Source organism: Pan troglodytes, chromosome 1 (assembly GCF_028858775.2).
Source record: "Pan troglodytes isolate AG18354 chromosome 1, NHGRI_mPanTro3-v2.0_pri, whole genome shotgun sequence".
Taxonomy (NCBI): Eukaryota; Metazoa; Chordata; class Mammalia; order Primates; family Hominidae; genus Pan; species Pan troglodytes.
This window is the reverse complement of record NC_072398.2, coordinates 138,668,301-139,245,016: the sequence shown is the minus strand read 5'-3', so window position 1 is coordinate 139,245,016 and position 576,716 is coordinate 138,668,301. Positions and strand designations below refer to the sequence as shown.

General features: G+C 39.7%; 9 protein-coding genes and 3 pseudogenes across 68 annotated transcripts; 7 read left to right on the top strand and 5 right to left on the bottom strand.

The window, feature by feature from the left end:
- The first annotated feature begins 22,975 nt into the window (after positions 1 to 22,975).
- Positions 22,976 to 87,899, top strand: BRDT (bromodomain testis associated). 25 transcript variants are annotated; one of them, XM_063796878.1, is made up of 22 exons: positions 23,034 to 23,158; positions 23,277 to 23,321; positions 23,529 to 24,114; positions 24,355 to 24,450; positions 36,328 to 36,556; positions 38,225 to 38,362; positions 41,728 to 41,842; positions 49,801 to 49,973; positions 50,579 to 50,929; positions 51,710 to 51,838; positions 53,116 to 53,304; positions 54,190 to 54,362; positions 54,436 to 54,725; positions 54,815 to 54,928; positions 55,165 to 55,302; positions 64,772 to 64,833; positions 65,837 to 65,887; positions 67,654 to 67,825; positions 75,293 to 75,393; positions 77,658 to 77,863; positions 78,362 to 78,542; positions 87,677 to 87,899. In XM_063796878.1, exons 5-22 carry the CDS (start codon positions 36,365 to 36,367, stop codon positions 87,743 to 87,745), a joined length of 2,844 nt encoding a protein of 947 aa, XP_063652948.1. In that variant the 5' UTR covers positions 23,034 to 23,158; positions 23,277 to 23,321; positions 23,529 to 24,114; positions 24,355 to 24,450; positions 36,328 to 36,364; the 3' UTR covers positions 87,746 to 87,899.
- An 18,049-nt stretch (positions 87,900 to 105,948) lies between these two features.
- Positions 105,949 to 142,150, top strand: EPHX4 (epoxide hydrolase 4). Its single transcript, XM_001152592.6, has 7 exons — positions 105,949 to 106,179; positions 108,408 to 108,493; positions 118,527 to 118,684; positions 121,242 to 121,370; positions 126,029 to 126,132; positions 128,244 to 128,392; positions 141,537 to 142,150. The coding sequence occupies exons 1-7, from the start codon at positions 105,949 to 105,951 to the stop codon at positions 141,766 to 141,768; spliced, it is 1,089 nt and encodes a 362-aa protein (XP_001152592.2). The 3' UTR covers positions 141,769 to 142,150.
- A 2,504-nt stretch (positions 142,151 to 144,654) lies between these two features.
- On the top strand, positions 144,655 to 146,756 carry LOC100612950 (lysophosphatidylcholine acyltransferase 2B-like; annotated as a pseudogene).
- Positions 146,757 to 153,030: 6,274 nt separating this feature from the next.
- SETSIP (SET like protein) lies at positions 153,031 to 153,953 on the bottom strand. The gene has a single exon (XM_009425286.5). It carries the CDS (start codon positions 153,917 to 153,919, stop codon positions 153,044 to 153,046), a length of 876 nt encoding a protein of 291 aa, XP_009423561.3. The 5' UTR covers positions 153,920 to 153,953; the 3' UTR covers positions 153,031 to 153,043.
- A 4,881-nt stretch (positions 153,954 to 158,834) lies between these two features.
- BTBD8 (BTB domain containing 8) lies at positions 158,835 to 262,297 on the top strand. Of its 9 annotated transcripts, none has more exons than XM_016922386.3 (18): positions 158,835 to 159,244; positions 167,217 to 167,414; positions 181,003 to 181,199; positions 186,396 to 186,513; positions 208,116 to 208,205; positions 217,775 to 217,855; positions 219,532 to 219,628; positions 225,602 to 225,690; positions 226,107 to 226,209; positions 244,706 to 244,888; positions 245,611 to 245,748; positions 246,610 to 246,739; positions 249,148 to 249,209; positions 254,401 to 255,118; positions 255,383 to 255,470; positions 255,884 to 256,023; positions 257,833 to 260,163; positions 261,438 to 262,297. In XM_016922386.3, exons 1-18 carry the CDS (start codon positions 159,096 to 159,098, stop codon positions 261,902 to 261,904), a joined length of 5,379 nt encoding a protein of 1,792 aa, XP_016777875.2. In that variant the 5' UTR covers positions 158,835 to 159,095; the 3' UTR covers positions 261,905 to 262,297. The 9 variants fall into 9 exon arrangements, with proteins under 9 accessions (XP_016777875.2, XP_009423597.2, XP_016777876.2 ...); XM_009425322.4 differs by having other exon boundaries at positions 158,860 to 159,244; positions 245,611 to 245,757; XM_054667737.2 differs by having other exon boundaries at positions 158,866 to 158,994.
- On the bottom strand, positions 193,325 to 194,200 carry LOC107967307 (glyceraldehyde-3-phosphate dehydrogenase-like; annotated as a pseudogene).
- Positions 203,622 to 205,146, top strand: LOC134810790 (cAMP-dependent protein kinase type I-alpha regulatory subunit-like; annotated as a pseudogene).
- A 3,896-nt stretch (positions 262,298 to 266,193) lies between the features above and the next one.
- On the top strand, positions 266,194 to 324,088 carry C1H1orf146 (chromosome 1 C1orf146 homolog). Of its 3 annotated transcripts, XM_054667784.2 has the most exons (7): positions 266,194 to 266,267; positions 272,683 to 272,765; positions 308,939 to 309,043; positions 319,768 to 319,861; positions 321,808 to 321,976; positions 322,368 to 322,446; positions 323,132 to 323,895. In XM_054667784.2, exons 3-7 carry the CDS (start codon positions 308,978 to 308,980, stop codon positions 323,264 to 323,266), a joined length of 543 nt encoding a protein of 180 aa, XP_054523759.1. In that variant the 5' UTR covers positions 266,194 to 266,267; positions 272,683 to 272,765; positions 308,939 to 308,977; the 3' UTR covers positions 323,267 to 323,895. The 3 variants fall into 3 exon arrangements, with proteins under 3 accessions (XP_054523759.1, XP_513558.1, XP_063672901.1); XM_513558.6 differs by lacking the exons at positions 266,194 to 266,267; positions 272,683 to 272,765 and adding an exon at positions 295,483 to 295,624 and having other exon boundaries at positions 323,132 to 324,088; XM_063816831.1 differs by lacking the exons at positions 266,194 to 266,267; positions 272,683 to 272,765; positions 323,132 to 323,895 and adding an exon at positions 295,483 to 295,624 and having other exon boundaries at positions 322,368 to 322,607.
- Positions 306,124 to 307,250, bottom strand: LOC104001691 (actin, alpha skeletal muscle-like). Its single transcript, XM_054667788.2, has one exon. The coding sequence runs from the start codon at positions 307,030 to 307,032 to the stop codon at positions 306,574 to 306,576; it is 459 nt and encodes a 152-aa protein (XP_054523763.1). The 5' UTR covers positions 307,033 to 307,250; the 3' UTR covers positions 306,124 to 306,573.
- On the bottom strand, positions 323,996 to 519,500 carry GLMN (glomulin, FKBP associated protein). 17 transcript variants are annotated; one of them, NM_001246440.2, is given in 21 exon segments: positions 324,087 to 324,240; positions 324,656 to 324,738; positions 325,465 to 325,576; positions 340,491 to 340,554; positions 341,254 to 341,363; positions 342,185 to 342,269; positions 344,043 to 344,116; positions 344,323 to 344,364; positions 345,534 to 345,623; positions 345,726 to 345,756; positions 347,353 to 347,406; positions 349,095 to 349,282; positions 364,137 to 364,239; positions 366,567 to 366,804; positions 367,851 to 367,959; positions 369,064 to 369,183; positions 375,052 to 375,177; positions 375,620 to 375,688; positions 444,716 to 444,841; positions 516,261 to 516,308; positions 519,408 to 519,500. In NM_001246440.2, coding segments are annotated over 18 exon segments (1,785 nt in total). In that variant the 5' UTR covers positions 375,659 to 375,688; positions 444,716 to 444,841; positions 516,261 to 516,308; positions 519,408 to 519,500; the 3' UTR covers positions 324,087 to 324,123.
- RPAP2 (RNA polymerase II associated protein 2) lies at positions 376,656 to 464,941 on the top strand. Of its 6 annotated transcripts, XR_010159378.1 has the most exons (14): positions 376,656 to 376,808; positions 377,855 to 377,900; positions 379,137 to 379,251; positions 381,622 to 381,720; positions 381,928 to 381,993; positions 384,839 to 384,927; positions 398,236 to 398,271; positions 401,097 to 402,027; positions 411,038 to 411,120; positions 413,991 to 414,071; positions 423,504 to 423,572; positions 427,300 to 427,551; positions 458,341 to 458,490; positions 464,630 to 464,941. XR_010159378.1 is itself a non-coding variant. In XM_001153375.5 (13 exons), coding segments are annotated over exons 1-13 (1,839 nt in total). In that variant the 5' UTR covers positions 376,656 to 376,735; the 3' UTR covers positions 464,631 to 464,941. The 6 variants fall into 6 exon arrangements, 5 of the variants coding, with proteins under 5 accessions (XP_001153375.3, XP_009423625.3, XP_054523719.1 ...); XM_001153375.5 differs by lacking the exon at positions 427,300 to 427,551; XM_009425350.4 differs by lacking the exons at positions 427,300 to 427,551; positions 458,341 to 458,490.
- Positions 519,501 to 545,949: 26,449 nt separating the features above from the next.
- On the bottom strand, positions 545,950 to 563,661 carry GFI1 (growth factor independent 1 transcriptional repressor). 5 transcript variants are annotated; one of them, XM_016922421.4, is made up of 7 exons: positions 563,509 to 563,661; positions 560,868 to 561,081; positions 560,359 to 560,541; positions 558,087 to 558,574; positions 557,834 to 557,971; positions 556,092 to 556,257; positions 545,950 to 553,709 (listed from the first exon to the last, which is right to left on the bottom strand). In XM_016922421.4, the coding sequence occupies exons 2-7, from the start codon at positions 560,980 to 560,982 to the stop codon at positions 553,531 to 553,533; spliced, it is 1,269 nt and encodes a 422-aa protein (XP_016777910.1). In that variant the 5' UTR covers positions 560,983 to 561,081; positions 563,509 to 563,661; the 3' UTR covers positions 545,950 to 553,530. The 5 variants fall into 5 exon arrangements, with proteins under 5 accessions (XP_016777910.1, XP_016777909.1, XP_016777907.1 ...); XM_016922420.4 differs by lacking the exon at positions 563,509 to 563,661 and adding an exon at positions 561,941 to 563,407; XM_016922418.4 differs by lacking the exon at positions 563,509 to 563,661 and adding an exon at positions 561,230 to 561,925.
- Positions 563,662 to 576,716: the final 13,055 nt, after the last annotated feature.

Sequence of the window (576,716 nt, the reverse complement as noted above, 5' to 3'; positions counted from 1 at the left end):
GTGTGATTGCACCACAGCACTCCAGCCTGGGCGACAGAGCCAGACCCTGTCTCAACAAAAAGAAAGAAAAAGAAAACTTAACAGCAATATTTAATGAATTTAAGTGCTATTTTTTACATGTAGGTAATTTTTCTGCTATTTCACTTCAGTATTCCAGATCCATCCAGGGCTCGGTGCACGCACAATTCTCATTAATGCTCATGTGAATTGCATACACCAGCTCTCTACAGAAAATACACTCAAAAGCACTCATCATTTAAGAGGCAGAAACTTCCAGGTACATGCTGTCACATGATCAGGAGCCCTGACTGTCTTCCCTACTTCACAGGGGCATCATAAAATATTGTTTGTGGGCCAGGCGCGGTGGCTCACGCCTGTAACCCAGCACTTTGGGAGGCCGAGGTGGGTGGATCACGAGGTCAGGAGATCGAGACCATCCTGGCTAACATGGTGAAACCCCGTCTCTACTAAAAACACAAAAAATTAGCTGGGTGTGGTGGCGGGCGCCTATAGTCCCAGCTACTCGGGAGGCTGAGGCAGGAGAATGGCATGAACCCGGGAGGCAGAGCTTGCAGTGAGCCAAGATTGCACCACTGCACTCCAGCCTGGGCGACAGAGCGAGACTCCATCTCACACACACACACACACACACACACACACACACACATATATATGTGTGTGTGTATATACACACACACATACATGTATGTGTGTATATATACACACATACGTATGTGTGTGTATACTACTGCTTTATATTTGAAGAGTACATTATAGCAGACAAAATACTTTCACAAACTATGAAACTATATATATATATATACACATAGTTTCATAGTTTGTGAAAGTATTTTGTCTGCTATAATGTACTCTTCAAATATAAAGCAGTAGTATTACTGCTTCCAAAAGGTGATACAGAATAACGCTGCCATTGACAAAGTATGTGTGCATATTCTGCCACCTCGTGGCCAAAAGAAGAAATCATTTTTAATATTTATGCTTCTGGTATTAAGGTAAAATAAGTGAAAGGAACCTTGTTCATATTTTTGGAAACGTCGAACCAAGACAGAATCTCATTCTGTTGCCCAGGTTGGAGTGCAGTGGTATGATCATAGCTTATTGAAGCCTCAATCTCCTGGGCTCAAGCGGTCCTCCCACCTCAGCCTCCCAGGTAACTGGGACCACAGGTGCCATGCCACCACGCTTGGCTAATTAAAAAAATTTTTTTGTAGAGACAGGGTCTTGCTATGTTACTCAGGCTGGTCTCAAATTCCTGGCCTCAAGCAATCCTCCCGCCACGGCCTCTCAAAGTGCTGAGATTACAGGCATGAGCCACCACATCTGGCACCCAATTTATCCAATTAATTTCAATATTTACTGAATCTATTAACTTTATATCTTTAATGCAGTAGGAAAACACAGCACCAGAAACATAATTAGATAATTTAAGTTACTTGAACTAAAATTTATGACCTGCCTAACACCACATTTTTTCAAGTCAGGTCTGGTTTTTTTCAAGCATATATTCATTGCACATGAGAGTAGTTATTGGGAGCTACTCTGCTGGAGATACAGCAGAGAAGCCAGCACAAGTTCCTGCTTTCAATGGAGCTTACATTATAGTGGGGGAGATAAACAATAAACAGATAAATACAAAGTATGTTAGTTGATGATGAATTTAATGAAGAGAAATGGAGTTGAGCAGGGGGAATAGAGTGTGACTGGCAAGGCCGTGTGTGCTCCACTTCAGACAGGGCTGTCAGGGAAGGCCTGGGTGCAGGGAGAGTATTTCAGGCTGGGGAAACAGAAGGGGCAAAATCCTGATGCTGGGAAATATTTGATGTGACTGAAAAACAGCAAGGAAGCAGCAAGGAAGCCAGTGGAGCAGAGTGAGTAGGTGGGTTTTAGGGGACAAGGTCAGAGAGGTGGTGGGGATGCCAGCTTGGTGTAGCCATGGTTAGGACTTTGGACTTGGCATTGGGATTTCTAGGTGAGATGGGAGTCACAGTGCAATTTTAAGTAGTGGAGTGACCTATAATCCTGAGTAACTCTCTCACAAACAAAAGATAATACCAAATAACCTGAGAGACAAGTTTAATAGAATGGCTGGTGAGAAATGGTTACCATAAGAATATAAAATTATTCAAAATAGTTATAAAAACAGCTCTTTTAAGAGAACTCAGGGTTATAGAGAAAGAATGCGTGGCATCTTTACACTGAAACAAGTTACATCAGGCTGGACATGGTGGCTCACGCTTATAATCCCAACACTTTGGGAGGCCACAGCGGGAGGTTTGCTTAAGCCCAGGAGTATGAGACCAGCCTGTGCAACATAGTAAGAACTCATCTCTATCAAAAATAAAAAAAATTAGCCGAGTGTGGTGGTACACACCTGTAGTCCCAGCTACTCGAGAGGCTGAGGCAGAAGGATCGCTTGAGCCCAGGAGATGGAGGCAGCAGTGAGCTGTGATCACGCCACTGCACTCCAGCCTGGGCAACACTGTCTCAAAAACAAAACAAACAACCAAGAAAAGAAATGAAAAAAAAAGAGAGAGAGAAAGAGAGAGAAACAAGTTATATCAGGCAAACCAAAGCTATTTTTACGTAGGATTGTCTCTGAAAAAAAGAAAGCTTTCACGATAGTACATAAATTCTCAAGACACTCTTCAATGAAGAAATAAATACTTCCTGAATGTCCACTATATACAGGTAACCTGAAAAGGTAGGTTACAAGACAGGGCTCCTGCTTTAAAGTCACCTATAATTCAACTGAGGAGATAAAACATATGCATATAAAATAATATCATAAGGAAACGTACAAATTCTGAAGGAGAGCTGGAGACAAGGCAGTGGCATTTGGCAGGAGGAGCTATGCTAATGCCGGGCTGCAGAAGAATGCAGGGTCAGGCAGGAATGGAGGCAGGGAAAACAGGGCAGGGCTGGGGTCCAGGAACAGTGACCTTGGTCTGGGCCAAAAGCCAAGAAAGACCAGGAGTCAAGAGGCCATACTTGGAATTAGAGACTCAGAGAATTTTAAAGGGGAAGAAAAATTGGAGATGATTGAATCCAGGTTTCCTGTTTCACAAAAGAGGAAAATCAGATCAATCAAGATTTCACCGGTTAGTGACAGAGCTGGTCCTAGAACAAAGACCGCGAGTTTTTGTTTTGTTTTGTTTTGTGTTTTCTGAGATGGAGTTTCCCTCTTGTTTCCCAGGCTGGAGTGCAATGGCGTGGTCTCGGCTCACTGCAACCTCTGTCTCCCAGTTCAAGCAATTCTCTGGTCTCAGCCTCCCGAGTAGCTGGAATTACAGGTGCCTGCCACCACGCCCAGATACTTTTTTGTATTTTTAGTAGAGACTGGGTTTCACCATGTTGGCCAGGCTGGTCTCCAACTCCTGACCTCAGGTGATCCACCCACCTCAGCTTCCCAAAGTGTTGGGATTGCAGGCGTGAGCCACTGCACCTGGCTGATCCTTGGGTTTTTAGTCCATTGCTTTTGCACATCACCACCAGGAAAATGACAGTGAACCTATGGAATTCTCAAAATTGCAAAGCAGGGTTGGAAGTGAGCCTCATGGGACCATGAAGAGAACACAGATCATCATGATGGGCTAGAAGCAGGATGCAGATCTAGAAACTAGGTGGTCAGCAAGATGGAAAGAAGTAGCTAGGCCACAGGAGAGTAACTGACCAGTATCTTGAGGACAAATTAAGTGGGCCCAATGCTTGGCAAGGGTAAGAAATCCTGACCCTGTAAACCTGAGCAAGAGGCACGTAGAGAGCAGACAGAATTCAGACTATTCTGAGATGGGGAGGGGCACAGGAAGAGTCATCCAGTGAGAAATCACGCACAGGGGAGTGGGGTGATGGAAAGGTATCATTCCATCTTTCCTAATAATGATGGTACAATCATTTGTCTTTTATTTGGTGGTGGTGGGGGAGGAGCGTGTAAACTGATATGCTTTGGACTTGGTTTTTAGTCTTTAAAAGTTATACTTTTTTGTCAGATATGACTCCTACATGGATAGTACTGGCTAATAAAAGATGCAACTATTTGGGGATATGAAGATGTGTCACCTTTTTTATGTCAGATAATTGAGGTTTTCTATCACTTTTGTTCTGCAAAGAAATTGTTAATGTATGTTTCCCGTCAATCTTCAAGTATTACTAAAATTACTAGATCTTTTCTGAAAGATTTTATGGAAAAAAAAAAGATTACTACAGAGAACAGACAGAGAAAGGAATACCCCCTTTTCCTATGGACCAAGAGAGAAGTTGCCCTACCCTGTTATTATCACAGAGGCAGGGGGAAAACATGGTCTTTTTTCTGTTCCAGGATCGAACACAGGATGATAATACATTGCATTTAGAAAGATGTCTATTGACAAACAGAAATTCTTAATTTTGTTTTGTTGTTATTTTGTTTTGTTTTATTTGTTTGTTTGTTTTTTGAGACGGAGTTTCACTCTTGTTGCCCAGGCTGGAGTGCAGTGGCACAATCTTAGCTCACTGCAACCTCCGCCTCCCAGGTTCAAGCGATTCTCCTGCCTCAGCCTCCCAAGTAGCTGAGATTACAGGCATGCGCCACCACGCCCAGCTAATTTTTTTGTATTATTAGTAGAGACAGGGGTTTCACCATGTTGGCCAGGCCAGTCTCGAACTCCTGACCTCAGGTGATCCACCTGCCTCAGCCTATAGGTGTGAGCCACGGTGCCAGGCCTTGTTTTGTTTTTTGAAACAGATTCTCATTCTGTCTGTCACCCAGGCTGGCTCAGTAACAGCTCACTACAACCTTGAACTCCAGGGTTCAAGCAGTCCTCATGCCTCAGCCTCCCAAGTAGCTGGGACTACAGGCGTGTGCCACTACACCCAGGTTTAAAAAAAAAATGTTTTAGCTGGGCACTCATGTCTTTAATCCCAGCACTTTGGGAGGCCGAGGTGGGTGGGATCATCTGAGGTCAGGAGCTCAAGACCAGCCTGGCCAACATGGTGAAACACCATCTTTACTAAAAATACTAAAAATACAAAAATACAAAAATACAAAAAAAATTACTAAAAATACAAAAAAAATTAGCTGGATGTGGTGGTGGGCGGCTGTAATTTCAGCTACTCAGGAGGCTGAGGCAGGAGAATCACTTGAACCCAGGAGGTAGAGGTTACAGTGAGCCAAGATTGTGCCATTGCACTCCAGCCTGGGCAATGAGAGCAAAACTCCATCTCAAAAAATATATTTTTTTTGGAGAGATGGGGGGGTCTCACTATGTTGCCCAGGCTAGCCTTGAATTCTTGGCCTCAAGCAATCCTCCCACCTCAGCCTCCCAAACTACTAGGATTACAGGTGGGAGCCAACATGCCCAGCCTTGATTTTAGCAGTCAAATTTATCTACATCTTCTTTTTATACATAACACTTTTACTGTCTTAAGACACTTTTTCCTAACCAAGTCACCTATGTTTTCTATTAAAAGTTTTCTTAAATTATTGTTTTTGACATTTAAGTTTTTAATCCATCTGGAGTTGATTTTTTTTTTAATTTTATGGTGTGAGTAGAAATTCAATTTATTTTTTTTCCAAATGGATAACCGTTTTTCTCAGCTGTATTAAATGACCAATCTCCCCTTTTTCCACTTACCTGACATGGCATTCCAATATATACCAAAGTCCAAACATAAATGGGTCTCTCTATTACGTTGGTTAATTTGTATCACAGTAGCTAAATTCACTCCCAAGTGAACAGAAGAGGTCTCTCTAAATAAACTTAATTTTTTTTTTGTTTTTGAATGTTATCTACAAAATACAAATGCTTAAAGTGTTAGTGAGTAGGAGTTGTAGAGAACCAGCTTTAAGAGTTCCTACCTATAATAAAATAGCTTCATAATGAATCCTAATATGAGAGAAGACAATTTCCCTTCTTGCTTTTCTTTTTCAGAAGATTCTTGGCTATTCTTAGACCTTTACTCTTCCTTATACATTTTTTAATAATCTTGTCAAGTTCTATAAAAACCTTGTTGAGTGTTGTCTGAATTGCATTAAATCTACAGACCAGTATGGAAGGAACTTACATCATTAAGATACAGAATTTTCCTTCACATGGCCACATGGTGTCTCTACATTTGGGTCTTTTTTTTTTTTTTTTTTTTTTGAGATGGAGTCTCGCTCTGTCCCCCAGGCTGGAGTGCAGCGGCGCAGTCTCGGCTCACTGCAAGTTCCGCCTTACGGGTTCACACCATTCTCCTGCCTCAGCCTCCCAAGTAGCTGGGACTACAGGCGCCCGCCACCACGACCGGCTAATTTTTTTTTTTTTTTTTTTTTTTTTTGTATTTTTAGTAGAGAAGGGGATTCACGGTGTTAGCCAGGATGGTCTCGGTCTCCTGACCTCGTGATCTGCCCGCCTTGGCCTCCCAAAGGGCTGGGATTACAGGCGTGAGTCACCGCGCCTGGCCATTTGGGTCTTCTTTAATGTCTCTTAACATTTTATACTTTTCCCTTGAGATATTTTATGTGTCTTTCCTAAGCACTTAACATTTTCTGATACTATTTAAAACAGTGAAGCCAGGCATAGTGGCATGTACCTGTAGTCCAGCTACTCAGGAGGCTGAGGTGGGAGGATCGCTCAGGCCGGAGAGGTTGGGGCTGCAGCGAGCCATGATTGCATCACTGCACTCCAGCCTGGGCAACAGAGGAAGACCATGTCTCAAAAACAAAAACAAATATTTGATATCAGCGTCTTACATTTCAGCCATTCTGGTAGGTGTGTAATGCAATCTCACTATGATTTTTTTTTCCTTAAAAAAATTTTTTTTTCTTTCTAAATAATAGAGATGGGGGGTCACACTTTGTTAGGCCAGGCTAGTCTTGAACTCCTGGCCTCAAGCGATCCTCCCACCTCAGCACCCCAAAGTGCTGGGACTACAGGTGTGAGCCACCATGTCAGGCTCATGCTGTAACTTTAATTTGCATTTCTCTGATGATTCATGATATGGAGTACCTTTTTGTATGTTTCTTGGCCACATGGACATCTTTGTCAAGCACCCCAGTTTTCTACTGGGCTGTCTGCCATTATCTTATTGATTACAGTAGTTCTCCACATATTCTGAAAACAAAACCTTTGTTATTATGTGTGTTACAAATAGCTTCTTCCATGCTGTACCTTACATATTCGGTCTCTTAATGGTGTGTAGATAAACTGAAGGGATTATTGTTAGTGAAGTACATTTATCTACTTATAATACTCCCAAAGTGAACAGAAGAGGTCTCTCTGAATAAAGTTACATTTATTTTTTGTCTCTGAGTGTTATCTATAAAGTTCAAATGCTTAAAGTGTTAATGAGTAGGAGTTGCACAGAACTAGCTTTGAGAGTTCTTATCTATAATAAATTTTGTTAAGGAAGTATTGTATATAGGTTTTAAGCTTCTCTTTGAAAAGACTTTCAAGACATCTATCTCCTTTTTTTTTTTTATCTCCTTAATTTAAAACTGTATTGTCCAATATGGTAGCCACATGTGGCTATTTAAATTTTAATTCGTTGGGATTAAATAAAATTTAGAATTCAGTTTCTCATAGCACTAGCCATCTTCAAGTGCTCAACAGCTAGCTACACGTGGCTAATGTCTACCATACTGAACAGTGCAGATATAGAACATGTCTGTCCTTGCAAAAAGTTGTCTTGGACAATAGTTGTCTATAGTACAGTGCCTACTACTAACCTTCAACATTTCAAAAAGAAGGTGGCTTCTTTTTTTTTTTTTTTTTTCTGAGATGGTGTCTTGTTCTGTCACCTGGGCTAGAGTGCAGTGGCGTGATCTCGGCTCACTGCAACCTCCACCTCCTGGGTTCAAGCGATTCTCCTGCCTCAGCCCCCCAAGTAGCTGGGACTACAGATATGCGCCACCACACCCAGCTAATTTTTGTATTTTTAGTAGAGATGGGGTTTCACCATGTTCGTTGGCCAGAATGGTCTTGATCTCTTAACCTCGCGATCTGCCCACCTTGGCCTTCCAAAGTGCTGAGATTACAGGCGTGAGCCACTGTGCCCAGCCAAGGCTTCTTTTTTTTTTTAATTTAATTGTTTTTTTTTTGAAACAAAACTCTGTCACCCAAGGTGGAGTGTAGTGGCATGATCACAGCTCACTGCAGCCTCAACTCCTGAGCTGAATCAGTCCTCCCACCTTAGCCTCCTTAGGAGCTAGGACTACAGATGCGTGCCACCACACCTGGCTAATTTTTTTTTTTTGGTTCAGAGATGGGGTTTCACTATGTTGTGCAACCTTCATTCCCAGTTTTAAGGAGAATGCTTCTAATGTTTGCCCATCTGCCATCATGATGTCTCTAGATTTCTTTAGTGGATAGACTTTTTACAGGTACTCTTCTGTACGAGTCTGCTAGGGCTATCATAACAAAACACCACAGACTAGTTATTGTAAGTAACAGAAATGTATTTTGTTACAGTTCTGGAGTGAAGAAGTCCAAGATTAAGGTGTTGGCAAGTTTGGTTTCTTCTGAGGCCTCTCTCCATGTCTTGCAGATGGCTGCCTTCTTGGTGGGTTCTTACATGATTTTTTTCTATGCACTGGCACTGCTGATGTCACTGTGTATCCAAATTTCCTCTTCTTATAAAAACACCAGTGAGGATGGGTACAGTGGCTCATGCCTGTAATCCCAGCACTTTGGGAGGCTGAGGTGGGAGGATTGCTTGACCCCAGGGGTTCAAGATCAGCCTGGGCAACATAGTGAGACCTTGTTTCTGTAAAAAATAAACAAAAATTAGCCAGGTCTGGTGGTACACGCCTGTAGTCTTAGCTACTCGGGAGGCTGAGGAGGGAGGATTGCAGGAGTCCAGGATGTCAAAGCTGCAGTGAGCCAAGACGGTGTCTCTGCACTCCAACTTGGGCAACAGAGAAAGACTCTTTCTCAAAAACAAAAAACAAAAATAAACAGTCAAAACTCTAATAGCCTCATTTTAACTTAATCACCTCTTTTAAGGCCGTGTCTCCGAATACAGTTGGCCCTCTATATTTGTGGATTCTGAATCCATGGATTCAATCAACCTCAGATGGAAAATATTTAGGGAAAAAAAATGCATCTGTACTGATTATGTACAGACATTTTTTCCTCATCATTATTTCCTAAACAATACAGTATAACAACTATTTATGTAGCCTTTTTATTGTATTAGGTATTATAAATAATCTAGCGGTGATTAAACTATATAGGGGGATGTGCATAGGTTATATGCAAACATTATGCCATTTTATATCAGGGACTTGAGCTTCTGTAGATTTTTGTGTCCACTGTGTCCTGGAACCAATCTCCCATGGATACTGAGAGAGGACTGTACAGCTACATTCTGCAGTACTGGGGACTAGGGATTCAGTATATGAATTGGGGACAGGGAAGAAGGACATAATTCAGTCTATAACACAATTCAGTCTATAAATATTCCTTATATTTACTAAGAGTTGTTATCGTGAACAGATGTTAAATTTTATCAAATGCTGTTTTTAACCTATTGACATGACCATGTGGTTTTTATCCTTTAATATGTCAATCTAATTATATTTATTGTTTTCTATTTGTGCTAATTTTAATGTATATATATTTAGTATAGGTGATTATACTATGTTTAAACTTATTTAATCATCTTACTTCCAGTTTATTCTTTTAGCCTATAATCAGCACAAAAACAATAAAAATATAGGCCTTAATTTGTGTTAAATAAAAGCCCCCTCTTGAATTTGGTGGTCTTTTAAATTTTTTTACATAGTACAAATTTGTTATTTTGTAAAAAATGATAATAAAAGCAAAAACTTTAGAATTTGTTGGTTTTTTCTTCTCTTTCTACTGAGAGGTTAAAAAAATAAGGACAGGCGGCAGGGCGCGGTGGCTCACAACTATAATCCCAGCACTTTGGAGGCTGAGGCGGGCGGATCACGAGGTCAGGAGTTCAAGACCAGCCTGGTCAACATGGTGAAATCCCATCTCTACTAAAAATATAAAAATTAGCCAGGCGTGGTGGCAGGCGCCTGTAGTCCCAGCTACTCAGGAGGCTGAGGCAGGACAATCTCTTGAAAACTGGAAGGCAGAGGTTGCAGTGAGCTGAGATCGAGCCATTGCACTCCAGCCTGGGTGAAAGAGCGAAACTCCATCTCAAAAAAAAAAAAAAAAAAAATTAAGGCCAGGCATGGTGGCTGATGCCTGTAATCCCAGCACACTGGGAGGCTGAGGTGGGAGGGTCTCTTAAGCCCAGGAGGTCGAGGCTACAGTGAGCTATGATCATGCTGTTGCACTCCAGCCTGGGTGACAGACTGAGACCCTGTCTCAAAAAAAAAAAAAAAAAAATGCACAAGGAGTAACGGAGGCCCAAGAGTTGATCCATGAAAAAAATATAATTATAATCTACTGTTGTCATCTGTTATGGGATGAATTGTATTCTCCAAAAAGGTATGTTCATGTCTTAACTCTTATATCTGTGAATGAGACCTTACTTATAAATAGGGTCTCAGGCTGGGCGCGGTGGCTCATGCCTGTAATCCCAGCACTTTGGGAGGCCAAAGTGGGCTGATTGCTTGAGGTAAGGAGTTTGAGAACAGCCTGGCCAACTTGGTGAAACCCCATCTCTATTAAAAATACAAAAAATGAGCCAGAGTGGTGGCATATGCCTATAATCCCAGCTACTCGAGAGGCTGAGGCAGGAGAATTGTTGAACCCAGGAGGCAGAGGTTGCAGTGAGCCAAGATCACGCCACTGCATTCCAGCCTGGGAGACAGAGGAGGACTCTGTCTCAAAAAGAAAGAAAGAAAGAAACAGAGTCTCTGCAGATATAATTAAAATGGGCTTGTACCAGAATGGGGGGCACTTGAACTAGTATGACTGTGTCCTTCTGAGAAGAGGCAGAGGCCAGTTGAGGTGGCTGTAATCCCGGTACTTTGTAAGGCTGAGGGGGGCAGATTGCTCGAGCCTAGGAGTTCATGACCAGCCTGGGCAACATGGTGAGACCCTGTCTCTACTAAAAATACAAAATTAGTCAGGCATGTTGGTGCATGCCTGTAGTCCTAGCTACCCAGGAGGCTGAGGTGGGAGAAGTGCTTGAGCCCATTGAGGCTGCAGTGAGCTGAAACTACACCACTGCATTCCAGCCTGGGCAACACAGCAAGACCTTGCCAAAAAAAAAAAAAGAGAGACAGACACAGGAAGAACATCTTGTGACAATGAAGGCAGAGATTAGAGTGATGGATCTACACGCCAAAGATAGCTGGCAACACCAGATGCTAAGAGAAAAGCATGTAGGCGAATCTCCCTTAGCGCGTGTCCCTGCTGGCACTCCGATTTCAGTCTATTGTAGTCACCCCTTATCTTCGGTTTCACTTTTTGCAGTTTCAGTCAACCATGTTCCAAAAATATTATATGGAAAGTTTCAGAAGTAAACAATTCATAAGTTCTACATTGCATGCTATTCGGAGTAATGTGAGGAGATCTGGTGCTGTCCCACTCCGGATGCGGATCATCCCTTTATCCAGGGTATCCATGCCTTACTTTATCCAGAGTATCCATGCCTTGACATCCCTGCCCTCTAGTCACTGAGTAGTGGTCTTGGTTATCAGATCAACTGTTTTGGTTTGGCAGTGCTTGTGTTAAAGCCATCCTTATTTTACCTTATAAAGACCCCAAAGTGCAAGAGTAGTGATGCTGGCAATTCAGATATGCCAAAGAGAAGCCATAAAGTGCTTCCTTTAAGCGAAAGGGTAAAAATTTTGACTTAATAAAAAAAGAAAAAAAATTGTATGTTAAAGCTGTTAAGGTATACAGTAGGAACAAATCTATCCATGAAACTGTGAAGAAGGAAAAAGAAACTCAGGCCTAGTATATATATATATAGTATATATATATATACTATATATATATAGTATATATATATATACTATATATATATAGTATATATATATACTATATATAGTATATATATATACTATATATAGTATATATATATACTATATATATAGTATATATATATACTATATATAGTATATATATATACTATATATATACTATATATATATAGTATATATATATATACTATATATATATAGTATATATATATATGGGGTTCAGTACTATCCGTGGTTTCAGGCATTCACTGGGGGTCTTGGAACATATCCTATGAGGATAAGAGGCAACTGTTGTACAAGCCTTCAGAACTATGAGAGAATATATTCCCGTGGTTTTCAGCTATCCAGCTTGTGGTACTTTGTTACGACAGGTTTAGCAAACTCATACAGAATCTCTTAAGAATAACTATGTTTAAAAGACCAGGCCGGGCACAGTGGCTCACGCCTGTAATCCCAGCACTTCGGGAGGCCGAGGTGGGTGGATCACCTGAGGTCGAGAGTTCGAGACCAGCCTGACCAACGTGGAGAAATCCCATCTCTACTAAAAATACAAAATTAGCCAGGTGTGGTGGCACATGGTAATCCCAGCTACTCGGGAGGCTGAGGCAGGAGAATCGCTTGAACCTGGGAGGCGGAGGTTGCAGTGAGCCGAGATGTCGCCATTGCACTCCAGCCTAGGCAATAGGAGCGAAACTCCATCTAAAATAAAATAAAATAAAATAAAATAAAATAAAATAAAATACCAGCTACTTGGAAGGCTGAGGTTGGAGGGTCTTTTGAGTCCAGGAGTTTGAGGATAGCCTGGGAAACTTAATGAGACTCCATCTCTAAAAATAAGAAGAAGAAGAATAGCTATCTTAAAAACAGTGAATGTCTCCACAAGCCAGAAGAATTCCCAGTTTCCTTTGAAATTACCATTTCCAGCTTGTTAATTACAAATTTTCAACTTGTGGCCGCTTGTAATCCCAGCACTTTGGGAGGCCGAGCTGGGCGGATCACCTGAGGGTGGGAGTTCAGGACCAGCCTGGCCAACATGGTAAAACTCCATCTCTACTAAAAATGCAAAAATTAGCCGGGTGTGGTGGCGCAACCCTGTAATCCCAGCTATTGCGGAGGCTGAGGCACAAGAATCGTTTGAACGCAGTTGGTGGAGGTTGCAGTGATCTGAGATTGTGCCATTGCACTCCAGCCTGGGTGACAGAGTGAGACTTTTTCAAAAGAAAAAAAAATCAACTTTGTCAGATATCTTTACAGATCAGCCAGAGAAGAGAAAAACATTATCTTTATCTTTTTTTTTTTTTTTTGAGACAGAGTATCCCTCTGTCACCCAGGCTGGAGTGATATGGTGCGAATCTCGGCTCACTGCAACCTCCGCCTCCCGGGCTTAAGCAGTTCTCCTGCCTCACCTCCCGAGTAGCTGGGACTATAGGCACACACCACCATGCTTGGCTAATTTTTGTATTTTTGGTAGAGACAGAGTTTGACCATTTTGGCCAGGCTGGTCTCGCTTGAACTTTTGACCTCAGATAATCTGCCCACCTCGGCCTCCTAAAGTGCTGGGATTACAGGTGTAAGCCACTATGCCCAACCCAGTATGTTTATAATACATTCAAAACCTAAGCTTACTCTTTTTGAGGAGTAGTTTAACCTACTGATGATGTCCTTTCTAAGGTCTACCTTCTTAGAAAATAGTTTTGCCTTGTCTTTCATTCCTGAAATGGTGTTTTATATATTTTTCCATTTTAAGCAAGTTATGGACAGTTGTTAATCAAGCATCAGTTATGGTGACTGATCAGTTAAAATTAATCACTTCTTTTGGCTAGGCTCGGTGGCTCACTCCTGTAATCCCAACACTTTGGAGGCCAAGGCGGGTGGATCATCTGAGGTCAGGGGTTTGAGACAAGCCTGACCAATATGGTAAAACCCTGTCTGTACTAAAACTACAAAAATTAGCTGGGCGTGGTGGCATGCGCCTGTAATCGCAACTACTCTGGAGGCTGAGACGGGAGAATTGCCTTTGGAGGTGGAGGTTGCAGTGAGCCGAGATCATGCCACTGCACTCCAGCCTGGGCTACAGAGTGAGACTCCATCTCAAAAAAAAAAAAAAAAAAAAATTAAAGCACTTATTTTGATCATGGTACATATAAAACACTCATTTTGTATTCAAAACAAATTTCTGAATCAATGGGAAGATAGCCAGTTACATCTCTAAAGTTTTTTTTGTTACATAAGCTATTCATTAACTTTCATACCTAACAGGAAGGAAAAAATTTAGACTGAGAATCTTTTATTCACAAAACCATAGCAGTTTGTATTTTCTAAGTAAGATTATGGTATAATAAAAAACAAATGGTTTTTGATCTAGGTTCTTAATACTGGCTCCTAAAACCCTTGGAATCTTCTGAGTGATAAGAATGTCTTTTGTATGCCAATGAGTGACTCAAGGTAGGGGTTCCTAGATAGCCAGCTCTAGGATACCGGCTGGTTGGCCAGAAAAACCCACCAGGTGATTGGAGTTAGAACTTTCAGTCCCCTCCCACCTCACCTCCCAGGAAGGGAGAAGGGCTGAGAGATTAGGCTCAATCACCAGTGACCAAAGACTTGATCACCGTTACTATGTAATGAAACCTTGATTTAAAAGAACCCCTAAACCATGGGGTTTGGGGAGCTTCCGGGTTGGTGCACAGGTAGAGATGCTGAGAGGGTGAAACATCGAAGAAGGCAAGGAGCTCTGAGTCACCCCCTACCCCTCATAACTTAATATTCCTGTCTTCAATTTGGCTCCTCCTGAATTGTATCCTCTGTAATCAACCCATAAACGTAAGTAAAGCGTTTTTCTGAGCTCATGGGAACCCCTGAATTTGTAGTCTCCGTGGCAGAAGTGTAGGTAGCTTGAGCACTCTATTTGCAGCTGGTGTCCGAAGGGGCGGGTCTTGCGGAACTAATCTCTCTCTTTTTTTTTTTTTTTTTTTAGACAGAGTCTCATTCTGTCGCCCAGGCTGGAGTGCAGTGGCGCGATCTCGGCTCACTGCAACCTCTGCCGCCCGGGTTCAAGCGATTCTCCTGCCTCAGCCACTCGAGTAGCTGCGATTACAGGCGCCCACCACCACGCCCAGCCAATTTTTGTATTTTTAGTAGAGACGGGGTTTCACCATGTTGGCCAGGCAGGTCTTGAACTCCTGACCTCTTGATCCACCTGCCTCGGCCTCCGGAAGTGCTGGGATTACAGCCGTGAGCCACCACGCCCAACCCGGGACTAATCTCTTAACCTGTGGAGTCTGTGCTAACTCCCAATAGTCTTAGAATTGCATTGTTGGACACCAAGTTGGGGAGAATTGGAAAATTTGGTGTAGAAAATCCCCACACATTTGGTGCTAATAATGATGTCAGAAACGACAACATTATAAATACTATGGGAGTATTTAAATTTACCCAAGTGTCACTCAAAAAGCAAACAGCAAGCCAAGAGGCGGTGGCTCACGCCTGTAATCCCAGCACTTTGGGAGGCGGAGTCGGAGGTGGAGGCGGAGGCGGAGGCGGAGGAGGATGAATCACTTGAGGTCGGGAGTTTCAGACCAGCCTGGCCAAAATGGTGAAACCGCGTCTCTACTAAAAATACAAAAACTTGCTGTGCGTGGTTACGCGTGCCTGTAGTCCCAGCTACTCGGGAGGCGGAGGCAGAATTGCCTGAACTTGTGAGTGGGTGGTTGCAGTGTGCCCAGATCATGCCACTGCACTCCAGCCTGGGTGACAAAGCGAGACCCTGTTTCAAAAAAAAAAAAAAAAAAATCACATAGCAGATTGAAAATTCTTGGCATATCCAACAGTCATTGTGAGAACTTTTTTTTTTCTTTTTTGAGACGGAGTCTCGCACTGTCGCCCTGGCGGTAGTGCAGTGGCGTCATCTCGGCTCACTGCAAGCTCCGCCTCTCAGGTTCACGCCATTCTCCTGCCTCAGCCTCCCAAGTAGCTGGGACTACAGGTGCCTGCCAACACGCCCGCCTAATTTTTTGTGTTTTTAGTAGAGACGGGGTTTCACCGTGTTAGGCAGGATGGTCTCGATCTCCTGACCTTGTGATCCGCCCGTTTCGGCCTCCCAAAGTGCTGGGATTACAGGCGTGAGCCACTGCGCCCGGCCTTTTTTTTTTTTTAATGGAATCTCACTCTGTCGCCCAGGCTGGAGTGCAGTGGCATGATGTCAGCTCACTGCAACCTCTGCCTCCCAGGTTCAAGCGATTCTCCTGCCTCGGCCTTCAGAGTAGCTGGGATTCCAGGCATCCACCACCCGCTCAGCTAATTTTTGTATTTTTAGTAGAGACAGGGTTTCGCCATGTTGGCCAAGCCGGTCTTGAACTCGCAACCAGGTGATCCACCCGCCTTGGCCTCCCAAAATGCTGGGATTACAAGGAGTGAGCCGCTGCACCCGGCCGAGAACTTCTTATATGCTCACTTATTACCAATGGCTTAAGTTTCTTACTTTCCTTTCTTCTTTTTAAATAAACAGAGATGAGCTCTCACTATGTTGCCCAGGCTGGTCTTGAACTCCTGATCTCAAAAGCACTCCTGCTGCCTCGGCCCCCCAGAGTGTTAGGATTATGGGTGTGAGCCACTGCACCCAGCCTCCTAATTATGTTTCAATAAAAATATGGCCGGGCACCTCTGTAATCCCAGCACTTTGGGAGGTCAAGGCAGGTGAAGCTCTTGAGCTCAGGAGTTCGAGACCAGCCTGGACAACATGGTGAAATCCCATCTTTACAAAAAAAAAAAAAAATTAGCCGGATGTGGTGGTGCACGCCTGGGAGGATCGCTTGAGCCCAGGAGGTTGAGGCTGTAGTGAGTTGTGATTGCACCACTGCACTCCAGGCTGGGTGACAGAGCAAGACCCTGTCTGAAAAAAAAAAAAAAAAAAAAAAAGGCCTATGCATTTTGTTCTACCTCCACTGTTTACTATTGGAGAATTGTTCTAAATAAATAAATGAAGTATAATCCCAAAGCTTCTGTTTAAAGATTAAGAGATTGTCAACGAAGTTTAAAAATAAAAATAAAGTCCAGGCCCAGTGGCTCACACCTGTAATCCCAACACTTTGGGAGGTAAGGCGGGTGGATCATGAGGTCAGGAGTAGGAGACCAGCCTGGCCAACATGGTGAAACCCTGTCTCTACTAAAAATACAAAAATTAGCTGGGTGTGGTGGCAGGAGCCTGTAATCCTAGCTACTCCGGAGGCTGAGGCAGGAAAATTGCTTGAACCGGTGACGCAGCGGTTGCAGTGAGCCAAGATCGCACCACTGCACTCCAGCCTAGGCGACAGAGCAAGAATGCGTGTCAAAAATAAATAAATAAATAAATAAATAAAGCAAAAACTGAGATCATTATTAATAAATGAACATATACAATTATATATGGTTAATAGGTACATATAGAGTACAGCAGTGCCCCCATGTCCTTGGTTTCATTTACTGAGGTTTCAGTTACCCATGGCCAACTGCAGTCTGAAAATATTAAATGGGAATTTCCAGAAAAAAATTTTTGTAAGTTTTAAATTGCCTGCCACTCTGCATAGCAGGATAAAATCTTGCACCATACAGCTCTGTCAATTCTTCTCATTGTGTAGGTATTTTGTTATTTCACATCATCACAAGAAGTGTGGGTACAGTACAATAAGATATTTTGAGAGAGAAACCATTCACATAACTTGTATTACAGTATATTGTTATAATTGTTCTATTTTATTATTATGTATTGTTACTCTATTACTATGCCTAGTTTATAAATTAAACTTTATCATGGGAATGTATATATATATAGTTTGGTATTATCCTCAGTTTCAGGCATCCACTGGGGTTCTTGGGACATATTCCCTGCAGGTAAGGAAGGATCACTGCATTATGTGGTATAATGAAATATATGTTTAGTCTTTGTCCCCAGTTCCTAGCCCAAATCATCTAAAACCATTGGAATTTCCTGAGTGATAGTAGCTTTTGTTATTCATTACAAGCGCCTTCAATCACACCTCAGTATATGCTAACAAGGTGACTCAGGGTGGGGCCTCTCAATAGCTTCAGGATAAGAGCTGGTCTTTGGAAAAACCAAATACTTGATTAGAGGGTTGGAACTTTCAGTCCCCATCCTCCCCAACCTTGGACCTCCAGGGAGGAGACCGGGCCATGAGCCATGGTGACTCAGGCTTGTAATCCCACCACTTTGAGAGGCCTCAGTGGGAGGATCTCTTGAGGCCAGTAGTTTTGAGACCAGCCTGGGTAACATGACAGGACCTTATCTCTACAAAAAAAATAAAAAAAATTAGCCAGGGGTGGTGGTGTGCACTTGTAGTCCCAGCTACTCAGGAGGCTGAAGTGGGAGGATCTGATGGCTTGAGGCCAAGAGGTTGAGGCTGCAGTGAGCCTGATTGCACCACTGCACTCCAGCCTGGGTAACAGAGTGAGACCCTGTCTCAAAAAAAAACAACAGATTGAGGTGGAAGGATTCCTTGAGGCCAGAAATTCGAGACCAGAGACCAGTCTGGGCAACACGGTGAGACCCTGTCTCTACACTTTTTTTTTTTTTTTTCTGAGACGGAGTCTCACTCTGTCACCTAGGCTGGAGTGCAGTGGCATGATCTTGACTCACTAAAACCTCTGCCTCCTGGGTTCAAGCGATTCTCCTGTCTCAGCCTCCTGAGTAGCTGGGATTACAGGCACCCACCACCACGCCCGGCTAATTTTTGTATTTTTAGTAGAGATGGGGTTTTGCCATGTTGGTCAGACTGGTCTTGAACTCCTGGACTCAAACGATCTGCCCACCTCGGTCTCCCAAAGTGCTGGGATTACAGGCATGAATCACTGCACTCGGCCTATTTTTACTTTTTAAAAAATTTCCTCCTTCTGAGGCAAGAGTGATATTTTTTCATTTTTAGTGATAAACCAGTTGTAAATTTAAATTCTTTAACTCTTAGTTTTGAGGACATTTGTGAATCTATAGTTGCTATGGAGACCAGAAGATGGGTTTCCTTTTGTTGAATCTAATGTTAGATGAAGGATGGAAACTTAAACAACAACAACAAAATATATATATATATTTTTTTAATGACAAGGTCCTGCTATATTGCCCAGCTAGAGTGCACAGGCTATTCACAGCTGCGATCCCATTACTGATCAGCACAGGAGTTTTGACCTGCTACATTTCTTTTTGTTGTTGTTTTGTTTTGTTTTGTGATGGAGTCTCACTCTGTCGCCCAAGCTGGAGTGCAGTGGCTCATTCTTGGCTCACTGCAAACTCCACCTCCCAGATTCAAGCAATTCTCGTGCCTCAGCCTCCCAAGTAGCTGGGATTATAGGCGGGCACCATCACATCCAGCTAATTTTTGTATTTTTAGTAGAGACGGGGCTTCACCATGTTGGCTCTGCTGGTCTTGAACTCCTGATGTCAAGTGATCACCCCTCCTTGCCTCCCAAAGTGCTGGGATTACAGACATGAGCTACGGTGCCCGGCCAACCTGGTCCGTTTCTGACCTGGGTTGGTTCCTCCCTCCTTAGGCAACCCGGTGATCCCCCAATCACTGTGAAGGATGGAAATGTTAAAATGTCTCCAAAGTATGTTCTTGTGATAGCCTGATTTAAATGAAAAATGCATGCTACCTGAAACTCTTTGATGATTTTTTAAAAAATCATAATTACGAGTATTTCCATATGTCATAGAATAGCCTCATAATATCCTAGCCTTCAGCCACTTTCTTTTTTTTTTTTTTTTGAGACGGAGTCTCAGTCTGTCACCCAGGCTGGAGTGCAGTGGTGTAATCCTGGCTCACTGCAACCTCCGCCTCCCAGATTCAAGCGATTCTCCTGCCTCAGCCTCCCGAGTAGCTGTGATTACAGGCACCCACCACCACACCTGGCTCATTTTTGTATTTTTAGTAGAGACGGGGTTTCACCATGTTGGCCAGGCTGGTCTCGAACTCCTGATCTCAGGCGATCCGCCCACCCCGGCCTCCCAAAGTACTGGGATTACAGGCGTGAGCCACTGCGCCCAGCCCACTTTCTTTCCCATATTTTTGAAGCTACTTTCCCCTACCATTGTTCTGTCATACACCCCTGGCAAATCTCAATGCTACTACCTCATTTCTCCACAAACAGTCACCAATTTCTGTGTCTTCACTGTCTCAAGTATGTCTTACTAAATGCACATTTCCAATCAGCTTGTTCTGTTCTCTGTAATAATTATTTAGAAAAATTTCCACTCTCTCCTAACCTCCTTCCTGTCCTTCTTTCCCATCTTTAGCCTAGACTGTATTTTGAACTGGTTAATCAACTTCTTATTCAAAATCTCCACCTAGATATCTTACAGAATATTCAAAACTGAACTAATGATCTTCAACCTTCTAAGACTGATTCCCTTTCAGTAAATGGTGCCATTCTCCAAATGCTCAATGCAACCCAAACCATCTTTACATCTAATCTAATACCAAATCCTGGTGGGGAGGTCTACCTCCCAAATAAACCCATTCTCCATATTCTCCATTTTTGCAGCCATTTCAAGTTAAAAAAAAAAGAAAACAAAAATAACAGAAAACAAAAGAAACTTCAAATCTGGTCTTTTTACTTTCCCCACCCCCTTAATTCAAATCTAATTTGCCAGAGTCATTAAAACCCAGGCAGGGCCTGGTGCAGTGGCTCACGTCTGTAATCCCAGCATTTTGGGAGGCCAAAGCAGGCGAATCATTTGAGGTCAGGAGTTCAAGACCAGCCTAACCAACATGATAAAACCCCGTCTCTACTAAAAATACAAAAAAAATTAGCTGGGCGTGGTTGCACATGCCTGTGGTCCCAGCTACTTGGGAGGCTGAGGCAGGAGAATAGCTTGAACCCAGGAGGTGGAGTTTGCAGTGAGCCATGATCATGTCATTGCCCTCCAGCCTGGGTGACAGAGCAAGACCCTGTCTCAAAAAAAAAAAAAAAAAAAAACAAAAGGCAGGATCGAAGGGTAATTTACTCAATGATAATATACTTTAAAAGTTTTTGATACTTTGCACTTATGGTACATACTGTCTAGTGCAGGAAATAGACATTAAATATACCACTGGCTATACAGTTGTAATTAGTGCTATTTAATTAGGTTGTAATAAGAGTGTTTAACAGGAAGACCTAATCCAGTGGAGGCCCCCTTGAGGAAATGACTTCAGCCTGAGAGTTGAGGAATCAGCGTGGGATCGGAGGAAGGATGAAAGAGCCAATTGTAGAAGCCCAGAGACAAAGGATAGGGTCCTGGAAAGAGCTGAAAGGTCACTGGCTGAAGATGGGGGCACTACTGAAGGTGTAGTTGGAGCTGAAGGCATGTAGGACTTTTTAGCTCATCTTAAGGGGTTTGCTTTTTATCCTAAAAATAATGGAAAGTAATTGAAAGGTTTTAAGGGTGGTAACATGATGAGATTTAGCTTTTTGTTTGTTTGTTTGAGATGCAGTCTCGCCCTGTTGCCCAGGCTGGAGTGCAGTGGCACGATCTCGGCTCACTGCAACCTCCACCTCCCAGGTTCAAGCGATGCTCCTGCCTCAGACTCCTGAGTAGCTGGGATTACAGACCCGTGCCACCACGCCCGGCTAATTTTTGTATTTTTAGTAGAGACAGGGTTTCACCATGTTGGTCAGGCTGGTCTCGAACTCCTGACCTAGTGATCCACCCCTTCCCACCCCCACCCCCAGCCTCCCAAAGTGCTGGGATTACAGGCGTGAACCACCGAGCCCAGCCTGAGATTAAGCTTTTTGAAAGATCGTTCAGAAGGCAATGTGGTGGTCTGCACCTACAGTACCTGGAGAGGCTGAGGTAGGAGGATGCTTGAGCTCAGGAGTTCGAGACTACCTTGAGTTATGATTGCATTGCTTCATTCCAGTCTGGGCCACAGAGCAAGACTCAATCTCAAAAAAATCACTCAGTCTTCTTTACCTAGAGTGTACATGTCTCCCTGCCACTAATTCTCAAGAGGAGGGTCAAAAAGTTGATAGTTGGGGCAAAATTTGTACTGAGTCATTCCTCTCTTTCATTTCCCTTGACTTCCTTTAGATTTTTCATGATGTGAGAGTCACACCCTAAGTCTGTACCCATCTACTCTTTTCCTGAACATTAAGATAATCTCTATATCTAATCTCTAATCTATTAGAGTTTCACGTTGTTGCTCTGGCTGGCCTTGAAACCTTGGGATTAAGTGAGCCTTCCGCTTTAACCTCCCCAGTAACGAGCATTGCAGGCGCCTGCAGCCACACCATTAATACTATTTTAAACAGCAAAAACAAGAACACGAAAATTAAATCTAAACAAAAAGTGCTTGCCAATCCAGGTATTTATGTGACGTCTAGTAAGTAGATCAAGTGCGTTGCTTTCTTGTGAACACTTGGTTCTTTCCTGCCACATCAAAGTGATTGAATTAAGACGTGTCAAGCTGTTAATGGCCCCCAGACTTCCGCTTCAGGAAACTGGAGATCGATGGGTTTTTGGCCGGATTTGCGAGCAGCTTGTCAGCTGTTTTTGCCCTCCCCTTCCCATTCACCCACTGCGAATGAGTATTAGGAATTCAGAAGCGTTGTTTGCTATTTGATCCTAAGGGAAACTACTGTACTAAATATATTCTTCTGATACATGTTAGCACCTCTAAAGTATCTGCAAACCATCAAGAGGTAGTTGCGAAGACTCAAAATCCTAAATCACGCACTCATCAGTACGCAGCTGTTGCGAAACAGCTCTTAAATTGCCACTTTAAACCCAAAGAGAGCATGTCTCTAGCCTCAGCTGCTACCTAATATTGATCAAGCACTCACTACGTGCAAGAGACAGGAACTGTGGAGAAGGCTGGGGGAAAAAGCGTGAAAACCACGAAAACATCAGAAGCCAAAACTCAAGAACCTCTACTAGGCTAACTGATTAGTGAAAACGTCGTGTTAACAGCAAACGCCTTGAGTGTAGCACTCCTACTCCTAACCCCCGACTCTCTACACGGCAATCACCCGAACCCACTCTGCCTGCCCTAACAGGCCTGAGCTGCCCGGCTCAGACTCCTACACCTTTTTTGCACCGCCCGGGGCTGGGTGTGGTCACGTGACAGGTTCAGACCAATGGGCAGGCCGCCCGCGGGGGGTCTTCTATAAAAGCGCCTGTCGCGCGACCGCCATTACAACAAAAACTGGCGGCGAGGAACCGCGGAGAACTGTTGCCCTGCACCGCTTCATTTTGTGCAGCCTGAAAGGGGCAATCACATAAGGTCCGTTTTGTAATATACAGGTAACATACAGGTAATGTACCCTCCACAGGGGGTGCTGCCTTAGGCCGGCCCCGAGGTGCGGCCTTGGGTGGGAACAACCGTTTTTTCCCCCCTCTCCCCTCCCCGACCCCATCAACATCGTGCGACAGTCCGGGCAGTTGAGAAGGCCACCCCGCTTCGTGCCTGCAGCCCAGGTGAGTTGCCAGTCGCTTCCCTTTGGCCTTACCAACTTCAGGCTCGTTGCCCCCAAGGGATCTTTTTCTCTCTCTCCCTCTTTTCCCATAAATGTCTGGTTTTTCTTCAAGGGAGGGCTGGGAAGGAGGAGGTTGGGGCGAGGGAGTGGGAGGTCCAGTTGTCCAACTGCCTCCTCCCATTTTGAAAAATACTCATGGTCTTTGTAGTTCCTCTTAGGTCTTGGACTGGTGTGGATCGCTGCTGCCTGTACTGTAATTTTGGAAATGCAGGAGAAAGTACGGAGCGTTTAGCTTTAGCTGGCATTTTGTGTTTATTCTGCAAGTGGTCATTTGGGACGGGGAAGTTCGGGTTCTTGCTTCATTTATTTATTCAATTAACTTTATTAAGCCCCTGGAACGTGCTGAACCCTCTTTTGGGTACTGCAGGATTGTGGTGGGCTTTACTTCAAGGCGCGCTGGCCTGTATTAAGAATTAAGATAGAGGAGGCCGGGTGCAGTGGCTCGCCCCTGTAATCTCAGCACTTTGGGAGGCCGAGGCAAGTGGATCACCTGAGGTCAGGAGTTCAAGACCAGCCTGGCCAACATAATGAAATCCCCATCTCTACTAAAAATACAAAAATTAGCTGGGTGTGATGGCAGGCGCCTGTAGTCCCAGCTACTCGGGAGGCTGAGGCAGGAGAATCGCTTGAACCCAGGAGGCGGAAGTTGCAGTGCGCCGAGATCACGCCAGTGCACTCCAGCCTGGGCGACAGAGTGAGACTCCGTCTCCCCGCTCCCCCCAAAAAAGAAAGAGGTATGTACAGGGACTTTGGGACTCAAGGGAAAGGCCTGGGTGGATGGGAGGGAATGAGAGAGGCTCTTGGGCAGAAGTGATAACTCATCTTGATCTTGAGGGACAAATAGAAGTTAGACTAAAAAGTGAGGAGGGAAGTTCAGGTAAAGAGAAGTTTCTCAAAGACATGGATGTATGTACACCGAGTAGGATGTGACAGTGGATTAATTGCTTTTTTTTTTTTTTTTTTTTTAAATACAGATAGCTGCTATGGCTGGGCGATCTCAGAGGATCGCCTGAGTCGCTCACGCCTGTAATCCCAGCACTTAGGAGGCCGAGGCGGGTGGATCACCTGAGGTCAGGAGTTTGAGACCAGCCTGGCCGACATGGCGAAACCCCATCTCTACTAAAAATACAAAAATTAGCCGGGCATGGTGGTGGGTGCCTGTAGTCCTAGCTAGTTGGGAGGCTGAGGCAGGAGAATTGCTTGAACCCAGGAGGAAGTGGATGTGGCAGTGAGCTGAGATCGGGCCACTGCACTCTAGCCTGGATGACAGTGAGACTCCGTCTCAAAAAAAAAAAAAAAAAAAGATGGTCCTGCTGTGTTGCCCAGGTTGGAGTACAGGGGCTATTGACAGGCACTGTCATGGCCAACTACAGCCTGAACTGACCTCAAGCGATTCTTCTGCCTAAGCCTACTGGCTAGCTAGTACTACAGATACCCTGCCTCACTGTCGCTGACCGTGTTGGGAATTGGTGAAGTAGCAAGAGATGAGTCTAGTAAGGGGGCAGATTATAAAGGGGTTTGTATAGCATGAAGGACAGTGAGTTGAACTGTATGATCTTAAGCAACACCATTGCATAATTTATGTGGTGACTAGTGATTGAATAAAAGCAGTGGTTTATTGGATGGAGAATAGGAAAACAGTAAGTATCTCGAATATTTAAATTATATTCAGCAGTCATTTGTGCCCATGTATTTGATACTTTGAAGTGGCTGAGATTGGCATAAGGCGGGGCGGCAGGGCGGCGGGGGGGTGTGTATAGATGGAATTAAAAAAAAAGAAAAAAAAGGCTGGGCGCGGTGGCTCACGCCTGTAATCCCAGCACTTTGGGAGGTCAGGAGTTGAAGACCAGCCTGGCCAACATGGTGAAACCCCGTCTCTACTAAAAATACAAAAAAAATTAGCTGGGCGTGGTGGCACGCGCCTGTAATCCCAGCTACTCCAGAGGATGAAGCGGAGAATTGCTTAAACCTGGAGGGGCGGAGGTTGCAGTGAGCCGAGATCACACCACTGCACTCCAGCCTGGGCGACAGAGCGAAACTCCGAAGTGGGGAAGGCGAGGTGGCTCAGGCCTGTAATCCCAGCACTTTGGCAAGTTGAGTTGGGCAGCCAGGAGTTCAAGACAAGCCTGGCCAACATGGCGAAACCCCATCTCTACTAAAAATACAAAAAAATATTAGCCAGGCGCAGTGGCTCATGCCTGTAATCTCAGCACTTTGGGAGGCCAAGGTCAGAGGATCGCCTGAGTTCAGGAGTTTGAGACCAGCCTGGGCAATATAGTGAGACCCTATCTCTATAAAAAATACAAAAAACTCTGCAAAGAGACTGTATCCCCAAATTCTAGCTCAATGCTTTGGCACCATTTGTAGGTGCTTTATGTTAGTACATATTCAATAAATGAACAAATAGAATTTGGAAAATGGTATCCTGGAAACCAGAAGAGCATTTTAAGAGTCATAATAGTTCAGTGCAGATGTTCCTGGGAGGTCAAGTTAAGAGTCAAAAATAATTCATTAGATTTAACAATTTAGCATGGTAAGTGTTAATCTTAGTGTAAGGGGAGTTTTAGAGGAATGTTGGGGGAAAAGCCAAGTGTGAAGTAGGCTGTAAAGACAGTGGGTGGAGAGAGAGGCCACAGGATCATGCTGAAGGGCTTAATTGAAGCTCTCTGGCTTCCTCTGCAGTCTGGCAGGTGCACTGGCCAGAAAGGGGCTCTTCGGCTGAATGCTATGAGTCCGCTTCAGTAAGAGAAGAAAGGTGGAAAATGCTCTGGGATGAGGTATGGAAGAAAAGATTGAGGCCATAAGAAAATGATAGGATTAAGGGAAGAATTTTAAAGGAGACTTGACAAAGTTTATATGGAGGGAAGCTAGTAGATAAATGTCGAAGATACAGAAAAGATGGACCAGGCCATCTGTTGAAGATACAGAAAAGATAAACCAGCACAATGGTTCATGCCTGTGATCCTAGCACTTGGGGAGCTTGAGGCAGGCGGAGGAGTGCTTGAGCCCAGGAGTTCAAGACCAGCCTGGGTAACGTAGTGAGACCCATCTCCAAAAAAAAAAAAAAAAAAGAGGGACCAAGGGCCTTCCAGGGGTGATGGGGGAGTGTTATCTAGAGTCCCTGGGAAAAGAGTTCTAGATAGAAAAAGTGCCTCATCCTTAGACTGAAGGGAGAAGCAAATGAGAAGATTGAGTCATTGTAAGGAATATTGTAATTCATTTCTTTTTTTCTTTATTATTATACTTTAAGTTCTAGGGTACATGTGCACAACGTGCAGGTTTGTTACATATGTATACATGTGCCGTGTTGGTGTGCTGCACCCATTAACTCATCATTTACATTAGATATTTCTCCTAATGCTATCCCTCCCCCCTCCCTCCACCCCAACATTGTAAATCATTTCTATGAATTACCTCTGGCCCAAATTGAAGCCTGATCTAAGTTTGCAGAAACTATTTTCTCCCTTGGATTGGAGACTGCTCATTTGATGGTGTAGGATTTGGAATTAGTGTATAAGCTCATCAAGGGCCAGGTTACTTTTGACCTCCAGAATCCAAGCTCTTTAGTTCTATGCTGTGCTGTTTCCTGAGATTGAAGTATGCACTTAGGGCAACACAATTTAATAACTGATTACAGTTAGTAATCACTGAGGGAATTCAAAAATTTGTCAGCTGAGTGTTGTGGCTCACGCCTGTAATCCCAGCTCTTTGGGAGGCTGAGGCAGGAGGATTGCTTGAGCCCAGGAGTTCAAGACCAGCCTGGCCAATATGGTGAAACCCCGTCTCTACTAAAAATACAAAAATTAGCCAGGTATGATGGCGGGTGCCTGTAATCCCAGCTTCTTGGGAGGCTGAGGCAGGAGAATCGCTTGAACCTGGGAGGCAGAGTTTCCAGTGAGCCAAGTTCATGCCACTGCATTCCAGCCTGGGTGACAGCAAGAAAAAGATTCTTTTCAGAGTTCCCAAGGTTATTTTGAGAGTTATTGAGTGGGCAAGAGACGTGGTTTTCAGGCAATTTATTCATTCAACCATAGACTGATGTAACAAGGGGATGCTACACTATTGTGTGATTGTCTTCAACAAAGTGAATTGAACTTTTCATTATCATTTATGATACATTGTTTTTGAACAGTTGTAATGAGTGGTTACTATGTAACATTGAATTCTTGACATTAGATTTCATCTGCTCATGACACTTTTTTTTTTACTTACCATTTTTTTCTCCTACCTGTTTTTTTTTTGTTTGTTTTGTTTTTTGAGACAGTCTCCCTCTGTTGCCCAGGCTAGAGTACAGTGGCATGATCTCAGCTCACTGCAACCTCCCCCTCTGGGATTCAAGCAATTCTCCTGCCTCAGCCTCCCAAATAGCTGGGACTACAGGCATGTGACACCACACCTGGCAAATTTTTGTATTTTTAGTAGAGACAGGGTTTCACCATGTTGCTCAGGCTGGTCTTAAACTCCTGACTTCAGGTAATCCATTTGCCTTGGTCTCCCAAAGTGCTGAGATTTTAGGTGCAAGCCACGGTGCTCGGCATTTTTTTTTTTTTTTTTTTTTTTTGAGGCAAGTTCTCAATCTGTCACCTAGGCTGGAGTGCATTGGTGCAATCATGGCTCACTGCAGCCTCGACTTCATGGGCTCAAGTGATCCCCCCACCTCTGCCTCCAGAGTAGCTGGGACTACAGGTGTGCTCCATGATGCCCAGTTATTTTTTGTATTTTGTGTAGACACAAGATCTCACTCTGTTGCCCAAGGTAGTCTCAAACTCCAGGGCTCAAGTGTTCTTCCCACCTTGGCCTCTCAAAGTGTTGGGTTTACAGACATGAGCCACCGTGTATGACCCATCTTTCTAGAGATATATCCACAGGTAAAAAATGTTTTGAAAGCGGAAATAACAAAATGACAACTCACTATAAACATTAGAAGCAATAGTGGAGGCTGGGTGTGATGGCTCACGCCTGTAATCCCAGCACTTTGGGAGGCTGAGGTGGGAGGATCACTTGAGAACCAAGAGTTTAATAAGACCAGCTTGAGCAGCATGGTGAACCCTCATCTCTACTAAAAAAATTTTAAAAAATTAGCCAGGTGTGGTGGCATGCAGCTGTAGTCCCAGCTACTTGGGAGGCTGATGTGGGAGGATGGCTTGAGCCCGAGATCGAGGCTTCAGTGAGCAGTGATCATGCCACTGCACTCCAGCCTGGGTGACAAAGCAAGACCCTGTCTCAACAAAACAAAAAAACAGTGGACTTTCACTTAGATGGGTTAGACTGCAGATTATAGTTGCCAGTATAATGGTAACTCTGTACTTTTTTTCCCTCCTTAAGGTGGCATATTGGAATGTGAGTGTAAGTGCTTTTTAGAGAGAACCTTAAATTAACCAGCGTGTTTACTTCTGACACTAGACAAGTGGTTAGGACCCACCATTAACATGAAAATTGTCTGGGTGCGGTGGCTCAATCCTGTAATCCCAGCGCTTTGGGAGGCTGAGGCAGGTGGATCACTTGAGGTCAGAAGTTCAAGACAGCCTGGCCAACATGAAATCCCATCTCTACTAAAAATACAAAAATTAGCTGGGTGTAGTGTAATGCCTCCCTGTAATCCCAACTACTAGGGAGGCTGAGGCAGGAGAATCGCTTGAACCTGGGAGGCAGAGGTTGCAGTGAGCTGAGATTGCTTCATGGCACTCCAGCCTGGGAGACAGAGTGAGACTCCATCTTAAAAACAAAACAAAACAACAACAAAAATCTCTTTTGGGTTCTTTTGTAGGACTCTTGTGGTGGCTTCTTCTGTTTATTATTAAAAATTAAGAGCTAAAATTAAAGGCTTTAGGGAAAGTGAAATAGTAAAATTGACAGCTGTCTAGCATAGAAATTTGCAAAGTATCATAAAAAGCCACATAAGCCCATTTTTAAACGTTTAAAAGAAACAGAAGATTAAAGTAATTGAAACAGTAAGATGGGTAATGACAGTGGATACGTTATAAAAGGGAAAATTTTTAGTCATATATTGCTGGACAGTGAGCTTCACTTCACATTAGAAACCAGGGCCTCCAGCCAAGAAATGCAGAGAGTTCACCACTGAGAAGATAATCAGATTATCAAATATTAGCTATTGTTTTGCCCAGTGACAATGATATCAAATTATTTGTTAAGGTTTGGTGCATTCATGTTCAGGCCATCTGTGGCCCTCAATTACAGTGTATTTAAGGCTGTTATTAAAATTTTCAAGTGTACAGACAGGTAAAATAGTACAAAAAAACTATATCAGCAATTGTCAACATTTTGCCATATTTGCTTTTCTATATAGCCTTCCCACAGGCCTTTTAAAGATATATTACAGATATGACTTCACAAGTTTTTTTGAGCAACACTTAACATTTTTTCCTGTATACCTTGCTATTACATCTATCAAGATGAACAATCCCCTAGATTTCCCTAGTTGTCTCAAAATGTTATGACCGATCTTTTTCTTTTTTTCTTTTGCCACCTTTCTGGCTGGAAATATGGCTGATGTTTTAAAACCAAGATTTGGTATAGAATAACCAATTGAGTTTGGTTATCATGGTTCTTCCTGCCCCCCCACCTCCTGCCTGCTTTTCCTGAGTTGTATGTCATGGATCTTAATGTAGAGTCATTTTTCTTATTTTCTGTAATGACCTTGACTTTTGTAAAATAGGCCATTTTAGCACTGTCCCTTAGAACTTTTCTGCCGTGATGGCAGTGTTCTATATCTGCATTGTCTCATACAGTAGCTGCTAGCCACATGTGGCTATTAAGCACTTGAAATGTGGCTAAGTTTTTAATTCTATTAAGTTTTGGGTAATTTAAATTGTTATGGTTAACTAGGGGCCATCATACAGCACAGCTCTAAGTCCCTGAATTTTCTGTAAAATAAAAGTTATATCTAAAAGCTTGATTAGGCTGGCATGGTGTCTCACATCTGTAATCCCCAGCGCTTTTGGGAGGCTGAGGTGAGAGGATGACTTGAAGCCAGGAATTTGAGACCAGTCTGGGAAACATAGTGAGACTCTGGCTTCCCCCCTTCCCTGAAAAAATATTAACCAGGCATGGTGATATGTACCTGTAGTCCTACTCAGGAAACTGAGGGAGGAGGATTGCTTGCGCCCAGGAGTTCAAGATTGCAGTGAGCCATGTTTGAGCCACTGCACCCCTGCTTGGGTGACAGAGCAAGACCCTGTCTCCAAAAAATTTTTAAAAATAGAAATAAAATCTTGATTACATTCAATTGTTCACATTTTTGGCAAAAAGGCTTTATAGGTAATTTATAGGTACTATGTACTTAGCCATGTTAAATACTACAGAGAAGTCTAGGAAGGTAACTGAGGAAGGCCAGTGAGGGATATGGAATTACGGAATGTTTTACAGTATTTATGATTTGTGGGACAGCAAAAACTTTCGTGTTAGCGCTGAACATGGAGAGGATTTGTATGTGTGTTTTAATAGATTTTATTTTTGGCCGGGGGCAGTGGCTTATGCCTGTAATCCCGGTACTTTGGGAGGCCGAGGCAGGCGGATCACGAGGTCAGGAGATGGAGACCATCCTGGCTAACACGGTGAAACCCTGTCTCTACTAAAAATACAAAAAACTAGCTGGGTGTGGTGGCGGGCGCCTGTAGTCCCAGCTACTCTGGAGGCTGAGGCAGGAGAATGGCTTGAATCTGGGAGGCGGAGCTTGGAGTGAGCCGAGATTGCACCACTGCACTCCAGCCTGGGCGACAGAGCGAGACTCCATCTCAAAAAAAAAAAAATTTATGTTTTTGAGGAGTTTAGGTTCACAGCAAAACTGAGCAGTAAATAGTGTTCCCATCTACCCCGTTTCAACACTAGTACAGCACCAGAGTGGTACGTTTGTTACAATCAATGAACCTACATTGACACATCATCACCCAACATTAATAGTTTCCATAGTTTCTGTTTTGGTGTACATTCCATGAGTTTTGACAAATGGATCTACCATTATACTATCATACAAGGTAGTCTCACTTCCCTGAATATCCTCTGTGCTCTGCCTATTCCTTCCTCCCCAAACCCCTAGCAACTGCTGATCTTCTTACTATCTCTATAGTTTTGTGTTTTTTTGTTGTTTTTTGTTTTTGTTTTTGTTTTTTGAGATAGAGTCTTGCTGTGTCACCCAGGCTGGAGTTTAGTAGGGCCATCTTGGCTCACAACCTTCACCTCCCAGATTAAAGCAATTCTTGTGCCTCAGCCTCCAAGCAGCTGGGATTACTGGCAATGTGCCACATTGCCTGGCTAACTTTTGTATTTTTATTAGAGACAGGGAAGTCTCACCATGTTGGCCAGGCTGGTCTCGAGCTCCCGACCTCAAATGATCCACCTGCCTCGGCCTTCCAAAGTGCTGGGATTACAGGCGTGAGCCGCCATGCCTGGCCAAGTTTTGCCTTTTTTTGAGAATGACATTCAGGCTTTCACAATGTCTTTTCATGACTTGATAACTCATGCCTTTTTTTTTTTTTAAAAGGAGTCTCACTCTGTCACCTAGGCTGGAGTCCAGTGGTGGGATCTCAGTTCACTGCAACCTTTGTCTCCAGGGTTCAAGCGATTCTCATGCCTCGGCCTCCTGAGTAGCTGGGATTACAAGCGTTCACTGCCATGCCCGGCTAGTTTTCGTGTTTTTAGTAGAGATGGGTTTTCACCATATTGCCCAGGCTGGTCTTGAACTCCTGATCTTGGGTGGTCTACCCACCTTCACCTCCCAAAGTGTTGGGATTACAGGTGTGAGCCACCACGCCCAGCCGATAGCTCATTTCTTTTTAGTGCTGAATAATATTTCATTGCATGAATGTAGTAGAGTGTATTTACCCTTTCACCTACTTAAGGACATCTTAGTTATTTTCAAGTTTTGGCAATTATGAATAAAGCTGCTATAAACATCCTGTGTAAGTTTTTTGTGTGGCAAGGTATTTTTTTAAAAAATCAAGGCTGGGGGAATGTCTGTAGCCAAAGATACCAGTGGAAAGTAATTCTAGATAAAAAATTAAATGTAGAAAATGAGGCGGGGAACCGTGGGCTTACCTGTAATTCCAGCACTTTGGGAGGCCAAGGAAAGCAGATTGCTTGAGCTCAGTAGTTCGAGACCAGCCTGGGTGACATGGCAAAACCCCATCTATACAAAAAAAATGAGCTGGATATTGTGATATGTACCTATAGTCCCAGATAATCAGGAGGCTGAGGTGGGAGAGTCATTTGAGCCCAGGAGTTTGAGGCTGCAGTGAGCCAAGATCATACTGTTGCACTCCAGCCTGGGGGACAGTAAGACCCTGACTCAAAAAAAAAGTAGAAAATGAAACCATGAGACTGCAGAAAGTATATTGTGTAATAAATACACATATATATTTTTTTGAGCCAAGATCGCGCCACTGCATTCCAGCCTGGGCGATGGAGTGAGATGCCATCTCAAAAAACAAACAAAAACGTAATACATAGTAAATAATACTATATGTAAAGTTCAAAAATGGTCACAGCTTGGTCTGTAGTGATTGGAGTGGTTAACCTTTGTGGATGAGGGAGGTTACAGTGACTGGGGCACCTAAAAAGTAGGTTAGCTTTAAATAATTAGAAAGCCAGGATAAGAGCCAGTTTAGTTGTGACATCCTAGAATAGCTCCATCTTTGTTCTTACGATTTTTCTCTTTTTCTTTTTTTTTCTTTTTTTTATTTTACAGGTGAGGTCTCACTGTGTTGCCCAGGCTGGTCTTGAACTCCTGAGCTCTTTTTTGAGACAGGTTCTTGCTGTGTCACCCAGGCTGGAGTGCAGTGGCACAATCTGAGCTCATTGCAGCCTCTACCTCCCGGGTTCAAGTGGTCCTTCCACTTCAGCCTCCCGAGTAGCTGGGACTACAGATGTGCACCACCATGCCTGACTGATTTTTGTATTTTTTGCAGAGATGGGGGGTTTCATCTTGTTGTCCAGTCTGGTATTGAACTCCTGCCCTCAAGCCATCTGCCCTCCTCAGCCTACCAAAGTTCTGGGATTACAGGCATGAGCCACAGCACCCAGCCTATGACTTTTATTAAGTGCTATATTTCCATATATGTGGAACATGAAAATCGTGAAAGTAGAAGATTGATAACCACCTTCAATTCATTTTAATGTAGTAGTACTCAATCTTGGCCACACATCAGAAGTAACAGGGAACTTTTAAAAAACCAACAAAACTGATTCCCAGGCGCTCTCTCCAGAGATTGGGACCTGAGCATTGGTATTTTTAAAGATCCACAGCTCCTCATACCTATTAGGATGGCTAGTATTAAAACAAAACAAAAAATTACTATTGGCAAGGGTGTGGAGAAATTGAACTCTTGTACGTTGTTAGTGGGAATGTGAAATCATGTATTGACCATGGAAAATGGGATGGGCTTCCTCAAAAAATTAGAAATATAATTGCCATATGATCTAGCAATTCCACTTGTGTATATATATCCAAAAGAATTGAAAGCAGGGTCCTGAGACACTTGTAAACCCATGTTCATAGCAGCAGTATTCACAATATAGTCAAGAAGTGGAAGCAACCCAAGTGGCATCAATGAATGAATGGATAAAGAAAATGATAGACATACGATGGAATATTATTTAGCCTTAAAAGGAAGGGAAATTCTAACACACTCTACAACATGGATGAATCTTGAGGGCTTTGTATTAGGAAAAATAAACCAGTCACAAAAAAGATAAATATGATTTGTCACTTTAATGAAGTATTTAGGGTAGTCAAATTCATGGCAACAGAAAGCAGAATGGTGGTTGCCAGGTACAGCGGGGACAGAAGAATGAGGATTTGTTGGTTAATGCACATAGAGTTTCTGTTTTGCAAGATGGAAAAGTTCTAGAGATTGGTTTCACAAAAAAACATGAATATACTTAACACTGCTGAACTGTACACTTAAAAAGAGTATGGTAAATTTTGGTATGTTTTACGCCACAGTTCAAAAATATCTATAAGTGATTAATATGCAACAGGAGGTGAGAACTAATACTACTTTAATGCAGACAAAGATAATATTGGCTAAGTGTTAACACTGGTCTCTAAAAATGGGCAACTTATTTCATTTTCATTTTGCTTATGTACTTGAGGTATTATGTGCACGTTGGTAGTACCTTTATTATCCTTAAAGTAATGATGCTGTCTAGGAATATTAAATACTGTCTTTCTGAAACGCCTATGAAATTTAAAATATTTTATTCTAGATGTAGCAATATGTGCCACAGAGTAACATTTTAATCTAATAAATTCGGTTTTAAAATAAATCACTTTGGGTCGTGTGCAGTGGCTCATGCCTGTAATCCCAGCACTTTGGGAGGTCGAGGAGGGTGGATCACCTGAGGTCAGGAGTTCCAGACCAGCTTGGCCAATGTAGTGAAACCCTGCCTGTACTAAAAATACAAAAATTAGCTGGGCGTGGTGGCAGGTGCCTGTAATCCCAGCTACTCAGGAAGCTGAGGCAGGAGAATCACTTGAAGCCAGCAGGCGGAAGTTGCAGTGAGTGGAAATTGTGCCACTGCACTCCAGTCTGGGCAGTAGAGTGAGACTCCATCTCAAAAAATAAAAACAGAAAAATAAAATCACTTTGGCTGGGCATGGTGGCTCAAGGCTGTAATCTCAGCACCTTGGGAGGCCGAGGTGTGTGGATCACCTGAGGTCAGGTTTTTGAGACCAGCCGGGCCAACATGTTGAAACCCTGTCTCTACAAAAAAATACAAAAATTAGCTGCATGGTGTCATGCATCTGTAGTCGCAGCTACTTGGGAGGCTGAGGCTAGAGAATCGCTTGAACCTGGGAGGCAAAGATTACAGTGGGCCGAGATCGCGCCATTGCACTCCAGCCTGGGCAACAGAGTGAGACTCCATCTCAGAGAGAGAGAGAGACACCATAAATAAATTAATCACTTTTTTCAAATTAGCCAGAACATTTTTTTACTTTGCTTTTCTCTCTTCATTGAATTAACAATTGTAGAATACTTACACACTGATCATATCTTTAACATTCTCTGTTATTTCTTCCGACTAGGAATTTATAGACTTTTCCTGCTAAGACCTCAATTTGTGTTTTTGTGAAAGACAGGAAGACTGAGATGTTGAAATAATTTAAAACATCCAAGGTTGGCCGGGCGCGGTGGCTCACGCTTGTAATCCCAGCACTTTGGGAGGCCGAGGCGGGCGGATCACGAGGTCAGGAGATCGAGACCACGGTGAAACCCCATCTCTACTAAAAATACAAAAAGTTAGCCGGGCGTAGTGGAGGGCGCCTGTAGTCCCAGCTACTCGGGAGGCGGAGGCAGGAGAATGGCGTGAACCCGGGAGGCGGAGCTTGCAGTGAGCCGAGATGGCGCCACTGCACTCCAGCCTGGGTGACAGAGCAAGACTCCGTCTCAAAAAAAAAAAAAAAAAATCCAAGGCTAAGGCATATATAGTGAAACTTTTACTATTTGTATATAAAAAATTTGTATTTGTTTAAAAATTGATTCCTTTGCCATTTGGCTTTTTTTTTTTCATCCTGTCTTAATCATGATGTGCTTTAAAACACAGTATGTGTTAACTCTTTTTTGAGATGGAGTTTCACTCTTGTTGCCCAGGCTGTAGTGCAATGGCACGATCTTGGCTCACTGTAACCTCTGCCTCCCGGATTTAAGGGATTCTCCCTCCTCACCCTCCTAAGTAGCTTGGATTACAGGCATGCACTACCACGTCTGGCTAATTTTTGTATTTTTAGTAGAGACGGGGTTTCACTACATTGGTCAGGCTGGTCTCGAACTCCTGACCTCAGGTGATCCACCCGCCTTGGCCTCCCAAAGTGTTGGGATTACAGGCCTGAGCCACTGTGCCCGGCTTCTGTTACTCTTGAATAACACTTTTCAGCTCCTGTGGAAACCATTCCTAAAGTGCTTCTGAAGTACTCAGTTTTTGTTTTTCAGGACATGTACTTGTAGACAGGATTCGAAGCAGTTAAGAATGTCTCTGCCAAGTCGACAAACAGCTATTATTGTTAACCCTCCTCCACCAGAATATATAAATACTAAGAAAAATGGGCGATTGACAAATCAACTTCAGTATCTACAAAAAGTTGTCCTAAAGGATTTATGGAAGCATAGTTTTTCATGGCCCTTTCAACGTCCTGTGGATGCTGTGAAACTAAAGTTGCCTGTATGTATGTCTTCAACTATGTTAGTTTCAAAAAAAGAAAAATCCTGTAAATTTCTGTAAGACATAACTAGTCTTTAATATTATAAAACATATTTGGCCAGGCGCGTTGGTTCCCGCCTGTAATCCCAGCACTTTGGGAGGCCGAGGTGGGGAGATCACCTGAGGTCGGGAGTTCGAGACCAGCCTGACCAACATGGAGAGACCCCGTCTCTACTGAAAATACAAAATTAGCCGGGCGTGGTGGCACATGCCTGTACTTCCAGCTACCCAGGAGGCTGAGCAGGAGAATCTCTTGAACCTGGGAGGTGGAGGTTGTGGTAAGCCGAGATTGCGCCATTGCCTGGGCAACAAGAGTAAAACTCCATCTCCAAAAATAAAAAATAAAAAAAATTTAACAACTGATTTATTTAGCATCATTAAAGTCTATCCCAATGAGTATTTTTTTCCAAAAAAAAAGCTTATTTTTCTGAGCATTCGCATTCTTATTTTAATAATTTGTGATAAATTGTAATACATGTTTTCTTATTATAGTATATGTCACTTCACCTTTTGGATGCAGAGTTATCCTGAATTTTACCTTTTCTATGAAGTTTCTCTTGACACTTCCTGGCAGGCTTAGTTGCATCACATATAGAATTTGACTTTAGGTCTTACATTAGGAATTTTTAGCCATTCATTAATGCAATGGTTGAGTAGTTTACAATATAGCTAGTCAACTCGAAGCTGGAATTTTATTCTATGGAGTCAGACTCCATAAAAACAAGGTTCTTTTTCCTCATGCCCTTTTTATTTTCAAGGATAATTTTATTCTGAAATTCTTACCTTTGTTCATCTTTATTGGCTTTTTTTTTTTTAGCATCTAAAAATAATGCCGTAGCAGTCAGCTTTGTTTCTCATTACTAAAGGTTCTAGTTTCTAGAATATGGCCTTTTTTTTTTTTTGAGACAGTCTCACTCTGTCACCCAGACTACAGTGGAGTGGCATGATCTCTGACCGCTGCAACCTCTGCCTCCTGGGCTCAAGTGATTCTTGGGCCTCACCCTCCCAAGTAGCTGGGAAGACAGGCATGTGCCAGCACACCTGGCTAATTTTCTGTTTTTTTGTTGTTGTTGTGTTTTTTGAGACAGAGTCTCGCTCTGTCCCCCAGGCTGGAGTGCAGTGGCACAATCTTGGCTTACTGCAACCTCTGCCTCCCAGGTTTGAGTGATTCTCCTGCCTCAAACTCCTGAGTAGCTGGGATTACAGGCACACATCATCACACCAGGCTTATTTTTGTATTTTTAGTGGAGATGGGGCTTCCCCATGTTGGTCAGGCTGGTCTCGAACTCGTGACCTCAGGTGATCCACCCACCTTGGCCTCCCAAAGTGCTGGGATTACAGGCGTGAGCCACCATGCCCGGCCAATTTTCTGTATTTTTATTAGAGATGGGTTTTGCCATGTTGGCCAGGCTGATCTTGAACTCCTGGCCTCAAGTGATCCTCCTGCCTTGGCCTCCCGAAGTGTGGGACTACAGGCGTGAGCCACTGTGCCCAGCCAGAATATGGCTTTTTAAAGATAATCAGTTGCTCTCTCTAGTTACAGGTGTATAGTGCATTAAATTTCTTTGTGTATCAATAGTTGTAGTGTATTCATTCTTACTAACATTTAGAATTTGTTCAAAACCATAGGATTATTATACCATTATAAAAAACCCAATGGATTTAAATACAATTAAGAAGCGCTTGGAGAATAAATATTATATGAAGGCTTCAGAATGTATAGAAGACTTCAATACAATGTTCTCAAATTGTTATTTATATAACAAGGTATGTAAGCCTTATGTTATACTTGCTAATTCTTTGCCATTACATATAGGAGAGAAATGTATAAAATCATGTGATCATTTCAGATTTCAATTCTCTTCCTTTGAGATACTTGACGTGTGTGTGTGTGTATATAATTTTTTTTTTTTTTTTTTGAGATGGAGTCTGGCTCTGTCACCCAGGCTGGAGTGCAGTGGTGTGATCTCAGCTCACTGCAACCTCTGCCCCCAGGTTCAAGTGATTCTCCTGCCTCAGCCTCCCGAGTAGCTGGGAATACAGGCACCCACCAACCTGCCTGGCTAATTTTTTGTATCTTTTTTTAGTAGAGACGGGGTTTTACCGTGTTGGCCTGGCTGGTCTTGAACTCCTGACCTCAGGTGTTCCACCCACCTCAGCCTCCCAAAGTTCTGGGATTATAGGTGTGAGCCACTGTGCCCGGCCAAGATCTTTTACATATTTTTAAGGACAATACTTTTTCACTGAATTTCATAATTTTCACATACCAATACTTGTTCAGTCTATTTGCTATAATATTTTTGTGCCTGAATAGCTGTAGTGGCTTGTTATGTTTTTAAAAACCAAAATACCAATGAGAGCTGGTTTCTGTGAATAAGGTATTTCAGAATGTTTTCTATTGCATTCCTGTCATTTTAGTTATGAGATAAAGGAAAAGCCTTAGTATATACTAATCTTCATTAAATTTTCACAGTATGGACCCCTGGCCATAACCTAAAAAGCCAAACCAATTGCCTACTTCTAAACTTCACAAGTTGATTTAAAGATCAGATATGTTCTGGCCGGGCACGGTGGCTCACACCTGTAATCCCAGCACTTTGGGAGGCTGAGGCAGGAGGATCATGAGGTTGAGAGATCGAGACCATCCTGACCAACATGGTGAAACCCCGCCTCACTAGAAATACAAAAATTAGCTGGGCATGGTGGCGTGTGCCTGTAGTCCCAGCTACTCGGGAGGCTGAGGCAGGAGAATCGCTTCAGCCCAGGAGGTGGAGGTTGCAGTGAGCCTAGATGCCACCATTGCACTCCAGCCTGGTGACAGAGCAAGACACCTTCTCAAAAAAAAAAAAAAAAAAAAATCCACCTTCCTGGGATGAGTCCTTTGATTCTCCCTTTTGCCTTTCCCTGTCTCTTGTTTCTCTGTCTAAAAAAGAGATCAGATATGCTCTTTGTTCTATCCCAGTAGTAGTACTTGGATTTGTGTTAATGAATTTGCCTATATGATATATGTAGAGATTTTATTTTATTTTTATTTTTTGAGATGGAGTCTCGCTCTGTTGCCCAGGCTGGAGTGCAGTGTATGTGGAGATTTTAAACTTAATCTTCATATTGGCTCTCATCCATAAAATTGGATTTGTGTATTTGGTTTTCTTCCATATAGTATTCCCATTTCCTACAGTACTGTATCCTGTTCTAGCTGTTCTAGGGCATCTAAATATTTTAAAGCTTATATCTTATTTAAATATGAGAATTCTAAGTATTTGTGATTTCGTTTATTCAAAATCACTGGTGAGTACACTGAATTGTAACAGAAAGTTTGATTTGGCTCCCAAGAAAACTACCAGTGCCAGCTTATATGTATAAAAGATTTAAAACTATTAGCCAATGCGAATGATTTTTTTGTCTGAGACGGACTCACTGTGTTGCCTAGGCTGGACTTGATCTCCTGGGCTCAAGTGATACTCCCACCTCACCCTCCTAAGTAGCTGGGATTATAGGCACACACCACTGCATCCAGCTCCAATGTGAATTTTTTAAAAATCAGTACCATTGGCAACTTCATTTTAATTTAACTACAGTTCCAAAGGGTCCTTTCAGATGTAATATTTTAAAATGAAGTTTAGTAATTTTCCTGAGCTACCTAACTTAGAAATAAATGTTCTCTTTATTTAAGAGAACTGTTGCTTTGTAAATTACTTACTTTTCTTCTCAGTCATAAATTGAAGCAAGAGGAAGACTTGTAAGCGAATAGTTAAGATTGAAAAATTGAATATGTTGCCTGGGTGCGGTGGCTCATGCCTGTAATCCCAGCACTTTGGGAGGCCAAGGTGGGTGGATCACAAGGTCAGGAGTTCGAGATTAGCCTGGCCAAGATGGTGAAACCCTGTCTCTACTAAAACTACAGAAAGTAGCCAGACGCAGTGGCAGGCACCTGTAATCCCAGGTACTCAGGAGGCTGAGGCAGGAGAATCGCTTGAACCCAGGTGACAGAGATTGCAGTGAGCCGAGATTGCGCCACTGTACTCCAGCCTGGGAGACAGAGTGAGACTTCGTCATTGAATATGTTGGTAGAGTTGGCTTAGAAAAAAATATTTAAAAATTGAGTCAGTGCTACAGTGTTATTTTATTAATTAGTTAATTAAACAGAATTACTTCCAGTCAAACCATGACATACTTTGTATAGCCATGAGTAAGTTTTGTTTTAACCTATTTGTGAGTAGAAATTCTCTTTTTTTTTTTAAGACGGAGTTTTCGCTCTTGTTGCCCAGGCTGGAGTGCAATGGTGCAATCTCAGCTCACCACAACCTCCACCTCCCGGTTCAAGCAATTCTCCTGCCTCAGCCTCCCGAGTAGCTGGGATTACAGGCATGCGCAACCACACCTGGCTAATTTTTTTTTTTTTTAAACGTAGTTTTGCTCTTGTTGCCCAGGCTGGAGTGCAATGGCACTATCTCAGCTCACCTCAACCTCTGCCTCCCGGGTTCAAGCAATTCTCCTGCCTCAGCCTCCTGAGTAGCTAGGATTACAGGCACGCACCACCACGCCTGGCTAATTTTGTATTTTTAGTAGAGATGGAGTTTCTCCACGTTGGTCAGGCTGGTCTCAAACTCCCAACCTCAGGTGGTCCGCCCACTTCGGCCTCCCAAAGTTCTGGGATTATAGGCGTGAGCCACCGCGCCCAGCCTAATTTTGTATTTTTAGTAGAGACAGGGTTTCTCCATGTTGGTCAGGCTGGTCTCGAACTCCCGACCTCAGGTGATCTACCCCCGCCAGCCTCCAAAAGTGCTGGGATTACAGGCGTGAGCCACCATGCCTGGCGAAATTCTCAGTTTTAATACCTGTTTGATTTAGTAGGATTGCTTGGATTGTAATTCTTTAGTGTTCAGAAAGCCATTTGGGTCCTTTTTAGAAGCTGAAGGAGTAGGATGCTAGAATTTTAAATGTGAGCCGCTTTCAACCATAGAGAATAAGAAAATAAAATGTGAGCAGCTTCACTATTTTCTAAATTTATAAGAGATGAATACCGTCTAGGAATACTATGTTACTGCCTTCCATAAAGTGGGCTGAATTTAAAACATTTGGTACAGTGACCATACTGTATATCCTTATGGTATATTTAATATATTTTGTAGCCTGGAGATGACATTGTTCTTATGGCACAAGCTCTAGAGAAGCTGTTTATGCAGAAATTATCTCAGATGCCACAAGAAGAGCAAGTTGTGGGTGTTAAGGAAAGAATCAAGAAAGGTAAGGCAGGAGGTAAACGCTTTATGGTTCTCTCTCTTTTTTTCCCCTATCTATCTCATGTGTGTGTGTAAATCCCTCAAAGGAGACAGACATCCAGAAGTCCTACATCCTATTCGATTAATAAAAAATGTCCATTTGAAACAATCTGCCAAACCTTGATCACAAGGATGGGTATCATTCAAGAATAGTGAGGACTGCATTGATTATGGCCTCGGAGCCAGCTTTCTTGTAGCATAATGCCGTTCACATAGTAGGGATTCAGAAAATCATAGCTGTTACTGCTGTTTTCAGTGGATCTTGCATCTGTGCTGTACTGATAAGAATGCCCAAATTGCTAGTGCTCTCTGTATTAAAAAAAAATTTCCATAGCTGAGAATGAAATGTTAATATTGGGTTGGAAGATTGTCTTTTTTTCCTAACTTTTTCTTCACTCACAAAAATCTTTAGAGGAAATCATCTTTACAACTAATAATCATATCATTTAAATATGGTGTTTCAAAAATCTTAAATCTGAAGTATTCAAATAGATGTATTGTAGAGGTTAACCAAGAGCGTAGTAAATGTTGGTTTATCTTTGGATCACTTAAGCAGTGTAATCTTTAAGTTCTTAGTCATTCCATGTTAGTTTCCTCATTTACAATATCAGGAAAATTATTTATTTATTTATTTATTTGAGACGGAGTCTTCACTCTGTCGCCCAGGCTGGAGTGCAGTGGTGCAATCTCGGCTCACTGCAAGCTCTGCCTCCCAGATTCAAGCCATTCTCCTGCCTCAGCCTCCAGAGTAGCTGGGACTACAGGCGCCCACCACCACGCCCTGCTAATTTTTTGTATTTTTTTTTAGTAGAGTCGGGGTTTCACCATGTTAGCCAGGATGGTCTCGATCTCCTGACGTCGTGATCTGCCTGCCTCGGCCTCCCAAAGTGCTGGGATTACAGGCATGAGTCACCGCGCCTGGCCCTAAAAATATTTATCTTTCATGATTGTAAATGTTTATAAAGTATATAGTTAAGTGCCTGAGATATAGGAGGCTTGTAATAGGTTCATGGCAGAGGTTGATTTTTTTTTTGAGGTTTTTATTGGTACTAATATATACTTTTTAATTGCTAATAGATCCTTAAGGTGGGTCATAACTTATAGTGCTTTAACCAAATCTATGAGATATTCACATATTCACTGATTATATTTAAGTCCTTATTCTTATTTTAGAAAAGGTTGATCTAATGTCTGACAATGTGAGACCTAGGCTTCTACAAGAAGATTTAAATAAGCCCTTGTGAGGTAGATAATACATAGATTAGTATGGTATTTAAATTGTAAAACCAGCGTGCTAATTGTTGCTGACTTAATTTATTACCCTTAGCAAGATAAAAATTATTATTTTTTCCATTTAATGTTGCTAGAAGGTAAAAATTATTGATCTTTTTATTGATCTTTTATCTGAGGGAAAGATACTGTTAACAGTTACCTGAGCATCTGAAACAAGTAGCTGCAACTTAACTTTCAAGTGTTTTTTTGTTTTTGTGTGTGTTTTGTTTTTTTTTTTTTTGAGACAGAGTTTCACTCTCGTTGCCCAGGCTGGAGTGCAATGGCATGATCTCTGCTCACTGCAACCTCTGCCTTCCAGGTTCAAGTGATTCTCCTGCCTCAGCCTCCTGAGTAGCTGGGATTACAGGCGCATGCCACCATGCCCAGCTAATTTTTGTATTTTTTAGTAGAGATGGGGTTTCACCATGTTGGCCAGGCTGGTCTCGAACTCCTGACCTTAGGTGATCCACCTGCCTTGGCCTCCCAAAGTGCTGTGATTACAGGCATGAGCCGCTGCACCTGGCCTACATTTAAGTTTTTTGTTAGAAATAAAACTTGAAAAAAATTACAAGACAGTGCATTATGGAAAAAAAGACAATGCATTATGATACGTGTCAGATGAAATTACATGTAACATATGCTGTGTTTGAAAAGAATGAGAAATTTTGTTTTATTTCGAGACAGGGTCTCATTCTGTCACCCTGGCTGGAGTGCAGTGGCACTCCACAATCAGTTCACTGCAGCCTCAAGCTCCTGGGCTTAAACGGTCCTCCCACTTTAGCCTCCCAAGTAGCCAATATTAAGGACATGTACCACCACACCCAGCTAATTTTTTTGTTTCTTACAGAGGTGGGGTCTCATTTTGTTGCCCAGGCTCATCTTGAACTCCTGGCTTCAAACGATCCTCATGACTTGGACTCCCAAAGTGCTAGGATTACAGGCGTGAGCCACCATGCATGGCCAAGAGTGAGAAATTGATACGTGATGTGTGCTAGTACATTTTGTATTGCTATAAAGAAATACCTGGCTGGGCATTGTGGCTCATGGCTGTAATGCCAGCACATTGGGAAGCCAAGATGGGAGGATTACATGAGCCCAGGAATTCAAGACCAGCCTGAGCAGGATAGGAGGACCCTTTATAGAAAAATTTGAAACTTTGCCAGGTATAGTGGCATGCACTTGTAGTTCCAGCTCCTCAAGAGCCTGAGGTGGGAGGATTGCTTGAGCCCAGTGGGTTGAAGGTGCAGTGAGCCATGATCACACCACTGCAACAGAGCGACAGAGCAAGACCCTTTCTCAAAAAAAAAAAAAAAAAGAAAAGGAAAGAAATATGTGAGGCTGGGTAATTTACAAAGAAAAGAGGTTTATTTGGCTCATGGTTTTGCAGGCTGTATAAGTATGGCACCAGCATCTGCTTAGCTTCTGGGCCTCAGGAAGCTTTCAATCATGGTCAAAGGCAAAGAGGGAGCTGTTGTATCACATGGTGAGGTGGGGGTAGGGGAGAGGTGCTCTTTTAAGCAACCGGCTCTTCTGTGAACTCATAGAGTGAGCACTCCTTCATTACGTCAAGGACAGCACCAAGAGATTCATGAGGGATCCACCCCTCATGACCCAAACACCTCCCACACCAGGCCCCACCACCAACATTGGAGGTCACATTTCAACATAAGATTTGAAGAGGACAAAACATCCAAACCATATCACGCTGGAAAAGTTGGGAGAGGCTTTAGAGGTGATACAAGTTATGTTTGACCTCAAAGGATAGGTAGGATTTGGCTTCAGAGGGAATGTCTAAGTTTAAAAGACTTCTGACAGAAGCATTCCACTACCAGAGTCATGTCTTTGTTAGTCACAGTGGTAGGAAAATTGTCATATGATGGTAGCTAGTTTAAAATAATGTGGTTACGTACATGTTGATAATTTATGGCAAAGAAAACTCGGTATTAAACTGATAATGTTGATTGAGCAAATACTTGAGTGCTGATTATGTACCACAACACTGTTCTGTGCTCTTGAGATATTATCAGTGAATAAAACAAAAACTTTGCCATCTTGGAATTAATATTCTAGCAGTAAGTGAGAGACAAACATGACAGATTCAGTGGAGGCCTCATTGAGAAGTGAAGATTTGAAAGAACATTCCAGCTAGAGGAATCAGCTAGAGCAAAGGCCTATAACAGACCCTTTCCTCCTCCATCACTTTGAGCCAATGCCTTCATTTGTGAATGGATCTTGCCATCTCAACCATTTTATTCCTTTTTGTTATCTCCCTTTTTTCTTGGATCATTAATCTGTCCTCCTCTATGGGGTTAGTCTCATTACCCTATAAACTTGCTCTAGTATCTCATCTTTAAAATACTCCTTTATCCATATCCTTCCAGCTATTGTTCCTTTTTTTTTTCTTTCTTTCTTTCTTCCTGTATACTCATGTAGTCTCCTTAGCACAAATTCTAGCTTTGATTCACCACCAAATACCTTTTGTCAGTCAGGGTCACTTGTAGTCTTCATGCTGCAAAATTTAAGTAGTGTTTTTCTATTCTCATTTTATTTGACTTCTGTCAGTATTTGCCTTAGGAGACTACTGTGTCTTTCTTAAAATGCTTTTATTTCTTCATGCACACAATAATCATGTGGACTTACTTCCCATTCTATAGTTCTCTTGACCTGGCTGGCTACTTCTTACCTTTATAGTGACATCTTAGTTGTCAGCTTTAGAGAGGGAGGCCTTCCTTGGCTACCCTCTCCATAATAGTTCTCTGCCTTAATTTAGTCAGTAACCTGTATATTTCCTTCCTAACACTTAGCATCACTTGTACTCAGTTTGATTACTTATTTTTTGTCTGTTTCTTACACTAGACAGTAAGCTACAAGAGCAGATACTATGTCTGTCTTGTTCATTTTTGTGCCCTAGCACCTAAAATGGTGTCCAACACACAATAGGCATGCAGTAAATATTTACTGTGTTTCTCTCATGTAACAAGTACTGCATTAGGCACAAGGGACTTAGGGGTGACCAAAACAAAGTCCCCTTACCCTCACAGAGCTTTTTATTCTTGTGAGGGATAGAGACAAAATTAAATAATTCTAACTATTCCTCACTATGCATATCTAATTAGCTCCTGAGTTGAAAGAGCAACAGTTGGAATATCAAAGGGTGTGAGATTATCTGAATGTATTTGATTCCTAAGTTTTAGAGAGTAGTGACAACTCAGACATTGAGGAATATCAGCCCTATCTTAAAATACATTCAAATTTACTTAGTTCCTGAGTTTGTTTTGCAAGAATTGAAGAGCCGGAAATAGCTATATGTTGTATATCAAATGTGACGATGGCATGGAAAAAATAAAGCAGAATAAGAGCTAGACAGTTGGTGAGTGGGGATAGGTAGAGCGAAAATGTTATTTTATATGGGGTGGTTGAGAAGGTGACATATGAGTAAATGTCTGAAGGAAATGTTGGAATGAGGCATAAGGATATCTTCTTTTAGGCAAAACAAATAGTCTGCTTCTGCTTACCAAATTTGAGCAAGGCCAATAGGCTAGAGTGAGGTAAGGGCAGAGGGAAGTAATAAGAAGTGAAGTTTGAAGTGAGGTAGTGTGATGCCTCCAGCTTTGTTCTTTTGGCTTAGGATTGACTTGGCAATGCGGGCTCTTTTTTAGTTCCATATGAACTTTAAAGTAGTTTTTTCCAATTCTGTGAAGAAAGTCATTGGTAGCTTGATGGGGATGGCATTGAATCTATAAATTACCTTGGGCAGTATGGCCATTTTCACGATATTGATTCTTCCTATCCATGAGCATGGAATGTTGTTCCATTTGTTTGTGTCCTCTTTTATTTCGTTGAGCAGTGGTTTGTAGTTCTCCTTGAAGAGGTCCTTCACATCCCTTGTAAGTTGGATTCCTAGGTATTTTATTCTCTTTGAAACAATTGTGAATGGGAGTTCACTCATGATTTGGCTGTTTGTCTGTTATTGGTGTGTAAGAATGCTTGTGATTTTCGCACATTGATTTTGTATCCTGAGACTTTGCTGAAGTTGCTCATCAGCCTAAGGAGATTTTGGGCTGAGATGATGGGGTTTTCTAGATATATAATCATGTCTTCTGCAAACAGGGACAATTTGACTTCCTCTTTTCCTAATTGAATACCCTTTATTTCTTTCTCCTGCCTGATTGCCCTGGCCAGAACTTCCAACACTATGTTGAATAGGAGTGGTGAGAGAGGGCATCCCTGTCTTGTGCAAGTTTTCGAAGGGAAAAGTTTTCAAACTATACTACAAGGCTGCAGTAACCAAAACAGCATGGTACTGGTACCAAAACAGAGATACAGACCAATGGAACAGAACAGAGCCCTCAGAAATAATACCACACATCTACAACTATCTGATCTTTGACAAACCTGACAAAAACAAGAAATGGGGAAAGGATTCCCTATTTAATAAATGGTGCTGGGAAAACTGGCTAGCCATATGTAGAAAGCTGAAATGGATCCCTTCCTTACACCTTATACAAAAATTAATTCAAGATGGATTAAAGACTTAAACGTTAGACCTAAAACCATAAAAACCCTAGAAGAAAACCTAGGCAATACCATTCAGGACATAGGCATAGGCAAGGACTTCATGTCTAAAACACCAAAAGCAATGGCAACAAAAACCGAAATAGACAAATGGAATCTAATTAAACTAAAGAGCTTCTGCACAGCAATAGAAACTACCATCAGAGTGAACAGGCAGCCTACAGAATGGGAGAAAATTTTTGCAATCTACTCATCTGACAAAGGGCTAATATCCAGAATCTACAAAGAACTCAAACAGATTTACAAGAAAAAAACAACCCCATCAAAAAGTGGGTGAAGGATATGAAGAGACACTTCTCAAAAGAAGACATTTATGCAGCCAGCAGACACATGAAAAAATGCTCATCATCACTGGCCATCAGAGAAATGCAAATCAAAACCACAATGAGATATCATCTCACACCAGTTAGAATGGCGATCATTAAAAAGTCAGGAAACAGCAGGTGCTGGAGAGGATGTGGAGAAATAGGAACACTTTTACACTGTTGGTGGGACTGTAAACTAGTTCAACCATTGTGGAAGTCAGTGTGGTGATTCCTCAGGGATCTAGAACTAGAAATACCATTTGACCCAGCCATCCCATTACTGGGTATATACCCAAGGAAATATAAATCATGCTGCTATAAAGACACATGCACACATATGTTTATTGTGGCACTACTCACAATAGCAAAGACTTGGAACCAACCCAAATGTCCAACCATGATAGACTGGATTAAGAAAATGTGGCACATATATACCATGGAATACTATGAAGCCATAAAAAAGGATGAGTTCATGTCCTTTGTAGGGACATGGATGAAGCTGGAAACCATCATTCTTAGCAAACTATCGCAAGACAGAAATCCAAACACCACATGTTCTCACTCATAGGTGGGAATTGAACAATGAGAACACTTGGACACAGGAAGGGGAACATCACACACCGGGGCCTGTCATGGGGTAGGGGGAGTGGGGAGGGATAGCATTAGGAGATATGCCTAATGTAAATGACAAGTTAGTGGGTGTAGCACACCAACATGGCACATGTATACATATGTAACAAACCTGCACTTTGTGCACATGTACCCTAGAACTTAAAAGTATAATAAAAAAAATTTAAAAAAAAAAGAAGTGAGGTTGGAAGGAGGGAAGAAGTGTGGAGAAGAGGACAAGCAGATCGTACACATGCTATGAGCACTTTGGTTTTTACTTAGCGAGATTACAAGCTATCACTGATTTGAGTTTTAAAAGATCACTTTGGTAGCTGTTTTGAGGATAGACTATAGAGGACCGAAGCAGAAGAAAGACCTGCCTGGATGTTATTGCAATAATTGAGTTGTGCACTGATGATGCCTTGGGCCAGAGTGAATGCCACTTGTGAGAAGTGTTTGGAGTCTAGATAGGAAGATAATGCTAACAGGGTTTGCTGGTGGGTTGGATATGGAGTTTGAGAGACAGTGGAGTCAAAGATGACTTCAAGGTTTTTGTTGTGAACAATTAGAAGAATAGAGTTGCCTTGATGGAAGGTTGAACTTTTGAAATAACAGATTTCAGAGTGATATGATCCAAATGTCTTACATCATAACATTCTGTGAGAACAGGGCAGAAGAACGTGACAATTGTTCCTTTGGCAGAATTTTCTGAAGAAGGTATTGATAAGAGAATCATATTCACATCTTTTATTCTGTGATGGACTATGTTAACAATTATGAAGTCCTTGGATATTTATGCAGAGCATTCCGAAGACCTCACATAGTATTGTATGGTTGGTCTCCAGAGTATCTGAAATTTTTGCTCATGTTCATAGCTACCTGAAGCTAACCACACAGCTCGATTATTAGTCTTGGTTTAAGCCAGGCACCTTTTTGAATAAAACTGATAAACCTAACATTAATAACAAATGTTGAAGTCTCCATTATTATATCTAAATTGGTCTAACCTGTCTAATCCTGTGTGTGTAGATTTCAAAAGGAAATAAGTATCCTATGCTTATATTGCTAAAAAGCTGAACTAAATGAAATAGAAAATAAGACAGAAAGTGGTATTTTGTACTTTATTCATTCATATATTTGATTCTGGCTCATACTTTTCCAGGCACTCAACAGAATATAGCTGTTTCTTCTGCTAAAGAAAAATCATCATCCAGCGCAACAGAAAAAGTATTTAAGCAGCAAGAAATTCCTTCTGTATTTTCTAAGACATCTATTTCTCCCTTGAACGTGGTACAGGGAGCTTCAGTCAATTCCGGTTCACAAACTGCGGCCCAAGTAAGTTTGTTGTAGTTTTTAAATCATTGCTTTTTAACACTGGATTTTTTTTTCCCCGTTAATAGGAAAATTAGTCTTCAGCGTCTAGCAATTTTTCTTTTTTAATTCATTTAGCATCTAGCAATCTGAAATAATACTGTTTCCACCTCTCTATGCATTTTATGAATAGACACCTAAGACGCTAGCCAAATTTTAGATATTTCTTAGGTAGAATTTGTACTGTTTGGGTATCTTGATAGTATTAATATCAGAAGTTGTCCACCTATATAGTTTTCTTTTAAAAATCATATATTCTTGCTGATTTTCAGGTGTTCAGAAACTTTTTTTGGTATATGACTTTGATTTTTTACTTTTCATTCATCTTAAGGTTTGCACAAGACATTCTTTGGTATGTGGGAAGATAATATTAGAACTATTTAGTTTGCCTACAAAAGGAAATTAACCTTTAGCAATATTTAATACATGGATTGACAACAATATGTGTAAATTATCTATATAAAGACTTGGTGCCAATAATCTTTCCCTTTTTTTCTTTTAACTGATAAGGAACTATGCTCTGAATATCATCTCAAATATATTTTTGTTGTTGAATTGTTCTGTTGTAGGTTACAAAGGGTGTGAAGAGGAAAGCAGATACAACAACTCCTGCAACTTCAGCAGTTAAAGCAAGTAGTGAATTTTCTCCAACATTCACAGAAAAATCAGTGACACTGCCACCTATAAAAGAAAATATGCCAAAGAATGTTTTGCCAGATTCTCAGCAACAATATAATGTTGTGAAGACTGTTAAAGTAACTGAACAATTAAGGCACTGTAGTGAGATTCTTAAAGAAATGCTTGCAAAGAAACATTTTTCATATGCATGGCCCTTTTATAATCCTGTTGACGTTAATGCTTTGGGACTCCATAACTACTATGACATTGTCAAAAATCCAATGGATCTTGGAACTATTAAGGTAAATGTTGCCTTAAAAGGAAGAACTTCTTTTTCTTGATTATAAAAGTAATTCATCATTGCAAAGAAATCTTAAAATCTAGAAAAAGATGAAGGAAATTAAGATCATCCAAGTCACACTATCTGGAGTGAGTCTCTGGAAAATTTTAAAATATATCTTTTTGTTTTCTTCCACTTGAACATGTCCATGGTTCTAGGCCGGGCACAGTGGCTCATGCCTTGTAATCTTAGCACTTTGGGAGGCCAAGGCGGGCGGATCACTTGAGGCCAGGAGTTTGAGACCAGCCTGGCCATGGCGAAACCTCGTCTCTACTAAAAAAAAAAAAAAAAAAAAAAGCTGGGAATGGTGGTGCATGCCTATCGTTCCAGCTACTCCAGAGGCTGAGTCACGAGAATCACTTGAACCTGGGAGGAGGAGAGGTTGCAGTGAGCGGAGATCATCCACTGCACTCCAGGCTGGGTGACAGAGGGAAACTCTGTCTCAAAAAAAAAGATTATATGAAAACACTCTGCTTCTCTGCTTTTGTGATTTTGTTCCAGTTCTCTTTACATGGAATGTCCTCCTTCCTCATCTCTACTTGTCAAAATTCACTGGATTTTTTTTCAAAGTCTAAAAAATATGAAACAAATGTAGCAAAATTTTAACGTTTGTCAAATCTGGATGGTGGACAACTGTTTTCTGTATATTTGAATTATTTTGTAATATGAACATTTAATGTAGGTGGTCAAATAATTATTGAATTGAACTATTTGTGAATCCTGTAGTTTTTCTTTAATTTAGGAGAAAATGGATAACCAAGAATATAAGGATGCATACAAATTTGCGGCAGATGTTAGATTAATGTTCATGAATTGCTACAAGTACAATCCTCCAGATCACGAAGTTGTGACAATGGCAAGAATGCTTCAGGTGAGCTGTTACTTGTGCTCTGAAGGTGTTTTTCCTCTGAACATAGTTGAAACGTTTTTTAGAACCATAACGTAAGAGATAAAGAATAATAACTCCTACACCTCTAAGTATTAAATGGCAAAAACCACAATTACTTTTGCACCAACAAAACAGTTTATGAATTATACTTTTAAAACTGAGAGGGTTGTGTGTTTTGTTTCGTTTTGTTTTTTTGAGTTCTTGCATCCTTTAGTAGCGAATCTTTTTATGAAGCTGCCCTGCATACAAAGGAAACTGGGGAAATATTAGTGAAGAGGGGAGGTAGATAGATGATATATAGGGTTGACTAGAGCCCATGTCCCACTGAGGGGACAGTCTAAATGGCTGCAGGTAATAGAATGATCTACCAACTACAGGGCCCTTGAAAGAAGATCCCCTGTGCTGGCCGGGCGCGGTGGCTCACGCCTGTAATCCCAGCACTTCGGCAGGCCGAGGCGGGTGGATCACTAGGTTAGGAGATGGAGACCATCCTGGCTAACATGATGAAACCCCGTCTCTACTAAAAAATACAAAAAAATTAGCCAGGCATGGTGGCACCTGTAGTCCCAGCTGCTGGGGGAGCTGAGACAGGAGAATGGCGTGAACCCGGGAGGCAGAGCTTGCAGTGAGCCGAAATTGCGCCACTGCACTCCAGCCTGGGCGACAGAGCGAGACTACGTCTCAAAAAAAACAACAACAACAACAACAACAAAAACCCTATATTACTTGAGAGGTCTATCTTGCCTGAAAAAAATGGAGAAAAGTTGGTAAGTTTGGCAGGCAGAGAAGCATGAGTCTTTTTTTTTTTTTTTTTTTTTTTTGAGATGGAGTTTCGTTCTTGTTGCCCAGGCTGGAGTGTAGTGGTGCAATCTTGGCTCACTGCAACCTCCGCCTCCCGGGTTCAAGCGATTCTCCTGCCTCAGCCACCGAAGTAGCTGGGATTACAGGCATGCGCCACCACACGGGACTAATTTTGTATTTTTAGCAGAGACGGGGTTTCTCCATGTTGGTCAGGCTGGTCTTGATCTCCCCCATCTCCGGTGATCCACCCGCCTCGGCCTCCCTAAGTGCTAAGATTACAGGCATGATCCATGGCGCCTGGCCAGCATGAGTCTTAATACGTTTCTTCTGATATATCTTAAAGGAAAAAAGAATTCTGGTCAAAATATGACACTGAAATGTACTTTTTATTAAAAGCTGTGATTGCTGGATTAAATAAAAAATACAGAAAACCATAACAAACTAATTTTTCATTATAGGATGTTTTCGAAACGCATTTTTCAAAGATCCCGATTGAACCTGTTGAGAGTATGCCTTTATGTTACATCAAAACAGATATCACAGAAACCACTGGTAGAGAGAACACTAATGAAGCCTCCTCTGAAGGGAACTCTTCTGATGATTCTGAGGATGAACGAGTTAAGCGTCTTGCAAAGCTTCAGGAGCAGGTAGTTGATTGTATTGATACAAATTTTGATAACCTATGAGCTGCTAATCTATCAGGAAATTTTTTCTGCAGATTTAAAGCTGTTATAGTTAAATCGCTTCATAACTGTGGCTTTATTTACTTATTGGCAAATTTGTAATGTTTAATAGTTTTTCCTAATCAAATATTTATTATCATAAAAATCTGTTATTTTAAAAAATTATGTTATCTATTCCTAATCATGAGTGGTTGATTCTCATTGAAATGATTTATGAAATAGAGATATTTTATGGATGAGGTCTTATTCAACATTAACTGCTTTTTATGATAAAATGTTAAACTGTTCTGGAGCTCAAGTCTGAAAAATCAATGATTAAAAACTTAAGACCAACCAGGCACCGTGGCTCACGCCTATAACCCCAACACTTTGGGAGTCCAAGGTGGGAGGATTGCTTGAGCTCAGGAGTTTGAGACCAGCTTGGGCAACATAGTGAGACCATGTCTCTACAAAAAAATAAAAAAAACGAGGCAGGAGGATCACTTGAGCTTAGGAGGTTGAGGCTGCAGTGAGCCAGGATCACACCACCGCACTCCCACCTGGGTGACACAGCAAGACCCTGGCTCAAAAAACAAAAAACTTAAGACCACCTGGAAATGTTATTTATTCTTGATCTGTTGGTAGTTGAATATTTAAGTTTATGGGTTGAGCACATGATAGTTTTTGTAATTTAATATATGCCTTTTAAAAATTCAATGCATTTGTGAAATTAAATAAAAACTTGAAGGAAATGTAATAAGAAATGAATTTCACAAAAGACACTCTTGACTTTGGAGTGGCTTGATTTTTTTCTAGTTTCTTTAATTATTTAGAGACATGAATGTTTACAGATTTTTTTTCTTTTATCAGCTTAAAGCTGTACATCAACAGCTCCAGGTTTTGTCCCAAGTACCTTTCCGTAAGCTAAATAAAAAGAAAGAGAAGTCTAAAAAGGAAAAGAAAAAAGAAAAGGTTAATAACAGCAATGAAAATCCAAGAAAAATGTGTGAGCAAATGAGGCTAAAGGAAAAGTCCAAGAGAAAGTAAGTATCTTTTATTATGATAGCTTATTAAGACAATAACGATAAGTTGGACTAAATTTAGTTTTTGTTACAGTCAGCCAAAGAAAAGGAAACAACAGTTCATTGGTCTAAAATCTGAAGATGAAGATAATGCTAAACCTATGAACTATGATGAGAAAAGGCAGTTAAGTCTGAATATAAACAAACTCCCTGGAGATAAACTTGGGCGAGTAGTTCACATAATACAATCAAGAGAGCCTTCTCTGAGCAATTCCAATCCTGATGAGATAGAGATAGACTTTGAAACACTGAAAGCATCAACACTAAGAGAATTAGAAAAATATGTTTCGGCATGTCTAAGAAAGAGACCATTAAAACCTCCTGGTATGTATTTCTGCATATTAATAGAAATCGGTTTGGTATTTATGTTGGTTTTTGGTTATACTCACTTTCTTTCCTCTTAAATCACACAGCTAAGAAAATAATGATGTCCAAAGAAGAACTTCACTCACAGAAAAAACAGGAATTGGAAAAGCGGTTACTGGATGTTAATAATCAGTTAAATTCTAGAAAACGTCAAACAAAATGTAGGTGGCAGTTTTTGTTTGTTTGTATGTATGTATGTATGTATGTAGAGACAGGGTCTTGTGATGTTGCCCAGGCTGGTCTTGAACTCCTGGCCTCATGTGATCCTCCACCTTGGCCTCTCAAAGTGCTGAGATTACAGGCATGCGCGACCATGCCCAGCCTAGGTGGCAGTTTTTAAATGTTCCTGCAACTATTTAATTCTTCTGGCATTTTAATATGTTTCTCTGTTTTGTAGCTGATAAAACGCAACCATCCAAAGCTGTTGAAAATGTTTCCCGACTGAGTGAGAGCAGCAGCAGCAGCAGCAGCTCATCAGAGTCTGAAAGTAGCAGCAGTGACTTAAGCTCTTCAGACAGCAGTGATTCTGAATCAGGTTAGCTGTCCCCTTAAATATACCTCTGTTGATGGGAGCACTTTTTTTCCTGTAATATTGATTTATATTTTGAAGAAATATTTGTTACTTACCCAGAATCCATGGTTTGTATATCATGTTAATTATTTAATTGCATTTTGACAATCTTAGTATTTTCCCTAAAAGAGATACTGTGTAAGATGAAACTTCGTATTATATGTATATGACGTGTAGGTTTGTAATGCTGAAAAAAAGTTTACTCAAGGAGGGATAGTCTCAATAAATAATTTCAAATCTTAATATCAAAATATATCAGATAATAAAATAATGACCTTTACTTGTTTTATAAAATAAAAGATTATTTGAGAGCACCTTTCGCTTTACTCTCCATGATCTATCAGATCACTCTAATGTTGCAAGGTTGCCATGTTGTGATACTATGTTCTGAATTGAATAATCCTTTTGAGTTAGACCAGTCATCTCAGAAGCTGTAAATCAGATTTTTTTTTCTACTTCTTTGGTTTCTTCACTGTAGAGTATTTTCTTCCATCTATAGAAAAATGTACTTTAAATTCAGATTCTCAGCTATGCTCAAGTGCCATATTATCTTGTATAGTTTAGCAGTTGTATCAAGCTTAGGTCATTTATGTTTTCTTTGTGCTTTTCTATTAATGATTACACAGTTGATAAGTAATCACTACCCCAAGAATACTGACTTGGCAGTGGTGTTCCATCTTTATTGACCAAAAGGCAAATTCAGAATTTGGACACTGTTGTCCCTAAATTTTGCTTTATTTTAAATGAGGTGTTTCTTGTGAAATTCAGTTCTCTTTCTAAAGAAACATCTCACACAGAATATTGTGACATCAGGAATTCTTAGCATTATTAAAAGCATCCCTCTTTTTTTCAGTGTGGTAGTATGGTCTGCTGACTTGCAATACATTCTATTTAACTCTTAGTTCTGTTTAGTTTGCATTTATATGGTGCTGATTGCTGTATTTTGTTTTTACATTTCTAAAGTATGTAGTGATAAATATTTTTGGAGAATAAACAGAATTTTTACTTTGGGATTTGTCATACTAGAAAATTTAAAAATGTAGGGCTCTGATTATATAGTATTTCCTTATTTGACTTCTAAGCATAGAACAATACTGGAATAACTTAAGTTGCATTTAGTATTTTCAATTGTAATTAGCATTTGTAACTTCATCTAATAAAGCATTTGTGGTCTAGTAAGTTAGAGCACTTTGTCTTTTATTTGTAGGATAAAACTCTTACTGTTCCTGTTAGTTTGAATTATGTAATTATAATAAATGCTTCAAGTGTTAGAGGAAAAGTACAATATAATACAGAGTTTTCAATAAAGTACCTTAATTTTAATATGAGTTATCAGTTTCTGATACAATATTATTATATATTGCTTGGAGGAAAGAATGTTTATCACTAACTTGTGTTCTTAAAATAGTGCAATATATACTCTCTGTTTTTCTAACATTCTATCAGAATAACTCAGTCTCAGAATTCAAATCTTTTTTTTTTTTTTTTTTGAGACGGAGTCTCCCTCTGTCGCCCAGGCTGGAGTGCAGTGGCGCGATCTTAGCTCACTGCAAGCTCCACCTCCTGGGTTCACGCCGTTCTCCTGCCTCAGCCTCCCAAGTAGCTGGGACTACAGGCAAGCCCAGCTAGTTTTTTGTATTTTTAGTAGAGACGGGGTTTCACCGTGTTAGCCAGGATGGTCTCGATCTCCTGACCTTGTGATCCACCCACCTCGGCCTCCCAAAGTGCTGGGATGCCAGGCATTAGCCACCGCGCCTGGCCTAGAATTCAAATCTTAAAACATTGCTGTGTTGAATTTTTATTTTATGGCTGACATTTTTGTTTAATGTCATCTTTTTCAATTAAAAGGAGTTTTAAAATATATAATGTTGAAATCAAAGTAGCAAGTTTTTGTTTTTTTGGGTTTTTTTTTGAGACGGATTCTCACTCTGTCGCCCAGGCTGGAGTGCAGTGATGTGATTGTGGCCTCCTCCGCCTCCTGGGTTCAAGTGATCCTCCTACCGCAGTCTCCCAAGTAGCTGGGATTACAAGTGGATGCCACCACACCCAGCTCATTTTTGTATTTTTAGTAGAGATGGGGTTTCACCATGTTGTCCAGGCTGGTCTTGAACTCCTGACCTCAAGTAATTCTCCCTCCTTGGCCTCCCAAAGTGCTGGAATTACAGGCGTGAGCCACTGTGCCCAGCCTGAAGTGGCAAGTTTTTATATTTGAACCTACATTATGAATAGTGTACAATTTGTGACACAAGGTCAATTTGTCTTCTGATAATGTTAGTTGTTTATTTTTGAAATTTTAATTGTTTTATGAACAAACTGTGCTTTACTGGAAAAACACTTTATATATGTTATAAATTGCAAATGCAAAGACAAATGGAAAAAATTATATCTTTGCTTAATACTAAATGAAGTAATTGGACCTTTTGTCCTAATTTTTTTTTGCCTTTCTCCACATATTCTAATGTTCTAAATATCAATTTCAGTTGCAGCTGTTATTTTAAAGGCTCTTAATTTCTAGCATGTAAACTAAGAACATTTTTTACTTCCCTGGGAACAACAACACACACAAAAAAAAGCCCTGAAAATTGTGAAAAATAAGCAAGTCAAATCATATCATTAGCAATATCTACTATAAAAATAAAACACCTACTATTCTTAATTATACTAGTAACATTCTCAAGGAACAGATGGCAAATTCTATGTCAAAGTTTCAAGCATGGGCAGAATAAGGCTATTTACTAAGAAAATTTAATTTATGAAAATTAGGCACATCAGCAAAAGCTTTATCTGCTACATCAGTAAAAATTGACTGAAAATATGAATATGAAAAATAAAATATAAATATGAAAAAATAATTTAAAAAAAATTTTTTTGAGACAGGGTCTGGCTCTGTCGCCCAGGCTACAGTGCAGTGGCACGATCACAGCTCACTCCTCTGCCTCCTGGGCTCAAGCCATCCTCCTGCCTCAGCCTGCCAAGTAGCTGGGCCTACAGGTAGGTGTGTGCCACCACGCTGGGCTAATTTTTGTACTTTTTTTGACAAAAATGTATAGGGTTTCAACATGTTTCTGAGGTTGGCCTTGAACTCCTGAGCTCAAGTGATCCGCCCACCTCGGCCTCCCAAAGTGCTGGGATTACAGGTCTGAGCCACCATGCTTGGCCCATAAATATGATTTTTATTGCTTTAAAAATAATTATGATTTGGCCAGCACTGAAACTTGCAGTTGGATATCATGATTCCAGAATTCTGATTAATAGGCTTTTGATTATTTATTGAAGATAATAGGCTTTGATTATTATTATTTTATTTATTGTGTTTTGAGACGGAGTCTCACTCTGTCGCCCAGGCTGGGGTGCAGTGGCACAATCTTGGCCCACTGCAACCTCCGACTCCCGGGTTCAAGTGATCGAGTAGCTGGGACTACAGGAGCATGCCACCACACCGGCTAATTTTTTATTTTTAGTAGAGACGGGGTTTCACCGTGTTAGCCAGGATGGTCTCGATCTCCTGACCTGGTGATCCGCCCTCCTCGGCCTCCCAAAGAGCTGGGATTACAGGCATGAGCCACCGCGCCTGGCAATTTTTTTGTATTTTTAGTAGAAATGGGGTTTCATCATGTTGGCTAGGCTGGTCTCAAACTCCTGACCTCAGGTGATCTGCACACCTCGGCCTCCCAAAGTGCTGGGATTACAGGAGTGAGCCATCATGCCTGGTCTTTAGTAATTTTTTCTTAATGTAATTTTCATTTAGTATCTGTCTTCCTGGATTTTCTTATAGCAATTTGGCTATATGCAATTTTTCAAAGCAAGTCAGTCTTTTATAATGTTTGTGTCAGAGACAGAGCTTTAATTAGTTTTGCTTTTTTTTTTTTTTTTTTTTTTTTTTTTTGAGACGGAGTCTGCTCTTTTGCCCAGGCTGGAGTGCAGTGGCGCCGTCTGGGCTCACTGCAAGCTCCGCCTCCCGGGTTCACGTTATTCTCCTGCCTCAGCCTGCCGAGCAGCTGGGACTACAGGCGCCTGCCACCACGCCCGGCTAATTTTTTCTATTTTTAGTAGAGACGGGGTTTCACCATGTTAGCCAGGATGGTCTCGATCTCCTGACCTCGTGATCCGCCCGCCTCGGCCTCCCAAAGTGCTGGGATTACAGGCGTGAGCCACCGCGCCCGGCCCAAATCCTTGAAAAATGAAAATGAGAGCTCTATGGACTGGAATCAGCATGTCATTGCAAATTTTAACGTGATTTGGTTTTATTTATCTTTTTGACTGGTGTCAGCATATGCAGATAAGTCAAGAACATTTATTAAACATCGGTATAAATATAAAATCTTTTTAAATGATTTTTCATAACTAAAATCAATAAATGTCAGATCAAAGATGTAGCCAAGCCTTGAAAATGAAATCAATTCTAATGCATGTATCTTATGTTGACTAGGCTGTGCTAGTATGCACACATAAGCTATTGAGAGTTTTCTAATGCTCAACAATCTTGGGGTTACCTTGAGTGATTTATAGGGAGCAATATAACTAATAGCTTTAATCCTGTGACTAATGATACTGAGAAAAAAAAATCAAAAGGAACAGCTTATCAATAGGAGTACTTTTAATTAAAACCTTATAGGAAATAACTCCAGGAACTGTCTAAATATAAGCTCAGATACTTGATTAGTGTGAAATAGAATTTTTTCAGTGTACTTAATTTCAATTTTTACAGAGTTAAACACAAAGAAACTAAATGGTCATGACATCAGTTCACTGTTTTTCTTTAGTTGTTTAAGACTTAAAGTGAATTTGTCACTTCATCCTTTGGACTTTTTGCATTTTATCGGATTTAGTGTAATGTTCAGAGAATGAAATTTATAAGTTCTTTAAATAACATTTGTTTCTTTTTTTAAAAAACTTTCTTAGTTATGGGTGACATCAAACAGGAATAAATAAATTTGTAATTTTAGTACTACCACCTAGGTCTTCTATAGACATGACAAGGATATGATTTTTTTCATGCAAGGTTTGGAAACCGACAAACTTTGTTCAAGCCTAGATTTTAACTTTTTAGAGGAGGAGGATTTAGTAAGTGCAGGAAGTATACAAGGAAAGCCTCTAAATAATCTTTGCCATTCAAACTAGAAAGCTAAAGGTACATGACTAGAGTTTATTAAATTATTTTAGACTTTTATAAATTCCTCTTTTTTTTTTTTTTTTGGAGACAGAGTCTCACTGTTGCCAAGGCTGGAGGGCAGTGGCTCGATCTCAGCTAACTGCAACCTCTGCCTCCTAGGTTCAGGCCTTCCAATTAGCTGGGCAACAGACATGCACCACGAAGCCTGGCTAATTTTTGTATTTTTAGTAGAGAGTGGGTTTCACCTTGTTGGCCAGGCTGGTCTTGAACTGCTGGCTTCAAGCGATCTGCCTGCCTCGGCCTCCCAAAGTGCTGGGATTACAGGCATGAGACACCACGCCTGGCCTATCAATCACTTTTCTATAATCTGTCCTCTGTAACGAAAGTGTGGTTTCTTTTTCTAATTTAAAAGTCTTTGGTAATTATTTCTGCTATATATGGCATCATATTCTGTTTTTTTGTTTTGTTTTGTTTTTTTGAGATGGAATCTCACTCTGTTGCCCAGGCTGGAGTGCAGTGGTGCGATCTCGGCTCACTGCAACCTACGCTTCCTGGGTTCAAGCAATTCTCCTGCCTCAGCCTCCTGAGTAGCTGGAGCTACAGGTGCACACCACCATCTCCGGCTAATTTTTTTTGATATTTTTTAGTAGAGACGGGGTTTCGCCATATTGGCCAGGCCGGTCTCGAACACCTGACCTCATGGTCTGCCCACCTCAGCCTGCCTCAGCCTCTCAAAGTGCTGGGATTACAGGCGTGAGCCACTGCGCCCAGCCTTGTTTTTGTTTTCTGTTTTTTGTTTTTTTAAATCATATTATGTTCCTATTCAACTTTTCAAGTTTTTTAGTTCAAATTGGCTCGCTGATAATATTTAGTATCTCTGGAACATCTATCTCAGTGCTTTGATTGGTGATAGGTATTAAGTAAACTCTTTAATCAAATCTCTATGATTGCAGATCTTTTTTTAGTTCTATGGGTTTTTTTTGTTTTGTTTTGTTTTTTTGAGACAGAGTCTCGCCGTTTCACCCAGGCTGGAGTGCAATGGCACACTCTCCACTCACTGCAACCTCTGCCTCCCGGCTTCAAGCAATTCTTCTGCCTCAGCCTCCTAAGTAGCTGGGATTATGGGCACCTGCCACCACGCCCGGCTAATTTTTGTATTTTTAGTAGAGATAAAGTTTCACAATGTTGACAGGCTGGTCTGGAACTCCTGACTTGGTGATCCACCCACCTTGGCCTCCCAAAGTGCTGGAATCACAGGTGTGAGCCACCGTGCCCGACCTATGGTTAACTTTTTTTGACAGTTTAAAATGAAAACTTTGGTAACAAAGTTTTATATTGAGTTTTTGGGGGAGATATGAAATTAGAACATTTATAATTAGAATATATGCCACAGTATGCATTTGTTTAATAGTGCATATGTTATCCACTTTGATCCTCTTAAGGTAGGTGTATACATGCTGTCATACTTCCCTAGAGAAATTAGTTGGCAATGTGTAAGTTGTCATTATTGTTATCGATTTTATTTTTATTTATTTATTTATTTATTTATTTTTTTGAGACGGCATCTTGCTCTGTCATCCAGGCTGGAGTGCAGTGGCACCATCTTGGTTCACTGAAACCTCTGCCTCCCAGGTTCAAGTGATTCTTGTGCCTCAGCCTCCCGAGTAGCTGGGATTACAGGTTTGCACCACCACGCCCAGCTAATTTTTGTATTTTTGGTAGAGGGAGGCGTTTCACCAGGTTGGCCAGGCTGGTCTCAAACTCCTGACCTCAGGTGATCAGCCTGCCTTGGCTTCCCAAAGTGCTGGGATTACAGGTGTGAGCTACCATGCCCGGCCTTGTTATCGATTTTAATTGATGTTTGCTAGCACTGATAGAGCTTCTTCACTAATTGAAATATGGTTGTAGTTTGGTAGTGAAAATATGTACATTTGTCTTTTAATTTCAAAGGCCAGGAACTCATGAATAAGCATATATATGTAGTTTTAGTTTATTATGCTCTTAAAAAGTCAATTATGTAAGATTAGAATGAGAAGCAAAATGCTGAGACTTTTATGAGACATATATAGTAGGTGTTTTTATTTTTTTAATTAAAATCCCTTGATGCCTTTTGCTAATATCTTTAGATTTTGAGGTGCTAAGGTTTTGGGACTTCGAACTCCTGACCTCAAGTGATCCACCTGCCTCGGCCTCCCAAAGTGCTGGGATTACAGGCGTAAGCCACTGCGCCGGCCTTGAGGTGCTAAGTTTTATAATAATTTTGAGCCTAGTTTTATGTATTAGAAAACTAAGGTGATGCCCTTGAATTTTTTTTTTTTAGTAGAACACCAATCTGGTATGTCATATTTGTACTAAAGAGTTTATATTGTAGGATAATGTAGTTTTAGGTGCATATTTGAATAATTTAGATGTATAGATATACATATATGATCATATTAATGAAGTCTTTTTTGTTTTTGTTTTTTTTTGTTCAAAGCTGAAACCATAATTTCTCCTTTATGATTATGATTATTTTTAGACAGCTTCTGGCTCTGTCACCCAGACTGGAGTGCAGTGGTGCAATCTTGGCTCACTGCAACCTCTGCCTTTTGGGTTCAAGCTATTCTCCTGCCTCAGCCTCCCAAATAGCTGGGACTACAAGTGCACACCACCACACCTGGCTAATTTTTGTATTTTTACTAGAGATGGGGTTTCAACTTGTTGGCCAGGCTGGTCTTGAACTCCTGACCTCAAGTGATCTAACCACCTTGGCCTCCCAAAGTTCTGGGATTACAGGCATGAGCCACCATGCCCTGCCTAATATATCCTTTAAATGCGAAAGCTACCTGGATGTATATTCTCAATCTTCTCAGTCTGTCTCCTTCTCTTCCTCCTATGCCTAGCCCGCAACACTTAAATAATACTTAGCTGAGTGACATTAAGAAGGTTCATGTCATTTTAAATACTTGAATTATTTAAATTAAAGGATGTCATTGAGTGGCATTTAGCAATTTTAACAATGTCCAGCATCAAACATTTTAGGAGAGGAAAGAACAGTAACACATCCAGTGGAAACTGATGGCTTTTCAGAAGGCAGAAGGTAATTATTAAAATTAGAATGTTTTAAGTTTGAATAATGTTTGGTGTTGACCATCCGTGGTGTCCTGGAGCATGAAACAAATAACACTCAGGTGGTCATGAAAGCTAGCTTGGAGAGACTGATCAGGGCAGTCACTACCAGTTTGGTGCTTTACCTTACTGACCCAGGATTATGACTGGGGAGGATAGCATCAGAAACAATTGTAGGATAAAGAAAGAGAAACCCACTAGAACCATGTTGGAGAGATCTCTTTTTATGTCTGCTTCTACTGCCAGTATCAGCTGTACAGTATTTCTAAAGGCAGAGGAGATACTATAAAACTCATTTCTTGCTGTATAGCTGAGGCTGCCAAATAGCTTAGAAGTATTTAATCAGATAGAATCTTTATTATAGAGTTTAGCAAGCACAGCAGACCTTTCCACAGAACTAAAATAGCTTTACTTTTAATAAAAGACTGTATCCTCTCAGATAAATGACATCCCCTTCTCTTATAGTAAATTCTTTATTTTTTAAATTAAGCCTCTTAGGGCTATATTTATGGCTACTTGATAAAAGGTGATTTTAGCATAATGGATGCTGCTTGTTTGAAACCTTACCTCTGTTGCAACATATTCCTTTTTAAACTGTCAATTATTCAAGCTTGTTACTGTTATGTAACATACTGCGCTTTTTGGCCTAAACATAATGTAAATTGAAATTTGTGAGTGGACATTTACTCTACTATAGGAAAATAAAATAATCTTGAAAGCAGGTATCCCTTTAGAAATTTTAGCTGATTCAAAGAGGGTGAAAACCTGTGACTCTAAGGATTTCTTGATATGTTTGTAATAAAGGCATTTTCTTGAAATCACCCCTGTATTTCTTTCTTTTTTTGAGATGGAGTCTTGCTCTCTTGCCCAGCCTGGAGTGCAGTGGCGTGATCTTGGCTCACTGCAACCTCCGCTTCCCAGGTTTAAGCGATTCTCCTGCCTCAGCCTCCTGAGTAGCTGGGACTACAGGCGTGTGCCACCACACCCTGCTAATTTTTTGTATTTTTAGTAGAGATGGGGTTTCACCATGTTAGCCAGGATAGTCTCCATCTCCTGACCTCGTGATCCACCTGCCTCAGCCTCCCAAAGTGCTGGGATTACAGGCATGAGCCACTGTGCCCAGCCCCCACTGTGTTTCTAATATGGAAAAATTATAACTTGGTATTTTGTAAGCTAATAAATATTAAAATATTTATGTGTATACATTTGCAGAAATGTTCCCTAAGTTTACAGAAGTAAAACCAAATGATTCTCCTTCTAAAGAGAATGTAAAGGTAAGTGAATTCTTTATTTGTATCTCTGAATTTTAAAAGTATGTATAACTCATGAGTATAGTAGTAGCTTTCTTTAAAATTGTTTTCAATTTTATTTACACGAAGAAAGTTGTCACTGTTTTTAGCTTATCAACTAAATGTTCAATGATTTCTTCCTGAAGAAAACCGAATAGGGAAGCTATTTGGCTTCATTTTTCAATAAGATATAACATTTATGTAAGCCAAATGGATAAGTAGAACAAATTCTAGAAGCTTCAGCTTATCCCTGAGAGTCTGAATACAGAGGGATGGCCTTGGTATCCTGAATGAGTGTACAGAACTATGCGTACAGTGAAGTGAAATTTCTCAAAAGATGGTAGGAGAATGGTAGTTAAGGTTTCTACAGATAAAGCTTATAATTGCCAGCTATCCATTTTGGCACATCTATGTTTGACTAGTAGTTGATGTGCTTTGAAAAGAACAGAAGTGGCCAGGCGAGGTGGCTCACGCCTGTAATCCCAGCACTTTGGGAGGCCGAGGCGGGCAGATCACGAGGTCAGGAGATCGAGACCATCCTGGCTAATACGGTGAAACCCCGTCTCTACTAAAAATACAAAAAATTAGCCGGGCATGGCGCCATGCGCCTGTAATCCCAGCTACTTGGGAGGCTGAGGCAGGAGGATGGCGTGAACCCGGGAGGCAGAGCTTCCAATGAGCCGAGATTGTGCCACTGCACTCCAGCCTGGGCGACAGAGCAAGACTCTGTCTCAAAAAAAAAAAAAAGAAAAGAAAAAGAAAAGAAGTGATTTTTTACTAGCTCAAGTTGTCATCCTCATATACATTTTTTTTCCCTTTGTACCCCTTCCAAACATAGAATTATTTATGTAACAACATCTAACTAGGTTAGGGTAACACAATAATAAATAATATTGTCTTAAAAGAGCTCTAATTTGTGAAAAAGAAATATAATCACATGGTTAAGAGATAATATGATTAATGCTATAATCTATATAATTATTTTTAGAAAATGAAGAATGAATGCATACTGCCCGAAGGAAGAACAGGCATCACACAGGTAATGCTTAAAATGTGTTTTAAAGAACAGGGGAAGAAATGGTTTACATATAGATTAGGGGCTTACTTTTTAAAATAAGTAATTGCATGAGGAGAGGCAAAAAAAAAAAAAAAAAACCACAGCAAGTATATTCAGAGAAATATGGAAGCTGAGGGTATTTATTAGATGGCTTGGAGTATATAACAGGGCTTTGGACACATAAGTGAAATTATACATATATATATTTTGTTGTTGTTGAGACAGAGTCTCGCTCCATCACCCAGGCTGGAGTGCAGTGGCATGATCTTCCCTCACTTCAACCTCCGCCTTTCGGGTTTGAGCGATTCTCATGCCTCAGTCTCCGGAGTAGCTGAGACCACAGGCACACACCACCATGCCCAGCTAATTTTTATATTTTTAGTAGAAACGGGGTTTCACCATGTTGGCCAAGCTGGTCTCGAACTCCAGACTTTAGGTGACCCACTCACCTCAGCCTTCCAAAGTGCTGGGATTACAGGCGTGAGCCACCATGCCTGGCCTTCCCATTCCTTTTGAATAGGAAGAAGTTATAGATGGTCTGTCTTGCCAAAGGTATATTAGTGGAATAAAAAAATTATGTCAAGTTATGAAGGAACTTTGGAAGCATTTTTATCTCAATACGTAGCATGTAGAATGCCACCTTTTTAATGGTCTATTTTTGGTCAAAGTTTTTTCACTTTCACTCACTGAGGAAAAAAATGCCTATTTATGGTAAAAGGTAGCATATATTAATCCATAGGTTCATGTATGAATGTATATATTTGTGTAGTTCAGAAAGTGATTTTTTTCTTTGGCTGATTTAAACCTGAGCATTAGGCTTTGAGCTTTGGCCTGGGTCTATAATGTTGTAATAAACATTCCTATAGCATTTGTTTTATTCATATTTGCATAGGTGTTACTTGTACACTTGCCTGCCTACTCACTCACCCCAATGCCTTGTTAGACAAAGGAGAAAGACTGTCTTATTTATCTCTGTACCATCTACAACTCAGAGCTTAGTTAGATAAGGCTACTGGGCTTTGCTACTGTAACTTCGCTTGCCACAGAATAGGTGTGAGATTTTAGGTAAGCTGCTTCTATTATTTCTAGAAAATGTAAGTAGAGATAAAAATTATACCTAACTCAGCATTATTGTGAGAATTAAAGAAAAACCATATAAAGGACTTACCCTGGTACCTCACACATAGTAAACATTAAATAAATGTTAGCTATTATTACACTACAGCTTTTATTTAATAGTTACCTGAATATTGAATTAGAATTTATTGATAGTCTTGTGGGTTGACCATAATGTAATTTTAAATTTATCCCCTTATGTCTGTAATACAGTAAGGAAAAATGGCTAAAGTAAGTGAATTGGTCTCTAGATTTGCTATAAAAGCTCAGGGGTTTGTTTTGTTTTGTTTTTTAGTAATTACAGGAAAGCTTTAAATGAATAGCATTATTTAATAATATACATGTATACTCATGTAAAATATACATGCATACTCATAACTAAGATCATAGACTTTGACTTACTCTACCTCTTGTAAGCCATATAATGGCCAAGTTATTTAATGCTTTTAAACCCCAGTTTGCTCATTTGCAAGATAGGGATAACTATACATTATAGATTTGTGTGACTTAAATAATAAGGTATTTTAAAAAGGTAGCATTAAATTATATTCTTGACTCTTGTGTTTCTGTTCTCTTTGGTATACTTCTTGTATGGTTAAAACTAAGTGATAACTTTGATTTTGTTTTAACAGATAGGATATTGTGTGCAAGACACAACCTCTGCCAATACTACCCTTGTTCATCAGACCACACCTTCACATGTAATGCCACCAAATCACCACCAATTAGCATTTAATTATCAAGAATTAGAACATTTACAGACTGTGAAAAACATTTCACCTTTACAAATTCTGCCTCCCTCAGGTAAGAAATTAACAAGTAAACAACTGTTATTGAGAAATTGACTTCTAAACCTATACATATATGAAAATGTTATGGTCATCTTAAATGTTAAATATCTGGGAAATACCAACAATCATAACTAGTAAATTCCAGGTTACAAATAATCACTGAAGCACATCATTAGAAATTATCTGCTTTATACCTGTAGGCATTCATTATATTTAAAAGAAAGAAAATTATGTATATAGTTCACACCCAATTTACTTTCCCAGATCTGAGCAGATCTGGGAAATACTGTTTTAACTTCCATGACACCTATCTGGGTTAGAAAAGTAGGAAAGAATAAGGGAAAGATACTTAGAGATTCTATAGGTAAAGAAAAGAAGTTACAGATATATAAAATAGTTTACAGTTAAGGAAACTTGGGCTAGAAATACTTGCCTAAGGGTAGTTCCTATTTGTCTAAAACTGGTTAAATTTTTATATTTTTAGATTCATTTGACTTAATATCTTATCAGAAGGGAAAGTTTTGCCTGTCTCAACTTGGTTCTGGTGGGTTGAAGGGGATGTGTGGCACAAAGGGTACTTCTGATACGAGTTTAGCCTAGAGCATGACTAAACCTTGAGACACTAATGTATTTAGGCCTAGGTTAAGGGCAGATATGAATATTCCTTGTCTATTCTTCTTCCCTCTAGAATGTTCCCTGGTTTCCACTTGGCCACCCAAGGGCAGAGGTATCTCCCTAGCAGAATAAATTTCCAAGCTGTTTTGCTGCAACACAGATTAGGAGGAAGAGGGAGATGTTTTGATCCTTCTTCACAGCTTTCAGTTTAAAATCTCCCTACTATTCTGTGTGTGTGTGTGTGTGTGTGTGTGTTGTTTAAATTTTTTTTTGAGATGGAGTCTCGCTCTGTCTTGCAGGTGGGAGTGCAGTGGCACAATCTTGGCTCATTGCAACCTCCGCAATGATTCCCGGGTTTAAGCGATTCTCCTGCCTCAGCCTCCTGAGTAGCTGGGATTACAGGCATGTGCCACCATGCCCAGCTAATTTTTTTGTAGTTTTTTTTTTTTTGAGATGGAGTTTCATTCTTGTTGCCCAGGGTGGGTGCAGTGGTGCAATCTTGGCTCACTGCAACCTCCGTCTCCCAGGTTCAAGTGATTCTCCTGTCTCAGCCTCCTGAGTAGCTGTGATTACAGGCATGTACCACCACGCCCAGCTAATTTTTTGTCTTTTTAGTAGAGACAGGGTTTCACCATGTTGGTCAGGCTGGTCTCGAACTCTTGACCTCAGATGATCCGCTTGCCTCAGCCTCCCTATTCTGTGTTTGAATATTCCATTTTGTCTTTAATTAAAGTTATATCTCTTCATTGTGGGGAAGGGAATGGAGATCAATGGAGAAAATATCTAAGGCCACACTGGAGGGCATTCCAGGAAGAAGAATAAACAAATATCCAAAGTATGAAATATTTATGTCTACTCTTTTTTGGAAATACATTTTCAAGATACTTGGAGAATAACAGAAGATATGATAGCTATAGGTCATGAGTTACCTAGAATACCAGTGCCATTAATTTGTATACAACAAATTATATACAAATTTGTATACTTTTATTTGTGTGCAACAAGGAGCTTTGTATAGGAAGCATAATCAGATTTTATTCAATTTTATTTTATTTATTTATTTTTTTGACACAGAGTCTCGCCCTGTTGCCCAGGCTGGAGTGTAGTAGCACAACCTCTGCTCACCGCAACCTCTGCCTCCCAGGTTCAAGCAATTCTCATGCCTCAGCCACCCAAGTAGTTGGGATTACAGGCATGCACCACCATATGCGGCTAATTTTTGTACTTTTTGTAGAGACGGTTTCACCATGTTGGCCAGGCTGGTCTTGAACTCCTGGACTCAAGTGATCCACCCACCTTGGCCTCCCAAAGTTCTGGGATTACAGGCGTGAGCCACCACACCCAGCCCCAGGTTTTATAATAGGGAAAAAATTGCTGCTTACCATGTAGAGGATGGATTAAGATGATGCTCTGATGTAGTTAGGATTAAGTAAGGACACTGAATGCTGTAGTCTAGGAAATAAATTATTAGGACCAAAACTAACACAGCAACAGTAGAAAGCATGTGGATATATAAGGTATTTTTGTGGCAGAATTGATATACTTTGTTTGGATGAATGAGCTACTGGGAGATTATCTAATAGTTGGATTGAAAACAGGGGACAGAACTCATTTGGCACATGTTTGAGATGTTACAGAATATCTAAGTGGAAATATAAAGCTAGAAATAGGTTTCTAGAACTAACAGGGTGTAACAGGAATTAGAAATTAGGAATTAACAGTATGTAGAAGCTACTTGAAGCCATAAGAATAAATGAAAACACCCAGGAAAATCTGCAGAGCAGGAAGAGAAAAGCTTAAAGACAAAATTCTAAGAAACAAAACCTCCTCAGTAAAAGTAGAAAAAAATAGTTAAAAGAAGAGGTAATCAATGGTAGAGAAAAAGAAAAAATAGTGTAATAAAAGCCCAGGAAGATAGATTTTTTTTTTAGAAGGAAATCAAAAGTATCACATACTGCAGAGCATTTAAGTAGGATGAGGAATGGAGAGAGAGCATTACATTGGGAATGTGAGAATTTTTACTTTTGCGGAAGCTTTTTTAGTACCTGTTGTGATGGGGCAGAAACCAGATTGTTGTAAATTGAGAAGTAATGGAATTTGAGTGTAGTGAATGTAAAGCATTCTTTGAAGAACTTTGTTGGTAAAGAGGATGGAAAGATATTTGTGGCTTTAACAGGAAAATAGATTTTTTGGAGGAGTGGGCAAGATTATTTGAGTTTTTTAATTGGAGGGATTTGAACATTTGAAGGCTCATTATAAAGAGCTAAAGTAGGAAAAAGTTACTCTTTTAACTAGAGTATGTTTTATAAGAATGCTAGGGTAGCCTTGCCCTTGAAAAGGAATAGATTATGAAAAACAAAGGTGAGAATGTAGTCAAGGTGTTCTCTTATTCCTAATTTAAGAAAACACCCTATCTATGAAAAGTCAGGCTTTAATACCTACACCTTCAGTAAGGATCAGTTTATTATATTACTTGAAATTCTGTTTATATGATGCCTGTTAGTAAGCTAATATATAAAGGAAAGTTTGGATGATGCCAGAGTAGCTGTTCTTTTGCAGTTAGCAAGATTCTCAGAAACAACATGGTTTACATTTGCCAACTGTAGGTGGCACTGTGCCCAAGGGAAATTGCAAATGTATGTGAGCCATAAAATTTATAGAGACATTTTCTTTTTCTGGAGTTAAATCTCAATAGAAATAAATTCTTTGTTAAACCTTACAATTAAATGATAAAAGCAATATGTTGAAGTTTTCTTATTGGAAAAATAGTTTGACAAAATGTTAGAGTACATAAAAGATTAAAAAGTGAATTTTTAAGTGTTACTGGTTTTCATCACACCTGCCACATATGATCTCCACATGAAATGGACAATGTTGAATTTTTTTTCCTTATAAGTTGAAGCTTTTAGCCATACCCTTATCCTTATAGTTTACCCTTTCCCCTTCTCATAAAAACTTCACTAAATTGCCGCCATAAAAAGGGATGAGTTCATGTCCTTTGCAGGGACATGGATGAAGCTGGAAACCATCATCCTCAGCAAACTAATACAAGAACAGAAAACCAAACACTGCATGTTCTCACTCATAAGTGGGAGTTGAACACTGAGAGCACATGGACACAGGGAGGGGAACATCACACACTGGGGCCTGTTGGGGGATGGGGGGCTAGCAGAGGGGTAGCATTAGGAGAAATACCTAATGTAGATGACAGGTTGATGGGTACAGCAAACCACTATGGCACATGTATACCTATGTAACAAACCTGCACATTCTGCGCATGTATCCCAGAACTTAAAGTATAATAAAAAATTTTTTTTAAACTTCACCAAATTATATTGAGTTTTTAAAATATTTAGGCTGTTATATAAACATGAATTCATAATTGCAAATGAAAAAGTAAATCCAGGAGTTTGCTATCTCATAGGAGAAATAAACAACTGGTATATAAAGTAAAAATAATGTGCCCTGAAAGAAGCTAAAGTGAACTTTAAGGAGGTGAAGAAGGCAGAATCACCTGATGTGTTTGGCAGATACGTATTTTACAGAATGAGTATCATTTGAGCTGGATAGTGCAGAAAAAAAGATAAGGCTTACCTATGTTTATTTAGTATGGAAAGGCATTTGGATGGAGGAAGCAACATGAATGTGAAGGTATTTAGGCAATTCATAATTCCATGTGATTAAAGATTTGGTTGGATTAAACAGGAATGTGGAAAATTACAAAGGTAGACCAGGTTTAGATCATTTAACCCTTTAGATACTTTGGACTTAATTATAATAGCATAGTCCAAAGCATAGTGGGGAGGCAATGAAGGTTTTTTTGAGTGAAGGTGTGCCTCTGAGTGATTAATTTGCCAATATTATTTAGGTGAGTTGAAGGAAAGGAGAATATAGAGACCAGAGAAGGGAAGGAGACCAGCTGGGCTGTTGCAGTAGTAGGGAAAAAATGACGTAAAGTGATAGAAGGAAAGAGAAGGGGAAAGTTAAAAGAAATTGCCAGAGTAGAATGGGCAGGTCTGCAAAATATGAAAACATGCTGGGTTAATAACCCAGGGATATAAGCTTCGGTGGCTCACAGGATACTGGCTGGATACTGTCCAGGTTGACAGACCTGGGACACAAGATGAAGAATAGGCTTCTGAGGAAAGATGAGTTTTGTAGTGTTTTGAGGTATCACAGGGTCATTCATGTAAAAATATTTTTCAGAGAGTTGGACCCTTGACATACTTCGTAGGCTTTTATGACACCTCTCTTAACAATCCCATCTGTCTGTTCCTTACAGATATCTCTTTATTTGCCTCCCTTTAGATGTTGATAATTCTCTGAATTGCATCCTTAAGCCTCTCTGTTTTTTTCATCTACCCCAGAATTTCCCAACCATGTTTCAAAGCACAGTCTTACTGAATGAATGTCCCCTCAGCTCTTATAGCAATGAGCTGGGAGCAGCCTTTCCATTTATGCAGGTGGCCATACATTGATCATTTTCTATATATCATGACATGGAAAAGGTTGGAAGCAGTGCTCTATACTTGGGTGATCTTTGGCATCCATGACTTCTAGTCTCATTTTTACAATTCAAATGTATCCAGGCCCCAGGCATGTTTATACAACTCTACTAAATGTCTTTACTTAAACATCACATAGGCATTCCAAACACAGCCGTGTAAAAACTGAATTCCCCCTTTTAGTCCCCAGATTGTATTTATTTTTTTGAGACAGTCTTCCTGTGTTGCTCAGGCTGGAGTACAGTGGCGCAAATATGGCTCACTGCAGCCTCAACCGCCTGGGCTCAAGTCATCCTCCTACCTCAGCCTCTCAAGTAGCTGGGACCACAAATGTGTGCCACCATGCCCAGCTAAGTTGTTATTTGTTTGTTTTGTTTGGTAGAGATGGGATCTCACCATGGCTGGTCTCAAACTTCTGGGCTTAAGGAATCCTCCCGCCTTGGCCTCCCAAAGTGCTGGGATTGCAGGCCTGAGCCAGTGCACCCAGTCTGGTCCCCAGATTTTAATCCTTCCTCTTTAATTGTCAATAATGGCACTATCACCACTTACCAACTTAGAGTCAGCAAATTAAGGGTCACTTTAGAATTTCACTTACCATACATACTTTTTCTCCTTCCTAAATAATCACTGACAGGAAGCAGAGAAGGGAAGGCAGTCCTATACTTACAGCTTTTCTCACTATTTTTTCCCTTTCCTTGTTGAAGTGAGGAAACATGGCTACATTGGGGCTGTGTACGGACGTACAAATTAAAAATGTGAGCTTTTGTTCTGCATTCTTTGACAGTGTTTTGTCTTGCCCTCCTATGCTCACTGCTATTCCTTGATGTTCCTTGCTCTCTTCTTCTAACCTCAACCTCAGAGTATGATTTAGCCAGAGAATCAGTCAAGGGATTGATGGATGGTAGAAGCTTAAATGTAAGTCCCTATAATATGTAAGTGGCCAGGATTTTGTTAGTTTGGGTTAGTTAACAAAGACAGCAGCTCAGTTTTGATTTGTCCCTCTTGTTCTTCAGCCACGAATTAGAACCTGTAGACTATGACTACAGAGAATTGAATCAAGTGGTCAATTAAGTTTCATGCATCAGGATGTTCCATGTTGCAGATGACAGAAAACTCAGCCCAAACTGATTTAATAAAGGAATTTTGTTGGCATACATAAGCAATAGTCCAAAGATAGGTCAATCTTTTAGTCATGGCTTGATAAGGGCTCACACTCTGTAGTTAATCTTCACAATAATAATAAATGAAATATTTGCATGAAAACTTAAGAATTAATGAAATTGCATAGTTTGTTCTCCTCACCTCAGAGTCAGACTTACTGCATTTCACATCCCTGTTCCCTTGGTAGCTATTTTGAGTGTCTGGTATCTTAGTTTCCCTCTCTGTGTTTTTTTGTCTCCAATTGGCCACCCAGGCAGCATCTTTCCCTTGGAAGCCCTGCACTGGCTTAGGTCTGCTCTTCCTAAATGAGTTACTGATGGTGAGATAGAATTACCAGGATTGGCTTGGCGTAATTAAAACCCACCTCTAGGCTGGGCGCGTAATACCTGAGGATAGTTATTACATTTTAGTCATCCTTATGTTCCCAGTGTTAGTACATAGTATGTGCTCAGTAAATGTTTAGTGATAACTGGGTTTTATCAGCAGTCTAAATTGCTTTAGATAAGTTATGCTATGGTTTTGAATGTTTGTCCTCTCCAAAACTCATGTTGAAATTTACAGGCCTGGCCAGCCACAATGGCTCATGCCTGTAATCTCAGCACTTTGGGAGGCTGAGGCGGGCAGATCACTGAAGGTCAGGAGTTCAAGTCCAGCCTGGCCAACATGGTAAAACCCCATCTCTACTAAAAATACAAAAATTAGCCAGGCATGGTGGTGGGTGCCTGTAATCCCAGCTACTCAGGGGGCTAAAGCAGGGGAATTGCTTGAACCTTGGAGGTGGAGGTTGCAGTGAGCCAAGATTGCACCACTGTACTTCAGCCTAGAGCATCAAAGCAAGACCCTCTCCCCGCAAAAAAAAAAACACACCTCTGGAGCTGAGGTCAGTCTAAACTGGAGAGCTGCTATAGCATGGGGTCAGATAAAAAGGTTTTGGTGGGTAAGTATGATGTCAGCTATATTTCATGCTGACCAGAACAAGCAAAAATAACAAAAAAAGAGCAAAGTGGTAACTTTCAAATGAGAAATATTTTACAGTATAACAAGTCCCTAACTAAGAATATTCCAAAGTTAAATGATGCATCAAAAAATTAGTCTCTTTGTTTTCATAGTGTCTGACCTGGAAGGAAAAATAAAATCAAATTCTGGGTAAGTAGGATGAAATATTTTAATTATACTATTCTAAAAATGTGTGCATCCAGGTGAGTCTGAACAGCTCTCAAATGGCATAACTGTGATGCATCCATCTGGTGATAGTGACACAATGATGTTAGAATCTGAATGTCAAGCTCCTGTACAGAAGGTAAAAGTAATTTTTTTTTTCTAACAAATCTTGAAGGGATTTGAAGTTGGGTTTGGAAGTGGTACAAGAGGTATTTAAAAGCCCTGACTTAAATGAAATGTTGGATCTCTAAGCCTACTTTTTGCCTACGTAATTTTTTTAAAAAGTACTTCTGAGCAACATCCTTCCCCTACCCACATACCTACCTATCATTGGTCCTCTTGTTTGTGTTTTTTTGTTGTTGTTTTTTTTTGAGATGGAGTCTCACTCTGTCGCCTAGGCTGGAGTGCCATGGCATGATCTCGGCTCACTGCAACCTCTGCCTCCCAGATTCAAGCGATTCTCATGCCTCAGCCTCCCAAGTAGCTGGGATTACAGGTGTGTACCACCATGCCCAGCTAATTTTTTGTATTTTTATTGGAGGAGACAGTGTTTTGCCACGTTGGCCAGGTTGGTCTCAAACTCCTGATCTTAGGTGATCCACCCACCTGGCCTCTCAAAGTGTTGGGATTACAGGCATGAGCCACCATGCTTGGCCCTTTTGTTTGTGTTTAATTGAAAGTTCTATAATGTTGATATTTGCCAGTGATCTCAATTTTAAAGCATGTCATAAAACCATCTTTTAGAATCTATTCTAGGGATATCTAAGAAATCCAAGGGATTTCCTAATGGAGTCTTAATGTCTACTTAATCTTCAAATTATATACTGATATCATTCTTTCAACAAATATTCTAGATGATTGGGATACATTAAGATACATAAGGTACTGTTCAAGGTGTTTTCAGAAACTATGAAAGGAATATTTTTATATATTTTTTCTCTATCCCCCTCCATCCCTCTGTTCCATTACCCTCTACTTCTTACCTTTTCCTTGCAAGTACGTTAGAGGACAAATCTAAAGGTGAGAAGGTGGAAGGTGAGATGCTTTAGTTGAGTGAGTCATAGAACTAGAAATTAGCCCATTCCATAGGTAGAGACAAAAAACAGGTTTTATTGACAACTTACAGGAAAGCACAACTGGCTAATCATTGGTGATTGGTAAAGGTCATTGTGTTGGGGGCAGGGAGGGATGTTTTGACTCCTTTTATTACTTCAGGATAGAAATAAAAGGCCTATAAATATATCTAGTCATACATGTTCTTTTGCCTTATATGGGGCCCTAGACAAGTTTTCTCCTCATATTTCATGGAAATACATCAAAAGTACAATCAAGCATAATTATTAAGGAGATAATTATTTTTAGAAATTCAGCAGAAGATGTTTTAGTATTGCACAGCCCTCTTTCCTTATTATAGATGGACAGGTTTAACTGTAGAAAGGGCCATCTAGACTTGTGCTTATCTAATATGGTAGCCTCTGGTCACATGTGGCTAATTGAGCCCTTGACATGTAGCTAAAGGAACTAAGTTTTAAAATTTGTCTTTTAATTAAAATTTAAAATGGACACAATTCAGTTTCGGAAGACTTAGATGTGTTTGGAACAGTTTGACTATACATAACTAGTTTTTCAACTGTGAATTTTATGAAATCTAATTGTAGATAAATTGTTTCTAGTAGGAATTTAGCATTTGAAGTTGAAATGTCCTACAAATGTAAATTGGGATGACTTAGTATGAAAAAATACTTTATGTCTTTTATATTGATTACCTGTTGAAATAATGCTTTGGGTATATTTGGTTAAATAAATATATTAAATTTACTTAAATTTTTAAAACGTGGCTATTAGAAAACATTAAATTACATATATTTCTGGTGGGCAGCACTAATCTCAACCATGGTGTATCTTGTTTAAGAAGAGCAGTCACATCACTTAAGTTTTTTCTTCTTAACCACCAAAAGGAAAAATATATCCATGTCAGAGGACTCTCAACAAACTCCATGGCATTTTTAGGGTACAATCTTACTTTGCCTCTTATTAATCCTTTGAGCATTTTCTTTATTTTCCCTATAGGATAATAAGTATCTTGATTACACTGAGGGATTTATTTATTTTTATGCTTTCTGCAAATTATGCAGTTAATATATATGTCTTAAAATAATTGGCAAGTGTGCTACTTTAATGTGGTCTCAGATTAATAATTGAGTTTAGATGATCTGTTATGTTTTTGTATTTTTTTCTAACTTTAGTAACCTTTGACTTTAGTAACCTTTTACTTTAGTAAAAGTACATGAAGCCCTTTAGAATCTTAATTAGATCTATTGCTGTATCATCAAAAAATGTTTTCTTCCTTCCAAAATTTGGTTAACATCTGTAGACATAGACTGAACCAAATATTTGTTTTAGGATATAAAGATTAAGAATGCAGATTCATGGAAAAGTTTAGGCAAACCAGTGAAACCATCAGGTGTAATGAAATCCTCAGATGAGCTCTTCAACCAATTTAGAAAAGCAGCCATAGAAAAGGAAGTAAAAGCTCGGACACAGGAACTCATACGGAAGCATTTGGAACAAAATACAAAGGAACTAAAAGCATCTCAAGAAAATCAGAGGTCTGTAATTTACTGGATTAAAGGAGGGTTTGGGAGATATAGAATGTATTTTAAATACATTAAATTTCTTATTTGTTAAGTGACTATGATTCAACTGTTTAGTAGAACACAGAGCAAACTGTAATTGCAAAAAGTACATTTGATACTTTTTCTAAGTGGTGATATCTCTTTTGAAGACAAATAATCAAGGGATTAAGCTACTAAAGATACTAATTACTAAATTATATAGTCATTATTTTACAGAAATGTCTTAAAGTTTTTCTGGTCTATGTGTTAGAAGATAGTGGTTCATCTTGGCCACAGTTTTCTAAAACCATTTATTTGTTAATATGGATTAGCCTATGTATAATTTGATGCATCAAAAATAAAGCTTAAAATAATGTTATAACATGAACATGGTTGTCTAATATATGGCTTTATATTTGTCATTTAATAACATTTTTGTAATACTTTTAAGGAACTTGAAACCTACTTTGAGCTATACTTTTTTTCTTTAAGGGATCTTGGGAATGGATTGACTGTAGAACCTTTTTCAAATAAAATACAAAACAAGTGCTCTGGAGAAGAGCAGAAAGAACATCAGCAGTCATCAGAAGCTCAAGATAAATCCAAACTCTGGCTTCTCAAAGACCGTGATTTAGCAAGGCAGAAAGAACAAGAGAGGAGGAGGAGAGAAGCAGTAAGTGAATTTTAGTTTACTAAATCTAATTTAACAAGGGAAAGATTTAACAGAGCACTGTCTTTTGTATGTTCAAGGATGCATTTGGGGTAATTTTTCAGTGACAGTGGACTTACCTCTTTAGTGAGGATCAGGTTCTAAAATTAAAGCTTAAAATAAAAAAATTCATAGCCAAAGGAGGCAATGCAATAATAGAGTATTGATCCTGGAAGTACTAGACTACCTGAGTTAAAATGATGATTTTGGAGGCGGGAGGATCTTTTGAGGCCAGGAGTTAGAGGCTGCAGGGAGCTATGATCACACCACTACACTCCAGTGTGGGTGACAGAGCAACATGGTGCTCTCAAACAAACAAAAAAAGATGGTCTGCCTATTTACTAGACTCTTAGACCTTGGCAATTATCTAACTCCCTAAAGTGGGAATAATAATACCTATTGTGAAGGTGAAATGAATGAGCATGTATTAAGCACATAGGAAAATGCCTAGCACTAGGTGAAGTGATTTATCACTTACTATTGTTACTGTTTAAAAATCTGTAAACCACCTATGAATTGTGGCCAGAAGATGTGCCATCTGTTCCTGGTCAGCATTTCTTTGGTTGACTGCTAGATTAAGAAGCTGACTTTCACTTAGGAGTCCTAATATGCAGAAAATAATATTTTAAAAGCTACAGTTGATTCCTTCTTTTATTCATGGATTATTTCAGAAGTGTTTAGTTTCCAGATATTTGGGAATTTTCTGATTCTAGTGATTTCTGTTAGTGATTTCTAATTTAATTCCATTGTGGTCGTACACATATCTGACTGAATTGTTTGAAATTTATTGAGACTTATTTTATGGCCTGGCTTATGGTCTACTTTGGTAAATATTCTGTGTGCACATGAAGAATGTGTATTTTATTGCTGTTGGATAGGGTGTTAATCAGGCCAAGTTGGTTTGTCTTCTTGTTCATTATGAAATGATCTTTACTTCTGGTAATAATTACTCAAAAATTACACTGAAATTTAAAATAGGCACTTCACCTTTTTATGACTAGCGTTGGCACAGTAAAATTCTTTCCATCGTTTTACTTTTAACCTATCTTGTGTTTTTTTTTAATTATTTAAAGTGAGTTTCTTGTAGGCAACATGTAATGGGATCTTGCTTTTGTTTGTTTGTTTGTTTGTTTTTATCGAGATGAAGTTTCGCTTTTGTTGCCCAAGCTGGAGTGCAGTGGTGTGATCTCGGCTCACTGCAACCTCCACCTCCTGGGTTCAAGCGATTCTTCTGCCTCAGCGTCCCCAGTAGCTGGCATTACAGGCGCACGCCACCATGCCTGGCTAATGTTTTGTATTTTTAATAGAAATGGGGTTTCACCATGTTAGGCAGGCTGGTCTCAAACTCCTGACCTTAGGCGATCGCCTGCCTCGGCCTCCCAAAGTGCTGGGATTACAGATGTGAGCCACCATGCCCAGCCTGTTTTTTTATTTTTTTATTTTATTTTTTTATTTTTTTGAGACAGAATTTTGCTCTTGTCGCCCAGGCTGGAGTGCAGTAGTGCAATCTTGGCTCACTGTGACCTCTGCCTCCTGGGTTCAAGCGATTGTCATGCCTCAGCCTCCCGAGTAGCTGGGATTACAGGCCCGTGCCACAACACCCAGCTAATTTTTTGTATTTTTAGTAGAGACAGGGTTTCACCATGTTGCCAAGGCTGGTCTCGGACTCCTGAGCTCAGGCAATCCACCCACCTTGGCCTCCCAAAGTGTTAGGATGACAGGCATTAGCCAAAGATCTCTGCCTTTTAATCACATGTTTAGACTAGTTACATTCAGTATAATCATTGACATTGTTAAGTTTGAGTTCATCATCTTGATAATTGTTTTCTGTTCCTGTCTTTCTTCTCTCTCTCTTTTTTTTTCTGCCCGTTTTTGTATTAAGCTTTTTTGTTGTTAACTTTTGTTTTAGGTTCTGGGGTACATGTGAAGGTTTGTTACATAGGTAAACTGGTGTAACGGGGGTTCGTTGTACAGATTATTTCTTCACCCAGGTATTAAGCCCAGTATCCAATAGTTACCTTTTCTGCTCCTCTCTGTCCTCCCAACCTCCACCCTCAAGTAGACCCCAGTGTCTGCTGTTTCCTTCTTTGTGTTCCTAAGTTCATATCATTCAGCTCCCACTTATAGGTGAGAACATGCAGTATTTGATTTTCTGTTCCTGCATTTGTTTGCTGAGGATAATAGCCTCCAGTTCCATCCATGTTCCTGCAAAAGACATGATCTCCTTCTTTATGTCTACAGAGCATTTTTTTAGTCCACTTCATCTCCTTCATTGACATAGTCAGTAACTCTGTTTTCCTATTTTAGTGGTTGCTTACGGTTTACAATATACAGCTTTAACTTAATCGCAGTCTGCTTTCAATTTACGTTATACCACCTCATGTTTAGTGTAAGAGCTTTACAACAGTTACTTCCATTCCTCCCCGTCAGCCTTATGCTATTGCTTAAATACTGATAATATCTCTTAAATTGTTTTAAATAAAGAATCTTATATTTATATATGCAGTTACCACTTCCTGTGCTTTTCATTCCTTTATTTATTTATTTATTCATTCATTCATTCATTCATTCGTTTATTTTTGAGGTGGAGTTTCGCTCTTGTCGCCCAGCCTGGAATGCAATGGTGCAATCTCGGCTCACTGCAACCTCCACCTCCCTGGTTCAAGCGATTCTCCTGCCTCAGCCTCCCAAGTAGCTGGGATTCCAGGCACCCACCACCATGCCTGGTAAATTTTTGTATTTTTAGTAGAGCCAAGGTTTCGCCATGTTGGCCAGGCTAGTCTCGAACTCCTAACCTCAGGTGATCCACCCACCTCAGCCTCCCAAAGTGCTGGGATTATAGGCATGAGCCACTGTGCCTGGCCCATTCCTTTGTTTAGATCCAGATATCCAAATAGTGTAATTTTCCTTTTGCATAAAGGACTTCCTTTGAACATTTCTTATAGTCTGGGTCCGCTGGCAATAGTTCTTTCCACTTTTGTGCATCTGAAAATGCCTTTATTTGGCCTTTTTTTTCCATTCATAGACTTTTATTTTTTAGAGCAGTCTTACATTTGTAGCAAAACCGAGCTGAAAATACAGAGTTCCTACGTGCCATACCCCTCTATATATATGCCCTCCCCCACCATCAATGTCAATACATCATTGTCAGCCTTAGTATAATCAAGTAAAGTCTATAGTTTACATTAGGATTCATTCTTCGTGTTGTACTTTTTATGGATTTTGACAAATGTATAATGATATACATCAGCCATTATAGTTCCTTACGGAATAGTTTTCCTGCCCTCAAAGTTTCCTGTGGCCCACCTATTCATCCCTCCTCACAACCCTGGCAACCACTGATCTTTTTACTGTCTCCACAGGTTTATCTTGTCCAGAATGTCATATAGTTGGGATCATGCCCTATGCAGCCTTTTCAGATTGTTGTCTTTCACTTAGCAATGTGCGTTTAAGGTTCCTCTCTATCTTTCTATGGCTTGATAGCTGAATTTTAAAAAATTAATTATCTTAATTGACAATTATATATATTTATGGTATACAATTATGTTTTGAAATATGTGTACATTGTGGAATGGCTACATCAAACATGTATCACCTCACCTTTTGTGGTGAGAACACTTGAAATCTATTCTTTGGTAATTTTTTAGTATATAATACATTGTTTTTAACTATAGTCTCCATGTTGTATATTAAATCTTTTGGAATTCCTACTGTCTAACTGAAAGTTTGTATTCCTTGAATAATATTTCCTATCTCTACCCCCAACCTCTCCCCATATCCTAATAAACTACCATTTCATTCTCTGCTTCTATGGGTTCAACTTTTTAAGACCCCACAGATAAGTGAGATCATGCGGTATTTGTCTTTCTGTGCCTGGCTTATTTCACTTAATATAATGTCCTCTGGGTTCACCTGTGTTGTTGAAAATGATGGGGTTTTCTTTTTAAAGATTGAATAGTGTTCCATTATATATATACAACATTTCTTCTATTCAGCCATTGATGGACATTTAGGTTGATTTCATGTCTTGGCTATCACAATAGGTCATTTCTTTTTAGCACATTATATGAATATACCACAGTTTGGTTATTACTTACCTATTGAAGGACATCTTGGTTGCCTCCAACCTATGGCAATTAAGAATAAAGCTGCCATAAACATTTGTTTGCAGGTTTTTCAACTTGCCACTTTTTTTTTTTTTTTTTCTCTTGACATAGTCTCACTCTGTTGCCCAGGCTGGAGTGCAGCGGCATGATCATGGCTCACTGCAGGCTTGACCTCCCAGGCTCAAGCGATCCTCCTACCCCAACCCCCCAGTAGCTGGGACCACAGGCATGCACCACCACACCCAGCTAATTTTTTGTTTTGTTTTGTTTTGTTTGTTTTTTTTGTAGAGACAAAGTCTCACTGTGTGGCCCAGGGTAGTCTCGAACTCCTGAGCTCAAGCAGTCTGCCTGCCTCTGCCTCCCAGAGTGCTAGAATTACAGGTGTGAGCCACTGCGCCTGGCCCTGCCTTCAATTTTGAAAGACACTTTTGCTGAATTTAGAACTCTAGAGCTTTAATGTTTTTTCTTTTAGCACTTTAAAGGTACTTGTTCACTGTCTCATTGATTCCATTGTTTCCACTGAGAAATCCAGTACTATTATCTTTGGTCTTCTGTATATAGTATGTTTTTCCTCTACTTGCCTTTAACATTTGTATTGATCACGGGGTTTCAGCAATTGTTTTCTTCATGTTTCTTGTGATTTGTTGAGCTTATTCAAGATGTGTGTTTTCATCAAGCTTGGAAAAATTTTGGCCATTATTTATTCAAATAATATCCCACCTCACTCCCTTGTGAGGACTCCAATTATTTATGTATTAGACCATTTAAAGTTGCCTCATAGCTCACTAATGCTAATTTTTTTTTTTTTTTTTTTTTTTTTTTTTGAGACTGAATCTCACTCTGTTGCTCAGGCTGCAGTGCAGTGGCATGATCTCGGCTCACTGCAACCTCTGCCTCCTCCCAGGTTCAAGTGATTCTCATGGTGCAGCCTCTTGAGTAGTAGGACTGCAGGCACTTGGCACCATGCCCAGCTAATTTTGTTTTTGTTTTTATTTTTTTAGTAGAGACAGGGTTTCCCCATGTTGGCCAGGGCTAGTCTCAAACTCCTGTCCTTAAGGGATCTGCCTGCCTCTGCCTCCCAAAGTGTTAGGATTACAGGCATGAGCCACCTGCACCTGGGCTGCGCTTTTAATTTTTTTTAATTATTTTTTCCCTTTGAATTTCATTTTGGATAAATTCACCAGTCTTTTCTTCAGTGTCTAATCTTCTGTTAACCCCCAGTGTATTAATTTTCATCCCAGACATTGTAGATGTGAGATTTGGGTTTATTAAAAATGTGTGTGGTTTTTTTTTTATCTCTATTAAACTGCTGAAAAAATGGAATACAGTTAAAATAACTGTTTTAATGTGCTTCTCTGCTAATTCCAATATGTATGTCAGTTCTGGGTCAGTTTCAATTGATTGGTTAGTCTCTTCTTTGTGAATAGTGTTTTTCTGCTTCTTTGCATAACTAATAATCATAAATACCAGGTGTCGTGAATGTTACCTTGTTGGGTGCTAGATTTTTTTTTTTTCCCAGCAATCTCAGTCACATAGAACTGGATATTTTTGTAATCCTAGGAAAAATGTGTAAATTCATAGGACATATAAGAACATTAGTTTGAGAAGAGAACAGCCATTGGCTTTAGCTATAGTATTGGTTAAAGTACAAATTAATTTTCTAGGGAATAACAAAAGTTCTGTCAGCCATGTATTTTATAATACTAAGGTAGAAACAAATTGCATTTAATAGTGCTGTACATTTAACATATGGTGAAGTTTACTTTAGAGCAGTGTGATCTTAGTGGAACTTTCTACAATGATAGAAATATGCTTTATCCATTCAAACATACTAGCAAATAGCCACATAGGGCTGTTGAGCACGGGAAATGCAGCTAATGCAACTAAGGAACTGAATTTTAAACTTTAATTTTAATGAACTCAATTTTAAATAGAAACTTTTTGGTATTGTCTTTTTGGAGGTTTTTAGGAACTCATTGTTAAATTTCGTTAGTAGTTGACCTAAAGTCTTTCTTTTTTTTTTTCCTGAGATGTAGTCTTGCTCTGTCGCCCAGGCTGGAGTGCAGTGGTGCCGTCTCGGCTCACTGCAAACTCCGCCTCCTGGGTTGATGCCATTCTCCTGCCTCAGCCTCCTGAGTAGCTGGGACTACAGGCGCCCGCCACCACGCCCGGCTAATTTTTTGTATTTTTAGTAGAGACGAGGTTTCACCATGTTAGCCAGGATAGTCTTGATCTTCTGACCTCATGATCTGCCCACCTCGGCCTCCCAAAGTGGTGGGATTACAGGCATGAGCTACCACGCCCAGCCGACCTAAAGTCTTTCTGTAGTGATGTAAAAATGTTTCCTGTTGGCACTCACACGGGCCTGACTTAAGTCACCCCCAAGTGATTTCACTGCACCCTAGTTGTGGCCCAACAACACAACTAGGTAACCTGATAAATTTCCCAATATCCTAAGCACTTTTCTGGAACATGACTAGACTAGGAACCCACTGAAAGCTGACTAATGATGTTACATCTAGCAGCTTGATAACTAACAACCCGACCTTGGATCTATTTGCTATCATTTTTGACAGCCCAGCCTCTTGCTGCCAGTCGAAAGAGCCATACTCTATAAAGCAATAATAACTTGACACTTAGCAGAGTTCCCAAACGTTTACCTCATGCCAGTTACCTTGACCAAACTTTTGATCTTAAATTTGAACAGTTGAAGAGTGTATTTAGGACCACACAGTAAGGAATAGCCAGCTTATGGTGTCAGCTATGGGGAGCATTAGTATTAAAAATCATGGTATTGGCTGGGTACAGTGGCTCATGCCTATAATCTTAACACTTTGAGAGGCCGAGGCAGGCAGATCACTGGAAGTTAGGAGTTCGAGACCAGCCTGGCCAACATGGTGAAACCCCATCTCTACTAAAAATACAAAAATTAGCCAGCCATGGTGGCGCACCTGTAATCCCAGCTACTTAGGAGGCTGAGGCAGAAGAATCATTTGAATCGGGAGGTAGAGGTTACAGTGAGCCGAGATCACGCCACTGCACTCCAGCCTGGGCAACAAGAGCAAAACTCCATCTAGAAAAAAAAAAAAAAAAAAAAATCATGGTATCTAAGGTTAATTGGTACAGAGAATACCAGTTCTCTATCGATAATTGTTCCACATGCACAGATTTTAGTCAAGATGTAAGAGAATCTAAAATAAGCCAATACACACAACCTTTAAATAAAAACAGGTTTCATTACATATTCTACAAATTTTGCAGTATGTCTGGATACTTATAGCAGTATCACATGATATTTAAACTAGGACAACGTATCCAATGCCTATATTGGAGGCTTAGAATAGAACTTAAAGGAACAATCTGTGCTAGACATTTGGCATCCTAGAAACTGGGTGTTAAGAATGTAGTCTGGGGCCGGGTCGGTGGCTCATGCCTGTAATCCCAACACTTTGGGAGGCCAAGGCAGGTGGATCACTTGAGGTCAGGAGTTCGAGACCAGCCTGGCCAACATAGTGAAACCCCGTCTCTACTAAAACTACAAGATTAGTTGGGCTTGGTGGTATGCACCTGTAGCCCCAGCTACTTGGGAGGCTAAGATATGAGAATCACCTGAACCTGCGAGGCAGAGGTTGCAGTGAGCTGAGGTCATGCCACTGCACTCCAGCCTGGGCGACAGATTGAGACTCTGTCACAAGAAAAAAAAAAAAGAATGTAGTTTATGCCAGTTGCAGCAGCTTGCGCCTTGTAATCCCAGCACTTTGGGAGGCTGAGGCAGGTGGATCACTTGAGGTCAGGAGTTCGACGCCAGCCTGGCCAATGTGGCAAAATTCTGTCTCTACTAAAAATGCAAAAATTACCTGGGCATGGCGGTGCACATCTGTAATCCCAGCTCCTCGGGAGGCTGAGGAAAGAGAATCACTTGAACCCAGGAGGCGGAGGTTGCAGTGAGCTGAGATCACGCCACTGCACTCCAGCCTGGGTGACAAAACGACACAATGTTTCAAAAAAAAAAAAAAAAGATTAAAAAAAAATGTAGTCTAGATTAAGATTTAAGAAGTATTCTTTTGTCTCTAAGGCAGATTTAAAGAAATTTATATGGTTTGTAAGAGTCAGACATAACTTTCAAATACTTTCAGTAGGTAAATCACAATTCCAAATATTTTCCCACATAGCTAATGAGAATGCTAATTCCCATTCAAGAAGCCAACCAACTGATTGCAAATTGGTGCTTTTACCTACCACTCTGGTCTGTTGCTGTTTATTGATTTATTTTTTAAAAATAATTTTGTGAACTTTAATATTTGGTGTCATCTCAGATGCTAAAGAATATCTATAAGGGCAGTTAGAAAAGGCTTCAGAATATAGTTGACATTTGTTTCCTTTGTCTTAATTAGCTTTTTCTCTACTTTGGCTTATTTTTTAAACAGCTTTTTTGTGATTAATATGGCATTTTGCTGAATGTTACATGTAATCTGATTCTTCATAAATGCCTATACATAGAATAGACTAGGTTACACAGTTAGTAAGTGGCAGAATCAAGGAAAGCCCATAGTTTTAGCATTACATATTATAGTTATCTCACATAACAAAGATATTGGTTCATTCAGAAAGTAATTTTGTGTGTCTGGCATTATGCTGGGTTTAGAAGTAAGACAGTGTGCTCTCAGCGTTCATGTTCTTATTCATACCCACTCTGTCAACATTGAACTTTCTCTTTTACTTGTAGGGAGGGGTCAAACTTATTCTTAGTGTTCTTGTAGGTTTTGTTTTTTATTTATTACATGAACAATATATTAACAAATCAGGTAATATTTGAACAGAAATAATTATGTACAAATTTATTGTTCAACCTGAGAAAATAAAAATTAAAAAATTATTGAATAGTTTTCTTTTGTATGATTTGTTCCTAAATGTTGCATAATCATTATTGTATAGTTGTAGTAAAGACATACATTTTTAAAGTAATATTAAAATTTTCTTCTTTTTCTACAGATGGTGGGTACCATTGATATGACCCTTCAAAGTGACATTATGACAATGTTTGAAAACAACTTTGATTAAAACTCAGTTTTTAAATTAACCATCAACTTAAAATGAATGGTAAAAGATCAAAATGCATATGGTAAAATGATTGCTTTCAGATAACAAGATACCAATCTTATATTGTATTTTGACTGCTCTAAAATGATTAAACAGTTTTCACTTACATTTTTAATAGCTATATGCTTATTTTTTAAACGACATAATTCAAAGGAAATTTAATAATTTTGGATCCCTAAAAATTGGACAAATTCCCAGATATTCGTTCATTCTATAAATAATTGTCTATATATTATAGGCCCTGTACTAAGCAATGAAAATCCAAAAGATAGCTCCTGCTTGTTTAAAAATGAAGAGTATGACTTTTCTAATTCAATAAGTGAAAAATAATGAAGAATATATGAAAGTGTATAAAAAACATAGTTCCTGTTGAGTTTTTAACTTTTAAAACAAATATTCTTCGGCCTTCAAAAATATTTAGATTCTAACAAATAATACTTGGTTTCACTGAATGTCAGATTTCATAAGATTCTCAGCTGGTTCTATATTAAAAATTTATATTGAAATGTAGTTTTAAAGAAATATTGGCTGGAACTGCCAGTTGTGGTGGCTCATACCTATGATCCCAGCACTTTGGGAGACCAAGGTGGGCAGATTTCTTGAGCTCAGGAATTTGGGCCTGGGAAACAGGGTGAAACCTTGTCTCTACAAAAAATACAAAAAATCAGCTGGGTGTGGTGGTGCGCACCCGTGGTCCCAGCTACTTGGGAAGCTGAGGTGGGAAGATCACTTGAGCCCAGGAGGCAGAGGTTGCAGTGAGCTGAAATCACACCACTGCACTTCAGCCTGGGTGATAGAGTGAGACCCCTGCCTCTACAAAAAAAAAAAAAAAAAAAAAAAAAATGAGGCATGGTGGCGCACGCCAATAGTCCCAGCTACATGGAGGGCTGAAGCAGGAGGCTCATTTGAGCCCACGAGGTCAAGGCTGCAGTGAGCTGTGTTTGTGCCACTTCACTCCAGCCTAAGCAACAGAATGAGACCCTGTCTCAAAAAAAGAAAAAAAAAAAAAACAAGAAATATTGCCGATGGTTTGAAAGATGTTGAATTTGAGTCAAAATAACTAAAATATTTATTTGTAATATTTAATAGTGAATATTATGTATGTAAGTTTCTATATAAACTTATGAGATTTCTTAATATGCATATGTGATAGCAATGAATGTTTAAAATATTTTAACTACAATAAGACTTATTTAAATATTCTGTAAATTATTTCTCTTTTGTTATTTTCAAGTTGCAATTATGTGTAAATCATGTGTATCAGCTTAATGTATTTTAAAATTTTGAACTCTGGAAGTGTAACATGATTCAGGCAGTGTTCTGATACCATCTAAAGTAAAAATTCAAAGTGTATGTTTATTATAGAGAAAGAGAAAAAGTTATCTTGACTTCACTTATTTTTATAATTAATATAAATTTTTGACATATCTTTAAATTATCAGGCATGTGAAAAACATGATTAAGTAGTAACTAAATGGTGATGTGACCTTCATGACACAGCCAGAATTAAAGTGACAGGGTGGCTCACGCCTGTAACCCCAGCACTTTGGGAGGCTGAGACAGGCAGATTGCTTGAGCTCAGGAATTCAAGACCAGCCTGGGTAACATGTTGAGACTCTGTCTCTACAAAAATAATACAAAAATTAGTGGGGCATGGTGGCACGCACCTGTAGTCTCAGCTACTGGCAGTTCGTGGGCAGAGGGGGGTGGGTCTCTTGAGCCTGGGAGGTCAAGACTGCAGTGAGCCAAGATCATGCCACTGCACTCCAGCCTGGGCAATGAGAGTGAGACCCTGTCTAAATAAATACATAAATAAATAAAGTGATAGTGTATTCTTATCCAACTATACCTCTTTTAATTAAGAAATCAGTTTGTGCTAAACAGTACAGATTGTCCTATGATTATATATATATATATATAAAATTTTATTTACGTAATATAAAAGATTATAGAGAGCTATGTTTGGTTATTCTGTTTAACTGACTTGGCACTTAACCTCTTCTTAGGCTATAAGGGGCCTGACACATTGCAGATACTCAACAAACTTTTAGTGGGTTAAAGTCAGTTTAGCAAATAAAAGTCAATACTATTAGTTTATAACCAATGCTTCCTATATTATACATTATTTTTAGTAAAAGATTGGCTTCTCTTAACATCATGCATATAACTGTCTTCAACAAAAGCCTGATTTTGTGAAGACTCCGTTTCTGGCCCCATCTCACACCTGCTCCAACTCCTAGAACCTTTTTTTATTGTGTTTTCTAGAATCCGTGATAAGTCATCAATGATGTTCTCTACATAGTGAATCCTTTTGCTTTTTTCTTTCTTTTGTTCTGAGTTGTTCTGAATGTGTAGTCCCTGGACCACACAGCAATGCTTGGGAACTTTTTAGAAATGCAGATTCTCAGACTTAAGTCTTACTAAATCGGAAACTCTGGGTGTGGGGTCCAGCAATCTATAGTTGAACTAACCATCTAGGTCATTCTCGTACACACTGAAGTTTGAGATCCCCCTGCTCTCACAGAACTCTGGCTGTCTCCTGCAGCCTCTCATTTGGTGCTTGCTCTTGTGGGTTTTCTTATCTTTGTAGTGCTGCTTGTAGACCATTCTCTTTCTCACCTCCCTCCTCCCTAAAAACTTCCGTCTTAAAATTTTTCATGATCATCAGACTATACCACCCATTGTCATTTACCATTCCTGGTTCACTCTTGTTCTCAGAGATTTTAGTCTTTACCTCACCGTCACTCTCCAAATGATACTTCTCAGTCCTTTGACCTCTCTGCTAATGATCTGGAGTAGCAAGATCAGCCTCAGCCACTCACTCCTTTGTCATTACTGATAACAAAAACCCTTAATCTCAGTTTCAAGCATCCTATTCTCTCACTACTTTCTCCTATCTTTTTTCTAGCATACTCCTTTATAGGTCCTTGACGCCAACAATCCTTAGACCTCATGAAGACCTACAATCCATTAATCCTAGTGTTTTCGCAGCACCTCTCCTTTCATGCCCTCACTTCTGTGCTTATCCTAAGTTTTTAGTACATTATTTATCTTTTTATTTATTTATTTGAGACAGCATCTCACACTTGCACAGGCTGGAGTGCAATGGCACGATCTTGGCTCACTGCAACCTCCGCCTCCTGGGCTCAAGCAATCCTCTTGCCTCAGCCTCCTGAGTAGTAGCTGGGATTACAGGCACATGCCACCACGCCCAGTTAATTTTTTGGTATTTTTAGTAGAAACGGGGTTTCACCATGTTGGCCAGGTTTGTCTCGAACTTCTGACCTCAAGTGATTTGCCCTCCTTAGCCTCCCAAAGTGCTGGGATTACAGGCGTGAGCCACTGCACCTAGCCTGTAGTATGTTATTAATAATCACTCCTTTGCATGCCCTGTCAACTCCATTGCTCCTTTCTTTTTTCTTTTTTTTTTATATTTATTTATTTTTATTGATCATTCTTGGGTGTTTCTCACAGAGGGGGATTTGGCAGGGTCATAGGACAATAGTGGAGGGAGGGTCAGCAGATAAACAAGTGAACAAAGGTCTCTGGTTTTCCTATGCAGAGGACCCTGCAGCCTTCCGCAGTGTTTGTGTCCCTGGGTACTTGAGATTAGGGAGTGGTGATGACTCTTAAGGAGCATGCTGCCTTCAAGCATCTGTTTAACAAAGCACATCTTGCACCACCCTTAATCCATTTAACCCTGAGTGGACACAGCACATGTTTCAGAGAGCACAGGGTTGGGGGTAAGGTCACCGATCAACAGGATCACAAGGCAGAAGAATTTTTCTTAGTACAGAACAAAATGAAAAGTCTCCCGTGTCTACCTCTTTCTACACAGACACGGCAACCATCCGATTTCTCAATCCTTTCCCCTCTTTCTATTCCACAAAACCGCCATTGTCATCATGGCCCGTTCTCAATGAGCTGTTGGGTACACCTCCCAGACGGGGTGGTGGCTGGGCAGAGGGGCTCCTCACTTCCCAGTAGGGGCGGCCGGGCAGAGGCGCCCCTCACCTCCCGGATGGGGTGGCTGGCCGGGCGGGGGGCTGACCCCCCCACCTCCCTCCCGGATGGGGCGGCTGGCCGGGCGGGGGGCTGACACCCCCACCTCCCTCCCAGACGGGGCGGCTGGCCGGGCGGGGGGCTGACCTCCCCACCTCCCTCCCGGACGGGGCGGCTGGCCGGGCGGGAGGCTGACCCCCACCTCCCTCCCGGATGGGGTGGCTGCCGGGCAGAGACGCTCCTCACTTCCCAGACGGGGTGGCTGCCGGGCGGAGGGGCTCCTCACTTCTCATATGGGGCAGTTGCCAGGTGGAGGGTCTCACTTCTCAGACGGGGCGGCTGGGCAGAGACGCTCCTCACCTCCCAGACGGGGTCGCGGCCGGGTAGAGGCGCTCCTCACATCCCAGACGGGGCGGCAGGGCAGAGGCGCTCCCCACATCTCAGACGATGGGCCGCCGGGCAGAGACACTCCTCACTTCCTAGATGGGATGGCGGCCGGGAAGAGGCGCTCCTCACTTCCTAGACGGGATGGCGGCCGGGCAGAGACGCTCCTCACTTCCTAGACGGGATGGCGGCCGGGCAGAGACGCTCCTCACTTCCCAGACGGGGTGGCTGCCGGGCGGAGGGGCTCCTCACTTCTCATATGGGGCAGTTGCCAGGTGGAGGGTCTCACTTCTCAGACGGGGCGGCTGGGCAGAGACGCTCCTCACCTCCCAGACGGGGTCGCGGCCGGGTAGAGGCGCTCCTCACATCCCAGACGGGGCGGCAGGGCAGAGGCGCTCCCCACATCTCAGACGATGGGCCGCCGGGCAGAGACACTCCTCACTTCCTAGATGGGATGGCGGCCGGGAAGAGGCGCTCCTCACTTCCTAGACGGGATGGCGGCCGGGCAGAGACGCTCCTCACTTCCTAGACGGGATGGCGGCCGGGCAGAGACGCTCCTCACTTCCTAGACGGGATGGCGGCCGGGCAGAGATGCTCCTCACTTCCTAGACGGGATGGCAGCCGGGCAGAGACGCTCCTCACTTCCTAGACGGGATGGCGGCCGGGCAGAGACGCTCCTCACTTCCTAGACGGGATGGCGGCCGGGCAGAGACGCTCCTCACTTCCTAGATGGGATGGCCGCAGGGAAGAGGTGCTCCTCACTTCCTAGATGGGATGGCGGCTGGGCAGAGACGCTCTTCACTTTCCAGACTGGGTAGCCAGGCAGAGGGGCTCCTCACGTCCCAGAGGATGGGCGGCCAGGCAGAGACGCTCCTCACTTCCCAGATGGGGTGGCGGCCGGGCAGAGGCTGCAATCTCGGCACTTTGGGAGGCCAAGGCAGGCGGCTGGGAGGTGGAGGTTGTAGCGAGCCGAGATCACGCCACTGCACTCCAGCCTGGGCCCCATTGAGCACTGAGTGAACCAGACTCCGTCTGCAATCCCGGCACCTCAGGAGGCCGAGGCTGGCAGATCACTTGCGGTTAGGAGCTGGAGACCAGCCCGGCCAACACAGCGAAGCCCCGTCTCCACCAAAAAAATACGAAAACCAGTCAGGCGTGGCGGCGCGCGTCTGCAATCACAGGCACTCGGCAGGCTGAGGCAGGAGAATCAGGCAGGGAGGCTGCAGTGAGCCGAGATGGCAGCAGTACAGTCCAGCTTCGGCTCGGCATCAGTGGGAGACCGTGGAAAGAGAGGGAGAGGGAGACGGAGACGAGGGAGAGGGAGGGGGAGGGGAAGGGAGAGGGAGAAATCCAAATTTCTAACCTCTCTAAAAAAAAGCTCCTTTCTTTGTTGTATTCGCTTGGCAAAGCTCAAATCCTTATTAAATATGAACGCCTACTTTGCACCCAGGAAGCTGAGTGTGGTTAGAGAAAGATATGTGACCATGATAACCAGTCTCACTTTAAATTTGTGAGCATAAATTCAAATTAACTTTAATGCTGCCCAGAAGTCTTACTGTTTCCATGGTTCATTTACTCTCCCTAGGGAGTCAACTATTTTATATCTCCATTCTACTCAGACCACTAATCAACACTACCCCACCATCAGTCTATGCTACCTATTTCTTGCTTCTCTTGGAGTGAGAACAGAAGCAATCTGAGGAGACCTTCCACAGACTTCCAAAACCACATCTACAAGCATCACTATTCAGATGCTCTGCTATCTCCTGTTACAAAGGATGAATTGTCTGTGCTCTCATTTAAGGGGAATCTCTTATTTTTTACCTTCCTAAGGGCATTCTACCAATTTTGGTTTCTACCATCAGTGTTTCCTCCTATAAATAATTATTAGCTTATACACTGGTTTTTCTGTAAGTACAATTCAATTAGAAGAAAACCTGGGTTTTCTTCTCTAAGTTGGCTCCTCACATCCTTGGCCCATTCTTTTTTTCTTTATAGTAATTTAATTTTTTTTTTTTTTTTTTTTTTTTTTTTTTTTTTTGAGGTGGAGCCTCACTCTGTCACCCAGGCTGGAGTGCAGTGGCACGATCTCGGCTCACTGCAAGCTCCGCCTCCTGGGTTCACACCATTCTCCTGCCTCAGCCTCCCAAGTAGCTGGGACTACAGGCACCAGCCACCACACCTGGCTAATTTCTTTTTGTGTTTTTAGTAGAGACGGGGTTTCACCATGTTAGCCAGGATCATCTCAATCTCCTGACATCGTGACCCACACGCCTCAGCCTCCCAAAGTGCTGGGATTACAGGTGTGAGCCACCACAACCGACCTCTTTATAGTAATTTTTAAAAAATTACTAAAATAAAACCCTTTAAAGTGTGAAATTCAGTGGTTTTTAGTATAGTTACTCTATATGGGAATTCTTGTTTCTTTATAATTCTTTGTATATCCTGGATATTAATACTTTATGTAGAAATACTATCTCTATATATCATTCATTTATTAATTTGTACACAATTAAGTAGAAGCCAACAGTCAAAACCAGTTTGCCAGTCCAAAAATTGTTATAAGTCATTTATACATGAATACAATATCCAATTATGAATTTTATAATTTTTAAATTATAAAGCTTTTAGATATGATTTAAAGATAAAATTTAGAGGTATTAAAGTTTCTGTCCACTTCAGATACTGAGAGGTGAAATCTTTTTTCTTTTTTTTGAGACAGAGTCTTGCTCTGTCGCCAGTCTGGAGTACAGTGGTGTAATCTCGGCTCACTGCAACTTCCACCTCCCAGGTTCAAGTGATTCTCCTGCCTCAGCCTCCCAAGTAGCTGGGATTACAGGCACATGCCACTACGCCCAGCTAATTTTTGTATTTTTAGTAGAGACAGGGTTTCACCATGTTGGCCAGGATGGTTTCGATCTCTTGACCTCATGATCTACCTGCCTCAGTCTCCCAAAGGAGAAGTGAAGTCTTATATATTATTCTGTCTTATTTATGCCCATTCAAATATGAACATATAGAAGGTTTGAGGGACTTGTTTTTACAAAATTATGATCATCTATATATGTTACTTGGCAACTGATTTAATGCATCTTGAGCATTAAGTCATCAGAAGGATATACACTAATTCATTTTTAAAGGCTGTACAGCATTCATTAGTACAGCTGTATTATAATTTAAATAAGTCCCTGTTCATTCAGTTGATTACAGCCTTTTCCCACCATGAGCAATCAAAATAATGTATATAATTATACTTCTATTTCCAAAGGGTGGAGCTCCTAAAATGGGATCACTGGGTCAGAAGGTATAGTCAAAGGGAGTAGTTTTAATATTAATAGATTTTGAATCCAATAAGTGTTAGAGCAATTCACACCCTTATAAGTTTGAAAATACCACTTTCCCATTATCTTCACCAGCATTGGATATTATTGTCTTTTTTTTGTTTGTTTTTATGTTTTTGTCTTTTTTGAGACAGTGTCTTGCTCTGTTGCTCAGGCTTCAGTGCAGTCACACGATCATAGCTCACTACCACCTCAAACTCCTGGGCTCAAGTGATCCTCCTGCCTTAGGCTCCTGAGAAGCTGGGACTACAGGTGTGTGCCACTGCACCCAGCTAATTGTTTGTTTGTTTGTTTGTTTTTTGTAGAGATGGAGTCTCACTGTGTTGGCCAGGCTGGTCTCAAACTCCTGGCCTCAAGTGATCCCCCTGCCTTGGCCTCCCAGAGTGTTGGGATTACAGGTGTGAGCCATTATGCCTGTATTTTTTTGTTAATCTGAATGAACAGGGGTTTCTTTAATTTGCATTTCCCAGACTACAAGTGGAGTTGATTGTCTTATGTTTGTTTGCCATGTGACTTGCCTGCTCATCCTTTTGGGATATCTTTTTCTTATCAATTTGTACTCTGGTTTTTAATCTGTTGTTTGTCCCTCAGAGCTTGTCTTTTTTTTTTTTTTTCATTAAAATTTTAAATTTTGTATAGTCAAACTTTTCCTCTATTGTGTCTGATACATTATGCCTTGCTTAGGAATGTATTCTCACATCAAGATGCTAAATAAAATATTCTTATATCTTTTGCACTTAAAATCCAGGTATAATTAATTTTTACACTAAAAGTCCAGATGTATTGAAGATATTTTTATGTATGGTATGAGGCAGAGAGCCAGCTTTCTTTTTTCCCCAAATGAATTGTCAGTTATGCTACCTCTGAATTGCTTAACTATGGCCGTTTACTACTGAGCCTCTGAATTGCTTCACTGTCACTCTATGAGAAATTTATAATTACTCTAAGTTGCAAAAATTGAGTGAACTAAAATTAGAATTTTGATTGAGATTAGTTAGAATTAAACTTAGAAACCTATCAACTTTATTTCCAGTTTTACAAATATATCCTGCATGGATGTATTTTTCTGAGGCACAACCCATCTCAGAAGAGGTGAGGGGGTTCCCAGGTTTTTCACCCTCAAATTAGCTGGGAGCAGAGCAGTCAGCAGCTGGGATGGTGGGATTTGCTTTAGGTTAGATGCTTGGAGCCATATTAACATGCTAATTGTGCCATGGGCTAATGGTGAGGTGGGAAAGTTGAATGAAGGTCTTCAGGAAGCTAAAGGTCCCCAACTGGCTATTGGCAGAAGCAGGATCAAGATGAAGAAATTAGCTCATGATCAAAGGTGAATTACATTAAAAAGCAAGCTACAATAAGTAGAAGCAGAAATAATGAACAATAAATATAGACCCACTAGCTTGCAACCCATTCTCCCTAGGACTTCAGTAGAACAGCTGTTTGTAAAATCTTTAAGACTTTTGGCCGGGTATGTTGTCTCACTCCTGTAACCCCAGCACTTTGGGAGGCCAAGGCAGGCAGATCATTTGAGATCAGGAGTTTGAGACCAGCCTGGCCAGCAGGGTGAAACCTCTTCTCTACTAAAAATACAAAAATTAGCCGGACGTGGTGGCACCCACCTGTAATCCCAGCTACTCAGGAGGCTGAGGCAGGAGAATCACTTGAACCCGGGAGATGGAGGTTATGGTGAGCCAAGATCGCACCACTGCACTGCAGCCTGAGTGACAGAGCAAGACTCCATAAAAAAAAAAAAAAAAAAAAAAAAAAAAAAAAAAAAAAGACTTTTGGGAGGAGGAGAATAGGCAGGTTTAAAAAAATGAAACTTCTAGGTAAGAAAATGTTGACATAGACTCAGTTTTTAAAAATCTCAATGGATAGGTTAAAACAATTAGACATAGGGGAAGAGAAAATTAATGGGTTAGAAGCTATATCCAAATAAAGATACCAGGATACATCACAGAGAGACAAGGAGAAGCAAAATAAAAAAAAAAACCCTCAAAGGCAAAATATTTAGTATCTGACCTCTTATTGAAAAAATGTCAGAAAGTTTGCCAACCCCTGATCTACAGGATAGAATGGAAAGACCTAACATATATCTAAATTAGAGTCCTTGGAATCAACTACAAGAATAAGGAGGGTCATTATTTGAGGAGACAATAATTGTGATTTTCTTAAAAATTAAAAAAGTCATTTTATCCTGTAAGTGTAACATTCCAAACAAGATAATTAAGAAGAAATTCATACCTAAAACATTTTTCAGTGGCCTACACAACACCATAAGCAAAATTTTGCAAGCAGCAAGGGAAAAGCAGCTTATTTTTATTTTACCAAATATAAACGAGTTATCAGTAACAATGAATACCAGAAACAGTAGAATTAAATCCTCAAAGTTTTGAGAGAAAAATAACTGTTGACTTGAAATATGGAGAAACTTTGGAGGGCTGTGATTTTTTTCCAGTATTAAACATGCATGTATTAATCTTATAGTTTATTTTCTTGTTGTATATCCATATATAGGTTTTCTCTGCAGCACAGTTTCTCTTAGTTGTTCCCTTAGGGCACAACTAGTTATCAGTGACTAAATGTATCTCAATCATACTTGTTTCTGTTTTTTTTCATTAACAAAGTTTATATATATGTTAGCATATTTTTTGTACCCTATTTGTGTCTGAACTATGTCACAGCAAAGTGTGTGCTGATAGGATTCTAAATTTGTATGGTTTAAAAACTTTTTTGCCAGGCACTTTGGGAGGCCAAGGTGGGCAGATCACTTGAGGTCAGGAGTCCAAGACTAGCCTGGCCAACATGGTGAAACCCCACCTCTACCAAAACAAAAACAAACCAAAAATTAGCCAGGCATGGTGGTGCATGCCTGTAGTCCCAGCTACTCGTGAGGCTGAGGCATGAGAATCACTTGAACCTGGGAGGCAAGGATAAGATCACACCACTGCACTCCAGCCTGGGTGAGAGTGAGACCCTGCCTCAAATAATGTTTTTTAAGCAAAGTAAGGAAAAGCTGTATGTGTGTCATTGTGGACTGCAGATTCCTTTTAGATTATATTTAAAGATCTGTGTATATAACATGAAGAATTATCTGAATTGTGCTGTAATTATGTTTATCTGCCAATATTTGATTAAATAAGAAGGAAAACTGGGGTGGGGGAGGGAGCTTGGGATTCTTAACTTGGCAAAACTATCAAAAGGAGGATGAAAAAAAAGTTTACCACAAAATGTTCTACTCTATAAGAAATGTAGAAATGATATTCCATTTTCATAGACATTGAAGCAGTTTGAGTGGCTCTACTCCATCATGTAGTTATGCCACCTGGAAAATATGTCTAAAATTGATAGAGCACGGGAATATAGGGTCAGAAGATTACACAGAATTTGTTTGTTTTTTATGTTTTTTTTTTTTTTTTTTTTGAGACAGGGTCTCACTCCCATCACCTAGGCTGGAGTGCAGTGGTGCAATCACAGCTCACTGCAGCCTCAACTTCCTGGGCTCAGGTGATCCTCCCACCTCAGCCTCCCAAGTAGCTGGGACTACAGGCACACACCATCATGCCCAGCTAATTTTTTGTATTTTTTAGTAGAGACAGGGTTTTGTCATGCTGCCCAGGCTGATCTCAAATTCCTGGGCTCAAGTGATCTATCTGCCCGCCTCAGCCTTCCGAAGTGCTGGGATTATAGGCATGAGCTACCATGCCAGTCTACAGTGTTTTTAATGCCCAGACTTGGGAGAAACTTAAACCTCTTGCACTCATATCCTTCTGGCCAGAACCCAATCACTTGGCCACACCTGACTAAGCATGAGACATTTGGAGCAACATGTGGATATTGGTAATTTCTGCCACTCACAGGCATTTCACTTCAGAAGAAACATAGGTTAAAAAGATGAAAAGATGCTCAGATTATTTAATACTGAGAAATGAAAATTGAGACCATAGGAGATACCACTTTTTATCCATCCATCACATTAGCTAAAATAATCTAGCATTATCAAATGTTGGGAGAGGATCAGTAAGAACTCACACACTGGTGGTCAGGAGTATAAACATAACAACATTGGCTGAGTGCAGTGGCTCATGCCTGTAATCCCAATACTTTGGGAGGCCAAGGCAGGAGGATCACTTGAGGCCAGGAGTTCAAGGTGGCAGTTGAACCATGATCATGCCATTGCACTCTAGCCTAGAAGACAGAAAGGTTAAAAGAAAAAAAATTTTTGAAAACAATTTAACATTATTTTATAAAATTGAATAGTGCTATGGTTTGGATACGTGTCCCCACCTAAATCTCATGTTGAAATGTAATTCCCAGTGCTGGAGGTGGGGTCTGGTAGAAGGTGATTGGATCATGGTGTTGGAGTCTTGATGAATGGTTTAGCATCATCCCCTCTTAGTACTGTATAGTGAGAGTTCTCATGAGATCTTTGTTGTTTAAAAATGTGTGGCACCTCCCCCTTCTCTCTCTTGCTCCTGCTTCTGCCACCTTGCCCCCTGCCCTTTGCCTTCTGCCATGATTAGAAGCTCTCTGGGGACTCCCCAAAAGCAGGAGCTACTATGCTTTCTATACAACCTGCAGGACCATGAGCCAATTAAATCTCTTTATAAGTTACACAGTCTCAGGTTTTCTTTATAGCAATGAGCGAATAGACTAATACAAATAGTTCTGTAGTCATAACTGTGCAATTCGCTCAAAGTATATAACCTAGAGAAGCTATTACAAAACAGACTAAGGAGACATGTACAAGAATATACAAAACATATGCAAGGATCATAATAGGGAAAGAGGGAGAAGAGAGGGAGGAGGGAAGGAAAGACAGGACCAACCCAAATGCTTTTAATAGAAGAAGGAATAAACTATCATGATCTTACAGTGGAATATTATCAAAAATTAATTATATGCAATAATATGGGGGAATGATACAATGTTGAGCTCTCCTGCAATCTGGTGAATGCAGTTTCAATTTCTAATTGGTTAATGCTAGGATATGGAAAAACTATTGACTTTGTATACTTACCTTGTATCTAGACACCTTACCAAATTGTATTCTATTAATTTTTTAAGGTTTAAAGAAATATAATCTGCAAATAGCTATATTTTTGCCTCTTTTCCAATTTTTATGTAATTTTTAAAATTTATTTGGTTCTTTTTGGGTTATTTCCTTAGCTTGAATTTCCAAAAATAATGTTAAATAATAGAGCTAATAGCAATCATTCTTTCTTATTCCCAACTCTTAAAATAGAGGATTTCACTATAGGTTACTGTTTTCTGGTTATGGTAATGTTTAAGCAGTGTCTTGCTACCTGGATTAATTTAGCTTTTAAGGAATAGCTGCTGAATTTTGCCACATGCCTTTATTGGCATTTGTTGATATGGGGTTTTTCTTCTACAAATGTCGATATAGTTATGTTTATAGATTTCTTGATGTTGGACCATTCTTTCCTGAAATTAAACCTCCATAGTTGTATTACTCATATTATATACTGGTAGATTCAATTTCTAATATAATTATGGAAACTATTTTCTTTTTTTTAATAGTTGTTGGTTTAATTTAATTAATTTGATATAGCTGACACAAATATCTACAAAACCAAATATAAGTATCTGTGCCACCACTAAATACTATAAGTTAATTGCTATTCTTCAGCAATTTTAGTAGACTGTCCTTGTACTGACACTTCACTTCTCAGTCTAATGGGTTATTTATTTATTTATTTTAGTATTTATTGGTCTTTCTTGGGTGTTTCTCACAGAGGGGAATTTGGCAGGGTCATGGGACAATAGTGGAGGGAAGGTCAGCAGATAAACATGTGAACAAGGGTCTCTGGTTTTCCTAGGCAGAGGACCCTGCCGCCTTCCGCTGTGTTTGTGTCCCTGGGTACTTGAGATTAGGGAGTGGTGATAACTCTTAACGAGCATGCTGCCTTCAAGGATCTGTTTAACAAAGCACATCTTGCACTGTCCTTAATCCATTTAACCCTGAGTGGACACAGCACGTTTCAGAGAGCACGGGGTTGGGGGTAAGGTTATAGATTAACAGCATCCCAAGGCAGAAGAATTTTTCTTAGTACAGAACAAAATGGAGTCTCCTATGTCTACTTCTTTCTACACAGACACAGTAACAATCTGATCTCTTTCTTTTCCCCACATTTCCCCCTTTTCTATTCGACAAAACCGCCATCGTCATCATGGCCCGTTCTCAGTGAGCTGTTGGGTACACCACCCAGACGGGGTGGCGGCCAGGCAGAAGGGCTCCTCACTTCCCAGACGGGGCAGCCGGGCAGAGGCACCCCCCACCTCCCAGACGGGGCGGTGGCCTGGGGGAGCTGCCCCCCACCTCCCTCCCTGACCGGGCAGCCGGCCGGGCAGGGCCTGCCCCCCACCTCCCTCTCGGACGGGGAGGCTGGCCGGGCAGGGCCTGCCCCCCACCTCCCTCCCGGATGGGGCGGCTGCCGGGCGGAGACGCTCCTCACTTCCCAGACTGGGCGGCTGCCGGGCAGAGGGGCTCCTCACTTCTCAGACGGGGCGGCCGGGCAGAGACGCTCCTCACCTCCCAGACGGGGTGGCGGCCGGGCAGAGACGCTCCTCAGTTCCCAGACGGGGTCGCCGCCAGGCAGAGGCGCTCCTCACATCCCAGACGGGGTGGCGGGGCAGAGGCGCTCCCCACATCCCAGACGATGGGCGGCCGGGCAGAGACGCTCCTCACTTCCTAGATGGGATGGCGGCCGGGAAGAGGCGCTCCTCACTTCCCAGACTGGGCGGCCCGGCAGAGGGGCTCCTCACATCCCAGACGATGGGCGGCCAGGCAGAGATGCTCCTCACTTCCCAGATGGGGTGGGGGCCGGGCAGAGGCTGCAATCTCGGCACTTTGGGAGGCCAAGGCAGGCGGCTGGGAGGTGGAGGTTGTAGTTAGCTGAGATCACGCCACTGCACTCCAGCCTGGGCAACATTGAGCACTGAGTGAGCGAGACTCCGTCTGCAATCCCGGCACCTCGGGAGGCCCAGGCGGGCAGATCACTGGCGGTCATGAGCCGGAGACCAGCCCGGCCAACATGGCGAAACCCCGTCTCCACCAAAAAATACAAAAACCAGTCAGGCGTGGCGGCGCGCGCCTGCAATCCCAGGCACTCGGCAGGCTGAGGCAGAAGAATCAGGCAGGGAGGTTGCAATGAGCCGAGATGGCGGCAGTACAGTCCAGCCTCCGCTGGGCATCAGAGGGGGGACGGTAGAAAGCGGGAGGGGGAGGGGGAGAGGGGGAGAGGGAGAGGGCTGAAACTATTTTCATTCAAAAAGTTGTCTATATTGCTTTTTAATCTTCATCAGATTTTGGTATTGTGGTCTATAAATTGAGGAACTTATTTGATGTGAATGAATTTAACAGGAAGTCTGTCATTTAAAAGTTGATACAAGCTGGGTGTGGTGGAATGCATCTGTAATCCCAGCTACTTGGGAGGCTGAGGAAGGATGGTCATTTAAGCCCAGGAGTCCGAGGCTGCAGTGTGCTTAATGACTGCACCTGTGAATAGCCACTGCACTCCATCCTGGGTAACAGCGAGTCCCTGTCTCTTGAAAAAGAAAAAAAAAAAAGGTAGGACACAAGCAGCCAACATGATCTAGCGGGCAAATGTAGAACACTCTTATCCACACGTTTTTTTTTTTAAACAACCATGGAACATTCACCAAGATAGACCATATCCCAGATCATAAAACAAATTTAAAAGAATAGAGGTCATGTGGAGTATGTTCTTGGGCCATAATAGAATCAGATACAAGTCAATAATGGACTGCCAAGCACAGTACCTCATGCTTGTAGTCTCAGCACTTTGGGAGGCTAAAGTGAGAGGATTGCTTGAGGCCAGGAGTTCAAGACCAGCCTGATCAACATAGCAAGATCTCTATCTCTTAAAAATTTAATGTGTTATGAGTTAAGAGTTTGGAGGACTGAAAGTAATAATAGAAAAATTGCTAAACACATTAAAAACACAATGGGGCAAGGAGGAAGACAGGAATCTTTGTTTTTGTTTATTTATTTTTTGAGACGGAGTCTCCCTTTGTCACCCAGGCTGAAGTGCAGTGGTGCAATCTCAGCTCCCTGCAATCTCTGCCTCCCGGGTTCAAGCAATTCTCATGCCTCAGCTTCCCAAGTAGTTTGGACTACAGGCGTGCACTACTATGCCTGGCTAATTTTTTTGTATTTTTAGTAGAGATGGGGTTTCAACATGTTGGCCAGGCTGGTCCAAAACTCCTGACCTCAGGTGATCTGCCCACCTCAGCCTCCCAAAGTGCTGGGATTACAGATGTGAGCCACCACCCCCGGCCCTGTTTTTTGTTTTGTTTTGTTTTGTTTTTCATTTTTTGAAACATAATCTCACTCTTTAACCCAGGCTAGAGTGCAGTGGCATGATTTTGGCTCACTGCAGCCTCAACCTTCCAGGGCTAAGGCGATCCTGCCACTTCAGCCTCCCAAGTAGCTGGGACTACAGGCGTGCACCACCACACCTGGCTGATTTCTCTATTTTTTGTAGAGACAGGGTTTTGCCATGTTGCCCACGCTGGTCTTGAATTGCTGAGCTCAAGCGATCCTCCTGCCTCAGCCTCCCAAAGTGCTGGGATTATAGGCGTAAGCCACAGCACCCAACCTAAAACAGGACATTTTAAAAAATACATAACAAATTGCAAAATACAACATATCAACACATATGTAATACGATTAAAGAGTACTGAGAGATGCCAGGCGCGGTGGCTCACACCTGTAATCCCAGCACTTTGGGAGGCCGAGGCGGGCAGATCACGAGCTAACCTGGCTAACACGGTGAAACCCCGTCTCTACCAAAAATACAAAAAACTTAGCCGGGCATGGTGGCGGGCGCCTGTAGTCCCAGCTACTCAGGAGGCTGAGGCAGGAAAATGGCGTGAACCCGGGAGGCGGAGCTTGCAGTGAGCTGAGATGGAGATCGCGCCATTGCACTCCAGTCTAGGCGACAGAGTGAGACTCCGTCTCAAAAAATAAAATAAAAAGAGTACTGAGAGAAATGTATAGGTGCTAAATGATTGCATTAGAAATTGCAAAGGTCTCAATAAGTTCCTAACTCAAGACCCTAGAAAAAAAGAGCAAAATACAGTTAACCCTCGAACAACATGTGTTTGAACTGTGTAGGTCCACTTACACATGGATTTTCTTCCACCTCTTCCCTCCCCCTCACCCCAAGACAGGAAGATCAACCTCTCTTCTTCTTTCTCCTCCTCAGCTTACCTAACCTGATGATGACAAGGATGAACACTCTTAAGATAATCCACTTCCACTTAATGAATAGTAAATGTATTTTCTCTTCCTTATGATTTTAACATTTTTCTTTATTATAAAGATACAGTATGTAATACATAAACATATGTTAATTGTTTTGGTCAGTAGTAGGCTATTAGTACTTAAGTTTGGGGGGACTCAAAAGTTATACATGGATTTTCAGATGTGAAAGGGGTCAGCAACCCTAACCCCCAGCATTGTTCAAAGGTCAATTGTATAACTCACACATGCTGAAGTAAATTCAAAATTGTACAGCCACTTTGGAAACCAGTTTGACGGTTTCTCATAAAAAATGAACACTTAATACCTGACCCGGTGATCGGGAAAAGGCTTAATGAAATTCTAACAGTGAACTGGACGATAGAAGAGATCAGGACAAGAGTGGCCATGTCGGTGCTGAGGCTGAGATACCTACCGAGGACTGTCACTCTCACGGCTTCCAGCCCTTCGACGAACTCTCAGGTGTGTGGCCTTCTGGCCAGGCTTCTGCAGCGTCACGTTGTTGAAGCATTCGTTGTATCCCTGGGGTTGCAGCTCTCTGTAAGTTTGCTGTGGCTGAACCAGGCAAGGCATAGGCGGATTTCTACAGAAATTATGATTCCATGAAAGATTTTGAGAAGAGGAAGGCTGGTATCTTTCAGAGTGCAGAGCGATTTTGCACTCTAAAGAATCTCTTTGGGTGTAATAGCATGGAAGTTTGTCGCTGACCTGTGTCCCTGAACTATGACACACGAATATGTGGGCTTAGAAATAGTTTTGCTTGATACATTGAGAACAACAAAGAAGACTGAGTGGCGCTACCTTCTTTGGTGCCCAGGATGGTTTGGGGAAGTCTCGCCTTCATCCTCCCCCACAGTTTTGCGATTTTGAAACGGGATCTCGCTCTCCGCGGAAGACAGCCAAGCTCTGCACCCCGGCCTGGCCCGCCGCACCCCGCAGGCCCGGCTCTCCCCTGCGCGCTCCGGGCTGGGCGCGGCGCGTGTGCGGAGCCGCCGCGGTGACACGGAACGCCGGCCGCCCTGGGCCGGGGGAGGCGCGCGTCGAGCGGCGACGGCGGGCTGGCCTGGCGCGCTGCGGCGCTCGCTCACCGGCTCCCGAGGAAGGGCAGTGGGCCCCGCCGCCGCCTCCCAATGGCGAGGCTGCGGGATTGCCTGCCCCGCCTGATGCTCACGCTCCGGTCCCTGCTCTTCTGGTCCCTGGTCTACTGCTACTGCGGGCTCTGCGCCTCCATCCACCTGCTCAAACTTTTGTGGAGCCTCGGCAAGGGGCCGGCGCAGACCTTCCGGCGGCCCGCCCGGGAGCACCCTCCCGCGTGCCTGAGCGACTCCTCCTTGGGCACCCACTGCTACGTGCGGATCAAGGTGAAGGGCCGCGCGGGCCTGGCGGGAGCGGGAGGGAGCGTGACCGCCGCGAGGGTGGGGGGCTCCGGGCTTCTCCTTCCGAGACGCCGGCTCAGCGTCCCCTAGTGTCCTGGCAGGAGGGGAGGAGGGGTCGGGTCCCTGTGTGTCGTGTGTGTGTGTGTGTGTGTGTGTGTGTGTGTGAGAGAGAGAGAGAGAGAGAGAGAAAGAGAGAGAGGGAGAGAGAGAGAGATACAGATAAACAGCACTCGGTCTTTGCAGGCACCTTGATTGGTTTCTGAATGTGGAACTTCTCTAATCAGGGGCCTCTTATATTACTGCCCCCCCCAGCGCCACAACAACCCAGAATAAACCTGCTCTTTTTCCTACTGCAAGGGGAAGCTGTCTCCTGTCACCCTTTTGCCCTTTAGAGCTCAGATCAGCTGTAGAGAATTGTTCCTCGTGGCATCCTAATGTCTCAGGAGGCTGTTCTTGCCCAATTTTAGAGATAATAAGAGTAAACAGTCAGTCTTTGGGAGTCATGAGTTTATTATGATCACAGACGACTTAGGTTGCATGAAACAATAAGTAAATTGTGTGTGTTTGTGGGGAGGAATGCATACTTAAGAAGTCAGGGACCAAAGAAAGGAATGGAATAAAAGGTAAATCCAGCCATGCCTGCAGACGCTAATTGTTCAAGCTTCCTCACAGCCCACAAATATTCTGTTTCCTGAGGCTCCAGGTGGTGAAGGGAAATAGTTCCCGTGATACACCCTGCAGTCTGACTCACAGGCCTTTCAAACCCAGCCTCATAAGAGGGGATGTTTATGTCACCAAGTCCTTATTTCCTGTTAGGAGCTAAATTGCCCCGCAGCTGAAGTTCAGAAGGGCAAGAGAATTTCTTTCTTGCCTGGGGTCGACATGAGAATTAAATAGGTTAATATTTATAAAAACAAACACGAAAAACTTAGAACAATGCCTGATGCATAGTCAGTGCAATAAAGTATCTGTTAATTAAATCCAATGCAGTGCCCATAACATTTAATCCTCCAAGACTCACCACCAATAAAAAAAAGTTATTGAACCTCTAGGAAGCCATCGTGCTGCTGAGGGTAAAGTCAGATTTGTTATCTCTGTTCAACCTGAGGAGTAAAAGTAGTATAAGAACCATCTGGAATTCCGTAAAACACTTTTCCCCTCGCTCTGGCCGCCTAAAGAGCTTCCCCAGAGACAGAGAACGGAGTGGAAAGAACATTGTCCTGGGAGTTAGGACAAGATGGAGATTCTGGTCACAGCCCTGCTCTCAACCATTTTATGACTCATGTTACCATCTTTGGGCCTCATCTTCTGAATCTGCAAAATGATTCTTTCACATCTGAAAACTCAGTTGCTTGAGTTGCCTGCTATAAAAACCCAATGTCTGTGTTTAGCTTTTGGTTCTTTTTGTTTCCTAGTTTGCTTGCTGTCAGAGTTTTTTATTCCTGCTGTTCCCTCTACTTTCCTCCATTCCGCCTGCTTAGTATTTGCTTGAATTCCTGTCTCATTCCCATGTTTTTTTAAATTTTCCTTGGGTTTTCTTGTCTCCTACATGCAGAGTGAAGTCTTGAGCACTCAGGGCATTCTGTTATTAGAAACGCACACTGAGATGACATGAGCAGGCAGCAAGGGGAACAGAACATGCAACACTCAAAATAATAATGTGGGAAGGAGAGACCTAAAAATAAGAGAAGGAGGTGTGAATTATATAACTGATGGCACAGCTCTTGACGGGCAAGCTGAGAAAAGTAGATGACTAGGATGTAAACATGGCAGAAATATAAATTCAGATTAGAATTATTTACATGTCCTGCAGCATTTGAGGGAGATGAAATGTGACACATCAGTAAGATGAAAGTTACAAATGGTAAGATGAAAGTTACAAATTGTGACATTGCTTCAGAAGCTCATAATATATAAATTGACTGTACTAGAACAAGAAGAGAAGGTACTGTCAAGGGAGTGTTGACAAAGTGAATCTGTCAATTTACCCTATTAATAGGTCATGGGGTTTGCTTTTCTTTTTGAAAATTAATAAAAGTAAATATATTTCTTGATGTTAAAAATAAGGCAACTGAGTGTCATGAAGATATTGTAAATACACAAATATTTTAAAATAAGGCAAGTTATTATTTTTTAATGAAATGGAAATGCTAAATATATTGCTTTGTCAATCAACACAAACATCACTAAAATTCCATGCCCTCTACTTTCAGGATTCAGGGTTAAGATTTCACTATGTTGCTGCTGGAGAAAGAGGCAAACCACTTATGCTGCTGCTTCATGGATTTCCAGAATTCTGGTAAGCTTACCAACTAACATTTATTGTTACATTAAAACTTGGCTTATTTTCTCAGTTCATTTTGTGCTGCTGTAACAGAATATCACAGTCTGGGTAACTTAAAATGAACATAAATGATTTTCTCAGAGTTCTGGAGGCTGGGAAGTTCAGGATCAAGGTGCCAACGTCTGACAAGGGCCTCCTTGCTGCAACATCACATGGCAGAGGAGGAAGGGCAAAGAAGCAAAAGGGGGCCGAAATTGCCCTTTCATAGTGGCATTATTTCCATCCATGAGGGCAGAGCCTGCGTGACCTAACCACCTCTTAAAGGTCCCACCTCTTAATACTGTTACAGTGGCAATTTTTGAGACAAGGTCTTACTCTGTCACCCAGGCTGGGGCACAGTGGCATGCTCACAGCTCACTGCAGCTTCGAACTTCTGGGTTTAAGCAGTCTTCCCACCTCAGCCTACCAAGTAGCTGGGACTACAGGCATCTACCACCACACCTAGCTTTTTTTTTTTTTTTTGGAGATGGGATCTTGCTATGTTGCCCAGGCTGGTCTTGAAAGCCTGAGATCAAGCAATCCTCCCACCTTGGCCTCCTAAAGTGCTGGGATTACAGATGTAAGCCACCACGCCAAGCCTCTTGTAATGACTTTTAACAGACCCTACTTTTTGATCATGTGCCCAGAGTTAATATTCCTAAATGTCCCTGAATCACAGGTCTTTTTCCTCCTAAAAAGACCTACCTGCTACCAATTTAAATGTATATATTTTTTTGAGGATTAAAAGAAGTATCTTTTAATGTTTCAAATTTCTGAAATAGTAACAAAACAGTTTGTATAGAGTATCTACTGTAGACAAAATACAACACTGGGTAGGGAAAGGAGATTTTAAACAAACCGAAGACGTGGAGTGATTGTTATTAGGAAGAATTTGGTGAGGCTGGGGTGAGGAGAAGGCAGAGAGTAGAGCACTTATGGAAACTGAAAATGAACTATTTCCTATGCACAGAGCAATAGGCTTATATGAATGCAGGATAATTTAAGTACCTAAATATTTCTCATTAGGAAGAAAATCTGGAGCCCCAAATATGTAATTATTAGTTACCATCTTCGTTCATTTTTGTTGCTAACAAAATACCTGAGACTGGGTAATTTATAAAGAATAGAAATTTATTTCTCACCATTCTGGAGACTGGGAAGTCCAAGATCAAGGCACCAGTAGGTTCAGAGTCTGGTGACATCCATGTCTGTGTGTGTCCAAGATGGTGCCTTGTTGATGTGTCTTCTGGAGGCAAATAAACTTCATCATATGAATTTTGGGAGAACATATTCAGACCATAGCAGTTACCTAAGGGGAAGTGTTCTGTTCTCTATTGACCCCACTGGGCCAAATAAGTACAGATGAAAGCAACACATGTTTAAACTTTTTTTTTTAATGAACATCTTTAAAAGTGGTACATATCAGGAGGCCGAGGCGGGCGGATCACGAAGTCATGAGATTGAAACCATCCTGGCTAACACGGTGAAACCCTGTCTCTACTAAAAATACAAAAAAAAAAAAAAAAAAATTAGCTGTACTTGGTGGCAGGCGCCTGTACTCCCAGCTACTCGGGAGGCTGAGGCAGGAGAATGGTGTGAACCCAGGAGGTGGAGCTTGCAGTGAGCCAAGCTCGTGCCACTGCACTCCAGCCTGGGCAACAGAGCGAGATTCCGTCTCAAAAAAAAAAAAAAAAAAAAAAAAGGTGGTACATATCATGGCAGTAAAAGAAAACCAGTTTTTATAGCACAGGGCTATAAGAAATAGTTCATAAACTAAATAGGTCAAGAAATTGATGTTTTTAAAAGCCCAATTCCCTTAGTTGACTCAAAGGTGGAATATCTGGTATATTTTGAAAGGTCTAGGAGAATATCCTGTCCCCAAATTCTCCCTTACTACCTTATAATTCCTAGAATTCCAGTATTACAGATTTCTTACCTCCTTTAGAATCTTAAAGATTTTATGTCACTCAAAATCCTGATTTAAAATGCATCTGGTGCTGAAAGGATTACTACCTTAAGACACTTCTTCTTTTTTTTTTTTTAAACAGTCTTGCTCTGTTGCCCAGGCTAGAGTGCAGTGGTGCAATCTCAGCTCATTGCAACCTCCGTCTCCTGGGTTCAAGTGATTCTCCTGCCTCAGCCTCCCAAGTAGCTGGGATTACAAGTGCGCACCACACCCAGCTAATTTTTGAAGTTTTAGTAGAGACAAAGTTTTACCATGTTAAACAGGCCAGGCTGGTCTCAAACTCCTGACTTCAAGTGATCTGCCCCCTTCAGCCTCTCAAAATGTTGGGATTACAGGTGTGAGCCACTGCACCCGACCCACTTTAGTTAATACTTTGTGAGTGAAAGGGACTTTATGAATAAATGTATTGAGGATGTTAGTGTACTAGGAGGTATTAGGCATTGAAGAAAAGAGTGGAGGATGGCAAAGACACCTATACCTAATAATTTTTCCAGAGTGAGAAGTCTTCCTTAGAAGATTTTCCCTGCATGAAGATTTTTTTCCCCTTCTGGATTTATGTGCATAAATAAACATAAGTCATTTTCATGTTATGCTTTAATCTGTTCTTTCATTTGGAGACAGCTTAATGAGGTGGTAGATTAGCTGCCCAGTGCAATTCGAGCATATGCATATGGTCTCACCTTATGGAGTGGGTGGCATAATTAGTTCACAATAAAATGTTACTCTGAAACACTGATCAAATCTGCCTAACATAGCATGGGCAGTACATTCTGGCTCAACCACTAGTTTGCTGAGGAACCCTAAACAGTCATCTACAATGATGTTGCAAAGTTGGGTGAGGATGAAGAGAGTCAAAATGTCGAAAATCTTTCACGTGGCCCCAGTGAATATTCAGTAAATACTCATTTTCTTCCTTCTTTCCCATTCATTCATTGTGGAGATCCATGTGTCAAATAATAATTTCCTAACTCTGGTGATGATAGTTAACATTTTCTGAGCATTTACTATGAGCCAGGCACTCTCTTTTTTATTTTTATTTTAAGTTCTGGAATACGTGTGCAGGACATGCAGGTTTGTTACATGGTAAACGTGTGCCATGGTGGTTTGCTGCAACTATCAACCCGTCACGTAGGTATTAAGTCCAGCATTCATTAGCTATTTATCCTGATGCTCTCCCTCTCCCCACCCCCAACAGGCTCCAGTGTGTGTTGTTCCCCTCCCAAGCCAGGTACTTTTGTAAGTGACTTATATATACCATCTCATTTAAGCCCCATAGCTACCCTTCTGAAGTTGGCAGTGCCAGAAAGTCAGGTGTCCCTTGTTTTTGAAAGTCAGGGCTGACCTCTGCAGCTTGTTCTCATTCTATAGGAATTATAGTAATCTGATCCAATAACATGCATGGATTTTTACCTTTCAAATGTCACACCTTATACAAACATTCAAGAGGGTGTTAACAAATCAGCCAACAATATAAAAATACCTTAATTTAACGTTTTAAATCATCATCCTAAATAAAATTCATGCATCGGAGAGATGATACTTAACTTTTTAGAAAGAAAACATTTGAAAGCTATTTTCTTTCTCTACCTCACACCAACCCCAGTACTTGGCCATCCTTATTCCCCTGGAATTTCACCTCTTTACATGCAGAACAATATACACAAAGATAAAAATGAACCTACAACCACTTTCATACAGGGCAGTAGATGCTCTCTGTCGTATTCTAAGAGATTTTGTGCGTGTTTTTCACAGTCATGTCTCATTATTTACTCCTCATGAGAGCCTTTTTGCAAAATAGAAATGGCTGGTGATTCTTGTCCTAGAGTCGTCAGGGGATGAAACAGCCTAGGAGGGGATCCAGCACTGGTCCCTGGACATCATTCCCATTTGCCCCCGCAAAGTCAAGTCTTGGATGTATCCAAAAGGGATTTGGTCATTGTGAGGAATAGTTTAGTTTTTGGGAAGCTCCTAGAAATATTTTCACTCTGAAAAGCCATAGATTAAGAAATATGTGAAGATCATAGACAGGCATGAGTCTCTTCTGTTCACTAAATCTGTCATTTGTTACTCCAGAAAGAACATTGGTAGAATTTAAAACAGCAACAACTACAAACGCAGATAGCTCAGCTACTCAGATAGATCATATTGAATTCATTGAACTTTGCTGATCATTAATCTGAAAGCTACCTGGTTGTTTAGGGAGCATCTGAAAATACTACATGGAGATTGTTGGTAATCAGGTATCTCTGGAGTCATACTCTAAACCAAGACCCCTGTTGATGCTCACTCTGTCTTTCCTTTCAATCAATCAAATTGCCACTGTTACCCATTATGAGGTCTAGTCAATCTCATTGAGGTGCTAGTGGAAACAAACAACAGGAAAAAAAAAAGGTCTTAGAATTTAGGACAAAACTCTAGGGTTTAAGTTTTAAGACAAAACTCTTTTTTATTTTTTTCATTTTAAAGACCAAAAAAACTTCATGCGTGGCATTTCAAACCAATTTCAATTTACATTACAAATGTAAATGTTATTCCTTTAGCAATTAAGTTTTGCTTAAATACACATGAAAGTGTATGCTTGATTGTAGATTAAGTAGGTAACAAATATTTGATACAGTGAAAACAAAGAAAATGAATTGATAATGTGTATGAAAGTGCTTTGTAAACAGAAAAGCACCATGCAAATGTAACATATTATCTGCATTTATCATCATTGCCTGAGAATAGCTGACGAGAAATGGTGATATTTCATGTATACAATTAGCTGTTACACAGCAACAATAAAATCCCAGGTCTTCTTAAAATCTAAAGGAAATATTAAACAAGATACACATCTACAGGACCTTTGACTAAATTAACCCCAAGTAAGGCTGTTTGTCAAAGGATGATCTTTCTCCCACTCTCTCTCTCCACTTCAATTTGCATCTCCTTTAAAAATATTTTGAGCTGAGGCAGGCAATTTCTTTGAGTCGTCTTCGTCTCCAGCTGTATGGAATGCATGCGTCATCACTCAAGTGCTAAGGCGAGTGAGGGGCCTTCATCATACAGCTGAGCACAGAAGCTGACAACTGTGGCATTTCTCTGTGGTAAAGGGAAGGAGGATAGTCTACATCTGAAAGTGTAACCTGGTAAAACCAGGAGCCCTCCTAGGTGAAGAGCAATCACGGCGAAAGAGATTGGTTATTTTTCCTGAGTGTCCTCTGCTATTACCTAAAGCTACCAGAAAAAAGGCAATGTGGATGAAAATAGTTTTGCTTATTTATAATCTTTTTAGGGTTACTGCTTTTGTAATGTGTTTCATTCCTGTATCAAGGAGATTGTTTTCGCTTTATTCATGTAAATGATATGTCCATCAGTCTAATACTGGGGTGACTTCTTTTTCAGTTTAGGGCTAATGTGTACATCAAATGTGTTTTATTTATGAACTTCAGGAAGATGACAGTTAAAAATTATTCCTTAGTAATTTTTAAAAAATATGCAGTTGCCCTATTTCTTAGAATTGTTTAGGATATTGTTTGACTTCACTCATTGTTAAAAGCAGTAGCTGGATTTATTTTTAAGGCAATTTAAATTATTTCTAATATGACATGGAAGCATCATGTTTGCATAATCTCTAATCCAATTCTAAATGTAAAATGTTGCAGGATTATATAAAGTCAAATTTCTACCTTGAAATCTCTAATTAAATCCTAAATGAAGACACGGACCCTTAAGGTATTGAAACAACGTGCAGTTCAACAGAAATTGAATACAAATTCCCCAATAGGAATTTGGGACTGTTAGCTGTCATTGTCTCAAGGTTTGAACTGGGACAAAAGTCCTACTGCACAACTGGTACTTCTAGCACTATCATTATTCAGTGTTTTTATTCATTTGTTGTTTCACTTATTTGACAAATCTTTATTAAGCACCTACAGGGGCTAGATATTCTCATAGACGACCCAGGAAACGATCTCGTGGAAGAGCCAGGTATCAAAAGTGAGGTGTGCCCCAGCCCTGAAGAGTGCACATACAAGTGCAAAAGTGTGGAAGGGGCCCACGCACCCCAGCTGTAATGGAGAGAGCTGGGAAGTCTCCTAGAAAAGGAGACGCCTAATGTGATACTGAGTTAATTGAGGGATGAGAGTCAGGGATTATGGGGTAATAGGGGCATGGTGGGGAGTGATGGTATTTCAGACAAAGGAAACCATATGAAGAAAGTCATAAAAGCAAAAACCAATATCTCTATTTGTTCACCTATTTCAACCTAGTGCTGCAGAGGCAGTATAACATGGACTCTGGGGCCAGACTCCCTGGGCTGGAATCCTGGCTCTGCTGTTTGCTGACTCTGTGACCTTTGGTACTTCAATTAACCTTGCTTTCCCTCCATTTCTTCATCTGTTAAGTGAAGATAATAATAATATCTACTTCATAGTATTGTTTTGAAGATCAATATTACCATACAAGAAGCACTTAGAATTGGGCCTGGTATGTAGTAAGAATGGTATAGATGTTAGTTCTTTTTGTTATAAAGCAAATGACAGAGTGCAAAGTAATCTGGCTGGAAGATTGGGCAATAGTCAAATCTTTCAGATTTTTTTCTGCTAGAATAATGAGCTAGAACTTCATGTTATGAGTAATAGGGAGTCAAGAAAGGATTTTCAGCAAGGAAATGACATGAGTTTGTGTCTTTGCTACATCACTGGTTTTGTAGAAGGTAGAGCAGAGGGGAATGAAAGCGACACACTTAGACCAAGCAATAGGCTGCTGCCTAAATGGAGGCCTGAATTAAGGTAATGATAGAATGGTAGACAAGAGTGTTTAAATAAATATTTAAGAGGTTAAATGAACAGAACTTTATTGATTGGGTAGGATGGATTATAAAGAGGGAAGAATTAGGCTTCAGTTATGAAGACATAAAAAATCAATTCAAAATTTTAAATAAGGCAAATCAGAAAAAATACAATCATGTGTTGACAGATGAGTATCTTTAAGGAAACAAGCTACTTAATTTGTTACAATCCACAGACAAGATTAACAACATTACTACAGCCTAGCCAAAAAAGACACGTTTATTTTATTTATTTATTTATTTATTTGAGACAGAGTTTCCCTCTTGTTGCCCAGGCTGGAGTGCGGTGACTCGATCTCGGCTCACTGCAACCTCCATCTCCTGGGTTCAAGCGATTCTCCTGCCTCAGCCTCCCTAGTAGCTGGGATTACAGGTGTCCGCCACCACGCCTGGCTAATTTTTGTATTTTTAGTGGAGACGTGGTTTCACCATGTTGGCCAGGCTGGTCTCAAATTCCTAACCTCAAGCCATCCGCCCACTTTGGCCTTCCAAAGTGCTAGGATTACAGGCGTGAGCCACTGCGCCCAGCCAGAAGACATGTTTATTAGCATTTTCTTTTTTGTTGTTATTCTTTTATTGTTTTTGTTTTTTATTAACATTTTCAAATCCATCTTAGTTGGCAATGCTTTGGCAGATTTTCATAAATCATAAATATCCTAGTGATAGATAAAAAAATTCTATATTCATTCATAATTCCAAATATGTGTCTGACACTCTTCCTGATGATATAAGGTGGTTGATTTGTTACAATGATTTTTTTTTTTTTTTTGGCAGGTTCTGGCTCTGTCACTCAGGCTGGAGTGCAGTGGCGCGATCACAGCTCACTGTAAACTCTGCCGCCTGGGCTTAAGCCATCGTCCCACCTCAGGCTCCTGAGTATATGGGACCACAGGCACACGACACCATACTTAACAAATTTTTTTTTTTTTTTTTTGAGATGGAGTTTTTCTCTTGTTGCCCAGACTGGAGTGCAGTGGGACGATCTCAGCTCACCTCAACCTCCGCCGCTTGCCTCAGCCTCCCAAGTAGCTGGGATTACAGGCATGCACTGTCATGCCTGGCTAATTTTGTGTTTTTAGTAGAGACGGGGTTTCTCCATATTGGTCAGGCTGGTCTTGAACTCATGACCTCAGGTGATCTGCCTGCCTCGGCCTCCCAAAGTGCTGGCATTATGTCACTTCACATCGCAGCCCCCCTCTCACTGTTGGCTTATAATCTTATATTATAATCTTTACACTGGTTTATAATCTTAACATTCAGTTGCGTTAGCTTGCCTACTGCATTCCAAAAGTATTTTCAGACAATGATCTCCCACTTGGCTTGTGTCAGATAATTTTACACTGTATTTCCATGAACAAATGTGCACGCAGATGCTTTTTTTTAATGCATATTTTGAGTCCCATAACATAGTGAGTCACTTTTAAAAATCCATGTCTTTTTTTTCTGTTGGTTATCTAAAATGGTTTTGCTTATTTGAAGAAGAAAATCTTATGGATCTCTCTATTTCGATTAATTCTGCAGTTCCATGATCAAGCAGAGGGGGAATGCCTGGCTCAGCAGCGGCCTCCAGAACTTGGCTGCAGCACTGTGGCCCTTCTAATTGGTCAGTGCTGGTGCCATTTTGGTTGTTAAATGTTTTTAGTATCACTCTTGCTTATTCTCATGGTTCAGGATCTTCTCCACAGAATTTTGCTTTAGCAAGCAGAGGTTTATCTTAAATGGTTGTTTTATTATTAGATTATTTCAGTGATCATCTTTTTTAAAAAACCTTCAGACGTTTTCACCCATAAATAAGCTGTGGTTATTACTAAAACTTTGACCCTATTTGACAGTGGAGTAAGGTGAGTAACATCTACTTGTGAGAGAAATATAAAATTTCATCTAGTAAATTTTTTCAATCAGAGAATCAAATGGTTCTGCAATACAGAAGCATTTTACTTATGTTACTCCACTGAAATTCCTGGGCCAGATAAGCATTCAGATGTTTTGGTAAAACTGTCAAACTCATCTTCCCACTCACTTTTTTATACTTGATAATCCATTTATTATCTAGAAATTCAGGCTGTAAAATAACTAACTGTTCATAGTACAGATTCCCTGGTGGCTATACACACCATTTAAGAAAAGCTTTAAAAATTGACTTATTTGGCCAGGTGCAGTGGCTTACACCTGTAATCCCAGCACTTTGGGAGGCTGAATTGGGCCAATCACCTGAGGTCAGGAGTTCAAGACCAGCCTGACCAACATGGAGAAACCCTGTCTCTACTAAAAAGAAAAAAATACAAAAATTAGCCAGGTGTGGTGGCGCATGCCTGTAATCCTAGCTACTTGGGAGGCTGAAGCAGGAGAATTGCTTGAACCCGGGAGGCAGAGGTTGCAGTGAGCCAAGATCATGCCATTGCACTCCAGCCTGGGCAATAAGAGCGAAACTCTGTCTCAAAACAAACAAACAAAAAATTGACTTATTGGCCAGACATGTTAGCTCACACCTGTAATCCTAGCACTTTGGGAGGCTGAAGCAGGAGGATCACTTGAGCCAGGAGTTCGAGACCAGCCTGGGCAACATAGCAAGACCCTGTTTCAATTTTTTAAAAATGGACTTATTAAGACATATATAAGTACAATGATTTTAGTATCTGATACTATGTAGTTTCTGTAAATAGTGGCACTTTGTTACCCTCCAGTGGAACTGGTAAAAAGACAAAATAATTCTCATAGAATGTCAGTGTTTCCTTCTCAAGTAGGTCTCTTTCCTGCTTACTTGCAGCTATATATCTGTTCTAAAAATAAGGAATTTCTTACAGTTTTCCACTGAGAAAATCTGAAATGTGGCCAGGTGCAGTGGCTCACACCTGTAATCTCAGCACTTTGGGAGGCTAAGGCATGAGGATCACTTGAGCCCAGAAGTTTGAGACCAGCCCTGGCAACATAGGGAGACCCCGTGTCTACAAAAAAATTTTTAAATTAGCTGGGTGTGATGGTGTGCACCTGTAGTCTCAGCTTTTTAGGAAACTGAGGCAGGAGGATCACTTGAGCCAGGGAGGTTGAGGCTGCAGTGAGCTGTGATTGCACCACTGCACTCCAGCCTGGGTGACAGAGCAAAACTCTGTCTCAAAAAAAAAAAAAAAGAAAAGAAAAGAAAAAGAAAATCTGTAATGTTACTGTTTGTACTAGCTAATGTGATATTTTAAATGCTTCCTTTTTTCCTGCAGGTATTCTTGGCGTTACCAACTGAGAGAATTTAAAAGTGAATATCGAGTTGTAGCACTGGATTTGAGAGGTTATGGAGAAACAGATGCTCCCATTCATCGACAGAATTATAAATTGGATTGTCTAATTACAGATATAAAGGATATTTTAGATTCTTTAGGTAGGTTAGTTTGAAACAAAACAACTCTTTTTAAGGGACAAACATTCAACAAATTGTGAATCAATGACTTCTTTTCTTGGGAGGATGCATATTCCATCTACCCAAATTATCTGGATCCTGTCACTATGGTTTCAGGTAGTCAGCCCAAAATATCTATACAGGAAATTTAAAATGATGCATCTAGAGCAACTATTCTGTCTACCAGCCAAGAATGACTTTTCAGATTTGTTTTTAAACATAGACCTAATGGCCCGGGTGCTGTGGCTTGAGCCTATAATCCCAGCACTTTGAGAGGCTGAGGCGGGCAGATCACCTGAGGTCAGAGTTTAAGACCAGCCTGACCAACATGTTGAAACCCTGTCTCTACTAAAAATACTAAAATTAGCCAGGCGTGAACCCAGGAGATGGAGGTTGCAGTGAGCTAAGATGGTGCCGTTGCACTCCAACCTGGGCAACAAGAATGAGACTCTGTTTAAAAAAAAAAAAAAAAAAAATAGACCTAATGTATGCTGTTTATTATTTTGAGAAATAATTATTGAAAAGTTTATACTTAGAAAGTTTATTTCTTTAGAACACACACCTAAATATTCATTTTAAAATGTTATAAGATACAGATGCATTTGCATTATTTCTGTTGTATCAATCAGTTAGAACCACATAATATTGTGGAACAAACCACCCCAGATTCGGTGGCATAGGGTCATAACCATTTTTTCCTGTGCTCATGGATCTGCAGGTTAACCATAGGCTGGACTCCTCTGGTCTTTGCCTCAGGCTGCAGGTCCAGCTGGGACTGGCTTCTCTCTGTGAGTTGGGCTGGAGCCCAAGCTAAAAGGGAGTGGCTGCCTGAGGGAAGCTTTTTTCCTGGCGATGGTAGAGGGTGAGCCCAGGTGCACAAGCTTAAGTTTCTACCGGCAGCCCATTAGTCAAAGCAAGTCATATATGGTGGAGCCCAAAGTCAAGCTACACAGCCACCACGAGACCAAAGCAAATCACATGACCAAGTCTAAAATCAAAGGGGCAGCAAGTAGACTACTGTGACAGCAGGGAGAAGGGGAAAGTAAATATTTTTTAACAATAATCCAATCTATTAATACTATATCCCTTTTGACTGAAACCAAGCTGCTACCATCAGTATGTTAATGGAAGCAATATAGTGAGAAATACCATGAAATCAAAGGCACTTTCTACAGTAATCTAATGAGAGCATGGATCAGGCCAATATTTTTAGGGGAGAAAAAATGAATGGGGTCTGGGGGTGTCACATACAATATTGTCATTTAGTCTGATTACAGTAAAAGAGACTCAGACACTGATTTTGAACAATTATATTTCAAATTTTGTGATAATTCAGTCAGACCCGGCCTAAATTTGTCATCATGAAATTTTTAGGCAAATAATTAATATAAACAAGATTTATGCATGTGTGTCTATGTCTACGTGTGTGTATTAGTATAGTAGTGAGGAGTGATGGTGAGAATTACTTCCTTGAAAGAATTAAGCAATTTTAAGTACTCCAGGAATAAATTACAAATGAATTTTATGCATCCATACAATGGAAATCCTGTAGGAATCTCTATTAATCAACATTTTAACCTACTTTAAATTAACTGAGTGATTACATGAAATGAAACTGGTGCAAAATTGGTGCTATAATTAAGACTTTCCATTACTTCAGTTTGACTTCACAGTTCCAAATTAGTGACAAATTTTCTGTGTTGAATTGTACATAGGATTTATGAAGTTAGGGAAGAGATAGATGCTTCCTGGAAATAAAGATTTATGAGGTTGGACATAGATGAGACATTTATAATTTTACTATAACTAGAAATTTCTGAGCATTCAAAAAAAACCAAATAATCTTACTTTTGACTTCATTATGTGCAGTCTTTACCATGGTTTCCAAACTCAGGTCCATGGGACCAGAGCTGAGCAACATAAGCTATTTCAGATGTTTTTTTTGTTTGTTTTGTACCCCCCCACACACTTTTTTTCTTTTTTAGAAACAGAGTCTCAGTCTCGCTCTGTCACCCAGGCTGGAATGCAGTGGCATGATCATGGCTCACTGCAGCCTTGAAGTCCTGGGCTCAAGTGTTCCTCCCACTCCAGTCTCTACAGTTGCTTGTACTACAGGTGGACACCACCACACCTGGATAATTTCTTTATTTTTTTGTAGAGACGGCTGGGTGTGTGTGTTGGGGGGAGGTCTTGCTATGTTGCCCAGGCTGGTCTCGAACTCCTGGCCTCAAGCAATCCTCCTGCTTTGGCCTCACAAGTGTTGAGATTATAGGTGTGAGCCACCACACCGGCCTATTTCAGATTTTTTTTTTTAATATGGATTCCTGGGAGAGATTCTCAATCTATAGGTTTAGAGTGGAGCTATATAGGTGATGTACAGACAAGTTTTGGAACCACTGAATTCAATATCTGCACAAAGTGCATAATTAGGATAAGATAATGAAAAGAGGTACTTCAGAAGTATAACTATTTTATGTGAGGTAACAGTGCACCCACCTGTTTCTTTTTAATGATGTCAACATTTATTTCTTGATTACAGGGTATAGCAAATGTGTTCTTATTGGCCATGACTGGGGGGGCATGATTGCTTGGCTAATTGCCATCTGTTATCCTGAAATGGTGATGAAGCTTATTGTTATTAACTTCCCTCATCCAAATGTATTTACAGGTGAGTTCAAGTTTTTATCAAAACAGTTCTGCTAATGTGACAATTCACTCTTGCCACTGACCTTTTGGATTAGAAACAGCAAAATTTGGTTACTATCATATTTTAAAATTAAATGACTAAACCATGATAGCACATGACAGTGTCAGATACCTTGGTTTTCAATCTTCCTGGGGAATCTAAGAAAATTTAGCTTTATACTTGCTTACATAATTTTATTCCTTCAAAAAAAGATTTTACTGTTAACTTGGGGAGGGATAAAGGGAAACATACAATGACATTGCTTTGACAGTAATGAATCCTGACAGCCTAGAAATAAATTCTCCTTTTGCTTGACTGCTTTGGCTGTCAGGAATAGCAGTATTCTTTAAAGCAGTTCTCACATTTTTTGGTCTTGGGCTTCTATATGCTCTTAAAATTATTAAAGACCCCATTGAGCTTTTACTTATATGGTTTATAAATATTCACTGTATTGGAAATTAAAATAGAAATTTAAAAATATTTATATGTTAATTCATCAAAAGAAATAAACCATTACATGTTAACATAAATAACATATTTTAAATGAAAGCTAACTACATCTTCCAAAACAAAATTTTAGTGAAAAGAGTGTCATCGTTTTACATTTTTGCAAATCTCTTCAATCTGTTGCAATATGTTGTTTGCATTGAAGTATGTGAGGAAATTTGGCCTCACACAGATCTGTAATTGGAAAAGGGAGGAGTATTTTAATAGCCTTTTCAGATAACTGTGGATTTTCTTTCTTAATACTATACCAAACTTAAAAATTAATGGTTTTGTTTTGTTTCTGTTTTTGTTTTTTTGAGATGGAGTCTCGCTCTGTCGCCCAGGCTGGAGTGCAGTGGCGCCATCTCGGCTCACGGCAACCTCCACCTCCTGGGTTCAAGCGATTCTCCTGCCTCAGCCTCCCGAGTAGCTGGGACTACAGACACCCACCACCATGCTTGGCTAATTTTTGTATTTTTAGTAGAGACAGGGTTTCGCCATGCTGGTCAGGCTGGTCTCAAATGCCTGACCTTGTGATCCGCCCGCCTCAGCCTCCTAAAGTGCTGGGATTACAGGCGTGAGCCACCGCGCCCTGCCAATGGTTTCTTAAAGGTAACAATGTGGAATGTGATGGCAAATAAATGATTTTTTAATACTGTACTCTATTAAAACCCACAGGTCTCCCTAGCACTTTTATTGTATCTTTTATCCATGCCTGGTTTTGTATCATCATGCATTGGAAGATGTTTGTTCACTGATTTATGCAGATCTTCCATAAGTTGACACATTTCATCATACAGGATCAAAAAATCACATTCTTTGACATCACCCTAATCTCATCAGAAAAGCCTTTAAAGTATTGCAAAGCTGTGAAGCTCACAGTAGCAGATATAAGTTTTCCAAAGTTCTAAGGTTCATTTGAAAGTCTGATTTTTATCAATGGCAACAACTACTGATGATTGTTTTCCTTGACATGATAGGCTCACTTTGTTAACTTTCAAGAGATTATCTGACAAATACCCATGTCTGACTGATGATTGGTTGTTAGTCATTCTTTCAAGTAAAACAATGTTACATTTTAAAGTGCAGCAAAAAATTAGCTGGGTGTGGTGGTGTGCACCTGTAGTCCCAGCTACCTGGGGGGCTGAAGCAGGAAGATCACTTAAGCTCAGGAGGTTGAGGCTGCAGTGAGCTGAGATTGTGCCAGCTGAGGGTGGCAAAGTGAGACCCTGTCTCAAAAAAAAAGAAAAGCAGCTAATTCAACCCATCAACTCAAAACAATTGTTGAAGTGCTTTTCCTTGGGACAATCGTTGTATTTGTGTTGTCTTGAGACAGCAGAACTGCTTTATGTGTACTTTCTATTTAATTACATAGAATATTAAAAAGATGTACTCAAAGGTCAAGTTTAATTAATGTTTTTTGCTGTTTCATCAAGGACACTGTTAAGTGAAACCAGCACTTAATTAAATGTAATTAATTAGTTAGTTTGCCACCAGTGTGTGGTGGTGAAGAATAGGATGACTACTAGTATTGTTCAGTGCCACTGCCTTGATTTGTGCTAAATCAGCAGTGGCTTTAACCATCATTGCTTTTGTAGTACTTGTGCAAATATCAATATGGTGAGAAAAAAGCAAATAAATATCTTAATATTGCTATGAAATAGTTTTGACCACCTGGATACCTTAAAAAGTCTTGGGAATCCCCAGGGATTCACATGGACGATACTTTGAGAACCTCCACTTTAAAGGCAACTCTTAAAAACTTAATAGTGATTAAAGACCTGTGAACCATGGCCAGGCACATTTTTATTTGGTTTTGGCAAAAAATAATAATTTTGTATTCTTTACTCTTGTTAAGTTTTCTGAGGTTCAAGTACTACTACTACCCACAGCAGGACTCTAGGAAATAAAAAATTCAGAACCACATATTTCTATTTCTTCCTAAAAATTAAACAGGTAAGGAAGAAAGGGACCATGACTATGTAAATATATAAGTCAATGTAAGTGTTGAGTTGAATTTTAGATACATATCCAACTGACCTATCACTTGGTATAGTGAGGTATAGTGGGATGGATGCTTAGGATTCAAATGTCCTGAGAGTCACTGTATTTTTCTAGGTTGAATTCAACAGCAGAAGTCATGCTACATGCTCGTTCAATTGATCAGGACCCAAGAGTAAATCTTATTTTGGTGGTGGTGCTATATGGACAAACTGTAGCTGGTGATTTCAGCAAGAAAATACTTGGAATATTTCTGGAATTATTTTATCAATAATTGTTTCTGCCCTGTCAGGTCAATATGAGGCTTTCAAATAACTTGCCTATATTTTTCCCCTAATTGTATTGATATCTCTTAATGCAGGGGTGAATAAATCTTGTTAAATTATGACTTTGCAAAAACTATAGTATAACAATGGTATACTTATCTGAAAATTATATTTCTAAAAACTCCATGTTGAATATAGTTATGAAATGGGAAATAAGAAAAAATGACTTTTAGAATAAGGAAAATAAGATTGCATAGTACTCAAGCATAGACTCTTTTTTTCCCATTTTTTTAGAGACAGGGTCTCATTTAGGATCTCATTTTGTCCCCCATACTGGAGTGCAGTGGCATAATCATAGTGCACTGAAGCCTTGACCTCAAGGCTGGGCTTAAGTGATCCTCCCACCTCAGCCTCCCAAGTAGCTGGGACTACAGGCTTACACCGCTGTTTTTTTTGTAGAGACAGTATCTTGCTATGTTGCCCAGGCTGGTCTCAAACCCTTGGCTTCAAGCAGTTTTCCTCCCTCAGCCTCTCAAAGCACTGGGATTACAGGCATGAGCCACCATGCCTGGCTTTACACACTTTTTTATTATATATGAATATATATGTATACATATTTATATATAAACTCACCAGTTTAAAACTTTAGTGTCTTCCCAAAGCACTTAAAATAAAATCTTATTATTCTGGTCCTACATGATCAGGCTTCTGCTTTTCTTTCTGACTCATCATATACCATCTTCCTCTCATTCATTATACACCAGCAACAAAGGCCTTTCTGCATCTGGAATGTACCAAGCCCAGGATCTACTTGCTGTCCCTGGATGTTCTCCGTAGATCTTTGCACAGCTGACTCCCTGTAACCATTCAGGATTCAGCAAACATCACATCCCAGAGAGGCCTTCTTGACCACTTCTACTATGTAGCAGTCCCTCCACTCCACCCTACCATCACTGTCAATCAGATTGCCTTCTTTTATTTTCTTTATGGTATTATTGCTCTCTAAAGTGATCTTGTAAGCATTTGGACTTATTTATTGTGTAAGTTCATTGTTTGTGGGAACCTTTTCTGTCTTGTTCACTGCTAAATCCCTTGGCACACAGTAGATAGTCAAATATTCATTGAATGAATGAGTTTTCTAGATACATCAATGAATTTATAGGAAAAACTTCAGTTCCTTTTGAGGCCAGATGAACAAGGCATTCAATTTGAATCAACTTGTAAGGAAAATCTTTTAAACAACCGAAAATTACATCACCATGTATTCCTAGGAAAAGTGGTAGGTCACTGATAATGACCTTGGAGGAAAAGCAGCGTTGTTTGGGCTTCCTGTTCCCTTTTGAGTCAAGATTTCATAAAGTGAAACCTTTTTATTTAAAGTGGTATAAGACCAGGCGTGGTGGCTCATGCCTGTAATCCCAGCACTTTGGGAGCCGAGGTGGGCAGATCACCTGAGTCAGGAGTTCGAAACCAGCCTGGCCAACATGGCGAAACTCTGCCTCTACTAAAAATACAAAAAATTAGCCGGGCTCGGTGGTGGGCACCTGTAATCCTAGCTACTCAGGAAGCTGAGGCAGGAGAATCGCTTGAACCCAGGAGGCAGAGGTTATAGTGAGCTGAGATCGCGCCATTGCACTCCAGCCTGGGCAACAGAGCAAGACTCTGTCTCAAAAAAATAAAAAATAAAAAATAATATAAAGTGGTATAAATTTTGGAAATACCGGAAATACTCAAGATATAAGAACATAGAAATTGTTCCAAAGAAGCCTTACTTATGGATTCTTTTATGGGATCATCTTAAAGTAAAATTGTCCTAAAAAGAAGTTCTTCTAACAGTAAGTAATTTATACCCCTTGGATAAGGTCTAACATGGCATTTTAATTTCAGAATATATTTTACGACACCCTGCTCAGCTGTTGAAATCCAGTTATTATTACTTCTTCCAAATACCATGGTTCCCAGAATTTATGTTCTCAATAAATGATTTCAAGGTAAGCCAAACAAATCAAACAAATAATGTATTATTATTATTATTAATGAAAAATATTTTAAAGTCCATGTTTAAGAAGAATAATGAAAAATGAAAGGAAATTATTATAACTTAAATGGTTTTAAGAACTTAACTATAGTCTTGCTTATTTTCATAGTCTCTGTTTATGTATTTAAATACCTGGCTGTTCTTCAAATTTTTGTAAGACTGTGCCCCTATGGGCATACCCCTTCTTAGAGAACATCTCATAGGGAGATGAGGGAATACAAATATCAGGTTTAATAGCAGCAGAAGTAGAAGACTTCGGGGTTAAAAAAAAAAAGCCCTAAACAAAGTAAACATTCAGATATTAGTGTCACACATACACTGACACCAGTAGTCATATGCAGGTATCTTGGAAATTTATTAAATTCTTCTTTTTTATTTTTATTTTTTTGTTTTGCTTTGTTTTTGAGATAGGAATTCGCTTTGTCACCCAGGCTGGAGTGCAGCTCACTGCAGCCTCAACCTCCCAGGCTCAAGCAATCCTCTCACCTCAGCCTCCCAAGTAGCTGGGACTGCAGGCATGTGCCACCATGCCCCGCTAGTTTTTGTATTTTTTGTAGAGACTGGGTTTTACCATGTTGCCCAGGCTGGTCTGAAACTCCTGGCCTCAAGCAATCCTCCCACCTCGGCTTCCCAAAGTGCTGGGATTACAGGCATAAGCCACCACTCCCGACATAAATGCTTCTTACATGTCCATCATGGTGTTAGATATTGGTGAGGATTTTTAAAAGGTATAATATAATTTTACCTGTAAATAATTATGTGTATAACTGTGATGGGATAAGAACTTAAAAAAAAAAAACCCAATGCCACTATCAAACCTAACAGAATAAATGACAACTCCTTAATATCATTTAATACCCATTCAAATTTCATTAACTGTCATAACTGTCTTGATATACTTCATTTGTTTGAATCAGGAACCAAAGTCTATACCTTGTATTTAGTTGTTATGGCTTTTAAAATGTATACTAGTGCATTTTAAAAATGTATACTTCTTTCTTTTTTTTCTAATTTTGTTTTAATATCACTTATTTATTGAAGAAATTTGCCCTGAGGAAAGATCCATATTTTGGATTTGGCTGATTGCTTCATCATGGTGGTATTTAACTTGTTCCTCTAACCCTTGTTTTTCCTACTTCATAGGTATTGGTGATCTAGAGGCTTGATTAAATTTTAATTTGAAAAGGATACTTAATAGGTGGTGCTGTGTATTTCCTAACGCATCCCATCAGGGAAGTGCATGATACCTACTTGGTCCAGTTTTACTAATGCTAACAGTGATCAGTGGGCTCATGAGTTGTCAGCCTATCCAAAATTTCCTAACATCCTCCCACCAAATTAATTTTAGTATACATTAGTGATCATAGCCTAGGCCCATTATTTCATTAGGGTATGAAAAATGGTTATTTTCTAATTTTATAATTCTTTCTGCTTTTAATTGAAATTCTGCTGTAAAGAATTTTTCCACATCTACTATTTATTCTGAAATATAGTTCACACAAGAATGACAGGATATATGCTCATTCTTTTTCTTTTTACAAACAACTTTTAGAGTAATGAATATATATTTGATATATATCAGTCAGTTAGAGACATTATTCTTTTGGATGCCCAAATTATCCCACAATAGGCATCAAATGAGGCATCCTTTCAGGTTGGCTTTTGTGGCTTTTTGACATAATCCCTTTAGTCAGTGATAGCTTGCCTCCTCAATGCCCTGGGCTTATCTTTTATTTCCTGCCCAGAAGGGGAATTAGTCATTTATCCAAGGAACTCTTGAGCTGGGCCTTGTAGAATATGAATAGGCACCAAGAAGACAGGATGCTTTTTATAAAAATGCAGTGTGCAGGGGGGATTAGAAGGGAAGAATATAGAAAAAATAAAGCCAGGAAAGCAGAAATGCATAGAATATATATGTATAAACAATGAGATCTCAAACTTGGCTAGAGCAGAAATTAGGAGTTGTCACCACACAATGACCACCATCCCCTTTCCAAAGCCAAAGACTTAGCTTATTATTAGATAACAAAAAAGTTTTAATTATTGTTTTCTCACTTAAATTAGGTTTTGAAACATCTGTTTACCAGTCACAGCACTGGCATTGGAAGAAAAGGATGCCAATTAACAACAGAGGATCTTGAAGCTTATATTTATGTCTTTTCTCAGCCTGGAGCATTAAGTGGCCCAATTAACCATTACCGAAATATCTTCAGGTAAGTATAATTTCTTTTTAGTTAAATAAAAATATTTCAGTCTGATCCTACAGGGACAATATTTTATTTTTAAGGTTAAGTTCACCACTTATCCAAAGACTCAAATAAGGTATTTTAATTTTTTTAGTAAGTTGCATAATCTTTTTATGGACAATTTCAAACATATGGAAAAGTAGACAGAGTAATAGAACAAATCCTTCATGTAGCTGTCACTTGTTTTATCCATAACTCTATCAACTTATTCTCTCCTTTTAGATTATTTGGAATAGATGTATATTTTTAGTTCTTTTTAAATGATGATTTATTTATTCAAGAAATATTTATTAACCACTATGTTCTGGGCTGTGTTAGTTACTCAGAACATAGTAATAAGCAAAACTAGATAAGGTCTCTGATCTCACAAAACTTGTAGCCTAATAGGGAAAACAGACATTAAGCAAATAACCACAGTAATGAGTGAATAGTTATAAACTAACAGAAAGGCTTTGAAAGAAAGAGATGAGAACTGAGGAAATGATGTTAGACCAAAGAAGTGAAGGATGAGTTAGGTATTGACTAAACAAGATTGGGGACAGGGGGACAGGCATTCCAGAAAAAGGAAACAGCAGGTACCAAAGCCCTGTGGGAAGATGGAAGAGGGTTGTAGCTTCAAGCAACAGAATTAGGGCTTCTTGGCTGGAGCACAGAAAGTAAGGGTAAGAAGAGCATTATGAGGCTGGGTCCAAGAGGTGGGTAAGTAGACCATATGAAGGATGTAAAAGCCATGAATGCGAAGCCAGTAAATGAGAATCTCAAGCAGAAAAGAAAAACAACCTACATGTGTATTTGAATAAGTTCAGTGTGGTCATAGTGCAGAGAATGTATTGGAGAATTTTCAGAGTAAATGTGGGAAAACTGCAGCAGTCCAGGCTAGAGATGATAGTAACTTTAACAACTAGTCTGAAAACAGTGGAGATGGAGAGAGTGGGCAGATTTCAGAGATACTTAAGAGGTAAAATTGACAGGGGTTGGCAATGGGTTGGAGGGGGAATGAGAAGAGAGATATCAAATATGGCTCCTGGATTTCTGGCATGTGCAACAGTATGGATAAGCATGCCATTTACTGAGAGAGGAAACGCTAGAACGGGGCTAGTTTTTATGGGAAAGTCATGAATTTTATTGATCTTAGGCTAGTTGACTTTTGGGTGATACCTTAGATATTCAAATACACTGTTGGGTAGTAGGGTCTGGAACTCAGAGGAGAGAATCTGGGATGAAGATATATAAGATCTGGGAGTCACTGACGTAGAGACAAGCTTTGGTTTTAGAACATATTGTCTGGGGAGAAAGTATAGAGTGAAAGATAAGACATGGATATTTGTCAGTTTGGGTCTGTACTTAGGGGAAAAAATGAGATTCCATTTCTCTTAAGAATTAGGAGCCACAGCTGGCCTTGAATTTGAGGTTTAGGGATTTGAATTTGTGCTACCTCCATGATTCTGGAATTCTCAGGGCAGAAATTATGTGTTAACATGCCTTAGGCTGTTAACATTCCCCAGGAAGCCTGGCAGAAACAAAGACAAAACTTCTCCAGGATACATCTCAATTCAGGCCTCACAATATTCCCGCAGATGAAGTCCCCTAAAGATGAGTTCATAATCCAAATTTAAAAATATCAACCTGGGCCATGCCTATAATCTCAGCACTTTGGGAGGCTGAGGTGGACAGATCACCTGAGGTCAGGAGTTCGAGACCAGTCTGGCCAACATGGCGAAACCCTGTCTCTACTAAAAATACAAAAATTAGCTGGGTGTGGTGGCACATGCCTGTAATCCTAGCTACTCGGAGGCTGAGGTAGGAGAATCGCTTGAACCTGGGAGGCGGCGGTTGCAGTGAACTCAGATCACGCCACTGCACTCCAGCCTGGGTGACAGAGAGAGACTCCATCTCAAAAAAAAAAAAAAAAAGTAACCTACCATTAATAGCAGTCAGAATACAGTCACAGCCAAACTCCTACAACTTTCAAATAATAGAACTAACAGGGACTATAAAGTATGTTTAAATAATTAAACATAAGAAAGAATAAAAAATATGAGAAAAGAATAAGGTAATATCAAGACAGGCTGGAAAGAGCTGAAAAAGAACTTCTAGAAAATGAAAAATGTGGTCATTGAAATCTAGAAGTCTATAGATGAGTTAAATTGCAGATCAGACAAGCCAAAGAGAATTATGAATTGAAAGATAAATCCCCCCAAATTACCCAGAATGTAGCTTAGAGAGATAATGAAGTAAAAATGTAAAAAGCAAGTTGTAATTTTCATGGAGGATAGAATTAGAAATTGCATATGTATATATATGCTAATAATTTTTTGTGATAAAATAATAGAAATAGAATAGTATTATTTTCAAACCAGTAGAGGGGAACAAGAAAATGATCAGTTAAAAACTGTCAATAAAAAAATTTAAAACTATCAAAAAGGCAGAAAGGGAGAAAAAGAAGCAAAGCAGGGTAAATAGAAAGCACAAACTAAAATGACAAAACAATTTCAATATGTCAGCATGCACAACCAGCATTTATATATTAATATTGCCAGTTACAAAACAGAAAATATCAGATTGGATTTTTAAAAGAATCTATCTATATGGTGTTTGCACAGTTACAATTAAAGCACAAGGACACAAAATGGTTGAAAGTAAGAGATGGAAAGTTACAGCAGGTATTGATTTAAACAAAACAAAATCTTTCAAACTCTGTGGAATCCAAAGGGAGTCATGAGATTATATGAATGAGGGAAGAAGAGGTAAATCCAAATCTTTTTTGAATAACAAGAACAAACTTACAAATATATATATATCTTTGGCAAAACAGAGATGTTAATTTAAATGGTCTTTGTAGGTAACAGTTTATCAAGCAAGGCAATGGTTAGAAAGGCAGATAGATTGCAGAGGCTACAGGTTATATTTTATAGGATATAGCAACAATGTCTGAAACAACAATGTCTGAAGTTCACGTATTCTTGGTTTTTTTTTTTTTGTTTTTTTTTTTTTACAAATAACGTAAAGAGAAAATAGAATGGCACATTTTCAAACAAGTCTTTTTTTATATTCAAGAAAAAAGATTTAAAATCTTAATTTTGGATAGGAGACGAGAATGACAGTTTTCAAACATGTTCTCAATTTATCTTTTTATCGCACTTCCTTTGAGTTGTAGAAGAGTACGTTGTAAGTATCTATAAGGAAAGAGGGAAAATATTCTCATCTTTCTGAGATTCTTTTACTAATAGTTGTTTATTAGGAGGACTTGCATTCCCAAGAGAAATCACTGGAATCCTGTTAATTAGCAGAGAGAGAGAGAGAGAGGGAGAAAGAGAATGAGAGCGAGCAGGCCTATAAACTTCAAAACAGTTTTATCAAGGCAAAAGATGGAGTTTTAAACTAGTTGGTTGTAGGTTAAATCTAGTTGGGGGAAGGTTACATTAGACCTCTAGAAGCTCTCTGACCCCCCTCTGAGTAATTCTTTATATAGATAAGCAAAGCTGAGTATATCATTAAAAACAGGGCTATGTAATGCACGTTAAGACTACAAATAAGGTATAGTACATTATAGTCAGGCATGAAAATAGCCCTCATTTATTACCCTAAGCCTCCTTGGGACTATGTCCTCATCCAAAGACTTGCCAAAATTTGGAACTGAGGAACCAGGATGAACTAGGAATAAGACTAGCTATAGAACCTGTACTGCAAAAAGATAATTATAAATGTATAACAAAACATCAAATAATAAAGCAAAATGTGACAGTCTTACAAGAAAAAATGGACAAATCCATAATTACTGTAGGAGATTTTAACCCACCTCTCTCTGAAGTTGATCAATCGAGCAGAAACAAATTAACAAGGGTATGGAAGATTTGAACAACTCTATTAATATCTTTGATCTGATGAAAAATTTTACAACTCTGCACATAACAATTAGAAAAATACACATTCTTTTCTTTTCTTTTCTTTTTTTAATAGTGGTGAGGTGTCACTATGTTGCCCAGGCTGGTCTCCAACTCCTGGGCTTAAGCGATCCTCCCACCTCAGCCTCCCAAAGTGCTGAGATTACAGGTGTGAGCCACCATACCCAGCCTATTCAAACATGTAAAGAATATTACAAATATTGATTACCTACTGGACTACAAAGCAAATCTTAACCAATACCAAAAAATATTACATAGATTATTTTCTCTGAACACATTACAGTAGAAATCAATAACAATAGCAACAAACTTTTAGAAAACCTCATATATTCAGAAATTTGACTTCTGAATAACTCTGGGTAAAAAAATCTATGGAAATTAGTAAAAACTTAGAAAAAATGATATTTCAAAACATGAGGAATAGTTAAAACAATACTTAAGAAGAAATACATAGCTTTAACGGTTATGTTAGAAAAGAAGATTGAAAATCAGTGAGATAAGAGTTCAACTTAAGAAGTTAGAAAAAGAACATGTAAACAAAAATAAATTAGAAGACAAATAATTTAAATTACATATATAAAGCAAAAATTAATACAATAAAAAACAAAGACACAATAGAGATAAGTGGCAAAACCAAAAACTGATTATATGAAGACTACTAAGATACATAAACTATTGGCAAGAATGGTTAAGAGAAAACAGAAGGCACAAATAAACAAAGTTAGGAACCAGAAAGCAGTAAAAAAAATAACTATTAATACAAATGCAACAGACATTAAGGTATAAATGTTTAAGTGAACAAATTTTAGAACTTTGACAAAACAGGCAATTTTTAAGAAAAACATAACTTATCCAAAACTACTCATGAAGAATTCAAAAACATGAAAAGACTTATAGCAAACCAATATGAATTTAAAGCATATCTATAATAACACACATAGACATACAAATACACACCCATACATAGAAGCCTAGATGGTTTTACAGGTAAGTTTGTTTTTTTTTTTGAGACGGAGTCTTGCTCTGCCGTCCAGACTGGAGTGCAGTGGTGCAATCTCGGCTCACTGCAACCTCTGCCTCCCAGGTTCAAGTGATTCTGCTGCCTCAGCCTCCCGAGTACCTTGGATTACAGGTGTGTACCACTGTGTCCGGCTAATTTTTGTATTTTTAATAGAGATGGGGGTTCACCATGTTGGCCAGGCTGGTCTCGGAACTCCTGACCTCAGGTGATCCACCCACCTCAGCCTCCCAAAATGCTGAGATTACAGGTGTGAACCACCGGCACCCGGCCTACAGGTAAGTTTTACCACATAAAATCCCACTGTTAAATACTCTTTCAGATATTATAAAAGGAAGATATGTTTCAGCTCATCTTATGAGGCTAATGTAACTTTCACACCAAAACAAGGATTGAATAAGACAGGCAAATTATAGGTCAATTTAAGTTATAAACATAGATCCACACATTCAAAATAAAATATCAAAATGAATTCAGCATGCATTAAAAAATTAAACCAAGGATGAGTTAGCATTAAAAATCAATTAATTAGGCTGGGCACAGTGGCTCACACCTGTAATCCCAGCATTTTGGAAGGCCGACGTGGGTGGATCACCTGACTTCGGGAGTTCAACACCAGTCTGACCAACATGGAGAAACCTCACCTCTGCTAAAAATACAAAATTGGCCAGGCATGGTGGTGCATGCCTGTAATCCCAGCTGCTCGGGAGGCTGAGGCAGGAGAATCAGTTGAACCTGGGAGGCAGAGGTTGTGGTGAGCCAAGGTCGCGCCATTGCACTCCAGCCTGGGGAACAAGAGCGAAACTCCGCCTCAGAAAAAAAAAAAAATCCATTAATTTGATTACCACATTATCAGATTAAAGGGGAAAATATGAACAGCTAAATAAAGAAAAAGCGTTTAATAAAATTTAACGCACATTCATGCAATGATTCTTAGTAATCTAGAAATAGAGGAGAAAGGAGTGGACCTCAGAGAGGTGGGATAAGCCTGCATCTGCTGAAGGGATATTTCTGGGAAACTGACCTTTGCTTTACTCAATTGTCCCAGAAATAATAATAATAATAAAACATCAAGGGTGTTTTGCACTGGTTATTTGCACCTGGAGAACTGGCAGGCACAGAAGATTCTTCAGAAGTTGGGGCCAAGGAGATACAAAACCTCTATTAAAATGGTATAATACTTGCTTTGTATTACAAAGTAAGTAATACATTTGTAGTACTCTCCACAGTTGTATTTCCATGGGAAACTTTGGAGGGCCTGGAAAGTTCTACTGGTATCTGAGAGAGTAATATATTATCTCCTGCTTTATGAAACCATATTTGTAAGTTTCTTTTTCCTTTGTCATTAAACTTTATATTCTCTGTGTCAGTTGGTGTCTATCTGTTAATCATATTACGGTTCCATTACCACAGCAATGAAGAAGGGAACTTCGTCTACCAAAAACCTATAGTAAACATCATTTTGTGATGAAACACTAAAAGCATTTCTTTCAAAAATAAAGAATAAAGATAAACTCGAGGGCCAGGTGCAGTGGCTCATGCCTGGAACCCCAGCACTTTGGGAGGCCAAGGCAGGTGGATCACATGAGGCCAGGAGTCCGAGACCAGCCTGGCCAACATAGTGAAACCCAGTCTCTACTAAAAATACAAAAAATTAGCTGGTTGTGGTGGTGGGCGCCTGTAATCCCAGCTATTCTGGAGGTCGAGGCATGAGAATCGCTTGAACCCAGGAGGCAGAGATTGCGGTGAGCCCAGATCCGTCACTGCACTCCAGCCTTGGCAACAGAGCAAGACCCTGTCTCAAAAAAAAAAAAAAGATAAACTTGACTACTATAACTGCTTCTATTCACCACTATATTATGTCTTAGCCAGCATGTAAGATAAGGGAAAAAAAGTGAGAATTGGGGAAGGAAGAAATAATAATTCATAGATAATGTGTTTATGTATCTAGAAAAAACAGGAGAATCTACAGAAAAATTATCAAAATTAAAACAGCTCAGCAAAGTTGATATATAAAAGTTCAAGATACAAAATTATGGTCTCACAAATCAGCAACAATTATAAAACATTTATTTATTAAACAGATGCACCTGCAAATGCAACAAAAAATTCTAAGGCATATAGGAATGACTCTAACAAAAGATGATCTTTATGCATTATCAAAATTTATTCTAAGACATTAAAGAATATGGGCTTAGAGCAGTGGCTATTTACCAACCAGTAGAGAAGTTTTTTTTTTTTCTTTGAGACAGGGTCTCACTTTGTTGTTGCTCAGACTGGAGTGCAGTGGCATGATCACACTTCACTCCAGCCTCGAACTCCTGGCCTCAAAGGACACCATCTCAAAGTGCTGGGATAACAGGTATGAGCCACCCTGCCCCACCGAGAAGTATTTTAATAATTTCACAATTGATACAGACTTGCTGGTATAAACTACTGAAAACCAGCTCTGGTTTATCATGTTCATGAGTGGAAAACTGCAATATCATAAAGTTATTGGGGCCAGGTACAGTGACTCATGCCTGTAATCCTAGCACTTTGGGAGGCTGAGGTGGGAGGATTGCTTGAAGCCAGGGGTTAGAGACCAGCCTGCAATACAGTGAGACAATGTGTCTAGAAAAAAAAAATTTTTTTTTAATTAGTCAGCTGTTGTGGCATGCCTGTGCAGTCCCAGCTACTCAGGAGGTTCAGGTGGAAGGATCACTTGAGCACAGGAATTCAAGGCTGCAGTGAGCTATGATGCTCACTGCATCATGATGATGATGATGGAGTGCCAGTGCACTCCAGCGTGGGTGATACGGCAAGACCCTGTCTCAAAAAAAAATAGTTTTTAAATTAATAATTTAAAAATAAAAAAATTAAGTTATTGGATTCTCCCCAAATTATTCTATAAACTTACTGCAACTTCAGTGAAAACCATAAGAAAGTTTTTAAATGAAACTTGACAAGCTAATTTTAAAATTTCTATGGGAGAATGGCCGAGATCATTTTAAAGAAAAGAATAGGTAGCCGGGTGCGATGGCTCACACCTGTAATCCCAGCACTTTGGGAGGCCAAAGTGGGTGGATCACATGAGGCCAGGAGTTCAAAACCAGCCTGGCCAACATGGCAAAACCCCATCTCTACTAAAAATACAAAAAATTAGCTGGACTTGGTGGTGCACGCCTGTAATCCCAACCACTTGGATGGCTGAGGCACGAGAATCACTTGAGGTTGCAGTGAGCTGAGATGCCACTGCACTCTAGCCTAGGTGACAGAGTAAGACCCTATCTCAAAAAAAAAAAAAAAAAAAGAATAGGGTGAATAGCTCTATTAGATATCAAGACTTATAATAAAGCTATAAAATAAATAGAATATGGTGTTCACTCTGGGATGGATAAATTGATTAACGAAACAGCGAAGAAAGCCCCAAAACAGAACCACATATGTGGGAACTTGGTATGACAGATAGCATTTTAAACCAGTGGTGAAGATTCAATAAATTTTGTTGGACTAATTGGATATGCATATAGAATAAAACTAAATTAGGTCCCTATATTTTATTTTACCAAACAAAAAATAAGCTTCAGGCATTGGGTATTCATGGACATAAAGATGGGCACAATAGACAATGGGACGCACAATAGACAATGGGACTCCAAAATGGTGGAGGGAGGGAGGGCAGCAAGGGTTGAAAAACTTCCTATTAGGAACTATGTTCATTATTTGGGTGACAGGATCAATAGATGCCCAAACCTCAGCATCATACAATATACCCATGTGACAAACCACACGTATACCCCCGAATCTAAAATAATAGAATAAAGTAAAATAAAAATAAGCTTTAGGGAAATAAAAACCCAAATGTGATAATAAAACTTTAAAATGTCTAGAAAATAAAACTTTCATGACCTCATGTGGGAAGGATTTCTTAAATAAAGCACGAAAAGCTCTCAAATTGTGAAGACTGATACATTTGATTACATTAATATTTAAAAATATCTATATGTCAAAAGATATAAAATGATGAGCAACCTTAGGTGGGGAGAAGTTAATACACAATTAATTTTGAATTAATATCTAGAGTTTATAAAGATTACCTCCAAATTAATATTAAAAAAATAGCTCAATCAAAAAATGGATAAAGGATACGAGAAAGCAATTCACAGAAAAGGAATCTAACAGCCAATAAACACATGAAAGATGCTGAACCCTAATGGTAGTCAGATATAGAACATAAGTATTACTGCTTGTAAGAGAGATATGAAGTAACAGTGGCATAAACAAGATAGAATTTCTTTCTCTCACAAGTAAAAGTCTAGGCTGCTGTGGTTTTGCTCCATGAAATAATCACAGCTATGTTATTTTTTGGTCAGAAGCCTTTGTGCTTTCTGTTTTGTTGTTCTGTTATACATAGGGTGTCGCCCTTGTCTGTGTGGTCCATGGTGGCTTACCACCACATCTGCATTTGTCAGTGCGAAGTGGGAAGGGTCAGAGGGGGCATGCTGGGCACACATTACATCCTCACCTAGCAATAGGAAGTTTAGGAATTCTGGATGGCCAATTGTCCTGCTGAAACTTGGATTTTTTAAACACTGTAGTGGAAGGGAAGAAGTTTTGTGGAGCAGTATCTAGCACATCAGGTAAGTGAAAATGTTTCACACTCATTTGATTGGAAAAAAATTAACCAATTGAGAACACGTTGGCAGTGAAGTAGAGGAAAGAGAATTCTTACATGCTGCTTGTAGAGCATACAATCAGTTTGAAAAGCAGTTTGACAATATCAAGTAAGGTTGAGGATGTGTATACTCTGAAAAGCAGTTCTATTTCTGGGGATGTACTGTAAGGAAACTCTTGTACATGTGCATAAGTGGATGTGTACAAGAATGAACTTGGTTATTATTTGAATTATCAAAATAATTGGAAATTTTAAAATGTCTATTAACAGAAGAATGGGTCAATTGCAGTATAGTCATATGATGGAATTCTATATAGGAATGAAAATGAGTGAAGTAGAGCTTCATGTATCATTGATGCAGGGCAGGCAAGCCCCAAAATTGGGGCTTTGCCTGGAAGCGTTCTTGGCTTTGCCCAGGAAGATTCAAGGGCAAGCTGGTGGTGGTAGACAGCAACTTTTATTGAAGCAGCAGTGTACCACAGCGGCAGAGGTACTCCTCCTTACAGAGCAGGTCTAACCCATAGGTAGTGTGCCCAGAGTAGCAGCTCAGGGGCAGTTCTGCATTCATATTTATACCCACTTTTAATTACATGCAAGTTAAGGGACATGTAATTTCTAATTTTCTAACTTCTAAATTTCTAGAAAAGGGGTGGTAACTTCTGGGTGTTGCCACAGCAATGGTAAAGTGTCATGGCACTGGTGGGCATGTCATATAGAGAAGTGCTTTTGGTGCCTCTTACCTGTGTCAGCCAGTCTTCAATCTGGTCCAGAGTTGAGTCCCACCTCCTACCTCATCATCATCAATGAATAAATCTTAAAAATATATTAAGGCACAAAAACAAGTTGTAGAAGGATATGTAGAGTATGATACCATTTATATATACAGTTTAAATGCATCCAAAACACCTTTATATATTTGTAGAAATGCATGTACTACTGTTGGGTATTTGGGGGGAATCTGACAAATAACGCCTCTTTTTGCTGCCCAATATTTGAACCAGTTGAGAAATCAAATGAGTCAGCAGATAAAAACTAAAATATCATCTTAATTACTGATTACTTTATTTCATGTGTAACATATTTAATGTGAAATTTAGTAATTTGAAACCTCAGGGCTAGAGAATATGCTTTTCTTCTGTTTTCTGGAAACACCTCTCTTTTATCTCTATTTTGATCTGGTGAAGAGTTTATATTTCTCTTTGCTCTTTGACTAATGGTCTTTTAAAACTCCCCTTACTTTACTAATTCAATTGTTCTGTGCACCGATATTGCTAAACCATGCAGATAACTGTTAGAAAATGGTTTGGTTTTGAACATTATTGTGCTCTAGAATGTAAGTGGCTTTAAAGTTTGTATTCTTTTTTTTTTTTTTTTTTTTTTTTGAGACGGAGTTTGCTCTATTCCCCAGACTGGAGTGCAATGGTGTGATCTTGGCTCACTGCAACCTCTGCCTCCTGGGTTCAAGCGATTCTCCTGCCTCAGCCTCCCAAGTAGCTGGGATTACAGGCATAAGCCATCACACCCGGCTAATTTTTGTATTTTTAATAGAGACAGGGTTTCCCATGTTGGCCAGGCTGGTCTTGAACTCCTGACCTCAGGTGATCTGCCCACCTTGGCCTCCCTAAGTGCTGGGGCGTGTGAGCCACCGTGCCCGGCTCTAAAGTTTGTATTCTAACCCATCAGTTAGTAAGTATAAAATACATTTTTCTATCAATTTACCCATTTACAAAGAATTTAATTTTTAGGAGTATTACAACCAAATGGCGGCTACTTGCATGGTGTCAGAAGTTAAGTCCATGGTGGGCATGTGTAATATCCTGCTGTCAACTCTGAATTGCCACAAATCAGGCTTTTTTATTCACTAGTAAAAATGTGACTCAGTGCTAAACAGTTAGATGTTCATTTTCCTTCTTAATCAATAGGAGTATAATTAATACCATCAACTTTTCTGAAAAACAGTAACAGAAGATGTCAAAAGCTTAAAAAATATTTGTTCCCTTAAGCTCAGGAATTCTACTTCTAGGCTATAGCTCAAAGGGATTATCAGAAATGCCAAGAAAAATCTGGGCATAAAATGCTTATTATAGCATAATTTAAAACAAGGAGAAATACCACAAAACCTAAATATTCAATTATAGGGGAATAGTCAAGTCATTTATGAGTTATGCCATAAACTAGTATCTTTTACAATTATTTTTGAAAAATGTTATGAAATGAGAAAATTCTTGGTATCATTTAATGTGAAACTTGCATACGTGTACTGTGTATAAATTGTCTATATTGCATTATATTTATAGTATGGTTTCAAGAATATGCATAGAAAATGCCAAAATATTACCCTTTTGATAATGGAATTATAAATGATTTTATTTTTGTTATTTATATTTTTCTGTACTTAAGAAAGTATAGGCCATGTGTGCTGGCTCATGCCTGTAATCCCAGCACTTTGGGAGGCCGAGATGGGAGGATCACTTGAAGCCAGGAGTTTGAGACCAGCCTGGTCAACATAGCAAGACCCCATCTCAAATTAATTTTAAAAACATATATATACACAACAAAAACTTTGTTTTAAAAAATAATCTTCTTGCAAAATGTAGTATCATGTAATATTAAAGCTCAGTTCAAATATAGTTTTTGAGTTTTCATCTCCAATTTTCACATAAAATGCATCAGATTATCTAGGAACAATTTAAAATAAAGCTAAACAGTAACATATAAATAGTTTAAATCTCTCTTTCATTACACCATTCAGTAATTCTGGTATCCTTTTGAAACAAATTACTCCTGGCTGGGCGCGGTGGCTCACGCCTGTAATCCCAGCACTTTGGGAGGCCGAGGCGGGTGGATCACGAGGTCAGGAGTTCAAGACCAGCCTGGCCAAGATGGTGAAACGTCATCTCTACTAAAAATACAAAAAATTAGCCAGGCGCATTGGCAGGCACCTGTAGTCCCAGCTACTCAGGAGGCTGAGGAAGGAGAATCATTTGAACCCGGAGGGTGGAGGTTGCAGTGAGCCAAGATCGTGCCATTGCACTCCAGCCTGGGTGACAGAGTGAAACTCCATCTCAAAAAAAAAAAAAAAAAAAGAAACAAATTACTCCTCATAGTGATGAATTTCCTATTTAACTTACAGCTTTTATTATACATTTTGCTAGCCTCATCCAATTTAAATTTTATTGGGTCTTTTCTTAAATAGCCTTTTAAATATTTTATAGTAAATGTTGATTACTTAATGCATTGTTTCTCAATCACTTTTTCATTATCACTTTCCTAAGGAGCCTTTTTAGACTTTTTTTTTCCCTAATCACCCCCACCCTGTGAAATTTTAGTATCTGTTTATGTACTGTATGTATATCCATGCTTTATATATGCAAAGGGTAAGATTTTTTTCACCCTCCCAAGAACACAATTTTCACCCTTTTAGAGGCAAGATTGCTCACTTCAAGAATGTATGACCTACTGGGGCACTATAGGAAAATGTCATTTTAACTTTGACAGTGAATCTCAAGCCCATGTATTTTGTTTTTATAGCTGCCTGCCTCTCAAACATCACATGGTGACCACTCCAACACTACTACTGTGGGGAGAGAATGACGCATTCATGGAGGTTGAGATGGCTGAAGTCACAAAGATTTATGTTAAAAACTATTTCAGGCTAACTATTTTGTCAGAAGCCAGTCACTGGCTTCAGCAAGACCAACCTGACATAGTGAACAAATTGATATGGACATTTCTAAAAGAAGAAACAAGAAAAAAAGATTGACTTTTCTTTATCTTCTATGAAGGGTCTGTAATGAAATCTCTAAATAATTTTTAAAAATTGTTCATCAACTTCTTTATGTTTTATTAGAAAAAAACTGTTTTAATGTGCTTTATCATAAATAAATATCCTGACAAATGGTATTGAAAAAAATCTGAGATCATGTGAACATATAATACAATGTTGATTTTCTTCTGGTGTATTTTGCACAGACAAGCATCTGCCTTAAAATATATACACTTGTACAAAAAGGAAGTTTGGAGTAAGTGCTTCCATTTTGGTTTCTTGCTTTTTTTTACTCTGTTAACATATGGTGCCTTTTACAAATGTATATTAAAGATTAGCTGTGCCATATTATAAGGCAAACCTGAAATAATATAAATTTTCATTCTATTGTTCAAAAGTTCTTTTTACTATTTTTAACCATTAAAAAGTTATATTATCAAATCTCTTTGGATTTATAGTATATCTATTAGTTTGAAGGCAAATATAGCTAAATGAATATGCATTTTTAAAATGGGCCATATACTATTTATACTGGGAACATTAAACCATTTTTTAAAGCTGACATCTTGGCTGGGCGTGGTGGCTCATGCCTGTAATCTCAGCACTGTGGGAAGCCAAGGCGGGAGAATCACTTGAGACCAGGAGTTTGAGACCAGCCTGGCCAACATGGTGAAACCTCATCTCTACCAAAAATAAATAAAAAATAAAAGTGAGCAGGCGTAGGGGTGCACACCTAAAGTCCCAGCTACTCACGAGGCTGAGGTGAGAAGATTGCTTGTGTCCAGGAGCTTGAGGTTGCAGTGAGCCGTGATTGGGCCATTGCACTCCAGCCTGGGCAATGGAGTGAGACCCTGTTGGAACGGAAAGGGAAAGGGAGAGGGAAAAGGAAGGAAAGGATCCTTTTACCCCATTCAATGCAACAAGAATTGAATATTACACATCTTATATGCACTAGAATCTAAGCTCCACAGGGCAGGGATTTTTTTGTTGTTTTATTAACTGATACATACTCAAGTCTAGACTAAGGGCCTGGCATATTGTAGGCACTCAAACATTTGCTTAATGAATAAATAATATATCTGGCACACTGCTAGGCACTGCGGGGGGGTGGGGAATATAAAAGAAAGATAAGATGGTAACATAGAACTTTCCCATAAGAAGCCTTAAGGGCTGGGTGTGGTGGCTCATGCTTGTAATTCCAGCACTTTGGGAGGCTGAGGTGGGTGGATCACCTGAGGTCAGGAGTTCGAGTCCAGCCTGGCCAACATGGTGAAACCTCATCTCTACCAAAAATACAAAAATTAGCCGGGGATGGTGGCAAATGCCTGTAATCCCAGCTACTTGGGAGGCTGAGGCAGGAGAATTGCTTGAACCTGGGAGGCAGAGGTTGCAGTGAGCCAAGATTGCACCACTGCATTCCAGCCTGGGCAACAAGAGCAAAAAAAAAAAAAAAAAAAAAAAAAAAAAGACGCATACATAGAATGATAGAATGCAGTCAAATTAAACAAAGGTTCAAGAGTAGAAATGAACATTATAAGTAAGAGTTGAAAAGAGTTACAGAATAGAGAACAATACCAACTCAGGGGACTACTACTCATTCTTTTGGGTTGTTCTCCTTTAACATGGGAGGCAACCAGTAACACTGCCAAATCACATCACAGAACAAATAAGCCCTAAATTGGTGAAAGGATTGCTTCCCTCATTAAGCATAGTTCTGATCGTGACAGAACAAAGGAGAATGTCCCTAAGAATTCTCATTACTGTATCACAGCAAGTTGTATTTACAACAAAAATCCAATTCTCTATATAACACATTGCTTCATAACAACATGCAAGGTAGGTATCACCAATTTATAAATAGTAAAAATGTGATTTAACGTGTAACTTTGCCAATGCCCATAGTGTAAGTTCTGGAGCTAGGATCTGACCTAGAGCCATCTGGTGGTAAAGCCCATGATCCCACTTACACCAGATACCATTTAGCAGACTTGTGGTATCCACGCCACTCTTCCTGTTTCAGCAGTAATCTGGTGTGTTTCAATAGATGGACATATCTCTCAGGAACCTACAATTTGACTTTTAATTTTGGGAGGGAAAAGGAATTCAAATTAGCCATTAGTAAACATAGGAATATTCTATAGAGCATTGTCAGAGTTGCAAATGCCACAAGGTATAGAAAAAACCTGGTTCATACCAACTTGTTGCTTCCCTCTTGATCCCTCCAGAAGGGCAGCAACAAGGGAAAGAATGGGACGTGTTGACACAGTAAAGTAATCCTGACTTATTTTAATAAAAACCTGTTACTGACAAAGGTGATTTTAAGATTTGTTGTTGTTGCTACTTATGTCAGTTTAGGATTGGACTAATATTAAGAATTTATCAATCAAACATTCCATGGGCAATTCCGGCCTATTACAATGAATGTACTCTAATTTTTAATAGATATGGAAAAGTACTTGTAACAGATATAAAGCCTCAAGGGTGCCATCTTGAGTTAAACCTCTTAGGATAAACAGTTATTACTATCTCTGTAGAAATCTATTTGTAGGGCAAGTAAGTGAATTTGATTTACAAGCTGCCAAAGCAGCTCACAGTAAATAAAAACAGGTAATGGCACCTAAATTAAAAGTTGTAATTATTAATAATATTCATCTATTCAAATTAATATATCCCTAGTAGTATATAATATATGCCTAATTTAACATCAGAAATTGCTATGTGAAAATAATTTATTAGGCATATGTCAAAAGCAAGATGTTTGCAAAAAAAGAAAAAAAGATTGTGCTGTTGATATGATTCAAATTCTCCTGTTACATCATTTACCATCTTTGATTTTTCTGATTTTAAAGGTAATGCAGCATTTTCTATTAACCTACAATTTCCTCTAACAGTTCTAATTATGTGCAAACAGAAAAAGCAACTGGATGTGGGGAAGGGGTGCATGTCAAAGGCTGCCCCCAAATCCAGGCTACACACAGCCTGGGTCTACTAAGTCGGTTTCATGGCTCTGCAGTCCACAGACTCTGAGTTGGAGGCGAAGGAGTCTGGGATCACACAGGAGCTAATCAAGTCCTTGTATCCTCAGCAGACACGCCTCTGTGCATGGTGCTGGACCTGCATCATCCTCGTGGGTACGAATGTCCTGCATTGCCTTCCTCTTCATCTGGCCAGTGGCCATGCTTTCCACCTTTGGTTATCCTGCTCAAATCCTGCAACCCTGCCAAGAGTTGGAGAAAAAAAACTGGTGAAACCAGTACTCAAGCTCATGCTTCAGGTGGCTTTCTTTTTACCTGGGTTCCTGGCTAAAGTGAAAGGGAAAAAGGCAACCCAAGACAAGGCCCCTATCTTCGTTACAGCACCACGGTCCACTTTCTTTGACTCAATCCCCTGTGTGGTGGCAGGGTTACCCTCAGTGGTCTCTGCAAGTCAAAATGTGCAGATCCCATTGGCTGGGAAATTCCTACTGTCAACACAGCTGGTGCTTGTGATTTGAGAAGACCCCCATTCCAGGAAGAATACTAAGGATGAAATCCTGAAGTGAGTGACATTTGGAAAGAAGTGGCCACAGATTCTGATTTTCCTAGAAGGTGTGTGCATCAATCGCTCCCGTCTAGTCACTTTTAAACTAGGGGCCTTCTGTCCAGGTGTTCCTGTGTAGCCAGTGCTGCTCAGGTACCCAAACACCCTGGACATGGCAATCTGGACCTGGCAGGGATTCACAGCCTTCCAGGCCTGTATGTTGACACTCAGTCAACTCTTCACCAGGGTAGAAGTTGAGTTTATGCCTGTTTATATCCCAAATGATGAAGAAAAAAAAGACCCCATCCTTTTTGCCAATACAGTACACATCAACATGGCAAATGCTCTAGGGGTGCCTGGGACAGGGCACACTTACGAAGGCTGCAGAGTGATGATCTCCGCAGGTAACCTTCAACTACCCATAGAAGCTGGTTTGGTGGAATTTACAAAAATTAGCCAGAAGTTGAAGTTAGACAGGGATAACATTCATCAGCATTTGGATGAATATGCTGCAATTGCACTTTGCCTCAAAAGGAGGGAAGATAGGAATTGAAGAATTTTCAAGTTATTTAAAACTCCCAATTTCAGAGCCCTTGAGACAACCCCCTGCCCACTTCGGCAGGAATAATGATGGCAACATAGACTTCAGAGAGTATGTAATAGGTCTGACTGTTCTATGCAATCCTGCTAACATTGAAAAGAGTCTGCAAATGTCCTCTAAGCTTTTTGATCTTGATGCGGATGGTTTAATAACAGAACAGGAGTTCGCTGCTATACTTTAGGCAGCTTTTGGAGTGCCAGATCTTGATGTTTCCAGGCTCTTTCAGGAAATAGCTGAACAGAAATCAGTGTACATTTCATATGAGAGATTTAAGAAATTTGCCCTGAAGCATCCAGCATATCCCAAGTTATTTAATTCACACCTAGACCTCCAGGCAGCCTATATATATTCATTACCCCAAAAAGTACAGTTTTAATCACTGTATTCAAATGTTACAAGTTAGCCCTGAAAACAGTGAAAGTATCTTCTAGGTAGAAATGATGATTGAAGTAAGAATTACTCTTTGAGGAAAAACTCAATAGTTTTCACTCTAAGAGGCATAGACAATTATATTTAAAATATGCTTGAGGAATATTTCAGTTAGATTTAATAGTATCTATTTTTCTTCTTTCTTAAGATAGCATTTGTTTTAATGTGACCTAAATGTAGAAGAACAAGTGATCTAGTCATAAACCTTGTTCACCCAGCAGGGTTCTAGTTAGTGCCTTTATTGTATTTAATGCTAAAATAAGGCCAGAGGAACATTAAAGCCTATCACCTGTCCCTCACTGTTGCAGAAAAAAATATCACATTAAGAGCTACACTTGGGCAAGCATGGTGGCTCACGCCTATAATTCCAACACTTTGGGAGGCTGAGGTGGAAGAATCGCTTGAGACCAGGAGTTTGAGACCAGCCCAGGCAACATGGCAAAACCCCACCTCTAAACAAAATACAAAATTAGCCTAGTGTGGTGGCGTGCGCCTGTAGTCCCAGCTACGCAGGAGGCTGAGATGGGAGGATCACTTGAGCCCAGGGGGCAGATGTTGCAGTGAACGGATATTGCACCACTGTATCAGCTTGAGCGACAGAGATCCTATCTCAAAAAAGAAGAAAAAAAAAAAAGAGCTACACTGACAGTAAATAAAAACATTAAATTACCATTTGCATTTCCTCCAAAAAAAGAAAAGAGCTATATAAATACCTCTTTAGTCATTTGAAAAGTAGCCTCAATTTTCTTATTTTTCTTATTTATTATTATTATTTTTGAAGCAGAGTTTCATTCTTGTTGCCCAGGCTGTAGTGTAATGGTGCAGTCTTGGCTCACTGCATCCTCTGCCTCCCAGGTTCGAGGGATTCTCCTGCCTCAGCTTCCCAAGACTCCTGGGATTACAGGCATGAGCCACCACACCCGGCGAATTTTATATTTTTAGTAGAGACGGGATTTCTCCATGTTGGTCGGGTTGGTCTTGAACTCCCGACCTCAGGTGATCCACCCTCCTCGGCCTCCCAAAGTGCTGGGATTACAGGCGTGAGCCACCGTGCCTGGCCACATTTTCTTATTTTTCAAGATAAAATAAATATTAGGAAGATATAGTGTTGGGAATACATTGCAACAATTATATATGGTATGCCTGTTCCCTGCTTGCCTTTTTAAAGCATAGAAGTGATTATTTAGAATGAGAAATCACAACAAATTAAAATTTCTGAAAACCTGCAAAAATATCATAAACATAGGTCATAAATATAGGAATTTTGACAAATTTCATTCTGTATGACTTTAATCAAAACACAAAAAAAGTGTTTATAATTAACATGTTCTGCATTACTGAAAATATTCTTTTTGTTCCAATAAGGCATCAATGAGAATTGAAGCCTCTACTTATTTACACATTTATTTCCAATACCTGTCACTATGTGACATCTTCACATAGTGATGTGACATCTTCACATAGTGATGTGACATCTTCACATAGTGATGTGACCCTTGGGCCCTACCCCTTCATGTCACCATGCAGGATGAATCAGCAAAGTATTCCTGGAAACCATTCCCATACCCGGACAGGTAGCAACAACCTATCTAGACATAGAAGTGAATGTGAACTCATAAACATACTCCACCAGCCCTAATCACTGAATCCCCTACTTAGTTTCACTGTGACTGAATCTTAAAGATGGTTGTAGCTACTCAGTAGCACCAGATATGAGGTAACATTTGACCAAAGTTTGCCAACTTTACAAAAACATAACCAAGTAAACACATTTTTAGGGATGCTACTAGAACCCTAGAAGGGGCTTATGGAAGTGGGGCACCTAAAGCTTTAACTTTGTCAGTTTCCTGATACTTTCAGAAGGTAGAAAGAAAGAAGAGAAGAATGGGAGAAAGGTAAGGAGATGAGGAAGGAAAGGAAAAGAAAAAAAAATCAAATATTATTTTGAGATAATTTCTATGCAGTTCTGCCCTGAAAAAAAAAAGGATTTGGATAAGCTATTTTTCATAATCCCCATCCGGTGCAATATTCCCATGATAATAAATGCATATATATATAGAATTCAATACAATGATTTGTTTAAGTGTACTGAAAATTATTCATTTAAATAAGAGCTTTCACTTAAAAGTAGTTATCAAGCAATATCTTTATTCAAACAGTAGTGCAACTTAAACATTTGTAGAACTCTTTTAAGGTTGTTTCTCATTAGATAGTGAGCTATTCAAAAAAGCAGGGTCATTATTATACTCTCTACATTTTAACCTCAAATGTTTAGCTGGGTGTGGTGGTGCATGCCCATAGTCCCAGCTACTCAGGAGGCTGAGGTGGGAGGATTGCTTTAGCTAAGGAGCCACAGGTTGCAGCGAGCTGAGATCACGCCACTGCACTCTAGCCTGGGCAACAAAGCAAGACTCTCTCTCAAAAAAAAAAAAAAAAGTTTGACATAGCTTTGTTTAAACCCTCTTTAACACTTAACGCTTAAATTTTTTTTATTTTAAAATAAATACAGATACAGAAAACGATATCAGGGAAATCTATAGCTAATAATTATTTTATATTATAAATATCTATATTTCATATTCTAAATATAATCTGTTTTAAGATGAATACTCTTGGCCGGGCGCGGTGGCTCACGCCTGTAATCCCAGCACTTTGGGAGGCTGAGGCAGGCGGATCACAAGGTCAGGATTTCAAGACCAGCCTGGCCAATATGGTGAAACCCTGTCTCTACAAAAAATACAAAAATTAGCCAGGCGTGGTGGCAGGCGCCTGTAGTCCCAGCTACTTGGGAGGCTGAGGCAGGAGAATCACTTGAGCCTGGGAGGCAGAGGTTGCAGTGAGCCGAGATTGCGCCACCACACTCCAGCCTAGGTGACAGAGGGAGACTCCATCTCAAAAAAAAAAAAAAAAAAAAGATGAATACTCTTGCAACCAACACTTAGATTGAGAAATAAAACTTGTCCAGCCACCTTACAAGCCCTTGCATACCCCTATCATAATTACAAACTCCCTCTTCCTCTCAAAATTAAGCTCCTTTCCTGACTTGGATAGCTTCACTTCCTGTATTTCTTTACTTTTTAATCATCTAAATGTGCATATTTTGATACCGTGATGCTTAATTTTATGTGTCAACTTGGCTAGGCCGTGGTACCCAGATATTTGGTCACAGATTACTCCAGATGTTTCTGTGAAGAGATTGTTTATATGAGATTAACATTTAAATCAGTAGACTGTGAGTAAAGCTGACTGCCCTTCATAATGTAGGTAGGCCTCATCCAATCAGTTAAGGCCTTAATAGAAAAAGACTGACCTACCCTGAAGAGGGGAGAATTCTGCCAGCAAACTGCCTGTAGACTTAATGTGCAATTCTTCCCTGGGTCTACAGCCTGCAGGCCTACCTACAGATTTGAGGGTTGCCAATCCTTTACAATTGTGTGAGCCAGTTCCTTAAATCCTGCCCCCTACCCCATACACACACACACACACACACACACACACACACACACAGAGTTCTCCAGAGAAACAGAACCAATTGGATATTGGTTCCAATTGGATCTATCTGTCTATCTATCGATCTATCTATCTATCATCTATCTATCTATCTATCTATATCTATCTCCAGAGAAACAGAAAACTCTGATAATAGATGCTATTCCTAGACCCTATAGTTTATTCATGCACGTTTTTGACATTGGATGTTTTTTCTCCCTACATTGTAGCCCATGAAAGATATTTTTTAGGCCTTTTAAAATCTACAGATTTCCCTTCCATCCCTTATTTTGCTTATACTTTTTCTATTGCAGAACCTAGGCTGTTTGATCTGTGGAATTTCCCATAGTCTGCATTTTGCCAAGTGCATATTTATGGTACAAATCAGCATATCCTTCTGCCCTTTGTATTTTCTGCTGATTGGAATCCAGAGGCTTGATCAAATTCAGGTTTGATTCATTTGGCAAGATCATACATGTAGTGTGTTTTTCATCAGAAAGCATATATTGCCTGGTTTTCTTTTTGTGATTTTTGTAGCTATTGCTGTTCATCACTTAGATCATTGAGGGTTGTAATATGGTGCTATTCTGATTCTGTAATCGCTTTTCTTTTTCGAAATGGCTTTTCCAAATGGCTGCCTATTCTTAAATATGATGGCAGGAAGAAATCAAAATCACAACTTCCCTGTACATGAAGACCTTCAGTGGTCATCATCACTATCACCTTTGTAAACCTACCACATCCACTGGAGCTAGTAAAACTTAACTGCTAGGAGGAAACAAACTCTAACAGCAAAATGACATTGATTATTTGAATGGAAGGCAGTGTGAGGGGAAAGGTAAAACTCTAAAGAGTAACCTTCAAAACTACTTTGTGATGATAAGTCATAAGCTAATAATGCACAACATAGCAGAATTTTACATGGTTTATCTCATTTAGTCTTTCTAACCACCACATGAGGTACCCTTATCCCCATTATAGGGAAACTGAGGCTTGGAGAGCTTCATGGATCATCACAATAGACTAAAGCTCAATAGACTATTAGACCAGTAGGCTAGGTCACACAACTAATAAACAACTTAAATTGGATTCAATATCATGATTCTAAAGTCTGTGCTTTTAACCATTACATACATGCAGGGAAGAGTACAGAAACAGTATAAGTGAGGTTTGTGCAGGATTCTCAGCTTTATCAGTTCTTTGTGTTGCTGTTAGCACTGAGAGGACATTGAACAGATTAACAGTTGACCAATACTAAGGCAAAAAATTACTGCACCCTCACCCTTGGGCATAGAACATTCAGCAATTTATTTTTTATTTTTTATTTTTTATTTTTTGAGACAGGATCTTGCTCTGTCACCCAGGCTGGTTTGCAGCAGTGTGATCTCAGCTCACTGCAACTTCCACCTCCTGGGCTCAAGTGATCCTCCTGCCTCACCCTTCTGAGTAGCCAGGACCACAGGTGCGCGCCACAACCCAGGGCTAATCTTTCTTATTTTTGATAAAGACGGGGTTTTGCCATGTTGCCCAGGCTGGTCTCAAACTCCTGGACTCAAGTGATCCACCCACCTCAGTCTCCCAAAGAGTTGGGATTACAGGCATGAGCCACTGCACCCAGCCAGTAAAATTTTTTTTAAAGCAATGTATATAAAGCCTCTATAATTAAAACTGTGATATTGGCACATGAATAGATGGCCTGAACAATGTGATAGACTAGAAAGTCCAGAAATAGAACTAAAGGACAAAACAATTTAGCATACGATAAAAGTGGCATCTAAAATGAGAAGGGGAAAAGCTGACTTTTAATAAACGATATTGGGATAACTAGATAGCCACTTGGAAAAAAAGAAAATATACAATTGGATCTTTTCTTCATACCATGTAACAAGATAAATTCCAAATGAATTAAATAGCTAAGTATAAAAAGTGAAATCACACATTATTAGGGGAAAGCGTATGAATTCTTTTACACTCTGGAAGTCAGGATAATCTTTCCACCTATGACTCAAAGTCCAGAAAAAATGAACAAAAAGAAAGAATAAATTTGACTACATTAAAACAAAAACACCAGGGGAAAAAAAAACCCACCAAAAGCCAAGCTAAGTCAGAAGACAAATGACAAATGGGAAAAATATATTTGCAAATTATATCACAGACAACACTAATATCTCCAACATCTAAAAATAGAGAAAAGACCAAAAGCAAAATGGACAAAGGATATGAATAATCATTCAAAGAAGAAATTAAAATGGCAGCTGAGAGAAATGTAGTGGAATTGCCGTCATAAAAAGAAATAACAAAGACCTGCATTCGTATGGCATAACCTCTAGGATATACTGTTTGTGTGTGTGTGTGTGTGTGTGTGTGTGTGTGTGTACACATTTACTTTTATTGTAACAAAGCAACTTGTACACTTTTAATGTTTAAAACTGAGCATCATCTTCCCTTTCCAGCGAAACAAAAAGAAAATTTAAAAATAAACAGGAACAAAATTACAATAGAGAATGTCAATTCCAAATAAGATCCTACAGGTTCTGCTGATTCTCCCATTGAGTGGCAGGGCTCAAGTCATCATTAGGAGGGAATTTATTTTAAAAGTGTCATCTTAAACTGCAAGGATGTCTGTCAAATATCACAATTAAACATGCCAAAGGAGAAGCCATGTTGTCAAAATGCCCACTTAACCCACCCAAACATCTCAAATCCACGCTTTGCTGACCTTCTATAACCCTATTTTTTTAAGTTTTTTTTTCTTTTTTTAAACGAGAAAGTAGACCGATATGTGTTGGTAAATGCTAACTGTCCATATTGTCCCTTTGACCTACATAGAGACACAGTGTACTCTCTGAACCCAATATACAGAGAAAGGAGGAAAAAAGCTAGAATTCTATGCACTACTATACAGGGGCCTAGCATCCTCCAGCTTCCAGCAGAGCGAAGGGAGCAGGTTTTTCTTTTTCCCCACAGAGCTCGGTGGTGTCGATTCCATACAGTTTTTGTTCAGACAGGAAGGGATAAAAATGAACTTCGAACAGAAAAGGGTAGAGACTCTTTTCCCATTGTATTCTGCTCAAGGTATTTCTCCCCAAATAAGTTGAGAACCATGGAGTAGAGAAAAGAGAGCTCAAGAACAGGGTGACTGAGCACAAGAGAAAAAAAAAAAAAAGACTGCAACTTGCTCCCAGGGCTGGAGAAAATTTTAAAAAAGGAAGGTTGGAGTCCATCAGTGTCCTATTAGTCATCTTCTCCTCCATCCTCCTCTCCTTCCTCCCCTTCATCATCATCTTCATCTTCTTCACCTTCATCCTCATCCCCTTCATCAATATCTTCTAATTCTTCCTCCCCTTCATCACCATCATCATCATCATCATCATCTTCTCCTCCTTCTTCATCATCCATAGCAGGAACCAAGTAATACTGTAATGGGTTTGGCCAAATATCATCTTTGATGACCTCTTCTAACTCATCAGCACCCGCATCAGAATGATCAGTAAACCAGGTAAAGAAGCTCTCTGGTTCCTCATGCTGCCTCTTCCTGCTGGCTTTATTCTGTGTTTGACTTGAACGTTTCGTCACATCCTTTCCAGATTTCCATTTGATTTTGGTGGACTTTGAAGATGGATCACCACTCTCATTCAGATGAAATTCTTTGGAGAAAACTTTATTTTCAAAGTAAGGATTTTCATCAAAATAAAAATCTATTCTGTAACCTGATTTAATATCTTCAAATTCTGTCACTTCAACTTTAGTCAAATAATGCAGTGCCTCTTCGTTCTCCTCCCCAAGCAGTGAAGACACTTGTGGATGGTTGACAAATGTTGTTACCCCAAAATTTGGGATTTTGGCGATCAATTCTGACCTCTTCTGAAAAAATGGTTGGCGGAGTTTGTTATATTTCTGTTCTCCTTTCAAAATCTCCTCACTGTCTTGTTCATTAAGCCTGTCTATTTCATTTTGTACTTCATCAATGTGTTCAATTGCTTCTTGCTGTTCTTTTTCTCCCTTCTTCGGCAAGCCTGCAGAGGCCGATGTCTCCTCCAGTCCCAGAGCAGGAGGTGGTCTTGGTTTCTTCTTTTGAAGTGGGAGTGGAGACTGGCGTTTAGGGGCCATGCTGTTAGGGAAGTCCAAGAACCAGACCACGAGTCTCCTCGCTCGTCTGGAAGCAGGCAGAACACTCTAGGATGTACCGTTAAATGAGGAAAAATAAGATGCAGAATACTAAATATAGTATGCATGTTACCTTATGTTTAAGAAGGGGTGATCTGAGTACATGGAATATATGGAATACACACATATACATATACACATTCATTCTTTTTTCCAAGGTAATAAAGGAATTTTACCCACTTTATTTCTAGTAGTATGTAGTTTCACTTTTTACATTTAGCTGTCTTATCCATTACATTTTTATATATAGTTCTTTTTTCTTTTTTTTTTGAGATGCAGTTTCGCTCTTGTCACCCAGGCTAGAGTGCAGTAGCTTGATATTCGGCTCACTGCAACCTCCACCTCCCAGGTTCAAGCAATTCTCCTGCCTCAGCCTCCTGAGTAGCTGGGATTACAGGCCTGCACCACCACGCCCAGCTAATTTTGTATTTTCAGTAGAGACAGGGTTTCACCATGTTGGCCAGGCAGGTCTCGAACTCCAGACCTCAGGTGATCTGCCCACCTTGGCCTTCCAAAGTGCTGGGGTTACAGGTGTGAACCACCATGGTCAGCGAATTTTTATATACAGTTCTTGAAAACAAAAAACAAAAACAAACACAAAAAAACACCACTCAGCTGGGCATGGTGGCACATGCCTATAGTTCCAACTACTCAGGAGGTTGAGGCAGGAAGATCACTTGAGCCCAGGAGTTCAAGGTCAGCCTGGAAAACATAACAAGCTCTCTCGCTCTCTCTGAAAATCTTTTTGCTTTTTCAAAAAAATTTATTGAGATGGAGTCTCCCTCTGTTGCCCAGACTCAAGTGCAGTGGCGCCATCTCGGCTCACTGCAAACTCTGCCTGCCGGGTTCAAGTGATTCTCCTGCCTCAACCTCGAGTAGCTGGGATTTGAAATTTTTCATATTAAAACTTTCATTTTTTGTTTTGAAACAGGGTCTCACTCTGTCACTCAGGCTGAAGTGCAGTGGCACGATCACGGCTCACTGCAGCCTCTAACCCCTGGTTTAGGCGATCCTTCCACCTCAGCCTCCTGAGTAGCGAGGACTACAGGCATGTGCCACCACACCTGGCTTTAATTTTATTTATGTATTTATTTATTTATTTATTTATTTATTTAGTAAGTAAGTAGAGACGAGGCCTTGCTATGCTGCCTAGGCTGTTCTTGAACTCCTGGGCTCAAGCAATCCTCCCACCTCAGACTCCCAAAATGTTGGGATTACTGGTGTGAGCCACCAAGCTCAGCCTAAACATTTTTAAAGAGGGAGAAATAATGCATCAAAAATGGGTTTGCTTTCATGAGATTAGAATTCTTGAAAGAAGTTTTTCCTTCCAAGGCAATTTTACCTAAATTTACTTTTCTCACATTAAGATCACAGTTAAAGATGACCCTAAACCAAATTAGGAGTTTAGCCACGTTTACCTTCACAGCTCCCACCGCTAGTTCCTTAAACTCTCTTTTCCTCCTGATCAAAAATTATTTCAGGAAGAACATCTGAAAACCTCACTCACATTAAGGGATAAATGACTATAGAGATGAATTAAAATAAAAATAATGCTTTAAGTTAAATTATCTAATGGTAGAATGTGAAGCATCAATGACATGATTTTTTTTTTTTTTTTTTTTTTTTTTTTTTTTTTTTTTAGAGACAGTCTTGTTCTATTGCCCAGGCTAAGTAGTGCAGTGCTGCGATGTGATCATAACTTACTGCAGCCTCGAACTCCTGGCTTCAAGCAATCCTCCCACCTCAACCTCCCAGTGTTGGAATTACAGGCATGAGCTGCCATGCCCAGCCATGTTTTGTTTTTTAAGGGAGTATTTACTCATTCTTTAATCATTTCACATAGCCGCCTAAGCTACCTTAAGTTTTTTTATTTTTATATATATATTTCTTGAGACGGAGTCTTGCTCTGCTACCCAGGCTGAAGTGCAGTAGCACGATCTCGGCTCATTGCAACCTCTGCAGTGAAATGATATAGTTAAGTGATTCTCCTGCCCCAGCCTCCCAAGTAGCTGGGACCACAGGCATGCACCACCACACCTGGCTAATTTTGGTATTTTTAGTAGAACCGGGGTTTCGCCATATTGGCCAGTCTGGTCTCGAACTCCTGACCTCAGGTGATCTGCCCGACTCGGCCTTCAAATGTGCTGGGATTACAGGCATGAGCCACCAAACCCAGCCTAACTTAAGTTGTTTTAAGATAAAACATGAACCAGAAATCATTCTGTCACCCATTTCCAACCAGAGAGTAGCCTAGTTGTTACTTTATCAGGTGATAAAGAGGCCTGGTAGAAATCTGGCAGGGCTTTGAAGGGAGTCTGGTGCTAGACTACCTGGGTGGTTTTTTGATTTTTTTTTTTTAACATGTGGATATTTTAGGTATACAACATGATGTTTTGACATACATAGTGAAATGATATAGTCAAGCACATATCATCATCACACAGTTACTGTTTTCCCTCTCACCACACCTAGTTACTTTTTTGTGGTATGAACACCTAAAATCTACTCGCTTAGCAAATTTCTAGTATACAACAAATATTATTACCTATAGTTCTCATGCTGTACATTAGATCTCTATACTTACTCATCCTACATAAATGCAACTTTGTACCCTTTGACCTACATCTCCCCCAACCACCTTTCTGTTTATGTACTTTTTAAAAGATCCTACATATGAGAGTATGCAGTATTTGTCTTTTTTCTTTTTTTTTTTTTTTTTTTTGAGACAGAGTCTGGCTCTGTCGCCCAGGCTGGAGTGCATGGCAATCTCCGCTCACTGCAAGCTCCGCCTCCCAGGTTCACACCATTCTCCTGCCTCAGCTTCCTGAGTAGCTGGGACTACAGGTGCCCACCACCATGCCTGGCTAATTTTTTTTGTATTTTTAGGAGAGACGGGGTTTCACCGTGTTAGTCAGGATGGTCTCGATCTCCTGACCTCATGATCCGCCCACCTTGGCCTCCTAAAGTGCTGCAATTACAGGCGTCAGGCAGTATTTGTCTTTCTGTGCCTGGCTAATTTTACTTAACGTCCTCCAGCTTCATCCATGTTGTCACAAATGGCAGGATCTTCTCTTTTAAGAATGAATAATATTCCATTGTATATATACAACATTATCCATTAATCTATCCTAGGGACAGTTAGGTTGTTTCCATATCTTAGCTATTGTGAATAATGGTGCAACAAACATGAAAGTGCAGATATCTCTATGAGGTGCTAATTTCATTTCCTTTGGGTGTATACCTGAAGAGGGTTTGCTGGGTCATGTCATAGTTCTATTTTTAAGTTTTTGAGGAACCTCCATACTGTTTTCCATAATGGCTGCACCAATTTACATTCCTATCAAAAGTATATGTAAATTGACTAAATTTGCCAGTCAAAATATAAATACTGCCTGGGTTATAATACACCATTATTATGGTGTAACACACCATATATTATAGTGTGATATATGACATTGTGTGACCTTGGCCAAGTTTACCTATTCTTTGTACGCCTCAGCTTCCTCATCTGTAAATAGGTCTGAAGACAGTACCTAGCTAAATGGTTGTTGTAAGGATTAACTGAGTTAAAACACACAGTGCAAATAGAGTAGCGTTTATCACATAATAAGGATTCAAATATAAGCTACTATTATGTTATCTTTGACACCCCTCGTTTCTACAGGAATAATTAAGAGTCAATTATCCATCCAAGCATTTGGGAATTAATTTTAAAAAATCAATTATCCAGTTATATTTTTCAGAATTAAGATGTCTGAATATTTGAGAGGGGGCATTATCTGAAGAAATGGTTACCTCTTGGCCAATCTTATGGTACAAATACAAAGTCCATATATTCCCCTCCCCGCCTCCTTTTTTTTTTTTTTTTTTTTTTTTTTGTTTGGTAGAGACAGGGTCTCCTTATGTTGCCCAGGCTGGTCTTTAATTCCTGGGCTCAAGTGATCCTCCCGCCTTGGCTTCCCAAAGTGCTGGGATTACAGGTGTGAGCCACTGCAACCTGGCCAATGTATTTTCCAAGCAATTACTATTCTTCACCTTGTGTGTAGAGTTTGTGAATGAAACAGATTTTTTTTGTTTTTGAGACAGGGTCTTGCTGTGCTGTTCAGGCTGGAGTGCAGTGGTGCAATCATAGCTCACTGCAGCCTCGACCTCTCGGGCTCAAGCCATCATTCCGCCTCTGCTTCCCAAGTAGATGGGACTTGCCCGGCTCGAAGCGGAACTACTGAGTTTTCTTCTTTTGGAGGCAGTAATCAAATAAAAAATACCAAAACCTTAAATGATAATCAGTTTGCTACTTTATTTGGGACAAAAGAGAATTCTATATTTCATCCATCCATCACTTCACTGCTCAAAGACTTTGCCCCTTACCTATTTCTCCCTTCTTGGTCATAAATGTTAGGGCTTTATATGCAAAGCCCTGTGCTTTCTCCGATCAAGTCCAAAAGCTTGTATGAGCCACTCCTTGGATAAGAAGGGGATGGGGCCTTCTAGATGCTGTAAGTATCTCTTATATTGAACTCAGAATTGTTCTGACTGGCAGTTTATGAAGTTCTTCCCCTACTCCTCCCATCGCCAATTTTTCTTGCCCCAAACATTTATACCTCAGGGTTAAGAAGCCAGGTAAGTGAGGGGGTGTGACTCGCCCAGTCTTTCATTGGAAAAAAGTGTAGACCTGTCAGGAAGACACAGCATAGAAAGGCTGCATGTGCTGATTTGAACTCGAGCCCCAGTAAAACATTGAAATGAATGAACACCAACCGGAAGGGAAAGAAGAGGGGAGGGGATAAGGAGCCTGAGGATTGGTTTGCCCCGCGGGATGGTCCGCGCCTGAGCCATGGGAGGCGGGGTGCCCGCCGGCAGAAGTAAACAGAGCGAGTACGCCTGCGCACGCTCTTCCTGGGTCAAGAGCCGGCTCGGTTCTGGGCTTCTGAGGCTCCCCACCGCGGTCCGGCTTCTCTGGGAGACTGTCTACAAACCGACGAGAGGCGTCAACCTTTCACCCTAGGGGGCGGATTTGGGTAGGAGCCGAGCGTTCGGTCGGAAACGCCCCCTTCTTCCTCCTGGGCGGGGCAAGTGAGGCCAAGTACTGGGCCTCCAGGGCGTCGTACCTCTGTGAGACATGGCTCGCTGTGGGGAAGGCAGTGCGGCCCCCATGGTACTTCTGGGGTCCGCTGGAGTTTGCAGTAAGGGGTTGCAAAGGAAGGGGCCGTGTGAGCGGCGCCGGCTGAAGGCGACGGTGTCGGAGCAGCTCAGCCAGGATTTGCTCAGGTAGGAGGAGGCGGGAACTCTGGCTGCTTCAGTTACTAACTAAATCGCCCACCTCCGCCCCGAAGCTGAGGCTTTTTTCGGCTCTGCCTCCCCCTCCCTCAGCACTTGGTTCTCCTCGCCTCAGGCGACTGCGGGTCGTTAGCCAGTCTCCCCACTATTCCGAAAAGTGGCTTCGCTCGCCCTGAATAAACAATCCCGAGCACCTTGACACCATGTACCAGATTCAAAAGGAAAACAAAAAAAGCTTAGTCGTGTGCAGCACTAGTTTGCTAGAAATATCTCAACACAGGCACGCTTAGTTGTTTCAAATCACTAAGGTCGGGTGGATCCAGGTCCTGAAACTTACACAATTTTTAAAATAAGCTTATACTATTTTAAGAAAAATAATAAAATTAGGAAAACGATTATTTGAAATGAGGAAAGAACAATACTATAGTCTGGGAGGTCTCTTCTGAGGTCTCTTTAAACAATTTACCAGAAATGCTTCCTGATTGCGACCTGGATTCCTCTCTCCACCCAGAGCTCTCTGTAGCTCCCAGCAACTCTCAGCTCCTGTGAGGACAAAAGCAAATGGAGGGTCGTCCTGACATTTAACCTTTGTAAGCCTCATGGATATCCATCTCGGGTTATTGGGAATCCAGCTAAGGTAATTTCAGCTTACAAAGAAATTGAAGCTTAGAAATATGACCTAGCTAATTTACATTTCCAGCAAGACATTGATTCTTAAACTTGAGTGGGCATCACTGAAATTTTCCATTTCTAACAAGGCCCCAGGTGATGCTAATGCTGCTGGCTAGGGTGACTATGAGAACCACTGAGGTAAACATAATTACTAATAATTAAAAGTTGTGCAGCATTCTACTTTTTTTTTTTTTTTTTTGAGACGGAGTCTCACTCTGTCGCCCAGGCTGGAGTGCGGTGGCGCCATCTTGGCTCACTGCAACCTCCACCTCCCGAGTAGCAGGGATTACAGGCACGCGCCACCACGCCCGGCTAATTTTTGTATTTTTAGTAGAGACGGGATTTCATCATGTTGGCCAGGCTAGTCACGAACTCGTGACCACAAGTGATCCGCCCGCCTCGGCCTCCTAAAATGCTGGGATTACAGGCGTGAGCCACTGCGCCCAGCCAGGATTCTACATTTTGAAGTGCTTTCTGTCAAAAACTCACCCATACTTAAGGCTCCGATAGCTATAAACAGAATTTATCAAAGTAAAAAAAAAAAATCCCTTTAATTTGGGACTATCTACTGGGGAAGCTACTTTGTCTCTACCAGGGAGGGACTGATGAAAAAGATGGAAAAAATAATACTGAAGTTGTTAACGTTTCTAGGGTAACACATCTAATTTATATGAAGAAAATGAGGTTAAAGTATTGCTAGTGAACAATTTATCCTTATCTTAGTTACAACTGAGGGTAGGACTACAGAACTCTCAAATTCTTATTATAAACAAAGAAAAATAGATGTAGCAAGTTTTTTTAAAAAACAAAACAAAACAAAATGCTCACCCAACCACCTTAAATGCTATACTAAATTAATTTTCTCCAAGCATAGCAATGTCATTTATTTATTCTACAAATACTAATGAAGTATCTAGCACCGACCACATACCTAGCCCGGTACTAGGTCTTAAGTAATAAAGGTTAATAAAACATTGCTTTGTTGTTTGTCCTTACACTCTAGTGAGAGAGGAAATGGCTAAATAAAAGTGATAGTTGTGGTGGGGTGAGTTGGGAAGACTTTATAGGGTGACATTTGAGTGAGCTCTTAGGGATTGGTTAAGAATTGATTAGGTAAAGATTGGGAAGGGAGAGGTAGAGGATATCTAAACAAGGGGAATAACTTTTATGGAAGCACAGAAATTTGAAAGAGCTCGATTGATTTTGAGAAAGCAAGTCGTATTAGACTCTGCCAAATAGGAAGGAACAGAGACACTCCTAGGTTACCTGACGTGACAAGATATGTAGAGAAGTGAGGAAAAGTTGGAGACAGTTTTAGCTGTCAAAAAGCCAGCTCCAATGTAGAACTGGAAAGTTGTTTGGGATATGATAACAGTCATACAATAAGACCACATTGACAAATGGACTGTTTTTCAGGGCAGTGGTAAAAAAAAAAAACTAATACTTATTGCCATCCTACTATTTGCTATACACTGGGCTTACATGAAATGTTTTACTTACTTCTCTCATGAATCCTGTGAGGTAAGTCTTGTTATTCTCATTTAACACAAGAGGAAACTGAATGTTAAAAAAGAAACGATGGTGGCGCCTATAGTCCCAGCTACTTGGGAGGCTGAGGCAGGAGAATTGTTTGAACCGGGGAGGTGGAGATTGCAGTGAGCTGAGATCAAGCCACTGCCCTCCAGTCTGGGCATCAGAGCAAGACTCTGTCTCAAAAAAAAAAAAAAAAAAAAAAAAAAAAAAAGTGATGGAGTCAGAATAAGAACCTTGGCAATCTGGCTCCAGAGATTTTCAAATGACTTGCCCAGGGTCACATAACCAGAGTATGAACCCAAGCAGTCTGCCTGCTCTACAGTAAACTGATCTTCCAGTTAACTTTGTACCTTCATCTCCTCTTTTCTCCTTACCTATCTCTTTTTCTTCCATAGATTTGCTTAAGAATGCTCTTCAGTGCCATCAGTTGGTTCATGTTTATTATAGAACATCTTTGCTCAAGTTCTCCTGCTTGATTACTGCATTGGCCAGTGGCTAACCTTGGTTTAGCCCATTGTCCATTCAGATGTGATTAGGATGTAGGGGCATGTGGTACAAACCAGGGCCACATATAAGTAATAAATAAATTTGGTAGCTTTATTCGGAAGGAGATTGCATGGCAGGCAATCAAAGTTACAGTAGGTAAGGGTGAATGGGTAGACTAAGACTGGATCACAGGGGCTTTCTTTCTCCAGTGAAATGTTTGTGATGTATCTAGACGGAGTGGAGAACCATCAGTGCTTTTAAAATAGGGAATTAACACATTTTGAATCTGGAATTTAAGGAAAGGAAAATTGGAAACAAGGAGACCAGCTGGGAGATTTTATAGTCCAGGGATACATAATGGCAGTGGAAATGGAACAATTGATAGGCTTGGTGACTGATGACATGCTGGGGAACAGGGAAAAGGAAGCATTGAAAATGGCCCCAAATCTTAGGACATTTGAAAGGGAAACATGTAGGCTACTACCATACCACTCTAAACAAGCCTGATCTTGCCTGAAAGGGAGGTGTATAATGAATGTCCAGCAAGCTATATCCAGGAAACAACTGGAAATATGTCTGGAGTAGAGGAGGGGAGTTTGACTAGCAGATTGGTAGTATCACTAGCACCTAGTTATCCAAATATGAGAAAGAGCCAAGTTATTCCTTCCCTGCCAATTTTACCAACTCGTGCCAATTTTATTACGTAAATATATTTTAATTTTATCCCATCTTTATCACCATTGATCCTCTCCTGGCTTCATTCATCTGTGCGGTAGTTTTCTCATCTTCATTCTCATTTTCATCTAACTCCTCTTCTACACAAATTTATATATTTTGAAAAATAAATTTGCCATTGTTTCAAACCATTTGCAGGGCAAACACACCTGATAGCAATAATGTAGGCATACACTTAAAATGACCCTGTATGGTGGATGTACCTGCGTGTGTTGCGAGCTAGGGAATCTGGGAGTCGCCATCCCAGAGATTCGTTCCTTGTCTGTGAGGAACATCTGAGCTCCTGGGCCCATACTGTGGAACACAGGCTGTAAAGGGGATTGAAGCCCTGGGTTAGGGTTGTATGAAGGTTGCCAGGTGGAGGACATTAAAGGAAGGGGGTTAAGTGAAAATGCTGTATAAACTTCCATGCTGTTTGCAAGGGTTTGCAGTTTTCCTGCTCAGTCCACCACCACTGGACTGTAGGTAAGGTGGATATCTTGTCCAGCCTGCCACCACTGGACTCTCTCCCCTGTATGTAAGCCCCTAATAAAAGCCCATATCTTGTTTGCTGGCTCTGGGTCTCTTCAGCCTCTGGAGCCTGGTACCTTCCCTACTGAGGTTAATAGAGGTTCAGCACACACAATTTTATGACTCCTCTTTCACTGTAGGGTACAGTTAAGCTCTTTGCCTCTTATTCATCTTTATCTCTGCAGCTTCATCTGCCACTTCGCACCCTCTCAGTACTCTGTGCTGACCAACGTATAGTTGCACACTCACACATGTCTTTGTAAGGAACATGGAGCCAGGCACTTACTTACCTTGCGTTAGTTCCCTAACCAGCTCTTACTCAGTCTTTAAAATCCCATTGGGTTTTCATGCCCTCTATGAGGTCTCCTCTTTTGTCTGTCCCTGAACAAAATTTACTTATGCTATTAAATATATCACACACTTTAATTTTCAGACCTGGCTTCCCTACTATACTATAAACTCCCTGAGGATAGGTATTATGTTTTAGTCATCTTTATGTTCCCAGTGCTTAGTACATAGTATGTGCTCAATAAATGTTTAGTGCCAACTGGGTTTTATCAGCAGTGTAAATTGCTTTAGATAAGTTATGCTATGGTTTGAATGTTTGTCCTCTCAAAACTCATGTTGAATTTTACAGGCCTGGCTGGGCACAGTGGCTTATGCCTGTAATCCTAGCACTTTGGGAGGCCAAGGCGAGCAGATCACTTGAGGTCAGGAGTTTGAGACCAGCCTGGCCAACATAGTGAAACCCCATCTCTACTAAAAATACAAAAACTAGCCTGGCATGGTGGTGCGCACCTGTACTCCCAGCTACTCAGGAGGCTGAGGCAGGAGAATCGCTTGAACCTAGGAGGTAGAGGTGCACACCTGTACTCCCAGCTACTCAGGAGGCCGAGGCAGGAGAATCGCTTGAACCTAGGAGGTAGAGGTGCACACCTGTACTCCCAGCTACTCAGGAGGCTGAGGCAGGAGAATTGCTTGAACCCAGGAGGTAGAGGTTGCAGTGAGCCAAGATCACGCCACTGCACTCCAGCCTGGGTAACAGAGTGAGACTCTGTCTAAATAATAATAATTTACAGGCTAGACAGGTGGCTTATTCCTGTAATCCCAGCACTTTGGAAGGCTGAGGGGGATGGATTGCTTGAGCTCAGTGTTGGGGTGATCAGACCCAACACCAGGCCTTTGGGGCTACGAAGTTCGGCAGAGTCAAAGGAATGAAACGACATAAAGTGGGACCAGGGGGCCAATGCTAGTATGGAGGCTGTGAGGGCCCTGAGCTCTGGAAGCCCACGCTGTTTATTGGTGATCAAACAAAGAAGCAGGTAGTGAGGATGTGGGGGTTGAAAGAAAGTGGTGTATCAAGCACATGATCTACAGCTGTGATGGTTTAGCATTTTCTTTGAAGCATATGGAACATGTTCTGCTACTTGAGATAGTGGGAAACATGTTCTTCTGGTTTAAGATACAATTGATCTATGAGCCTGGGAGTGCTAGAAGCAAGGAGCCAGAGACCACAAGGGGTTTTATGCCCTGAGTCCCGGATTCCATCCAAGCCACGAGGGGTTTAATGCCCTGGGCTTAGATTGTGGTGCGGCAGGGCAGCCTTCCACCCTTTGGCACAGAGCTTGGTGTTCCAAAGGCCACAAGGGGTTTTAGACCCTGGACCGCAGACATGTTCCAAAATCTTTTACGTTATGTCAGACGTGCAAGCCCTGCCTCAGTGTTTTTCCCGACACTCAGCTTTTCCCCAACACTCAGGAGTTTGAGACCAGCCAGGGGAACATGGCAAAATCCTGTCTCTACAAAAGATACAAAAATTATCTGGGTGTGGTGATGCCTGCCTGTGGTCCCAGCTACTTGGGAGGCTGAGGTGGGAGGATCCCTTGAGCTCGGGAGGTGCTGGTTGCAGTGAGCTGAGATGGTACCACTGCACTCCAGCCTGGGCAACAGGGCAAGACTCTGTCTCAAAAAAAAAAAAAAGGAAATTTAATTGCCATTGTAGCAGTATTAAGAGGTGTGACCCTTAAGAAATGATTAAGCCAAGAGGGCTCCACCCTCATGGGTGCGAGTGGTAGTGTTATAAAAGGATGAGTTTGGCTCCTTCTTGCTCCCTTTTATCCTCTATCCTTCTACATGTGATGACTTAGCAAGAAGGCCCTTGCAGATGCCAGCACCTTGATGTTGGACTTCCCTGCCTATGGAACTGTGAACCAATAAATGTCTGTTCATTATAAATTACCTATCCTGTTATAGCAGCACAAATGGACTAAGATAGGTGAATACAGTAGTGGGCAAAGATATGAGATGGAAAGAAGCTGGGCCTTGACATCATTGAGACTGCTCCAGTCTGTCCTTCCTCTGGACTTTACTATTTGATGGGCCAATAAACTCCTTAATGTTTAAGCCAGTCTAAGTCAGATTTTCAGATTTGTAACATAACAAAATATACTTGAAACTGATAAAAGTGGTTCTATCAAATAAAAAGCACTATATTTTCACATTAACAATTTTATACACACTTTTTTTTTCCATTTAGCAAGTACTCATGAGCATCTGTTAGCAACAAGGTGGGTTCCCTCCTGATGGTTGTATGGCTACCAGCTGCAGTGCTTCCTTATTCACTTGAGGGGTGGGATGGGGGGAAGGAGGGTGGGAGAAAAGAATAAATTGAGTGTTTGTAGAGTTTCTATTTCAATTAAAGTTTGAGAATCCAACACATTTTTGTGTAACTTTAAAAATTACTTATGAAAATAATTTATTGAAAATACTGACCAAACTAAGATGCATCTATTTGGCCATTATTTTCAAGGTTCTGAAAGCTTTTGTGCTCTGAAGCATTTGTTTTGTCTAGGGTAAAATAGGATCATTTAATAAGCAGATACTGAACTCTTGCTGTATACTGAAGATACAGTTTTTGCCCGTGGGGAGTTCATTGTCTAGTGGGGAGAAAGACATGTAAAAATAATAATGATGCAATGACAGAAATGCTATAATAAAGGTATGTACTGAATGTGATGGGATTAGAGGAAGGAGCCATTAACTTGGTCCTGAGGGAGTATGAATGTCATTGGCTGCTTTCCAAGCTTTCACTGTAATGTGTATCTTTATCTGTTACTTGTACCTCCTGTAGTGTACTGGTATTATTGCCAGTTTTATATATCCTGTAATACAGAAGTCCTCTGAGAATGCATACCTTGCTGATGATATTGCTATAGTGATATGAAGTTTTATTTAATATTTAGAGAGTAAAATAGTTACTGCAAAGAGGCAAAAGATTATATTATGACATTTTCTATTATGTTGATTTCTATTCTTCTATCACTCACGTATACATGTAATCAGTGGGCTTTACAAGAACTATATCTGTACATTAGCAAACGGATTTGAAAGGATCACGAATCCATCATTTTAATGATAGATTAGAGCATAATTCTATTTGTGGGAGTGGGAGACTGGAAAAGAGAGTAAATGTCACATTTTTGACAGCCACACCTGGATTTCAGACTTGTTAATTAACATTAGCCAGAACTAAGTACCAGTTTCTAACCTGAATTTTCTACTGATATGTGTGGTTTGTTGCTGTCATTAACTATTAACTTTTTTTTTTGCTTCAATTTAAGTAACATTTTTAAAAAATTGATTATTTAAAATAATTAATGATCATGTCAACTTTGCATTTTAAAAATAAATCTAAAGAAGATAGTACATCTAAAGGAAAATCAGCATAAGTAGCAGAAAATATTTTTTTATTATCAGAAGGAATTCATAAGAAAATATTTTGAAACAGTAGTCTTACTCTTTTAGTGAAATTGTCTTTGTTTTCACTATGAATTTTAGAAAATTAGGCTTTAAGCCAATGTTAAACAATGTTTTTTGGAATGAACTGAGAACAAACTCATTTTTGTATTAACTTTATGTTGCCTCTGTATTTTTTAGCTTATGTGTTATTTTAAACCTACTTTGTAAAAATATGTATACGTTTTTTAGCATCACTAATTAAACTATGATTCCTTTTTATTCCTTATAGGCTTCTAAGGGAAGAATTCCATACAGATGTTACCTTCTCTGTGGGTTGTACTTTGTTCAAAGCACACAAAGCAGTCCTTTTAGCAAGAGTTCCTGACTTCTATTTTCATACTATTGGACAGACATCAAATAGTTTAACAAATCAGGAGCCTATTGCTGTGGAGAATGTTGAAGCTTTAGAATTTAGAACGTTTTTACAGTAAGTGCTTTCTTTATCCATGTAAGTCTAATATGTAATTGCTTATTTTTAACATGTATGTTTTTATTTAATATATTTTCATATGTATTTTGTAACCTGATAAGAAAAATCCATTCACTTAAATTCCAAATTATCTTAGTAATTAGTGTTGACAGAGGCTAAGTGTTAATATTAGTACCTGTAGTACTAATATTAGCTTAGTACTGGTAGTACAATATTAGCTTAGTACTGGTAGAGGCTAAGCATTAACCTAAGACTGATCCTGAGAAAAGGGAAATGGTGTGCTCTCCAGTAATTTAAATGAATTATTCTATTCCAGGGTTTCTCAGTAGTGGCACTACTGGCATTTCAGGTTGTATAATTATTTGTTGTGGGGACAATGCTGTGCATTTTAGGATGTTTAGTTGTGACCGAAATGTCTCCAGACATTGCCAGATGTCCTCTGGAGGTCCTAATTGCCCCCTCTTGAGAACCGTTGCTACATACTCACTCTGTATTGTTGGTATGTGAAACTTTAAAGTATGTATATTTATAAAAATATAACGTCATAACTGTTTTTATTCTCATGGCTTATGTCTTAGTCCATTTGGGCTGCTATAACAAAATACCTTAGACTGGGTAATTGGTGAACCATAGAAGTGTATTGATCACAGTTCGGGAGCCTGGGAAGTCCAAGATCAAGGTGCCAGCAGATTCAGTGCCTGGTGAGGGTTAGTTCCTTGAAGATAGCGTCTTCTCTGTGCCCTCACATGGCAAAAGAGATAAACAAACTTTCTTGGGTCTTTTTTATAAGAGCACTAATCTCATTCATGAGGATGGAGCCCTCATGACCTAATCATCTCTCAAATGTCCCACCTCTTCATACCACCACATTGGGGATTAAGTTTCATCATATGAATTTTGGGGATGGGGGGACACAAACATTCAGACCATAGTAACTTGTATTTGGTCAAATTGTTTTTTGAGAACAGAACATCAATTTGACTTTTTAGTAATTTTGGGGACTCATGTTTGAACTCAGAATTGTCATCAACTAAATAATGGGAGAAACTAGTTTAAATTAATCTTCATTCTGTACTTTATTTCTTTCTGTTGTTGCATATTATTTCATTGTATGGCTATTCCATATTTTGTTAATCCATTCGTTGCCATTTAAATTGTTTCTATTAATACTTTTTGGCTATGATGAATAATGCTGCTATAATACGTATATACAAATTTTTCTGTGAACCTGTGTTATTTTTCTTGAGTATATACCTAGGAGTGGAATTGCTGGATTATATATATGGTAACTATGTTTAACCTTATGAGGAACTGCTGAACTGTTTTCCAAACTGGTTATAATATTTTACATTCCCACTAGCAATGTACGAGGGCTTCAGTTTCTCCACATCCTTGGCACGTTTGTTGTTATCTTCTGTTTTTTTTTATTATTACCCTCCTTGTGGATGTGAACTGGTATCTCATTATAGTTTTCATTTGTATTTCCCTGATGACTAACGATGTTGAGCATATTGTTGTGTGCTTATTTGCCATTTTTATATCTTTGGAGAACTATCTACATCCTTTGCCCATTTTGAAATTGGGCTGTCTTTATATTATTGACTTCTAAGTGTTCTTTATATATTCTGTAATATTAGACTCTTATCACAAATATGATTTATAAATATTTTCTCCCATTCTCTGGGTTGTCTTTTCACTTTTACGATGGTATCGTTTATGACACAAAAGTTTTAAATTCTTATGTAGTCAGGCCAGGTGCGATGGCTCACACCTGTGATCCCAGCACTTTAGGAGGCCGAGGTGGGCAGATCACCTGAGATCAGGAGTTTGAGACCAGCCTGGCCAATGTGGTGCAACCCTGTCTCCATTAAAAATACGAAAAAATTAGCCGGGCATGGTGGCGCATGCCTGTAATCCCAGCTACCTGGGAAGCTGAGGCAGGAGAATCACCTGAACCCAGAAGGTGGAGGTTGCAGTGAGCTGAGATTGTGCCACTGCACTCCAGCCTGGATGACGGAGCAAGACTCCATCTCAAAAAAAAATTTTTTTATTATGTAGTCTAGCTTATGTAATTTTTCTTTTGTCACTGTGCTTTTGGTGTGATGGCTAAGAAACCATTGGCCTAATCTAGGGTCTTGAAGATTTACTCATTAATATGGTTTGGATTTGTGTCTCCACCCAAATCTCTTGTCAAATTGTGATCCCCAGTGTTGGAGGAGGGGCCTAGTGGGAGGTGATTGGATCATGGGGGTGGATTTCCCCCTGGCTGTTCTCATGATAGTGAGTTCTCAGGAGATCTGGTTGTTTACAAGTGTGTAGCACCTCCTCCTTGTTCTCTAGAGCTCTTCCTCCTTCTCCGGCCATGTAAGACATGCTGCTTTCTTCTTCGCCTTCTGCCTTGATTGTTAAGTTTCATGAGGCCTCCCCAGCTATGCTTCCATGCCTTCCTGTACAGCCTGGGGAACTGGGAGTCAATTAAACCTCTTTTCATTATAAATTACGCTGTCTCAGGTAGTTCTTGATGGCAGTGTGAGAACGGACTAATACACTTGTGTGTGTGTGTGTATGTGTATGTGTGTGTGTATGTATATATTTTTTTGAGACAGGGTTTTGCTGTGTTTCGTAGGCTGGTCTCTCTCTTTTTTTTTTATTTTTAGACGGAGTCTCGCTCTGTCGCCCAGGGTGGAGTGCAGTGGCGCAATCTCGGCTCACTGCAGGCTCCGCCTCCCGGTCGCCATTCTCCTGCCTCAGCCTCCTAGGCTGGTCTCTTAACTCCTGGGCTCAAGTGAGTCTCCCGAGTAGCAGAGATTACAGGCATGTGCCACTATGCCCAGGTTACTCCTATGTTTTTTTCTAAGAATTTAATGTTTTTATATTTTTAACTCTTACATTTATAGGTCTTTGATCCATTTTGAGTTAATTGCCATGTATCGCGTAAGGAAGGGATCTAGCTTCATTCTTTTGTATGCAGATATGCAGTTGTCACAGCACCAATTTTTCCTCCTCCTCTCCCTTCTTTTCCTCGGATTGTCTGGACACTCTTACTGAAAATCAGTTGCCCATTGCTGTGGACTGCAATTGTCTCCACCCAAAATTTATATGTTGAAGCCTTAACCCTCAGTGTGATAGTAGGTGGAGACTGGGCCTTCAGGAGTTAGGTTGAAATGAGTTCATGAGGGTGGGGTCTTCATAAGGATTAGTGCCTGTATAAGAAGACTTAGGGCGGGTACAGTGACTCATACCTGTAGTCCCAGCACTTTGGGGGGCTGAGGCAGGTGGATCGCTTGAGTCCAGGGGTTTGAGACCAGTCTGGGCAACATGGCAAAACCCAGTCTTTACCAAAAATACAAAAAATTAGCTGGATGTGGTGGTGTGCAGCTAATAGTCCTGGCTACTCAGAAGGCTGAGGTAGGAGGATCACTTGAGCCCAGAGGCAGAGTAGTGAGCTGAGATCATGCCACAGCACCAGCGTGGGCCTCAGAGTGAGGCTATCTCCCAAAAAAAAAAAAAAAGAAAAGAAGAGGCACCAGAGAGCTTGTGTGCATACTTAGTCTATCCCTGCCATCCAAGGACACAGTGAGGCAATGGTGTCTGGAAGCCAGGAAGCCCTCACCAGAACCCAACATACTGGCACTTCATCTTGGTCTTCTAGCCTCCGAAAACTGAGAAATACATTTCTGTTGTTTAAGCTACTCAGTCTATGGTATTTCGTTATGGCAGTGTAAGTTAATTCACCCATAAATGTGAGGGTTTATTTCTGGTTTCTCAGTTCTATACCACCGGTTTGTATGTCTGACCTTAATGCCGGTGCCACTTATCTGTTTTGACTTTCATGAGAAGTCAGTTGGATTTTCGGGTTTTTATGTCCTTATGTATCTTTTATATGTCTAAGAAACTTCTGGGATATCTGTCCTTATATCCCAGAAATTTTTTGGATGCCAGTCTTTTAGTTATTTGCTAACATGGTTTTTGCCTATAATCAAAATGACATTTACATTAGTATAGAAAATTATCTTTGGATAATTATATTTTAAGTGTATTTATGTGATTGGCTTATTCATTTTGTGCTTTAGCAGTTTCTTTAATGACTATTTTCTTTATTATTTCTGTTTCATGTGTGAAGCTCCTATGGAGAGCATAAATGGAAAATTGCCTAATCTTGGCTACCCGTGTTCATTAAAAGAACTTAATATACTATAATTTAAGCAGATACCTTAAGTACAACTTAGAAAATCACTATCATTTTTCAGTACAGGTTATAGGCTCATCATTGAGTTTGAAATACCAATTTTTTTTTTTTTTTTTTTGAGACGGGAGTCTTGCTCTCATTGCCTAGGTTGGAGTGCAATGGCATGATTTCGGCTCACTGCAACCTTCACCTCCCAGGTTCAAGCAATTCTCCAGCCTCAGCCTCTTGAGTAGCTGGGATTACAGGCATGTGTCACCATGCCCGGCTAATTTTGTATTTTTAGTAGAGACAGGGTTTCTCCATGTTGGTCAGGTTGGTCTCGAACTCCCGACCTCAGGTGATCTGCACACCTTGGCCTCCCAGAGTGCTAGGGTTACAGGTGTGAGCCACTGCACCCAGCCGAAATACCAATTTTAAAGTGTATGCTTTTTTCTCCTAGTAGGTGATAGAGAGTTGTTATAAGAACAAGCTTTGTGGTGAAGCCAGTTCTACCACTTCTGTATGAACTTAGACTAATCACTTACCATTAGTTTCCTCATCTGAAGAATGGGCACATTAATAATACTTATAGTGGTGTTGTGAGGGTTAAATGTGATGGTTATAAAGCACTTAGCACAGTGGCCTGGGCATGTGGTAAGCACTGAATGAGATTGTTTTATAGGTAGTGACTTCAGATATGGCTCAAATGATTGTCATTGGAAAGTTGAGCTTGCTTTATTATCTCATGATTATTGTGTTATTCATAATAGTAGGTGCTATGAAATTATACATTTCTTCAGCTGTTGAATGTATGTTTAAAAGAAGATCCTTGGCATGGATCAAATTTTTATACATTAGAGAAAGGGAGACATTACATCAATGATACCCTTTATTTGTTATCATTAAAAGTGATTGGAAAAGATTGAATTAGACCCAGTATGGGAGAGTGGAAGAAGCACTGGACTTGGCAGTAAGACAGATCTGCCTTCTTGCTGTGCATTATCTTGTTTTATTTTTTTTCAGCCTCAGTCTTCTCATTTCAAAGAAAGTAGTTGGAGTAGCTGGCTTTGTGCTTCATAGCACTTCACAGTGCTCTATTTCAAGCACTTAATCATATTCTGTTTTGTATTAGGTTAGTCATGTCTGTGATTATGTAAGCTCCTTGAGATTAGATTGTCTCATTGATGTGCACATCTCCATTGGTGCCTCATGTAGTGTCTTGCATATAGAAAGCACTTGTGACGTACCCTTTTTTTGCTTTCAAAGCAGATTGTTTTGACATTTGTCTGTATGAAAAGAAGGCAAAAGGAAGGGAGTACAATGGAAAATGTTGACATGAAAATTTCTTCTAGTGAAAATTCCCATAAAATAATTTCTTGAATTTTTGCTTTGTGAAATTCAGTCCTTGTAAGTCTCTTCAGTTCACATCCTTTCTTTTTAAGTAATGGATAAAGATTTTGAAATAGTCTTTTATGTTACTACTTATTGTAGCCCTTTGGTGTGTACTTTGTGCACTTGAGTTAGAGTGTGAAATACAGCCTTTGAAAAGTTGTTTTATATGCAGTGACTTCAGATATGGCTCAAATGATTGTCAGTGGAAAGTTGTGCTTGCTTTATGACCTCATGATTAAAATTCAATTCAGGATCATAAAAATCCTTGATTTCCCAAGAAGACTAACCTGGTTATTGTTGTGAGAGTGTGTGTGCATGTGAGAGGTAAAGAAAAGAGGGAGGACCTTTGGATGTTTAGTTTAACATCAAGAGCTGGGAGATACCAGGATAAAGTCTCAGTCAGGTAAATACATAAAACAGCACAGAACAAAGGATATCATTTCCTCTGCAAGCTTTCTCTGGTGGTAGCCATTGTCTCTCCCACATCCCTTATACTACAGGGATTGAAAGTGGTTGGAATAGGTGTCTTCCTTGTTGTATTTTCTTTCTGGTATCTGGGGTCTTGCTGATGGGGTTGGGGGAAAAGACTGCCCCTCCCAGTTTCGCTAATTCCTAGAGATAGTAAATGACTTGCCTGTGAACCAGCCAATCCTAAGTACATGGACCCACCTATATATCCATTTGTATATGCACATTCTCTATCTGGTTCTCATATTCCAGGAGATAACATTCTTTTCCCCTAATCTCCCTATAGCCAAGTACCGGACAAGTAGGGATCACTCCTGTAGGCCAGAGCCAGTCAACATTATTCAAAAAATCCAGCCCTGATCCTGTTCAGTTGCTTACCTTGCCTTGCTTATTTCTTCCCTTGAAAACCCCAATAAAGGCTTTTGTCCATGCTTTCCCCTTGCTCCTTCTGACCAACCCTGTTGCTTCCCTGTGTGGCCCTGCATGGTGTGCCCCCTCCTCTTGTAAATTATAACTAACAAATTATCTTTTCAGTGGCAATTGTCTCCTGATCTGTTGGCCTCACTATACCTAAATAACACTAAAATTTCTGTACATTTTAAACACTCATGAATGTCCTTGCTTCCTTCCTTCTTACTCCCCTATTGTTGAATCTCATTTTACTAGTCTATACCACAGGACAGTCATCTGCAGACAGCCAGTTCAGTCCTCCTTCCATAAAGATTTTAGCTACTATTGTCAATTTTCCTAAGTATATGTGTTAGTAATTGCAATTGCTATGTAGATGATGTTTCCAGTAACTTGGCCTCTCAGTGCCTTCAATTCCTGTCTTCCAGTAATCTTGCTATCCACTCTACCTCAACTACTCACTGCCATGTCAAATCCTAAATAGTGCTGTTACCAATAACTACAGCCCCCCGTCATCTTGATTCTAAGACTCTTACTCTCTAACTTCTACCTCCTGTCTTTCTAGCTTACTCCCTTTAGTACTTCAACTCTAATAATTCATTAATTGCAGGTCCTGGTAGAGTTAATCTTACTACTTTTTTTTTTTTTTCTGAGACAGAGGCTTGCTCTGTCACCCAGGCTAGAGGGCAGTGGCGTGATCTTGGCTCACTGCAACCTCTGCCTCCAAGGCTTAAGCAATTCTTGTGCCTCAGTCTCACAAGTAGCTGGGATTACAGGCTCCCACCACCATGCCAAACTAATTTTGTGTTTTTAGTAGAAACAGGGGTTCGCCATGTTGGCCAGGCTGGTCTCGAGCTCCTGACCTCAAGTGATCCAGCTGCCTCAGCTTCCCAAAGTGCTGGGATTACAGGCATGAACCATCAAGCCCAGCCTAGATTTTAATTTTCTTTTATCCTCTTATGTCCTAATTTCCCTCCTTACTCAGCTTAAATGCCTTTCACTATCATTGTGTTACTCCCTTTGCATACAGCTTCAACTCTGTTGTTCCCTTTGAATTTGATTTGTATGTCAAAACCCCAAATCTTACATTCAACTGTGACCTCTCCACTTCTGCATTCACACAGCTGAATGTGGCTGGGAAAACACACAGTCATGCTAACCACCAGTAGGCACTTAGTGCTGTTAGTCATACTACATGCAATCACCTATATTTCCTTTTTTTTTTTTTTAGAGATGATGTTTCATTCTGTTGCCTAGGCTGGAGTGTGATGGTGCAATCATAGCTCACTGTAACCTTGAATGCCTGGACTCAAGTGATCCTCCTGAGTAGCTGGGACTACAGGTGCATGCCACCACACCTGGCTAATTTTTCTATTTTTTATAGAGATGGGGTCTTGCTGTGTTGCCCAGACTAGTCTAGAATTCCTGGGCTTAAGCAGTCCTCCCACCTCAGCCTCACAAAAGATGGCTGAGATTACAGGTATGAGCCATAGCGTGTGGCCAATCACCTATATTTCCCTAGTCCTATTTGAGTTCCCACTTTCTTGGAGTATTATTTTATACTTCCTCTTTCCTGAACCTTCAGCCATTCCTCTTCATTCTCACTTTTGATGACCTGCTTTCTGTTTCACTGAGAAAGTCAAAGCAGTGAGAACTTTTACAAACTTCTTCCATATCTGTTCACATACTTGCATCTGTACCTATATGCTTTATTTTCCTCCCTGTTATTACTGATGAACTGTCAGTGCTTCTAAAATCAAATCCTCTATTTGTCCACCAGATCTCATCCTATTCCTTTTCACCTAGTCAGGGACATTGTTCCAGCAGTTTTCATCTTTCCACAGAAAATTTCTTCTGTCTTAGATCTCCTCATCTAAACATGGTATTTTCTCCCCCGCCTAAAAAATGACTCTTTCCTGACCTGCCTTCACTTTCAGCTAATACTCCACCAGCTAATACCCTAATGCTCTGCTCCTTTTCACATCAAAGTTCCTCAAGAATTATCTATCACACTCTTGCCAATTCCTTTCCTCCCATCTACTCTTTTTTTAATGGATATAATTTTCACATACTATAAAATTGACCATTCTAAAGTGTATGAGTCAGTGGTTTTAATATATTCACAATGTTGTGCCACCAACATCACTAATTCCAGAGTATCTTCATCATCCCAGAAAGAAGCCCCATAGCCATTAGCAGCCACCCCTATTTCCTCCTTCAGCCAGCCCCTGGTGAACAACCTACTTTCTGTCTTTAAGGATTTGCCTATTCTGGTCATTTCATATAAATGGAATCATACAATATATGGCCTTTTACGTGTGGCTTTCTAAACTCGACATGGTATTTTCACAGTTCATCTATGTTGTGACACGTATCAATACTTTATTCCCTTTATGGCTGTATATTTTATTATATGATAAATCAGGGGTCATAGGATTATCCTCAGGTTTGATGATTTGCTGAGAGGACTCACAGTACTCAGCATATAGTCATACTAAAGGCTATGATTTACTACAGAGAAAGGAAACGGAAAAGCCGCGTGGGGCAAAGTTCATGAAAATCAAGGCATAAGTTTCTAAGGGTCTTCTCCCGGTGGGAGCACAGAGGACATGCCTAATTTCCCCAGTGATGAGTTGTGACAATGCTTCTGAAATGTTGCCAACAAGGGACACTCATCAGAAGCTCAATGCCCAGGTTTTTTAAATTGGGAATTGGTCACGTAGGCACTCCTGCCCACGTGTACTCGAATTCCAGACTCCCAGGAGGAAAGTCTGTGTTCAGCCTAAACTATTGCTTGTATAAACAGTTTAGACATAGTGAGCCACCTTTACATTTAGAGAATGCTAAGAACAGCGCCCAAATCCATGTTTCCAGATATCAGCCAAGGGCCAAGTTTATAAATAAATCTTTCAAGGTATAGCAGTCAGGCCTGCTATGTTACCTATTTTCCCCTACATATAGATATACTGTATTTTGTTTACCCAGTCATCAGATGATAGGCTTTTGGGTTATTTCGGCTTTTTGGCTATTATGAATAAATCTGCTATGAACATTTATATGTAAATTTTTTGTGGGAACATACATTTTCAAGTCTCTTGTATTATATACCTAGGAGTGGAATTACTGGGTCATATAGTAACCTTTTCAGGAACTGACAGACTCTTTTCCAAAATGACTGTACCATTTTACATTGCCACCAGCATGTACAAAATTTCCAATTTCTCCATATTCTCAACATGTTATCTGTTTTTTTTTAAAATTATACCTATCCTAGTGGCTGTGAACTGGTATTATTGTTTTCATTTGCATTCCCATGGCAGCTAATCATTTGCATTTCCATGATAGGTAATAATCTTGAGCAATTTTTGTATGCTTATCAGTTATTTTTACATATTCTTTGGAAAACTAATCACGTCCTTTGCCCATTTTAAAATTGGGTTCTCTTTAAACTGTTATGCTTTTAGAGGTTTCTGTATATACTGGAATACTAGACTCTTATCAGACATGATTTGCAGAAGTTTTCTCTCATTCTCTGGGTTCTCTTTTAGGGTATTCTGGAAATCAAACATCTTTAATTTGTGTGATTTCCACTTTATCTTTTCTTTTGTCGCTGTGCTTTTGGAATCATATCTAAGACACCAAGGTCATGAAGATTTATGCCTATGTTTACTTAAAACAGTTTTGTACTTTTAGCTTTTCCATTTAGGTCTTTGATCTATTCTGGTTAATTTTTGTATATGGTATGAGGTTAGGGTCTAACTTCATTCTTTTGCATTTGGATGTTCACTTGTCTCAGCACCATTTGTGGGGGAGACTGTTCTTTCCCCATTGTGTTATTGTCTGGACACCCTTGTCAAAAATTAGTTGCCCATAAATGTATGTTCTAGACTCAGTTCTATTCCACTGATCTACATGTCCACCATTGTTATGTCAGTACTACACAGTCTTGATTACTGTAGCTTTGTAGGAAGCTTAGAAAATTGAGAAGTGTGAATCCACCAACTTTGTTATTTGCAAGATTGTTTTGGCTGTTCTGGGCCCCTTGTATTTCCATTTGAATTTGAGGATTGGCTTGTCAATTTCTGCAAAAAAAAAAAAAAAGTCAGCTGGAATTTTAATAGAGATTGCATTTAATCTGTAGATCAATTCAGAAAGTACTACTATCTTAACAATATTAAGTCATCTAATCCGTGAACACGAGATGTGTTTCCATTTATTTAGTTGCTTTCGACATTGTTTTGTAGCTTTCAATGAGTGTCTTATACTTCTTTTGTTAAATATATTCCTGGTATTTTATTTTTTAGAATACGATTGTAAATGGAATTATTTTCTAATTTCATTTTTGGTTGTTCAGTGCTAGTATATAAAAACATAATTTTTGCATGTTGATCTTGTAAGCTGCAACCTTGCTAAACTTGTTTAGTAGTGTTTTTGTAGATTTCCAAGGATTTTATCTATACAAATTTATCATCTATAAATAAAGATAGCTTTACTTATTTCTTTACCATGTAGATGCCTTTTATTTCTTTTTCTTGCCTAATTGCCCTGGCTAAAACCTTCTATAAAATGTTCAATATAAGTGGTAAGAACAGACATCCTGGCTGATCTTAGGAAGAAAGCTTTCAGTTACCATTAAAGTATGATGTCAGCTGTGGGTTTTTCATGGATGTCCTTTATCAAGTTGAGGACATTCTCTTTTATTCCTAGTTTGTTGAATGTTTTATCATGACAGCGTGTTGGGCTTTGTCAAATGATTTTTCTGCATTGATTGAAGTGATCATGTGGTTTTATGTACTTTATTTTACTGGTATGGTGTATAACATTAATTTTCTGAATTCCTGAGATACATCTGTTTGTCATGGTGTATAATCCCTTTTATATGCTGCTGGATTCAGTTTAAAATTATTTTGTTGAGGGTTTTTTTATTTACACTAATAAGGAATGTTGGCCTATGTTTTTCTTTCCTTGTGATGCCTTCGTCTGCTTTTGTATTAGTAATACTGGCCTCACAGAATGAGTTGGGAAGTGTTCCTTCCTCTCCTGTGTTTTTGGAAAAATTTGTGAAGGATTGGTGTTAATTATTAAACATTAGGTAGAATCTACCAGTCAAGCTATCTGGTTCTGTTTTTTTCTTTGAGGGAAGATTTTGATTACTAATTCAATCCCTTTACTTGTTATAGGTGTACTCAGATACTCTGTTTCTTCTTAAGTCAGGTTTGGTAGTTTGTGTCTTTCTTGGAATTGTCCATTTCATCTAGATTATCTACTTTTTTGGCATTATTATTATTATTATTATTTTTGAGATGGAGTCTCACACTGTCACCCAGGCTGGAGTACAGTGGCATGATCTCGGCTCACTGCAAGCTTTGCCTCTTGGGTTCAAGTGATTCTCCTGACTCAGCCTCCCAAGTAGCTGGGATTACAGGCACCCTGTACCATGCCCAGTTAATTTTTTGTATTTTTAGTAGAGACGGGGTTTCACCATGTTGGTCAGGCTGGTCTCGAACTCCTGACCTCGTGATTCGCTTGCCTCAGCCTCCCAAAGTGCTGGGATTATGGGCGTGAGCCACCGTGCCTGGCTGGCATTATTATTTTTTGTTTTTATTTATTTCCATAGGTTTGTGGGGGAACAGGTGGTGTTTGGTTACATTAATAAGTTCTTTAGTGGTGATTTCTGAGATTTTGGTAGACCCATCACCGGAGCAGTATACAGTGTATCCAATTTGTAGTCTTTTATCCCTCATCCTCCTTCCACCGTTTCCCCCACCAATCCCCATTGTCCATTGTATCATTCTTATGTCTTTGCATCCTCATAGCTTAGCTCCCATTTATGAATGAGAACATACGATGTTTTCTAATCCTGAGTTACTTCCACATCACAGGGTAGTTCTCTCTGAGGAATATTCTGAGTTGTCATTTTCAGTCTCATATCCCAAGCTCTGAAGGGCACAAGGATCAACTCAGGCCAGGTGTATGGATACTTGACATTGATGGTTGCTGGACCTTAGCCATTTATGCCCATCCACATGGCTCCAGCCATCTCGGTAAAAGTAATGCCTTCCAAGCAAATCCCCAGAATAATTTTACTGAAGCATGACAAAATTCACATGGAAGAAGACAGCTCCTGAAATATTCATGACAGCTCCCGCAGGCACACTACTCACTGCCCCACCAGGACCCGGGGAACCTCCACCTGCCACACAGTCCTCCAAGGGGAAACAGAGGCATCGAAGGTTCCAGGGGTGAGGTGGCACTCACTGTGGGTAGCCAGCAGCAGCCACGAATTCCATTTTTTGGCATTATATATTACTTTTTAACATTTAACATTTTTATAGACTCCTTTTCAAACTTGCTGCTGTTTATTTTTTATTTTTATTTACTTATTTTTGAGACAGGGTTTCACTGTTGCCCTGACTGGAGTACAGTGGCATGATCACAGCTCACTGCAACTTGACCTGCAGAGCTTAAATGATCCTCCCACCTCAGCCACCCAAGTAGCTGGGACTACAGGTGCATGCCACCACACTCTGCTAAGTTTTTAAATTTTTTGTAAAGACGAGGTCTCACTATGTTGCCCAGGTTGCTCTTGAACTCCTGAGCTCAAGCAATCCTCCTGCCTTGACCTCCCAAAGTGTTAGGATTACAGGCGTGAGCCATCACACCCGGCTTCTGCTCTTTTATTTTATTTATTATTATTATTATTATTATTCTTTTTTGAGATGGAGTCTTGCTCTGTCACTCAGGCTGGAGTACAGTGGCACAATCTCAGCTCACTGCAACCTCCGCCTCCTGGGTTCAAGTGATTCTCATGTCTTAGCCTCCCAAGTAGCTTACAGGCACCCACCACCACGCTCAGCTAATTTTTGTATTTTTTTATTAGAGACAGGGTTTCGCCATGTTGGCCAGGCTGGTCTTGAACTCCTGACCTCAAATGGTCTGCCCACCTCGGCCTCCCAAAGTGCTGGGATTACAGGTGTGAACCACCGTGCCCAGCTGGCTTCTGCTATTTTAGATTGACCTTTCTACAGTTAGTCCAAATTAAGAAGGTTTAATATTATATATGAAAGTAGCACACTAAGGAAACTAGCATTCTTTCTTTTTAAGAATCACCAATGTTATTTAATTAATATTTTATATTTTGTCTTTTAGGATTATATATTCATCAAACAGAAACATAAAAAACTATGAAGAGGAAATTCTTAGGAAAAAGATAGTGGAGATTGGGATATCACAAAAGCAACTTGACATCAGTTTTCCAAAGTGTGAAAACTCATCTGATTGTTCTCTTCAGAAGCATGAAATTCCAGAGGATATCAGTGACAGAGATGATGATTTCATTTCCAATGGTGAGGTATTTTTTATGGAGTTGTATTTATAGCCGTGAAAATAATTATATTCTGATACAGTTAGAGAAAAGCATACTTCAATAATATGCTTTACTGATTTTTTTTTTAATAAGCATGGAGAACTGAAAACACTAGTATTGTTAACTCCCAGTTTTTCCCAAGTAATTGGAGATAGGGTTATTATGAATAAATCCATACATAACTCACAATTCTCTTTTTAGCCACTATGCCTCTACGTTATTGTCCTTATTATAATCTATACCAATAAAGAAGCTTTGGCAGAGTCAGTTCTGTTTCACACCCTAACAAAAATGGTAGCCTAGTTTTATGCATATTAAATGGTTAAGAAATACATAAATACTGTAATACATATGGCATTTTACCATGAAAGAGACCTGAAGTTTGCTTGTGAAAGTAGATTTCAGAAGGATTGCGGTTTGTGAGTTATTGCAAATTGATGGAATGAGAAAGTGGATTTCAGAATGGTTGCAGCTTGTGAGTTGTTGCAAATTGATGGAACTCATTTTTTCAAAACAAGTGTTAGAGCGGAATTGATTATATTTGAAAATATTTGTTGGGTTAAAGGATCTTATTACTGGTGTGTAAACCAACAACAATTACTTACGTGATTTATCCTGGTTAGATTCCTGTTATAGTACAGTCAACATATCTAATTATGGTGAATGAATAGACATTCTAGGCCTTGAGGTAGATCATTCATATGCATTAAGGATGGAATGCATTAAAGATGGATGCATATGTAGAGAGAGGTTCTGACAGGAAACCTGAGGTCCCTGGATCAGAGAACAGAACATTTATCATTTGCAGAGCATCTTAGTGCCAGTTCTCAGCTCCTAAACTCCGTGAGGCACTGCAGTGAGGGCCTGATGTTACCTAGCCCATGCAGTGGGATTGCACCACAGAAAAGGAACACCAAAATTAGGAAACTTTAAGCTTCCACAGGTTGTTGGCAGATCTTCCCATTCTCCTCTCTAGAGACAGAAAGACCTTTCTTTGGAAGGTAAATCTTTGGGAGGGGAGGAGAAGGTAGTTTCCTTACCCTGTAATATAAGGAAATGACTTCCAGGGGAGGAATGTTTCTCAATTTTTCTGGAGTAATACATATCTCTAGTTTCCAAGGCATGTTTGCTGTTTAATCATCCTTTAACCAAGTTTACTGGTGCTCTGCTCAGACAGGTCAGACCATGCTAAAACATAAAAATATTCATAGAAAAGTGTCTCCTAATAGTTGGTTATCTGAAGTCAGATGGGAATTTATAAAACCAGATATAGATGGGTGTGTCTCATAACACATGCAGTAAACTGAGGTATCTGGTAGATATTTAGGTGTGCATGTGTGCAGGTGCATGGCTCAGTTCAGCTGAGTGCAGCTTTCTGCATTAACCTAGTGTTTCTCGTCTGAATTTTGCACCTAAGCAAATGCGAAATTCATGTTATGCTCAAATTGTTCCCTAATACATGAATTGTATTGGATCAAACTCATTTTTTCAAAACAAGTGTTAGAGCAGAATTGATTGTATTTGAAAATATTTTTTGGGTTAAAGGATCTTATTACTGGTGTGTAAAGCAACAACAGTTACTCATCTGATTTATCCTGGTTAGATTCCTGTTATATTACAGTCAACATATCTAATTATGAGTGAATGAATACACGTTCTAGGCCTTGAGGTAGATCATTCATATGCTTTATTTAATTTAGTCTCATAAAACCCTAGGAAGTGTTACAGACTGATGTTATCAATAAGACCCAGATAGGACTCTAAGACTCAGAGAGCATAAGAGACTTTCCCGAGGTCACACAGAGCAATTGACAGAGCTGATATTTGAAATCCAGTTTTCTTACTCTAGTCTAGAGCTCTGCTGTGGCTCTATGGCAACCCTTTAAAATGGCCATATAAGTTGTGAGTTTAAGTGAAAAGAGCTTCTGCCTTTCGACTGTTTTCTCCATCACTCCATGGAAAACCCCCACATTCACCAGTAACCTGCCAGTTGCCAGCTTAACAGACATTTTTTTGCCTACATCTTATAAACCTTTTTGCAGCCTTTCATACTGTTAATACTGCCCTCCTTGAAACTTCTGTTTTCTGTGACACCATGCTTTCCTGATTTTCCTTCTTGGCCATTTCTCAGTCTTTTTTTTACTGATGTATCATTTTTCTACCCCTTAAATAAATGGTATTCTGTAATTTTTTTGAGCTTCATATCCAACCACTGACTAAACATATCTGTTAAAGTCTACCTTATTATTATTTTTTTTTTTGTTTTAGAAGGAGTCTCACTCCGTCACCCAGGCTGGAGTGCCGTGGCACAAATCTTGTCTCATTGCAACCTCCGCCTCCTCACCATTCTCCTGCCTCAGCCTCCCAAGTAGCTGGAACTACAGGCACCTGCCACCACGCCTGGCTAATTTTTTATATTTTTAGTAGAGACGGTGTTTCACCGTGTTAGCCAGGATGGTCTTGATCTCCTGACCTTGTGATCCGCCCGCCTCGGCCTGCCAGAGTGATGGGATTACAGGCGTGAGCCACTGCGCCTGGCCCCTTATTTTTTTATTTTTAAAATTTTTATTGTTTTTAATGAGATGGGGTCTCACTCTGTCACCCAGGCAGGAGTACAGTGTCATGATCGCAGCTCACTGCAACCTCTACCTCCCAGGCCCAAGTGATCCTCCCACCTCAGCCTCTTGAGTATCTGGGCCCAGAGGGCTGACCACCACACCTGGCTAATATTTTGTATTCTTAGTAGAGATGAGGTTTCCCTGCGTTGCCCAGGCTGATCTTGAACTCCTGAGCTCAGGCAGTCCACCCGCCTCAGCCTCCCAAAGTGCTGGGATTATAGGCATGAGCCACTGTGCCCAGCCAAAATATATCTTAAATATCTCAAATATAACCTGTCCCAAATTCAACTTGTGGGACTCTGTCACCAGTGACTGATCTTCACCAGAGCTACTGGCCAAAGTTTGTTGACAGGCAAGGTTACGATAAACAGTTGTTAAAAGAAAAACGTTAGATAAAATGAACCTGAGTTTATATGAACAAAGAACAATTCATGAATCATGCAACACTCAGAACCAGAAGAGGTTCAGAGAACTGTGCTCTACAACTGGTCAGTGAGTATATATAGACAGAACATGGAAGTAAAGTACAGAAATGGCTTGATTGGTTATAACTAAGTGTTTGCCTTATTTGGACATGGCCAGATCATTTGGCTGCCTGTGATTGGCCAAAGCTCGGCTGCTTATAATTGGCTGAGATCTAGCTATCTATTACCAAAAATAAACACTCCTAAGTTAGGTTAGGTTTTGGTTTGTTTACATACTAAGGTTGCAGTTCCTTAAGTAGGAACTCAAAGTATGGAGGCAGCTTACTTCAAATTTAAGTTAACAGTTTCTGCCTTTGGATTAGTCTCTTGATTGTGAGATTGACCAAAACCTTGGGCATTGATGCCAGTCTCTTGATACCATCATAATGGACTTGTTTGGTCTCAGAGTAGAATTTACTGGTCTCCATGTCAGGTCAGTTAAATGATTCTTTACATTCTTGCTGTTTTAGTCAAAGTTAAGACCATTTAATGCACGATGGATGGCAGCATACAAATATTTAAGTCTCCAGAGAGGATGTGGTATACCAGGGATGCTACTATCATGACTATCAGGAGGCTAATACCAAAAGGCAAAAGTGTACTCCTGCCAGGCGTGGTGGCTCACGCCTGTAATCCCAGCACTTTAGGAGGCTGAGGCGGGCAGATCACAAGGTCAGGAGATCGAGACCATCCTGGCTAACACGGTGAAACCCCGTCTCTACTAAAAATACAAAAAATTTAGCCAGGCTTGGTGGCATACACCTGTAGTCCCAGCTACTTGGGAGGCTGGGGCAGGAGAATGGCATGAACCCAGGAGGCGGAGCTTGTGGTGAGCCAAGATTGCGCCACTGCACTCCAGCCTGGGCGACAGAGTAAGACTCTGTCTCAAAAAAAAAAAAAAAGTGTAGTCTTTTATAGGGGCCCCTACAAACCAAACTGATCAAAATTAATCAAATCAAAATTTAGGCAAGATAGATAGTTCAACAATATTTGAGTCAAATTGGTCATAGTCTGTTCAGGGAATGATGGCGATTAAGGACCATAGTTTACTGTAGAATGATCTGATTTCAAAAGGTATCCAAGTTTGTGACCAGCTTGGGCAACATAAGGAGACCCCGTCTCTATAAAACATAAAAGTAGCTGAGCATGATGGCGTATACCTGTAGCCCCAGGTACTTGTGAGGCTAGGGTGGGAGGATTGGATTGCTTGAGCCCAGGATTTTGAAGCTGTAGTAAGCTATGTTCATGCCACTGCACTCCAGCCTGAGTGACAGAGCAAGACTCTGTCTCTAAAAAATAAAATACAGTTTTTTTTAGATAATCCAATGTTGTGTTAGCCTGATAACACAGGTCATAGTAACCTAGAGACCCACAAGAAGAAACATAGAGATTAGAAATTTTTCTAATTTCTAATTAAGAATTAATTAATTCTAATTAAAAATTAGAAAAAGATGCTCATAAAGAGGCTTCATTTTTGGTGTATAATTTTGTGATAATACTACCTATATTTAAATATGTATATTTAAAAGTATACAGTCATGTGCTGCATAATGACATTTTGGTCAACAATGGACCACATATATGACAAAGGTTTCATAAGATTATGATACCAGATTTTTACTGTACCTTTTCTATGCTTACATACACAACTGCTTACCATTGTGTTACAGTTGCCAACACTATTCATTGCAGTAACATGCGGTACTGGTTTATAGCCTAGGAACAATAGGCTATACCATATAGCCTATGTGTGTAATAGGCTATATCATCTAGGTTTGTGTGAGTACACTCTGTGATGTTCACACAGGAATGAAATCAGCTAACAACATATTTCTCAGAACTGTCATTAAGGGATGCATGACTGTTATTAAGCAATGCATGACTATATCTATATTTACATGTAAGTGGAAATATATATATTTCAAAGGAAAAAGTCTAGATGATTTAAACTTTTTGTTTTATTTTTAATTTACCACTTACATATTGCAACTAATTGAGATAATTATGTGGGAAACCTCTTGATAATAATAGAAAACAATTTTTGGATGTTTGTAATATTAAACTATTTTTTAGTCTTGTTTTTCTTTTTTAAAGATAATTATGACTTGGAGCCTGCATCTGAATTAGGAGAAGATTTATTGAAGCTTTATGTGAAACCTTGTTGCCCAGATATTGATATTTTTGTTGATGGAAAACGTTTTAAAGCTCACAGGTAAATAGACACGACTGATTTGCTGTCTTGGTTGTGGCTGTAGAGTATGGAAGGGCAGCTGTCTCTTTGCAGTACGGTGGTTTTCAAGCTCTGGTTTTCACACAGGCCACAGGGGTTCCATGAAGGCCAAAGGGGTTCCACTGTGATTCCTCAGGGGGAGTCCAACAGGGGAAGAGGTTGACCATCAGGCAAGGTTTTCTGCAGGTTTTCACACGTGCACACGTTGGCCTACCCAGACATGTGCACGTATATGTTTCTGCCAGAGCAGATCTCATCTATATTCTGCATTGGGCATGAACCTAAGATTTTATTAGAAGAAAATGTTCTGTTGCCTAAAATAGATTTGAAAGCCACTGTCATAGAAAATGTAGTTAAATGCAGTTTTTAATTTTATAGGCATTATAGTATTGAGAAGTATTATTTCTACATGAATGACATGTATTTTCTCTGAATGCATTTTGGCTCAGATTCCGTGATTCAAAATAGTTGATACTCATGAATAGCATTGATTAGGAGGTTTAATATTTCAATGTACTTTTTAAAAACCATTGTTCTGCTTCAGAATTGGGTTGCTTAGACATTCCAGGCATTTAGATTTCAAATTAAAGCCGGTTGCCTGTTTTAGTCAGGCTCTTTGATTGCAAGTAACTAAAATCTGCTTAAAAGCAGAAAAAAATTTAATAAGAAATACATATTATCTTTTTGAACTCAAGGGAAAGAAGTGCAGCTGGGTCTCACTGTGGACTAGAATCTGAACCAGAAAACTTAGGAACCCAGGCAGTTCTTCCTCCTCTTTGTGTTTCAAATAGAATGTTGATAAGAAGTTATTCTGGCGCTACTGAACAGAAAGAGCCAGAGTATTTGCAGTGGCAAGTGGTAATCTTCTAGGTTCAGGGGTGCACAGCCCTTAATGAAATTAACAGTGGGTTTAGGTTACTGTAATCCACCAAGCCAAATAGTAGTAATATTTGTACTCTTAGAAATCACGCTGGTTTTGCCAGTTGACAGCAATACAACCCAAGGATTGCTAGTCTGAACTAGCTATTTACTATTCAAAATTTGAACTTTTCTCTATGGGACTATGTACTTTGTAAATATACATATATGCATTTTCCTAATTTTTGTGAAATCTGCATTAAAGGTTGCAAAATTCAGAATATAATCTAGATTGATCATTATATTTTCCATATCATGGGTATATTTCCTAAATCATGGTGTGGGTGTAGGTGTGTGTCTCTCTGTCTTGTTTTCTTTTCTTTTTTTTTTTTTTTTTTACCAACACAATTGTATTTTAAAAATTAATTTTATTTTGTGTCCAGGTTTTTCATGAGACCATGTGGGCATCCTACCAAAGTTATAGAGCCCTATAGCTATTGCTGTCATACAGGGAAGGCAGGACCCTGTGACCATTTCCAATATGTCCTCAAACAGTGCCTATATTTGGCCTCTCCCTGTGTGCTGCCTGACAATGAACTAACAGGACTGTGTTTTAAGAGCTGGACCTAGAATATTAGGTTTGTATTCTAGGACAGCTCTTGCTCACATTTCTGGTTTATTTTGTTCACCTAGCAGTAAAAAAGAAATTCATATTAACTAGAAAGACAATAAGTTTTCCTACTTTTTTCTTGCCCTTATGTAAGTTAGAATAGCCAATTTTAAATTATAAGGTTACCTTCCTAGTCCAGACTCAAACATCTTTCTGTTTATAGTACATATTAATTTTATTATGTAGTTTAAGGAGTATTGTGTCAGTAGTTCAGAGAATACATATTCATCTAAAGCCCAACATTGGAACTTTCTTAATTACTTCTTGTTCTAGATGATCATTGTCAGCATTCTTCTAGTGGTGTGGCTAAAAATCCTTTTGTAATATGGCTGCTTTAATTTTTTAATTATACATACTTATATATTAAAGATCAATACAAGTACTTACAAAGGACCAGGATTTATGACTGGAATTTTATTCAGTTTAGGTATCAACATTTTTAAAACCTTAGTTTGCTAGTTTAATGTGTCCAAATCGGTATGGTCTTCTATTAAGCTAATATTTCATGGTCAAGTTACTTCCTCAGTAACACCCCTCATAACACAGGTCTTCCAAGGTAGTCTCTCCAGTTGCTCTGTCCATTCTTTACCATGATCCTCAGCCCAATCCCCGGAACACTTCCTATGCTGAAAGACAGTCTGATGCCATTCACTTGCTTGTGGTGGCACAACTAAGCCAAAGAAATCGTTTCTAACAGAGTGGTTAAGAGTGTGTGGACTGTGGGGACAATCTGCATGCGTTTTAATTCCATGTCCACCATTATTAGCTGTGTGAATTTGAGTAAGTCACTTAACCATTCATTCTGCGTTTCAGCATCCTTATCAGAGATGGGGATTATAACAGTCTCCATCTCATAATGTGATTGTGAGAATTAAATTACAGTTGTTACTGAGCACTCATTGGGCTTACTACCTGATTAGCCTTCATGGATTCCATTAGTTATGTTACTACTTTTCTGAATATTGTATCCTGGGATGCTACTGCACATTACCCCTTGTTGTGGACCTCTGTAACATTATCTTCCTGCCTGAAATGCTCTCAATTGCCATATGAATACCATCTGGGATCTCGGCTCACTGCAAGCTCCACCTCCTGGGTTCACACCATTCTCCTGCCTCAGCCTCCCAAGTACCTGGGACTACAGGCATCTGCCACCACGCCTGGCTAATTTTTTGTATTTTTTAGTAGAGACAGGGTTTCACTGTGTTTGCCAGGATGGTCTCGATCTCCTGACCTTGTGATCCGCCCACCTCGGCCTCCCAAAGTGCTGGGATTACAGTCGTGAGCTACCGCACCTGGCTGCTGACTTCCCATTTTTTAATGTAATTTATTATTTTAATGTTTTATGAAAGAAGTTGAATGTTATATTTTTAAGATAATTTGTTGCACTTCTATGTTCCATAATTAAAATTCTCTTATGCTGCCTCGTTGAAAAAGCAGAGCAGTCATTCCTTTTTTTTTTTTTTCCTGAGACAAAGTCTTGCTCTTTTGCCGAGGCTGGAGTGCAGTGGCGTAATCTCAGCTCACTGCAACCTCTGTCCCCCGGGTTCAAGGGATTCTCACGTCTCACCCTCCCGAGTAGCTGGGATTACAGGCGCACACCACCACGCTTGGCTCATTTTTGTGCTTTTTAGTAGAGACAGGGTTTCACCATGTTGGCCAGGCTGGTCTCAAACTCCTGACCTCAAGTAGTCTGCCCACCTCAGCCTCCCAAAGTGCTAGGATTACAGGTGTGAGCCACTGCACCCGGCCCCATCATTTCTAACTTGAGCTTTGTGACACTCAAAATCTGGTATATCTTCCAGAATACCTTTCTTATCAATGCCTGATAATATACCATTAGACATTCATTCATTTGGTTAAGATGTCAAATCTTCCTTTAATATCTCTCTGAATATTTAGTAAATTGGCACTGTGTCCGAAGATCATTGTTTTGTATGTCCTTGAAAAAGCTAAAGGTTTTTTCAGAAGTGGTATGATTTAGTAATTGAGAAGTTGGTCTTTTTGTGTTTAGATTATGATCCCACCGCTTATTTTTAAAATTCTACCACTTATTAATTGTTGAAAAGTTACTTAATCTCTCCAAGTTTCAATATTTTTATCTGTAAAAGGAATAGTAGTAGAAATTATAGCATGGGATGGCTGTGAAGATTGAATCAGATAATGCACATGAAGCACTTAGCATAGTACCTGGCACATTGTAAGCTTTCAAAAGTAAATGTTAGTTGCTATAAGTATGTAATAGATATCTGTAAGACTGGCACATATGTTGCCTGTTCTAGCTTGTCTTATATCAGGGGGCAAACTATGGCCTAAATGTGGTTAAGTGGCCTGTTTTTTGTATGAGGCAACAAAAAAGCAGAGACAAGTAATGCCACAGGGACCTGCAAGTCTAAAATGCCTTTCAAGAGTCACTTGGGTTTGTTCCCAAACCTGCGTATGCCATTTGAATTTATTATTTTGATGACAATGAATATAAGTCAATGATACATAAAATATGAAAGAGAAAAGTTATTGTTCCAGTGAAAACTCGGATGAGTGCTTTGGAAGGATTAAATAAGGGAAAGGCACTTAAAAAATTGCTGTTGTGAACAGGTGCAGTGATTCACATCTGTTATCCCAGCACTCTGGGAGGCTGAGATGAGAGGATCACTTGAACCAGGGAGTTTGAGACCAGCCTAAGCAACAAAGCAAGACCCCATCTCTACAAAAAAATTTAGCTGGGCATGGTGGTGTGCACCTGTAGTCTCAGCTAATCGGGAGGCTGAGGTGGGAGGATCATTTGAGCCTAGGTGTTTGAGGTTGCAATGAGCCAGTGAGTGCCATTGCATTCCAGCCTTGGGAACAGAACAAGACCCTGTCTCAAAAAAAATTAAAATCAAACTAGGTATCATAGTGTATATATGTATTGTTTTTGTGAAAATGAGGCTTATATCAGCAAACCCATGTTAAAAAAAAGATGGGCCTTATGATAAAAGATTTGTGAATTAAATGCATATTTCTTCTTAAGTTAGAGTAAAATTATAGTATACAAAAATAGCTTCTTTAATTCCTCATTTTTTTCAATTAACTAAACAACTATTAGTCCAAATTTTGTTGGATAATTGAGTATCCATGGCACTTAACTTCAGAAAGGCCAGTCCTATGAAAGCTATAGTCAATGGATGTCACAAAATTCTCAAGAGAAGGTTAACTTTGCTCTTACAAAGTTATGTTCTCTAAAGTATTTGATAAGAAGTGACATGGACAATAGTGATTACTCCAAAAATTTAGATTCACCACTCTGGATTTAATCCTTACTCAGTTATGTGGAATTAAAGCAAATAAATAAATAAATACATTCTTAGAGCAAGAATACTTTAAAAATTAGTCCTACTAAAATTTCCTTCTCTAGAGCTTCTCTGCATAATCCAGGCCATTATTCTGCCTGGAGTAGTGAATCTAGTTCAGCTAACATTAGGAAGTATTGAATAGCAGTGTACTAAAGCAGCAGCAAGGCGGAAATTAGGGCATCTTGATAGAGCCAGAAGCAGCATTAACAGTTGAAATTAAACTTAATCAAAAGGAGAAAATAGTTTTTGGCATGTTGGAAAATAACAAATTTGGCGAAGATTTTTAATACACCATACCATCTACAGCATTATTTTTAAACCTGAGGCATGTGTCCTAATTAAGTAGGAATGTTTTCTAAGTTTCTGTTTTAAGGTCAGAGTAATTGTTTAAGCCTCAGATGCTTCTAATTTTACTAAAATGGAAATGGCTGACATGCTGTGTTCAAGTCTTCTGAGAAGTAGACACAAAGATGGGATTAGACTTTCAAGAAATGTATTAGGCTAAATGTATGTGAGAGAACATAGGGAGAAAGCCAGAGAAAACAGAGCTGCTAGACTGCAACGCTGATTTGACTCTGGGTGAAGGAGAAAGAGAAGGAAGTTAGATAGAAGCATCTTAGACTGCAGTGGAGTTCCAAGAAAAGTTGGGCAAGGCCATTATTGGAAAGTTCCCGTGCCAAAGGCACCCATCAGAGAAGCGCCTGTTTTCTAGGGCTAGACCTGCCTTATTGTCCTTGCTGGCTTCAGTCATTGTCAGGAAGTAGCTTCTGGTGAGATGGCCTTGTGACCTAGGTGGAATAAATTTCCGAGTGCTGTAGCTGAAGCTATCAGTCATTATGCAGTCAAAGATTAGAGGGGTAGGCCCAGTGCGGTGGCTCACGCCTGTAATCCCAGCACTTTGGGAGGCCGAGGCGGGCGGATCACGAGGTCAGGAGATTGAGACCATCCTGGCTAACTCGGTGAAACCCTGTCTCTACTAAAAATACAAAAAATTAACCAGGCGCGGTGGCATGTGCCTGTAGTCCCAGTTACTCAGGAGGCTAAGGCAGGAGAATCGCTTGAATCCAGGAGGCGGAGGTTGCAGTGACCCGAGATCACGTCACTGCACTCCAGCCTGGACGACAGAGTGAGACTCCGTCTCAAAAAAAAAAAAAAAAAAAAAAGATTAGAGGGGTATATTCTCATGACTGCTACACATATAAATCATGACATGCTATATATTCATATACCTTTACCACTAGGCATAGTCAGATAAAGTAAGAAATAATTGTTAAAAAAACACTTATTATTTGCTAAGTATTGTGGTGCTGAGATTGGGATTCATAAAGAAATGAATGAAGTACTGAGGATTAAATGGATTATCTATCGATATTCAACAGTGTGAAAGAAAAGACTGCCATGGAAAAAAGTCCTGGCAGATATCCAATAAACTGCTAAAAGTGGTTATTTCTAGGTCATGGAATTGAAGTAAACGAAGAAGCAGGGTGAGAACTTAAAATTTTCACTTTATCCAATTCTATATTGAAGTTTATTACAAACATATTGTTTCTATAATTTAAAAAAGTTTTTAAAATCTGGCTTTCCATTTTTAAGGAAAGAATTACAGACTAAAAATTTTTTATTCTGTGCTTGCTTCGGCAGCACACATAATTTTTTTTATCTGTTCAAATAGGCTCAATCATACTCTGAGGTCACTATCTTTGTCCTCTTTTATAGAAAAATAAAAACTATATAGCAAACTTAGTGCATTAAATATTCATTTGATTGTCAGGGTCCCTGAGATCCCTCCTTCTTCAGGGGGTCTGGTGTACAAACTGTGAGGAGGGGAGATTCTCAGTGTGTTTGGAGGACTGAGTGTGGCAGGGACTCCCCAACAATTGAACACTTCTCTCTTCCTCTCATGCTCTTGCTGGGGCTGGTGGTCCAGGGGCTCTTACTCTTTGGAGGCCATGTGGACCATGAAACCCACCACCCTGTTGCTGTAGCCAAATTCATTGTCATGCTGGGAAATGAGCTTGACAAAGTGGTCATTAGGGCAATGCCAGCCCCAGCACTGAAGGTGGAAGAGTGGGTGTCACTGTTAAAGTTGGAGGAGACAATCTGGTGCTATTGTAGCCCCAGATGCCCTTGAGGTCCCCTCTGATGCTGCTTTACCACCTTGATGTCATCATATTTGGCTGGTTTCTCCAGAGAGCAGGTCAGGTTCATGACTAACATGTTGGCAGTGGGGACATGAAAGGCCACGCCATTGAGCTTCCTGTTCGACTTGGGGATGACCTTGCCCACAGCCTTGGCAGCACCAGTAGATAGATGCAGGGATGATGTACTGGAGAGCCCCATAGCCATCACACCACAGTTTCCCAGAGGGGCCATCCACAGTCTTCTAGATGGCAGTGATGGCATGGACTGTGATCCTGATTCCTCCCATGATGCCAGAGTTGTTATGGATGATCTTGACCAGGGAGCTAAGCAGTTGGTGGTACAGGAGACATTGCTGATGATCTTGAGGTTTTTATACTTCTCATGGTTCGTGCCCATCACAAACATGGGGGTATCAGCAGAAGGGACAAAGATGATAACCCTTTTGGCTCCACCCTCTAAGTGAGCCCCAGCCTTCTCCATGGTAGTGAAGATGCCAGTGGACTCCATAACATAATCAGCACCAGCATCACCCTGTGTGATTTTGGTGGGATCTCACTCCTGGAAGATGGTGATGGGATTTCCATTGATGTCAGGCTTCCTGTTTTCAGCCTTGACAATGCCGTGGAACTTGGCCATGGGTGGAATCATACTGGAACATGTAGACCATGTATTTGAGGTCAGTGAAGGAGTCATTGATGGTAACAGCATCTATTTTGCTAGAGTTAAAAGCAGCCCTGATTACCAGGCACCCAATATGGCCAATTCCATTTACTCTGGGCTTCACTTTTACCATGATGTCTCAGGGACATGACTGGTGCTGCCCAAGAACGGAAGGAGCAGATGGCAAGGTTCTGTCACTTTTTCTCTTCCTTTTGCTTACTTTAGGTTTAATTTATGCTGCCATTTATACTTTCTTAAGATGGAATTCTAGATCATTAATATGAAACGTTTTTCCTTTTCTACAATAAGCATTTAAAAGCTAAACATTTCCTAAGCACTGCTTAGCTGTAGCCTACAAATTTTGATATATTGTATTTTCACTCAAATAAATGTATTTTCTAATTTTCCTTTTGATTTCTTCTTTACCCATGGGTTGTCTAGAAGTATGTTTAATTTCAACTGTTTGGGAATTTTCCAGATAATTCTCCATTATTGATTTCTAGTTTAATTCCATGGTGGTCATAGAACATATTTTATATTATTTTAGTTTTGCTTAAATTTATTGAGACTTTTCGATGGCCCAGAATATGGTCTGTGTTAGTGAATGTTCCACATGTTCTTAAAAAGAATATGTGTTCTGTTGTCCTGTGGTGGAGTGTTCTATAAATGAAAAAATTGGTTGATAGTGTTGCTCAAGTTTTATGTAACCTTAGCTGAATTTTTGTCTACCTATCCTATTAATTACTGATGGAGTATTGAAGTCTCCAAGTATCATTATAAATTTGTTTCTCCTTTTAATTCTGTCAGTTTTTGCTTCATGTATTTTGGAGCTCTATTATTTGTTACATACACATTTGGGATTGTTATTTCTTCATAATGAATTGAGTCCTTTTTATTATGAAATGTTGCTTTTTACCCCAGGTAATGTCACTTGTTGTGAAGTTTACTTTGGTTAATATCACCACTCCAGCTTTCTTATGATTAGTGTTTATGTGGTATTCTTTTTATATCCTTTAACTTCCAAACTTTGTCTTTATATTTAAAATGGATTTAAAATTAATTTCTTTTAGATAGCAAATAGTTATGTCTTGCTCTTGTTATCCAGTCTCATAATCTCCTTTTAATTGGAGTAGACTATTTGACTATTTGTAATAATGTAGTTATTAATATGTTTGAGTGTAAGTCTACCATTGTACTTTTTTTTTTTTTTTTTTGGATCACTCTCTGTTGCCCAGGCTGGAGTGCAGTGATACGATCATAGCTTCTGTAACCTTGAACTGCTAGGCTCAAGTGATCCTCTGGCCTCAGCCTCCTGAGTAGCTGGGACTGCAGGCATTTGCCATCATACTCAGCTAATTTAAAAAATTTTTTATAGAGATGGGTTCTCGCATTATTGCTCAGGCTGGTCTTGAACTCCTGGCAGAAGGGAATCCTTCTGCCTCAGCCTCCCAAATTGCTGGGATTACAGGTGTGACCTACCATACTCAGCCCTAAAATGCTTTGTCTGTTAATTCCATCTTCTCTTGTCATTTCTGGGTCTGATAATATTGACTGATTTTTTCCCTCTTTTAATGTTCACATTTTGCTGCTGCTTCACATTACCTAATAAGTTTTTAATCAAATGCCAGACATTATAAATATTATGTTTTTGAATGTTTGAACTTTATTGTTTTTCTTGAAAAAGATTATTAAAGGTTTTTTTTTTTTAGCAGGCATTTAAGTTATTGTGGATCAGCTTCATGTTTATGAAGCTTCTTTTTAAATTTTGTTAGGGTGCATCTAGGATAGCCTTTGCTCTAAATGTTGTAAAGCCTTTCTACTGAGGTTTCTGGGATCTTTTCTTAGTGCCCCAAGTATTCAGTTCTGGCCGGAAGGAACTTGAATATCTGTCAGCCATATAGCTTCCTGGCTTTTATTCTTTGCCAGGCTTTGTGTAGTTTTACCTTATGCACACTCAAATTATATTCAGCCAAAGCTCAAGGGAGGGAGTATCTACTCCGATTTCTGCAGTTCTTCATGACTCCCTCTTCTATATTACTGCACCCCACAAATTTCAGCTGACTCAGCTTCTTGGGTCTCCTATATCATCTCCTCAGCTCAGCTAAGCCACAAGGCTCTGCTCGTTTGTCCTTCCTGTGCATTGACTAGAAACTGCTTCTAGGAAGAAAAGCATTGTGATTGTAGAGCTTACTTCATTTGTTTTTCTTCTCTTGTGGATCAGAGTCCTGTACTGCCTTTTTCCATGGTCATATTTTGTCCAATTTTCTAATTATTAAATGGAAGGTAGGGAAGTCCTGTACTTATGGGTAGAAGCAGAATCCTAATTTTTTCTTAGTTGGCCTTATTTTTTAGAACAGTTCCAGATTTACGGACAAATTAAGAGAGTACAGTATTCTCGTATACCCCCACACCTAGTTCCTCATTTTTAACATCTTATAGTACATTTGTTACAATTGAGTCAATATCAATACCTTGTTATTAACTAAAGTCTGTAGTATATTCAGATTTCCTTGGTTTTTACCTAGTGTCCTTTTGTATTTGAGGAATCAATCCCCGATCTCACATTATGCTTAGTTGTCCTGTCTCCTTAGGCTCCTCTTGGCTGTAACAGTTTTTCAGACTTTTTTTTTTTTTTTTTTTTGATGACATTCCAGTTTGAGGAGTACTGGTCAGGTATTTTATAGAAATTCCCTTAAATGGAGTTTATCTGATGTTTTTCTCACAATTTCATGGATTATGGGTTTGGGACAGGAAGACCACAAAGATAAAGGGCCATTTTCATTATATCATATTAAAGGTACATGTGATCAACATGACATCACTGTTTATGTTAACCTTGATGATGACCTTGTTTTCATCTGGTTTCTCCACTATAAGTTACTCCTCTCCTCACTTCCCATTTCCAGACTCTGCTCTCTGGAAGGAAGTCACTGTGTGTAGCCCATATTTAAGTGATAGAAAGTAATGTTCTACCTCCTTGAACCAGGGGTATTATCCACATAAATTATTTGGAATTCTTCTGCACAAAAAACTTACCTCTTCTCCTCTACATATTAATTTATTCAATCACTTACATATATCAGTGTAGACTCATAGATACTTATTTTGTACTTTAGCTTATAATTTGGCTTTTCTTTCTTTCTTTCTTTCTTTTTTTTTTTTTTTTTGCTCTATTTGTTACAACTTTAGCTGTGGGAGCTCTTTCAGGTGGCTCTTGTGTCCCTTTTACTCCCTCAGTGTGTGTGTGTCTGTATGTGTGTGTGTGTTGAGCATTTTCTTACTTTCTGGCACTGAAAGATATATCTGGTGTGAAAAGACAAACGATACACCTATCTACATGGGGCACTTACTGTGAATAGAACTTGCAGGACTGGAAGTTGCTTTCGGTGAGTCATTGAGTGAGTGGTGGGTGAATGTGAAGGCTCAGTTCATTACTGTACACTACTGTAGACTTTATAAATACTAAGGATACACACGAAATTTATTTTAAAAAACTATCTTCAATAATTAACCTTGGCTTATTGTAACTTTTCATTTTATAAACTTTTTAATTTTTTGAAACTTTTTAGTCTTTTGTAATCACACTTAGCTTAATCACAAACATGTATAGCTGTACAAATTTTTTTCTTTTTTTCTTTTTTTTTTTTTTTTGAGACAGGGTCTTGCTCTGTCATCCAGGCTGGAGTACAGTGATGCGATCATGGGTCACTGCAGCCTTGACCTCTCTAGCTCCAGTGATCCTCCCACCTCAGCCTCTTGAGTAGCTGGGACCACAGGTGCACGCCACCACACCCAGCTAATTTTTGTATTTTTTGTAGAGACAAGTTCTTCCTGCGTTGGCCAGGCCAGTTTCACACGCCTGGGCTCAAACAGTCCTCCTGCCTCAATCTCCCCGAGTGCTAGGATTGCAGGTGTGAGCCGCCACATCTGGCTTTTTACTTTGTATCCTTATTCTATAAGCTCTTTTCTTTTCTTTTCTTTTTTCTTTGTTTTTTTGAGACGGAGTCTCGCTCTGTTGCCCAGGCTGGAGTGCAGTGGCGCGATCTCGGCTCACTGCAAGCTCCGCCTTCCGGGTTCACGCCATTCTCCTGCCTCAGCATCCCGAGTAGCTGGGACTACAGGTGCCCGCCACCGAATTTTTTTTGTATTTTTAGTAGAGATGGGGTTTCACCGTGATCTCGATTTCCCGACCTCATGATCTGCCCGAGGGATTACAGGCGTAAGCCACCGCACCCGGCCCTTTTCTTTTCTTTTTTTTTTTTTTTGAGACGGAGTCTCACTCTATTGCCCAGGCTGGAGTGCAATGGCGCTATCTTGGCTCGCTGCAACCTCTACCTCCTGGGTTCAAGCAATTCGCCTGCCTCAGCCTCTCGAGTAGCTGGGATTGCAGGCATGCACCACCATGCCCGGCTAATTTTTTGTATTTTAGTGGAGATGGGGTTTCACCATCTCTAACTTGAACTCCTGATCTCAAGTGATCCACCCGCCTCGGCCTTCAAAAGTGCTAGGATTACAGGCGTGAGCCACCGCGCCTGGCCTATACGCTTTTTTCTGTTAAAAAATATTTTTAAGTTTTTAAACTTTTGTTAAAAATTGAGACAGAAGCAAACACATTACTTACTAGGCCTACACAGAGCCAGGATTATCAGTATCAATCCCTTCCGCCTACACATCATGTCCCACTGGAAGGTCTTCGGGGCAGTAACAGACATGGAGCTGTTATCTCCTAACATGCCTTCTTCTGGAATACCTCCTGAAAGACCTGCCTGAGGCTATTTAACAGTTAACTTTTTTTTATATGTAAGTAGGAGTACTCTAAAATAACAATATAAAATGTAGTACAATAAAATAATAAGCCAGTAACGTAGTTGTTTATTATCAAGTATGTACTGTATATAATTGTATATGCTAGACTTTTATACAGCTGGCAGCACAGTAGGTTTATTTATACCAGCACCTCCACAAACATGTGAGTAATGCTTTGCACTTGACCTTCTGTCAGCTATGACATCCCTAGGTTGCAGGAATTTTTCAGCTTCATTATAATCTTATGGGACCATCTTCATATGTGAGTGGTCTCTTGACCCAAACATTGTTATGTAGCACATGACTGTAAATTTTGGAATCACCTTGTCAGTATTTACAAAATAGCTTTCTGAGATTTAGTGGCAGGATCTCAGCTCACTCCTACCTGCACCTCCCAGGTTCAAGCGATTCTTATGCCTCAGCCTCCCAAGTAACTGGGATTATAGACGTGCACCACCAAGCATGGCTAATTTTTGTATTTTTAGTAGAGACAGGGTTTTGCCACATTGGCCAGGCTGGTCTCAAACTCCTGGCCTCATGTGATCTGCCCGCCTCAGCCTCCCCCAGAGTGCTGGGATTACAGGTATGAGCCACTGCGCCTGGCCAAAATTGCCTAAATTTTTAAAATCCTAAATTGGTGTTGAATTTTGTCAAATGCTTTCCTGCATTGATTTTGATGATCACATGATTTTTCTCCATTCTTTTGTTAATGTGCTAAATTATATTGCTTAATTTTTGAATGAAAAAATAATTTTACATTCCTGAAATAATTTCGGTTTGGTTGTGATGTTTTATTCATTCTATTTTGTGCTGAATTCAGTTTGCTAATATTTTGTTTAGGAATTTTACATCTATGTTCATGAGACAGATTGGCCTGTAATTTTACTTTTTTGTAATGTCCTTGTCAGGTTTAGGCCTCAAAGTTATGTTGACTTTATAAAATGAACTGTGAAGTATTTCCTCTTTTTTATGCTTTAGTTTGAGGAAGATTGATTTTTTTTTAAAACTTATGTCGTCCTTAAATATTTATTAGAATTCACTAGGGAAGTTATCTTGGCCTGTTACTTTCTTTCTTGAGTAAATTTTGTTTTCATTCTTTTTTATAGTTAAGTATATTGAGTTAGAATGCATACACAAACAAATGCACACAACTTAAAGTCCAGTTCGATGAATTTTGACTAATGTATAAACCTGTTTAACTTCCACTGTAAGCAAAATATAGTGAATTTTCGTCAACTAAAAAGTCCCCTTGTGCCCATTTACATTCAGTACCTATCCCTACACCAGCCACAGGCAACAAATGATTTTCATGTGCTTATTTGCCATCTGTATACCTCTTTGGTTAGTTTTCTGTTTATATCTTTTGCCCATTTATTTTTTTATTTTTTATTTTTTTGAGACAGAGTCTTGCTGTGTTACCCAGGCTGGTCTTGAGCTCCTGGGCTTAAGGGATCCTCCCGCCTCAGCCTCCCAAGTAGTTGGGACTACAGGCACACACTACTACTCTTGGTTTCCCTATTTTTAAATCAGGTTGTTTGTTTTCTTATTATTGTGTTCTCTACACTGTAGGATATTCTACCTTTCCTAGAATTTCATGTAAATGGACTCAGACATACTATTGTGTCTGGCCTCTTTTGTTCAGTGTAATGTTTTTGAGCTTCATCCTTGCATATTATGTGTATCAGTGATTCATTCAATTTTTATTGCTGCATAGTATTGGATTGTATAGCTATACCGCAATTTGTTTATTCATTCTCCTGTTGATGGAATATTGGTTGTTTCCAGTATTTAGCTATTATTATTATTATTATTATTTTTTGAGACGGAGTCTTGCTCTGTCGCCAGGCTGGAGTGCAGTGGTGCAATCTCGGCTCACTGCAACCTCCGCTTCCCACGTTCAAACGATTCTCCTGCCTCAGCCTCCTGAGTAGCTGGGACTACAGGTTTGTGCCACCACGCCCAGCCAATTTTTATATTTTTAGTAGAGACGGGATTTCACCATGTTGGCCAGGATGGTCTTGATCTCTTGACCTCGTGATCTGCCCACCTTGGCCTCCCAAAGTGCTGGGATTACAGGCGTGAGCCACCGCGCCTGGCCTTTTTTGTTTGTTTTGTTCTTTTTTTAGACAGAGTCTCACTCTGTAGCCCAGGCTGGAGTGCAGTGGCATGATCTCGGCTCACTACAAGCCTGCACCCCTCAGGTTCAAGAGATTCTTGTGCCTCAGCCTCCTGAGTAGCGGGGTTACAGGCGTGTGCCACCATGCCTGGCTAATTTTTGTACTTGTAGTAGAGACTGGGTTTTGCCATGTTGGCCAGGCTGGTCTTGAACTCTTGACCTCAAGTGATCTTCCTGCCTTGGCCTCCCAAACTGTTGGGATTACAAGCGTGAGCCACCACGCCTGGCCAGGGATGTCATTTTTTATAACTAGCCATAAACTTTAGCTTTGAAGTAAAACTGTTTCTAACAAGTGATTCTTACCTGATATTTTTTGTTGTTCTTGCCCATATTTTAATTGGGTTGTGTTATTATGGTTCTCTATGTATTCTAGATTTAAGTTTTTGTATATGGTGTGAGGCAAGTGTCAAGTTTAATTTTTTTTCTACAAATATCCTGTTGTTCCAGTACCTTTTGATGATAAGACTGTCTTTTCCCCCATTGAATTATCTTAACGCCCTCATGAAAAGCAATTGGCCATATGTATGTAGATCTATTTTTGGACTCTCAATTCTGTTCCAGTGATTTATATGTCCACCCTTATGTCAATACCACATTATTTTGATTATTGCTGCTTTATAGTAAGTGACATCATGTTGCCTGAAATCACGTTTTCCACCTTTATTCTTCTGTTGATGGTTTCTTTGGCAATTAGGGGTCCTTTGCATTTTCGTAGACATTTTAGAATCAACTCATCTATTGCTACTAAAAATGCTTGATTGGGATTGTGGTAAATCTAGAAACTAATTTAGGAAGAATGGACATATTAACAGTTTCAAGTTTCAGATCCATGAGCATATTTTCACTCTCCATTAGGTCTTTTAAAATTTATCCTAGCAGTGTTTTATGGTTTTTAGTGTAGAGGTCTTACACATTTTGTTACATTTGTTGCTATGTATTTGACCTTTTTTGATACTAGTGTAAATGGAAATTTTTTCTTTTATGTTCTAGTTGTTCATTATTACACTAAATCATCTTTGGGTGACTACTAAACATTCTGTTGAAAATTTGTAGAAATAATTTGACACTCAAGGTGATATTTTAATGCAGACAGGATTTCCTTTTGCTTTTGTCTGGCTGGCAGACTAGATGCTGATCACTTTGTTCCAGTCAGGAACCGAGATAATTCAAAACTGGCTTTCAAGTCTAATAAGGGCTTGTCTATTTCCTGTTCACTCTTCTGTTTAGAATGTGGCCCTTCGGGATCCAACTGAAATCCTGGGTTATCTACTAAAACCCCTCCTCTTTGATGGTCCCCAAGTTCCAATTTGTGTGAAGATTGCCAGAAGCTATACTCAGCTTATCAGCCTTCCAGCTGTTGCTTTTGCTATCAGATTTGGCAATTGCCTCAATGGAAAAAGTTACCTCAAATACTTGGGTCTCTTCTTTTGTCTTATCTCTCATAACTTGTGTAACTTTTCTAATCACTGTGGCAGTGTTCTGATGCCTTGAAAGCATGCTTTCCTTTTTTTGCTTCTTTTCTTAAATGTATATATTTTGTCCATCTTTCCTAAGCTGCTTTCAGCAGGAGGGTTGATCTGAGACAACCTAGGAAGCCATTCCAGAAGTGTCTTTCTCTTCTGCCTGTCCTCCACCCTTCATTGGAATATAGTATTGTTCCGTGTATCTCATTTACTGCTGTACTCCCAGCACTTAGAATAATGCGGAGCACAGAATAGAATATCTGTTGGATTAAAGATGAGGCTAGCCAGGAGTTTGAGGCTGCAGTGGGCTATGATTGTGCTACTGCACTCCAGGCTGGGTGAAAGAGCAAGAGACTCTGTCTGTAGTAAAAGAAAAAGAAAGAGTGAGGGTGAGCGCAGTGATTTAACACTTGTAATCTCAGCACTTTGAGAGGCTAGGACAGGAGGGTCACTGGAGCCCAGGTGTTTGAGATTAGCTAGAGCAACATAGTAAGACTCTGTCTCTCTCTATATGTTTTAAATTTATTTTTAAAGAATGAATTAATTAGCATTTTATTTGAGAAGATAGAATGGTAATTCAAAAGAAAATATCTTTCTTGTCATTTTTTCAAACCTAAGATATATCCTTTCTTGAACATAATTATGGTGAGTTTTGAACTAGAACTCAGGACCTTTAGAATTGTAAGCTCTTTTTTTAAAATTTAAAAATATTTTTAATTTAGAGTTGTCCCTATTTTTATTTTTATTTTCTAAGATATTGTGGAATGTATTTTTTATTTAAAAATGTTTAATTGACAAACAGTAATTATAGTCTCTTATTGATATTTCCTTAAGATTTAAAGTAACATCTTTGGTCTTTGTTTCTCCATTTGTAAATGATTTATTCCTCTTACTCATGGACATAGTTTCCATTGTTGTTAATTAAAGAGCCTTTGAGAGGCATTGAGGGAGGTTGGAGGCAGAGTAGGGTGGACAGAGGAGCAGAGGAGAGAAGAGGGAAGCTCATGAAAGCCACGTGGAGAGGGAGTGAAGAGCAGAAGAAAGAATAGAGGGGACCTGAGACACTCAGAGAGAGACAGAGAACCATGGCGTCTGGTGACACTGCTGCCAGAGAGGAGGAGCATAGCCTTTGAGAATGTGAGCTCTACCTCCAGAAGCACAACATTCAGGCACTGCTCAAAGATTCTATTGTGCAGTTATGTACTGCTCAACCCGAGGGACTAATGGCATTCCTCAGGGAACACTTTGAGAAGCTGGAGAAGGAGGAGGCAAAACAAATTCACAATCTGCAGGAAGCAGGCACTTGTACAGAATTCAGGAGAATGAAATCTCTCCTCCTCCACCCAACCCAGTGGTTAAAGATCAGAGGTGACAAGGTACCGTCAGCACTGAAGTCTACATGGAGGAAGATGCCACATCATATGTTAGAAAGTTTATACCAAAAGATTATAAGATTATACCAAAAGCCATTATAAGGCAATGTCTTCAGCCAAAGCCATTGAAAAGAATGTGCTGATTTCACATCTTGATGATAATGAGAGAAGTGATATATTTGATGCCATGTTTCCAGTCTCCTTTATCACTGGAGAGACAGTGATTCTGCAAGGTGATGAAGGGGATAACTTCTAGGTGATTGAGCAAGGAGAGAGGGATGTCTGTGTCAATGATGAATGAACAACCAGTGTTGAAGAAGGAGGGAGCTTTGGAGAATTTGTTTTGATTTATGGAACACCTAGAGTAGCCACTGTCAAAGCAAAGGCAAATGTGAAATGGTAGTGTATCAACCGAGGCAGCTGTAGAAGAATCCATATGGGAAGCACACTGAGAATGTGGAAGATGTATGAGGAATTCCTTAGTAAAGTGTCTATTTTAGAGTCTCTGGATAAGTGAGAGCACCTTACGGTAGCTGATACATGGGAACCAGTCAAGTTTGAAGATTGGCAGAAGATTGTGGTGCAGGGAGAACCAGGGGATTAGTTCCTTATTATTCTAGAGGGGCCAGCTGCTATGCTGCAACGTTGGTCGGAAAATGAAGAGTTTGTTGAAGTGGGAAGATTGGGGCCTTCTGATTATTTTGGTGAATTTGCATTCCTGATGAATCACCCTCCTGCTGCCACAGTGGTTGTACATGGCCCCTTGAAGTACATTAAGCTGGACCAGCCTAGATTTGAATGTGCTCTTGGCCCAGGCTCAGACCTCCTCAAACGAAACATCCAGCAGTACAACAGTTTTGTGTCACTGTCTGAAATCTGGGTCTTGGGCCTCCCTTTTCTCCTCTCCTCAATCCGTACTTCACTCATGCAGACCGCTTTATTTTCGCTATTTGCAGTGCCAAATGGACACTGGCATCACAGCTTCTTGTCTATTTATATATTAAAAGTTGCACTTACTGTACAGTTTTTAATTTGGAGCAGTAATTAAATGCTTGTACACAATTAAATAGAGTTTTATGGAGTCTTTGCTGTTACTGCTTCATTTTAGGCAATGTTAGCATTCAACCTCTGAGCAGTGAGTGCCATGCTTTTGGATGAAGGCACATCCCAGCATCAGTTGAATTACCATAGAGTAATGATGTAACAGTGTAAGATTTTTTTTTTAACTGACATAACTTTCCGGTTTTAAGCATATTTAGACTGTGGCTATATATGCTGTATTTCTTTACAGAATAAGTGATTTCTCATTAAGCTTTAAGGATTAGGAAAAATGGATACAGAAAAATCTTAATATAGTAGAAAAACATCTGCCTGTAATTAAACTAGTTTAACAGTGGAAAAATGCTCATTTTTCCACTCTTAAATTATCAGTGGGTATGATAAGTTTAGTTTCTTTTTTTAACCAGAATTTTTGTTTGCCAAGCTAATTTGCCTGGTTTTGTTTATATCTTGTTATTAACGTTTTCCCTCCAGTTCTGAAATATTTTTAGATGTGGCTATCTATACCTGCCTTTTAAGTTTGGAACCAAATCATAGACTGCGAATATTGGTTATGATTTAACTACATCTGCCTCTGCTCACAGATTCTGATTAGACCTTTATCGAGCTAGTGCCAAATATTGATCATATGCTGAATTGAGGATCAGAATTCGAGGTCTACACTCCTGGTTGTTAATTTAGAGCTTTTGGTTAATGTACATCCTTCAGTTGACTCTACTATGATCTCCTATGCTTATCAAGCTGATTCCAGGAGATTGAATTTGCTGCAACTAGATTCAGTTGGAACAAAAGTCATAACAGAAATGGAGGTGATATTGCTAAAGGGAAAAGTGTCAAGCTGACAAAGTTCAGTGTCTGGAATTTTTCCCCACTAAATTCACTGGGACATGAGATTTTGGAAGTTTTTGTTTGTTTGTTTGTTTGTTTGTTTTAACAGAGTCTTGCTCTGTCACCCAGGCTGGAGTGCAGTGGTGTGATCTCTGCTCACTGCAACCTCGGCCTCCTGGGTTCAAGTGACTCTCCCGAGTAGCAGGGACTACAGGCACAGCCACCACGCCCAGCTAATTTTTGTATTTTTAGTAGAGGTGGGCTTTTACCATGTTGGCCAGGCTAGTCATGAACTGCTGACTTCAAGTGATCCGCCCGCCATGGCCTCCCAAAGTGTTGGGATTACAGGTGTGAGCCACCGTGTCCGACCGAAGCTTTTTACTTTAGCCTTTGTTCCTTCCTTTTTATTTCAACTAGAATTTCTGGTGGGTTGTGGGTAGGGTATGGTGTGTCTGTGTTTTTCAAATTGGTATAAAAGGCCATCCTGCTACAAGTCCTACTTTCCTATCTGGCATTTATTTCTCTAGCAAACTTTTTAAAAAGTGAACTTATGTTTTGAGTCTGAACTGTATTTCAGTATTTTCTAGCCTTACGAGTTACATTATTCCAATGATACCCAACAGTTTATTTTTATTTTTTATTTATTTTTTTATTTTTTTTTTGAGGCGGAGTTTCGCTCTTGTTGCCCAGGCTGGAGTGCGGTGGTGCGATCTTGGCTCACTGCAACCTCCACCTCCTGGGTTCAAGCCATTCTCCTGCCTCAGCCTCCCGAGTAGTTGGGATTACAGGCACCCGCCACCACACCTGAATAATTTTTTTTTTTTTTTGAGACACAGTCTTGCTCTGTCGCCCAGGCTGGAGTGCAGTGGTGCAATCTCCGCTCACTGCAAGCTCCGCCTCCTGGGTTCATGCCATTCTCTTGACTTAAGTCTCCCGAGTAGCTGGGACAACAGGCGCCTGCCACCACGCCCAGCTAATTTTTTGTGTTTTTGATAGAGACAGGGTTTCACCATGTTAGCCAGGATGGTCTCGATCTCCTGACCTCGTGATCTGCCTGCCTTAGCCTCCCAAAGTGCTGGGATTACAGGCGTGAGCCACCGCGCCCGGACATTTTTTTGTATTTTTTTTTTAGTACAGACAGGGTTTCATCATGTTGGCCAGGCTGGTCTCGAACTCCCGACCTCAGGTGATCCACCTGCCTCGGCCTCCCAAAGTGCTGAGATTACAGGCGTGAGTCACTGTGCCTGGCCTATTATTTTTTAAATAGAATTTCATAGTTCTGTAATGTAGGCATTTATTTCCATTGTGATTTACATGTAATGTAGGGATATATTTGGGAGTGACAGCAAGCATTTTTCCATCTGCGTGCAACTGGCTCTGATTATTGGTCACCTCTCCTACCCTTTCCCAGGTCGTTTAAATTGGTCATGGTAGGTTTTTTGTTTTTTGGGTTTTTTTTCATTGATTTGAAAAGGTTTTAGATTGTTACTAAGTATGAAGTGTAAATCTGGGAAAGAGCCTTGATTTACACTTTAGTATGAGATAGGAGGCCACCTTGTTAAAAATTTTTAAATTTCCAAAATAATCCATATTAAATGAGGGTTTGCTGATCAGTACTTTGTCTTTAGCTACCTTTTTATATTTAAAAAATTAAATATCAATTATGTTTTTATAAGCTTAAAAAATTAAAGAACCTTCAAAGAAAAAAAAAGACAGCAGGGGCATTGGAATTAATGTTTTAAACAATCAAAATGCTTAGTTATAAATCCCAGCACTTCAGGAATAGGGGGATTGCTTGAGGTCTAGAGTTTGAGACCAGCCTGGACAACATAGTGAGACCCCATCTCTACAAAAAATTTAAAAATCAAGTTGAGTGTGATACTGCATGCCTGTAGTGTTAGCTTCTTGGGAGGCTGAGGTGGGAGGATCATACGTGAGTCTAGGAGTTCAGGGCTGTAGTAAGCTATGATCACGCCACTGCATTCCAGCCAGGGTGACAGAGGAAGATCCTGTCTCTTAGAACAAAAAACAAAAAAAAAACCCTTAGGTATAAATATAAGCTTATAAGTTTTATTATGTAATAATCCTGCCTATGAATACAAACAAAACGAATAGATTATTGTGTTTTAATACATAAAGATGAAAATTTTTATAAAAAATTACATTTTGAATAATATGTAAATGTTTACCTGTGTTTCTCCCCCCTCTTCCCTTTAGGGCCATTTTGAGTGCCAGATCTAGTTATTTTGCTGCAATGCTGAGTGGCTGTTGGGCTGAAAGCTCCCAAGAGTACGTTACTCTTCAAGGGTAAGCATATTTTTACAGGGCCATTTGACTGCAAATGATTGTAAATTGTATTTCATACAAAGCACTTTTTATGAATCTGATTTCCCTGGATGTTCAACGAAATATTTCTCATGTAGAATTCAACAAAGTACATTTTCTGAAACGGGAAGTAATAGAGAGCATTTATTAATAGAGGTATTGTGTTAATCTGCTTATGCTTCTGTAACAGAATATCCAAACTGGGTGATTTAAACAACAGGTATTTATTTTCTCACAGTTCTGGAAACTGGAAGTTCAAGATAAACATGCCAGCAGTTTTGGTGTCTGATGAGGGCTCTGCCCCTGGGTTGCATTCTGCCGCCTTCTTGCTGTACACTCATGTGGCCTTTCCTTGGTGCATGCACTTGGAGAGAGAGTTTTATGGTATTTCTTCTTATAAGGAAACGAATCCTATCAGATCAAGGACCCATGTGACCTCATTTAACCTTAATTACTTTCTCAGAGGCCCCATCTCTAAATATGACCACACTGGGGGTTAGGGCTTTACCATATGAATTTGGAGGGAACACAGACATTTCAGTTCATAACAGGTAGTTTTTAAATTTTTCTTTTCTTTTTATTTTTTTGAGATGGGATCTTGCTGTGTTGCCCAGGCTGGAGTGCAGTGACACAATCATGGCTCAGGAGTTTGAGGCTGCAGTGGGCCATGATTATACCACTGCATTCCAGCCTGGGTAACAGAGCCAAACCCTGTCTCAAAAAAAAAATATATATATATATATTTATACACACACACACACACACACACACACATATATATACACACAGTATATATTTTATATAACTTAAAGTATCTCCAGTTATCTCAAAAGGATCTTAATTGTTTAAACTGTTAATATGCAAAGCAAATATTTACATTCAATTTCTTTTTTTTGTTTGTTTTTTGAGATGGAGTCTCATTCGGTCACCCAGGCTGGAGTCAAGTGGCGGGATCTCAGCTCACTGCAACCTCCAGCTGCCTCCCAGGTTCAAGTGATTTTCCTGCCTCAGCCTCCTGAGTAGCTGGGATTACAGGCATGCGCCACCACGCCTGGTTAATTTTTGTATTTTTAGTAGAAATGGGGTTTTGCCATGTTGGCCAGGCTGGCCTTGAACTCCTGACCTCAAGTAATTCACCTTGCCTTGGCATCCCAAAGTGTTGGGATTACAAGCGTGAGCTACTGCGCCTGGCCTACGTTCAAGTTTTTAAATACTAATATAACACTTTTAGGAAGGGATATTACAAAATCAAATTAATAGCAGTTCATAAATAAAGAGGTAGAAATCACTGACCTTACCAGAAGGACTATGCCGGAGACATTTCCAAAGAAGTTTTTCCTCTTTGAGAGAGGAGATCTTCAGAAATATACATTTAGAGACTAGATATACAACTTGGCTGTTTGATGGTCTTTATTAAGTGTATAAAGAGAAATTAAACTCTTCAACCTAACTGAGAAATAAGTGTGCTTAGAAACGTCCAAAACACAAAACATGAAAATACATGGCATGGGCAATACATAGCAAAGATATGTAGCAACAAGAGAAGTGAGTTGTTTTCACTACTTGTATCTACCTTTTATTTGTTTTCATTTATTATTCTATATATGTGCTTTTAAAAAATACATTATGTAGGGCGGGCACGGTGGCTCCCACCTGTAATCCCAGCACTTCAGGAGGCCAGGGCGGGTGGATCACCAGAGGTCAGGAGTTCAAGACCAGCCTGACCAACATGGTGAAACCACGTCTCTACTAAAAATACAAAAATTAGCTGGGTGTGATGGCACGTGCCTGTAATCCCAGCTACTCAGGAGGCTGAGGCAGGAGAATCGCTTGAACTGGGGAGGCAGAGGTTGCAGTGAGCTGAGATCATGCCACTGCACTCCAGCCTGGGTGACAGAGCGAGACTCTGTCTCAAAAAAAAAAAAAAACACACACACATTATGTAATGATGATCTAATTAAATTCTCTCTTTTTATCTGAGGTCAACATAGGGCCTCAAGTGATCCTCCTGCCTCAGCCTCCCAAGTAGCTGGGACTATAGATGTGTACTCCCACACCTTGCTAGTTTTTATAATTTTTAGTAGAGATGAGGTCTCATCGTGTTGCCCAGGCCAGTCTCAAACTCTTGATCTCAAGTAATCCTCCCACCTTGGCCTCCCAAAGTACTGGGATTATAGATGTTAGCCACCGCACCCAGCTTAAATCACATTTGTCAATTCATAATTCAGAGTTCATTCTACCACAGTCATTGAAGAAATTTAAAAGTTTTCCGATTGGTATGTGTTCTTGAGCTAGCTCAGACTGCTCTTCTTCTCCACTGTGTAAATCTTTGTCCCACAGAACCCTAAAGTTCCTAGTAGGCACATTAGGAGAAACACATGGCATAGGATTGGGATCTTAGGGGAAGGCCATTTGGAAAGGGATGCCTCTTCAACTTCTGTCTGTTTTATATAGTTCAAGGTGACCTCTGAGTTTAGCTATATGAATAAAGGCAAGGGGGTGTCCTTTTTTTTTTTTTCAGTCTTCCTTAATCACCCCTCATGAGCTGATGAGATTAAACATTCAAACACTCAGGCTTTTAAAGATGAGGTCTATTTATTAATAGACCAGTGGGCAGAGGTCAGTGGGCAAGAAAGAAATAGTGACATCAATTACTCGTCTCTACTCTTTCACCTGTAATTTTCTGTCTTTAATTTACAATGGAAGTAATGGATAAATAACCCCTTTTGCAGTGTGGCTAGACTCCTGTTGACCAACTTTAGTAGCTTGTTCAAGGGAAAGCCAAATAGAAGTAGCCCAGTTAGTTTCAAAATGTCATCTGAATAAGTAGACCATACACTGTATTAGTGCCAGGCATGACCAGGCTCACCCCTCTTACAGTATTTTCCCTTCACTTTTACTGTAAGCAAGGCTTTGCTTCTCACTGGTTCATTTTACCTGGAGCTGCTTTATTAACAGTGGAGGCTCACCTCTAATTGGCTTATTGACTCCTAATGTTAATGCATTGAAAATGAAGATACTTTTGTTGTTGTTGTTCAAATGCTTTATCTTGCTTGATAAAGCAAGGTTCTGTAACACTAAAAGAAGAATCACCTGGTGGATGCATGGTTTCATCTATACCCTTTATTATTATTATCACACAGTGCTATGATATATTTTGCCTTTCCCTGTTGTATCATGTATCAAATTGATTGTCTCAAATTATTAGCATTGTGGCATATAAAGCTGTTGGAAGGCTAAAGGGGATTAAGGAATTTTACTTTAAAAAATTACATCTTTTAGGAATTTGTATATTGAAACAATACACAAAACAAATTCCAGTTTCCCATTAACTTACATTGTAAACCTGGGCAGATGTTTCCATGAGAAGTGTGGTGTCATAGAAGGATCATAAACCTTGGTGTCCTTACAGGCAGTAGTATATCCAGTCCTAACTTGTTATATGACTTTGGGGACATTCCTTAACTTTCCTGAGCTTCCTGAGGTGGTTGAAAGTATTAAATGAGATACAGTAAGGAAAGAAACTGGCATAGTATGTAGTGCTCATTAATATTGACTGTTCTTTCTTTCTCTAAATTAGATTGTTGTCATTTTCTAGAGAGAAAAGAGTTCAAGTGAGGGCCTTTCCCAATACCAGGACAGCAATGCTTACTTTGCATAACCAGCAGCTTCTTTTGGAACTGTGCCACTGTTGCATGTCTGCAGGATGTTTTCTATCAATAGATTCGAAGACAATCCTGTCTGTCCTTACAGAAGGAACCACCATATTTTTAGTGAGTTAGTAATTCACCAGATACTGAGAACATAATGCACATAGTATTTTTCAAGAGGAACTGCCTTCAATAATTTGAGTGTGGGGACAGCAGAATTCTATAATCTGGCCGGGCACAGTGGCTCACGCCTGTAATCCCAGCACTTTGGGAGGCCGAGGTGGGCGGATCACAAGGTCAGGAGATCGAGACCATCCTGGCTAACACGGTGAAACCCCATCTCTACTAAAAATACAAAAAATTAGCCGGGCGTGGTGGCGGGCGCCTGTAGTCCCAGGTACTTGGGAGGCTGAGGCAGCAGAATGGCGTGAACCCCGGAGGCGGAGCTTGCGGCGAGCCGAGATCGTGCCACTGCACTCCATCCTGGGTGACAGAGTGAGACTCTTGTCTCAAAAAAAAAAAAAGAATTCTATGATCCTAGTTCCATCCATGCCCCAGAGTTGGGGAGTGGAAGGATATAGTTGGAAGGAAATTTTCCTGCTCTAGCAGACAGAAAGGGAAAATTTTCCACATACTATAATGTAAATTGAACCACAGCCAACACTTCTGTGAAGGAACTCCACTTGTTTCATTTTATTAATTAAAAGTCTTCCAGTGGTGCCTGGGCTTTGGAGCATAAATTTGGATTTTCCTATCTCCCTTGGGAGATTCCTGGGATTGCCCTGGCCTTCAATATAAGTTTTGAAATATAAATGAGATGTATTTTCTGTCCTGACTAAAATCCTTCAGTGTCTTCTCATTATAATTATAATTAAACCCAAACTCTTGACCATGACCTGCAAGACCCTCCATGATCTGGCCCCTGGCCTCACTCTAGTTTTGTACCATTCTTACCTGCATTTGTGGATCTTTCCTCCAATAAGTTCATTCCTGCATCAGGGCCTTTGTTTTTTTGGCTTCCTCTGCCTAAGAGTTTTTCACCTAGTATTTTGCATGGCTGGCTTCTTCTCATGCGTGAAATCTCAGATCAAGCATCACCTTCCCAGACTGTCACCTAATATAGCTACAGACCAACTCCTCAGTTGCTCTCTCTTATATAATCCTATTGTGTTGTCTTCATGGCACTTTGACTATCAAAATTATCTTTTTAATATTGCCCATGTCCTTCCACTAGAATGTTAAACTTCTTATATCTACAAAGTTTAGAATGAGCCTGTCATTCAAAAATATTAATTATGAATGAACAAAGAATGAGTGAATGAATGGAGTCTCTGTGTCCCCTTAGCCCACACACAGGGCTCCACATAGGAGCCTGAAACTTTAGAAAGGACACATGAAGCAGAGATTTTATTTAATTTAATTAATTAATTTATTTATTTATTTATTTTTTTAGACAGAGTTTTACTCTTGTTGCCCAGGCTGGAGTGCAATGGCGTGATCTCGGCTCACTGCAACCTCCACCTCCCGGGTTCAAGCGATTCTCCTGCCTCAGCCTCCTGAGTAGCTGCGATTACAGGCATGTGCCACCATGCCTGGCTAATTTTATATTTTTAGTAGAGACGGGGTTTCTCCATGTTGATCAGGCTGGTCTCGACCTCCTGACCTCAGGTGATCCACCCACCTCAGCCTTCCAAAGTGCTGGGATTACAGGCGTGAGCCACTGTGCCCGGCCTTATTTTATTTATTTTTTTGAGACAGTCTTGCTCTGTCGCCTGGGCTGGAGTGCAGTTGCGTGAACTTGGCTCACTGCAATCTCCACTTCCCAGGTTCAAGCAGTTCCCCTGCCTCAGCCTCCTGAGTAGCTGGGATTACAGGCGTGTGCCATCTCACCCAGATAATTTTTTATTTTTAGTAGAGACAGGTTTTCACCATGTTGGCCAGGCTGGTAACACAGAGATTTTAGTAGTCTACGTTCATGTTTAGTCTCTGATCTTAGATCTTTGTCCTAAAATCGGTTTTTCTTTTTTCTGAATACATGTAATGTTTTCATCTCCTGTAAGCTTTTATTCTGATTACATTTTAATGGGAATAGTGCTTTAAATCTTTCCATTTAAACTATGGGCTATTAGAACAATTTGTTGCTTTTCTAGGTCAGTTGATCATGTCTTTATAAACACTTTTAGTAAAAAATACAATACAAATGACTTAAAATATAATGAGAATGCAGCTTAGTAAAACATCTCTCAAGACAGCAGGAAAACTATTTCTTACCCTTTTTATAGTATCATATATATTGATATATAGGTTCAAATGTCTAGATTTTGCTGTTTATTTTAATATGACTTATTTTTATTTAGTCATTATCTTTTGCTTAACATATCAAGTATTTTTTAAGAAACTATTATTTCAACATAAATAGCCAATTCTTATTAATGTTGATAAGAATCGTTCTGGAAATTCCGAGGAAAAGTATAGAGAGTATTACACATTCAAGTAATTATGCTAGGGTTTTAGCAAACTACAGATAATATGCTTAATTATTCTGAGATTAAATCTTGTCATATCTGTAGTACATAAATGAGAACATTTAGATATTTGATTTTATTTCCTAAGTATTAAAGATGCAGAATTTTGAATCAGCAGAAACTAGTACTTAGCCATGGTAGGGATCAGTAAATATTTATTTAATTAATGGAAAAGTGTTTCTGTATTTTCAATTTAGTCTCCCTCTGAAGGTTTGAGAAGATGCTGTAAGTGCCCTAATAAGCCATTTGTTAAACATTTATCAAACATTTATTGAACATATATTATTTAAGGCCATAGAATCAAAGCAAACACCTTTCTGATTCCTTCTGATTCCTGCTTTCTGGGACTCCACTTATTTTCTTCTTCTTTTTTTTTTTTCTTTTTATGAACCTGCCATTGAGAACATAGCCATTTGTTTTCTTCTTGCCTTCCTCATTTTGTTTCTTTAGCAGATATTAGGTACTATGCTTAACAAACTGTAGGGATCTTGCCAGCACTGTCCAGATCATGATTCTACTGCAGAGGCCCAGTATTACGTGGGGAAAGGAAATTCTTCTGATCCTGGGGGTATTGAATCATTGCTGACATTCTGCTGTTATCAGAGATACAAGGATAAATGGCACGACCCTGCCCTTGCAGAACACAGTTCAGAAGGAAAGACAGATGTGTTAACAAAAATACTGCAAATCAGTTTGATAAATGTGATAATGGAAGTGTGTGTAGTATACTGCTTCAGAGCTCAGGCTTTGGATTCAGTCTGCCTGGATTTAAATTCCAGTGCATTTTGATCTTGGGCAATTTACTTAATTTCAGTTTCTTCATGTATAAAATGAGACTAATAGTAGTATCTGCTGTAGAGTTGGTATGGTGATTAAATGAGCCAATAGCATTCAGAATACTTATTAGCTCAGGGACTAGCTCATAAGTGCTCAATAGGTGATAATTGTTGTTTTTAACATTCAGTAATTTTTTTTCACCTTGGGTACATTAGGAAACAATCAGGGATAAAAAGCCACATGTCTTGTGTCTGAAAGATAAAATAAGTGGAGAGGGGAAAGCATTTTAAGCACAGTGAACGGTATGTGCTAAGACATGGATGTATAAGGAAGTGTAAGTAGCTCAGGTATAGAAAATGAGTAAGTTTAGTTATCTTGGAACAGCTGCTAGAGAGGGAGAACTGGAGGTCAGATGATAAAGGAATTTGGACTTTCTTTTATGGGCTTTGGAGTATAATTAAGAGTTTTATTAGAGTTTAAAATAGAATAATTGAAGAGTTTAAGCAGGATACTATATCGTATATTCATTTTAGCAAAGTCACCCTAATAGTAATTTGGGAAATGGGATGCAAGTGGAAGATTCCAGGCCGGAAACCTGTATGAGAGGATACGGTCATAGTACAGATGGGAGAAAATAAGAGGCTGAACCAGGGCAATGAAAGAGGAAATAGAGAGCAGAGGCTGAACTCAAGAAATTCTGGAAGGTACAAATGATTGACAGGACATAGTGAGGGAGAGGACTAAGATGAACCTCAGGTTCTGACTTAGGCATATAGATGAATAATGTCTGTTGGAGTCTTCAGGGGGGCCCAATAAATAGCATACTTCCTTCCTGTTCAGAATAAGACAAAATAATCAGTAAGTGAAGTAAGAAAATATTTCCTTTATTACAGATAAAAACTGTTAAAGCAATACAGATTGAGTATCCCTTATCTGAAATGCTTGGGATCAGAGTGTTTCAGATTTTTTCAGATCTTAGAATCTTTGCATATGTAGTAATGAGAAATCTTGGGACTTGGGGATGGGGATGATGCCTAAGTCTAAACCCAAAATTTATTTATGTTTCGTATACACTGTCAAATTCAAAATAAAATATAGAGACAAATCTCTAAATTAAATGTTTTATTTGAGAATCATAGAATTACAATTTAGAGCCTACACACAGACTGTTGTGATCTTCCATATGTCTGAAGAGCAATGAGCGTTGGGGGTTTTACTTGAGAAACATGTATTGTTTGGAAAGGAAGCTCATTGGCACTAGAGAAGCTTTTGGGAGCTGGCAAACTCTGATTTGAGTGAAGGCGGTAGGTAAGACTAGTCAAGGCAGGTTGTTTCAGCAGCTACTAGGTAAAACAGTTCTTAGGGTTACAGCAGGCTGCTTCTGCAGCTGGCGATTTGGAAAATTCAATTCTTGAAGCAGATGCTATGTGCCCCAAGTGCTTTTGCCCCCCACAACTTGACTCTGATTTAGTTGGGTATGAAAAGAATGATCCAATTTGTATAATCAACTTACACAACACCTTATAGCCTGAAGGCAATTTTATAAAGTATTTTAAATAGTTTTGTGAATGAAACAAATTTTGTGTATATTGAACCATCGGAAAGCAAAGGTGTCACTATCTCTCATAAAATGCTAAAATTTTGTAGCATTTTAGATTTCCGATTTTCAGATTAGCAATGCTCAACCTGTAGAATGTGCTCTAATGCAAGAGCCAAAGTTGGCTTGCTTACTGTATCCCTCTAAAACAGCTCACCTGAGAGAAAGTTTGAATCTGCATGGCAGATATACTTCTTCTCCATCACCTCTTCCAACTGGTTCAGCAGAGAAGAAAGGAGAACGTATATCAGATTACCTCTTATCTGGAGTTCCTCCCAACTGATAACCAGTTGTTGTCCACCAACCACATAATTCACTCCCTTTAGTATAGAGGAATAGAGGCTGCGGTAAGATGCAAGACGCTATGTAGCAGTGCTCTCAACAAGATGGGAATAACAGAAAGAGGACTAAGTTTGGTGTGGGGAGTAAGAAGAAGGTCATGAATTTAGAGTTTGAGATATGGCACTCAATTGGATATAAAGGTTATCATTCCAAACTACCTCTTAAGTCATGCCTTTTCTTTTTCATCTGTATAATGAGTACGTTGGCCAATCTTAGAGCCACTGACAGGTGTTACAAATTAAGTAATCTGTGCAGCATAACAAGAATCTTCCTAGTGAATAGATTTGTGCATTTTAGTCTTTAAGCAAGACCAGAGGGCGTTTGTTGAAAATGCTGAGAAGAGGATTTCTTAATGAGCCAGAGGTTGGACAGTGACTAGAAGTGTTTTCTAACTTTTAAAGTGTATGGTAGAAGACGCTCAATAAATAATGATTTGATAACATACTAATAACCTTGTGTAACTTATATAAAAATCCATTGTTGTAGTTCTGTTTAAATTAATGGTATACCTGCATGGATGTTATTTGAAGAGTATATTCTTCAGGTAAAAGGAAGATTAGAACATCATCTTGGCTCGAAGTTTATGGGAAAATAGAATGAATCATTGATATCAGTTAAACCTTAATTATTTCTGGATTTGAGTTTTCTTTTATTTTTCAGTATAAGCCATGTAGAACTGAATGTTATGATGCATTTTATATATGGAGGAACTCTGGACATTCCAGACAAAACTAATGTTGGGTATGTATTCCTTTTTAATAATTTAAAATATAAAAGAGTTAGGTTCTGCTTTGTTGAGCTGTGTTGCAAAGTGTTAATGAAGTAGAAACTTTGCTTTTTATAGTCTATTATACTATATCTTCAGTATGTTTTGAGAACATCTAAAAACAATAAGCAAATCATCTTATTAAGAAGAAAAGGTGACTTATCAACTCACAGTAATAAGATTGAGAACAGTCTTTATTAGACTTAAATTTAGAAGAAGCTATAAATTATGGTTTATAGATCAACAAATTGATTAAACTTTTATCAAACTTTAAAAATTACTACTTTTTAAATTTTAGGATATCTTTTCTAAACAGCAAAAGAAAAGAAAAAACATATTTAAGAATATAGGGGCTGGGTGCGGTGGCTCTCGCCTGTAATCCCAGCACTTTGTGAGGCTGAGGCGGGCGGATCACAAGGTCAAGAGATCGAGACCATCCTGGCTAACATGGTGAAACCTTGTCTCTACTAAAAATACAAAAAAAAAAAAAAAAAGCTGGGCATGGTGGTGTGCACCTGTAGTCCCAGCTACTCGGGAGGTTGAGGCAGGAGAATCGCTTGAACCCGGGAGGTGAAGGTTGCAGTGAGCCAAGATCATGCCACTGCACTCCAGCCTGGTGATAGAGTGAGACTCTGTCTCAAAAAAAAAAAAAAAAAAAAGAATATAGGGCATTTGCCAGGCGCGATGGCTCACACCTGTAATCCCAGCACTTAGGGAGGCAGAAGCGGGAGGATAGCTTGAGCCCAGTAGATCGAGATCTGCCTGGGACTATAGCGAGACCCCGTTCTTGGGGGAAAGAAAAAAAAACAAAAAGAATATAGGGCATCCTAAAGACCAACAACTGTGATTTTTAAATGCGCTATAGTGAAATACCATCTAAGCCTCTGAAATCCTACTTGGGAGTGAAATTTCACCTTGCTCTTTTAATTTTCTGGATGTCTTCCATTTTCTTGCTATTCTAACATCAGACAAATGAAAGCTACTTTTTTAATTTTAAAAATTACTTGGTTCCTTTAATTTTAAACTGAATAAACATGTTTTTCAGGAGAACATACCATGAGTCCCAGGATTTACTACTAAGGTTTTGTCCCCTGGCAACCTATACAAAATTTTATCATTCTTTCAAAGCTTGTAGGCTTCTTAAGTACCTAAAGTATGTGTAGGTGTTCAGAAATACTTGCCAAATGAAAGAAGCAAAAGAAACTCTGGTCATTGGATGCTGTCTCCAATCTTAGGGTTATTTGTAGACATTTTCAGTATGATAAGACATTAGTGAATTGCCTCCCCGCCCCTGCCAAGAAACTTTTATTATACAAATTTGTTGCAGAGAGTTTTGTAACTTTTACAGCCTTTAAAGCAATTTCTTGGATTTTTTTCTGTATGTCACTTAGTATATGAAGGGAATTTGAGACATCTCCAAATTTATTTCTTGTTCTCTACTAATCAAATCATGTGTCAGTGCTTTCAACTTTTGGCCTATGCCCTGTTTATAATCCATAAAGGGTATATGTTATGTAAGGCAGAAAATTAGAATTAAAATATTTCAGATTATTCCTTTTTAAAAACAGACTATATATTATCAATAAATTAGTATGTGTTGTGCCTTGATTTTTAAATTGGAGAATTAACAGTGCATCTATTTTTATTTTAGTCAGATACTCAATATGGCTGATATGTATGGACTAGAAGGATTAAAAGAAGTAGCAATCTATATTTTAAGAAGAGATTACTGTAATTTCTTTCAGAAGGTAATTATTGAGCCTCAGAAATCTTTTATCCAGTGCATTGTCATCCATTATTACCTGCTAGATTTTTAACTCTGATAGTAATAGTGATTTAAATATTTAAAATATTAAGTAAATTTAACTAATGAGAACTCCAGTTGAGAAATAATACATATGATCTGCTTGAAAAAATCAGAAACTAATTCAAATAATTTTAAGTAAAACAAAATTGATGGGAGGGTAGGTATTGAGTAGGAGTATCCTGTATAATTCAAAGGTGCTCAGAGTTTGGAACTAGGAGAAAGGAAGTTAAGAACTAAGGGTACTTTCCCCATTTATCAAAGGGCTACACAGTGCTTTATTTGTTCTTATTCCTGAAAGTATACTCCTTCTTTCTACCACTTCTCTTTATAGCAGGGACTTGGGGTGGAATGTAGTTCTCTTATGCCAGTCTCTTCAGGTGACCTATGGATACTAACTAATTTTAATTTTAGTTACTGCAAAGGTAAGTTAAACATCTAAAGAAAGATCTCATACTATGCATTTTGAAGCCATTCATACATTATTCTTAGATTACCCATGGTTTTAATACATTCTGCGACTGTAGGTTATTTTTATTTTCTTATTTATGCTTTTCTATGTTTTTAAAATTTTCTACAAAGAACATGTATTACTTTTATAATCAATAAAAACAAATCTAACTTTTTACATCATATTTCTCTCTTACTGGTGTTTGAAGCAATAATATGCATTGTATGAATTCTAATTAGGTGGTTTTAATAATGCTTAAATTTAGATTTTTGTTTTGGGTAGGTCTTTTTCTACCTCCCTACAAGTTGTAGCTGCAGAAGCAGCCCATGTGCTAAACGAAAGCCATAAACAACTGGGTCTAGTACCACGAACACTACCAATCCCACAAGGTTTACTGAGAAATAGTTAACCCCTCGGCTTCCTTTAACGAACCATTCACTTCAGCCTCTGTAAATAAGGGCCTTGGAAGAAGGAGGGCAGCTGGTGGTGTCCTCAGCTTTGTAGAAAGTGAGGAATTCTGGTCAAAGGTTCTTCCTTCTTCATATGTCTCCCTCATATTTCCAGCCAAGTGAAAGTTAGGGGGATCCAAGTAAATCACAAAGATTAAAGCTAGAGAATATCTGCAATGAGGAGGTGATGTCTTCTCATCCCCTAGATGAACATTAACTATATCTGTAAAACCATCCCACCCTGGAGCTTCTATCAGACGAAGAGAAAGTGATAAGAAATTTCTTAGGAGAGCTTGGAATATGTCTGAGAAGCCAGTGAGAATGTACTTGAGTGAGAAGATTTCTAAAGAGAGAAGGCTTGCTGGAGAAGCCAAAACCAGCCTTGGTGTAAGGAACTACAGTTATTGTCATACAGAGAAAAGAAGTATGAGGAGTCCACTCTGCACCCCGGTTACACATGGTCCACAGCGAAGGAGGAGGACCTTAATGGTTTCATGAAAGTTAGAGGAGACTGATACAGGGCTAGATGACACCGTGTCCCACTTGGGGAGGTATTGTGCATCATGAGCCACTTGAAGAGTTCTTATCTACAGAGAGGCCAGGTTGAAGCTTGATCTGCCACTAAAGGAGCCATTACATCAATAAAGGCCTCCAGTATCTGAATTAGAACAAAGCTAAGGACATCTCCCTACTATCATCTTGGTCTCTGCTTAATTAAGTAAGGTGACCAGAGCCATTTATAGTCTTCCATATGAATTTGACCCAGAAAATGGAGGAGCAGGAGATCAGACCATGCTCTACTCTCTATTTCACATCTCAACCATAAATCTAGTCAGCAATGGGGAGGGAAAGATTTAAATCAGATACAATGAAAAGATAGGTGTTAAAATAGTACTGTGCTGAATTTCAGTAACAATAGTATCCAGAAAGTACTAGAATCTGCCTATAGTTTCATTAAGGGATGGGAAAAAGGGGAGATTTGACATAGTGTGGTTGAAAGCATTCGTTGGGAAAATAAAAAGTCTCATGTTAGTGTCTTCTCTGAGCTGAGATTCTTCAGTAAGCCAGTTAAAGCTTATTTAAGAGCCTTAAAAGCTGTAAAAATAATCTTTTATGAGTAGTCTTTGGACCATTGCCTCTATTTTTTTTTTAATATGTGGATGAGTATATGTGGGTTTTATGCAGCTTCTTGTATTTTATTTTCAATAATTCACTTTATTTTAAAAACACAAAAGATATTTTTTTACATTATTAATAAAACAACAGAAAATGAAGTTTATTTTTAATTATCAGTACGGTATTTTGTTGAAAACTTTTTTTGCTTTTATTTATTTATTTACGTATGTATTTATTTATTTATTGAGACAGAGTTTTGCTCTTGTTGCCTAGGCTGGAGTGCAGTGGTACGATCTCTGCTCACTGCAACCTCTGCCTCCCAGGTTCAAGCGATTTTCTTGCCTCAGCTTCCCGAGTAGCTGGGAGTACAGGAGCGTGCCACCATGCCCAGCTAATTTTTTGTATTTTTAGTAGAGACGGGGTTTCACCATGTTGGTCAGGCTGGTCTTGAACTCCTGACCTCAGGTGATCCACCCACCTCGCCCTCCCAGAGTGCTGGGATTACAGGCATGAGCCACTGTGCCTAGCCACTTATTTTAATATTGTCTATTTTGCTGTGGTAACAGATATTTGAGAGAACAATTTCTGGTTTTGTTGACCTAATCCTTAAAATTTTTGCTTTATATTTCTTAATGTATATTTTTATAAATATACTTTTGAATATATATAATTTTGAACTTTTAGTTCTTTTTTTTTTTTTTGAGTTGGAGGCTCCCTGTGTCACCCGGGCTAGAGTGCAAGTGGTGCGATCTCAGCTCACTGTAACCTCTGCCTCCCAGGTTCAAGCGATTCTCCTGCCTCAGCCTCCCCAGTAGCTGGGACTACAGACGCGTGCCACCACGCCTGGCTAATTTTTGTATTTTTAGTAGAGACGGGCTTTTACCATGTTGGTCAGGCTGGTCTCTAACTCCTGACCTCAGGTGATGCACCCGCCTTGGCCTCCCAAAGTGCTGAGATTACAGGAGTGAGCCACTGTGCCCAGCCTTAGTTCTTAATTGTGCAATTTTTTGGCTGTGACTTAAATATCATAAACTTATAATAATGTTATACAGTAATACAAATATGGGTATAATGTGATGGGCAATCGGCCCCAGAACTCCTAGCAAGCTAACTTGAATAATTTCATTAGCTTCACAATCCTGCCTTTTACACAATTAAACATTTTGGACTTCATTTATAGGATTTTGGTAGGCTTTACATTTTTTTTTTTTTGTCACCAATTAAAAGTATACTTTAGGCCTGGTGTGGAGGCTCATGTCTGTAATCCCAGCACTTTGGGAGGCCAAGGTAGGAGGATTGCTTGAGCCCAAGAGTTTATAACTGGCATGGGTAACAGAGGGAGATCCTGTCTCTACCAAAAATTTAAAAAAAATTAGCCAGGCATAGTGGGATGTGCCTGTGGTCCCATCTACTCAGGAGGCTGAGGTGGGAGGATCACTTGAGCCCAGGAATTTGAGGCTGCAGTGAGCCATGGTCACACCACTGCATTCCAGCCTGGGTGACAGAGCCAAAAAAAAAAAACTACACACACACACACACACACACACACACACACACGTATACACACACGTATATATTTTATATAACTTAAAGTATCTCCAGTTATCTCAAAGGGATCTTAATTGTTTAAGTTGTTAATATGCAAAGCAAAATATTTACATTCAATTTCTTTTTTGTTGTTGTTTTTTTGAGATGAGTCTCACTCATTCAGTCACCCAGGCTGGAGTCAAGTGGCAGGATCTCAGCTCACTGCAACCTCCAGCTGCCTCCCAGGTTCAAGTGATTTTCCTGCCTCAGCCTCCTGAGTAGCTGGGATTACAGGCATGTGCCACCACGCCCGGCTAATTTTTGTATTTTTAGTAGAAATGGGGTTTTGCCATGTTGGCCGGGCTGGCCTTGAACTCTTGACCTCATGTAATCCACCTTGCCTCGACATCCCAAAGTGTTGGGATTACAGGTATGAGCCACTGCACCTGGCCTACATTCAATTTTTTTAATACTAATATAACACTTTTAGGAGAGGGGTATTAGAAAATCAAATTAATAGCAATTCATAAATAAAGAGTTGGAAATCACTGACCTTACCAGAAGGACTATGCTGGAGACATTTCCAAAGAAGGTTTTGCTCTTCTCTGAGAGAGGAGATCTTCAGAAGTACACATTTAGAGACTAGATATACAAATTGGCTGTTTGATGGTCTTTATTTAAAGTGTATAAAGAGAAATTAAACTCTTCAACCTAATTGAGAAATAAATGTGCTTAGAAACGTCCAAAATGTGAAAATACATGGCATGGGCAATACATAGCAAAGATATGTAACAACAAGAGAAGTGAGTTGTTTTCACTACTTGTATCTACCTTTTATTTGTTTTCATTTATTATTTCTGTGTATGTGCTTTTAAAAAATACCTTATGTAGGCCGGGTGTGGTGGCTCACGCCTGTAATCCCAGCACTTTGGGAGGCCATGGCGGGTGGATCACGAGACCAGGAGTTCAAGACCAGCCTGACCAACATGGTGAAACCCCATCTCTACTAAAAATACAAAAAGTTAGCCAGGCGTGGTGGCGGGCGCCTGTAATCCCAGCTACTCAGGAGGCTGAGGCAGGAGAGTCGCTTGAACCCAGGAGGCGGAGATTGCAGTGAGCTGAGATCGCACCACTGCACTCCAGCCTGGGCGACAGAGTGAGAATCTGTCTCAAAAAAAAAAAAAAAATACATCATGTAATCATGATCTAATTAAATTCTTCTTATCTGAGATCAATATAGGGCCTCTCATTGCACAATTACTTTAATTTATATTTATACGTTAGGAAGCAGATTAGACCATGTTGTATCGCAGTGTGATGTGCTAGAAATTATTATACTACTTTTGCTTTAAAAAAGATATTTAACCTAAAATAAATTAGAATAAAAATCGTGTGCATTCTTGACAGCCAAAAGAGTTCAAATGATATGCCATAAAATTAAAAGTTGTTAGTGACACTTGGTTTTAAAAGAATAACAGACTTTAAAAAAAAACAAAACTTAGAGCATTTTTAGTTTCACAGCAAAATTGAGAGGAAGGTACAGAGATATCCTACATACCCACTTTGTTCCACACATGCATAGCTTCCCCCATTATCAACGTCCCGCACTGGAGTGGTACCTTTGTTACAACCAATGAGCATACAATTACACATTATCATCCAAAATTCATGGTTTACAATAGAGTTTGCTGTTGGTGTTGTACATTTTATGGGTTTATACACGTGTATAATGACATGTATCTACCATTATAGTATCATACGGAGTGTTTTCAGTGCCATAAAATCCTCTATGCTCTGACTGCTCATCCTTCCCTCCCCATTAACCCCCAGCAACCACTGACCTTTTTACTGTCTCTGTAGTTTTGTTTTTTTCCGGGGTGTAATATAGTTGCAATCATACAGTATATAGCCTTTTCAGATTGGCTTCTTCCACTTAGTGATATGCATTTAAGATCCCCCCATGTCTTTTCATGGCTTGATAGCACATTTCTTTTTAGAGCTGAATATTTCATTGCACGGATGTACTACAGTTTATTTATCCATTCATCTAGTAAAGGACAACATGGTTGCTTCCCAGTTTGGGCAGTTATGAAGAAAGCTGCTAAAAACGTTCATGTTTAGGTTTTTGTGTAGAAAGGTGTTTTCAAGGAAAAAAATTAAGAGTCTGACTAGAGGATGTTTGTAGCCTCAGTACCAGCAGAAGTTAATTCCAGATAAAGAGTTAAATATAGAAAATAAATTTTGAATTTATCAAATTTTGAGTTGTATGTGTTCTGCAGTTTAGGTATATAAATTGGATTATCTTTATGAACCAAATATTTTTAGGCTTTGTAAATTGAAAAAGAATAAATATGGTGTTTTCCATCAATTTTAGCCTGTTCCCAGAACATTGACGTCTATACTAGAATGCCTGATTATTGCTCATTCAGTTGGAGTGGAAAGTCTTTTTGCTGACTGCATGAAGTAAGTTATGTTAAGTAGTGCTGATACTATTAATTTAGGGATTTTGTTTTTCTGTTCTTCTAATTTTGTGGGGGAGCTTTAGAGTTGGCCTGTTTTCTTGGACACAATGTAAGTAAGTAGCTTAGTGCTAAACTAGTTTCACCACTAAGTAGAATATTAATTTAGATATTACTCAAGATACTTGGGATCATTTTATCTTAGCTGAACCATGGTTAATTATGTTGAAATCTGTGCACATGGATTTAAAATACATGTTTACAGGAAAGAGAATATAAAGTCCATTTTAGGGTTCATAAAATTAATAGTATTAGTCAGGTCATATATATGTACAGTTACATAATTGAAAACCAAAATATTGACTATTATGATGAAAAACATTTTAATTTCTTTAACTTTGTATTCTTTTATTTTAACAGGTGGATTGTAAAGCATTTTGCAAGGTTTTGGTCTGAGAGAAGCTTTGCAAATATACCTCCTGAGATTCAGAAAAGTTGTCTTAATATGTTGATTCAGTCCTTAGTAAGTATAACCTGAATACTCTTTTGTGTGTTTGCCATTAAAAAGTTTATTCAATTTTGTATAGTACTTTCAGTGATTGAAATATAAATGTAAAATATTGTAAAAGCAAGAGGCGTGAACCAATTCAGATAACCTAATCCTAAGATTCAGTTCCTTTGAAACCACTGCATACCCAGCTCATCAGTCAGGGTTGAAACAGAGAAGCAGAACCACTAGGATGTGTATATTGATTCATGAACAAAGCAGACATGGTGCCACAGAGAAAGGCTTATGCGTTGGCTCAGCAGTATTGACCCACTCACCCAGGTGGATCTGGGTACAACACTGAACTTCTCAATGGTACCATTCTTCAAGGGAATCAGCCATCTACCTGGTGGCAGGTTGATTACATTGGATCACTTCCATCCTGTAAAAGGCCGTGCTTTGTTCTCACTGAAAAAAACATTTGCTCTGGATAGTGATTTGCCTCCCTTGCTCATAATGTTTCTGCCGAAACCACCATCAATGAACTTACAGAATGCCTTATCCATTATCGTGATATTCCACACAGCATCACTTCTGAATAAGGTACTCACTTACCTGCTAATAAAGTATAGAAATTGGGCCTTGCTCATGGAATTCACTGGTCTTAGAAAGATTCCAATCAGCCTGAAGCAGCTGGCTTGATAGTGTTGAGGAAAGGCCTTTGAAGACTCAGTTACAGTGCCAACTAGGTGGCAGTGCCCTGTGGGGCTGGGGGCAGTATCCTCCAGGATGCAATACATGCTGTAAATCAGATTTTGATTTATGCTGCTATTTCTCCTCTAGCCAGGATTCATGGGCCTAAAAACCAAAGTTTGGAAATAGGTGTGGCACCACACACAATTACTCCTAGTGATTCAGTAGCAAAATTTTTGCTTCCTTTCCTCACAGCTTTAGGCTCTGCTGATTTATAAGTCTTAATCCCCAAAAGAAGAATGTTTCCATGTGGGGACACAAGTAATGATTCTGTTGAACTGGAAGTTGAGACTGCCTTCCTGTAGCCACTGTAAACCCACAGGCAAAGAAGGGGAATTATTGATAGATTGAGCCTATCAAGAGGAAATTGAGTTGCTACTATACAATGTGGATAATGTAGAGACCATCTGGAATGCAGTACTCCCAGGCTCTATGAGTAAAATCAATAGAAAGCTATAAGAACCCAATTTGGGCAGTGCTGATGATTTTTCAGGAATAAAGTTTGGGCTACCCTTCCAGATAAGAAACTATGAACAGTGAAATACTTGCTGAGGGCAAAGGGAATATGGAGTGGTTAGTAGAAAAAGGTATGTAAAAATAACAGCTACAGCTACATGAGGAGTTATAGAAGTGAACACTGCAGTAGTTCTGATATAAACGTTCATATTCCTTCTTAATATGTTTGTCTATATATTAATCAAATATTTTTGTTTTCCTCCTACTGTCTCATTCCCCGTCATCTAATATAAGACATGTTAATAATAGTTAACTTTGTATCTACGTATTTAAGGTACAGATATCAAAGAAAACTGAATCAGATTGAAGAATGAACATCTCCTAAAAACAAAAAAAGGAACTCATATCCCCTCTTTTAGAAGGAAAGGGTTAGCATGTTTGTTGTGTGGAGGGATAGTTGTATCATGTTAGATGGAAGCATGACTGTTACTTTCTCCATTTGGGAACTAAGTATGGTTTTAAGAGATGTATATAGTTGCCAGGTTGACAAGATGTTGACTCTGTAACATGTCGGTTTGACTAGGGTCAACTACACTTCACAGAATTTCCTTCTTGTATGTTTCTAGTTAGAGTGGCCAAAAGAGACAATTTTGTGTGAAATTTGGAGGATGGGAGTGAAACAGCAGCTATTTTTGGCTTTTACACTAGGAAGGCTGGAACACTACTGCAATGTTCATTTACACTAGGAAAGTTATTTACTGGCTCACTGCAGCCAGATCTGTAACTGTTCTTCCTTGCCCTGTATCCTCCTTTAGCTTCTCTTACTCCGGGCCAGGTATATGTCTAGCTCCACAATGAAAGGCACCAGCATCTCCTGCAGGATACCCATAGTGTCCAGACTGGAGGCAGTAAGACTGACATGAGCCCATCCTTGTCAATTCCAGCTGATTCTCTTGGTGTCAGTTTGTTCTCACTCTCCCCAACATTACGTCCATCTTTCCTCTTCTCATCTGCCTGCCCTGTGGAATTCAAACTACACCATCAGATACAAAGGCTGTTTAAGCAGCTCCTACAATTGTGTAAGGTCAACTCCCTGTAACAAATTTCTTTATACAATAAGTCTGCACCGATGTCATTGATGGGTCCTTGGAATCTTAGAATCTTGGAATCTAATTTGACGTTAAGCAAAACAATGCATAGCAAAACTAATTTTACTATAGACTAATGGATATGAACAAGAGTTAAGTTCCTATGGCATATTTCTGGTCACAAAAAGGTCATCAGCCTTCTAGTAGAGACCCAAGACACTTCTTATATTGAATATTGAAATAAATGTGAGCTATACATACTTTTCAGAAATATTAATAAAAACAAGATAAGTACCCAGTTTTTGGTGAATCTGTGAGTGGCAGTAGTAGCAATGGTGGGTAAATCAAGGAATAAATGTTTGCAAAGCAAAAATTGTAAAGAGCACCTCCTACCACATGCAGTTCCAAAGCAATCACAAATGTGGCAGGTTCATGGAGTGTTTTTATACTGCATCGCTTATTGTCATATATTTGTATGGTCACCATATACTTTATGAATTTTTACTTTACAATAATTTCTGTATTCATTCATTTTCCAACATGCTTTTTCTGGTTTCAGTTGTGGGTGGCTGGAGCCTGTCCTTGCAGCTAAGGACCCAAGGTTGGAACCAACCCTGGACAGGATATCATTCCAGCGCAGGGTGCACTCACAGCACAGAACACTCACTTATACTGGGACATTGTAGAGATGCCATTTCACTAAATGTGCACATCTTTGGGATGTGGGAGGAAACTGGAGTGTCCAGAGAAAACCCATGCAGACATGGGGAAAACATGCAAACTCTACACAAACAATGGCCTGGCCAGGAATCCTTTTTTCCCTCATCAACATTATAATAAAACAACGGTAATCAAAATGACATTATTCACGGACCTCCTATGTATATATAAATACCTCCTAGTGGTCCCATGAACCCTGAAGGATAACATCAGACTGGGTTACATAGAAGATATGTCAAAATCTAACTGAGAAAATAAGTGTAGGATATCAGCTGGTGAGATACCACTACAAAAAGTAAATGTAAGGCTAGGCATGGTGGCTCGCGCCTGTAATCCCAGCACTTTGGGAGGACGAGGTGTGTGGATCACCTGAGGTCTGGAGTTCGAGACCACCTTGGCCAACATGGTGAAACCCCAAATCTACTAAAAATACAAAAAATTAGCTGGGCCTGGTGGTGCATGCCTGTAATCCCAGCTACTCGGGAGGCTGAGGCAGGAGAATCACTTGAACCCAGGAGGCAGAGGTTGCAGTAAGCTGGGATTGTGCCATTCCACCTCAGCCTAGGCAACAAGAACGAAACTGTCTCAAAAAAAAAAAAAAAAGTAAATGTAAATCTGTGTTTTAGCTAATGAAGGACTGTGTTGTATTGTTGCTTACTGTTTTACATTAGTTTGTTGGTCAGTGAATAGTTAACAAATTATTGGCCCAGCTATAGTTCTGTTCAATAGAAGAGTCGGGTTCATTTCCTAATGTAGTAGTAGTACCAGTATTTTTTTAAAATGATTTTTTTTCAATAGCTTTTGGGATACATGCAGTTTTTGGTTACATGGGTGAGTTCTTTAGTGGTGAAGTCTGAGATTTTAGTGTACCCATCACCTGAACAATGTACACTGCACCCAATATATAGTCTTCTATCCTTCACACATTTTGCAACCTTCTCCCCTCCCTAAATCCCCAAAGTTCATTTTTTCACTGTGTATGTTTTTGCATTCTCATGGCTTAGCTCCCACTTATAAGTGAATGGAATATATACAGTATTTGGTTTTCCATTCCTGAATTATTTAGAATAACGGCCTCCAGCTCCATCCAAGTTGCTGCAAAAGACATTTCATTCCTTTTTATGGCTCAGTAGTATTACATGGTGTATATGTACCACATTTTCTTTATCCACTCAGTACCAATATTTAGTGGATTTTTTTAGACTTATAGAGCTCCACAAAATACTTTTTTTGTGAAATTTAGCATAAGACAGGTACTGTTGTCTCTGCTTCACATATGAGAAAAGAGAATCAAAGAGTTAAGTGCCTTGTTCAAGTTCCCAAGACAGTAAAAGACAAAACCTAGTCTTAAAACCAATTGCTACTATTCTAAATATAATATGATAAGTGCTCCATGTGAGCAAAGATTTTTTTTTTTAATGCGTGGGACTTGACTTCAAGAAACTCACAAATTGGTGGAAAAAGAGGCATTTAAACAGCTAAGTAAAATACAGGTTAGACTATGATGAGTACAAGCATTAAGTTACATGTCAAATCTTTACCATTGTAGCCTCAGCCTTAGAACAGTGCCTAGCACATGTTAGCACTCAGTATGTATTGTCAAATATGTAAGTAAGTGAATTGTATAACTTAGAATTCAGGTGTATACATAGAATCACACAGGTTAAATCTGACTGGAATAATAAGAGAATTAATTTGAAATGAACCAGGTTAGAGGACAATTTTAAAATAAGTAGGTTAGGGCATTCCTGAAAGACTAAAAATGTAACCAGGGATATGGAGACTAGGCAGTGTCAGTATTCTGCTGTAACTGGAATGAGAGAAGATGAGTCTGGGGACAGGCTAAAGATAGATTGGGAGGGATTTTAGCTGAGTATCTTGTTAACGAGTTTGATTTTTTTTTTTAAACAAGTGGTAGTATGTGATTTTAATTGAAGAATAAGCCCATCAAACTATGCCTCTCCCAATGCTATACCCTTTTATTTTGATTTTATAGCTCTAATTAGGTCCTTGTAAGCTTTGTGGTGAATACTTGACATTTTCTTTCAAGACAGATAAAAAGATAAACATCAGAACAGCCAAACATCCAGTCTGATCAATAGCCTCTGGCATCATGGGGATTAGTCTCAAAATTTGTCTTTGTGGATAATCAGGTTTTAAGAAACACTAATTTAACATATTTGTCATATTTTATTGTATAAGTAAAATATGTTTAGCTTTATTGATGGAAAACAGAGTATTTTAATTTTCTCAAAATTCGAAGTATGTTACCCAGAAAGAGCAAGCAGTCTTTTTTTTAGCAATAACCCCAGATTGGCCTTTTAGAAAATCTTATAATAGGTACATGCAATATTAATAGTGTTTTTTTAAATAGTTCAAAATTGTTACATTTTTACACATTTGATACTAACTTAAAAAATGAATTGCATTTTAAAAAATTTCTTGTGTGTTTGCATATCTCACAAAGCATTACTTATGACCATTTCTTCTTAATGTGACTTTTACCTGTGGGAAGTAATTTATTTTATATATGAATTCTATCTGGCAATTCTAGTTCATTAGTATTACTTTCTATATATTATTCATCCTTATTTTATTTTATTTTGGAAAGAATATTTAACATGGTATCTATGCTCTTAACAAATTTTTAAGTGTACAATACAGTATTGTCAATTACAGGCACACAGTTGAACAGCAGATCTCTCATCTTTCGTAACTGAAACTTAATGCCCAATGATAGCAACTCCCCATTTTCCCCTTCCCCAGCTCCTGGCAACCACCATTCCATTCTCTGATTCTATGAGTTTGACTTGTAATGGAATCATACAGTATTTGCCTTTTCTGTGACTGGCCTATTTCACTTAGGATAATGTCCTCAACATTCATCCATGTGGTCACATCTTACAGAATTTCCTTCTTTTTAAAGAATGAATAATGTTCTGCTATATGTATACACCACATTTTCTTTATCCATTTGTCTATTGGTGGACATTTAGGTTGCTTCCACATGTTGGCTATTGTAAATAGTGCTGCAGTGAACATGGTAGTGCTAATATTTCTTTGGGATCCTGATTTCAATTCTTTTGAATGAATGCTGATGTGCTTTGGATGTTTGTCCTCTCCAAGTCTCATGTTGAAATGTAATCTCCAGTGTTGGAGGTGGGGCCTGGTGGGAGGGATTTGGGTCATGGGGGCAGATCCCTTATGAATGGTTTGGTGCCATCCCCATGGTGATGAGTGAGTTCTCACTCTAGTAGTTCACATGAGATCTGGTTGTTTGAGAAGGAGCCTGGAATCTCCCCACTCTGTCTCTTGCTCCCTCTCTCACCATGTGATGTGCCTGCTCCTCCGTTACCTTCCACTATGATTGTAAGCTTCCTGAGGCCCTCACCAGAAGCTGAACAGATGTGGGTGCCATGCTTGTACAGCCTGCAGGACCATGAGCTAATAAACCTCTTTTCCTTATAAATTACTTAGCCTGCAGTAGTCCTTTCATAGCAGTGCAAACAGGTTAACACAAATACCCAGAAGTAGGATTTTTGGATCATATGGTAGTTCTATTTTTAATTTTTTGAGGAACCTGCATACTGTTCTACATAGCAGCTGCACCATTTTGCATTCCTGCCAGCAGTGTACAAGTGCTACCTATTCTCCACATCCTCACCAAAACTTGTTATCTTTTATTTTTTTGATCATAGCCATCCAAACAGATGTGCAGTGACATCCTCTTATGGTTTTAATTTGCATTTCCCTGATGATTAATGACATAGAACATCTTTTCATATACCTGTTGGCCATTTGTATGTCATCTTTGGAGAAATGTGTATTCAAGTCTTCAGCCAATTTTTAACAGTGTTATCAGATTTTTGCTATTAAATTGTAGGAGTTTCTTATATGTTTTGGAATTAGCCCCTTATGATATGTATGGTTTGCAGTATTTTTCCCCATTCTGTAGATTTTTTCAGTGTCTTGTTTTCTTTGCTGTATGGAGGCTTTTTAATTTGATGTAGTTTCACTCGTTTATGTTTGCTTTTGTTGCTTGTCCTTTTGGTATCATATCTGTGAAATCATTACCAAGACCAATGTCATGAAGCTTTCTTCTAGGAGTTTTAGAGTTTCAGGTCTTAGGTAGAAGTCTTAAATCCATTTTGAGTTGATGTTTGGGTATGTTGTACGATAAGGGTGAAATTGTATTCTTTTGCTTATGGATATCCAGTTTTCCCAGCACTGTTTGTTGAAGAGACTTTCCTGACCCATTGCGTATTCTTGGCACCTTTACTAAAGAGCAGTTTTATGTATGTGGATGTATTTCTGGGCTCTCTGTTCTGTTCCATTGATCTCTATGTCTGTCTTTAGGCCAGTACCACACTGTTTTAGTTACTACAGCTTTGTTATATATTTTGAAATCAGAAAATCAAAGTCACCCCAACTTTTTCCTTCTTAAGATTAATTTGGCTATTCAGGGTATTTTGTGGTTCCGTATGAATTTTAGAATTGTGTTTTCTATTTCTATAAAAAATGCAATCAAGATTTTGATAGAGATTGCATTGTATCCATAGATCACTTTGTGTAGTATGGACTTTTTAGCAACATTAAGTCTTCCAATCCATGAGTACTGCATGTCTTTCTGTTTGTCTTCTTTAATTTCTTTTTAAAATTTCTGTCTGTCTAGCTGTTTATTTATGAGACAGGGTCTTGCTCTGTTGCCCAGGCTGGAATGCAGTGGCATGATCATAGCTCACTGCAACTTTGAACTCCTGGTCTCAAGTGATCCTCCTGCCTCAGCCTCCCAAGTAGCTGGGATTACAGGCACAAGCCACTGTGCCCAGCTGTGCCTTCTTTAATTTCTTTCAATGTTTTGTAGTTTTTAGCCAAGTCTTTCATCTTCTTAGATAAGTTTATTCTTAAGTATTTTACTCTTTGGTGCTATCGTAAATGGGATTGTTTTTCTAATTTCCTTTTCAGTCATTAATGTTGTTAGTTGAAATGCAACTGATTATTGTATGTTCATTTTGTAGCTTTCATCTTTACTGAATTTGTTTTAACAGTTTTTTGGTGAAGTGTTTAGAGTTTGCTATATATAAGATTATGTTATCTGCAAGCAGGGACAATTTTACTTCTTCCTTTACAGTTTGGATGCCTTATTATTTCTTCTTCATACCTGATTGTTCTGGTTAGGACTTCCAGGACTATGTTGAATGGAAGTGGAGAGAATGAGCATCCTTGTCTTGTTCCTGATATTAACTTAAAAGTTTTCAGGGTAAACCTTGAGTATGATTCTAGCAGTGGGCTTGTGGCCTCTATTATGTTGAGATAATTTACTTCTATTCCTAACTTGTTGAGAGTTTTCAGTCATGAAAATTAATTGAATCTTGTCAAATACTGTTTCTGCATTTACTGAGATAATCATTTGACTTCTGTCTATGCTGTTAATGATGTGGGTTGCATTAATTGATTTACATATGTTAAATCATCCTTGTATCCTAGGAATAAATACCACTAGTTGATGGTGAATTATCTTTATAATGTACTGTTGAATTCAGTGTGCCAGTGCTTTGTTGAGGATTTTAACATCTATGTTCATCAGGGATATTGGCCTATAATTTTTCTTTTTTTGTGGTATTCTTATGTGGCTTTGGTGTCAGAGTAGTGCTGGCCTTGTAAAATGAGGGAAATATTCCCTCCTCTTCAGTTTTTTGGAAGGGTGTGAGAAGGATTGGTATTAGGTCTTTCCTTTAACTAGCAGAATTCAGTAATGAAGCCATCAGTAGAATTCAGTAATGAAGCTATCAGTCCTGGACTTTTCTTTGATGGGAGACTTTTTATTACAGCTCAATCTCCTATATATTATCAGTCTGTTCAGATTTTCTATTTCTTCATGATTCAACCTTAATAGGTTGTATGTGTCTAGGAATTTATCCATTTCTTCTAGGTTACCTTGTTTATTGGCTTGTAATTGTTTATAACAGTCCCTTATGATCATTTTAATTTGTGTCATCTATTGTAATGCCTCCTCTTTCATTTTGGGTTGTATAATATTTATTTGCATCTTCTCTGCTTTTTTTCTTAGTATAAAGGATTGTCAATTTTGTTTATCTTTTCAAAAAAGCAACTCAGTTTTGTTATTTTTAAAAAACTGTTTTTCTATCCTCTATTTATTTCTGCTCTAATCTTTATTTTTTTTTTTTTCGTTGGTTTGCTAAGTTCAGGCTTAGTTTCTTCTTTTTTTAGTTCCTTGAGGTATAATGTAAAGTTTTTTTTTTCAGATCATTTTGTTTTTAATGTAGGCATTTATTGCTATAAACTTTCCTCTTAGTTCTGCTTTTGCTGCATCCCATAAGTTTTGGTATATTGTATTGTTGTTTTTGTTTGTTTCAAGATACCTTCTAATTTATCCTTTGATTTTTTTCTTTGACCCATTGGTTGTTCAAAAGTGTGTTAATTTCTACAATTTGTTTATTTTCTAGTCTTCTGTTGATTTCTACTTTTATTCCATTGTGTTCAGAAAAGATGCTTGGTATGATTTCAGTTGTCTTAATTTTGTTAAGACTTATTTTGTGACCGAACATGATATATTCTGGAGAACATTTTGTGCGTGCTTAAGAAGAATGTATATTCTGCCCCTGTTGGTTGGAATGTTCTGTATAGGTATGTTAGGTCCATTTGGTCTATAGTGTTTTTGAAGTCCAGTATTTCTCCATTGATTTTCTGTCTGATGTATTCATTATTCTTATTTACTTATTTATTTATTTAGTTAAGAGATGGAGTCTCACTTTGTCTCCCAGATTGGAGTTCAGTGGCACGATCATAGCTCACTACAGCCTCAAACTCCTGGGCTTAAGTGATCCTTCTGCCTTCCAAGTAGCTGGAACTACAGGCATGTGCCATCATCACTGGCTTTTTTTTTTTTTTTTTCTTGGTAGGGATAGGGTCTTGCTGTGTTGCCCAGGTTGGTCTCAAAATCCTGGCCACTCTCTTCCCAAGTGATCCTCCCATCTCAGCCTTCTGAGTTTCTGGGATTACAGGCATGAGCCACTGTGCCCAACATGTTGTATTCACTATTGAAAAGTTGTGTATTGAAAGTTCCTACTATCTTTGTATTGCTTTCTCTCTCTCTCTTCAGATCTATTAATACTTGCTTTATATATTTAGGTAATGTGATGCAGGGTGCATATATGTTTATAATTGTTGTATCTTCCTATCTTCCTGGCATATGCTTTTATCATTACATAATGTCTGTGTCTCTTGTGACAAGTTTTGACTTAAGGTCTATTTTGTTTGATATGGTATAGCCACTCTTACTCTTTTTATTACCATTGGTATGAAATATCTTTTTTTATTCCTTCACTTCCAGCCTAAATGTGTTGTTAAATCTAAAGTGAGTCTCTTGTAGACAGTGTATCATTGGATCTTGTTTTTTAATCCACTTAGCTACTCTGTCTTTTGATTGGATAGTTTAATCTATTTATATTTTAAGTAATTATTGAGAGGAAAGGATTTACTATTGCCATTTTATTATTTTCTGTTGTCTTATAGTTCTTTGGTCCTTCTTTTTATCTCCTGCTGTCTTTCTTTGTGCTTTATTTTCTTAATATTGATATACTAAAAATTTTTTTTCTCTTTTTTGGTATAACTTCTATATGTATTTTGTTTATAATTGCCATGGGACCTACATAAATATCTCATAGATATAACAGTCTATTTTAAGCTCAATCCACATACACAGAAACTCTACACTTCTCCCCCCACACATACACTCTGTTACTGATTTCACCATTTATATCTACCTATAGTACATATTCGTTAATATACTTTTTAGTTATAGTTATTTTTAATGCATTTATCTTTTAACTTATATGCAACAATTAAAAGTGATTAATTCAGTTGTAACAAATATACCACTCTAGTGTTGAATGTTGATAATGAGAGGCTGTGCATTGTGTGAGATCAGGGGGCTTATGGGAAATCTCTGTACTTTCCTCTCAGTTTTGCTGTAAACCTAAAACCATGCTTAAAAAAATGAAAAACAAAAATTTTTAAGACAGGATCTCACTCTGTCACCCAAGCTGGAGTGCAGTGGCATGATCACAGCTCACTGCAGCCTTGACCTCCTGCCTCAGCCTCCCAAGTAGCTGAAACTATAGACATGTGCCATCACATGTGGCTAACTTTTGTATTTTTTGTAGAGAAATGGTTTCACCATGTTGCCCAGGCTTGCCTCAAACTCCTGGGCTCAAGCGATCTACCTAGTTCAGCTTCTGAAAGTGTTGGAATACAGGCATAAGCCACTGTGCCCAGCCAAAATCTTTAAGTGATTTATTCACTGCCATAAGTGATACAGTACTCTTCATAAGTGAATCATAAGTGATTCATTACTCTTCGTTTGTTTACATATATTTTTCTTTTCTTTCGTTCTTTTTTTTTTTTTTCTGGAGATGAGGTCTTGCTCTGTCGCCTAGGCTGGAGTGCAGTGGCACAAACATGGCTCACTGCAGTCTCAGCTTCATAGGATCAACCAATCCTCTTGCTCCACAGCCTCCCAAGTAGCTGGGACTGCAGGTGCATGCCACCACAGCCAGCTAATTTTTTGTATTTTTTTGTAGAGACAGGGTTTTGCCATATTGCTCAGGCTGGTCTCGAACTCCTGAGCTCAAGTGATCTGCCCATCTTGGCCTCCCAAAGTGCCTGGATTACAGGCATGAGCCACCATGCCTGCCTTATATATTTTCCTTCACCAATGAGTTTCATACTTTCTTATGCTCTCATGTTGCTTTTTAACGTACTTTTGTTTAAACTTGAAGAATTCCCATTGGAACTGCTTTTAAGGCAGATCAACTGGTGATGAATTTTCTCGGCTTTTGTCTGTCTTTATCTTTGCCTCATTTTTGAAGGACAATTTTGCCAGGTTTGGTATTCTTGGTCAGCAGTGTTTGTTTGTTTTTAAAAAGCACTTTGAATATATCATTGCACTCCCTTATTGCCTGCAAGGTTTCTGCTGGAAAATCTGCCTTTAGTCTTATAAACATTCTCTTGTACATAAGTTGCTTTTTTCTTGCTGCTTTCAAAATTTGCTCTTTTACTTTGGCAGTTTGATTATATGTCTCACTGTGGATTTCTTTGGATTCATCTTATTTGGGAGTACTTTGGGCTTCGTGGATCTGGATGTCTGTTTCTTTCTCCAGATTTGGGAAGTTTTTGGCCATTATTTCTTTTAATAAATTTTCTGACACTTTTTCTCCTTTCTCCTTTGGAACTTTAGTAATGTGTATATTGTCCCATAGTGCCTTAAACTTTCTTTACTATTTTTCATTCTTTTTGTTCTTCTGATTGAATAGTAATTTCAATGACCTTTGAATTTGCTTATTCTTTCTTCTCTTTGATCTAGTCTGCTGTTGAACACCTTTAAAGAATTTTTCAATTCAGTAATTGTATTCTTCAGCTCCATGATTTCTGTTTGGCACTTTTTTAATATTATATACCTCTTTGATGAAATTATTACTTTGTCATGCATTACTTTCCTGACCTTGGTGTGAACATCTTTATGATGATGATTTTGAATTCTCTGTGAGCTAAATCATATATCTCAATTTCATTTAGGCCAGTTTCTGGAGATTTATTTTGTTCTTTGGAACATATTTCTTTGTTCATTTTCCTTGACTCTCTTTGTATCTGCACATTTCTGCCTACAGCTACCTCTTCCAGTTCTAATGGACTGGCCTCATACAGGAGAAGACCCTTACTAATCAGCCCAGCCAGAGATTCAGGGCCTCTCAAACCTTCTTGCTAGTCCAACTCACTTTCTTTCTAGTGGCTTCCAAGCATCTAGAGTATCCTGGGTCCTATTAGTGCTCTGAGTCAAGTTCCTTGGTTAGCCCCCAGAAAAGTTAGGTCATTGGATACTCCTCTACACTCCTTCCTGCCCGAAGTAGAAGGCGGGATTTGGGGCTTTTCCAGCTCTTCACTCTCTACTGAGACAAGTGAAGGGGTTCTGGCAACTAGTCACATGCAACATCATCTACCTTCTTTGTTCTCATTGGCCCTCGGATGGCTAAGACATGCTAGGTCCCATTAGGAGGAGATATGGTGACTACCAGCCCAAATCACCATTTATGTTCTTTCCCAGGTAGCTAGAGTTTGCTGGGTCCCATCAGCACTCCAAGACTGCAAGACAGAAATCAGTCATCTAGGCAACCCCTGGAAAAGTTGGGATGTTTGACATATGGTCTAACTCTTTCCTTCCCCAGGGAGAAGCTGGGATCTTATGGTTTTCTTCCCAGTTGTACAGCTCTGTGCCAGGGGTAGGATTCTGGTGAGAGTGTGTCTCATATTTCCCTATCAGCTTCAAAGTGTCTGGTTTCATGCTCATCCTCAGTGCAGGAGCCTCTCAACTAGTTTCTCAATTTCTCACAAAGAGAATTTGTTAATTGTTGAATCAGTGTGTTCATGGGAGAAGGAGGGTTTAGGGCTTCCTATTCTGCCATTTTGCTGATGTCACTTCTCCTCAAGCAGTCTTCTTAAGCCTTCTTTAGTTCTAATTCAGTTCAACTACATGGGCCATGGAAGGTACTCTAATCCATCAAATATTTCTTTGTCATCAAGGGAGATATGAAAGTGCTGCTACATTAGAGTATAACATGGAGAATTTTTAAATATGTTTTAGTGTGAGGAACTTTAAATTTTTACCGTTCTTTGTCACCAAGTCAAAAGACAGATAACAGTTCATATGATATTTATAACACGAATTTTCCTAATATAGAGAGTTTCTACAAATTGATTTTTAAAAATCAAAGCGAAACATAGGATAGAATTAGATAGTTCACTAAGGAAGTACAGATACCTCTTAATTTGATGAGCAGATCCTGAACTTCATTTATTTAAGAGAAGTGGACGTGAGAACTACCATGTCAGACCATTTTCTACCTTTCAGAATGATGAAAATAAATTTTCACTGTGTTAGTAAGAGTATATGGGATAAATATTCTGATTTATTCCTGGGAAGGTCATAAATTAGCACAACTTTTTCTATGTTTCCTAAGCTTTTTATCTGTGACCCAGAATAAAAAGATGTTTTTTGTTTGTTTGTTTTGTTGTTGTTTTCATTGTAACCCAATACACTGACACATATAGAACAGAAACACAAGTTTCACAAAAGATCTCTTAGCCTTATTAGCTGATGCCACTTTGAATAGCAGAGAGCTAGAAAATACACCCTTGAATTGGCTTTCCTTCCTTTCTTCCCTATTGCACTCTTCCAGCACCTCAGATCCCCCAGGATCACTTCACAAATAAACTGCATATAAGCCTGTTTCTCAGGCTCAATTTTTAGGCAGAACCCAGGTTAAGAGAAGTAGTATTGACCCAGCAATTCTACTTCTAGAAATGTATCTTGTAGATATTTTCACATATTTGTGAAATAATGTTATATACAAGGTAAGTCATTACGACATCATAGCAAAACTGGAAACAATGTAAATGTCTTTAAGTAGAGGACTGATTAAATGACTTGTGATATATCTATATTATGGACTATGACATGGCTATTAAAACAAATATGTATATATACACTGGTAAGAAAAATATTCAAGATGTGTGCTAAGTGTAAAAGGCAAGATACAGGGCCAGGCACGGTGGCTCATGCCTGTAATCCCAGCACTTTGGGAGGCCAAGTCAGGCAGATCACGAGGTCAGGAGATCAAGACCATCCTGGCTAACACGGTGAAACCCCGTCTCTACTAAAAAATACAAAAAATTATCCGGGTGTGGTGGCGGGCACCTGTAATCCCAGCTACTTGGGAGGCTGAGGCAGGAGAATGGCGTGAACCTGGGAGGTGGAGCTTGCAGTGAGCCGAGATCACGCCACTGCACTCCAGCCTGGGCAACAGAGACAGACTCTGTCTCAAAAAAAAAAAAAAAAAAAAAAAAAAAGGCAAGATACAGAGTACTGTGCATATTAATGCCTTCATTTGTATAAAATAAGAAAATTACATATATGTTTTGTTTGTATATGCATAAAATAACTGGAAAGATAAGGGAAAAAATAATATTGGTTGTAAAATGGATGGTTTGGGGACAGGAAGGAGAGGAAGACTTTTCCTAGAATGTCCTTTATACATTTGAAATTTTTTTTTTTTTGAGCAATAGCAAGGTTTATTGTTTATTGTGAAGAGCGAAAGGACAAAGCTTCCACAGTGTGGAAGGGGACCCGAGCAGATTGCCCTACATTTGAAATTTTTAAACTGTTGTTGTGTTAACTGTTGAATTAAAATTTAAGTGTTTGGTCTGAAAGTATTACTTTTTTTTCTTTGAATCTCGAGGTACTCTAACATTTAATGTTTATCATATATTCAGATGAGTGTGGAATAAGATCATGTATCATCTATGTTATTTAACTATGTCCATCTTGTAGTTTTCCAAGCTAAATTATGACATTATACTCTATGTCTGTGGTTTTTTAAAAAATGCTACTGTCAGAGCACATCACATTATGTATATAGTAAGCACTTTGTAGATACCTGCCAAATTTATTTAAATACCTTACATTTGGCTTCCCTACCAGAGCAGTGCCTGCAGTAGAACAAATTGAGCTTATTGTCTAAAACTCTTAGTAATTGTACAGTTACTCAGGAAGTCACTGGAAGAGGAAACGACAATGGTCCTAAAAATGAGACGAATTATAGCAAAGTATGACTTTTTAAAATTTTACTCAAAGCAGTGGGGGAATATAATACATTTTTAAAGGATTATTGGCTGGATGCAGTGGCTCACACTTGTAATCCCAGCACTTTGGGAGGCCGAGGTGGGAGGATCAGTTGAAGCCAAGAGTTCAAGACCAGCCTGGATAACATGGCAAGACTCCATCCCTACAAAATTTTTTAGAGCTGGGCGTGGTAGCTCACACCTGTAATCCCAGCATTTTGGGAGGCCAAGGCGGGTGGATCACTTGAAGCCAGGAGTTTCAGACCAACCTGACCAACATGGTGAAACCCCATCTCTACTAAAAATACAAAAAATTAGCTGGGCATGGTGGCGTGCACCTGTAATACCAGCTATTTGCATGACTGAGGCACAAAAATTGCTTGAACTGGGGAGGTGGAGGTTACAGTGAGCCGAGATTGCACCACTGCACCCCAGCCTGGGCGACAGAGGGAGACCCCGTTACGGCGAGCCGAGATCGCACCACTGCACTCCTGCCTGGGCGACAGAGCAAGACCCTGTTTCAGATGGTGGGGTCTTGCTCTGTCGCCCAGGCTGGAGTACAGTGGTGCGATCTTGGCTCACTGCAAGCTCTGCCTCCCGGGTTCACGCCATCCTTCTACCTCAGCTTCCCAAGTAGCTGGGACTACAGGTGCCCGCCACCACGCCCAGCTAATTTTTTATATTTTTGTAGTTTCACCGTGTTGACCAGGATGGTCTCAATCTCCTGACCTTGTGATCTGCCCACCTCAGCCTCCCAAAGTGCTGGGATTACAAGTGTGAGCCACCTCACCTGGCCAATACTTTTTTTAAAAAAAATTAGCTGGGTGTGGTGGCATGCACCTGCGGTTTCAGCTACTTGAAAGGCTGAAGCAGGAGAATCACTTGATCTCAGGAGTTTGAGGCTGCAGTGAGCCATGTTCAAGCCACTACATTCCAGCCTGGGTGACAGAGCAAGACTTGTGTCAAAGGAAAAAAAAAGAATTATTAGTAAATGGTTAAAATTTTTAGTTTTGAAGTTGGAAGATTAAACTTGTTATCTTAGAGATTGACTGATAGACTCTGTCACCAATCATATTAAAAGATCAGCAAATAAATTTTAGTGTCTACTATGACCCAGTTTTATACTAGGCCCTGAGGATACATTGGTGAGCTAAAACAGAGGTAGTTTTACACTCATTGAACATACAGCCCAGTGAGGGAGACAGACATTAAATAGTAATGTTCATGTTTGATTAATTACAAATGAATTAAATGCTCTAACAAAAAGCAACAGATTTTCTTATAGTGTGTATAAAAGAAATCTGATGTAGATATATGGTATCAGGGAAGATGTAGTGCTTCTGGACCTAAAAAAAAAAAAAAACAGAGGCTGTGCAGAGTCCACATCATGCTGTCCATGTTAGGTATTTCAGTCATTTCCAGATTTATCAATGATCTATTGCTGTGTAACAAACCACACCCAAACTTGGCAGCTTAAAACAACTCCACAATTCTGTGAGTTCACTGGGTGATTCTTCTGCTGGTCTTGCCTGTGGCGGCTGCATTCAGCTGGGGGCTGAGCTGGGGGGCTGGTCCTCCTGCACCAAGTGGTCTTCCCTATCAGGCCTCTTTTGGTCTGGTGGTCCCAGGATTCTCAGAAGGTAGACTGAAGCTGCAAGGCTTCTTGAGGCCTAGGCTCTAGAACTTGCACATCACCACTGTTGGTTAAGGCAAGTGAGAAGGCTAGTAGTCTAGATTCAAGACTGAGGAGATAGATTCCACCTCTTGGTGGATGGAATTTGTGGCCATGTTTTTCAATTTACCAGTCTATCAAGTAACTAATTAATAAATAGTTATTTACTAAGCATTGTTTTAAGAACTAGAAATCAAACATGAATAAGAGACAGTAATATATAAGTTGCCTTTTTTCCTTTTCCGTGGAGTACATGGTATTTGCGCATTGTCATTCCATTTTCCATAGAGATCAATATTTGTGAATGTTTTTTTCCATAGTAATGAATCATGAAATGAAAAAAATATAAACAGTAGAGTCTTAACCTAATTAGAGAAGAGGAGGAAAATCCCTGGGGATTATAAGTAATTTTTAGTCTTTCCAAATTTGCATAAAGAAACGTATTTTGTAGTCAGAAAAGAATTAGTGCTATGCTGGTGTAGCCATGCAGTTATGAATGATATCTATAAGCACAAAAATTAATTTAGTAGTGATAATCTTAGGGAACTCAAATTTTTCTTTCTAGTTATTATCACTTTGCTATCAGGTTTATTTTAGCTACTTTTCTTTTCTTTCTTTTTTTTTTTTTTTGAGATGGAGTCTTGCTCTGTCACCCAGGCCGGAGTGCAGTGGTGCGATCTCAGCTCACTGCAACCTCCGCCTCCTGGGTTCAAGCAACTCTCCTCCCTCAGCCTCCCGAGTAGCTGGGATTACAGGCATGCACCACCATGCCTGACTAATTTTTGTATTTTTAGTAGAGGTGGGTTTTCACCATGTTGGCCAGGCTGAGCTTGAACTCCTAACCTCAAGTGATCCACCCACCTCAGCCTCCCAAAGTACTGGGATTATAGGAATGAGCCACCGTACCCCACCTGTTTTAGCTACCTTTTAAAGGTGGTTTCTTCCTAGCTCAAACTTTACCCTTTTGAATAATTCCGAATTAATGAATAAACATTATATGTAAAACTAGTAACAAAGACATTAGCTACCTGGAATTTTGTTTTTGCAGGAAACATCCCATAACAACAAAAGTATTTGATTTGCTTAGAGAGTTATTTTATTAACCATAATAGCATCTAACTTTTTCCAATTTTTTTTTAAATCTAAGAATGATAAGAATGCTGCTTTTCTTCTGATGGAAAGTGACAGGCTAATCATCAGTTTACCCAGAGTGAAGTGGACGGAAGCAGCACTGACCATGGCGTCTCAGCTTCAAGAAAAATGTATTGCATTTATTGTAGACAACTTCTCCAAGATTATTCAGAGTGAAAATTTTGCTCTTCTTTTACAGGTACTATGCCTAAATTATATCCTATATTTAGTTCCATCTTTGTGTTCTGATTTCAATTATGTAAGAGCTTTTAAATGCAGGTTGCTTTTGATTAAATTAATGTGATTTAAATAAACTCCATAGCAGATGGCATGTTTACATAGGATTTAAGGCAGTGATGGACAGGATATTTGGCTCACAAGATGAGAAAGGCGAGAGGGACAGGTTTGAGTGCCCTGGCAAGGCACAGTGTAATTCTGGCCAACTCTAGCCCTCCCTCAGCAAGCCACATTTTAGAAACCAAAGTCATAAAGATACTGCTTTGGCCAGTAATACAATTATGATCCATGCAGAATTCTCTGTCTTATTGGGAAGCTACTTTCTCTAAAATTATTCACTGAATAACTCCTATTGTTTATTTCTAGGTTCTGTATTTAGGGCTGTGTTGGCTTTTAAAAACTGTGTGTCCAACATGGCACATGTATACATATGTAACAAACCTGCACGTTGTGCACATGCACCCTAGAACTTAAAGTATAATAAAAATAAATAAATAAAAATAAAAACAAAAACTGCGTGCATATGCATATATGCGAATTTTTTAACAAAAGAAAGGGAAAAAATAAATACGATTTCTGGTTGACTTCATACAGCTAGTTATAATGATCTGTTACACCAGACTTTCACATTTCTTGTGCATTTTATATGTATTCCTCTTAAATATTAATTTCTGTGTTTTATAGTCACAAGCAATGAGCAGCACGGCCGATCTGTTGGACACAATTTTAAAAGCAATTGAAGAAAATATCACCACTGAAAATAGCTGCTCTCTTCTTATGGCTCTGGACACACTGCTGAACTCTGACAGTACAAAGGAAATGGTACTGAATGTAATGAAATTTATTAAAATAATGCAATATTTGAACTAAGATTTCTAGATGTATGTGCATTTTAAATGTTGCAGGGTCATTGAAGCTAGGCAGTGGATACCTAGGGGTGGATTAAGGTCTCTACTTTTGTATATGTTTGGAATTTTTTATAATACTAAATTTTAAAAATTCCATTTGTCTCCAAATGGACTTTTTATAAAAGTTTAGAAATTGGCAGTTTGGCTGGGTGATTTTAAATTTAGTGTGATATTTAGCAACATTATTTGGCACAGCATAACTCTGGTATTTCTCCCTGGTCCTACAGTACATTTTCTAGATATAAAATGTATATTTTAGAGTTTTTAATCATCAGTGTCTTTTATTTTTATAATCTTAATTTTTCTCTTCAAAAAATCATATTTTAAAATTAGGCTGGGAAGCAAAATTAAAATATTTATTTTTAAATACAATTAATCAGTGGCCATTAATTAGGTAATTACAAATTATTGGCATTCTGTATTTGTTCGACAAGAATGGTTTTTAAAATATATCATATTTATTACTATTCCATAGAGCATTTGACCTTGTAATGTCATAGTTGATATGAAAAGGCTGTGGAAGGTGTTCATATCAAGGGCATTGGTGTTTTGAAATAACATTTGGTTGAAAAGATGAGATTTTTTAGCTTTGTGTTCATTTATAAAATTTTGTTATTAATAAGTCTTCATAAATAACATGTACCCAACGATCTTAAAAATCTAAATGATGACATCATTGATCTAGCTTAGGAGTAAGTAGATTCTGAAAGGAATAATGACTGGTTGCTATGACAATGTGGCTCTCACCAGCTGCTGATTTGTTGCTTGAACACAGGGTTTTACGTGCAAGATCCAGGCTCTGCGTGATAAGCTGTGGATCTTCCTGGTTCAGTCTTTCTATGCTGTTCGTCACACAGAAAGCTGGAAGCTGATGAGCACAGATGATCAACAGAAAATCCAAGCAGGTACGTTAGCCTTGAGATATTTCAATTCTTATGTAATGATCATTGTGACAGCAGATATTTTGAGGGCATTCTGATAAGTGAAAAGGTTAACATTTGTGTGCTTCTGTTGGATAATGGGATGCTAACTGAAACTGGTGCTCATATGTTTAGGCAGTTTTAATAAATCATGCTTTTTAGCTGTTCTTAGAAAATGAAACTCATTTCCTTTATATATATATATGTTTCTAATCTTACTATACATTAGCAACAATGTTCTAGGCAAATTTGCTTACAAGCATTCTTGTGAAGAGATTAAAAGTGTAAGAAAATGTAACCCACATAGAACAGAGTATCGAACATACTTTTTCCTCCTTTTTAAATATGTTTTGTCTTAAAGCTTTTCCATCTTTTTCATAAGACACCCTTTCTTGTGGTTTTGCCTGGAATAGACGGCTTTATTTCACAACTGATTGGTTCAGTGATGTGGAGTGTGCTATTGCGGACTGTCCCTCAGGAGCTGCACAGTGGTCTGTGACATTTAATAGGTATCATCTGAAACATTAGCATTAAACAAAAGATGTATATTGCTCAGAACATGTGTTTTAAAAAAATATCAAAATAAAAATTTGAGGGTGTGGAACTGAAAATGGCTTCATGACTATTTTTGGGTTAGAGCAGGTGCCTTAGATAAAATATTGGCATATTCAGTGTGTGTACTTTTTAAAACATTTTAAGAGACTAAATTTTATGAAGCAAACATTTTAGTACTGTAAACATGGAAGCCATGTCTGTTAAAATATATTTTGAGAATGCATAAATATTTAAATTCTTTAGTGGTATCATCAGAATAGGGTCTGCTTTTACATTATAAGCATTACATGATAGTGCAGCTAGATGTGATATGAAGAGCACTTTTCAAAGAAATTCCATTATTTTAAACAAAAATTATGAGAAGAAGCTCTTAGGAATTGGACATTTTTTTCCTTGTGACTATTTCTGTGCTGATTTTTAAATGATGGTTTATTTTTACAAAATTTATGTAATGTAAAGTAACAAGATAAGATCAGCATTCCTTCAGTAGGTGTCTTCAGCTCTCTTCCAATTAGTAGCAAACTTTGGTTTTCTCTATTTTAGAGGATTTCATAGTTAAGTTGAGCTTCTGTGTTCTTTAATTCTTCAAAGTGCTAATTAAAAATACATGTAAATACCCATATTTAAATAAAATGTTATTGGTAATCCAACTATCCAGCTAATCCAACAATCCTTTTTGAATTGTCAAAAAGGACTTTTCGTTCTGTTACATTGTATCAGTGTAATAATAATGTTTTAATCTTAAATAAGTTGAATTATAATGAGTTCTGACTTATGCATAATTACTTCATTGGGAAACCCAGATAAAGGAATGGTTCTGGGTTGTCTGTTATTACATTTCGTATGTCATAGTTGAGTTACTGACCTTTGGGAGAAATTTTTTAGTTTAATTTCTTCCTGTGTATTATTGTGCAGAGTCATTTGCTTACTGCAAATCAGTCCTATAGTGCCATTTTCAGGATCCTGCTTTGTCTTATAGCACATATCCTATAGAATAGAGATCATGGAAGATGCATGGTAGTTACAGATAATTTAATGTATTTTTTATTAGCTGATTTAATAAAAGTCAAATAATTTTCGGAGATTGTATATATTTCTTCAAAATATATCTTAAAGCCCAGTAACCTTCAAAAGAAATACATTTGCTAAACTATATTTGTAGCTCTCATATAATTATTCCAGCCTACATATTTTCCTGACATTCAAATTCTTATTTGAAGAGCATAGACATGAGTTCTGCAATAAATTCCCATATAAACCTAACTTATAAATGAGTTTTTATTTATTATAAAAAGAATATTTTGAAGATTGTTTCTTGTTTTATTTTCAGTAGAACCTTATTTTTTTATTTTCTCTTTCCTCCTTCCTCATTATATATCTGCAAAACCAGAAAATATTTTTAATTTCAGGAGTATTTTTACATTTAGTATAAACATTTTCTCATATTTAATAGCTTGTAGAATGTTACATTTGCTATAATCTGTAATTTTTTGTAATTTGGAAAACTAAATGAAACCAATTATCTAAAATGTCACAGTTTGAGAAAATTCTCATGTTTTTCTAAATGTATGAATCTTCTCTGTGAGACTGTACAGTTCTTATTTATTAATTTTAATAACATAAAACCTAGGGGCCAGAGAATAAGATAGAAAATGAGGTTCTTTTAAAAAAATTCTAAAATATAATAGGGAGTTGTTTTGTATACTAGATTGGTTTCAGGTTTATTAAGTTATTTCCATCAAAATATAACCTCTTTTCTACTGACATACTATTTTTCCTTTACTTCTAAGGTAATAATAATGTTCCCTATAAAAACAAATTGCTGTTTCTTTCTACAGCTGCATTTGACAAAGGTGATGATCGGAGACTTGGCAAAAAGCCTATATTCAGTAGCTCGCAGGTAAACTTTCTAAATTTTATAGGTACAAATGAAAAAGATAAATTATTTAAAGCTTATTATTTTATATTTCAGAAAAAGTTTTAAAAATCTATTCATTAATTGAAGCTATTTCTTAATGGAAAATTTTTCTTTTTCTAAATCAAGTGAACATTTAATAAATGTTTTAAAGTGAATTTTTTATATCCAGTTGGCACTGGAAGTATCTACCTTTTTCATTTCCTTGAAAACCTTTCTGGCAGCTAACGTATTAGAGCTATTTCAGTCTATTAGAAGTTGTTTAGAACTCTAGACCTAATTCAATGTCTATTTTTCTAATTAGCCTACTTCTTAAAAAAGAAGATTTTAGGCTGGGCATGGTGGCTCACGCCTGTAATCCCAGCACTTTGGGAGGCCGAGGTGGATGGATCACCTGAGGTCAGGAGTTCGAGGGCAGCCAGGCCAACATGGTGAAACCCCATCTTTACTAAATACACAAAAATTAGCCAGGCATGGTGGTGCACACCTGTAATCCCAGCTACTCGGGAGGCTGAGGGAGGAGAATTGCTTGAACCCGGGAGGCAGAGGTTGCAGTGTGATGAGATTGCACCATTGCACTCCAGCCTGGGTGACAAGAGCGAAACTCCATCTCAAAAAAAAAAAAAAAGATTTTAATTCACATAATGTATTTTTGGTGTTTTTGAAAAAAGCAATTAGTACTAAGAGTACAACTCTGTTTTACTTTAAAAGTTACTTGGTATACTTTTATGAGGTATCTAAAGTAGTTGAATTCTTAGAAGGTAGTATTGTGGTTGCTGAAAACTAGAGGGAGGGAGAAAGGGGGAGTTGTCCAATGAGTACAGAGTTTCCATTTTGCAAGATGAAAAGTTATCTGTTGTGCAACGAAGTGCATGCAGCTAACATTACTACACTGTTACTGAAGTGTATTAAAGAGTACTTAAGTGTATTAAATGGTTAAGATGGTAGATTTCATGTTTTGTGTGTTGTTTGTTTTTGACCACCCACAAAGTTATTTGGTGTTTTTCTTATAACCTGAAATAAATTTGTCTTCCCAAAAATGTTATTAATTATGGTTAGGGTTCCTAGCTGACGTACAGATGTTCACTTAACCAATAATATATTCAAAGAACAAAATTATTCTAACCTCTGTGTGGTACAATGATAGACATACATTGAGAGTTCCAGTTTGGAATGCAATGAACGTATTGCCCTAGCAGAGTGGAATAGGAAATCCTTTTTTCTTCCTCATCAGCTAGTTGGTAGGAACTAATGCAGCTCCAAGCCACAACTGAGAGTTGTCATGGCTTGAGGAAGAGGTCAAGCTCCAAATGTCTTGAGTGAGAAACTGGGAGACTGGAGTTTTTGCCAATTAACCTCTTAGGATTGTTTCCAAAGTGGGTTTCACAAGATACGAACTCCATCTAGCATCAACTATAAGTTGGAGAGTAGTTACACACCATAGCTCCTCTTTTTTTTTTTTTTTGAGACGGAGTTTTGCTCTTGTTGCCCAGGCTGGAGTGCAATGGCACGATCTCGGCTCACCACAACCTCCGCCTCCCAGGTTCAAGCAGTTCTCCTCCCTCAGCCTCCCGAATAGCTGGGATTACAGGAATGTGCCACCGCGCCTGCCTAATTTTGTATTTTTAGTAGAGATGGGGTTTCTCCATGTTGTTCAGGCTGGTCTCGAACTCCCGACCTCAGGTGATCTGCCCGCCTCGGCCTCCCAAAGTGCTGGGATTGCAGGCGTGAGCCACCGCGCCCAGCCCCATAGGAACTCTTTATAGACCGACGATGCATATTATACCTTGAAAGTGCTGAGAAATGCTAAAGAATACTTTTGAATTGTTGCATCCAAAATTTTCCCCAATGTTATAGCTATGGAATACGACTAGGGTCCCGTCAACCCTTTTAAAGCATATTATACGATTCCACAGAACATACTCTAGGAAATGGTGCACTAGGACATTTTTTTCTATGTTCCCTGTTATCCCCGTGTTTTTTAAAGGCCCCCAGGAATTAGCCTACTTGCCTTCCTATCCCCTGCTACTCACCAGGCTTTTCCGCCTTCCTTGCCTTACTGCAGAACAGAACAAAGTTTCATTATTTTTCCTCATCCTCCTGACTTTGTGGTTGTCTAAGTCTTTTTTCTGTTAAGAACAATGGGAAGGAAGGAAGTTTCCCCCAGAAAGACAGTGATGTGCTGAAATGGATGCTGGACACAAAATCAAAAGAGTTCAAATTTTGGCTTTACATTTATTATGTGTCATCTGTGAGTCTTAGTTTGCTTATTTATAAAATGGAGTAATAAAACCTAGCAGGATTATTGTGAAAATTAGGTGAAATAATTTATGTGCAATTATCTGGTATGTAGTAAGTGCTCAATAAATGTGGAGCAAATAAATGTGTTTTCCAAACAGGGATGAGCTATCTAGGAGGTGGGAGAAAGTTAATCAGATAAGACAGGGAAAGAGGTTTTTTGTTTGTTTGTTTTGTTGTAGTGGTTGTTGTTGTTGCCTGCTTCATTTTTCCTTCATAGAGCGATTTAAGAAGAATGCTTAGTACCAAAATACTTAAGGATAAAATATATGATATCTGGGATTTGCTTCAAAATAAAATGGGGGTAGGTGTGTATGAAATAAAATTGGAATTAATAATGAATTAATAATTTTTAGAGCTGGCTATTAGGTACGTGAGGATTCATTATACTCTTCTGTCCTCTTATGATTATGTTTAATTTTTCCTATTTTTTGAGACAGGGTCTCACTCTGTCACCCAGGCTGGAGTGGAGTGACACAATCACAACTCACTGCAGCCTTGACCTTCTGGGCTCAAGGGATCCTTCCACCTCTGCTTCCTGAATAGCAGGCATAGGCCCAAGCTACCATGCCTGGCTAATGTTTGTATTTTTTTTTGTAGAGGCGGGGTTTTCCCATGTTGCCTAGGCTGGTCTCAAACTCCTGGGCTCAAGCAATCCGCACCTGGCCTATTGTGAAATTTTTCAAGGCATACAGCTATACCATATACTATATAGATTTCACCCATAGCGTAATACTTCAAGATGCATAAATTCAAGGATAGAATAAATTAAGTAGATTCAGTGTTAAGGGTGAGAAGGAGTTCTAAAAGCAGAAGTCAGCCTGGTTTTAGGTATTAAAAATAGAGAAATATTTTTTTTTTGAGCTAAGATTTGAGCAAGAAAGCAAAAAATGAGGACCAAGCCTATCTGAACGTTTTAAATGTTAGAATCCTAGAAGACTGCTGTGAATAGGACCAGTCTCTACGCTGCGGACAGGCATAAGCTGAGACCCAAAGCTGTTAATAATTTCTGAAATGTCCCAGGCTGGTTAGAAGCAAAACTAGGACAAGAATCTAGGGGTTGTTTTATCACCATGCTTTCCTTTTTTCTAAATTTAACCAAGTTATTTATTGTGTATTTTTTTGTGTGCACCCACATTCATATATGTTATTTTATCTTTGACAACTTTTAATGTAATTGGAAGCTTTTCATATTTAGAAATAGACCTTAAACTGCATATCAAAATATGCAATATATGCCTAGCGTTAACAACATTGATTACGTTTTTTGTTTGTTTGTTTTTTGAGTATCCAATATGTGACATGGTGCCGAGGGATACAAAAGATGAAGAGAGCACAGGCTCTGCCTCAGACCTCTACAATCTCATACAGCTTCCAAAGGAAAAAAAAAACCATTTGCATACTTACATAAAGAATGACAATAGGACGGGCACGGTGGCTCACATCTGTAATCCCAGCACTTTAGGAGGCTGAGGTGGGTGGATCACGAGGTCAAGAGATCAAGACCATCCTGGCCAACATGGTGAAACCCCGTCTCTACTAAAAATACAAAAATTAGCTGGGCATGGTGGCACATGCCTGTGATCCTAGCACTTTGGGAGGCCTAGGCGGGTGGATTGCCTGAGCTCAGGAGTTCAAGATCAGCCTGGGCAACACGGTGAAACCCTATCTCTACTAAAATACAAAAAAATTAGCCAAGTGTGGTGGCATGTGCCTATAGTCCCAGCTACTCAGGAGGCTGAGGCAGGAGATTGCTTGAACCCGGGAGGCAGAGGTTGCAGTGAGCCGAGATTGGGCCACTGCACTCCAGCCTGGGTGACAGAGCAAGACTCTGTCTCAAAAAAAAAAAAGAAAAAAGAAAGAAAAAAAAGAATGACAATATGATCTTAAAATATTATCCTAGAATTTCTACCAACTTAAAAATTTTCTTTGTTCCCTTTCATATCAAGGTTGGTTCTAAGGAAAATGATGAAGTAGGTACGTTTATCTTCAGTGCCATTTTATTTGTCCCTTTTTAGCCTATTTCAACTATTTTTAGGATCCCTTTTCCTTTGCTTCCTATAGCCAGCCAGTGCTATACTAGTATCTTATTTGTCCAAAAACCAAGCTTTGCAGATGTAGTGTATTGATGTGCTGTGCTTCCTAGGAGCTTTTAAAAAAAATTTTTTTTTAAATAAGGACTCCAAGAAGTAAAGGATTCTTCCCACAGAGGATTAAGTCTTTAATGATAAAATTTCTGGCACTTGGAATAAGGTTGAAGAGAAAATTTTTATTGAAAATCTTTATAATGTCCCTCAAATTATGCTATATAGATGACTTCGGTGTGAGGTTAAATCATGAGCTCAAGTCCTGATTCCATCCCTCATCAGCCTGAGACCTGGGGTAAATCACATACCTACTTTAATCCTCAATTTCTTGTCTAAGAAATAGAAACAGCCACAGGAGCTAGTTCATGGGACTGTTGTGAGGATTAAGTGGGATGATGTATACAAAAGATGTAGTATAAAACATGGGAGTAAGCCTTCTAAAAACTCATGGATATTATCATTCCTCAGGGCATCCTGAATCTTTATAGACATTAATCTCTACCAAAACTTCATACATTAAAAAAGCCTTCCTTTTGTTTATTTATTTACTTTAATAGGTAGAATAGCATGCCTTTAAAATAAACACTTATGCTGTATTTCAGATTTGATTACGGTAATCTAAGACAAAGTTTTGATCCAAAAGATCAAAGACAGTTCAAGCTTTGACCTTAAATCATAATATGAACTTTTCTATTTTTTTTCTTCTTTGAAAGACTGGCTTTTGGAAACATAAAATATTATATGTTAAAGATTTCAGTCAAATTACAAAGTATTTTTTTTCTTCTTTATAGCAAAGGAAACAAGTTTCTGACTCTGGTGATATAAAAATCAAATCTTGGAGGGGAAATAACAAGAAAGAGTGTTGGAGTTATCTCTCTACTAATAAAAAGATGAAATCTGATGGATTAGGAGCATCTGGACATTCGTCAAGTACCAATAGAAATAGTATAAATAAAACTCTGAAGCAAGATGATGGAAAGGAAAAAGATGGTACAAAAATAGCATCTAAGATTACAAAAGAACTAAAAACTGGGGGAAAAAATGTTTCTGGAAAGCCCAAAACTGTAACAAAATCCAAAACAGAAAATGGTGATAAGGCACGGTTGGAAAACATGTCACCTAGACAAGTTGTAGAAAGATCAGCAACAGCAGCAGCAGCAGCAACTGGACAGAAGAATTTACTAAATGGAAAAGGAGTGAGAAATCAGGAAGGGCAAATTACAGGTGCCAGACCCAAGGTACTCACAGGAAACTTAAATGTGCAAGCCAAAGCAAAGCCTTTGAAGAAAGCTACAGGGAAGGATTCGCCATGCCTCAGCATCGCAGGACCCTCCAGCAGATCCACAGATTCAAGTATGGAATTCTCAGTTTCCACTGAATGTCTGGATGAACCGAAAGAAAATGGATCAACAGGAGAAGAAAAGCCTTCTGGACATAAACTATCCTTTTGTGATTCTCCAGGACAGATGATGAAAAACAGTGTAGATAGTGTCAAAAATTCCACTGTAGGTGGGTTTTAGCACTGTAATTTTTAATATCTCCTGACAGTTAAAGTTCCTTCAAAAAACAAAAACCTAAACCTGTATTTGGGCTTTTATTTAGTTTCAGATGCCAACAGAATACTTATGTATATGTACTTATGCAAACAGAGAAAATGGTAGTCCTTCCCACTTTAATATTTCATTTTGTTTATAGTGTCTAACCAGTAAACTTACACGTTTGTTACATATTTAATGTATTCTCTCTTATGACTCACTTTTTCTTAATTTATAGCCATAAAATCTCGACTTGTTTCAAGAGTTACCAATGGAACTTCCAATAAAAAAAGTATTCATGAACAAGACACTAATGTAAATAACAGGTAGGTCTTCATTCAGTGTTTTAACCTATCTGTTAGCTTTCTCTCAAAGTTAATTATATACTAACTGCTAGCTAAATATTTTTAAAATATCTTTTATTTTTTGTTAATGTATTTACGTAATATTTTAACACAGTTTTTTATTTATTAAAAGAAATTAGTATATGCAAAACGATTGAGGCACAATATTTAAAAGAATATATTAATGTGTACTATGGCATATGATTATACCTTGCTTTATTATACTTGATCTACAGTTTTATAAACTTAAAAAGACTTACGAGCATATGATTTTTCTATTTTCAGGAGAGATGTATTTTTTATTTCTTGAAAAAAACTGTTTCAGGTATCGGTCTTTTAAAAAGTTCATGTTTTGGAATCTCAGTGTAATACTGAATGCAAATAATTTTTTTTAGTGTACTAAAGAAAGTCAGTGGCAAAGGATGTAGTGAGCCAGTACCACAGGCAATTTTGAAGAAAAGAGGAACTAGCAATGGATGTACTGCAGCTCAGCAGAGGACAAAGAGTACCCCATCTAATCTTACTAAAACTCAAGGTAAAGCTGAAATAGTACTGGATATCTTGAAATTATTTCCTTGTGTAAACTGGATAAGCCAAACTCTGATTTGCGACTTCAGTAGCAAATAAGCAAAATACGGTTTTACTCATTTTATGTTTGTTTCACACCATAGAGATGAGATTGTAAACTTTTACTTTTCAGACAGGTGTTTTGGGATATAGGTTTGGTTTTTGTTGTTTTGTTGTTGTTATTGTTGAGACAGGGTCTTGCTCTGTCACCCAGGCTGGAGTACAGTGGTGTGATCACACTGCAATCCTCCTTCCTCTGCCTCCCAAAGTGCTGGGATTACAGGCATGAGTCAACACACCTGGCCTCTGTTTGGTTTTCATTGTCTTTTGTGAGAGAAATAATTAAGGGAGTCACTAATTTATCTGCATTTCTGGTCCTTTTAAATATTATGCCCATGTTTCTTGAAAGTTCCATTGATAATTATAGGAATTTCATTTGTAAAACTGGCACTAAAGAGCTCTATAAAAAGTAATAGTGCAGGCTAGGCGCGGTGGCTCACGCCTGTAATCCAAGCACTTTGGGAGGCCAAGGCAGGTGGATCACCTGAGGTCAGGAGTTCAAGACCAGCCTGAGCAATATGGTGAAACCCCACTCTACTAAAAACACAAAAATTAGCCAGGTGTGGTGGTGTGTGCTTGTTGTCCCAGCTACTTGGGAGGCTGAGACAGGAGAATTGCTTGAACCTGGGAGGCGGAGGTTGCAGTCAGCCGAGATCTTGCCTCTATACTCCAGGCTGGGCGACAGAGCGAGACTCTATCTCAAAAAAAAAAAAATTGATAATGATAATAATAGTGCAGTCTAAACAACTATAATACATAAGGAGGAAGAATTTCCCTTCCAGAATCTGTGTGAGTCCATTGTTTTTCAGTGTTCTGAAAACGAAAAGAGTACTGATCAGATTGCATAATTTGCTAAAATAATAACCGATTTTCAAAATTGCTTTTATGTATCAAGCATTCACATATGTAAAAGCAGTTCGTAAAATGCTAAAAACAATTTTGATTTAGATTATGAATTATTACTGAAAATCAATTAAAAATAAGGTAGAGAAAACATTTTCATATCCTAGTAATAGCTAAATGTTAAACATTTTAAAATATTTGATAATTCTGTTTGACAGATTTGAATGTCCAAAATATCATCTCTAAGACTTTCACCAGTATAAACAAATGGATTCCCCAGATTAATCCCCTTCTTTCCAGTCAGCAGTTTTAGTTTCCACTGGAGATCTAAGTTGTTAATCCTAATGAGCTACAGTAATAATAATCTGGTTATGACAAGTAAATTGGTTTTATTCATGTTTGAAGAAAACAACTGCAACAATTTTAACAGTTCTATTTATTTTATGTTTAGCTTGATTCTCCTTTTCAGCTATGTAGAGCACACTATTTTTTTTTCTCCAAAAACTTCAAAGGGAAGACCTTTCTTGCTCCTTTGATAAAAGAAAATCCGATTTTTTCACCCTCATATATTTTTGCAAATCCAGTTTTGGCATAAAAATCAAGTCTCTTTACTTGAGGAAGAGAGATCCTATTTCAGTAATTTTTACTGGGACCCTGGAGTAGTCCCTCTATATTTTTAATTGAAAAAATTTTTTTATTTTATCATGTAACTGATTCCTAATCTGTGCTTGTCCATTTGATCATAGATATGTTACCCTTCCATTGTGTTCTTGATTTTATGTTTTCTGAAGTAATTTTAAAACAAATTACTAAATTTTACTCACAAATTGGAGGTGATATTACATTACTGAATATACCCTCTTACTTTTCTTAGGATCCCAAGGAGAGTCACCAAACTCAGTAAAATCTTCAGTCTCTTCAAGGCAGTCTGATGAAAATGTGGCAAAGTTGGACCACAATACAACTACAGAGAAACAAGCACCTAAGAGAAAAATGGTCAAGCAAGTACACACAGCTTTGCCTAAGGTTAATGCAAAAATAGTGGCAATGCCTAAAAATCTAAATCAGTCAAAGAAAGGTGAAACTTTGAATAATAAAGATTCAAAACAGAAAATGCTTCCTGGACAGGTTATATCAAAAACTCAGCCTTCCTCCCAAAGACCTTTAAAACATGAAACATCTACTGTCCAAAAAAGTATGTTTCATGATGTGCGTGATAATAACAACAAGGACAGTGTTTCTGAACAGAAGCCTCACAAACCTCTCATTAATCTTGCATCTGAAATAAGTGATGCAGAAGCACTCCAGTCATCCTGCAGGCCTGACCCACAAAAGCCATTAAACAATCAAGAAAAAGAGAAGTTGGCGTTAGAATGCCAAAATATTTCAAAGCTGGATAAATCATTAAAACACGAACTGGAATCAAAACAGATTTGTTTAGATAAAAGTGAAACAAAATTTCCCAATCACAAAGAAACAGATGATTGCGATGCAGCTAACATATGTTGTCATTCTGTTGGGAGTGATAATGTAAATTCAAAATTTTATAGCACCACAGCCCTAAAATACATGGTTTCAAATCCAAATGAAAACTCCTTGAACTCTAATCCAGTTTGTGATTTAGACTCAACAAGTGCAGGGCAAATCCATTTGATATCAGATAGGGAGAACCAAGTAGGGAGAAAAGATACAAACAAACAATCAGGTATTAAATGTATGGAAGATGTTTCACTGTGTAATCCTGAAAGGACAAATGGTACCTTAAATTCTGCTCAAGAAGACAAAACATCGAAAGTTCCTGTGGAAGGACTGACAGTTCCTAGTAAGTTGTCAGATGAATCTGCTATGGATGAAGACAAACATGCTACAGCAGACTCAGGTGTATCTTCCAAGTGTTTTTCGGGACAGCTATCAGAAAAAAATTCTCCTAAAAATATGGAAACATCAGAATCTCCAGAGAGCCATGAAACTCCAGAAACTCCATTTGTGGGTCACTGGAATTTGAGTACTGGTGTTCTGCATCAGCGAGAGAGTCCTGAGTCTGACACTGGCAGTGCTACCACCTCCTCCGATGACATAAAGCCCAGATCTGAAGACTATGATGCCGGAGGGTCTCAGGATGATGATGGGTCAAATGACAGAGGTATCTCTAAATGTGGCACTATGCTGTGCCATGATTTTCTTGGAAGAAGTAGCAGTGATACCAGTACTCCTGAAGAATTAAAAATTTATGATAGTAATTTAAGAATTGAAGTAAAAATGAAAAAGCAAAGTAGTAATGATCTTTTCCAAGTTAATTCAACAAGTGATGATGAAATCCCTAGGAAAAGGCCAGAAATTTGGTCTCGATCTGCAATAGTTCACTCTAGGGAAAGAGAAAATATTCCACGAGGCAGTGTCCAGTTTGCTCAGGAAATAGATCAGGTATCTTCTTCAGCAGATGAAACAGAAGATGAAAGATCTGAAGCTGAAAATGTTGCAGAAAATTTCTCTATATCTAACCCAGCTCCTCAGCAGTTTCAGGGAATAATTAATTTAGCTTTTGAAGATGCAACTGAAAATGAATGTCGTGAATTTTCTGCAAATAAAAAGTTTAAAAGATCAGTTTTACTTTCAGTCGATGAATGTGAAGAGCTGGGATCAGATGAAGGAGAAGTCCATACTCCCTTTCAGCCTTCTGTAGATTCTTTTTCACCTTCTGATGTTTTTGATGGCATTTCTCATGAACATCATGGAAGGACCTGCTATTCCAGATTCTCACGAGAAAGTGAAGATAATATTTTAGAATGTAAACAAAATAAAGGCAATAGTGTATGTAAAAATGAAAGCACTCTCTTGGATCTTAGTAGCATTGACTCTTCAAGAAAAAATAAACAGAGTGTTTCAGCCACAGAAAAAAAGAACACAATAGACGTCCTATCCAGTAGAAGCAGACAGCTTCTTCCAGAAGATAAAAAAGTAAACAATGGAAGCAATGTGGATAATGACATTCAGCAACGCAGCAAATTCTTGGATAGTGATGTAAAATCTCAAGAAAGACCATGTCACTTGGATCTTCATCAAAGAGAACCCAATTCTGACATACCAAAGAACAGCTCTACAAAATCTCTAGACTCCTTTCGGAGTCAAGTTCTGCCTCAGGAAGGTCCAGTGAAAGAGAGCCATTCTACAACTACTGAAAAAGCTAATATTGCTTTATCTGCAGGTAATGTACAGAAATAGAAATGCTAAATGCATAAGAAAATAAGTTTATAAAATTTTAAAGTTGTATGAAGCCCTGAATGTTATATTTTAGTCAGATAGAATAATTACTTAAGCAACAGATTAAAATTTTAAATGAAAAATGTCTTAATATGAAAATTAGTTACTCATTCTTTATTGTTCACTTAAAATCCTAATGAAGAAGTAATATCTAGTAAAAATTTTGATTGTTATATAGAGCTAACCTACTAAGAGATTTTACATGAAAGAATAAAAAGAAAAACTTACTTTGCTGCTATTTAGTTATTTATGTATAATTTAACACAAGAATTCTTGACTATTAGAAATTTTATTATACATTGGATATGATTTATAGACTTGATAGTATATAAGAGGCCTGTGCAATAACTCTAGTAATATGTAACTAAAAGCACTGAACTATTTTAACAACTAGATTGATTATTACAATTTATATACATTTTACAGAGATTAAAATTTTCAGGATCTGTCTATTCTAAAGTTTTCAAATAAAAAGATAAATTTCCTAAGAGATTATATTTAGAAGCAATGATAATATATGAAAAAAGCCCAGGCTTATTTCATATTGTTTAGATGATTTTCTGTCTAATTGTTTTGTGTTTTTTGTCTTCCTTATTATAGTAATTCAGACTAATGACCCACATTTAAAATATGCAATAGTGGCTAACTGAGTAGCTATTGTGTATTATAACTAAGAAAAATACTGATCAGTAGTTTCCTGTTCAGCAAAATCGGAAGAATAAGGAGGTCTTTAAAGTTGTACTTTTTTGTTTGTTTGTCCTTGCTTGCATCTTCCTTTGCATGTGCAATATACAAATAAGCCTTTAGGTGAAATGTATTTATCCCCGCCTTTTGCAACGGACTTACCCTAAAAGTCATCATCAAAACACTATGTCTTTTTTTTCTCTTTTTCTATTGTAGTGAATTAGATATATGTGCACATTCTATGTTTATGTTTAAACAATTTATGTTTTCTGTATCACAAGTTTTCAAATTAAAGTATGGAGAATTATTGTTAGTTGCCTATGTTGATTTTGCTTCTAAACATTACCCTTGAATTTTAAACACAGAAAAATGCCTCAAAAATCTTGTCAATTTTGTATAGATGTTATTTTTCCCATTCTGTGTTTTTTTTTTTTTTTTTTGGACTATCGCTGTTATATTGTGTTAATATTCTACAAAACTCTGAGGGTACCAACGTGCAATTTTTACATTGTGTAGTATTATGAATTATTTCAGGAGACATAGATGATTGTGACACACTGGCACAAACCCGCATGTATGACCATCGGCCTTCAAAAACCCTGTCTCCAATATATGAGATGGATGTAATAGAAGCATTTGAGCAGAAAGTGGAATCAGAAACACATGTTACAGATATGGATTTTGAAGATGACCAACATTTTGCAAAACAAGATTGGACACTACTAAAGCAACTGCTCTCTGAACAGGATTCAAACTTAGATGTTACAAATTCCGTTCCTGAAGACTTAAGTTTAGCACAGTATCTAATCAATCAGACACTACTTTTAGCACGAGATAGCTCAAAACCTCAGGGTATAGCACATATTGACACTTTGAACAGATGGAGTGAACTAACATCTCCACTTGATTCCTCAGCGAGCATCACCATGGCTAGTTTTTCCTCTGAAGATTGTTCGCCTCAAGGCGAGTGGACAATTCTGGAACTGGAAACTCAGCATTAAGTGTTAACATTTTGGAAAAATTTATGCCACTCCTTTATTTTTTGATGCCTATATTATATCCAAATGATAATTGCATTAGCCGGATATAAACTTTCTTTAATATTGAGTCTTTCCAATTTAATGAGGTAAACATAGTTTATTTATTAATATATCACATATAGAAAAATGTTTTTCTAAAGTTTTTGAGCATGTTTTCTCTAATTATTAGAGAAATTAGAAGACTTATAAGGAAACCCTAGCTTCAGTTTTCCTTTCCTAGCTGATGATTTGTTCACTTATTCATTATTCAAGAATTTAAAATGTGAATGCACAAGTAGATCAGTCCCTTTACTTTTTGCTCTGCATAGGGTAACATAGTAATTTAACAATAAAAACTTACTGTGCTTGTGTCCATTCATGTAGAGTTTTCTGTGACTAACATTCAAACTCACATTTAGGTGATTGAGGCTGATAGCTGAGTGTTGGGGAAAATCTTAGCTTTCCCAACAATTCAGGCCCAGGAAATTCTGAAGCAAGTACATCTCAAATTTCAACCACATCATTACTAAAACAAGAGAAATGGAATTTCCTGTCTCTCTCTTTTGGGGATATATCCACAGAAGGGAATCTGCCCTTGTTCAAAAGCATAGACTTCCTTTACAGGTAGTCACTCATTCTCCATTTTCCATTCCATGTTAGGGATATGTTGGAACTGCACCTGCAATAAGCCAGCACTAAATATAAACTTGAAAATGAGTATATGAGGCAATTGAGTTACGGAGTTTAAATTGTGTGTATGTGTATGTATGTGCACACACACTCACGTTTGCTTTCTTGGTGTGTCATTAGACACCAGTTCCTTATTTCCTGGATCAGATTGTCTTTCAGTCTGTAATTTTGGTAGTAAGTCAAAGATAAAAACCTTTGCTACAAAATGCTACCTGGTAGCGAGTACTTGGGTACTTTTGATATTGCCAGTGGGATTATGGGATTTCATAAATAAGCCTCTCTCAAAGCTTTGTGACTCATAATTCTCTGAAATATGTCTGAAGTAAGGAAATAGTTTAGAATCCCTTTCCTAAATTAGTAAAGCCTTCAAAAAATAATATGATCTATAACTATATTGAATACCAAGTCATATTAATGCACAATTATTTGTTCTAATAACATAGTTATGTTAGGGTTAGCTGCTAACCTATTATACCATAAATTTGCTATGCCTTTTTTTAAACTAGCTCTGTGAAGAGGGGCACTCGTTCAAGAAACGGTTACTAACTCATTCATTCAAAGTCAAGAAACAGGCTCTGGATTTAGGCACTTGGGTGTAAAGAAAATAAGATTTGATTCCTGCTCTAAAAATAAATAAATAAATAAATAGTTTAGTTTCTAGTAAGGGGACATGGGGGTATAATGTAAGAAAAAGTTCAAAATATAGTATTACAAAAACTTTGTAACTTAGAGCTGGATGGGAATTTAGAGATTATTTCGTTTTCTCTCTTCAAATTCCAAAGAAGGGCTCTGATGCCCAGAGGAATTAAGAGCTTGCCCAAGATCCCACAGCTAATTTGTGGGCTAGGATTCAATATCTGTAGCCCACAATAATACCACTTCGGTATTATTTCTACCACACAACACACTTTATTTTTCTCACAAACCTGAGATCAAATACATTTACAGGTAGTTTGCAGTATAAAGAAGTATTATATGATAGAGTCAAAGACAGCACAAATTCCCAAGACACTGTTTTCTTTTTCTTCAAATATGAAACTATGTTAAGTGTTATTTTCAAAAAACTTCCTCAGAAGTTCACAAATTTATAATTGAAAATTTCTTTTCCCAGGTTTGAGGTCTTAAAATCTTCTTAAACTGCTAAACATTAAAATCTACTCAGTTTCACATCACATCTGCAAGTAGATAACTAACTAGGAAGGCATTTTGCTTACGTAATAACCACCCAGAGAATTTCAGGACATATTGTGTTTTCATAGCATGCTCTTTTGTGAACCACACATCTACCAGTCTGTTTGCTATGGGACTCTTTGTACTAGTGCTTCATCATTCAACAAACAAAAATTGAAAAAGAATTGCTGACATTGATTTAGCACTTACAACATGCTAGATGCTATGCTAAGTGCTTTAAGTACGCATTAACACATTTAATTCTATGAGATATGTCTTCTTTATTTTACACATGAGGAAACTAATGTAGAATCCTTAACCTGGATGTGCTACCATTGTAGAAGAAACCAAAGGAGAAAATAACACACTACACTATTGTTTGTATGGGAGCCCAGAAGGACAGCTTGTCAGGAAGAGGTTAGAGAAAACTTCTTAGGGCAAGTAATAGTCTGTGACTGCTTCAGAATTTCTGTGGAGGAGTTTTATTAGCTGCAATCTAGTTGAAAGTTAGGCCAAGGGACTTATCTTGAAGATGCACTTGTATAGCGAGTACTTTGCTTTTACTTAGTATGTTGCAGATAATAAAAATACAAATCTTTTTAAAGATGCTTTTTGTACATAGTTTACATGAGATTGCAAAACTCCATACGAAATATTTTTTTAAATTTTGATTTGGGTTGCTTAGGGAGGACTAATGAGATTTATGGAAAGGGTTTAAAGCCCCCATTATACCATGTTTCGGTGAAACCAGGTAACATCTGATGCTGGCCCAAGGATGAGTAAGAATTTGCTTGGTGACAGGGCAGTCCAGATATGGCACTACATTAAGGAATAGTGACCAGGGTGGGTACTGAGTATAGGTAGAAGAATAGTAGGAGATAGGGCTAAAGAGTTGAGCTGGTGGACCAGTCATGGTGGCTCACACCTGTAATCCCAGCACTTTGGGAGGCTGAGGCTGGTAGATCACAAAGTCAGGCAATTGAGACCACCCTGGCTAACACAGTGAAACCCAGTCTCTACTAAAAATATTAAAAATTAGCTGGACGTGGTGGCACGCACCTGTAGTCCCAGCTATTTGGGAGGCTGAGGCAGGAGAATCGCTTGAACCCGGGAGGCAGAGGTTGCTGTGAGCCGAGATTGCGCCACTGCATTCCAGCCTGGTGACAGAGTGAGACTCCTCAAAAACAAACAAAAAAAAACAGTTGAGCTGGTGCTGGGTTCCCAAAGTTGTTACTATAAATGCAATCTTCAAAATGTTTAAGCCTTGGATTTGGTGGGTATTATGTCTTCTTTATTATGCATTCATTTATTTAGTTTAACACAATGTATTTCCATGTTCTTGGGAAATAACCACCTACAACTCACAATGAGTAATGATCAAAGTTGTTTTTTAAGTAGTTAGGTAACATAACCAGGTGTGTTTTAGAAAGATAACCGGCAGTAATGAAGATGGCCAAGTATGGAGAAGTGCCCTAAACCTGTCAGGATGCAATTATGATAGTTTTGTTGACCTTAGAAATAGGGAATTGAGAAGGATTTGGTAATAGAGACATTAGGTGGGTTGAGACTAGAACTTGGTGAATGATTACATGGTGTCAGAAGATGGAAAGGAATTTTTAAATTGTTGTCAGAGGCTGGACACGGTCGCTCACACCTGTAATCCCAGCACTTTGGGAGGCTGAGGCAGACGGATTGCTTTGAGCCCACGAGTTCAAGACCAACCTGGGCAACATGACGAAACCCCATCTTTAAAAAAAAATTTTTTTTTAACTAGCTGGGCATGGTGACACGCGCCTATAGTCCTAGCTACTCAGGAGGCTGAGGCAGGAGGATCACTTGAGCCCAGGAGTTAGAGACTGCAGTGAGCTGTGATTGTACCACTGTACTCCAACCTGGGCAATAGAGCGAGACCCTATCTCAAATAAATAAATTGCTATCAGAAATAACATTCGTTCCACACATTGAGGGCCTACTATGTTCCCAAAACTTTGCTGGTGCTGGGAATAAAAAATGACATAGTATCCATCCTTGAGCATCTCAATCTAATAAGGGAGATTGTTAAATAAAAATTGCAAAATTGCAATGTTAAGTGTTATAATAAAGCTGAGTATAAAGTGTAATTTGGAGTGCTTGGATGGGCTCCTTTGCTCTCTAAGGATTAGTAGGAATTCATAAAAAGGCACACTCTTGGCAGAAAAAGTTCAAAGGCAGTGGGGAATTCTGTTCTGTATGGCTAGAGAGAGAAGGAAATGGATTGGAAGGGCAGGGGATGAAGTTGGACAGGAAAGTAGAATCCAGAGATTAACAGGATCAGGTTTGCATTTTAGATGACTGGTAGCAGGATGTAGGATGGAATGGAGCATTGTGACAAGACAAGGGGACTAATGAGTCGATTGCAATAATAAAAGCTTGAATAGGGCAGTGGCAGTGGAGACAGAGGAGTGGACGTGTTTGAGGGATTTAAGAGGTGGAATTGAAACCCTTGGTGAGTCTTTGGATGTGGGAAATGAGAGATGGGAATCATCTTAAAAGACTCAGTTTTCTCACTAGGGTGCCTGGGTGGTTGATGATGTCATTAACCAAAAACAGGAGCAAGTGTAGGAGTGAAGATCAGTTTAATTTGGGACACATTGAGTTTGAGATGCCTGGGGGGACATTCAGGAGGCTGAGGACAAAATGCTGTGGAATAGTCAGAAAAAGAAAAGCCTGAGACAGAGACTGAACCGGCACATTCAGAAGTAGAAGTAGGAGGCCAAGGTGAGGAGAGATTAATGTTTTGTTTGTTTTGTTTTGTTGAAGCAGGGTCTCAGTCACCCAGGCTGGAGTGCAGTGGCACAATCATCACTGCAGCCTCAACCTCTCGGGCTCAGGTGATCCTCCCACCTCAGCCTCCTGAGTAGCTGGGACTACAGGCATGCCAGGCTAATTTTTGTATTTTTTGTAGAGACAGGGTTCCGCCATATTGCCCAGGCTGGTCTCAAATTCGTGGGCTCAAGTGATCCTCCCGCCTCAGCCTCTCAAAGTGGTGGGATAACAAAAGTTTTTTTTGCTTTTTAAAAAAATTCAGTGTTAGCAAGAGAATGATAAGTTTGGGAGCCTCATATGATGCTTTAGAAGTGTAAATTGCCTTTCTGATAAGCAGCTAAGCAAGCTATATCAGGAATGTAGCTTTTTGGTTGTTTTTTGAGATGGTCTTGCGTTGTTGCCCAGGCTTTGAGTGCAGTGGCATGATCATGGCTCACTGCAGCCTCAACCTCCCTGACTCAAGCGATCCTCCCACCTCAGACTCCCAGGTAGCTGCGACTACAGGCACGCACCACTCCACTCGGCTAATTTTTTATTTTTTATTTTTGTAGAGACAGGGTCTTCCTATGTTGCCCAGGCCAGTCTCTGAACTCCTGGGCTCAAGTGATCCTCCTGCCTTGGCCACCCAAAGTGCTGGGATTATGGGCGTGAGCCACCATGCCAAGCTTGTAGCTTTATATCTTTAGCCCTTTCTCCTCTTGGGATCTACCATTAAGGAACAAGGCCTGTTTACCGCCATACCACCCTGAATGCGTCCAATCTCATGTGATCTTGAAAGAAAGAAGGCCAGACATGGTGGCTCACACCTATAATCCCAGCCTCCCAAGTAGCTGGGACTACAAGGCACCTACTGCTGCACTTAGCTTTATCTTTTAACTCATATTTTAAATGTCTTCTACAAGGCACAGAAAAATAAGTAGTTGTGTTCATTTTTAAGTAAATAGTAGTAAACAGTTTCAAATGCTGTTTGAGATGTTAATTAAGGCACACACTTAGACTAGTCCATTTGATTTGAAAATTAGGATTTTATTTGTGCTTTTTGTTAATTACTGGCTTTTAAAAGATCAGTAGTGGGGCAGAAACTAGACTAGTGGGTTGAAGGGTGAACAGGAAATAAGTAATATTCTTTCAAGGAGCTTGACTGAAAAGGAGACAGTGGTAGTTTGAAGATATTGCTGTTTTTAAGATAAAAATGATTTCAGCACTTTAAAAAGTTGGAAATGATCAATGAATCAAGGATCATCAAGAAAGAGGCAAGAGGAAGTAAGATTAAGCACAAAGAGTATCAACTGATAGGTGGCATTTCAAGGAACTTCAGGTGTTGAATATCTAAAGCACCAAATGCGTGTGGACAGCAGTGAAGATAAAGCTGGAAATGCGCTGGCAGACCAACGTGATGAGCTCTGTAGGCGGTGGACAAAGACTATGAGCAAGCCATTTAGGCAAACATCTGAAGAATTTAAAAATCAAAGGCAAACAAATAGGACTGTTTCATTAAGATCACTTGCATTCTAACAGGTTATGATGAATGGAAAGCTGATGGTTCCTGGTTGGAAAAAAGATAATTTTCAATTTGGACATGTCACATTTGAGATGCAGTTGACACACCCAAGATACATAATATATTGTCTTTCAAAATTCAGAAACCTAATAAACCATGATCTTAATAACCACCACTCCATCTCCTGCTAGTTTTGGCGGAGGGGGGCAGGGTACTTTATTTGACTCAGTTTTGATCTATTGCAGGGGCTATTTTGGAGTTCTGATTATCTATATATTCTTCTCCAGTTATATACTTTTTATTTTGTAAATTCAAATACCAAGACTATTTTGAATCTGGCTTAGCTAGATATGAGAAGTGTACATTTCTATCATGTTAATATTGTATGAGTTTTCGTGTTTAGTGTTTGTGATTCACCTCTCATAGAGTGGTTTCTTAATTACTTCCAAACTTAACCAATATTAGCATAAGAATTTTAATTCTAATTTGAGAATTTCAATTCTACTCTGATGCTGTATTTTTATTTTTATTTTTGAGACACGGACTTGCTCTGTTGCCCAGGCAGGAGTGCAGTGGCACAATCACGGCTTACTGCAGCCTTGACCTCCTGGGCTCAAGAAATCCTCCCACCCTAGCCTCCCTGTAGCTACCACATGCACGACCATGCACCACCATGCCTGGCTTTTTTTTTTTTTTTTAGAGATGGGGTCTCACTTTGTTGCCCAGGCTGGTCTTGAATTGGGCTCAAGTAATCCTCGTACCTCAGCCTCCCAGAGTGCTGGGATCACAGGTGTGGCCCAGCCCTGCCCAGCCCCTGATGCTGTATTTTCATAACACTATCCCAATCAATTAAACATTGAATTTCCAAATCAGGAATATACTAGGAAAAACAATCTTTTTATTCAGAGACATAACATTTTTCCAGATAAGGGCTGTCATGAATATAGACTGTACTGAAGTTTACCTCTTTTCTTTCAATTCCATGCTTAATTTTAGCCTGGCAAATGAGCTGAATTAAAAAAAAATGCAACTGAAATATACCTGCATTTAAACAATTACATGCTTAGGAAAGAAAATGTCTAATACTCCACAAAATTATTCTTTTACTTACATCCATGCAGCTCTCAAAAATATAATCTAGTCAACTGGGGAGATGAAATATATACATACATATATATGTGTGTATATATACATGCACAATCTACTTTGTTAAATAAGCAGGAGACCATTGGCCTGAGGTTATCTCCATAATTTGAGTTTCTACTTAAGAAACTGCAACTTAACTTAGTACATAACAAACTGAAAACTAATTTAAGAGTATAATAAACAACGGAGTCTCAGCCAATCCTAAACAGCTGAGCTTCTGCTATCACAGGCTACCAACTGATCAGACCATAGCCAAATAAGGCAGACTCACAGCTGTAACCAATCAAGCTATTTCTGCACAATAGTACCTTGGTATTTCCAGGGGATTGATTCCAGAACCCCTACAGATAGCAAAATCTTCAGATGTTCAAGGTCTTTATATAAAATGGTGTATGGCCGGGCGTGGTAGCTCATGGCTGTAATCCTAGCACTTTGGGAAGCTGAGGCAAGCAGATCACTTGAGGTCAGGAGTTGAGACCAGTGAAAGGGGAGACTTGCTTGATTCCCCTTGCAGGAGGCAGAATGTGCAACAGGGGTGTGGCTCCCTTGAGAAAGGGGGAGCATGCAGATGGTCAGGTGCAGAGGTCGGGGCCAGTGCTTCGGGCTCCGGCTCCACGGTAGTGTCTAGGAGTGGGTGCCTGCAACCCTAGTGTAACGAAGCTCTTTCAGCTTTGCCGTCTGCAGATGGCTTGAGTGTTAATCAGCTCAGTGGACCCTCTGCCTTATCACAAGGGCAGAGGGCCAGTGTGACAGCTTTCTGTATCCTGAGATCATGCCCAGTGTCCTGGAAGAATCGGATCACACGCGGCCTTGAAGGATGGATGCGAGGTTTTGTTGAGTGGTGGAGGCGGCTCTCAGCAAGATGGATGGGGAGCCAGAAAGGGAGATGGAGTGAGAAGGTGATCTTCTCCTGGAGCCAGGCTGCCCAGCCACCAGACTCTTCTCCGACCACCCCCATCTGAATTCCTTTTGATGTCCAGACGTTTCTCTTCTTTTCTCTTTCTCCTCCACGTTTTGTTCCACTATCCGTCTGCTTGCCTCCTCGTCTCCTCACTTGCTAATCTGCTCTGGAGTTTGAGGTTCAGGGGGTTATATGGGGACAGGATAGGGGCGTGGTGGGCCAAAAGGTGAAACAGGGTGTGAAAACAGAAATGCCTCTTCTTATTTAGGGCTGTGCGGGTATCTGTGCTTAAGGGTGGGGATTTTGCCGGGGAACCATCCTCTTCTACCCAGCATTTCCCTGTCTCCTGTTCATATCAACAGCCTGGCCAACATGGCAAAACCCCATCTCTACTAAAAATACAAAAAAATTTAGCTGGATGTGGTGGCAGGCACCTGTAGTCCCAGCTACTCGAGAGGCTGAGGCACGAGAATCACTTGAACCTGGGAGGCAGAGGTTGCAGTGAGCTGATATCTTGCCACTGCACTCCAGCCTGGGCAACAGAGCGAGACTCCCTCTCAAAAAAAAAAAAAAAAAAAAAAGGCTGGGCATGGTGGCTCACGCCTGTAATCCCAGTACTTTGGGAGGCTGAGGCAGGTGGATCACCTGAGGTCAGGAGTTTGAAACCAGCCTTGCCAACAGGATGAAACCCCGTCTCTATGAAAAATACAAAAAAGTAGCCGGGCACAGTGGTGTGTGCCTGTAATTCTAGCTACTTGGGAGGCTGAGGCAGGTGGATCACCTGAGGTCAGGAGTTTGAAACCAGCCTTGCCAACAGGATGAAACCCCGTCTCTATGAAAAATACAAAAAAGTAGCCGGGCACAGTGGCGTGTGCCTGTAATCCTAGCTACTTGGGAGGCTGAGGCAGGAGAATCACTTGAGCACGGAAGGCAGAGGTTACAGTGAGCCGAGATCACACCACTGCACTCTAGCTTGGGCAGCAGAGTGAGCCTCTGTAGCAACCCCCCACCAAAAAAAGAATAAATTTAACCAAAGAGGTAAAAGATATGTACACTGGAAACTATAAAACATTGGTGAAATAAATTGAAGACAAGTAAATAGAAAGATATTCTGTGTTTATGGATTTGAAGAATACTGTTAAAATGTCCATACTATCCAAAGCAATCAACAGATTCAATGTAATCCCTATGAAAATTCCAATGATATTTTTCACAGACATAGAAAAAAATTCTAAAATTTTTTAATAAATAAAATATATATATATATATTTTTTGAGACAGAGTCTCCCTCTGTCACCCAGGCTGGAGTGCAGTGGTGCAATCTCAGCTCACTGCAAGCTCCACCTCCTGGCTTGAGGTGATTCTCCTGCCGCAGCCTCCCGAGTAGCTGGGACTACAGGCGACCATCACCACACCTGGCTAATTTTTTGTATTTTTAGTAGAGATGGGGTTTTGCCATGTTGCCCAGGCTGGTTTCGAACTCCTGAGCTCAGGCAATCCACCTGCCTCAGCCTCCCAAAGTACTGGGATTACAGGAGTGAGCCACCATACCTGGCCAGTTTTATTTTTTAATAAATAAAAATAAAATTTTTATTTTAAAAATTAAAAAATAAAATAAAATGATGTAGTATTTGCATAACACCTAGGCACAATCCTCCTACTTTAAATCATCTCTGGATTACTTCTAATACCTAATACAATGTATGTGCTATATAAATAGTTGTTCAACTGTATTTTTTATTTGTATAATATTATTCTTTATTGATATTCTTATTGCATTTAAAAAAATATTTTTTTGGCTGGACATGGTGGCTCATGCCTGTGATCCCAGCACTTTGGGAGGCTGAGGCGGGAGGATCACTTGAGGTCAGGAGTTCAAGACTAGCCTGGTCAACATGGTAAAACCCTGTCTCTACTAAAAATACAAAACTTAGCCAGGCGTGGTGGCGTGTGCCTGTAATCCTAGCTGAGGGCAAGGCTGAGGCAGGAGAATCGCTTGAACCCGGGAGATGGAGGTTGTAGTGAGCCGAGACCATGCTGCTGTGCTCCAGCCTGGGTGACAGAGTGAAACAACATCTCAAAAAACATATACATATATATATATTCCATGGTTAGTTGAATCTCTGGATACAGAAGCCACAAATATAGAGGGCCAACTGTACTTCCCATTTCTGTCTATAAATATCCACTGCCCAAGTTGCAGATTGGAGCTCTCTGAGCCATTTCTGCTTCTGAGTACTGCCCAATTCATGAATCATTCTTTGCTCAGATAAATTGTGCTAAATTTAAATTGTCCAAAATTGTTCCTTGGACAACTTTTAAGTTAAGAAAGTAAATAAAATATCTTTCTACAGTTTTCTGGTTTAGAGTAAATTATAGAGAAAATTCAAGAAATTTAGAAAATTCTAAATTCAAGAAATCAGAAAATAACATCAAATTGAATCAAATAGAAGAAAGGAATTATTATGGAACTTAGTGGAACTTAATTAGAAATCAGAAAAAGTAGAACTGATAAATCTAAAAGCTGGTTCTTTTTGTTTTTGTTAGAGATGGAGGTGACCAGGCAGCTCTCAAATTCCTGACCTTAAGGGATCATCCTGCCTTGGCCTCTCAGAGTGCTGGGATTACAGGTATGAGCCACTGCACCCTCCCTAAGTGCTGATTTCTTTATTTTTTATTTTTTTTTCTTTTTTGAGAAAGAGTCTTGCTCTGTCACCCAGGCTGGAATGCAGTGGCGCAGTCTCAGCTCACTGCAACCTCTGCCTCCCAGGTTCAAGTGATTCTCCTGCCTCAGCCTCCCCAGCAGCTGGGATTACAGGTGTGAGCCACCGTACCTGGCTATTTTTTTGTATTTTTAGTAGAGATGGGGTTTTGCCGCGTTGGCCAGGCTGGTCTCCTGACCTCGTGATCTGCCTGCCTTGGCCTCCCAAAGTGCTGGGATTACAGGCATGAGCCACCACACCTGGCCAAGAGCTGATTCTTAATCCACACACTAGCTTAATGGAGAGAAAAGCCTAAGTATACAATATTAGAGAGGACATATGGATATTAAGAAAATAAGTATTTGGCACAACTACATACAAATATAGTTGAAAACCTGATTGAAATGGATGACTTCTAGGGAAATATGAATTACCAAATGGAGTAAAGAGAAAACTTACACAGATTATTAACCTTGGAAGAAACTGAGAAAGTATTCAAAATAGTGCTAACTGGTGTCACTATGAAGTCATTTTAGAATATGGAGAAAGAAGAAAAGCCAACAGATGCGATTTAAGAAGCTATCATAATATGTTCAGCACAATCTGACTAAAGATAGCATAAAAGAGAAATTTATAGAATAACATCACTTATGTTAACAAATGCAAAATTCCTAAAAGATATAGTAGTATATTAAAATAATAATACATGGCAATTTATTTAAGAAGCGCAAGGTGATTTTATGGGAAAACTACTCATATAGTACACCCATATTAACAGGTCAAATAATAAAATATCGCAATACATGACAAAATTTAACTTGAAACAACAAAATTAAAAGAGTACTATAAGAAAACACGAGTGGTATTTTAATATAATCTTTCAGTGAGAATGCACATGAAACCCAGAAAAACACATGAAACTCAAATCATAAAATAGAAGACTGAAATTTGGCTGTTTAAAATTTAGAACTAAGATATGCCTAAAATATCGTAAACAGAATGAAAAGACAAAAGATAGATTGAGAAATGTTTGTTTTTTAACAAAAATTAAAATGTATGCAGTCGGAAAAAAATAAGATTTTAAACCAGACTCATAATTTAAAAAGCATTAGAAAAAGAACCATACAAGAAAAACTTTTAGGCACGGCGCGGTGGCTCATGCCTGTAATCCCAGCACTTTGAGAGGCCAAGGCAGGTGGATCGCTTGATCCCAGGAGTTCAAGACCAGCCTGGGCATCATGGCAAAACCCTGTCTTTATTAAAGGGAAAAAAAAAAAACCTTTTTGAAAATAAAAATAGATTCAATAAACAATAATAAATTTGATAAGTGGGGATATTATAGGTAAATAAGTGAATACATACTAGCCCACCCCTTTTTTTTTTTGAGACGGAGTCTCCCTCCGTTGCCCAGCTGGAGTGCAGTGGTGCCATTTCGGCTCACTGCAAGCTCCGCCTCCCGGGTTCACGCCATTCTCCTGCCTCAGCCTTCCGAGTAGCTGGGACTACAGGCGCCCACCACCACGCCCGGCTAATTTTTTTGTATTTTTAGTAGAGACGGGGTTTCACCGTGTTAGCCAAGATAGTCTTGCTCTCCTGACCTCGTGATCCGCCGGCCCTGGCCTCCCAAAGTGCTGGGATTACAGGCGTGAGCCACCACGCCCGGCCACTAGCCCATGTTTTCACTTAGGAATTACAAATGAAAACAAGTTGGATGCTTTGCTGACAATATAAAAAATTATTGGAGATAATCACAGACTCACCACCAATTGAAATGAAGTAGAAAAACAATTCCAAGTACTATTACACTATACAAGTTTAAATTATTGGTCAAGTCAGATAACTTGCTTAGAATTCAGTTTCACTTCTAATTTTCAATATCAAGCTAAAATTATGTGCAGATTACATTAAAACTCAACGCAAGAACTGTGTGTGGGATGATTGTGCTTTTCATAGTAAATGAGATAACATCTAAAAATTACCAAGGAGGAAAGGAAAACACGCTGGGGTGTCATATGTGGCACAAACGGCTGAGTTGGTTTAAATTACCCCAAGGATTTATTTACAGCACATCAGCGTCATGCAGCTATTACTGCCATCACAGATTTAACACCTTTATCTGCTGCTTTTTAATTTTTTAATTTCCTTAGAAGTAGGAAAGAATTCAAAAGATCATTGTTTAGTTGATTCTCCCATAAATTTTTTCTTAAAAAATATTGATCATCTTAAAATTCAAACATAATATTAACATCTTCTAGGCTGGGCAAGGTAGCTTATGCCTGTATTCCCAGCACTTTGGGAGGCCAAAGCAGGAGGATCACTTAAGGCCAGGAGTTCAAGACCAGCCTGGGCAACATGGTGAAACCCAGTCTCTACTAAAAATACAAAAGTTAGCCGGCTATGGCTGAATGCGCCTGTAATCCCAGCTACTCGGTAAACTGAGGCACAAGAATCGCGTGGTAGGCAGAGGTTGCAGTGAGCCAAGATTGCGCCATTGCGCTCCAGCCTGGGCAACAGAGTGAGACTCTGTCTCAAAAAAAAAAAAAAAAAGAAAGAAAGAAATGAAATCTTCTTAGAAATAACAATTCAATCGATAGATTCTAAAGTTAGTAATACCACTAAGTGAAGAAAACATTACATATGTAAGAATTTTTAGAAAAAAATTAAGTTTTCCCAAGTACTTTTTTTGGAAAGATATAACTGGTTACCTGAGTCATCCATAGGAATGATGTTTATCTATGAAAATAATCTCATTTTCATGTTTCAGTTCCCTTTATTTTTGTTACCAATAATATATCTTCATTAATTTTGATTGCCATAGTGAAAAGTTGAAGTGTGTATAGTTTCTTTGAATGATTTACATACTAAAAACCTTGTAATAAGAAAAAAGGCTGGGCACTGGTGGCTCATGCCTATAATTCCAGCACTTTGGGAGGCCGAGGCGGGCAGAAAACTTGAGGTCAGGAGTTCTAGACCAGCCTGGGCAACATGGTGAAACATGGTGAAACTAAAAATACAAAAATTAGCCAGGCGTGGTAGCACACTCCTGTAGTCCCAGCTACTTTGGAGGCAGAGGTAAGAGAATCATTTGAACCTGGGATGCAGAGGTTGCAGTGAGCCAAGATCATACCACTACATTCCAGCCAGGGCAACAGAGCAAGACTACATCTCAAAAAAATAAAAATAAAAATAAAAAATAGAAGAGAAAAAGTAGGAAAGCAAATTAGGAATATTACTTGCAAAAAAAGAGAGAAAGATTTATATTCTTAATATATAAATATCTCATATATCAATCAGAAGAATGCTAACAGCCCAATAGAAAAACTAGGCAAAAAATAGACAAAGTTAAGAAAAGAAGAAATAGAAATGGCCAATAAAAATACAGTGAATGATAAAATAGTTTATATACTAGTTAATAAAGAAGTACAAAACAAAACATGTTTGTCCATTTAATTGATAAGAAACAAAATGATAAAACCTAATGTTGGATGGAGTGCAGTAAGATTGGCATTGAATTCATACATTACTAATGTAATAAATATATTGTAAATTGGTACAAACTTTCAGGAAAGCACTTTGGCAATAGGGATAAGGGCCTTAAAAATAAACCATGACTGTTAACTCGGTCAGCTCATTTTTAGAAATTTAATGAATAAGCTGAAATTGCTAAGATTTATACATATATGTATATATAACATTCTAAAGGTTATGGAATATGGAAATTATTAAATATCACTTTATTTTGATATGTTGGGATATTAAGCTACTTTGATAAATATTATGTTTAATAAGAATATTTGATAGTATTGGGAATGCTCACAATCAAGTGAAGAAGTTTGATACTAATGTATACATGTAGCATAATCTATGATAAAGACTGCTGTTATAATCTTACGTGTCAACTTGGCTAAGCTAAAGTACCCAAGGATTTAATCAAACACTAATCTAGGTGTTACTGTGAAGGTATTTTGTAGATGTGTTAAACCTAGAGAATCATTTGACTTTCAGTAAAAGAGATTCCCCTCAAGAATATAGCTGGGCCTCGTCCAATCAGTTGAAGGCCTTAAGCAAAAACTGAAGTTTCCTGGATATGAAGAAAATCTACTTCAAGACCAAAGCATCAACTCCTGCCTGACTTTCCAGCCTGCTGGCCTGCTCTACAAACTTTAGACTTGCCACGACTCACAATTGTATGAGCCAATTCCTTAAACTTTTTTTTTTTTTTTTTGAGACTAGCTCTGTTGCCCAGGCTAGAGTGCAGTGGCATGATCATGGCTCACTGCAGCCTTGACCTCTCTGGGCTTAAGTGATCTCCCACTTCAGCCTCCTGAGTAGCTGAGACTACAGGCCTGCACCACCATATGCGGCTAATTTTTGTATTTTTTTGTAGAGACTAGCTGTAATCCCAAAGTGCTGGGATTACAGGCGTGAGCCACTGAGCCTGGCCTAAGTCTGTCTGTCTTTCCTTCTTTCTCTTTCTTTCTTTCTTTCTTTCTTTCTTTCTTTCTTTCTTTCTTTCTTTCTTTCTTTCTCTCTTTCTTTCTCTGTCTTCTCTCTCTCTTTCTTTCTCTCTCTCTCTCTTTCTTTTTTTTTTGACAGGGTCTTGCTCTGTTGCCCAGGCTGGATGGAGTACAGTGTTGCAATCTTGGCTCACTGCAATCTCTGCCTCCTGGGTTCAAACGATCTCCCGCCTCAGCCTCCCAAGTAGCTGGGATTACAGGCATATACCACCACGCCCGGCTAATTTTTGTATTTTTAGTAGAGACAAAAAAAGTTGTATTTTTGTACCAATTTATAATGTATTTATTACATTAATATATGAGTTCAATGCCAATCTTACTGCACTCCATCCAACATTAGGTTTTATAATTTTGTTTCTTATCAATTAAATAGATGAACATGTTTTATTTTGTACTTCTTTATGTCATGGGGTTTCACCATGTGGGCCAGGCTGGTCTCGAACTCCTGGCCTCAAGTGATGCACCCACCTCAGCCTCCCAAAGTGCGTAAGCCACTGTGGCCTGGCCCTGGCCTAAATTTCTTAGTATGTATAAGGAAAAGTGTAGAGTGGTACTTCCTGAAATTTCCTTAAAGACATCTTCTCATCTTTCCTCTATCGAGCTGCCTGGAGCACAGACATGATAGCTGGAGTTCTGTCAGTGTTCATGAGGGTGACGGCCAGAACCCGGGGATGGTGGAGTAGAAAGCTGAGAGGAGCCTAGGTCCCTCAATACCTCATGAAACTACTATAGTAGCTCTAGATACCGATGTCTGGACTGCTGTTACATGAGGGAACAGAACTTTGTGTGTTTAAACTACTATCGATTTGGATTTTCTCTTACATGTAGCCAAACCTAGTCCTAACTGATAACGTATATATGAATATATTACTATCAAGAGTTAGTTCTGGGTTTTGGGAGTCAATCTTGTTATACTATTCTTTCTAAGAGTTTTTTTTAGCAATAAACATGTAGTGATTACTCATGATAAAAACTTAATAAAAATTACTTAAAACAATGGGGTTACTTCTCCTAATGACTTTTATTATAATTGTAAATATTGTAATTGAAACATAAAGGGTGGATCTCATTGTGTCTTCAAAAGACACATGATAACTTTTACAATTAACATTAAATTTTGTAGCACACCAAACAAGTTAAGTGGGTTTATTGTTATTATTATTTATAGATAGGGTCTCTCTCTGTTGCCTAGGCTGGAATGTAGTGGTGCTATCATAGCTCACTGCAGCCTCCCCCTTCTGGGCCCAAGCCATCACCCTGCCTCAGCCTCACAAGCAGCTGCGACTACAGGCATGTGTCTCTGAGTCTGGCTAAAAATGGGTTTAAATTAAGAATTAGCTAGAAAAAAGACCCATTAGTTTTAGTTTTTATTTTCATCAAAGTTATATGTAAATATAGTTTAAAGAATCAGGCCATATGCCTATAATCCCAGCACTTTTGGAGGCTAAGCCAGGGGATCACTTGAGGTCAGGAGTTCGAGACAAGCCTGGGTAACACGGTGAAATCCTGTCTCTACAAAAATAGACAAATTAGCCGGTATGGTAGCGCACGCCTGTGATCCGAGCTACTCAGGAGGCTGATGCACGAGAATCACTTGAACCTGTGAGGCGGAGGTTGCAGTGAACCAAGATTGCGCCACTGCACTCTAGCCTGGGCCACAGAGCGAGACTCTGTCTCAGAAAATAAGTAAATAAATAAATTAAATTAAATTTAAAAAAGAATCAAATTGCTCTGCAAGTCTTAGTGAGAAAGCAGACAAAAATGAGTCCCCCGTCTGGCTCCATCCATCCCCAAATCCCACTTTCTACAACAACCACTTTCAAACCTCCCACCTATTTCTTCTTTGTTGCCATTTCTCTAAATAACATGAACTCCCTATGACAGAATCTGTCACAACATGCTTTTCAGTTTTAGGCATTATGTATTGTCATCTCACTTTGGAAGATGAGAATTTGGTTTTCATTTCCTCACCTCCATGACCCAGCGTACTTGTATCATAATTTTAGTTATTCCAGAATTTAGAATTTACATTTTTATAATTATGAAAACTGCTAAGCCAGTAAGTAACAATGATTGCTTTTTCTTCCTTTCTTCTCTCTGGAGTTAGTAACTGTTCTTTTTGCCTGTTTTCTTAGCTTTCTATGTAAACATCATTTATTCACACCTAAACTCTTCCTCAGTTATCTATGTATGTTCCAGTATGTTCAAACATACCAGGTATGCACTTCAATTTCTCTTAGTGGAACTCTCTCTCCTGGAGCCTCCGAACCTGTTCCAATCTGAATAGTTTATTCTTCAGGAGTACTGCAGTGCTGTCTTCCTGGATCTCCCTTCACTTTCAACATGAAGATTGCTTCATCTCTCTCCTTTTTAAGCTCCGTTTCCTGTCTCACATCTTCCTCTTTGCTTTATATCTTGTTTTGTTGAAGTACTTCCTGCAATAGCGTTCTGAGGAGTGCATGGGTGGTACCATTCTTGAGAACTTGAAACTCGGAAAAGGCTGAGTACACTGGCTCATTCCTATAGTCCTGGCACTTCGGAAGTCCAAGGCAGGAGGATGGCTTGAGCCCAGGAGTTCGACACCAGCCTGGGCAATATAGTAAGACCTCTATCTCCAAAAAAAAAAAAAAAAAAAAAAAAAAAAAAAAAAAAAAAAAAAATTAAAAGAAAAAAGAAAATCAGAAAACCTATTTAACCCATACACATACAGGATAGCTTAACCATATATAAAGTTCTTAATCAGAAACAACTTGATTCTTTTTAAGTAGTCTGGAGAGTGTTAGGATTTTCTCTTTGGCCTTAATGTTGTAAGGCAGTATAATCATGTGCCTTATGTGGGTATATTTTCATCCATTGTGCTAAGCACTTGTTGGGCCTTGTTGGTCTGCAAACTCATGTCCTTCAGTTCTGGGAAATTCTCTTAAATATTCCTTTGAGGATTTCTTCCCCCTCTATTTTCTCTGATCTGTCTTTTTGAAACTCCTGTTATTTAGGTATAGGACTGCTAATACCTTTTCTCTCCTATTAGTCTCTTTGTCTTTGTACTTTACTCCTTGGGACATTTCCTCAAATTTATCTCTCAGCCCTTCCATTCAAGTTCTCATTTTCATTACTGCTATTGTATTTTTAAATTTTAAGAGCTGTTGATTTTGTTCTTTGAAATTTTCCTTCTTAAGAGTATCTTCTTCTTGTTCCTTGGATGCAATGTTTTCCTTATCTATCTGAAGAAAGAGGTTTTTTTTTTTTTAAGTTTTAAACTTTCTGCACACTGTATTTCTTCCAATTTTCTTTTTTCTGTATGTTTGTTTCAGTCTATTTAAATTAGAGGCATTCTTTGGCTGTTTGCTTATATTTAAGGGACTCAGTCTATTAAAATTCAGCTTGGATTAAGCTCTCAGTCACATCTGCCTGAACTGCAGCTATTTCAAACTGAAGGGGAAAATGTATGACTGTAATCAAGCTGAGAAGTCTATCAACCATGGCTCCTCATTTTCACCTCAGCAAAGAATCCCTTCTAGTGTCAAAACTCACATTTCTGAAACTATGGACTGATTGTATCTATTCTCTATTACTCACACCAGAGCAGAAAGCACACATTAGGGCAAAATGAAACTTTACAAATATAATGAGATTGTTTCATATATTCACATCTTTCAATTCAGAGAAATCATACTGAAGAAAAACCTTACAAATGTAATGGGTGTAGCAAAGCCTTTAGTTTGTGTTCAAGCCTTCTAGTCACCACAGAATTCATACTTAAGAGAAACCTTACAAATGCAATGAGTGTGGCAAACCCTTTATCAAGAGTTCAAGCCTTAGTTGACATCAGAAAGACCATTCTAAAGGGAAATCATATAACTATAACATATGTGGGAGAGGCTTTTTCCAGGCCTCAGAACTCACCAGGCATCAAAATATACGTCTTTGATGAAACCACATAAATGTAATGTACATGCTAAAGCTTTGACCCAGGGACCAAAACTATGGATCACGAGAGGATTTATACTGGAGAGGAACCTCACAAATGTAATGAACGTATAAGATTTTGGGTCAAACATTCATGATTTTGGTGTCATGAGAGGATTTATATTGGAGAGAAATAAGACAAATACAGTATAGGCAGAAAAATCTTTAATCAAAGGTATCTTCTCAGGATTTACAAAAAAAATCACACTGGAAAGAACACTTACAAATGTAATGATATGATAAATGTTAAAAGCAATTCTCACAATATACTCTACATCAGAACTAAGTCTCCAGTTCTCCAAGATTTGAGGTTTCTTGAAAAGGCTACTTTACTATCTATAACTTTCCATCTGAACTTTGAAGTCTATTGATATTATGCCTTTCTTACTGGCCTTTCATGGTATCTCTGGGAAATAATCAATAGGATAAAAGGTGATGTCATTAGGTAATGTTTATTTCAATCCATGTTCTGGGAAGAACAAGGAAACTGCCTTTTGAAATTAAATATTGTCTGAATTCGCATTTGTGAGGGGCAGAGAGTAATGTAAGACTGTGTTAGTCATCATGCTGATTGCATTCTGGAGACCTTTCTCCAGACAGAGGGCCACTGTGGGATACAGGAAAGGAATGCTTTACCAACTAACTGAAATAGAGCAGGCAAGGACCTTAGGAGGCTGGAATTTTTATGGGAGGACAGTAATATATTACTATGGACTGATTATGGTAGAAATAATGCAGGGAAAATGGTGGCCACCCTCTCCATTCAATGGTGATAGCCATTGTATAGCAAAGATTGACCAAAAAAAAAAAAAAAAGTTCTTGAAATTGAAGACAGAACAGTCATCAGAAAGGAGGCTTTAATCAAAAGAACCAGAACAGCTTGTCTTGAATAGAAATCACATTTAACTGCTAGTGTTACATTTTGCTTCTGTTTTATTCAGAATGTATCATAGCTCTCATGTTTTAATTAATAAAATTGAATCTTTTTTCATAACTATGAATGAATTCCATTCCTTTTACCAACAAAGTTTTATCACATCCAAGTAGGATACTTCATAACAGACATTAAAAATGTACTATTAGGCTCTTAAGATTGAAGGATCTATTTACTATAACAATTTTTTTTCTATTGTAGAATCAAACAACAATTTTGGGAACACATAATCATACTTTGCACTGGAGTTATTCTCTGCACTCTGCCCTAAGATACTTACGTAGGTATAATGAAAATCCCATAGAAATGGACTTTCAGACTGACACCCTAAAACATGTATCACAGTTGATGAATAGGAACCATATTATATTTCTACATGCCTTTTTTGTGCTATGTAAGACCCATGGCATGCACCTTGATTTACAAAAAGTGAAAATACAAATATATTAGGAATAGGAAAAAGACTATGAAATGAAAGAAAATTTGCAAATAAAAAAATAACTGTCTCTTTTTTATGCTTGTAGTGCTCTGTGAAATACTTTGAAAACATCAGTGTTGATGAATTTCCTCTTAGAATGAACGCATACAATGAGATTTTGTTTGTTTGTTGTGGTAGGTAAACTAGAAACTTTATATATTCACCCATAGCATTTTTGTTAATTTGTACTTACAACCACTCCACTGAAACTGGGGTTGAACTCCACTTAAAGTTCGGTTTGGATGACAAGAATGATGATATCATACACTGGAGTGTTTTGAGAATGTTTATTGTAGAGTAGGGAAAGGTAACTGGCTTACGATATTATGGTGGTTACTGGGTGGGGCTGGATTGACAGTACTTAGACAAGGTTTAAACTTCCAGCTGGTACCAAGGAAGAAAACACTCAGGCTTTATTATCAGCTTTCCCAGATGGGCAGAATAGGAAGAGGGAGTGATAAGGTATACAAGGTGTTAGCAGTCATACATCAAAAAATGGAGTCAGACTCTTTAGTACATCCTGAATTACTCTTTTTGAAACTCTTTATTTTTGGTTGGGAAAGACTCTAATTTTCTTTATGACAATCGCTTACTGCATTCCTTTCCCTTCTGCACACATAGGTCCCACTGCACAATATGATTGCGAATATGTTTGTGAAATACTGTTTACAGAAAACATCCATGATATTTTTACATTAGTTCAATGAAAGTTGGTCTGTAGAAATGTTTTTTAGATAATAAATATATATGATTAAACAAATTTTTAAAACACATTCTAACAGGTATAAGGTGATAGCTCATTGTGGTTTTGATTTGCAGTCCCCTGGTAATTTGTGATGTTGAGCACCTTTTCATATACCTGTTAACCATTTGTATGTCTTCTTTTCAGAAATGTCTATTCAGGATCTTTGCCATTTTTCTATCAAATTATTTGTTTTCTTGTTGTTGAGTTGTGCTCCTTATAGATCTTGACTATTAACCCCTTATCAGATGTATGGTTTACAAATATCTTCCCCAATTCCATAGGTGTTTGTTCGCTGTGTTGACTGTTTCTCTTGCTGTGCAGAAGCTTTTTACTTTGATAAAATCCCATTTGTCTATTTATGCTTTTGTTGCCTGTGTTTGTGGGGCTAAGGCCAAAAATCATCACCCAGGTCAATGTCAGGAAGCTTTTTCCCTATATTTTCTTCTAGGAGTTTTACAGTTTCAGTCTTATGGTATAGTCTTTAATCCATTTTGAGTTGATTTTTGTACTTGAGATAAGGGTCTAATTTCATTCTTCTGCATGTGGATATCATTTTCCTGGTTCCATTCATTGAAGAGGCTGCCTTTTCCCCATTGTGTGTTCTTGGCACCTTGTCAAAGACCAGTTGACCATAAATGTATTCTGTGCCATTTTGTTCCATTGGTCTTTATGTCCATTTTTGTGTCAATACCATGCTGTTTGGGTTACCATAGCTTTGTAGTATATTTTTGAGATCAGGTAGCATGATGCCTCTAGCTTGTTCCTTTTGCTCAAGATTGCTTTGGCTATTCAGGGTCTTTTGGGGTTCCACACAAATTTTAGAATTTTTTTTCTATTTCTGTGAAAAATATCATTGGAATTTTGGTAGGGATTACATTGAATCTGTTGATTGCTTTGAGTGGTATGGACATTTTAACAATATTAATTATTCCAGTTTATAAACACAGAATGTCTTTCTGTTTACATATGTCTTTAATTTATTTCACCAATGTTTTATAGTTTTCAGTGTACATATCTTTTACCTCCATGGTTAAATTTATTCTTAAGTATTTTTTGATACTATTATAAATGAGATTATGTTCTTGACTTCTTTTTGGACATTCTGTTGTTAGTGTATAGAAATGCTACTTATTTTTATGTTATTTTTGTTACTACAACTTTACTGAATTCATTTATTAGTTCTAACAGTTTTTTGGTAGCATTTTTAGGGTTTTCTATATATAAGGTCAGGTCATCTATAAATAGGGACAAAAAGGCATTTGGATAGCTTTTATTTCTTTTTCTTGCCTAATCGCTCTGGCTAGAGCTTTCAGTCCTATGTTGAATAGAAGTGGTAAGAGTGGGCATCTTTGTCTTGTTCCTGATCTTAAATTAAAGGAAAAGCTTTCAGTTTTCCACCCTTGAGTACAATGCTAGCTGTGGGTTTCTGATATACAGCCTTCATTATGTTGAAGTAATTTACTTCTATTTTAAGTTTGTTGAGGTTTTTTTTTTTTAATTGGGAAAGGATGTTGAATTTTGTCAAATGCTTTTACTGGATCTTTAAAGATGATCATATGGTTTTTGTTCTTCATTCTTTTAATGCGGTGTATTACATTTACTGATTTGTGTATATTGAAGTATCCCTGCATCCTAGAGATAAATTTCACTTGGTCATGGTGAATGATACTGCTGAATTCAGTTTACTAATATTTTGTTGAGGACTTTTGCACCTATATTCATCAGGGACATGGGCCTATAAGTTTCTTTTTTTGTAGTGTCCTTGTCTGGTTTTGGTGTCAAAGTAGTGCTGGCCTCATAAAAGAGTTTGGAGGTATTCCCTCCTCTTCAGTTTTTTGGATGAATTTAAGAAGGACTGGTATTAATTCTTTAATTGTTTGCTAGAATTCAGTAGTGAAGCCATCAGTTCCTTTGATGAGAGACTTTTTATTACCAATCTAATCTTCCTGTTCATTATTGGTCTGTTCAAATTTTCTATTTCTTCATGATTTAGCTTTGGTAGGTTGTATATGTCTAGAAATTCATCCATTTCTTCAAGGTTATCCAATTTATTGGTGTATAGTTGTTCACAGTAGTCTTTTATGATGTTTTATATTTCTGTGTTATCAATTGTAATGCTTCCTCTTTCACTTCTGATTCCTTTTTTTTCCTGAGATAGGATCTCACCCTGTCACCTAGGTTGGAGTGCAGTGGCATGATCATAGCTCACTGCAGCCTTGAACTCCTAGGCTCAAGTGATTCTCCTGCCTCAGCCTCCCCAGTATCTGGGAATACAGATGCATGCCACTATGCTGGGTTAATTTTCTTCATTTATTTATTTTTTGTAGAGACAGGATCTCACTGTGTTGTCCAGGCTAGTCTCGAACTCCTGGTGTCAAGTAATTCTCCTGCCTTGGACTCCAAAAGTGCTGGAATATACATGAATGAGCCACTATACCTGGCCCACTTCTGACTTAATTAATTTGAGTCTTCTCTCCTTTTTTTCTTACTCTAGCTAAAGGCTTGTCAATTTTGTTTATATTTTCAAAACACCAACTCTTAATTTCATTGCTCATTTCTTTTTTTTCTTTCTTTTTTTTTTTGAGACAGAGTGTCACTCGGTCACCCAGGCTGGAGTGCAGTGGTGCAGTCTGGGCTCATTGCAACCTCTGCCTCCTGGGTTCAAGTGATTCTCGTGCCTTGGCCTCCCAAGTAGCTAGGATTACAGGCACCCGCCACCATACCCAGCTAATTTTTGTATTTTTAGTAGAGACGGTGTTTCACCATATTGGCCAGGCTGGTCTCGAGCTCCTGACCTCAAGTGATCCAGCTGCCTCGGCCTCCCAAAGTGCTGGGATTACAGGCATGAGCTACTGAACTTGGCCTCATTGCTGTTTTCAGTTGTTTTTCTGGTTTGTATCACATTTATTTCTGCTCTGATCTTTATTATTTCCTTCCTTCTACTAACTTTGGGCTTAGTTTGCTCTTCCTTGAGGTGTTTATGTTAGGTTGTTTATTTGAGATCTTACTTATTTTTTTATGTGTTTATCGCTATAAACTTCTGTTGTACAACTGCTTTTGCTAATGTCCTGTAAGTTTTGGTATGTTGTGTTTCCATTTTTGTTTGTATGTGATTTCTCTTTTACGAGTCATTTTGACTTTTGTTTTAGCCTGGTTCCACAGAAAACAGAGCCCAAGGCCAAGTTTGTGTAACTAATGCTTTATTGGAGGGTTCAAACCCAGGGAAGCAACAATGCGGGGAAAGTAACATAAAACGGAGAAGGAGGGAAGCAAATGCAAGGTTTGTTGCCCTCAGCTCCACTACAAATAGCTGGTTGCTTGGCCACATCTCTGGATAGGCCAATGGAACCTTTGAATCTTGGAACAGTCTCTCAGAAAGAGGAAGGGTAAACAATTTATCTGTTCACTCTTCCTTATGTCCATTTTCTCATTGCTCAAATTTTGTCCCACAGAAGTTAACTTTCCCACATTTCCAGAGTGTGGCATGGGCCCCTTTATCGCAGCTACTGGAGAATCTAGGGCCTCCATGGATCCCACTGGACCATGATAGTTCCCACTGTAGCACATACAATGGAGGCCATGCCAAAGGCTCATGCTTTAACACCCACTTGGAAAGGCTGAGCCAGCTGGTGGTGTCAGGAGATAAAATAGCGATTGAGGCAGGAATTATTATTGCAGGAATGGCATGAGCCTTTGATAGGGCTACTTAGGTTGGGAAGCAGAGCAAGTGCTTAGACCAGGGGGATGGGGCATCAACAGGATATGAAGAGGTGCATAAATAAGTGCAGTATACTTGAACTTAGCTTTGTGGCCATATTTATACTTTAGATTTATGTCTTCAATTAACTTGTTTTGGTGCTCACTGCCAGTTCTTTCTTTCTCTTAGTTACTGAAAAAAATAGCTTTGAATAATTATATCCTGTAATTTAGTGTGGCAGCGAAGAAGTCCAAGACTGACATTATGTTTTTGTTCTTTCTAGGTAACATATTTTATTTCCTTCTTGGATGTTTGTAAGTCATCTTCCGTAGCCTTGTAATTTAAAAACATTGTCAGGCCAAGTCTAGATGTAGGTCTTCATCGTTTATTTTGCAGGAAAAATGGTTATTCCTTTCTACCTCCATCTATGGGCTTTTTTTTTCTCATCAAGAAATGGTTCTTCCCATCACATATTTAATTTTCTTCCATTTGTTTTAGTCTCTTCGTCATGAACACCAATTATCTTTTTTTCTCTTTTTTTACCTTTATCTCAACCACCTCCCTCTGATCTTTCTCTCTTCATTCTGGAGTGCTCAAATAGTCCTCATTACTGATTCAATATTCTCCTAGAATCAAGTCTTTATTGCCAATATAGATTTTAATTCTATAGTTGCATTCTTGTATTATTTCAATCCTTCCTTATTTCATTCATAACATTGTATCGGCTTTCCATTTCAACCTCTTTCTTCTTCCACTGTATAGATGCATGTATGCAGAACATGCATAACTTTTTGAGCTCTATTGCAGATGCAAGTAGTCTCTTGAAGATTTTTTTTTTTGATCTTGCAGTAGATCATTTTTATGCTTTTCCTTTGGTTCTTTATGTGGTTATTTCCTTTCCCTTGTTCTGAGGTATTAGTTTCACAGGCTCCATGCTGGCTTTTTGTCATTGTTGTTCTTTTACTTACTTTTCCATAAATAAGAGTCTTCAAACTTAGTATTTATCAACAGATAAAATGTGTATATTTCTCTTGGTCCTGCTACTTATCCACTTGTATATATGCCAGTTCTCATGTCAATTTCCATGTCTACTAGGCATTCACCTATTGTGGTTTCCTTCTATTGGCTTTTCCCACCACATTGTCTGATCATTTGTAACTCTAAAATGATGGAACACACAAAAAACTACAGTTCCCATCTTGCACGGTTCTTAGGTTCATCCTCTCTCTGCCCCTAACTATGGTGCTATATACTGGGGCACTACATTTCTCAACATGTAGTCTGCTCCTTACTTCCTGCTCAGCTGTTTCCTTTGAGCTCTTCTCTCTATGGATGTAGAACAACAGGAGAAGGTTCATGGAGGTAGAGGGAGGAAGAGAAGAAAAGGTGATTCATACATCTCTGGCTGCCTCAAAACCACAGTGCCTACCAGGGAAAGTGATAACCACGAAGTTCCTAGCTGGTATAGACCCCCTGATCTGAGACAGGTGGCAAATAGGTAATTATGTACCTTTATCCTTTTTCAGACAGTGTCTGATTCATACGATAGAACCTGACTAGCTTTGAAGAGAAGCCTAGGTAGGCTTTTCTTTATGTAGCTCAATATGCTTTAAATTTAGGAATTTTTATTCTTAGATTTAGCTGTTTTTTAGTGCATTGAGTTTTCATCTTAGTTGTTTTTACAGTGTGACGGAGGACTGAAGAAAGTTCTTCTTGCCAAAACCAAGAATCTGTCAAAATGTCTAAACTTTCAGGAATTCACCACTGAATCATAGCTATGCCCAGTAGTTGCATTACACCAACAGCAGCTAAAGCACAAGGCATTATCATGACAGTCAGCTAAGAACCAGGGGGGGATTTAGTCAAAGAGGGTGAACGGAACCAGTGACATGGGAAAGTGCAATCTAGAAAACTAAGTATGTTTTGCTTTGATTATCTGAGCCATATACATACATATTTGAACCTATTTGAAAATAGAAAAGATTTTGAAGCCAAAAAACCAGCTTTTTTTTTTTTTTTTTTTTTTTTTTTTTTTTGAGACAGAGTCTCGCTCTGTCACCCAGGCTGGAGTGTAGTGACATGATCTCGGCTCACTGCAACCTCTGCCTCCTGGGTTCAAGCAATTCTCGTGCTCAGCCTCTTGAGTAGCTAGGACTACAGGCGTGTGCCACCACGCCCAGCTAATTTTTTATATTTTTAGTAGAGACAGGATTTCACCATGTTGGCCAGTCTGGTCACGAACTCCTGATCTCAGGTGATCCACCCGTCTCAGCCTCCCAAAGTGCTGGGATTACAAGCGTGAGCCACCGCACCCAGCCTATTTTATTATTATTATTATTTTTATTTTTAAGACAGAGTCTTGCTCTGTCATCAAGGCTGGAGTGCAGTGGCACAATCTTGACTCACTGCAACTTCTGCCTCCTGGGTTCAAGCAATTCTCCTACCTCAGCCACCCAAATATCTGGGATTACAGGTGCGCACCACCACACCTGGCTAATTTTTGTATTTTTAATAGAGATAGGGTTTCACCATGTTGTCCAGGCTGATCTCAAACTCCTGACCTCAAGTGATCCACTTGCCTCGGCCTCCCAAAATGCTGGGATTACAGGCACGAGGCACCATGCCTGGCCAAACCAGTTATTTTTAAAATAACTTATGGTTTAATTGAACTGAGCCTGTTGTTTTCAAAATAATAAGTTGTTTAAATCCAACCATTTAAAAATAAGTATTTATATACATAGTCAGGATCTAAGGATATAGTATTGTGTCCATTTCCCATATCAAAGAAAACTGGTGAAGGGCTAAATTTGAAAACAGTCACTTCTCTTTCATCAGATTTCCCCTACAATTCCCTTACTCTCTTTCTCTCTTTGTCTCTCTCTCTGTGTGTGTGTGTGTGTGTGTGTGTGTGTGTGTGTGTGTGTTTCTTTTGGACAGGTTACAACGTCAAAGTCAGAAACGTCAAGGACGAAGCAGGAAACAAAAAAAGAGATAGTGGAGTCTCAAAAGAAAATTCTTGTCAATGTTTGCAATTGACTAAAAGGGAAAAATATTGAAGTTCATTCATTATCATAGATCCATGCATTCAGACTAGGAAGATTAGAGGGCTTGCTGCTGCTTGTGAAACTGAGGCATCTCACACAGAAAACTAAGCTATTCTTAGTCTCCTAACAACTTGTCATTTTGCAACTAATGTGGAAATATGACATTGCACGGTTTATGAAATATATATTTTTTATTGATTCTACGCTTTCAAGTTGAGGTATACATTTTCAATCCAAGAATCAATAATTTATGGAGTTAATTTTTCATTATAACTTTCTTGCAGCTGTTGAATTAGGAATGTTTTGACTCTAAGCAGGAATGTAAATTGAACATATTCCTGTGCAGGAATTCTAGGGAGTAGTGAATCACGGAGTTGGGCTGTTATAGAGTTGCCAAATACATTTGTGTATTCAATTTCAATATATTTGGACTTGAATCGCATAGGCACCTTTAAAAGCACAACTCAAACAGCCTTATTTGTTCTAGTAACAGATGATTGGTAGTAATACATGAGCTCCCGAATGAAAACTTGTTAGCAAACTTAGCTGTTAAACTTTTATTTCTAGCAAATACTTCTTAGACAAACTAATTAGCTTGGACCCAGAAGACCAAAGCTTGAAATAAATTAGTTCAAGCCTAAAAGTAATAAGACTAAGAATTTTAATCAAAATAGAAGCCCCCATTGGTACTATGTATCTTATGGCTGATAACATTCAATGAAGTCTGATTATGTTATCACTAAGACATAAGCCAGAAGGGGCCTTATACATGAGGATGAACGACACTTCAATGTTTGTCTGTATTTATTAGTGCTTAATAGGTACTAGACACCATTCTGTAATAGGTGCTAAAGATTCATCAGCAAACCAAACAGACAAAAATCTCTGCTCTTGTGGACTTCACATTGTAGTGAGAAGAGAAAGGCCATGAACAATAGAAATAATAAATATGTAAATTAGATAGTACGTTAGAAGGTGAGAAGTGCTATGAAAAAAGGACAGAAGAGCCTGGGCAACGTTGTGAAACCTTGTCTCTACAAAAGATACAAAAATCAGTTGGGCATGGTGGCATGCATCTGTAGTCTCAGCTACTCAGGAGACTGAGGTAGGAGGATCATCTGAGGATGGGTGGCCCAAGGACATCACTGCACTCCAGCCTGGGTGACAGAGTGAGACCCTGTCTCAAAAACCAAAAGCATAGAGGAGACTAAGAGGGATCAGGAGTGGTTCCAATTTTATTTTTAAATTAATTTTATTATTTCATTTTATTTACTCATTTATTTTTGAGACAGAGTCTCACTCTGTTGCCCTGGCTGGAGTGCAGTGGTGTGATCTCAGCTCACTGCAAACTTTGCCTCCCAGGTTCAATCGATTCTCCTGCCTCAGCCTGCCAAGTAGCTGGGATTACAGGTGTGCACCACCACGGCCAACTAATTTTTGTATTTTTAATAGAGACGGGGTTTCACCATGTTGGCTAGGCTGGTCTTGAACTCCTGGCCTCAAGTGATCCACTCACCTCAGCTTCCTAAAGTGGTGGGATTACAGGCATGAGCCACTGTGCCTGGCATTAGGAGTGGTTCCAATTTTAAATGAGAAAGTCAAGGTGGGCTTTATTTTGAAAGATGATAGTTGAGCTAAGATTTGAAGGAGGACAGATAGTTATGAAGACATTGGGGAGAGAGAGCATGCCAGACATAAAAGCTGGTGCAAAATCCCTGAGGCAGGTGCATGCCTGACAGGTAAAAGAAGCAAGGAGGGGGCCAATGGGCCTGGAACAGAGGATGCAAGTGGGAGAGATAGTAGCAGATGAGGCCAGATGGGTAATGGGATGATATGGTTTGGCTGTGTCCCCCACCCAAATCTCATCTTGAATTGTAATTCCCATAATTCCCACGTGTCAAGAGCAGAACAGGTGGAGATCGTTGAATCATGGGGGTGGTTTCTGCCATGCTGTTCTCATGATGGTGAGTGAGTTCTCACGAGATCTGATGGTTTTATAAGGGGTTTTGCCCTTCACTCGGCACTCACTCCTTCCTGCCGCCCTGTGGGGGAGGTGCCTGCTTTTCTTTTGCCTTCTGCCATGATTGTAAGTTTCCTAAGTCCTCCCAAGCCATGTGGAACTGTGAGTCAATTAAACCTTTTTCCTTTATAAGTTCCCCTGTCTCAGGTATTGCTTCATAGAAGTGTGAGAATGGACCAATACAGGGGAATTGGACCATGTTGGCTATCATAAGGATTTTAGCTTTAATTCTGAGAGGTTTGAGAGCCATTAGATGGTGTTTGTTTGTTTGTTTGTTTTGTTTTGAGACGTAGTTTCACTCTTGTTGCCCAGGCTGGAGTGCAATGGTGCAATCTCGGCTCACCGAGACCTCCACCTCCTTGGTTCAAGCAATTCTCCTGCCTCAGCCTCCTGAGTAGCTGGGATTACAAGCATCCACCACCATGCCTGGCTAATTTTGTATTTTTAGTAGAGACAGGGTTTCTCCATGTTGGTCAGACTGGTCTTGAACTCCTGACCTCAGGTGATCCACCCGCCTCGGGCTCCCAAAGTGCTGGCATTATAAGCGTTGAGCCACTGTGCCTGGCCGGTTTTTTTTATTATTTTTTTTGAGAGCAATTATATGGTTTTAAGCAAAGGAAAGACACAATCTGACTTCTGTTTCAAAGGATTACCCTGGTTGCTATGTTGAAAAAAGACTTTAGGGGCAAGGTGAAAATGGAAACCTGTTAGGAGTCTATTGCAATAATCCAGGTGAAAGCTGATGGTGGCTCAAACCAGAAAGGTGGTCAGACTCTGGATATATTTTGAAAGTACAGGCAACAAGACTTCCTGATGGCTGAAAAGGGTATGTAAGACAGTCAAAGTATTTAAATAAAATATGTGTAATCTTTAACTGAGATAAGGAAGACTATAGATGGTGCAGCATTGGGAGGGGAAATCAGAAGTTCAGTTTTGGACATGTGAAATTTGAGATGTCTATTACTGGAAATATTAAACAGCAATTGGTTATACCAGTTTGGAGTTCAGGGGAAAGGCCAGGGCTGTAGATAGATATTTGGAATTTGTCAGCACATGGATGATATCTAACACTATGAGTTAAGGAGGACACCAAAGTAACAAATATACCCAGAGAAGAAAAGAGGTCCAAGGACTGAGCTTGCAGCACTCCAAGCAAGATTAAAAGGTTGGGTTTTGAGGAAAAACCAATAAGGATGCTGATAAATGGCCAGTGAGGCTGGAGGGAAACCATGAGAGCATGATATGGGGAAGCCAAGGAAAGAAAGTTTTTCCAGGAGGAGGGAATGATCAACTGTAACAAGTACTGCTGATTGACCAAGTAAAATTAGTATTGACAGCTGTTTGCTGGATTTACCAATGACTTTGACATGAGCAATTTCTGTGGTATGGTGGAAATGAAAAAGTCTGATTGGAATAAATTTGATAAAGAATGGGAAAAAAGGGCATTAGCAACAGAAATTATAGACAATCCTTTTGAGTTTTTCTGTAAAGAGAGCAGAGAAATGGATTGTTAGCTGGTGTGGGAGAGGAGATTAAGAGATTTTAAGATGAGAGAAATAATGGCATATTTATTTGCTATTGAGACTATTCAGTGGAGAGGAGAAAATTGAAGATTCTAAGAGTCAGGAAATAATTGGTGGATATATATATATATATATATTTTTTTTTTTTGAGACAGTTTTGCTCTGTTGTTCAGGCTGGAGTGCAGTGGTGTGATCTTGGCTCACTGCAACCTCTGCCTCCCAGGTTCAAGCAATTCTCCTGCCTCAGCCTCCCAAGTAGCTGGGACTACAGGTGTGCACCACCACACCTGGCTAATTTTTTGTATTTTTAGTAGAGATGAGGTTTTGCCATATTGGCCAGGCTGATCTTGATCTCCTGACCTTGTGATTCGCCTGCCTCAGCCTCCCAAAGGGCTGGGATTACAGGCGTGAGCCACTGCGACTGGCCGGTGGAGCTATATTCTTGGGTAAGCAAGAAGAGATGGGCTTTGTTGTCCATTTGAGGGCTGGCCTTACATAGGATTATATACAGTTCACCTACTATAGTTGGAAAGAAAGCAGAATCTGTGCATATAGATGTTGGTAGATTGGTAGGTGGACATCTGTGGAACTTCACTTCTGGATGCTTTTATTTATCTCATTTAAATAGTATTTAATATTAAATACTAAATACTATTAAAATCATAAATCTTTATGAAATATTAGCAGTAACTATTTCACTTCAGCCGAAAGTAAAGATGAGGAATAAGTTCTGGAGATTTGAAGAGAGGAGGAATTGTCTTAGTCCATTATGGCCACGACAACAAAATACCTTAGACCAGGTAATTTATAAACAATAGAGGCCAGGTGTGGTGGCTTAACAAACTGCCCAAATGAGGCAGCAAGAGTGCACCTAATTTTAATATCAGTTATACAAAATGCCAAACATACAAAATGGTTATCACAGGGAAAAACTAACAGCACATCACAAGTGTGCTCCAAAGGATTTCTCCTGGAGCACCTTTCTTTCTACAGGAATACCTGTTTTACAAAGTAAGGCACATAGTTTTGTATCCTAACCATTAGGCTCAAGGCAAGTAGTGGTCTTTGTCTTTTTACATTTTTATGATTGTGACACTTAATAAATTGCTGAGCTTCAATTAGGTCTGAACATAATGGGGTCCTAAAAAGCAAACACACAGGCCCCTGTATGTCCTTTTGACAGCTGCTCATGAAAATCTACCTTTTTCATAATTTGGATAAACTGAAGGCCACTTTGATTTTATGTTGCAAATGACAGAAATCTAAGAATTGAGCCTGAATTTTAGAAAACTGCGAAAATCAATTCCGGACAACTGAGTCTAACACGCAAAAATCTTGTTTTTTTGTTTTTTTGAGACGGAGTCTTGCCCTGTCACCCAGGCTGGAGTGCAGTGGTGCGATCTCGCTCACTGCAACCTCCGCCTCCTGGGTTCAAGCGATTCTCCTGCCCCAGCCTCTCGAGTAGCTGGGATTACAGGTGCGCGCCTCCATGCCCAGCTAATTTTTGCATTTTTAGTAGAGACGGGGTTTCACCATGTTGGTACGCTGGTCTCGAACTTCTGACCTCGTGATCCGCCCAGCTCGGCCTCCCAAAGTGCTGGGATTAGTGGCATGAGCCACCGCGGCAGGCCTACAAATCTTGTATCTTCTTAACCACTTCCGGCTTCCTGCAAACCTCGCTCTAGGGAGCCAGAAGCGCGGAAAAGGTTTGCGGGGTCTGCGATTGCGCAGAAGCCCAGCGACTGCAGAACCCTGCCCCAGGCACCCTGGGCGCTCTGCCCTACCGGCGGCGCCTCTCACTGCTCACGGAACGTTCTGGAAGTTTAGGAAACCCTGAGCGGTCTCTGAGGACCTGGTGAGCAGGTGGGTTTGCAGCGCTGGGGATGAGGCCTCGGCAGACCTGTCTCTTCGCGTTTTTCTTTCTTCGTTCTTCGCCGGCGTAGTGCTCTCTGACTTGCCGAGCTCAGAGCTTTACCTCAGGGCTTTGGCGGGTGAGGGGAGGAGATCCTGCCCACCCTATTTTCCCCTTGAGAATCGGTGTGGAAAGGGCTCCCTCGGGGTTTTCCCTGTCAGAAGTCCGTCACCCACCTGCGAGTGTAAATTTTATTTGCTTTAGGCTTTGTTGGTCACTCCGAAAAGTAAAGAATGGAAGAGACCTTGTAGGCCGGCGCCTCACTGGACCCGTGAGGAGACTGAGCAGGGAAAGTGACTTGCTGGAGATGATGGGGCAGTGTTAAACTTAAATTTGCAAACACTCCAGAGCTTGGAAAAAACAAAACAGTAGCAACAAAAGCCCAGAATACCAGGGCCTTGGAACTGGCAAAGGTTTAAGAGGCCACTGGGCCCAAGCTTTTTGTTTTTATTTTTAATTTAACTTTTATTTTAGGTTCAGGAGTCCGTGTGCAGGTGTGTTACATAGGTTAAACTCGTGTCACGGGAGTTTGTTGTCCAGATTCTGTCGTCCCCCAGGTGCCCATTAGTGACTGTCCCTCCTCCACCTTCTGGTCCCCCGGTCCCGTCTCCCGCGCCTGCCCCTCCCCTCTGTCCCTGCACGCTCAGCGTTCAGCTTCCGTTTAGAAGCTTTTTGTTTTCAGGTGAGGATGCAGCCTAACCAGAGGTGACGTGATTTGCCCAAAGCCACACAGTCCTTGCTTGGCTGCTGGTCGAGGAGCTTTTCCCCAGAAATGCTGAGAAGGCACTGCCCTAGCCCCAGGTTTCTGATTCATTCCTCACCTTTAACAGGGACTTGGGACACGACTGACCCCAACTCCTTTCTCACTTATTGTGCACGTGATTACTTTACTTCTCTTAGCTTTAGTTAAATTGTTTTTAAAACCTATGTATAAGGGTGTGAAGATTTAAATGAATATTTACATATTACTAGATTTAAATGAATATTTATGGATTACTAACTGATAGGCACAAACATACATATCCACATACATACCAGTAACTACTCCAAAAAGTTCTGGTAACCTTTGCATATATGTATTAATAGCTATGTGGGTGTATTAGTAAGTATGTGTAGGGGGGGGTTATAGAAGTTGAAGCCCTTCCCCCAACCAACTCACCATTTACTCATTCACAAATCTTTTGAGTGTCTACTGAGTGCCAGGTGCTGAGTAAGGTAAAACAGAATCAGAATGTGTCCCTGCTCTCATGGAGCTAGTTAACTTCTCATTCATTCATTCATGCAATAAATGAGGAAATTAGAGAGCAGCTGGTTTCAACTCAGCAGGAAGAACTTTCTAATTATTAAAGTTGTTGAAAAGTAGAATGAAATCACCTTGGGAGATACTAACTTACCATCACTGAAAGTGACTTTCTCTTTCTTTTTTTTTTTTTTTTTTTTTAAGACAGAGTCTCACTCTATCACCCACGCTGGAGTGCAGGGGTGGGATCTCAGGTCACTGCAACCTCCACCTCCTGGGTGTGCAGCCACACCTAAGGAATGGGGAGTTATATTCCCCACCCCCACTGTTTAATATTTTTAGAGACAGGGTCTTGCTATGTTGCCCAGGCTGGAGTACAGTTGTTATTTACAGGTGCAAACATAATGCACTGCAGCCTCAAACTCTTGGCCTTAAGCAATCCTCCTGCTTCAGTCTCCCGAGTAGCTTGAATTATAGGTGTGTGCCACTGTGCCCAGCTCCATGCTCCTGTTCTTAAGGTTGGAGTATATATACATAAATTTTTTGGAATTATTCTGCACAGATTTGTCTCTTCTCCATTTATTGGTTTGTTCAAACCTTTATATCAGTATAGACTCATGGATATTCACTTTATACTTTGGATTATAATGCTATTTTATTTTGCTCAAATTGTTCCAGCTTTAGCCATTGGGAGCTCTTTCAGTTGGTTCCTGTGCTCTTATGACATGCCCCATCAATGCCATCTGTGTGGGGTTTTTTTGTTTGTTTTTGTTTTTAAGTACTTTCTTTTTGGCACTACTCTGGACTCATCTTGTATGTTTCCTGTCCCAGTCCTAGAATCGGCCATTTCTCCAAGGAGCCCTGGTTCCTTTTTTGGAGAATGCTATTTAGAAACCAAAATCTGGGTGCTAGGTGTACTTGTTGCTAGCACCCAGGTGCTAGGGTGTCGTTTGTTTCAGGCCCTTTCAGCTAACAGAGTAAAGAAATAGATGTGTGTGTACTAATCTGGGTATATACACATACAGTCATGCATTGCTTAATGATGGAGATGTGTTCTGAGAAATGCATCATTAGGTGATTTTGTCATTGTGAGAACATCATAGAGTGTAATTACACAAACTTAGATGGTGTAGCCTACTAGACATCTAGGCTATATGGTATAGCCTATTGCTCCTGGGCTACAAATATGTATAGTATGTTAATGTACTGAATACTGTAGGCAACCTGTGTATCTAAACATATCTAAATGTAAAAAAAGTAAAAATACAGTATTATCATCTTGTGGCACCACCAGTCGTATATGAAGTCCATTGTTGACTGAACAGTTAATATGCAATGCATGACTGTATCTATAAAATATTTCTGTATGTGTTCTTCTGTATCTATATTAACAATGAGTTCATACTGTGACCGCCAATTCTAACTATGGACCATTCTAGCCTTGAGAGGTAGGATTAAAAAGAGACTTTAAACAAAAGCATGAAGAATGAAGTTTTAAAAAATGCTGTTATGAGCATTCTTGTATAAGTCTCTTAGTACAGATCACATGCATTTCTGTTGAGCATACATTTAGGAGTAGAGTTGCAGAGTTACAGGTTACGAGTATCTTCAACTTTAGTAGATAATGCCTGCCAAGAACTGTGAAAAGTCTTATCCTACTCGCAAGCTAATAAGCTAGCCTGTTACTGTTTTATAGATGCTTGCAGAATATATAAGATGCCTCAGAGACAAAGGATATTTTTAATTCATGGAAAAAGCAGGAATTAAATTAAATCATGACTTGGATAAAGAAAATGAACATATACATCATGGGATACTATGCAGCCATGAAAAGAAAGAAATCATGTCCTTTACAGCAACACGGATGCAGCTGAGGCCATTATCCTAAATAAATTAGTGCATGAACAGAAAACCAAATGCCGCATGCTCTCACTTATAAGTGGGAGCTAACCATTGAGTACATATGGACATAAAGATACAAACAATAGACAATGGGGACTACTAGAGGGGAGAGGGAGGAAGGAGGATAAGGGCTGAAAAACTACCTTTTGGGTACTGTGCTCACTACCTGGGTGACAGGATCATTTGTACCACAAACCTCAACATCACACAATATACCCATGAAACAAACCTGCACATATACCCCCTGAATCTAAAATAAAAGTTGAAATTTAAAAAGAAATCTTACCACTGAAACAACATGCTGTAAGAGCAAAGGTGGTATTTTTCTAGCTTTATAAGCAGTGCAGATTATTTTATCTAAAAGTTGAAGATATTTTTCCTTTTGGAAAATAATTGGGATGTGGTAACTTCTGGGACCTTTTTCAGTGAATATCAAAGTGTTTCAAAGAGGTTATTTTTCACTATGCATAACAAGGGATTAGTTTTGCTTTCTTTGCTTGATTTCAACTGCCTGGCATTAATTTTAGTTTCCATAGCAGCAATAGTAAGCAATTGGCATTGGAGTAGCCAGATTTGCTGCAGATACCAGAATCTCACCATAGGAAATATTTTAAGTAGCCCTGGTGTTGGACTCCTGTACTTCTCTTCTGACACAACAGAATTTGCTAATTTTAAAGTGACACACTTATCATTATTGAATATTTTTGGAGCTATTTAAAAACCTGTAAGATGGCTGGGTGTGGTGACTCACACCTGTAATCCCAGCACTTTGGGAGTCTAAGGTGGGCAGATCACCTGAGGTCAGGAGTGACCATCCTGGCCAACGTGGTGAAACCCCATCTTAACTAAAAATACAAAAAAAATCAGCCAGGCGTGGTGGCGCACACCTGTGGTCCCAGCTACTTGGGAGGCTGAGGTACGAGAACCACTTGAACCTGGGTGGCGGAGGCTGCAGTGAGCCAAGATCATGCCACTGCACTCCAGCCATAGTGACAGAGTGAGATTCCGTCTCAAAAAATAAATACAGGCATTTGTGTGCGTGTGTGTCTATATTGTATAATTTATATGCAGTATAACATATGCATGTATATATAACATATACAACATGCATGTGTATATATAATGTATATAACATGCATGTATATATAACATATATAACATATGCATGTATAACATATGTATGCTGTGATGTTTTGACACATTTATACACATGTGAAACAATTACTACAATCAATATAGTGAATATACCCATCCCAAAGGTTTCCCCCTTCCCTTCTGTAATCCCACTTTTTTTCCCATTATCCCTTCTTCGTTTTTTTTGTCGCTATAGTCTGTATTTCTTTTTTCTTTTTTCTTTTTTTTTTTGAGACGGAGTCTTGCTCTGTCGCCCAGGCTGGAGTGCAGTGGTGCGATCTTGGATCACTGCAAGCTCTGCCTCCTGGGTTCATGCCATTCTCCTGCCTCAGCCTCCCGAGTAGCTGGGACTACAGGCGCCCGCCACCACGCCCGGCTAATTTTTTGTATTTTTAGTAGAAATGGGGTTTCACCATGTTAGCCAGGATGGTCTCAATCTCCTGACCTTGTGATCCGCCCACCTCGGCCTCCCAAAGTGCTGGGATTACAGGTGTGAGCCACGGCGCCCGGCCTATCGTTTGTATTTCTTATATAAAATAAACTATACAATATGTGCTATGCTTTTGGGGGTGGGGGTTGGCATCTTTCCTTCATAATTTTTTAGAGTGACTCGGGTTATGTGTATCAATAGTTCATTCCTTTTTGTTGCTGAGTAATATGCCATTGTATGAATATATTACAATGTCCATTCACCTGTTGGGGGGCATTTGGGTTGTTTCTAGTCTTTGGTTACTACAAATAAATCATTCATGTATAAATCCTTGTATAGATGTATGCTTTCTATTTTCTTTGGTAAATTACCTAGGAGTAAAATGGCTGGATATCATGGTAAGTATATGATTAACTTTTTAAGAAAATGTCAAACTATTTTCCAAGTGCTTGTACCATATACTTTCCAATTAGTAGTGTATGAGAGTTCTAGTTCCTCACATCCTCACCAACACTTGATACTGTTAGTTTGTTAAATTTTAGCCATTATAATAGGTATGTAGTGGTATCTTGTAGCTTTAATTTGCATTTCCCTGATAATAATGTTGACTATCTTTTTATGTCCTTATTTGCCACTTATATATCTTCTTTGGTGAATAACCTGCTTAAATCTTTAATTGGGTTGTTTGGTTTTTTACTATTGAGCCTTGAGTGTCTTTTTGTTTTTGTTTTTGTTTTGTTTTGTTTTTTGAGAAAGTCTTGCTCTGTTGCCCAGGCTGGAGTGCAATGGCATGATCTCAGCTCACTGCAACCTCTGCCTTCTGGGCTCAAGCGATTCTCCTGCTTCAGCCTTCTGAGTAGCTGTGACTACAGGTACGCACCACCACGCCCGGCTAATTTTTGTATTTTTAGTAGAGATGGGTTTTCACCATGTTGGCCAGGATGGTCTCAAACTCCTAGCCTCAAGTGATCCACATGCCTCAGCCTCCCAAAGTGCTGGGATTACAGGCCTGAGCCACCATGCCGAGCCCAAGCCTTAAGGGTCTTTAAAAATATATTCGGGGTACAAGTCATTTACCAGATATTTGCTTTGCAAATATTTTCTTCCAGTCTCTAGCTTGTCTTTTTATTCCCCTTAAGAGTGTCTTTTTAAACATTTTTACAAATGTAGGTGTTACTGGTGCAGTTTTGTTGTTGTTGTTGTTGTTTTGTTTTATTTATTTATTTATTTATTTATTTATTTATTTATTTTGAGATGGAGTCTTGCTCTGTCGCCCAGGCTGGAGTGCAGTGGCGTGAACTCGGCTCACTGCAAGCTCCTCCTCCCAGGTTCACACCATTCTCCTGCCTCAGCCTCCCGAGTAGCTGGGACTACAGGCGCCCACCACCACACCCGGCTAATTTTTTGTATTTTTAGTGGAGACAGGGTGTCACTGTTAGCCAGGATGGTCTTGATCTCCTGACCTCATGATCTGCTCGCCTCAGCCTCCCAAGGTGCTGGGATTACAGGCATGAGCCACCATGCTCGGCCAGAGAGAAGTTTTTAACTTAGATTAAGTCCAATTTATCAATTTGTTTTCTTTTATGGATTGTGTTTTTGGTGTCATACTAAAAATTATTTACCTAACTCAGGGTCACAATTATTATGTCCTATTTTCCTCTAGGAGACTTACAGTTTTATGTTTTACATGTAGGCCTATGATTCATTCTGAGTTAAATTTTGGATATGGTGTATGGAATGGATCCGAGTTCATTTTCTAAAACATACTGATATTGAATTGTTCCAACACCGTTTATCGTAAAGACAGTCTAGCTCAATGTTTATCAATGTTGTTGATCTTTTCAAAGAACTGTTTTCTTTATTCTATTTTTATTCCATTGATTTCTGCTTTAATCTTTATTACTTTTTTTCCCATTGCTTTGGGTTTAATTTGTTCTTCTTTTTTTTCGTTTGAGACGGAGTCTTGCTCTGTCACCAGGCTGGCGATCTCGGCTCACTGCAACCTCTGCCTCCTGGGTTCAAGCGATTCTCCTGCCTCAGCCTCCGGAGTAGCTGGGACTACAGGCGCGTGCCACCACGCCCAGCTGATTTTTGTAGTTTTAGTGGAGACGGGGTTTCACCATGTTGGCTAGGATGGTCTCCATCTCTTGACCTCGTGATTTGCCCACCTCGGCCTCCCAAAGCTCTGGGATTACAGGCATGAGCCACCATGCCCGGCTTGTTCCTCTTTTAAGATAAGATGGAATAAGGTATTAATTTGACATCATTCTTCTTTTCCGGTTTAGCCTCTTTTTTTTTTTTTTTTTTTTTCTTGAGACAGGGTCTCACTCTGTCACCCAGTCTAGCTAGTGTGCAGTGGAGCAGTCATCTCAACCTTCCCAGGCTCAGGTGATCCTCCCTCCTCAGCCTCCCAAGTAGCTGGGACTAGAGTTGTGTGCCACCATACCCAGCTAATTTTTGTACTTTTTTGTAGAGATGGGGTTTTGCCCTGTTGCCCAAGTTGGGTACAAACTCCTGGGCTCCAGCAGTACACTGGCCTTGGCTCCCCAAAGTGTTGGGATTACAGGCGTGAGCCACTGCACTCGGCCTAATTTAGTCTTTTAAAGCTATGTGTTTCCCTCTAAGTACTCCTTTAGTTACATTTCATAAATTTTTATGTTTTATGTTTGTTTTCACTCATTTCAAAATATTGCCTAACATCCATTATGATTTATTCTTTGATCTATGGGTTACTTAGAAGTATGTGTTTGATTTCCAAGTATTCGTGGCTTTCCCTCAAATTTTTTATTTATATTGATTTTTAATTTAATTCTATTGTGGTTTGTATGACTTTTGTTTCATGTATTTTGGAGCTCTGTTAGATGAATATATAATATATAAGGAATGTATGTATCAGGATATACATTGTTATATATTCCTGATATATTGACCTTTTTATCATTATAATACATCCCTCTTTGTCTCAGTTGATATTTATCTTAAAGTCTATTTTGTTTTTTTTATCAGTATAGCCACTCCAGCTCTCTTACGGTTACTGTTTGCATGATATATCTTTTTCCATTCTTTTACTTTCAACCTATTTGTATCCTTGAATCTAAAGACAACATATAGTTGGATTTTGGTTTGACTGTAAAATCTTATCCATTCACATTTTAATGTAATTACTCAGTTTTGCTGACTGCTATTTAAAAAATTTTTAAATTGAGATATAAGTCATGTGACATTAAATACATTTTAAAATGTACAAGTCAGTGATTTTTAGTACATCCACTGTGAGGTACAACCGTCACCACTATTAAGTCTGCCATTTTGCTATTTAGTTTCTAAATGTCTCATGTCTTTTTTGTTCCTCTGTTCCTTCTTTACTACCTCTTTCGTGTTATATGAATATTTTGTAGTATACCACTTTGATTCCTTTGACTTCTAAATTTTTTTTGTTATTTTCTTAGTACTTTCTCTGGATACTATAATATGCATCTTAATTATTTCAGATTAACGCTAATTTAATTCTGGAAAAATAGAGAAACTTTGCACCAATATAGCTCCATTTCCTCCCGATATACTCACATGCATACATGCACGCATGCACACACACACACACGTACACACACACACACTTGACCCAATAATATAATTACTGCTTTATATATTCATCTTTTAGAGAAATTAAGAGAACTGAGGAAAATACATATTTATTTAGTCTTACATTTATGCATCTATTTACCACTTATGGTTCTCTTCATTCTTAACATGGATGCAAGTTAACATACGGTAGCAACTTTCTTTTGGTTAATGGTTGTGTGGTATATGTTTTCCCATCCTTTTACTTTCACCCTTTTTATATCTTAGTAGTTAAAGTGTTTTTATTGTAAGCAGCATATGGTTTTTCCCTTGTCATTTGGGGCAGTCTTTTCTTTCAGTTGTAGAATTTAGTCTTATATGTAGATACTGATGTATTTGGGTTTAGTATGCCATGTCACTATTCGTTTTCTATTTGTCCCTCAAGTTATATGTTCTTTTTTCTCTCTCTAGCCTGCTTTTGGACTTATGAAGTGTTTTTGTTTGTTTGTTTGCTTTAAATCTGTTTTTCTCTATTACCTTGTTGAGTTTTTTAAACCATAATTTGCTGATTAACTCAGAAATTACAAAATGCATGATTGACTTATCAAATTCCACTATAAGTGAGTACTTCTACCACTTCAAGGACCTAAAGCACCTTAGGTACAGTTACCATCATTTCTCCTTTTTTTGCTATTGTTGTATATTTTAATTGAACATCTATTTTAAACTTCCTTATATATTATTGTTCTTATTTGTAGTCATTCTTGATTTAGAGTTACCCACATATTTACATTTCTCCTTTCCATTAGTCTTCATTTATTCTGGCATCTTTGTGCTTCCATGTGGGATCATTTGGCTTGTGCCTAAAGAACTTCTCCTGGTATTTGGCTGGGTGTGGTGGCTCAAGCCTGTAATTCCAGCACTTTGGGAGGCCGAGGCGGGCGGATCACGAAGTCAGGAGTTTGAGACCATCCTGGCCAACATGGTGAAACCCTGTCTCTACTAAAAATACAAAAAAATTAGCCAGGCGTGGTGGCGCCTGTAGTCCCAGCTACTCAGGAGGCTGAGGCAGGAGAATGGCGTGAACCCGGGAGGCGGAGGTTGCAGTGAGCCGAGATCACGCCACTGCACTCCAGCCTGGGTGACAGAGCGAGACTCCATCTCAAAAAAAATAAAAATAAAGAACTTCTCCTGGTATCTCCTTTAAGTGTGGGTCTACTGATGATGAAGTCTCTGGTTTTATTTTTGTCATAAAATTTTTCTTTATTTCTCCCTCATTTTAAAAACATATTAATCTCAGCTATGATATCCTATGTTGGCAATTATTTCCTTTCACTACTTAAAAGCTATTATTCAGTTGCCTCCTAGCTACCATGTTTTTATTGAGAAGTCAGTTTTCAGTTTATTGTTTCCCTTTAAAAATAATACACCTTTTTTCACTAGCTCCTTTGGAGATTTTTTTTTTTTTTGGTTTTACTTTGTTAATCTGTTGCTTAGTTTAATCTGTTCAGATTTATTATTGCTCTTGAACCTACAACTTGATGTCTTTAGTCAATTTTGGAAAATTGACTTGGCCATTCTATTTTTATGTATTGGTCCTGCTCCGTTCTCTTTTCTCTTTCTCAGACTTCAGATATCTCTCTGTTAGACCATTTCACAAGCCTAATAATGCCTTGTATGTGTATTATGCTTTTCTCTGTGTTCTTTATCCTTTTGCTTAACCTACCTCAGTCTGGATATTTTCCTCTGACCTATATTCCACACTTGTGTTTAACCTGCTCTTTAACCTGTCCATTGAATTGTTTCCAATTTTGATATTTTTTCATTTCCAGAATTTCCATTTTATTTACTTTTACAGTTTCAAATTTTCTGCCAAAATGTTCCAATTGTCATATACTGCTTTGAACAGATTAATCATTTATAGTCTGGATATGACAATGCCAGTATTTCAGTCTCCCCTTGGTCTCTTCATTACAGTCAGCTTTTTCCTCTTGGTTTTCAGTCTGTTCTTAACTCTTTGTATGCCTGGGTATTTTTTTATTGTGTGCTGGATGTTATGATTGCAAAATTATAACACTAATTTGTAACCTAAGGCTCTGGATAATATCTTCCTCCATAGGGGATTTACTTTTGCTGCTGGCGGAGAGTTTTTCTAGATACAGCTGTGACTCTCCAGATTGTCTGATTGAAAGGACAGAAACAACTGGTTCAGGAGCCCTTGCCAGCCTCTAGAGAAATCCCAGAACACTCAGCCCTGACACATTAATACCCTGCACAGATCGGAGACTGCTGGCCACGCAGACTCACCAAGCCACAGACTTGTCTTCCGCAAGCATGTTCTTACCTCAGCCACGAAGTGACCAAGCCACATGTACTAAGGGTTGAAATCAAAGATATGTACAGGGTATTAAACAAATACCAAGGGGAACAGTTAACTTGAATACAAGGTCAAAATCAGCAACGAGTTCTATGATCCAGTGCTGATATCAGATACTAGCTTCAAGGACAATTTCTTTTCGAAGGCTTATTCCAGATTTGTGAGGCTAGCATGAGATGTATGCATTTGCCAGGGACAAATTTTTACTTCTGAATTAACCCATGCAGCAAAAGCTATGCATCTGCTCACAGTCTATTTAGAAGCATTTGTGGTGAACAGTGGAGGAGTCCAACTTGTCATACTCCTGCTTGCTAGTGCACATCTGCTGGAAGGTGGACATTGAGGCCAGGATGGAGCCGCCGATCCACACCGAGTACTTTCGCTCTCGGGGTGCAATGATCTTGATCTTCATGGTGCTAGGTGCCAGGGCAGTGATTGCCTTCTGCATCCTGCTGGTGATGTCTGGGTACATGGTGGTGCCGCTGGACAGCACTGTGTTGGCGTACAGGTCTTTGGAGATGTCCACATCACACTTCATGATGCAGTTGAAGGTGGTCTTGTGGGTGCCACAGGATTCCATGCCCAGGAAGGAAGGCTGGAACAGCACCTCCGGACACCGGAACCGTTCGTTGCTGATGGTGATGACCTGGCTGTCGGGCAGCTTGTAGCTCTTCTCCAGCTTTTTGTCATCAGCTGTAGCTGTTCTTTGTACCATCTTCTTTCTGTGAGCTGTACCCTTGCCCCCATTCTGGACCTGATCCGGAAGTTTGGCTAACTTTTCTTGATTTGTGCTGTTGGTTAATCTGAAGCAGAGAAGGTCTTCCAACTCCAGTGTGCAGCAAGAACAAGATGGCTGCCCAGGAAGATTTCTTAAATAAGAAACAAAACCTACTAACCATAAATGAAAAGATTGATAAATTTGACTACATTGGAAATAATAATTTGTGTGTATCAAGAATTACCCTAAAGAAGGGGGGGTGGCACAGAAGACAAGTCACAAACAGGTAGAAAATACATAGCCAACAAAGGACTGATATCTATAATATATAAAGAAATCCTACAAATGTATAAGAAAAAGAAAAAACTAATAGGAAAATGGGCAAAAGACATAAGTGGAGATATGACTTTAGGGTTTTCAGTCTCAATGAAATTAGAAAATTAGCAAATTTAGAGCTCAGTGAGATTCCATTTCATGCTACTAAGTTTATGGTAATTTTCTTTCTTCTCATACGTATACTATAAACTTTAGCACGCTGAACTTAAATGCAATTTTATTTTACTGTATACCTGGTTGCCACTGTATGGTGCATTGTTGTTGTTGTTCTGCAGAATATTCTCCCTTCTCTTAGTGCAGTGGTTCTTAAAGTGTGGTCCCCAGACCAGTATCATCAGCATCACCTGTGTACCTCTTAGAACTGCCGATATTGGCCAGGTGCAGTGGCTCACGCTTGTAATCCTAACACTTTAGGAGGTTGAGGTGGGAGGGTCGCTTGAAGCCAGAGTTCAAGACTGGTTTGGCCAACATAGGGAGACCTACCCCCGATCTCCACAATAAGTTAAAAAAAAAAAATTGGCCAGGCGCGATGGCTCATGCCTGTAATCCCAGCACTTTGGGAGGCCGAGGCGGGTGGATCACAAGGTCAGGAGATTGAGACCATCCTGGCTAAACGGTGAAACCCCATCTCTACTAAAAATACAAAAAAAGATTAGCTGGGTGTGGTGGGAGGGCGCCTGTGTTTCCAGCTACTTGGGAGGCTGAGGCAGGAGAATGGCATGAACCTGGGAAGCGGAGCTTGCAGTGAGCCGAGATTGCACCACTGCACTCCAGCCTGGGCAACAGAGCAAGATTCCGTCTCAAAAAAAAAAAATTAGCCAGGCATGGTGGTGCATACCTGTAGTCCTAGCTACTTGGGAAGCTGAGGCAGGAGGATTGCTTGAGCCTAGGAGTTTGAGGCTAGGATCGCACCCCTGTACTCCAGCCTGTGGGTAAAAGAGTGAGACCCTCTTTAAAAAAAAATGCAAATATTCAGGTCCTACCTCACATATTCCCTATGTGAGATATATAGTATTTCCCTCCATAGTAGAAGACAGGTTTGCTTACAAAAGATTCAGGTTTCCTAAGCTCTGGGTTTCTTTCCTATAATACAACCCACTGTGTGTGCAGATGTCACCTGGCCTTTGTCCCATCACCCTGTGGGAATTGGGCTTGAGGAACTAGTGTAAGAAAATAATGATGCTGTGGCTATACTGCTATTGCTCTGAGTGAAAAACTGTCCTTTGTCTCTGAGTCTGTCTTTTATCTGTATAGGTGAAACTCTGGCAGGCTAACTTTTTAGCTTGCAGGTAGGATAAAAACCTCAGACCTTGCATGTTCTTGATGCAAGTCCTCATTCTTTAAAGTTAGTGTGCTGAAATGGGAATCATTGCTTTTGATACTTGTTAATGGGAAGCATAGTATTGAATAGGCTAAATGTATAACAAGACAGATACTTTTTCTGTTGTCAAATTTTGATGTTCAAATATTCTTTAAAATGTCTCCAATACCCTAGTTTTATTTCCATCTTTAATTTACTCATTCATCAGATATTTCTTTGCATTCTTTGTGTTCTTAATTTTCTCAGATTGTTGCACCATTAGAAGCTAGGTTGATCCACAGACAGATGGCTGAAAGTGGAAAAGAAAAAATAAAATGGACAACCACCATTATTATTAGCTCATCTCTTAAGGTAAAGGGGCATTTGGGCCACTGATCTTTAACTTAAAAAAATTAAAAGAAGCTTTCGTATAGAACAGTATTTTAAAAGGTTCTTAGCTTAATTATCCACAATTAATTGTGGGGAGCAGGAAGTGCATAAGCTAAATGTATTTTAAAGATAAATTAATAGACTTTTTCCATTCATTTTCAACATCCGACTTCCTTAATTCTTTGAAGGTTGGAGATTTTCTAAAGTTTTTTTTTTTTTCCCTTCTGTAAGCACTCTAATGGAGATGTTAAGGAATTCCGGAAACAGTAAAGATATGCAAATATATATTAGTTAAGGCTTTCTGAGAGCTAAAGAACCAGAAACTGATATCCTAGCCTTGGCAGCACTGGAATGAGACTGTCTCCTTATGGTTTGGAGAGGGAGAGATGGAAAGCTGAATGCCTGAGAGCAGGTGGTCAGCTCACAACCGTTTTAAACTCCTCAGCTCACAAGACTTCTCCATTGCCCTGATATTTATCTTATGGACACCAGCTGATGTCTGGAGTGAAGGGGCAAGAAATGATTGTTCCATAGTAACGTGTGGTTTTATGCTTTTTGCTGTATTTTGTTTTATACTTTGTCGTGAGTCCATTTTCATAAATTATATATATATTTTTTATTATTATACTTTAAGTTTTAGGGTACATGTGCACAGTGTGCAGGTTAGTTACATATGTATATATGTGACATGCTGGTGTGCTGCACCCACTAACTCGTCATCTAGCATTAGGTATATCTCCCAATGCTATCTGTCCCCCCTCCCCCCACCCCACAACAGTCCCCAGAGTGTGATGTTCCCCTTCCTGTGTCCATGTGTTCTCATTGTTCAATTTCCACCTATGAGTGAGAACATGCGGTGTTTGGTTTTTTGTCCTTGTGATAGTTTGCTGAGAATGATGGTTTCCACCTTCATCCATGTCCCTACAAAGGACATGAACTCATCATTTTTTGTGGCTGCATAGTATTCCATGGTGTATATATGCCACATTTTCTTAATCCAGTTTATCCTTGTTGGACATTTGGGTTGGTTGCAAGTCTTTGCTATTGTGAATAGTGCCGCAGTGTACATGTGTCTTTATAGCAGCATGATTTATAGTCCTTTGGGTATATACCCAGTAATGGGATGGCTGGGTCAAATGGTATTTCTAGTTCTAGATCCCTGAGGAATCACCACACTGACTTCCACAATGGTTGAACTAGTTTACATTCCCACCAACAGTGTAAAAGTGTTCCTATTTCTCCACATCCTCTCCAGCACCTGTTGTTTCCTGTCTTTTTAATGATTGCCATTCTAACTGGTGTGAGATGATATCTCATTGTGGTTTTGATTTGCATTTCTCTGATGGCCAGTGATGGTGAGCATTTTTTCATGTGTTTTTTGGCTGCATAAATGTCTTCTTTTGGGAAGTGTCTGTTCATGTCCTTTGCCCACTTTTTGATGGGGTTGTTTGTTTTTTTCTTGTAAATTTGTTTGAGTTCATTGTAGATTCTGGATATTAGCCCTTTGTCAGATGGGTAGGTTGCGAAAATTTTCTCCCATTTTGTGGGTTGCCTGTTCACTCTGATGGTAGTTTCTTTTACTGTGCAGAAGCTCTTTAGTTTAATTAGATCCCATTTGTCAATTTTGGCTTTTGTTGCCATTGCTTTTGGTATTTTAGACATGAAGTCCTTGCCCATGCCTATGTCCTGAATGGTATTGCCTAGGTTTTCTTCTAGGGTTTTTATGGTTTTAGGTCTAACGTTTAAGTCTTTAATCCATCTTGAATTGATTTTTGTATAAGGTATAAGGAAGGGGTCCAGTTTCAGCTTTCTACATATGGCTAGCCAGTTTTCCCAGCACCATTTATTAAATAGGGAATTATTTCCCCATTGCTTGTTTTTCTCAGGTTTGTCAAAGATCAGATAGTTGTAGATATGCGGCGTTATTTCTGAGGGCTCTGTTCTGTTCCGTTGATCTATATCTCTGTTTTGGTACCAGTACCATGCTGTTTTGGTTACTGTAGCCTTGTAGTATAGTTTGAAGTCAGGTAGTGTGATGCCTCCAGCTTTGTTCTTTTGGCTTAGGATTGACTTGGCAGTGAGGGCTCTTTTTTGGTTCCATATGAACTTTAAAGTAGTTTTTTCCAATTCTGTGAAGAAAGTCATTGGTAGCTTGATGGGGATGGCATTGAATCTATAAATTACCTTGGGCAGTATGGCCATTTTCCCGATATTGATTCTTCCTACCCATGAGCATGGAATGTTCTTCCATTTGTTTGTATCCTCTTTTATTTCATTGAGCAGTGGTTTGTAGTTCTCCTTGAAGAGGTCCTTCACATCCCTTGTAAGGTGGATTCCTAGGTATTTTATTCTCTTTGTAGCAATTGTGAATGGGAGTTCGCTCATGATTTGGCTCTCTGTTTGTCTGTTATTGGTGTGTAAGAATGCCTGTGATTTTTGTACATTGATTTTGTATCCTGAGACTTTGCTGAAGTTGCTTATCAGCTTAAGGAGATTTTGGGCTGAGACGATGGGGTTTTCTAGATATACAATTATGTCATCTGCAAACAGGGACAATTTGACTTCCTCTTTTCCTAATTGAATACCCTTTATTTGCTTCTCCTGCCTAATTGCCCTGGCCAGAACTTCCAACACTATGTTGAATAGGAGTGGTGAGAGAGGGCATCCCTGTCTTGTGCCAGTTTTCAAAGGGAATGCTTCCAGTTTTTGCCCACTGAGTATGATATTGGCTGTGGGTTTGTCATAGATAGCTGTTATTATTTTGAGATATGTCCCATCAATACCTAATTTATTGAGAGTTTTTAGCATGAAGGGTTGTTGAATTTTGTCAAAGGCCTTTTCTGCATCTTTTGAGATAATCATGTGGTTTTTGTCTTTGGTTCTGTTTATATGCTGGATTACATTTATTGATTTGCGTATATTGAACCAGCCTTGCATCCCAGAGATGAAGCCCACTTGATCATGGTGGATAAGCTTTTTGATGTGCTGCTGGATTTGGTTTGCCAGTATTTTATTGAGGATTTTTGCATCAATGTTCATCAAGGATATTGGTCTAAAATTCTCTTTTTTTGTTGTGTCTCTGCCAGGCTTTGGTATCAGGATGATGCTGGCCTCATAAAATGAGTTAGGGAGGATTCCCTCTTTTTCTATTGATTGGAATAGTTTCAGAAGGAATGGTACCATCTCCTCCTTGTACCTCTGGTAGAATTCGGCTGTGAATCCATCTGGTCCTGGACTCTTTTTGGTTGGTAAGCTATGGATTATTGTCACAATTTCAGCTCCTGTTATTGGTCTATTCAGAGATTCAACTTCTTCCTGGTTTAGTCTTGGGAGAGTGTATGTGTCGAGGAATTTATCCATTTATTCTAGATTTTCTAGTTTATTTGCATAGAGGTGTTTGTAGTATTCTCTGATGGTAGTTTGTATTTCTGTGGGATCAGTGGTGATATCCCCTTTATCATTTTTTATTGTGTCTATTTGATTCTTCTTTCTTTTTTTCTTTTAGTCTTGCTAGCGGTCTATCAATTTTGTTGATCCTTTCAAAAAACCAGCTCCTGGATTCATTAATTTTTTGAAGGGTTTTTTGTGTCTCTATTTCCTTCACTTCTGCTCTGATTTTAGTTATTTCTTGCCTTCTGCTAGCTTTTGAATGTGTTTGCTCTTGCTTTTCTAGTTCTTTTAATTGTGATGTTAGGGTGTCAATTTTGGATCTTTCCTGCTTTCTCTTGTGGGCATTTAGTGCTATAAATTTCCCTCTACACACTGCTTTGAATGTGTCCCAGAGATTCTGGTATGTTGTGTCTTTGTTCTCATTGGTTTCAAAGAACATCTTTATTTCTGCCTTCATTTCGTTATGTACCCTGTAGTCATTCAGGAGCAGGTTGTTCAGTTTCCATGTAGTTGAGCAGTTTTGAGTGAGTTTCTGAATCCTGGGTTCTAATTTGATTGCACTGTGGTCTGAGAGATAGTTTGTTATAATTTCTGTTCTTTTACATTTGCTGAGGAGAGCTTTACTTCCAACTATGTGGTCAGTTTTGGAATAGGTGTGGTATGGTGCTGAAGAAAATGTATATTCTGTTGATTTGGGGTGGAGAGTTCTGTTGATGTCTGTTAGGTCTGCTTGGTGCAGAGCTGAGTTCAATTCCTGGGTATCCTTGTTGACTTTCTGTCTCGTTGATCTGTCTAATGTTGACAGTGGGGTGTTAAAGTCTCCCATTATTAATGTGTGGGAGTCTAAGTCTCTTTGTAGGTCACTCAGGACTTGCTTTATGAATCTGGGTGCTCCTGTATTGGGTGCATATATATTTAGGATAGTTAGCTCTTCTTGTTGAATTGATCCCTTTACCATTATGTAATGGCCTTCTTTGTCTCTTTTGATCTTTGTTGGTTTAAAGTCTGTTTTATCAGAGACTAGGATTGCAACCCCTGCCTTTTTTTGTTTTCCATTTGCTTGGTAGATCTTCCTCCATCCTTTTATTTTGAGCCTATATGTGTCTCTGCATGTGAGATGGGTTTCCTGAATACAGCACACTGATGTGTCTTGACTCTTTATCCAATTTGCCAGTCTGTGTCTTTTAATTGGAGCATTTAGCCCATTTACATTTAAGGTTAATATTGTTATGTGTGAATTTGAACCTGTCATTATGATGTTAGCTGGTTATTTTGCTCGTTAGTTGATGCAGTTTCTTCCTAGTCTCGATGGTCTTTACGTTTTGGCATGATTTTGCAGCGGCTGGTACCGGTTGTTCCTTTCCATGTTTAGTGCTTCCTTTGGGAGCTCTTTTAGGGCAGGCCTGCTGGTGACAAAATCTCTCAGCATTTGCTTGTCTGTAAAGGATTTTATTTCTCCTTCACTTATGAAGCTTAGTTTGGCTGGATATGAAATTCTGGGTTGAAAATTCTTTTCTTTAAGAATGTTGAATATTGGCCCCCACTCTCTTCTGGCTTGTAGTTTCTGCCTAGAGATCTGCTGTTAGTCTGATGGGCTTCCCTTTGTGGGTAACCCGACCTTTCTCTCTGGCTGCCCTTAACATTTTTTCCTTCATTTCAACTTTGGTGAATCTGACAATTATGTGTCTTGGAGTTGCTCTTCTTGAGGAGTATCTTTGTGGCGTTCTCTGTATTTCCTGAATCTGAACGTTGGCCTGCCTTGCTAGATTGGGGAAGTTCTCCTGGATAATATCCTGCAGAGTGTTTTCCAACTTGGTTCCATTCTCCCCGTCACTTTCAGGTACACCAATCAGACGTAGATTTTGTCTTTTCACATAGTCCCATATTTCTTGCTGGCTTTGTTCGTTTCTTTTTATTCTTTTTTCTCTAAACTTCCCTTCTCGCTTCATTTCATTCATTTCATCTTCCATCGCTGATACCCTTTCTTCCAGTTCATCGCGTCGGCTCCTGAGGCTTCTGCATTCTTTACGTACTTCTCGTGCCTTGGCTTTCAGCTCCATCAGCTCCTTTAAGCACTTCTCTGTATTGGTTATTCTAGTTATACATTCGTCTAAATTTTTTTCAAAGTTTTTAACTTCTTTGCCTTTGGTTTGAATTTCCTCCTGTAGCTTGTAGTTTGATCGTCTGAAGCCTTCTTCTCTCAACTCGTCAAAGTCATTCTCTGTCCAGCTTTGTTCCATTGCTGGTGAGGAACTGCGATCCTTTGGAGGAGGAGAGGCGCTCTGCTTTTTAGAGTTTCCATTTTTTCTGCTCTGTTTTTTCCCCATCTTTGTGGTTTTATCTACTTTTGGTCTTTGATGATGGTGATGTACAGATGGGTTTTTGGTGTGGATGTCCTTTCTGTTTGTTAGTTTTCCTTCTAACAGACAGGACCCTCAGCTGCAGGTCTGTTGGAGTTTGCTAGAGGTCCACTCCAGACCCTGTTTGCGTGTGTATCAGCAGCGGTGTCTGCAGAACAGTGGTTTTTCGTGAACCACGAATGCTGCTGTCTGATCATTCCTCTGGAAGTCTTGTCTCAGAGGAGTACCCGGCCATATGAGGTGTCAGTCTGCCCCTACTGGGGGGTGCCTCCCAGTTAGGCTGCTTAGGGGTCAGGGGTCAGGGACCCACTTGAGGAGGCAGTCTGCCTGTTCTCAGATCTCCAGCTGCGTGCTGGGAGAACCACTGCTCTCTTCAAAGCTCAGATGGAAATGCAGAAATCACCTGTCTTCTGCGTTGCTCATGCTGGGAGCTGTAGACCGGAGCTGTTCCTATTCGGCCATCTTGGCTCCTCCCCCATAAATTACATTTTTACAAACATTTTCCCATTTTATAGAGGCTTTTAAATGTGTTAAGTTGAACTTTATGAAATTTATATTTCTGTGGTGAAAAGTTTCATGTTGTCATTTTTTAAATTTTCTAATAAACTGTTAAGTCCCCCTTTTCATTCCTGTTTTTACTTACATTTTCTTTCTTATGAGTGATAGACATACTAGTTTTTGTTCTTTGTTTTTTTAAGATGGAGTTTTGCTCTGTCGCCGAGGCTGGAGTGCAGTGGCACAGTCTTGGCTCACTGCAACCTCCGCCTCTCGGGCTCAAGTGATTCTCCTGCCTCAGCCTCCCAAGTAGCTGGGATTACAGGTGCCTGCCACCACGCCGGCTAATTTTTGTATTTTTAGTAGAGACGGGTTTCACCATGTTGGCCAAGCTGGTCTCGAACTCCGATCCCTGCCTGCCCCCACAACCTGCACGATGGCTTCCAAAAGTGCCGGGATTACAGGCTTGAGCCACCACACCTGGCTGACATAATACTAGTTTTAAATATTATTAATAGATGTTACATATGCAGGAAGGAGTATTGTATGGATTTTATTTGGGATGCTGGTATAAAAGTTAAACAAGTGTTTGTTTGTTTTGGTTTGGTTTTCTTTTTACTGCACTATTATTCAGAGACTTTAATATGCTCAAATGCATTGTAAAACCCCAAAAAGAGATGAGATAATATTTAGCATTTCCGAATCTTATTTCAATCCGGAGCATCTTTTAATATCTCATAGGACTAATATTCTATGAAACATATTTTGAAAAATCTATACTTAGCTTCCTGGTCATTTTGATGAATCAGCTCTTGAACTTACTGTTTTCTCAATTCAGTACTTTCTAATTTTACCTTCTTTTTTTTTTAAGCATTCCATTATTTTATTCTTTTAGTTGGCTCCTCCTCCTCCTGATAATAGGATATTATTGAAATTCATTAGCATGATATTTATGGGTGCTCATGATCTGCCAGCAATTATTCCTAACATTGTACCCAAATTAGCTGACTTGTGTATACCTTACACACTCACCATATAAGAACCATACCTTTAGGTCTGAATGCCTTTACCTATGTTATTCTTTCTGTCCTTACTCTTCTCATATTTGTCTTCTTCCTTCACTTGTCTGCTTAATACACTGCTTTTTATTTTAAAGATTTGACTCAGATTTTTTGTTATATTTTTTGTTTATTTTTTAATTAGGGTCTCACTATGTTGCCCAGGCCAGTCTTGAAATCCTGAGCTCAAGCAATCCATTGCCTTGGCCTCCCAAAGTGCTAGGATTATAGGCATGAGCCACTGTGCCTGGCCCTATTTGAATCAAATTTTAGGGAGCTTTCTTAACTCATGTTTTTTACATTTTTAAACATATCTTCTAGTTCTTTGCCAAAATTCTCAAGCTAGGTTTTATCTTCTTGATCATAGTAAACAGGCTGTTTTAAGGTGTGTATTTGATAGCTTCACTACATGGATCCCTTGTGGGCCTGTTTCTGTTCTCTATTGTTTCTGATAGTTTTCTTTAATGGAATTGTGTCCCTTTGTATGTCTGATTATTTTTTATTATATGTTGGAATTTGTATTTGAAAAATTGTAGAAATAATTTGAAGCCTAGAATAGTGCTATCTTCCCCTTGAGAGGTTTTAATTCTGTAAGAAAATTAAATTCCTGATGCCCTAAGTAGGGTTGCCAGATAAAATACAGGACACTCAAGTTTGAATTTCCAGCTAGGTGCAGTGGCTCATGCCTATAATCCCAGCACTTTGGGAGGCTAAGGTGGGTGGATCACTTGAGGTCAGGAGTTTTGAGACCAGCCTGGCCAACATGGTGAAACCCTGTCTCTACCAAAAATACAAAAATTAGCCAGGCATGGTGGTGCATGCCTGTAATTCTAGCTACTTGGGAGGCTGAGGCAGGAGAATCGTTTGAATCTGGGAGGCAGAGGTTGCAGTGTCCAAGATCATGCCATTGCACTCCAGTCTGGGTGACAGAGTGAGACCCTGTCTCAAAAAAAAAAAAAAAAAGTTTGAATTTCAGATAAACAGTGAATTTACTGTAATTATGTCCCAAATATTGCATAGGTCATACTTATATTGAAAATTGCGTTGTCACTCATTCACATTTAACTGAGTGTTGTTTATTTTTATTTGCTAAGTCTGACAACCCAACTCCTAAGGCATCTCTTTTATATGATGAATTAAGTTGTATCCTATACATCTAGAGTGTTGAATTAAATTGTCTCCTTCTCCTGTACATCTGGCTATGAGAGAATTGAGAAAATAGTCACTCAGATCATTTTCTTTGTTCCATAATTCAGATGAGGAGACCTGATTGGGAAAGGTTGCTCTAGAGAGTGCTTCTGCAAGGTGCTTGGAAGCACGAGTAATTCAGTTATCACCTTAATACAATTTCAGGGATTGAAATGGTTTGAAGCTGGGCTATAGTCCCTGTGAGAGCTGTTCTATTTTCGTCAAAAGATCTGTTCAGCCTCTCTTCTGCCTCTTTCTGAGCTGGCAGATGCCCTCAGGGAAAAAAGTGGCCTAAATACTTGCTCATATATTTGAATTTCTGTATAGATCTTGGCCTTATAATTTTTTACTATCCTGTTAGCTCTCTGGTGTATTCAAGCAGGTTTTAAAAGGTTGTCCAGCTTTTCTAGTTGCCTTCAGCAGGCGGGTTGGCCTAAATTACTTAATCTGCCATTGCTGGAAGCATTATATAATTTTAAAATAGCAGAAGAAAAGAGCCATAGTTAAAGTGTAGGTCAGGATCTATCTGAGTGACACAAAATACTCTTTAGAAAAGAAAGGAAGCATGTATTTTTATACATAATTTCAGCCTGTGTGCTTAACATATACATGTTCTGAGGCAAAACAGAAAATAAAATTAATCTACCTAAGAGATTTTTATCTATCTGGAAACTAACAAGTTTGAGTTTTATTATTTTTATTTATTTTTTAATTTTTAGTAGAAAGAAGGTCTCGCTACATTGCTCAGGCTGGTCTCAAACTCCTGGGCTGAAGTGATTCTCTCACCTCAGCCTCCCAAGGTGCTAGGATTACAGGTGTGAGCCATTGTGCCTGGCCAAGTTTAAATTTTAACCTATCAGGAAAAACTATTAACCACCTAGATTTTAGTATTGTGGGTAATATGATTTAATTGCCTGGGTGGAATAGGAAATCAGGTGATATTTGAAATGGTTAGTATTAAAACCAAGAGTCCTATAGCTGTTTTCTTACATGTTTTATGACTCACCTAAGGCTTAAAACATTTTAAAAGTATACTAAAGTAACTGTAATGTAAACTGATGAATTGTCAAATTGGTTGTCTTCTGTGATGGTATTGTATATGTCTGGCACTATGTGGTTCTGTCAACTATTTAAGAAATATACAACCAACTATTTTCCATAGTTATACATTAATGCATGTCAGAATCCATCTCCAAGTTGCTTATTATTATTATTATTATTATTATTATTATTATTATTATTTGAGACAGGGTCTCACTCTTCACCGAGGCTGGAGTGCAGTGGTGCAATCATGGCTCACTGCAGCCTTAACCTCCCAGGCTCAAGTGATTCTCCCACCTCAGTCTGTGAGTAGCTGGGACTACAGGCATGTGCCACCATGCCTAGCTAATTTTTGTAGAGAAGCAGTTTTGCCATGTTGCCCCGCTGGTCTTGAACTTCTGGACTCAAATGATCCACCAGCCTTGGCCTCCAAGGTCTCCGTAGCCACCATGCCCAGCCTCCAAGTTGTTTGTTTTTCGAGGTGGAGTCTTGCTCTGTCACCTGGGCTGGAGTGCAGTGGCACAATCTCAGCTCACTGCAACCTCCACCTCTGAGTTCAAGTGATTTTCCTGCCTCAGCCTCCCAAGTAGCTGGGACTAGAGGCATGCATCACCATACCCAGCAAATTTTGGGCTTTTATCATGTTGGTCAGGCTGGTCTCAAATTCCTGACCTCAAATGATCTGCCCACCTTGGCCTCCCAAATTGCTGAGATTTCAGGCATGAGCCACCACCCAAGTTGTTTTTTAAAGTGAAGTTTGCAGCTGGGTGTGGTGACATACACCTATAGTCCCAGCTACTTTGGGAGGATTGCATGAGCTCAGGAGTCTGAAGTCAGCGTGGGCAACAAAGTGAGACTTCATCTGTCTCTAAAAAAGAAAAATTTGCATTTGCTCTGGTTTATACAGTTTTTTAATGCTGTCTTTAAGTTCTGTTCCTAAGTAACATAACTGTAGTACGTAACTCACTCCCAAACTTGAAATAAATGTTTTAGTAGAACTAAATGTTTTTGCTTTTTTAAAGTTTTTTCTCCATAGAAAGCATATTTATCTTTTGATGATCATATCTTTAAGTGGTAGTTATAAAACAACCTATTAAACTTTTAATTTTTTCTTTAGCTTTAATACAATTGTAAGCATGCCTTAAATTTGTATTTCTGATATTTTTTAAAAAAGAGTTATGAAGTTGCAACTGCCCTAGAAAATCGAAGCCACAAAGTTCGATATTCAGATTCAGTGGAAAATGGATCAATTATATTTTCTCTTTCTGGTATGGTATATTTGCTCACTGCCTTAAGTTTCTTATGAAATATGTTGGTATAAATTCTAATGACTTCATAGTTCAGTAACCATGTAATGTATTATCTTTTGGGAAGGGTAAATGTGTAAAACTTTGTTACTACTACAAACACAGTCCATATGGCCAATTCCAAAATATATTCCTTTTTAGATTACAATTGTTAAAATAAAGCTGAACTAGTGGAGTCTGGTAGAAGATGGGAAAAAACTACTTGCTTTGGAACTGAGATGAAAATAGAAAAAGCCACTTTCCCAACAATCTATACTTACATTAAAGTATTACTTGCATTAATTAAAGTATTACATTAATGTAATACTTACATTAAAGTATTACACATTTGTCAAAACTGATATACAAAAAAAAAATAGAATGTTTTCCATTAATTTGTATAAGAGTTTGCTGGATATAATATAAATATTAACTAAAAGAATCATGGGGACAAATAAATGTTCATGAAATGACAACTGATATAACTGTTAGTCATGGACAAAAGTCCAGTAAGGAATTAGATTAGGATAAGAGAAGGCTGAGGAGATGGGAAGGGGGGAGGTCCACCTGTGCTTGAGAAATGACAGAAGTGATTTTTAAAAAGGTAGAGGTAAAGGATTTTATCTGGAGGGTTGCAAATAGACTCTTCTAGCAGTTTTGGAAGACAAGCACATTCAAAAAAGCTCCTAGAATAGATCTCCAGGCTGAAAGTGGTATCGCCTCAAACTTATTCTTCTGGCTAAATACAGAACCATCCAGGGAGAAATAAAATATTTGGTGAATATTTGCCTTGGCTACTTCATATACGTGATCTAATTTATCCTTCTGACAAATCTAACAAAAAATTTACTCCCATGTTACAGAAGAGGAAACTTACGTTCAGAGAGGTTATATAAGTTGCCCAAGTTTACTCAATTAGTGTATAATCACAATCACTTTCCTCAGACTGTCTCCCACATCGTTTGAAGAGCTATAATCAAGTTTCCCTTTAGGACCATTCTTAATGGCCTGACACTGTTTCAGAGATTGCAGATATCTGCTCACTGAGTGTATTAATTTATATAATTCTTTTTTTTATATTTTGAGATGGAGTCTTGCTTTGTTGCCCAGGCTGCAGTGCAGTGGTGTGATCTCGGCTGACTGCAAGCTCCGCCTCCTGGGTTCACGCCATTCTCCTGCCTCAGCCTCCTCAGTAGCTGTGATTACAGGCACATGCCACCACACCCAGCTAATTTTTGTATTTTTAGTAGAGACAGGGTTTCACCATGTTGGTCAGGCTGGTCTCGAACTCCTGACCTTGTGATCCGCCCACCTCGGCCTCCCAAAGTGCTGGGATTACAGGTGTGAGCCACTGTACCCAGCTGAAGGCTTGCTTAAGACTCTCTTTCTTTAGCTGATTTCCAGCTTTTAAAAATAATTAATAAGAGCCTCTTGGTTGCTGAACACATGGAGGTGTCTGGAGGATGGCAGGCCCAGAGAAGGCGTTGAAGCTCCATGTCCCTTCCCACATACCTAGCCCTACACATATCTTCATCTGTATCCTTTGTAGTGTCCTTTATAATAAACTAGTACATATTTTAAAAGTATAACATGAAAAATTAACTTTTTAAATGTAATTCATCTTTTTAATGAAAAACTACCCAGTATCTTCATGTGGACAATGTCTTCATCTAGGGGAAAAAAAAAGTAGTTACTGATCCAAAAAAGTTTTTCTCTTATTTAGCACAAGTCATTCTTTTATACAGAGCACTTCAAAGAACTACCTATTTTGTTGTGTAGGAATTCCATTATAGTACTTTCTATTCCTTATGAGTTTAGGGCTTGGACACATGTGGTATACTTACAGCTATTTTGGTTGATTTTGAGTTTATAACAAAATTTCATCTCTATAACAAAGTGACATTTTATATTCAATTCACCTTTCCTAGGAGTTGCATTTTTATTAATGGATACTAAGGAATGTCTTCTGTCAACTGAAGAAATATTTCTAGCCAAAATTGAGAAATTTATTAACATTCACCAAAATAGTTTTTTGGTTTTGTCTGCTGCCCTCCATGGGCCTGAAGAATGGAAACTGATGTTCAGGATTCAGCAGAGGTATGGAAGAATAGCATTATAGACTTATTTTTCTTATATTGTATTTATTTCAGTTAATTCTTTTAGGTAAGTTTTGTTTTGCTAGATGATGAACACTGTGATGTTAACCTATCAAATTTAATGAAACATGGGCCAAATAGCTATTCTATGAATCGAGGTGACAGGGTTCATGATTGTTGCAAGGGCTTCTCCAAGACCAAGCCAAAAGTGAACACTTTTTTAGTCAGTGATGTTCTGGCTATAAAGCCATCTCAAATCCTCTGTGGAGTAAGGCAGGGCATGAATGCATAGACAAATAACAAACAATAGAGATTTGTCTCTTCTTTCCACTTTCTTAAGAGAACAGATGTCAGCAAGTTATATGATCTGTATAACATGAATTGTTTTTCAGATTCCTGGGTTGTAACTTACGAATACTTCCAGTACACAACACAGTAAATGCTATTAATCTTATGTGCACTATAGCAAAGGTGAGTCACCCGTGGAATATGACACATACACACATACATTTTAAGGTTTTTAACTTCCAATTGTCACCCTTTTGAGCGAGACTGGCAAATATCTTGCTTCTGTTCCCCTGCGGGAGTTGCTGTTTCAGGGTGCAACTTTTTCCCAAGCCTAACTCTCTTAAGTCTTCTCAATTTACTTCCAGTAGCCACTACCATTTAAGACTCACTTGGGGCCAAAAGAGGATTTGGCTGGCCCTATTGGTTACTTATATCTTCATTCAAATTCTAAAGTTATAAGGGTTGGTCAGATTGAAGTCATAAACTGTCAAGAGTGCAAGCATACTATCTTATGGAATGTCATCTACCAATTGTCTACTTTCTTTTCTTGCTTTTTGTCCTCTGCAAAGTGTGCCCAGACACCTCCAACCCCCTAGGCAGACTTAGGTCTTCCTTGCTTTTATACTTGGAACATATCCCCGTTAAAGCAATTTTTATAGTATTCTACTTTTTGGCTTGCATGTTTAAACTTCCTGGGATAGAAACTAAGTATTTTCCTGTTGACTACTCTAGTAACTCATACATAGTATTTAGCACAAAGATGATCAAGAGATTTGCTGAAAGAATGAAAGTCAGGTATTTTTAAATGTGACCTTGTGAAAACACCTTATTTCTGTAAATAATGCTGCATCTTTATATCTTCTTCCAGACTACCTCCAAACCATACATAGATAGCATTTGCTACAGAATGATAACAGCTAAAGCTTACATCATTGAGCAAAGTCCTGTTTGGAAAACACTTCAGAAGATAAAACTGAATAGTGATTCAGTTAACCCAAATTAGAGTACCAACTTAATGTTTTTCTCAAAGAATGTGAAAATAATTAGACCTGTTAAATTATAATATTCAAATATCTATTTAAAGACATTTATATTAATTTGAAATAATAACATGTATACAATTAAAAGTGATTTTATTTTAGGAGTTTCGCTGCAAGATTTAACGCTCTTTAGCAAAGGATTGATACATACATATACCATAAAACTCAGGTGTAGCTTCTTAGTGAGTTAAATGGACAAATCTTTAGTAGGAAATAAAAATACAGAATTTTCTAATCAGTTTCTTAAAGTCATATATATTTTTTAGTTTTTTTCCATAAAGGTAGCAAGTATTTCTAAAATTAATCTTTGCAGATGTTTTCCTATTATAACTTCTGCTGGAGAGGTGGTGATGGGACTCTGCTCCCAAAGACTCCACCTGAGCCAGGAAAAGAGAAGCTAAGAAAAGTCAACTGGCCTCTTTACACTGGTATGATAGCCAACTTGACACTAGGAGTTCCGAAATGTTACATAGCATCTAACTGCAGCAGAAAGTGTATCAGTATTTTTATAAGCTCACTAAAACTGTAGGAATGAATATAGACAATTCAGCTACATTTTATGAAGTTATAAAATTATTAGTTTGTATTGGATTTTCAAAAGTAGTATTTAGGACATATGTGGGCATTATTTACCATTAGATAACTTTAAAACCAAAAAAACCTGTTCTATAGAGTATCATTATAGAAATTGATAAATGAGAAAAGCTACATTTATTTTTCAAGCAGTAAATTTTTACAGAAAAATTTTTTATAAAGGTATTAAATAAATCATAATGGAAAGTACTATATTTTATTAGTTTTTATTTAGGAAATGGAACTTTCACTTTATCCCAGTATTTTCTTCAGAGGTAGACTTTGTTTTTATTTCAATGAGTTCTTCCACTCGAGCTAGAACACTTTCAATCAAATCAAATGTGAAAAGAGCTGAATGCAGGACCTGCAATGCCAAGAAAAAGTAATGTTATTAATGCTGCCTTTAAAGCAAAACAAAGCAAAACATAGAAAAGATTTCAGCTGGAGGTAGCTTAGGAATATTTAAGACCAGGTACAGTGGTTTGCACCTGTAATTCCTGTGCTTTGGGAGGCTGAGCTGAGAGGATTACTAGAGGCCAGGAGTTGGAGACCAGCCTGAGCAACATAGTGAGACCCTATCTCTACTAAAAATTAGCCAGGCATGGTGGTGTGCACCTGCAGTCCTGGCTAATGGGGAGTCTGAGGTGGGTGGATCACTTGAGCCCAGGGAGTTGAAGCTGCAGTGAGCCACAATCATGCCACTGCACTCCAGCTTGGGCAAGATAGCAAGACCCCGTTTCTAAAGAAGAAAAAGGAAAGAAAAGAAAATTTCAGATCACCTTAAGCTGCATTTCAGGAGGCATATTAGGGATCTCTTCTCCACCTACAGTTATAGAACAAAGATCTTTAGATTTCTGGGCCTCTGTAAGAGAAGAAAAATCATGTGTGACACTTAACTCTCAGATTTCAATAACAAATGTATAAGCTACTTTCACTAACTTAAAACGTGTCAGTTATTTGTATAAATTAAGTCCATTGCTTAACAGCTCAGGGTATACTTAAGCTATAAGCAAATAGAATGAAATATCAAAATTCTGCAACATGTGAATTAATGCTTCTTTAGATAAATAGCATTATTTTGGCATGTATAGGATTCATGAAACTGTTTTCTTCAGTATATAATCAGAATTATAGCCATTATACTAAAAACAAAATTTCCAGTAATGCCTATAAAAGCACCACCACAGATATACGGAAGAGATCACATGATTATTATAGAATTATTGACTTAAAAAAATTCTGGATCTAAGATTCTTTTCATAATTTGTATGGATTTACTTGAGGGTGAGATGGAGAGTGGACCCAGCAATACCAAAGGAATGGTACCCAAACGGAAATAGCTGTAATACAGATTCTTAATCAGACCTTGAGGCTTTACAATGTAATATTTGGTTTAAGTCTTCATTAACCCGATTTTAGGTAAATTAGCTTATAGATCTGCTAAGAATTTTAACTATAAATAAAATGGCTTAGCTGTTATGGTCTCTAAAGTACAAGATTTTAAAAAAGTTCTTAAATTTGAATATGACAGTTCCAAAATTAGACTACTTTTTAGACCTAACTGAAAACAAAATTGCACATTACCAACCTTGGCTATTTTTAATTTCTGCTTCATAATGTGCTTTTGACATATTAAGTCCTATATGAAGTGGCTTTAAGAAATTATTCTCAATATTTCCAAGTTCTGTCCATAATCCAGTCTGTTAAGAATGAAAGAATGAGTTATTTAGTTCAACAATGATTGATTGCCTACTATTAAACGTGATAAAAGCTCAAAAAACAAAAATAAATGAAACATGGCCCTTGCTTTTCACAATGGACTTCACTATTTAATTAAATATTAAATTAAATTAATTAATTAAATAATTATTACTATATCTAGTTATGTGAATACCAATTAAAAGAAAAATGTACTTGGGGCACTACGCTTATCACTGCACCATTTGGATAGCTCCTGGTTTTGAGATCTATTAACTTGTTAAGTTTTATTTATGAGAAAATTATTTGAGGATAAATTCACAGACGTCTCTTCCTCTATGAGCCATCCCCACAATGACTCTACCTTATTTATGCCTTCATCCCAAGTATGGCCTTTCAATTGATATCCACACCACGGATCTAGTTCTAGAGGATGCTTTCCCTTTCCTACTGATGGAAACTTTTCTAATACCCGGCTAATTTGAACCTCTGTGGTGACCAAAGTAGGTGAAGATTTTATCTGTTGAGGACAGCTTATTTTGTCATGTATCTTAGAGTTTATTCCAAGAGCATTTTCTCTTACAGTACTAAAGGAGAGGAGTCATGAAGTCTTTATTTTAAAAAATAGAGAAAAGAAAATCCATTGGTACTTCCAGTTTCCAAGTACTCTTTACAAAGGAAAATGTCTTAGGTAAAAAAGGGAAACGTAGGGACCCAATTTATTCTTAACTAGAATAATGAACTACTTGATAACCTATTTTGTAATGAGCTTATTTTGACCCAAGTAGTACATGTTACTTGCAGCATTCCAAATAAAATCTACACATGTCTATGCTGAATAATTGATAATATTAATGTCTCACACCTATCCTTTTCATTTCAGTCATCTGGTCTTATTTATCCTATACTAATAGGAAAAGTAGAATACTAGAGAGGATCTAAAACCCTCAAAAATATGCATACCTTTTCACTTAGCATCTATCAACTTATCTTGGGGAAATAAAGATGTATGTTATGATTCTACTGTTTAAGTTTTTAAAAAATGTTTAAGTAGTGAAACATTAGAATTAAAATAACTCACAACAGGAGATTCATAGTAAATTATGACATATTAACATAATGGAAAAACTATACAGCCATTAAAATACTGTTTTTCAGTACATATTGGTGAATGGGAAAAAAGGTTATAAAACAGTGTGATTCTTTTCTTTTAGTATGATCTCATTTTCTTTTTAAAAAAGAAAAAATGTACAGATGTATTAACCCAAAACCTAGAAGGGAATACAGTATATCAACAATGGTGTAATTTTGATTACTATTCTTTTTTTTTTTTTTTGCTTCTTTATGTTGATTTTTAAATAATGGATGTTTTATAGTTGTATAATTTTTAAATTGTTAAGTGGAAAGTTTTCTTAACCTCTAATGGCAAATTTGGGTTATATGCAGCAGGAATTTCCTTAACCAGTGTAGCCACACAGTATAACAAGCATATTACTCTTATGTGCACTGACTGCTCTCATTTCTCCTATTTTTACCTCTCTCTATCCAGCCTTTTTCTTTTACTGATACATGATATTTTACATATTTATGGGTACATGTATTTGTTACATGCATAAAATGTATAATAATGTCAGAGTATTTAGGGTATCCATCCTCTTGAGTATTCATCATTTCTATGGGTTGGTAACATTTCCTGTCCTCTCTTCTAGCTACATTGAAATATACAATATATTGTTGCTAATTATAATCACTGTAATGTGCTATCGAGCAATACAGCTTGTCTTTTATCTAACTCTTTTTGTACCCATTCACCAGTTGCTCTACATTTCCTCCTCCCATGCTCACACTCTGGTATCAATCATTCTATATTCTGTATCCACGAGATCAAGTTTGTTAGCTCACACATGTGAGAATATGTGATATTGTCTTTCTGGGCCTGGCATATTTCAATGTAATGACATGTAGGTCCATCCACGTTGCTGCAAATAACAGGCTTTTATTCCTTTTTACGTCCAGCCTTTTCTTCACCATTTATTCCCTGCCCCCCCAACTTTTTTTTTTTTTTTTTTTTTTTACTTTTTACTTTGCATTCACCTCTGGGTTTATAGGCAGAACCCACTGCAACTGATGGCTTTCAAGACTAGGTTACTGATGACTCTCTGTTACCCACTAAAGCACATTTGAACATAAAGAGTATAGCGAAAACACCTAGCTTTGACAAAAGGAAACATTTTATCATATTTACTTTTAAAAAATAAATACTAGGTATGGCTGAAATCCCCTTTATTCAAGAGGTAGCCATTATCTAAAACTTGAATGTTTTGCACTCCTAATGTATCACTTAAACAATATAATTTTTCATGTTTAAAAGCACATAAATGGTATACTGTATATAACCTGCTTCAGCTTCCTTTTTCTTTGTCAATCTTATGTTTTTGAGAGTTATTTGTGTTGTAACTCTAATTTTATTTTAATTGGTGCATAAGCATTCCATTATATGGAATTTATCCTGTTCCTAAGTTTTTAGTATTTCAAAATAATGCAGCATTTACATTGCTGTATGTTTTCCCATTCACACGGGGTAAAAGTTTTTCTAGGATACTGTTTTTCAAATTATTTTTGCCATGACTCTCAGTAAAAACTAGGTTTTACATCACAACTCACACGTTTATTTATATAGTTGAAATAAAAGTTTTCCCTCAAATCCTTTCCTTATAACACATTTAATCTTAATACTTTAATGTAGAAAAATGGAGAATAAACAATTCAAAAGTAAACATCAGAAAGATTTTTATATAATCAGTGTGCTTGCCTGTTCATGAGGTAATTTCAGTCTAATTCACTATTGAGCCTAGTTCTTTTCTTTTTATTATTTTTCAAAGTCAGGTTTGTTGAGGTATTGTTTACATACAGTAAAATATAACCTTCTAGCTATACAATTCTGAGCTTTGACAAAGATATATAGTGATATAAAGTCATGTAACCACTGCTGCTGTAAAGATATTCCCATGACCCAGAAATTTCTTTGTGCCCCTTTGTAGTCAGTTTCCTCCCACCTCCAGCAACCAGCAATCTGATTTTTGTTAAGGTAATTTTTGCCTTATCCAGAATGCCATAAGTGGAATTAAAACTCTTTGTGGCAGAAATTGACAAAATTCTAAAATTTATACAGAAAAGGTAAAGGATTTAAAAATAGCCAATACAATTTTGAAAAAGAAGAACAAAGTTGGCAGACTCACATTACTTGAGGTCAAGACTTCCTATAAAGGAATAAAACAGAATAATTTCTTCCTATAAAGGAATCAAGACAGTGTGGTATTGGTAAAAGAACAGATACAGGTAAATGGAATAGAGTCCAAAAATAGACCCATACTTATAAAATGACTTTTGATAAAGTTGCCAAGATAATTCAGTAAATTAAGGATAACCTTTTCTACAAATAGTGTTGAGGTCAAAATAAAAGAAAAAAAAATCTCTCAACCCATATCTCACATCATAAAAAGTTTACTTGAAATGGGGTCATTGACCTAAGTGTAAAACCTAAAACTATACAATTTCTACAAGAAATTACCTTTGTGATCTGGGTTAACAAAGATTTCTTAGAACCCATAAATAATGAATCATAAAAGAATAAAATTGATAAGTTGGACTCCATAAATATTAAAATTTCTGTTCTTTGAAAAATACTATTAAAACATAAGCCACAGACTGGAATATTTGCAAAAATATAACCAAAGAATTTGTATCCATGAAAAACTTTCCTCTTGTAAAAGTTCTAAGTTGAAAATTTTTTTCTTTCATCCTTTCAGTTTTACTTTGTAATGGAAATTCTTTTAAATCTGATTCCCAAAACTTTTTTTTTTTTTTTTTTTTTAAGATGGTGTCTTGCTCTGTTGCCCAGGCTGGAGTGCAGAGGCATGATCTGAGCTCACTGCAGCCTCCACCTACTGGGTTCAAGCAATTCTCCTGCCTCAGCCTCCAGAGTAGCTGGGATTATAAGCGTCTGCCACCACGCCCAACTAATTTTTTTGTAGTTTTAGTAGAGATGGGGTTTCGCCACGTTGGACTGGCTGGTCTCGAACTCCTAACCTCAGGTGATCTGCCCGCCTCAGCCTCCCAAAGTGCTGGGATTACAGTGATAAAGTTTTATAATCATTCATTGGTACAAATATACAATTAAGCTTCACTAATTCTCTTCAGCCAAAAATTTTAACCAAATTACTAAATCAGGACCTTAAAAAGCAAATGTATCTCTAACCAAACGTTTTCTTTTAATGTTTCAAATTTCTCAAATGGAAATAATCACATATTAATAAAGAGTACTGGCCCAGCGCAGTAGCTCATGCCTGTAATCCCAGATGGGAGGATCACCTGAGTACAGGAGGAGGTTATTGCAATGTGCCGTGATTGCGCCACTGCACTCCAGCCTGGGCTATAGAGTAAGACCCCAACTCAAAAGGAAAAAAAAATTAATATAAATTTAAATAGTCACATGTGTCTACTGTATTGGACAGTGCAAATCTAGATCTTTGAATGTTAAAACCTTAGCGCTGTTTTCAATGGCAATAGCCCATAATCATAAAACTTCAGGTAATAAAAACACATGCCAAAAGTAGCCTAAAGAAATTTTTTACATATTCTGTTCAGCGTAATTCCACAAATTTTTCAGATGATAAACTGTAATATTTTTAGAAGCATGTAGGAGTGAAGAAGCTGTGAGAATAAGAATATTTTTTCTCTCTCTCAAGTTAAGGTTACCAGATCGTTTTTAAAGAAATAATAAATACTACAAAGAAAATCCCATTTTAAGATTTCTTAAAATCTTTCAATGTCTAGAAAAAGTAAATTAAGAGTTTTAAAATAGTTATAATTAAAAATTTGAAATGTTCACAAATACCTGCTTTTAATTTCATACCCAAGGAGGCTCACTGATTTCCAGTTCTAAGGCTTAAAACTGTACATTTCAAAATTCACTGTAGCATATCTCTCTCACAAAAGGAAGACTAGGCAGTTCTACACTACAATGAAATTTATTGCCAGAACAGTCAGGAACCCTGCAAAGAATACAGTCAATGATGGTAATGAAGAAATAAAAAGCCATGAACAAGACCCAGGTTTCCCCTTTCTTCTAATTCATATAGAAGTCATCTGGCTCTGCAAATATTTCATGGATATGTTTTATCTTAGAGAAAGAAACAACTTATGCAATATGCCCCTGTACCAAACCTGCACCCCTGAATCTTAAATAGAAATGGAAATTGAAAAAAAAACTTAAGCTCTAGATTCCTCCTCTCTCTGGGCAGGGCATCTCTGAAAGAAAGGCAGCAGCTCCAGTCAGGGGCTTATAGATAAAACTTCCATCTCCCTGGGACAGAGCACCTTGGGGAAAGGGTGGCTGTGGGTGCAGCTTCAGCAGACAAACATTCCTGCCTGCCAGCTCTGAAGAGAGCAGCAGATCTCTCAGCACAGCGCTTGAGCTCTGCTAAGGGACAGACTGCCTCCTCAAATGGGTCCCTGACCCCTCGTGCTTCCTGATGGGGAGACACCTCCCAGCAGGGGTCAACAGCCACCTCATACAGGAGAGCTCCGGCTGGCATCTGGCGGGTGCCCCTCTGGGACGAAGCTTCCAGAGGAAGGAGCAGGCAGCAATCTTTGCTGTTCTGCGGCCTCCACTGGTGATACCCAGGCAAAGAGGGTCTGGAGTGGACCCCGAGCAAACTGCAGCAGACCTGCAGAAGAGGGGCCTGACTGTTAGAAGGAAAACTAACAAACACAAAGCAATAGCATTAACGTCAACAAAAAGGATGACCCAAGCAAAAACTCCACCCGAAGGTCACCAACAGCAAAGACCAAAGGTAGAAATCCACGAAGACGAGGAAAAAGCAGCGGAAAAGGGCTGAAAATTCCAAGCACCCGAACACCTCTTCTCCAAAGGATCACAACTACTTGCCAGCAAGGGAACAAAACTGGACAGAGAATGAGTTTGTTGAACTGACAGAAGTAGGCTTCAGAAGCTGAGTAATAACAAACTCCTCCAAGCTAAAGGAGCATGTTATAACCCAATGCAAGGAGCTAAGAACCTTGATAAAAGGTTAGAGTAATTGCCAACTAAAATAAGCAATTTAGAGAAGAACATAAATGACCTGATGGAGCTGAAAAACACAGCACGAGAACTTCGTGAAGCATACGCAAGTATCAATAGCTGAATCGATCAAGTGGAAGAAAGGATATCAGAGATTGAAAATCAACTTAATGAAATAAAGTGTGAAGACAAGATTAGAGAAAAAAAGAATGAAAAGGAATGAACAAAGCTTCCAAGAAATATGGGACTATGTGAAAAGACCAAACCTATGTTTGACTGGTGTACCTGAAAGTGATGGGGACAATGGAACCAAGGTGGAAAACACACTTCAGGGTATTTTCCAGGAGAACTTCCCAACCTAGCAAGACAGGCCAACAGTCAAATTCAGAAAATACAGAGAACACCACAAAGATACTCCTCGGGAAGAGCAACCCCAAGACACATAATCATCAGATTCACCAAGGTTGAAATGAAGGAAAAAATGTTAAGTGCAGCCAGAGAGAAAGGCTGGGTTACCCACAACGGGAAGCCCATCAGACTAACAGTGGTTCTCTCTGCAGAAACCCTAGAAGCCAGAAGACAGTGGGGGCCAATATCTTAAAAAAAAGAATTTTCAACCCAGAATTTCATATCCAGCCAGATTAAGCTTCATAAGTGAAGGAGAAATAAAATCCTTTACAGACAAGGAAATGCTGAGAGATTTTTGTCACCACCAGGCCTGCCTTACAAGAGCTCCTGAAGGAAGCACTAAATATGGAAAGGAAAAACCAGTACCAGCTACTGCAAGAACAAACCAAAATGTAAAGACCATCAACACTATGAAGAAACTGCCTAATTGGCAAAATAACCAGCTAGCATAATGACAGGATCAAATTCACAGATAACGATATTAACTTTAAATGTAAATGGGCTAAATGCCCCAATTAAAAAGCACAGACTGGCAAATTGAATAAAGAGTCAAGACCCATCAGTGTGCTGTATTCAGGAGACCCATCTCATGTGAAAAGACACACATAGGCTCAAAATAAAGGGATGAAGGATTATTTACCAAGCAAACGGAAAGAAAAAAAAAAAGCAGAGGTTGCAATCCTAGTGTCTGATAAAACAGACTTTAAACCATCAAAGATAAAAAAAGACAAGGGCATGACATAATGGTAAAGGGATCAATGCAACAAGAAGAGCTAACTATCTTAAATATATATAAACCCAATACAGAAACACCCAGATTCATAAAGCAAGCTCTTAGAGACCTACAGAGACTTAGACTCCCACACAATAATAGTGGGAGACTTTAACACTCCACTGTCAATATCAGACAGATCAACAAGACAGAAAATTAACAAGGATATTCAGGATTTCAACTCAGCTCTGGACCAAGCAGACCTAACAGACATCTACAGAACTCTCCACCCCAGATCAACAGAAGATACATTCTTCTCAGCACCACACAGCACTTATTCTAAAATTGACCACATAATTGGAAGTAAAACACTCCCTCCTCAGCAAATGCAAAAGAACAGAAATTGTAACAAACTGTCTCTTAGACCACAGTGCAATCAAAGTAGAACTCAGGATTAAGAAACTCACTCAAAACCACAGAACTACATGGAAACTGAACAACCTGCTCCTGAATGACTACTGGGTAAATAACGAAATTAAGGCAGAAATAAATAAGTTCTTTTCAACCAATGGGAACAAAGACACAACATACCAGAATCTCTTGGACACAGCTAAAGCAGTGTTTAGAGGGAAATTTTTAGCACTAAATGCCCAAAGGAGAAAGCGGGAAAGATCTAAAATCGACGACCTAACATCACAATTAAAAGAAATAGGCAAAAGCAAACAAATTCAAAAGCTAGCAGAAGACAAGAAACAACTAAGATCAGAGCAGAACTGAAGGAGATAGAGACGCAAAAAACCCTTCAAAAAAATCAGTGAATCCAGAAGCTGCTTTTTTGAAAAGACTAACAAAACAGACCACTAGCCAGACTAATAGAGAAGAATCAAATAGACACAATAAAAATTGATAAAGGGTATATCACCACTGATCCCACAGAAACACAAACTACCATCAGAGAATACTATAAACACCTCTATGCAAATTAACTAGAAAATCTAGAAAAAATGGATAAATTCCTGTACATACACACCCTCCCAAGACTAAACCAGGAAGTCGAATCCCTGAATAGACCAATTATAAGTTCTGAAATTGAGGCAGTAATTAATAGCCTACAATAAAAAAAAAAAAGCCCAGGACCAGACAGATTCACAGCCGCATTCTACCAGAGGTACAAAGAGGAGGTGGTACCATTCCTTCTGAAACTTTTCCAAACAATAGAAAAAGAGGGACTCCTTCCTAACTCATTTTATGAGGCCAGCATCATCCTGATACCAAAACCTGGCAGAGACACAACAAAAAAAAGAAAATTTCAGGCCAATATCCCTGATGAACATCAACGCAAAAATCCTCAATAAAATACTGGCAAACCAAATATAGCAGCACGTCAAAAAGCTTATCCACCATGATCAAGTTGGCTTCATCCCTGTGATTCAAGGCTGGTTCAACATACACAAATCAATAAACGTAATCCATTCCATAAACAGAACCAATGACAAAAACCACATGATTATCTCAACAGATGCAGAAAAGGCCTTGGATAAAATTCAACAGCTCTTCATGCTAAAAACTCTCAATAAACTAGGTATTGATGGAACGTATCTCAAAATAATAAGAGCTATTTATGACAAACCCACAGCCAATATCATACTGAATGGGCAAAAACGAAGCATTCCCTTTGAAAACTGACACAAGACAGGGATGCCCTCTCTCACCACTCCTATTCAACATAGTATTGGAAGTTCTGCTCAGGGCAATCAGGCAAGAGAAAGAAATAAAGTGTATTCAAATAGGAAGAAAGGAGGTCAAATTGTCTCTGTTTGCAGATAACGTGATTGTATATTTAGAAAACCCCATCATCCCAGTGCAAAATCTCCTTAAGCTGATAAGCAACTTTGGCAAAGTCTCAGGATACAAAATCAATTTGCAAAAATCACAAGCATTCCTATACACCAATAATAGACAAACAGCCAAATCATGAGTGAACTCCCATTCACAATTGCTACAAAGAGAATAAAATACCTAAGAATCCAACTTGCAAGGGATGTGAAAGACCTCTTCAAGGAGAACTACAAACCACCACTCAAAGAAATAAGAGAGGACACAAATGGAAAAACATTCCACGCTCATCAGTAGGAAGAATCAATATTGTGAAAATGGCCATACCGCCCAAAGTAATTTATAGATTCAATGCTATCCCCATCAAGCTACCACTGACTTTCTTCACAAAATTAGAAAAAACTACTTTAAATTTCATATAGAACCAAAAAGAGTCTGGATAGCCAAGACAATCCTAAGCAAAAAGAACAAAGCTGGAGGCATCACGCTACCTGACTTCAAACTATACTACAGGGCTAAAGTAACCAAGACAGCATGGTACTGGTACCGAAACAGATATATAGATCAATGGAACAGAACAGAGGCCTCAGAAATAACGCCACACATCTACAACCATCTGATCTTTGACAAACCTGACAAAAACAAGAAATGGGGAAAGGATTCCCTATTTAGTAAATGGTGCTGGGAAAACTGGCTAGCCATATGCAGAAAACTGAAATTGGACTCCTTCCTTACCCCCATACAAAAATTAACTTGACATGGATTAAAGACTTAAACATAAAACCTAAAACCATAAAAACCCAAAACCATAAAAACCCAAAACCATAAAAACCCTAGAAGAAAACCTAGGCAATACCATTCAGGAAGTAGACATGGGCAAAGACTTCATGACTAAAACACCAAAAGAAATGGCAACAAAAGCCAAAATGGACAAATGGGATCTAATTAAACTAAAGAGCTTCTGCACAACAAAAGAAACTATCATCAGAGTAAACAGGCAACCTACAGAATGGGAGAAAATTTTTGCAATCTATCCATCTGACAAAGGGCTAACATCCAGAATCTACAAGGAACTTAAACAAATTTATAAGAAAAAAAAACCATCAAAAAGTGGGCAAAGGATATGAACAGACACTTCTCAAAAGAAGATATTTATGCGGCCAACAAACATGAAAAAAAGCTCATCATCACTGGTCATTAGAGAAATGCAAATCAAAACCACAATGAGATACCATCTCATGCCAGTTAGAATGGCGATCATTAAAAAGTCAGGAAACAACAGATGCTGGAGAGGATGTGGAGAAATAGGAATGCTTTTACACTGTTGGTGGGAGTCTAAATTAGTTCAACCATTGTGGAAGACAGTGTGGCGATTCCTCAAGGATCTAGAACTAGAAATACCATTTGACCCAGCAATCCCATTACTGGGTATATACCCAAAAGATTATAAATCATTCTACTATAAAGACACAAGCACATGTATGTTTACTGCAGCACTATTCACAATAGCAAAGACTTGGAACCAACCCAAATGCCCATCAATGATAGACTGGATTAAGAAAATGTGGCACATATATATCATGGAATACTGTGCAGCCATAAAAAAGGATGAGTTCATGTCCTTTGCAGGGACACGGATGAAGCTGGAAACCATCATTCTCAGCAAACTAACACAGGAGCAGAAAATCAAACACCACATGTTCTCACTCATAAGTAGGAGTTGAACAATTTGAACACATGGACCACAGGATGGGGAACATCACACACCGGGGCCTGTCAGGGTTCGGGGGCTAGGGGAGGGGTATTAGGAGAAATACCTAATATAGATGATGAGTTGATGGGTACAGCAAACCACCATGGCACGTGTATACCTATGTAACAAACCTGCACGTTCTGTACATGTATCCCAGAACTTAAAAGTATTGAAAAAAAAAAAAACTTAAATGAGCACCCAAAATATGGATTATATAGAATTTTGTGTATGTGTATTTATTATACAAGATACAGTTTTTTCCTAAATGAAAAGCACACTCACACAGACTAAGCAATTCAATTTTAAAATTCCTGATATTTACCTGTGGCCTTTGCCATCTCATTGTTTCCCTTGTCCCAGCTTTCATTCTACATATTATAATTACAAACTTTTTAGAAAAAAAGATGAGTAAACAGATGGATGGGAAAGGATATGAGTACACAGGACAGAAGGTAAGGGATAACATGATTATTGGATATGTATTAGAATAAATTATTGTAATTTGAAACAACTAATAATTATTTAAAGATACTCTATTAAATATCTATTAAATAGATAATATTTGGTATAAAAACTAAGTTGGTTTTACCAGTAAAGATGGGAGCATGTTTGTACTATAATATTCAAGAAAAGTTATATGAAATTCAAGAGTAAGAGAAGGTGCCTGAAACTTAACCAAGGAGATACAAGAGGCATGAAATAGTAGGGTGAGGAAGGAGGGCTTACGAAGAGAATAAGTCAGTTGACAGTAACCCAAAATAGCAAGAAAAGAAATGGATTATTACTCAATTATGAATCACTTTGTTGTCTTTGTATTTGAATGTGATTCTCTTCTTAATCTTCCTGTTCATATTTCTGGCTGTGTGTCTGCTTTTCATCTGACTAATTACCCTCTTAGCACACTTAAGTGCTCAAAAATAGGTACTGGTAGGAGTCCTTTTGAATAAAATGCCCCATATTTCAGCATCACCAGACCATCATTTTGTTTTTTCTGTTCTTTTTTTTTTTTTTTTTTTGAGATGGAGTCTTGCTCTGTCACCCAGGGGGGAGTGCAGTGGCACGATCTCGGCTCACTGCAAGCTCCGCCTCCCGGTTCACGCCATTCTCCTGCCTCAGCCTCCCGAGTAGCTGGAACTATAGGCACCCGCCACCACGCCCGGCTAATTTTGTTTGTATTTTTAGTAGAGACGGGGTTTCACTGTGTTAGCCAGGATGGTCTTGATCTCCTGACTTCATGAACCGCCTGCCTTGGCCTTCCAAAGAGCTGGGATTACAGGTGTGAGCCACCACGCCCAGCCCATTTTGTTTTTTCTTTAACCAAAATCTTCCAAAAACTCAGAAAGTGTCATTTTTTATTAACCACAGTAGACATATTTGCCTCTCAGTTATTGACACGACCTATTGTCATTGCACTCAGGAGAAATGTTTTCAAGATAGACAGGCTTTTAAGCGCCTAAAAGATGTGAGGTTGCCAGCTTGGACTGGGTTTTTGCTAATTTCCCTGGTATAATTCTTATGGTAACTTATAAAGCAATAATTTAGAATATTTGATCCCTTAGAAAAATTATTAAAAACCATTAAATGAGAGATGCCTGTTGGCTGCGCGTGGTGGCACACACCTGTAATCCCAGCACTTTGGGAGGCTGAGGAAAGAGGATCACTTGAGGTCAAAAGTTTGAGACCAGCCTGGGCAACATGATGAAACCCCATCTCTAGTAAAAATACAAAAATTAGCTGGTGTGGTGGTGCCTGGCTGTAGTCCCAGCTACTCGGGAGACTGAGGCAGGAGAATCATTTGAACCCAGGAGGTGGACGATGCAGTGAGCAGAGATCGTGCCACTGCACTCCAGCCTGGGCGACAGAGTGAGACTCCATCTCAAGAAAAAAAAGAAGTGCCTGTAATCCCAGCACTTTGGGAGGCTGACGTGGGAGGATTGTTTGAGCTGGGGAGTTTGAGGCTGCAGTGAGCCATGACTGCCACTGTACTCCAGCCTGGGCAATACAGTGAGACACTGTCTCTTTGAGGGGGAAAAAAAAAAAAAAAGCAGTCCTATAGGCTGGCTGTATCCTTTTCTTCACCATAAAATGTACATGCCAAACAAAAGTGAGGAATTATCTATGGATAGTATAGCAGACATTGCACAATGCTAAACTGCTCTCAAGTCTTCCCTCTCTAAGCAGAGACCAATCTGCTGCCTTTGTATTACTCTGTGTTCCATATCTAACACACCTATCAATCCTAATCAACAAGATTCCTTTTCTTTTTGTCAGGCAAGTCAGATAATCTCTCAAGTAGGTACAGACTTTCTTGATTACTAAAAAAATAAAAACTCATACCCTACCCTAAGGCCACCTTCCTGAAGTCTCAGGGCCTCTACTGCTGATGAATTTTATATTGTAGCTTTTCAATTTTTATCACAAGCTCCTTCAGGAATCAGGATTTAGTTTGTGATTTAGAAAGTTCTGGCCACTGCCTGGGGTCATAGCTATTTCTACCACTTTCCAGATGTTTGCCCTTGTGCAAGTTAATGATCTTTTTTCACCTACATTATCTATGAAAAGTGAAAAATAAAGAGTACTTTTCTTGGTTTTCCATGGTGGCCCATGCCTGGAAGTTACCCCAGCACTTTGGGAGGCCGAGGTGGGAGGATCTCTTGAGCCCAGGAGGTCGAGGCTGCAGTGAGCCATGATTGTACCACTGTAATCCAGCCTGGGCAAGAGAACGAGACCCTCTCTGAAGAATTAATGATATACAGCACTTGGGCAGAATAGTGGTTGTCCCTGGCAGGGGTGAGTGGCACAACGAGGTCAGAATTAACTAGGAAGGGGTACGAGGAACCTCTTGTGATGCTGGAAATGTTCTATATTGATATGGGTTTGAGTAATATAGATCTATGTATTAGTTAAAATTCAGTGAATATACACTTAATATTTGAACATTTCATTATGTAAATTTTACTTCAAAGAAAAACTACAGACAAATATTTAATCAATGTAATGAAATACATGCTGAAATATTTAGGAGAAATTATGCTGACGTCTGCAGTTTACTTTGAAATACATCAAAAAATGAGATAGACTGATGGAGTGATAGACAGAGGGTGGAGTGATAGATACGTGATGAAGTTAGTACAGTAGAATCATAGACTGTAGGTGGTGGGTAAACCAATGATCACTATAAAATTCTTTCAACTTTGCTGTACATTTGAAAAGTTTCACAACAAAATGTTAAAAAAAAAATAGCACCTGATACAGAGTAAGCACTAGTCAATGATGGCAAATAGCTATTTTCAGCTGAAGAGGGATGAACAGGGGGTCAAATCACTGAATCTACTATAGATCTGTCAGGAAGGAAAGAGACTGCTACTTTTCTCATAAACTTTCATCCCAAATCACGATTTACCTAATTTAAAAAAAATTTTCTTTGGCATCTTTATATAAAAATGAATTACTAAGAAAAAACCAATTAACAACACATGATTCAGGTAGTTCTAGCTAATAGAGGTGACACATATAGGGAAAACAATGATCAGAACAGGGTAGAAAGAGAAGATAAAAAGCAAATATAATTTTACTGTATGACAAATCTCCCTCAAATAGTTTTCTATTTATTGAATACTTCTCTATTTATTGAATACTTCTAATGATGTGCTATTTTTAAAAAATCCAACTTCCTAAACATATCTAAAAGGTGCTGTTAACAAATTCTGTTTTAGTGCTGAAAATACTTCAATTTGTCATGTCTGATGAGGCAATATTAAAATATCAGATGATTTTATATAGCTCATGAGCTATAGGTGGAGGAAACTGAACAAGACACCATATGTACATTGAGCTCCACAAGGTTAGTTGACTTAGGACCTGCAACTTATCCACCCAACAGGACTAAGTGCTTTCAGCAAGAAAGCAGACGTACAATAGGAAATGGAAAGGGAAAGGAAAGCTGGATGTGGGGTGGTAAATGCTCCTGGGAATTAACTTCAGGTTTCAGAATAATTGTTGGCACTCTTCCCGGCCTTTATAGCTGGGTAAGATATTAAATATTGGCTTTAGGTACTGAATATCTGAAACATTCCTTATGCCTTTTGAATATACTCACAGTTTCTTTTCAAATACTTCACTTACTTGATTGTCATTTTCATTATCTTTGATAACCAAATACCTCAATAAATTTAATGAAGCCATAATCCTGTTAATTAAAAATATGTTACTTACAGTATGGTTTTATATAGTCAACAGCAATCTCAATAAGCTAAAACTTTGGTCATATTTTTATAATTAGGTTTGCCAATAGAAACTATTTCCATTAATATCTTTTTGAGTAGTAATAACTTATCACTCTTGTTTTCCATTTAAGTTTAAATCATACAATTGTGAAAATTATCATCCTTGTTTAAAGAAAGCCTTGTTATCTTTAATATTTGAGAGCATCATCTCTTGCTTTCTGAATTTTAAGATTACTTTTTAAATGCTTTTAACCATTTCTCAATATCCATTCCAGTACACTGAAACTGAAAGTATATGTTCTATATGAAAAAAAAAATGACCTGGAAAACAATAAAGCAACAAAACCTAAACACATAAATTACATACACAGATTTTTAGTTTTAAGTCACAAGTGCTGTCATTGCAAATTTCTATGGAATGCTGGGTACATAAAAGCTATCAAATCATAGTGCTGGTCATTCATCTAGAAAGAGGAGGTTTTAATTTTGTTTCTACACATTATCAAATCACTTAAATATGAAAAATCTTTATGTAACTTAATGAATTAGCCATAGATCATAAAATCACAGGAAAAGACATTTTATTACTTTAGGTTCCCTAAGCAGATGTTTCACATTTTATTCTGAATTTACTATGTGAACTTTGGTAATGGTCACCTCACCTATCCGAGTTTTGCAGTAAATCTGTTTCTGCACCCTCTGGGAGAAAAAGTACCAAATCAAGAAGGGAAATCAACTGTGGTCCTGTAAACCATTTGTTGTTACGTGTTCTCTGAAAAGCAAACGAAAAATTGAGAAAGCTTTATAATTCATGTAATTCATGTGTTTTTCTAATACCTTGACACTACAAAAATGAAGCATTGCACATTTAAAATACAGTTTTTAACTTTAATTTCCATACTTTCATTCACTTTCTAGACACCAGGAACGAACCCTGCCAGTTTGAGAACACTGGTCACTCTGTTTTCCATTTAGAATTACTGAGCACTCAGAAACAGAAGAGACTTAAGTTTCCATTCATTTTTCAGAAGCATATAACAAAGCAAAAATAAGCCACAATATCAGCTCAAAGAGGCCCAGAGTGATGACTCACACCTGTAATCCCAGCATTTTGGGAGGCCAAGGTGGGTGAATCACTTGAGCTCAGGAGTTCAAGACAAGCCTGGGCAACACAGTGAAACTCCATCTCTACAAAATCAAAATTCAGCCAGGCGCAGTGGTGGACACCTGTAGTCCCAATTACTCGGGAGGCTGAGTTGGGAGAACTGCTTGAGCCCAGGAGGTGGAGGCTGCAGTGAGCTGAGATCGTGCCACTGCACTCCAAGCTGGGTGACAGGCGTGAAACCCTGTCTCAAAAAAAACAAAAACAAAAACAAAAACCTCAAAGAATACAATTTAAACTTATAGTTAACAAAATTTCCAAATTCAGAGTTTTTAAAACATAGTAGAAATAGGGGGAAAAATATGCCTTAATAGTATTTAAGTAATAGTAATACTAGAGATAGAGCAATAACTCACATTAATGTATTCTACATATGAATAAATATACCCTACGAAATAAATTGGTAATTGACACTTTGGCTATGTTCTTACCTTTAATGACATGTCAATTTGATTTTTGATATTTTGAATAATAAAAGCCTCCACACCTGAGTGATTACTTGTATTCAGTAAGCACCTTGAAAGCAAAATTACAATAGATGTGAAATTATCCTGGACAGCATTAGAATTAAATGGTGATAAAAGTTTTACAAATTCAAAGAGGCCATGTGTTACTTCTAGGAATAAAAACCCCACAGTAATGGTAATTAGCAAGGTGATCAACCAATTACAAAGTCACCTGTAATAGTTATTGCTCTCACTAAATGGTAAATTCTTATTTATTTTATTTTTTTAGACAGAGTCTCGCACTGTCGCCCAGGCTGGAGTGCAGTGGCACAATTTTGGCTCACTGCAACCTCCGCCTCCCGGGTTCAAGTGATTCTCCTGCCTCAGCCTCCTGAGTAGCTGGGATTACAGGCGCCCGCCACCATGCCTGGCTAATTTTTTGTATTTTTAGTAGAAACAGGGTTTCACCATGTTGGCCAGGCTTGTCTCAAACTCCTGACCTCGTGATCCGCCTGCCTCGGCCTCCCAAAGTGCTGGGATTACAGGCATGAGCCACCACACCCGGCCGGTAAATACTTATTTATAACTGGATCTTCCAACAAGCCATTTCTATCAAACCAAAATTTGAATATTTTTATGAACATAGTTACAATAATTTAACATGGCAAGAAAGGGCACTAACATAATGGTCTAAAAAAATCCCCAAATTATTTCCTGTGAAAGTAGTCTAGTGCTAGAGTAGCTTAATTGCAAAAAAAAAAAAAAAAAAACTAGATATGACTAGCTTAAGAAAGGGAATTTATTGGTAGAGATACAGATAGAACAGAATAGGAAAGCTGGTATAATACCTAAGAATTGAGATTTCATAAACTTGCTCTCACTATCAATAGAAAACAAGAAAAGATAGAATCAAGAGTGTTGGCTGGGCATGATGGCTCATGCGTGTCATCTCAACACTTTGGGAGGCTGAGGTGGGTGAATCGCTTGAGCCCAGGAGTTTGAGACCAGCCTGGGCAACATGGCAAAACCCCATCTCCACAAAAAAATTAGCTGGGCATGATGGCATGCACCTGTAGTCCCAGCTACCTGGGAGGCTGAGGCGGGAGGATCACCTGAAGCTGGGAGGCCAAGGGTGAAGGCTGCAGTGAGCCATGATCACACTGCTGCACCCGCCAAAAAAGAACAGTACTAATATTGGCCAATCCCAAGTAAGACATTTTAGCAAATCCAGCCTGATGCCCAATTTTATCAATAAAGTTTTACTGGAACACACCCATCCCCAATACAAAGTCAAAGTTGAGCACTTGCAACAGAGACTGTATAGCCCATAAAACCTATATTTACTATTTGGCTCTTCACAGAAAATTAATTAGAAAGTTTACCAATCTTTAACTTAGAGAGTTGCTAGAATCTTATCCACCTCAAAGAGCAGTATTAGTAAGCTCTTACTATTAACATAGTGCATAGCCTATCAAAGTTGTGATTCCAGAGCCATCAATTTGAACTGTGAGTAATGGAGATTAGTGACATACATAAAGTTCCAGCAGGAGCATCATCAATCTCAGTTTAATTATTTTTAAGTCTATTTCAAATTTAGAGTATTCCAATTGATTGAACTGCAATATATACTATTAGTCATACAAAATATAGACATATATATAGTATGTCTGAAATATTTGATTAACCCTTTCTCTAGCCATCACTGAGAATTTATAATATGGGTTCCAACCAGTTGAATTACATGTAAAACATACCGACATACTATGCCCTAAAACAATTACATGGCATTAACATGACTTTTAATCAACCACACACTTAGCAATTAGCCATGCTTGATACATACCTAAATAATGTATATTTGCCTTGTGAATCCAACTTGTTAATATACAGCTGAAGCATAGCTAAACTCTTTTTCCTCTAAAACGGAACAAACAATATTATTATATAAAATGAATAAAGCTTACCCAGACTTCATCACTATCCATTTTATGCATGTAATACATCCACACTTGTACCTCCTAAATATATAAAAATTTCACAAATTAAAATTTTTAAAAAGAAAATTATTTGTCAAATTTTCTCACTGTAACTCATTATTCTTTAGTCACCAAATATTTACATACCAGCGTCTCAATGGGGCAAAGTGTCATTACTTTCACTAAGCCCTGGAAATAAAAAAATGTAAAATTCAGATGTAAACAGATTATACTGACTGCAAACAAACAACTATAATACATCAATAGGATACTAAAAATTCAGAGAAGTGAGGGTAGGAGATTTAAAAGTGAAGTAAATTAATTTTTCCCTAAGCCTTCCATTCCAGAAAGCTAACTACAATTGATTTTTTAAGTGATATTGAGTGTCACACAGTGTACTTTTAAAAGCAAACGATAATTTTCAATTATGTCTACGGTGGCAAGAAAATGAAATCAAATCTACAGAAATATAATTTATTAATTAAAAACAATCAAACAATATGTTAACAAAAACCATGTTTTTCTATTTAAATATTAGGAAAACCAGTTCCCACACTGAAATCTAAGGATTTCCTTGGATATCATAACTAACAAAGAGGATTGGGCAAAATAAACCATAGGAGGGAAAAACAAAATGTGTATTAGTCTTTCTGGTAATGAGTCAGTGGATGCCTTAGATGGAGTCCTGAGAACTTGAGTTATGAGAAACATAAAGAAGCTTCATTTTCCAAGATCCCTACAGAAATAAAGTGTTAAAAGAAGAAAGTTATGCTTTTCTACTGGATGCTGTGCTATCAATAATGATGGCCTCTAATAGCTATTCGTGTTTAAATAAATTAAAATTTAAATTTGAAACTTAGTTCCGGCTGGGTGTGGTGGCTCACACCTGTAATCCCAGCACTTTGGGGCGCTGAGGCAGGCTGATCACGAAGTCAGGAGATCGAGACCATCCTGGCTAACACAGTGAAACTCCGTCTCTACTATAAATACAAAAATATTAGCTGGGTGTGGTGGCGGGTGCCTGTAGTCCCAGCTACTTAGGAGGCTGAGGCAGGAGAATGGCATGAACCCAGGAGGTGGAGCTTGCAGTGAGCTGAGATAGCACCATTGCACTCCAACCTGGGCGACAGAGCAAGACTACACCTCAAAAAAGAAAAAAAAAATAGTTCCTTAGTCACATTTCAAGTGTTCAGTTTGGCTAGTGGCTTTCATATTGTCAAAGTTCTACTGGACAGCATTACACCAGAGTTTTCAAAGGTTGCAGAGAAAAGAGTGGGAAAGGAATCAGAAAAGACCTTACTTTAAGTTCAGAACAGGGAAAGGGCTATTTTCAATATTAGAATACATATTTTATTTACCTGAGGTACAGTAAGAAAACTCTTGATTTCTAAGTACTGGTAAAGTAGACTATTGTCTTCTATTCTCAATAAACTATTCTCCAGCAGCTCCTACAGATAAAAATATATGCAGATACATATATAGTGAAGTCAACAGCTGTTATTTGTTGACATAACTATGTATTTAAGTTATAATGGGAACAAACATCTTACCAATCCTTTGGAGATAACAGACTCTTCTGTTCTGAAAAATAATATTAAAATTTATCACGAATTTGTAAACTATTTTAGAATGATACTTCATCTTATGAAAAATACAGCAAAAATTGAAATTTTAACACTTTTAAAATGCATATCATTAAGGAGAAATTCTGTTGAAGAACTTGATCAAAAGTTTTAATCCATCTTTGATCTGTCTTTTGGTTTGGCTAAGGCCACTAAATCTGACCAAAATAAATCTACTCAGGGATTATTTCCTAACTTCAAAACAATAGATCTTCAACAGCAAGTGCTAAGAAACTAACTAAACCTGATATAACCAATGCTATATATTCCAGTTGATTATTCTGTAAAATCTTTCCAATTCTTTTTATTCAAAAAAAGACTCAATGACTCTGCAGTTTGGAAATCTCAAGAATTTAGGACTTTTAGATTCAAAACAATACATATTATCACTGTATGAATAACAGAAACTAAATGTAATGAATATAAAATCATTAAAACATACATAATACAGCAAATTTACAGAATTAGTAACTACTTGTGCCAGGAGACCCGTGGAAATTCCTGCCTTGTATGCTGAGGCTCTGGACATTGCCATGTTACAAATCTTCCTTCACCTGGTAAGAGATGGGACTGATAAACTGTCACTAGTGTTCATAGAGGATAATTGCAAAGCCCTAACTGATCTCAGGGGATAATTTAAACACGTTACATGTTATAGTGAAAGAAAACAAAGCATATAGTTTTGTGAAATTCTTTAATTTCTGTCTAGAAATTATGTATACCTGTTACTCTGTAATTTCCTTTTTTTTTTTTTTTTTTTTCTTTTGCAACAGGGTCTTACTCTGTTGCCCAGGCTGGACTGCAGTGGCATGATCTCTGCTCACTGCAGCCTAGACCTCCCAGGCACAGGTGATTCTTTCACCTCAACCTCCCAAGTAGCTGGGACAACAGGCAGGCGCCACCACGCCTGGCTAATTTTTTATATTTTTTGTAGAGAGAGAGACTGGTTTCGAACTCCTAGGGTCAAGCAATCCTCTCACCTTGGTCTCCCAAGGTGCTGGGATTATAGGCGTGAGCCACCGTGCCTGCCTTTTTTTTTTTTTTTTTTTTAAATAGAAAGTCCTGCTGCTTAGCACCTCAAATGAGAAAAGTTGTAATTGAATGACATCACTGTCAATAATCTAAATTATAAAAGGTGGAAGTCAAGACACCTCCTTCCTTTTGATGCAATTCACAGACTGTGTCCATGAAGGAAAAATATGGATGAACTTCTTTTATTGACTGCCCTTCCTTAAGATGGAGGAGGATGCAGTGGGGTAGAGGTGTTTTAATTTACCAACTTTTGGAATAAGAGAAGAAACCTTAGAAACAGATGACTGGAAAAGCCCTTAAGACAAAATCTTAATACTGTCTTAAGTTTAAAATAAAACAGACTTTGGTGTAAAACCTCCTTGACTCATTTCTGTCTCTCTCGTGAATTATTTGCCTCGCTGTTTTATAAAATAACCAATTAATTAATTAGAGCTTAGCAAAGAAAAGGCAGTCTCCGCTGATCTTAACAAGGACTATTTTAACACTACTATTTCATTTTGAGATACCATCTAAACGATCTTACCTTTGCAAAAAGACTTCAATGTGCCCCATATTAAACTGCAAAAGGTACAATGGGCTAAAATAGAAACAAAACAAATATATATATTATACACACACAGAGATATGTACACACATACATATTGTTATGGGTTGAGTTGTATCTCCCCCAAAAAAGATATGTTGGAGTCCTAACCTCTAGTATCTCAGAATTTGACCTTATTTGGAGATAGGGGTTTTTATGGAGGTAATCAATTTAAAATGAGATTATTAGGGTGGGCCCTAATCCAATATGACTGTTGTCCTTATGAAAAAGGAAAGTTTGGAGACAGACACAAGCACACAGGGAGAACAGCATACGAACATGAAGGCAGAGAACAGGATAATGCATCTACAAGCCAAAGACCATCAAAGATTGCGAGCAAATCACCAGAAGCCAGGAGAGAGGCATGGAGAAGATTCTCCTTCACAACCCTCAGAAGGAGCATCCAGTACTATGAGACAAACTATTTCTGTTATTTCAACCATCCAGTTGGTAGCACTTTTTTACAGGAGCCCTAGCAAGTTAATACACATATGCTGTATAAGTTATTTTGGTGATAGAATGTGATGCTTAAGAGTATAGGCTCTGGGGTCAGACAGAGCTATCTGCATCCCACCTATGCCACAAAGTAGTTAGATCTTCCGTGGTATATTAACTTGTCTAAGCCTGTTATTTTCATCTGTAAAATGAGAGAATGCTCTATTTCACAGGCTTATTATAAGGATGAGGTAATGCATATAAAGTTATTAGCATAATGTTTCATACATGGTGAACATGCAAATGATAGCCAGTATTGCAACATTTACATACAAATGTACTCCTAGCTATATTCATATAGAAATGCACAAACTCACACAAATACCCAATGCCTATAAGACAAATACACAATCCTTATTATAATAGAACTCAAAGTCCAGAAGATATTACATTATAAAATTATATATTTTAAAAATAATTTTAATAAACATTGTGGGAAAAGAAGACAAGGTCAAGGTAATTATAATAGAAGGATTCAACCTAAATTGGGTGGTGAGTGAAGGCTTTCTTCAGAAAGTGACATTTAAGGATAAAGAGAATTTTAAGCATATACAAAGGCCAAATAGGAAAATTCATAACATTTAAACTAGAAACAAAAGAAGGTCTGTGTCACTGGAGCATAGTAAACAAGAGGAAAGGTGGTAGGAGATGAATCAGGTCAATTAAGCAGGGACCAGACCAGGCATAAGTTTGTCTCAGAAGTTATGCAAAGGCATTAAGACTTTATTCTTAAAGCAATAAAAAGCCACTGGAGGGTTTTCAGTAAGGGACTTCTTTTAAGGCTTCGCTTTCTGGTATGTTGAGAATGTGTTAAATTAAAAGGAAGTAAAAGTGGATACATAAATCCACTCAGGATTACAGCAGTAATCCAGTGAAAAGATGATGATACCCCTGGGTACCTGGCTAGTTCCAGGGTGGTCAAAAGCTTCAAAACCAAGCCCTGTTTATCATCTTCTGATTCTTGTCCCCACCATTCCCTTACACCTATTTCAACACTCCCCACTTTCATTACTTGTCTACTGCTATCTTTAACAGATTATAGCTGGGATCATTCTTATTAAAAATAGCCTTTACTATTTATTTAAAATGTATTAGTGTGTTAATATGCATATATTGGACATTAGATAAATGAGAATTTTATGAAATTCCTTTTAGAATACATGAATAAACCAAACACTAACTCTTACCTTAAGACCATTGGAAGCTGATCAATATGGATGCCCTGTACAAATACTAGATATGCCAGAGAAGCCATTGAGTCTGCTAACTGTTTATCTTCTTCTTCTTCAAATTCAAGGTAATTCCAAGTTCTCTTTTTCCTTCCATGATTAAAAATCATTTTGGGGAAAGGGTGTCCAATTGCTGATAAAAAACCCTATGAAATGGATAAAAAAGGAAACCATAGCACACAGACTCTAAAATGCCCCCCACCCCGTGTATTCAAACTCCATATTCTCACCAAGGGGAGGTGTAATCACTCCCTTTGAGCGTGAGTGGGACCTATGAGACTTGCTTTCAACCAACAGAATGCGCCAAGATGTCACTCACATGATTAGATTATATGACAAAAGTGAAGGGGTTTTTGCAGATGTAATTAAGGTCCCAAATCAGTTGATTTTGAGTTGGGTGGCCCTAACTTAATCAGGTATATTTTTAAAGGGGGTCCAGGCCTTCCCTGAGAGTCAGAAACTTTGCTCTCTGACTCTCCCTTGCTGGCTTTAAAGAACTAAGCTGCCATGTTATGAGAAGGCTCATGGACAGAACTACATGGCAAGGGACCAACTAACTACAGGCAGCTCCTAGAAGCTAAATGTGGTCCCTGGCTGACAGCCAGCAAGAAAATGGGGACCTCAGTCCTACAGCTTAGAGGAAATGAATTCTGCCAGCGGAGGAAACCTGGAAGTGGATCTTTCCCCAGTTAAGCTTCTGATAAGACTACAGACCCAGTCAACAACTGGCCTGTAGCCCAATGAGACCCTGAGCAGAGGACCCAATTAAGCTGTGGCTGGACTCCTGATCCATAGAAACTGTGAGATAACAAAGGTATGCTGTTTTAAACTGCTAAGTTTGCAGGAATTTGTTATACAGCAATGAAAAACTAATACAGAAGCCAACAGCAAAATCGTATTTTACATAGCATTTTATACATCAGAAGTATTCTAAATTAATTCAGAATCATAGTTTAAAAAAAGTTTAAAATGATGAATTTTATGTATATTTCACCACAATTTTTTTTAAAAAAGTGCTTCAGGGATATTTGAGAGCAATCTGAAACGTGAGACATACAAATATATGAAGCGAGGGTAAAGCAACTAAGATGAAGAATACTCTAAGAACAACGCTCCACTAACATTGTGCCTGTAAAGAGTGGGATGCAGGAACGCTGGGCAGGGCAGCTGGGCCTGAGGAAACACTGTTGATCTCTCAGTCATCAGGGTTCTCATGTGAGACGAGAAAGAGAAGCATCCTTGCATGAGTGGGTAGGACCACAGGGCTAAATAAAGCTTTATGCTCAGGAAACAAGATCACTCCTATGCCTCTTATACTGGTACTAATTCTAGCGTACCGGAAAGCACCTACCTTCAGAATCCACTGACATTGATTTTGAGTTTTGGCTCTACCATTTACTACTTGTGTGACACTGGATGAGCCATAAAATGACGTAATACCTATGTCAAATATTTATTGAGCAGCTCCACAAAAAAAAGCGTAAGAAAGTTAAAGTCACAACAAACTACAAGAGTTAAAAGGGAATGAATGACAAAAACAGCTAAAGCAGAATGAATAACTTCCACACAAGTCACTCTTTTATTCAATAAACACTTAAGTGCAAGGTGCTGGGCCTGACTTTGTGGGGAATTATAAAGCCAAGTATAAGTCTTTTCCAGCCTTCAGGGAGTTAAAATCTGCTGATCCCAGATGGTTCCATTAGTCATTTCAGAATACAAAAAGGAACCATGGAAAATCATCCTCAGTCACAAGAGACTGCTATTCAGCGACCAGATGCTAAATATATACTGCTGCAGTGATTTTCAAAGCCATGCATTCTGGTTATAGCTACAAGACAAAAAGTTTATTGCACTCTGATTCCAAATGTCCTTAATCATGAAGCTCCATTTCTTTATTCAGCCAATGCTACATGTGTTTTTTCCAGAGTAAGGTAGCCCTGTTTTGTTTTGTTTTTTTTTTTTTTTTTTGGCGACAAGGTCTTACTCTGTCACTCAGGCTGGAGTGTAGTGGCATGATCATGGCTCACTGCAGCCTTGACTTCCCCAGGCTCAAGCAATCCACCCTCCTCAGTCTCCTGAGTAGCTAGGACTACTGGTACATGCCACCATGCCCGCTATTTATTTATTTATTTATTTTTATTTTTTATAGATATGGGGTTTCGCCATGCAGCCCAGGCTGGTCTTGAACTCCTGGGCTTAAGTGATCTGCCCACCTTGGCCTCCCAAAGGCCTGGGCCTACAAGCATGAGCTACCGTGCCCAGCCTAAGATACCCTTTTTAAAACATCATTATATGCAACTAGATTCTACAGTGCTGCTCTGGATATCTGAGGTCCAATCTGTTCCCAAATCTGGGCCTTCGCTATCTATCCACACACCATCCAGCAGTCTTGCTCAGATCTAGGCTGTACCTGCCACCATACAATTTCTCAATATTCATGGCAGCTTTTGTCCTTTCAGAAATGTTCCTGTACTACAGCCTTTGGGACATTCTAGTAGTTCTGTACCAAAATAACTTGCACCAAAGTGAGGATGGCTGAGGCCTGTGAATCCCAACCACACCACACTTACCAGTACTTCTCCAGCACAGAACAGAAGACATCTCCTCATTTCATCTCCAAGCTGGTCTCACCTCTACTTCTAGACTGCTATGTGCATCCTTACTGCTGGCTCTTTCTACTTGCAATGTTCCTTCTACTGAGATTTTAGAACCACTCACCTACATCCTCAGTCTCTTCATAGGATGCTTGTTCTGCCTCACTGCTTTAACTAAACCTGTCTGATTTCTGGTGGGAGATGCTCATTCTCACACCTTTTATACCACAGGGCCTGGAATGCAGCTGTTGGGTAGACGAGTACAGGTAGGGGCTTAGCACAGTATTGTAGTATTGGCTTTTTCTGTACTTTTCAACAAAAGCACATTTTCCTTTGATGCAGATAACATACTGTCCTTTTCTCTGTCATATGCTGACTTCCTGGTAATTTCCTGACATTCACTGAAGACTCTGGCACCTTCTCATAATCTTTTTCTCTACCCAATTCCAGCTATGATCCTGGGAAAATTCAGTGTTCATGCAGATAACCCCTATAACAGGCTAGTCTCATGGTCCTTTATTATTATTAATTTATTTTTCAATCAAGCAACAAGTCATTGCATCCACTCTCATGGTTCTCAATTTCTAAATTCTAGTGACTTTTAGTTCTAATCCATTTCAGTACCTAATCCCATGCCGGATCTCTGAACATCTGGAACTATTCTGTATTTGATACTTTAAACTCCAGTATCCCATTTTCTGACCAAAATCTCTCATCCTGTCTCTCCTAGCAATCTGCTTTTCTACTTCTGACTTCTCCAGTCCTGTGATTCCTACATTTTGACCTACCTAGGCATTCCCTCCTAACCCCCCTTCTTTCCCTATCCAACCTGAATCATGGATTACTGACCAGGTGAACTATCTGCACCCTGTATTTCCTTCAGCAGTATCTACCCAGTAAAATGCCAGCCTTGGAAAAATAACTGCAATCTACCTTCTCTGCTTCTACACACAGGGAGCTGAGTATTGCTGGATAAAAAAATACAGACTGTTACCACTATAGTTGTGGTTTCCAAGCACCATTGAGTGCTCAGTACTACTGACTCATGCTTCCATGGTCTTCCACCATCTCTTTCCTTTCCCCTCAGTATTCCAAACCTTTACCAGTTTCCTTAAGCCCTTTTACTCAATGCCTATTTCTACCTCCTCATTATTAAGAGATCATCTCTCCTTCACCTGGAAATCTGAGGCCAGTGGGTTTGACTCCCCTCAATTTTAAGATTCCATTCCTGCTACAAATTTCTCAACATGTTTTCTTACCTTGATACCCACTAGTTCTTCCTGTCTAGGACTTTCCTTATGGCCTTGATACTATGTCCAGCCATTTGCTCATAAGCCACATTATTTCAGTTATCTCATAAACACTTGTATTTTTCCCTCAACAGTTTGCACCCCAACAACTATAAACATGCTCAAGTCTTCCCATCTCCATTACCTTCCTACCCTTAGCTCATGTCTTCTAGCTATTACCTCTCCTTCCTTATTCATCCAACCTCTTTTAAATAGCTTACACTAGTCATCTCCTTTTTCTCATCTGTCATTCATTCTTTTATGAACTCCACTCTGATTTGTCTCCAACACTGTACTTACACTGTTTTTGCTAAGATTACCAATGCCATCTTACTTCCTAAATCCAACAGATGCTTTTCAGCATACCTCTATGCATTTAACAGTACTGATCACCTCTATCCTTCTAAAACTCTACTACACCAGTTTCTGTGTATTTCTACCACTTCCGACTTCCTTCTTGGGCTCATTTTAAGTGCTGGTACTCTCTAGAGTTCACTCCTGAGCCCTTTTCTCTTGTCACCTCTTTAGGTAATCTCACCCCCTCTCATTCAAAGTATCTCCTGGCCAGGTATGGTGGCTCAGACCTGTAATTCCAGCACTTTGGGAAGCCAAGGTGGGAGGATCACTTTAGCCCAGGAGTTCAAGACCAGTCTATACAACATAGTGAGACCTCACCTTTACAAAACAAAAATTTTAAATTAGCCAGGCATGCTGGGGCATGCCTGTAAGTCCCAGCTACTCAGGAGGCTGAGGTGGAAGGATCACTTGAGCCTGGGAGGTTGAGGCTGCAGTGAGCCATGGTTGTGCCACTGCACTCCAGCCTAGGCCACAGAGCAAGACCCTATCTCAAAAAATATATATACACATTTACATATAAATTCTATATTAAATATACATATATTTACATATTAAAATATTATATTTTAAATTCCTTAAAAACCTATTCTCTCTCTGGTTATTAGATATATATTTTAAAATTATTGTTAATCTTGTTAGGTGTTAGGCTGGGAACAGTGGCTCTCGCCTGTAATCCCAGTACTTTGGGAGGCCAAAGGCAGCCAGATCGCTTGAGCCCAGGAGTTCGAGACCAGCCTGGGTAACATGGTGAAACCCCATCTCTACCCAAAATACAAAAATTGGCCAGATGGGACGATGTGTGCCTGCAGTCCCAGCTACTTGGGAGGCTGAGGCAGGAGAACTGCTTGAGTCCGGGAGGCAGAGGTTTCAGTGAGCCGACATCATGCCACTTCACTCCAGCTTGGGCAATGGGAGTGAAACCCTGTCTCAAAAAATTTTAACAAAAGGTAATAAAATCTTGTTAGGTGTCATAATAGCCTGGTGGTTATTTGTTTTTTTAAAAAAGCCCTAGTCATTAGGGAAGCATCCTTAAAGACTTATAGATGAATTATGTTTAGGACTTGTTATACTACAGCAAGAAAAGGAGGAGGACAGATAAAACAAAATTGGCAAAATGTTCATAATTATTGAAGCTGGGTGATGGGTACATGGGCATGTGCTAGATTATTTTTAGTACTTTTCTGAATGTTTGTAAATTTTTATAATACATTTGTTTTAAAAGCACAGGACCCCCAGATTCTTGCTCTGTATTCTCTATCTCAAGTATTGGCACCTTCATCTGCCCAGTTATCCAAGCAAAAACCCTCATCCATGTTTTATTCTAAATCCAATCAATGACCAAATTTTGCCAATTTTACCTACTATAAAGTTCTCAAATCTGCCCTTTCTTCATCTTTAAAACTATATCCCTACTAACAGAATGTGTCATAAATTTAGTCAATTAAAAAAAGGAAACAAACAAAAACTATCCATACATCTATACTCAGGCTCCCATCATTGCTTACTTAACTCCAAGGCTTCCCTACTTCCAATTTTATCCCAGTTAGTCATCTTCCTTTAAAGTGATGAATCCTAAACACAGTTTGATTACATCACTCCCAGATTTAACATCTGTGATACTGTGAAATATATATTTGCTCTTTGTTCCCACTTCCTGGGATATAACTCCTAAAATCCTTGGAATCTCCAAAGTGATAAGTGTCTTTATGCTATTGAGTTGACTGACAGCTGCGTCTCCTGGATAGCCTCAGGATGGGAGCTGGTTGCCAAGGGAACCAACCCTGTGATTAGAAGGTTGGACCTTCCAGTCCCACAGCCCTACCCCCATCCCACCCCAGTAAGGGAAAGGGGCTGAATATTAAGTTGATTACCAACAGTCAATGATGTAATCAATCATTCCTACATAATGAAGCCTCCATAAAAACACAAAATGATTGGATTCAGAAAGCTTCTGGAAGCTGAACACACGAAGTTTCCAGCAGGGTGGTGCATCCAGGCAGGGTATGGAAACTTGGTGCCCCCTCCCCTATACCTAGCCCTATGCATCTCTTCATCTGTATCCTTGGTAATATTCTTTATAGTAAACCACTAAATGTAAGTAAGCAGTTCCCTGAGTTCTGTAAGCCAATCTAGCAAATTAATCAAACCCAAGGAGGGGGTCCTGGGAATCCTGATTTATTGCCAGTCAGAGCACAGGTAAAACATCCTAGGGCTTGAGACTGGCATTGGAAGGTGGGGCAGTCTTGAGGGATTTAGCCCTCAACCTGTGAAATCTGACACTATCTCCAGGTAGGTAATGTTGGAATTGAATTAGAGGACACCCAATTGGTGTCCGTTGTACAACTGCTTGCTTGCTTGCCGTGAAGGGCAGGGGGCAGGGCAGGGAACTCCATACATCTGGTGTCAGAAACTTCTTATGACTATAGTAGGAGAAACTGAGTTTGGTTTTTCTACATCACCAGATTTCCTTTAATAGTTTCCAACTTTCATAGTTGTCTTCTCAAAATACATATCATATGTGATGGTGCTTATACTACCTCCAGAAGATGATACTGTGCTCTAGCACTGGCAACAATGAAGAGCCCCCAGACTTTTGTGTGCTCCAGAGAAAACCCATCACCTCTCCTACTTCATCCCTCACAGCCTCTTCACTATTATCGTGACCTCAGTATTAACCTTATTAAATTATGTATTCCTAATTATATCAGTCACCAAGTCATCTCTCATCTTCAGAATTTATTCCCATAAACTTCTAGCATCCCTTCATCTGACCCCTTTTTCCATCTCTCCTAAATTAAAATTGGCTCTCATCTGAAAACAGCTGCTTTCTCTGCAACCCTTCAAAAGACTACTGTATTTTTCATCTATACCCATTGTACCAGTGAGCCTGGGAATACATCTGTTCTCCTTGCTGCTTCTACACCATTCTCTCCCCATCCTCTCTAAAAATCCCTCAACTCTGAAACTCATTTTTTATGACTTTACCATTTCTACCCCTCCTTGTTGCAGTTAGTAGACCCCAAGGTCACCCCATCACGTGGCTTTCCAACATTATAATTCTGTGTGATTTAAATGTACAACCAAAGATCTTCTGATACTCTGAAATCTCAAGTATTTCATTTTCTCTAGCCCAATGACCTTTGCCTCTATCCTCTCCTTTAGAACACCCTCTCATGGTCACACCCCAGACATTGATACTAGTAACTATAATCTTTCCATAATACTATTTTCAAGCATCCTATTCTTTACACCTAGTTTTTCAGTTCACCCCTTTTAGTAACCTAACTCCAAACATCTGTCACCCACACCAGGTTCTACAACCTAATGATCCAATCACCTTTTCACTGTCTCTTGCATTTAGTATGTCCTAACTTTACTCCTTACCCAGCTTAAATTCTATGTCCATCATTAAAGTCACTTTGTACATTAAAATCACCTTGCGGCTGGGCACAGTGGCTCACGCCTGTAATCCCTGCACTTTGGGAGGCTGAGGCGGGTGGATCACGTGAGTTCAGGAGTTTGAGACCAGCTTGGCCAACATGGTGAAACCCCAACTCTACTAAAAATACAAAAAATTAGCCAGGTGTGGTGGCGGGTGCCTGTAATCCCAGCTACTTGGGAGGCTGAGGCAGGAGAATTGCTTGAACCTAGGAGGTGGAGGCTGCAGTGAGCTGAGATCATGCCATTGAACCACAGCCTGGGCAACAGAGCGAGACTCTGTCCCAAAAAAAAAAAAAAAAAAAAAGGAGTCACTTCCAAGATGGCCAAATAGGAACAGCTCAGGTCTGCAGCTCCCAGCGAGATCGACGCAGAAGACCAGTGATTTCTGCATTTCCAACTGAGGTACCTGGTTCACCTCACTGGGACTGGTTGGACAGTGGGTGCAGCCCACGGAGGGCAAGCTGAGGCAGGGCGGGGCATTGCCTCACCCGGGAAGTACGAGGGGTCAGCGAATTTCCCCTTCCTAGCCAAGGGAAGCCGTGACAGACTGTTTCTGGAGAAACAGTACACTCCTGACCAAATACTGTGCTATTCCCACAGTCTTAGCAACCGGCAGACCAGGAGATACCCTCCCATGCCTGGCTTGGTGGGTCCCACACCCACGGAGCCTTGCTCACTGCTAGCACAGCAGTCTGAGATCGACCTGCGAGGCTGCAGCTGGACAGGGGAAGGGGTGTCCGCCATTGCTGAGGCTTGAGTAGCTCACAGTGTAAACAAAGAGGCCTGGAAGCACAAACTGGGCGGAGCCCACCGCAACTCAGCAAGGCCTACTGCCTCTATAGATTCTACCTCTGGGGACGGCATAGTAGAACAAAAGGCAGCAGACAGCTTCTGCAGACTTAAACATCCCTGTCTGACAGCTCTGAAGAGAGCAGTGGTTCTCTCAGCATGGCATTCGAGCTCCGATAATGGACAGACTGCCTCCTCAAGCGGGTCCCTGACCCCCGCGTAGCGTGATTGGGAAACACCTCCCAGTAGGGGGCCAACAGACACCTCAAACAGGTGGGTGCCCCTCTGGGAGAAAGCTCCCAGAGGAAGGATCAGGCAGCAATATTTGCTGTTCTGCAGCCTCCACTGGTGATACCCATGCAAACAGGGTCTGGAGTGGACCTCTAGCAAACTCCAACAGACCTGCAGCTGAGAGGTCTGTTAGAAGGAAAACTAACAAACAGAAAGGAATAGCATCAACATCAACAGAAAGGACATCTACACCAAAACCCCATCTGTAGGTCACCAACATCAAAGACCAAAGGTAGATAAAACCACAAAGATGGGGAGAAACCAGAGCAGAAAAGCTGAAAATTCCAAAAAACAGAGCGCCTCTGCTCTTTCAAAGGATCACAGCTCCTCACCAGCAAGGGAACAAAACTGGACGGAGAATGAGTTTGATGAGTTGACAGAAGTAGGCTTCGGAAGGTCGGTAATAACAAACTTCTCCGAGCTAAAGGAGCATGTTCTAACCCATCACAAGGAAGCTAAAAACCTTGAAAAAAGGTAAGACAAATAGCTAACTAGAATAAACAGTGTAGAGAAGCACTTAAATGACCTGATGGAGCTGAAAACCATGGCACGAGAACTTCATGACGCATGCACAAGCTTCAATAGCTGATTTGATCAAGTGGAAGAAAGGGTATCAGTGACTGAAGATCCAATTAATGAAATAAAGCAAAAAGACAAGATTAGAGAAAAAAGAGTGCAAAGAAACGAACAAAGCCTCCAAGAAATATGGGACTATGTGAAAAGACCAAATCTATGTTTGATTGGTGCACCGGAAAGTGACAGGGAGAATGGAACAAAGTTAGAAAACACTCTTCAGGATATTATCCAGGAGAACTTCCATAACCTAGCAAGGCAGGCCAACATTCAAATTCAGGAAATACAGAGAACACCACAAAGATACTCTTTGAGAAGAGCAACCCCAAGACACATAATTGTCAGATTCACCAAGGTGGAAGTGAAGGAAAAACTGTTAAAGGCAGCCAGAGAGAAAGGTCAGGTTACCCACAAAGGGAAGCCCATCAGACTAACAGCAGATCTCTCAGCAGAAACCCTACAAGCCAGAAGAGAGTGGGGGCCAATATTCAACATTCTTAAAGAAAAGAATTTTCAACCCAGAATTTCATATCCAGCCAAACTAAGCTGCATAAGTGAAGGAGAAATAAAATCCTTTACAGACAAGCAAATGGTGAGAGATTTTTGTCACCACCAGGCCTGCCTTACAAAAGCTCCTGAAGGATTTACTAAACATGAATAGGAACAACCGGTACCAGCTACTGCAAAAACATGCCAAATGGTAAAGACCAGTGACACTATGAAGAAACTGCATCAATTAACAGAAAAAATAACCAGCTATCATCATAATGACACGATCAAATTCAAACATAACAATATTAACTTTAAATGTAAATGGGCTAAATGCTCCAATTAAAAGACACAGACTGGCAAATTGAATAAAGAGTCAAGACCCATCAGTGTGCTGTATTCAGGAGACCCATCTCACATGCAAAGATGCACATGGGCTCAAAATAAAGGGATGGAGAAAGATCTACCAAGCAAATGGAAAGCAAAAAAAAAAAGCAAGGGTTGCAATCCTAGTCTCTGATAAAACAGACTTTAAACCAGCAAAGATCAAAAGAGACAAAGAAGGCCACTACATAATGGTAAAGGGATAAATTCAACAAGAAGAGCTAACTATCCTAAATATATATGCACCCAATACAGGAGCACGCAGGTTTATAAAGCAAGTCCTTAGAGACCTACAAAGATACTTAGACTCCCACACGATAATAATGGGAGACTTTAACACCCCACTGTCAATATTACACAGACCAATGAGACAGAAGGTTAACAAGGATATCCAGGACTTGAACTCAGCTCTGGACCAAGTGGACCTAATAGACATCTACAGAACTCTCCACCCCAAATCAACAGAATATACATTCTTCTCAGCACCATATCGCACTTATTCTAAAATTGACCATATAATTGGTAGTAAAATACTACTCAGCAAATGTAAAAGAACAGAAATCACAACAAACTGTATCTCAGACCACAGTGCAATCAAATTAGAACTCAGGATTCAGAAACTCACTCAAAACTGCACAACTACATGGAAACTGAACAACCTGCTCCTGAATGACTACTGGGTACATAACGAAATGAAGGCAGAAATAAAGATGTTCTTTGAAACCAATGAGAACAAAGACACAACATACCAGAATCTCTGGGACACATTTAAAGCAGTGAGTAGAGGGAAATTTATAGCACTAAATGCCCACAAAAGCAAGCAGGAAAGAGCTAAAATTGACATCCTAACATCACAATTAAAAGAATTGGAAAAGCAAGAGCAAACAAATTCAAAAGCTAGCAGAAGGCAAGAAATAACTAAGATCAGGGCAGAACTGAAGAAGACAGAGACACAAAAAACCCTTCAAAAAAATCAAGGAATCCAGGAGCTGCTTTTTTGAAAAGATCAACAAAATACATAGACCTCTAGCAAGATTAATAAAGAAGAAAAGAGAGAAGAATCAAATAGATGCAATAAAAAATGATAAAGGGGATATCACCACCGATCCCACAGAAATACAAACTACCATCAGAGAATAGTATAAACACCTCTATGCAAATAAACTAGAAAATCTAGTAGAAATGGGTAAATTCCCAGACACATACACCCTCCTAAGACTAAACCTAAAAGAAGTTGAATCTCTGAATAGACCAATAACAGGTTCTGAAATTGAGGCAATAATTAATAGCCTACCAACCAAAAAAAGTCCAGGACCAGACAGATTCACAGCCGAATTCTACCAGAGGTACAAAGAGGAGATAGTACCATTCCTTCTGAAACTATTCCAATCAATAGAAAAAGAGGGAATCCTCCCTAACTCATTTTAGGAGGCCGGCATCATCCTGATACCAAAGCCTGGCAGAGACACAACAAAAAAAGAGAATTTTAGGGCAATATCCTTGATGAACATCGATGAGAAAATCCTCAATAAAATACCGAATCCAGCAGCACATCAAAAATCTTATGCGCCACAATCAAGTCGGCTTCATCCCTGGGATGCAAGGCCGGTTCAACATATGCAAATCAATAAATGTAATCCATCACATAAACAGAACCAACGACAAAAACCACATGATTATCTCAATAGATGCAGAAAAGGCCTTGGATAAAACTCAACAGCCCTTCATGCTAAAAACTCTCAATAAACTAGGTATTGATGGAACGTATCTCAAAATAATAAGAGCTTTTATGACAAACCCACAGCCAATATCATACTGAATAGGCAAAAAATTGGAAGCATTCCCTTTGAAAAATGGCACAAGACAAGGAAGCCCTCTCTCACCACTCCTATTCAACACAGTGTTGGAAGTTCTGGCTAGGGCAATCAGGCAAGAGAAAGAAATAAAGGGTATTTGATTAGGAAAAGAGGAAGTCAAATTGTCTCTGTTTGCAGATGACATGATTGTATATTTAGAAAACCCCACTGTCTCAGCCCAAAATCTCCTTAAGCTGCTAAGCAACTTCAGCAAAGTCTCAGGATACAAAATCAATATGCAAAAATCACAAGCATTCCTATACACCAATAATAGACAAACAGAGAGCCAAATCATGAGTGAATTCCCATTCACAATTACTACAAAGAGAATAAAATAGCTAGGAATCCAACCTACAAGGGATGTGAAGGACCTCTTCAAGGAGAACTACAAACCACTGTTCAACAAAATAAAAGAGGACACAAACAAATGGAAGAACATTCCATGCTCATGAATAGGAAGAATCAATATCATGAAAGTGGTCATACTGCCCAAAGTAATTTACAGATTCAATGCTATCCCCATTAAGCTACCACTGACTTTCTTCACAGAATTGGAAAAAACTACTTTAAAGTTCATATGGAACCAAAAAAGAGCCCGTATAGCCAAGACAATCCTAAGCCAAAAGAACAAAGCTGGAGGCATCAAGCTACCTGACTTCAAACTATACTACAAGGACACAGTAACCAAAACAGATTGGTACTGGTACCGAAACAGATATATAGACCAATGGAACAGAACAGAGGCCTCAGAAATAACACTATACATCTACAACCATCTGATCTTTGACAAACCTGACAAAAACAAGCAATGGGGAAAGGATTCCCTATTTAATAAATGGTGCTGGGAAAACTGGCTAGCCATATGTAGAAAGCTGAAACTGGATCCCTTCCTTACACCTTATGCAAAAATTAGCTCAAGATGGATTAAAGACTTAAATGTAAGACTTAACACCATAAAAACCCTAGAAGAAAACCTAGGCAATACCATTCAGGACATAGGCATGGGCAAGGACTACATGATTAAAACACCAAGAGGAATGGCAACAAAAGCCAAAATAGACAAATGGGATTAATTAAACTAAAGAGCTTCTGCACAGCAAAAGAAAGTATCATCAGAGTGAACAGGCAACCTACAGAATGGGAGAAAATCTTTGCAATCTACCCATCTCACAAAGGGCTAATATCCAGAATCTACAAAGAACTTAAACAAATTTACAAGAAAAAAAAATCCCATCAAAAAGTAGGCAAAGGATATGAACAGACATTTCTCAAAAGAAGACATTTATACAGCCAACAGACATGAAAAAATGCTCATCATCACTGGTCATCAGAGAAATGCAAATCAAAACCAGTGAGACACCATCTCACGCCAATTAGAATGGCGATCATTAAAAAGTCAGGAAACAACAGATGCTGGAGAGGATGTGGAGAAATAGGAACACTTTTACACTGTTGGCAGGAGTGTAAATTAGTTCAACCATTGTGGAAGACAGTGTGGCGATTCCTCAAGGATCTAGAACTAGAAATACCATTTGACCCAGCCATCCCAATACTGGGCATATACCCAAAGGATTATAAATCATTCTATGATAAAGACACATGCACATGTGTGTTTCTTGCGGCACTACTCACAATAGCAAAGACTTGGAACCAACCCAAATGTCCATCAATGATAGACTAGATTAAGAAAATGTGGCACATATATACCATGGAATATTATGCAGCCATTAAAAAGGATGAGTTCATGTCCTTTGCAGGGACATGGATGAAGCTGGAAACCATCATTCTAAGCAAACTATCACAAGAACAGAAAACCAAACACCACAGGTTCTTACTCATAGGTAGGAGTTGAACAATGAGAACACATGGACACAGGGTGGGGAACATCACACACCATGGCTGGTAGGGGCGTGGGGAGCTGGGGGAGGGATAGCATTAGGACAAATACCTAATGTAAATGATGAGTTGATGGGTGCAGCAAACCAACATGGCACATGTATACCTATGTAACAAACCTGCACGTTGTGCACATGTACCCTAGAACTTAAAGTATAATTGAAAAAGAAATCACCTTACATACATGCTCAATCCCTTGCCCCCCTCTTGCTCTCTACAACTTACCCTGTTCTTAAAACCCCAACCTAATTCAACCAAATGTTACTCCTATGCTGCACCTGCACTCATGTAGCTGAACATGGCTGAAGAAAACTACACAGCCACATGGACTTTCTCTTTTGAAATTCAAAAACATCAACTTAAAATAAATTTTTTAATATTTCAGATTATTTCTCTAATACAGAATCTGAGCCACATTTTAAAATACTATTGATGCATAAAGCCAAATTGCTTTTAAAATAAAATTTACTTAAATATGGAGCTATTTTGAAAATATTTATCACGGGGCATGGAATTTCCACTCTAGGAGTTTTAAGGAAATAATTTGAAAAGTATGCAAAAATTTAATTACTAGGTTACTTATCATAGACTTAACTGTTAAAAAAAGAAACTTGGAGTTGTCCTACAATAATGAAAAATTAGAAACAATCCAAATGTTGAACTATATGGCACAGGTGAAATACATTATACTAAGTCCATACCATGGAACACTATTAAGCCAATGGAAAAATATTCATAATATACTGTTGAAGAGGAAAAAGGTAGATTACAAGATTATATATATATAATATATAAAATCTTTGAAAAATGTATATATATGTATTATTATAAATAAGTATATAAGAAAAAAGCCTGGAGGATGTTAATATTTATCTTTGGATAATAAAATTATTGCTGTTTTATTTTCCATCTTTTGTTTATGTGTGTTCTACAAAAAATACATATTTCTTTATTAATGAATGTATCAATTTACATGTGCAGTACTGAGAATATAGTGGGATAACATTTGAGATTATAGCAGATTAAATTAGCTGTACTTACTATTATTTCTGATGCAAAATACCTGAAAGGATCATTTCCACCTTCTTCAGACTGTTCAAGGAATTGTGCTGTCAGCAAAGGGCATTTCAAGCTTTTGAAACAACTAAGGCATAAGAAATAGGTAACTATGAAATCAACACTTCCAAGTATAAAATCCCTAGGTCTTCAAATCTAAGTTAATTTTACTTGAAAAATAACATAAGCACTGCTATGGTTTGAATGACTCTGCTCTCCAAAACTCATGTTGAAATTTAACTGCCATAAGGAGGTGGGAATTAGGCCAAGGGGGCTCCACTCTCACGGATGAGATTAATGCTGTTATAAAAGGGCAAGTTCAGCCCACTTTTGCCTTTTGCCCTTTTACCTTCAGCCACATTATGACACAGCTAGAAGGCCCTTGCCAGATGCCAGCACCTTAATTGCAGACTTCCCAGCCTCCAGAACTGTGAACCAATGAATTTCTGTTCATTATAAATCACCCAGTCTTAGGTATTCTGTTATATCAGCACAAATGGATTAAGACAAGCATCAATAACTCAATGGTCTATAAAACTGGTGATGTAATGTCGTTCGTACTAGTAATGGGGAGAACATGAGAACACCTTGCTAGACTCAACATGCTAAGACTGACTTCTACATCTGAACTATTCCATTGAATTCTGAATGTTTGAGGGCTGGTGCTAGTCTATGATGTTGTTTTCATTAGTTCAAAGAAAAAATCAGGAAATACAGTCATTTTTTCACACAGCTCTTATTTGTTTTATTTAGAAAACCAAACTTTATTCTGTGATTAAGCCTTTCCTATTTCTTTAGTTAAAATACCTTTTCTTTTATGAAATAATGGGTTTTATAAATGGTAAAAAAACTTTTTTTTTGAGACAGGGTGTCTGTCACCCAGGCTGGAGTACAGTGGCACAATAATAGTGCGCTGTAACCTCAAACTCCTGGGCTCAAAGGATCCTCCTGCCACAGCCTCCCAAGTAGCTGGGACTACAGGCACACACCACTGTGCCCAGCTAACTTTTTTATTTTTTGTAGAGACAGGGTCTCACTATGTTGCCTAGGCTGGTCTCAAACTCCTGAGCTCAAGCAATCTCCCAGCTTGGCCTCCCAAAGTGTTAGGATTACAGGTGCGAGCCACCACGTCTGGCCGTAAATATTTTTTTAAATGTCCTAACCTGACAAGTAGGAAGCTAAAAATAGTATTAGTCTCCAAAATTAAAATATTATTTTATATTCTATTTTTTAGAGACGAGGTCTTGCTATGTTGCCCAGGCTGGTCTTGTACTCCTGGCCTCAAGTGATCCTCCTGCCTCAGCCTCCCAAGTAGCCAAAATTTAAAAATTACTGGTCTATGTAATTAATCTAGTCTATCACTGTCCAATAGAAATATAACACAGGCCCATATATAATTTAAGATCTTTTAGTAGACACATGAAAAAAGTAGTAAGAATGGGAGAGATTATTTTAATAATTTATCTTAACCCAGTATATCTGAAATATTATCATTTCAACATGTTATCGATATAAAAATTATTGAGGTATTTTACTGTTTTTTTTTTTTTTTTTAAATAGCAAGTCTTCAAAATCCAGGGGATATTTTATAATTAAAGTATATCTGAATTTGGACCAGCCATATGTCAAGTGCTACAGCCATATTGAACAGTAGATGTTTAGTCTATAGTACCCATGGAGGGAATGCTATTGGGTGGATACTCTACCACTATTTTTGTGGTCCAGTTGGATATTCTGTCTGGTGGTCTTTCTGCTGCTTCCTTTGAAAGAGTAAAACACAATTTCTCCACAGAGCTACCTATATCTATTTCCCACACTCACCCTGAGCTACATGTATCTATTTCCCCCACTTTCATTATTCACCTACTATGATGAATAAGGCAATACAAAGAAGAATATAAAGTAAATGAATGGATTTTGGTTTTTTAATTATTTTATTAATTAATTTCTTAAAGACAGGGTCTTGCTCTGTTGCCCAGACTGGAGTACAGTGGCCAATCATCATTAACTGCAGCCTCACACTCCTGGATTCAACCCATCCTCTAGCCTCAGCTTCCCAAGCAGTAGCACTACAGGTATATGCCACTACATCTAGCTAATTTTTAAATTTTTTTGTAGAGATGGGGGTCTCACTATGTTTCCAAGGCTGGTCTCAAACTCCTGGCCCCAAGCAATCCTCTCACTTCAGTCTCCCAAAGTGATGGGATTACATGTGTGAGCCACTACACCCGGCCTATAATTTTTTAAAATATAAATGTCTCAAGTTCCCATGCTGTATCAACTGAACCCCACATTCTTCTAAAATTAAAAATCTGAAACTAGATTTCTATTTACATGTCAAAGTGAAGAAACATAAAATAACTGAACTATCAATTACTTAAGTCCACTGTGAGATGTTCTTAAAATTATACTTACAATTTCAGTAATTCATCCTTTAACTTTTCATTTTCCAGTGAGTTTTCTTTGTTATCAATGACTTCTTCCACAAAAGGTTTAGTGAACTCTATTAAGGCCTTGCAACACTGACAAAGGCCATAGTCATCCATTTGTATTTGTTCTTTTGAGTATGGAACAGGAAGAAGAGATAGCTGATTCCAAAGGGTAGACAATGCTAATCCAATTGAATATGCCTTATTATGAAGTTTCTGAATCACTAAAACAGAGATCAAGTTGTCGCTCATCAAGTATGCTAAACATGGGACAAGAAATTCGGCAAATGTGGAATTATAAGACACTTCCTCCTCCCACATTTTAACAACTCTTGAATCAAGATGACACATCACAGTCTAATTGGCAGTGTTTTTTTCTTCTTAGTTGTGCATAAAATAATACAGCATCTTGCCATGAAATGCTGTTTAGGTTATGTTTATAACAGACTATGTGTAACAGGCTATGTACTTAAGACAGAAACATGTTCTTTCCATGTTTTTGGGTTGTTATAAGCACAAAATATAAGTGTATTGTAAACTATAAAGCACTATACAAATAGGAGGTGGTATTGTTAGATTTTTTTTCCCTAGAAGACTGAATATTACAGGTAGTATGAAGCTGGCGGGCATTCATATTTAAAACAAATTTAATTTCTGATTCTAGGTCCCTCTATCAGATTGTGAGATAAACGAATTTCCTAAAATGAAAAATAACCTCTTCCCATGGATACTGTCTGCCTTGGTTGCTAAGACCCATTACCTACCAATACTGTTACTGCACTCAGCCATGGAGCCTTATCATCCCATATCTCCTCGCTTCATTCTTCAGTAGTACCTTTGCTATGCCCAATCCAACCTCCCAAAGCAGAGGCTAAGCAATGCCTTGCCTGATACTCTTCTGGACTACCATAATGCTATCAGATTTAGTACTGCAGATACCACAGGGGTAATCCTTGAAACATGTTTAGAGAGAAAATTCTAGATTTAAGCAGCAGATAGGAAGGTTAGGCAAAAAGGTATAGTTTTCAATATAGCACATGAAAAATAGTATGACATTCAACAGAATATTTACTGGGTACCCACTCTGGCCAGATACTATAATCTTTCTATGAGCAGCAGTATTCACACTGGCATTGCTATTATTGGTTTAAGCAGAGTACTCACTAATTAGCTGTAAACTTTACTTTGGTGTAGTATTGACATTTTGGGGTAACCATCAAGGCATTTAGAGATACAACAAGAAGTACTCTGATATCAAAATTCTCATTACCTGTTTGTAATGGCTGAAGCAAAAGAAGAATACTTTGGGATATCTGTTTTCCAGAGGGCTCTTCAATCAGTTCAAGCAAACCCAACAATAATTCCTTTGGATTGCATAACTATAAAAATATTCACAATTGAACCTGTTTAATACAAGTTGTATTTAAAGCCACATTATTACTATTTTTAAGAAGGCATATATTGACAAAATATTATACAATTATGTTTTTGCTTAACATTAAAATTATTTATACAATTGTTGAAAAAATATGCACGAGCAAAACACAGAATCTGTGATGGTCAAGTAACTATAAAACTAAAAAGCAAGAAGTCAATGGATCTTTAAGCTCAGGTTTCCTTTGAGCTTCACCTGTCTACTCTGAAATTGCCTTAATAGATTCTCAGGGGCTCCAGCAGGTGGGACCTTTCAATCCCATGCTGCAAGCCTATTTAGACTAGTCTGGAATCTCTTTTGTATTTTTTGAACAGGTAAAACTTTGCATTGCTTTCTGACTGGCCATATCTTATCATCTCACTTGACTGGTTTTTTAAAAGCTCCCAGCTCCCACAGTCAATAACTCATACAGATGGAGCTCTCCTTCCAATATATATTTGGGTATATTTGCACTGATCACTAAACAGTTTCTTATAATATCCTTTTTCTCAGAATTTATCTTTCTTAGCCATCAAATATTGACTTTAAACTCTACTAGCCTTTTACCCAGGGTCTCTTTCTAAGGTTGTTAGTCACAACTGATCTGTGTTCTACCCTATTCCTACTTCAATTTTAATCACTTGTATTCTGGGCCTTCCATTTTCTTTTAGGGAACATACCACAAAGGAAAGAGGACTGAGATTTTAATTCTAGTTTCAATGTTGCCAAAAGATAAATGTGACCTTGAACTACCTCTCTAAAGCTTGTATTCCACATCTATACGATAAGGCTACTTGTTAAAATATAGCTTCCCAGGTCTCTCCCTGGAGATGCTGAATCAATGGGTCCGATATGAGGTTAATATGAGGTTAGACAATTCTTTTATCCAGAAAATTTGGGAAATCCTGAAATGGAATTGCCTATCCAATCAATAAGACTGGGTCTTTTCTCAACGAGTTCCTTTCTGCATGTACTTACATGAACCAACAGCTTTCTTACCAAACAATAAAGGGAATTATAAAATACTGCTGTGTGTTATGATAAAGAGAACCTTGTTTTGTTAACTTACCTTTACCAATAAATCAAAGATCAAAAAATAAACTTTTCTTTTACTATCCTCTTTATCTTTACACAAAAGGCATCGAACAACAGGACCAACGAGATTCCAGCCCATATTCTTGATGATGACCTGTAAAAACATTTTCAGAGTAAAGCAAACACTGCCATCTATAGGACTCTCGCAGTGTGCTTTCCTATCTTGGAAGAGCTCAGAATTGTCTCTGAAATAGGAAGATGAGACAAGTGAAGCCTATGACATTTCACCAGAGACTTTCCAGGGTTGGCTACTAACAGACATCGACATTTTTAAATAGTTTTTAATATGTTCCCTGAGGAAAGGCAAAAGGGTCTTCACTTTTTATCAGGCAAGTTGGTGTTTCCCGAGATTTAAATAGTGCCTCTATTTCCAACAAGAGAGTTAATTTGCTTAATACAGGTACTTAACTTCCACAGACAATTTTGCTCCCCTTATTCATAAAGAAATCCAGCCAATGCTCATGTACCTTTTAAAGTTCTTGGAGTCTCTAAATATAATCATTGTAATTTATAAAAAAAAGAAGGGATACAACTTCATTAATTTTCTCTCCTACATACAAGTGGCTTCTATATTCAAAGATATTTCAGAATGCTTACCATACAAGTAAAAGTTTATCTTTATAATGACTAATTCACATTCATTATCAAAACCACTAATTCTCAAAGGATCAACAATGTATTCCACTTCTCTGGCCTGCTTTGTATTTTAACTCATCAGTATTTACCAAGCCTACACTATAATATTCTAGGGGTTAGAAATAAAGTGAGGAACACAGTGGATAAGATCACTACCCTCCTAGAGTTTACATTCTAGAGTCCTTCTTTAAAAGCACGGTGGTTGGCTGGGTGCAGTGGCTCATGTCTCTAATCCCAGCACCTTAGGAGGCTGAGGCAGGAGGATCACTTGAGCCCAGGAGTTTGAGACCAGCCTGGGCAACCTAGTGAGACCCTGTCTCTGTTTTTTAAAGTTAAATACTTTCTTATTTATTTATTTATTTTGAAACTGAGTCTCGCTTTGTCGCCCAGGCTGGAGTGCAGTGGCGCTGTCCCAGCTCACTGCAAGCTCTGCCTCCTGGGTTCATGTCATTCTCCTGTCTCAGCCTCCCAAGTAGCTGGGGCTACAGGCACCTGCTACCATGTCTGCCTAATTTTTTGCTTTTTTTTTTTTTTTTTTTTAGCAGAGATGGGGTTTCACCATGTTAGCCAGGATGGTCTCGATCTCCTGACCTCGTGATCCACCCACCTCGGCCTCCCAAAGTGCTGGGATTACAGGCGTGAGCCACCGCACCCCGTCTTTTCTTTTCTTTTTTTTTTTTTTTTTAAGCATGGTGGCTCATGCCTGTAATCCCAACACTTTGGGAGGCTGAGGTGGGTGGATCACTTGAGCTCAGGAGTTCAAGACCAGCCTGGGCAACACGGCCAAACCCTGTGTATAAAATACAAAAATTAGCTGGGCCTGGTGGCACATGCTTGTAGCCCCAGCTACTTGGGAGGATGAGTGGGAGGATGGCTTGAGCCTGGGAGGCAGAGGTAGCAGTGAGTTGTGATCACACCACTGCAAACCAGCCTGGGTGACAGAGACAGACCCTATCTCAAAAAAATATATAAATAATGAAAAAGCAGATCTAGCCCATCTGACAAGGGATTAATAACCAGAATAGAAAAGAAGCTCAAACAACACTAAAGGAAAAAATCTAATAATCCAATTAAAAAATTGGCAAAAGATTTGAATAGACATTTCCCAAAAGGCATACAAATGGCAAACAAGCATATGAAAAGGTACGCATCATGATCATCAGAGAAATGCAAATCAAAACTACAATGGGATATCATCTCACCCCAGTTAAAATGGCTTATATCCAAAAGATAGTCAATAACAAATGCTGGCAAGGATGTGGAGAAAAGGAAACCCTCATATATTGTCGCAATCTCAGCTCACTGCAAGCTCCACCTCCTGGGTTCACGTCATTCTCCTGTCTCAGCCTCCCAAGTAGCTGGGGCTACAGGTGCCCGCCACCAAGCCCGGCTAATTTTTTGTATTTTTTTTTTTAGATATTGTTGGTAGGAATGTAAATTACTACAACCATTAATGAGAACAGTTTGGCAGTTCCTCAAAAAATACAAAAATAGAGCTACCATATGATCCAGCAATCCCACTGCTGGGTATATACCCAAAAGAAAGGATATCACTATATTGAAGAGATATTTGCACTCCCATGTTCATTGCAGCACTGTTTACAATATCTCAGATATGGAAGCAACCTAAGTGTCCATCAACAGATGAATGGATAAAGAAAATGTGGTACACATACACAATGGAGTACTATTCGGCCACAAAAATGAATGACATCCTGTCATTTGCAATAACATGGATGGGACTGTAGACCATTATGTTAAGTGAAAGAAGTCAGGCACAGAAAAACATTGAACGTTCTCACTTTTCTGTGGGATCTGAAAACCAAAACAACTGAACTCACGGACGTAGAGAGTAGGAGGATGGTTACCAGAGGCTGAAAATGGTAGTGGGAGGCAGGGAAGATGGCTAATGGGTACCAAAAAAAAAAAAAAAAATTATAAGTAATGAATAAGACCTACTATTTGACAGCACAACAGGGTGACTACAGTCAATAACTAATTGTACATTTTAAAGTAAATGAGTATAATTGGTTTGTTTGTAACACAGAGGATAAATGCTTGAGGGGATGGATACCCCATTCTCTATGATATTCTTATTACACATTGCATGTCTGTATCAAAACATCTCATGTACCCATCAATATATATGCCTTCTATGTACCCACAAAAATTAGAATTTTTTTTTTAAAAAAGCTGATCTAGGAAGAAGACAAAATGACACCTATAATACCTCATCTTGACCCCAGTCTTGTAAGATAATAAAAATAGAGTATACAATACAGTAGTCTCCCCACTTAACTGCAGGGGGTACATTCCAGGACCCCCAGTGGATGCCTGAAACCATGAATAGTACCAAACACTATATATAAATACTATACATGCATATCTGTGACAAAGTTTAATTTATGAGATTAACAATAACTACAACAATTATAATATACTGTAATAAATAGTATGTGAATGGTCTCTCACAAAGCAGTAAATAGTAAATCTTTTTATTTTTATTTTTTTTCTTTAATTCAGTCTTATAGTTGAAGATAATAGTAAATCTTGGTCAATTTTGATAGTGTCACCTGGCAAGAAAATTAAATTGTAGTCAGTTTTTTGTTGTTGTTGTTGTTGAGATGGGGTCTCACTGTTTCCCAGGCTGGAGTGTAGTGGTACGATCTTGGCTCACTGCAGCCTCCACCTCCTGGGTTCAAGCAATCCCCCCATCTCAGTCTCCCGAGTAGCTGGGATTACAGGGGCGCACCATCACGCCCAGCTAATTTTTGCATTTTTAGTGGAGACAGGGTTTCACCATGTTGGCCAGGCTGGTCTCGAACTCCTGACCTTAGGTGATCCACCCGCCTCGGCCTCCCGAAGTGCTGGGATTATAGGCATGAACCACTGTGCCCAGCCTGTAGTCAGTTTTGAACATTGTCTTATCAATATCTAAACCTTTGCATTTAGCTGACCACATATTGCAAAGGTGATTCTCAAACTATTAAGACTAAGCCTCACATGTTTAAATCTATCCCATTAGCTATTCAGAAGCATGCTAAAAATAAAACGCTAAGGCATGCAATGCCTGAAAAATACTTTTGTTTATACTTCCCTTTTCCTTCTGCCTCACTGATGTGGTGCTGATTCTCATCTCCTTGGCAGGCCTCTTCTCTTTACCTGTTTCTTAAATTCTTCAAGATGGGATCTTGGGCCTCTTCTCTTCTGCCCCTTTTATGTGAACTCAGGTAAATTCTTGTTTTTTTTTTTTTTCACTCCTCAATGCTTCAATTACCCAATCTTTAGGTAATTAAAGTCTCACAGATATGTGTCTCAGAGATCTACATCTTAATTCCTCTATCTCTACTGAGCTCAAAACCTTACTTTCCAATTGACTGCTGTACTTAAACTCAAAATTTCTAAAAGTCAACTCACTTGTTCCTTCAAGAAACTTTTCCCTCTACTTAGGTTGCCTTTTTCTGTTTGATATCATATGTTATCCTTTTAGAGGCTAGAAACCCAGTCATTTTTGATGCCTCACCCTCTCAATCAAGCAATCGCCTGTATTCTACCCTAAAACCATATGCCATACAGCACTAACCAGAGGTACAGCAGAGTGGTTAGGAGCTCCAAAACCATGCTACACAGGTCTGAATCTTGGATGTTACATAAAAGTTGACTTACTTTTGGGCAAGTCATTTAACTTTTCAGTTAAAAAATGAACACCTACCTTCTGAGATTTTGGAGAGACTAATTAAGTTAATAAATGTAAAGGACTAAAGACAGCATCTGGTACATGTAAATATGCAATAAATATTAGTTGTTATTAATTTATTATTAGCTGAAAGCTAAGTACTTTAGAAGGTTATCCTGAGAACACAATTAGAAAAAAATCAAGAAGAGTTTAAAAAACATAAAATTTATTATATTGGGGGTTACAAAGTTATCATAAACATGTATCAAAAACTAAATAAAATGTCCTATTTTAACAAAAAATAAGAAGGGTATAAGCCATTTGAACTACTGACTAAGAGATGCTATAATAATATATGATTAAAAAGTTTTAGGAATCCCCCAAATCCAATCAAGATGCCCTGGAGAGAAACACAGGTCAACATGATTACACTGTGATATCAAGAAAGAAAACTTCTAATAAATAAGTAGCACTGCAAATGAAGAAAGAGTGTGTACCTAGAAGGAAGATGGTCTTTGTATTAGTCTGTTCTCATGCTGCTATGAAAAAATACCCAAGCCTGGGTAATTTAGAAAGAAAAGAGGTTTAATTGACATGCAGTTCCACATGGCTAGGGAGGCCTCAGGAAACTTAACAATCATGCGGAAGGCACCTCTTCACAGGGCAGCAGGAGAGGCACTGAGTGCCAACAGGGGAAATGCCAGATGGTTATAAAACCATCAGACCTCGTGAGAACTCACTCGCTATCATGAGAAGCATGGGGAAACCACCCCCATGATTCAATCACCTCCACCTGGTCCCACCCTTGACACACAGGGATTATTACAATTCAAGGTGAGATCTGGGTGGGGACACAGAGCCAAACCATAGCCGTCTTCCTTATAAGGAGTATCCAAAGACACAAAATTTGGCAGGATGTTGCCAACACAGTGTCCCAGGAAAAAGTTATTCCTGATTCACAAATAAGATCCTTTTCCATTGTGGAGGATGATTTCTCAAACCATTGTAACTGGATGATACTGGCTAGTATGACGACATATCGCTTTCCTCCTGTTCTGATTCTATGCACATAAAATACTGTTTTAATTAAAATTTGGTTTTCCATACACATTTGGCTGGAGGAGAATGGGCTGATCACCCAAAATGAATATTTAGCCTGCTTGATATGTATATTTCTCATTGTAAATTAATGACTCAAACACCATTTTTGGACTCCCTAAACCAGAAGTAATTCTGTTTCTTCTAAAAACTCTTTACTTCAACTATAGCAATTACTTATTTTGCCTCATTATTGTTAGTTGTTTACATGTTTATCTGTTTGACCAGATGGTAAGCACCTTCAAGTATATGACTGTTTCTTTTCTTTTTTTTTTTTTTTTTCTGAGACAGGGTCTTACTCTGTTGCCCAGGCTGGTCTCAAACTCCTGGGCTCAAGTGATCTGCCTGCCTTGGCCTCCCATAACGCTGGGATTATGAGCGTGAGCCACTGCGCCTGGCCTAAATATTTCTAATTCTTTTTTTGTTTTCAGTTCCCTACTGTGAAAATTTAAGTAGATCCTTAAATGTTTGATGGATAAATGACTGGATGAATAGCATCATGTGATTATTCTCTTCCCAAGACTGAAAAGTAAACACCAAGATTGTACACACCTTATTCTTTTCATTTTGAATAATTTCTAATAGCTGGTCTGTGTGCCCTTCTTCTATGCATCTTTGCCCAGCTAACTGAAATAGGCCAAAATCCTCTTCTTTAAAGTCTTGCTCTTCTAGGATTTGCTGGCAAAAAAAAAAAAAAAAAAAAAAACCCAAAAAACAAACAAAAAGTATATGTAAATAAAAATTAAATACAATAACTTCTTGATTTATCTATGAAAAAAGGAAATCTGTTTAAATTCTAGATAAATGTAATGTAAATAACACACGTATCAAAATTAGGATTACCCTAATAAGTACTTTAATAAGTGACCTTGAAATCTACTGTACCAGTGAAATCTATGAAAAGGATCAGGATTAAAATGTAAAAGGTTATTTAGATAAGTATGTCACCTGGAGAAATAATCCAATCTGCCTCCCCCACTCATGCTCTTTACAGGTCAAAAAAAGCAAGGATTAAAGAAGATAAACAATTTGAGTGACCACAAATATAATTAAAAACAATCTGTGCCCTTCCCATATTTTGAAAGGTATTTAATTTTACAAAAATTAAAAAAATACTTACACATCTCTTTATTATAGACTGAAGTTCCTCTACAGCCATTCTTATTTCTCCTAGTTTCGATGCTAAAATCTACAAATACAAAACACACTGTTAACTATCCGTGATATTACACTTAAGTATTCAAAAGTTATTTTTCAGTGTGATAAATTATTAGTAAATACAATAAAGAAAATGGAAAGTTTTGTTGTGTTTTTTGGTCCAATAGCATGCTAGGAGAAAATGTGAAGTTTTAAAGTTGAAATGTTATTACTGAATCTTAGTATGTTTGCCTAAGAAAATAAAGTGTTTTTTTAGAAGCCCTTATTGCATGTTTTAAGTTTTCTAGGAGCATAGTTTTGAAAGCTACTTTGAAGGAAAAAAAAAAACAAAAAAAACCTCTCGAGCACTCCCAAGAGGCGAGGCATATACGAACTAATGGGCTTTTAAAAAGCAAAGCACTTCTTTTCTGAAAAAAAATTTCCAAAAGGTGGACCTGAAATCAAAATTCTAATCATCAGGGGATTTTTCATTTTTAATGTCTCACCTCACAAAAATTGGGGTGCAACACAAGCTTATCTATAGGGGGTGAAGATTCAGATGCCCTCCATTCCATTTCTCTCTAGGAGTTGCAGTCCCCAAAGTGATCAATCCAGCTAGTGAAATCACTGTATCACACGGAGACAAGACAACGGCGGCCTTCAGGAGGAGACCATCGCTTCTCCAGGCGGCAAGGCTCGGCCCCAAGCCCTCAGTAGGGGCGCGGGTCAGCCCGGTCCTCAGGGCAGCGCGCTGGAAGGCGAGTAATATACCCCAGCGCGCGTGCGGGCGGCAACAGAGGAAGCCATGTCTTCCGATTATTCCTGCTCGCCTAGGTGGGCAGGCTCCACCACCTCGCGTGGCCTAGTCGGCCCGCAGCACCAAGTCCGCCGCGGCTCACGGCCAACCGCGAGCCCTGGCCACCCTGAACCTCTCCACGACTCCACTTACCGTCCAGATCCCTCGCCTCTCCCAGCCGCCGCCACCGCCTCCGGCGTCTTAGCCCGCTCTTCTGGCCCCGCCCCGCGCTACGCGTAGGGAGGCGGGGCCTCGGGGCGAGACGCCGGAGCTTGTCCCCGTCCGGCAGACTACTCTTCCCCCATGGCGGGCTGCGCTGGGCCGTCTTCTGCCGGCCGCAAGGCCGGGGCTCCCCGCTGCTCTCGAAAAGCCGCAGGTAGGAGCAAGGATCTCTTCCCACTTTTGGACCCTGAAAGCTGGGCCCCGATCTCGAGTTCTAGACCGCAGCGCGCGGGCGCTCCTGAAAGGCTGCTTCAGGGGAGGGGTTCTCCCAGGTAGAGAAGGCCGAAAGCTTCCCACCGCCGTCCGCACCTACTGGGAAAGATTTCCTGGCCGCCCCTCACCCCTTTACGCCAGTGTTCCAAGATTTCCCTCACGCGGACTGTGGCCCAGCCTCTGAGAGAAAGGACAGTGGAGGCGCCGGGAACCCAGGCCTGGGGTCCCCGGGTTTCGGGGCAAGTGACTAGGGCAGCGTTGGCAGCTGGCCTTGAACCTAGGACCGGTCCTCCTTTCCAGATTGCTTGGGTGCCCAGTTCTTTAAGGTGCCGGACTCCCCTCTTCCCCCAGAGAGGACGTTTGGCAGACGGAGAGAGGTTTCCCCTAAAAGTACCCAGATCTCAGATTTTCAGGAGTGGTTAATTAAGCAACTATGATACAGAAGAAAATTCAATCCCCAAAGAGATACATTTTAACCAAGAAAAATTAGACGGTAATCAATTTGCAAAAACAAATTGCTTTCCCTTCCTATTTCATTTTGATTTACACACGATTGGACATAAAATATGTGGAAAAGAAGAAAAGGTGGTCTACAGTTTGTTATTTGTGTAGGAATCTATCTTGTATCTAATGTGTTTGTGTAGACCTGACCTACTGCCACCATGTGTAGCTTAACTGCGGGGATGCATTTTGAGAAATGCGTTGTTAGGCGATTTCATCCTTGTGTGACCATCATAGAGTGCACTTACACAAACCTAGATGGTATAGCCTACTTACACACTAGGCTATATGGTACAGCCTATTGCTCCCAGGCTACAAACCTGCACAGCATGTTACTGTACTAAGTACTGTAGGCAACTGTATATCTAAACATAGAAAAGGTACAGTAAAAATACAGTATTTTAATCTTATGAGACCGCTGTCTGTATGCTGTCCGTCGTTTATGGAAATGTCATTATGTAGCACATGACTGTATTTTTATTGTAGGTACTAAACAGACAAGTACTTTGAAACAAGAAGATGCTTCTAAAAGGTATGACAGCTACATGGACAACTACATTGGCATATCTACTTATCTTGTATTACTTGTACCAATTTTAAAACAATAATGGTTACCTTTTTTTTTTAAGAGAAAATTATCATGAGAGGGAAGGGAAAGATCTGGGAAGGCCTATAAATTCTCACATAGACTGTTACATTCCTCTACTCCAGGCTTTAAGAAAACCAAACTAAGCACTCAGACTGCTAGTGAAGGAATGAGTGTCTGTAGAAGGTGTTTGTTTTTCACCGCTTCAGGTACACTCTCCTTTTATTGCTTTATATGCCAGAGACTCACTCTCCAAGTTTCGCTGTCACTCCAAGAAACCTTTTCTGTTCTTTGTTACATCAAGTCCAGATTTTCATTAAAAAGCTGTCTTGTACTAGTTCTGGTTCTAAAAAGGCAAGATATTACCACATATCACACAGAGTTTCTAGAAGAAGAGTAGAATGTGAAGGGGATTAAAAGCATATGTAGCTATGATTTTCATTTTGTGAAGACTCACTAATCTTATATTGGCTTTGGTCTTAATTTACTCATTCTTTCAAAAATTATTTACTGAGTATAAGATATGCCGGACCTGTGTTAGGCTCTGAAGATATGGTGAACAGAATAGACACAGTTCTTGCCTAGTGGAACAGAGGAATAAATAATAATAAATTAATTAGTTAATTAACATAAACAAATACATAATTACAAATTGTGATAAGCACTATGAAGGAAAAGACTGTGATGTTACGACAAGGAATAACGAAGTCTAATTTAGTTGGAGGTGGGTGGCAGGGAGGTTGGCTGTGAGTTTTCAGCGAAAGCCTTATGCTGAGACCTGCGTGCTAAGTAGACATTAACCATACAAAGAGTATATAAAGACTTATGTATGTGCAGTGCAAAAAGTAGCTTGTTTCCTTTTTGAAAAGTATTGGATCAAAAGTAACAGCATTAGAAAACAGAAATTTGGCCGGATGTGGTGGCTTATGCCGGTGATCCCAGCACTTTGGGAGGCTGAGGTGGGAGTGTTGCTTGAGGCCAGGAGCTTGAGACCAGTCTGAGCAACATAGTGAGACCTTGTCTCTACAATTAAAAAGAAATAAATATTTTTATTCAAAAAATTTTTTTAATATATTTAAATTTAAGTGGCAAAATAGTGAGTTAGGTTAGTATTGTATTTTAAAACATGGAATGTTGGACATGAAGCTTTTAAGTAGATTAAGTTTCTCTTTCAAATTTTAGGAAAGCTGAACTAGAAGCAGCTGTGAGAAAGAAGATTGAATTTGAGAGAAAAGCTCTACATATTGTTGAACAGCTTTTAGAGGAGAATATTACAGAAGAGTTCCTAATGGAGTGTGTATGTGTTAAGTTGATATTATTAGTTTTGTAGTATAACATCTTTAAATCTGTGCAGCATGAAACTTCTTTGCATTATTAGAATCTTTGAATTTGTTCTGAGTCATTAGATGCGGATAACAATCCATATAATTATGCATTTTAAAATAAACAACTATCATGCATTCCTTGTATAATAACTTTAAAATGCACTAATGAAAAATAAGTACATAACAAGGTGATGACAGGTAATGTATAGTTCAAAATTAATAAGAGTGGATTTCAAATGTTCTCACCACAAAAAATGATAAATATGTGAGGTGATAGATATGTTAATTAGCCTGATTTGCTCAATGTATACATGTGTTAAAACATCACATACTACCCCACAAATATATACAATTATTATTGTCAATTAAAAAGCAAAAGAAGCCAGGCACAATGGCTCATGCCTGTAATCCCAGCACTTTGGGAGGCTAAGGCAGGCGGATCACTTGAGGTCAGGAGTTCGAGACCAGCCTGGCCAACATGGTGAAACTTCGTTTCTACTAAAAATACAAAATTAGCCAGGTGTGGCTCATGCCTGTAATCCCAGCTGCTCAGGAGGCGGAGGCATGAGAATCACTTGAACTCAGGAGGCAGACGTTGCAGTGAGCTGAGATCACACCACTGCACTCCAGTCTGGGCAACAAGAGTGAGACTCTGTCTCAAAATAAGTATATAAATAATAAATGGGAAAAAAAAATGATGATGGGGGAGAAAAAAAAAAAAAGGAAAAAGCAAATATATTTTACCCTTAGTCATAGTTCTTTTAACCAGTCTGCTAATATCACTTGATTTTCTTCAATTTGTTCTGATTGCAATTCCAGTTTTCTATATTCTGTGTTATTTTAAGTAACAGAAGAATATTATTTTTGTCAATGTAATTTCATCAATTTTCATATTTCAAAAACCTGAAATACAGCTCATTTATGACTTAACATAAAACGGGAGAATTAAATTCCGCATTAAATTTTTTTTTTTTTTTTTTTTTTTGAGACGGAGCCTCACTCTGTCGCCCAGCCTGGAGTGCAGTGGCGGGATCTCTGCTCACTGCAAGCTCCGCCTCCCGGGTTCACGCCATTCTCCTGCCTCAGCCTCCCAAGTAGCTGGGACTACAGGCGCCCGCCATCACGCCCGGCTAATTTTTTTGTATTTTTAGTAGAGATGGGATTTCACTGTGTTAGCCAGGATGGTCTCGATTGCCTAACCTCGTGATCCGCCCGCGTCGGCGTCCCAAAGTGCTGGGATTACAGGTATGAGCCACTGCTCTCGGCCCGCATTAATTTTTTTTTGGCCAGGCACGATAGCTCATACTTGTAATCCCAGCACTTTGGGAAGCCAAGGCGGTAGGATCGCTTGAGCCCAGGAGTTTGAGACCAGTCTGGACAACACAGCGAGACCCTGTCTAAATAAAAATTTGAGAATAAAAAAATTTTGAAACAGCTTTACTACATTAAAATTTTGAATGGAAATTTCTTTTATATTTTTGTAATCCTTAAGAGGGCAAATTAAAACTCAAAGCTTCTATTACAAAAACACTTCTTAGTGTAGTTGATAGATCTTTTTCTAAACAGGAATATGAACATGACAATTCATATTTTTATTGACACTGGTAACTGCATCAGAATCTGCATATTTGATGACACCAGAAAAGACAAAGGCAAATATGCTTCATTTGAAACATAAAACTTACATCACTCTCAATAAAAAGTATTTCAGTCTCTGTGAAAACAGAAAAACTTGTTAAAAGATCTCAAAGTTATGAACAAGAATCAAAATTATTTGATCATGAAGATGTCAAAGGAAAATATTTGATGTTAGCTTATAACCATCACCTCACCACTCTACAGATTTTTCAGAAGTAGGAAAATTTTGCACAAACTGTGTTCTGCAGTAACAATGACACTTTTGAAATACTTTGTTTTTAAAGATTATGCTTTAAAAAATAGGTAAAATTATATTTTATTACTTTGTGATTTAGTTAATTTTTTAAATAATACTTTTTCAAAAATAAAAGATACTGTTGTCATTTAGCTTGTGTATAGCTATAGCATCACTTCTTCCTCATGCCTCAGAATTATTTCATTTAACTATATAATCTACAAAGATGCAGAGACTACTGTGGCAGAAATTTTTTTAATAATAACTTTTTTTTTTGAATGCTCACTATATGTTGAGCACTTCTCTAAGTGATTTTGCTTTATTTTCTCCTCTAATTCTAACCTCTAACTTATGAGGAAGGTACTATTGCTATCCCTGTGTTTTCAGATAAGATTGATGAGGCTTAGAGAGCTGATAAATGAACTTTTCTATTAAACTAGGAGGAAATAACCCTCTCATTTCATTTTAGGGGAGGTTCATTACACCTGCTCACTACAGTGATGTCGTGGATGAACGTTCTATTGTCAAACTCTGTGGTTATCCTTTATGTCAGAAGAAGCTGGGAATTGTAAGTAACTCATTTTTTAAAAATATAGGCTTTTATTATTTTCATTTAGCAAAATACTTTGTTGTAAGAATAAGAAATAAAACCTAAGGTCATGAACTAAAGGCATGGATTGGCCAATGATATGATATGTAGATGACTTAATCTTGTAACATAACGTTCATGTTTATTATTTGGATTCTTTTGTAAGCTGTACTTTCTTTTCTTTAGGTACCAAAACAGAAATATAAAATTTCTACCAAAACCAATAAAGTCTATGATATTACTGAAAGAAAGGTGAGTTTAAAGGCTTTCATTGTGGCAATTAATTTTTTTTCTTTACTAACCACTATCCTAACAAGGCATGGCAATTAATTTTTAATGATATTAAATAGGATTCTAAAAGAAACTTTAAAATCTTACTGGTTAGAAAATAGTGATGTTAAAAGTTTGATTTTATTTGTAAATATTTCAATCAAGGTATTAAAAATTTTTTTGCTTAAGCTTCAATTAAGACTTGAACATTTAAAAGTTAAAAGTACATATTGGCACAAATCTAGGCAAATAAATCATGGAACAGAATAGAGAGTCAGCAGCAGACTAACCACATATGTAGACACTTGATATATGACAGCGGGAGTATTGTAGATCAGTAGAGAAAGGATGGATTTTTCAATAAATTATACTGGCACAATTAGTTATGCAGGAAAAAATTAAAATTGATGCCTATCTCAGTCTATATACATAGATCAATTTTAGGTAGATTAAAGACATAAATGTAAAAGGTAGAAGACACTATGGGAGATGCTGGGCATGGTGGCTCACACCTGTAATCCCTAGCACTTTGGGAGGCCAAGGGGGGCGGATTACCTGAGCTCAAGGAGTTGGAGGCCAGCCTGGGCAACGGCGAAACCCTGTCTCTACAAAAAGTACAAAAATCAGCCAAATGTGGTGGTACGCACCTGTAGTCCCAGCTACTCAGAAAGCTGAGGCACATGCATCGCATGAACCTGGGAGGCAGAGGTTACAGTGAGCCGAGATCATGCCACTGCACTTCAGCCTGGGCAACAGAGCAAGACACTGTCTTCAAAAAAAAGACAATAGACCGGGCGCCCTGGCTCAAGCCTGTAATCCCAGCACTTTGGGAGGCCGAGGCGGGCGGATCACGAGGTCAGGAAGTCGAGACCATCCTGGCTAACACAGTGAAATCCCATCTCTACTAAAAATACAAAAAAATTAGCCGGACGTGATGGCGGGCGCCTGTAGTCCCAGCTACTCGGGAGGCTGAGGCAGGAGAATGGCGTGAACCCGGGAGGCGGAGCTTGCAGTGAGCCGAGATCGCACCACTGCATTCCAACTGGGGCAACAGAGTGAGGCTCCGTCTCAAAAAAAAAAAAAAAAAAAGACAATATGGGAAGATATAAACTTGGGGTGGAGAGACTTCATAAAATAAGATGGAAAATTATAGGCCAAAGAGGAGAAACTGATAAACATTTCTATATTAAAATGTAAAACTTTTGTTCATCAGAAGTTTCAAAAAAAAATGAAAAGAGAAGCCACAAAGCAGAATGTGATTAACTGACCATAGAATCATATCTAGAATATATGATCTATAAGAAAAAGACAGACAAACTAATAGAAAAATTTACACAAGGAACTTGAATGGCTAATAAACATATGAAAAGATGCTAAATATTATCAGTAATCAGAGAAATAGCAAATAAAAACACACTGAGTTATGTTTTCACAGCCCACAAAATTGCCAATATTAGGAAATCTTTTTGCAACTAGTGGGAATGAAAATTGGTACAGGCTTTTTGAGAAATGGCTTGGCATTTGTCTGGTGAAGTCTTTGCACATTCTCTATAATTAAGCCTTTCTATTCCTTGGTATAAACCCTAAAAAAATTCTTACACATGTACATCAGCATGTATGTATAAAAATGTTTATAGCTGGATAAACAATGTGGTATATACACACAATGGAATATTAGCCTTAAAAAAAGGAAGGAAATTCTGACACATGCTACAAGGTGGATGAACCTTGAAGATAATATGCTAAGTGAAATAAGCCAGCACAAAAGGACAAATACTGTATGCTTTCACTTATATGAGGTACCTAGAGAAGTCAAATTAACAGAGACAGAAAGTAGAATGATCATTAAGAGAGGTGGGAATGGGAAGTTAGCGTATAGGGTTTCAGTTTTGTAAGATAAAGAGAGTTCTAAAGATGAATGGTGGTAATAGTTGCACAACAGTGTGAAGGTACTTAATGCCACTGTGCTATATACTTAAAAATGCTTATGATGATAAATTTTAGATTATGTATATTTTACCACAATTGTAAACATTTTTTAATTGTAAAAAAAAGTTTATAGTAACATTGTAGTGATAGCAAAAAAATTAGAAACAACTCAATTGTCTATAAATGGTAAAGTGTAATACTCTAACAATGGAATGTAGTACACAGTGAAAATTAATAAGCTACAACTACTTGAATGAATCTTAAAAACATAATTTTAAACAAAAGAAGTGGCTAGGTACGGTGGCTCACACCTATAATTCCAGCACTTTGGGAGGCCAGGGAGAGAAGATAGAGACCAGCCTGGGCAACAAATAGAGACCCCATCTCTACAAAAAAATAAAATAGCCAGGTGTGGTGGCACGCCTGTAGTCCAAGCTACTCAGGAGGCTGAAACCAGAGGATTGCTTGAGCCCAGGAGTTTGAGGCTACAGTGAGTGAGACCCTGTCCCTAAAAAAAATAAAATTTAATAAGTGAATGAAGTAAGATAAGAATGTATAACAATATTATTCCATTCAAAAAAATGTTTAAAAATAGGCAAAACTGAATATTTTTTAATAGGGATATGTACACAGGTGCTAAAACTGAAGGGAAATGAGGGAATGATTAACACCAAATTTATGGTAGTGGTTACTTCTGGGGAATGTGGAGGGTGATGCAGTTGGGAAGGGGCACATAGAGGCCTTCAAAGGTTCAGTATCTTATTTCTTACCTTGGGTGGTAGATCTGTAGGTTTCCATTTTATTCTTTGAACGATACATTTATGTTTTATACTCTCAACTGTATGTAGGTAATGTTTCATGATAAGGAAAAAAACTAGATTTATAATGTTCTTTTCAGTCTTTTTGCAGCAATTTTTGTTATCAAGCATCTAAGTTTTTTGAAGCACAAATTCCCAAAACTCCAGTATGGGTTCGAGAAGAAGAGAGGTAATTTAAGTCATTGTGTATATACATTTGTTCATATATTCTAATAATTTGTTTCTGCTTTTTGAGATTAGCTGAGAGTAAGTCTAGTTTTCTGTAAAAAGTTACCATTTTATATACTTTATGGGGAAATGGTTATATTTTAAGCATAGCTATTAAGGATTTTACACTTAAAATCAAAATGCATACATACAAATGTTATTTGTTTGTTGTTTTAGCTTTAATTGCAAAATCAGAACTTTAACTCCAGTGTCCTGTGGTGCTAGTTATGTCTGTGAATCCTGTTATAATAATCCTGGAGGAAGAATGTTAAATTTTTTCAGAAGTTACTGGGTCTTAGGATCCAGGTGAACTCTGCTATGAGAAAGGTTAGAAAGTTCAGGTTCATTTAATCTTTATAAAAATCAGTACACTATTTTATCAATTTAAAGACAGACAATTAAAAAGTAATTTTTTTTTTGTAAAAAGAGTTTATGGGCAATGCTGGAGTTTAGCCTCTTGGGAAATGATTTAAATACTGGCAATGTTTTACTAGATGCTAAAGTCAAGAAAATTTTATTATTGAGGGTGAAATGGCATGATAATATAAAGGTAACAAGTTATCCTTATGGTAATTAAACTGTATTGCCTAGAAATTCCAATGAAATGCTTAATGAGATAATGCCCAAAATAAATTCATGTTTGAAAGAGTGTATTATAGCAACACAAGGCAGTGTTACTTGTGGTAAGGTAGGACCTATGCTAAATAAACTAATGACCTAAACATAATGAGATGCAGGTTAGCTAAAAAGCTCTGGCTCAAAAAAACAAAAAGCAAACCTTGAAGTCTTTTCTGATGCGTAAGGCGATGTAACACCACTCTCAATTCAAATAACATCAATTATGGTGACAACAGCACCTGTGATGGCAGACACCTCTGCCTGCCGATCCAATCCTGTGTGGTTTAGGATATGGAAAACTTAACACTGTGTGGCCCTTGATAATTGAGTTAAACATAATTAAGACTAAATTGTTCATCATTTCACCACCAGTCTGCCAGCTTTCTTGTTGGGAAAATAAAAGACTCTGGCATTGTTCGACATGACTGGGAAGCTAAGAGTACTTTTTTACTTATCCTTTTTCTCCTTTCTTAATATTTCTGTCACTAGAGCTGCCCACTACTTCCCCAGTCCTCTGAGAGCAACATGTTTTATTCCCCACTGAAACCAGTGTTTCCTCAAGTTATCCTTAACTTTGCTTCCAAAGATATTTTCTCTACATCTTAAATTTAACCCTTTGTGCCATCCTCATATCTACCTCAACTGCTTCAAAACCATTTACCAAACTACCTTTCCTGCCATCTCTGTTTTCTTCAAGCATAGGTATTGGTCCTTCCTTTAGCTAATTTAAAACAAATCTTCCAGCCTGGTGTAGTGGCTCATGCCTATAATCCCAACACTTTGAGAAGCCAAGGTGGGTGGACTTGAGTTTAGGAATTTGAGACCAGCTTAGCCAATATGGTGATACCCTGTCTCTACTAAAAATACAAAAATTAATTGGGTATGGTGGCGGGCACCTGTAATCCCAGCTACTCAGGAGGCTGAGGCAGGAGAATCACTTGAACCTGGGAGGCAGAGGTTGCAGTGAGCCAAGATCGTGCTGCTGAACTCTAGCCTGGGCCACAGAGTGAGACTCTGTCTCAAAAATTAAATAAATAAATAAAATGAAGTAAAACAGGTCTTCCTGTAATCTTTTCCTAAAATCTTACCATCCTCTATTCAGAATGCTCACTGTTTCCCAAAACTTGAAGCCCTTTTACTTTATATTTGCAGTTCTTGAAATTCTACCTTAGCTATATACCCTTCACTACCTCACTAAAAAAGAAAGATGAAAATGTCCTTTGTGCCGGGCGTGGTGGCTTACACCTGTAATCCCAGCACTTTGGGAGGCCGAGGGTGGCAGATCACAAGGTCAAGAGATTGAGACCATCCTGGCCAACATGGTGAAACCCTGTCTCTACTAAAAATACAAAAATTAGCTGGACGTGGTGACACGTGCCTGTAGTCTCAGCTACTCAGGAGGCTGAGGTAGGAGAATTGCTTGAACCTGGGAGGCGGAGGTTGCAGTGAGCTGAGATCGTGCCACTGCACTCCAGCCTGGTGACAGAGCAAGACTCCATCTCAAAAAAAAAAAAAAAAAAAGGACTTTGTTTCTCTAATCTAAATGAATCAACTTAATTTACATTTAAATTGTGCAGTAAGTGCTTAGTACCTGGCAGGCTACACACATACACATACACGTACACATACACATACACATACACATACACATACACATACACAAGTATAAAACCCAACCTGTGAATTTAACAATCACTGGATGCCAGAACATGAATTAAACAAGTTTGTGTTGACTTTAATGGGGACCTGTCCTATAAATTAGCAAGGTTAGGACATTGCATAATGAGAAACTGTGAGCAAAAGTGAGAAAATAAACTTGTGGGAATGGGTTGGGATATTGAACATTGGCCCACTTGAAATTTGGGAAACGAGAAGATAACAATAGGTAAATAACAAAGGGCCAGGCTGAGTGTGGTAAACCCTCAAGTACTGGGGAGCCATCAGATGTTTTTGAGCAGAATTTATTCTGATATTGGTGTACAAAATGAATTAAAGAAGAATCATAATTAAAAGAGCTAAAAGGGTCCTTAGAGAGATTTAATCCAACCCCTTCATTAAGTGTATTTCTTAAACTAGTGATCCGTATGAGACCAGGATTCTATTTATTATATTCCACTTGATTAGAAGGAAACAGTGAATAATCTATATATATGCATCTGCCTCATTGTATAGCATAACTGTAGCCCTTAATTATATATAACACTTGTCAGTGTATAACCATATCAGTATCTTTTATATCTGGATGCATTTGTGTTACCTTAATTTCCAAATTCTTAGGGGCAGGGATTATGTCCATGCTATTTAATGAATCCACTAGAGGTCACTGTTTTTTCAGACATCTTTTTACCTGTGCCAAGGATCAGAATTCTAGAATTTGGTATTTTTAAAAGCTTGTCTAGCTATTGCACATTTAAGCTCTACAGAAATGTGATATTTTAAAGAATGTCTGTTTACATATGGCATGGGATACAATATTCTGAGTCAGTCTTCCTTTAGGGTGGAAAAAATTGCTTCTTTTAAATGGTGGCATGTAGTATTTAATGCAGAGTTATTTTTATTAGCTTACAATAAGTCATGATAAAGAATAAATTGCATCATAATAGTAATTTTAATAATCATAATTTTAAAATAATAATAAATTTTTATGGCCAGGTGTGGTGACTCACGCCCGTAATCCCAGCATTTGGGAGGCCAAGACTGGTGGATCACCTGAGGTCAGGAGTTCAAGATCAGCCTGGCCAACATGACAAAACCCTATCTCTACTAAAAATATAAAAATTAGCCAGGAGTGCTGGAACATGCCTGTAGCCCCAGCTACTTGGGAGGCTAAGTAAGAAGAACCGCTTGAACCTGGGAGGCAGAGGTTGCAGTGAGCCGAGATCACACCATTGCACTCCAGCCTGGGCAACAGAACGAGACTAAGAATAAATTGTTAAATCCACCCAAAAGATTAGATATCTTATTGAAATGACTTCCAAACTTTCGACCACTATAATAAGTGCATTTTACATTATCTCATGTATGCATATAACTAAAACTAAAGCAAAACTTCTGTGAAACAATATTATTCTTACTACACGAAATGCCTCTGATATTTTCTACTCTGTTGCTTTTTTAAAATGCTGGCAGCAACCTACTTAATTGATTGGTCCTAATCTGCAGTTTGAAGAGCACTGTTTTGTTGGATTTAGCTCACGTTTTTGGTTGTTTTACTGTAGGAAACCTGCTTCTCAACACTAAGTCTCAGTTTCCTCATTTGTAAAAGGAAAAAGTTGCATTCAACTTCCGAGTTCCCTTTGGTTCTAATGATTTACAGTTCTAAGCCAATTGTGTCATTAGTCATTGCTACTATAGAGAAAGTTTTCTACATAAGGAAATATTTATTAAAATGATGAAAATTCAAATTATCTGCTTAAGACTAGAGAAAGTTATACTACCTTGTAGAAAGGTCTGTCTCAAGAATTTTGAATAAAGTTACTGACTTTAATAATTTGATCTCTTTAGTCTGTAAAAGTGAAGGCTGATAAAATGTAGATCAAAGCTTTTAAATTATGAAGAAAAACCAGGCATGTTTTAGAGCATGTCCTGAACAATTTGAACTTGGCATCACTGAGGATGCCATGACCTTACACACCATTTGGAAACAGAATATTGAATTTGACCTAATTTGGTCTTTCTTACATTATTGTGAAAGCCAGTAAGTACAGGCATATCTTGGAGATATTGCAGGTTTGGTTCCAGACCACCACTATACTAAAGCAATAAAGCAATCGTGGATTTTGTTTCCTAGTGTATGCAAAAGTTATGTTTCCACTATACTGTAGTCTTTTAAATGTGCAGTAGCGTTATATCTTTAAAAAATAATGTACATACCTTAATTTTAAAATATTTTATTGCTTAAAGATGCTACTGATCATCTGAGCCTTCAGCAAGTATTAATCTTTTTGCTGGTGAAGGGTCCTGTTTTGATGTGGATGGCTGCTAACTGATCAGGGTGGTGGTGTCTATAGGTTGGGATGGCTGTGGTAATTTGTTGAAATAAGACAACCCCAGGTTTGCTGCATTGATCGACTTCCTTTCACTAAAGATTTCTCTGTAGCATTAGATGCTGTTTGATAGCATTTTACCCACAGCAGAACATCTTTCAAAATTGGAGTCAGGCCAGGAGCAGTGACTTATGCCTGTAATCCCAGCATTGTTGCGGGGCAAGGCAGGAGGATCACTTGAAGCAAGACATTTGAGACCAGCCTGGGCAACATAGAGGGACCCATCTCTACAAAGTATTTAAAAAATAAAAAATTAGCTGGGTATGGTGGCACACAACTGTAGTCCTTGTAGCTACTTGGGATGCTGAGACTAGAAGATCACTTGAGCATAGGAGTTCATGGTTGCAGTGAGTTGGATCACACCACTGCACTCCAGCCTTGGCAACAGAGCAAGACCGTGTCTCAAAAAAAAAAAAAAAAAAAAATTGAAGTCAGTCCTCTCAAACTTTATTGCTGCTTATCAGCTAAGTTTATGGAATATTCTAAATCTTGTGTTACCATTTCAACGATGTTGACAGCACCTTCATCAGGAGTAGATTCCATCTCAAGAAACCAGTTTCTTTGCCTATCCATAAGAAGCAGCTATATATCCGTTCAAGTTGGATTATGAGATTGATGCAATTCAGTCACATCTTCAAGCTCCACTTCTAATTCTTATCTTGCTATTTCCACCATATCCATAGTGACTACCTCTACTGAAGTCTTGAACCCCTCAAAGTCATCCATTAGGGTTACAATCAACTTCTTCCAAGCACTTGTTAATGTTGATATTTTGGCCTCCTCCCATGAATCCCAAATGTTCTTTTTTTTTTTTTCCTTTTTTCTTTTTTTCAGACAGAGTCTCACTCTGTCACCCAGGCTGGAGTGCAGTGGCGCGATCTTGGCTCACTACAACCTCTGCCTCCCCAGTTCAGTGGCGAAATCTCAGCTCACTGCAACCTCTACCTCCCAGGCTCAAGCGATTCTCATGCCTCAGCCTCCCAAGTAGCTGGGACCACAGGCATGCGCCACCACACCCGGCTTATTTTTGTATTTTTAGTAGAGATGGGGGTTTTGCCATGTTGGCCAGGCTGGTCTCGAACTCCTGGTCCCAAGTAATCCATGCACCTTGGCTTCCCAAAGTGTTGGGATTACAGGCATGAGCCACTGCGCCCACTCCCAAATGTTCTTAATGACATCTAGAATGGTGAATCCTTTCGTGAAGGATTTCTATTTACTTTGCCCAAATCCATCAGAGGAATCACTCTATGGCAACTATACCTTTAGGAAATGTATGTCTTAAGACTTGAAAGTTGAAATTACTCCTTGACCCATGGGCTGCAGAATGGATATTGTGTTAGCAGGCATGAAAACAACACTAATCTTGTACATTTGCATCAGAGTTCTTGGGTGGCTAGGTACATTGTTAATAATCAGTAATATTTGGAAAGGAATCTTTTTTTTTTTTTTGAGCAGTAGGTTTCAACAGTTGGCTTAAAATATTCAGTAAGCCATGCTGTAAACAGATGTGCCGTCGTTTAGGCTTTGCTCTTCCATTTATGGAACACAAGCAGAGTAGATTTAGCATAATTCTTAGGGGCCCTAGGATTTTCAGAATAATAAATAAGCATTGGCTTCAACTTAAAGTTACCAGCTACGTTAGCCCCTAACAAGAGAGTCATCCTGTCCTTTGAAGCTTTGATGCCACATATTTACTTCTCCTCTATAGCTATGAAATCCCTAGATGGCATCTTCCTCCAATATAAGGCTGATTTGTCTACATTGAAAATTTGTTTAGTGTAGCTATCTTAATCAGTGCTCCTAGCTAGATCTGTTGGATAACTTGCTGTACCTTCTACATCAGCACTTGTGGCTTCACCTTGCACTTTTATGTTGTGGAGATGGCTTCTTTCCTTGAATCTCATGAACCAAACTTTGCTATCTTCTACCTATTCTTCTGCAGCTTCCTCACCTCTCTCAGTCTTCACAGAATTGAGGAGAGTTAGAACCTTGCTCTGGATTAGGCTTAAGGGAATGTTGTAGCTGGTTTAACCTATCCAGACCACTAAAACTTTCTCTATACCAGCAATAAGGCTGTTTTGCTTTTTTGTGTTCACTGGACTAGCATTTTAAATTTCCTTTAAGAACTTTTCTTTTGCATTCACAACTTGCGTACTGGCAAAATAGGCCTAGCTTTTGGCCAGTCTCAGCTTTTGACATGCCTTCCTCACTAAGCTTAATCATTTCTAGCTTTTGATTTAAAGTGAAAGATGTGTGACTCTTCCTTTTACTTGAACACTCAGAGGCCATTGTAAGGGTTTTTTTGTTGTTGTTGTTGCTGTTGCTGTTGTTTTTTGGTTTTGGGGTGTTTTTTTTTGCATTTAGTAGTGCATTTTATTTATTCTAAGTTGCATACATTTTTACATTTTTAACATCTGTGCAATTGAAATGGATCTCACAACTGATAGACTCTTAGATTACAGCTGGACACAGAGGCTCACACCAGTAATCCAGCACTTTGGGAGGCCAAGGCTGGTGGATCACTTGAGGTCAGGAGTTCGAGACCAGCCTGGCCAACAGGGTGAAACCCCGTCTCTACTAAAAATACAAAAATAGGTGGTGGCATGCACCTGTAATCCCAGCTACTTGGGAGGCTAAGGCAGGAGAATCACTTGAACCCAGGAGACAGAGGTTGCAGCGAGCTGAGATGGTGCCACCGCACTACAGCCTGGGCAACAGAGTGAGACTCCATCTCAATAAATTAAAAAAAAAAAAAGGCTGGGTGTGGTGGCTCACACCTGTAATCCCAGCACTTTGGGAGGCCAAGGCAGGTGGATCACCTGAGGTCAGGAGTTTGAGACCAGCCTGGCCAACATGGCAAAACCCCGTCTCTACTAAAAATACAAAAATTAACCGGGCATGGTGGCTCACGCCTGTAATCCCAGCTACTCGGGAGGCTGAGGTGCGAGAATCTCTTGAACCCGAGAGGCAGAGGTTGCAGTGAACCGAGATAGTGCCACTGCACTCCAGCCTGGGTGAAGAGCGAGACTCTGTCTCAAAATCATAAATAAATAAATAGAAATTAGCTTTTCAGAGAGACAGAGGTCTTGTCTTGTTGCAGTCTCAAAAAAAAAAATTTAAAGGAAAAGCAGTATTCAATGTCAGTGAGTCTTCCATTGTAAAGTTACTAATTGGCCTAATTTCAATATTGTTGTGTCTCAAGGAATAGGGAGGCCTGAGAACAGGAAGAGAGATGGGTGAACAGCTGGTTGGTGGATCAGTCAGAACACACACATTTATCAATTAAGTTTGACATTTTATGTGGGCTTGGTTCATGGTACCCCAAAGCAATTACAACAGTAACATCAAAAATTACCACATATTACTATAACAGATAATAATGAAGTTTGAAATATGATAATTACCAAACTGTGACACAGAGAACACATTTTGTTGGAAAAATGGTGCTGATAGACTGGCAGACACAGTTACCACAAACATTCAATTTGTAAAAAATGCAGTATTTGCAAAGCGCAGTAAAGGAAAGCACAGTTAAACAAGGTATGCTTGTGTAAATTTATTTACCAGATTTTATAATACCCAAACCAAACAATATCCCTTAAAATTTATAAGAGTAATATCTTTATATCACAGTAAGCTCACTACCTCATTGGTATAGATGTTTAAATAAATTTAAGATTTAGACAAATTCATAAATTCTACCTTCATACTTTTATAAGGTTTTGGAGTCAGAAAGGGCCTTGGAGGTTTTCTAGCTCCTCATCTTTAAGGTATGTAAAATATCTGGAGTAGATCCGTAATGTCATGGAGACTAACTGTGGTTCTCACAAAATGTCTCCTGATAACCCTGTTAGAGACAAAACATTGACCTAGAATGGTCTGGGTCGTGACGCACTGTGATGCTTCTCATCTTGTGAGTTAGAAATTTTTCACCCACTTGGTGGCCAGAAACAGACCACATAGAGTTTTGATGCTCTGAGACAGTGTGCTCATATAGGTAATTATATAGTTGCAGTTATAAATCCTGTTTGGCTAAATGTAGGCTCTGACAAGCCTTTGAAGGTGGGAAGTCTCCTGCATTGTAACCTAAAATCTTAAATCTAAGAAGGACAAATGTGGAAAATCAAATTATGATTTTAAAGATGAAATTGGGGTGAATGGTTAATGCTGACAGAGCTAAAAGCGCCATCATCTGGTCCAGAGTAGGGGATTTCACACGTTGCTTCTTGGCAGTAAACAGTAGAATCTCAGAGGTGCGGAAGCCAAAAACCTCTGCAGAACAACTATAACCTCTTCCTGAACAGCCACCTCTGTTGCTTGGTATGCAGAATAAAAGCTTTCTGAAACAGGGTTTGACATGTCTCAAAATAGATTTGAAAAGTTCTCACCATACCTGCTGCTTCTGTTGGTTTATATATAACATACATATTCCAAGTGATATATATGCACATATATATAAATATGTACATATATCCACTAAGTTCTTTGGCATAAGTTATTTCTAGTTTTAGATTTACTTTGCTAAAATGAAAACCAATCATCTAATTTATACCTTAGTGAAAGTAAGATGAAAATGTTTATAAAGAAACAGCTTACAAGCATTCTTTAACTAGGATGGTTACATATTTTTGTTTTTTAAACTGAGCTTTCATAACTATCTTCAGGACAACAAAAATTGTGGGAAGATAATAGAAAATACTTAGCTGGAAGAGAAATGGCACTTTCTCTTCAAACGAAAGAAATTTGGATTTCATCTAAGAAAGGACAGAAAAGAAAGAGCAATGTAACTTGGTGCTTCATTCTTTCTAAAACAGCACATAGCAAAAACAAACTGGAATTTTATATCGAATCTTGAGTCTAGTTTATTTCAGTGTCAGGTACCATTCTTTATAGATTGGGGATGAGGGAAGGTATTTAAGGTTCCTTTAAGATAGTTAAGATCTAGAAACAATGTTGAGTTTAGTTCTTAGAAAAATTACACAAAGGAGAAGAAAATAGTTTGTAAAGTATATTGAGTTCCTGTGAAAGGGATTAAGCAAAGGTGGTATCCTTGCAACTTTTTTGGGTCTTTTTCTAACACTAAATAGAGGCAACAGGATATAGAAAGGGCTTGGCCTAATTCGAATCCTAGATTTACTACTTGTAGCTATGTGATCTTAGGAAGTCATTTAACCTCTCAAAACTTCGGTTTCCTCATCTATAAAAATAGAGTTGAAGGCTCGGTGCGGTGGCTCACAACTGTAATCCCAGCATTTTGGGAGGCCGAGGCGGGCGAATCATGAGGTCAGGAATTCGAGACCAGCCTGGCCAACATGGTGAAACCCCATCTCTACTAAAAATACAAAAAATGAGCTGGGCGTAGTGGCGGGTGCCTGTAATCCCAGCTACTCAGGAGGCTGAGGCAGGAGGATCGCTTCAACCTGGGAGGCGGAGGTTGCAGTGAGCCGAGAGTGTGCCACTGCACTCCAGCCTAGGCAACAGTGAGACTCTGTCTCAAAAAAAATAAAAATAAAAATAGAGTTGTAAATTGTGTGAGGATTAAATGAAATAATGTGTAAAACCATCTAGCAGACAATTTGGGAAGATGAAAAAGTGCTGGAGATGCATGGTGGCGATAGTTGCACAACAGTGTAAATATACTTCATGCTACTGAACTATATACCTAAAAATGTATTAAACGGTAAATTTTACCACAATTTAAAAAATCCACCTAGCATATGGTAGGTGATGCCTACCTTATGCTTTTTCCCTTGCCTTCTTTAAAGATACAATTTTCTTTTAATTCTCAAAAAATAACAAGTTGTATAGCAGGAGATGTTGCATAAAGCTGTCTTAAATTGCATTCATAATTTACAGTAATGTTTATATATTTTGATTACCATTTGATTGAGCTACACTTGGACCTCATTCTTGTTTGGAACTATTCTGCCTTCAAGATCTTGAAATAAGAGCTTCCCGTCTCTGACCACAACCTCTATCTCAATCTGCAGCTATCACTCCTGAGTCTGCTTTGTGACCTCATTTTGACCTCCTATCTCTAGCCTAGCTCTATTCTTCTGAGTTGGCAGACCCTCTTACTTTTGTTTTCTTGAGCTCTACAGTCAGCAATTACAGTGTCCTCTTAAACAACTGTAGATTCTTTCTCCCTTAACCTTCTGGCATGTCCACCTTCCCAACCTCCAGTCATACTTTTTTTCTATTTAGCTTGCTGAACATTTTGGGGAAAGTTCTCAAATAAGACCATTAGCGCTTTAGATAAGCTATCTCATTTAATTCAGTCCTCTTAGCATCCCTGGGGAAATATTATGTTACTCACTTTATGGATGGTGGAACTGAGGCTCAGAGTGGTGTGGTGACTCACCCAAGGACACTTAGTTATATATAGATTTGGGATTTAAACCCAGGTCTGTCTGATATCCAAGCCTACATTCATTGTATTCCTTTGGCCCTGTTCTCTCTACTATGTTTTTCCCACCTTTTTTTTCTTTCTTACTGACTATAGAATAGACCTTTTCTACTCTCAAACTTTGAACCAACCACCAACCATAGTAGATAGTTTAACCCACTTTACTGAACCAATTGAGGGCATCCAGCAGAAACTCCTTCAACATTATTTTCTTCATATGGGCTCTCATTTCTCTGCCTCATTGCTGATAAAGTACCCTTCTTTATCTTACTGATTCCACTTTCTCTCCTGGGCCTTGCTTTATGATTTATTTGTATTCTGCCTCCTTTGAGATATCCTTTCATATTGATTATTTTCCCTCTACCTTAAAAAAACCTGAAAAATATCTATGAGCAGTCTTATAATAATTGGTGATCTCAGCGAGAGCCATTTCAGGAGAGAAATGAGTACAGATTCCAGAAGGCAGAAAGTTGATAACTGAGTAGGAAATATGGAAGTTGAAAATGATGAGGGCAGACTTCTTTAATAAAGGCTTATGATGAAATGAGGAGGGGCTGTATGATCAAAGGATTGTTTTGTTTTGTTTTTTTGAAGAGATTGGGTAGATTTAAACACGATTACATGCTTTAAAAAAAAGAGAAAAAAGGGAGAGGTTTGTAGAGTAAATACCCCAGAGTGGAGATTCAAGGGATTAGCCTCAAATGCCTTTATATACAGACTGTATCCATCTTTATAAGCCCAGCTGAAATGACACCTCTCTGAAACTCCTTTTGATTGGCTCAGAAGCAAGTTTTTCTCTGATTTCCTGTAGCAGCTTATACATCTCTCATGGCATTTAACACATACTGTCTTGAATAACAATGTAGTTATTATGAGCTTTACTGTCTGGGTTTGATTCCTGGCTTCACCACCAACTAGCTGTGTGATTTTGGGCAAATTGCTTATTCTCTCTGTACTCAGTTTCCTTATCTATAACATGGGGATAATATTAGTAGCTACATCATTGTTATGAGGATCAATATCTGTAAAGCTCTTAGAACATGCATTTTTCTTCTACTAAATTTTAAGGTCTGGCAGGCGCAGTGGCTCACACCTGGTAATCCCAGCACTGTGGAAGGCTGAGGTGGGGGCAGTGGGGAGCGAGGGGTTGCTACTACTCCAATGTAACTGCTTTCTCAGAAATTAAGGCAAAAAGTCTTACTGACCATGTAAAGGAAATCCAACAATTATAAACAGTCTCTGCCTTTAAGGAGCTTATAGTCTAGTTAAGAAACCAGACTTAAACATATGAAAAGTTAAACATTGGCCAGGCACAGTGGCTCATGCCTATAATGCCAGCACTTTGGGAGGCCAAGGCAGGAGGTTCACCTGAAGTCAGGAGTTCAAGACCAGCCTGACCAACATGGAGAAACCCCATCTCTACTAAAAATACAAAACTAGTTGGGCATGGTGGCGCATGCCTGTAATCCCAACTACTTGAGAGGCTGAGGCAGGAGAATCACTTGAACCTGGGAGGCAGAGGTTATGGTGAGCTGTGATCACACCATTGCACTCCAGCCTGGGCAACAAGAGCAAAACTCCATCTCAAAAAAAAAAAAAAAAAGAAAAAAAAAAAGAAAAAGAAAAGTTAAACATTTAGGTAATGGTTCTAGTAGTAGGCCATAAAGGAGTTCATGATTAATTATGTTAATTGTACAGACAATGATGACTCTGGAATTTAGGGAAGGGATTTACTTTAGTCCAAGTTAGTCAAGGAAAACTTTACTGGGCTGGTGGAATTTGAACTTAACCCTGAAAAGTGAGTATAGTTTGGGTAAGAGAGAGACTAATCCAGATTTCTTGTTGATGAATTTCAGAGTACTTTGTCCTTTAATTTTTTTCTTTTTTTTTCTTAAGATGGAGTCTCGCTCTGTCGCCAGGCTGGAGTGCAGTGGCGCAATCTCGGCTCACTGCAACCTCTGTCTCCCTGGTTCAAGTGATTCTCCTGCCTCAGCCTCCTGAGTAGCTGGGACTACAGGCGCGCACCACCATGTCCAGCTAATTTTTGTATTTTTAGTAGAGATGGGGTTTCACCATGTTGGCCAGGATGGTCTCAATCTCCTGACCTCAAGATCCGCCTGCCCAGCCTCCGAAAGTGCTGGGGTTACAGGCATGAGCCACCGCACCCGGCCTAATTTTTATTTCTGTGTTCTTGTTACAGGCATCCCGATTTTCAACTGCTAAAGGAAGAACAAAGGTATGGTTGAATCAGTATCATTTACCATTTATATATTTATGTTAATAGAAACATTAGGAGTGAACCAGGTGATATGAGCTCTTGGACTTCCTGTGCTGATGCATTATGTAAGTGTCCCATTCTAGCCCACACAAAGAAATATTTGACCTGTTCAGCTTTTTCTTTTGTGATGGTAAGATGATGTGTTTGATCTGTATGATTTATTGTACAGCTGTTCCTCCCGAGGAAATCTAATTTAACCTGTTGAAATATGACATAAACACAGCCTCCATCTCAGATACCATGCTTCTTTGTCAACTAGATTGTGCCTATTACATTTGTTGAAAGGTTTTTACAGTCCTATAGGATTTCAAAACCAGTAATGTACCAGTTACTTAATTATTTGAAAGAGCGTCTAAAGCATTAATATAAATTCCAAGTTGTGATTTTCTTTCTAAACTTTCCTCATGGTATTGTTTGCCTGACCATGGCCATCTCTCAAAACACATCCCTTAACTCTCAGAATAAATGTTCCTAGTTAATAGTCACTACCTTAGTCACATGGCGTTGAGCACAAATAAGAGATATTTATTTATTGATGTATATCTTTATAGCTTCAGAGTAGTATAAAAACATAATTGCCTTAAAACTCCAAGAGAAAGTATGAAATACATGAAAGTTAAATTGTTCTAATTTTTTTGAGCTTACACCTATTTTTACTTTTCTTCTGATGCAAGAGACAGCCCCATGGCTATATAGGCTAGATTCTGACTAAAAGATGGTATCTAAGACTAAACTAACTTTTCATCTTTTTTCTTCATTCCCATCCATGACCTTGCTTTCAACTTTTATATATATATATTTTTTTTCTTTACATTTCCCCACAGCTTGCTTCTTGACCCAGAGTCTTTTTCATCCTGATCTTTTAAAGTTTTGATAGTGTCTGTGCTTTAGAGCGTCCTTGTTTGTTTCAAGTTTGTATTGGCAAAGCTACTGTTGCCTTCCCTCTTTCGTAATTCTTCATCTTATTCAAATCTAATCTGAAAATTGAAGAACATTGTCAGGGAAAACTTTTGTCTTTTATTGTTAGCATATTGTTGTAACTCTGGATTTTCAAATTTAAATATCTTTTATTGAAAAATGTTGATTTGCTAACTTGTTCTGCTATGACTTTCCTGTGATTTTCATTCTGTAGAATTTTCTGTACAACAATTAAACAGAATTAGAAAATGTTTACCCATTTATTTTTATAATTTTATCTTTTCAAATCTAAACACAATTCCTGTAATTTTTTTTTTAATTTAAGAAACCGATAATGAAATTTTCTTTCTTTTTTTTTTTTTTTTTCAAGACAGAGTCTCACTCTATCACCCAGGCTAGAATGCAGTGGCGCGATCTCGGCTCACTGCAACCCCTGCCACCTGGGTTCAAGCAGTTCTCCTGCCTCAGCCTCCTGAGTAACTGGGACTACAGGCATGCGCCACCACTCCTGGCTAATTTTTGTATTTTTAGTAGAGACAGGGTTTCACTATGTTGGCCAGGCTGGTCTTGAACTCCTGACCTCAGGTGACCCACCTGCCTTGGCCTCCCAAGGTGCTGGGATTACAGATGTGAGTCACCACACTCAGCCAAAGTTTTCAAAAGAAAAACTTTTTTAAAAAAGGTCAGCCAGTAATCCCAGCAGTTTGGGAGGCCAAGACAGGTGGATCACTTGAGGTCGGGAGTTTGAGACCAGCCTGGCCAACATGATGAAACCCCATCTCTACTAAAATACAAAAATTAGCTGGGCATGGTGGTGTGCACCTGTAATCCCAGCTACTTGGGAGGCTGAGGCAGGAGAATCACTTGAACCCGGGAAGCAGAGGTTGCAGTGAACCGAGATCTTGCCACTGCGCTCCAGCCTGGGTGACAGAGCAAGACTCCATCTCAAATGAATAAAAATAAAATAAAATACAAAAATAAAAAATAAAAAGCTCAGCCGGGCACGGTGGCTCACCCCTGTAATTCCAGCACTTTGGGAGGCCAAGGTGGGCAAATCACTTGAGGCCGAGAATTTGTGACCAGCCTGGCCAACATGGCAAAACTCCATCTCTACTAAAAAAATACAAAAATTAGCCAGGCGTGGTGGTGCCCACCTGTAATCCCAGCTACTTGGGAGGCTGAGGTGGGAGAATCGCTTGAACCTAGGGGGCAGAGGTTGCAGTGAGCTGAGTTCACACCATTGCACTCCAGCCTGGGCAACACAGTGAGACTTTGTCTTAAAAATATATATTTATTTTTATATTATTTTTCATATTATATATTTTTTAAACTACATATATACTTTATATATTATAGTATACATTATATATGTACAAGTATATATTATATATGTAAATATGTGTACATATAAATATATACTTTATATATTTATATATTATATATCTTTATATTTATATATACTTTATATATTTATATATACTTTATATATATATTTATATATATATATATATATTTGCAACAACAGGCAAATCCAAATAGTGCAGTAGGATAGCATTATCAAGTTTTTAAAAAAATTTTGCTGTACTCCTGTAACAATTTAAAAATAATTGGGGGAAAAAGATGAAGGAAGAAGACAGAAGGAGAACTATATCAAAAAATATATTATTAACAGATGTACTGAAATTATAGGCTTCTTCTGAAATTTATATATCAGAACCTAGAAATAAAGTTTTGTCTGGGGAATAAAAATTTCTACCTTGAAAGTTACAATGTATAAATACTATGGGGTACTTTACTTTTCTATTGTTTTCGGGTTTTATTTGCTATTTTTTATTTAGTTATTTTATTTCTCTTTCATTCTACAGTGGCCATTCTGGAGAAGAAGTACAGTTATGCAGTAAAGCCATTAAAACATCAGATATCGACAATCCTAGCCACTTTGAAAAGCAATATGAATCTAGTTCTTCTAGCACTCACAGTGATAGTAGCAGTGACAATGAGCAAGACTTTGTTTCCTCCATTCTACCAGGAAACAGACCAAATTCAACAAATATTAGACCACAGCTGCACCAAAAAAGCATAATGAAAAAGAAAGCTGGTCACAAAGCTAACTCCAAACACAAAGACAAAGAACAGACAGTTGTAGATGTCACTGAGCAGTTAGGCGATTGCAAATTAGATAGTCAGGAGAAAGATGCTACATGTGAACTTCCTTTACAGAAAGTAAATACTCAGAGTTCTTCAAATAGCACTTTGCCTGAAAGATTAAAAGCGTCAGAAAATTCTGAAAGTGAATACAGTAGGTCAGAAATAACTCTAGTAGGCATAAGTAAGAAAAGCGCAGAGCATTTTAAAAGAAAATTTGCCAAATCAAACCAAGTGTCTAGGTCAGTGTCTAGTTCAGTGCAGGTGTGTCCTGAAGTTGGAAAGAGAAACTTACTTAAAGTTTTGAAGGAGACTTTGATTGAGTGGAAGACAGAAGAAACATTGAGGTTTTTGTATGGCCAGAATTATGCTTCTGTGTGTCTGAAACCCGAAGCCTCTCTGGTTAAAGAAGAACTTGATGAAGATGACATAATCTCAGATCCAGATAGTCATTTCCCTGCCTGGAGGGAATCTCAGAACAGCTTGGATGAGTCTTTACCTTTTAGGGGCTCAGGTACAGCCATTAAACCACTGCCAAGTTACGAGAATTTGAAAAAAGAAACTGAAAAGTTAAATCTGAGGATCAGGGAGTTTTACAGAGGACGGTATGTTTTGGATGAAGAAACCACCAAATCACAAGACTCAGAAGAGGTATGTCTTACAGACATTGAGTTTTTCCAGATCGTTAACATTTGGAAAACTCACCACAGCAAATCTTGGAGCAGGAAGGATATTGAAGAGTTAATTGTTAAATTTTCAAATAGTTTCTTCAGTCATTCTGCCTTTTGGTTTACAGTGCCATCTCCACTGTTGGCATTACTATTTTACAAATAAGTTGACGTTTACCCCTAGTAAATTTTCATCAGTGTGCAATATTTTTTTCTAATGTAAAAATAGCCTAAAATGGTGGGACAAAGTTTTCCCTAATTCTTCATACAATAAATGAAGCCTCTGAAGAGGCTTGCTTTTTCTTCTTCGGTATTCTTTCAGATTTTTACATGGGGTCTGTGTGTGTGTGTTTAATGGAAGTATATGCCATGGAATAGACTTGGTAGTTACATTGGAAAATATTTAGCAAGCATGTCCATTGAAAACATTACAGATCAAAATAGTTTGTAAAAGAGACTTATTGGGAAATAATGGACAAAGAGAATGGAAAGCACATTCAGATAGACCTAGATTTGAACATCTGTTGTGTCATTTACTAGCTGTATGAAAAATTAGTTTCTTGGTCTGTTTGCTCATCTGTAAATGGAACTATTAATAGCTTCTCTTGCTCAATTGTTATTTGTTTTAAAGATAATGTGTATAAAGCATTTATCACAGTACATGACATATAATTGGTACTCAGTAAATAGTACCCATATGTAGAGATTGAAAATGTGCCACTGAGATTTAGAGAGCATCTTTTAGTATTTCTACTACCCATCTTTGATTGATATATACTCCCTGGAAAATGAAGTCATTTAACATGAAGAGGAATGGGTAATAACCTTGTTTTTACCACAAAACTTTGTTCTCAAATATTCCTAAGTAAATGTGGCTCTAAATTTAAAAGCACATTGGAGATTTGGAAAGAGGGTAGAAGTAGAAATGTAGTAAAAAATTTAGAAATATATTTCTATAGAGTGTTGCTTGGCCCAGCACCCTACTTCAAATCATTTCAAGTATATTATTAGACATCATCCAAAACTTATATTAAGCTGGGAGAAACATTGATCTCTGTCACTGAGCTGCATAAACCTACCATAGAACATCACTTATTTTATCATTTTGTCCTTTTTAGCCTTAAAAAGGAAAAAATAATCCCTGAAATTTGACTTTTAAAAATTTATAATATTTTCCAAAAATGTTACATAACATGTTAAAACATTTCCATTGAAGTACAACACAAATAGTAATTATATGATTTCTTGAGTATTCACATATGAATGTCCTGATGTAATCACTACCCAAGCCAAGAAATAGGTCATTACAAGTAAACTAGAAGCCCCATATATATCCCCTCCTAATCAGCACCTCTTTCCAAAATTAATATTATATTAGCACAGATTAGTTCTGTCATTTTTTTTCCAGTTTATATTCTTGGTGTCCAGTTTATTTCATGCAATATTATACTTTTGAGTCATTTGTGTTGTTGCATATAACTGTAGTTCATTCTTTTATTGCTGCATAGTATTCCATTATATAAATATACCATTTATTTATGCTAATGGACATTTAGACTATTTCCAATTTGGGGCTATTATGAACAATATTCTTAGGAACTTTCTCGTATTTATCTCTCTGCTAATATGCGTATGTATTTCTGAAGTATCTAGGACTGGGAATGGTGGGTTATCGTATATGCATATATGCAACTATACTAGATAATGCCAAACAGTTTTCCAAAGTGGTTGTACCGGTTTACAGTTCCACTACTACTATATGGGAGTTTCCTTGACTCCATGTCCTCCCTGGTACTTGATATAGTTAGTTTTAGCCATTCTGGTAGTATTGGTTTATGATTATAATACATTTCTGTGATGATTAATAAATTCAGCACTATTTTATTTGCTTATTGACCACTTGGATAATCTCTTAGGTCAGGTCTGCAGATCTCTCAGCCATGGATACCAGCACCTGCTCTGGTGGAGATGGCAGGGGGGTGAAATGGATTCTGTGAGGATCCTTACTTTTGGTTGTTTAATGTACTATTTTTGTGCTGGTTAGCCTCCTGCCAGAAGGTGGCACTTTCAAGAGAGCATCAGCTGTGGTAGTATAGGGAGGATCAGGCTGTGGGTAGGGCCGTAGAACTCCCAAGAATATATGCCCTTTGTCTTCAGCTACCAGAGTGGGTAGGGAAGGACTGTCATGGGGGCAGGGCTATGTGCGTCTGAGCTCAAGACTCCTTGGGCAGGGCTTGCTGTGGCTGTTGTGGGGGATGGGAGTGTGGTTCCCAGGTCAGTGGAGCTATTCCAGGAAGATTATGGCTGCCTCCGCTGTGTCATGCAGGTTGTCAGGGAAGTGGGGGAAAGCTGGCGGCAGGCCTCACCCAGCTCCCATGCAACCCAAAAGACCAGTCTCACTCCCACCATGTCCCTCCAAACAGCACCAAGTTTGTTTACAGGCAGTGGGCAGGAAGGGCTGAGAACTTGCCCCAGGCTACCAGCCTCTCACCTGTGAGAACAAGTAGGGCTTTCACATCTCCCAGCCTGTGGAGTCTGCACACCAGATTCACACCCTCCCTTGAGTTCTGGCCAGGAGACTTCCTGTTCATTTGGAATTGTTACAAAGTTCAGCTGGCCTATCATATGGTCTATCTAGGAGACTGTTCCATGTGCTGATGAATAGAATGTATATCCTGCTGTTGTTGGGTAGAATGTTCTGTAAATATCTGTTAAATCTATTTGTTCTAGGGTATAATCAAAATTATATCAAATATTCTCTCAGACCACAGTGGAATTTTTTAATTTCTACTTTGATTTCATTGTTGACCCAGTGATCATTCAGGAACAGGTCTTGATGACCTGTCTAGTGCTGTCAGTGGAGTACTGAAGTCCCCCGCTACTATTGTGTTGCTTTCTATCTCATTTCTTAGGTCTCGTAGTAACTGTTTTATAAATTTGGGAGCTCCAGGTTTAGATGCATATATATTTAGGATTGTCATATTTTCCTATTGGACTAGTCCTTTTATCATTGTATAATGTCCCTCTTTGTCTTTTTAAACTGCTGTTGCTTTAAAGTTTGTTTTGTCTGATATAAGAATAGCTACTTCTCACTTTTGGTGTCCATTTGCATGGAATATTTTTTTCCACCCTTTACCTTAAGTTTATGTGAATCCTTATGTGTCAGGTGAGTCCCTTGAAAAGCAGATACTTGGTTGGTGAATTCTTATTAATTTTGCCATTCTGTATCTTTAAGTGGAGCATTTAGGCCATTTACATTCAATGTTAGTATTGAGATGTGAGGTACTATTCTATTCATCGTGCTATTTGTTGCCTGAACAGCTTTTTTTTTTTTCATTGTCTTATGGTTTTATAGGTCCTGTGAGATTTATGCTTTAAAGAGATTCTATTTTGGTATTATTTCCAGGATTTGTTTCAAGATTTATCGCTCCTTTAGCAGTTCTTGTAGTGCTGACTTGGTAGTGGTGAATTCTCTCAGAATTTGTTTGTCTGAAAAAGACTATCTTTCCTTCATTTATGAACCTTAGTTTCACTGGATACAAAATTCTTGGCTGACAGTTGTTTTGTTTAAGGAGGCTAAAGATAGGACTCCAATGTCTTCTAGCTTATAGGGTTTCTGCTGAGAAATCTGCTGTTAATCTGATAGGCTTTCCTTTATAAGTTATCTGATGCTTTTGCCTCACTGCTCTTAAGATTCTTTCCTTCATCTTGACTTTCGATAACCTGATGACTATGTGCCGGGGCAATGATCTTTTTATGATGAGTTTCCCAGGTGTTCTTTGAGCTTCTTGTATTTGGATGTGTAGGTCTCTAGCAAGGCTGGAGAAGTTTTCCTTGATTATTCCCTCAAATATGTTTTCCAAACTTTTAGATTTCTCTTCTTTCTCAGGAACACCAATTATTCTTAGGTTTGTTTGTTTGACATAATCCCAAACTTCTTGGAGCCTTTGTTCATTTTTTAAATTCTTTTTTCTTTGTTGGACTGGGTTAATTCAAAAGCCTTGTCTTGAAGCTCTGAAGTTCTTCTACTTGCTCAATTTTATTGCTGAGACTTTCCAGTGCATTTGCATTTCTCTAAGTATGTCCTTCATTTCCCAAAGTTGTGATAGTTTTTAATTTATGCTATCTATTTCACTGGAGATTTTTCCATTCATATCCTGTATGATTTGTTTGATTTCTTTAAGTTGGGCCTCACCTTTCTCTGGTGCCTCCTTGATTAGCTTAATAATCGACCTTCTGAATCCTTTTTCTGGCAATTCTGAGATTTTGTCTTGGTTTGGATCCATTGCTTGTGAGCTAGTGTGATGTTTTGGGTTGTTAAAGATCCTCGTTTTGTCATATTACTAGAATTGTTTTTCCGGTTCCTTCTCATTTGGGTAGACTGTGAGAAGGAAGATCTGGGACTCAAGGGCTGCTGTTTAGATTCTTTTGTCCCACAGGGTGCTCCCTTGATTTGGTGCTCTCCTCCTTCCCCTAAGGATGGGGCTTCCTGAGAGCCAAACTGCAGTGATTGTTATTGTTCTTGTGGATCTAGCCACCCAGCAGAGCTACCAGGCTTCTGGCGGGTACTAGGGAGTGTCTGCAAAGGGTCCTGTGATGTGATCCGTCTTCAGCTGTGGATACCAGCACCTGCTCCAGCGGAGGTACAGGGGAGTGAAGTGGACTCTGTGAGGGTCCTTAATTGTATTTTTTTTAAGTGCACTGGTTTTGTGTTGGTTGGCCTTCAGCCAGGAGGTGGTGCTTTCAAGAGTGCATCAGCTGCAGTAGGATAGGGAGGATACAAGCTTGCTCTGGGGTCAGGCAGTGGGCAGGGCCATAGAGCTCCCAAGAGATTAAGTCCTTTGTCTTCGGCTACCAGGGCCAGTAGAGAAAGACCATCAGTTGGGGGTACCATTGTGTGATTCCCAGGCCAATGGAGTTATGTTCCCAGGTGGATTATGGCTGACTCTGCTGCATCACACAGGTCACTAGGGAAGTGGGGGAAAGCTGGCAACCACAGGCCTCACCCAGCTTCCACACAGCCTGCAGCCTAAAAGGCCAGACTCACTCCCACCGTGCCCCCACAACAGCACCAAGTTTATTTCCAGGCAGCTGATGAGCAGGGCTGAGAACTTGCCCCAGGCTACAGGCCTCCCAGCTGAGAAAGCAAGCTGACTCACAGTTCCTTGCCTTTTCTGGTGTGTTTCTGCGGTAGTTCTTGGAGCAAAAGTTCATGATGGGAGTCTCCACATGCTGCTCTGTCTGACCAAGTGGGAACTGCAAGTTAGTCCTGCCTCCTATCTGCTATTTTTTCCCAGACCTAACATTTATTTTTAATATTAAACCAACTTTGCATTCTTATAATAAACTCAACTTGATTGAGCTATAATAGCCTTTTTATATAATACTGGATTTGGTCCTCCTAATATTTGCCTTAGAATTTTTGCACATATTTTCAGAATGAGTGACATTAGCGTATGAATTGGTCATGGTCTCATCATAAATCACATGGTACAAATTAAGTAATCTGAGGAAAGTTTAATTATGGGACTGTTTTCCAAAGCGTGAAAATGTGGTCAGAATGAAGGAAACCAAAGGAATAATACACTAATCATAGTTTGAGAGCCCTCACCACCCCTAGACCTCAAGGAAAAAGGTAGGAGTGGACCACGAGGTCTTGTACCAAGGAAGTGCTGCGTGTAGTGGACCAAGTGGGAATGACTCTTCTGCACCGTCCAGTTTCTTATTCTTCACTGGCAAAACTGAGATAAAAGCCAGAGAGCAAGGAAGCCCATTGATGCAGCCCATACAGATCAGCCTTCTGAAGTACAAAGACAGGTGGAAAAGGGTGAAAAGTGTTCAGAATGAAGATACCTTGCACTGCCTATAATTTTCCTTTCTTGTAATATCTTTATCAGGTTTTGGTTGTAATCATTTGGTAAAACAAGTTGGGAAATGTTCCCTCCATTTCTGGAAGAATGTGTCTAAAATTAATGTTAGTTCTTTAAATGTTTAGAAGATCACCCATTGAACTATCTTTTCCTCTGATTTTCTTTGTGGGTTGTCAATTTTTTTTTTTTTTTTTTTGAGATGGAATCTTCTCTGTTGCCCAGTCTGGAGTGCAATGGTGTCATCTTGGCTCACTGCAACCTCCACCTCCTGGGTTCGAGCGATTTTCCTGCCTCAGCCTCCCAAGTAGCTGGGATTACAGGCACCCGTGCCATGCCTGGCTAACTTTTGTATTTTTAGTAGAAACGCGGTTTCACCATGTTGGCCAGGCCAGGTTGGTCTCGAACTCGTGACCTCAAGTGATCTGCCTGCCTCAGCCTCCCAAAGTGCTGGGATTATAGGTGTGAACCACCACGCCTGGCCTGTGGGTAGTCAATTTTTAAAAACTTTTTGTTATGGAAATTTTCAGAAACACACAAAGATAGACTAATACAGTGCTTACTATACAATGTGTGGTCCATGGAACCAGCAGCGTCAACATCATCTAGAAGCTTGTTAGAAATGCAGACTCTTATCCCCACCCCATATTTACTGAATGAGAATTACTTTTTAACAAGATCCCCAGAAGATGAGCATGCACATTAACATTTGAGAAGCACTGTTGGGGTGTGGTGGTTTGGGTTTGGGTTTTGGTCTGCTCATTCCATCAGTCACTGAGAAAGATGAGTTAAAATCTCTCACCTTAATTGTGGATTGATTATTTCTACTTTTAGTTCTGCAAATTTTACTTTTTGAGACCATGTTATTGGGTATAAATGTAAAATTGTTATGTCTTCCTGGTAAATTGAAACTCATATCACTATGGAGCAACCTTTCTATTTGCTTTTTTTCTTTACAGTCTACTTTGCTGACATTAACATTCTTGTATTAATGTGGTCAAGGACAATCTGTCTAGATTGATAATCTTTGTCCTTTATATGGAGAATTTAATCTATTCGCATTTCATGTCACAATTGGTATACAGTATTTGGGTTTAAATCTACCATCTCACTCCTCTTTCTATGTGTCCCACTTATTCTGTCTTCCTTTTCTGTCTTGCTTTCTTTTGCATTGAATCATTATTCCATTTTTTAGCCTCTGTTAAATTGTTTTTATATACTCTTTTACTGATCATTAAATGGTTACCCTAAGTGTTAAAACCTGAATCTTTGTCTTATTAAAGTCTAATGTAAGTTAATACTTTTATTGCTTCCTGGACAATTAGCACCTTAGAATGATTTAACTCCATCTATCCCTCTTGACTTATGTTCTATTATTGGATATTTTTATTTTCTCTAAATTTCAAATATATTGCAAGATTATTTATAGCCAATACTCAGCTGGATTTATTCAATTAATTACTCTTTCATTGTTTTTCATTCCTTCTTCTATCCCCATTCTTCCATCTGAGATCATTTGCCTTGTGCCTGAAGAATATACTTCTCTTATTATCAGTTGATAATGAATTTTCTCAGTTTTTCTTTGTCAGAAAATTATTTTACTTTCACTTTTGAAAGATATTTTTCTATATTGAATTTTAGATGAGCAGTTATTTTCTTTCAGCCCATTGAAAATATCATTCCCTTGTCTTTTGGCTTCCATTTGTATCTCTTATTGCTACTCCTTTGAAAGTATTGTGTTTTCTTCCTCTAGCTTCTTTTAAGGTTTTTTTTTTTGTAAGTTTTGGAATGTTCCCCGTTATCTCTTAGATATTGCTTCTATTCCATTCTGCCTCTTCTCTTTAGTCTTTTTTTTTACTGTATCTTGTAGGTCTCTTAATCTCCTTTGTGCTTTACATTATGTGTTTGGGGAGTGGTGACTGTACTTCATTCTGGATATTTTCTTATTCAGCATTCTCTCTTCAGCCATTTCTACTATGCTTTTATGTCTACCCATTAGTTCTTACTTTTAAATACCGTATTTTTCTGTTCTAGGGTTTTCATTTTGTTATTTTATGTAGTTTCCAATTATCTGTCAAAAATTTTCAACCTTATAATTTTTCTTTGAATATATTAAACATGTATTTTAAATAATGCTGATAACTTCATTATTTAGATTCCCTGAGGATTGATCTCTGTAGGCTGTTTCAGATTTTTATCATATTGTCTTGTTTTATTATATGCCAAACATTGTATATTAAAAATTACAGAGATAACTGGAGACTTAGGATGATGTTATCTTCCTCTAGAATAGATTTATATTTGCTTCTGACATGATTTGTAGCAGTTCCATGTCACTGTAATGTAATCAGAGATTAAGATGATTTCAAGGTGGGATTCACTCCCTGAAAGAACTAGTCTATTTCCTATTCTTATTGTTATTCCTAGAGTATGGTCTTTCCAAGTCCTGGTCTCATATTTGGGGAAGGTTGCCCATACCCCTCCCTTCTTGAAGGATACCCTGAACTCTTTTTATTAGCAAAAACTGCTCAATTTCTCAATATCTAAATAGAAAATTAGTGCTCTATCTGTAATTACCTTCTCCAGGATCTCAGACTGTAATTCTTTATAGCCTCATTAGCTCTCTGATGCTAACAAATGTGTTTCAAACAAATGTGGATTGTTTTCCCCCAACTTTTTTCAGTTCTCAGAGAGACAGTCGGTTTGAATTATCTTGTCTGCCATTTCTAGAATGGTTAGGGGTCAAATGACATAATGACTGAACTCCTCATAATATATGTATAGTATTTGCTAATTTTAATATTTTAATCCCCTACATTTGTACAGCACTTAGCACTTTACAAAATCTTTTTGTTTACATTTTATTATTTAATAAAGGAGGTATTAATATCCCAATTATAAAGATGAGAAAACTGACTCTCCAAAGAGGGCAAATGACTCAAGCAAGTTCACAACAGCCTAACAACTGAGTTGATACTCAAATTTAAATCTAATTCTCAAGTCTAGTTATTTTCCTACTGTGCCACAGATAACAAACTTTTGTGTTTTAATGTTTATTGTTCTGCTTATCAAAGAAAGAATGTAAACTTATGATTCTGTTTTGCTTTGTTTAAAAATGTGATTCAGCATGATTCCACCTTTCCACTGATAGACTCAAGTTCCCAGAACCAGATTAGAAAACGCATCGTACTTGAAAAGTTGAGTAAAGTGTAAGTATGTAATTGCCATTCCAGCTTTGTAGTAGTTTTAAATTAACTTGACGTTTAAGCTCATAATGTGTAAGTATTATCCTCAGATTTTGAACATTTTGAAAAATAATGTGAAAAGTTTACATGGATTTCTTCACTTAAGAAATTTGGATTTTTAAGATATTTTATCCAAGAAATACAAATTTTTGTGTAGAGGACACAGAGGCACATCATAAAGAGGAAGGTTGAGATTGTGGGTTTAGAAGACCAAACTACCTTACTCCCACCTAATCAGTGAAGTCAGGGAAAAAATATCAAAGCTAGACCCATTTAAATACTGATTTGCGGTAAATGTGTCACAGCAGTTTCAGATGCAAATAAGATGTTATTACAAAGTTTTAAGGGTCTGTTAACTCACTCTGCATGCGTATCCTTAGAACCATTTCACACTCAGCAACATGAGTTTTTGTTCAACTCAACGTTGCACTTTAGCTTTAAACTTCCCGTGGTGGAAATTATTGTTCTTGTAATTAGCCCAGTCATAAATGACATTTAAAAATTGCTATCTTGGTTTTTCTTTCAAAAAGAACTTGAAGATTTTTTTTTCCAGAGGTATGAGGGCTGTGTTGAACTTTTCAACCTGCATTTTCTTATTTTAGCAGAAAACATGGAAAAGTGTGTCAGTCATTATTTAAGGGTTGTGAATATGAAGTTTTATTTTGTAGCAGTTTGAAAATACAGAAAACATTTCACATTAACCAAGGCATAAAGAAGAGTGAAGACAAAACTAATTATGGTATAGGAGTTTTTTGTTGTTTGTTTATGAAAGCTGTTGGGTTTTTTTCTCATTATCAAAGTTAGACCTTTTTTGGTTTTTTATTTGAACCAACCAATTGTAAAAAGTGTTTATTTCAGAGTATCGGAGGAAATAAAATATGTTGTATATTAGACGACACTAAGGAATTGTTAATTTGGATGGTTACGATCATTTTATTGTGATTATATAAGAAAGTGCCTTTGTATTTAGAGATAAAAATGGAAACAGTTAGGGGTCAAATGACATGACGACAGGGATTTACTTTAAAATATTACTACAAAATAAGAAAAAAATGTGCCAGGTGTGTTGGCTCATGCCTGTAATCCCAGAACTTTGGGAGGCTGAGGCAAGGGGATCACCTGAAGCCAGGAGTTCAAGACCAGCCTGGGCAGCATAGTAAGACCCCATCTCTACAAAAATAAAAATAAAAATTAGGCTGAGCGCGGTGGCTCACACCTGTAATCCCAGCACTTTGGGAGCCTGAGGCAGGCGGATCACAAGGTCAGGAGATCAAGACCATCCTGGCTAACATGGTGAAACCCCATCTCTACTAAAAATACAAAAAAAATTAGCCGGGCATGGTGGCGGATGCCTGTAGTCCCAGTTACTCAGGAGGCTGAGGCAGGAGAATGGCCCGAACCCAGGAGGTGGAGCTTGCAGTGAGCCAAGATCGCACCACTGCACTCCAGCCTGGGCAACAGAGTGAGACTCCATCTCAAAAAAATAAATAAAAATAAAAATTAATCGGGTGTTGTGGGGCTACTACTCAGGAGGCTGAAGTGGAGGATTGCTTGAGCACGAGAGTTTGAGTCTGCAGTGAGCTATGATTATGCTCGTGATTAAACTGTTCTCCATAGTGGGTGTACTAATTTACATTCACACCAACACTGTATGAGGGTTCCCTTTTCTCCACATTTCTCACCAGCATTTGTTATTGCCTGACATTTGGATTATGCCACTGCACTCCAGCCTGGGTGCTGAAGGGAATGAAAAATGAAGCAAAGGTAGCAAAAATTAAGAAATTGAATCTGGAAATAGATATATGGGATTATTACTATTCTTTCTATTTTGGAACATGTGTGAAACTTTTTATACTATCACACTGGTCTTAAAAAGAAGCTTAAAAAAATAAAGTAACACATACTTTAGAAAATGAGGCAGTACAAAATGGTTTAAAGAAGGAAGTAAAAATTGCCTGTAATCCCACCACTCAACAATAACTACTATTAATATTTTGATGTATATCCCTGACATATATATGGCATATGTATATTCATTCTATTTGGTTCTCTCTGTGGATAAACCTAGAAGGAATGAAATATGCTTGATATATATGAAGTACAATGGTATTATAGAATACGTTTTTATAAAAATAGGATAATACTATGTACATTTTTCACTTCACATCTATCGTGAATATCTTTTTATATTAAAAAATAGATTCACATTATTTTAAATGTCTTATTCTATTAAATGGGTATAGCATAATTTATCTAACCAGTCACCTATTGATACACATTTGTTTCCGATTTTTCACTACTAAAGCTATTTCTGCAACAAGCATATTTTTTATGTTCATCTGATTATTTCCTTAGATTAAATTTTTTTCATAGTAAAACTGTTGGGTCAAACACATTTAAACTGTTAATATATATTGTCAAATTGCTTCCTAAAAAGGTACTAATTTTCACTCCTACCATGGGGATTTAGTAAGGAAGAATATACCACATTCTCAGATTGGACCATTTTGGGGGCAGTTGTGTTCTTTCCATCTTGGTCTAATATTTGAAAATAAACAGGTAAGTAAAACTAGGGACAAGAATTTAAATAGCTGCCAAAATGATTTTGTGTTTCAGTGCTTCACACTCAGTAACAGACTACAAAGTGGAGTGTGGGGTTACTATGAATGTTTCCTTATGAGTTCTCACCAATCATAACCTAGGTTAACCTTTAAATCATGACTGCTTCCACCTAAATGCCAATATTACCTATGGAAAATTCAGATCTAGGCATGACCCAAAAAAAGTTTCCATATAATTTTGTTTTAAAATAAATGTAATTTTTTAATTTTCAGATTGCCTGGGCTTCTGGTTCCTCTTCAGATTACATTGGGAGATATTTACACACAACTTAAAAATCTTGTTCGAACTTTCAGGTTAGTATTTATATTACAATTATCCTTCTCAATTATTTTGACTTTATTTATTGCCTTGCAGAATCCAAAGGCACAGAGAAAGTAAGTGACTTACCTTTCAATGTCACAGATCTAAATAGAGTATTCTATTTTCTCCTCCACTAAACAACATTATTTCTCTCTTCTATTGAATGCAACCTTTATTTGCTCAAGCCATTATATATTTCACTTTGGATAGTTTATTTATGGAATAGCCTAAAATTGAGAAGGAAAATTATATCTATGACACAAAGCCAGTAATACTATGGGTTTAAGTGAAATAGTGAATATATATTGGCTGACCCACACTGCACCAGGCACTATGGGTAATGTAAAAGAAACATAGTGCCACCCTAAAGGAAGAACTCTCCTCTGTGAAGATCATGTGAGTACAGTAAACAGTACAAGACAGTGGGCAATTTAATATTGAATTACACAGAACAGACTTAAAGTGCTAAGAACTATAAAGAAAGGGAGAATAGAGAATTGATATCAATTGTGAGTGAAACTGTTGTGATTTTTCCTAAAACTATCAAGATAAAAATACTCACTCAGGCTAAGACTAGGTTCTCTCTACCAAGAAGCATAGCAATAAGCCTCTAAATGCCTTATTAGTAGAGGTGTACCAAATACACATTTCAGCCAAATGCCAGTGACCAAATATTAAAATTAACATTTGCCTGTGGCTGATGTTGCACTGACACAGAATAAACTTCTAGGGTGGAAGAATTAATTCATCCAAGAAATTTATCATATATATTTATTATTATAGTCTATTGTTGTCAACAATAGCAGTCAGATTTTAGAAGTGTAAAATTACAGTACAGGAACAGTTTCTTGGCATAGTCAGCTGTTAGATTTCTCTTGCAGTCACATACTGTACATTAGTAACACCTAATAGACATCATTTTAAACTGGCAAATTTAAAAACATCAGTAACCTTTTTGTATGCCAAAAGTAATTCAGGAAAAAGTTTTTCAATAAGTCTTTTACTAGAAAGAGCTTTGTATCTAGAATTCATAGTTTAAGGCAAACCTCAAAAATTATTTGTCTTCAAAGAATTGTCTTCAGCTGCTGAAAAGGATAATTTGTAATAATTTACATTAAACTATCAAACCTTCATAGATTCCAAACTATAGATGTCTTAAAACATTCTTCTAGAGTCTTCTGTAGTGAACTTTGAGTAAACAAAATGTACTTGGGATATCTCAGTTTTCTCTAAGTTTTATCTTAACACTTTTTAATATCATGATTAGATATTATATTGGATTATTATATATCTGTTGTTTATATATAATTTAGGAATTTTTCCAACTCATGATAGTTTGAGGGGACATTGATTTTCATTCATCGTCAATTCCCCAACAGAAATTTAAATACAGGTCTTCAAGGTTATTTTCTTTAATCTTGTGACTACTAGTAGGTAATACATTTCTGCAAAGTTTGAGTTATTATAAAATCTAATGTCTATTATTCTGTTTTAGATTATTTAAATTTTTATTAACCTATTCCCAAGATATGTTCTTGAGAAAGTAATCTAGTGTATTCAATGTTTGTATTAACTATCATTCTATTTTCCTAAATAATTGAAAGTTATTACTGATTGTTTTATACTTAAAATTAAGCTTTCACAGGCATCATTAATTATTGTGGTATTTTACACCTCAGTTGGCTGATAAAACAAGCACATAAAGACATTTTTACTTCATTTTATCTAGGATGTTTATATTTGAAAGTGAATGTTTAGGTAATGATAAACTGAATGATATGATTGTTCTAATTACTAAGATTTTTACCCTCATTAGGTGTCATGAAAACTATGCAATTTGAAGATTATTGATCACTCACAAGTTCAGGGATGTCAATCCTCAGATTGGCCTTGGCCTTTGCCAAAAGAGGATTTGAGCAAAATAACAAGTCCAAAGCTGAACTTGTCTGCATGCTGTGTGTCCTGTTAATAATGACGAGAGACATTTTTTAGATACACTGTCTTATACCTATCACAGAACCAGGCATCCAAAAGGAGATAAAAAGTATTTAACAACTGTCTACACTGATGATAAAGTTTAAATAGATATACACAGTATGGAAACACTGAAGTTTAGGATTTGTTCAGGATTTACCAGGGAGTGAATATCATCATACTAACATAAAGTCGAGTGAGGGAAGATGAAGGTCAGATCAGGCAGAGGCTGATCATTGATTTTTTTTTTTTTTTTAAAGACAGGGTCTTGCTCAGTTGCCCAGGCTGGAGTTCAGTGATGCGATCATGGCTCACTGCAGCCTTAACTTCTGGGCTCAAGCCGCAGCCTGGCTAATTTTTTTTTTTAAGTTTTCTGTAGAGATAGGGGTCAGTCTCACTATGTTGCCCAGGCTGGTCTTGAACTCTTGCCCTCAAGGGATCCTGCTGCCTCTCAAAGTGCTGGGATTACAGACACAGGCAAGAGCCACAGCTCCTGACCATTTCATTGATTTTCAAAGGACTTGCCATTCACCTTCCTGCAGACAACACTTATTTAATCACCATTCTGAGCAAACCGATAAAGTTATGCTGTACATATCAGAAAAGATGAGCATAAGCCCTATGGTCTCCAACTACACACTTTTTATCTAGCTTATGTAGAATAGGTTAACTAGCAATTTAATTTACTTTGTCTATATTTTTTAGAACAATATTTTTCTATAGATCTAATTTGATGTCTCTTTTTTAAAAAACTATTCTGAGGTTCTCAAAAGTTACTAGAAACTTTAGGAAAAAAAGGTTAGGCTACCCCAGATACTTCTATCAGTGAGATTTGCTCAAATTTGGAAGCTTATTAGAATCACCTAGGGAGCCTTTAAAAATTGCCACCTGGGTCCTACTCCACCACCACCGCCCCCCCACAACCGCCCCCCAATCCCCCAAGGATTCTGATTTAATTGGTTTGGCATATGGCATTCAAGGGACAGGATTTTAATGCTCTCCAGGTGATTTTAATGGGTAGTCAAAGCTGAGAACCTACTGCTGTAGGGCATAATGCAAAAAATAATAATAATAATTTTGGGGCAAATACCTCCCTGACCTTCCCAGTCCCTTGGTTTTCCTGCCTGCTCCCTTCTGGCAGCCAGTCAATAATTTTAGAACTTTTACTGAATGGAGACTGGTAATAGTGACATTTCTATTGTAGTGATTCTTCACAGTTGTTTTTTTTCTCCTACATCTAAGGACCTCTTTATTTTTCCGCCATAGAATTGATAAGTAGTGACTAATTTGTGTTTTTTAAAATATTATTATTATTAATGAAAAATACAGCCAGGCACAGTGGCTCATGTCTGTAATCCCAGCACTGCAGATATGAGGAGACATTCAACTGCCCTTTTCCTCTTATAAACTATTATGACTTTTTTCTGTCATTCCTATTTTCTGGCTCTAAGTCCCTTCTAGTTACTTTCTGCATTATTTAAAGACTTGATTATATGACATCTGAGATTTGCTTCAAAATTATCTAGATTAGCAGTAGTGTTGAATATGGGGTTGTACAGAAGAAACATGATTAGCTGGGAGTTGGTAACTGTCAAAGTTGTGATGTGTATATAGGAATTTATTTTATATTCTCTCTACTTTTATATATGTTTGAAATTTAATAAAAAGCTTTGGGAAAATAAGCCCAAAAAAGTATGCTTTATTTTGGTAGGAGGTGTTATAAAATTCTGTTCCAAAAACCTTGGTGTTAATTACTTTTGAAAATCTTTACTCTTTAGTAACTGTAAGTCAAAGTCTGTAGCTTTGATAAAAATTGCTTAAATTGGCTTCACTGTCCTTCAGAAAAGTGTCAGTTGCTTAGAATACAGAATGACCTCTGATAAGACAGCTGATTTGAAGTCTTCAGATTCCAGATTCTGGACAACGTTGGCAGGTCTGTGACAGTTTGTAGGCTAGGGCTGCCAGGTGAAGCTTCTGGAAAAATGCCATATTGATGGCAGTAACTATTGTTGAGAAATCTTTTCAATCAATACTGATAGTGGGAAAGAGTTGACATAAATAACCGTATCCTTCTCTCTGAAGTGACAATCAATAATAGGAACTTGTAGAACAGTGATTCTCAAGCCAGTTGTGCATCAGAATTACCTGGGGAGCTTTTAACAACTATAGATGTCCGGCTCCACCCTAGAGATTGAGTTTCATTCGGCTAGGGTTGGGCTTAGACATTAGTATTTTCTAAAAGCCCCCCTTAGATAATTCTAATAGGTAGCCAGAGTTGAGAGCCTATTTTGGGACCTAAACATAAAGCAGCTTTTTCGGCTCTATGAGAATTTCCCCAGTGAATAGAGCTGTCTTTTCCACTGAATTGCATTACAAATCTGCTATCTAGAATGTTACATTGGTTTACCTGTCGTAGTGTAAAGCAGGTTCCATCAGAATCTGCTTGATAATGATTCACTGTCATCAGTGTTGAATCAAGATATTTTTCTAAATTAGATTTGAATTAAAATTTATTTTTACACAAAAGTCCATTTTAAATTTAATCAGTGATGAATCAAGGTATTTCAATCTGTATGATTTTCAAATTATGTTTTGAAAATCTGCTTTTCATTTATTTTTATTTTTGAGACAGAGTCTCACTCTGTCACCCAGGTTGGACTGCCGTGTCGTGATCTCAACTCACTGCAACCTCTGCCTCCCGGTCTCAAGCAATCCTCCCACCTTAGCCTCCTGAGTAGCTGGGACTACAGACACACACCAGCATGCCCCGCCAATTTTTGTATTTTTTGTAGAGACGAGGTTTCACCATGTTGCCCAGGCTGGTCTCGAACTCCTGAGCCCAAGCAATGTGCCTGCCTCAGACTTCCAAAGTGCTGGTATTACAGGCACAAGCCACCATACCTGGCCTGAAAAATCTGCTTTTTAAATGTTTTCTATCAAATATTACTGTTTCCCTTTTGAATTGTCACTCAAACAATAGTAAATACATTCATTTAGCATCTGTGCTGGAAATTATTTTGGCTCAACAATAGGAAAAATATGAAAACAGGTGAAATTTTGCTAGTTTGCTACTGGAAGTACTTTGAAATGAAATGAAATGAAAGCAAAACCTCTTATTTGTGTTCTCTCCAGTGCCTGGAACAGTGATAATACAGCAGACACTCTAAATACATTTTTGGTGAATGTATAAGTGAATTATGAAATCTTAAATCTGTCTTAACTCTAGGAGATTTGAGTATAATAGAAAAGGAAATACTTTCTTGAGTTGTATCTTGCTCTGTCGTCCAGGCTGGAGTGCAGTGGCATAATCTTGGCTCACTGCAACCTCCACCGCCTGAGTTCCAACAGTTCTTCTGCCTCAGGCTCCCAAGTAGCTGGGATTACAGGCATGCGCCACCACACCCAGCTAATTTTCATATTTTTAGTAGAGACAGGGTTTCACCATGTTGGCCAAGCTGGTCTCGAACTGCTGACCTCATGATCTGCCTGCCTTGGCCTCCCAACGTGCTAGGATTACAGGCGTGAGCCACCACACCTGGCCAGGAAAGGAAATTCTATTCTTTTGTCATTTTATTCCTATATGCTTATCCTTATTTGAGCTAGCTCCTTTGGCTATATGCTAGATACTGTTTTATTTGCTACAGGTACATCAGTGAACAAAACACACAAATCCCTTCACTCATGGAACTTACATTCTAATAGAGGGAGTACAAAAATTTGCCCTTTTCCTTTGAAGCAGGGAAATCAAATAGTACTAAGGAGGGAGAAAGTTGCACTTTTTAATAGGCTGGTTAGGGAAGACTTCATTGAGAAGACACTGTTTGTGTAAAGACCCGAAAGGAGGTAAGGGAGCAAGCTGTGTTGCTGTCTGTGAAACTACAGCAGACAAGGAATAGCAGGTGCAAAGACTAAACCAGGAGCAGGCCTGGTGTATTCACAGAATATTTAGGTTGCTGGTGAGGCTAGAGAAATGAGCAGAGGCAAGAGTAGAGAGATATGTGGTCAGAGAAGTATGGGATTGGGGTTGGGTGTAGTACAGACTGTATAGGCCTTGTAGCTATGATCATTCTTTGACCTTTACTCTGAGTGAGATGGAGGGTAATTGCTAGGTTCTGAACAGAGGAATGACATGATCTAACATACATTTTTTAACAGCATCATTTTGGCTGCCAAGTTGATAATTACAACAGATGGGCCGAGGCAGAGAGACCAATACAGCTAGAAATAGCCAGGGCTATTTTGGTAATCTAGGTAAGAAATGGTGTGACTGAAGAGAAAGCAGTGGAGGTAATAAGAAGTGATCAGATCCTATTTTGAAGGTGGAATCATTAGATTTGGTGACTGGCTGGACATGGGATGTGAGAGAGTCAAGTTTAACCATAAGATTTGTGGCCTGAGCAACTGGATTCTGGAAGGATAGGGTAAGCCATTTACTGAGATAGGAGTGTCACACCATCCTTAGTTTTGGGGGAAGGATGAGGAGCCCAATTTTGGCTCTACCAAATTTTGAGATGCCTATTAGACATCCAAGTAGAAGTGTCAAGTGGACCCTTAGATATAGAAATCTAGAATTCAAGGAGGAGGTCCAGACTAGAGCTAATACATTTGAGAGTTGTCAGCATATAGTTTCTAATATTTAAAGTCGTAAGATTGGATAACATCACCAAGGGAAAGAGTGTTTGTTTATACAGGAGAGAAGAGACCTAAGGCCAGAGGCCCTGGGACACTCCAGTATTAAAAAGTCCAAGGAGAGTGCTCATGAGAGGTGGGGGAACCAGGCAAGTGAAAACCTGGTAAAGAAAATGTTTCCTGGAGAAGGGAGTGATTGTCAAGTGCTGGACAGATTAAGATGAGGGTTGCGAAATGTCCGTTGGATTTGGCAGTATGGCTGTCTCTTGTACAGTTAATCCTCACAAGAACCCTATGAGGTGGGTGATATTATTGTCCTTATTTTACCAAAGTAAGTTTCACAGCCATCAAACAACGTGTCCAAAATAAAGCACTACTGAGGACAGATCTGGATATTAAACCCATATCTTTCAGACTCTAACCATTATATACTGTACTTCCTATCATCTAGGCTTTTTTAAATTTTGGAAAATGATGGGGAAAATTCAGATTAATGTAACAAAATATATCCTCCACTCGGAATTAATAGATTTTAATATTTTCTAAAATTTGATTCAGGTATATATTTTAAAGAAAACATTATAATTAATTTATTCAGAAATTATTAATTGAATGCCTACTGACGGCCAGCCACTTGTTCTGTAAACTTGGAATAGTGAAGTACACAAAGACTCTTGCCCTCTGACAAGAAAAAACAGAAACAACAATTATATATTAGAAGGCAATAAGTGGTATGGAAAAAAAAGAAAAACATATAGCAGAATAAGGAGGTCAGGAATATTGGGTTTGGGAGGTAGAGGGCAAGTTGTACTTTTTAATACTGTGGTCCAGATAGGCCTTATTGCAAAGATGACATAAGGAAACTTACCTGGCAGAAGATTGTTTCAGATGGACGGAATAGCTGATGCAAAGGAGGAAGAGGGCATAAAGTCAGTCCCCTTTGTTCCCTTTCCCAATCCATTCTTCGTTCCTCCCCAGAAGCAACTGCTACTGTGAAGTAGATGTGTATCCTTCTAGTCTTTTTTTTGTATGTTTACTGCCATAAACAATATTTAGTATTTAGTCTGTTCTTGATTTATATAAATAATGCTATACCAGCTGGGCACCGTAGCTCATACCTGTAATCCCAGCATTTTGGGAGGCCGAGGCGGGTGGATCACTTGAGGCCAGGAGTTAGAGATCAGCCTGGGCAACATAGTGAAAGCCCACCTCTACAAAAATACAAAAATTAGGCGTGGTGGCATATGCCTGTAATCCCAGCTGCTTGGGAGGCTGAGGCAGAAGAATTGCTTGAACTCGGGAGGTGGAGGTTGCAGTGAGCTGAGAGCATGCCACTGCACTCCAGCCTGGGTGACAGAGCAAGACTCTGTCTAAAAAAAGAAAATGCTATACGATGTTTGCTTTCTTTCATTCAAAATTATGATGAGCAAAATATGTAAATCTAGTTTATTCATTTTAACAGCTATTTAATATTTTATAAATATGCCACAGTTTATTTTTCTATTACAAGCAAAGTTGCATTAAAACCCATTTTTTTAACACACATTTTTTTATGTATAAGTGAGAGTATTTTTAGGCTTTATATCTAGAAGTATATAAATAGCTGGGCTGTTTATATGCATTTTCAACTTTATTAGATATTGCCAAATTGTCATTCAATTGCTCACATCAACAGTGTGTTAAAGGCACTATTTCTTCCCATCCTCACCAACCCTTGGTATTGTCAGTCTTTCATTTTTCCAGGTGGATGGAGTGAATTATTGTCTTTATATTAATTTCTCAAATTATTAGTGAGATTGAGCTTTTCAAATTTCACGGTCCATTTCAAATTTCCTCCTCTATAAATTCCCTGTTCATATCCTTTACCATTTATGTATTGGCTGATATTTTCTTATTGATTTATATAATTTTTAAATTTAGAGTGATCTTTCTAAATGCTTTCTGAGAATCTAAGATGACTACAGAGTTTTTTGTTGCCATTAATGGCTAAGTGATAAAATTTACTTCTGATTTTTTTAAAAACTGAACTTTTCTTTAATAAAGACCTATTCTTATAATTTATTAAGCCAACTCTCATTTCTGTAAATTATGCATTATAACATGCCTTAATTGCCTGCTACCAACCTGGCACCAGATGGAAAGGTACAGAAGATGAAGTAAAATTAAAATCAGAAATTGCTTACCTTAAGCCAGACACAGCGGCATGTACCTGTCATCCCAGCTACTCAAGAGGCTGAGTCAGGAGGATCTCTTGAGCCCAGGAATTCAAGGCTACAGTGCACCATGATCATGCCTATGAAGAGCCACTGCACTGCAGCCCAGGCAACATAGCAAGACCCCATTTCTTTAAAAAAAAAAAAGAGAGAGAGAGAGAAGAAAAAAAGAGAGAAAGGAAGGAAGGAAGGAAGGAAGGGAGGGAGGGAGGGAGGGACAGAGGGAGGGAGGGAAAGAGGGGAGGGGAGGAATTGCTTGGTTAGGGGAAAGCATAGAGAATATTATGAGTATGTTTGTTGGGGATATGTGTGTTTTAATCAAGCAATTTAGTTTCCCACATTGTTCCTACATGCTTATCTTGTCTAGTAGTAATATTATTAAAAACATATAAAAGTGGGGCTGGAACACTTCCTTTTGAGATGGCCATTATCAGATAGTGACTATTGAGCCACATTATTATACTATTGACTCTTTCCTGTCAAATATAACAAGTATTTTTTTAAAAAGTGCTTCTTTGGCACATTATTATAAATCTGATGTTATCTAGAAAGAAATAGAAAGTTTATTTAAAGGTAACACTCCTTGGATAAATTTTATCTATCTTTCAGGTTAACAAATAGAAATATTATACACAAACCTGCGGAATGGACTTTAATTGCTATGGTGTTGCTGTCATTGTAAGTACTCTCTCAGATTTTAACTCTACTAAATGTGAAGCATATTGATTAGGGAAAAACAAAGTGATCCACTGATTTTGTAAACTGCCTTGGAAAATATCATACCTCTATTTTGTGCCTTATTTTCCTTTCCTATGTAAGAAAACAATTTTTATTTAAAGTGATATGTAATTATTCTCTATATTTTTTACCATCTTTTCTTCTGAATACCTTATTCTTTACAAATACTATTTGTTTTCATCTCTTTTTTGTTTTTTTTTTGAGACAGGGTCTCGCTCTGTTGCCCAGGCTGGAGTGCATTGGCGTGATCTTGGCTCACTGCCACCTCTGCCTCCCAGGCTCAAGCAATTCTCCCACCTCAGCCTCTCTAGTGGCTGGGACTACAGTCACACACCACCATGCCTGGCTAATTTTTGTATTTTTTGTAGAGACAGTGTCTTGCTATATTGCCCAGGCTGGTCTTGAACTTCTGGACTCAAGAGAGCCACCTGCCTCTACCTCCCAAAGTGCTAGGATTATAGGCATGAGCCACCACACCCAGCCTGTTATCATTTTTGAAAGAGACAAATATCCTCATGTGGAGTATATACAGAATAGTCTTTTCGTTTCATTTTTAGTAGTCTATTGTATTAACATTGAATGGGCTTCATTATTTTACATCTGTATTTTTACATATCTAATATTATTTTGTTTTTCAACATACTTTATTAGCACCAAAAAAGTTTTTCAAATTAATGTACATTTTTAAAATCTGACAGGTTTAAAGGAACTAAACCAGATGCTTACTACAAAAGCATATATAAAACATTTAGTACTCATTCAGCTTTTAAGAAACCACTAGTGGTTTCTAAGGCTATTTATCAATAGGGTTAAAACTATTCAATAAGTGTAGTGTTTTTCAGCTTGAATTGTAAAATTCTTCTTTTGAGGATCATTCATTATTGCATTACTGTTGCTGCTTGGTGCTTGTTAGAGGTCATTGAAGCCCATAGGACATTGAAAACTTACCAGACACTCACAGGTCAAAAAGTGTTATGAATCAATCTCATAGCCTCTCCAGCCCTGCTTTCTCTTTCTTTGATATTACTTCAGTCTGACATGTTATTCTGGCTTTACTGTCCCTAGGAAGGCTGTGCTGAGAAGCATTAGAGTAGGCTTCAGTGAGCCAGAATCTGTGTCACCCAACTAGATGCAACTCACATGATTCATTAAATCAGAACATAGAAAATAACTTTACTTCAATGCCCTGATATAAATTTTTTATCAACCATAAGAACAAATCTTTTGTCATTTCTACTATTCAGTGTTCCAGCTGAATTGGTAATTTGTGAAACAGATCTTATTAATTTTTTAGAAAGTTCTTTCCATTTTATGAAATTTGTAAATATTTTGATCACTGGCAAAGAAAATATCAGTATCTCTGCTCACCCACCAGATCATATGCCTGCTAATAAACCCTTATAGACAACTGTCTAACTGTACTTCTGCAATTCATTATACTAAAGGGAGAAGTAACTTTTTTGGTCGACAAGTCAGAGGCCTAGGCTCAGCACTAATCTCAGAATCTTGCTTTCTAAGCCACTTACTGAAAGTATCATCATGAGCACTGCTTACTGAAGACACATTAAGTCCTACTGTTTTTGGATTAAGTTTTTGCCACATCTTATCTAAAATATATAGCAAAGAACTGAAAAAGTATGGAAAATGAAATAATAAAGGCTACCATTAAAATTTCATATGATTATTCTATACAAAAGTAAACCTCTCTAGTGTTTGATTTTAATAGAGGCATCCATGTGACACAAAATACTGAAAGCTTTGCTAGTCCTTTTAGGCACTGTTTGACTTCTTTAACTTTAGATATAATGTAGGGAACCTCTTATTTCAAGAGTCAGTGACCCATAAAAATTGTGCCTTAATTGAATTCACAGAACAAATTGCACACATTTTACTGTAGTGTATCGCATGTTTCATATTGGGCAATCAATCTTTTTTTTTTCTTTGAGATGGAGTCTCGCTCTGTTGCCCAGGCTGGAGTGCAATGGCACAATCTCGGCTCACTGCAGCCTCTGCCTCCCGGGTTCAACCAATTCTCCTGCCTTAGCCTCCTGAGTAGCTGGGATTACAGGCACCTGCCACCATGCCCAGTAGAGCTGGGGTTTCACCATGTTGGTCAGGCTGGTCTCGAACTCCTGACCTTGTGATCCACCCGCCTCGGCCTCCCAAAGTGCTGTGATTACAGGCATGAGCCACTGCATCCGGCCTAGGGCACTCAATCTTGAAATTGTAGCAGTAAACACTATTGGCTTTTGTCATTCACCTTGCATCCCTTCTCTCTTTCGTTATGCCCTAATCCCTACCTCTAGATCTAACCTTCCTTCTCCTAGTCATTGGTCAACTGGACAACTAAAATCTTCCCCAGTTAGGGGAAACCCTTTTAGCTTCTTTAAAAATCTTTGGTCACTATAGACACCAAGACAAGTGGTGTTTCCTAGGTTTTTGCCTTTGAAATCTTGTTTTCTGATAATTCTAACTTTTGCTCTAGGCCTTCCTTGCAGATTCTTTTCATTCTGCATTTGCACATTCTGTATCTTCACTAGCTGAATCTCCCTATTCTTTTGATCATCAGCTTCTAAGACTTCTGTCTCCTGCCCCATATTATTTTCTTATTTCCTCTTTTCTCAGAAATTCCCCTTTAGCTTTTCATATTTCTGCCCCCACTGGAAATCTGTGGCTCAACTGATAGACTTTTTTATCTCCAACTTTGTCCATTTGTCACCTTTTTATAGCAAATACTACTGTACAAGTTAGGGATAAAATTAAAATACATATTCATCATGTTAAAACTCCATTGACTTCTATAAAGTATAATTATACTTTAATGTGTATTTCCACCCCTTTTCTCCCCCTTACAGTTTTCACAATTACATTTTAGAGAAGGCATTTTGTCACTGGGGAAAGCAAAAACAGGCATGAGGGCCAGCATTGGATAAATAGCCTTACAGTGAAAAATATGGAGACTTTAGAAACCCAGAGACATGCACATATAAAGAGAAAGGACGAAACACATGCACACGTTATTTGTGGAGAAGTAACCCCACCTTTCAGCCTTTTAGCTTGTTGCCACTAACATTGACTGTAGGCATACATGGGTGTATGTCTTTTTTAAAAATAATTATCCTATTATTCAGAAAATTTTCACATCTACTCTCAAATTTCTAATGGAATTTTTAAGTCACAACTTGTAGACATTTCTGGAATTCATGTTTAAAAACAAACTGCTTATAAGTCTTTATAGCTAGGCAAAAGATTCTAAATGGCAGTTGTCACTTAAGATGAATATAAGATAATATGTTCAGTAGAACTCTTCTTTATATATGAATATTGCTAAGTTTTATTATTACTCTGATAGCATTTGTTTAATCCATGAAAGCTGTTTTCAGAATTCCTCATGTGAACTCTTAGAAGAGGATACATACATACACCTATATATAATTGTATTAGTATGTTGCTATAATGCCACAAGTCTAACTCTTGTTAAAGGGGGAAAAAAATCAACATTTTGACCAAAACATGATAGTCCAGGATAACATAAATAAAACTGAGTCTTGAATTTTCACACCTTTATTCTTAAAGGAAATAAGGAGTTTTGGTAGTAAGCCATCTTCTCCTGGTGACTTTCATTGTTCTTTCACAGATGTATTAACATTTTTTAAATCTGTGCCAGGTGCAGTGGCTCATGCCTATAATCCCAGCATTTTGGGAGGCTGAGGCAGGAGGATTGCTTGAGCCCAGGAGTTGAAGACCAGCCTGAGCAACATAGTGAGACCCCGTCTCTACAAAAAATAAAAACATTAGCCAGGCACAGTGGCATATGTCTGTAGTCCTAGCTACTAGGGAAGCTGTGGTGGGAGGATCGCTTCAGCCCAGGAGATCAAGGTGCAGAGAGCCATAATCATGCCACTGCACTCAAGCCTAGGTAACAGAGCAATACCTTATCTCAAATAATAATAATAATTTGGACCATAACATGTAATTTATCAATGTATACTGATGGAAATTGTATTTGTGTATCTCAGAAAAAAATCTGATCAAACAGTTGGTACAGTTGATCATTGCACACTCAATGAAATGCATCCCATATGAAAATACACCATGACCCATTCCCACTTCATTTAGGTTTCTCACTGATTCCATGGGACTTGAATTACTATTGTGATTGCAACATTTATTGATATTTATACTATGAATTCAGCCCCAAGTGGTTACCCAAGAGCACATGGAAAGACCTTTTAAAGCAGAGCTTAAGCACTATACATTTATGAAGGAATTAATGTTCCTTTAATTCCTTTAAAAATGTCCTCTTATTCTTATTTAATAAATGTTATAATTAAAGACTCTCAAGCACTCCTTACACATAGAACATATATAACAGTGATAATTGATTGACTTTTTTTAGAAGAACTCATTAGAAATGCAATAAAATAACCTGATAATTGCTCAGATTTATTGCTTAAGTACTTGGTTGTAATTTTGCATCTTAGTTGAAGTTTATCAGACTTTACTCTTAGATCTGATTTTGTTCCTGGAAAAGGTACTATATAGTGAAATAATACAGAGTTGAACCTGATTTTCTTAACTAAATATGCCCTATTGAGATGTTAGGCTCTCTCCACAATCTTTTGATGCATGACTTTTAATAAAAATGTATATAAGTATATATAGATAGTCTTCTATAGGCCAGGTGCAGTGGCTCATGCCTGTAATCCCAGCACTCTGGGAGGCCAAGGCAGGCGGATCAGTTGAAGTCAGGACCAGCCTGGCCAACGTGGTGAAACCTCATCTCTACTAGATATACAAAAATTAGCCAGGCATGGTGGGGCGTGCCTATAGTTCCAGCTACTCTGGAGGCTGAGGCAGGAGAATCACTTGAACCCAGGAGGCAAAGGTTGCAGTGAGCTGAGATGGCACCACTGCACTCCAGCCTGGGCGACAGAGCAAGACTCTGTCTCAAAATAAAAGATAGTCTTCTATAAATATTTAGTACCTATATACTCTACTGTGTAAAGCTTATTAATGTATTTATATATTTTGAAGTTAGAAAGGACAGTAGGCGGGGTGCAGTGTCTCACGCCTGTGAGCACTTTGGGAAGCCGAGACAGGTGGATCACGAAGTCAGAAGATTAAGACCATCCTGGCCAACATGGTGAAATCCCATCTCTCCTAAAAATACAAAAATTAGCTGGGTGTGGTGGCACGTGCCTGTAATCCTAGCTACTCGGGAGGCTGAGGCAGGAAAACCGCTTGAACCAGGGAGTCAGAGGTTGCAGTAAGCCAAGATTGCGCCACTGCACTCCAGCCTGGTAACAGAGTGAGACTCTGTCTCAAAAAAAAGAAAGGACCATAATGAATTGCATAAAATTATATTTTTTGATGTGGTATCAAAGTATATCATATTTGTTTTTATATTCCTCGTAATTCCATGTTACCCACAATATAAGAAACCTGAAAGTAAAGAATCACTTTTAATCATGGTCACAGTATTCAGAATAGCTTTTTTGAGATTTAACTGGTATTTTGAGAAGATTTTCTAGCCATAGGACACATCGCTCAGCTTCTGTTCCATTTACTCCTTCCCTCTTCCCTTTGCTCTTGGTCTTCCCCAGTCTTCTGTGACCTCTGTCAGTATACTTGAGCCTGTAACACAAGAGGTCACTGTGCTGATGGTGACCTAAAACTGAGAAATACAGGGAAACATCCAGACCAAAACTGGCAGCCAAAGAGAAGACATATAGAAGGCTATCGAGAAGCAGCTTGACTGGCCCGAGTTCCTTTATGTGCAGCCTATGTGCCAGAAGTGGGAATCAGGTTTCCTCAAGAGTGTTTATACTTAAAATGTAACTTTTCCACCCAAATTTAATATAAAAGCTTTGTAAATAAGCCACTACTTTGTATTCTGATGGTCTATGGTCAGTTGTATCATAGGAGTCAAATGTCTCTTGGTGGCCAGGGAGAGAGGTGTGTGTTGTGTTCTGTGTGAATTATTTGGTTATCCAATGAAGGAAATGAATACTTTGTATTACTCAGAAAGGATAGAGGATAAAGTGACTTGTAGTAGTCTAACATGGATACATGCTATTCCTAGTTCTATGCCCTTGATGTTCTCTAATGGAAAGCTTTCAAGACCATCTCCAAAAATGTCTGCTTTCATTTTATTTATCTGAACTGGCTGTTTCCAGTGAACTGTGGCCCGCTTCCCAGGCAGAGACCATACAATAGTTTATTCTCTCTAAAAGCTTTGAGTATTCCTGTCGTTCAGGGAGTAGCATGTAAGTCCTGGGAAATGGTATTTAAACAAGCTCAACTTGACCATGATCGCTAAACAAAAGCCATCACTGGACATGGGCAGCCACTTTAGGTAACCATCATACAGATAGGTACTCTGGAGAGTCACTTCCCTAGGGCTACCAGGCCTGAATGGAAAGATGTGACTAAGGCTTTTGCCTCAGCAGGCTGTTTTTTTTAAAGCCTGCCTATCACTAATTTCCTCAGAAAAATCTGTGAACATACCATGAAAAACAAAGAGATGGTTCCTTAGAAATTTATTGGTTACAAGTATTCCCAACTCTTTCCCTTAACAGTCCAAATTTAATTTTAGGTATCTGAGACCATATTCGAAGATCATTGAAATTACTTTTTTATATTTCCTTACAACTATGGAATTTTTATTTTTAACTGAGCTGTTTAAAGTTGAGATAAAATTAATATACAGTTCACCATTTGTATATTTTAAAATATACAAAATATACAATTCACTGGTTTTTAGTATATTCACTATGTTGTACAACTATCACCACTATCTAATTCCAGAACATTTCTGTCACCCAAAAAAGAAACCTCCTATCTATTAGTTCAGTCCCAATTTCCCTTCCTCCAGTCCTCTGGCAACCATAAATCCATTCTCTTATCTTGACAGATTTACCTATTTCTGAACTTTTCACATAAATGGAATCATATGTGACCTTTTGTATTTGGCTTCTTTCACTTAACATGTTTTCAAGATTCATCCATTTTGTAGCATGTAACAGTACTTCATTCCTTTTTATGGCCAAATAATATTCCATTGTATGGATATACCACATTTGTTTATTCATCAGTTGACAAACATTTGGGTTATTTCCATTTTTTGCTATTTAATGGATAACAGCGCTATAAACATTCATGTACAGATTTTTTTGTGTGAGCATATGTTTTATGTTCTCTTAGGTATATACCTAGGAGTAGAATTGCTGGGTCATATGATAACTCTGTTTAACCTTTTAAAGAACTGCCAAAGTGTTTTCCACAGTGGTTGTATCATTTTACATTTCCACTAGCAATGTATGAGGGCTCCAAAGATTGAACTTTACAAATTATCTCATCTTGCTTCATACCCAGTAGTCATTTTAAAGGCTTATATATGCAGTTTCCCAAAAACTTAAATATGCCTAATCTCATTGATTTTAGGTTTTCATGGACATGTAACATCAATTTCTTATGTTTTAGGAATTTCTACTATACACGCAAAATGAGTACTTTCAAGCTAAAAACAAAGGTTACGGTGTTCATAGTGTTCAATTTGAAACCATATAAATGTCTGAACAGTAGCTACTGGTATTCTTTTGGATTCCTCAGTATCCATAAAATTCATTTTTTGTTTCTTGCCTATATACATCTTGAATTTGTTATCTTATGATATTTACTATCCTATCACCTTTGTCATTGTGAAGTTTAAATATTTACCTGTTTACTGAGGATTAAGCAATAATTAGATTATTTCTATACGTTCCCATACTTATTGCTGAGAGTTTATGTAAGAAAAACATATTTTTAAATTGAAATAACTTTACCCTCAGCCAACAGAACTATATGGGAATCTAGATAGTTTCTAAAGAAATAATACTTGTTCAAAGTTTTAATCAAAGCCAATTTTCTACAATAATTTTCCCCACAGAATTCCCTATATCTTTGGCAGTTTTATAATGCTACTCTTTTTTTTATTCATAAGTAGTTGAGTGTCTCCAACTTCAGGCCATACTCCACATTAAAAGTCACCAAGGATCCTGAGCAAAAAGATGTGCACTCCAACTTCACTATCCCAAGCAGCAGCAGTGGTGGTGATGACAGCAGTTAGCAGCAGTTGGCCCTTGCAAATCACAGCCTTGATTTTAGGAGCCAGTCCCTAGATCTGCTAGTGCCATCATTACATCCTGATTGAGCTCCCTGAGAGCTAGGAAGCATGAAGCTTAAGGGAACTGTTAACCCTAGCATCGGGGTCTGCCATTATAAGGGTGTGATAATCATTGTGTGTGGAAGCCATAGTTGATTACATTTCAATCTTAGAGTATTGAAAAAAAAGCTGGAGACACTATTCTGAGAGAATTGTTACAAGGCAACAATGATAAAGAAAAGCTTTTCCAGCATTCATCTGCCAAGCTGTTCTATAGATCTGTCACAAACAGGAATTAGATATAAAGTTGTAAAGTCACTGTAACCCAGCCCTTTAAACAAACCTATGTGTAATATATCACCACAAAGTGAGTTACAAAGAACTTTTTTCTTTTGAATTAGAAATATCAGTGGAAAGCATCCCTGCTTCCTTATTAATGGGTAAACCTAAAGCATTAAATGCAAACATTAACAGGACATAAACCATCTGTTATAAGAAAAACATTTTATTTTATTTGGCTATCATAGTTTCTTATAATCAAAGTTTTTATCTCTGTTTTCTAGATAGTAGTTCTGAAATGGAAAGTTCATAGTGACATACTTCTTAATAGTATATTCTTCTTGTCTACTTTTTTTGTTTCTCTTAGAAGTCCTTTAATGGTACTAACCTCACATGCCTCTTGGTTTTTCAAATTTGGGGACATTAGCTTTGTGCCTAAAATTAAATAAATGCAATTTTAATTTATGTAAATTATTATTATTATTATTATTATTGAGACAGGTTCTCTGTCACCCAGGCTGGAGTGCAGTGGCACGATCTCAGCTCATTGCAATCTCTGCCTCCCAGGCTCAAGCAATCGTCCCACCTCAACCTCCCAAGTAGCTGGGACTATAGGCACATGCTACCATACCCAGCTAATTATTATTATTATTATTTTTTGTAGGGATAGGGTTTGACCACATTGCCTAGGCTGGTCTTGAGCTCAAGCAATCCTCCCACCTTGTCCTTATGTCATTAATTTTTATTTAACGTTTTTTTTAATATAATTATTCTACCCCATAGACTACCTTTAACTATACAAGGGTCTCTTGAAACCCTAAACTCAGTCTCATTCTGGATATATCCTATTTTTGTTCCTAACTATCAGGTAGCCTTGTACAAGTTACTTAACTTCATTGACTATTATTGTTGGCAGTATGAGGGATTGGAGTAAATCCAGGTTAAATCAACTTGGTAGTACTAATTCAAGTATGAGGTGTAAAAAGTAAGAAACTGTTTTCATGCAATATATCAAAGGCTTCTGAAAGAGATAAAGATGAGTATATTTAGCATAGGAAACAATTTAATTTTGCAAATGGAGCTCCATGGTGACACTGTCCAAGTGTTATACTTTGTTAGGTATCTCCATCATAAGCTTGGCAGGGAAATACTAGTCAGTCACTCTTTCTATGGAAAGATTTCAGAGTACTCATTTAAGAAAATGAGAGGAACACCCCCAATATGCCTTCTCTTTCTAGTGCAGACTTTAGTTGACATTATACAGGTTAAGTATTAGAAATCCAAAATCCAAAATGCTCCAAAATCCGAAACTTTTTCAGCACCAACATGATGCTCAAAGGAAATACTCATTGGAGTGTTTCAGATTTTGGATTTTTGGATTAGGGATGTTCAACCAGTAAGTATAATGCAGGTATTCCAAAATTCTAAAAAATCCGAACTCCAAAACAGTTCTGGTCCCAAGCATTTTAGATAAGGGATACTCAAACTATATTGCTCTTCATATCAAAGATATGGAACTTTTCCTCAAATGCAAAAGGAGAACGTGGAGTGGTTTAGTATCTGCACATTATAATAAAGGTGGTAAAGAGCAAAATGAAATGTGTAAATTAATTTTTTAAATGTTAAAATATGTTTTAAAACAGTTTTACTTACAGAATCCTCACTCCAACTGTGGGCCTTTTTTTCCTCATCCAATTTATTCTTTACATTTTATTTATTTATTTTTTAATTTTTTTAGTAGAGACGGGGTTTCACCATGTTGGCCAGGCTGGTCTCAACTCCTGGTTTCAAGTGATCCACCTGCCTCAGCCTCCCAAAGTGCTAGGATTACAGGTGTGAGCCACCATGCCCAGCCTATTATTATTTATATTTTATTCTGGGAATAAGTATCAACAATGAATAGAAAAGTCTAGAAAGTTATTTTATGTGAGAGTTTCTGATTCTTCAAATCACATTTAAGGAATTTTTTAGAAAATAGCTCTGGAATAACATTTTCCTTTTTTTGTTTTTATTTTTTGAGACAGAATCTCTCTCTATCACCCAGGCTGCAGTACAGGTGACCTGATCTCGGCTTACTGCAACCTCCACCTCCTGGGTTCAAGCAATCCTCCTGCCTCAGCCTTCCAAGTAGCTGGGATTATAGGTGTGTGTCACCACTCCTGGCTAATTGTTTTTTTTGTTTTTTTTTTTTCTGTATTTTTAGTAGAGATGGGGTTTTGCCATGTTGGCCAGACTGGTCTCGAACTCCTGGCCTCAAGTGATCTGCCCACCTCAGCCTCCCGAAGTGCTGGGATTACAGGCATGAGCCACCACACCTGGCCCATTTTCCTTTTTTATTCTCTACTTTTTTTGTCTCATTAAAAAATGGGCCAGGTGCAGTGGCTCACACCTGTAATCCCAGCACTTTGGGAGGCTAAGGCAGGTGGATCACCTGAGGTCAGGAGTTCAAGACCAACCTGGCCAACATGGTTAAAGTATGTCTCTCCTAAAAATACAAAAATTAGCCAGGCATGATGGCGGGGACCGCCTGTAATCTCAGCTACTCAGGATGCTGAGACAGGAGAATTGCTTGAACTCAGGAAGCAGAGGTTGCAGTGAGCTGAGATTGTGTCACTGCACTCCAGCCTGGGTGACAGAGCAAGACTCTGTCTCGAAAAAAAAAAAAAAAAAGAATTACATATATATACACACACACACACACAAACAGATGTTTATTGAGCAATGCTATGAGTAAGACTGCATCTTAGACCCTGTAGGGAATACAAAGATTAAACAAATCCCTTTCCCTCCAACACTTTACAGCCTACTGGAGGTTAAGGAAAGGGAGAAATCATGTGCACAAGTAGCTACAATAAAAAATTGAATGTGTTAAATGCCAAAAAAGAAAAAGGCACAAAATATTGTCGGGATTCATAGAAGTAAAAGATTTCAATTGGGAGGTTATAACAGAAGTAAAAGATCTGTTTGGGGGGCCATACAAAGTTGATGGGTTCAAAAGACAGAAAGGATTTCAAGAAATAGAAGAGATGAGAGTATTCTAGGAAGTACTTATAGCGTGAAAAAAGCAAGATAAGGCTGATAACTAGAAGGAAAGGTTGGGTCTGTTGTACTGATGGATTTTGTTTGTTTGTTTTCAGACACAGTCTCTGTTGCCCAGGCTTGAGTGCAGTGACATGATCTTGGCTCACTGCAACCTCTGCTTCCCAGGTTCAAGTGATTCTTGTGCCTCATCCTCATGAGTGCTGAAGACTATAGGCATGCGCCACCACACCCAGCTAATTTTTGTATTTTTAATAGAGATGGGGTTTTGCCATGTTGGCCAGGCTGGTCTCGAACTCTTGGCCTAAAGTGATCTGCCTGCCTTGGCTTCCCAAAGTGTTGGGATTACAGGCGTGAGCCACCATACCCTGCCCCTGAGATAAATTCTTTAATGGCAGACAAACTTAATTCAGTGGGTAATGAAAGTCATTTAAATTTTTTGTTTTTGTTTTTTGTGGAGTTTCGTTTGCTCGTTTGTTTGTTTTAGACACAGGATCTCGCCCTGTTGCCTAGGCTGCGGTGCTGTGGCGTGATCATAGCCCACTGTAACCTCAAACTCCTGGGTTCAAGTGATCCTCCCTTCATGTAAGTTTTGAGTAGAATAACATCATAAAATCTGTGTTTTAGGAAGGTTAGTCTTTCAGAGATCTGGAGCCAGATCTGATACTATCTTCCACCTTGCGTCAGCCCTTCAAAGGCTTTCAATTGCTCTTAAAGAAAAACTTTTTATTGTGGCCTACATACCCCTGTGGTCTAGCCCTTCTTTCTTCTCCAGCCTCATCTCACACCATCCTACCTTGTTCTCCCATTCCGGTCACTCTGACCTTCTTTCATATGTTTCTCATCATAGTCTTTACCACTGTAGCACACAGGTCCAGAATGTTCTCTCTCCTCTTCCCTTGGTTAATTCCTCTTCATCTTTCAGAACTTGAGGAAGTGTTTCCTCCTCACGAAATTTTCCCTGACTTCCCTGACTAGATAAAATATCTCTATACATAGGCCTTTACAACACTATATACTTTTCTTTCTTAGCACTTATCCTGTTTTCAGTTTTATATTTAATTGTATGATTACTTGATTAATGTATGCTTGTCTCACTGTACTTAAAATTTTTAGGGGCTGGCTCATCTTTATTTTTTTTCCTTTTGAGACAGGGTCTCGCTCTGTCACCCAGGCTAAAGTGCAGTGGCACAGTCGCAGCTCACTAAAGCCTTAATCTCCTGAGTTCAAGTGATCCTCCTGCCTCAGCCTCCCGTGCAGCTGGGACCATAGGCATGCACCATCATGCTCAGTTTAAAAAAAAAAAAAAAATTGTAGAGATGGGGGTCTCACTTTGTTGCCCAGGCTGGTCTTGAACTCCTAAACTTAAGTGATCCCCAACCTCGGCCTCCCAAAGTGCTGGGATTACAGGTGTGAGCCACCATGCCCAGCCTATTCATCTTTAAATTTAAAAAAAACAAAACAGAAAAAACAAATAGACCTATCCTTTGTTCTTGACCTCAGGCTATCATCCACTCACCTACCAAACTTCTTGAAGAGCAAGTCTGCTCTCAGTAATTCCAGTGCTTCTCATTAATCCTTTGCATTCTGTATCTTGCCCCCACCTTTTATGGAATTTATTTTCTCAAAGCCTCTACTAGTAACAGCCTAGTTAAACAAAGAGCAATGAGGCAATGAAATGAAAAGGAAGTGACAAATTATGAGAAACACTACAGCTCTAGAATCCACAGGATTTTGAAAAGCTGGGGAAAGTCAAACATAATTTTAAGATATTAAGACAGGTGGCTGTGAAGATACTGATGCCTTCTGGGAAGTAGGTAGGAAGAACTGATTGGAAGAGATGATGCATTTGTTTTTATTTTATATTTATTTATTTATTTATGAGACAGAGTTACGCTCTTGTTGCCCAAACTGGAGTGCAATGGCACAATCTCGGCTCACCGCAACCCCCGCCTCCCAGGTTCAAGCAATTCTCCGGCCTCAGCCTCCGAAGTAGTTGGGATTACAGGCATGTGCCACCATGCCCGTCTAATTTTTGTATTTTTAGTAGAGACAGGATTTTACCATGTTGGCCAGGCTGGTCCCGAACTTCTGACCTCAGATGATTCACCCGCCTTGGCCTCCCAAAGTGCTGGGATTATAGGCATGAGCCATCGTGCCTGGCAATGCACTTGGTTTTATACCTGTTTTGCAAGTGCTGAGACTTCCTGTTCAATTTAAGATTTAGGCAGATTATCAGTTAGATGGCTCCCTGACAGGAGTTGAAAATGTGGAACTAGAGCTGAAGAATGGTGATGAAAATCAGAGACCTAGATTTTAGTGTCAGCATTGGGATGGATGAAATGGCAAGAGGCAGAGGATGTTAAATGCAGTCAAGATGGGACAGAACTTTGTGGGACAGCTGGATGTCCCACAAAGGCCAAGCATGCCTGAAGAATACAGAGAAAGCAGAAAAGGGGAGGGAGGGGAAACAGACACTTTGAGCATCAACTAAATGCAAACACTGCTAGACTCTACATTATTTTATTTGATTCTCACAATTCAGTCTGGTAAGTGGTAGTGTTCCACTCAACAACGGAAGAAATAGGCTCTGTAAAAACATATACTTTGCCCAAGGTCAGAGCTAAGATTCAGACTCAGACCCTATCTGACTTCAAAACATGTACTTTGCACTGCAGTGTGCCTCAGACAGGTATGTAATCAACCAGAACACTGTTAAAGAGTCCAAAGTAAGTTTAAGTGTCAAGAAAAATGTAGTAACTACCTTTCTAGAGATGAAGTAGTTGCTGTCTGCTAAACAAAAATGAGAATAAGGACTAAGGGCTGTGGTCCTGGCAATTAGGTGGTGTGGGTAACCTTCAAGAAAGCAGTTTCTACAGAATGATAGGAGTGGAGACCAGATTACAAAGGCTGCTATAGTATTACATATGGTGTTGGGGCACTAGACGGAGCAAATGCCGACTACTCTTTTCTTATGGTTGGCAAAAGCAGAAAGGAGAGGGGGTTTATAATCCAATATGATATGATAAATTGTCAGAAGATTCTCAGGATAGTGGAAGTTTGAGCATTTTGGTAGCAGAGGGGAAGGAGACATTAGACAGGCAAGGCTGGAAGAACTAGAGGGTAACTGGTGGAATGTGGCCCATGAAGAGACTGGGAATGACATCAAAGGTGTATTTGCCTCTTTTTCTTTCCTAACTCCTTTCACCCACTTTCCTACATATCTGCCACATATTTCTCTCTCCTTGCCTTAAATGTCAGTGTTATTTGGTAACATTTTGCCTCCTGTTCTTAATTTCAAAAGTGCAGAAACCAAACCTGGTATATTTCAGCTCCCAAAAACCCATATTGTTAGTTTTCATTACTGTTACATTCATTACTGTATTATTAGTTTCATTCTGGCTCTGATTGATTCTTACCTCCCTTTCTCCACAGGTCAATTATTCCCCTAGGAGAATTAATTTAGGCATTTCTGAGCTTGAGTTGTACAGCCACTATGTTTAATTATGGTGACTAACCTTTATTTTCTCATATTCATGACTTTTACCTTCCCCTGCCTTCTCACCTTCCATGACCCACAAGTCGGTTTTAGGAACATAAACATGTAATTTACCAAAAAAAAAAAAAGCATATATATGTGTGTGTGTGTATATATATATATATATATATACACACACACACACACACACACACACACACGCGTAAGTTTCTACATGAGAATAAGAGAATTTCCATTTATCCAATATTGTGTTTGGACAATATGTAAACAGTGCTAAACCAGGAAAGATATCTATAGTAAGTGAAGTGAATTTGAAGCAGTTTTCTTACCAAAACATAATCTCCATGCAGTCAAATACATTGTCTGGATTACTTTTGTCTTCCTAGTGCCAAGCACTTACTCTAGCACTTAGTAAGCATTCAGTGAATATTTGTTGATACATCAAAAGAATGAATGGTTGGGAAAAACTTGGATAAATTATTGTTGATATTATGGACTTATGGCATAGATTTGATAACACTGGTAAAATTGCATTGCACGTGAAAAAACAAAAATAGTTGCTTACTATTGTGACTGAAGAAAAGACTTTCATTATAGAGATGTAATCTGTATAATGATTCATATTTTCCCATGTGAATACAGTCTGATAAAGATGTGACTATTTAGCCTTAAAAGAATTGCTACTTTTAACCAAATCCAGCATTGCCTTTTTGCAAATACAATTTTTATAAAATCTTTAATAAAATTAACAAAAAACAGTTAGATGTAAATGTGAGATTATCTTTTAATTCATTAGTTATAAAATTAGTAAACACTTTAACTTTTTAAAATGTTTCTTTGATTCAAAACTTTATTCCAAATATTGCTTTTATCTTCCATGGACGTAACTGTTTTCTCTTCTGTGGACTGACAAAATAGAAGAATTGGTTATAGAGCAGTTAATCACCAGGTCGATAGAGGTGGCACTAAGTCTTTTAGTTATTTATCTGATGCATCACAGCTACAATTCTGGAGAATTCTTTAAATGTTTTACATGTTGATATTTGTTCATTGAATTGGAAGCATTTATCAAATATTAATGGGTCCTAATGGAAATTTTTTACTCAAGAGGCAAACTCTTCCTTTAACTAGTTTTACTGAATGTATTTTAAAACATAGCCTTGCAAACTTGAATGAAAGTTATAAGGAGAAAAAAATTATTCCCAGGTGTATTAAGAGTGCTCGTTAAATTCAAGATCCTGATCACCGAGTGTGTTTTCTCCTCTGTTGTTAAACACTTCCATTTAGATTGTATATTATAGAGACTCAACAGCTTTTAAATATTCTTCCTGCCTCTGGCTTTTCTCATTCTGATAATTCCAGTTAACCAATAAAGTCCTGTGGTTTTTGGAAGCAAAATTCAAATGCTTCCATTTTATTCCTTGTTTAAATATTTTTACAAAGTTTTAAAGCAGATTTTACAAGCCAGAATGGTGAAAAAGAGCCTGGAATTTTCTGGTTCTCACTATTGGCTGTTTGTGTTGTCCCACCATTCACTTTGAATGAGTTTGGGATTTGGCTGTTTGTCATTTTAGTACAGCTCAAGTATAATCTGCCTTAAAGATGGGAACATATCAGAATACACAAGGCTTAACATTGAAAATTCCGAGTGCAGCAAAAGCACTTCAGAAACTGCTCAAAACTGCTTGGTGAACACCTGCAATTTTTGTGGTGGTGAAAAGACATTACAGTAATTGAATCTCCAGGACTATTTCCATTTTATTTATATACTAATTTTCTTTTCAGTGAGTTTTGAGGCCCCACATTATAATGTTTTTTATCACTTACAGGTTTTTCATTGCAATGAGTGACAAATCTGCTGCACTGCAAAAATGTTTCATGAGAATAAAGCAATTGCCAGGTTATAACTAGTATTATTCTGGTTTCAGTGCAGAAAAAAATGTTGCTCTAAAATACTAAGACTTACACAACTTTTACATGCTCCAAAATCAATCAAGTTCCCAAACATATAAAATTAAGTGCCACTAGCTAATTCTTTGCAGCCAAGGTTATACATTGAGATAGAAGGTTATACATTGAAAGTAGGAGTAAAATCTATACTCCTTCTCCAGGGGGGAAAAAATGCACATTTGAAAAAATAAAAGCCTTTTTATAATTTGAAGGAGTCTATGAACCCCTGCATCTCAAGTTAAGATAAGGAAGTGGAGTCAGTAAACGTTGGCTTCTCTTTTGAGGAACCTGATGATAAGGGTAGGAAAGAGATTGAACAGTAACCATTTGTTTTGGATAGAAACAGACTTAAGCATACGGTATGGAGAAGGAGCCAATAAAGAAAAATAATTTGAAGCTGTGGGCAAGGTAGATACACATGATGGAACAGGGCAGGTCTCAGAGGAGGCACAAGGAAATGTGATCATGGCACAGGCAGATGGAATAGTGTGAACAGGAGAGAAATACTACATCTTCTGAGACAGGAAGAAAAGAACAGCGTGGCTGCAGATGCATTTATAGGTAGAAGGGAGAGATTTTTACATCATGCCTAACAACTTCATTTTTCAGTGAAGTAGGGTATGAGGTTCTCTTCTAAGAGTACAGAAGTTACGGTTGTATAAAGAGTGAAAACACAATTGACCCTTGAACAACATGGGTTTATGGGTTTGAACTGTGCAAGTCCACTTCTATGCGGATATTTTTCCACCTCTGCCACACTTAAGATAGCAAGACCAACCCCACTTCTCTTTCTCCTCCTCCTCAGCCTACTCAATGTGAAGACAAGGATAAAGACCTTTATGATGATCTACTTCCATTTAATGAATAGTAAATATATTTTCTCTTCTTTATGATTTGCTTAACATTTTCTTTCCTCTAGCTTACTTTATTGTAAGGATCTAATACATATCCTTACATATGCACTATGTAATATTTATTATAAGCATATAACATAAAATATGTGTTAATCGACTGCTTATGTTGTCTCTAAGGCTTCTGGTCAACAGTAGGCTATTTATAGTTAAGTTTTGGGGAGTCAAAAGTTATATACAGATTTTCAACTGCATGGGGGAGGGGGTCAGTGTCCCTAATGCCTGCATTGTTCAGGGGTCAACTGTAATGATAATGGAGTAGTCATTGAGAGGATCCAGAAAAGGAGCTAATTCAGGGTGAGAGAAAATTGACAAGTGACATTAAGTATCCAGATGAGGCTACAGATCATGGATTTGTAGTGGTATCGACCTTCAGGGTTCCCTTCTTCCCCATATCTCCATACCACCAGTAGTTTCCAGCCATCTATTATAGGTGTGGAGAAAGCAGATTGCAACATTTATCTCAGGGTGTAGGTTTTGCTAGGTAGAAAAGCTAAGGCAAGGATGCAAGAGGTTTGGAAGAGTACTAATGAGATAATAGTTCAAAAAATCAAGACAAATATAAGGAAGAAAAGTAGAGTTACCTTAGAAAGAAAATTGGTCATCCTCATCAAATAATTCTTGTGTTTCTCCCCCCAAAATGGTATCTTCAGCTCTGACATCTCTCCTAAATTGTAGACCAAATTTTTTTTTATTTTTTGCTGGGCACCTTCATTTGGATATCTCCCAAGCATTTCAAACTCTCAAATTTGAGATGAAGTCATTTTGCCTTTCAAATGGCCCCTTTTGGTGGCATTGGTATCCTCCTAATTACCCAGAATTGTGCTTCTCTTTATCTCTCATATCTAATCAATTGCTAAGTCCTTTTAGTTCTGTATACAGTTAGCTTTCTCCATTGCCACTGCTACTGACCCACATTAGGCCTTCATTACTTGCCTAGACTGCTGCAATTATAGCCCTCCCAAGCAGGTCTCCTCACCGTGTGTCTCTTCATTCAACTAGTCCATCCTTCCCTCTAGCTTTAAAAATCATCTCACTGAAGCTTAACTCTGATCAAGGCAGGCCTTTGTTCAGCAACTTAGTGACTTCCCAGCTCCTACCAGATAATTTTGCATGAAATTCAAGGCCCTTCAGAAGTGGCCCCAACTTACCTATTCACCTTATTTCCCTTTTATGTCTTCACATTATGTCCACTGACTGTTTCCCCCACAATCATCTTCAATAGGACTTGACCCATGCTTGAAACTTATTTTCTTTTCATATCTGCCTATTCTAGCCTTCAAGATCCAGTTCAAATGTTACCAACTCCTTAGAAGCCTTCCTTAACACCCCACAGTCAGAAATAATACCTCCCTTGTATAAACCCCCTTAAGTAAGACCTCTCATTGGGCCCTTCTGCTTTGTTACACATTTATATAAAAATCTCATTTTCTTTACTATCCGATTTCTTCCAAAAGTGTAGTTAACAGTATAACAAATAAACAGAACTACACAAATTTATTCAATTCAGAACTTTAACACAGCTTCACATCAGTTGTTTTCAATACTGGCTATACATTAGAATTACATGGGGAGGTTTTAAAAAAATACTAATGGCTGATTCAAAGATTTTGATTCATTGGTCTTGGGTGGGGCTTGGGCATAAGAATTGTTTAAGTTCCCCAAGTGATTCTAATTTGTGCAGGCAGAATTGAGAACCACTGTCTTAATTCTAGTGCACATTGGTGTGCTAAGTAGAGAAGTGCTAAATCAGTTGACTTAGCTGCATATACCAGGATTTGCTTGGTTAGAGGTACTTACCTTTTTTCTAAAATCGTTAATAGTTTGAAAGGTTCCTCTTGACTATCACAAAGGAAGGGTGAATTAGAAGCAGCAAAACTGTTGGTTTTCATTTGTACGTTTTATTTGGTTATGACAGATTTCAAAAATTATTTGAAGAGTATATCCAAGTGGGTCTTTGAAAATTGTAAGATCTACTCAGTTCTTAAAATGAATCAGACATGTGAACTTGTGTGGTCTAGCGGTTAGAAGTGTAGACTAGTGGGAGTACTTCTGGGGTTATTTGTTCATCTTTTACTGACTTACATGACCTTAAGAAAGTCACTTGAGCCTCAACACTTCCTGCAACTTCACAGAAAGGTTGAAGACCAACAAGTCAGTCTCATAAAAAAAAAATTTAACAAACTTGGAAATCACGATAGCTTCTTAGGTTTGACTGAGTTGTTGAGATCTTTCCTGCCACAAAGGGAACAACTAGGAAAGAACTGGCATTCAGGAAAAGCTCTCTAGCTCCAATTTAGAAAGTTTCCCACCATCCATTTTAAAGTATCTGAATGTTTTAGCCGGATGTGGTGGTGCTTGCCTGTAGTCTCGGCTATTTGGGAGGCTGAGGTAGAAGGATTGCTTGAGCCCAGGAGTTCGAGGCTGCAGTGAGCTGTGATTGCACCACTGCACCTCAGCCTGGGTGACAGAGCCAGACCATGTCTCTTAAAAAAAGTGTCTGAATTTTAAATTTAGCTCTGACCTCTTGGCATTTGTTTCCTTATCAATTATAAAACCATATTTACTGAAAAACAACATTAATAACAGCAGTTTAGCAAAGTACAACAAAGTAGTTACCTATGCATGTGGCCCAGTCCATGTTATTTTATGGAAAAACAAAAACTCTTCAACAGGGTGACAGGTTCGTTCTCTATGCCCAGGGAGCTATTGTGTTACTTTGGGGAGGAAGCCAGGGGCCACATGTGAGACAGATGTTTTCAGTGTCTCACTAATGGAGTTGAATCTTCTGCCTTTTCCTCAATAAGAAACAAGCAAGGCAGAGAAAGAGTTAATATTAAACATGAAATTGTAATTACTTTCATGCTAAGGAGCATGCAGTATATATTGTATATTTTATCTAACATACAGATAAAATTCCTTTTGAAAGTATATACCAGAATTTTTTTTCAGTATCTGAGAGAGGCATTTTGCAAAATGTCTGGGGTTTGTATGGAGCCCTGCAATTTCTGGAAATAGGTGACATTTTGACCCTTGGTGTTACTGGTCACAGCTCTTCATTTCAGTTTTGATTGTATGGGTGTGCAAACAGGTATTTTGGTTTAATCCTTGATCATTTACCACTTATTCTTGTAGAAAAGGGAGAAATCTCTACTCAAGTTTTAGAAGAAGATAAAATATGGGTAAGGTGACAGTTGTTACTGCCATGCAGGAAGAAAATATTGGGGCTTGATAGATAAGCAAATAAACAAGATACCTTTGTGATAAAGGTCTCCACTTTTAGCACTCTTCTTAGCCAGTATGACCCTCGATAATTCCTTTACCATCTCCAAAGCTTCAGGTATTTCAGCTCTCAAAAGGAAACTGACTGGATAGGTTGCACCTAAAACACATTTGGGAAAATTAAGTGTGATTTCCTCAAATATAACCGTATAGCCTCCTAAAATAAGACTATGCTGTTAAACCTCTTCTTTTAGATTCTTTACTTACCCAACCCATTATTAATTAGTGCCTCATCTATCCCAGACGGCTTTTGTGTTTGTTTGATTGTAAGCCTTCAAAGTGTCAGGTATTATAATACCCATTTGTTTTAATTGGTTAAAGTGATAAACATAGTGCCTGTGCATGTACACATTGAAGGTATGGCTGTTTGACAGAAATAATCTTCCTACCTTCTCCTTCCCAGCCCTAACTTCTGAAGGGTGAGAGAATGAGTGTTTAAAAAAATTTTCTTTTCAGCCCAATGTTATCATTTAGCAGTCTTTACATCTTCATCACCTTTATGCATGGTAATCAGCAGAACAGGTCTCCCTACTGCAGCAGAACTCTGCATGAACCCAGTAATTTCTCAAATCTGATAGGTACAGAAAAGTGTGTGGCCTTTCACTTCCTGTCCCTTCCTCCAACCCCAAACCATAGAGAAGCATGCTTTCTGGTGACATTTTATTCACATAGACATTCTCACAACTCTTTATTCTGTAAGATTATGTTGAGTATGAGGAGTGTTGTTCCGCGTCATTTTATAACTGCCTACTCGTTTGATTTTGCAAATTTGGAAATAAATTATGAACGCTCAGGAAAATCCTTCTATGAGAGAGTTATTACTTCTGTCCAGTTTTGAAAGTCAGGTTTGCAGCTATCTGTGCTATATCATTTTAGGAAGGTGCCTGATGTGATCTTCACACATATCACCTAGGATTATTCAGGAAAGGATAATTCAGATTGTGGAGCTACAATATGGAGTTTCCAGTGGTTCAGTATGAGTGCAGTGAGCAAGACAATAGGGACCAGAATGGGGAAGGCCACTTAAAAATCCAAGTTCATGGCTGGCCACAGTGGGTCACAAGGTCAGGAGTTTGAGACCAGCCTGGCCAACACGCTGAAACCCCATCTCTAATAAAAATACATAAATTAGCTAGGCGTGGTGGTGGGCACCTGTAATGCCAGCTACTCGGGAGGCTGAGGCAGGAGAATCGCCTGAACCCAGGAGGCAGAAGTTGCAGTGAGCCGAGATCGTGCCACTGCACTCTAGCCTGGGCGACAGAGCAAGACTCTGTCTCAAAAAAAGAAAAAAATCCAAGTTCGTTACTGACTTTTATTGTACTCCACGAGATAAATAACATAGAGATTCATCAGTTTAGCTCTACTTGCTCAATAAACCACAACTTTAACTCTTTATATATATTTTTCTGTTGACAGAATACAAACTGGTGACTTCCAAAATTATGGGTACCTTACTTCTGAGGTTTAGTCAACAGTTTGTACAGCTCTAAATCCTTGGATAGAAGGTTTTAATAAAAATGCCAGCTTTTAATTAAAAATCTCTCTCTTGATTCAGTTATCTTGCCCAAACTTGGAAACTCTTCTTACTACTGTATATAATAATTCCTGTTAACCAGATGTTGTTTGATAGCTCAGTAATAACAAATGGAGGGTACTTGTCCTAACCTGATTTACATTCTTTCCTTTTGATGTGTAGCATATGTGGAGCAGTCAGCTAAATAAAGGTCTTATCAATAAGATGCAGTTTGACACTTGGCTTTTTGCTTTTGTTGTTACGCCGCTTACCATATGGTAAAGAATTGTTATAGAAGGATATCTGTCTTTTCAGAAGTGAGGTTTGAATCGGTGGAGGTTTCATGAGCAGTTTCCTCATTTGTGATTTATACATTGTAAGTTTTTATCATGTGAGTTGTTTTCAAATTATATTCACCAGCAGATAGCCTGTGTTAAGCCATCTTAAGTGTCACCTTTTGAGGTTTTTATTCATACTTAAAAGCAATTGAAAGAAATAACTTTCAACAGAAATCTTGTTTTTACTTACAGCCAATCACATTCTCTGCTGGTTATTTTAATAAGTATTTCCTGCATAAAACACATTAAATATCAGCTGTAGTATAAATTACTGTTTTTTATTTACATAGAAGTTATTTGGGCCCACCATATTATTATGGGGTTTTGCTTGTTTGTTTTGTTTATGTTTTAGAGACAAGGTCTGTCTCGCTGTTTCATCCAGGTTGGAGTACAGTGACATGATCATAGCGCACTGTAAACTTGAACTCCTGGGGTCAAGTTTACAAGTTGTGGGAACCGATCCTCCCACCTCAGCCTCTTGTTGGGACTTCAGGCGTGCACCTCCACACTCAACTAATTTTTTTATTTTTAGTAGAGATGGGATCTTGCTCTGTTGCCCAGACTGGTCTCAAGTTCCAGGCCTCAAACAGTCTTCCTACCTCAGCCTTCCAATGCACTGGGATTGCAGGTATAAGTCACCACTCCCATCCTGGTTTTATTTGATATTCACTATTAGAAGTTGCAAGATTGGAATAGAGGCTTGAGTCCCTTTCATTGTGTATTGGGGTAGGAGTTGTTCATTAATGAAAAAATTAAACAGGTAAGTAATTAGTATATCATAATTTATACTGCACAGATAAAGGAATAAGGAGAAAAGAGGAGCCTGGGGAGTCAATTTAACAAAAGAAAAAGAGAGGAAGCAGGTGTTTGGTAAGATCTTGCAATTGTACTTCAAAGAAAGATAACCTGAAAGTAAACATTTTTATTTTGTATGTTTCTCTTTCTGTAAGACAAGAGTCTTGCTCTGTCACCCAGGCTGGAGTGCAGTGGTGCGATCTCGGCTTACTGCAACCCCCACCTCCAGGGTTCAAGTGATTCTTGTGCCTCATCCTCCCAAGTAGCTGGGACTACAGGCATGTGCCACCATGCCCAGCTAATTTTTGTATTTTTAGTAGAGATGGGGTTTCACCATGTTGGCCAGGCTTGTCTTGAACTCCTGGCCAAAAGTGATCCGCCCGCATCGGCCTCCCAAAGTGCTGGGATTACAGGCATGAGCCACTGTGCCCAGTCTATTTTATGATATATTTCTGTGGGGTTGGACATGTTTTGTTTTATATTTTGAAGTACTGAATTTGGACAGTTTGGACAATATTTATATTATGGGGCACTACGTTTTAAGAAAATGATAAGCTAGAAGTGAGTATAGGAAAGAACACCACTGCAAACACCAATCCCAATAGGGAGTAGTCAGATGGCATCTATAAGGAAAGATTAAAAAGACTTGGAATTAACTGAGAATCATTTTCAAGAATATGAAGGAATAACTTCAAGAGCTTTCGTAACCCCCCACCAAAAACACCCACAAAAGTTCCATGAAGAAGAAAATAAAATTCTGCAAGAGACATTTAGATTATATATGAGAAACAATGTCTAGAATTTAAGGTTTATTAACTGTTGCAGCATGCTACACATAGAAGTGTAGAATCTCCATCCTTCAAAATCATGTAGGTAGTTTATTAGCAGTTTTGTGAAAAGAGACCAAATCACTATATTAAGAAAGGGTCTATTCTGCTTACTTTGGTGAGACTTTAAAAAAAAACACGGGGGTGGGGGCTTTGGGTCTCATTTAATTCTTAAAAGAAGGAGACTGAAAGGGAGTATAAATCCCCAAAACAGTTGAGTCTTCATTTTGCTGATACTTTCTGCTATTCTCATTTACCTAAAAAAAATAAAAATATACCCCATGCAAGAATAGTGATAGCCAGAATTACACAGAAATAAAGACCTATAGATGATAACAAGCATTGGTGAAGATACCTGGAAAAGGGAACCCTTGAACATTGTCAGTGGCAGTGTAAATTAGTACAGCCATTATGGAGAACAATGTGGAGGTTCCTCAAGAAATTAAAAATAGGCCGGGCACTGTGGCTCATGCCTGTAATCCCAGCACTTTGGGAGGCCGAGGTGGGTGGATCATGAGGTCAGGAGTTCGAGATCAGCCTGGCCAACATGGTGAAACCCCGTCTCTACTAAAAATAGAAAAATCAGCCAGGCGTGGTGGCATGTGCCTGTAATCCCAGCTACTCGGGAGGCTGAGGCAGGAGAATCGCTTGAACCTGGAAGGCAGAGTTCGCAGTGAGCTGAGATCGTGCCACTGCAGTCCAGCCTGGGCAATAGAGTGAGTCTCTGTCTCAAAAAAAAAATATATATATATATATATACCTACAGTATAATCTAGCAATCCCACTGAAGGGTGGGTGGGTGGGTAGGTATCTAGGTAGATAAATAAGACAGATGGATAGATAGATAAGATAGATCCACAGGAAATGAAATCAGTATGTCAAAGAGACATCTGCACTCCCATTTTCATTGCAGCATTGTTCACAATAGCCGAGATACGGAATCAGCCGAAGTGTCCATCAACAGATACATGAATAAAGAAAATATGGTATATATATTATATACATATAAACAGCAGCATATATTCAGCTTTAAAAAGAAGGAAATCCTATTATTTGTGACGACATAGGTGAATCTGGAGGATGTTAGGTTAAGTGAAATAAGCCAGGCACAAATACAAATACTGCACAATCTCACTTATATGTGGAATCTTAAAAAAAAACCTGGGCCAGGTGCAGTGGCTCATGCCTGTAATCCCAGCACTTTGGGAGGCTGAGGTGGAAGGATTGCTTGAGGCCAGGAGATTGAGGCTGCAGTGAGCTCTGATTGCACCACTGCACTCCATCCTGGGTGACAGAGTGAGACCCTGTCTCAAAAAAAAAAAAAAAAAAAAAAAAAACGGAAAAAGCAAAACAAAAAGAAGTATCTTACACCTAGAAAGCAATAAATATTAGCCATTATTATCATCATCATCAAAACAGTAGATTTAAGTGTTCTTACCACATAAAAATAAGTATATGAGGTAATGCACATGTTAATTAGCTTGATGCAGTCATTCCACAATGTACACATATTTCAAAACGTCATGTTGTACTCCATAAATACATGCAATTTTTATTTGCCAATTAAAAAATAACTTTATGTAGATACCCTAAATTGCTTCTTCCCTTGGCCAAGTAAATCTCATATCATTTAGAATGAAAAGAATTTCCTCTCCTTTCATATTTCACCTATAAGGCTTAATTAAGTACTTTTCTTCCTGAGAAAGGGACCAAGCAACCACTCCAGGCCCAGCCCCTTGCTCTACAGTTTCCTTTGTAGTTCTGGAAGTGAATTAAAGCTAACGCCTAAGCCTGCTCAGTGGCACATAGCACTATTCATGCTTAGCCAGTCGTAGGGCTTCCCAGACAACACTGAATTCTAGGACAAATGGAAGTGAGGAAGAGAATTTCAGTAACAAGTGGTAGGTCATGATTTAATGCCTGATGAATTTAAAGCTCATCTCACACCTCACTGATGGATGTTTTGAAATATTCTGGCAGGAAGATGCAGAATGTGTGGCCTGGGGGAGGGGGAATGAAGAAAATGTTTCCTCCATTCTTCTAAAAATGAAAGGAGGGGAGCCCAGCACAGTGGCTCACACCTATAATCCCAGTCTCTCAGGAGGATGAGGTAGGAGGATTGCTTGAGGCCAGGAGTTCAAGACCAGCCTGGGCAATATAGCAAGACACTAAAAAAAATTTTTTTAAAGTAGCCGGGTATGGTGGCACATGCCTGTAGTCCCAGCTATTAATACTTTGGAGGCTGAGGCAGGAAGACTGCTTGAGCCCAGGAGTTCGAGGCTTCAGTGAGCTATGATCGCACCACTGCACTACAGCCAGAGCGACACAGCAAGGCCTCATCTCAATCTTTCAAATGAGAGGAGGAAAATTTTGTGAAAGAGAAAAACATTTCAGTAATCACAATAAATAATTGTCCTCTTAAACTAGTTCTTCAACAAGTAATTATTGATGATCTACAGTGTAACAGGCACGAAGGATACAGTGGACACAATATATGAAGTCATTGTCCTCATGACGTTCACATTCTTTTGGATGGAGATAGACAAGCAAACAAATAGACAATTATTAATGATGATGGAGAAAAAGCAAAGAAAGGAAGTAGAGAGGTGAGACTGAGGATGGATTTTAGAGGGAAAGGTGACATTAAACAAAACTGAATCACATGAAGGATCCTACCATGCAGAGAACTGAGGGGGAATATCCCCAAGCAAGCCTCTAAAGAAGCCTCTAAAGTGAGGACAAATTTAACCTCAGCACAAATTGAGATATGGTTAGCCAGTATGATTGGAATAGAATGAGCCAGGGAAAATACTCTCTCCAGCTGGAAACTTTTATGAGATAGTTTTGGTTACTAAGCATCCTCCATCCATAAGTGGTCCAGTATGTGAGAGATTTTTCATAGATCAGCCCGTGAATATCCTAGAGCTAAACGGTTCCTTTAGATTTCTCATCTCCTGTTGTAATTGCTCTAATCATCAGAGCGATAGTATATAAAGCATTACATTAATGACTGAGTTATTCATTTTAAATTAAAACTGTAAGGCCATGTACAGTGGCTTACACCTGTAATCCTAGCACTTTGGGAGGCCAGGGCAGGCGGATCACCTGAGGTCAGGAGTTCGAGAGCAGCCTGGCCAACATGGTGAAACCCCGTCTCTACTAAAAATACAAAAAAAAAAAAAAAAAAAACAAAGTAGCTAGGCGTGGTGGTGGCGCACCTGTAATCCCAGCTACTCGGGACTCAGGCTGAAGAACTGCTTGAACCCAGGAGGCAGAGGTTGCAGTGAGCAGAGATAGCGCCATTGCACTCCAGTCTGGGCGACAAGAGCGAAACTCGGTCTCAAAAAAAAATAATTAAAGCTGTATGTAATAGTACAGGGGTTGGCAAACTTTGGTAAAGGACTAGATCATAAATATGTTTGTCTTTGCTAGCACTACACTTGCAACTACTAGATTGTGCTGTTTTAGCATGAAAGCAACTGTGGAATATGTAAATAAATGGTTATGGCTGTATTTGAAATAAATGGGAAGCCCAATTTGGCCTGTGGACCATAGGTTGTCCATTGACCTATTCTTTTACATTGAGAAGCCAACAAGAGAGATTATAAAGAATCAGGGGTAGGAGAAAAACCATGACTAAGAGGAGGAGAATTCTAGGAAGGGAGGAAGTGATCAGAAACATCCAATACTGCAGTTAACTAGGAAGAGAACACAGAAGAGGCTTTCAGAAGTGGAAGTTAGGAGGCCATTACTGACCATGAAAAGAACAGTTCTGGTATTAAGTCTGTTCATTTTTCACTGGGCCTGGTTCTATGCACATATAGGGACTGCGTTGCTAGGTGCTTTGTGGTTTACAAAGTCCTCTTCCATGGTTACTACTAACAAAAGCACACTCTGAATAGAACCTTATCTCCAAGCTCAGTGCTTGGACCTCTACATCAGATAGGTCCTAAACTCGAGTTACTCCAATGACACCTATCATTAGGGCAGTATGTGTTCTAAAAAGAATCCCAATAGTTAGTAGCATCTTTGGCAATAGCTACAACCAATTCTTATAGTTGATCAAAACCATAGTAGGCAGATAAAATGTTATAATCTCACTTCTGATTCATCTATGCAAGGAGACACAGAGCCTCTTGCTACAGAGATAACATGGAATTCAGAAAATGCCCAGTAAGCAGCCAGACTGGAAAAGCATGCAGGTAGTTAATTGCTATTAAGTAATAAAACATAAAGTTGATGGGTGAGAGGGAGTGAGGGATTAAAAAACTGCACATTGGATACAGTGTATACTGCTTGGGTGATGGGTGCACCAGAATCTCAGAAATCGCCTCTAAAGAGCTTATCTATGTAAGCAAAAACCACCTGCTCCCCCAAAACCACTGAAATAAATAAAATTTAATAAATAAATAAAAATAAAGTAGATGGGGCAAGGAATCTGTGCTATTAAGTAATAAAGCATGTTAAATGAATGTGGAGAACATAAAGATTATATATAGACCTTATTCAATTTTGAATGTAAATTACTTTGGAAATAAAAGCAAATCATAATACTCTTGAATGAATCATTCATAAAATTATATTATACATCAGATTTTCAGGGTTCAGCATCTTAAAAATAATATGTTTTACATGACTCCAAAAGTAGTCCACTAGATTAATATTTAGAAATACACAGGAACTATTACAGTATTTATTCATGTATACATCGCCTAATTCCAAAAATAATTTCTCAACTTATAACTCTTAGAAAGCTAATACAGTTAGTTCTTTGTACACAGGGGTTCTGTAACTGTGGATTCAGCGAACCACAGATCAGAAATATTCAGGGAAAGGGCCAGTGCAGTGGCTCACACCTGTAATCCTAGCACTTTGGGAGGCTGAGGCAGGTGGACTGCCTGAGCTCAGGAGTTCAAGACCAGCCTAGGCAACATGGTGAAACCCTGTCTCTACTAAAAATACAAAAAATTGGACAGGCGCAGTGGTTCAAGCCTGTAATCCCAGCACTTTGGGAGGCCTACGCGGGCAGATCACTTGAGGTCAGGAGTTGAAGATCAGTCTGGCCAACATGGTGAAACCCCATCTCTAGTAAAAATACAAAAATTAGCTGGGTGTGGTAGCGGACGCCTATAATTCCAGCTACTCAGGAGGCTAAGGCAGGAGAATCACTTGAACCCAAGAGGCGGAGGTTGCAGTGAGCCAAGATAGAGCCACTGCACCCCAGCCTGGGTGACAGGGTGAGACTCTGTCTCAAAACAAAACAAAAAAAATTTAGATGGGTGTGGTGGCGCTCACCTGTAGTCCCAGCCACTCAGGAAGCAGAGGCCCAAAAACCGCTTGAACCCAGGAGGCAGAGGTTGCAGTGAGCCAAGATAGCGCCATTGCACTCCACCCTGGGTGACAGAGTGAGACTCTGTCTCAAAAAAAAAAAAAAATTCAAATATTCAGGGAAAGAAAAAACTGCATCTGCTTTGAACACCTATGGACATTTTTTCTTGTCATTTTCCCCTTAAAAATACAGTATAACTATTTACATAACACTTACATAGTATTAGATGTTATAAGTAATGTAGAAATGATTTAAAGTATACGGGAGGATGTGCATAGGTTATATGCAAATACTATGCTATTTTATATCAAGGACCTGGGCATCCTCAGAATTTGATTTCCATGGGAGGTCCTGGAGCCAATCCCCGACAGATACTGAGAGACGACTATATTATATAGATCTATAATCATTTATATTCTGTTAGGGACTGGTGGGGGAGGAGTCTTTTCAGTTAAAGATTAAAAGGGAAATACAAGGGAATAAATAAGATTAAAGGAAATCTTATTTCCTTACTGACTAAACTTTCCAAGAGTATAATTATGCAGCAACAGTTAGGGGTCACGTGTTAAGAATAGTCAGGAAATCCTGTCTCCAGATGCCTGAGGATTGCTATCTATTTGTTTGATGACTTGCTGTAGAAATCTCTAGGCCCCAAGTTGATATTCTTGTCTCCACCAGACACCAGACTTTGTGTGATTTCTCTATCAGCACTTCCTTCTGCCTCCCAACTACTTGCCATTTTTACATCTGTAGTCCTCTCGTTCTCTAAAGCAAATTTAAATCATTCTATTCCTTCTGCATGTTCATTGAGGGATCAGTACATATAAGTCAGGCAAGTAACAATTAAATTTATAGCACTTTATAGCCTACAAAGAATGAAAGCTAGCATATTAGCTAAGAGTTTGGGCTTTTTGAGATAAATTGTTTAGGTTCAAAGCCCCAACCTGCTACTTACTATCTTTGTGAACTTGGGGAAGATACTTCTATTTTTTATGCCTTTATTTCCTTGTCTGTTAAATGGAGGTGACAACTACATCCTTAGGATCTCTGTACATTTAAAGGAGATAATTCATGTTTAGAACGTAGTACATGGTAAGTACTCATAAGTAGCACATGGTAAATGTTAGTTGATAATATAACCAATACTATAATTGATAAAAAGAGCTATTCCTCTACAGTATCCCATTTGAGTTTTGTAATAATCTTTTAAGGTACTTTAGTATTATCAGCCCCATTTTATAGATCGACCCTAAGGCTTTGAGGTGCTACTTGCCCCAAGTCATACAAGCATTCCTAGCAGGGCTAGGATTAGAATTGGGTTGTGTAGGCCGGGCGTGGTGGCTCATGCCTGTAATCTCAGCATTTTGGGAGGCCGAGGTGGGTGGATCACGAGGTTAAGAGATCGAGACCATCCTGGCCAACATGATGAAACCACTTCTCTACTAAAAATACAAACATTAGCTGGGCGTGGTGGCACACGCCTGTAGTCCAGCTACTCAGGAGGCTGAGGCAGGATAATCGCTTGAACCTGGGAGGCGGAGGTTGCAGTGAGCCAAGATCATGCCACTGCACTCCAGCCTAATGACAGAGCGAAACTTTGTCTCAAAAAAAAAAAAAAAAAGAATTGGGTTGTGTACATAGTTCCTCTAGGGCTTGTAGTTAGCCTGGGAGGGAACAGGTTTCATCTCAAGAGCCAGCCCTAAACAGTTGAAATGGTTATTCAGAGTCCTGTTTTGATAATTCTCAAAGCAGGTCCAAGCTCATTAAGAAAAGAATGCCTGATAGATGAGCAATATTTGCCATGGGCTCAGGAACATGTAGTGGGATTATGTCCTTGCTCTCCTTTTGTGTTTGTTTGTTTCCTCCTACCTAAAGTTTCTCATTAATCCAAGGATTTCTTTATAAACAGAAATTTTGGTTTTAGTAATTTATAGAATCATTTTAGCCTTACAAGTTTTCTAGAGAAGTATTATTATTCCTAAAATAGTTTGTAACTAAGGCAGTTGATAGAGGGGCAGCTCTTACAGCTGTTTCTCTGTAATAACTCTTTACATTTGCTATTCTCATATGGGCACACAGATTGAGAAATCTAGTAGTCACCATTTATTTATAATTTTAGGTTTCAGTTTGGACATTTGGGTTAAGTACTAATGGCACTTTGAGAAGGAATTGAGAAAACCTTATTTTCACATATGAGCCAAATACTAATCTCCTTGAAAGTCAGAGAAGTTGTTTTGGATGTGTCAAATAAGTACCACTTTATTTATTTATTCATTCATTCATTCATTCATTCATTCATTTTTGAGATGGAGTCTCACTCTGTTGCCCAGGCTGGAGTGCAGCGGTGTGATCTCTACTCACTGCAACCTCCGCCTCCTGGGTTCAAGCGATTCTCCTACCTCAGCCTCCTGAGTAGCTGGGATTACAGGTGCCCACCACCACACCAGGCTAATTTATTTTTTATTTTTTATTTTTAGTACAGATGGGGTTTCACCATGTTGGCCAGGCTGGTTTTGAACTCCTGACCTCAAATGATCCGCCCACCTCGGCCTCCCAAAGTGCTGGGATTACAGGCATGAGCCATCGCGCCCGGCCAGTACCACTTTAAATATAAACAAAAGCTAGGTTTCTGTGGAGTTGGTATATTTGAACCGCCTGACTTGGACTTCTTGGTTTTATTTTAGCCAGTGTTATCCCATCCCTTATTCTTGGTCTTACTATGGGGAAGTAGCAACTTAATATTTTAAATGTTGACATCACTTAAGTATTGGAAAAGCTAGAGTTAGCTTCTTGGTTCCATCTTCTCTACAGGAAAATGCCTCAGAAAAAAAGCTGGCCACAACTCTAGGTTTACCTCTATACCCAGCTTGGGCTTGGCACTGGAATACTTGGGTAGTCCTATTTCTCAGTTATGAACTACCTTTGGGGAATATGTGCAGACAAAGCTCATGAAGTCTGAGAACTTGGTACTCCATCTCCTAGCTGCAAAGAAATACAGGAGAGATGGTAAAGGAATGCACAATAGCAATTTTCCCAGTTAGAATTCTATGGATTTCATTGGACTATTGCAGTCATCTCATCTCCAGTTCTTGCTAAAATACTTCAAGGACATAGAGAATTTCCCACCTCCTCTGGAAGTCCTGGCCATATTTGGACAATTCTGACAAAATTTCCCTTTTACTTCTACTTTCCGTATAGGATGGGCTAAGCAAGGAAGAAAATCTGCCTCTCAGAAAACACTTACATTTCACACTGACTACTATGGAACTGATCTGCTCTGATTTCTTGAGCTTTGTTGATTTAAATTTGAGAGTTATTTTATTTTTATTAAATATGCCCAGGCAAATAACCAAGGTTAAATAAATATCTGAAAGAGCTTTGTGGGAAGTGTAAAACTATTTGGGGAGAAAAGAATTTTCTCCCAAAAAGCTTTCTAGGAATGTAACTTGTAAGAACTCTGAGACGCATACTCTCTAGAGAAAAAAAATATATATTTATGAGAAGTCAGGGTCTTTAATCTTTGTAATTAGAATAGATATTGCTCAGTTTTTAAAAATCATGTCCTGATCACATTTCAGTTTAAATTACTTTTAAAATTCCATTGTGCAGAGTCAATCTTTAGGAGTACTTACTGGAAATGATTAGAGAAAAAAGCATATTGTTTCTTACAGAATTGGTATGAAGTGCCTTACAAGACGTAATTCATTTATTTAGTGTTTTAAAAAGAAAAATGTTAGCCAGGCGTGGTGGCTCACGCTTGTAATCCCAGCACTTTGGGAGGCCAAGGCAGGTATATTGTTTCAGATCAGGAGTTCGAGACCAGCCTGGCCAACATGGTGAAACCCCATCTCTACTAAAAATACAAAAATTAGCCAGGCGTGGTGGCACACACCTGTAGTCCCAGCTACTCAGGAGGCTGAGGCAGGAGAATTGCTTGAACCCGGGAGGTTGCTGTGAGCTGAGATTGCACCACTGCATTCCAGCCTGGGTGACAGAGCAAGACTCCATCTCAAAAAATTAAAAAATAATAATAATATAAATAAATAAATATAAAAATGTTGACCAGGCATGGTGGCTCACACCTGTAATCCTAACACTTTGGGAGGCTGAGGCTGGTGGATCACCTGAGGCTGGTGGATCGCCTGAGGCCAGGAGTTCGAGACCAGCCTGGCCAACATGGTGAAACCCCGTCTCTACCAAAAAAACGAAAATTAACCGGGCGTGGTGGCAACCACCTATAATCCCAACTACTCGGGAGGCTGAGGCAGGAGAATCGCTTGAACCCAGGAGGTGGAGGTTGCAGTGAGCCGAGATTGTACCACTGCACTCCAGCCTAGATGACAGAAGCGAGACTCCGCCTCAAAAAAAAGAAAATTTCATTCAAAAGGTAATCTTGTTTGTTTACTATTGTCTTTTTAGGTGATATAATCCAAACATCTAATATAAGTATGTTTTTAAAGCAATTCTCAGCTCTAAACTCCTTTTCGTAACCTCCCTTTCCCAAATGGAAAGAGTTCATTTTCTGAGCAGAATTTTAGTAGTTTTTGCTGGCATGAAGAAGAACAAACATATTATAGATTTAGGCTTTTATACTTCTTTCATACTTAATGTTTGATCTTTCAGTCTTTTCCTGAGACTTCTCTTCTGCCTTTGTTAGTAAAGCCTTCTCTCTGGGAGTTTTGTTAAATCAAAGAGACCTTATTATTCTCATAAAATTTTCTCTGCCATGTTGAAGATAGGAGTCCCTTTGCCCTTATCATTTCATGGATATGTATTTAGTATTTTCGGTTGTTTCAGACTGACCCCAATTCTTGGCATTCAGAAACATTCTCAGGAAGGTATGGTGTTTACACGGTTTCTAGACACCCTGCTTGAAGAATTACATCTAAAAAATGAAGACCTTGAAAGTCTAACCATCATATTTAGAACCAGCTGTTTACCAGAGTGGTAAGTTGGATTGTGTTTTATTTTGGTTTTTATTCTTCATTTGTTGCCTATGTGGATTCGTTTTTTTTTTTAATTGGAAATTGTAAAAACCAAGTACAGACCTCAAGATGCCCTCAGTTTGCTAAGGAAGGACATGATATCCCTTAGTTCTCAGCTGCCTCAGTCACTTCCTGTCTACTTACTTTGTGCCCCATATTTGTTGCATTCCTCTCTTGTAGGTTACAACAGTTCTGTTTTTTGCAGTCCAGGAAACTCCGCATTATCAGTTTCATACTCAAGTGTAGGCTATCCCACATGTCCCATCTGATAAGTTTCTTCCCAGGAAGTAGCAGTTTACTTCAACTCGGCTACTGCAGTGATCCATTGTGAACATCCTCATCCTACTGCCCCTTTCAGTGAAATCAACCCCTACCCAGCCAATACCTTAGTCATTTCATGTACAGATAAGCAGGTGAATTTACAAGTCTGACTTTGTTGAATCCTAACCCTGTTCCCAGATACACAGCCCCCTCCTACTATCCCAAACCTTTCCTCTTTCAGAACTGCCCATCAGAATATTCCCTTCCTTGTCCTGCCTTAATTATAACTTTCCATCTATTCCTTCCTTCTCATTTCACACAATCCCAAAGTGCATGCTCAGATAGGTACTGATTTAATGTTATAATTGAGGAAATTCATCCTAAGCTACAAATGAGATTCTCTCAGGGAGATTTTCTTTTTTTTTTTTAATGTTTTTTAAATTATAAAAGCAATACAGAATGTTGTAAAATAAAAATTAAGCAATACAGACTGCATAAATATAAAAGGAAAATTCCCCCTTCACCTCTGCCTCTAATCCTATCTCTTTCCCACAAAGCATACTTGATGTCTGTCATTTATTTTATTATTTTTTTAATTTTATTATTATTATACTTTAAATTTTAGGGTACATGTGCACAATGTGCAGGTTTGTTACATATGTATACATGTGCCATGTTGGTGTGCTGCACCCATTAACTTGTCATTTAACATTAGGTATATCTCCTAATGCTATCCCTCCCCCACCCCCCACCCCACAACAGTCCCCGGTGTGTGATGTTCCCCTTCCTGTGTCCATGTGTTCTCTTTGTTCAATTCCCACCTATGAGTGAGAACATGCGGTGTTTGGTTTTTTGTCCTTGCGATAGTTTGCTTAGAATGATGGTTTCCAGTTTCATCCATGTCCCTACAAAGGACATGAACTCATCATTTTTTATGGCTGCATAGTATTCCATGGTGTGTATGTGCCACATTTTCTTAATCAAGTCTATCATTGTTGGACATTTAGGTTGGTTCCAAGTCTTTGCTATTGTGAATAGTGCCTCTATAAACATATGTGTGCATGTGTCTTTATAGCAGCATGATTCATAATCCTTTGGGTATATACCCAGTAATGGGATGGCTGGGTCAAATGGTATTTCTAGATCTAGATCCCTGAGGAATCGCCACACTGACTTCCACAATGGTTGAACTAGTTTACAGTCCCACCAACAGTGTAAAAGCATTCCTATTTCTCCACATCCTCTCTAGCACCTGTTGTTTCCTGACTTTTTAATGATCGCCATTCTAACTGGTGTGAGATGGTATCTCATTGTGGTTTTGATTTGCATTTCTCTGATGGCCAGTGATGACGAGCATTTTTTCATGTGTCTTTTGGCTGCATAAATGTCTTCTTTTGAGAAGTGTCTGTTCATATCCTTCACCCACTTTTTGATGGGGTTGTTTGTTTTTTTCTTGTAAATTTGTTTGAGTTCATTGTAGATTCTGGATATTAGCCCTTTGTCGATGAGTAGGTTGCAAAAATTTTCTCCCATTCTGTAGGTTGCCTGTTCACTCTGATGGTAGTTTCTTTGCTGTGCAGAAGCTCTTTAGTTTAATTAGATCCCATTTGTCAATTTTGGCTTTTGTTGCCATTGCTTTTGGTGTTTTACACATGAAGTCCTTGCCCATGCCTATGTCCTGAATGGTATTGCCTAGGTTTTCTTCTAGGGTTTTTATGGTTTTAGGTCTAACATGTAAGTCTTTAATCCATCTTGAATTAATTTTTGTATAAGGTGTAAGGAAGGGATCCAGTTTCAGCCTTCTACATATGGCTAGCCAGTTTTCCCAGCACCATTTATTAAATAGGGAATTCTTTCCCCATTTCTTGTTTTGGTCAGGTTTGTCAAAGATCAGATAGTTGCAGATATGTGGCATTATTTCTGAGGGCTCTGTTCTGTTCCATTCATCTATATCTCTGTTTTTGTACCAGTACCATGCTGTTTTGGTTACTGTAGCCTTGTAGTATAGTTTGAAGCCAGGTAGCGTGATGCCTCCAGCTTTGTTCTTTTGGCTTAGGATTGACTTGGCAATGCAGGCTCTTTTTTGGTTCCATATGAACTTTAAAGTAGTTTTTTCCAATTCTGTGAAGAAAGTCATTGGTAGCTTGATGGGGATGGCACTGAATCTATAAATTACCTTGGGCAGTATGGCCATTTTCCCGACATTGATTCTTCCTACCCATGAGCATGGAATGTTCTTCCATTTGTTTGTATCCTCTTTTATTTCATTGAGCAGTGGTTTGTAGTTCTCCTTGAAGAGGTCCTTCACATCCCTTGTAAGTTGGATTCCTAAGTGTTTTATTCTCTTTGAAGCAATTGTGAATGGGAGTTCACTCATGATTTGGCTGTTTGTCTGTTATTGGTGTATAAGAATGCGTGTGATTTTTGTACATTGATTTTGTATCCTGAGACTTTGCTGAAGTTGCTTATCAGCTTGAGGAGATTTTGGGCTGAGATGATGGGGTTTTCTAGATATACAATCACGTCATCTGCAAACAGGGACAATTTGACTTCCTCTTTTCCTAATTGATACCCTTTATTTCCTTCTCCTGCCTGATTGCCCTGGCCAGAACTTCCAACACTATGTTGAATAGGAGTGGTGAGAGAGGGCATCCCTGTCTTGTGCCCATTTTTCAAAGAGAATGCTTCCAGTTTTTCAGTATGATATTGGCTGTGGGTTTGTCATAGATAGCTCTTATTATGTCTGTCATTTAATATTTATTTTTATTATTTGAATTTTTATAAAACAATCTTTTTTTTTTTTTGAGACGGAGTCTCGCTCTGTTGCCAGGCTGGAATGCAGTGGTGCAATCTCAGCTCACTGCAACACCTGCCTCCCAGTTCAAGCGATTCTCCTGCCTCAGCCTCCCTGTAGCTGGGACTACAGGCGTGCACCACCATGCCCAGCTAATTTTTGTATTTTTAGTAGACATGGGGTTTCACCATGTTGGCCAGGACGGTCTCGATTTCTTGACCTCGTGATCTGCCTGCCTCAGCCTCCCAAAGTTCTGGGATTACAAGCGTGAGCCACCGTGCCTGGCCTATAAAACAATCTTTAATCAAATCTCTAAATATATAGGAAGGATATTTGAAAGAGGTGATTTTGGTGATTAAGAAAGAATACCAGACCGGGTGCGCAGTGGCTAATGCCTGTAATCCCAGCACTTTGGGAGGCTGAGGCAGGAGGATCACTTGAGGTCAGGATTTCGAGACCAGCCTGGCCAACATGGTGAAACCCTGTGAAACCCTGTCTCTACTAAAAATACAAAAATTAGCTGGGCGTGGTGGCAAGTGCCTGTAATCCCAGCTACTCAGGAGGCTGAGGCAGGAGAATCACTTGAACTCAGGAGGTGGAGGTCGCAGTGAGCCGAGATTGTGCCACTGCACTCCAGCCTGGGTGACAGTGCAAAACTCCATCTCAAAAAAAAAAAAAGGAATTAGCACTGTAACTGCCCCCCAATTTATACCCAATGGTCTTTTCAAGTGATCCTGCTACTCTGAGGACACTATATAGCAAAGGCTTTTACTGAAGGAGTGAGCTTGGGTTGGTTTGTATAAGCATAACATTCAAAGGCCCGTAAAGAATATGGAGAGGTTGGAATTTAAACCAATCATACTCCTCAGTCCATGACATCCTTTGTACATTGGTTGACAGGTTTCTTGGCTGGGTGCAGTAGCTTATGCCTAAAATTCCAGCACTTTGGGGGGCCAAGGTGGGAGGATCGCTTGAGCCCAGGAGTTCAAGACCAGTCTGGCAACAAAGTTGCCCAGTTTTGTAGAGATCCTGTCTCTACAAAAAATAAAAAAATTAGTCAGATATGGTTGCCTACAGGTGGCACCTGCCTGTAATCCCAGCTACTCGGGAGGCTGAGGCAGGAGGATTTCTTGAGCCCAGGAGGTCGAGGCTGCAGTGAGCCATGATCACACCACTGCACTCCAGCCTGGGCACCAGAGCAAGACCCTGTCTCAAAAAAAAAAAAAAAAGAGGTTTCTATTTCAGACTGACAGCAAACAGTACCTAGCCAGAAGTCCTTCTAAACCTGCTGTAATGAATAGATACCAATTAAAAATCATTTTAACTAGCATATTTTAAACTTGTACATAAACAGATGATGTTAAAGTAGTTTTAAGGACTTTCAACAGTAGATGTTTTAAGTGGACTTAACAGTTCCCCTATGATCATTATTTATTTACATTGTTCATTTGCCTAAGTAATCAAAGGTAAATCTTGGCCCAGATTACTTTGTCAGTATTATAAAGGATTATCAATGAATGGCCCTTATTACATAATTTTCCATATGAGAAATGAAGATGGTTATGAGTAGAAGGATAGAAGGTTTTTTTGTTTGCATTATTTTGGTATGCCATGGTAAATTCATTTGAGTTTAGAGATTTTAATATCTAGTAACCTTTTGAAGATTACTACCTAGTATATTAATATGCTTTCAGTTGTGAATAACAGAAAAAAAATCCATTTCCAACTACCTTTTGTTATTGTGGTATATTAGTTAACTTTTGTTACTAACAAATTTCTCCAAAACAAACAAACAAAAAAGATGTTTGTGGTTTAAAGTAACAAACATTTTTTATGTCACAGTTTCTGTGAGTCAGGAATCTAGGTGCAGTTGAACTGGGAGCCTCTGGCTCAGGGTCTTTCCTGATGTTACAGTTAAGCTATCTGCCAGCGCTATGATGTCACCTGAAGGCTAGAATGGAAGATCTCCTTCAGGCTCACTCATGTGGTTGTTGGCAGGATCACACTCCTCATAGACTGTTGAACTCAGGGTCTCAGTTTCTCACTGTTGTCTAGAAACCTCCCCTAATCCCCTGCCCATAGGCCTTTCTAGAGTGCACCTCACAACATGGCATGTGGCTTCCATCGGAGTGAGCCAGTGAGAGAGGAGACCCATGATGGAAGCCACAGTCTTTTTGTATTAATAACTAATCTCAGAAGTGACATCCCATCACTTTTGCTATATTCTGTTAGTTAGAAACTAGTCACTAGGTCCAGCCCATACTCAAGGTGAGAGGATTATACAAGGGCATGAATACCAGGAGACAACAGCCATTGGGGGATATCTTAGAAGGTGTCTAGCAGAGGGGCAAAAATGTTCAGTAGGCTCCAGTTTTATATATAGCATACCATACTGCCTTGGTGAGAGTCTTGAACTTCATCCTGACTGAGGACACCCCTGAACCAATTCATGGGGTCATGGGAATGCTGTGAGCTAACGAAATCATTCTTGCAAAGGATAAGGGAAAGAGCTAATGAAATCATTCTGGCTAGGGATGAAGGAAAGAGAAGGGCTTTTCCAGTTGACCTTGATCAGTCAAAACTTAGCCCTCAAGTTGAATACGAAGCTCAGTCTACTCCACCCAAACTGTTGTTGGGTAGAATATACATAATGGGGAAGAAATTGAATGAATATTGACAAGACACACAGTGTCTACAACAGCTAGTAAAATACTTTACATGTTTTTTTGTTGTTTTGTTTTTTGGGTTTTTTTTGAGATGGCGTCTTGCTCTGTCACCCAGGCTGGAGTGCAATGGTGCAATCTTGGCTCACTGCAATCTCTGCCTCCCGAGTTCAAGCAGTTCTTCTGCCTCATCCTTCTGAGTAGCTGGGACTACAGGTGCATGCCACCATGCCTGGCAAACTTTTTGGGTTTTTTTGTATTTTTAGTAGAGATGGGGGTTTCACCATGCTGGCCAGGTTGGTCTCAAACTCCTGACCTCGTGATCTGCCTGCCTTGGCCTCCCAATACATGTTTTACTCAAAGTATCCTTTTTTGCTTCACAGATATATTCCATGAAGACAAAATAGAAGATGAACTTCTATTCACCGTTTCTGGAATTCTAGCCGCCATGATGGTCTGGTGGTGACTGATAACTAGTTTTATTCCAAGACATACCTTTACCTCTTTAAGTTTCAATCTCCCATCTCCCAGTCCTTCAGTCCCCAACTGCAGAGGATGACCTCCCCAGATAGAGGAGAATCATTACTCCAACAAGAATAACCAAGTCTTTGTATCCCTAGTACAAGACATAGTATTTTTATTCGAAAATGAATGTTTAAGTATTAAATTGAAACTTGAATGAATATTCAAGAAAATATAATGATCTCTACTTTTTCTGGATGATTTCCAGCCATCATATCAGTTTGCCAAAAAAATTGAGAAAGTTATGATTTTGACCTCCCAATCTAAACTCTAAATTCTAAAGATCAGTAAACAATTAGGTCAATAAATACACACAATTTAAGATGAAGCCCTTTGGAAGTCTAGTCCAAAACAGGAAAATCTCAGAACTTTCTGGACTCAAGGAAATGCTTTAAATGGAATCTGTAGTTTGTTTGCAGGAGAGACAATTTCTAGAATTTAGATTGCTTTTCAAAATGTTTATCAGGTAGGCAAGTTAGCAGTTGAGGGGGAGCACAGACAACTTGGGGAGCTTTACTGGAAGGCCAAGAAAATACTCTTGGACACTGGAGGAAATGACAGCTACTAAAGCCCAATCATGGAAAAGGACCAGAAAGCAGCCCACTGGAATGGGGAGCTTAGTGGGCAAGGAGGTAGGGATATAATTTCTCTTCTTGGCTCCACCAGTAATTAGCTCTGTGGCCCAGTCACCTAAACTTTCTGGACTTCAGTTCAGGTTGTATGGCAGTAGGCCATAGAATTGGCTACTGCCATACAATCTCTATGGGAAAGGACTGCAAAAACTAAACTTTATCTCTGTATGGGCAAAGGCTACTGTCATCCTGTTGTTGGTCTGGGGCCACTTTGACAATTTTTTTTTAACCTCATTTGATTGTGTAAGGGTCTAACCACAACAAAAAATCATAGTGTAATAGAATTAATCAAGTTCAGCAAGGTCACAGGCTAGATCAATATACAGAAAATCAATTGTGTTTTTCTGTTCAGAAAACTCCAAAAATGAAATAAAGAAAATTGTGTTCACAATATCACCAAAGAGAATTAAATACTTAGGAATAAATTTAACAAAAGAAGTATAAGACGTGTATAACAAAAACTATAAAACATTCAAGAGGGCTGGGCATGGTGGCTCATGCCTTTAGTTCTAGCACTTTGGAGGCAGAGGCAGGAGGACTGCTTGAGCCCAGGAGTTCAAGACCAGCCTGGGCAACAAAGTGAGACCCTGTCGCCACAAAAAATAAAAATAAAAATAAATTGAAGATGGCCGAATAGGAACAGCTCCAGTCTACAGCTCCCAGCAGGATGGACACAGAAGATGGGTGATTTCTGCATTTTCAACTAAAGTACCTGGTTCATCTCACTGGGACTGGCTGGACAGTGGGTGTAGCCCACAGAGGGTGAGCCGAAGCAAGGTGGGGCATCGCCTCACCTGGGAAGCGCCAAGGGGTCAGGGGATTTCCCTTTCCTAGCCAAGGGAAGCCGTGAGTGACTATACCTGGAGGAGGGGTACACTCCTGCCCAAATACTGCTCTTTTCCCACAGTCTTCGCAACTGGCAGACCACGAGATCCCCTCCCATGCCTGGTTCAGTGGGTCCCACGCCCACAGAGCCTTGCTCACTGCTAGCGCCAGCAGTCTGAGATCGACCTGGGATGTGGGAGCTTGGCAGGGTAGAGGTGTCCACCATTGCTGAGGCTTGAGTAGGCGGTTCTATGCTCACAGTGTAAACAAAGCAGCAGGGAAGCTCAAACTGGGCAGAGCCCACCACAGCTCAGCAAGGCCTACTGTCTCTGTAGATTCCACCTCCGGGGGCAGGGCATATCTGAACAAAAAGCAGCAGACAGCTTCTCCAGACTTAAACGTCCCTGCCTGACAGCTCTGAAGAGAGCAGTGGTTCTCCCAGCACCGCGTTCAAGCTCCGATAATAGACAGACTGCCTCCTCAAGTGGGTCCCTGACCCCTGTGTGGCCTGACTGGGAGACATCTCCCAGTAGGGGCCGAAAGACACCTCAGAGAGGTAGATGCCCCACTGGAACGAAGCTTCCACAGTAAGGATCAGGCAGCAATATTTGCTGTTCTGCAGCCTCCACTGGTGACACCCAGGCAAACAGGGTCTGGAGTGGACCTCCAGCAAACTCCAGCAGACCTGCAGCTAAGGGACCTGTCTATTAGAAGGAAAACTAACAGAAAGGAATAGCATCAACATCAAAAAAAGGACATCTACACCAAAACCCCATCCATAGGACACCAACATCAAAGACCAAAGGTAGGTAAAACCACAAAGATGGGGAGAAACCAGACCAGAAAGGCTGAAAATTCCAAAAACCAGAATGCCTCTTCTCCTCCAAAGGAACACAACTCCTTGCCAGCAAGGGAACAAAACTGGACAGAGAATGAGTTTGACAAGTTGACAGAAGTAGGCTTCGGAAGGTCGGTAATAACAAACTTCTCCGAGCTAAAGGAGCATGTTCTAATGTGTCGCAAGGAAGCTAAAAATCTTGAAAAAAGGTTAGACAAATGGCTAACTAGAATAACCAGTGTAGAGAAGAGCTTAAATGACCTGATGGAGCTGAAAACCACAGTACGGGAACTTCGTGAAGCATACACAAGCTTCAATAGCCAATTCGATCAAGTGGAAGAAAGGATATCAGTAATTGAAGATCAAATTAATGAAATAAAGCGAGAGGACAAGATTAGAGAAAAAAGAGTGAAAAGAAATGAACAAAGCCTCCAAGAAATATGGGACTATGTGAAAAGACCAAATCTATGTTTGATTGGTGTACCTGAAAGTGACGGGGAGAACAGAACCAAGTTTGAAAACACTCTTCAGGATATTATCCAGGAGAGCTTCCCCAACCTAGCAAGGAAGGCCAACATTCAAATTCAGGAAATACAGAGAACACCACAAAGATACTCCTCGAGAAGAGCAACCCCAAGACACATAATTGTCAGATTCACCAAGGTTGAAATGAAGGAAAAACTGTTAAGGGCAGCCAGAGAGAAAGGTCAGGTTACCCACAAAGGGAAGCCCATCAGATTAACAGCGGACCTCTGGGCAGAAACCCTACAAGCCAGAAGAGAATGGGGGCCAATATTCAACATTCTTAAAGAAAAGAATTTTCAACCCAGAATCTCATATCCAGCCAAACTAAGCTTCATAAGTGAAGGAGAAATAAAATCCTTTACAGACAAGCAAATGCTGAGAGATTTTGTCACCACCAGGCCTGCCTTACAAGAGCTCCTGAAGTAAGCACTAAAATGGACAGGAACAACCAGTACCAGCCACTGCAAAAACATGCCAAATGGTAAAGACCATCAACACTATGAAGAAACTACATCAATTAATGGATGAAATAACCAGCTAGCATCATAATGACAGGATCAAATTCCCACATAACAATATTAACCTTAAATGTAAATGGGATAAATGCCCCAATTAAAAGACACAGACTGGCAAATTGAATAAACAGTCAAGACCCATCAGTGTGCTATATTCAGGAGACCCATCTCATGTGCAAAGACACACATAGGCTCAGAATAAAAGGATGTAGGAAGATTTACCAAGCAAATGGAAAGCAGAAAAAAGCAGGGGTTGCAATCCTAGTCTCTGATAAAACAGACTTTAAACCAACAAAGATCAAAAGAGACAAAGAAGGTCATTACATAATGGTAAAGGGATCAATTCAACAAGAACAGCTAACTATCCTAAATATATATGCACCCAATACAGGAGCACCCAGATTCATAAAGCAAGTTCTTAGAGACCTACAAAGAGATTTAGACTCCCACACAATATTAATGGGTGACTTTAACACCCCACTGTCAATATTAGACAGATCAACAAGACAGAAAATTAACAAAGATATCTAGGACTTGAACTCAGCTCTGGACCAAGCAGACCTAATAGACATTGACAGAACTCTCCACCCCAAATCAACAGAATATACATTCTTGTCAGCACCACATCACCCTTATTCCAAAATTGACCACATAATTGGAAGTAAAGCACTCTTCAGCAAATGCAAAAGAACAGAAATCACAACAAACCATCTCAGACCACAATGCAATCAAATTAGAACTCAGGATCAAGAATCTCACTCAACCGCACAACTGCATGGAAACTGAACAACCTGTTCCTGAATGACTACTGGGTAAATAATGAAATTAAGGCAGAAATAAAGATGTTCTTTGAAACCAATGAGAACAAAGACACAATGTACCAGAATCTCTAGGACATGTTTAAAGCAGTATGTAGAGGGAAATTTATAGCACTAAATGCCCACAAGTGAAAGCAGGAGTGATCTAAAATCAACACCCTAACATCACAATTAAAAGAACTAGAGAAGCAAGACCAAACAAATTCAAAAGCTAGCAGAAGGCAAGAAATAACTAAGATCAGAGCAGAACTGAAGGAGATAGAGACTCAGCAAACCCTTCAAAAAATCATTGAATCCAGGAGCTAGTTTTTTGAAAAGATCAACAAAATTGATAGACCGTTAGCAAGGCTAAAAAAGAAGAAAAGAGAGAAGAGTCAAATAGATGCAATAAAAAATGATAAAGGGGATATCACCACTGATCCCACAGAAATACAAACTACCATCAGAGAATACTATAAACACCTCTACACAAATAAACTAGAAAATCTAGAAGAAATGGATAAATTCCTCGACACATACACCCTCCCAAGACTAAACCAGGAAGAAGTTGAATCTCTGAATAAACCAGTAACAGGTTCTGAAATTGAGGCAATAATTAATAGCCTACCAACCAAAAAAAGTCCAGGACCAGACGGATTCACAGCCAAATTCTACGAAAGGTACAAAGAGGTGCTGGTACCATTCCTTCTGAAACTATTCCAATCAATAGAAAAAAAGGGAATCCTCCCTAACTCATTTTATGAGGCTAACATCATCCTGATACCAAAGCCTGGCAGAGACACAACAAAAAAAGAGAATTTTAGGCCAATATCCCTGATGAACATCGATGCGAAAATCCTCAATAAAATACTGGCAAACCGAATCCAGCAGCATATCAAAAAGCTTATCCACCACGATCAAGTCAGCTTCTTCCCTGGGATGCAAGGCTGGTTCAACATATGCAAATCAATAAACGTAATCCATCACATAAACAGAACCAACAGCAAAAACCACATGATTATCTCAATAGATACAAAAAAGGCCTTCAACAAAATTCAACAGCCTTTCATGCTAAAAACCCTCAATAAACTAGGTATTGATGGAACGTATCTCAACATAATAAGAGGTTATTTATGACAAACCCACAGCCAATAGCATACTGAATGGGCAAAAGCTGGAAGCATTTCCTTTGAAGACCGGCACAAGGCAAGGATGCCCTCTCTCACCACTCCTATTCAACATAGTATTGGAAGTTCTGGCCAGGGCAATCAGGCAGGAGAAAGCAATAAAGCATATTCAAATAGGAAGAGAGGAAGTCAAATTGTCTCTGTTTGCAGATGACATGACTGTATATTTAGAAAACCCCATCATCTCATCCCAAAATCTCCTTAAGCTGATAAGCAACTTCAGCAAAGTCTCAGGATACAAAATCAGTGTGCAAAAATCACAAGCATTCCTATACACCCATAATAGACAAAGAGCCAAATCATGAGTGAACTCCCATTCACAATTGCTACTAAGAAAATAAAATACAAAGCACTGCTCAAGGAAATAAGAGAGGACACAAACAAATGGAAAAACATTCCATGCTCATCGATAGGAAGAATCAGTATCTTGACAATGGCCTTGTTGCCCAAACTAATTTATAGATTCAGTGCTATCCCCATCAAGCTACCACTAATTTTCTTCACAGAATTGGAAAAAAACTACTTTAAGATTCATATGGAACCAAAAAAGAGCCCACCTAGCCAAGACAATCCTGGGCAAGAAGAACAAAGCTGGAGGCATCACGCTACCTGACTTCAAACTTTACTACAAGCCTACAGTAACCAAAACAGCATGGCACTGGTACAAAAACAGATATGCAGACGAATGGAACAGAATGGAGGCCTCAGAAATAACACCACACGTCTACCACCATCTGATCTTTGACAAACCTGACACACACAAGCAATGGGGAAAAGATTCCCTATTTAATAAATGGTGTTGGGAAAACGGGCTAGCCATATGCAGAAAACTGTAACTGGACCCTTTCCTTACACCTTATACAAAAATCAACTCAAGATGGAACAAAGACTTAAACGTAAGACCTAGGACCATAAAAATCCTAGAAGAAAACCTGGGCAATACCATTCAGGACATAGGCATGGGCAAAGACTTCATGTCTAAAACACCAAAAGCAATGGCAACAAAAGCCAAAACTGACAAATGGGTTCTAATTAAACTAAAGAGCTTCTGCACAGCAAAATAAACTATCATCAGAGTGAACAGGCAACCTACAGAATGGGAGAAAATTTTTGCAATATATCCATCTGACAAAGGGCTAATATCCAGAATCTACAAAGAACTTAAACAAATTTACAAGAAAAAAGCAAACAACCCCATCAAAAAATGGGCAAAGGATATGAACAGACACTTCTCAAAAGAAGACATTTATGCAGCCAACAGATATATGAAAAAATGCTCATCATCACTAGTCATTAGAGAAATGAAAATCAAAACCACAGTGAGATACCATCTCATGCCAGTTAAAATGGCGATCATTAAAAATCAGGAAACAATAGATGCTGGAGAGGTTGTGGAAAAACTGGAACACTTTTACACTGTTGGTGGGAGTGCAAATTAGTCCGACCATTGTGGAAGTCAGTGTGGCGATTCCTCAAGGATCTAGAACTGGAAATACCATTTGACCCAGCAATCCCACTATTGGGCATATACCCAAAGGATTATAAATCATTCTACAATAAAGACACATGCACACGTATGTTTATTGCTGCACTATTCACAATAGCAAAGATTTGAAACCAACCCAAATGCCCGTCAATGATAGACTGGATTAAGAAAATGTGGCACATATATACCATGGAATACTATGCAGCCATAAAAAAGGATGAGTTCATGTCCTTTGCAGGGACATGGATAAAGCTGGAAACCATCATTCTCAGCAAACCATCACAAGATCAGAAAACCAAACAACGCATGTTCTCACTCATAAGTGGGAGTTAAACAATGAGAACGCATGGACACAGGGAGGGTAACATCACACACCAGGGCCTGTGGGGGGTGGGGGGCTAGGGGAGGGATAACATTAGGAGAAATACCTAATGTAGGTGACAGGTTGGTGGGTGCAGCAAACCACCATGGCATGTGTATACCTATGTAACAAAACTACATGTTCTGCACATGTAACCCAGAACTTAAAGTATAATAAAAAAAAATAATTATTAAATTTTAAAAAACTAGCCAGGCATGGTGCTGCACACCTGTAGTCCCAGCTACTTGAGAGGCTACATTGGGAGGATTGCCTGAGCTTGGGAGGTTGAGGCTGCAGTTAGCTGTGACTGTGCCAGTGCACTCCAGCCTGGGCAACAGAGCAAGACCCTGTCTCAAAAAAAGAAAAAGAAAAATTCAGAGAGATTAAAGAAGGTATCAAGAAATGTAGACACAATCCATGTTCATGAATTGGAAGATCAAATGTTGTTAAGATAGCAGTTCTCCCCAAATTAATCTATAATGCAATCCCTATCAAAATCACAGCAGGCTTTTTTGAAAAATTGACAAGCCAATCTTAAAATCTGTATGAAAACATAAAGGATTCAGAATAGCCAAAATAATTCTGAAAATGAAGAAATAATTCTGATCCAGAACTTACTACAAAGCTACATTAATCAAGACAGTGTGGTACTGATATAAAGATAGGCATACAGATCAGTGGAACAGAGTCCAGGAATAAACCTTCACATTTATGATCAATTAAGTTTTGACAAAAATCCCAATGAAATTATGGAGAAAAGATGGTCTTTTCAACAAATAGTGCTAGGATATTTGGATATCAAATGCAGACGAAATTAATTTAGATTCTTACCTCCTACCATATGCAAAAATAAACTCAAAATTGATCACACCCCTACATGTAAGAGCTAAAACTATAAAACATGTAGAAGAAAACATGGGAGAAAACCTAGATGACCTTGGTTTAGGAAGAATTCTTAAGACACTAATAGCACAATTCATAAAAGAAAATATTAATAAATTGGACTTCATTAAAATATAAAATTTTGTTTCAAAAAACTATTAAGAAAATTAATTGGCCCAGGGAGGTGGTTCACATCTGAAATCCCTGCACTTTCGGAAGCCAAGGAGGGTGGACCACTTGAGCTCAGGAATTTGAGACCAGACTGGACAACAGAGCAAAATGCCATCTCCACAAACAATACAAAAATTAACCAGGCATGGTGGCGTGCTCCTGTAGTCCTGGCTACTCAGAAGGCTGAGGTGGGAGGATCTCTTGACCCTGGGAGGCAGAGGTTGCAGTGAGCCGAGATCACACCACTGCACTAGAGCCTGGGTGACAGAGTGAGACCCTGTCTCAAAAAAAAAAAAATTAATTGAAAAATCACAGACTGGGAGAAAATATTTTCAAACCATAATAAGTATCTGATAGAGGACTTGTATCTAGACTATGTAAAGAATTCTTAAAACTCAAAAATAAGGCAGACAACTTAAAAATGGACAAAATGTTTGAATAGATATTTCAGCAAAGATATACAAATTGCTTAGCATATGAAGAGATGTGTACTATCACTAGTCATTAGGAAAATACAAGTTAAAAGCAAAATTAGATACCATTTTGGACACACTAAAATGACTATAATAAAAAAGACAGACAAAGATATGTGTTGGTGATGATGTGGAGAAACTGGAGCCCTAATGCATTGCTGGTGGGAATGTAAAATGGTGCAGCCACTTTGGAAAACAGTTTGGCAGTTTCTTAAAAAGATAAACATAAGTTTACCATATGATCCTGCTATTACATGAGAAGAGAAGTGGAAATGTGTTCACATCAAGACTCGTAGGCAAATGTTCATAGCATTATCATTCATATTAGTCAAAAAGTGGAAACCAAATGACCATCAACTACTGGATTTTTTTTTTTTTTTTTTAAGAGATGAGGCCTCACTATGTTGCTTACTCTGAAGTCAAACTCCTGGGCTCAAACAATCCTCCTGCCTCAGCCTCCTCAGTAACTGGGACTGCAGGCAGGCACCAACATACCCAGATTATTTCTTTTTCTTTTTTTTTTAACTGGTGGATTTCTTTAAATGATATATGTATACGATGGAGTAGTGATATATGCTACAATATGGATGCATCTCAAAACATTATGCTTAGTGAAAGAAGTCTGATGCAATATCCCACATATGGTATGTTTCCATTTACAGTCCAGAAAAGGCATATACTAAATTAGCAGTTGCATGGGTCTGATGTGAAAACATGGATTGCCTGCAGATGGGCACAAGGGATCTTTTTGGGGTGACAAAAATGTTCCAAAACTAAGTTGTAATTTTTGCACAACTTTTATGTGTGTGTGTGTGTGGGTGTGTGAGATGGAGTTTCACTCTTGTTGCCCAGGCTGGAGTGCAATGGCGCGATCTCGGCTCACCACAACCTCCGCCTCCTGGGTTGAAGCATTTCTCCTGCCTCAGCCTCCTGAGTAGCTGGGATTACAGGCATGTGCCACCAGGCCCGGCTAATTTTGTATTTTTAGTAGAGACAGGTTTTCTCCAGGTTGGTCAGGCTGGTCTCGAACTCCTGACCTCAGGTGATCCTCCTGCCTCGGCCTCCCAAAGCGCTGGGATTACAGGCGTGAGCCACCACACCCGGCCATTTTTGCACAACTTTATAAACTTTAAAAATAATTGATTTATGCACTTAAAACAGGTAAAGTTTATGTGTATAAATTATACCTTAATAAAGCTATTAAAAGTCAAAGATTATGACAGGGCCTCTCTCTCTCTGACCTAGTGACCTAGGGTAAAGAGAAAAAGAAGCTAGCCAGGCACAGGGGCTCACACCTGTAATCCCAGCACTTTGGGAAGCCAAGATGGGCTGATTGCTTGAGTCCAGGAGTTTGAGACCAACTTGGGCAACATAGCAAAACCCTGTCTCCACCAAAAATAAAAAAAATTAGCCAGGCATGGCAGTGTATGCCTGGAGTCCCAGCTACTCAGGAGTCAGAGGTGGGAGGATCACTTGAGCCCAGGAGGCAGAGGTTGTAGGGAGCCAAGATTGCACCACTGCACTCCAGCCTGGGTGACAGAGCAAGACACTGTCTCAAAAATTAAAAATTAAAAAATGAGGGAAGCTGCTGTATCTCCACTTCTTCCCTCTCTGTGCCCAGAGATATCTCTTCAGTTATCTCACATGCCCTACAAGTCTAGAGACCTCAGGTGAGGAGCCAGTAGCTCAGTATAGAAACTAAGGATCCAAGTGGACAACTGCCACCAAGTCACCACAGGGCCAGCTGCTTTGGGAGGGTGCTGCATCTGCCTCCCATACACTCCTGCCAAGTTTATGTTAGTTTGGGAGGACTGAAGCAGAATTCAGTTCAAAGTACTGTGCTGGATTTTGGTTTCTAAATATTTTCCAATAAAAAAGAACCCAGGCTTCTTGGGAAAATAGCTAGGTTCTAAGGCTAGAGCCAAAAAAATGCAAGATAAGCCTGGAGCATCTTGTAGTACCAGAAACTAAGCAAGTGCTCAAAAACAAAAGGATAGAAGCATGTCAGACAGACACAGGAGCCAATCTGAAAGAGCTCCCTGGCCGGGCACGGTGGCTCATGCCTGTAATCCCAGCACTTTGGGAGACTGAGGTGGGAGGATGACTTGAGCCCAGGAGTTTGAGACCAGCCTGGGCAACATAGGGAGACCCCATCTCTACAAAAAAGTAAACAATTAGCCGGGCATGGTGGCACACGCCTATAGTCCCAGCTACTCAGGAGGGTGAAGATCACTTGAGACCGGGCGGTCAAGGCTTCAGTGAGCCATGATTGTGGCACTGCACTCCAGCCTAGGCAATAGAGTGAGACTGTCTCAAAAAATAAATAAAATTTTAAAATAACTGAAGAGTATAACTGGATTGTTTGTAACACAAAGGATAAGTGCTTAAGATGATGGAAACCCTATTTATCCTGATGTGATTATTACACATTGCATGCCTGTACCAAAATATTTCATGTAACCCATAAATATATACATCTACTATGTACCCACAAAAATTAAAAAATGTTTACAGGAGTGAACCACCGCACCTGGCCAGTGGAGTCTTTTTAAGGTATTATTTAGCATCTTCTGCTTATAGTCATGTCCAAAAACCAGTTGATCTTCCTACTCATTAGGGGACAAGATCAATTCTCTAAAAAATTAACCTAGCCCAAGGTAAGTGGTACTATTCTGAAATCTGAAAATCTTTAGTAGCCTCACATTATAAGCCCTTCGTAGAAAAAGAAAAGTAAGCATTTCTAGAAGCGCATTTTTGTTGGACTGAGGGTGGGGCAAGGAGCAGGGGTGACTTTCATCTGAAATGTACCTAGACAGGCCAGAGTCTGAGTTAGGACTGGCTCCTGGGACTTTGCCATCCAGGCCAAGAAGCATGCTCCAGTGTGCATGCACTCTCATCAAAGCCCTAGTCAGGAATCCCAGCCACTCCTCTCCTGTGCAGCACAAGCTAAAGGATAAGGTGTGGGGCAGTGACTGCGTGGGGCTGCCTGTGTGATTCCTGATAAAGAAATGCCTTGATGAAATGTATTGTTCCCCAATAAAGCTCATTTTCTGTGAGAATTCATGTGTCCTTTTCCAAATTAAACTAGCAAAATATGAACTTTTGTAAAATGTCCACAGCCAGCCAGTTTTCTACTCTCTAAATGTTCAGGCCTTTGCCTGTCCTTCCCTCAGCAAAAATACTGTGTTTTGGAAAACATTACCAATAAAGGAGCTGGGAGGTGGAATTGGATCAAAATACCTTTAGATGAAAGCAGCAGCACAAGCCATTCCCTTTAAATGAGCTGGCCTCACCTCTGGGGCCTATGAAGAAAAGCCTGCTTCAAGGTGATAGTTTTCATTTTGCTTCCCAGCACCTCTGCAGTCATAACCAAAGTGAAGGACAATATTGCATGACTTCAGAAGAAAGCCATCCAGCCACCTTGCAACATGTTCAGGAAATTCTGGACTCCCTTGGGGCTTGCAAAACTCCCTATGTCTTGCAGACCAAAAGCAAGTTCTCAGTCACCTAGCTCTAGTTTGCATAATTAAAGAAAGTGGAAGCTGGTTCTTTTCTGGGTGACCCTTCACCCAACCAAGCTCATAAGGACTTGTGACAAAAATAAGATAGCAATAAAATGAAGTTTTAACAGTGAAAACTTCTATCACTTAGATAAGCAGGAAAAGCCAGTCCCCTGGATGCCCATCTGACCCTACCTTACTGGGGTCATACAGCCAAAGCAGTGTCCACTTCAGGTACTGTAATGTTTTGAAGTTGACACATATAATTTAATGTAATTTCATGACATAATGTATAAGACTTTTCAGAGAAACAATTTAGTAATATCTTCTGTAATACCCATCTTCATTTTTTATATGAAAAAGCATAGCCTATGATCTGTCACCTTGCTCACTCCCACATCCTTACCTCTTATCCTTCTCACATCGTCCCATTAACACATTATCCATCTTTGGGGGGAAAAAATACACTAAATTTTAGACAGAGTCACTTTCACTATGGCCACAATGGGAGAAAAGACAGTCCACCTTCAAAGTCAATCAGAATGACTCTAACCTCTCTTGTCTGGGTTGGGCATCCAGATAAAATTTTCTTCGTACAAAGAGTCTTGCTACTAGGAAAAAGAGTTTGAAAATCACTAGTCTAACTAAATATCTCACTTTAAAAAAAGCACAAACTAAGACTCAATGAGGTTTATCTTCCACAAGATCAGCCAGTTTTAGCAGAGCAGTTGCTAAAACCCCGGTCTCAAACTCCTTGTCTATGGCTCATCTAACTAAGCAACAAAAAGCCCAATGAGCTCTGGAGAGAGAGAGGGAGCTAAAACAGGACTCAATCAAAACCCACTTGGGATTAGGGAAGCCACCCTCTGTGAGTGAGTTAAACTGAGATTCCCCCCCCTTCACCCTGGCTTCCTTTGCAGAACAAGGGTCACCGCCAGAGGGAAAGCTGAGTTTACGGAGGGGATCCTGGTTGGAGTCAGAGTATACCTTGGTTTGGTTTTGTGGGGTTTTTTGAGACAGGGTCTCGCTGTCACCCAGGCTGGAGCACAGTGGCAGTCATAGCTCACTATAGCCTCAGACTCCTGGCCTCAAGCGATCCTCCCACCTCAACCTCCAGAGTATCTGGGACTATAGGCACGTACCACCATACCCAGCTAATATATTTTTTTTAATTTTATATTTTGTAGAGACAGGGTGTCACTATGTTACCCAGGTCTCAATCACTATGTTACTCCTTGCCTCAAGCAATCCTCTCACCTTGGCCTCCCAAAGTGCTGAGCTTATAGGTGTCAACCACTGTGGCCAGCCACGCGTTGGTTTTAAGGTCCAGAATTTTTCTGTTTGGAGCCTTCACAATTAGTTTTAGGTTGGGAGACCGTGAACCCACCAAGCAGCCCTTTAGAGGCTGGAAAAAGAGTTTGGAAAAAGAACTCTGTGGCTTTAGGAATTTCTCTTGGAAATCCTCTAGGGCAGAGAAGGAAAATTTACCAAATGGGAGAGTGTATTAGTCTATTCTTACATTGCTATAAGGAAATACCCCAGACTGGGTAATTTATAAAGGAAAGAGTTTTAATTGACTCAGTTCCACATGGCTGGGAAAGCCTCAGGAAACTTACAATCATAGCAGAAGGCAAAGGGAAAGAAAGGCACCTTCTTCACAGGGCGGCAGGAAGGAGAACTGCAGAGCAAAGTGGGGCAAAGCCCCTATAAAGCCATCAGATCTCATAAGAACTCACTATCATGAGAACAGCAGGGGAGAACCACCCCCATGATCCAATCACCTCCCACGAGGTCCCTCCCCCAACACGTGGGGATCACAATTCGGATTACAATTCGAGATGAGATTTGGGTGAGGACACAGAGCCGGACCATATCAGAGAGAAAGCTATTACTGAAGACCTTTCTAACTCACTTCTGTAAAGATCAATTCAATAAAACCAGCAAACACACATACTTTGCTTTCCTTGTGATTAATGCCTTGACTTTTTTGTGGAAAGTAACACCCCAAGAAAGCCAGCTACTCATGCTGGCAATAAAGGTAAAAGTATCTATGGAATAAGGACCATTTTTAGGACAATACTTTCCCTACTACTTAGTTCTAGTCCCTTTTTTGTAGAATTCTGAGGACTTTCTACATACACAATCCTGTCATCAGCAAATAAAGATTATTGTACTTGTTCTTTGCCAACCCATATGTCTTGCCTTACTGCCCTGGTTAGGACCTTCAGAACAATACTGGATATAAGTGGTGAAAGCACATATCCTCCCCTTGTTCCTAATTTTAGAGGGAAAGTACTCAGTCTTTCGCCATTAAGTACAACGTCAGCTGTAAGTTTTCCTAGAGACCCTTTCTCAGCTTGAAGATGTTCCCTGTTATTCATAGTTTGCTAAAAGGTTTTTGTCATTTTAAATCATAAATGGGTGTTGAATTTTGTCAAAGGCTTTTAATGCATCTATGGAGATGATCCAAGTTTCTTTCCCTCCTTATTTCTGCTAAGGTTGTATAATTATGCTCATTGGTATTTTAAATGTTAAATTAACCTTGCGTTCCTGGGATAAGACCCACTGATCATGATGCATTTTCCTCTTTGTAAATTGCTGTATTCATTTTATTTTTAGTTTCTTCAGGATTTTGCCTATGTTTGAAGGATATTGGTTTGTAATTTTTCTTGTAATGTCTTTGTCTGGTTTTGAAATCAAAGTAATACTGGCCTAATAAAATGAGTTGGAATGTGTACTGCCCAATTCTATTTTCTGAAACTTCTGCATGGATGAAGGATTCTATTATTCCTTCCTTAGATGTTTGATACAATTCACCAGTGACATCATCTCAGCCTGTGAATTTCCCTTATGAGACAATTTGTAATTATGACTTTAAATACTTTCATTAAAATATGTATATTTAGGAACGTTTTTTCTTGTGTCATTGTTGGAAACATGTTTCTTCCAATGAATTCTTCCATTTCATCTGTTTTCAAATGTATTTGCATAGTCATTCATAATATCCTCTTACTATCCCCTTAATTAATGTAGAATCTTAGTAGTGTTTTCTCTCTTTTTTTTTTAAGAGGGTCTCACTGTGTTGCCCAGGCTGGAGTGAGGTGACTATTCACAGGCACAATCCCACTGCTGATCAGCACAGCAGTTTTTACCTGATTCATTTCCAGCCTGGGACAGTTCACCCCTCCTTAGGCAACCTGGTGGTCCCATGCTCCCAGGAGGTCACCATACTGATGCCAAACATAGTGCAGACACCTGACTGGCATGCATATTACAGCCAAGAACTCTAAGCAGTGCTCCCACCTCAGCCTCCTGAATAGCTGGGACTATAGGCGTGCACCACCGCATCTGGCAGTGTTCTCTCTTTTCCTAGATACTGGTAATTTGAGTCTTCTTTTCTCTTGATCAGTCTCAAAAGAAAACAGCTGGGTGTGGTGGCTCACGCCTGTAATCCCAGCACTTTGGGAGGCCGAGACAGGTGGATCACTTGAGGCTGAGTTCAAGACCAGCCTGGCCAACATGGTGAAACCCCATCTCTACTAAAAATACAAAAAATGAGCCGGGCATGGTGGCAGGTGCCTGTGATCCCAGCTACTTGGGAGGCTAAGGCAGGATAATTGCTTGAACCTGGGAGGCAGAGATTGCAGTGAGCCAAGATCATGCCACTGCACTCCAGCCTGGGCAACAGAGTCTGTCTCAAAAAAAAAAAAAAAAAGACATTATTTTGCCTTCATTTTTGAAGGATATTTTCACTTGTTTTCAAATTGTCCTTTTTTTTTTTCCTTTTGGCACTTCAAAGATACCACTCCATTGTCTTCTGGCTTGCATAGCTTTAGACAATAAGTATGCAGTAATTCTTATCTTGGTTTCTCTGTATATATTGTATCTTTTTTTCCTCTGGCTGCTTTTAAAAATTTTATCTTTATCAGTTGTTTTTCAGCAAATTGATTATATGCTTTGGTGTGAGTTTGTATGTGTGTAGGTTTATCCTGCATGGGGTTCATTGAGTTTCTTGAATTTTTGCATTAGCATTCTCATCAAATGTAGAAAATTTTTCAGCATCACATCTTAGTATTATTTCTTTTCTTTTTCTTTTTTTGAGACAGGGTTTCACTCTGTTGCCCAGGCTAGAGTGCAGTGGCATGATCTTGGCTTACTGCAACATCTGCCTCCTGGGTTCAGGTGATCCTCCCACTTCAGCCTCCCAAGTAGCTGGAACTACAGGTGTGTGCCACCATGCCTGAGTAATTTTTTGTAGTTTTTGGAGAGGTGGGGTCTTGCTATGTTGCCCAGGCTGGTCTTGAACTCCTGGGCTCCAGTGAGTCACCTACCTCAGCCTCCCAAAGTGCCGGGATTACAGGCATGAGCCACCCTGCCCAGCCAGTATTATTTCTTAGCATTCAGAAAATGAGGCCAGGCACGGTGGCTCACAACTGTAATCCTACCACTTTGCGGGGCCGAGGTGGACAGATCACGAGGTCAAGAGTTCTAGACCAGCCTGGCCAGCACAGTGAAATGCCATCTCTGCTAAAAATACAAAAGTTAGCTAGGCACGGTGGTGGGCACCTGTAATCCCAGCTACTTGGGAGGCTGAGGCAGGATAATTGCTTGAACCTGGGAGGCAGAGGTTGCAGTGAGCCGAGATCACACCACCGCCCCCCAGCCTAGGTGACAGAGGGAGACTCCATCTCAAAAAAAAAAAAAAAAAAAAACTTAATGAGACCCCAGTGCAGATTTCTGGAGCACTTCTGCATAACACCCCCTTATCTGAATTTTTTCCCAACTTTCAGCTGCCTCAGCCTCCCTGAACTACTCCAATATCTCTGTCTCTCTCTCTGCCTCTCTCTCTCTCTTCAACTCAGTGAGAGGATTGTGCTCTGCTTAGGATTTCTCTCCTTGCTCCATGGTCTAGAATGTGCCTCCAAATAGAAACCTAGGTGATAATAAAGCTCACTTCATTTGTTTCTCCTTTCTCAAGAATCACAATCCTGTGCTACCTCTAATTCAATATCAGAAAACAGCTGTTTCATACATCTTGTCCAGTTTCTTCCTGTTTACATTGACAGGATAAATATTGTCCCTAATACTTCATCATAGATTAAAGCCAAAGGTCATTTATGCTTTTTCAAAAAGTATTTACTTTGGGAGGCTGAGGTGGGTGGATCACTTGAGGTCAGGCGTTCAAGACCAGCCTGGCCAACATGGCAAAACCTCAACTCTACTAAAAATACAAAAATTAGCTGGGCATGGTGGCATGTGCCTGTGGTCCCAGCTATTTAGGAGGCTGAGGCACAAGAATTGCTTGAACCCAGGAGGCAGAGGTTACAACGAGCCGAAATCACCCCACTGCACTCCAGCCTGGGTGACAGAACGAGATTCCATCTCAAAAAAAAAAAAAAAAAAAAATTACCAACAAATTTTGGGAGGTAGTATGGAGAAAACATGTGTTCAGTCTACCACATTTAAATGGAAATCTACTTCAATTTTTTTTTTTTTTGAGACAGGTTCTTACTCTGTCACCAAATTGGAATGCAGTGATGCAATCACAGCTCACTGCAGCCTCAACTTCCCAGGGCTCAAGCGATCCTCCCAGCTCAGCCTACTGAGTAGCTGGAACTACAGGTGTGCACCACCAGGCCTGGCTAATTTTTTGTATTTCCTGTAGAGATAGGGTCTCACTTTGTTGCCCAGGCTGGTCTTGAACTCCTGGGCTGAAGTGATCCCCCCACCTCAGCCTCCCAAAGTGCTGAGATTACAGACATGAGCCACTGCACCCAGCCTACTTCAATTTTTTAAATTACAAACATAAGACATAATAGTTTTCAAATTAGTAATTATTCCAAAACAGAGGAATAAGATTATTTTCACCAGGGATGGTGGCGCACACCTGTAATCCCAGCACTTTGGGAGGCCGAGGCAGGTGGATCACCTGAGGTCAGGAGTTCACAACCAGCCTGACTTACATGGTGAAACTCCATCTCTACCAAATACCAAAAATTAGCCGGGCATCATGGCGCATGCCTGTAATCCGAGCTACTTGGGAGGCTGAGACAGAAGAATCGCTTGTACCTGGGAGGCAGAGGTTGCAGTGAGCCGAGATTGCACCATTGTACTCCAGCCTGGGCAACAAGAGTGAAACTCCGTCTCATAAAAAAAAAAAAAAAAAAAAAAAAAAAAAATTGTTCTCAACTTTTTGCCAAGGTGTCTGTGGTCATTTTGATAAGGATTGGCTTGAGCCATAAGTCAGTTCCACATCCAGTTGTTTTCTTTACTTACTTTCAACAGCATCTTTTGATAAAAGAACTATGCCAGGTTTGTTCTGCCTTCTCTCCAAGCCCTATGCTTGTCATTAGTTTAACTTAAGCTGACTATTCAAGCATCCTTACAGTAGTATGACTTGTATATGTTTTTGCTCTAAGTACAACTTTAAGTAATACCTCTGTAATTTTGGTCTCTGCTCTACCTTTATTAACAAAATTAATCCATATCCTACACATACTCTGGAAAATGTCCATTGATTTACCAGAGAAGTAACCATATTTTTTTTTAACTTTGATGGCCTTTGCCACTATCGGACAAAGCATCACAAGAAACAATATCCTTAGGGACCATTCACAACCCAATAAAGTCCAATTTTCAGATATTCAGCACTGTATTTTCTATTTGAACTCCTCTTTTTCAGCTACTGTGCCAAATCAGCACTCCTGCTGATTATATTCTCCTAGCTCATAAAGATTCATGGTGTGTATTCTTAGTGTAACCCTATTAAGTATTTACACTTACACATTATTCTCTATTGCACTATTGACAATATTATTCTTCATCATTAATTTTACTCTTTGATGAACTACTTTTGAATCATGAGAAATAATGCAACACAATAGTAACAACAAAAATGTAGATTTTGTCTGGGTGCAGTGGCTCACACATGTAATCCCAGCACTTTGGGAGGCTGAGGCAGGAGGATTGCTTGAGTCCAGGAGTTTGAGACCAGCCTAGGCAACATAGCAAGAGCCCATCTCCACAAAAAAAAAAAAAAAAATTATTTTTAATTAGCCAGCCAGCTGGGTGCAGTAGCTCACGCCTGTAATCCCAGCACTTTGGGAGGCTGAGGCGGGTGGATCACCTGAGGTCAGGAGTTTGAGACCAGCCTGACCAACATGGTGAAACCCCGTCTCTACTAAAAATACAAAAAATTAGCCGGGCATGGTGGTAGGCGCCTGTAATCCCAGTTACTCGGGAGGCTGGGGCAGGAGAATTGCTTGAACCCAGGAGGTGGAGGTTGCAGTGAGCTGAGATCGCACCATTGCACTCCAGCCTGGGCCACAAGAGCAAGACTCTGTCTCAAAAAAAAAAAAAAAAAATTAGCCAGGCATGGTGGCTTGTGCCTGTGGTCCCAGCTATTCAGGACACTGAGGTGAGAGGATGACTTGAGCCTGGGAGGTTGAGGCTGCAGTGAGCCATGTTCATATCAATGCACACCCACCTGGGTCACAGATAGAGACCCTGTCTCAAAAAAAATAGATTTTTATGACTAAGATTTTAACACTCATAATGTGAAACATATTCAAAATAAACTATAACTGATAACTGAAATTAGCTATGATGAACTAGCCAATATAGTCCTTGCAGTAAACGTCATGAAACAATTATTAATAAAATAATAAAATTTCTATGATAGTTGTAATCTTTTTCTTTTTAGCTTTTTTTAATGAGCCAGAGTCTTGCTGTGTCGCCCAGGCTGGAGTACAGTGGCATAATCTCGGCTCACTGTAACCTCCGCCTCCTGGGTTCAAGCAATTCTCCTGCCTCAGCCTCCCGAGTACTTGGGACTACAGGCATGTGCCACCATCCCTGGTTAATTTTTCTATTTTAGTAGAGACAAGCTTTCACCATGTTGTCCAGGCTGGTCTCATACTCCTGATCTCAAGTGATCTGCACGCCTCGGCCTCCCAGAGTGCTGGGATTACAGGCGTGAGCCACCGCGCTCAGCCAGAAAATCTTTATCTTATTATTTATTTATTTATTTATTTATTTTTGAGACAGACTCTTGCTCTGTCACCCAGGCTGGAGTGCAGTGGCATGATCTCAGCTCACTGCAACCTCTGCCTCCTGCGTTCCAGCAATTCTCCTGCCTCAGCCCCCCAAGTAGCTGGGATTACAGGTGCGTGCCAACACATCCGGCTAATTTTTGTATTTTTAGTAGAGATGGGGTTTCACCATGTTGGCCAGGCTGGTCTCAAACTTCTGACCTCAGGTGATCCACCTGCCTCAGCCTCCCAAAGTGCTGGGATTACAGGCGTGAGCCACCACACCCAGCCCTTAATCTTATATTTTAAACAGTTAAGTGTATATGAACAAAACTGTTTCATCGCTCTTTACTCTGAAACTATCAAACCAGTTGCAAACTCCTTGACAGACCACCAGAGTTTTGTGGACAACCTTTGAGAAACCGTATTCCAGGATAGGCATTCGTATCTCTAATCAGTCGTAGTAATTACTGATTTTCAGGGCTCCACACATTGAAGGCATTTAATAACCATTTAATAAATGATTAGTCAATATTTATTGGTTTTGTTCATAAGCACTATTCTAAACTCTGAGGATATAGCAGTGAAAAGACATTGTTTCTATCCGGAGGTGCTTCCTCTCTAGTGGTGAAAAGCACACAATACAAGGAAATACAAGTTAAAAAATATTAGTGATATAAAGTTCTACAGTTGAATGTCCCCTCGAAAACACATGCTGAGGCCCAGTGCAGTGGCTTACACCTGTAATCCCAGCACTTTGAGAGGCCAAGGTGGGTGGATCACTTGAGCTCAGGCGTTCGAGACCAGCCTGGCCACCATGGTGAAACCCCCGTCTCTACTAAAAATACAAAATTAGCTGGGCATGATGGCACACGCCTGTAGTCCCAGCTACTCAGGAGGCTGAGGCAGGAGAATCACTTGAACCTAGGAGGTGGAGGTTGTAGTGAGCCAAGACTGAGCCACTGCACTCCCGTCTGAGTGGCAGAGCAAGACTGTGTCAAAAAACACACACACACACACACACAAACAAAAACAAAAACAAAAACAAGCAAAACCAAAACTCATGTTGAAACTTATGACAGTATTAAGAGGTGAGACCTTTAAGAAATGATGACAATATGAGGGCTCTGCCCTCATGAATGGATTAATGCCATTATCACAGAAGAAGTTATCATGGGAGCTTGGCCCCCTTTTTCTCTCTGTCTCAAACACTGGTTTGCCCTTCCACCTTCCACCATGGAATAATATAGCACGAAGGCCCTCATCAGATGCCAGCACCTTGATACTGGATTTCCCAGCCTCCAGAATGGTGAGAAATAAATTTCTTTTTTTATAAATCATAGTCTGCGGTATTCTGTTATAGCAACACAAAACAGACTAAGACATAAAAGGAAATAGTATAATGATATAAGATGTGACTTCAAGAGGGCAAAAGCTACTTCAGATGGGTGCTCAAGGAAAACCTTCTGATGAGGTGACATTTGAGAGCAGAGAGCAAAGTGATGAGGAGTAGGCAAACACTGAGGAGCTGAGACCATTTTAGGTAGAAGGTCAGTACATGCAAAAGCCCTAAGGCAATAGTAATGGTTTGGCCTTTTGGAAGAACTGAAAGAAGGCTGAGGTACCTGAAGCAGAATGAGCAAAAGGAATGATGGAATGAGAAGAGGCTGGGAATACAGCCAAGTGCTAGATTAGCAGAGACTTGTGGGCTGTGGTGAGGACTCTGGGAAGCTACTAGAAGACTGTAAGCAGGGGAGTGACCGGAGCTAATTTACCTTCATAAAAGACCACTGGATAGTGCATGGAGTATGCAGGGGTTGGAGACAGGCAAAGTGAGGGTAGAGAGACCAGCTACAAGGGTTTTTAATAATCCAAGCAAGAGGTGTCTAGGGTGGAAGCAGTGAAGATGGAGAGAAGTGGATAGATTTTGGAAGTATTTTTTCATCTAGAACAGGTAAGGCTTGCCATGCATTGACTGAATTAATCAAGGAGTCCATTAATGAATCATTACTAAAATGGGGTGATCCAGAGGAGAAAGGTCAGTGTGTGCTGTGGAAGTTAAGGAATGCTTTCTGGGGGAGGCAGAATGAGAAATGAGCTAATTACAGCTGAAGAAAAGTGAAACAGTAGGGATCTGATCTTAAACAAAATCAATGAGGTGGGAATGAGCTTCCATGTGTTTGGGGGATCTTGAGGAACCTGCCTGCTAGCTTGGTGTGGATATTGGTTGTTGAGGAACAAGCAGGATGATAGGATAGGGTGAGATGGGAAGAGCCTGGATGTAGTAGATCTGGAAAGCCCAGACGAGTGAACCTTGTACCTACCCTCTACTTAATCCCCAGAGAGGTGTACCATAGGCTTCCTATCAAGCTGACTGGCATTGAGCCCTTTCTCCAAGTTTTATTCCTTGACCCAGACATTCACTTTATTGCCTGAGGAGAGGTTCAGCGTGATCACTGACCTGCTCAATGTCAAGGTGACTGGTGAGTCAGTGGGCTTGGAACTGGAACAGGTCCTTGTCACATTTACCATCGCTGGCAGATATGGCAACACCTAACAGTCTATAAATGCCTCAGATAATAAGTAAAGTATACCATAAACTCTGAGCTATGGAGGCATCGGTCTGTCTCTGCCAAAGGTGGTGAGTTTTTTCCAGCATTAGATGGGAAGCACCTCCAGGGCTGCCTGTTCAACCACCCACCCCCAAAGCAGCAGCAGCAGCAGCTCCTCCTCCTCCTCCTCCTCTTCCTTCCCCCCACCCCACCTCTCGCCCAGCAGGCTGGCAGCCCAGCCTTTCCTGTCTCTACCAAGGAAGGTGTGTGTCCCACAACTCCACGAAAGGGCCCCTGTTACACCTGGAGAGGAGGCTTGGATTTTAAAATGCCAGACTCTCTAAGAGACCCCACTGAGGTGGTCAAGCTTACATTTCCAGGCCCTGTCACCTCTGTGACTATAACAGATACTTCCCTGCCATGTGGTTCCAGCTCAACTGTAAGCTCTACAAAGGCAAGGATGATGCCATCTCATACCTGCTTGTCCCCAGCAGCCGACACAGTGAGTGTTTAGAATGCATTCGCTAAACAAATGATTGACCATGAGGTGGACTTAGGGATGGGACACAAAAACTGCTCAATGCCTATGCAGCTCCTCTGGAGGTCTGCTCACCACCTCCATGGAATAACAGCTGCCTTTTACTCAGTTGTGCATTACGGTGGTAGGCACATTTCCCACAGCAGTTCATTTAATATTCACAAAATCCACCTTTTATGGGGAGCATGCTTATCTGCATTTTACTGATGAAGAAACTGAAGGTAAGACGAGTTAAGGTCACACTGCTAGCAAGAAGCAGAGCCAGGACTCCCACCGAAGTCTGACTGACCCCAAAGCTCTCATCCTTTCAGATTGTAAGCCTAGAGCGCTTCTGTGAGCAAAGTCACTGGAGTCTTCCACCTGCCACTGGGATGGCAATACAGCAACCCTTTAGCTCCCCCTCCCACCTTGGCAGGAAGCGGTTTATCAGATTAACAACCTGCCTGCTCCCACAGCAGCGACCAGTGCTCTAAGGAAACAGAATTGGGCTGGGCTCAGCCTTCTGTGGGGGCCAAGGACACAGGGATACCCCAGGCCTTGGAACTGGGGTGCTACCTTGTGCTTTTCCCCTTCCCAGCAGGAGATCCTAATGTATCCTTTGACTTCAATGTCAGTATGAAGTAATAGAACTACACAGAATTTGGAGACAGACAGACATGGGTTTGAGGTTTGAGTCCTGACAGGCTTTGTGCCCTTGGACAAGCAGCATAGCCTCTCAATTCTCAGTTTCTTCAGCCAAAGAATGGTTTCATGACATCATGGGAGTTATCTTCAGTATTAAATGAGATGGCATGTTTAAGGAGCTCACTCCACAACTGGCACCTAACAGTGCTTTTAAACAAGAGTTTTCCTTTCCTCTCAACTGGATAGGGCAACAATTATTGGTCCCACTTGTCAGATGCGCAAACAGGTGCCAATAGGTTGAGTGGCCTATAGCTAGAAGAAGGGTGCCATCCCCTAACTCACAAGCCAAGGCTCTTTCTGCTGCCTTTTATCTGGCTCCTCAAAAGCAAAAACAGTTTGTTCTCCCCAAAACTGCTGATTTTGCCTTGAATAGGTAGCAGTCTGGGTCCTCTTTTCTCCTTGCTCCCTTTCCCCGTATTCTTATTTTACCAGTCTCTTTGCTCACAAATCAGACTTATCATCATAAAGCAATAGAAAGGGCCATGGGCAGAATGGGAGGTAAATACAGTCCTCTCCACAAGGAAGACAAGCCCTCTCTATTGGTGCACAGTCATGACTCACCCCAGGCCTTTTATGAGGGCCAGATGCTGAGCATGTCTGAATTGCTTCAAATTGCTTCTTCTTCAGTGTGTGCTGGTGGTGGGGAGGGGAACAACCAACATCTATATATATTTATACATTTACCAGGAAATGTGTTTAAATTGTTTTCCAATCAAGTTTTACCACAAGCTGGGAGTTCCACACCTAATGAGTAGGCCAAACCCAGCCCATTGTCAACAGAGAAAAGTACATCTCAAACATAAAAGATTTCAAATCAAAATGGATATTAGAAGAGCATGATTCTTGGCATTGCTGAGCAGCCGGAGTTGTCTCCAGCAGCTGACAGTGTGAGTAGTAGTTGTTTTGAGGCTGACTTCATCCTGGATACCTTAGGAGCAAGGCAATGAAGGCTTCCAAGGAAGGAAAGCATCTCTTTATGGCCTGCCACTGCTATACATTCAGACCTTTGGAAATCCCTGGTATGGCTGCTGACCACCGAGAGCCCATCCCTGAGTTTGCCCACAAGGCAGCAGCCCTGCCTCAACCTGTCTGTTGCTCTGGGGCCACGGCTTGGGTCTTCTCTAAGACAACTTGAACCTAGAGATCTGTATGGACCCCTTACATCTGGATGTTACTTGTTACTTTCTTTTTTTTTTCTTTTTCTTTTTCTTTTTTTTTTTTTGAGACAGGGTCTTTCTTTGTCACCCAGGCTGGGGTCCAGTAGCACAATCATAGCTCACTGCAACCTTGAACTTCTGGGCTCAAGCAATCCTCCTGCCTCAGCCTCCCAAGTAGCTGAAACTACAGGCATGCACCACAATGCCCAGCTGATTTTTAAATTTTCTGTAGACAGGGTTTCACCATGTTGCCCAGGCTGGTCTCGAACTCCTCATCTCAAGAGATCCTGATGCCTCGGCCTCCCAAAGTTCTGAGATTACAGGCATGAGCCACTGTGCCCAGCCCAGACATGACATTTTGTAGTCTTCAGTCAGTGTCCAAAATATAAGCCTTCTCATTTGTTCTTTCTCACATTCTCATCACCACACTGCTCTGTGTCCTCTCCCAAACACCAGCTGCTCCCTTTCCCTTTCTCTGCAAGGCTTTCCTCTATGCACACTGGATCCTCATTCCATGGCAAATCAATCCTCTTCATCCTTCATCTTCTCACAGAATGCTCTCTCTTCATCTTGGCCTCCCTAAGGCCTGCTCATCCCCCAGTCACAGGTGTGACTATCAGCTATCTTCAGTGATGGCTTTTTATTCTGCTACACCTGTGTATCTACCTGGGTCAGCAGATTAGGCCTGCAGGTAAGGTCAGTGTTCTCACACTCCTGTGCTCCTCTAGACCATTACTCTCCTCCCCCAGGGAACTGCCTTGGGGATCACACCATCTGGCTACACCAGCTTCCCTGTATTTTGTGTCTCCTGCCATATTCCTGCAGTCCAGTGTGCAGTGGGAGGACCCTCCCAGGCCATGCCTTACCCTCCTTATATTGAGTGACCCTCATCTCCCTTCCATATCCATCACCCACTGCCACAGCCACACTATCTGGTTTTTAATCCCTCTGAGATTGCTAGTCCCTTGATCCCTCCTCCTTCTCCCAGCTTATCATCCCCCAAACAGCATTCTCTCCTTTCCAACACAGCTTAAACTATTCTCTCATCCACACCCTCCATGCCTGGTACTGATATTCTGCTGCCCCCCAACCCCCTGCACCATGTCCCGTTTGCCTTCTCCTTTCTGTACTGGTAGCTAAGAAGAGCTACAGAAGAAAATCACATGCCTCTACCACCCCACAAATGTGCCTGCACAGAGGCTGCTGACTACCAACCCTAATATGTCTATTACCACCACCTTAGGATCTTGATTTGGAATAAAAATATTTCCCAGCATCCCTTAGACCAAAACACGGCCACATCACTCAGCTCTGGTCAGTAAGATGTGAGTAAAATTATTATGTGGCAACTTCTAGGAAATTTCTTTAAAATACACCCGGAATGTACCCTTCATCTCATCTTCTTCTCCTCCATCCTTCTTGGAACATGGATATGATGGCTGGACTTCATCCTGGACCATAAGGATAAGGGTCACACCTGACGGATGGCAGAATGGAAAGCTAGAAGCAATCTGGGTCCCGCAGAACTGTAGAACCTGGATTGCCTACAATAGGCTTTCTTTGATATGAGAAAGAAAGAAATGTCATTCTGTTTAATCCACTGTTTTTAGGTCACTGTTACTCACAGCTCCTCACAATAGAACTGACTTCTACTAACACAATGCCCTACACACACAGTCAATTCTTCTGCTTTTCCTTGGTCTGCTTACTTTCCTGACCCACTCAGGCTCTAGGGCAAGACAGTGTCTCACAGTTTTCAACACACTCAACTGCCACCCCTTCCCTAATCTCACCAAGTGACCTTCCAGTCTTTAGTTAGGTGGCTAGATACAAGATAAACATTTTAAAATTCATAACCTTTCTCTATTCCAGCAGCAAGCACTACAAAGGAAACGGGGAAAGTATTGCACTTAGGCAGCCAAAATTATAACACATTTAGAGATCTATTTAATACAAAGACACCGAAACCTAAATGAAGAACATGTATTAGAAGATATAAAACAATATCTGGGTAATAGAAAGCTATGGCATTTTCTTGGAGAAGACCTACTGGCTTAAAAAATGTCAGTTTGGGCCAGGCATGGTGCCTCATGCCTGTAATCCCAGCACCTTGGAAGGCTGAGGCAGGCAGATTGGTTGAGTCCAGGAGTTCAAGACTAGCCTGGGCAACATGGTGAAACCTCATCTCTACGAAAAGTACAAAAACTAGCTGAGTGTGCGGTGGCATGCACCTGTAGTCCCAGCAACTCAGGAGGCTGAGGTGAGAGGATCCCTTGAGCCTGGGAGGTTGAGCTGTGATCATGCCACTGCACTCTAATCTGGGCACCAGAGTGAGACCATGTCTCAAAAAAAAAAAAGTCAGTTTCCTCAAAATGTGCGTGTGTGTGTGTGTGTGTGTGTATGATTGTTTCCAATTAGAATCCCAACAATGTTTTTAATAGAATTTTATGAAGATCCCTGAAAAGAATAAATGACTGAAAATACTAAGAAAATTATAAAAAAAGAACAGTAAAAGGGACTTGCCTTACCAGAACATATTATAAGGTCAAACGGAAATAGAGAAATAGATCAGTAAAATAAAATAGAAAATCCACAATCAATAGAAGTATTTATGAAAAGTTACCACGATGCATGTGAAAGTCTAATTTGGTAGGAAAGAAAGTTTCCTTTTTTTATAGTGTATAATGTGAACTTTTGATATCTGTATACATTGTGAGATGGCAAAATCAAGCTAATTAACATACCCATTACTTCACATACTTATCATTTGTTTTTGTAATAAGAATATTAAAATATACACTCTTAGTAATTTTCAAGAATACAGGCCATCGCTGGGTGCGGTGGCTCACACTTGTAATCCCAGCACTTTGGGAGGCCGAGTCAGGAGGATTGCTTGAGTCAAGGAGTTAGAGACCAGCCTGGGCAGCTCAGCAAGACCCTGTCTCTAGTTAAAATAAAATTTAAATTTAAAAAAGACTCTATGGCCGGGTGTGGTGGCTCACGCCTGTAATCCCAGCACTTTGGGAGGCTGAGGCAGGTGGATCACCTGAGGTCAGAAGTTCAAGACCAGCCTGACCAATATGGTGAAACCCTGTCTCTACTAAAAATACAAAAATTAGCTGGGCGTGGTGGCAGGCACCTGTAGTCCCAGCTACTCCAGAGGCTGAGACAGGAAAATTGCTTGAACCCGGGAGGCAGAGGTTGCAGTGAGCTGAGATTGTACCATTGCACTCCAGCCTGGGTGACAGTGAGACTCCGTTTCAAATAAATAAATAAATAAAAAAGACACTTATCATTCAGAAAATAAGGAAAAAAAAGAATACAGGTCAAGCTTAGTGGCTCATGCCTGTAATCCCAACACTTTGAGAAGCCGAGGTGAGAGGGTCACTTGAGCCCAAGAGTTTGAGACCAGCCTAGGCAATATAGTGAGACTTTGTCTCTACTAAAAATGAAAAGAAATAGCCAGGCGTGGTGGCACATACCTGTGGTCCTAGCTACTCGGGAGGCTGAGGTGGGAAGATCATTTGAGCCCAAGAGGTCAAGGCTGCAGTGAGCTGTGTTCATGTCACTGCACTCCAGCCTGGGTGCCACAGAGAGACCCTGTCTTCAAAAAAAATACTAAAAGAATACAATACATTCTTGGAAAGCTGAGTCAGGAGGATCACTTGAACCCAGAAGTTTTAAGACTGCAGTGAGCAATCATATCATGCCACTGCACTCTAGCCCAAGCAACTAAGCAAGACCCCATTTCAAAAAAAAAAAAAAACGTAAGTGTGATCCAACGAGTATATTAGCATGACCCCAAAACCGTGTGTGTGTGTGTGTGTGTGTGTGTGTGTGTGTGTGTGTGTTAGGGCTTGAAGAAGTCTTCCATGAATAAGTAGCACCCTTCTTCCCTGCCCAAGGGTCTGAAAAAGTTGAGAGTAAACAATGAATAAATACAGGGCCAAAATATCCTTTTTTTCTTTTTCTTTTCTTTTCTTTTTTTTTTTTTTTTTTTTTGAGACAGGGTCTCACTATGTTGCCCAGGCTGGTCTCAAACTTCTGAGCTCAAGTGACCCTTCCAGCTTGGCCCCCCAAAGTGCTAGAATTATAGGTGTGAGCCACCATGCCCGGCCATTTTTTTTTTTTTGAGACAGATTTTTGCTTTGCCACCCAGGCTGCAGTGTTGTGATCACGGCTCACAGCATCCTCAAGCCCCCACAGGCTCAAGTGATCCTCAGCCTCAGCCTACCAAGTAGCTGGGACTATGGGTACATGCCACCATGCCTGGCTAATTAAAAAAAAATTTTTTTTTTTTGTAGAGATGGGTGTCTCACTCTGTTGCCCAGGATGTTCTCAAACTCATGGGCTCAGTGATCCTCCCATCTTGGCCTCCTAAAGTGCTGGGATTACAGGTGTAAGCCATTGCACCTGGCCCACAATATCCTATTTTTAATGATGCGGCTGATTCCCCTACCATCAGACTGTCACTCCTTAAGCCCCTCCTCTGTTAAATTCTGGATTGCCCATAGCCAGTCCAAATATCTACATCCTATCTCAGTCAGTCTCATAGAAAAGAAGATGACTCTTTGGGTAACTAACTCTCAAAATCTGTAGTTTTTCCTTATTTCAGTAGTTGTGAGTATACCTCTGTCCCTGAACTGATCACAGTGACAGGCAGAATGGGATATGTTGATTGGCTTAAACAATCAGACCCCTGCCTGGAGCTTGGGGAGAAGAGTCAGTCATACCAATGAGGGGGTAGAGTGAATTTCCCAAATGGGAATCCAAGAACTGCCTGCAAGAGAAGAAGGAAAATAAGTCTGGGCGAGGTGGTTCATGCCTATAATCCCAGCACTTTGGGAGGCCGAGGCAGGCAGATCGCCTGAGGTCAGGAGTTCGAGACCAGCCTGGCCAACATGGTGAAACCCTGTCTCTACTAAAAATACAAAAATTAGCTGGGCACAGTGGCAGTCGCCTGTAATCTCAGCTACTCGTGACGCTGAGGCAGGAGAATCGCTTGAACCCGGGAGGCGGAGGTTGCGGTGAGCCAAGATCATGCCATTGCACTCCAGCCTGGGTGACAAGAGCGAAACTCCATCTCAAAAAAAAAAAAAAAAGAGAGAGAGAGACGGAAGAAGGGAAATAGAAGTAGGGAGCTAACTAGCAAATGCCCCCTACACATGGGTGTGAAGTACCCAGAACTGGAGAGCCAGGTCACAGTCAAGCTGAGACCTGAAAGTGAGAAAGGAGTTAACAGGAAAAGAGGGATAGAAGACATTCTGGGCAGAGGGAACAAAGGTACAAAGCTTGGAGGTAAGAGATAATATAATGCATGCAAGAACTGCTAGGATTTCAGTATGCCTAGTGCACAGAGTGATAAGAGATGACAAGAGAACATGCTGAATGGGTGAGCAGAGAGCAGACAAGGATTGTGAGCTCTTTGGTGATGGGATGGAATTTATATCTCCTAGGCAGTTTAGCACAAGCTTCAGATAAACAGACCTGGGATCGAGTTCAAATCCCAACACTGTCCCTCAATGATTTTGGACAACCTCTCTGAGCTTCAGTTTTTTTAATGTCTAATTTTATAATCTATAAAATACAGCTATTAATAGCTCTTTTTCAGAGTTGTTTACGGGTTATACAACAGGGTATATGTATGGTCTCTGACATATAGATAGTCTGGATAAAAAGTAACTGTTATTATTACTATCAGTGCTTCTCTCAGGCCTGGCATCCCTGCCCTCAAAAACCAAACAATACCTAAGTAGTATCAGTAAACATCTGTGGACTGAAGGGCTGGCATCCCCTGTGAGTCAGCCTTGCCCCTGTACATAGCTCCATACTCCAGCAACTCCTTAGCCCCTGACCCCAGTTCTGCAGTGTCCTCCTCAATTTCACGGTGCTCACAACTGCCAAGAAATACCCAAAGCACAGGTATCAAAAGACTGGGACCCCAGGCTGTTGGGCCTGCAGAGATGACGGACTCTGCCCCACATGTGTACTCTGGCTGGCAGGTCCTGAAAAGACACAGCAACCAGGGCTTGGGAGAGACCAAGAGACCAAGGAGGACACAGCTGCCTGAAGATTAGGGAAAGCTTGGCTGAGTGAGACATCCCAAAGGTGGTTTTTGTTGGCCTCCTCCAGAACCTAGGAGACTAACTCTTAGTGGTATATATTCCGGGATCTTAGCACCCCTTTCAGGGCATTTGGAAGTGAAAAGGATCACCATGTCTGAAGATCTGGATGTCAAATCTGTCACTGTCTATCTCCCCAGAGGCTGAAGGCCTTTAGGTGTCTATTCAGAAGCTGCTGGACACAGACCTTTTTCAGGCATCCCTAAAGGGTCTAGAGAATTGGTAGGTATTGACCACATTATACCTGCCTGATCATCAGTGTGCACAGTGCATAAAAACTTGTACATGGAGGCCAGGTGCGGTGGCTCACACCTGTAATCCCAGCACTTTGGGAGGCCAAGCAGGGCGGATCACTTGAGGTCAGGAGTTTGAGACCAGCCTGGCCCACATGGTGAAACCTCATCTCTACTAAAAATGCAAAAATTAGCTGTGTGTGGTGGCGCATACCTGTAATCTCAGCTACTCGGGAGGCTGAGGCAGGAGATTCACTTGAATCCGGGAGCTGGAGGTTTCAGTGAGCCAAGATCGTGCCACCACTCCAGCCTGAGCAACAGAGACTGTGTCTCAAAAAAAAAAAAAAAAGAACTTGTATGTGGAACTCTCACAGAAATAGGCTTGAACCTCAGCTCTGCTATTCCATATTTGACTTTGGGCAAGGTACTTTACATCCTCATCTTCAGTTTTCTCATCTGTAAACTGGGGATGGCAATGCTGAGAATTAAATAAGAAAAAATATGCATAGTGCAGCCAAAAGCGGTGGCTCATGCCTATAATCCTAGCACTTTGGGAGGCCAAGGCAGGTGGATCACTTGAGGTCAGGAGTTCAAGACCAGCCTGGCCAACATGGTGAAACCCCGTCTCTACTAAAAATACAAAAATTAGCCAGGCATGGTGGCATGTGTCTGTAATCCCAATTACTTGGGAGGCTGAGGCAGAAGAATAACTTGAACCCAGGAAGCGGAGGTTTCAGTGAGCCGAGATCACGGGCCACTGCGCTCCAGCCCACGCAACAGAGTGAGATTCCATCTCAAAAAGAAAATATATGTGTGTGTGTGTGTGTGTATACACACATACATATATGTGCAAAGTGCTAAATATGAACATCCTTCATAAATATTAGTTCCTTTCCTTCCTTTGTTGCTATCAGGCTTTCTTCCTTACTCTTGGGTTCTTTCTCCTATTCTTTGGCACCCATCCATCTTGTCTCCTATTCTTGCTGTGTACTGACTGTCAGGAAGCTTCATAGTGCTGTCCTCTTGGATTAACTTCCTCCCAACCCACGGCACTGGCACTTCAGAAGACTTGGCAGTAAAAAGAGCCATAATCATTCAGTCATGCAAATTGAGCACTCTATGCTAGGTCTTATGCTAAGCGAAGGAAATACCAAGGAGAATAAGGCAGTCTGTTCCTCATGAAGCTCCACCCCAGTGAGAGACACCAGCACAAAAGAGCTCATAATAACGCTGTGTAAAAATGCAGTGACTTTGGCAAAGAAGGACCTACCTGCTGGGTGTGGGAGCCTCTAGGAGGAAGCAACACACAAGATGAGTCTTAAAGGATGAGTAGATACTGCCTAGAGGAGGGAAGGCGAGGGGAAGCATAAGCAAAATCAAGGAGGAGACCTAGAGCCTGGCATGTGCAAAGAAACATGGGCAGTTCTGCATTGCTGGAAAATAAAGTGGCACATAGCCTACAGTAGATGGCCAATTAATATTTGTTTGGGTAAGCATAGAAAGAGACTGATGGACAATACAGCAAACTGTTCAATACTATGAAGTTGAGAACAGGAGGCAAGGGAATCCTTCAGTTTTCACATTATACACTACCATGTTGTTTGAAATTGTTACAAGCATGTATCAATTTTATAATTTAAAAATACACTTTTGGCCTGGTGCGGTGGCTCATGCCCGTAATCCCAGCACTTTGGGAGGCCGAGGCAGGTGGATCACCTGAGGTCAGGAGTCCAAGACCAGCCTGGCCAACATGGTGAAAACCCGTCTCTACTTAAAATACAAAAGATAGCCAGGAGTAGTGACAGGCACCTGTAATCCCAGCTGCTCGGAAGGCTGAGGCAGGAGAATTGCTTGAACCCAGGAGGCAGAGGTTGCAGTGAGCTGAGATTGCATGATTGCACTCCAGCCTGGGTGACAGAGTGAGACTCCACCTCAAAAAAAAAAAAAAAAAAAAAACACTTTTTTGAAAATAATAAAAAGTTAATTTTGGCTGCAATGTGTAGAACAAGTTGGAGTTGGGGTAAGCCTGAAGCAGGGCGACCCAGTTATAAGGCTACTGCAGATGATGAAGGAGTCTTTTTTTGTTGTTGTATTTTTAGTAGAGATGGGGTTTCACCATGTTGGCCAGGCTGGTCTCAAACTCCTGACCTTGTGTTCCACCCTCCTCAGTCTCCCAAAGTGCTAGGATTACAGGCGTGAGCCACCGCACCCGGCTGATGAAGGAGTCTTAAACCAGAGAAGTAGCTATGGGGGTCGGGAGAAGGAAAAGTCAAGAGCTTCAAGATTGTACAGCTGTATGGGTAGTGGTACCTTTACTGAGACAGAGACCATGAGGGAAAACAGGTCTGGGTTAGGAGGGGAGGAGAGGTAGAGAGAGACAATGAGAGTAGTTTTGTCCATGTAGGAGCTGTGGTGCTCATGGGATACCCAGCTGGTAACTTGTCTATATGAGTCTGATGTTTCAAAAGAGACAAGAAGTGCCGGGCACGGTGGCTCATTCCTGTAATCCCAGCACTTTGGGAGGCCGAGGTGGGCGGATCACAAGGTCAGGAGATGGAGACCATCCTGGCTAACATGGTGAAACCCCGTCTCTACTAAAAATACAAAATTAGCTGGGCACGGTGGTGCATGCCTGTAATCCCAGCTACTCAAAAGGCTGAGACAGGAGGTCGCTTGAACCCGGGAGATGGAGGTTGCGGTGAGCCGAGATCATGCCATTGCACTCCAGCCTGGGTGAGAGAGCAAGACTCCGTCCAAAAAAAAAAAAAAAAGCTAGGTGTGGTGACACACGCTCGTAGTCCCAGCTACTAAGGAGGCTGAGGTGGGAGAATCGCTTGAATCAGGGAAGCTGAGGTTGCAGTGCCAGGGCACTCCAGCCTGGGCGACAGAGCCAGACTCTGTCTCAAAAAAAAAAAAAAAAAAAAAAAAAGAGACAAGAACAAAATGTAAATTTGAGACATATCAGCATGTAAATCATTAAAACCAAGAGGATAGATGATACCACACAGGAAAAATATGGCAAAGAAGAAAAAGAGAGGGTCTGGGATGGACACCAGCCTTTAAAATCAGGCAGAAGAGGCCAGGCACAGTGGTTCATGCCTGTAATCCCAGCACTTTCGGAGGCCAAGGCGAGTGGATCACCTTAGGTCAGGAGTTCTAGACCAGCCTGACCAACATGGTGAAACCTGTCTCTACTAAAAATACAAAAATTAGCTGGGCATGGTGTGTGCACCTGTAGTCCCAGCTACTCGGGCAGCTGAGGCAGGAGAATTGCTTGAACCCAGGAGGCAGAGGTTGCAGTGAGCCGAGATCACACCATTGCACTCCAGCCTGGACGACAGAGTGAGACTCTGTCTCAAAAAAAAAAAAAGAAAAGAAAAGAAAAATCAGGCGGAAGAAGAATCCATGGTGACAGAGGAAGAACAGCCAGAGGAGTAGGAAGAAAACCAAGAGGTTATGCTTCCTTGGAGGAAAAATGGTTTGGAAGAGGGAATAGATACCAGTGTCAAATACTTCTAAGAAGTCAAGGAAGATGAGGTCTCAAAGTGACCTTGACATGTCCATCAAGACCTCTGGGTTTCCTGGGAGTGTCACTCAGAATAATCCTAGGTAGGAAGGGCAGATACTGGAGCTTCCATCCTGCTAATGACTGTATGTGTGAGCTGACTTTTGCCTTTTCCTTTTTTATCCCAATACTGCAGGACCCAAACCTTATCTCTACACTTAGTCTGGCTTTGTACATTCTGAGTTCTAGAAAGTCTCAAATGGAAAGGGCTGCAAACCACCCTTGGGCATCCTGAAAAAGGCACCAATCCTGGCACATCCCTAACTTTCTTTTTGACCCTGAGTAAGCCATAGTTCCTCTGTTGGCCTCAGTTTTCCCATTAGTAACTAAAAGGGTCAGAGGGAATCATATTTAAGGGCCCCCTCCCAATCCTCATATTCCATGATCCAATAAACCCCATGAAGAGACAGCCTAGCTTTTTCTGAGCAGGGAGCATTTTAAGATCTGGCTTTGGCCGGGTGCAGTGGCTCACTCCTGTAATCCCAGCACTTTGGGAGTCTGAGGCCAGCAGATCACGAGGTCAGATGGACACCATCCTGGCCAACATGATGAAACCCCATCTCTACTAAAATACAAAAAGTTAGCTGGGCGTGGTAGTGCATGCCTGTAGTCCCAGCTACTCAGGAGGCTGAGGCAGGGGAATCATTTGAACCCAGGAGGCAGAGATTGCAGTGAGCCGAGATCATGCCACTGTACTCCAGCCTGGCGACAGAGTGAGACTCCGTCTCAAAAAAAAAAAAGATCTGGCTTCCTGGCTGGATGCCATGGCTGATGCCTATAATCCCAACACTTCGGGAGGCTGAGGCAGGAGGATTGCTTGAGCCCAGTAGTTCAAGATCGGCCTGGACAACATAGTGAGACCCTGTCTCCACAAAATTAAAATAAAAAAATTAGCTGTGCATGGAGGCACATGTTTGTAGTCCCAGCTACTCGGGAGACTGAGGCAGGAGAATTGCTTGAGCCCAGGAGATTGAGGCTGCAGTGAGACATGATGGCCCCACTGTACTCAAGCCCAGGTGACACAGTGAGAAGCTGTTTCAAAAAAAAAATTAAAATTAAATTAAATTTTAAAAATCTGGTTTTCTGATGTAAAAGCTTGCTCAGAGATCACAGGCTGTGGTTTCCTTTTTGTTTTTTTTGTTTGTTTGCTTGCTTTGTTTTTTGAGATGGAGTTTCGCTCTTGTTGCCCAGGCTGGAGTGCAATGGTGCAATCTTGGCTCACTGCAACCTCTGCCTCCCGGGTTCAAGCAATTCTCCTGCCTCAGCCTCCTGAGTAGCTGGGATTACAGGCATGCGCCACCACACCCGGCTAATTTTGTATTTTTAGTAGAGATGGGGTTTCTCCACGTTGGTCAGGCTGGTCTCGAACTCCTGACCTCAGGCGATCTGCCTGCCTGAAGCCTCCCAAAGTGCTGGGATTACAGGCATGAGCCACCATGCCCAGCCAAAAGCACATCTCTTCTAATTGCTGCCACAGAACAGAAAGGAAGCTTTTCTTTCCAAAAAATGTTTATTCTCCAGTTGCCTAAGGAGAAACAGAGCAGGTTAAAACGGAACAGGTCAAAACTCCCATGCTAATCAGTAGTGGGATTTCACCTATGAATGGGCACCAATGGGCACTGCACTCCAGCCTGGGCAACACAGCAAGAACCTGTTTAGAAACGTATTTTTGTTTCATTAAAAAAAGCTTTAGTATGTTTTCTTCTCACTTGCTGTAATTGGAGGAACGTATTCTTGGAGGTAGGATGAGGTCAGTCCCATCCAAACCTATGGCTCAACGGAAGACAGTGGACAGGTCCCCAGAGGAAGATCAGGATATAATTTGACCAAAGGGTGGAAGATGTTTACTACAGGTCTCTACTAGACACCAAGCACCATGCTACATTCTGGAGACATAATGTTCAAAGACACAATTCCTGCCTTCCAGGAGTTCACAGGAGAACAGTGATGAGGAAACAGTTATAATACAGCACAAGGAGAAAAGCATGAACCTGAGAACACACAGGAGCTCCTCCTGCTCAGCCACTCCAATGGGGTGAAGGGTCATAAAAGAGTGAAAGTGGGGGTTGTCATGGAACTTCCCAAAAGAGGTAAATCTTTTAAACTTTTTTTAACATTATTTTTTACACACAGCCTCCCATAGGAGAAGGGAGTGAAATCATGAAGGATAAGTAAAGCTTTATCAAGTGTAGATGGAAGAAGGGATTTCTAAGCACAGAGCACATCAGCAAAAGCATAAAAATCTCAAGAAAATGGGAGTAGCTGAGAATGACTGGACCATAAAGTACATGCAAGAGCCAAGGAGAAGAGGAAGCAGTCAGGAGAGAGTGGTGACACACGAGGCTGGAGAGGTGGGCAGACCTCAAAATCAGGCCGTGCTGACATTTATGCCAAGATTTAAGTGGCATTGACATAAACTCGACAGTTGGAGATCTGGGTAGGGTAAAGCATGAGGAAAACGTCAGGCAAAAAAACAGGGAACCAGAAAAAAGCCTGAAAAGGTGTTACCATAGAGGTGGAAGGACCAAGTAAAACAGAAGGAAAAACATTTAAAAGGGAAAGATAGGAAGTGGCAGTTGCTGCAAAGAGATTAGGGAGGCTAATTCCTGAGAAGACTTGTGATTAGTAATTAATATTGACCTTGACCTCTGACAGAACGATTTCAGTGACAGTGAAAGGGTTACGTTTGCTTGGAATTTAGTGAATGGGATTTAAAGTTGAAGTGACGACAGTAGGCTACTCTTTCAAAATATTTATGTTTTGCAAAAGCTATGTATCCAAATACTTAAAAGATGCACTCAGTAATTCCCCTTCAGAAATTTATATTAAAGAAATAATCAGAAATATGTGCAAAGATGTATCACAAAGGTTGTACTGTTACTAATTATAGCAAATAATTGAGAATAACCTTGTGGTTATGGTTTAAAATGGCTAAATAAATTATAATGCATCCATATAATGAAAAGTTTAATGCCATGATTAAAAAATAATGTGGTAGAATACTTACTGGTACAGTAGAAGTGTCAGATTACAAAATATAACATCCAGAATGCTCTCAGTGTTGAAATAAATGAATATTATATATGCATAGAAATAAGATTTGAAGGATATAAACCAGAATGTGAACCTCAGTAGTTACCTCCAGAAGTGTGATTACAAGTGTTTGAAACATGTTTAGTTATTTGTACTTTCCATTTTTCTACTATAAATATATATTACTTTTGTAATGAAAAATAGTAAGAGCTTGACAATAGAGAAAGGAGGAAGGGATTAGCTTTGAGGGAAACATGGTAGAGGCTTCTATAGTTCGAGGAAGATTTGAGCTTGTTTATGGGTCAAGGGAAAAGAGGGGAGAAATTGAAGCTATATGAGAGGAAATAATAGGAGAAGCCTGCCCTGGGCAGAGAAAAGGGTACCTGGGGACGAGGGCCCTGGGGAGATGAGGTGAGGATAGCAAAGAACCCAAAGGCAGCAGGAAAGAGAACTGTTCACGGATGCATGATCACCTGCCACTGTGTTGAGAGCAGGGAGGGGATTAAGGAGATGGAGGAGAGTGGAAAAGGTTTATAACAGCTGCTATGAGGAATTAGGAAGTCAATTAGCAATAAAAAAGGGGATTGCAGAAAGGCTCCAAGGGAGGGCCCAGCTGCCACTGAGGAGCAGGACTTGATTCCATTGCCAGTTAATTTACTAACTGCAGCTAAAGAGGAGCTATGTGGCCTGGATCCATCCAATGAATGTCCAAAAAATATCCAGAAAATGTGACTCAGAATAACTACAATCACTAAGGACTATACTCACATATTAACTAATTTAAGTGCTGCTTCCTTCTTCTGGTTTGGTCCCAGGCAGTTGTACATCTTCACTATAATTATTATTTTTAAAAATAAGAGAGGTGAGCAAAGTTAGTAAAATGAAAAAGAATTTAAGAAAATGACATTTTATCAGCCAAAATGAAGAAGTGTCAAAACACCACTAACACATTCGACCAAAAGACAAAGCTGTTTTCAGGGCTGCTGGTGCTTGTTCACATCTAGATGAATGTTTGTAGAAGCCTTCCTAGTGTCTGATAGTAAACATTTGCTTTGCTTTGGCCTTACAGGTAGGTGATTACAAGGGATTCTAGTCACATAAATAAATGATACCCAGATTTTTCCAATCTGGCCAGTATAATCATTATAATTCACCTGGAAGGAAAAGTATGAAGAAATTCAGGATTGCTAGCAACCAAGCAGAATTCTCTTATAATGTAGTTTGTGCTTAAGGAAATCATTTCCTGGACTGAAGGAAAAGAGCTACCATCTGTTAAGCACCCACTATGTGCATGTTCTTTGTTCAGCCCTTTATGCTCACTATTTGTATGTAATCCTCACAACAGTTCTGCAAGGTAGATATAATTTTCCTCATTTTACAGATGACAGAAGAAGCTCGGAGGTGGTAAATGGTAAAAATGATAGTACCTGCCTCATAAAACTGTGTATTACATGAGGTAACATCTGTAAAGCATTTAACACATAGCACTTAGCACATAGTATACTTAGCATAAGCATTAGCTGCAATAATGATTTAGCCATAATAATATACTAGCATTTATGATATTGTTTGACAAAATAAGGTGGATCTTCTTATCATCATCCTTACTTCACAACAAATGAAACTGGTTTACCCAAGGTTCCAGTAAGCTCTCTATAGTCAATATTTCAGTAATCACTTTCACTAGGATCTACTGGGCCTTCATGCTTCCCCCCTAGATTTGAATTTATGTTTTCTCTGTGTTCCCACTCAAATAATTTTGCAATCGCTTGAGCACACATCACTGGGGAGGAGGACAGCCCAGAGAAGCAGCTTAGTTAGGCTCCAGCCAGAATAAATTTGGCATCAAAAAAGTGCGGCATATAGGGAAAGGAAAATCTTTTCAGCAAATGGTGTCAGGGAAACTAGATGTCCCCAACCACAAGAATGAAGTTGGACTCTTACATTATATCATATACAAAAGTTAAATCAAAATGGATCAAAGACCTAAATATGAGACCAAAAACCATAAAACTCTTAGAAGAACATGGAGGGAAAAAGTTTCATGACATTGGATTTGGCGGAGTATACTTAGATACCAAAAGCACAGACAATGAAAGAAAAAATGGACTGCATCAAAATTAAACAATTTTGTGCATCAAAGGGCACTATCAACAGAGAAAAGGCAACCCACACAATGGGGAAAAATATTTGCAAATCATTTATCTGATAAAGGATTAATATCTGGAATATATAAATAACTCCTATAACTCAAGAACATAAAAACCAAATAGCCCAATTAAAAAATGAGAGAAAGACTTGAATAGATATTTCTCCAAAGAAGATATACAAACAGTTAATATGCTCAATATCACTAATCACTAGGGAAATGCAAATCAAAACCACCATGAGGGCCGGGCGCGGTGGCTCACACCTGTAATCCCAGCACTTTGGGAGTCCAAGGCGGGTGGATCATGAGGTCAGGAGTTCAAGACCAGCCTGTCCAACAAAGTGAAACCCCGTCTCTACTAAAAATACAAAAATTAGCCGGGCGTTGTGGCATGTATCTGTAGTCCCAGCTACTCAGGAGGCTGAGGCACTTGAACCCAGGAGGCGGAGGTTGCAGTGAGCCAAGACGGCGCCATTGCACTCCAGCCTGGGTGACAGAGTGAGACTCTGTCTCAAAAAAAAAAAAAGAAAAAAAAAAAACCTCGCAATGAGATACCACTTCACATCCATTAGGATAGGAATTATCAAAAATTGAAAATAGGTGGGGCACAGTGACTCACTTCTATAATCACAGCACTTTGGGAGGCTGAGGTGGGAGGACTGCTTGAGTCCAGGAGTTCAAGACCAGCCAGGGCAACATAGCGAGACCCCTGTTTCAATTCTTTAAAAAAAATGGAACTAACAAGTGGATATGGAGAAATTGGAACCCTTCTGCACTGCTGACAAAAATGTAAAATGGTGCAGTTGCTATGGAAAACAGTATGGTGGTTCTTCAAAATGTTAACCATTGAATCAGTATGTGATTCAGCTATTCCACTCTGGGTATTTTCAAAACAGAATTCAAATTAGGGACACAAACAGATATTTGTACACCAATGTTCATAGCAGCACTATTCACAGCAGCCAAAAGATAGAGATAACCCAAATGTCTACTGACAGATGAATGAATAAACAAAATGTAGTATATACATATAATGGAATATTATTCAAACTTAAAAAGGAAGGAGACTCTGGTACATGTTACAACAGGGATGAACCTTAAAAACATAATGCTAAGTAGAATAAGCAAGACATGGCCGGGCGCAGTGGCTCATACCTGTAATCCCAGCACTTTGGGAGGCCAAGGTAGGCAGACCACCTGAGGTCAGGGGTTCAAGACCAGCCTGGCCAACATGGTGAAACTCTGTATCTACTAAAAAATACAAAAAATTAGCTGGGTGTGGTGGCAGTTGCCTGTAATCACAGCTACTCGATAGGCTGAGGCAGGAGAATAGCTTGAACCCAAGAGGCAGAGGTTGCAGTGAGCCGAGATCGTGCCATTGCACTCCAGCCTGGGCAACAAGAGCGAAACTCCGTCTCAAAAAAAAAAAAAAAAAGATAAAATAGACAAGACACAAAAGGACAAATATTGTATGATTCCACTTATATGAGGTACTTAGAGACACAAGGTCAAATTCATAGAGACAGAAAGTAGAAGAGTGGTTGCCAGGGGCTGGGGGAGAGAATAATGGGCAGTTATTGTTTATGGACATAGGGTTTCAGTTTGGGATGTTGAAAAGTTCTGGAGATGGATAGCCACGCTGGTTGCACCACAGTGTGAATGCATTTAATGCCACTGAATTGTACACTTAGAAATAATTAAAATGGCAGGGCGTGGTGGTCACACCTGTAATCCCAGAACTTTGGGAGGCCGAGGTGGCAGATCACCTGAGGTCGGGAGCCTGACCAGTATGGAGAAAAAAACCCGTCTCTACTAAAAATACAAAATTAGCCAGGCGTGGTGGTGCATGCCTGTAATCCCAGCTACTCGGGAGGCTGAGGCAGGAGAATTGCTTGAACCCAGGAGGCGGAGGTTGTGGTGAGCCAAGATCACGCCATTGCACTCCAGCCTGGGCAACAAGAGCGAAACTCCGTCTCAAAAAAAAAAAAGAAGAAGAAATAATTAAAACGGTAAATTTTACATGGTATGTGTGTTTGTGTATATATGTATATGCATTATACATATAATTTTTTTGTGAGATTCTTCTGCCTCAGCCTCCCAAGTAACTGGGACTACAGGCACGTGCCACCACACCCAGCTAATTTTGGTACTAATATTTTTAGTAGAGACGAGGTTTTGCCATTTTGGCCAGGCTGGTCTCGAACTCCTGGCCTCAAGTGATGCAACCGCTTCAGCCTCCTGAGGTGTTGGGATTACAGGCATGAGCCACCGCACCCAGCTGGTGCACTGTGTATATTTTATCACAATTAAAAAATGTAGTAAAAAAAAGTGCCGCAGATAAAGAAGAGAAGAAAGGAGTTCATTTAAAGCTTCACAGCAATTATCTTTGGAGTGTGGATTACAGGCAACTTTGTTTTCTTCTTTATACTTTTTCTTATTTTCTACATTTTCTTCGATGAGCTTTTAAAATGAGGGGGAAAAACTTTTGGGGTTTTTCTTCATATCAATTATATTTATTTGGTCGTACAGCTTCTTCTTTCCTACCTCACCCCCCTTAAAAGTAGATTATGTATAAGGTATTTTAAAAGTAGATATGTATTTTACACACACACACACACACACACACACAAACTTATTTTTAGAGCAGTTTTAGGATCACATCAAAATTGAGCAGAAAGTAGAGAGATTTATTATATGTCCCCTGCCCCACATGTGCACAGCCTCCAAGTTTTGGGTTTTTTTAACTGCTGTATCTCCACTGGGATGACAATGGAAATGATGTCATCAAGCACCAATTTTAAAATGCCAATAATGATTTTCTCCAGAACAAATATGGAGTTTATCTTAATATTATGTGTTAAAACAGTTAAAAGTATTCTGAAGAGCAGACAAGCAATTTTGATACTTTAGGGAAGATTGATTTGGAATTTTTTTTAAGATGATTGTTCACTGTACCAGCAATAAACTTTAAATTACATAATACATACTGAAGACATGCCAGTCTCTCTTAATCAATTTAACAGACATTAGTTGAGCACCCAGGATGTGTCAGACCTGAGCCTTGGTGCACAGAAAACCCTTATCCTTTGAGCCTAAAATGTAAGGGGGTGGATCTTGACTGCTGAGAGTTCTCTCACTCTTCTATCACCACTTCCACCCCAGGGGTAACCATTGTTAATAAACTGAAGTATATGCTTCCAAATCATTTTGCAATGCACACCATATAAAAATACTCTTTTTACAAATATAGTTACAAAAATTACATTTTATGTTTTTAAATTTTTGTTTTTTAATTCTTATTTATTATGTTAGTTTTATTTTTATTATTTTTTATTATACTTTAAGTTCTAGGGTACATGTGCACAACATGCAGGTTTGTTACATATGTAAACGTGTGCCATGTTGGTGTGCTGCACCCATTAACTCGTCATTTACATTATGTGTATCTCCTAATGCTCTCTCTCCCCATTCCCGTGATCCCATGACAGGCCGTGGTGTGTGATGTTCCCCACCCTGTGTCCAAGTGTTCTCATTGTTCAATTCCCACCTATGAGTGAGAACATGTGGTGTCTGGATTTCTGTCCTTGCGATAGTTTGCTCAGAATGATGGTTTCCAGCTTCATCCATGTCCCTACAAAGGACATGAACTCATCCTTTTTTATGGCTGCATAGTATTCCATGGTATATATGTGCCACATTTTCTTAATCCAGTCTATCATTGTTGGACATTTGGGTTGGTTCCAAGTCTTTGCTATTGTGAATAGTGCCACAATAAACATACCTGTGCATGTGTCTTTATGGTAGCATGATATATAATCCTTTGGGTATATACCCAGTAATGGGATGGCTGGGTCAAATGGTATTTCTAGTTCTATATCCTTGAGGAATCGCCACACTGTCTTCCACAATGGTTGAACTAGTTTACAGTCCCACCAACAGTGTAAAAGCATTCCTATTTCTCCACATCCTCTCTAGCACCTGTTGTTTCCTGACTTTTTAATGATCACCATTCTAACTGATGTGAGATGGTATCTCATTGTGGTTTTGATTGGCATTTCTCTGATGGCCAGTGATGATAAGCATTTTTTCATGTGTCTGTTGGCTGCATAAATGTCTTCTTTTGGGAAGTGTCTGTTTAAATCCTTCGCCCACTTTTTGATGGGGTTGTTTGGTTTTTTCTTGTAAATTTGTTTAAGTTCTTTGTAGATTCTGGATATTAGTTCTTTGTCAGATGGGTAGATTGTAAAAATTTTTCTCCCATTCTGTAGGTTGCCTGTACACTCTGATGGTAGTTTCTATTGCTGTGCAGAAGCTCTTTAATTAGATCCCATTTGTCAATTTTGGCTTTTGTTGCCATTGCTTTTGGTGTTTTAGACATGAAGTCCTTGCCCATGCCTATGTCCTGAATGGTATTGCCTAGGTTTTCTTCTAGGGTTTTTATAGTTTTAGGTCTAACATTTAAGTCTTTAATCCATCTTGAATGAATTTTTGTATAAGGTGAAAGGAAGGGATCCAGTTTCAGCTTTCTACATATGGCTAGCCAGTTTTCCCAGCACCATTGATTAAATAGGGAATCCTTCCCCATTCCTTGTTTTTGTCAAGTTTGTCAAAGATCAGATGGTTGTAGATGTGTGGTATTATTTCTGAGGGCTCTGTTCTGTTCCATTGGTCTATATCTCTGTTTTGGTACCAGTATCATGCTGTTTTGGGTACTGTAGCCTTGTAGTATAGTTTGAAGTCAGGTAGTGTGATGCCTCCAGCTTTGTTCTTTTGGCTTAGTATTGTCTTGGCTATACAGGCTTTTTTTTTGATTCCATATAAACTTTAAAGTAGTTTTTTCCAATTCTTTGAAGAAAGTCAGTGCTAGCTTGATGGGGATGGCATTGAATCTACAAATTACCTTGGGCAGTATGGCCATTTTCACAATATTGATTCTTCCTATCCATGAGCATGGAATGTTCTTCCATTTGTTTGTGTCCTCCGTTATTTCATTGAGCAGTGGTTTGTAGTTCTCCTTGAAGAGTCCTTCACATCCCTTGTAAGTTGGATTCCTAAGTGTTTTATTCTCTTTGTAGCAATTGTGAATGGGAGTTCACTCATGATTTGGCTCTCTGTTTGTTACTGGTGTATAGGAATGCTTGTGATTTTTGCACATTCATTTTGTATTCTGAGACTTTGCTGAAGTTGCTTATCAGCTTAAGGAGATTTGGGGCTGAGACAATGGGGTTTTCTAAATATACAATCATGTCATCTGCATATAGGAACAATTTGACTTCCTCTTTTCCTAATTGAATACCCTTTATTTCTTTCTCTTGCCTGATTGCCCTGGCCAGAATTTCCAACACTGTGTTGAACAGGAGTGGTGAGAGAGGGCATCCCTGTCTTGTGCCAGTTTTCAAAGGGAATGCTTCCAGCTTTTGCCTATTCAGTATGGTATTGGCTGTGGGTTTGTCATAAATAGCTCTTATTATTTTGATATGTCCCATCAATACCTAGTTTATTGAAAGTTTTTAGTATGAAGGGCTGTTGAATTTTGTCAAAGGCCTTTTCTGCATCTATTGAGATAATTATGTGGTTTTTGTCTTTGGTTCTGTTTATATGATGGATTACATTTATTGATTTGTGTATATTGAACCAGCCTTGCATCCCAGGGATGAAGCCAACTTGATCGTGGTGGATAAGCTTTTTGATGTGCTGCTGGATTCGGTTCGCCAAGTATTTTATTGAGGATTTTTGCATTGATGTTCATCAGGGATATTGGTCTAAAATCCTCTCTTCTTGTTGTGTCTCTGCCAGGCTTTGGTATCAGGATGATGCTGGCCTTATAAAATGAGTTAGGGAGGATTCCCTCTTTTTCTATTGATTGGAATAATTTCAGAAGGAATGGTACCAGCTCCCCTTTGTACCTCTGGCAGACTTCAGCTGTGAATCTGTCTGGTCCTGGACTTTTTTTTTGGTTGGTAGGCTATTAATTATTGCCTCAATTTCAGAGCCTGTTATTGGTCTATTCAGGGATTCAAATTCTTCCTGGTTTAGTCTTGGGAGGGTGTATGTGCCAAGGAATTTATCCATTTCTTCTAGATTTTCTAGTTTATTTGCATAGAGGTGTTCATAGTGTTCTCTGATAGTAGTTTGTATTTCTGTGGGATCAGTGGTGATATCCCCTTTATCATTTTTTATTGCGTCTATTTGATTCTTCTCTCTTTTCTTCTTTATTAGTCTTGCTTGAGGTCTATCAATTTTGTTGATCTTTTCAAAAAACCAGCTCCTGGAATCATTGATTTTTTTGAAGTGTTTTTTGTGTATCTATCTCCTTCAGTTCTGTTCTGATCTTAGTTATTTCTTGCCTTCTGCTAGCTTCTGAATGTGTTTGCTCTTGCTTCTCTAGTTTTTTTCATTGTGATGTTATGGTGTCAATTTTAGATCTTTCCTGCTTTCTCTTAAGGGAATTTAGTGCCATAAATTTCCCTCTACACACTGCTTTAAATGTGTCCCGGAGATTCCGGTATGTTGTGTCTTTGTTCTCATTGGTTTCAGAGAACATCTTTATTTTTGCCTTCTTTTCGTTATGTACCCAGTAGTCATTCAGGAGCAGGTTGTTCAGTTTCCATGCAGTTGTGTGGTTTTGAGTGAGTTTCTGAATACTGAGTTCTAAATTGATTGCACTGTGGTCTGATAGACAGTTTGTTCTGATTTCTGTTCTTTTATATTTGCTGAGGAGTGCTTTATTTCCAACTATGTGGTCAATTTTGGAATAAGTGCGATGTGGTGCTGAGAATAATGTATATTCTGTTGATTTGGGGTGGAGAGTTCTGTAGATGTCTATTAGGTCTGCCTGGTGCAGAGCTGAGTTCAATTCCTGGATATCCTTGTTAACTTTCTGTCTTGTTGATCTGTCTAATGTTGACAGTGGGGTGTTAAAATCTCCCATTATTATTGTGTGGGAGTCTAAGTCTCTTTGTAGGTCTCTAAGGACTTGCTTTATGAATCTGGGTGCTCCTGTATTGGGTGCATATATATTTAGGATAGTTAGCTCTTCTTGTTGAATTGATTCCTTTACCATTATGTAATGGCCTTCTTTGCCTCTTTTGATCTTTGTTGGTTTAAAGTCTGCTTTATCAGAGACTAGGATTGCAACCCCTCCTTTTTGTTTTGTTTTCCATTTGCTTGGTAGATCTTCCTCCATCCCTTTATTTTGAGCCTATGTGTGTCTCTGCACATGAGATGGGTTTCCTGAATACAGCACACTGATGGGTCTTGACTCTGTATTCAATTTGCCAGTCTGTGTCTTTTAATTAGAGCATTTAGCCCATTTACATTTAAGGTTAATATCGTTACATGTGAATTTCATCCTGTTATTATGATGTTAGCTGGTTATTTTGCTCATTAGTTGATGCAGTTTCTTCCTAGCCTCTATGGTCTTTACAATTTGGCATGTTTTTGCAGTGGCTCGTACTGGTTGTTCCTTTCCATGTTTAGTGCTTCCTTCAGGAGCTCTTGTAAGGCAGGCCTGGTGGTGACAAAATCTCTCAGCATTTGCTTGTCTGTAAAGGATTTTATTTCTTCTTCACTTATGAAGCTTAGTTTGGCTGGATATGAAATTCTGGGTTGAAAATTCTTTTCTTTAAGAATGTTGAATATTGGCCCCCACTCTCTTCTGGCTTGTAGAGTTTCTGCCGAGAGATCAGCTGTTAGTCTGATGGGCTTTCCTTTGTGGGTAACCCGACCTTTCTCTCTGGCTGCCCTTAACATTTTCTCCTTCATTTCAACTTTGGTGAATCTGATAATTATGTGTCTTGGAGTTACTCTTCTCGAGGAGTATTTTTGTGGCATTCTCTGTATTTCCTGAATTTGAATGTTGGCCTGCCTTGCTAGGTTGGGGGAGTTCTGCTGGATAATATCCTTAAGAGTGTTTTCCATCTTGGTTCCATTCTCCCCATCACTTTCAGGTACACCAATCAGATGTAGATTTGGTCTTTTCACATAGTCCCCTATTTCTTGGAGGCTTTGTTCGTTTCTTTTTACTCTTTTTTCTCTAAACTTCTCTTCTCGCTTCATTTCATTCATTTTATCTTCAATCACTGATACCCTTTCTTCCACTTGATCAAATCGGCTACTGAAGCTTGTGCATGCATCACGTAGTTTTGTGCCATGGTTTTCGGTCATGTAAGGTCATGTAAGGTCTTCTCTACACTGTTTATTCTATTTAGCCATTTGTCTAATCTTTTTTCAAGGTTTTTAGCTTCTTTGCGATGGGTTCTAACATCCTCCTTTAGCTCAGAGAAGTTTGTTATTACCGATCATCTGAAGCCTTCTTCTCTCAACTCATCAAAGTCATTCTCCATCTAGCTTTGTTCCATTGCTGGCGAGGAGCTGCATTCCTTTGGAGGAGCAGAGGTGCTCTGATTTTTAGAATTTTCAGTTTTTCTGCTCTGGTTTCTCCCCATCTTTGTGGTTTTATCTACCTTTGGTCTTTGATGATGGTGACGTACAGATGGGGTTTTGGTGTGGATGTCCTTTCTGTTTGTTAGTTTTCCTCCTAACAGGACCCTCAGCTGCAGGTCTGTTGGAGTTTGCTGGAGGTCCACTCCAGACCCTGTTTGCCTTGGTATCACCAGTGGAGGCTGCAGAACAGTGAATATTGCAGAACGGCAAATGTTGCTGCCTGATCCTTCCTCTGGAAGCTTCGTCTCAGATGGGCACCTGGCTGTATGAGGTGTCAGTCAGCCCGTACTGGGAGGTGTCCCCCAGTTAGGCTACTTAGGGGTCAGGGACCCACTTGAGGAGGCAGTCTGTCTGTTCCCAGATCTCAAACTTCATGCTGGGAGAACCACTACTCTCTTCAAAGCTGTTAGACAGGGATGTTTAAGTCTGCAGAGGTTTCTGCTGCCTTTTGTTTGGCTATGCCCTGCCCCTAGAGGTGGAGTCTACAGAGGCAGGCAGGCCTCCTTGAGCTGTGGTGGGCTCCACCCAGTTTGAGCTTCCCGACCACTCTGTTCACCTACTCAAGCCTCAGCAATGGTGGACACCCCTCCCCCAGCCTCGCTGCCACCTTGCAGTTTGATCTCAGACTGCTGTGCTAGCAGTAAGCGAGGCTCCCTGGCGGTGGGACCCTCCAAGCCACGCACGGGATATAATCTCCTGGTGTGCTGTTTGCTAAGACCATTGGAAAAGCACAGTATTAGGGTGGGAGTGTCCCGATTTTCCAGGTACCGTCTGTCACGGCTTCCCTTGGCTAGGAAACGGAATTCCCCGACCCCTTGCACTTTCTGGGTGAGGTGATGCCCCGCCCTGCTTCAGTTCACACTCCGTGGGCTGCACCCACTGTCCAACAAGCCCCAGTGAGATGAACCTGTTACCTCAGTTGGAAATGCAGAAATCACCCGTCTTCTGCGTCACTCACGCTGGGAGCTGTAGACTGGAGCTGTTCCTATTTGGCCATCTTCAATTTTTATTTATTTTTTCGAAACAGGATTTTGCTCTGTCACCCAGGCCAGAGTGCAGTAGTGTGATCATAGGTCACTGCAGCCTCAAACTCCTGGGTTCAAGGAATCCTCTTGCCTCAATTTCCCAAATGGCTAGGACTACAGGCAAGCACCACCAGGCCAGGCTAATTTTTTGTATTTTTATTTATTTATTATTAATTTTTTTTTAGAGACAGGATCTTGCTATGTTGCCCAGGGTGGTTTCAAACTCCTGGTCTCAATCAATTGATCCCTCCGCCTCCCCCAAAGCTCTGGGATTACAGGCATGAACCACCGCACCTGGCTCAAAAATTACTTTTTAAATTCCACATTATGTTACTGACATTTTTCTATGTTACTACATAAAGACCTACCTTTTTGTTTTAACAGTTACAGAGTATTTCAAAGTGAGGGTATTCCATTATTATTTATTATTTAGTTAGGCATGTCCTTATTGATGGACATTTAAATTGCCTATAATATACAATAATAGCACTTGAATATTTACCCTTGTAAGCACCTATGACTTTTTTTTATTTATTTATTTATTTTAGAGACAGGGTCTTTCTCTGTCTCCCAGGCTAACGTGCAGTGGTGGTGTGATCATGGCTCACTGTAGCCTCAATCTCCCACCTCAGCCTCCCAAGTAGCTGAGACTACAGCCATGCACCCACTATATCTGGCTAATTTTTTGATTTTTTATAGAGATAAGGTCTCACTATGTTGCCCAGGTTGGCCTCTAGTACTTGGCCTCAAGTGACTCTCCTGCCTTGGCCTCTTGAAGTACTGGGATTACAGGTGTGAGCTACTGCAGATGGCCTTCTGTGACTATTTCTGAAGAACAAATATCTAGATGTGAAGTTGCTGGATCATGTCATACACTTTTAGTTTATACTATTTAATTGTTTTTATAATCTTTGTAGGCCATCTTAATCCATCTTGTAACATGGTGTAAACACACAGAGTGAGAACTTTACTTTCAAAAGACACAAGACAAAGAGGGAACTTTGTGTCTTTTCAGGAAGCCCACAGAACTGGAGGTGGGTCAGGAATGTTTAGTGAAGGCAGAGCAGATTAAGGGATTTTATTCTTTGTGCTCATCACTCTTCTTTGTACCTCTCTCTTCTTTAGATAACAGGAAACCATTTTGGACAACTGTCTATGGTTTGAACCAACAAATAAAGGGAAGACATTCTAACTGATGAAGCTGCTCAACAACAAAACCAGGAATCTTCTGAGACAGTGAGCTTCCCATGACTGGAATGGTTAAAGCTGAAGCCAAAATGGCTTACAAGAGAGGCCACACATTGTGCTGGTTAGAAGCACAGACCCTGGAGCCAGGATGCCTGGATTTGAATCCTGATTCTGATATATAGCTGGGAAACCTTGGGCAAGTTTACTTGACATTTTTTGTGCCTCAGTTTATTTATTATTGTTATTTTTTTCCAAGACGGAGTCTTGCTCTGTTGCCCAGAGCTGGAGTGCAATGGCACAATCTTGGCTCACTGCAACCTCCACCTCCCAGGTTCAAGTGATTCTCCTGCCTCAGCCTCCCAGGTAGCTGGGATTATAGGCGTAAACTACCATGCCTGGCTAATTTTTGTATTTTTAGTAGAGACGGGTTTCACTATGTTGGCCAGGTTGGTCTTGAACTCCTGACCTCGTGATCTGCCCACCTCAGCCTCCCAAAGTGCTGGGATTACAGGCATGAGCCACTGCACCCGGCGGTGCCTCAGTTTCTTCATCAGAAAATAGGAATAATAAAGTACCTACCTCATAGAGTTGTTACGCGTCACTTGTTCTCTCCATGTTTAAATATATCTTTCAAAAGAAACAAGGAAGAAATTAGCTTTCTAAGATTATATACCTTGTAACAGTTTTTTTGGTTTTTTGTTTGTTTGTTTGTTTGTTTTTGTTTTTTAATCCCCATAGAAGTTAAATCACCCAAAATGAGGTTGGGAGAGGGAAGACCCTGAGGATAAAAAACTGATCAGGAACTTTGGCTCTGAATCCCTCAGGCCTAGGTCCATTCCAGAGTTGTTAGGGGAGTAGCATCATAATAATGAAACTAACAAAACAAAAATGTATTTGAATACTTCTAGGAAATTCTCTGCAGGAAAGTTGGAAGTCAAGCATCATATCTCATCATGGTGAAGTGAAAAGAACACTGGATGGGAGTCACAGACTAGGGTTTTAGTTCTAAATCTGTCACTGTGCCACCTTGGTCAAATGACTTCATCTGCCTGAGTCTCATTTTCCTTAAAATAAAATCATCTCCATGCACTTTACACCCATTAGCTCCCCAAATCTTTGATTTTAACAATTAGTACTCAAGTTCAGAAGATAGCTGCTTGTCAAGCCCCTCACACTAAGGCAAATGAAGGGCTGTGGTATGTACGTAAAACCCCTCCATCAAGGAAGCAAATCAAGGGAATCCCAGAGGGCTGAAATGTAGAATAGGGTGCTTATCAAGGATTCTGTTCTCTAGGGAACAGTTTGATGTAGATGTTTCTTTCTAACCACAGATTGTCAAAACTGGAAAGTACCCACTCTTGCCCTCTCATTCTGCAGGTTCACAAAGGTTAACTAACCTGGCTGAGGTCATCCACCCAGGAAATGGCAGAGATGGGACTAGATCTCATGTCTTCTGACAGATCAGAGTTTTGCCACTACCCTTGTTATCTGGAAGTGTGGGGCTCAGGGCCTAGCACACAGCAAGTGATCAGTTACATTAGGTTTTTAGTAAAATAGCATCCTGGACACAAAGCTGGGCTGGGACTAAAGTGAGGCAATAAAGCACCTGTGTCAAGTACAAAATTTAAAAAGGGCAGGGAGCAAAATGTTCAGTATTCAAAACAAATAATATTTTACAAGTTGAATATCTCTGATCTGAAATGCTTGGGACCAGGAATATTTTGGATTTCAGTATGGGTTTTTGTTTGGTTGGTTGGTTTTTGTTTTGTTTCGTTTTGCATATACATAACGAGGTATCTTGGGGATGGGACCCAAGTTTAAACACGAAATTCATTTATGTTTTCATATATACTTTACACACATAGTCTGACGGTAATTTTACACAATTTTTTTTTGTTTGTTTTTGAGACGGAGTCTCACTCTGTCTCCCAAGCTGGAGTGCAGTGGCACAATCTCGGCTCACTGCAACCTCCCAGGTTCAAGTGATTCTTCCGCCTCAGCCTCCTGAGTAGCTGGGATTACAGGTGCCCACCACGACGACTGGCAAATTTTTTGTGTTTTTAGTAGAGATGGGGTTTCACCACGTTGGCCAGGCTGGTCTCAAACTCCTGGCCTCAGGTCATCCGCCCGCCTCAGCCTCCCAAAGTGCTGGGATTATAGGCGTGAGCCACCACACCCAGCCTACAATATTTTTTAAAATGTGCATGAAACCAAGTTTGTATACACGGAACCATCAGAAAGCAAAGGTGTCACTATCTCAGGACCCATGTAGACAATCTGTGGTTGTTTGGCATCGCCATCACTCACTTAGGGATGCTGAATAAACTGTGTGTTGTGTGCCTGTGTTTTGACTGTGACCTGTCACATGAGATAGATTGTGGAATTTTCCACTTGTGGTGTCATGTCAGCACTCAAAAAGTTTTGGAGCATTTTGGATTTTGAATTTTCTGATTAGGGATACTCAACCTATAATGCACTATTTAATTTTTTTAAAATCCATGATGAACAAAATACAAAATATAGAAATTTAATCAAAGACAAGCTCTGACCCTGCACTTGGACAATCCTGTCTCACCCATCTCACCATACTCCCTAGTTCCAATAAAAGGTTGTTTACAAAAAAAGGCAACAGTCCATGGTTTGCAGATATGATTGTTTAAAATGCTACATTAAAATATTATCCATCTTGGCCCAGCGGGGTGGCTCATGCCTGTAATCCCAGCACTTTGGGAGGCCCAGACGGGCAGATCACTTGAGGTCAGGAGTTCGAGACCAGCCTGGCTAACGTGGTGAAACCCCGTCTCTACTAAAAATACAAAGATTAGCCAGGTGTGGTGGTGCGTGCCTTTAATTCCAGCTACTCGGGAGGCTGAGGCAGGAGAATCACTTGAACCTGGGAGGTGAGACTGCAGTGAACCGAGATTGCACCACAGCACTCAAGCCTAGGTGACAGAGTGAGACTTCGTCTCAAATAAATAAATAAATAAAATATTATCCATCTTGATTTCCATACTTTTGTATGGCCCCTTAAATTGTGTATCCAACGCATAATTTGGACACTCCTCAACCTAGTCCTATCTCTGGGCACGACAAGAAATTCTGGGTCCTCAGGCCCAGGTCATAGGGGCATGCTGTACCTAGAATCCAAGGTTTCCTAACCTGGGAGTCTGTAGATGGGTTCCTCCGATTACAGGCAAAATACTGTGTTGACATTTCTCTTCCCAGGGAAACGGCTTAGTTTTCGTCTAAATCTCAAAAGACCCCAAAAAGGTTAAGAAATGCTGGCACAGAAGGAGACATTAAGTTTGCTTCTAATACTCTCAACCTACCCCCCCCCCCCCAATTTTCCTATGTCCCCATTCCCAGCCTAAAACTTGCTGCCTTAAAACGTATCGCCCTGCACGTTTTCAGGTAGGGAATGCGGACATACGAAAATTTAAGGAATAGGCTAAGACATGCATTCCCACTGAAATGCAAATGACTTTATAAGACACAAAGCCCAGAGCACTGTTTATTCACGGCAGCTCAAAAGCCTTGGGCCAATTTTAAGTCTCCCTAGGATAGCAATTAACGCAATGGACACAGGCCTTTCCCCTCAAATCACGCCTGTCACCATGCGTCCTTGGAAGCCTCCTAACCCTTCCCTGGCATGTCACGACACCTCCAGACGGCCACAATCAACACCCTTTCGACAGGTCGTGGGGCGTGAGCAAAGGCAACACCTGCCTGAAAAGGTTATTAGCTCCGCGAAGCGAGCAACTCAGCAAGAACGCCTCCTCCCTTCTCAGGAATTCGCCTCTCAGAAGCGCAGGCCTCGAAGCCGGAAGCGTGGGGGCGGTGCCTGCGCGGGGGCTCACGGGAGAGGGGCGGGGCCGGGACTCCCCAGCAGCTGCGCCGGTCCCGATTGAAAGTTGATTAGTGGCTCCTTGTTTCATGCTACCAATGTTACTGCAATCGAACTGGCAAATATTTGCCTTGGGATTAGAGTGACTGAAAATATTTGGTTGGAGCCAGATGCGTCGCGTGTCTGTCCCTGAAATATTAGCTAAAGGAGTGATTTAGCAAAATAAAATGGTGGGTGGGGCCCCTGCCTGGCGGAGCTGTTTACTTTACTCGGAGTGGAGCTTCTAACAATCCTGGAGGGAAGGTGAACAGCTGGGAAGCAGGCCAGACCCAGAGGGAGAAAGGGTCTGTTTTGGTTTGGGGCGGATGGTTTTACATAAATCAGAGATGTGAGAATACACATCTTCCTTAAAAAGTTCTTTGTAATATTCCCAAACAGATGACTGTCTGGAGATAAACCGTGAAGTGTTTTTGTTATATACAATTGTAGAGCTCATCTGAAATAAAGGCGCTTGTTACTAGGAAACCAACAGCACCACTCAGAAATGCTGCTGTTCTCTGAGCAGCTTGTCTGTTCCTGAGGTGTTGGTGAGCCAATTCATACAGCTCAGTGTTGTCCAACATGCCTACTGCTTCGTACCTAGCAATGTGGTCACCTCGGTTGGCGCATTGTCTAGCAGTTTCACAGCCAGCACAAACCCAAGATGAGTTATCATTAGCTCCATTTTGTAGATGAGGATCAGTTTCTGAGCCACAGCAAAATATGCCCAAGATCTCCGAACTCGAGAGTGGCAGAGCTGGGATTGGAACCCAGACTCTCTCTGGACCCCTTGAGAGTCCACGTGATTGTGTGATAGGTCCTATAATTCTACACATGAGGGCAGTGGGACTCATGCTGCTGATTGGGACACTTTGTGTGTCTGTGGCCAAAGGTAACCTCTTTCGCTGATCCTTGTTGCTAACTATGCAGTACTGGGAGATGCTGCTTCTGAGGAAAATAAAACTAAAAATAAAACAAATGCAACTACAATAAGCTGCTAGCAAAGCACTCAAAAGAAGTGGGCCGGGTGCGATTGCTCACGCCTGTAATCCCAGCACTTTGGGAGGCCCAGGCGGGCGGATCACCTGAGGCCAGGAGTTTGAGACCAGACTGGCCAACATGGTGAAACCCCATCTCTACTAAAAATACAAAAATTAGCCGGGCGCGGTGGTGGGTGCCTGTAATCCCAGCTACTCGGGAGGCTGAGGCAGGAGAATAACTCGAATCCAGGAGGCAGAGGTTGGAGTAAGCCGAGATCACGCCACTGCACTCCAGCCTAGGTGACAGAGTGAGACTCGGTCCCCCACCCCCCAGCAAAAAAAATAGTGAATATTTTATTTCTTTTTTTTTGTTTTCAAATGTAAAGAGAATACAAAGTTTGTAGGGGCATGGACTCAATAGAAATTTTATTTCCTAAGGGCAGACAAAGATTCAGAGGAGGCAGGCCGGGTGCGGTGGCTCACGCTTGTAATCCCAACACTTCAGGAGGCCGAGGCAGGCGGATCCCTTGAGGTCAGGAGTTCGAGACCAGCCTGGCCAACATGGTGAAACCCCGTCTCTACTAAAAATTCAATAATTAGCTGGGCATCGTGGCAGTCGCCTGTAGTCCCAGCTATTCAGGAGGCTGAGGCAGAAGAATCGTTCGAACCCAGGAGGCGGAGGCTGCAGTGAGCCGAGATCGCACCACTGCACTGAAGTTTGGGCGACAGAGGGAGACCCTGTCTCAAAAAAAAAAAAAAAAAAAAAAAGGAGGCAAATCACCTATAACAGAATGTACCTACTTTCTCTAACCCTAGTGTGCTTTTTAAAACTATAATCTGTGTCTAAAGACATGACTTTTGTTTTAAGAGGTTACTTTCCAATCAAATAGTTACTTTGTAACAACTGATTGTCTTTAATTAAACAAATATTTTTTCTAGAACAGACTCTGTTTACACAAGCCATGTAATATGAAATTACAGTTACCAAAATGTAATTTCCAGCTTCCCAATCACTTGGCCTAGAAACCTCGAAATTAGCTTCTGCCTCACCTTTGCCACTCACATCCTGCTCAAAACTTTTAGTGGCTTCCCTCTGCGATGAGACAATCGCTTAACTCTAGCCTGGCATTCAAGACACTCCTTGGTCTGTCTCAACCTAACTGAAAGCTCAAGCTGGGAGCCAGGAGAGCTTGAGGTCCAATTCCTTCCCCACCACTGAATAACTGAGAGGACGCCTGTCTCTGTGAGCCTTAGTGCCTTCATCTGTCAAATGAATGTGTTGGGATAAATTATTCGCTGCCCTTTATAACTGGAACTTTCCTGGCATCTGCTCTTCTAGCCTTCTTTCCTGTGTCTTCCCTTCATGTACCACATGCTCTGGCCCCTACACAACCCAGGACGCTTCACATGCTCTGAACATTCCCACTTCTGACTTCCTGCCTTTATTTAGAATGCTCCTTCTCCTTCTCCAGATGACCAAATCCTTCACTTAAAGACTCAAAGATACTGCCAACCCCCCAGGAAGTTTCCTCAGTTTCCTTGATAGGAAGTCATTTATTCAACTGAGGAATTGCATAGCCTGGTATCTGACATCAGCACCACCACCCACTTTTGAGCACAGAGCCATGTTTGGATTATTTACATACCATCAGGTCTAGGTCATCTTTGTATCTTCCCCAATGCCAGGTTAAAAGAAGCCATTTAACTAAATAACAGCAGGTAATAAATGGATATTAAATGTTAACCAATATTAGCTATCAGCAAGTAATAAACACCTATTAAATTGTAAACTACTATTTTTAATACTAATGATGATAACAGATGTTTGTTAAATAAGTAAATGAATGAAATAAATTGCAAACCAAAAAGCCTATGAAAATATGCCAAGTTTTGTTAGGCTGAGTCCCTAGAAATAAAGTCAAAGGACATACATTCCCTGGAAACATCCAGGAAACAGAGCCAGTGTTTGGGGCCAAGATTTCCAGTTGTACATGTGTAGATATGTTTAAATTTAAAGACAGCCCATAGGAATCTTAAAGTTTTGAATGGGTAATTTACATCAGATTTTAATCTCATCATCTTGAAATTCTCCATTCTTCCTATTTGAATAAATATCCTCACACATTTTTAAAAAATGAAACTTTAAAATTTCAAAAACAGTATGACTCCTTTATTAGTTTAACTGAAAATGGTATATAAATAAATCTCAAATTCAGTGGTCAAATATGACACCAAGCTACCTCAAGTATTTTAATATATAAATATCTACAGGTACTTGCCTGGTTGGAAACAGTCATTGCAAATGAATGAAGGCAAGAAGCTGCTATTGAGCACTGTGGAGTAAGACCTGCAGTTATGGAAACAAAGTGTCTCTGGGTCTCAAGGAAACTTTTTTTTTTTTTTGCTTTTGAGATGGAGTCTTGCTGTGTTACCCAGGCTGGAGTGCAGTGGCAAGATCTTGGGTCACTGCAGCCTCCACCTCCCGGGCTCAAGCAATTCTCCTGCCTCAGCTTCCTGAGTAGCTGGGGCTACAGGCACCCACCACCATGCCTGGCTAATTTTTGTATTTGTATTTGTATTTATTTTTATTTTTATTTTGAGATGGAGTCTTGCTCTGTCTCCCAGGCTGGAGTGCAGTGGCGCATCTCTGCTCACTGCAAACCCCACCTCCTGGGTTCAAGCAATTCTCCTGCCTCAGCCTCCTGAGTAGCTGGGACTACAGGCACCCACCACCATGCCTGACTAATTTTTGTATTTTTAGTGGAGACGGGATTTCACCATGTTGGCCAGGCTGGTCTTGAACTCCTGACCTCAGGTGATCCACCTGCCTCAGCCTCCCAAAGTGCTGGGATTACAGGTGAGCCACTGCACCCGGTTCAAGAAAACATTTGACCATGAATTCGAATCAGCACCAAATCTTCACCTTGGCTAGTGAGAGGGCACAGCAAGCATCAGTGAGGCTAGGAATGGAGAAATGTTTCTGACACTGCCTTTCTTTTCTTTCTTTCTCTTTCTCCTTTTCCTTTCCTTTCCTCTCCCTTTCTTTCCCTTCCTTCCTTTTCTTTTCTTCTTTCTCTTTCTTTCTTTCCTTCTTTTTCTTTCTTTCTTTTCCTTTCTTTCCTTCTTTTCTTTCTTTCCCCTCCCGCCCTCCCTCCCTCCCTTCCTTCCTTCCTTTTCCTTTCTTCTTTCTTTCCTTCTGATCCAAAAGTAATGCAAAGTTACATAAAATTCAAACATTGCAGAGTACATAACACATATATCATAATCTCCCCAAGTTCCATCCCACTTCAGCCCATCCCCATGTAATCAATGTTAACATTTTGGTGTACTTGTACGTTCTTCTGATTTTTTTCCTATGTATGCTAACATTATTATTGTTATCATTGATTTTTACCACTCGGGAACTTGCTTTGCCACTATCAAATCGCTAGCATTATGACATACGGATGTGCCCATGTCTTTGCTGAGCAGATATTACCAAGGTTTCACTTGATGAACATCTTTGTGTATTATATCTTTTGCTTATGACATTACTTTCAGACAGGGCAGACTCCATCTTCAAAAGCTGTGGAGGAGGAGATTCAGCGGATTTCTCAGTGATAAAGCAGTTAGTCAGCAGAGTAGTTTCAAGGCAGATTAGATAAACCATACTTGAGAACAGCAGAAGGAATCCCACCACATCCACATTCAAGGGAACTTTCCCAGAGGCTTGGATAAACCCAGCTCTCTGCCCTCCTCCCTCAGCAGCCACCACACAAGACCAGATTTATCTTTGGAAACCAAGCCAGTTATCTTCCATACCCAGTTCTCTCTGCAACACGTAGATCTGGAGGGCATTATCATATCACAATGTGTGTAAAATGCATAAAGAGCAGGCTATCTCATCTGTGAATTAGAAGGATGATTGGTGTGAGGAGTCAAGAAGTTCAACATTGAAGACTTTCAGTGGTGGGTGGGCGGGGGGCAGCGAAGTGGGGGTACATTCGAAAAGTCTTCGTATAATTAGGAGAAAGGTTGGCAGCTTCGCACCCATCTAGCAGCCCAGACCCAGTGCTTCCATGCAGAGCTCTCAGCCTGCAGGCTCCTCGGAGAGCCTCTAGAATTCCTTCTGACCGGCTGGAAGGGTGCCTTCCCAAGCAAGGCTCCTCTGAATGGGGGTTTGCTTTGTCCCTGCTCAGCCAGCCTCCAAACCAGTCAGGTTCTGGTATGAGAGAGAAGAGCCCCTGCTTCCTATTTGGTGAGCACTGAACTTCTGAACTTGTGAGTGCTTATGATGTTGTGAGGGCTGCTCACTCAAATAAACCATTTCTGACCTTTTTCTTTCTTTTTTTTTTTTTTTTTGGCTTGAGTCAAATTTCCTCTTTCTCTGGGTTCATGAGGATTTAAAAATACAGTATCATCCAATTTGAACTTCTCCAACCCTCTCATTTGACAAGGAAACTGGGGCCAAATAATGAAATGACTAGCCTCAGGTTACACTTTGTGAGTAATAGAGCTCTTCAGTTCCTCCACATTCCTTCTTGTCTTTGAATTAGTATCATCAACTCGTTAACATCAGGAGCTATCAGAACAAGTAGGACTTGCCTATTAAAGGGTCCCTGTCTTGAATGCCACAGAGAGAGATTTATCAAAAAGAAATAACAGTAATAATAATAAATTATTATATATGTAATATATTTTTATTTTTTAATGTAATAACTATTATTATAATGATAACATGCCAGGCACTGATCTAAGTGCTCTAGACCCTGTTAGTATCTGTGCTTTTTTCTCTCTTTCTTGCTTTGCATTCTCGTGAATTGATTTTTTTTTCCAATTTCATTTCCCTTAACTTGTTTGGAAAGTATATGCATTGTGTTTCTTATTTCAGGGGTTACACTAGCTTGTTTAGCATTCTGACCTAAGGTGAAGTCTGAAGTTGATATCTTTACCTTACTCCTAAATAATCAAGAACTTTGGACAACTTTAATTCTAGTATAAGCCCAGTATGTTAATTCTCTTTTTTCCCTCCAAAAGTTGAACATTGTTATAGTTTGTTGTTCCATAGTCAATGTTTGCTGAGATATGCCCTCATATTCCATATTCACTGCTCCTTTTTATTTATTTATTTTTTTTGAGACAGGGTCTCACTGTGTTATCCAGGCTGGAGTTCAGTGGCGCACACAGGCTCACTGCAGCCCTGACCTCCTGGCCTCAAGTGATCCTCCCACCTCAGCCACCCAAGTAACTGGGACTACAGGTGCATGCCACTGCATCTTTTTTTTTTTTTTTTTTTTTAAGAGATGAGGTCTCACTATGTTCACCTGGCTGGTCTCAAACTTCTGGTCTCAAGTGATTCTCCAGCCTTTGGCCTCCCAAAGCACTGGATTACAGGCATGAGCCACCGCATCCATCCACTCGCCACTCTTTTTTGCATCTTGGGCTTTTCAGTTTTTATTCTCTTAAAGCATATCCTTTAGGATTTCCTTTAATGAATCTCTTTGGATGGTAAATTTTCAAGTTATTGGGGAGGCAGATGTTTTCATTGTTTTTCTCTGTTTTGTTTGCCTGAAAATATTGTTTTTTTTTGTTTTGTTTTGTTTTGTTTTTGAGACAGAGTTTCGCTCTTGTTACCCAGGCTGGAGTGCAATGGTGCGATCTTGGCTCACCACAACCTCCATCTCCCAGGTTCAAGTGCTTCTCCTGCCTCAGCCTCCCGAGTAGCTGGGATTACAGGCATGCGCCACCATGCCCGGCTAATTTTGCATTTTGACTAGATGGGGTCTCGAACTCCGTACCTCAGGTGATCCACGTGCCTCGGCCTCCCAAAGTGCTGGGATTACAAGCATGAGCCACTGTGTTGGGCTGAAAATATTCTTTATATAATTTGTTTTTCTTGAAATATAACCTCACTGGGTGTGAAATTCTAGGTTGATAGCCATTTTCTCTCAACACATCAAAGAAATTATAACATTGCATTCTCTTAATTGTTCTTAAAAAGTGAACTATATGCCTAATTGCCCATTTTCTTGTAGGTGATTTGTCTTTTCTCCCTGGAAGCTTTTACGAGTCTCCTCTCTCTCTCTCTCTCTCTCGTTTATGTGAATATCCTGCAGTTTCACTATGATGTCTCTAGGTGAAAAGTTTCTTTAATATATCCTGCTTGAGATTCACTGGGTTCCCTGGATCTGAGAAATACTGTTCTTTTCCATTCTCATTATTATTTCCTTCTGCAACTGTTTGCTGACTTTCATACTCTAGTCTTAGTCTCTTTATAACACATCCCTCTTTCTAGCTCTCTCTAATACATGTGGATAATATCTTCAGATCCAGTTTTTTAATTCTTTCTTCAGCTATGTTTAGTTTCTTTTTAGTGCATTGAGATTTTTAAAAGCAGCTTTATTGAGGCATCAACATAAAATCAGCTGCACATATTTAAATTGTACATTTTGATAGATTTTGATATGTGAATGTGCTTATGAAACAATTACTACAACCAAGATAATGAGTAAATCATTCGCCTCCAAAAGTTTCCTCATGCCCCTTTCTAATGTTTTCCTCTCATCTTTCCCTACCCTCACTCCCCGCCAAGCAACCATTAATTTGCCTTCTGTCATTATTAGTTTGCATTTTCTAGAATTGTATAGTACAAAATCATACAATACAACTTCTTTTTTTGGTCTGACTTTTTTCACTGAGCAAAATTATTTGAAAGTTCATTCATGTGTTTATCAATAGTTCATTTCTTTTTATTGCTGTATAGTACTCCACTGTATGGATAGACCACAGTTTGTCTTGTCATCTGGGCATTTCCAGTTCTTGGCTATTACAAATAAAATTGCTATAAACATTCATGTAGATCTTTAAATTTTAAAAAAAATTTTCTATTTGTATATAATAATCATACATATTTATGGGATACATGTGATATTTTATTTATTTATTTTTTTGAGACAGAGTTTCACTCTGTTGCCCAGGCTGGAATGCAGTGGCCAGATCTTAGCTCACTGCAACCTCCACCTCCCGGGTTCAAGTGATTCTCCTGCTTCAGCCTCCTGAATAGCTGGGATTACAGGTGCCTGCCACCATGCCCAGATAATTTTTGTATTTTTAGTAGAGACGAGGTTTCACCATGTTGGCCAGGCTTGTCTCGAATTCCTGACCTTGTGATCCACCCACCTTGGCTTCCCAAAGTGCTGGGATTACAGGCATGAGCCACCATGCCCGGCACATGTGATATTTTAATACATACATAAAATGTGTGATGATCAAATCAGGGTATTTAGAGTATCCATTACCTGAAACAGCTATCATTTCTTTCTGTTGGGAACATTTCAAATCTTCTCTTCCAGCTATTTTGAAATATACAATAAATTATTGTTAACTATAGTCACCTTACTATGCTATCGAACACTAGAACTTATTTCTTCTATCTAATTGTGTGTTCGTACCCGTTAACCAACCTCTCTTAATTCCACCCCACCCCTACCCCCATGCAGACACCCATCCCAGTCTCTGGTATCTATCATCCTACTTTCTACCTCCATGAGATCTACTTTTTTAGCTCCCACATATGAGTAAGAACATACAATATCTGTCTTTCAGTGGCTGGTTTATTTCATCTAACATAATGATCTGCAGTTATTTCCATGTTGCTGCAAATGATGGCTTTTTATGGCTGAATAGTATTCCTTTGTGTATATATACCACATTTTCTTTATCCATTCATCTGTTGATAGACACTTAGGTTGAATCCATATCTTTGCTATTGTGAATAGTGCTGCGATAAATACAAGGGTGCAGATACCCCTTTAATTTACTGATCTCCTTTCCTTTGGATAAATATCCAGTAGTGAAATTACTGGATCATATGGGAGTTCTATTTTTAGTTTTTTGAGAAACATCCATACTGTTTCCATAATGGCTGTACTAGTTTAGATTCCCACCAACAGTGTGTAAGAGTTCCATTATAACCACAACTTTGCCAACATTTTTTTTTTTGTCTTTTTAGTAATAGCCATTCCAACTGGGGTAAGATGATATCTCGTTATGGTTTTGATTTGCCTTTCCTTGTTGATTACTGATGTTGAGCTTTTTTTCATATGTCTGTTAGCCATTTATATGTCTTCTTTTGATAAATGTCTATTCAGATCATTTGCCCACTTTTTAATGTTTTTTGTTTGTTTGTTTACTGTTGAGTTGTTTGAATTCGCTATCTATTCTGAATATTAGTTCCTTTCTGGATAAATAAGTTTGCAAATACTTTCTTTTATTCTACAGGTTGTCTCTTCAGTCTGTTGATTGTTTCTTTTGCTGTGCAGAAGCGTTTTACATGTATATACCTTTATTTTTTTTTTTTGAGATGGAGTCTCCCTCCGTCGCTCAGGCTGGTGTGCAGTGGCTCAATCTCGGCTGACTGCAAGCTCCGCCTCCTGGGTTCGAATGATATTCCTGCCTCAGCCTCCCGAGTAGCTGGGACTACAGGCGCCCACCACCACGCCCAGCTAATTTTTGTATTTTTAGTAGAGACGGGGTTTCACCATATTGGCCAGGCTGGTCTTGAACTCCTGACCTTCTGATCTGCCCACCTTGGCTTCCCAAAGTGCTGGGATTACAGGTGTGAGTCATTGTGCCCAGCCTAGATGTATATATCTTTTTATAGACATGTGCTTTCATTTTTCTTTGGGTATATATGTAGGAATGAAATGGCTGAATTATATAATAGGTGTATGTTTAACTATTTTTTTTTTTTTGTCTCGTTTTGTTTTTGAGACGGAGTCTCGCTCTGTCACACAGGCTGGAGTGCAGTGTCGCGATCTCGGCTCACTGCGACCTCCACCTCCCAGGTTCAAGCAATTCTCTTGCCTCGGCCTCCCGAGTAGCTGGGATTACAGGCACTCTGTACCCTGACCGGCTAACATTTGTATTTTTTGTAGAGACGGGGTTTCACTGTGTTGGCCAGACTGGTCTTCAACTCCTGACCTCAGATGATCCGCCCGCCTCGGCCTCCCAAAGTGCTGGGATTACAGGCATGAGCCACAATGCCCGGCCTGTTTAACTATTACTTAACATACTGCCAAAGGGTTTTCCAAGTGGTAGTACCATTTTACGTTCCTACCAGCCGTGAATGAGGGTTTTCCATACCCTTGCCAATACATGGTAGTATGAAGCCTTTTTTTTTTTTTTTTTTTTGAGACGGAGTCTCGCTTTGTCGCCCAGACTGGAGTGCAGTGGCGTGATCTCGGCTCACTTCAACCTCCGCCTCCCGGGTTCAAGCGATTCTCCCATCTCAGCCTCCCGAGTAGCTGGATTACAGGCACACGCCACCACTCCCGGCTAATTTTTTTGTATTTTAGTAGAGACGGGGTTTCACCGTGCTGCCCAGGCTAGTCTCGAACTCCTGAGCTCAGGCGATCTGCCCCTTCGCCCTCCCAAAATGCTGGGATTACAGGCGTGAACCACCGTGCCCGGCCTTATGAAACTTTTTAATTGCAGCCGTTCTACTGGCGTATAACAGTGTGTTTTTAATTTGTGTTTTCCTAATGACTAATGATGTTGAGCATGTTTTCATGTGATTATTTGCCAATCATATCTTCTTTGGTGAATGTCTGTTCAAATGTTTTGACTATTTTTAAATTAGATTGTCTTCTCATTAAGTTGTAATAATTATATATTCTAGATGTACGAATTTATTTTTTTCACCCCACCTTCCCTACTCACCCAAGATATAAGAATTTAGATATATATTTTGCTAATATTTTCTCCCATTCAGTAGTTTTCCCTTTTTTTTTTCTTTTTTTTTTGAGATGGAGTTTCATTCTTGTCGCCCAGGTTGGAGTGCAATGGTGCGATCTCGGCTCAGTGCAACCTCTGCCTCCTGGGTTCAAGTGATTCTCCTGCCTCAGCCTCCCAAGTAGCTGGGATTACAGGCACCTGTCACCATACCCTGCTAATTTTTGTATTTTTAGTAGAGATGGGGTTTCACCATGTTGACCAGGTGGTCTCGAACTCCCGACTTCAGGTGATCCACCTGCCTTGGCCTCCCAAAGTGCTGGGGTTACAGGCATGAGCCACCACTGCACCACGCCCCCTTTCCATTTTTTAATGGTGCCCTTTGAGAAGCAAAACTTTATTTATTTATTTATTTTTGAGACAAAGTCTCGCCCTGCCGCCAAGCTGGAGTGCAGTGGCGAGATCTCAGCTCACTGCAACCTCCGCCTCCCGAGTTCAAGTGATTCTCCTGCCTCAGCCTCCCGAGTAGCTGGGACTACAGGCGTGCATCACCACGCCCAGCTAATTTTTCTATTTTTAATAGCGATAGGGTTTCACCATGTTGGCCAGGATGGTCTTGATCTCTTGACCTCATGATCCATCCGCCTCGGCCTCCCAAAGTGCTAGGATTACAGGCATGAGCCAACGTGCCCAGCGAAAAGCAAAACTTTTAAATCTTGATGAAGTCCAGTTTATTTATGTTTCCTATTATAGTCATGATTTTTGTGTCACACTATTAAAAATCTTTGACAAATTCAAGGTAAGATTTTCTTGTACATTTGCATCCAGAAATTTCCTAGTTTTGATTCTATATGTTTAGGTGAGTGTTGAGTTCATTTTTATTTTTATCTATTTTTTTTGAGATGGAGTGTTGCTCTTGTTGTCCAGGCTGGAGTGCAATGGCACGATCTTGGCTCACCACAGCCTCTGGGTTCAAGTGATTTTCCTGCCTCAGCCTCTCAAGTAGCTGGGATTGCAGGCATGCGCCACCATGCCCAGCTAATTTTTTTTTTGTATTTTTAGTAGAGACGTGGTTTCATTATGTTGGCCAGACTGGTCTCGAACTCCTGACCTCCTGATCTGTCCGCCTCGGCCTCCTAAAGTGCTGGGATTACAGGCATGAGCCACCGCGCCCCATCTGAGTTAATTTGTAAATATGGTAGGATGTAGCATCAAAGTTGATATCTTTCCATGTGGCTATCAATTATTCCAACACTATTTGTTGAAAAGATTATTTTCCCCCATTGAATTATCTTGGTAGTTTGTTAAAAAGCAACTGACCAGTTATGCCTGGGTCTATTTCTTGACTTTCTGTTCTTTTACACTGATTGATTTGTCTATCTTTACACCAAGACTATACTGTCTTAATTATTGTAGTTTTATAATAAGTTCTGAAATCTGGCAGTGTAAGTACTCCAATTTTGTGGGGTTTTTTAAATGTTGCTTTAGTTATTCTAGGTCTATATAAACTCCATTTCTATGTAAACTACAGAATGAGTAGGTTAATTTATACCAAAAAAGCCTGTTGGGATTTTGATTGGGACATAATTGAATCTATAAATCAATTTGGGGAGAACTTATATTTTAATGACACTGAGTCGTCGTCTTCTTCTTCTTCTTTTTTTGAGACAGAGTTTTGCTCTTGTTGCCCAGGCTGGGGTGTGATAGCATAATCTTGGCTCACCACAACCTCCGCCTCCCAGGTTCAAGAGATTCTCCTGCCTCAGCCTCCTGAGTAGCTGGGATTACAGGCATGTGCCACCACCCCTGGCTAATTTTGTACTTTTAGTAGAGACGGGGTTTCACCATATTGGTAAGGCTGGTCTTGAACTCCCAACCTCAGGTCATCCGCCTGCCTTGGCCTCCCAAAGTGCTGGGATTACAGGCTTGAGCCACCAAGCCTGGCTGACACTGAGTCTTCTGATCCATGAGCATATAGTTTTTCTGTTTTTCAGTCTGTCAATATGGTTAATTATATTAGTTAATTTTTAAATTTTTTTTTTTTTTGAGACAGAGTTTCACTGTTACTGCCCAGGCTGGAGTGCAATGATGCAATCTCCGCTCACCCCATCCTCCACCTCCTGGGTTCAAGCAATTCTCCTGCCTCAGCCTCCCAAGTAGCTAGGATTACAGGCATGCACCACCATGCCTGGCTAATTTTGTATTTTTAGTAGAGACGAGGTTTCTCCATGTTGGTCAGGCTGGTCTCGAACTCCCAACCTCAGGTGATCCACCCACCTCGGCCTCCCAAAATGCTGGGATTACAAGCATGAGCCACCCCACCCGGCCTGCAATTTTTAAATGTTAAACCAAGCTTGTATCCCTGGAATAAAATTCTCCTGGTTACAATGTATAATCCTTTTTATATATTGTAGAATCTGATTGGCTAAAACTGTTACAAAGTTTTGCATCTATGTTTATGAAAGATATTGGTAGACTGAGGCAGGAGGATTGCTTGAGCACAGGAGATTGACACCAGCCTGGGCAACATAGTGAGACACTGTCTCTATAAAAAATACATTTTAAAAATTAACCAGGTGTGGCAGCATGAGCCTGTAGTCCCAGCTACTGAGGAGGCTGAGGTAGGAGGATTGCTTGGGCCCAGGAGTTTGAGGCTGCAGTGAGCTATGATTACGTCATTGCACTTCAGCCTGGGCACCAGCAGGGAAAGCCCTGTTTCAAAAACCAGAGAGACAGACAGAGAGAGAGAGCGAGAAAAAAAGAGAAGTTTTCTTGTAAATGCCTTTCTCTGGTTTTGATACCAGGGTAATGCTGGTTTCATAGATTGTGATGAAAAATATTTCCTTCTCTTCACTTATCTGGAAGAGTTTTTATAGAATTTGTATTATTTCTTCTGTAAATTTTTGGTAGAACAAGGAAAAATGGGGAGGTATTGGTCAAAGGGTACAAAGTTTCAGTTATACAAGATAAATCCCAGAGATCTACTGTACAGCATAGTGCCTATGTTAACAGCACTGTATTATATACTTGAAACTTTGCTAAGAGAGTAGATGTTAAGTGTTATCACACATATATACACACAAATAATAATAATAAATAAAGAGGGCAGAAAATGACTTTTGAAAGTGATGGACATGTTTATGACATTGATTATAGTGATGTTTTTATGGGTATATACTTATCCCCAAACTCATCAAGTTGGATACATTAAATACATACAGCTTTTTGTACTTCAATAAAGTGGTTAAAGAATATTTAGGATTGTGCAGAATGCAGTGGCTCACACCTGTAATCCCAGCACTTTGGGAGGCTGAGACAGGAGGATCACTGGAGTGCACCACTGCACTCCAGCCTGAGTGACAGAATGAGACCCTGTCTAAAAAAAAAAAAAAAAAAGGATTGTGACATTTTCTTGGAGAATTGTCGCCTTTATCTCTTTGAAATGACCTTCTTTATCTCTGGTATATTCTTTGCTATGAAATCTGTTTTGACTGACATTAATATAGCTTTCTTTCTTTCTTTTTTTTTTTTTTTTTTGAGATGGAGTCTTGCTCTGTTGCTTAGGCTGGAGTGCAGTGGCATGATCTTGGCTCACTACAACCTCTGCCTCCTGGGTTCAAGTGATTCTCCTGTCTCAGCCTCCCGAGTAGCTGGGACTAAAGGTGCATACCACCATGCCCAACTAATTTTTTGTATTTTTAGTAGAGATGGGTTTTTACTATGTTGGCCAGGCTGGTCTCGAACTGCTGACCTTGTGATCCGCCTGCCTTGGCCTCCCAAAGTGTTGGGATTACAGGCGTGAGCCACTGCGCCCAGCCAGCTTTCTTTCAGTTAGTATTATCATGGTATATCTCCTTCCATTCTTTTAGTTTTAATCTCTTTGTTTCTATTTTTAAAACGAATTTTTTTGAAGGCAACATATAATTAGATCTTGCTTTTTTATCTACTCAGATAATCTCTGACTTTGAATTGGGGTGTTTGGAATTGTCATGTCCAATACAATATGTGTAGCAACTAGCCATATATGCCTATTTAAATTTAAATTAATTAAAATTAAACACAATTTTAAAATCAGTCACACCAGCCACATTTCAAGTGTTCAATAGCCAAATGTGGCTAGTGGCTACTGTATTGGACAGCACCGGTTACGTCATTTGCATTTATATATAATGGGGATTATTGATATGGTTTGGTTTGAGTTGTAACATTTCACCATTTCTTTTCTTTTTCTTTTCTTTCTTTCTTTCTTTCTTTTTTTTTTTTTGAGACAGAGTGTTGCTGTGACACGCAGGCTGGAGTGCAGCGGCACGATCTCGGCTCAGTGCAACCTCCAACTCCCGGGTTCAAGTGATTCTCCTGCCTCAGCCTCCTGAGTAGCTGGGATTACAGGAGTGCACCACCATGCCTGGCTAATTTTTGTATTTTTAGTAGAGATGGGATTTCTCCATGTTGGCCAGGCTGGTCTCAAACTCCTGGCCTCAAGTGATATGCCCTCCTCGGCCTCCCAAAGTGCTAGGATTACAGGTGTGAGCCACCGTGCCTGACCTCTCCAATTATTTTCTATTTGTCCCATCTGTACTGGTTTTATTTCTAGAAGTTGTATTTACTTTCAAATCTGCTTGGTCTTTTTTTTTTTTTTTCCCCCCGAGATGGAGTCTTGGTCTTGTCACCCAGGCTGGAGTGCAATAGGACAATCTTGGCTCACTGCAACCTCCGCCTCCTAGGTTCAAGCAATTCTCCTGCCTCAGCCTCCCGAGTAGCTGGGATTACAGGTGCCTACTACCACACCTGGCTAATTTTTTTTGTATTATTAGTGGAGACAGGGTTTCACCATGTTGGCCAGCCTGGTCTTGAACTCCTGACCTCAGGTGATCTGCCCACCTCGGCCTCCCAAAGTGCTGGGATTACAGGTGTGAGACACCATGCCTGGCCCTCTGTGGCCATTCTTTATTGTCATTATTCTCTGCTCATATTTTTAAGCACTTATTTTTTCTCTTTAAACATAATAGATTATTTCATAGCTGTTTTCCAACATCTGAAATATTTGTGAGTCTATATTTGCTGAAATTTGTTTATATTGATTCTTATTTATGGTGTCTTGCTTACATCATTATACGTCTTGTGATTATTTAAAAAAATATATAAGCTGCCTGTTCTCCTTGGAACTTAACCTGTAGGAATTCTTTAAGGTCTGGATTAAAGTTAAATCCTTCCAGAGAAATTTGTTTTTGTTTCTATCAATTGCCCCAGGTGCTACCAATCTGGGACTATAGTTAAACTATAGTTAGTTTAAAATTTTAGACTGAATTCTCACAAACACACACGAAGGCCAACTTGCTTTACGAACTGTTAGGGAAGATTTCCAACCCCTCCACCAGCGCCAAGGTGGAAATAGGCATTTCTTCATTATCTCCTTCTGTGCAGAGTGACTTCCTATTCATCCTTACACTGAGGGTATAGAGGGGTGAGTTTCCTAAGATTCTCCACCTTAGTCAGCCCTAGGCTTTAACTCCTGATTCTGTGCCTTCTTCATACAGCTTCGTGCAGCCTCAAAGAAGGAAGGACTCTCCAGAATTTGAAAAAACCCTTCTTCCCCGACCAGATTTCCTACTTTCACTACTGTTTCTGAAATCAACAAATTCCTTATTTTGGTGACAGATCAGTGATTTATTTATAATTATGTAAGAATAGTTTACCCAGAATTTTGGTTGTTTTAATCTACAGAGTTATTCAGGATATCTAATCTATGATACTGCCAGAAATGGGAGTTTCCAGCCCTGTTACACTTCTTTTTCTTTTTTCTTTTTTTTGAGACAGAGTTTCACTGTGTCACCCAGGTTGAGGTGCAGTGGCTCCATCTCGCCTCACTGCAACCTCCACCTCCTGGGTTCAAGCGATTCTCCTTCCTCAGCCTCCCGAGTAGCTGGGATTACAGGCATGCGCCACTACGCCCAGCTAATTCTTGTATTTTTAGTAGAAGACAAGGTTTCACCATGTTGGCCAGGCTGGTCTCGAACTCCTGACCTCAGGTGATCCACCCGCCTTGGCCTCCCAAAATGCTAGGATTACAGGTGTGAGGCACTGCTCCTGGCCAGCCCTGTTACATTTCAAAGTCATTGATTAAGAATAATAGGATAATAACTATTATATGTTGGTTGTTTCCTCTGGGCCTGGCATCTTGCAGATATCTGCAATCCTCACAATAACCCTACAAGTAGGAATTATTCTTCCCATGTATTCCCAACAGATAAAGCGACTAGGATTAAATTGTCCAAAGGCACGCAACTAGTCAGCAAAGGAATTTGAATTCTGCTCTTTGCAATCAATCTTGATCTACTTTTCTTTTTATTTATTTATTTATTTATTTTTGAGACGAAGTCTCACTCTGTTGCCCAGGCTGGAGTGCAATGATATGATCTTGGCTCACTGCAACCTCCGCCTCCCAGGTTCAAGCGATTCTCCCACCTCACCCTCCCAGTAGCTGTGATTACAGGCACCTGCCATCATTCCCGGCTAATTTTTTTTTTTTGTATTTTTGTAGAGACGGGGTTTCACCATGTTGGCCAGGCTGGTCTTGAACTCCTGACCTCAGGTGATCCGCCTGCCTCGGCCTCCCAAAGTGCTGGGATTACAGGCATGAGCCACCGCACCCAGCCCTGATCTACTTTTTAAGCCACAGAGATGTTTTTCTTAATATTGACGGAATACAGTGGCTTTCATATTTTAGAGGAGGCACTGAAAGCAAGGTAAGCAGAGAAAAGATTTTATAGGGTAAGTCTTTCCACTTCAGAGTTCCAACACATGGGCTCCCATCAGCTCACTCCATATCCATGATAGGTTTAATCAGATTCAGAATGCTCTATAATGAAATAATCGTGCAGAAACCGACTTCATGACACTAGCAGTCAGAACTCTCAGATCTCCCTTGTTCTCTATTATTTCCAAAGGTGACCTTTGTTTGCTTGAGACACAAAACCAGTTCCTTCATCTGAATTGTCTTTTACACCCTCACGTATCTAATAGGACTTTCTCTCAAATACAGACTTTAGATGTCATTTTCTTCATTTTGGGGGGTTGGTGGCTTTTGTCCTTAGCAGCTGTGGCCTTAGACTTTATCTAGGTTTGCAATCAGGAAGCTGTGATACTTCCTGAGACTGTTCTGGGTAAAATTTACACAATACAAGTTGAGTTCTCTTTCTTCACTTAGGAGTTGCTCTGGGCTCTTGAAAGGACAGGCTGTGCTCTGTCCAGTTTGCTACAGGTTGAATCCAACAGTTGGTAAGAACCAGCCTCTGTGGTTTACAGCTACTTGTGCTTCCTGAGCAACACTCGTGGAGAATTTGGAAAGAAGGCAATGATTAGGATTAGAGTCTAGAAAACCGTTAAGAAGGAGGAAGTTTATCAACTTAGTGGGAGTAAATCTCCAAACCACTCTCAGAATGCTAACACGCACAGTTTCTCTTTGCCATGACCAATTGTCAGGCTGTTGAAGGAAACCAACCTAATAGCAGAGGCAAAGGGAGAAGCTGGAGAAGAATAATCATTTTAAAATATTCACATCCTTTGACCAAATAAATAAGTCAGGAATGGACATTGTTAGGTGCCCCCCGCAACTTTTTGTTGTTGTTGTTGTTGAGATGGAGTCTTGCTGTCACCCAGGCTAGAGTACAGTGGCACCATCTCAGCTCACTGCAACCTCCACCTCCTGGGTTTGAGTGATCCTCCTGCCTCAATCCCAAGTAGCTGGGCTTACAAGTATGTGCTACCACGCCTACCTAATTTTATTTTTATTTTTTTGTATTTTTAGTAGAGATGGGGTTTCGCAGTGTTGGCCAGGCTGGTCTCAAACTCCTGACCTCAAGTGATCCACCCACCTTGGCCCCCCAAAGTGCTGGAATTACTGTGCCCGGCCCTAGAGCCACTTATTATACACAAGTTTTTCCATTTGTGAAATGCTCCCAAAGTTGTAACCATCATTCTGTATTTATTTCTTGACTTATAGACAGGGTCTCCCTCTGTTGCCCAGGCTGGAGTGCAGTGGTGCAATCATAGCTCACTATAACCTCCAACTCCTAGGCTCAAGCAATCCTCCTGCCTCAGCCTCCCACATGAGTCACTGTGCTTGACCCTATCACTCTATATTTAAAAGTTATTTCCTTGCTGGGTACACCTTGGAACTCTCTGATGAATTAATCTATTTTTATATTTATTGATACAAATTTTAATACTATTTTAAATACTATTAAAAGTTTCATGAGCTTATTATTAAGTTTGTGTGCTAGGAGTCTAGTTTCTGGGCCTTCATCCCCAGAGTGCTGTCTTTGTTTCCTGTTGGTGAGAGGACTTAAAGGAGTAGGAGAGGGGAAAATACACAAGTTGGAGTCTGTGTAAGCAGATTTGGTAAATGAAAATGAGAGAACAGGGTGGCCTGAGGTTTGGGATGATGTCTGAATTAGAGGTGTTCAGCTTTGCCAGCCTCCACAAACAATAGTAATACAGAAGAAAATGTCAACTCACTGCCTATCAGAAAATAGCATAAATAATGCCTTTGACGACTATAGTATCTGTTCTCTGAAATTTAAAGTATTGCCTCACCAAATCCCATAACACCTCCTGTGAAGTGAATAGGATAGGTATTAGCATTTCCACTTGAAACCCCTTATTTCAGTTAGGAGTAGATTAGGGGTAGGGAGAAAAGCAGAAGAACCAGATATCTAGGAATGAGACTGCCTGATCCTCATGAGGCTGAACTTGTCCACATATCTCATGCCTTTTCACGATCACATGCCCAGAAGACCTGATTCAAATCTTGTCTTCACCATTTAGTACCTCTCTGAGTTTCAGTTTTCTCATGCATAATACAGATGTAATGACAATCATCTAACAGGAATGTTAAATTGGGAAAATATTGGCAAAACGCTTGACACATAATAGGTGTTTAAGATATGTATGATCTCTTCCCTTCCCCGACAGTTCACAAAAGCGAAATTATTATCACATGTTTTCTATAATTGGAAGGGAACAAAAGTAGTAGAATATCCCTAAGGTTGGCAGATACCACAGTCAAACCACACTCCATTTAAGATGTGCTAAACAAGGTATTTAAGAAAGTGACCACATGGGGGAATAAAAGAGACATTTATAATGGCAACCAAAAGAGGCAAACCCCACAAGGACACAATGAAAACTGAAACCACAATAATCTCTAAATAGAGAAGTAATAATTGTAGCCTATATTTAAGTGTACGGGAAGCAAAGGTTTAGGTGGGTAGGGTTGTCTGCCATGGCAATCATGCTTATTATTTCAAAATTTGTGGAGAGAACTAGAACTATTTTTTTTAAGTCACAAAACATTTCAGGTCTTTCCCTTCTTATTGAAAAAAAAAAGTACAGAAATAAAAGAAGTAATAAAAAGTGAGGCTGGGGAATGGGCCAGGGCAGGAGTATACAGGTAGAATCAACTGTATTGATAAAATTCTTTTTTTTTTTTTTTTTTTTTTTGAGACGGAGTCTCGCTCTGTCACCCAGGCTGGAGTGCAATGGCACAGTCTCAGCTCACTGCAAACTCAACCTCCCAGGTTCAAACAATTCTCCTGCCTCAGCCTCCCAAGTAGCTGGGATTACAGGCATGTGCCACCATGCCTGGCTTTGTATTTTTAGTAGAGACGGGGTTTTACCATGTTGGCCAGGCTGGTCTCGAACTCCTAACTTCAAGTGATCTGTTCGCCTCAGCCTCCCAAAGTGCTGGGATTACAGGCATGAGCTACTGTGCTTGGGCAACATAATAAAAATTTCTAAGTGGATTTGAAATAGGTGGTCAAGTTACAATAAAAAAGAATCATCAATATCTGCAGGGAGTTCTATCTGCAATCAAAAATGAAATGTGTAATCCCACTTTCCAAATGCTGCCAGAAAACATATTTGCACTTCTGATTTTAGAATCAATAAGTTAGTTAACAAAGAATACAGCTTTGCCTCTGGACATTAGTAAGTTGCTGGATCAGGTGCCTCATACAATTGTACTTATTCAGGGGCATAGAGAAGCCTGGTCTCCATCAGGCAGATGGAAACAACTTGGGCTATGGCAGCAAAGGGCACCAGGCAATGGAATAGTCCTGGGCTTGGGAGAGGTGGTCTGTAAATTGCTGCCGTCAGCAATGAGTGGCTAATTTCTTAAATATCCTTGTGAATTTTTAAGAGAAAAAAATACACCAGGATAGACTTAATTGAATGTATGTGATTTAATAAGGATAAGAATAATAAGATTATCACGGTTTCCAGAATAAAATTTTGTCATGATCTAATTGAGAAATAAAATCAACCAGTGACGTGAGCTGACCCCAAAGAAATAGTACAAATAATCTGAGATCAGCCTTGAAAACCAGACTGCCTGGGGTTTAATACCAGCTGTGTCACATATTCACTATGTGACCTTGGAAAGATGGTTAACTTTTCTGTGCCTTAGTTTACTCGCCTATAAAATGGTGATAATAATGATAGATACTTTGTTTCAGAGGAATATTGCTAGGATTAAATGAGAAAATGTATGCAGAGCATTTAGTTCATTTCTTAACATAGAGCAAAGTCTTAATAAGTGGTGGTAGTTATTCATATTAGAAGATATCAATAATGATAAAAAGTCATGACAGCAGATTATTTATTGAGTGTCAACTCTGCACCAGACTCTTGACATAGATGATATGGTATATATATTTTTCCTGCAGATTTACCTTACAAATTGGGTTTAATTTTTAAGGTGAGGTTGTGAGCAAAGGAAACCAGACTTTTCAAAGGGATGATGATCACAGTGAAACTGAAAGCATAAATTAAGGAAAGATCAGTTATGCCCTTTTTTCAGGGACAAGTTTCAGGAATCCAGATTTTCTTTATTTGATAGACACATATGGAGTAACTCTTAGACTCCGCTGGACTAAAAAGAGACAGCTACACTCTCCAGTTAGAAATGGCTGTTCATACTCTGAAACTGATCATCATCTAATGTTAAGTACAGTATGGCATATCTCTAAGATAAATGGAGAAAGTGCAACCCAACTGAACGCTGATGGCAGTTGCTTCCTGGCTTGGAGAAACAGCGATCGCATTCTTAGTTTTAACCTTTCTGGGCCCCAAGCTTAGGATAATATAGTCTATTATTGGCCTGTTTCTCATATTATTCTGAAATTTCTAGTGTCTACCTTGTAAGAGAAAAACATTACTAGCCAGGCGCAGTGGCTCACACCTGTAATCCCAGCACTTTGGGAGGCCGAGGTGGGCGTATCCCCTGAGGTCAGGGGTTCGAGACCAGTCTGGCCAACATGGTGAAACCTCTACTAAAAATACAAAAATTAGCCAGGCATGGTGGCGCATGCCTGTAATCCCAGCTACTCAGGAGGCTGAGGCAGGAGAATTGCTTGGACCTTGGAGGCGGAGGTTGCAGTGAGCCAAGATGGCGCCACTGCACTCTAGCCTGCGCGACAGAGCGAGACTCTGTCTCAAAAAAAAAAAAAAAAGAAAAGAAAATTACTGAGTACATAAATATATGTATGAATTTAAATGTTCTCCCACCTCCCCAGCCAAAATCCTATTGCACTGAACTTAGGCTAAATTTAACAACATTTAAGTAATATTTATTCATTTAAAAAAATACTTGCTTTATAGGCCCTAGAGATGCAGTAGTAAATAAGATAGACATGATCTCTGACTCATGGGAAGTCAGATAATAAACAAGAAAACAAGTAAATAAATCACAAATCATCAGAAAATGCAGAAAGGAAGGCAATTTGTGAACAGAATGACTCTGACACAAGCCAGTCTTTTGTGAAGCCCTCTTCCAGGCTAATCTGGGCCCAGGATGTATATAGTCTCTGTCCCTCTCAGATGGTACTCCAACATCTTAGGGGAGGAGCCCTAGGGGTCATGGCTTTTCACAGCATGAGAATCAGAAGGAGAGGAAATAAGGGGGAAGTGTCATGGCCACATTAGTGTTCGCACACACACACCCAGGAAGGGGTGCCGGCACTATGACCTAGGGTAAGGCTATACTCTGTAGGGGTGTGGCTGTCATCCTGATTCTTGGGAACCTGAGGAAGTGAATGAATTTCCCAGGCACTGCAGGTGTCGGTTAGAAAATCCTTGGGGGAACTCTGATTCTTGTTCTTCCCTCTTGGGCTGGGAGAGACCACCTCCAAGCTGGGTGTTTCCAGGGCCCAGCCAAGGTTTTGATAGAATCATAGGACTTAGATGGTCAGAGCTGGAAAGTCCCTTCGAGAGCATTTGACACATCCTCCTCACTTTACAAAGAAGAAAACAAGCTCAGAGACAGGATAACCCCAAGTTTAAAAGCTAGCTAGGGACCAGGCATGGTGGCTCACACCTGTAATCCCAGCACTTTGAGAGGCCAAGGTGGGAGGATTGCTTGAGGCCAGGAGCTCCAGGCCAGCCTGGGTAAGAGGAGACCCTGTCTCTACAAAAAATAAAAAAATTAGCGGGGGATGATGGTGCACATCTGTAGTCTTAGTTACTTGGGAGGCTGAAGCAGGGGGACTGCTTGAGCCCAGGGTGTTGAGGCTGCAGTGAGCCATAATGGTGTAATTCCAGTGTAGCCTGGGTGACAAAACAAGATCCTGTCTCTTTAAAAAAAAAAAAAAAAAAAAAAAGACTCACTAGAGGCTCACCATTTTTTCTTCCTTAACAGAAAGGAAAATTACATTTCCCAGCATTCTTTGCAGCAAGGTTGGGATTTTGTGTTGAGATCTGATCAAAGGAAAGTGAACAGAAGCAATCTATACATTGCCCAGTCTGGCTTTACAAAGGTCCCATATGATCCTCTACACACCTTCTGTCTTCATTCATCAGCCAGCTAAATGCAGACAATGCAGAAGAGAACAAGAAATCCCTGGAAGATGGCAGCATTACAAGATAGAAGGAATTGGGAGCTCTCAATCACCAGTGAAGAAAGCAGCCTGAACACACTCAAATTCACTGTGATATGTTAATTATTTATTTATTATGTAAGCTACTGCAATTTTGGAGTTATTCGTTACAGCACTAGTGCTCTTTACTCTGATAAATATACTGGCAATTTGGAGACCATGATGGTTAGTTTTTGTGTCAGTTTGACTGGGCCTCAGGTGCCCAGAAAGTTGGTTAAACATTCTTGCTTGGTATGTCTCTGAGGGTGTTTCTGGATGAGATTAACATTTAAATCAGTAGACTGAGTAAAGTAGACTGCCTTCCCTAATGTAGGTGGGCCTCATCCAATCAACTGTAGATCTGAACAGAATAAAAAGGCTAACGGGGAACTTTGCCTGTCTGACTGCTTGATCTGGGACATCTGTCTTTGTCTTCTCCTGGTCTTGAACTGGAACTATATGCAGATAAGTAATCAATATACCATATTTAAGGATCTCCTGACCTCCAAATTCAATGCAGTTTTTAACTAAACAGTTCTGCTTCTCCAAGCTAATAGAAGGTTCCCTAGGAAAGTTCAGATCCATTTCTCACACCTGGAACCTGCCAGTCTTGGACCAACAGTGACCAGTGGAAAATAAACCTCCATATAGACCCCAGGGGGTCCTTAATGATGTACAAAGAATAAGTGTTGTGGGTGCCCTAAAATCAAATCAGCTAAACCTTTGACACTAGCATTTGGATTGCAAAGAGTCTTCCAGTTCACTGCCCACTGGTTGGTTTGTTTGTTTGGAGACAGGGTCTCACTTTATTGCCCAGGGAATTAAAAAAAATATATATCAGGGACCAGGTCTCATTATGTTGTCCAGGCCGGTCACGAACTCTTTGCCTCAAGAATTCTCCCACTTCAGTCTCCCGAGTCACTGGAATTACAGGCATGAGCCACAATGCCCAGCTCCTGGATTGAAAGAGTTTTGAAGGTCATCTGGTTCTACCTTTATTTTAAACTTTTTATTTTATATGTTATTTTATATAGTACCTAAATATATGATGTAAACAATAACCATGCAAAGATGACATGCAAAAATATTACAATGTGGTGGGACTCCCTCAGCCCAGTTAAGAACCTGTTACTCTTGTTTATTAGAGTCCCATGAACAGTGGTTTTTAGTACAGGGAAAGAGGAAGTTGAGTTTGTGTGATGTCTCTGGGAAGGTATATCCAAGAGGTGAAACACAGACAATTCTACTAAAGGTTAATGAAAGGATGGTTTCTGGCTCTCCCAAAAAGTCACAAGAGGCATCCACTCAGATTTTCCTTACTCTAAGAAAAACTGAAGAATTGCTATTGCAGCAAATCTTATAAAGGCGTGCCAATCAGTTCTTCTCAGAAAGGGCAACCTAGGAAATTGTCTAATTCATGTTAAAAGACAGAATTGAAACTAGGCTTCCTACTTTACCAAAAATTAAAAAACTTCTCAATGAAGTTTGTAAAACTAGCATCAAGAAACAAACCTAACTTCCTGCTTTTGGGTCTCCTTTACAGTTAAAACAAATGCAAGCTTTAAAAAACCTTGCAAGATAGAATCCTTCCTTGAATACCAAAAAATGGACTAGCAGAGTAAAGCAGTAAGCATCATATTGTTTTGGGCAGAGTGAGTACTTTTCTCTCCTCTGTGTGTGTGTAATTTTTTTTTATCAGTAAAAGCTCATTGGAAATGAGAAAACAGCAACAGATTCCTATTAGATTAAGTTGCTTAGAGATGAAAAGATCAGGTACATGTACACCACACATACATATAGTGAAACAGTATCAGAAATTATATTTTCATTTGGAAATTTTATTTTACTTATGTCTGACTTTAAAAAGGTAAATAATATTGAATTAATGCTATTTACAAAGATATATTCCTAAAGCATAAGAACATAAAAAGATTAAAAATAAAAGGACATTAAAAATACCATGTAAAAATAGGCCAGCCACAGTGGCTCACACTTGTAATCGCAGCATTTTGAAGGCCCAAGGTAGATGGATTGCTTGAGGCCAGCAGCTCAAGACCAGTGTGGGAAATATGGTGCAACCCCATCTCTACAAAAACTACAAAAATTAGAAGGGTGTGGTGGTATGTGCCTGTGGTCCCAGCCACTCAGGAGGCTAAGGTAGAAGAATCACCTGAGCCAGGGAGGTCAAGGCTGCAGTGAGCCAAGATAGCACCACTGCACTCCAGCCTAGGCAACCCTGTCTCTAAGGAAAAAAAAAAAAAACTTAAAAAAAACAACCAACCAACCAAACAAAAAACTAAAGGCAATGAGTACAATAGAATGATGATTTAAAAAGGAATAATTCACCAGGAATACAAAATAGTTCAAAATTTTATGCACCTAATAACAACCCTCAAAATAGGTAAAAGAAAAAGAGTTAACAGAATTCAAAGGAGATTTTTCTCAAGCTCACATGGAAAAAAAAAAAGAACTCAAAGGAAAAATTTATAACTTAATAATCACCGTGAGAAAGTAAAACCTATCTCTCTCAGTGATTGGTTGATTAAGCAAACCAAAATTATTTAGGATATAGAAAATTCGAACAATATAATCACAAGCTTAATCATAGTGGAACTTGCACTTGGCAATTAGAATATATACATTCTTTTCAAGCACACATTATCTATAAAAATTGACCATGGAGAAGGCCACAAAATAAATCTCAACAAATATTAGAGAATTAATATTATGCAAGTCAGGTTCTCTGATCAAAATATAATTAAATTATAAATCACTTACAAAAATTACTGAAAAAACATGTTTAGAATTTTATTTTGCAACTCTAAGCCAGAGATGTTTAGAAATTTTAAATGTACTTCTAAATAATACATCTGTCAAATAAGAAATATTGTTAGATAAGATATAGAAATGAATGACAATGAAAATATGCTGCAAAAACTAATAAAATAGGGACCTTTGGCAATATTAAAGAAAAAAGATAAAGGTACAAATGAACAATATCAGAAAGAAAAGTTGAACATAATTATAGGTGGAGTAGACATTTTTTAAAAATCAGAGAACTCTATGAAATGTCTGTGGCAATTAATTTTGATACTTAGAAGAATTAATTTGGATACTTATAAATATGCTGATATATATATATGATACAGCATTTTTTTTTGAGATGGAGTCTTGCTCTGTCACCCAGGCTGGAGTGCAGTGGGGCGATCTCGGCTCACTGCAAGCTCCACCTCCCTGGTTCATGCCATTCTCCTGCCTCAGCCTCCCAAGTAGCTGGGACCACAGATGCCCGCCACCACGCCCGGCTAATTTTTTTGTATTTTTAGTAGAGACAGGGTTTCGCCATGTTAGCCAGGATGGTCTCGAACTCCTGACCTCATGATCCAGCCATCTCGGCCTCCCAAAGTGCTGGGATTACAGGCATGAGCCACCGTGCCCAGCCATGATACAGCATATTTAAGAAAAAATTAAAAACCTGAATAGACCTATAGTAACTAAAACTTAAATATACCCTCCTCTTCGCTAGCCTTCATCAAAAAAATCCCAGGTGAGTTCTATCAAACATTCAGAGAACATATAATTCCAGTCCTTCACAAATTGATCCAGAAAACAGAAAAAGAAGAAATGTTACCCTGTTCATTTTGAAACATGTTAAACCTTGGGCAGTATAAGAAATAAAAATTATAAGCCAATTTCACTAGTAAGTATAAATGCAAAAATCCTAAGTAAAGGTCAGCAAACCAAATCAGCAATGTTGTTTAAATGACTAAGTTGGAATTTATTCCCTCTAGGTGGGGGTTTTTTTCCCAAATAAAACAAGGATAATTTAAAACGTTAGAGAAAATTATAAATATAATTTGCATGTTGACAAAGGATAAAAGATTAAAAATATATTTATTCTCTCAATAGATGCAGAAAAATCATACAAAAATAATTAAATACCCATTGATTAAAAACACACATACACAAGTGGAAATTCTTACCAAATAGAAACAGAAATTCCTAATCTCATTTTTAACAAGTTATCTACCAAAAACCTACCAAAAACATCACATGAAGTTGTGAAAAACTAAAAATATTTCCCTGGAATAAGGGAATAAGACAAAGATGACTATTATTCAGCCCCTATTCAATATAGCCCTGGCCAGTGCAGTGAGGCAAGAATAAGATGGAAAGAATGAAATAAAGCTATAATCACTTGAATATATTATGGCTATCTTACTCTGAAAATCTAAAATAATCTGCAAAAACCAAAAAAGAGGATTCAGCAAAGTTGCAGGATACAAGATCAACATATAGAAAAATTAATTTTGTTCCCATACATCAGCAGCAATGACAAAATTCAATTTTCAAAAAAGAACTAAGAAAATAAGTTTAAAAAGTAATTAAATTATGCAGACAATGACAAAGTGTCATTGAAAGCCATAAAAGAAGATTAAATAAGTAATCAATATACCATATTTATGTATAGGAAGAATCAATAGCAAAATAATTTCAATTCTCCCCAAATTAAATAATAAATGTAATACAAACCTAAATTCCAATAGAGTTTTTCACATGCAAGAACAAAGGGCCAAAGGTAGCCAGGATACTCCTGAAGAGGATGAAACAGGTCACAAGGCAGCCTTCCCTACTAGCTATTAAGAGTTTATTGTAACTTAAATTATTTAAGACACTATGGCTTTGGCATAGAGATAGACAAAATGACCAGTGGAACAGATCAGCAAGCCTGGAAATAGAACCATACAGAAATAGAAACTTGACATATGACAGAGGTGGCATTACAATCAGAGGGAAAAGGATGAAAATAGCAATACATAATGTTGGGATAATTGGTTATCCATTACTAATGGTGAAGAAAATTTTTAAAATTAGGTCCTACTTTATACTATACACATACAAGTTGATTAAAAAGCTAATGTTTCACGCCTGTAATCCCAGCACTTTGTGAGGCCAAGGTGGGTGGATCACCTGAGATCAGGAGTTCAAGACCAGCCTGGCCAACATGTTGAAACCCTGTCTCTACTAAAAATAAAAAATTAGCCAGGTGTGGTGGCACATGCCTGTAGTCTCAGCTACTTGGGAGGCTGAGGCAGGAGAATCGCTTGAACCCGGGAGGCAGAGTTTGCAGTGAGCCAAGATTGCGCCACTGCACTCCAGCCTGGGTGACAGAGTGAGACTCCACCTAAAAAAAAAAAAAAAAAAAGAAAACCTAATGTTACAAACAGAAATTTAAACACTTTTTAGAAGAAAACATAGGGAATCTAATGACCACCAGCTAGGGAAAGAGTGTAAATGATATGTAAGAAGCATAAACCATTGAGGAAAAGACTAATACATTTGATTACACACAAAAACAAAACAAGCAAACAAATCCTCTCTTCAAAGTGAAAAGGCAAACCATAGACTGGGATAAGTATGCAACACATTTAACTAACATAACAGTGAGTGTTTAGAATATATTTAAAGAACAAGTTGATAAAAAGCAAACAACCAACAGAAAAATGGACAAAGTACATGAAGAGGCATTTCATAGGAAAGGAAATCTGTCAGGCCCATCAACTTATAAAAAGATACTCAACCTCACTAGGAATCAGGAAATGCAAATTACAATGACATTCACATCCATCTGATTGGCAGACATGTTTAAAGTTTGACAATACCAAGTGTTGGTAAGATTTGGAGTAACAGGAATTCTACATTGCTGGGGAGACTGTAAATTGGAACAACCATTTTGAAGAGCAGTTTGATAATATCCAGCACTTTCATTCCCAGGAATACATCCTAAAGAATCTCTCACAAAAGAGATACATAAAAGGTTGTTTGCTTCAGAATCATTTGTAATAGGAAAAACTGGAAATGACCCAAACTCTCCCAACAGGAGAATAAGTCACCAAGCATTCATCCCATGGAATTCCATATGCAGTGGTTAAAATAAAGGAACTAAACTGCACATATCAACATGGATAAATCTCAAAAACAATGTGTTAAGCAAAAAAAACAGAAAAGTGCAGAAGTATAAACTATAATCCATTTACATGAAGTTAATATGCTAAATTATATATTTACATAATTATATATTTATATATAAATACAATTATATGTTTATTATATTAATTATATATTTATATGATTATATATTATTTATGGAATTATGTATAAATTAAAGGCATACAAATATTCGTGGCAATTATATATACTGATTTTGGTATAATGGATGCTCTGAGGAGAAAATAAAGGAAATGGGGCTAGAGAGGAATATATCCCAGAAGAAATTCAACTATACCTGTAACATGTTATTTCAAAAATAAAATCTGAAGTAAATATGGCAGAATGGTGGGTACACTGATGTTTATTATTCTCTGCAATTTCCAGTATGCCTAAAATGTTTTATTCAAAAAGTGATAACATTAAACTTCGGAAAAGACTTTTTCTCAATGATTGATAAGATTCCCAATAAAATACTAAGATTTCAATAAAATTTGGTCATAAAATTGTCCAAATTCTCATTGTGAAATATCTGTTTTAAGTATGTGTCCATATAATAAAAGAGCTATCTAGACAAAAATTATAAAATATAAATATACACACATGTGCCTAAAGACTAGAAAGGAACAAACTAGAAAGGAACACATACAAAAAGAACATAAGCTTTTAAGCTAGAAGGATTTAGGGTGCAATTTCTTTAACTTTTTAATTTTTAAAATCTGACTTAATGAATGGGAAAAGGGGGTTAAAATAAACGTATTATATACTTCCTAAAAAGTTTTTTCTGTAGAAATAATAATGGTAACACAGATTTAAACAAACAGTGCTCTAGAAATGCCCAGTAAGAAGTAGTGAAGTCCTTTCAGGTTTTCCTCTGAGTTCATTTCTTTCTGTGAAATGATCAGGTTGAACAAACAGGCACACAACAAAGTGACTTGGGTCAAATCACTATCACCACCCAGTTTTCAAGGGCAATGGCAGTCAAGAAGTCGCCGGGGAGTGATACTCTTCTATCCCTTTAATTAAGGCGGGGCTTTTAAAACTCAATTGTTCCATTTGTGTCTCAAATCAATCAGATGAAATTCACCTTTTACGTGGCCTGAATCCTGATAGCTCAGCACACTTGATAGGTAATTTAATCACGTCTGGTGTAGATGAACGCAAACTCAAATTAGCTGCTGAAAGAGTTGGTCTTCTCAGAGATAGCTGTGCTTTTCCACTTTTATGCAAGAGCTGAGCTTCACCAACTGGCTAGCTGGAGGTGTTATTAAAAATTTAGTGAAAGAAACAAAGGTGTGCTCTGGTGTCTCTTGTTACCCTTTCTACTGTTACTCCAGCAGACAAAAGGCATAGAGCCTGCCTCATGAATAATGTGACATGGAATATTCACAATCTATTTTTAATGGAGTCAAGTAATAACATTAAGAGAGATATTTGCAATCTTCAAATTTCACACGGTAACAGGCACAGTAATTTGTTTTGATTCTGAACTGGGGATATCAAGATACATTTTTTACCAAAAAAAAAAAAAAAAAAGGCATACAGTTAACATCAAAATTACAATTCCTCACTTAGAGCATAAACAGGGATAACAAAAATGGACCAAATGTTCTAAACGTCATAAGGGAAGAGCAGGACAGCACAGGCACCTAGATTTCAATCAGTTCTACTTACCCCTCAGTGCAACTTCTTTACTTTTCAAACCAGGTTGGAAATAACCAACCAGTACACAGGGTGACTTCTGTGGGAAGGATGTTTTTGTCATTTTTATTCACTGGGAGGATTGTCTCCCAGGACACTAGGAAGTGGTTCCTGGACGCTGCAACTGTTCATCATCCATCAGTTCTGAAAAACTATCTTAATTACAGAGTAAACAAATTTAAATTCTGAATGAGAGTAAACTGACATGGAAAGACATGGTGCTGGAAATCAGGTGAGGACAGCCAAGGACTGAGATTTGGAGAAACCAGAGAAAAGCAGCATTCAAGCCCCCCTTCCCTGCCAACCTGGAGAGAAAGTCGTGTGGATTCTATTTGTTTCCCAGGCTGTCAAGCAATCTCTCTTCCCTTTGTGCTGTAGAGAGCAGAGCCAGGCCCTAGGATGAAGCAGGAGCTTATTTTCTGTTTATTCACTTAACATCTCAGTAAATATTTATTAATCTCCTACTGTGTGCCAGGCACTATTCTGGGAACTGAGGATTCAACAATGAATAAATAAAGCTTCGTAAGACATTGTCCTCACTGCTATATCTCCACCCCCCAGAAGAGTGCCCAGCACATACTGGGTGCTCAATTATATGTGTGAAATCAATTTGAGTTGGAAATGGGCAATCTGCTGGTTCTCACCATGGGGCATGCATACCCTGAATGTCTGGCTGGGAGGTGTTAAAGCACTAATAGTAGGGATTTTGGCCAGGATTTTATTCTGGTTTCATTCTCTTAAAGGATTGACTTATGCAAAAAACTCCCACAGGTGGGACAGAACCAGAAATAACCCAGATCCTCATGGGCCTTTAGATTTGTGACTTGCATTAGGGGAGGCAGCTAACCAATCTCACACTTTTTTTCCTTTCCAGTCTCCACAGAATCAAAGCAGTCAGGACAGGAATCAAAGTTGGACAGGAATGACAGAGCTGTCTCCGTATTACTTGATCAAGGAAACCAGTATCGGGGAAGTCAAAAGATTTACACAAGTCACATGATGTGTTGGTGACAGAGCTGTGACTAAAACTAAAACCTAGACCTAAGACCTGTGATTTCTTTATTCATCTGGGAGCCTTCAGGCCCATAAAAAAATATGTTGACATTTTCAGAGGAAAGAGCTTACTTATGTGCCTGTGGAACCATCAGGGGCTCTACAAGGTAGTAGCTTAGTTTTGTACACCTCCTAGTTTTTCTCTTATGAAAGAAGATGAAAGAAGTATCTCTGAGGTGTAGCAGCAAAGGAGAAAGTATATGGAAACCCGAGCAATTGGATTTTACTCTTCTGGATATTAGCTTGTGTGCTTCACTTTTATACTCCATTGCAGTTTCCTTCAGTGCCAGCTTTCCCCCTACAGACTAAAACAAAGGTCTTCCCCAAATTCCCTGCCTAAAGGAAAGGCAATCTGTAATACTCTTAATACTTTATTAACTTAAAACATCACTCTAATAAATATGTATTAACAAACATAATGCTTACCAGAAGATCTAAAAACATTTACCAACCTCATCAAAGTGAAAATACCACCTTTCCCCCCTCTGTGGTACACATGGAGGGTCAAAGAGTTGAAGACAGAGCCTTCCTTCCCACATGCCTGCTAGCTCAGAAATCTTTAAAATATCAGCTTGACAATAAAAAACTGAATATACACACATATCTTTGAAGTAACTGTTCAGCTTTTTGTTTACACCTGATAAAATCCAAAAGGGTCAAAAGGGAAGGTTTACAATTCTGTGCTGTCTTCTCAGAATTCCCTCCAAGAGTAAGAACAGACCCAGCCACTTGGAGGTGCAACCGTTAGCTTTTGAGGAGCAGTCAGGGGTTGTGACTTCAGTCTCTCTTCCCCAATACCTAGCATGGTGCCTGGTACCTTGGTAGCCGGTGATCCATGAACATTTGCTGAGTGAATGAATGACATCTTGTCCACAGGCATTGCTTGTGCTTTTACCTCCAGTGATGAGGCTTTCACAGGCCTACTGAAGGGAGGACCTCTAATCCCCTCTCATTACCAACTTCTCTTCTGCTCCTTCTTGGGGGTAGCCTCCGTGGTGCATCTCATGACTTCAAAGTATTAAATTCCTTCCCCAAGTCAGTTTCTGAATCAGTTTTTGAGGGGGAGAAATGATTCCTCCAAGATTTTTAGGCAGCACCCAAAAGAAAGGAGTCAACAGACCCCCCAGAAGGAAAAAAATAAAAGTTAACACTCACTCTTCTTTCTAGATAAAAATATTAGCATTTGTCCACCTTGTAAATGGTGATTCCTCCTCTTCCACACAAATATCTGGGGTAGGTCAAGAGAGGGAGGGAAGAAACCTGAAGGGCATTCCTGTCTGTAGATTAGGGCTGGAAATGGGAAGGACTGTGGGGTCTAAGATTTATTCTGGTCCCCATTTGACTTTGCCTTTGTCTTCAGGTGTAGAGGAGCCTATTTGTGTCCGAAGCCTAGAGAGTCACTTGGTTCTCACTCTCGGCTGCACTTTGAAAAGGTACCTCATCTCTTCTGGCAGCTCCAGGAGGTAAGGCAAAGGAGGAGCAACCTGGTAGGATCTGCAGACTGGACCTGGGGTCTGGAAAGTCAGAAGGGAGTGGAGGCAAACAGGGAGCAGAGTGGTGGCAAGCAGGGAGGCTGCCCTCTGTAGTGTTGTGTAGCTGCTGCTTGCAGCCAGCCAGGGTGCTCATTTGAGCCCGTGCTGCGTCTCCCGGTGCCTTCGGAGGTCCACCTTCCTCTGGAAACCCTTCCCACAGAGGTCGCAGCCGAAGGGCTTGAAGCCTGTGTGTTTGCGGCTGTGGGTGATGAGGTTGGAGCTCTGGCTGAATGCCTTGCCGCACACCTGGCACTTGTGAGGCTTCTCACCTGTGGGGATGGGAGGGGGAGGGGAGAAAGTATGAGTCTATGATAAAGCTAGAGGGGACCCACTGTGACCCACATGCTCTTGGCAGCAGCTGGTTGCACCACAGTCTAAGGCCTTCAAGCAACTTGGAGGGTGATGTGTTGCAACCTGAACTGACTCCCAGCCTGCAATGCGAGTCCCTGGAAGCACCATGGGGGCACCAGGTGAAAGGGAGACTTTCTGAAGGGGGGTTCCCAGCCAAAGGCCTCAAACGGTTTCCTGCTAAACGGAAACAGAGCAAAGGCCACGTGCCCTCCCCAGCTGAATCTACCCCGGGAGGACTCCCCTGACTTTATAAGCCATGAACACTCAGAGCAGATGTTCAACAGGAAGGGGAGGGGGAAGCTGTCCTAAAACCGTGTGACTCCGTTCTAATTCAGAGGAAGTTTTCAAATCTGAATTTCCAAGTGGGTGTTAGTTTGTATGGATCAGTGAGCCTGTCTTCTTTCTTGTTCTTGAAGGACAGCAGATTATATCTGAAAACACATCTTAACATGGACTTTCTTTCTTTATTTATTTCTCTCTCTCTCTCTCTCTTTCTTTCTAAGTTCCAGGGTACATGTGCAGGATACGTTTTTCAATATCTTATTTTAAAAATCCACATTTGGGCCACAAAGGATTAAGGCAGCTGATACTTTACTGTCTTGATTTTTCCTTAATTTTATGAGGTTAATCACATGATTCTTTATATACCAGCAATTCTTCACCACAAATTAATAAATAAGAGAACATAAGAAGGTTTTGTCTTGTTCCCCATCTCATGTGTTGTTGGGTAAATGGCATGAATTTCCAATAGCCCAGCATGGCATTATAGTCAGGGCTCAGCCTTGGAAAAAATATAAAATAGATGAAGTTTGTTTTTGAGGAACCCTCTGTCCTCCTTGCTAAAAACTCTTTTCTGTTTTCATGCTTCAGATTTCCTTGATAAGAAACCACCCATCAAAATGTATTCTATCCCTTTAGGGTCAAACAAATCTGAGAAAACAAATTCTAGGCATAACGTAAATGTTTGATAAGGGCTTAATGTTTTATTCAGTCAAGATCCTAGTTGCATTTTGATAAGTGTCCTGAATACCTTACTTATAAGGAGTGAATTACATGGAAATTTCAGGTAAGAGGGAATGATTAAAGTAGAATACTTTTCTGGGTTTTCAATGGAAATATATACATTACCCAAGTATATTTATAAACATCAAGGGTGGGTGTTTAGAATACACTGTGATTTGTTCTAAATCAGTATTCATATTCTGCAATAAAATTTTCAGAAATTCTGGGTCTCATGTAAATGTCTTTTGACTATTAGAGTGTTCTTGGCATTAAAACTCCCACCCGCACATAAAGTGTTAGACAAACAGTCCAGGATTAAAAGCCAGAGCATTACATGGCTACATTATTCATTCAGTCTTACTTCTGATAAATCATTCACTCTTTCTGAGTTTCAGGATGGTAAGAGCAGCTCCTTCTACTTTCTTGAGTGGCAATAAGAATCAAATGAAATGATAGATTTGAAAGTAATTTGTAAATTATAAAGCATTATAATAGGTAAGGAATTATCATTATTATGGCATTAACTTGCAGATATTTTGAAAAGGGCAATAAGTGAACAGAAGCTTTCTGTCTACCAACCTCATGACTCTGAACATAAAATACAATAAACAGTGGTCAAGAGTGAACATTTGAGAGGTCAGACCTGAATTTGAGCTCTGGCCCTGTCATTTGCTAGCAGTGTGACCCTGGGCAGATTACCTAGCCTCATTTTCTTCATCTCTAAAATGGGGAGAAGGAGTAGTCGCTACCTCTCAGAGTTGTTGTGAGCATAAAATGAAATAATGCATTTAAAAAATGCTTAGCAGAGAGTTTAATCATATTTGCCATTATTTGTTCCTCTTCAATCAGAATAAGCTCTCAGACTCCTGAGAATGCAGCCGGAGAGTCCACACGAGTCCCTCCCACAAAAGGCCAGGTGGTTAGGGAAAGTCCTCAATCTCTAGGTAAGCTTTAGAGCAACTCTCTAAGAGGACCCTGGAGCTTCATATTTCACCCAGAGCAGGCAGCAGTGGAAGCAGCTGCTAACCTAAAGGAAAATGTTCTTTCCAAGTATAGAGTACCTGTGAGCTGACCTGCTGAGTGGCCTTTCAGACACAACCCCAAATCAAGGTGGCTCTGGGGAGAATTATGCCTGTAAATGAACCGAAGAACCCACCCCTTTGTTTTCTTTAACACAGAGCAGAGAATAACTCCATCAGAAAGGCCTCATCCACCACTCACTGGGGCCAGAAATCAGAGAAGATGAGTAATGTTGGCCTCAGGGTGTTTCCTACAAGCCAAGGGCCTTTTTAGCTCACCAGTGTGGATGAAAGTGTGTTTCTTCATGTCTGACTTCTGGTGGAACCTCTTGCCACAGTACTGACAGGGGTAGGGCCGAGTGTCTGAGTGGATAAGCAGGTGTGTGGACAGTGTGGATGACCTCTTGAAGCTCTTCCCACAGATCTTACAGTCAAAGCTCCGTTCCTGCAGAGACAGAGAGAGACAGAGAGAGACAGAGAGAGAGAGAGAGATGCAGCACTCCTACTGCAGTCAACTAGACTGCTGCTCTCCTCACCCCTCAGCTGACCCTAAAATCCCTTGAACACTTTTTCTTTCTTTTTTTGAGACAGTCTCCTCTGTCGCCCAGGCTTGAGTGCAGTGGAACGATCTCAGTTCACTGCACCCTCCACCTCCCAGGTTCAAGCAATTCTCGTGTCTCAGCCTCCCAAGTAGCAGGGACTACAGGCACACGCCATCACACCTGACTAATTTTTGTATTTTTAGTAGAGATGGGGTTTCACCATGTTGGTCAGGCTGGTCTCAAACACCTGGCCTCAAGTGATTCGCCCACCTCGGCCTCTCAAAGTATTGGGATTACAGGCCACCGTGCCTGGCCCTTCAACACTTTTTCTACCAAAACATTCTTCACCCACAACCTTCCACACCCCATGGCAAATACATATCCACACCCTGCTTTTTTGACACCCATTAGCACACACTTCTCCACCCTCCTCAACAGGAGGCTTAGACCTCAGTCACTTGAGATGCCACCTCCCCCCAGCCAGTGTGGGTGCTGGGGGAGATGGGCTGATACTCTTTTTAGCCTTCGTAAGTAGGCATTCTCCTGAGATAGCTATTGGTATATTTACTTGCTCATCTACTCTCCATCTCTCAGCTAAACTATAATCTTCATGTGGGCATGCTGTCAAGGACCTGATGTGTTATAAGATTCTTAAGTACTTGGCACCTGGAAGTTAGCCAACAAATATTTATTAATGAATGAATGAATAAATAGAGGGGGTGGGGCATGGTGGCTCACGCCTGTAATCCCAGCACTTTGGGAGGCCCAGGCTGGTGGATCACTTGAGGCCAGGAGTTCGTGACCAGCCAGGCTAACGTGGCGAAATCCCGTCTCTACTAAGAACACAAAAATTAGCTGTGCTGTAGTGGCACGCGCCTGTAATCCCAGCTACTTAGGAGGCTGAGGCACGAGAATCACTTTAACCTGACAGGGGGAGGTTGCAGTGAGCTGAGATTGTGCAACTGCCCTCCAGCCTGGGCAACAGAGCCAGACTCTGAAAGAAAAGAAAAGAAAGAAAGGAAGGAAAGAATGAATAGCGGGGTGAATATGCTACTAGATGCTCTAAATGAGCTGAGATTCCCGCCTTTTCAGTCGAGAGGGGTCAATGCAAATTAAGTGACAACCATTTGGTGAAAAGAATAGGCACAAAGAAACAGAGCTAGTAAGTCTGATATATCAGCAGCACGAATCAGTGCATACAAACCTACCTCAAGCCCAAAGTAACAATGAGGATCACACTCTCGAGGCTCACAGTGGTGTGACACCAAAATCTAGGGCTGCCTCAAGGCCTGAGCTGGCCACAATCCTCCTTTCCCTACACACCTGCACCACGGCAAGAGGACGCAGCGGAGGGCTTGGGGGAGGAAACTGGGGGAAGTCGAGGAGAAAACTTCCAGGCAGAGAGTGGCTGGTGCTGCACCGAGGAGATGCAGAAGATCCCGGAGCAGGGCCGCGCGCGGCGGTGCGCCCCGCGCTTACCTGCGAGTGCACGGCTTTGTGCTGCTCCAGGCTCACCGCGTGCCCGAAGGTCTTGCCGCACATCTCGCAGGCAAAGGGTCTGGTACCGCTGTGGGACCTGCGCACGTGCACCTCGAGCCCGTGCGGCGTGGAGAACACCTAAGGCGGGTGGGGCCAGAGAGAAGGCCGCTGAGAGGGGCCGCGGGGCGCAGGCGAGGAGCGGGTAGGGGAAGCGGGAGCACGGCAGGCGAGGTGGTGAGCTCGGGAGCCTCACCTTGCTGCACTTGATGCACTTGTAGGAGCCGCCGCCCAGCAGCAGGCGGGTGCACAGCAGCTCCGACTCCACCTTGACGCCAGCGCCCTTGTCTGCGTGCAGCCCGTGGCCACGCTCGGGGTACAGCAAGCCCGCCGCTACCGTGGGCCTCTCATACAGCCCGGCTGCCGCAGACCCGAAGTCGCCGTAGAGCCCTAGGCCAGGGCCAGCGGTGGCACCGGCCCCTGCGCTGCAGCTCCCTGGCGCCCCGGCCCCCGCGCCGCCGGCAGCCCGCTTCGGGCCGTACAGCGCGGCCGGGTGGCCCGGCTCCGGGGCGGGTTCACAGAAGAGGCCCAGGCCAGCGCCGCGCTCCAGGGCCCCACACGGTCGGTAGCTCTGCACCAGGTGCCGCAGGTCAGAACCCGCCAGGCCGCTCCATGAGTACGGTTTGAAAGGCAGGGGGAAGGGCTGGGCTTCGTCCAGCGATGGGCACATTGACTTCTCCGAGGCTGTGGAGGCACAAGGGGAGCGTCCGGTCAGGCTTCAGACGGCAGAGCGGAGGCCGCCGGGCTGCGGCTGCGAGCGTGGCGTGTTCGCGGACTGCGGGGCACCCAGCGCTTGTAGAACACTGGTGCGCCAGGTGCCAGGCTCGCCCCAGGGTAAAACGTGGCCCGGGCCCTGGGGCCTCGCAGGCCACTATAGGAGGCAGAACAGCAAACAGATCATTGAAAAGACCTCGGGAGAGGAGGTCGTAAATTCTGTGCGAGTGCAGCGGAGGCGCTCGGCGTTCCGAGGATCTTTTCTGGCTGGACCCGCGCACCTGGAGATCCTACAGGGAAGGGCGCATCTATAAATGCCCGGAGTTGAGCTGTTAGGAAGGAGAAGGCGGCGGCCGTTCGGCCCCTCACAGCACTCAGGGGCGGAAGGGTCCAGCCACCAGCGCAGGCACTCTCCCAGCCCCACATGTTCCCATTCAATTCTTTTTCTTCCCAGAATCCACGAGGAAGGAGGGAGAAGGTCCATAAATGCGGCCCCGAACTACCCGAAAGGCTGGTATCTGAATAAACCCGAAGGTATTAAGATTTCACGAAGTTAAGTGCCCAGTGTACGTAGCAAAGGAGCAGCAGGAAAGGGGCTTTTGGGCTTAAATTGACAGCCAAATACTCCCCATTCCTGTTACAGTTTGATGGAGGCGGGGAACCTGAAATTCTCAGAGAATAACTATAACTCATAAGGTTTAGCCACCACCTGCAAGGAGACAGCTCTGAATTCTCGGCCTGCTACGCCCCCACCCACGTGAATTTTGCTAAAACTAGTGACCCCAACGCATGTGAGTGCATACGGCATTTACAAATGTGTGTGTGTGTGTGCGCGCGCGCACACACACACACACACACTCCAGTTCAGGCTGGCCACTTCAGTGAGAGGCTGTACCCGGAGTTTCGTTCGGAGGGGTTCGGGGCGCGCCCAATCCTTGTCTGGCCACTTGACGCCCTGGCAGGAAGAATCCTCCCGCCGCCGGCTCCCAGACACACTTGCTGGAGCTATGGTTTTCGCCAAGTCAACTCACTGATTGTGGGACGGGTGGTGGTATCTTCTAAAACTAGCAAACATATTCTGGATATAACCGGCCCTTGACAGAATCCGGCTGGTCTGCTCATTCCTTCCCCCGGCCGGGACTCGAGACGCCCCCACCCAACGTGTGGTCACTTAGTTTGCCTGAAGCTGGATTGCTCGCTGGAAATGAAACCCAGAGAGCAGGCCCCTGAGGCTAGGTTAACCCGGCAAAACGAAAAATGAAACAGGCCCCCAATCTGCGCCTGTGAAGACCAAGCCGCGGGCTGAGATTTTCGTCCTGCCCCCTCCCTGCCGCCCAGCGCCTAGCTCCTCTGCCTGGCCCGTTCTGCCCTGTTCTCTGAGGTTTGGGGGTCTAGATTGCAGGATCCTAGCACTTTATAAAACAGTCAGGTCTGGTCAGAAAATGAAAGGTCAGCGTTGCTGCCAGTCGAAACGACTGGTTTGTTTTCCGTCACCGGCCAGCACCGCGCAAACGAATCTAAGCGACAAGCAGCTAGGGTCCTGCCGCCTGGGATGGAGGCAGCAGCCCCAGCGGGCAAGCTGTCCAAGTCCCAGAGAAGCCGGATGCCTCCTTCCCCTACGAATCAGCTCCCTTCTCCCGGAAAGACTCTCCAACTCCCCGTTAGCATTTCTACGCCCAAGGTCGCGCCAATTCCCCCCCAGCACTGCCGGGTCCCTGCAGCTCCCGCCAAAGAGGTTCCCAGTGGGTTCCTACCTGGAGACGCGGAGGGTGACGGGGGCCTCCAGAAGTCCTCAAACTCCGAGCTCCGTTCGCAGACGCTGCCTTCGCAGCTGTCTGGGGATGCGGAGGCTCTGTCTGGGGCTTCGGTCAGCTGCGATTCGGGGGACAAACGGTCCCGGGGCTCCGCCTTCGCCCCGCCTGCATTTGAAGTGCTGTCTGCAAAGAGGAGGCAGGTGAGGGGCTCAGGCTGGGACCGGTTGAGTCTGAGGGTGCTGAAGGCTCCCCCAATCCCCCGACCAGGGCAGCCGAGCGTCTTCCCCTCTCCACCCAGACCCCGGCCGGGAACCCTCTCGGATCCGAGGGCAGGCGCAGAGAGGCCATGGCACCTAGGAGACAAACCCGGAGGAACCGGGACAGTAGGAAACAAAAACAGCAGCAAAAGGGACGTTGGGGCAGCCCCTCCCAGCTCCGGACTAATGGTGTGCCGAGGTGCAGTAGGCATCCGGGGGAGCAGCCCCGCCTGGCCCGCGCGCGCCTCGCACCTGCTCGGCTAGGCGCCGGTACATTCTCTAAACGGAGGGAATAGTCTGGTCCTGGGGAGCGCGGCTGGTGGTAGCTGTGAGCCTTCTTGCTTTTGACGAGAAATGAGCGCGGCATGGTGGTCCGGCACTTTCCCCACTGCGCCCCAAGAGTCCCTGGAGCCGCTGTCACCCACGGTCACTCCGAGGGCTTGCTCAGCCCCAGCCCGGAGGAGACCTGAGAGGGAAAGAAAACCAGGTGGAGACGTGGGTCAGTACTCTCCGGTGCGGCGGACTGGGCACCCAGGCGGAGGGAGAGCGCGGGCCAGGGAGGCGCGCAGAGGGCCCACGGGAGGAGGGGCTTGACCCTGCTGCGCCGCGCTTACCAGGTGGCACTTGGACAGGTGGCGCGAACCCGCCGTCGTTGCCGCCGCCGCCACTGACACAGCTCAGCGGTAAAACCTGTCCCGGGGCCCTGGCTTAGGCCCCTTTCCTCCTCCCTGCCCACGCCCCCCAGCTCCTCCCCTTTCCTAGCCAAGCTCGCTCCGGCAATCAAACTCCCTGGAGAGCTGTAGTTCCCATCGGGTGGGTTACCCCACCTCAGCTACTCATTGCCTGCCTGGCTGTGCTTTACGGCTGGCGAGGGAGGGCGGGGACACGCGGATCGGTTTAGGGGCCGGGGATGCCCAGTGGGCGAGGACCCGGAAGGGGCAAGGAGCCAAGACCTCCAAGAGCCAGCTACCAACTGGAGTGAAAGGACCGGGGGGAGGGGGGAACAGAACACAAGATAAAACTGTGGGGCGGCGGGAGGACAGCAGCAGAGGGATTGGGGACAGCAGAGGCCAGAGAAAGGAGGTGGGAGAGCAAAGGGACAGGAAAGTGAGGGGAACAACAGAGGACCAACCCCCGCCCCAGGAGAAACTCGCATCCGGGTGATCCCACTCGCCCCTCACTAGTGCCCCACGTAGGAGAAACTTTGGCCTTCGACTCCCGGCTGCGGCGGGCACCGGTCGAGGCTGCGGCGAGCCATCCCAGACCATGGAGACCTAACCTCGGGAATCAGGTCCCGGGAAAAAAGCACTTTCCGTTCTGCTCACCAAAAAATCTTGTCCTAGGGAGGTGGATCCCGATCCACGAACGTTGACTGGGAAATGCTAGGTGTCCCGAGTCGGTAGTGCACCGACAATTTAGCAGACAAAAAAGACAGGACGCCAGAGCGCGCAGGCTGCATTGGCAGAGAGCGGGGGTCGGGCCCGGGCCCGGGAGGGAACTAGCTGCCCGGGGCGTCGCTCTCATTAACCCCCAATCAGTTCACCTAATACCAGGTCGAAATCTGAGCGCAGCGGGAGGGCGTGGCTGCGCCTGCCGCTAGGCTCCAGCCGGCTCCGGGGGCGGTACCCCACAGTCGAGGTGGTCTGGAGTAAACGAATCTGCCTTCCTCCCGGGGTGAAGGCGATGGTGACCGGGTTCACACGTGAGCTGCAGTACAGCAGTTCTCCGTGGCCTCGGCTGGTTCAGAAACGAGGGTGCTGGGAACTCTGGGCCGGGGCAGGACCTGCAGTTCTCCGGCTTCGCGCTGTTTCCACTGCCGGACTAGGAGCCCCTCGGCTTCCTAGGCAAGATGCAGGCCACACAGTCTACGTCTGTCCGTTGGCGCTCTCAGCTCAAACGAGTCCTACAGGCCTTGGTCCCTGTAGGGTGCAGGCCCCCTGCTCCAGATCCCCAGCCCCATTGTGTCCCCTTCTCCGGAGGAATGGGAATAGACCTGGGAGAAAAGACCCCTGGGACGTGTCGCGGGGCTCCCGCGAAGTTTCCCGCTACCCAAGCGCCAGAATGCCCCTAGGGGTGAGGGTGCCATCCGCCTCCCTCCGGGGTGGCTCCTAGGGCTAGAGCTTTGTCGCTTCCTGCACTTCTCGTCCGTACAATTAGACGCCACAAACCCCAAACCCAATTCTTTAAACAGCCACGAAACTCGGAAGAAAAGAAAAACGGAGTGGCGTTGTCCCGAGGGTCCCGCTGCAGCTTGGACCCGCGTTGGCTGGGAGCGGGACAGATGGGGGCGGGGTAACTGTCAGCGCCGGAGCTGGGTCTGGGCTGGCGCCACCAGAGACCAGGCGGACGCGGAGGCCGCCTCCCCACCCGGGCTGTAAGCCCACGCCTCTCTCGCACCCCGGCCCGCTTTGCTGGTTCCTGTGGGGAGCGACAGAGTTTGGAGGAGATAGGGGCCCCGGGGCCTGGGCCGAGCGCGTGGGAAGGCAACCCCGCGCTGCAGCTGGCGCGGGAGGTGGGGCGGCCCCTCCGCGCGCTCAGGCCTCTCCTCACCGTCCGGGCCCGGGAAGGAGGGAGCGGAGGGCGCTAAGGGGGCGTCCTCCCGAGGGCAGCTGCCGCCGCCTCCCCACCAGATGTTTCCTTCCCTGGTGGATTTGGCTCCCCTGCCGAACCACCAGACCGCCTGCTGCGCGCCCCCAGCTCCAGATTTCCAGTCACACTGCGCGGGTCGCGCCCTAACCCAGCTGCCGGAGCTCTCGGGGCTCCCGCACGGCGGTCCGCAGCAGGTGGGAAACCGCCCGCGCCCTCTGATCGCCCCCGCAGTGCCAATGCTCTGCGAGTCCCCGCGGCCGCCCCCACCAGGGCAGGAGGCGCAGAACAGGCTCGGCGGACCTACCTGCGGAGTCACGGCGCGGGCACCGCGCTAGGAGAGTTTTCAAACGGAATCTTGCTTTCGGGAGAGACCGCTCTGTCTCTCTGACTTAAAAAAAAAAAAATTCTCCTTCCGAGCTCAGCCCCCAAAACCACAAGCTTCACTTCCTGAGCGTTACTGAGTCGCTCGCAAAGCCCTCCCAGACCTGCTCCCAACCCCTGTCGGGCGGCCGGGCGCGCTCCTTTGCGCAAGTGGCCAGGCGGTGGGGGGCCTGGCCTTTCCAGCCCGTCCCGCGCGCCCCTTAGTAGTCCTCCCAGTTCTCTCCCTGTGGGTCGGCAGGGGATGGGGGAAATTGGAGGTCCGGACACTTAGGCACTAGAAATGACTTGAAAGAAAATGAACTATTCTTGGCTCCAGGGAGACTTCCGCAGCGAGAGAAGCCACAGATTGAGGACACAGATTGACTGGCGAGAGAGGGGTGGGGGGCGCCCCGCTCCGAGGACCCTCCCCGCCCCTCAGGCCTCGGTCACCCGCCCCCCCACCCCCGACCCCGCCGCCTCCTAGGGCTGCACCACCCCCGGGTCGGGACCGTGAATCACCGGCCCGCGGTGCCGCCGGCCTGGAGCCCGGCGAGTGGCCACGGCGTCCGCAGAGCGAAACCTGCCCCGCGGCCCCGAAATAGCTTGTTGTGGAAACACTTGGGGATAAATACGCCCAACGAGGCTGAAAATACCTTGACACCCAATCCGAGAGGTTTGCTCATTTCCCTTCGGATTTAGGTAATGGTTAAATTTGGAAGAGGTGGGCGAGCGCCGAGCCCCCGGCGGAGAGGGCCCTGGCGGCGCGTCCCGCGGGCGCCCGGCGGGACCGGTGGGCGCACCCTCCCCGCGCGGAGCTCGCCGGCTCTCGACCGGGTCCGCTCAGCCTTCGACTAATTTCCGGTGGTCGGAGCTGCGAAATTAAAGGCCGCGCGGGGGCAGCGCCGGCGGCTGCTAGGCTGACTCCGCCCTGCCGGGGCAAGCCAGGGAGAGCGGGACCTCGCACGCGGGCTCTGCCACCGCCTGAGGTCATACCCAGGCACTGGGTGCTGGCGGGAGCAGTAAAGCGCCATAAAAGCACCACTTTGATGACTATTGCAAAGTAAGCCTTCTTCGCTTGGATTGTATGTTTCATGAGGGTAGGCACTGGATCTTCATCTTTATGTCCTAGGCAGGCTCTTAACAAAAGTCCGTGGACTGAGTAAATGAATGAGTGGGGTTAATTAACTAATTAATTCTATTAATAGAACAGGGGGAAAAAACTTAAAACCTAGCTCATAGATACATGAACAAATGCAGCAACCTCCAACGCTAGACTGTATGCCATGACCCATAGTGTGTGGCCTGCTGTGTATACTCAAAGCCTACACCCTTTGCTCATTGGAGTGGATGGATGTTGTAGTCATGTTACTTTTCAAAATGAATTGACTTGGATTTTGATTACAACTTCGTGCACAATAAGCCTCCAATGTCAGACACGCACAAGGAGAAGAGAGTGGTGCTCCCCAGTTCTTGCAAAATAACTACCATGTTTTAGGTTAATCTTAAATTGTTATGGGGGGGAAGCCCTTAAAGCTCTTTTCCTAGAAACAGTTTTTAAATTATTCTTATTTTGCATTGTAAATTTAAAATTTTGCAGGGAATATTTGGTTAGTATAGCAGTGCTTCGAGCATGTATTAATAAATTATACGTTTTGTTAAGCAACGACCTATGCCCCTATTGTATGCCAGGCGCTGGGCAAATCTTGTTTGCCTAGCTGTCCTCCTTCATTTGCTCAACACATCCCTTCTTTATATATAAATGCAGAGGCAAGCAATTTTGGTCAGAAAGGAAAATTAAGGACATTTTGTTAATATTTTATTTCTTGTGTGCTTTGTCCTGGCCTAAGGTATAAAAATCTCACAGTAGTGCAAAAACAAATCTTTCCCTTATTCCCTTCTCTCCTACTCGATAGCAGAAAAAAACAAATTTTTAGAATAAAATTATAAATGGGACAAAATAAAATTTCTTATCAACCAAGTTCTAGAGAAATGGTTGGACTATTTCCTTTGCATATTAGCAAGTTCAAAGTCAAAATTTCTCGAAAAGGTGCTGTGACTATTTTATAGTTTAGTTGAGTGTTGCTGTTTGAAGTCTCAGAAAACTTGAGAGAGCCCATGAAGGGGGCAGATAAGCACCTTGAGCAGTGAGCGGTATCACCTTAGAATAAATCCCTTTCATTCAGATTTAGTCTAGTCATTTTGCTTTTCATTTGCCCTTCACAGACTCTTGGGATTTCTGAGTTTGAAAAAGAAAACTGAGAACTGGAACGGGGACACGCAGAGAGGAGCAGGTGGGAGGGAGATGGCACTGAATTTCCCTTTATGTCTTTTACATGTTGAACCATGTGTATGTAGTACTAACTCAAATAAATAAATACACGTTTAAAAAGCATTTAACAAGTATTCAACACGTTTAAAAAGTATTTAACAATACTTTTTAACAACACAACACTCCCGGGTGTATAGTGTTGAAGTGTGACTCCCACACTTGGGGAAGAATAGGAGAAAGGTAAGAAGAGGGGAACCCAGAGAGGTTAAGAACCTTGCCAAGGACAGTGAAGAGCTAGGACTAGAAATAACGATACAATGAACCTATCTCTGACTTCCTGCTACTCCAAACTACCTCTTGCTTCTATTAAACTAAGGGCAAAGAGAATAAGCCACCCCTCCATGAACATTTTTAGAAGCTACAAATACTCCCTCTCCCTCCATATATTCCTTTGGAATTGAAATAGATCTAATGGTAAGCAAAATGTATACCTGAGGCACAATTTTCTATAAATAGGGTCTTTCCAAAGGAATAATTTTACATTTACTGCCTTTTCAATAATTTGAAACCAATTGTTTCAAATATTTAGAAACTAATTGTTTCTAAATAGCAATAATAATGTATCTGTCGATGCCAAATAACAACTGACCTTCTCATACCACAAACATTTCCAAGCCTTGGCCAGTAGCCCATTTATTTCAAGCAGCCTCTCATAGATCAGAATTTCCCTACAACAGAAGATTTGAGACATTAAAAAAAAAAAAAAAGTGGAGATGGAGTCTCGTTATGTTGCCTAGGCTGGTCTCAAATTCCTGGCCTCAAATGATCCTCCTGCCTCAGCCTCCCAAAATGCTGGGATTACAGGCGTGAACCACTGTGCCTGGCTGAGACATTTTCAAAAAGAAAATTGTAACAGGATATTACCAGTATCTTGTTTATTTTTTCACAAAGCTTTACAATTATGATCTCTGTCCTTTGTGGGACGGCATGGGAAAAGTGGGTGATCCTGAAACCCCAGGGAGGGGCAATACCCCCATTTCCAGAATACATTTCTATGTTTGCCTCATTTGATTCTTACCGTGATGATACCAGGAAGGGAAAAAAGAGTTCAGGCATTCAAAAGCTAGTAAGATGTGATTGTCAATCTCTGTTCTGCTAGTACCAGCTTTGAGACCTTGGATAAGTTAGCTCAACTCTCAGCCTGTTTCTCACCTGTAAAGTCGGAATACTGGTACCTACCACGCAAGACTGTGGAGCAACCTTTTTTTTTTTTTTTTTTTTGAGATGAAGTATTGCTCTTTTGCTCAGGTTGGAGTGCAGTGGCGTGATCTCTGCTCACTGCAACCTCCACCTACCGGGTTCAAGCGATTCTCCTGCCTCAGCCTGCCGAGTAGCTGGGATTACAGGCATGCACCACCACGCCCAGCTGATTTTTGTATTTTTAGTAGAGAGGGGGTTTTACCATGTTGGCTAGGCTGGTATTGAACTCTTGACCTCGTGATCCACTCGCCTCGGCCTCCCAAAGTGCTGGGATTACAGGCATGAGCCACCATGCCCAGCTGGAACAATCTTTTAATTCGCACTCTTTACCTGTTCATTTGGGCAGCAAGAATGGGAGAATGCTCCAAATGAGGGTTTCTGAGTTTTAAATATAAACATATAAGAAATTATGCTATATTATTTGTATATTATAAATAATAATATAAATAAGACTATATTACAAATTATGCTACATATATCTGATAAGAAAAGAATAAAACTCTGTAAAACAACTTTCAAGTATTCTTGCTCTATTATTTAACAAAAATTATAATCATATTACAGATACAACTGAGCAGTCTGCTTTTCTTCCCGAATATTATAATTATTTTTCTTTTTTCTATTCTCTTTATTTTCCTATTTTCTTAAATGGAATATAAACTTTTTATAGTAAAAATTATTTATATAAAAATCATGACAATCATCTTCCTTGCTTTTTATATAAAATCTTTCATCATTTTCAATTGCTATAAAAAAGTTCTATCAGCTAGTTTACTATAATTTACTCAATCACTCTCATCTTACTATTTAGCTTGTTTCGATTTTTTATTATTTTAAGTAATACAATGAAAAGATTTTTGAATATAGCTTTCCCTACATTTGGAATTATTTCCTTAGTATATATTTTTAGGGGTGAAATTTCTAGATCCAACAATGATTATTTGTACGGTCCTTGATACATACCAGAACAAGTTTTATGGATGGCGCTTATGTAATGCATAAGCCAAAAGAATTCATACCACTTAACAGTTAAAAGACTACAAAAATAAACTAAGGAAAAGTTTCACTTGGATTAAAGACCAGATATAGAACTGGTCTTTATTTTATGTACAGGAAGTACTTGTTAGAGCCACACCCTGTCATATTGCCATGGTTTTATCCTCATGTATACTAACAAACTATTTAATTTTTGTCTTTGGATTAGGTGTCATGATAGGTGTAGTCAAATTGAAATAAGAATTACATATATTTTAATTGTATTAATTCAAAGAAAATAAATGCAAACTGATAATTGTGTGATGCCTTAACTTGAATGACAGGTAATATAATTATCCCCTTCTACTCTTATAAGAAGCAGGCTATCAAAATAGAATTCCACTGACACCATAAGTCAGAATACGATTTAATGGTACCATCATTTGTGGGAAGTGGGTAATGTTTTTTGTACCAGCTCATGCAAAAATTGGGAAATTAAGTAAAGGAGAAACATGGAGATAAGTTAATAGAAGACTTATGGTATAAGAACCAACTTTGTATTAATATTTTTTACTTTTCAAACATGAAGAAAAACATTTGCTTTTAATAAACATTTTGGGACTGATATATTTAAATCTCATTACATTTAAAAATATTATCTATTACTATAAAGTTTAAATTAGGCTTTTACATAAAGGATTTCAAACATCTGAAGAGGGAGGAGACTGTCAGCTTTGGTGTTCAGAGTTCAAATAAGAAAATTGTTAATCTCACCACATACGTATTTTTACATTGTTCCTAAGAATAGATTGAACGAAGTGTCATCTTACTGTGAGCTACGTGATATGACTCCTCATAGAAACATAGCCAGTGTGAACTTTTATAGGAAAAAAAAGTATAGTTTGCTTTGTGAATGGAAAATGAAACAAGAGAGAAAATGCAAAAATTATCTTTCTTTTGAGTTTTTCACCATTTCCTCCAGTATGTTTGGTGATTAGTTCGCCCTACCCCAGATGAAACACTTCACTTTAAGACAGTACAGCCTATATATTGTAAATTTTAAAAATTACTCACAAAACACAACTCCCTTAGAGGAAATATATGACCCCATATCTGGAGGTAAGGTGGGAGTTGAGGCTTTTGAAAATCTCTGGCCGCTGCTGTCTGCATGAGGCGGGGCTTGGAGGATCAGCCCACATGAACAACCTCAGGCTCGCCCAAAGAGACAGACAGAAGGACAGCATGAACTGATGATAGGTAGATGCAGCCCACTGGATGTTCCACCTCAGCTGCTATCCTGGGCTTCATAGAAGAGAAAGAAATGCTGGGAGTTCTCCAAGGCAGGCATTCTGGTCATTTCTGTTTTATGGATAAGGACACCAGTGGTCCATACGTGGGAAAGGAAGGGAAAAAAAAAGGGGGAGACACCAGTGGTTTAAGAAGCCCAGGTTCTGATAACTAGCAGCTTTCTTATTCCAACCAAATCTGTTGATTCCAAATATTGTTTCTTTCCACCAAATCACATTACTTGTTTCACATCCAGCATAGGGTAGAAAAGCCTGGAGCCAAAAGTCACGTGCCTGTCACAGACTTGAGAGGTGGTAAGGATGGGATGGTGGAGAAGAGACACATTCCCTCCTCTCCTGCTGCAAGGCCCAACCCATCACTCCCAACAGTGTGGACTTGGCAGGCATGCTGCTCATCCAAAGGTCAGAAAATAATAGCATTTAAGTTGCTGAAAGCAGCATAGTTATGTTAATTCAATAGAACATTTGTAAAGTAGACAAAATAAAAAGTAAAAATACAGCTCCATATCTCACTACCTTAGTTCAACCTCCAGTAATATTTCAGAGTGTTTTCCCCCCAGTCTTAAAAAAAGAGTCTACTATGATGATATTGTATAATTGTCCATTTAGATGATGTGCTGTGATCTTATTTATTATGTTACTGGACAGTTGGATTATTTCCCTTTTTCCCTACTATAAATGATGCTGTGATTTTTTTTTAATTGTACCTGGGTTTTTCTATATGTAGGATTCTTTCTTTAGGATTCATAACCAGAAGTGATTCCCCTCCTGGATCAAAGGTTAGGAACCTCCTTTTTGTTGTGTTTTGTTTTTTATGTGTTTGTATGTTTGTTTTGTAGAGGTAGGCCTACTATGTTGCCCAAGGTGGTCTTGAACTCCTGGCCTCAAGGTGATCCTCCTGCCTTGGACTCCCAAACTGCTGGGATTACAGGTGTGAGCATCCATGCCCAGCTAAAGGCTAGGAACCTTTTCAAGTCTATGGACACATATTGAGAAATTATTTTCCTGAATGATTGTAATAATTACACCCCTGCCAAGAAAAATTATAAATACCACAGTAGCTAAGAGGCAGAAGAGTGTAGCAATTAAGAGCATGGACTCTAAACCAGATTTCTAATGTCTGGAAATTCTGGCTCTGCCTTCTTCTATCCTTAAACAAGTTCCTTAACCTCTCTGTACTTCAGTTTCTTCATCTGCAAACATGGTTACAATAACAACACCTACTTCATAGATTCTGGAACAGATTGAATGAGTTAATACATGTAAAGCATAGAGTAGGCATTTACTAAGTGTTAGTTATTGTCACTATTACAACAGGCACTATTGGCGGCCCTTTTTATGTACATTATCTCTAACCATCCCAATGAACAGGCTGTGGGAATAGACTCAGAGAGGCTTGCCTTCCCCAGATCACATAGCCAGAGAAGGACAGAGTCCTGATTCCAACGCAGGCCAGCCTGACTCCTGACCCTGGACTGCTGCAGGAGGTAGGCCTCAAGGCCTCCCATTGTAGGGGCAGTAGCTTTGTGCACTGCAGGCAGCCCCTGAGACTTGCCAGGAAGCATTTTTATGTGGATTTCTTTTATTTTTTATTTTTTATTTTTTGAGATAGAGTCTCGCTCTGTCACTTAGGCTGGAGTGCAGTGGTGCGATCTTGGCTCACTGCAACCTCCGCCTCCTGGGTTCCAGCGATTGTCATGCCTTAGCCTCCTGAGTAGCTAGGATTACAGGCCCCTGCCACCACGTCCAGCTAATTTTTGTATTTTTAGTAGAGAGGGGGTTTCACCATGTTAGCCAGGCTGGTCTCGAACTCCTGACCTCAGGTGATCCATCCACCTCGGCCTCCCAAAGTGCTGGCATTACAGGCATGAGCCACCATGACCGGCCATTTTTATATGGATTTCTGATATCCCAATTAGACCTGAGAGACTCAGGCTCCCTTCCTGAGCTCCTGGACCTTATCTCCCACATGAGGCTTTCCAAGGATCACTTCCAACTGTCATGGTCTGTGTCCCCATAAAACCAAGCAGTTCATCTGAGCTGAGGCTGGTAGAGAAGTGCTAGGGGATCATTGCCTCTTCCTAAAATATTCTCAACTGTTCTTACTGTCTGGCAAGGAGCAATTTATCAGTAGGGACTGTCATGAGTTTTCATTTGAGCTTTAATTAAAACACATGAAGGGCCAGGTGCAGTGGCTCAAGCCTATAATCCCAGCACTTTGGGAGGCTAAGGTGGGTGGATCACCTGAGGTCAGGAGTTTGAGACCAGCCTGGCCAACATGGTGAAACCCTGTATCTACTAAAAATACAAAAATTAGCCAGGTGTGGTGGTGCACACCTGTAGTCCCAGCTACTTGGCAGGCTGAGGCAGGAGAATCGCTTGAAACTGGGAGGTGGAGGTTGCAGTGAGCTAAGATCGTGCCACTGCACTCCAGCCTGGATGACAGAGCGAGACTCCATCTGAAAAAAAACAAAACAAACAAAAAAAACACACAAAAAACAAACAAACAAAAAACCCACATGAACATACACGCCACATACACACACACACGTACACATACCCCCCACCCCTCATCAGCTGGAGAATGAACAGAGCTTCTGTACAAATCAGAGATTTGCTCATGTACCTCATAGTCACTTTGTTCGATAGTGGAAGAAATAACGGGGTGGTGGAGACAAGGAAACACCAGGCATAAACTCTGCTCAGGATGCTGACCCAGGGGTGACCAGTGTGGAGGTTGGTTTAAAAGCAGTCACTGAGGCCTGAGGAATGGAAAGTCCCAGTGCTGGCACATGTCCTAAAGGAGGACAGAGTTTGTGGACTCAGTTGTACAGTTCAATTCAACAAATATTTACTGAACAATCTTTGTCATACGCCATGCCAGATGTGAGGTACATAGATTGGATATGGGGTCTCTGCTCTCCTTCAACTCACTCAGAAGTGAATGTAGCAAGGAAGGCGAATAAAGGAGCAAATAAATAAAGAATGTTTCCCTCCTATCCCAGGCCTCTGAGATGGCTGTCTGGCCTGGGACACAGGACTTTTCTTTTGACCAGTCAGCACTTTGCACAGTTGCCACTATAGTTCTGAAACCCACCTGATATGAGGCTGGGGTTAGGATTTTGCAGCATCAAAATATTCTACCGGCTGCAGAATAACGAGATCTACTTTTTGCACAAAGATATTTTTGCCTCTGGTTTGAGAAGCATTTAGCAGTTTGGATTGTAGAAAGCATTTGGCATATTCCACAATGCTTCTCTAACCCAAAGTACTCATTGTTTTTGCTGGGATTCTTTGAGGAGGAAGTTGGAGGGCAGGTGGGAAATGTTTTCCTTCCTTCCTTCCTTCCTTCCTTCCTTCCTTCCTTCCTTCCTTCCTTCCTTGCCTTCCTCCCTCCTTTCCTCCCTCCCTCCTTCCCTTCCTCTTACCCTCTCTTCCCTCCCTCCTTTCCCCACTTCTCTCCTTAAACACAAAATTGAGATAACTATGACTATTAACTATTCTTGCTACCAGGAAGAACAGACATATTTCCCACTGCGATCCTAAAAAGTAGTTATTGTGATAGAAATTAATAGTGTTCTTATACAATCTTAAAATAAATGCAACAAAAGTTATTTCCCATAACACTCAATATACATTGTTGACATCACACAAAAGTGCAATTTGGTAAAAACTATACTTTGGGAAACTATGACACTGTCTAGCAAGGTACCAGCTGTCTACTGATCTGGTTTAATCCATGGATGTGTTTGAGACTAGACTGTCTGAAAAAGTGCATAAGCTGATATATGCTTCAAATAATCCTCTCTGAAAATTGCTTCTCCTTACTGAGTTTTTAATAAATATTTGATGACAGGATGAGATTATACTCTCAGCGAAATCCTGGAATTCTATTCTGTGTTGTTTAAATTCAGATCCATATGCCTTAATAGACAATTCAAATGTAGGTTTGACCTGTTGTGAAAGCTGAGGTACCTAAGAACAGCTGGTTGTATCAAAAGCTTTCTCACCCACAAGGGAAAACCAAAGTCAGGTGTAAGCTTTACCCCAGGAAATTGTTTTGAGTCTGCATAGCACACAAATGAGACCCTACAAGGTCACATCCATAGAACAGGACCAAAATAGTATTTCCCCAAATTTGCAAATAGAGAAAAGTTTAAAGAATGGGTACAATGAACTTCCAAATAATCCAACTAGATTTGACATCAACATAATTTTAACATTAAACAAAATTTAAAACATTAACACCAATAGAAAAAAATCTTAATTTAATCAGGAGTTATTAGTATGAGTAGGGCTACTTCCTGTCACGCCCTCCAGGATTATTTGTGATGTACAGGAAGGTAATTAAACAAAGTGACTTTTATAACATTGTTATTTCTAAATCAATTAAAAGATGAAAAATACCTACCAGATACCTACCAAATGTAAATTTGCAAATATAATATATATATTATTTTGTAAATATCAAATCTTTCTGACAGTGATTAGCCAAAAGGGTTTTATCAGGAGATCTGAGTTTCAGATAATAAGAATGATCTTATCTGCATATAGAATAGTGCATGCCTTTCTGTTTTCTACACTAGAAAGGAGTTGTATTGCTCATCTAGGAAAACTTTTCTATTGTTCAGGTTCGTTCTTTTTTTCTTTTTTTTGAGACAGAGTCTTGCTCTGTCGTCCAGGCTGGATTGCAGTGGCATGATCTCAGCTCACTGCAATGTCTGCCTCCTGGGTTCTAGCAATTCTCTTGCCTTAGCCTCCCGAGTAGCTGGGATTACAGGTGTACGCCATCACACCTGATTGATTTTTTTTTTTTTTTTTTTTTGAGACGGGGTTTCGCTCTTGTCGCCCAGGCTGGAGTGCCATGGTACAAACTCAGCTCACTGCAACCTTCACCTCCAAGGTTCAAGCAATTCTTGTGCCTCAGCCTCCTGAGCAGCTGGGACTACAGGCACCTGCCACCATGACCAGCTAATTTTTTTGTATTTTTAGTAGAGATGGGGTTTCACCATGTTGGCCAGGCAGGTCTTGAACTCCTGACCTCAAGTGATCCACGTGGCTTGGCCTCCCAAAGTGCTGGGATTACAGGCATAAGCCACCATACCTGGCCACGTTCCTTGGTTCTCCATATAGTCAAAGGTATTATGTAGAGAGTCACTACACTGCTTGCCTCTCATGAGCGGTGAATCAGGAGTGTCAAATGCATTTATTTTGCATAACTCTAAACAGTTCACGTCAAGGACTATCAGTGTTCTCCATACTATTAGAATTACAGCCCTTAGCATTTTTGGGTCTTATCATATTAAGCAGCCAACCCCAGAAACCCAAAACCAACAAAAGAACTCCATCCTTAATATTCTGTTCCTCTAGAACCACTCCTGGTACCAAAATCTGTATTAGTCATGGGTCTCTAGAGGGACAGAACTAATAGGATACACACACACAGACACACACACAGACACACACACATGCACACACATGTATATATATAAAGGGAAATGTATTAAGTAGTGTTAACTCACATGATTACAAGGTCCCACAATAGGTCGTCTGCAAGCTGAGGAGCAATGAAGACAGTCTGAGTCCCAAAGCTAAGAGCTTGGAGTCGGATGTTCAAGAGCAGGAAGCATCCAGCACGGGAGAAAGATGTAGGATGGGAGGTTAAGCCAGTCTAATTTTTTCACATTTTTCTACCTGCTTTATATGCTGGCAATTGATTAGATGGTGCCCACAGATTAAGGGTGGGTCTGCCATTCCCAGCCCACTGACTCAAACGTTAATCTCCATTGGCAACACCCTCACAGACACACTCAGGATCAATACTTTGCATCCTTCAATCAAGTTGACACTCAGTATTAACCACCACAATACCCAAGTCAAGATCTAGAATATGTCCAGCACCTCAAGTGCTTTACTGAATTTGCATTTTAAATCAGTTGCTTAAAGTGGGAGACCATTACTGAGCTCTGGTTAAAGACTGGCTTGGTGGCTCCAAAAATCTGGGCTATTGACTATGGTTTGTAGAGTTAGGTAGAGTGGGCTTCCTATGAGCCAAGTTACATCTGGGATGCCAATCCTTCATCTTTCCTTGGAGATTGTTCACATTGCCAAATCCTCAGGTCCTCCCACAAGTTCACAGCAAAGGATGTTTTATTGTTTATTGCTTATTTGCATGAAAAATATTGAACATCTTTTTTAAAAAATTTTATTTTACTTTAAGTTACGTGTGTTGAACATGCAGGTTTGTTACGTAGGTATACATGTGCCATGGTGGTTTGCTTCACCTATCAACCCCATCATCTAGGTTTTCAAACATATTTTAAAAAATCAAACTCTACCTAAGAGAATAGAAAAATATACCCAAAGTACCTATCACTCAGCTTCAGCAGTAAATCCATGGCTAATCATGTTTCATTTTTGTCCCCTGCACTGCTTCCCTCCTCCACCAGACTACTTTGAAGTAAATTCCAATATCATTTCATTTCTTCCTGAAAATATTTCAGAATGTCTCTACAAAGAATACGGAGTCTAATTAAACTAAAGAGCTTCTGCACAGCAAAAGAAACTATCACCAGAGTGAACAGACAACCTACAGAATGGGATAGATTTTTTGCAATCTATCCATCTGACAAAGATCTAATATCCAGAATCTATAAGGAACTTAAACAAATTTACAAGAAAAGAGCAAACAACTCCATTAAAAAGTGGGCAACATAGACACTTCTCGAAAGAATACGTACATGTGGCCAACAAACATGAAAAAAAGTTCATCATCACTGATCATTAGAGAAATACAAATCAAAACCAAAATGAAATACCATTTCATGCCAGTCAGAATGGTGATTATTAAAAAGTCAAGAAACAACAGATGCTGGAGAGGCTGTGGAGAAATAGGAATGCTTTTACACTGTTGGTGGGAATGTAAATTAGTTCAACCATTGTGGAAGACAGTGTGGTGATTCCTCAAAGACTAGACTCAGAAATACCATTTGACCCAGCAATCCTATTACTGGGTATATACCCAAAGGAATATAAATCATTCTATTACAAAGATACATGCACAAGTATGTTCACTGAAGCACTATTCATAATAGCAAAGACATGGAATCAACCCAAATGTCCATCAATGATAGACTGGATAAAGAAAATGTGGTATATATACGCTATGGAATACTGTGCAGCTATAAAAAGGAATGAGATCATGTCCTTTGCAGGGACATGGATGGAGCTGGAAGCCATTATCCTCAGCAAACTGACACAGGAACAGAAAACCAAACACCACGTGTTCTCACTTGCAAGTGAGAGCTGAACAATGAGAACACAGGGAGGGGAACAACACAC

Excerpts from the sequence above, each read along its gene's own strand:
- BRDT (XM_016926057.3), top strand. The coding sequence starts at position 36,365 with ATGTCTCTGCCAAGTCGACAAACAGCTATTATTGTTAACCCTCCTCCA. Across the intron at positions 54,363-54,435 it reads AAGGAAAAGTCCAAGAGAAA|TCAGCCAAAGAAAAGGAAAC; the intron begins GTAAGTATCTTT and ends TTTTTGTTACAG. Across the intron at positions 77,864-78,361 it reads GCATCTCAAGAAAATCAGAG|GGATCTTGGGAATGGATTGA; the intron begins GTCTGTAATTTA and ends TTTTTCTTTAAG.
- EPHX4 (XM_001152592.6), top strand. The coding sequence starts at position 105,949 with ATGGCGAGGCTGCGGGATTGCCTGCCCCGCCTGATGCTCACGCTCCGG. Across the intron at positions 121,371-126,028 it reads TCATCCAAATGTATTTACAG|AATATATTTTACGACACCCT; the intron begins GTGAGTTCAAGT and ends TTTTAATTTCAG. Across the intron at positions 128,393-141,536 it reads CATTACCGAAATATCTTCAG|CTGCCTGCCTCTCAAACATC; the intron begins GTAAGTATAATT and ends TTGTTTTTATAG.
- SETSIP (XM_009425286.5), bottom strand. The coding sequence starts at position 153,919 with ATGGCCCCTAAACGCCAGTCTCCACTCCCACTTCAAAAGAAGAAACCA.
- BTBD8 (XM_009425322.4), top strand. The coding sequence starts at position 159,096 with ATGGCTCGCTGTGGGGAAGGCAGTGCGGCCCCCATGGTACTTCTGGGG. Across the intron at positions 208,206-217,774 it reads GAGTACGTTACTCTTCAAGG|TATAAGCCATGTAGAACTGA; the intron begins GTAAGCATATTT and ends TTTATTTTTCAG. Across the intron at positions 260,164-261,437 it reads TAATATTGCTTTATCTGCAG|GAGACATAGATGATTGTGAC; the intron begins GTAATGTACAGA and ends GAATTATTTCAG.
- LOC104001691 (XM_054667788.2), bottom strand. The coding sequence starts at position 307,032 with ATGGTACAAAGAACAGCTACAGCTGATGACAAAAAGCTGGAGAAGAGC.
- C1H1orf146 (XM_513558.6), top strand. The coding sequence starts at position 308,978 with ATGGCTGAAAGTGGAAAAGAAAAAATAAAATGGACAACCACCATTATT. Across the intron at positions 309,044-319,767 it reads TTATTAGCTCATCTCTTAAG|AGTTATGAAGTTGCAACTGC; the intron begins GTAAAGGGGCAT and ends TTTTTAAAAAAG. Across the intron at positions 321,977-322,367 it reads ATGTTCAGGATTCAGCAGAG|ATTCCTGGGTTGTAACTTAC; the intron begins GTATGGAAGAAT and ends ATTGTTTTTCAG.
- GLMN (XM_016956169.4), bottom strand. The coding sequence starts at position 376,211 with ATGGAATGGAGGGCATCTGAATCTTCACCCCCTATAGATAAGCTTGTG. Across the intron at positions 367,960-369,063 it reads TCTTTGATTTATTGGTAAAG|TTATGCAATCCAAAGGAATT; the intron begins GTAAGTTAACAA and ends ATATTTTTATAG. Across the intron at positions 347,407-349,094 it reads CAGCTTCCAATGGTCTTAAG|CCCATTGTACCTTTTGCAGT; the intron begins GTAAGAGTTAGT and ends TTTCTATTTTAG.
- RPAP2 (XM_001153375.5), top strand. The coding sequence starts at position 376,736 with ATGGCGGGCTGCGCTGGGCCGTCTTCTGCCGGCCGCAAGGCCGGGGCT. Across the intron at positions 379,252-381,621 it reads AAGAGTTCCTAATGGAGTGT|GGGAGGTTCATTACACCTGC; the intron begins GTATGTGTTAAG and ends ATTTCATTTTAG. Across the intron at positions 414,072-423,503 it reads AATCTTGTTCGAACTTTCAG|GTTAACAAATAGAAATATTA; the intron begins GTTAGTATTTAT and ends TCTATCTTTCAG.
- GFI1 (XM_016922421.4), bottom strand. The coding sequence starts at position 560,982 with ATGCCGCGCTCATTTCTCGTCAAAAGCAAGAAGGCTCACAGCTACCAC. Across the intron at positions 560,542-560,867 it reads ACCGGCGCCTAGCCGAGCAG|ACAGCACTTCAAATGCAGGC; the intron begins GTGCGAGGCGCG and ends TCCTCTTTGCAG. Across the intron at positions 558,575-560,358 it reads GTCACCCTCCGCGTCTCCAG|CCTCGGAGAAGTCAATGTGC; the intron begins GTAGGAACCCAC and ends GTGCCTCCACAG.